This window comes from Schistocerca piceifrons, chromosome 2, assembly GCF_021461385.2.
Source record: "Schistocerca piceifrons isolate TAMUIC-IGC-003096 chromosome 2, iqSchPice1.1, whole genome shotgun sequence".
In the NCBI taxonomy this organism is placed as follows: Eukaryota; Metazoa; Arthropoda; class Insecta; order Orthoptera; family Acrididae; genus Schistocerca; species Schistocerca piceifrons.
In genome coordinates, this window is record NC_060139.1 from 703,713,142 (window position 1) to 704,289,857 (window position 576,716).

The window sequence follows — 576,716 nt, forward strand, 5'->3', positions numbered from 1 at the left end:
GTCCGCGCGATCCGTCGATATGACGCTATTACACTGAGATGACAAAAGTCATGGATGGCGAAATGCACGTACACAGATGGAGATAGTATCACGTACACAAGACGTAAAAGGGCACTGCATTGGCGGAGCAGTCATTTGTACTCGGGTGATTCATGTGAACAGGTTTCCAACGTGTTTATGGCTCTACGACGGCAATTAACAGACTTTGAATGCGGAATGGTAGTTGGAGCTAAATGGGTGAAATGGCTCTGAACACTATGGGACTTAACATCTGAGGTCATCAGTCCCCTAGAAATTAGAACTACTTAAACCTAACAAACATAAGGAGATCACCAACATCCATGCCCGAGGCAGGACTCGAACCTGTGACCGTAGCGGTCGCGCGGATCCAGACTGAAGCGCCTAGAACCGCTCGGTCACACCGACCGGCGGTTGGAGCTAGACACATGGGACATTCCATTTTGGAAATAATTGGGAAATTCAGTATTCCGAGATCTACAGTTTCAAGAGTGTGCCAAGAATACAAAATTTCAGGCATTACCTCTCACCACAAACAACGCAGTGGCCAATGGCCTTCACTTAACGATCGCGAGCAGCGGCGTTTGTGTAGATTTGTCAGTGCTAACAGACATGCAACATTGCGTGAAAAAACCGCAGAAATAATGCGGGACGTACGGCGAACATATCCGTTAGGACAGTGCGTTAATGGGCCATGGCAGCAGACGACCAACGCTAGTGCCTTTGCTAACAGCACGACATCGCCTGCAGCGCCCGTGCTGAACTCGTGAACATATCGGTTGGACCCTAAACGACTGGAAAACCGTGGCCTGGCTGATGGTAGGGTTCGAGTATGGCGCAGACTTCGTGAAACCCAAGATATCAACGAAAGCACTGTGCAAGCTGGTGGTGGCTCCATAATGGTGTGGGCTGTGTTTACGTGGAATGGGTTGGGTCCTCTGGTTATGTTCGGCTATCTGGAGACCATTTGCAGAGCTATTCAAGGACTTCATCTTCCCAAACAACTATGGAATTTATATGGATGACAATGCGCCATGTCACCGGGCCCAATTGTTCACGATTGGTTTGAAGCACGTTCCGGACAATCCGATCGAATGATTTGGCTAGCCAGATCGCCCGACTTCAATCCCATCGAACACTTATGGGACACAATCTAAAGGTCAGATCGTGCACAAAATTCTCTACGGGCAACACTTTCGCAATTATGGACGGCTATAGAGGCAGCATGGCTCAGTATATCTAAAGGGGACTTCCAACGACTTGATGAGTCCATGCCACGACAAGTTGCTGCTCTACGCCGGGTAAAAGGAGATCCGACACGATATTAGGAGGTATCTCTTAACTTTTGTCACCCCAGTGTACAGGGTGAGGCGCTTAAAACCGGACGAGTTTCAGTTTAATTTGAATTCCCCGCCTTATCGTAGTACCTCCAGAGGTCGCGATTGGTGTTCTTGAAAACTGTAGGCATCTAGTAAACAGTCAAAACCTCAAAATGGCTGAAATATTACGTACAAGTGCAGAGTACAAACGAAGAGCCGCCATTATCGAAAGTCTTTAAGCTGGGCGTTCGCCCACTGAAATAGTTCGATTCTTCAGGTACCTGAGATCAAGTGTTTGCTATATTGTGGCCACGTATAATGCTTCGGAGAAGTCTGGGGAAGGTTCCGCTAATTCGGCGAGGAAACCTCATTCGACGAAACGCGTGTCACGAACTGCGGCAGCCATCGAAAAGGCTCAGGCGGTGATTTCCGAGGACCCGGGGCAATCACTGAGGAAATTGGCGTTAGTGCTGAATGTCAGCGAATGAACAATGAGTCAGATGGCAGAGGAGGACCTCATACGAACCATTTAGTCCAAAACAGAGTCGCGGATAACTTTGACACGTTCTGGTAAAAGGTGTTCTGGCTCCCTAATAGCCGGGATTTGAACCCCGTCGACTACTATGTTCGGAGCATAGTCGAAATACACTGAAGAGTCAAAGAAACTGGTACACCTGTCCAATATCGTGTAGGACCCCCGCGAGTACACGAAACTGCTGCAACACGACGTGACATGGAGTCGACTAATGTCTGAAGTAGTGCTGGAGGGAATTGACACCATGTATCCTGCAGGGCTCTCCATAAATCAGTAAGAGTACGAGAGGGTGAAGATCTCTTCTGAACAGCACGTTGCAAGGCATCCCAGATACGATCAATAATGTTCATGTCTGGGGAGTCTGGTGGCCAGCGGAAGTGTTTAAACTCAGAAGAGTGTTCCTGGAGCAACTCTGTAGCAATTCTGGAGGTGTGAGGTGTCGCATTGTCCTGCTGGAATTGTCCAATTCCGTCGGAATGCACAATGGACATAAATGAATGCAGGTGACCAGACATGATGCTTACGTAAGTGTCAACTGTCAGAGTCTTATCTAGACGTATCAGGCGTCTCATATCACTCCAACTCCACTGGCCCCATACCGTTACAGAGCATCCACAGCTTGAACAGTCCCCTGCTGACATGCAGGGTCCATGGATTCACGAGGTTGTCTCCACAACCGTACACGTCCATCCGCTCGATATATTTTGAAACTAGACTCGTCCGATCAGGCAACATGGTCCCAGTCGCCAACAATCCAATGTCGGTGTTGACAGGCTCAGGGAGGCGTAAAGCTTTGTGTCGTGCAGTCATGAAGGGTGCACGAGTCGGCTTTCGGCTCCGCAAGCCCTTATAGATGTTTCGTTGAATGGTTCGCACGCTGACGCACTGAAATCTGCAGCCGTTTGCGGAAGGGTTGCACTAACGTCAAGTTGAACGATTCTCTTCAGTCGTCGTTGGTCCTGTTCTTGCAGGATCTTTTTCCGGCCGCAACGATGTCGGAGATTTGGTGTTTGACCGGATTCCTGATATTCACGGTACAGTCGTGAAATGGTCGTACGGGAAAGTACCCACATCATCGCTACCTCGGAGATTCAAAATGGTTCAAATGGCTCTGAGCACTATGGGACTTAACATCTGTGGTCATCAGTCCCCTAGAACTTAGAACTACTTAAACCTAACTAACCTAAGGACATCACACACATCCATGCCTGAAGCAGGATTCGAACCTACGACCGTAGCGGTCACGCGGTTCCAGACTGAAGCGCCTAGAACCGCACGGCCACACCGGCCGGCCTACCTCGGAGATGCTGTGTCCCATCGCCCGTGCGCCGACTATAACACCACGTTCAAACCCGCTTAAATCTTGATAACCTGCCATTGTAGCAGCAGTAACCGATCTAACAACTGCGCCAGACAATTGTTTTCTTATATAGGCGCTGTCGACCGCAGCGCCGCATTTTGCCTGTTTAGATATCTCGGTATTTGAATACGCACGCCTGTACCAGTTTCTTTGGCGTTTCAGTGTAGTTAATTTTTCGGATTGTTGGACTTATTGATTGGTCAGGCTGGAGGTTCACCCGACAATTGGGGGGTGGGGGTAAGGGCGGAAAGACAGTGACATCTCAGCATCTCTCTGCAACGCCTGGAAGAATCTCTACCAAAACTGGAACATAAATTACTTGCCGTGTGGAAAATATGATGTGACTGTAAGACACCCCTAGCACTCCTATAGCTCAGGGTTTGGGTTGAAAAGTCGTTATATAAAAACATAACTCAGGAACGCCGCGAGCAATTTTAATGGAATCTAGTGTATACACGAGTCATTATTTGAATAAAATGATGTGGACATAAGATGCCCCTACTACCGCTAGGAGTGGGTAAGGATGAGAAGGCGTAACATGTAGAAACGTCAGGAAAGGATCTATTGACATTTATTTCCTGCAATTGGTTGACTTGCAATACTTCGAAGGTATGAAGCACTTACGATGTTCAGTGCATCAACCACAATGTGAGAATGGGCTTTTCAGCGAGACAATAACTTTATCAGCGTGTTTCGAGGCCAAAGATCATGCCACATGCCACAAGACAATCAGTTACTGGCAAAATTAAAAATTTCTTCGGAGTTGAGATGAAACTGCAGGGAGAAATTCGTCGGAGATACAGAGAAGTATGGAAGCAAATACGTGTGAAATATGATAAATATATGTGAAGTATATACAGAGCGAACCACAATTCCATAGACAAACTTTCATAGGTTGTTGTGGGATACTTTCTGTATTTAGGAATGAGGGACCGACGGTCCCTGACAGCTTGTTACAGAGTAAAAATGTAATTATGATTTATTCGGGTTGTTACTGTTACGGTCGCAGATTCGAATCCTGCCTCGGGCATGGATGTGTGTGATGTCCTTAGGTTAGTTAGGTTTAAGTAGTTCTAAGTTCTAGGGGACTGATGACGTCAGATGTTAAGTTCCATAACGCTCAGAGCAATTTGAACCATATTCGATTTGTTACCGCAATCATCCTTGTTTCTGTGAGAATACCTTCACAACAGTGAAGAAGCGTGTAATACGCAATAACGGAAACGTACAACGCACAACACAGCGCAAAGAAAAAACCCTGAGATGCAAAAGTATTTTGATGCGGTTGCCTCCGGTGCGGGTTCTCGGCTGGCAAAGTGTCGCTGAACGGCTTTTCCATTGCATTCATAGAATAAGTACATGAGCTGCATGTCGGCCAATTATTCACTAGTAAAACTACCCATAGTGCTGCTGCGTATCACTGTTAACACACGACTGTCACTACCGGACGACAACAACCTAAAAAGAGCCGAGCGTCGCTGAATACAAACCTGAGGACAACGAGTTAAAGTTGGCACTGCCGTTGTCAAGGGCAAGTACCACAAACGAATAGAAACGAGACACACAGCACATACTGTCCACATTTACATTGTTGTACACTGTTTTCACTGTGGTACAGATAGAAAGCTGACTGAAGGAAGAAACCAAACGAAAAGCAACAATTCTGTAACGAGGTGCCAGAGAGCGTGAGTCCCTTATACCAAAATACTCAAAATACTGAAGCACCTCTGTAAGTTAGTCGGTAGAGTTCTGGTTCACCATGTACATGTCTATGAAAACGAGGGGCGTTCGATGAGTAACGCAACACTTCTTTTTCTGAAAGCAGGTTGGTTTTATTCAGGATTCCAACACACCATATTATTCCGCACTCTTTTGGCTACAAAACCCTATTTTCCAACATAATCTCCGTTCAAAGTGACGGCCTTACGCCATCTTACTTGGAGGACCCGTACTCCCGCATAATACCACTCTACTGGTCGACGTTGGAGCCAATGTCTCGCTGCTTCAATAACCTCACCATCATGTACGTACTCCCTCCCGCGGAAGGCATCCTTTATTGGGTCAAACTACTGGAGGTCGGAAGGTGCGAGATCCGGGCTATAGAGCGGATGAGGAAGAGCACTACAGTGAAGTTTTGAGAGCTCTTCTCGCGTGCACGGACTTGTGTGAGACCTTGCGTTGTCGTGGAGAAGGGGAAACTCGTTTGCATTATGGTGGCGAGGAAGGCGCTGAAGTCGTTTCTTCAGTTTCCGGATGGTAGTACACCACATTACAGAATTGATCGTTGGAGCATGAGAGAGCCGCGCGGGATTAGCCGAGCGGTCTCAGGCGCTGCAGTCATGGACTGTGCGGCTGGTCCGGCGGAGGTTCGAGTCCTCCCTCGGGCATGGGTGTGTATGTTTGTCCGTAGGGTAATTTAGGTTAAGTAGTGTGTAAGCTTAGGGACTGATGACCTTAGCAGCTAAGTCCCATAAGATTTCACACACATTTTTTGAACCATGAGAGAGGACATGAAACAGAATACCTTCTTCAAAGCCCCAGAAGACCGTCACTGTGACTTTACCGGCTGAGGGTGCGGTTTTGAACTTTGTTCTTCGGACGACAGTTGGTATGGCACCACTCCATGGATAGGTATTTGTTTCGAGTTCGAAATGGTGAACCACGTTTCGTCGACTGTGACGATGTTCGACAAAAAATTCTCACGATCAGCCGAGTAAAGCGCAAGCAGCTCCGCACAAATGGTCTATCGTTTCTGTTTATGGCTGTTTCCTGCGGGCACACACTGAGTACCCCAACTGGTGGACGAGTGTGTCAGCACTACCAGGAGAGACGTCCAGTTGAGCAGCGAGGTGTCTTAGTGTGATCCGTCGATCACCTCGGATGGGAGTGTCCGCACGTTCCAAATTTGCAAGAGTCACAGCTGTGTCCGACCGGCTGGCGCACCCAAGACCGGACAGGTTTGCGCGACCTCAATGATTCAAAGTGATTTCGTTCTCTGCCAGGTCTCCATAGACATTTTGCAAGTGCCCATGAATATCTGCGATGCTCTGGTTTTCCGTCAAAAGGAACTCAATTACAGCTCTCTGCTTGGAACACTCTTCCGTTAATAGCTTTATTCATCCGTAGATCTCTTATTACAAGGAAATAGGACATGTCAAAGTATTTACAAATTTAGATCAATTTAAAATAAGGTAATTCGTATACACATATATTTACAGACTTCTAGTTAGAGACAATCGTTAGATTTACTCCTGCTATACAATACTTTTTTTACAAATAACTTATTAAATAAAGTAATGCCACGTTGTTCACTCATATCTCACTATCAGTCACTGCACACACTATACACACATTGTTTCATAACACTACACTCACTACACACACACACACACACACACACACCCACACACCCACCCACCTACACACACACACACACACACACACACACACACACACACACACACACACTGGTGACATCTGGGCCATTTTCTGTACCGCAACTTCCCATTTGCTATCCTGAAAAACTGAGTCAGCATCCCTCCATAATGAGTGAGATGTTGAGCTCAGAAAGAGGAAGAGGTGTTAGTATTGTGCTATGCATAGCTTGGCGGTACATATTTGTAAAAAAAAGAAGGAAAAAACATAAAGTGAAGGTGTGATGTTCAATGTTGGATATTTTATAATCATAATTATTATTATTTATTTGTATAACATTTTTTATCAAACCCCTACTCTGTTTTAGCTAAGTAATCCTTCAATGTATAAAATGTAGTGCATAACAAGTAATTTTTAGCTGCCTTTTTAAATAAGTGTATTTTTGCAATTTCTTTAATCTATTTTGGTAATTTATTGTACAGTTTTATTCTCTGGTAGAAAATGCTGTTTTGAGTTTTATGTTTATTTTTTCTCGGTAAATGTAAGTTGAGTCTGTCTCTTGTTGCATGGTCATGGACAGAGCTGTTTGTGCAGTAATTACCAATGTTATTTTTGATGTGTACAACTGACTGGTAAATGTATTCACACGGAGCAGTTAAAATCGCCAGTATTCTCAACAGATCTTTACAATGAGCTCGACTAGTATTTTTGGTTATTATTCTTATGGCTCTTTTTTGGAGCCTGAAAATTGTGTTCATATTTTGTGTATTTGTTCCCCCCCCCCCCCCCCCCCCCAAAAAAAAATGCCATAGCTAAGAACTAAGTGTACATATGTATAATATGTAACTAAAAGACACTGCATGTTACACACTGACGATAGGATTGATGATAGGATGATTGGAACTTCATGAAACTATATGGGCTGAAGCAGGAATATTCCACTATGTCACACAACAAATTTCGCACTTTTTCAACCGAAATTGGCAGAGAAAAGAATGTGTTGCATTGCTTATGGCAGGCTCATCCAAGAATTGCGCCCGCGGGCGCAAGGCAGTGTAGTTCAGCGCCCTGTCCGCGACCGTGTGTCGCTAGTGTCGGCATAGGAACTGCGGAGCGAGTGAGACCACACAATACTGCGTTGCGATGGACTGTCCTGCAGTCAGATCCAACGTAAACAAAGTAACAGAGGAAGCGCACCTCTGTAAAAGAGGTCGATGAGCGGTAAGACAAGCAAACCATTTACTGTTTACGTAACAACTAGTGTTCGTGTGGCAGAATTACTACGCAAAGCTTTAGAAAACAATATCCAAAACAAGAATCGAAGAACATCTTAGTTGTTTTCTGACCCACAGATTCATTCTATTCGTACTGCACATGCACACTCGTCATTATGTACAATAGGCGTCTTCTGAAAAATATATCAGTTTCTTAAATGAACTAGAGTCATAAATATTCTATTTAAGAAATAATTTTATGTAAGGGATATAGAGTCTCATTCTTACTGTTAGCAGTTACAAGTAAATATTTTTTGTTATACTTCGGGCTACATCTTTTTGTATACCTTTTCAGAGTTTAGAAATCGGATCCTTAGTTTGCTGCTTTGCACGTAATAATTTTAACCGACAAAGTTTGAGTACTTATTAAAAAAATAGAATTAAGGTTATGAATCTCTTTAATTCTTACAGTCAACATTGTGAAAGAAGACAATTACGTACGAAGCGCGCGTACAGCGGCATGGCGAGGCTCGGCGGTCCGCACGGCCAGCTAAGCGACACGGCTCGGCCACTACAACAACAAACGAATTCACCCGGGGCGCTGGCCGCGGGCGATCGCGGGCGCTAGCGCCCCAGGGGCACAGTCTGGATGAGCCTGGCTTATGGAATGCCTCTCGTATATGTGACATGCGTACGCGGACGGAACCCTGGGCGAAAAGCTAGTGCATAATAAAAGGCTTACAATTATGCGCATTTGGCCTACACTTAAGCGTGTTTCTTTCTTTCTTTCTAAATTTATGTGAGGGAGTTAGTCGTGAGCCACGATGGAACCTGCTGTGGTGGTGGCAGACTGCGTGCCTCGCCAGCTGTGGCGGGCGGCGTGGCCACCGAGCAGCCAGCAACGCTCGCCGCTGCCCCCGCGCGACCCCCGTGACGTCACGAGCGGGTGCCGCGCTCCGGCATAAAGCGTGGCGGCGCGCAGTGCGGCCGCAGACATGGACGCGGGCGCTGCAGCCGCCGACACCGCCACGGGCCGCCCGGCGCCGCCGCCGCCGCCGCGGCCGCTGCTGCTGCGACTGCTGCTGGTCGCGCTGCTCCTCTCTGGTGAGTCGAGGTTTGCGGGCAGGCGGTCAAAGTCGTCGTCTGCATAAAAAATTCCGGATAAGTGCGAGTAGGAGTCGGGCTCCGCGGTTTCGGTACAAACGTGCCTATGTATACACATCTTTCATGCATCCCGGGAATCGCGAATTTCGACGATTTTTGCCAGTTGTCGATATCGATAGTGGCAAGATGTACGCCTGTTACTGAGAAAAAAGCGTCTTAACAAACGGAGAGACAGATAGTCGAAAAACAAATGACAAAAAAATATTTTTTTCGCGTGATGTAATTACAATTTTCGGTTTCTTTCTTTTGTTTACACTGTGAATCCATACCTTTTGGCAAATGTCGTGTTCCTACGTCAATAGGCAGTATCCTGTAAATTGTAATGAGTGACACGTCTGTTTGTGTGGCCATCCACCGCAGCAAGAATATAAATACTTGTTTTGCAAATCAAACTGCCTTTTCTTGCTGCTATTAATTTTATTTAATCCATATGCGTTTCGCCTTCTGCTGTTTTAAGGCATCATCAGTGGGATCTGTAATGATACAGTTTTGATAGTTATAGATTATCAAACAGTTCACTTCGCGATTTTTTGTAAAAAATGTAATTACTTACGAATTACAGCAGAAGGCGAAACGCGTATGGATTAAATAAAATAAATAGCTGCAGGAAAAGGCAGTTTGATTTGCAAAACAAGTATTTGATGAGTGAGTTTGCTAGTATAAGATACGTGGCGTACGCTGACAAGCCAAAACATTATGACCATTTCCCACCGCGAGGTTGGATGTCGCCTGGTGGCTTTGCGGGAACGTGGCACGGCAAAGAAAGTATGTAAGTGGATCGAAGACGGACGGGAAATCATTTTTACGACGACAGGGTCCCAGATGGGGAAATTGACTGACGTAAGCGACTTTGACAAAGGTGATATTATTATTATCACCCAGAGCCTGTGAAGGAGTATCTCTAAAACGGCGTCGCTGGTCGAATGTTCACGTGCTACAGTAGTGAGCATCTATGGAAAGTGGTAGGACGACAGTGAAACTACCACTGGAAAATAAGTGGTCGGACGCCCACGACTCTTCACAGAAGGTGGCATTAGGAGGCTTGCATGCTCTGTAAAGCAGGTTGGGTGGGGTTGTGTGGCATCTCTGCCAGTGCTGGTGCACGCACTAGTGCTTCGAAGCACACGGTTCATTGTTGAACATGGTGCTCCGCAGCAGACAACCGCAGCGTGTTCGCATGTTGGCCCAACGACGTCGTCAGTTGCGATTGAAGCGGACAAGGGATCGTCGAGATTGGGCCGTGAGCTTATGGGAACGTATCGCCTCGTCGGATGAATCACGTTTTTCCTACACCAGGTTCACGGTCGTTTCCACAAAAGGTGTCATCCACGCGAACGGCGGTTCGAAATGCGCATCGCGCTAAGGACGCAGGCTGGTGGGAGCAGTGTTGTGCTGTGGGAGGCATTCTGCTGCGCTCGCATGGGACCCGTGGTAGTAATCGAAGAGACGCTGACAGCGGTGGACTATCTGCACCCCTCCACGCTTGATGTCTTCTCTGCCGAAGATGTCATCTTCCAGCAGCATGATTATCCGTGTCTCAGCGCCTGAAGCGTGCTACAGTGATTAAAGAATCACGACATTTTACTCGCGTTGATGTCTTGGCCACCAAATTCGCTTGATGTGGATCCAATGGAACGCATTAGGTTCGCTATTAGGCGCCATCACCACGTACACAAATCAGCGGCCCGCTGTTTAAGGAAATTACATGAGATGTGCGTGGACATCTGGTGCGTCATACCTCCACAAACATACCATTAAACTATCGAATCCATGATACGCAGAATCGGTGACGTATTGCGTTCCAAAGATGGACCAACAAGTTACTAAGCAGTGGTCATAAAGTTTTGGCTCGCCAGTGTAAATGGCCGTATGTTTTAGTTTCATAAGCTTAAATTTTGTACACCGACAAGAAATCGTAGACCTCAGTACGCGGCATAAATTTCAAGTGAGAAAAATAGTTCTTAAGGGTCGGATAGACCGACAGACAAAGGGAAGGACAACAAAGAGATCTCGAACTTCAAAAAATGCGGGTAACAAGTAGTTCTAACCGTGTGACTGGCTGGACTTCCACAATGTCGAAGCGCGCAGTACGAAACACAGCTCGCTTCATTTATACACGACATTTTGCAAACAATAGATGTGAGTAAACTCGTAGACTTCGTCTTCGTAGATTTCCGTAAGGCATTCAGTCCTGTGCCATATCGCGACCAGTAATCAAGATACAACCGCACGGAGTATCATAGCAGATCTTTCATTGACTCGAGAAATATTTGATTAACAGAAATCGGTACGGTATACTAGACGGCAAATGTTCCACACGAAAGAAATCAATATCGGGTGTATCCAAAGAAGGCGTAATAGGGCTCCCGCTATTCTAAACATACGTAAACGACTTATTAGACAGGATCAGCAGCACTGTAAGACTGTTCGGTGACGATACTGTTGTGTACAGGGAAGTATCGTCACTGGGCGATCGTCAGGAGTTGCAGAAAGGCGTACACAAAATTTCCACTTGGTTCAATGAATGGCTGCTCTCCTTAAATGTGGATAAAGGTAAGATAATGCCTATAAGGAATGGAAAGGACCAGATAGTATTCGATTACAAGATTAATGGTGAGCGTATTGAGCAGGTTACATCTTGCGAGTATTTAGTGGTAATACTAAAAACCAGTATGAAATAGGACGATCACGTAAAGAATCAACGTAAGGAAAGGCGAATGGAAGACTTAGATTTGCTGGAAGAGTTCTGCAAAATGCTATGCATCTTGAAAGCACCCCCTGCACAATAACACACTACCGTCTTAGTATTTAAAAATAAGTATGCAAGATAATTCGCTTTTGAATTTAAATGTTGAAGTAAACATTAATAGTTCATAACACCTTCTAGCCTCAAAGCTGTTATGACGTATTTTATTTTCACGGGTAAAATGGTCGTTTAAAAATTAATCTCGAATTAAATTTCATATTCATCTTTCAGCGATGTTCTCCGCAAATAAACGCCGCGTTGTTTACCGATGGATGGCTTGAAATTAATACGAATGGAAACATTTAGTTGGTTCTTAATTGACCTTTATTTTTGTACGCGCCTTGGTCGACTTCGGTAGCATATCCGCACAAAAGTAAGTTAAAATCAAGCAAAGTCACATTTTCAACATAATAGGAGGCCACATTCATAAAAAGTTTTACATTTATACACCAAACGCGAGCGCAAAGAACTAACGGCTATGCAAAGAACTAGGGAACTCCCTCTATCTAATGCGAACTAAAAGCTGTAATATGGCACACTTTTTACAAGAATTTATAAATTATGGGTAAGTACCAGAACCTTAGAGATACCGTGTCATTTAGAATATTTTTGTTACATCCAGTTTCTTCACAAATATCAATTTAATTGCTATATATGTTTTGTTGTGTAGAAAAATCAAATGGCTAAAACAGTGACAAGAGTTGTTTTAAGCACTTTTTACAATTTTATGTTCGGAAATTCCGGAAAGGGTACGAATTTTCGTTAGCATATTTCATTTATTTGACTTTACTTCAAATAAACATATTTTTAAAGAAGTCAACTACATTTTCATAACGAAAAGTTACGTATTTAACTAATGCCTAATAAATTGTGGTGTTGAACGATTTAAATACAATCTCATGACAGCGCAGGATTTGATGACATTACCTAAACAAATTAAATGATGGAAAGTTTCAGTGTTTTTGTCGTGTATTTATCTACAAAATTATCTCCTCTCTTATACATCTCCATTTTGACGTGACATTAATAGGATGACCAAATTTGTGGAATATTATTTTTACGTGTTATGACTGGCAGGGATGTTATCATTAACCATAAACAGTAAATAAAATTATTGTTGTTGTATATGCTCCAATGTATCATGCACTTCAACGAAAGACATATATTGTACCTAACAAAACTGAAACGTTATCAAACACTTCAGAACCAGAGGTGGTATCGATGCTCTCCATTTAGTAAGCTGTCCTAAACATTGTTACATTTCTTGTAAAGGAAAACACATGTAACAAGCTAGTACGACCGGTTGTAGAAGATTGTTCCAGTCGTTGGAGCCCTTAGCAAGTAGGAACAACAAAAAACTTGGAACGAATTCAAAGACGTGCTGATGTGATCGTTACAGGATGATACAGCTCATATAAGTTTAGCAGAAATTCCCGGGAAACTGAGATGAGAATACTTGGAAGAAATACAACGTAGTCTTCTCTAAACCCTGTTGGGCAAACATTTTAGACCCTGTATTTACAGACGACTGTGCTACCATCACGCTGTCAACCATCGTATATCTTGCTCAGGGATCGTGAGAACAAAGGCATTCATTCCTCCCTCGTTCAGTGCACATATGGAACAAGAAATAAAATCGATAACAATAAAACGATGTGCGCTCCAATATGCACTGTACCGTGGCGACTTTCGGAACATACAAGGTGATTCAGCTGTACCTACCTATGGCTTTAAGCAACCTGCAACGCCTTAAAAAAGCACCTGTAAGATTTTCATATTCTCTCGTTCACTAGCCGCAAGCTATTAGCCCTACAGAAAAATAAGCAAGACCGGTTTTTTTAAGAAATTTAACTTAGTTATATTTTGTACAGGGATATGTTAGTGCTGGAGGCCATGGTTTTCGAGTTATTCATGAAGAAAAGCTTGTTTGAAGGTCACTTTGTTCTTGAATAGCTCGAATAGTTTGCACGTAGTTAGTGAGAGAATAAGAGAATCTCGCACGTGGTTTTTGAAGGCATTGCGTGTTAAATATAACCCATAGACAGGGACAGTTGAATCGTACTTTGTATATAGATGCTTTGGATAAAACTGGCTGTTACAGCAGTTCAGCACCAACCGACCTGTGCTGCGGTTGACAGCTATAGCGGTTTTGAGATGTGCGCTTCTCATCGTTTTGCTATGATCACTTATGACGTCACTTTGACTGCAGCGTAATTATCGGATTTTTGTCACATTCGTCGTTATATACCAAATACATGGATTTTTACTGTGTAGTAAATAACTGTGGCTAGTTCGATGTCAGTGATTTTGGTAAGCTACCACCAAATTTTGTTGTTTACTGTAAATCGAACAGATGGTGATTCAATGCACAGCACATGATTTTGCTGACAGTTTAATGTTGCACTCCTGCAAAAGTGGACTATACTTTGTAGTTTGCTGTAAATCCAACACTTGACATTTCCGTGTATACCCTTTGATTTCTGTCCATTCTGAGTCATTACGCTTTGCTGTAGGTATGTGGTATTGTGATATATTGCAGTAAGTCGTGGAAATATCGTAAATAAATACTTATTAAAGTCTTTCAGAACCAATAGAAAGACTGGAACAGAAACAAATCTGAGAACAGTGGAACAGACGGAAGTATTGAATACCTAGCGCGCTGTAGGTAACTTTACACAAATTTAATCAAAGATTAAAAAAGTAACGAGTTAAAATTATGGCAGAGAGGCATCATTCCAGAGATATCAAAAGTGTACGCTCAAGCGTTCTTACAAGCAGAGCCCCAAACGTCCATCAACAATTCAACTTTTGCTCGGCAGTACTACTTGCTAGCGTATATTTCACCTTATACGTGGCATTACGCAAGCGAACGCATATTTGTCTGTAATAATTTATCTGAGGCTTTACACACTAAACTAGATCTTCAGTCCTGTTTCTCAAACCTGCGAAATTTCCGCAGAGTTAGTATTTCTTCAGTTTATTCACTGTAGCGCAAGAATTCAATCCGTTAGCATAGTCACCCACGTAAGTATCACGTCCGTCCCTCTGTATTTTTTTCGCCGCCGCCTTGCTCAACTGTAACGTTTTGCAAAACATTTCTGTCTTTTTTTTGTGTACCTGTCACCAGTCTTCCGCTTCGTCCTCAATAACTTTACTGGCATTAACAGTTAGCCGTAGCGCTCATCAACGAAGACATTTCCGCGATTAATTTTTATGCTTACACAGCTCATGACAAGTTGCATTTTTTTCATCCGAACCTTTGGTGTTAACTGATAATGAATTCAAGTTCGTTGCTGTTACAGCCAGTACTACAGTCTGCTTCATCTATTAATAATTTCATAGAAATGTAGTCTCTTTCTAAGAGTTGTTGCACAATTGAGGCTATTTTCCCAATAAATGACACGTTGACAGTCATCTCAACTACATAAAAGATACGAGCTATAGAATTCAAATACCAGCCACTGAAAATATGCAATGTTTAAATAACTTTATTGTCCATGATAATGACGGGTTTCGAATTGACACATTATTTTTAGGTAGCTATACATCTATGAAATCAGTTTGAATTTACAGACATGTCTTGTAACATTTTGTTATCATAGTGCCGTACAGTGAATAATTTTGTTTCGTAATTAAAGTTGGAAATGAAAATGAAGCTCAATGCTCCTCACAAGAAAATATATTACAGTAAATCTATGATTGATGCGCTTCATTATAGCCGTCTTAGGCTTTGCGACTCTCTCTGTTAATGTGTAACACTGACAGGCACTAGGTTTATGCGAATCATTTATTATAACACTTCCCTGCTTCGTGAACACGATCACAAAATGCTTCGGTTTAAATATTAAGCAGATACCATATCGTATAATAAATTAATATCACGACTCAAAAAGAGTCTGCATGTGAGTAATACAATGATGAAACAGTGCAAAGTGCTCACAGTGTTAACTCGAGGTGTGTCAGGTACAGGCAGACGAAGAAGACAATATAACCCATGAAATATGGGTTTTTAAACTCCGCCTTCTGCAAAGCACGATGCGTTTCTTTTTCTATTTACACAAACACGTTTTGATACGTATTTGTGATCTTGCATGTATCTCGATTTATTACTGTAAAAATATAAATGTTTATCGCTGTTTCTTATTTTAGGTCTACACGTGTATTTTTTATTTTGTTATGACTGCTCACCTGGAAGTACACTAACTGCGAAAGTGGAATTGTACAAGTCGACTTGTTTTTATGTCTTTTTATGGTTCGATAGCATGCGATTTGCAGAGTAGTCGAAATAAAGTGCTTAGAGAAACATTAATTTTGAAATACTTTTTCGAAAGGGCTACTGTTGCATATCCTGTACTTAAGTTTTCCATTCGTCTGCGTAGCTTTGATGTGTTTTTTTCCTTTTTCTGTCCTAATTACATGCACTAGTTTCACGTTTTCACGCGTCACTTTCGTCTGTCGTCACATCTTTTCTTAGATAAAAACGTGATTTCTACAACTCTGGCTTGTGTTTTCTCTTCTCTTGTAATTATATACCTTATTTTTCGCACTTTCTTTGACATCAGTTTGACATGTTGTCACACATTTTTTTTACATAGGAACTAGATTTGGGACGACACTTACGTTGTCATACACTTCGAGAGACGCTATGTTTTGTGGCCGCTCATTTCTTCATGGTTTTTCTCCTGTCCAGTGTGACGCTAGTTGTACATGTTTGGTGCGACTTTCTTCAGAGGTTCTGCTGAGGGAAAAATTTATTTGATTTGTATGTGTGTGTGTGTGTGTGTGTGTGTGTGTGTGTGTGTGTGTGTGTGTGTATGAGTGAGAGAGAAAGAGAGAGAGAGAGAGAGAGAGAGAGAGAGAGAGAGAGAGAGAGAAGGGGAGAGGTGGTTGAGAGGCGGGTGTTTTTGGATAATCCACGGTGTTTGATACACCGTATCTCAGTACCACAAGTCAAAGTGGTAATACCACCACCACCTAGACAGAAATACACATCCCGTTTCAGCGACATTGGTAGCTTAGTTCCGAGAACTGTGCTCACTTTGCGCAGAGCATGCCGCATAAGTTTCGTTCTTCTGTTTATTTCTTTTCTTGTCCATACAGTCGTAGTCTTCAACAGCTCTAGTCACAAAAACTCATTAACTATGAGTTATATGGCTTAATTTGTTCGATATTAGTTTCGATATGTAGATTATACTTCACTCTAGTCTTATTGTGTTTTCAAGTCTACTTTCAAACTTGCTTTATAAGTAAAAAGTTCTCGGGCTTACAGATGCGTCAAGTAGCTTAAATGCCACGAACTTTCCACCAAGTACCCCTTCACCATTGTCAGGTGCAGTGACAATGGCCAAAGGGGACTCGGTTGAAAGCGCGCGGCATTTTAGCCACTTGACGCGACTGAAAGCTCGAGAACTTTTTATTGAACGTAACCGCCGCGAGACAGCAGTTCTGCTCTGTTCTATTCATCTGTTGTTGACGTTTATCTGCGCTAGTGGCAATCAGTTCACAGTCATTAGCAGAACGAGATTAGGACACATATTTTCCACTTAGGTGTATGCCTTTTTTCTCCCAGATAAATGGTCTGAAAACTACCTACATGGCCGTTGAGAACTGTTTCGGTAATGTGGAATTCCGATGCCTGATTATTCTCTCAATATTGAATTTCCCTCTACCGTGATCAGTTCTCAGAGAAGCTGTAACATCATCGTGTATTCTCTGTATTACACCACTATAAGTTGAATCTATGCAGGGGATGTACCCGTCACAAATTCTGTTTAATTATCAATACTGATCTCCATATTTGCGATTCCCCCGAAGAAGAACCAGCGACTTTACACCGAATCAACAGATGATGCCATTTTTTTAGCGTGACTGCCTTCAGAGAACAGGTGACATTAATAACAGTAGTGTATGGATACAGAACACAATACCAGACAAAAAGAGTAAAACATTCAGAAGATAAGGTCGGACGCCGATGTAACTTCGTACATGTACGCATCATTGGTGGGTATGTAAATGATTACAGTATCAGTTCTCTGTGACACGTAGAACAGCCACTCAACTAGTGTCGTCACCAGACCTGGTAGAGTAGGTGTGTAAGGTGCCCGAACAGGGTCAGATGTTGAGTGATCACTGTTAAGTACACGGAGATGCCGCATACTCGTTTGAGGCAGCGTTATCATCAACTGACAGAGTTTGAAAGGGGACTCATAGTGGGTCATTGCTTTGTAGGCTGATCGAGTCGTACAGTACCTAGGTTTGTGGGGTATTGTGATGCGACAGTGGTCCGATGTTGGATTGCATCGGAACCTGAGGGAAAGCTTACTCGTCGGGAAGTTTCCGGTCGACCAAGTCTGTCCACCGCAAGCGAGGATCAACGTATCGTGCACTAAGTATGAGAAAGAAGACGAAGATTTCTCGTCAAATGAGTATGGGAAAATATCGACACCAGCTGGAAATTGTATAACAGGAGAAGGATTCGTTATGAATAGTGATAGGGTTATTCTCATCAGAATCGACAGCAAACCAACATCGACAGTGATAGTTCAGCTATACATGTCGATGTCGCAGGCAGAAGATGAAGAGACAGGGAAAGTGTATGAGGATATTGAAGGGGTAATTCAGTACGTAAATGGAGATGAAAATCTAATAGTTATGGGGGATTGGAATGTGGCTGTAGGGAAAGGAGCAGAAGAATCGGAGAATATGGGCTTGGTAATAGAAATGGGAGAAGAGAGAGACTAATTGAACTCTTCAATAAATTTCAGATGGTAATAGCAAGTATTCTGTTAAAGAATCGCTAAAGGAGGAGTGATACTTGGAAAAGGCGGGAGATTCAGGAAGATTTCAGTTAGATTACGTCATGGTCAGACAGAGATTCCGAAATCAGAGATTGGATTGTAAGGCGTAGCCAGGGGCAGATATGGACACAGATCACAATTTAGTAGCGATGAAGCGTATTCTGAAGTTCAAAAGACTAGTCACGAAGAATGAATGGGCAAAGAAGTGGGATACAGAAGTACTAAGGAATGAAGTGGTAAGCTTGAAGTTCTCTGAGGCTTTAGATATTGCAATAATGAACAGCTTAGTAGGCAGTTCAGTTGAAGAGGACTGGACGTCTCTAAAAAGGGCAATCACATAAGTTGGAGAGGAAAACGTGGGTACAAGGAAGGTAACTGCGAAGAAACCTCGGGTTACCAGAAGAAATACTTCAGTTGATCGACGAAATAAAGAAGTAAAAAATGTTTAGGGAAATTCAGGAATACAGAAATAAAAGTCGCTTAGGGATGAAATAAATCGGAAGTGTAGAGAAGCTGCATGAAAAATGTGAAGAAATTGAGAAAGAAGTGATTGGCGGAAGGACCTACGCGCATATAAAAAAGTCAAAACAACCTTGGGTGATATTAAATGCAAGGGTGGTAATGTTAAGAGTGCAATGGGAATTTCACTGTTAAATGCAGAGGAGAAAGCGGATAGGTGGAAAGAATACAGTGAAGGCCTCTACGAGGGGGAAGATTTGCCTGATGACGTGACAGAAGAGGGAACAGGAGTCGATAGGGAAGAGTTAGGGGATCTAGTATTAGAATCAGAATTTGGAAGAGGTTTATAAGACTTAAAATCAAATAAGGCAGAAGGGATAGATAACATTCCATCGGAATTTCTAAAATCGTTAAATGAAGTGGCAACAATCAGTTATCCACACTGGTGTCTAGAGCGTATGAGACTGACGCTATACCATCAGACTATCGGAAAAACATCATCCACACAATTCCCAAGATTGCAAGAGCCAACGAGTGCGAGAATTATCGCAAAATCACCTTAACAGCTCATGCACACAAGTCTCAGAATATATACAGAAGAATGGGAAAGAAATTGAGGATCTGTTATATAACGATCCGTTTGGCTTTGGAAAAGATAAAGGCACCAGTGAGGCAGTTCTGACGTTGCGGTTGATAATGGAAGCAAGATTGAAGAAAAATCGAGATACGTTCATAGGATTTGTCGACCTGCAAAAAGCATTCGACAAGATTAAATGGTGCAAGATGTTCGAAATTCTGAGAAAAATAGGGGTAAGCTATAGGAAATGATGGGTAATATACAATATGTACAAGAACCAAGAGCGAGTAATAAGATTGGACGACCAAGAATGAAGTGCACGGATTGAGAAGGGTTTAAGACACGGATATAGTCTTTCGCCTCTACTGTTCAATCCGTACATCGAAGAAGCAGTGGTGTAAATTAAAGAAAGGTTCATGAGTGGGACTGAAATTCAAGGAGAAGGAATATCAGTGATACGATTCGCTGATGACGTTGCTATCCTGAGTAAAAGTGAAGAAGAATTACAAGAACTACTGAACGGAATGAACAGTCTGAGTACAGAAAGATGGAAGTAATGAGAAGTAGCAGAGATCAGAACAGTGAGAAACTTAACATCATAATTGGTGGTCACGAAGTACATGAATTTAAGGAGTTCTGCTACCTAGGCACAAAATAAACCTTGATGGACGGAGCAATTAGGTCTTAAAAATAGATTACCACTGGCAAAAAGGGCAATCCTTGCCAAGAGATGTCTACTAGTATCAAATATAGGTCTTAATTTGACGAAGAAATTTCTGAGAATATATGTGTGGAGCACAGTGTTATATGGCAGTGAGACATGGACTGTGGGGAAACTGGAACAGGAGGGAATAGAAGCAATTTGAGGTGTGGTGGTACAGAAGAATGTTGAAAATTAGGTGGGATGATAAAGTAAAGAATAAGGAAATACTTCGCAGAATCGGTAATGGGTAATACTGACAAGAAGAAGGGACGGGATGCTAGGATATCCGTTAACACATCACGGAATAATTTCCATTGTACTAGAGAGAGCTTTAGAGGGTTGATACTGTAGAGGAAGACAGAGATTGGGACACATTCAGTAAATAACTGAGGACGTAGGTTGTAAGTGCTGCTTTGAGATGAAAAGAATCGCATAATAGTGGGATTCGTGGCGGGCCGCACCAAACCAGTAAAAAGCCTGTTGACTCAAAAAAAGCTCTTCACATCTGGGCCTGCTACCTGAGAACTATTAATGGACTCCTTGCAACATACGGTGTCATCCCGCGCCTTTGGTTGGACACTAGTAGCAGTCGGACTAAGGAATTACCTCACATGCGTAAATTGCCACTAACACTACAGCACAAACAGCTACATCTGGAGTGGTACCGGGAAGCATGGGCTGCTATTGAATGGTGGCGCATTGTGTTAGCGATGAATAACCTTTCTGCACCATCTCGGATGACCATCGTCGGTGAGTACATCGGCGACCTGGGGAGGGCTCCCATTCTTCCTATGTTATGGAGAGGCACAGCGATGCTGGTCATGGTGTGGACAGTCAACAGGTCACGGCTGGCAGTGGTTGAGAGAAGTCTGATGGCATAGCGGTACATCACTGGCAGCCTGCGTACTCATGCGGCGGTATCACTGTGCTACTCGTGATTATCAACGGGACAGTGCTCATCCACGCATGACACATGTCTCCAAGAACAGTTTGCGTGCTGATGAGGTACTCCCGGGCCAGCAAGGTCCCCAGATCTGCTCCCCCGATAGAACGCGTGTGGGACAAGCTAGGAAATCAATTACATCCAGGATATCAAGGGCTACTTACGACAGCTGTGGGTCAGCTTGCCTCAGAAGATGACACAATGGTCTTAGGGAACAATTCCCAAACGAATCAGTGCATGCATTCAGCCCAGCGGTGGCGTAACGTCATAGTGATGAGTGCGTCCACACTGCTGAGTTCTAGGTAATTTGACTCGAATTTTGTAACCACTGCAATAACATTACATACTTGCTCAACCCGTGAAGTTTCATTCCGTTTCGTCCTCCTCCTCCTCCTCCTCCTCCTCCTCGTCCTCTTCCTCTTCTGGTTGCTTCACTGTTACGGTCGGGCAGTGCAGTCCTCCAGAGACGTGTGTTCGTCTGTGCTCGCGCTCTCGTACATCCGCGGCTGGCTGCTTCTAATTACTTCCGGCTAGTTCGTGCAGATAATCCACAACGCCTGCTGTAAATGGACAGCACCTTCAAGTCATAACTGAGAATCTCTGATCGCCTGATACCCTGACACGGCAGGCGACAACCGTGTCATTCTGTACGCCTGTCGTCGAAATAATTTTCAAATACGCAACAATAAATACAGGAAAGATATTGTTAGTTCATACATTGAAGTGCCAAAGAAACTGGTAAAGGCATACGGCGCTGCGGTCGACAACGCCTATATAAGACAAAAAGTGTCTGGTGGAGTTGTTAAATCGGTTACTGCTGCTACAATGGCAAGTTATCAAGATTTAAGTGAGCTGGAACGTGGTGTTACACTCGGAGCACGAGCGATGGGACACAGCAGCTACAAGGTAGCGATGAAGTGGGGATTTTCCCGTACGACAATTTCACGAGCGTGTACAGCTCGCCGCTCGTGGTCTCGCTTCCCAAACACAGGATCCCTCTAACCACCAATCTAATGTCGAAGTAGCTCAATATTAATCCAATCAGCTCATATGTAAATACCGCACTGGGTGCTGAGAAATCAGGTCTATTACACATCAGCTAGTGTGGCTATTTTACATATCAGCTAGTATGGCAGGCCTCAACCAGTTAACTAAATGTAGAGCAACATCATACTTTTCCACTGCCATGCGCTTTCATTTCTTTTTCTTCTTGAGTAGCACATAACACACCTTTTTGTGACACTTTTCTTCTCAGCTGGGATTATGTGTATCGGGAAATGAGCTCATGTTTTTGGGTGAAGTCTAGTGGGGGAGGTACTCGCCAATGGTCGCCTGCAAACAGAGTACCCAGGTAACTGTGCACTCCATAGCAGTTGATGTGCAGCGTTGGTCTTGAAGATCTTGTGATACACAGTGATGGGGGTCAAAATGAATCACTGAAAGATGAATCACTTACTTCGGTATCACAGTTGAAAACGCTAGCAACAAGCGTCTGTAAACCAACCCCTTCATCAGCACGAATTACTCTCTTCGCCATGCTGGCTGTCGACTAAGATTAACAACCGCGTGACACGCTTGGCCTGTTAGCCAGAAAATGAACTCCGTCCACTCATGGACTGCCATTTGCTATCTGACCTCGTCTTACGATTTAAATGTCATACCAACTTCATGCGACTGCAGCTCTTCATTAGATGAGACAGGGTTAATAAATTGCTCTTACATGGCGAGCGACGAAGCAGTTGTTCTACGTCCTGTTGAAAAATTAAAGTTTCGAATTGTTCTTGCGTTTGTAAAAGTCAGAGCTCCAACATATCCAGGTATGTGATTCCTGTAATTCTCTCTTCCACAAGAAGCAATGGAACTTTTTTTTAAACAGGTTTGGGAAGTGAAGGTGCAAAACGCGTGAAGGTGGGAGTGTGTCTCTGCTCGACTATTGTACGTGGTTTCTGTGTTCCCCATATTATTTACGCTGTAGCGGTTTGCTTCTCTACTTAAATTAGCCTCATCATTGAATACTACACGTGGAAGTTGTCACATTTCATCTCCACACTCAGAACGAAACAATAAAATTCTACACATCGTTCTTTAAGTAAAGAGCAGATGAATCCATAGGGTATTCGTGTCAGGAAATGTTCTCCCAACGCCCCGAGTCATCGCTAGCCTACACAAATAAAAGCTGCGTTAAGGACCCTAAAGCGCTGCGAGGCGAATGATTACAACACCAACGAGCAATTTTACGAAGCATGGACGATACCGAGTAGGCGTTGCAGCAGGAACTACCCATGCATGGGCTTTCCATTTTCATCGGACGAAATATGAAAAAACTGACCTCGCCTTTTCTTAAATTATTAATAATTTATACATGTGCAAATTAAGGTGGCAGAAAATAACTTCCATAAAGTTATCCCTTCAATGTTTTTCGAGTTAAAATTCGGTGAAGTTTGTTATTTTCCTAACGCGATAATTTGACTGCAGTGTAATTCAAGAATCTCATATCAGATTTCAGTGAACTACGATTAATTCTGAAGCTGAATCTCTGTTGTTGTTAGAGGTATGTAACAATAACATAACAATAATCAATACAATTTTTAAAAACCTTTTATACATGTGTTAAACTAAACACAATTTTCTCGAAGATTAGACTGACATAGGATAGAACCATTTTTTTACACGCATTGATTTCAGTTATATGGAGTCCTTTGTCTGAATCATGGAAAAAATAATTAAATAATAAATAATTAAGCTCACGCTGTCGTGAAGCATAGACAGCAGCCGTTCGACAACGGCTCTATCATGATTCATGGGCGCTGCTGGTCTTGGTATTTAGTTTTTTATTTTTTAATATTTCTCCGTTGAAGATACTATAAAAAGTTGACTAACATTGTTTTCAAACCAAATAATGAACACAGTGGCACCCATTTTTATTCCATTTAAAGTTTTTTCAGAAAAAATATGAACCATAATGAAAACTACATTAAATTTAAGGTGTAAAAACACCCTACGAATGCTACCTAAAACTATACAATATTGTCTTCATTCTGAATTTTATTTGAGAATTCTTCTTTGATTAGTTTCTGCGTTACGGGTCTCAGACTAGTGTAATTTTATTAAATTATTGCAGTCTTGACCCTTAACAAATCGGGAAGCACTTGTGTATCACAGGTTAACAGCTTGAATAACTAACCTACTTTTGGTGACAAAAAATTGAACCCCACAAAAAAAAACATGGTTTTCTGCTGTCGCCGCGCGGTTAGAGGTGCCATGTTACGCACTGCGCTGTCCCTGCCGCCGGAGGTTCGATTCCTCCCTCGGGCATGGGTCTGTGTGTGTTATCCTTAGCATACGTTAGTTTAAGCAGAGTGTAAGTGTAGGGACCGATGACCTCAGCATTTGGTCCCTTAGGAATTCACACACATTTGAACATTTTGAACAGGAGTCACAAAATCTTTACTGAATCACATCTAACAGGTGATGATTTTGATACCACAAGAAAATTGACTTCATTACGATTAAACAATACGAACATCAAACTGTTAAGACGAGGACTGGCATCTGATGATAAATCAAAGAACTTGTGCATATATGAGAAAGCTAAATATATATACAATGCAATACTTATTTTATTCTTTAGATGCGTTGTTAGTTTATTTTTGTCGATAGTCTTCCTGTGAAGATGGTCGCTACGGCCGAAGCCGGTATAAAATACAGAATAAATTTATGCAGCTGTGGCAAACATTCAGTTCTTCAAATTTATGACAGCTGTATCGAGCCACCCCACTCAACTGTTAGTAAAGATAAAAGCTTTGTAAAGATAAAGATCATTCATTATAAAGTAGTCTACTGGTTACGGTATTTTACTAGCGTTCGAGAGGAGCAGGGTTTAATCCCTTTGCGTCATTGTCTGTATTTCGGTGTTAAAGTTTTTATTTCTGATATCTATTTCGGAGCGGAGGCTTCCTCGTCAGAATTTCCTTTATCGGGTCGTGACGAAAAACCTCTAGTGAATCTTGGAAATCGTGATGACCTTTGCATCAAAATACGCATCGGAAATAAACTAAGAAACCGAAGTACAATCAACGGATTTTTATTCACAAAATATGTCTTTTACCCTTTGGATGCCACGTGAAACCATTGTGAGTTCATAATTTTTTCTTTGTTGTTTTCCTAATTTCTTAGTGAATGGATCCATTGAAAGATGTCTCCAGTTTTCCGGCGCCCTTTTGCACATTCTAAGCTTGTTTTCCGTATCTAGTCACCTCGTCATCGACTGGAAGTTAAACCGATATCGTCTTTCTCCTTTTATTCCACCGAAATGCGGATGAGATATTCGACGCAATAAAACAGCACGAATTCGTCAGCACAATCGTCATGGATATTTCCGTCATGCTCGACACTGTCTTACACCGCCTCCAAAAAATGTTCAAATGTGTGTGAAATCTTATGGGACTTAACTGCTAAAGTAATCAGTTCCTAAGCTTACACACTAATTAACCTAAATTATCCTAAGGACAAACACACACACCCATGCCCGAGGGAGGACTCGAACCTCCGCCGGGACCAGCTGCACAGTCCATGACTGCAGCGCCTGAGACCGCTCGGCTAATCACGCGCGGCGCACCGCCTCCGTTACAAACTTTTTACATAGGTGTGTGTATCACTCAGCATGTCCTATGTTCTACGTTAGGGTACAGGGCGATGGGCTAAGAGAGTGACGCGTGTATGTCAGTGTACCGGAGGGTCAGTATAGTGTCTTGATGCTTTACATTCCGAATGCCGTCGATGTCGCAGTGACAGGGCGTAGCTTACACTGTACATGGATGACACAGCTGTGATTAATTCCCGACATTTTGGCCGAGGAGGCATCGTTCCTCGGCATCACGCAGAACTCTCGGCTGGCGTGATGCGACCCGACGGAGCAATGAGAGGCGAAGCGCTTGGCCGGTTCAAAGCGCTCTGCCTCATTTCCTATCCGAGTTCATTTCTGCAGCCGCACCTAGGCGTTACCCAGCACACAGAGCTTTTCCGTCCGGCACTAGAGAACGGTGCCGCCGCATTGGGTATTTGCGTCCATGACACATCTCAATGCACACCAGCAAGCGCAGAACTGCACACTACATGTGTCTCTCCAATTTCACAAGTAAATTTCCCTCACATCTAATTCCAGACGTAACAAAGGCTAAACCACTTCGCGATCAGTAAAATGAGCCGGGAGTTCCCTCCTAGAGAAGTTGCGTCAGTCTTCGTACTAGAAGATGCAATCGCTTTGCCAGAAGACACACTGCAGCTTCCATACGAGATACTCGGTTTGCTGAGAAGATAAGTAAGTAGTTAGACTAAGTATAAACAGTTGAGGAAGTGACAAAGAAAAACAAAAAACAAGTCGACAGTTAAAACTGAAGAAAACTCTGAAGACAGTTCCTGAAGGTTGGTGAATTCTGATACGCGACAGAGACAATGGTGAAACGTTACATGTGCTGGCTCCAAGGGTATCTCAGAGCACAGTTGGATCCAGACAGCCATCACATTATTCTCAACACCTGACGAAAATGATTAGGTGAGTTGTTGACTCACTTCTACACGTACGTCAACACTCTGTAAAGTGTACGGCAAAGAGTATTTCCTATTTTATCACTTGACAGGGTTCCTTCCCGCTCCATTCGCGTATGAGGTGCGGGAAGAACGCTGAAATGCTTTTGTGCGTGCTGTAATTAGTGTAATTCTGCCTTCACAGCCCATACAGGAGCAACAAGCAGAGGTAGGAAGAACATCTTTAGATTCTTCACTAAATATTGGTTCTTAAAATTTTGTAAATAGCCTTTCGCAAGATAATTAGCATCTGTCTTCGAGGTCTGACAATTCAGACCTTACAACATTCCCGCAACTATTTCCTGTGAGTCGAACAAACCTGTGACCATTTGCGGCGCCATTCCTCTCATAATTGCAGTACACCTGTTTCTCGTATCGAGCACCTGAGCACTGTTCTAGAACGGGCCGCACCGAGACGGTTTCATAAACGATCTCCTTGGTAGACTGATAGCATCTTCCCAGAATCCTAACAATGGATCGAAGTATACATCACCGGCCGCTGTGGCCGAGCGGTTCTACGCGCTTCAGTCTGGAACCGCGCGACCGCTACGGTCACAGGTTCGAATCCTGCCTCGGGCATGGATGTGTGTGATGTCCTTAGGTTAGTTAGGTTTAAGTAGTTTTAAGTTCTAGGGGTCTGATGACCTCAGATGTTAAGTCCCATAGTGCTCAGAGCCATTTGAACCATTTTTTGAAGTCTACATCCTGCTTTACCTACAGCTGAAAGTCAGTAATCCATCCATTTGATATCCCAACAAATTGTTACACCCAGGTATCTATATTCCAGATACAACTCATTCATATTGTAATCCTAGGATACTATGTTTTTTTTTTTTTCATTTTGTTAAGTCGACAATTCTTCCAGGTCATTAATATACAGCATAAACAGCAAGGATCACAACACACTTCCTTGGGGAAGGTCCTAAGATAATAATGCTGCGTCCTTCCCTCCAAGAGATCCTCAATCCTCTACCAGATTTTGTTTGATAGCCCATACGATGGCACTTTCTTTGATAAGCGTTGGTGTGGTACTGTGCCGAATACTTTTCGTAAGTCAAGAAACATTGCATCTATCTGTCTTGGTCAACGGCTCTCAGAATCTCATATGAGAATCCAGTGATTTGGGTTTCGTACGACAATATTTCCGAACACCATGCTGATTAGCATGGAGGAAGTGATTCTGTTCGCGATACCTAATTAGCTCAGGATATGCTCTACGACTGACAAAAGTACGGAATCGTCAGCCAATATAGACACCAGAAAACGTCAACTACATTGATCGGCCAGAACAATATGACAGTCTGCCTAATAGCCTGTAACTTCTCCTTTGACGCGGATAACAGCGCCGATGCGCCGTCGTATGGAAGCAATTAGGCCTTAATAGGTTGCTGGAGGGAGCTGGCAGCACATCTGAACGCAAAAGTCACCTAATTCCCATTAATTCCGAGAAGGGGGATGATGGGCTCTGACGCTACATTTAATCACATCCCAGATGTGTTCGATGAGTTTCAGATCGGGTGAGTTGGGATGCCCGCATATCACTTTTAACTCGTCGCTTTGTTCCTCGAACCATTCTATCAGACTCCTGGCCTTGTGATATGGCGAGTTATTTAGTTGAAAAATGACACTGCCGTCGGGGAAAATGGCCGTCATGAAAGGATGTACGTGGTCTGCAACCAGTTTACATACTCCTTGTCCGTCACGGTGCCTTGCACGATCTTCATAAGACTCATGGATACCCACGCGAATGTTCCCCATAACGTAATGGAGCCGCCACCAGCTTGTCTCCGTATCGCCATAAAGTTGTCAAAGAGTTGTTCCCCCGACAACGAATTCGCGTCCTCCCCTCGGCATGACGAAGGTATCAGACCATGCAACCCTGCCACTGCGGCAACGTCCCGTACCGATATTCACGCGCCCATTTCAGCCGTAGATGCAGATGTCGTGGTGTTAACATTGGCACGTGCATGGGTCATCGGCTGCGAAGGCCCATCGTTAGGAGTGTTCGGTGCACTGTGTGTTCAGACACACTTGTGCTCTTCCCAGCATTCAAGTATGATGTTAGTTTCGCCACAGTCGCCGCCTGTCTTGCTTTACCAACCTGCCGATCCTACGACGTCCGACATATGTAAGGAGAGGTGGCCGCTCAGCTCCACGACGTCTGGACGTGGTTTCTCCTTGGTTTCGTCACGTGTTGAAGATACTCGATAAATCGTGCAGTTTCCGAAATGCTGGTGCCGAGCCTCGGGGCCATCACAATCTGCGCTCAGTCAGATTCAGACAGATCCCGCGCCTTCGTCATTCTACACACGGATAGCATGCTCACTGATGCTACATGCACCGTGCTTATGTCTGACTAGCAGTTATTCCTCGCCAGGTGACGCTGCTAAAGCCTGGACGAGTTTATATCGAGAGTAGGTCGGTGGTCATAATGTTCTAGCTGACCAGTGTATACCCAGGCAATGTGCATCTCACTGACTACCATTTCTTTGTTAGTTTACGTTCTGCAAAGTAAGAAATGAATAAAGAAACGATTACTGAACTGGACAACTGTCTACCTGGCAGAAAAAAATTCTCAAGAGGGACAGAAAGAAGATTAACGGTTAGAGGTTTTTAATTACCACCTCAAAAATGTTACGTAATTATTTTGTTCGTTTGTTTGCCCAAACATTTCTGCAGTACTGGTGCACACTGAAATCACTGCCCCACAGTGCCGTGACACACTGGAAGGGGAGCTAAAACAAAATGCCAGAACCCCCTGACACAATGTAGAAGTGCTGCACCGTTCTTGATGACTTTAATTATGTAGGCATTAGTTGTGGTCTAAGACATGTTCCGTGTTTCGTCTCCTAATACTGTAGGATGTCTCCAGCACTAGGAAAAGCAGCGTTAAGCACGGCAACATGCCTTAGGCCACAGCCTAACGGCCACATAAAGAAATTCAGCTAGAAAAATCAAATGTGTGTGAAATCTTATGGGACTTAACTGCTAAGGTCATCAGTCCCTAAGCTTACACACTACTTAACCTAAATTATCCTAAGGACAAACACACACACCCATGCCCGAGGGAGGACTCGAACCTCCGCCGGGACCAGCCACACAGTCCATGACTGCAGCGCCTGAGACCGCTCGGCTAATCCCGCGCGGCAAAATCAGCAAGAACTGGTCCTGAAGGCCAGCACTGTATAAACTGCACATTTTGTTTTGGCATCTCTGGCGGCTTGTTCTGGCACTGTACTGCGGTAATTTAGTGCGTGGGGTAATTTTAATTAAACTTTCCCTATTTGAGCGAGTGTAAATGGAAAAGTATTTACCATATGGGTACCCAAGTTTGTAGGAATGATTGCCACACTGTGATTGCAGGGTTTGCTTTGCTAGTGGCGATATCATCATGGTTTGTCGATACATGCCGTCACTGGTACGACGACGAAGGGTTGGAACAAAAGCATGTGTGCATTACAGTTGCAGACAGTCAACACGGATCTGGACCAGGTGAGCGGGACTTTACTAGTAAAGCTATTTTATCAAAACAACAGCAATAGTGTCTCTGACCTTCGTGAGTATCGAGGCATTACCGGAATTCGGAGAGGCCATACCGGAGTTGAAGATCATAATTGGGAACTTCGAATTACGTAACTGGCGAATTCGGAATTGCTCCTGGGTGCGATCACCCGATTTGAAGCTGAGTAATTTGTGGCTTTGGGGTTACCTGAAGAACAGGCTTTATCGACAGGACGCCAACATATGGTGGAGTTAAACATGAGCATAGCGAGGAAGGTAGCCAACGTGTCACCTGAGATGTTTCAGGCGGTAGCAGAGCGAGCCCTAGTGCAGCTCCAGGCTGTCGTGGATACAGATGGTGGCCACACTCAGAAACTTTTGTAACCTAGAACGTAAACAATGGTTAACAAATACACTACGGAAAAACGTCGCAACACCACGATGGGGTTGTGCGACGTAAACAAAGTTGGTCGGAGTGTTTCTGCATCTAAAAGATGATGTATACTCCAGTTTCACGCCAGTCGCATAAGAGAGGCGCTAGTAGTGCCATAATGAGGAAGCAAATCAGGTTTTGGTTTAAATACATCTACATCCATACTCCACAAGTCATCGTATGGTGTGTGACGGAGGGTATCCTCTGCAACTATTACTGATTTCCTTTCCTGTTCCACTCGCAAATTGAGCGAGCGAAAAACGACTATGTGTATGCCTCCGTATGAGCCCCTCATTTCTCAGACTCTATCTTCGTGGTCCTTTGGCGCAATGTATATTGGCGGCAGTAGAATAGTTCGGCAGTCAGCTTCAAATGCCGGTTTTTCTAAATTTTCTCAACAGTGTTTCTCGAAAAGAAGGTCGCCTTCCCTCCAAGGATTCCCATTTGAATTCCCGAAGCATCTCCGTAGCACTTTCGTGTTGTTCGAACCTACCAGTAACAAATCTAGCAGCTCGCCTCTGAATTGCTTTGACATCTTCCTTTACTCCGATCTGTTATGTATCCCAAAAACTCTAGCAGTACTCAAGAATAGGTCGCACCAGCGTCCTATACGCGGTCTTCTTTGCAGGTGCACCACTCTTAACTACAATTCTCCCAATAAACCGAAGTTGATCTTTCGCCTTCTCTACCACAGTTCTCAGATGCTCGTTCCATTTCATATGGCTTGTAGTGAAATTGCGTGCTTACGGAATATCGTCTCAGTTATGTGACTGGATTTGTGATTTCCTGTCAGAGAGGTCACAGTTCGTAGTAATTGACGGAAAGTCATCGAGTAAAACAGAAGTGATTCCTGGCGTTCCCCAAGGTAGTGTTATAGGCCCTTTGCTGTTCCTTATCTGTACAAACGATTTGGGAGACAATCTGAGCAGCTGTCTTAGGTTGTTTGCACATGACGCTATCGTTTATCGACTAATAAAGTCATCAGAAGATCAAAACAAATTGCAAAACGATTTAGAAAAGATGTCTGAATGGTGCTAAAATTGGCAGTTGACCCTAAATAACGAAAAGTGTGAGGACATCCACATGAGTGCAAAAAGGAACTCGTTAAATTTCGGTTACACGATAAATCAGTCTAATCTAAAAGGCGTAAATTCAACTAAATACCTAGGTATTACAATCACGAACAACTTAAGTTCGAAGCAACACATAGAAAATGTTGTGGGGATGGCTATCAAATACTGCATTATGTTGGCAGGACACTTAGAAAATGTACAGATCTACTAAGGAGACTACCTACACTACGCTTGTCCGTCCTCTTTTAGAATACTGCTGCGCGGTGTGGGGTCCTTACCAGATAGGACTGACGAAGTACATCGAAAAAGTTCAAAGAAGGGCAACACGTTTTGTATTATCGCGAAATACGGGAGAGAGTGTCACAGAAATAATATAGGATTTTGGCTGGAGAACATTAAAAGAAAGGCGTTTTTCGTTGCGACGGAATCTTATCACTAAATTTCAATCACCAGCTTTCTCCTCCAAATTCGAAAATATTTTGTTGACACCGACCTACACAGGGAGGAACGACCACCACGATAAAATAAGGGAAATCAGCGCTCGTACAGAAAGATATTGTTCATTCTTTCCGCGCGCTATATGAGATTGGAATAATAAAGAGTTGTGAAGATGGTTCGATGACCCTTCGCCAGGAACTTAAATGTGATTTGCAGAGTGTCCATGTGGAAGTAGATGTAGATCGTTTTGTAACGTTACGCTGAGATATTTAAACGAGTGTCAAGAAGAACACTAGTAATACTGTGACAGAACATTACAGGTTTGTTCTTCCTACGCATCGTCATTAACTTATATTTTTCCGCAGAGCTAGTTGCCATTCATCACACCAATTAAAAATGTTGTCTAAGTCGTATCTTCCTACAGTCACTCAACTTGACACTTTACCACACACAATGGCATCATCAGCAAACAACCACAGACTGCTGCCTACCCCGTCCGTCAAATCATTTATGTATACAGAGAACAACGGCGGTCCTATCAGACTTCCCTGGGGCATTACTGACGATGCCCTTGTCTCTGATGAACATTCGCCCCTCAGAAAATGTTCAAATGTATGAGAATTCCTAAGGGACCAAACTGCTGAGGTCATCGGTCCCTAGACTTACACACTACTTAAAGTAACTTATGTTAAGAACAACACACACAGCCATGCCCGAGGGAGGACACGAACCTCCGGCGGGAGGGTCGCCGTGGAGGACAGCATACTGAGTTCTATTATTTAAAAAAAAGTCTTCGAGCCACTGAAATATCTCTGGAGTTATTCCATACGCTCATATCTTCGTTAACAGCCTGAAATGGACCACTATATCAAATGCTTCCTGGAAATCTAGAAATATGAAATCTATTAGTTGCCCTTCATCCCTAGTTCGCAGTATATTAGGAGAGTAAGGGGCAAGCCGAGTTTCGCAAGAGTGATGCTTTCCAAAACCAAGCTGATCCATGGAAATAAGCTTCACGGTCTCGAAGACTAAGAATATGCTGAAGGATTCTGCAGCAAACCGAAGTTTGCGGATCCATTCTTTTACCCCCCTTATATACTGGAGTCACCTGCGCTTTTTTCCACTCACTGGGGACTTTGTGCTGGGGGAGAGAATGCCGATAAATGCATCTTAGGTAAGGGACCAATGCCGTAGAGTACTCTTTCTAAAATCGAATTGGGGTTCCATCCGGATCTAGTGATTTATTTGCCTTCAAATCTTTCAGTTGTTTCTCTGCGACAGAGATACTTATTACTATGTCGTCCATACGCGCTGTAACGGACGTGGTGAGTTAATGTTAGTGAAGAATGCCTGTAAGGGGACAAAGACGCCATTATCAGCACCTGACTGAACGAGGGCTACGACAAGCTGGCTGTTCCTTCTGCGATGCTGTAAAAAGACTTGACAGGAATGTAGCTGGCAGCAGTGGTCACGAAAATATGTGGTCGCAAGAAGGTCAGACTTCGGACGAAATGTGGCACTACCGAGAGGAAAGACCGTCGTGTTCAGTATGTGGCTCTGGCTCATCGTACTGCATTTGCAGCAGCTTTCTGGGCAACAGTTGGGACCACAGTGACACAACGAACTGTCACAAATCGGTTTCCTGAAGGACATCTCCGAGCCAGACGCATTGTAGCGTTTGTTCCACCAACCCCACACCACCGCCATTTGCGAGCTCTGTGGTTTCAAGCCAGTGTCCTTTGGAGCGCAGGGTGGAGGTCTATGTTTTTTTCTGATGAAAGCTGTTTCTGCCCCGGTGCCAGTGATGGCCGTGTGTTAGTCAGCAGGAGACCAACTGAGGGCCCGCAAGAAACCTGCGTGCTACACACACTGGACCCTACATTTTGAGTTATGGCCTGTGGTGCGATTTCGTATGACAGCAGAAGCACACTCTTGGTTATCCCACGTACCCTGACTGCAAATTTGTACGTCAGTCTGGTGATTCGACCTGTTGTGCTGCCAGTCATGAACAGCATTCCAGGGGGTGTTTTCCAATAGGATAACGATCGCCCACATACCGCTGTTGTAACCGAACATGACGTACAGAGTGTCGATATGTTGCCTTGCCTCCAATCGAGCACATGTTGGACCGCCGGGCGACAACTGCGATGTCATCCACAAACAGTATTAACCGTCCCTATACTGACAGACCAAGTGCAACATCTACATCTACATGGATACTCTGCAAATCACATTTAAGTGCCTGGCAGAGGGTTCATCGAACCACCTTCACAATTATCTATTATTCCAACACCTATATCTTTCCGTACGAGCGTTGATTTCCCTTATTTTATCGTGGTGGTCGTTCCTCCCTGTGTAGGTCGGTGTCAACAAAATATTTTCGAATTTGGAGGAGAAAGTTGGTGATTGGAATTTCGTGAGAAGATTCCGTCACAACGAAAAACACCTTCTTTTAATGATGTGTAGCCCGAATCCTGTATCATTTCTGTGACACTCTCTTTCATATTTCGCGATAATACGAAACGTGCTGCCCTTCTTTGAACTTTTTCGATGTACTCTGTCAGTCCTACCTGGTAAGGATCCCACACTGCGCAGCAGTATTCTAAAAGAGGACGGACAAGCGTGATGTAGGCAATCTCCTTAGTAGATCCGTTACATTTCCCAAGTGCCTGCCAATAAAAGGCAAAAGAACAGGTAGCGAACTCCATCCCACAAACTGACATCCAGCACCTGTACAACACAATGCATGCACGTTTGCATTCAACGCCGTGGTGGTTACACTGAAATACGTTTCTTTCAATAATCATTCGATATTTGTCTTCCGCACGTCCTTACAAATGGTTCCACAAAGTATCGTTGTCCTACGATCACTCGTTTTTCATGGGGGCCCTTTCAAGATGCCAAAATTTCATAAAAAGCACCCTGTATACTAAGAGTGCAGATGTTTACCTGCAAGCAAACAAAGAATTAATTATGTAACTTTTCTTCGAAGTTGTAATCAAAACCTTGTCTTTCCCTCGTATATACTCCACCTTGTCAGTGGCAACGCTAGTTTGCTTGGGCTCCAGTAGCGGCATGTTCTAGAACTGTGAGACAGCGATTAGAATGTGTACCAGCGTTGCAAACATGTACTTAGGAATAAACAAAAAATTAATTACGTAATTTTATTTTTTGGTGGTGATAATTAAAATTTTATCAGTACCCCTAGCATTAATTTGCCAGTTGGAAACGTATAACAGACGGTCCCATAAAACATCACTCATCACTTTATTTTAGTTGCTCCACAAATGCGGCACAAAGTGCCTAACTGTCTCACTGTCCGACCCGCATATAAGACACAGAACTCGGGCTCTGTGGCAAGAACATCTTATGAAGAGCGATCGCCAGCCCCCGGGTGGTGACAAAAAGCCCCGCCTCTATCCACTTCCGGCGGTCATTTCGGTGCTCGGTCTGGCCGTAGCGTGGGAGTAGCCGTGCGAACAGCGGGCCGGAGGGGTCAGAGGTCGCGGCTGATGAGTGGAGATGGCGCGGCTAATTGTAAGGCAGCCACGGTCCCACATGGCCCCCGGTAATTGGGCTCTGGCGGCCCCCACTCTGCAGAAAGCAGGAGCCACGCGACGCGCTGCTAGGTGCGAAGAAGAAGGCGCGCTACGGCTTAACCACCCCCGGAAACACGACTCGTTAGAAACAACGGGCACTGGATCAATTGGAGGGCAGTCATAAGAAAATGGCTCGCCCTCGTCTCACTGGGCTGGAAATGAAGACAAAACATAAATTAGGCTGGCTGGACAGGTGTTCGAATCCGCTACTCCAGATTACTAGATTAAGCCGTCGGCACACCGGACGATGCAGCTAACGTTGACGTGTACACAGACGGGCTGTCCAACGTCACGAGAAACAGAGCCTTCGGCACAGGGGACGAGCTGGTTAATGTGATGCTACGCTCTCAGCGCTCTCCAGCTGCAGTTGTCGGCTTTATTTGCCTCACAAACCACACACTTTGTTCACGAAAATGGTCGCGCGTAGAATTCTTACGTTAGCTTTATAAGAACGCACATTTCCTCCCTTGTCCATATAATAGTCCTGTTGTTCCGCCAGTGGTATACGTAAATAAAAGCTTCAATATCTGTGAACATGTAACAAGACAGAAAGTAAAGGTACATGGCCATTTTCTAAGCACGCCAGCTTAAAAAGTTCACCAAATCGAACATTCTCACTTCTGACAGAGAACACACTTAAGTTTACTTAGCACCAATTATTACAGAAATTATTTCTATTAATTTCTTTCTGTTAATTTCGTAAGAAAGTCCCACAACGTTTTCGAAAACGTGAAGCTGAAAAAAAAGAGAATTAGTTACGCCAGGACTCGAACTCTATCCCGATCTAATCTCTGCTCTGCGACTTAGTACTTCTGCTCACACTAAACCTTTTTTTTTAATCTACTCGAACTCGAGATTTTATAGCTACATCGCGCGAGACTTATCACTTTTTTCCGCCTAAGTATCTACTTGTCTAACTGAGTTTAACCTTTTTTTAAAAACTGAAACAAATATCAAGAAAGCTCTACTTGCCATCGCCACTTCCACCCTTAAAAAATACTAGTCTCTTCAGGCGTTGCCTTCAGTTGTTCCCAAACATTCACTCAAGGCGATAGCATCCACGTTTTCAGTATACATATATACACTGAAGCTCCAAAGAAGCAGGTGTAGGTATGCGTATTGAATTGTAGAGATATTCAAAATGGTTCAAACGGCTCTGAGCACTATGGGACTTAACATCTATGGTCATCAGTCCCCTAGAACTTAGAACTACTTAAACCTAACTAACCTAAGGACATCACACAACACCCAGTCATCACGAGGCAGAGAAAATCCCTGACCCCGCCGGGAATCGAACCCGGGAACCCAGGAGAGATATTCAAACAGGCAGAATACGGCGCTGCAGTCGGCAACGCCTATACACAACAACAAGTTTCTAGCGTAGTTGTTAGATCGGTTAGTGCTGCTAAAATGGCAGGTTATCAAAACTTAAGTGAATCTGAACGTGGCGTTATAGTCGCACGAGCGATGGGACGCAGCATCTCCGAGGTAGCGACGAAGTGGCGATTTTCCCGTACGATCATTTCACGAGTGTACCATGAATGTCAGGAATCTGGTAAAAAATCAAATCTCCGACATCGCTGCGGCCTGAGAAAGATTCTGGAAGAACGGGACCAACGATGACTGAAGAGAATCGTTCAACGTGACGGAAGTGCAATCCTTCCGCGAATTACTGCAGATTTCAATGGTGGGCCATCAACAAGTGTCAGCGTGCGAACCATTCAACGAAACATTTCTTGTACCGTTGATGACTGAACGACAGAAATCTTTATGCCTCGCCTGGGCCCGTCAGCATCGACATTGGACTATTGATGACAAGGAGCATGTAGCATGGTCGGACGAGTCTCGTTTCAAATTGTATCGAGCGGATGGACGTGTACGGCTATGGAGAAACTTCGTGAATAGATGGACGCTGCATATCAGCAGGGGACTGTTAAAACTGGTGGAGGCTCTGTAATGGTATGGGGCGTGTGCAGTTGGGGTGATATGGGACCTCTGATACGTGTAGATAGACTCTGACAGGTGACATTGTACGTAAGCATCCTGGCTGATCACCTACGTCCATTCATGTCCATTGAACATTCCGACGGACTTGGACAATTCCAGCAGGACAATGCGACACCCACACGTCCAGAATTGCTAGAGAGTGGCTCCAGGAACACTCTTCTGAGTTTAAACTCTTCCACTTACCACCAAACTCCCCACAAATGAACATTATTGAGCATATCTGGGATGCCTTGCGACGTGCTGTTCAGAAGAGATCTCCGCCTCCTCGTACTCTTTCGGCTCTATGGACAGCCCTACAGTATTCATGGTGTCAGTTCCGTCCAGCACTACTTCAGACATTAATCGAGTCCATGTTGCGGCACTTCTGCGTGCTCACGGGGGCCCTGGCCCTACACGATATTAGGCCGGTGTACCAGTTTGTTTGGCTCTTCAGTGTATATATATGCCCCCCCCCCTCCCCCCATGAACCATGGACCTTGGCGTTGGTGAGGCTTGCGTGCCTCAGCGATACAGATAGCCGCACCGTAGGTGCGATCACAACGGAGCGGTATCTGCTGAGAGGTCACACAAACGTGTGGTTCTTGAAGAGGGGCAGCAGCCTTTACAGTAGTTGCAGGGCCAACAGTCTGGATGATTGACTGATCTGGCCTTGTAACACTAACCATAACGGCCTTGCTGTATATATATTACATTATTATAATTAGTAAAAGTGTACAATTGAAAATCCTGTAAAATATTACAAAAAAATTATTCAAGGATAAACAAAAATAACATTTGTATCTTACTTATGCAATTCAGCTAAAAGAATATTTCTTCAGGAAATGGTGCAACTGGATTTTTCTTGTACACTGCCATTGGCGTTTTCTACCACCAACAATATCGTGTGAAGATGTCTACAACAAACTAATTCTGCTTTGCTAATGCCTGAAACGAACACAGCATTCCATGAATCAGCCAATATCCTCACGCTTGTTCCTACTGGTTCTACTTTACGAGACACTTCGCCGAAATATCACAGAGCTCATATTGTGCTTCACATGACGGAACGGCTCCTCAACCTGAAATAGCAGGAAGTGACGTCAGAGATGCCGTAGAGCACCACGTCAACGTTAGTTAACTCGTCACTTGTGCCGACGGCTTTAGTCTCCTCATTCCTTCTTCTGTGTCGGGGCGTGGGACGAAAAAAGAAAGAATAGCGGGCAGCATTCCGTCGGTGACGAGCTCGTTAGAGACGGAGCACGAGCTGCGTTTGCGTATAGCCAGGTTAAGAAATCGGCCGTGCCGCCCGAGCCGAGTCACGCGCGCTCATAGCGCATCTTGGCGTGTGTTGTTGCCGACTAGGACTTGTCTGATGGGTTCACAGTGCTGTCCAGAAAACAGCGTTCTTCGCAGCCAACAACTCACAGGAGTTGCTACGGAAATCGCATTGTTACCTTCCATATTTCTGTAATGAAGTATCAACAGTGATGAGGAAAACATTATGACCAGTGGTCGCCACGATACTGAATGCAGTTGCGATCACGTGACGTGCTAAGAAAAATCATCAGCGGAGCAGAAATGAATGGCGAATCATTCTATCGGCGATACGGGCGTCACGTGGGGAAATCCACTGGGTAAGCGACTTTGACAAAGGGCAATGATCTGATCGACTATTTTGCTCGCTAATGTCATGACGATCTATGAGAAGTGAAGGACGGTGAAGCCACAAGGAGACCACAAGGCGTTGGACGTCCACGCATCACGGAACGTGCGCCTGGGCACCTAGTACCACATAACTCTTGAACCTTACTAAGTATTTATCGAATCCGTGTCACGCAAAATCTCTGTTGATTGCGTCCCACAGGTGGAATGTCACGCTATTAAGCAAGTGACTATAAAATTTTTGGCTTATCAGTTTATCAGGATAAATGTATCTTACGCAGGAGAACGGCGAATATGCTACGAAATGGACACACTGAACAAATTAATGCACTCATTAGTATGAGACTTCTGGACTCCGTAACACTCCCAATCTCACACACACACACACACACACACACACACACACACACAGAGTCTGGAACCGCGCGACCGCTACGGTCGCAGGTTCGAATCCTGCCTCGGGCATGGATGTGTGTGATGTCCTTAGGTTAGTTAGGCTTAAGCTCTAAGTTCTAAGGGACTGATAACCTCAGATGTTAAGTCCCATATAGCTCAGAGCCATTTGAACCAATTGAACACACACGCACGAAAGAAGGCAGCCACGTTCCCAAGTCGCCCCTCTAATTGGACTCTGGCGATCCCCACTCTGCAGAAAGCAGGCGCCAAGCTGCGAAGTGGTATGTGTTGCCATTAGCAACAATAAAAAAAATGTGTTAAGGTACGTCACTGTCTAAATACAAAGTTAAAGAATAGATTTGCTGAAAAAAATGGAAATTTACCCTCATATTAAGAAAGAAAAGGAAGGTACAGTTTATACGAGGAGCTTTAAAAGGAAGCGGCAAATACTTTCCTTGCATCTTTTAGTGTCTAAAGGCAAGCAGTTATCGAACGATGTTTTGGTTTCACCATTACAGTGCTTAAATACGTTTCTGCCTGTTGGAGAAGGTACGCCGTTAGCTTTCTCCGACCAGCGACCAATGCACTTGTCATTTGTACCGCTGCTGTATGTCACACCTCAAATGAAAACGCCTGGACGTCGATCCACATTTGGTCCGCAGACTCGTTCTTGTTGTTATATGTGACCTCCCTTCCGACAACTTTTTGTTCAAATGGTTCAAATGGCTCTGAGCACTATGAGACTTAACTTCTGAGGTCATCAGTCCCCTAGAACTTAGAACTACTTAAACCTAACTAACCTAAGGACATCACACAGATCCATGCCCGAGGCGGGATTCGAACCTACGACCGTAGCGGTCGCGCGGTTCCAGACCGGAGCGCCTAGAACCGCTCGGCCACTCAGGCCGGCTCAACGTTTTGTGTATGGTAAAATTAGCTACATTACTATATGCATTCGACGTTAAACAACAAGTCTCCCCCTTTCCCCACCCCACTACTCCCCCCCCACCATACACACATACATACACACACACACACACACCAAAGTAAAGAAAGCTGGCTACGTCAACCGCTCTGAGTTCTGAGAACCGCAAATAAAGCAGTACTGTATATAGCACCCTTTTGGTTACAGAATGTTTTCATCATAAAAGTGTAAAACTCTTATGTGGAAATTACATTGCCTAATTTTTGAGTGTGTGCGTAAAAGGACACTTTTTTAGTAACTGTGTACTTAAGACTTTTGAAGGTTCTTTCTTGCGCAAAATACAATTTCTTATTTTTTATCTTCATCCACGTATGTTTCGACGACGCTACACTGCCATTAGTGAGTTTTACTCAATTTTACCTAACATTGGCATGAACAACAATATGTGCTATTAGAGAAAGTAAAGTGAACCAAGCTGATTATAGTGTCACCAAAAGTTGAAGGCTATGAGTGAAGAAAAAATATAAAGTGTTCAAAATGCGTTTACGGTTAAAGCAAACACAGAAATAAGTAGTGTGATTCCCCAAATAAAAATCACCTTCAGCGAGCGATGTTATACGTAAATTTTTGAACTGTGAAGAGCTAAATATCATATAGCAAAAATACCACAGTCGAAATTATGTGAAAATTTACTAACGGTGTTTTAGATCCCAGTTGGTCTGAGAGCGCAAAAAGTAAAACACCTTTCGCCAAAAGTGAAAGCCTCATCATCCAGCTGTAACATAACAAAAATTTTATCATCAGAACATAAAGATTTTTTTTATTAATGTGGTTCATGAACAAGCCACATTTATTATCTTATTTGAAAATGTCCTCCTGTTCTTGACATTTCACACCATCTGTTGGCAAAGCCGCAGTGTCGAGGATCTGCAAGCGCTCGTCGTGACATCCGACTGTTGCAAAAGGACACACAGCTCCTCTAATGAGTGCAGTGCCATTTATTCTGTCTCTCGTAATAGAATTTCGCCCGTCGAGTGAGAGAATGAAGAAAAATGGGTGCTTTCACAGGAAATCGATAAGGGGCTCAGGTATACAAAGTGCTCTGAACACCAGTGAGTTCTGTTGATGCAGACCGCATCCTATTTGTACAGGCCAGTTCGTGTATAAAAGCTACGGTCTGTCTGTCTTGAATACACACTCATTATAACTACATTTACAAGGTCATGAAGAAATTATAGGAACAGATCTGAAATTTGTGCTATCCACCATAAATAAATAACTTGTTTCTGAAATTGAAGTAACACAAAATCAATGCACTAAAGAGCTTCCTCGACTGTTAAAAGAGCTATTCACCACGGCCTCCAATGTAAGAGATCTTGGTTACCGATGTTGTTTCCGAGGGCTGGAATACATTGATACCTGAGAAAGCCTTATTACCACAGTAGGAAGGTTAGGAAAGAAGGTATGGTGTTTTACAGTGGAATACACATACAGGGCAGAATGCTGTAGTCTTCCATGTAGGGCTGTGGGCGTCCTTCGATAAGTCCAGTAAAATTTCTACGACGTGAAAGCCTTATTTTTGGAAAGCTTGATTTTTAGAGCGGTTGCAAGCAAAGTTTGAAGCAGATGCGTCAGTCTTAAGTAGTCGTTGTAGGAAAGGTAGTCGTTCTGTTATTACATACTCTTAAAAAAGTTCATATAGAGTCTTCGCTGCTACGTGAACACAAGCAGTCAGCACTGGAACGTAATGGCGCGGATTTTTCAATGTAAGTAACCAAAACATCTTCGCTTTAACAATTTGTTTTAATCATTTAAAATCGTTGTGGGGTACAATTACAGTTAAAAAGACATTGTCTCACATTTTGTTTTGGTTGTAGGGCACCACCACACCACGGAAATTTCATCATTTGGGAAAATAGAGAGTGAAAGCTAATGTGTAGCCGTCTGAAGATGAACCTGACGGTTCGAAACTGGTACGGTGCTATTTAAATAAATAAATAGCATTGTAAAAAGTGGCTGGTCGCTGTTATATTCTTTGTACGAGTCTTATTCGAGTGGCTGACAGCCCTGCTGGAGAGATCGAAACCATTTACTTTGAATGAGTTTCAACGTAGCACAGAAGCGCTAAATGTGAAAAGCACCGTGGCTGCTTAGATGAGACGCCAAACTAGAGACCGTTGAAAAAAAAATCCCGATATTTTAATGAAAGATTGCTGAGAAAGTTCACTGGATATCTGACAGTGGAAGCATCTCAACGAATGAGGCGCAATATCTCACAAAAGCCCTGCGACTGTAACCCTGAGTGTGAGATGAGAACGGCGATTCCTGACTATTCCTGACTATTGGCAGAAACGTTACCGGAATAAAGTTTCATTGTAATTTTCACTCGCAGTAACTCTAATGTTTAACAGCGATGCATTTCTAGGTATGCAATCTGGATCCACCATTAAAAGCCATAGTTAAAATAGAAGTCAAAACAATGCACAAAGGCCTGTCATAGTGCACCGAAAAAGATAAACGCCGCTTTTTATCATCGAATAAGGTGAGTTTTTGGTATTCCCAGAGCATAAACCGTATAATTACTTGGAAAGGCCATTCGTCTCCTTCACTGGATCAAACGAAACATGAGTTGAACAACGAAGATGATGCAGTGACGCAAACTGCTACAGTCACAGCGGCAGCAGTGCATGAACAGGGCTTAAAATTGGTTCCTCATCCACGTTATTCTTCAGATTTAGCTCCTAGTGACTTTTTCCTGCTCCAAAACTTGAAAATTTAGCTTGTTTGGAAGAAATTTGCGTCACATGAGAAAGCTATCGTTCCGTCAGTGAGTATCCACCAGAGAATTGCAAAAGCTGTTTTTCTAAAGAAACGAAAAAAACTGCTAATTTGTTGGTCCAAAAGTGTAGCTATAAAGAGAAATTACATGTGAAACAAAGTAATTTTTTGAGCTATAAATGTTTACCCGATTTTTTATCACACAACCTGCATGGGGAACGATGTAAATTTTCATTGATTAATTCTAATATCCCACCTCTCCACCTAAATGGAGATAGAGAGTTGGCAGCGATATTTTCTGTATAGCAGACAGTTCAGCATTTGGCGGCAACGACTTCAGGTGTCGCGGCGAACACGTCACATGCATCGCTCTCCATACAGGGTGTTACAAAAAGGTACTGCCAAACTTTCAGGAAACATTCCTCACAGACAAAGAAAGAAAATATGTTATGTGGACATGTCAGGAAACGCTTACTTTCCATGTTCGAGCTCATTTTATTACTTCTCTTCAAATCACATTAATCATGGAATGGAAACACACAGCAACAGAACGTACCAGCATGACTTCAAACACTTTGTGACAGGAAATGTTCAAAATGTCCTCCGTTAGCGAGGATACATGCATCCACCCTCCGTCGCATGGAATCCCTGATGCGCTGATGCAGCCCTGGAGAATGGCGTATTGTATCACAGCCGTCCACAATACGAGCACGAAGAATCTCTACATTTGGTACCGGGGTTTCGTAGACAAGAGCTTTCAAAAGCCCCCATAAATGAAAGTCAGGAGGGTTGAGATCAGGAGGGCGTGGAGGCCATGGAATTGGTCTGCCTCTACCAATCCATCGGTCACCGAATCTGTTGTTGAGAAGCGTACGAACACTTCGACTGAAATGTGCAGGAGCTCCATTGTGCATGAACCACATGTTGTGTCGTACTTGTAAAGGCACATGTTGTAGCAGCACAGGAGAGTATCCCGTATGAAGTCATAATAACGTGCTCCATTGAGCGTAGGTGGAAGAAACTAAAATGAGCTCAAACATGGAAATTAAGCGTTTCTGCACACATGTCTACATAACATATTTTCTTTATTTGTGTGTGAGGAATGTTTCCTGAAAGTTTGGCCGTACCTTTTTGTAACACCCTGTATAGAGCTTTAGCCAAATGGTGTTGGCCTTGCCTCGCTACAGCAAATAAATGCCCGGTCCGGCGGCTGGATGAGCAGAATACTAAGCAACATTCAGCGCAACTATCAGTCACCAAATCAGCCAGAGGAAATCCATCTGATTTGTTAAGAACCACCAATTCGCTCCATAAAAGACCAAAGATGATACAGAATTATCTCTTACAATCTTTTTGTTAGTATGATTCTTAAAGAGCTTACGTGTTAAAGTTAAATTTTCAGAATTAGGGTATGATTTAGTTCGCCAAACTGAAGAGAACAAAGGTTAGTCGATGATCGAAGGTACTCTGGTATGTGCAATACGAGCCCGAATAGTGAAGCTGGAAGCTCTCGTAGCGAAGACGTGAACCGGTGTTGACCGTGTGGGAGGCTCGTCCGCAACATCCAACATTCGTGTTAAGCCTGTAACGTCGTAACTGAAACCTGGATGACAGATTAATAAAGTACGTAGTTGATATATTTTCATTTGAGTCTTATCAGCGAACTTTTATTTGAGTCCTTTCTCTTGCCAACTTATTTTCCATTCAATTAACATGTGTTTCAACTGACTTTTTATATCTCGTTAACAACGTTCTCCACAACGTTTTCGTACTGGTTGGATATGAAGCCAAAAACTCACAGTTACATACGTAGGTATCTCAAAATACTCTCCATCAAGTAATAATCAGTACACAGAGTGCATATCACATTCACGACATAATACATGTATAATCGTTTGCCAATCAAAGGCGCACTACCATTATAAAAAATGGTTCAAATGGCTCTGAGCACTATGGGACTTAACATCTATGGTCATCAGTCCCCTAGAACTTAGAACTACTTAAACGTAACTAACCTAAGGACATCACACAACACCCAGTCATCACGAGGCAGAGAAAATCTCTGACCCCGCCGGGAATCGAACCCGGGAACCCGGGCGCGGGAAGCGAGAACGCTACCACACGACCACGAGCTGCGGACGCACTACCATTATACTTAACTACCACTGTTAATGGTCTGACACAGACACACTAAACTGTCAGATTAGGCAAGAAAAGGTGATACTATAACCCTCACATGACACTCTAGGCACTGACATACATTTACAAATTACGAAAACTGTAGCTCTATGCACGAATCATATCGCCTCATTTTTATTATGATCTACAGGATGTTTAGAAACAGTATGAAAAGCTTTAGAGGGTGTTAAAGGATAGGTTGTGCTGATAAATAATTATTCAGAAAAAAATTCGAGATGTTGCGCCGTTTCCGAGTTAATCATCATTAAAGAGCCAATAAAGCCGTTGCGCGCTCAAATTCAAGCCGCCCGCCAGATGCAATTATCGTCAGTTGCTCTCCTACCATAGATGACAGCGCACGAGACTGCTCAGGCTGTGGCTCGTGTCCGATCCTTACTACCGGCCCATGTCCAGTTTTTATAACGCTCTTTCGTCGGTTTTAGAAAAACAAACGAAGAGCATGTTTGACGACACCGTCTCTGGCAGGTCGCTTGAATTTGCATGCGCAATGACCTGACTGGGTAATTGCAATGCCCAGTAACTCGGAAATGGCGAGACGTATCGAATCAACGAACTTCTCAGACAGTTTCGGACCACAATCAGAAGTCACATGGGCACAATTCCATGTGGAGCCTCTGTTGTTAATATGACCATTACGCTTGTGGATCGGCAGTTCGTATCTCGTTGCTGAAATCTCCTTACTCCGATCGTCAAGTACAGTAGTTACTTCGTTTCCTGGACCAGTACATTCAATTGAAATTCTGAATTTTAAGAGTTACGTTTAAGATAGTTTTGACATTGTTCATTGCTACTGATTTGAGGATATGCAACTTGTAGCATTCTTGGATGTCCGCACAGGTCAGCATAAGTTCTCCACAATATTTCAACAGACAGACTTGTTAACATCTTCAGGTGCTTCCTGATAACTCCTGTTCTGCCTGTATCGTCGTCCTACATACGTTGGCCGTTATCCCCTCCACTCCTGTCGCTCTCCGTGCATACAGTTTGTCGGCGATACCTCCAGAAAAGTCAGCAGTGTCTAGGAACAACACAATTTCTGATGCGTATTTTACCCAACTCACTACTAGATGCAATCCGCCCCGATAGCTGAGTGGTCAGCGTGACGGATTGCCGTCCTACGGGCCCGGATTCGATCCCGGCTGGGTCGGGGATTTTCCCCGCTCAGGGTCTGGGTGTTGTGCTGTCTTCATCATCATTTCATCTCCATCCGACGCGCAGGTCGCCCAATGTGGCGTCGACTGTAATAAGACCTGCACCAAGGCGGCTGGGCCTGACCCGCAAGGGGCCTCCCGGCCAATGACGCCAAACGCACATTTCCATTACCACTACTAGATGCAATAAAAGACAATCTAGAATTGTTGAACATTTGATTTAGAGATGTAGTTGCATTGCGATTTGCGACACAACAACGTCACATCCTGCTCACAACTGACTGGTCGAATGCAAATCTATTGTTTACAGTTGTTAGTTCAAGCTGCCACCGCAGCTACTGAGCTGACATCGCTAGCGCGCCAGGAATAAAACCAGTCTCCGAACGTTTATAGACGGACGGTGTATAGTGATACGAGACAATTTTCTTCCGTCGAGCTAAGGCTGCTAAAGAAACTTCTTTCAGCGTTTGAGATCCCTGGTAAGGTCATTTATCTCCCTTATACTTAACACATTCAAGAATTGATAATTTTACCGGCCGCTGTGACCGACCGGTTCTAGGCGCTTCAGTCCGGAATCGCGCGACTGTTACGGTGGCAGGTTCGAATCCTGCCTCCGTATGGATGTGTGTGATGTCCTTAGGTTAGTTAGGTTTAGGTAGTTCTAAGTTCTAGGGGACTGATGACCTCAGATATTAAGTCCCGTAGTGCTCAGAGCCATTTGAACCATTTGAATTGATAATTTTCGGTCCGAAATCACAGTTATCTTGGTCTATATCATAAGAAATAAGAGAAACTTATAAAAAAATGGTTCAAATGGCTCTGAGCACTATGGGACTTAACATCTATGGTCATCAGTCCCCTAGAACCTAGAACTACTTAAACCTAACTAACCTAAGGACAGCACACAACACCCAGTCATCACGAGGCAGAGAAAATCCGAAACTTATCCACAGAGGCGGATATAGGGTCCGATTCGGAGAGGGGTACAGTTTGTCACTGTGACCGTCTCTTAAATAAAAGTCTTTTCACGAAACAAAAATTCCCATAACTTTTTGAATACAACTCGTATGTACAAACATATATATACTTCTATAAAAAATAAATTTGAATAGGGAGGCTATGACCTCCATGATACCGCCTCTCCCTCACCCCTTGGATCCACATCTTTTCTCTGACAGCTCCTGTAGCTGGCGAAACGTTGGAATTCGAAAATAGACTAAGTGGCGAACAGACCATCTAGTGGACGCACCTTCAGAAAATGTCCAATTGAGCAGCCGCTTCTACTGACTGACCCCTTGATATTTACACTATAGCAATAGCAGTTTGTGATGTTGACTGTTTTCCCTAAACCATAGCACACTGAATTTCAGTTTCCATGGTTTCTTTTTTTCCTTTTGTTATCTGGCACACATGTTCTGTATAAGTTTTACAAACTTTGTGTGGGACTTACAATTTATTTTGCTCGCCAAGGCATACGGCAAAAGTATCCATGATTTCGCTTTTTCACACAATCAAAATTTTTCTTTTTCACCAAACACCTGTATGTTACAAAATACATCAAGATGATTAATACAGCTTCTTCGAATGCAACAATATCTTTCTTTGCAACAGCCCCCAAAAAACAGACATGGTAGTTTGCTTTAGAACCTGGTGTTACGTGCTTATTGCTCACAAAATATCAAGGGGAATTTACGAGGAACTGACATATATTAGCCTTTACTGAACTTAATAACAAGTCTATAGGGTTTTAAATGAAGCGTTGCTTAAATATCTCAATAAGTGTACCTCTACAGAAAAACTGTTTCTCATATTTATACCGAGCGAGGTGGCGCAGTGGTTAGCACACTGGACTCGCATTCGGAAGGACGACGGTTCAATCTCGCGTCCAGCCATCCTGATATAGGTTTTCCGTGATTTCCCTAAATTACTCCAGGCAAATTCCGGGATGGTTCCTTTGAAAGGGCACGGGCGACTTCCTTCCCCGTCTTTCCTAATGAGACCGATGACCTCGGTGTTTGATCTCTTCCCCCAAACAACCTACCATCTCATATTTATAATGAGCACCACATAAATACACGCACCGAAAAAAATCGCAACACAAAAAATAATTGATGTATAGTACTGAAATTTCGGGAACACCTCTGCCTAGGTAACATATTTAAGTGATTAACTTTACAAGATCATAGCTTAATATAAGAGCGAAAATACATTGCAAATGTGAAATGCTGGTAGATTAATAACGTGTATAACCATCAAAATGTTGAATGCAAGCACGCAAGCGTTCATCTGTTGTGTTGCACAGATGCTGGATGTCAGTTTGTGAGGCGGAGTTCCACGCCCGTTGCACGTAGTCGGACAATACAGGGACGGTTGATGCTGGTTGTGGATGACACTGGAGTCATCGTCCGATGATGTTGGACACGTGCTCGATTGGATACAGGTCTGGTGATGGAGCAGGCCAAGGAAATACGTCGACACACTGTAGGCCATGTTCGGTTACAACAGCGGTATGTGGGCGACCGTTATCCTGTTTGAAAACACCCTCTGGACTGCTGTTCATGAATGGCAGCACAACACGTCGAATCACCAGACTGACGTACAAATTTGCAGTCAGGGTACGTGGGATGACCAAGAGTGTGCTTCTGCTGTCATACGAAATCGCACCAAAGGCCATAACTCAAAATGTAGGGTCCAGTGTGTGTAGCACGCAGGTTTCTTGCGGGCCCTCAGTTGGTCTCCTCCTGACTAACACACGGCCATCACTGGCACCGGGGCAGAACCAACTTTCATCAGAAAACACAACAGACCTCAACCCTGCCCTCCAATGAGCTCTCGCTTGACACCACAGAAGTCGCAAATGGCGTTGGTGTAATGCACGCTACATGGCGTCCCTCTCGGAGCTGTCCTTGAAAGTAACCGATTTGTAACAGTTCCTTATGTCACTGTGGTGCCAACTGCTGCTCAGATTGTGCTGCAGATGCAGTACGATGCGCCAGAGCCATACGCTGAAACCATAGTCGTACCTCTAGGTAGTGACATGTTGTTGTTTCGGGCCCGATTTTCTCGCCACCGTACATTCTCTTCACCACCACTGCTAGCAATCATGCACAGTGGATATAGTCCTCCGAAGATTTTCTACAGTATCGCAAAAGCAACATCCAGCTTCTCGTAGCCCTGTTTCACGGCCTCGTTCGAACTCGGTGAGATGTTGTTAATGGTGTCTTTGTCGCCTTCAAGGCATTCTGGACTAACATCAACTCACCATGCCCAATCTCAAAGATACATCTACATCTACATTTATACTCCGCAAGCCACCCAACGGTGTGTGGCGGAGGGCACTTTACGTGCCACTGTCGTTACCTCCCTTTTCTGTTCCAGTCGCGTACGGTTCGCGGGAAGAACGACTGTCTGAAGGCCTCCGTGCGCGCTCGAATCTCTCTAATTTTACATTCGTGATCTCCTCGGGAGGTATAAGTAGGGGGAAGCAATATATTCGATACCTCACCCAGAAACGCACCCTCTCGAAACCTTGCGAGCAAGCTGCACCGTGATGCATAGCGCCTCTCTTGCAGAGTCTGCCGCTTGAGTTTGCTAAACATCTCCGTAACGCTATCACGGTTACCAAATAACCCTGTGACGAAACGCGCCGCTCTTCTTTGGATCTCCTCCGTCAACCCGATCTGGTACGGATCCCACACTGATGAGCAATACTCAAGTATAGGTCGAACGAGTGTTTTGTAAGCCACCTCCTTTGTTGATGGACTACATTTTCTAAGGACTCTCCCAATGAATCTCAACCTTACCAACAATTAATTTTATATGATCATTCCACTTCAAATCGTTCCGCACGCATACTCCCAGATATTTTACAGAAGTAACTGCTACCAGTGTTTGTTCCGCTATCATGTAATCATACAATAAAGGATCCTTCTGTCTATGTATTCGCAATACACTACATTTGTCTATCTTAAGGGTCATTTGCCACTCCCTGCACCAAGTGCCTATCCGCTGCAGATCTTCCTGCATTTCGCTACAATTTTCTAATGCTGCAACTTCTCTGTATACTACAGCATCATCCGCGAAAAGCCGCATGGAACTTCCGACACTATCTACTAGGTCATTTATATATATTGTGAAAAGCAATGGTCCCATAACACTCCCCTGTGGCACGCCAGAGGTTACTTTAACGTCTGTAGACACCTTTACATTGATAACAACATGCTGGGTTCTGTTTACTAAAAATTCTTCAATCCAGCCACACAGCTGGTCTGATATTCCGTAGGCTCTTACTTTGTTTATCAGGCGACAGTGCGGAACTGTATCGAAAGCCTTCCGGAAGTCAAGGAAAATAGCATCTACCTGGGAGCCTGTATCTAATATTTTCTGCGTCTCATGAACAAATAAAGCGAGTTGGGTCTCACACGATCGCTGTTTCCGGAATCCATGTTGATTCCTACAGAGTAGATTCTGGGTTTCCAAAAACGACATGATACTCGAGCAAAAAACATGTTCTAAAATTCTACAACAGATCGACGTCAGAGATATAGGTCTATAGTTTTGCTTATCTGCTCGACGACCCTTCTTGAAGACTGGGACTACCTGTGCTCTTTTCCAATCATTTGGAACCTTCCGTTCCTCTAGAGACTTGCGGTACACGGCTGTTAGAAGTGGGGCAAGTTCTTTCGTGTACTCTGTGTGGAATCGAATTGGTATTCCGTCAGGTCCAGTGGACTTTCCTCTGTTGAGTGATTCCAGTTGCTTTTCTATTCCTTGGACACTTATTTCGATGTCAGCCATTTTTTCGTTTGTGCGAGGATTTAGAGAAGGAACTGCAGTGCGGTCTTCCTCTGTGAAAGAGATTTGGAAAAAGGTGTTTAGTATTTCAGCTTTACGCGTTTCATCCTCTGTTTCAATGCCATCATCATCCCGGAGTGTCTGGATATGCTGTTTCGAGCCACTTACTGATTTAACGTAAGACCAGAACTTCCTAGGATTTTCTGTCAAGTCGGTGCATAGAATTTTACTTTCGAATTCACTGAACGCTTCACGCATAGCCCTCCTTACGCTAACTTTGACATCGCTTAGCTTCTGTTTGTCTGAGAGGTTTTGGCTGCGTTTAAACTTGCAGTGAAGCTCTCTTTGCTTTCGCAGTAGTTTCCTAACTTTGTTGTTGAACCACGGTGGGTTTTTCCCGTTCCTCACATTTTTACTCGGCACGTACCTGTCTAAAACGCATTTTACGATTGCCTTGAACTTCTTCCATAAACACTCAACATTGTCAGTGTCGGAACAGAAATATCCAAAGCTCACGACCGTTACAGCGCATATTTATAGGAAACATGATTTGCATCTTCCTACTGTCGCTACTAGCATATTTGAGATGTGGAAACATGCCTGCCAACTTTCGTTTATGTCACACAACTTCTTCTTTGTTTTACGATATTTTTTTCTGTCAGAGTAGTTCAAATCGGCTGATAATTACGGGTTAAGATAAGTGCCTATGAGACCAACAATTGACTGTTGTTAATAATCAGTATAAACACCGATACTGTCGTGAGAAACTACACTCCTGGAAATTGAAATAAGAACACCGTGAATTCATTGTCCCAGGAAGGGGAAACTTTATTGACACATTCCTGGGGTCAGATACATCACATGATCACACTGACAGAACCACAGGCACATAGACAGAGGCAACAGAGCATGCACAGTGTCGGCACTAGTACAGTGTATATCCACCTTTCGCAGCAATGCAGGCTGCTATTCTCCCATGGAGACGATCGTAGAGATGCTGGATGTAGTCCTGTGGAACGGCTTGCCATGCCATTTCCACCTGGCGCCTCAGTTGGACCAGCGTTCGTGCTGGACGTGCAGACCGCGTGAGACGACGCTTCATCCAGTCCCAAACATGCTCAATGGGGGACAGATCCGGAGATCTTGCTGGCCAGGGTAGTTGACTTACACCTTCTAGAGCACGTTGGGTGGCACGGGATACATGCGGACGTGCATTGTCCTGTTGGAACAGCAAGTTCCCTTGCCGGTCTAGGAATGGTAGAACGATGGGTTCGATGACGGTTTGGATGTACCGTGCACTATTCAGTGTCCCCTCGACGATCACCAGTGGTGTACGGTCAGTGTAGGAGATCGCTCCCCACACCATGATGCCGGGTGTTGGCCCTGTGTGCCTCGGTCGTATGCAGTCCTGATTGTGGCGCTCACCTGCACGGCGCCAAACACGCATACGACCATAATTGGCAACAAGGCAGAAGCGACTCTCATCGCTGAAGACGACACGTCTCCATTCGTCCCTCCATTCACGCCTGTCGCGACACCACTGGAGGCGGGCTGCACGATGTTGGGGCGTGAGCGGAAGACGGCCTAACGGTGTGCCGGACCGTAGCCCGGCTTCATGGAGACGGTTGCGAACGGTCCTCGCCGATAACCCAGGAGCAACAGTGTCCCTAATTTGCTGGGAAGTGGCGGTGCGGTCCCCTACGGCACTGCGTAGGATCCTACGGTCTTGGCGTGCATCCGTGCGTCGCTGCGGTCCGGTCCCAGGTCGACGGGCACGTGCACCTTCCGCCGACCACTGGCGACAACATCGATGTACTGTGGAGACCTCACGCCCCACGTGTTGAGCAATTCGGCGGTACGTCCACCCGGCCTCCCGCATGCCCACTATACGCCCTCGCTCAAAGTCCGTCAACTGCACATACGGTTCACGTCCACGCTGTCGCGGCATGCTACCAGTGTTAAAGACTGCGATGGAGCTCCGTATGCCACGGCAAACTGGCTGTCACTGACGGCGGCGGTGCACAAATGCTGCGCAGCTAGCGCCATTCGACGGCCAACACCGCGGTTCCTGGTGTGTCCGCTGTGCCGTGCGTGTGATCATTGCTTGTACAGCCCTCTCGCAGTGTCCGGAGCAAGTATGGTGGGTCTGACACACCGGTGTCAATGTGTTCTTTTTTCCATTTCCAGGAGTGTATATATTCATAGTCGAACGACGTGTTTTGGGTGTGAAGCTCAGGTGAACGAATGAGGTGGCGCAGTAGTTACGGTATTGCACTGGCAGTTGGGGTGGGGACTGTAGTTCAGATTCCCGCCTAGTCATCCAAATTTAGGTTTTCTGTGGTTTTCACTCTGCTACGGTTCCTTGAAAAGGGTACGACCGACTTCCTAGCTAAATCCCAGGTTGCTCTTCGTTACTAATGACGCCTTCGTCAGTAGGATGTTAGAGTCAAATATTGCAACCTTATCTTTCTTCTAGTGCATGATGATTTTTTTCTGCTCACTGTTGTAGACAGTGTTTGTAGTCTTACTGCCAGGAACATACACCGGTATGTGCATTTCCTCGAAATTATTTTGGGCTGTAGACCGCGTAGTGTTGTAACAAGTATTAAGAACGTTTCCAGCAGTGCTGTAAGTAGCCTTCATCAGGTGTGTACTACACTGCACGAATGCAACCTTAACTACTTTCTTCACTCCTGCCCTTTGTAGAGTAGCGTTTACAGCATTACTACCTTAAGCTCACCAGTCTTGTGATTAGATTTTATGGATGAAAATTTTATATTGGTGGTTAATACATTGTAATACTAAAATTAAAGGCGCGGAGTGATCCACCTAACTTTTGGGCCATCTTTTAAGTGAATACTATTTACGTTAAAAATAACTGAAAAATGTACAGTACACATAAAATGTACAATACATCTAAATAGTATGAAAACAAAGACACTGTAATGTGAAAGTATAGGTCGTTGCCGAATGAAGACGCAACGCTACACCGAAGAAAAGTGTCTATATTGTCTTGAGCAAATAAAGAATCGCCTATTTGATAGCGTAGGATATATTAGCATTTTAAATTATATTCTAAAAACATTCTAGTCAAAATTACTAAAAAACAAACAGAAATTAACCTTCATTTCTTGAAGATATGCTGACACTGCCATAAACACTTCTTACTTGAAGCTGATGCTGCTACACGCTGAGAACATGCAGAAACGAAAACTAGTCATGCACGGAAAGCATATGTTGTCAAGTATACGCCACAATCAGGCACGGTGAGCTTAGTTTATTTCCTGAATTAGAAAAAAAAAATTTTGGACGTAGCATATATGCTACCTAAGCACTGAGAAGGTTAAAGTAAGCGTAAATTAAAATCGTCATATGACTTGCTGTCGGAAGTGGAGGGGACAGGATTTGATGTTCTTCATTGTTTCTAATTTAAAATGGAACTTTATTGGCCCTCGTTAACGAATCGGGGGGAAGCTGCTTCAGTGACGTGTCGCTGCCCCCGCTGTGTCTGGTGGCGGTTAGGACGGGCCCCTACGTCGTGAGCCTACCCTTCCGTGGAAGGCTTCGCGACCGTCCGTGGAGGAACAGCCTCACGAGAACTGTCTGTCCGTACCGCTGGCAGCCAAGGCGGCGGAAGCCATTCTCACGGTTCACATTGGTGCACCGCTATACTGTCTGGACCGCCTCCCTTATCGTCCTTTTGGAGGTAAGTATCTGACTATCTTATACGTGATCCTCCTCGAATTGACATGTCTACCACGCTCATCATGCTGTTCTGCCATCGAGGATTTATCAGTTTGTCCGAGCCGCACGTGACGCTCGTGCTCTTTGTGGTTTTCTGATAGATCGTCGTATCTCTCTGATGTTAGCTACTTAGCTACTCTGCACCCCTACCTAACCTCATAAACTCACGACTTGAAAGAAATCTTTGGTGCTCACGTTGGATCTCTATTTTTTGTTGTTCTTCCGATACATCGGTTTAACGTCCACTCAGTGAAGAATTTTCCACATGTTCGATGACTCGTACAATATCGCGGCGTATTGTTCCATCATGCTCGTCTCTGGCGCTTTTGTTCCTTGTGGGCACGCTGTTGTTGGTGTTCTCTTCGTTGCACTGATAAGCTCTGACAGCGCAATGCAGCTTATGCAGCTGCAGCTTTACGGTCGGTCCCATAACTCCTTTTGATCAGCGTGACTTATGCCTTTTTTTTTATTTACACATCAAGTTCCGTAGGACCAAATTGAGGAGCAAATCTCCATGGTCATGGAACGTGTCAGCACATGAAATTACAACATAAAAGCAATAACAGATAAAAATAAGATGTTTAAGAACCCCCCCAAAAAAATCAAGCCATAAGTTTAAGTAAATACAATCAACAATATAACACAAGAATCAGCTTAAGTTTTCAAGGAACTTCTCAACATAATGGAAGGAGTGATCCATGAGGAAACTCTTCAGTTTCGATTTGAAAGAACGTGGATTACTGCTGAGATTTTTGAATTCTTGTGGTAGCTTATTGAAAATGGATGCAGCAGTATAGTGCACATCTTTCTGCACAATAGTTAAGGAAGTCCGATCCAAATGCAGGTTGGATTTCTGCCGAGTATTAACTGAGTGAAAGTTGCTTATTCTTGGGAATAAACCGATATTGTTAACAAGGAACGACAGTAAAGTATATATATATGTATATATATTTTGAGGGTCCAATATCAAAATACCCAGACTATTGAACAGGCCTCGACAAGAGCTTCGTAAACTTACGCCACTAAGCCCGAACCGCCCGTTTCTGAGCCAAAAATACCCTTTTAGAATGGGAAGAGTTACCCCAAAATATGATACCATTCGACATAAGCGAATGAAAATAAGCAAAGTAGACTAATTTTCGTGTCGAACGATCACTCACTTCAGATACCGTTTGAATAATAAAAATGACAGCATTAAGTCTCTGAACAAGATCCTGAATCTGGGCTTTCCACTACAGTTTACTATCTACCTGAACACCTAGAAATTTGAACTGTTCAGCTTCACTAACCATATGTCCATTCTGTGAAATTAAAACGTCGGGTTTTGTTGAATTGTGTGTTGGGAACTGTAAAAACTGAGTCTTACTCCGATTTAGCGTTAGTTTATTTTCTACAAGCCATGAACTTAGGTCATGAACTGCACTATTTGCAACTGGGCCAAAGGTGCACACAACATCCTTTACTATGAAGCTAGTGTCATCAGCAGACAGAAATATTTTAGATTTACCCATAATACTAAAGGGCATATCATTTATACAAATAAGGAACAGGAGTGGCCGCAACACTGATCCCTGGGGCGCCTCCGATTTGGCCGTACCGCACTCAGACCGCACATCACAGCCTTTCTCAATACTGTGACTAATGACCTTTTGCTGCTGTTGTTAAAGTAAGAGGTGAACCACCTGTGAGCTGCTCCCCATATTCCTTAGTGGTCCAACTTCTAGAGCAATATTATGTGATCAACACAATCAAATGCCTTAGTTAAATCAGAAAATATACCTAGCGTTCGAAACCTTTGGTTTAACCTACCCAGTATCTCACAGAGAAAACAGAGTATAGCATTTTCAGTTGTTAAACGACTTCTAAAGCCAAACTGTACATTTAATAGCAATTTATGTGATATAAAATGAGCAATTATCCTTACATACACAGCCTTCTCAATAATTTAGCAAACACCGATGGCGTAGAAATGGATCTAAAATTTTCCCTGTCTCCCTTTTTATAAAGCGGCTTTACTACTGAGTACTTTAATCGTTCAGGAAACTGACCATTCCTAAAGGAAAAATTACGAACATGGCTAAGTACAGGGCTAACATGTGCAGCACAGTACTTTAATATTCTGCTAGGCACTCCATCATATCCATGAGAGTCCTCAGTCTTCAGTGATTTAACTATTGACTCAATCTCCGCCTTGTCTGTATCACAGATGAGAATTTCAGACATCAATCTCGGAAAGGCATTTGCCAACAGAGTTATATGATTCCCTGTAGAAACTAAAGTTTTATTTAATTCACCAGCAATGTGTAGAAAATGTTTGTTAAGTACTTTACATATATCTGACTTAGCAGTAACAGAAATATTGTTGCTACGAACTGACTTTATATCGTCAAATATGTGCTGGTGACCAGACACTTTCTTCAAAACTGACCAAATGGTTTCAATTTTATCCTGTGAATTAGCTATTCTATTTGCGTACCACATACTCTTTGCCTTCCTAATAACATTTTAAGCACCTTACATTACTGTTAGTAATGGGCTACTGTAGTCTGATTGTGACTACTTCTAGCATCTCTACATGAAATCCTTACCCCACTAGTCAGCCGCCCAGGCTACCTTTTACTGCTGGTACCCCGTTTAGAACGTTCTAATGGAAAGCAACTCTCAAAGAGCATGAGAAATATGTTAAGGAAAGCATTACATTTGTCATCAATGTTATCGGCACTATAAACATCCCGCCACTCTTGTTCCTTGACAAGGTTTGAAAAACTGTCTATTGCCGTTGGATTAGATTTCCTGCGTAGTTTTTAGTTACATGTGACATTTGTTTGAGTACAAAAGCCTTTTAGTGTTAAAATTTGTTCATCATGGTCTGAAAGGCCATTCATCCTTTTACTAACAGAATGCCCATCTAATAATGAAGAATGAATAAAAATGTTGTCTATGGCTGTGATACTGTTCCCCTGCACCCTAGCTGGAAAAAACACAGTCTGCATCAGATCATATGAATTTTGGAGATCTACCAACATCCTTTTGCTTGCACAATCATATACAAATTTAATATTGAAGTCACCACATGTAACTAATTTCTGTTACTTCCTATAACATGAATCAAGAGCCCTCTCTAGCTTGAGCAGAAATGCTATAAACAACAAAAATTAGAAGTTTAGTTTCATTCAATTCAACTGCCGCTGCACAATGTTCAAATATCTGTTCACTCAAACGGAATACTGTTTCTTACTTACATGGCCACTCCCCCACTCCGCAAGGAACTCCTTGAAAAACAGCGAGTTAATCTGTATCCTGGTAAAGGAAGCCTCTGAATCTTCAAATCATTTAAGTGGTGCTCCGATAGAGAGTCAAGGTCTATAAGCAGTTCACAACTTTATCTCTAATACCTCTTATATTTTGATGAAATATGCTAATTCCTTCTCTACTTGGAAACATGACATCCTCTGAGGGTGAGCCCTTAGATAGAGAGAATTCCTTTAAGCAGGTATACCTATCAGCTGATTTCAATCTATAAAAAGGTGCAGCTCTAACATCAACTATTAAGGAATTTTTCCATGAGTGATTTCCCATACCTATTGAGGTGCAGGCTATGCCTAGTGAACCTGATTTACTGATAGACTCAACTGTCACCACTGCAAGTGACGCGTGCCCTCTGCCATCAGTGCGTCCTCCAGCCCCATGTTAACACGCCTAACAGCCGCATGAAGATGAGGCCGATTATGACACTGAAACAGTTGCATGAAATGCACATTAATACCACCAGTTTCAGTTGCTATCTTTACCAGGTCACCACATACATCATATTCCCCGTGCCTATCAAGACTATTCCCTGCTCCACCCACTATTACTATCTGATCCTCCTTCGTAAAATCCCTACATAGCTCCCTTATGCTGTCAGTCACTTGAGCCAGTCCTGCACCAGTCCTGCACTAGGCTTCACAATACTGCTGACCTGGTACTCACCGCCAACACTTCCTGCAACTGCTGGCCCACACCTCTACCGTGTGAACTACCTAGCAACAGAACTTTTCTGTTAGACTTTGCAACTGACTTAGGCATCCTAAGTACAGAGAACTACACTCCTGGAAATTGAAATAAAAACACCGTGAATTCATTGTCCCAGGAAGGGGAAACTTTATTGACACATTCCTGGGGTCAGATACATCACATGATCACACTGACAGAACCACAGGCACATAGACAGAGGCAACAGAGCATGCACAGTGTCGGCACTAGTACAGTGTATATCCACCTTTCGCAGCAATGCAGGCTGCTATTCTCCCATGGAGACGATCGTAGAGATGCTGGATGTAGTCCTGTGGAACGGCTTGCCATGCCATTTCCACCTGGCGCCTCAGTTGGACCAGCGTTCGTGCTGGACGTGCAGACCGCGTGAGACGACGCTTCATCCAGTCCCAAACATGCTCAATGGGGGACAGATCCGGAGATCTTGCTGGCCAGGGTAGTTGACTTACACCTTCTAGAGCACGTTGGGTGGCACGGGATACATGCGGACGTGCATTGTCCTGTTGGAACAGCAAGTTCCCTTGCCGCTCTAGGAATGGTAGAACGATGGGTTCGATGACGGTTTGGATGTACCGTGCACTATTCAGTGTCCCCTCGACGATCACCAGTGGTGTACGGCCAGTGTAGGAGATCGCTCCCCACACCATGATGCCGGGTGTTGGCCCTGTGTGCCTCGGTCGTATGCAGTCCTGATTGTGGCGCTCACCTGCACGGCGCCAAACACGCATACGACCATAATTGGCAACAAGGCAGAAGCGACTCTCATCGCTGAAGACGACACGTCTCCATTCGTCCCTCCATTCACGCCTGTCACGACACCACTGGAGGCGGGCTGCACGATGTTGGGGCGTGAGCGGAAGACGGCCTAACGGTGTGCGGGACCGTAGCCCAGCTTCATGGAGACGGTTGCGAATGGTCCTCGCCGATACCCCAGGAGCAACAGTGTCCCTAATTTGCTGGGAAGTGGCGGTGCGGTCCCCTACGGCACTGCGTAGGATCCTACGGTCTTGGCGTGCATCCGTGCGTCGCTGCGGTCCGGTCCCAGGTCGACGGGCACGTGCACCTTCCGCCGACCACTGGCGACAACATCGATGTACTGTGGAGACCTCACGCCCCACGTGTTGAGCAATTCGGCGGTACGTCCACCCGGCCTCCCGCATGCCCACTATACGCCCTCGCTCAAAGTCCGTCAACTGCACATACGGTTCACGTCCACGCTGTCGCGGCATGCTACCAGTGTTAAAGACTGCGATGGAGCTCCGTATGCCACGGCAAACTGGCTGACACTGACGGCGGCGGTGCACAAATGCTGCGCAGCTAGCGCCATTCGACGGCCAACACCGCGGTTCCTGGTGTGTCCGCTGTGCCGTGCGTGTGATCATTGCTTGTACAGCCCTCTCGCAGTGTCCGGAGCAAGTATGGTGGGTCTGACACACCGGTGTCAATGTGTTCTTTTTTCCATTTCCAGGAGTGTATTATATGTTTCCTACACCTACAACTACAAGAGGCTCCTCCCCACTCATCTCTGACAGTTGGTCAAATCAATTGCATACACGCAAAGTACAACTGTTTGAATACCTCCTCCTTCTAGCTGTCTTCTTGCCAACTACCATTTCCCATTCTCCAGCACCGTTCCCACTCCTCAACCTATCTAATTCCTTCTTTGCATATTGTTACTGCACCTGAAGGGCACAGGTCTTACGCTCCTGCTCCTCTACCAAACTCTAATACATAGCGTTATTCTGCTGATGGTACATCATTTTATAGCAAGGTGGTAGCGAAAGCGCAGAATAAATTTATGAAATTTACTCCGCTCGCGAAAGCCTACGAACTTACAATATAAGTGTGGGTAGCCGCCATTCTTGAGGAAACACTACAATTCACACAGAAGCAATCAAAAAGGCTTGCCCTAGATTATAGCTCACAGCGCCAACCACGTCACCTATCCTACTGGGAGGTATTGGCGCTCCAGTGTATGACATCATCTTTGGAAATCCTTCGCGGAGACGCACATTCCATTCATTCACAAGGCAACTGCCACTGTGCAGCTGTACGCCCCGTCCGCCGCAAGGCTAAGATACGAGAGGCGCTCAATAAATAATCCAAAATATTTTTTTCTGATAGCAGGTTCCTTTTGTTGAGGATTTCAATGAAGCATTTTAATTCCCATTCTTTTGGCTACAAAACTCTATTTCTCAATATAACCTCCGTTCAATGTGATGGCCTTACGCCACCTTACTGGCAGGGCCTGTATGCCCTGATAGTACCACACAACTGGGTGACGTCGAGCCAATGTCTTGCTGCATCAAGAACCTCCCCACCATCCACGTACTGCTTCCTGCGGAGTGTATCCATCAATGGGCTAGACAGTTGGCGCTCCGAAGGTGCGAGATCCGGGCTGCAGGGTGGATGAGGAAGAACAGTCCAATGAAGTTTTGTGAGATCCTCTCGGGTGCGTAGGCTTGTTTGAGGCCTTACATTGCTACAGAGAAGAAGTTCGTTTGAATTTTTGTGGCGAAGAACACGCTGAAGTTGTTTCTTCAGTTTCCTGAAGGTAACGCAATACCCTTCCCAGTTGATCGTTGCACCATGAGGGAGGATATCAAACAGAATAACATCTACATCTATTTAGCAGTCCACCTTACGGCCCGTACCACTACTAGTTATTTCCTTTTTTGTTCCCCGCGCCAATAGAACGACGGAAGAACTACTCTCTAAGAGCCTCCGTATGAACCTAATTTTTCGTATCTTATCTTCGTGGTCGTTACGCGCAATGTATGTTGGAGGCAACAGAAGCGTTCTGCAGCCGGCTTCAAATGCCTGTTCTCTAAATTTTCTCAGTAATGTTCCACGAATGGAATATCGCCTTTCCTCCAGGGATTCCCATTTGAGTTCCCGAAGTTATCTCTGTAACACCTGCGTATTGTTCAAATCTACCAGTAACAACATTAGCAGCCCGCCTCTTAAATTTCTTCGATGGCTTCCTTTAATACGACCTGGTACGGATCCTAAACACTTGAGAAGTACTCAAGAATAGGTCGCACTAGTGTCCTATTTGCAGTCTTCTTTACAGATGAACCACACTTTCCTAGAGTTGTCCCAATAAACCGAAGTCGACCGTTCGCATTTCCTACTACAATCCTCATATGCTCGTTCCATTTCATATCGTTTTGCAACCCCCAGATATTTAAACATAGTGACTGTGTTAAGCAGGACATTACTAACACTGTATCCGAACATTACAGATTGGATTTTCCTACTAACGTTTTTCTACATTCAGAGATTGTGACGGTACAAACCCCCGTTACTAGATGAATATTTCTAGTATGCCAGGATTGCTTTGTGGAAAGCGAGTGAGCTACATGGTGCGCGATTCGCCGAAGCGCGTGGCGCGCCCGCGCGAGATTTGCAACGGTCGGTGGGATGGTCTCCACTGTCGGGCGGCCACGTGGCCCGCAGCCTGGGACATTCATTGGTTTTTCGCGCATTACGCGAGAACAGTGTAACTTACGGTGAAGAGCGATGCGGCAGTGGATTGTGGTCAGCAATATTCACCTTCTGAAAGATTGATCTTTATTTCAAGTCACGAGACGCAAAAATTATAGTAACCTCAAAATCGGTTAATATCACCGATCCGTCTCAAGAGGATTTATTGTATTTCCACTGAGAATTTGTTCAAGGATTCTGCTGCAAATCTATGTTAGAGATATCGATCTGTAATTTTGTGGGTCCGTCTTTTGCCCTTCTTATACACAGCAGTCACCTGCGCTTTTTTCCAGTCGCTTGGGGCTTTGCGCTCCAGGGTCCCAGAAGACTGGCGCCATGTTTTTATCGACTGAGGCTCCAGCTTTGAACTTTTTGAAATGACACAATGTCAGTGTCTTTACTGGTCTCATACAGATATGGTTTTATGTATATAGACTGAAGCAGCGATTAAAAATTTGTACCAAGGTCGGGAACCGAACCCAGGTCTCTTGCTTACTAGGCAGGTGCGTTGGCCACTAAGCCACTTTAGCACAGTGGTTTGCACAACCTCACGGATTACCGTAACACACATACCTCCCCGATCCAAATTCTCGCTGCCGCCCCATTCTACTTTAAATTCTCCCATTACCCATGAACAGAATTGCCAAGGCTCTCCATGTTCTGGAACAGCACCTCACCACCGAACGTATGCAGGAGAACCGGGTTCGATTCCCGGCCTCGGTACATATTTTTCTCGCTGCCTCAGTCTATATACATAACACTTAACTTTTTCTTTAGAGGAGAGGTGATGTGGACCCCAACTGTTGGACGAATATGTGAGCGCTACCAACAGAGACGTACAATTGAGCAGCAAAGTGTTTGATAGCGATCCGTCGATTACCTTGAATGAGAGTGTCTGCACGTTCCGACATTGCAGAAGTCGCAGCTGTGTGTGATGAACAGGTTTACGTGACCTTGTTGCGACAATGACAGGCGCCTCGCCCGACGATTCACTCACTGACAGGTCCCCGCAGACATTTTGCAAGTGCCTCTGAATATATGCGAAGGTCTGGTTTAGCGCCAAAATTGTGTCAATGACAGCTCTCTGCTTGGAATGCACCTCCGTCACAGATGCCAGTTTGCAGGCAACGTGTAGCCCCGCCACCGGTATAAACTTCATGAAACTGTAGTGGCTGAAGCGGGAATATTCCACAATGTCCCATAACAAATTACTCATGTTCTCAGCCGAGATTGTCTGCGAAAAAATATGTTTCATTATTCACTCAACGTCCCTCGTACATGTCTGCAGGACCATGTGTGTGTGAGCATAAACTTGCTATGGTACTTGCATGAACTGTATATCTAAAGGTGAGCGTTATTTTCGTGTGCTCGTCTGCAAACCATCTGTTCATGTATGGTGAAGGGTACTTCGTGTACCATTGTCATTCCCCCCCTTTTCTATCCCAGTCGCGAATGGTCTGCGAGGAGAACGATTATTAATAAGCTTTCTTGTGAGTTCAACTCTCTGTAATTTTATCTGCATCGCCTTTTCGTGAGATGCATATAGGAGAGAGCGATATACTAGTTGACTCATCTGGGAACGCATTCTCTCGGAAATCTGACGGTAAAATACACCGCGATGCAGAACGCCTCTGACAATGGAATTGGCTAAGCACCTCTGTGGCGTTTTGCGCTTACTAAATGAAACCATATTTCTTCCATGAGTCCTATCTGGCACGGATCCCAGACTGATGGGTAATATTCAAATACTCATCAAAGAAGGGTTTTGTAAGCTACCTGCGTGGTATTCATTTTTCTGCAGTCGTTCCAATGAATCTCACTCTGACATCTGCCTTATCTGCGATTAATTTTATACGTTCCTCTCACTATAAATCGCTCCGTACGCATTCACCTCGATATTTAATGTGTGCCTGCATCCACTAATTGTTCTTCAATACATTCTTTTAGCAATCGAAGCGGTCACGTCTCGATTTAGTCCCACTAATAACCATTCGCGTGCAAAATTCAAATTTTGGAAACTTTCTTTATCGCACCTGGTGTTAGATTACGAGCAGAGACTGCCTGCCGCTCGTCAGATAGTAACTGTGACTCTTAGTACTCGCTAATGCCGATGCTGAGTGTAAGCGACGTAGGAAATTGCCGTAGCAGCACTGTTTCTCAGCTGGCACACGAGTGGAATGGCACAGAGCCAGATGGCGATGTTCCCCCTCCAGTGAATCCGCCATCACTTAACCCTCCAGATACCCGTGTTCGCGCTAATCGCTTGTGGCAAGCATCCGAGGAGCTCCTTAGCACATTCTTCAGTCCGTACACATCACGTGAACTGGCAGATTTTGCAGTGGTCTTGGATTCTGGGAACAAAGATGAATGGTAATACAAGTCTTTAGAGATACTGTAATGTACATTACTGCAGGGAGGAAAGAGAGAGGAAGTGTCAATGATAATTCCCAGTGAAATGTCTGTAGTGCTGCAGGGTAAACACCTTTACTCTCATTCAGTAAACTGTATTCACAAGGTTTTAACGTCGGTGATAGTAACTGGACTGCATAGAATAATTTCTTGAACACATTTACTAGAGCTGATAGATTTCTGTATCTTAACATGTTTCAGACAGAGGTGTAAGGGAGACTGGAAGCGAACCCGTACACCACCGATGAACTACCGTTTTTCATCGTTCAGATTGGCTGGTTCGCAGATGATTTCTTTCCCCATATCCATATACACGAGCGCCAGACTGATGCCTCTCCCCGCCACAGATGCGTGGTTCAAATGGCTCTCAGTACTATGGGACTTAACATCTGAGGTCATCAGTCCCCTAGACGTAGAACTACTTAAACCTAACTAACCTAAGGACATTACACATATCCATGCCCGAGGCGGGATTCGAACCTGCGACCGTAGTAGTCGCGCGGTTGCGGACTGAAGCGCCTAGAACCGCTCGGCCACCGCGGTCGGCTTTAAGCTATTAAAATATCACTTAAAATTCAGGGATGCCTACGGGAGACACAATTTATAACTGGTGATATCCATTTGCCAAGCTTCAACTTCCACGACAGGAATGGGGTCGAAGGTCGGAATTCTGTGGCAGTTGTTACAGCCTTCAAGAACTGACCCACAAACGACTTCCACAACAGTACTTTACAAGTAATTGCTGTCGTTACTTGCGCACCACAGTTTTTCATTGCGTTTTTTCACATTTGTCGTTCTTCAAATTGGTCTCTTGCTGCTATAATCCGATAGCTCCTCCGAATATCACTGTTGTTAAATTTTAACGTAGGTATCATGCTGTGAGTCTCTACGTGCACCTGCTTAATTGATCGAGTTACAGACGACTTCTCATTGTCAGCAGATACGTGTTCAAAACGATCGAGGAAGCGACGCAATCACTGCAGCCATTCGGCACTTGTCCACCATCGATATTCGTATTTCTTGTATACTTGTCGCTGTGACTGACACAGTTAAGTTGGAGACTACTTTCTATCTTCATTCAGGTACTGGCTGCCATTCTGTCTGCAACCTATCGCCTCCAAGGATAGAAAATGGGAAGTAGCTGAAAAGAAAAGACAGAGTGGTAGGAGTCCAAATCAAGATAAAAAGTTCTTGCCTTGCACAAAAATGGAGCTGAGGTGGATGATATTTTGTTTTTGTTACGTTGGAATCTATTGCGTAGTAAGTAAACTGGACTAAGGTATCTTGTTTGAAGAGTTTATTATCAATAGAATTTCATCAGAATTTGTAAACTCACTAGAAGAAAGTTCCTTCATTTTCAACAGTAAAGAATAGGTACGTTGCCGTACTTTTGTTGAAGATGATACGTGGGACAGTTATCCCATAACTGCAAACACAAATGGAAACGTAGAGAGGATAAACGATATGGTATTGCACTATCGACGGATAAAGATGTATAGTTTAGCAACGGCCAAGATTTGTCAGTAAGAATACAATTTTTTTTTTTTAAAAAGCGAACATTTTAGGTTAGGCTTTACTGTGACTGTCACTGATATCGAATGAAACAACAAGTTTACTGTTGCCAGTCACTGTTTTACTTATATCTACAACGCGTTTCGAAGATTTAGACCTCCATCATCAGGTAGATTTACATGTGTTAGTGTGGCATATGTGTGTGTTGTGTTACAGTGCCACAAGTTACCCCAGAACCGTAACACAAGACAAATATATCATACTAACACATGTAAATCCACCTGATGATGGAGGTCTAAACCTTCCAAGTGCGTTGTAGAAATAAATAAATCAGTGACTGTTATAAGTAAATTTGTTTTCATTCGAAGAATACAGTATGTTTTATATGAAGAGTTAACTATGACAAACATTTCGAAAGTTAGTTGCACACTTGTTGAATGCTACCCAAACGCAAACGTAAACATCCAAGACTCTACAAAATTTACAGCTTTTTAAGAAGAATAAAAAAATGAAAAGCCTTGACAGATTAAAACGGTGTGCCAGACCGAGATTGGAACTCGGAAACTATGCATTTCGCTGGCAAGTGTCCTGCCAACTGTTTTCCATTTTGCTCATCGTCGTTATCGGTATGGGGTCTGCGCTGACGTCACATGATACCGCTTCAAGTTCATCGTTTATTATTTATTTATTACAGAGGGCAGTCACCCCTCCGTTCGAACATGTTGAACTACCGTGTCGGCAACTGAGCTACCAAAGCGCGACTCACAACCCTTCCTCACAGATTTACACTACTGGCCATTAAAATTACTACACCACGAAGATGACGTTCTACAGACACGAAATTTAACCGACCTGAAGAAGATGCTGTGATATGCAAATGATTAGCTTTTCAGAGTATTCATACAAGGTAACGCGCCAGTGGCGACACCTACAACGTGCTGACATGGGGAAAGTTTCCAACCGATTTCTCATACACAAACAGCAGTTGACCGGCGTTGCCTGGTGAAACGTTGTTGTGATGCCGCGTGTAAGAAGGAGAAATGCGTACCATCACGTTTCCGACTTTGACAAAGGTCGGATTGAAGCCTATCGCGATTCCGGTTTATCGTATCGCGACATTGCTGCTCCCTAGTCACTACTCTTGATGAACTGTGGTATCGTGTTGAAGCTGCATGGGCAGCTGTACCTGTACATGCCATCCAAGCTCTGTTTGACTCAATGCCCTGGCGTATCAAGGCCGTTATTACGGCCAGGGGTGGTTGTTCTGGGTACTGATTTCTCAGGAGAGCCAATGACAGTTAGCAGAATATGGAATCGGTGGGTTCAGGAGGGTAATACGGAAGACCGTGCTGGATCCCAACGGCGTCGTATCACTAGCAGTCGAGATGACAGGCATCTTATCCGCATGGCTGTAACGGATCGTGCAGCCACGTCTCGATCCCTGAGTCAACAGATGGGGACGTTTGCAAGACAACAACCATGTGCACGAACAGTTCGACGACGTTTGCAGCAGCATGGACTGTCAGCTCGGAGACCATGGCTGCGGTTACCCTTGACCCTGCATCACAGACAGGAGCGCCTCAACGACGAACTTGGGTGCACGAATGGCAAAACGTCATTTTTTCGGATGAATCCAGGTTCTGTTTACAGCATCATGCTGGTTGCATCCGTGTTGGACGACATCGTGGTGAACGCACATTGGAAGCGTGTTTTCGTCATCGCCATACTGGCAGATCACCCGGCGTGATGGTATGGGGTGCCATTGGTTACACGTCTCGGTCGCCTCTTGTTCTCATTGACGGCACTTTGAACAGTGGTCGTTACATTTCAGATGAGTTACGACCCGTGGTTCTACCTTTCATTCGATCCCTGCGAAACCCTACATTCCAGAAGGATAATGCACGACCGCATGTTGCAGGTCCTGTACGGGCCTTTCTGGATACAGAAAATGTTCGACTGCTGCCCTGGGCAGCACATTCTCCAGATCTCTCACCAACTGGAAACGTCTGGTCAATGGTGGCCCAGCAACTGGCTCGTCACAATACGCCAGTCACTACTCTTGATGAACTGTGGTATCGTGTTGAAGCTGCATGGGCAGCTGTATCTGTACACGCCATCCAAGCTCTGCCCAGGCGTATCAAGGCCGTTATTACGGCCAGTGGTGGTTGTTCTGGGTACTGATTTCTCAAGATCTATGCACCCAAATTGCGCGAAAATGTAATTACATGTCAGTTCTAGTATAATATACTCGTATTTGTCCAATGAATACCCGTTTATCATCTGCATTTCGTCTTGGTGTAGCAATTTTAATGGCCAGTAGTCAACTTCCGCCAGTACCTCATCTTCCAAACTTTACAGAAGCCCTCCCGTGAAACTTGCAAGACTAGCAATTCTGGATAAAAGGCGACTACGGAGACACGGCTTAGCGACAGCCTGGTGGATTTTTTCGGAATGAGAGTCTCACTGTGCAGCGAATTACGCCCTAAAATGAAACTTCCTGGGAGATTAAAACTGTGTGCAGTATCGAGACTCAATTCGCGACCTTTGCCTTTCGCGGGCAAGTTCTCGTATCACCACGCATTCCGCTGCAGAGTTAAAATCTCATTCTCAGAATAAAAAAATGTTTTTATAGCTGTTTGTACTGTGGGTCACACGTGGTCCATGTACCGGGTGATCAAAAAGTCAGTATAAATTTGAAAACTGAATAAATCACGGAATAATGTAGATAGAGAGGTACAAATTGACACACATGTTTGGAATGACATGGGGTTTTATTAGAACCAAAAAAATACAAAAGTTCAAAAAATGTCCGACAGATGGCGCTTCATCTGATCAGAATAGCAATAATTAGCATAACAAAGTAAGACAAAGCAGAGATGATGTTCTTTACAGGAAATGCTCAATATGTCCACCATCATTCCTCAACAGTAGCTGTATTCGAGGAATAATGTTGTGAACAGCACTGTAAAGCATGTCTGGAGTTATGCTGAGGCACTGGCGTCGGATGTTGTCTTTCAGCATCCCTAGAGATGTCGGTCGATCACGATACACTTGCGACTTCACGTAACCCCAAAGCCAATACTCGCACTGACTGAGGTCTGGGGACCTGGGAGGCCAAGCATGACAGCAGTGACGGCTGAGCACACGATCATCACCAAACGACGCGCGCAAGAGATCTTTCACGCGTCTAATAATACTTCGTTTTTTTTGTTCTAATAAATAAATAATATTTAATCTGCAGTGAAATTGGTATTGTGAGGCCGAAAGTGCACGAAGTCAGGTCCATATGTAGGAGGATAAGAGTGGAGAAACCTCAGGATAAGGAAATCAGGCACAAGTACATAACAGTGATCTCAGAAAGGTACCAGTCAGTTGAATGTAGTCAATTACAGTCATTGGAAAAGGAATGGACAAGGTACAGGGACACAGTACTAGAGGTGGCTAAAGAATGTCTTGGAACAGTAGTGTGTAAAGGTAGGATGAAACAAACAGCTTGGTGGAATGGCACAGTCAAGGCAGCCTGTAAAAGGAAAAAGATGGCGTATCATAAATGGCTACATACTAGAACTCAGGTAGACAGAGAAAGTTATGCTGAAGAAAGAAACTAAGCCAAACAGATAATTGCAGCATCCAAGAAGAAATCTTGGGAAGTCTGTGGAAACAGGTTGGAGACTTTGGGTCAAGCTGCTGGAAAACCATTCTGGAGTGTAATTAGCAGTCTTCGAAAGGGAGGTAAGAAGGAAATGAAAAGTATTATGGACAGGTCAGGAAAACTGCTGGTGAATCCTGTTGATGCCTTGGGCAGATGGAGGGAATATTTTGAAGAGGTGCTCAATGTAGGTGAAAATACGATCAGTAATGTTTCAGATTTCGATGTACAATGGGATAGGAATGATGATGGAAATATGATCACATTTGAGGAAGTGGAGAAAATGGTCAATATATTGCAGTGCAATAAAGCGGCTGGGGTGGATGAAATAAGTCGGAACTCATCAAATACAGTGGAATGTCAGTTCTTAAATGGCTACACAGGATAACTGAAATGGCGTGGGAGTTGGGACAGGTTCCATCAGACTGGACAAAAGCAGTAATCACACCAATCCTTAAACATGGAAACAGAAAAGATGGTGACAACTACAGAGGTATCTCTTTAATCAGCGTTGTGGGTAAGATCTTCTCAGGTATTGTTGAAAGGAAAGTACGAGTATTAATTGAGGACAAATTGGATGAAAATCAGTGTGGGTTTAGGCCTCTTAGAGGTTGTCAGGACCAGATCTTTAGCTTACGGCAAATAATGGAAAAGTGTTACGAGTGGAACAGGGAATTGTATCTATGCTTTATAGATCTAGAAAAGGCATATGACCGGGTTCCTAGAAGGAAGTTATTGTCTGTTCTACAAGATTATGGAATAGGAGGCAAACTTTTGCAAGCAATTAAAGGTCTTTACATGGATAGTCAGGCAGCAGTTAGAGTTGACGGTAAACTGAGTTCATGGTTCAGAGTAGTTTCAGGGGTAAGACAAGGCTGCAACCTGTCTCCACTGTTGTTCATATTATTTATGGATCATATGTTGAAAACAATAGACTGGCTGGGTGAGATTAAGATATGTGAACACAAAATAAGCAATCTCGCATATGCGGATGACTTAGTTGTGATGGCAGATTCGATTGAAAGTTTGCAAAGTAATATTTCAGAGCTAGATCAGAAATGTAAGGACTGTGGTATGAAGATGAATATCTCCAAAACGAAAGTAATGGCAGTGGGAAAGAGATATAAACGGATTGACTGCCAAATAGGAGGAACAAAGTTAGAACAGGTGGACAGTTTCAAGTACTTAGGATGCATATTCTCACAGGATGGGAACATAGTGAAAGAACTGGAAGCAAGGTGTAGAAAGCTAATGCAGTGAGCGCTCAGCTACGATCTACTCTCTTCTGCAAGAAGGAAGTCAGTACCAAGACTAAGTTATCTGTGCACCATTCAATCTTCCGACCGACTTTGTTGTATGGGAGCGAAAGCTGGGTGGATACAGGTTACCTTATCAATAAGGTTGAGGTTACGGATATGAAAGTAGCTAGGATGATTGCAGGTACTAGCAGATGGGAACAATGGCAGGAGGGTGTCCACAATGAGGAAATGAAAGAAAAACTGGGAATGAACTCTATAGATGTAGCAGTCAGGGCGAACAGGCTTAGATGGTGGGGGCATGTTATACGCATGGGAGAAGCAAGGTTACCCAAAGACTCATGGGTTCAGCAGTAGAGGGTAAGAGGAGTCGGGGTAGACCAAGGAGAAGGTACCTGGTTTCGGTTAAGAATGATTTTGAAGTAATTAGCTTAACATCAGAAGAGGCGTCAGTGTTAGCACAGAATAGGGGATCATGGAGGAATTTTATAAGGGGGACTATGCTCCAGACTGAACGCTGAAAGGCATAATCAGTCTTAAATGATGATGATGATGATAAAACCCCATGTCATTCCATGCATGTGTGTCAATTTTTACCTCTCTATCTACATTATTCCGTGGTTTATTAAGTTTTCAAATTTATACTGACTTTTTGATCACCCTGTATATTGCATCTCCCGACTTTCGTCCCATTCGGATAATTTCTTCGTGGTAAGTCTTTTTTTGTCTTAGAGTGTGTAATCGACTACACTATTACCGGCCTATGAGCTGCACTCGATGGTTAGATACGCAGTTCAGGTTTAAAAATGAAAATTGTGCGTCGTATGGGCTGCGCAGTGAAGCGTGAAAACGAAGTAAAAGTTGCAGTCGTGCCGGTTGTGTGATACGAGCCAGCGTGCTACCATCAGATAGGAATGCTAAGAGACATAAAAAAAGGCAGGAAAAGAGAGGAGACGGCCAGTTTGGCTTCCGGGGAAACGGGAAGCGCGCGGCTGGTACTTCCGCGTCACGGGGATGGACGTGGCCGTGGGGCGCTTCCTGCCCACAGCGGGGTGCGGAGTGCGTGCGCGCGGCACCGGCTGCGGAAGGCCGCGACGGGCGTGCGTTTTGCCCCGGTTTCACGCGAGGCCACCGAGGAGCGCTTCTCTGCAACTCGCCGACCCTCCTCCACACGACGCAACGCGGCCCAGAGCTGCTGGAGAGAGAAGTGGCTCCACTGTTGTCGCGGTGCGTTCTGCCGCTGTCGCGCGCCTTTCGGTTCCGTCGTGGAGTCTGATGAGGTGGATGCCTCTCTTTTACTTCTCTGAAGGCTTCTGTAAACGATCGAACAATCTGTCAAACTTCCAATAGTTTTGTCAAATATTTGGCAGTCTGCAGCTTTGTTTGCCGTGTTTGTTAAACGCGAGCCCCGTTTGACGTGTTTGAGAGAAATTTTAATGACGGCGAATTTGACAAGATGGCGGACGTTCTTTGTGTTGGTGTTTCGCCGAAGATGGCTGCCAAAAAAGAGTTTTATTACTATCTCACTGTATCGTGAAATTCCACATGTGTGGAAACTACGATGAAGATTAAAAACAATACACAAACTGGCCAATTGGGAATAGGACTCGCACTCTGTGGGTTCCGTACAGAGTTAATTGTTTATACAGATAGTTCATTCATCCCAGGACTCGAGAATCTCGACGATTTTGCCTCGTTTCGATGTATGTACTGGCAATAATTCGGTCCTGGCGATTATAATACTTTCGGGAATGTTTTAGTTTTAAGTGTCAGGTCTAAATTTTTGTGTTATTTTGCATTTGTTATTGTATTTTTTCGTTTATTTTATTAATTCTGGGGGAGTCGCTGCTACAACCGTGAGACTGGCTAAAATGGGGTTGGGATGCGAAAATAAGAACTGAACAAGAAAGTTCCCTTAGCCTCTCTCACCTCAATTCTCCACAGTCATGCCTACACGTGGTACCCCTGCTAAGCTGAGGAACTCAGTGGAAGGTTGGGTAACCAACCCCAGCGGAAAACTGGGTCAGCGAGCCGACAGGATGCGGAGGACATTGGAAGGCAACGGGAAACCGCCACTGTAATTATTTCTCTCGACGTTCATGAGATGGACCTCTTTGTACAATATTTCGGAGGTAAAGCTTCCCCTCAATCGGATCTCCAGGAGGGGAATACAACGAGGACTCCAGAGATTAGGGCAAATGGTAAAGGAAGGGAGGAGAAGAAGAAGGAAGACTTATTGAGGATTGGGACTTGGAATGTTTTAACCCTTCTCCATGAAGAGAAATTAGAAAACGCCCAACATGAAATGACAAGAAACAAATTGGATGTGCTCGGAATGTGTGAGGTGAGATGGGGTGGTTGTGGAGAACTAGAAAGTGCCGACTTCCGATTATACTATTCAGGTGAAGATGAAAATGGACTGTATGGGGTTGGAATTTTGGCAGCTAAAAGACTGAATGAAGGACAAGGTTATCAAGGTTGAATATGTTAGTGGAAGAATAATGATGATGAGACTGAAAGGGAAAAAGAAAAACTTAGTTATCATCCAGGTCTATATGCCAACAAGTAATCACTCAGACGAAGAGGTAGAAGAATGTTATGAGAAGATAGAAAACTTAGCAGAACGAGAGAAAAAAATGCATGTATTGTCATCATGGGTTATTGGAAGGCGATAATTGGTGAAGGACCAGAAGGAAAAGTTCTGGGAAAATTTGGACTGGCAGAAAGAAATGAAAGAGGGCAAAGATTGTTGGAAAACTGCAATGAAAATTTCATGGTAGTTGAAAATACTCTATTTGATAACCACAAAAAACGACAGTGTACTTTGATACCTCGATTTGATAACAAAAATTATCAAACTGATTACATAATGATACAACAAAGATACCGAAATTGCCTAAAGAGTGTCAAAAGTTATCCAGGGGCAGATATTTATTCAGATTACATATTAGTAGTAGCTGAGGTTCTAGTTAAATAGAAAGGAACCTGGAAAGGACAGAAGAGAGATCACATTAACTTTGAGCAACTGAAAGACAAAGGTAATTGTGAGAAATTGTGAAATCGTGATGCAAGGACAAGAAACGGATTGCACAGAAGGAAGATTGAATCGTTTTCAAAATGGGATCAAAAAGGCAGCTAAGGAAACGCTCGGAGTCAAGGAGAGGAAAACAGTAAAGAAAGAATGCGTAACACCAGATATGATAACCAAGATGGATGACCGCAGGAAATGTAAAACTGTAAACACAGAAGAAGGGAAGGCAACTACAGGAGGTTAAATAATGAATTAAGAAGGGAGACAGAAAAAGCAAAGGAGAAAAGGCTGACAGATAAGTGTGACGAGATAGGGAAATTAGAGAAAGAAGGAAAATATGCTTTGATGTACAAAGAAGCAATGGATTTGACATTCAGGGAGAAATGAAACAACAATAAACTAAAGGAAGTAGACGCAGCTGACGGTAAAATGGTGATTGAACCCCAAGAAATAATGAGAAGATGGGGAGACTATATAGAATGACTATACACTGCAGACAGCCGACCAAGTGAAGAAGAGCTTGGGATAGAAGAAGAAGATAAAGCTGTAGATGATGACAAAGGAAAGGCAATACTAACTAATGAGATTGAATCATCTATGAAGGAGATGAAAAATGAAAAGGCAATGGGAATTTATGAGATTCCTGCGGAACTGTTAAAGTCACTGGAGAAAGAAGGGAAAAGGGTATGGTTGAAATGGCTCTCAGCACTATGGGACTTAACTTCTGAGGTCATCAGTCGCCTAGAACTTAGAACTACTTAAACCTAACTAACCTAAGGACATCACACACATCCATTCCCGAGGCAGAATTCGAACCTGCGACCGTAGCGGTCGCGCGGTTCCAGACTGTAGGAAAAGGATTGAATTGTGTAATCAAATATAAATGACAAGAAAATGGCCAAAGGACTTTACAGAAAGTATCTTAATACCCATAGAAAAGAAAAACAACAGCAAACAGTGTGAGGGACGTAGGACAGTGAGCCTTATATCGCATGCAGCCAACGTCTTGCCGAGGACGCTCAACAGAAGGCTATCTGGAAAGCAGAACTGCGTAATAGGAGATGAACAATTTGGTTTCAGGCGAGGAGTGGGAACTAGAGATGACATTGGGCTACTGAGAGTGATAGGGGAGAAGTACATGGAGAAGAAAAGGAAGGTGTATGTTGTGTTCATTGATCTTGAGAAGGCTTTTGACTGTGTCAGATGGGACAAACTGGTGGAAATCCTAAGGAAACGTGGAGTTGACTGGAGGGACAGACGGCTACTTAGAAATTTATATTTGAACCAGAGAGCAAGAGTAAGAATAGGAGGTGTGATGAGTGAAGAAACTGAACTGGGAAGAGGTGTAAGACAAGGCTGTTGTTTATCACCAAGACTGTTCAATATCTATATGGAGGAAATTATTAATGAAAGTTTTAATGGAAGGAGATGAATTAGCATACGGGGTCGAAGAGTGGAGTGTATAAGATTTGCAAACGACATGGTTTTGATGGCAGAGAGTGCAAGAGAGATGTAACAAATGTTAGATGATCTAAACACAAAATTAGAAGAATGTGGAATGAAAATTAACAAGAAGAAAACGGAAAGCATGGTAATTGGGGGAGAGGGGAGAAAATGCCGTATGAAAATAGGGGCAGAGGAAATAGAGCAAGTGAATAACTTCAGTTACTTGGGAAGTGTAATAACGGATGATATGTATAGTTCAGCAGAAATTAGAAAAAGAATTGCAATGGCAAAAGAAGAATTCAAGAGGAAACAGAAATTACTTTGCGGACCACTAAACAAAGATCTGATGAAAAGACTTGCCAAATGTTAGATCTGGAGTGTTACACTGGTGCGGAGACCTGGATATTGAGGAAGGAAGATGAAAGAAGATTGGAGGCACTAGAGGTATGGACAAGAATGGAAAAAGTGAAATGGGAAGTGTGGTGTCACCGCAAGGCACCACACTTCCTAGGCTGTAGGCTTCAAATCGGCCGCGGTCCGTCAGTACACATCGGACCCGCGAGTCGCCACAGTCGACGCTAGCAGACAGAGAGCCGCCACTCGGCTGGTCTTACGAGACAAGCTAGCGCACTGGACAGTTCTACAGCCGACTTGAATAGGAATGGTTCACTTGTTATAGCTTCAGATATCTCATTTGCAGAGACGCTAGCTAGCATAGCCTTCAGCTATGTCAGTAGCTACGACCTAGCCAGGAACCACATACAGTTTATACATTGACAATTGATCTATATGTGTGAACAATCAGAAATGTAAAGAAGTATTCGCAGTTCAGTCTATAACTGCACTTGTAAATATTATTGTACAAAGTCGAGATCGACGTTCACCACTGATGCTGAATTAAAGCTGAGTATTTAATTGTATTCCTGTCTACTAACTTTGTAACCACCTAATATGTTCCAGATACATCCCGTCAAGTATAGTTCACTGATCCTCACGTCAGCCTACGTGATCAACGCGTGCATTTAATGGCCACACCACGTATCAGACCAAGAGTAAAATTGCGTGACACAGCCGGGTCACCCTTTTTCCATGAGGCCCATAGTTCCGCCTCATACATAACGGGGAGACCGAGTAATGAATGAAGAAGTATTAAGAAGAAAAATGGTTCAAATGGCTCTGAGCACTATGGGACTCAACTGCTGAGGTCATTAGTCCCCTAGAACTTAGAACTAATTAAACCTAACTAACCTAAGGACATCACAAACATCCATGCCCGAGGCAGGATTCGAACCTGCGACCGTATCGGTCTTGAGGTTCCAGACTGCAGCGCCTTTAACCGCACGGCCACTTCGGCCGGCTTTTAAGAAGAGTTGGAGAAGAAAGAAACATGCTGAAAGTCATCAGAAAGAGAAAACGGTTCTGGACTGGAAATTGTTTGAGGAGGCACTGTGTATTGAAAGAAGGAATACTGCTACTACTACTATTAATTCTGAAGTTATGTTAACATGCTACGGTAGTTAGCAACACCAATTATTTAAACTTTTTTAAAACTTTGTTATACAATGATGTTTTAGTTAGCTGAATAAAAGTTTAAAGATAAGTGAGCGCAGTTTTTAGCGATCGTGTGTGCTTAAGCGTCATCCAAGTTTTTAAATTATAATTATAGAAGTAATCTAATTAAATAGAGATTGATTAATAGATACTGACATCTGATACTTCACTTCAAATGACAGGGAATTTCGAAATTTAGTTCATGGACTTAACTTCCCATCGAATTTAGAAATATATATTTTACTAAGAAATAACCCCCCCCCCCCCCCCCGTTCCTCACACAAAAAAGAGGTTCCGAAACGCATAGCTAGAACTTTGGTATCTTTAAGGTGAGAGTGATAAGGCATTTACAAGACCGGAGCGCCTTCGGTGTTCTGTTCACTCATAATCAGGTGAGATTGTGGTCAAACGTGCTGACTCAGAAGCTTAAATGTTTTACACCACCAAGGGAGCATAGACCATAGTATGTGACATGAACTTCAACTTGACACGCTAACCCCTTTCTGAGAAAAAGACTTCTTAGACGGACAGACAGTCGGCTACCATATGACAATTTTTTTCTAAGTGACATAATTACGGATTAACAATATTCGGATTTTTTCCCTTATGTGTACTGAAAAACGTTGCTTCCTGCCAAATTCCGCAATTGTAGGTCATCGGAGAGTACGCCATAGATTTTGATGGGTGAATTTTTCAGTATCAAAATATGTGAGATAAATGGTCGTATCTTTTAATTTCATTGACTTAGGAGCTGAAACGTTTTGCACCACCAAGGAACCGTAGACATTAGTATGTGACATAAATTTCAATTAGATACGTCAACCTGTTCAAGAGAAAAAGGGTTTTAACAGTCGGACACACAGACAGACATATGGACGGACACCAAGTGATCCTACAAAGGTTCCGTTGTTACCGAGGTACGGTACCCTAAAAAGCACTCGCAATTATCAAAATGGTAGAGGTGTTGCGTCTTTCCCAACCATATATTACGCAGGAAGACGTACAATCAATATTCTGCGTACAATATACAAGCGGGGATGCAGTAAAATAAAAGAACTGAAGCTCTCTGATTCTTACATGGTTCTTATATATCTTCTCACGTTGTGGTGTTTCATTAAAATTTCATTAGAGGATAGAATAGAAGATAATAAATTTTTGTATCTTATTTTTTAAAGTGTGTGCGAAGAAATGGCAACAAGTTATTTAAAGTTTGACTGCCCATTCGGAGAAAGTTGATATAATTATCAATGTCATATTTTCTTAAAGCAGTTTTCCATGGTATAATTGTCTGGGAGTTTCAACCATTCCCTGGACCAGCGTCTTTTTTTCTTTTTCTTTTTTATACACAGTGCTAAATTCAATGCAAAAAAATGCTTTATCTGCATTGGTAACCATTCCCATTATGTCAAAATATTTCGCGATATGATGCACACGGCGTCACAGCTGCTTCAAATGGTTCGAATGGCTCTAAGCACTATGACAGTTGAGGTCATCAGTCCCCTAGACTTGGAACTACTTAAACCTAACTAACCCAAGGACATCACACACATCCATGCTCGAGGTAGGATTCGAACCTGCGACCGTAGCAGTCGCGCGGTTCCGGACTGAAGCGCCTAGAACCGCTCGGCCACAGCGGCTGGGACTGCTTCAAAAGTGAGGTTAAATTTCACAAATTTTGTAGGTACATCTGCGCAATGAGAAAACCGAGTAAGGGGTCAGTGAATTTGAGAATACGTTTGATCGTTACCAGGCGGCCTTTACAGAATAAGGAAACCAAAAAGACGACATTTAAAAGTAAACGTTGGGTACTACCATTTGTAGAAGGAAGGATAGTTCAAGATTTATTAAACAGGCAGCTAATTTTCGCAATTGCGAGGCTGCTATAAATGGTAAAAAAAATTCAGGGAGCCAGTTGACTGTGGGTTGCTTTATTATAACAACAAAAACTTTTTCTTTGTGTTATTGCTGTCGATGTGTAATTTCCGGTACAGATCCATGTTCATTGACGTTCGTGCAAATGAAAGATCGTCAGATGCATATGTGTACAAGAATTAATTGTTTCATAAGAAATTATTTGAGAACTAAATTTCATCAAAGCAGGGAGTTGTATGAAGACTCTGGTTACTTTCCTTTCGTAATCGTTGATGTTTCAGGTTTCGGTGTGTCCTCTTTCTTACTGCGTTCATACAGAGGCAATTTCATATTGGTTGTCTTTTCCTGTTTTCCTAAAGTCCATCATTCACTTCCACAGCATACAGTAATCCAGGCGCCCATTCTCAGACATTCATTCTTCGAACTGAAGCCGATATTTGGTACTAGTAGACTTCCTTTAGCAAGGAATGCTCTCTTTGCTTGTAAACGACACGAAAACAGTCGGCTCATCACTGCAATTGGAGGCCGACTGACAACGCCTGCCGTACTCTGCAACAGACCGTGCTATGCAGTGGGCAGCCACGTTTGCCAGATTATGCAGACTACTTCGTCTCTACTTCACTTTCGGACGGCAGTGACTGTATGAGTTTTCGAGAGGAGACGACTGTAATGCTGCTGCGGAGAAGCCACAGATTTTGAAAAATAATACGAAATGTCAGAGTGTTGCAAGCAGTTCCGTCATCGCTCTATGAAGAACCAGAAGGAGGTTTTAAAAAGTGAAATGTCTCTGTCGTGTGGTTTGCTCTAACGTGTCATGTCATCAGTTTTAAAAAATGACTCACAAAACCGTGCCGAGGAGCAGTAATAACGCATGTTACAGGATTTGTGTACTTCAGACAACAGTAAAACTATATTTTTTAACTTAGAGGCTCCGAGCCATACAGTGACTAGGCGCACACGCACGCCACGTACTGATCCAAACCTAGTTGTTAGTCCCAAGCCTCCGCTGTGACCAATTTGCACGAGTATGGTACTAAGATCATACCGGCATAGTGAGGTAGGGTCCGTCTCCTTTCCTCTGCGTAACATGTCGAGTTCATAACCGTATTGCGCGGACAGTGTGTATTGCTTGGTTTGTTGTTACGGATGATTATGTAAACGAAAGAAATTTGAAATAACTGTTGATTACGTATCATCAGTTAGAACAACAAGCACAATAATGTATGCACCTGGAAACGTGAAGACAAATAACTTCTCTTAGGCGTTGTCATGAGGTGACGACTAGCAAACGCGTTCCACAGGTCTGTGACGAGGCAGCTGCTACACCGCTGCATCAGTTTATGGTGTTACGCGCACCGGACACTGAAAAGAGGGCTTCCGTAGCGCGTTGGGAGCAGCGTAATTGCAAGTGGGCCGGCAAAGGCAAGCCGACGGTGCAAGGTGACTCAGAGTGCGGTGTAGGCTGCCACGATGGCCCTCAAGTGCAGTTTGACCACTGTTGCATTCGCCTTAGACTTTTAGAGATAGAGATGTCGAGTCCGACCAAGCTCTACCTCAACTAAAGAAGAGTGGAAGAAACGGATCGGATATGAACTGAAGGAAGCATATTTAATGAACTGTTTATGGAAACGATTGGCAACTTAAGGAGTTATGGTTGGACGGAGATTTAAGGTTCACTCTAGCTGAGTAGCAATTGTGCTGGTACACGACTGGTGTAAAGCAGCTGTCACTTATTGTTTTAATTTGTATTTGTCGCAGCTTTTACGTAATATCTGAAATGACGATGTAGGGTGTAAACACTGTGGAAGCAGGTGTAGATGCACTGAGTGTTAGAAAGAGTTTGTTCGCTGGCCAGCAGGTCTGAGTTGAGCAAGCGTGACTGCTGTGGTACTGAGGCGGTAGAAGCACACAGTCGAACGACTGTTAATGCGTTACCTGCCCGCGGAGTGTGCAAGGCTTGAGCGACCGGCAACACGATACCTTACGGGACAGAAAAGTGAGGCACGCCTGGATAGAATTTGCGCGGCCAATTAACAACCGTTGCTTTGATACATAGGTCATGAGTCTGATTTTTAGGCGATGTCATGCGCTCATATAGGCAAATGCTGGACTGATTTTTGTGAATAAACCGTTTAGATCGCATAATAAATATCTTTATTACGCAGTTATGGCTACTGCCATCTTCAGATATCCGCAATTAAGGTTAACGGAACATAAAGAGCGATAGGCGTTTGTTAAATAATATCAAGCTACAAAAGATTAAAAATTAAATTTATTTTTTAAAATTCTTAACTTTTAATTTTTAACCCTTTCTCGCTTATTATGTTGCTTTAATCCTAACTGCAGATATCTGAGGATGCCAGTAGCCGAAACGGCGCAATAAAGAAATTTATCAACGGATCTAGATACTTAATACACAAAATTACTCAAAATAATTCCGGACCCATACTGGAAATTCATTCAAGCCAAGTGTGTGATCATAAGTACTAATTTTTCTCCACAACCAAGTCCTGCCACACACTCGCGGCTTTCCTGGTAGATAACCGTGGTTTCTCATCGAAAATAAGGACGTTTAGTATAGGTGGATGTGCGTAGCTGCCGAAAACGTGTGTGGAGATGGAATCTGTCCTCGTCTAAGACACGGTCTTCTTATGAGCAAACAAGAACGCTTCAAAACGTTTTGATTTGTGGAGCGTGCGGTGAGTAACAGGGACTGCGAGTACGACAGAATGTTCTAGATATTTTAGGAATGTTCTGAAATCGTAAACTGTAGAAACTACGACAAAAAAAGAAGTACAACTCTCGAGGGTGTATAAGGCAAAGTTAGTGTGCAAGTAATGCAGAATGTTCCATAAAGCGTTAACAATTTTTACATCGTTGTTGAAACGCCAGATCAACTAGTATAACCGGACATCGCCGAAAATTAAATAGACTCAGAAAGGCTGTATGAACGATCGATGCTAGCGACGAAAAATGAAATATTGACATTACCACTGTCAGAGACAAGGTTTCTGCCGAACAGAGATTTTAGCCGGCCGAAGTGGCCGTGCGGTTAAAGGCGCTGCAGTCTGGAACCGCAAGACCGCTACGGTCGCAGGTTCGAATCCTGCCTCGGGCATGGATGTTTGTGATGTCCTTAGGTTAGTTAGGTTTAACTAGTTCTAAGTTCTAGGGGACTAATGACCTCAGCAGTTGAGTCCCATAGTGCTCAGAGCCATTTTGAACAGAGATTTTACGTTTCATTGACACCATGATCAATGAAATCAAAGTGTAAACTTTCCTTAAGTTAATTTTTTTCATTCGTTGAATGTGTCAGGAATATCATTACACAAGTCATTTTTCTGAGGAATTTATATTCTCCGAAATTCAGCGTTGGCACAACATTCTGTATCAGATATTGGCGGAAGGAGGTCATCAAGCACATTACAATCAAGGGCAAAGAAAGACGAAAATAGTATTTATACCGCGAATACTTTTAATTTCGATCGAATCGCCCCAATTCCGAGTGAATTTTGTGACCATTAACAAATCGCAAAGCCAAACGCTTCATATTTTGGCGTGAACTTGCGGATATCGAGCTTTTCATGCGGCTAGCTACTCGTCGGTTACTCAGTAGGTGATGGCCCGAAAATACATTGCCAAACGAAAACATTTTGACCATTTTATATACGGTGTTGTCTCGGACACCACTGATTCGATCAGAAGCTGTATGCAGTGCACGACAAAAGAAACATTCGACATTTAGATGCACTGGGACGTTGAGCGAACCCAACGGTGACAAATAAAAATTTGTGCCCGACTGGAAGTCGAACCTAGATTTCCCACTTTAGCGAGCGGTCGCCTTAACCGCTTTTTTTTTTAATCTAATTTTGTTCGTCATTGTTCGTTGCATTTGTTGGGGGCGGATGTCCCATAACAGCCGTTGAAGTTCATCGTTGATCCAGTCACACAGTTTTTGTATTACAGCTCTGACCTAACACGCTTGAGTTACCGTGCCGGCACCGCCTCGGCTATCCGAGGTCTCCCCTCGGCCGACCCAAATCGCCATATCCTGCGCGCTACAGATTAGCGCCTCCTATCCATTAATTTACTTGCACGCAGCCTAACTGTATTCCTGCAAGGCTTCGGATACTGTTATGCATCCGCGCTGAAAGATCGTAACGCCGTCTGGCGTATATACATTAATGTTCAGAAAAAAAAAACAGAACAACTTGAATGAGTAGAGATAGGACGTTCACATTCACAGGACTTCTACAACAGTATGTTCTGCAGGAATGATTAGCATCTCAGTCACCTCGGTTCAGCAAGTGTCGTGCTACTTAGCAGGCACAGGATCCGCTATGGGCCCTGATAACTGGTTCCACGCGTGGCGGTAACGAGGCGTATGAGGCGCGAATGGCATCCTGCGATGTAGCCTGTGATGTAGCCATCTATGATGGATTTACCTAGTTCCAAAGTCCATCTTTGGTGATTGGCGTTGGGTCACAGCACTGCACCCATCGTTTCACCATATTCCACACATTTTCGTTTGGCGACAAGTCTGGTGATCTGGCAGCCAGGGCAAAAGAGTAACATCCTGTGACACCAAGAAGGCACGTGCTCGTGCAGCAACATGTGGTAGTACATTTTCTTGCTGAAAAATGACGTCTGGGGTGTTGTGTGGAAAGGTTATGGCTACCGGTCGCAGCATGTCATTCACGTAGATCACACTGCCTTGGACGCGCACCAACTATGATTGGTGGTATTAGCCAACAGCACACGACAATGTAAGGCTTTGAGGCGGCGCTGTATGTCTTGTGCGAAGCCGGCCGTTGTCGCCGAGCGGTTCTAGGCGCTTTAGTCCGCAACCGCGCTGCTGCTACGGTCGCAGGTTCGAATCCCTCCTCGGGCATGGATGTATGTGTTATCCTTAGGTTAGTTAGGTTTAAGTAGTTCTAAGTCTAGGGGACTGATGACCTAGGATGTTTAGAGAGCCATTTGAACCATCTTGTGCGAATGCAGTCAGTGTGATGCCGCTCCACCCGTTTGCGGTGAACGAAAATGCGGCCATCATTTTCAAACAAACAGAACCTGTATTCGCCTGAAAACACTATGTGATGCAACTCCTGTCCCCGGTGACGCCGTTCCATACACCACAACCATCTAGCATGTTTCTGCATATTTGTCAAAGGTAGGTGGAGAAGTGGACGATGTGCACGTAACTCCGGCGACGAACTGTCAGCCCTGATAGTATACGATGTGTTCCACTGTTCCACAGTTGCGCCAGAGCCGAGGAGGACGCACATCTGTGCTGCAATTTCATTCGAGTGAAGGGGGTGGGTGGTGGTTTGTGTGGTGCGACCTGACCCATCTCGTCGTCTTCTACGGCCTTCCGTGAACCACGCTGCACACACCAGTTGCAGTGACGAAACACTTGGTCCCATACGAGCAACAATTTTCCGGATGGACGTATCACATTTCTCAAGACAATAATGCACCCTCTTTCAGACTCATTCATTGGACCGAACGGTTTGTTCATACGTCTGCGAGGCATCCTAGATGTCTGCTCAAATCACACTCATCCATTATCTTCGGTTTCTAGTGACAACGAGTGCCGCAAGCATATTTTACTGCCGCGCGGGAGTAGCCGAGCGGTCTCAGGCGCTGCAGTCATGGACTGTGCGGCTGATCCCGGCGGAGGTTCGAGTCCTCCCTCGGGCATGGGTGTGTATGTTTGCTCTTAGGATAATTTAGGTTAAGTAGTGTGTAAGCTTAGGGAGTGATGACCTTAGCAGTTAACTCCCATAAGATTTCACACACATTTGAACATTTTTGAACATATTTTACCGGTAGATGGTGTTGCGCCGCGATATCGATGTTCACCTTGTACCCGGAAGCCGACATGGTTCAAATGCTAATCATTCATACAGAACATACTAATACACATACCCTGTGAACATGAACGTCCTATCTCTGGTCATTCAAGGTGTTCTGTTTTTTCTGAACATGTGTGTATACCGCATACGGATGGTGTCTGTTCTTTCGGATATGTATGCTCGGATATCCGAGGCGGCTAAGGTGATCGCTCGAATAAAGCTGGAAATCAGGGTTCGACTTCCGGTTCCGGCCCAAATTTCCATCTGTCGCCGCTGGGTTCACTCATTTTCGCATTACAGCTACAGGGTGGATATTTCCTTCATCACTAAGACTACTGAATGCCTGCTGGTAGCGTTGCTGGCACGTCACTTGGTGATGGTAGTATACAGCGTCATTCAGGTAAGCAGTTCATCTCAGATATTTCCTCAACCGTTTAAGAAATCGAATTCTGTTTACACCCAAATGAACTGTGGAAGAGTCCTCATTGGATGACGTTTAAGCTCTTTTCATAACTACATAACTACAAATCTAACTATAGTAATTTCTGCTTTGGAACACGACTGATTACTGACTTATGCGGAAGTTCATGCTGTTCTACGGAATCGTCGCGTCAGACTGATGGAGCGCTCCAGCTTCCAGCCTGACACAGCTAAGAGAGTCTGCTTACAAAAGCGAAACAGAGGAGGAAAGTTTAATTAAACTGATACTAATCACACTTGCAGCCTTGGTGGCCTACCGTGTAGAGCACTGGGCTACGAGCACGGAGGTCTCAGGTTCAAAGCCAGAGAGGAGCGGGGCTCTTTCTTTGTTCCCGTCTCTCCAGGACGGCTCCAGGTCCTCTCAGCCTACTGTGACATGAGTACCGGGGATCTTCCCCGAGAGGCAAATGCGGCCGGGGTGGCCCTCATACTGTCGCGGCGAAGAAAAGCTTCACTCCTCCTTCAGTCGGACCAATAGCTGGGTCAAGTGCTTGCACCACAGACTTTAGTTTTGCTTTTTACTTATCACACTTGGCTACCCGTCATTGGGCCGACACATCAGCTGGAAGGCAAAGAACGTGGAACCTACGATGGTTCATCCGTTAAATACGGCAACAGTTCTGCTCTTGTTCGTGTCAGAGCCTAGAAAGAAAGGTACACGTCGAAAATTAAATGTATTGTAAAAGAAGCAGTTTAGGTATAACGATTGTAAATTATAGCTTCACGATCTCAATTTATTGTCAAGATACATACTTAAATTGCAAAATAACGTCAACAGCAGTAACAAAAAGGAAATCACAGAATAATTTAATCATAAACACTCCCCTGAAACTCCATTTATGTCGTCAAGTGCTGGAAATGCCCGCTGTCTGCGGCAATACGCATTTCCGGTCGCTGGTACAAGTACGGTACTTTTGGACGCACTGAAGAAATTCCTTCGATATCCAGCGACAAGGAGAGAACTGGATGAGTGCTTATTTAACCAGAAGCGAGAATGAGCCCCGCACCAATGTGCTGGTACCGCATACAGCCATGTATTTAAGATGGTAATTCCCCTAGTTGAGCCGGTCGTACTTCGTTAAGAAACTGTGCGTATACTTTACACGTTGAGATTTGTTCAGTGAAGTAAGGGCCAATCACACAATCACAAATAATCCCTCAGTAAACGTCCACACTCCACTGTCTCTGATGTTCAGTCAGTGCGGCTCCCCCCGTCGGAGGTTCGAGTCCTCCCTCGGGCAGAGGTGTGTGTGTGTGTTGTCCATAGCGTAAGGTAGTTTAAGTTAGATTAAGTAGTGTGTAGGGCAGGGACCGATGACATCTGCAGTTTGGTCCCACAAGACCTTACCACAAATTTTCAATTTTCTGATGTTCAGCCTCCCTCAGCCAGTACGGATTCTAAGCGGCCCAATAAAGTCTGTTTCTTACTGTGAACTTTTCACGATTGTGAAGGTAACACCGTCGGCAAAGAAAATTCTTTGAAGAAAGAATATATTGTCCGGATGTCGCAGCAGAACCGAGCAACAGAATTCCACGCGTCTCCTGCAATCCCGATGGTTAATCTGCTGGCCAAGTAACAGATGATACGGACAGCTGGTGTTTACATTCTACTCGCAGTAGAATGTAAAAAACGTTTGGCACATTTATTCCTGAGGCTGTCGCAATTCTTCTACAACTGGATTACGAGCAACCTGAACTACAACATCCATTTCGTTCGCTCCGCTCGATCCTGATTGCTCTTTTTCCCCTGTGCGGTATACCAGTGCCCTTCCAATAACAATTTTTTTTGCACGAAATGGCATTCTTGTTTCATCCTCGGGATACCTTTGTGTGTACAACTCATATACTCCCTTCGCACTTCCTTTTGCATTCTCTGTAACGTTTCTCTTGATTTGTGAAAGGCGTGCGTTTTTTCAAACCAGCCAGCAGTCGACACTCGTTAAACAGATGAACAGAATGAAAGCTACGTTTTTCTGTCTCTCGTTTATACGGTTACTTCGACGGTGCAGCACTCTGTTTCGTTTTTATCCGACGTGATTTATTCCCTCGTGTGGGTATGAAATCGCGACCTTCCGCATCAGAGACTAGGTACTTTCATGTTCGAAACGGATAAATTCTTAGTTCTAGATAATTGTAATTTGTCCAAAACTACTAACTGGAGTTTGCAGGGTGAATGCCATTGAATTGGTGCTTCTATAACTACGATACTAGCAGCAGAGATTACTATAGCTCCACTTAAAAAAGCGAAGTTGTTACCGATATATCTGTAATTAATATTGGGTGTATTTAACGTCTAGCAAATACGAAAACGACGGGACGCGACAACATCTACACATACATGCTAAAAATGAGCTGTTAGAAAATGCCCTCCCGTACACACATCACACTCATCGTCAACGACAACCCGCATCAGAAGATCTACCCTCTAATGTGGAAGTACGCCATCATCATTCCAGTACCAAAGACAGGGAAGAAACGGACGCACCAGAGTATTATAGACCTATTAGCTCTCTTTCGACTCCGGGCAGTCTCCTGCTAAAAAACAATAGTAAAATATCTCCCACAGGGGTGCATAATACCAATGGAAAAATTTGTATTTACAGGCCGCTCAAATCCCCAACAATTTCTCAAGAATACTGTGGGATCACCCTGCTCGATGGGTCACGAGCATTCGGCAGCGCATGGCATAGAAGGTTGATCTACAGACCCAACATGCTTGTGGCTAGCTAACTAGAAGGACGAAACTTCGCTATGCGCTTAGGAGACAATATGTCCACCAAGAGACAAATCCGTGTAGAGACACCGAAAAGGTCGAATATTGGTCCGGTGCTCTACAACGTCTAGGTAGCAGATCTCACGACATCGCCGCGAGATAGCAAACATGTGTACACAGACGACACAGCGCTTATAACTAGAAGAAGATGTCCCGCGGCACTACTATGACTGTTTCGAGATACATGCAACCATCTGGAGAAATGGACATCCAAATGGCGCATCAGTTTAAGTGCCAGTAAAGGCAAGCACTGATACGGAGAGACATCCTCCTGTCGTAGGCGATATCAAGCTACCTGACACTCCGTAGACAACTTCGACGCCCTACTTAGGAGTTAAGGTAGGCGGGAAGCTCACACGGAGGCAACTCGTGGAGGAAGTCAGATGGAACACCTCGCAAGATGTAAAGGTCCTCAGGTAACACGATTCTGACATGACTCAGCTGAGTGAGAAACGGCGAGAAACGGCCAGCAAATGCCGAAATCCACTGACAAAGGCAACGTTGACAAAGGGCAGAAAACCAGGCGAAGTGGCCCATTAGTTAGCTCAGTTAACTCGCATTCGGGAGGAGGACGGTTCTAATCTCCATCTGGCCATTCAGATTCAGTTTTTCTTGATTACCATACATCATTTAAGGCAAGTAAATGAATGGTTCGTTACAAAAGAGCACGGTCGATTTTCTAATCTCCCCTCCCTAATCCGAGTTCGTGCTTTGTCTCTAATGACCTCCTTGTCGTCGGAACGTTTAACTGTAATCTTCCTCCCTTCCTTTATTACAATGGGTAACCGCGCGGAGTGGCCGCGCGGTTTGAGGCGCCATGTCACGGATTGCGCGGCCCCTCCCGCCGGAGGTTCGAGTCCTCCGTCGGGCATGGGTGTGTGTGTGTTGTTCTTCGCATAAGTTAGTTTAAGTAGAGTTTAAGTCTAGGGACCGATGACCTCAGTAGTTTGATCCCTTAGGAATACACACACACACACACAAACACACACACACACACACACACACACACACACAACGGGGAGCTATCTCAGAAACGACGAACTGCATCAGCTGTTCGCATGCTGCTGTCGTGCGAATCGATGGAAAGTGGTTGAAGGAGGGTGAAATCATGAGTTGGAGACGAGGTGTCGGACGTTGGTGCCTTATTACAGAACGTGGAGGTCGACGGCTTGCCCGTTTTGTAAAGCAAGATAGGCAGCGATCTGTGGAATATCTGACTTCAGAGTTCATTGTGAGTGCAGATGAAAATGTTTTAGACCGCACCATTCTGTATAGACTGTTGGACATGGAACTCCACAGCACACGACCCCTACGTGTTTCCACGTAGACCAAACGACAATGGCAATTACGATTGCAGTTGGAACAGCATACTCGGAAATGGACCGTGGATCAGTAGAAACGTGTCACCTGATCGGATAAATCACGTTTCTTGTTACACCAGGTCGATGGTCCGATGGTCGAGTCCGAATACACCGCCGTCCAGGCGAACGACTGCGCGAAACGTGCACCGCGCCGTGGACTCACGCGTTTGGTGGCAGCGTTATGAGCTTACACACTAATTGTGGTGGTGATTGAAGGGACTTAGATAGCTATGGACTATGCGAACATTACTGCGGACCACCTGCATCCCTTCAATATTTGATGTCTGCCCCAGCGATGACGACTTCTTCCTGCGGGATAGCTGTCCGTGTCACAAGGTCAGTATAGTGCTACGGTGGTTTAACGAGCACGATAGCGAAATCATGCTGACGACGATTCTCTACAGGTCTTCCTGCACTTCGCTGCAATACTCTTGGATTGCAACACCTCTGTAAACAGCAGCATCATCCCCGAAGAGCCTCATGGAACCTCCGAAGTTATCAACTACGTTATTTATATATACAGGGTGTCCCATTTTGATCTACGCCGGCCGATATCCCTGGAGCGTCACAATTCTGCAAAGAAAGTCTCCAGTAAAAGTTGTAAGGTTTGAAGTGGGTCATGGAGTGGTTACCTCGAAATTTCACGTCTGAAGATTTCTCCCCTGCAAGAACGACAGCCAGTCACTCAGCCTGTCTGACACTCATTACGCTCGTATTTTGTTCAGTAGCCGTCGGTGATTGTTGTTTGTGGATTTCATGCTGATTCCTACAGAGGAGGTTTTCGGTTTCCATAAATTTCATTATAAAAAGTAAAACGCGTCGTAGAATTCTATATCATACTGACGTCAGTGATGGACGCCTATAGATTTGCGCATCTGATCAACGACATATCTTGGAACCGGAAATAACCTGCGCTTTTTTGCGGTCGTGTAGCTTCTGTTGAACGCTTTCAGGCGCTTTAATAAGTTCGTACAATAAGTCGACTCGAAGCAAGATGCGTGATAGATCAGTAATATTCTACGAATCCAAAATACAGTTACGCCACCGTAACTAACTGCACATATTCGAAAAAGAGTTATGATTGCGAATATTGGCGAGTAGCTTTTTGTGACAGTTATCTCGAACACTGACAGAGAACTGCCACCTCCGCGTGTGTCCAAGAGATGACGTAGGCTTTGTTGTGGCCAGAGGAAGGTGAAAAGAAGGGCAGACCCTCGCCGTGCTGTGGGCGGCCGCATTAGCTGCGTAAACACGCCGCCCGCCTCACCAGCTCAGCCCGTCTGGCGAGAAGCCGCGATGCCTGCGTGCACGCGTGTATGCCTTCCCACGACAATTACTTCCCTAGCGCGGCGTAGTGCACTCAAAGCGTCGCCAGCACCCACGGAGCTTAAGAAGAGGAATTATCTGGTTGTGCTACAAGTGCTCGTGGCAGAGACGAAGAACTGAATATCTTTGTTATTGTAAGATTACACTTGAAGCAGTCACATGCATCTGGAAGCGCGCATACGGAGAGATTTAGAGTGAAACTGCCGCATACAACTAATCGCTAGAAAAGCACATGACAGACTCAGCTTTATTAGAAGCGTCGTCAGGAAGTGTGTCTTAATGTTGCTAGTCAGTCTGGGACCCATAACAGTTAAGGTTAAGACAGGACTGAGCGCAACTGCCCTGCAGCAGAGCGTCGCGGAACGACGCAACCACTGTTGATACAGGATCACAGTTATTGAACTATATCAAAAAAACTTGAATTGGTTAAAAACTACGTCGTGCACACACTCTATTCAACATGTAAACGTTACGGAGATGTTTAGCAAACTCAAGTGGCAGACTCTGCAAGAGAGGCGCTCTGCATCGCGGTGTAGCTTGCTGTCCATGTTTCAAGAGGGTTCGTTTCTGGATGAGGTATCGAATATATTGCTTCCCCCTACTTATACCTCCCGAGGATATCACGAATGTAAAATTAGAGAGATTCGAGGGCGCACGGAGGCTTTCCGGCAGTCGTTCTTCCCGCGAACCATACGCGTCTGGAACAGGAAAGGGAGGTAATGACAGTGGCACGTTTGATATGTCTGCTATCATCGGCGATGATGTACTGCAGACGAATGGCGAAATTCTGAATGACCGGCTGAAGTGTCGGAACATCGATGCTGTTGATGACCTCCTGAATGGCTCTTTTCAGCTCAGTAATGGTTTTAGGATTATTCTGTACATCTTGTCTTTAATATAGCCCCACAAAAAGGAGCAGCATGTGTTTAGATCCAGAGAATATGACGGCCAATCGAGGCCCTTGCAAGTGGTCTCTGGGTACCCAGAGCCAGAATGCGCCCCCAAAGTGCTCCTCCAGGACATCAAACACTCTCCTGCTTCGATGGGGTCGACCTCCGTCTTGAATGAACTACATCTTGTCGAAATCAGGGTCACTTTAGGTAATGGGGAGAAATCAGCTTACAAAGCCCTCACGTGCCGATCGGTAGTCACCGTAACATCAATGAATGTCGGGCTGATTACTCCGTGACTGGACATTGCACACCACAGAGTCACCCGTTGAGGACGAAGAGACTTCTCTATCGCGAAATGCGGATTCTCAGTCCCCCAAATGTGCCAATTTTGCTTATTGACGAACCCATCCAAATGAAAGCGGGCTTCGTCGCTAATCAAACCATACTAATTCCCATCATACCCCGAGGCCAACCGTGCAGTTTGAACGTCCTAACGCAAACCGTTCACAAGTTATGGCGATTTTATTTCATATAGTTCAATAACCGTCACCCCGTATGAAATTGTATGAGGCAGAAAGCTCTGCGCGGCGCAACACAGCCATGCACAGTTGACCAACTGGCCAACTACGCTGATCCGTTGTCGTTTGTGCGGTATAGCAAGTGACGCAACACTGCACGTCATTCAAATCGCAGCTCTTTTGACGTTCGAAATGAAAGTTTGTTTACCAAACTGGTGTTAGACGAGGAAAAGTTAATTGCATGTTAAGTGGATATCCAGAGTCATATCACCTTGAAAATTAACTTTATGTGAATAGTAAGAGAAAAAGCAACATTTGGAAAGAAATTCCCATGGAAATTGGAATAACATAACGTACAAATACCTAGAAACTAGATCTTTTTTATTTTGTGAAACGGACGATTAGATCCATTTTTTATCACTACATGCTTCTTATTAGGTTTTCTGTACTACTTATTTCCTTTTAGACGACATCCCCTGTTTACCACGTCGTTTTGCCAGACCAAACTACTTTGCGAGGAAGTGAAATAATCTTTGAATCCATCGCATATTCGGAGAGCATTATTTACGAAATTGCCTCCTATGTGAACAACGCCTCGTAATTGGATCTCGTCAGTCTCTTCATTGTCAACAACCCTGTATAGTGTCTGAGAAAATTGTGCAAGACACACTTTTCAAAATCGCGTTCTGTACATGTTCCGGACGGAGAACAATCTTGCAACAGCAAATCCTAAATTTTTGGCACAATATTCCAAAAGCGTTTTCTGAAATTCTTCGAGCTCTGTTACGTCTGTAAAAGTATACTTTTTTCAGTTGGCTATCTCATTGAGTAACAGAATAAAGTCTCATCAAATGGGGTTTGGTTGCAAAGCTTCGTCTCCAACACACACGTAAGGCAGTTGATTCCTTTGGGCCTCATTCATTCAAGGCATTTATTGCTAAACCTGACGGTGAAAAGATCAACGCATCGCTATTCTTTCCATGGTCACCAACGTTCACATGTATAAATTTATAGTCTTATTTCTCACATAAGCCGGCTGAAGTGGCCGTGCGGTTCTAGGCGCTGCAGTCTGGAACCGAGCGACAGCTACGGTCTCAGGTTCGAATCCTGCCTCGGGCATGGAACTGTGTGATGTCCTTAGGTTAGTTAGGTTTAATTAGTTCTAAGTTCTAGGTGACTGATGACCTCAGAAGTTAAGTCGCATAGTGCTCAGAGCCATTTGAACCATTTTTTTCCCTCACATAATAATGATATTATCACATTCTTATCACTTTCGTACGTTCTGCTGGGAGGTTGTCGAGTGACTTACACTCGAAATTTGCTACGTATCGTCGCGCCGCTGCAGATCAGTTGCGGTGCACTAAATAGAGGCGCGTCCTGCCTCTCCGGCTTGTCCAGTGAAGTGCCGCTCAGCGCGGTCTTTTCTTTAGAACTGAAAGTGGAAATAGAGGAGATGCAGAGAAGGGCAGCGGGTTTATTCAAGGTTCAGTTACTAAGCACTAAAGTATCACGGAGAGGATTATCTTACTCTTATGTATGTCTTACGAAAAGAATGTGATGTTACACAGATTCGAGCTCACACGGAGGCCTACCAACAAACTATCTACGCGCTTCCCACTCGAGACTGCAACAGGAAAAGGAGGATGTGAAAACGATAGACGTGGTACCCTCCGCAACATTCCATGAGGTGGCTTGCAAATTATAGTCGTAGATGTCAGATGTACCAACAATACCACTCCTGCATCTGCATGCACAAAATTATCACGCGAATATTACTTGTCATCTCATAGCTAGTTAATTGTTTATTTATCCATATACCATTTTTACACTTACAGTGTATATGTCGGCTTAATAGAACAGCAAACCTTAATTAATAGTTAACAAATGCACAGCCGTATAACTACTTAGAAGTCTAGTTAATTGCAAAACTAATGTAACAGTTTTATTCTCATCTCATGTCACTGCACACATTGCACCAATCGTATATATCACACACTCACTCTTTTGCCTGACATCAGTAACGTGATGAAACCGCTACCTTCGTGAATTCTTATTTGTCTACCTTAAAAATTGAGTCAGCATCCCTCAGTAATGAAGGAGATATTGACCTGAGCTAAATGAAAGGTGGCTAGCATTTCTGATCATACATACTGCATTTACAATTTTCCAGTAACATGCGTTGTGCTCTGCGAGCATGTTTTGGAATGATATACACTGAGCTGACAAGTCATGGGATAGCGATATGTAGATATACAGACGGCGGTAGTGTCGCGTGCAAAAGGTACAAAGGGACAATGCATTGACGAAGCTGCCATTTGTACTGAAGTGACCAATATGAAAAGGTTTCCAACGTAACTAAGCCCCACGACGGGAATCAACAGTCTTTGACGCTGAATGGTATTTGAAGCTAGACGCCTGGAACATTCCATTTCAGAAATCGTTAAGGAATTTAATATTCCGAGAGCCACAGTTTCAACAGTGTGTTGAGATAACCAAATTATACGTATTACCTGTCGCCACGGACATTGGCTGAGGGCGTTCACTTAATGATGGAGGGCAGAGGTGTTTGCGTAGAGTTGTCAGTGCTAATAGGAAAGCAATACTGAGAGAAAAAATCGCAGAAAGCAATGTGAGACGTACGACGAACGTATCCGTTAGGACAGTGCGGCGAATCTTGGCGTGAATGGGCTTATGGCAGCAGACGACCGACGCGAGTGCCTTTGCTAAGCAGCACGACATCGCTTACAGCTCCTTTCCTGGGCTCGTGACTATACTGGTTGGACCCTAGACGACTGTAAAACCATGGCCTGGTAGATGAGTCCTGGTTTCAGTTGGTAAGAACTGTTGGTAGGGTTCGAGTGTGGCGCAAACCCCACGAAGCCATAGACCCTAGTTGTCAACAAGGCACTGTGCAAGCTGATGATGGCTCCATAGAGGTGTGGGCTGTTTTTACAAGAAATAGACTGGGTCCTCTGATCCAACTGACTGGTTTGAAGAACATTCTGGAGAATTCGAGCGAATGATTTAACCACCCATCGAACGTTTATGGGACATAATCGTGAGGTCAATTTGTGCACAGAATTCTGCACCGCCAATACTTTCGCAGTTATGGACGGCTATAGAAGCAGGATGGCTCAGTGTTTCTGCAGGGGACTTCCAACGACTTGTTGAGTCCGCCACGTCGAGTTACTGTGCTACGCCGGCCAAAAGAAGTTCCGACACGAAATTGGGGGGTATCCCATGACTTATGTCACCTCAGTGTATACAGGGCGAATCACCTAAAACTTACATCACAAATATTGCGAAAATGGATAGCCCTAGTGATGTGGCTTTTCACAGAATGAATTGGTAGTCAGGGGCTCGTATCGTTAGCCAATCAATAGATTGTAATAATACTTAAAACGTGTGTTTTTTTGTAAAAACATATACTTTTTTAAATGGAACACTGTCTATTGACATTAACAAAGTAGGGTAAATTAGAATGTCAGGGCGTTGGTTGCTGTATTCTAGTGCGAGTCATACGAAAAGTCACTCTCGGTAAGTTCCCACATCGACACTTGCACAATACCTGTGACAGCACACACTAAAGAACAAAGCAAGTTCATACACCAGTTATGTGGATTCTGACCTCTAAGGAGACGACTGACCATCAAAGGTTGTGTTCAAAATGACCATCGGCAGCGGCAATACACGCTTTCAGTCTGGTATGGAATGACTGCTGCACATGTGCTAGCATTTCAGCGGTGAAGTCCAAGAAGGTTCCAGTAATTCGTCGTTGTACATCATCGGGCGTAGTTGGCCTGTCCTTGTAGACACCGTCTTTCATCTTTCCCCACAGAAAAAAAGCGTACATTCGTCAAATCCGGGGAACGAACTGGCCAAGGTACGGGTTCTCTGCGTCCAATAACAATTCGTGAAGACACGGTGTAGTACTTCGTGCACTACAGGCTGGACAGCTATCATGTGTTCTGTCTACGCAAAACGGGCCTATGAGCTGACGGTTCACAATCCCACACAACACATTTAAAGTCTATGGACACTGACATTCCACCGAAGAAGCCAACAGTGCATGTTTCGAATGTTGACATGGCCATGACTGGTAAATATGGCTTCATCATTAAACAATAATACATGATACATCTAGACTATCCTGTCTTAATGTCCATGTACAAAACACGATTCCCATAATCGTTTCCATGCAGCTCTTGATAGAGAGATATATATATCATAGGGATGAAACCTATGTCGATGGAGGATGCGTAGGACACTTGCCTGACTCACTCCACTTCCTCGTGCGACTGCGAGGGAGCTAACATTCGCATCAACTGCAACAGCAGCGAGAACATTATTTTCCCCTCTTCTGCCGTCACTTGTTTCCTTCTGTTACGTTGTCCAAGTGTTACACTGTCACTTTCACGTAGTGGTACACTGTCACTTTCACGTAACTGGTTGAAGAGGTTGATAAATAATTGCCGAGATGGTTGGCGGCTGTTGGGTATCTTGCCGCACACACTGTACGAGAACGAACAGCGTTCTTCCTACATTCTCCATACACCAGGTGCATCCTCCATCGACTCACGAACTACTGCTTGGACTGTCATACACTAACCGATTAGCAAGCCGCAGTGCACATAGGGAACACACAATCACACTGTAAGCAAACATAACAACATCGTGCCTAGCGACTACGCGGGTGGAATGGCACAAACAAGTGTCGGTATGGAAACTTCTCAAAATACGATATGTTGTAAATGGCGCTCACTAGAATCCTGAAACAAACACCACTGACATTCCAATTTGCCCTACTTTTAGTCTGAGAATGTCAGTAGGCATTGTTCCATTTAAAAAGTGTATGTCTGCACAAAAATACACTTTCTAAGTGTTATTACAATCTGTTGTTTGGCTGACAGTACGAGCCCCTGACAAAGACTCCATTTTGTGAAAACCGTACATGAATAGCAGTTTTCATTTCGTAATATTTGGCTGCAAGTTTTAGGTGATTCATCCTTTATGTTTTATTTCTCAATTTTTACCTATTCTTACTTTTCCTTATTTAATTATTCTTGCACTGTATCATTTCTTTAAAAGAGATGGGCTTTAACTATACTTTTTTAAGCATGTACATTTCAGTTATCTGTTTCATTAGATCATGAGTTAGATTTCCGGGTAGCAAATACTATTTGGGGTTTTTTTTCCTCCTCGGTACGTTTAACTTTAGTCTCACTCTTATTTCAGAATCATCAGAATCATGTATATAGCTGCGAGTGTAAAAATTTCTTCCCTTTTCTTAATACGGTGCATAATATAGATGAACATCGATTGTGCATTTTATCTAAATTTTAAAAAAATGTTAAAATGTGTGTGAATAACTATGGGACCAAACTGCTGAGGTCATCGGTCCCTAGACTTACACACTACTTAAACTAACTTATGCTAAGAACAGCACACACATCCATACCCGAGGGAGGACTCGAACCCCCGCGGGAGGGGCCGTGCAGTCTGTGACACGGCGCCTCAAATCGTGTAGCCACTCCGCGCGGCTATCTCAAATGATTTAAACACATTTCTACAAATAGTAGGATTGTTGTTATTTATTATTATACTTATGACCTTTTTCTGTAGTCTGAATTTAGTTGCCATATTTTCTTCACTTACTGACGACGCAGCTACGTAAGTACTTGTACATTGATGGCAGGACTCTTAGAACATACAATGCTGGTGACATTTTTGTTAGTATCTTTGTGTGCTCATTCCACTTCCAGTGGTAGCCAATATTTATGCCTAAAAATTTCGTGTTTTTTTACACGATATATGGAACATCTAATATGGCGGTATTGTTTTCCATCTTTGGATTGAAACGATTTACATATTCGCATTTTTCTTCCACCCAGATGATTTTTTTTGCAGGAAAATAACCCAGAACTGAGGTCAGTCATGTTACAAACCAAACAAAAATGGTAGGTAAATGCAATTTTTTTAGAATCTTATTTCTTACGTATATCTTTAACGTAACACAAATCTGAAAAAGGCTGTACATAGACGAAATCAGCCAGGAAGAAGTTTAAAGTTGCGATCAAGGCAGACAGTTACTTAGTCGTAAAAGTGCAGCAAGTGGTGACTGCAGTCCCCGACAGACAGTGTGTCAGTACGTATGAAGCACTCGCAGCTGGTTGCGCGCCTGAGGTGTACAGTAGGTCCCCGCGCACCTTCCCTCGGGCGGGCAGATTGCCGGCTCTCCAGTGGCCCTCGCGGTCGCCGCTGAGCCAATTCACTCCATGAAAGGAGGGCCGCTGGGAGGGGAGTGGACACACTGCCTCCGGCCTCAGGAGCCGCTAAGCCGCCGCTATACAAGAGCTGCCTGGTGCGCCTCAAGCACCGGCACCGAGGGAACGCTGAGGTACACACCGCACTCACTACGGCCCAGCCGGCCGTGGCTTTGATTGATGAGGGAAGACAACACACGGTTTAACATTCCTTCCTGTGGAGCATTACTGAGCGCTACTTTGGTTTGCTGCAGTTCCTTTTCGTTTATGCAGTAATCTACAGCCAGCCCACCATCTTCTCCCACATAAGACGGTGTGGTGCGCAGCTATATCCCCCGCCATTTCTAAATCCATGTTGCTGGAACTCCCACGACGCTGCTGATGTCCAAGAAGTTTTACTGGAGTATCGCTCCTCTCATTCGCTGTCTCTAATCTGTTTCCCTTCAAATCACTTAGTCTCAGTGCCTACCGACAGACAAATTTCCTTTTCTTCATCTTCCCAAGAAGAGAGCTCTCTTCTTTCTTTTCAGCATTACTACCTTACTTTCCATGTGCGCCCGACATCGTGCTGTGTTTTCAGCTCAGCCACCTTTCAGTTACCCCGTTTTGTTCTTTTCATAGTTTTCAACTATCGAACTCTCACTGCCACACATTAACGTATTCCATGTAACTGCTTTAGCAAAGCACTATTTTACTTCTACATTCACATGGCTGTTTCAACATATCGCAAGAACAGTGACAATACTCAAAAATGCACTACTTGAGATAAATCAGCTTAAAGAGTTCTATAAAACTTTTAGTGAAACAGAGTAAGCTTCCTTTAAACTTCTAGTAATTTTGTCAGTAAATTCCATTATATTCAGTGCAACAGTAATACGGACATGCGAATGTGAGGTGTTATCGGGCAGTCATTAATTAATTCTTTAAGTTGTGTCACATTTCTTCATTTCCTATAAACTATTTTGTTTTTGTTAATACCTTCATGAACACCCATCAGGCAAAATTAGTAGTTAACTTAATATAAAAAATGAAAAAAGTTGAAATTGTTGTATTAGAAAAATATAAAATACAATAGATAAGGAATATCAATTAGGTACAACCTAAGGAATACAGTTTACGAAAACATAGAATCACAGATGGGCATATATAATGTAGGAATACTTTTCGCCGAGAAAAGGGATTCAATATGAACTTCGTTTATAGCAGAAATGTCCATTTTTTTCTTGTGCGCTGCAACGCACGAAATTTCGTAATATTTACAACAGTTGTAATCTTCAAAACAGCGTCTGTTCCTTCAGATCATGCATGAATCTTAGAAGGGCATTGTAATGTAAGATTCAGACCCTGTAGATACACTGGGATTGTAATAATCTATGATATTAACAATTTCATTCAGCTTACCTTACACATGAAAAGTTTCACAACTCAGAATGTGACTGTTCTTGCCGTGGCGCATCATGTAGTAGCCTACAACAAAGGTGATACACCTGAATTGAGGTGGACAAATTGCTGCATAGAGATGAGACGTGTTTCGTAGACGCTGGGAAATTTTGCACATATAAAAACTAAAAATTGCCGTTTTGACTTTTATCACTTTTCTAAATTAACGAAATACCAGAACTGTTGTATTTGATCACTGGTGGAGTCAATTTGAAGCTATATATGCTTCTGGTTCATTCTTGTTTCTGAGACTCTCATTTAGGTTAAATCTACCATACTCGGACGGGTTAGGAGACAGTTTTATCTTTGGAACAGTCTGCTCATATTGAAGTAACAACTACGAGTATTGTGCACTACATTTTCTTGCCATTAACCTTCGCGATCTTTTCCTTCCGTTTTAATTTTACTACGTCTGCTTCCACAAATCAATTAGATGGGAGTAGCAGCACTCATCAGTTTCATTTTAGGACGCTTGGTATCATTGCTGCCTCATTTTCAAACTGTAGTGGAATGCGAATTTTCTGCTCACATTGTTTGCCTGCACGTAGCTGGAGGAAGGCGTCAAATGGTTCAGATGGCTCTAAAAAAATGGTTCAAATGGCTCTGAGCACTATGGGACTCAACATCTTAGGTCATAAGTCCCCTAGAACTTAGAACTACTTAAACCTAACTAAACTAAGGACGTCACACACATCCATGTCCGACGCGGGGTTCGAACCTGCGACCGTAGCAGCAGCGCGGTTCCAGACTGAAGCGCCTAGAACGGCACGGCCACAGCGGCCGGCATACGGCGTCATGAAGGAGGAAGGACGATCAGGGTTAGCAGCCCTTGAACTCGATTATTAGAGATTCGGCAAGTAAACAGGACGTGCCCTTTTAAAGGAAACATCCTGGTATTCGCCTCAGGCCACTTAGAGAAGTCACGGAAAACGAGGATGTGGACCGCCGTCTGCCAGAACGCTCGTCTAGCGCCTCAGCGCTGCGCCAGCCTGCTTGCTTGGCGTCAGGGGGCATTTGTTCTCCCTCCAGCTGTTTACTTGTCGCAGCGCTGCGTAAATTTCGTCTGAGAAGACGATTCGATTAATTTCGAGGACAACAGCTCTATGACATTACATCTTGTGTCGCGTGACATCATATGTGGCTGAAAATTTCGATTACGCAACATCAGCCTCCAGCGAGATCTGAGACCTCAGTTGGATGTCTACGAGTTGAAAAATTGCAGGAAAACTGAATGTTGCGCTGCCCTTCAAATGAAATTGTGCGAGTACAGGTTTTTTGGTACCGGAATGGGAGAGACGAGCTAATTTCTACAAAACCACGCAGAAGCAATCATAGTAATTCTTTTGTATCAACTAGACTCGAGAGAAATAGCAAGCTTCTGTGAAATTTTGTAAATGTTAAAAGGCAAACAGTCTTGCAAGCGATTGAGTCTTTCAGGCGCATTATTTCCTCAAATGCATTTTCTGTCCCGTATTTAACTCAGTCTTTATAGTTGATGAAGAAGAAGAGAGGCAATTCATTCTAAGGAAAAATTTAGTTTATTAAAAGAAAATATTTAAAATAAAGTTAAATGAATTCATTTTCTTATTCTTTGTGTGACGAACGTACCTATACGCAAATGACGGAAGACGGGTTACTCAAAGTTTTGCAAGATAACGATCATAAATATTGCGTAGCTAATTCTTTTCCTTTTTGCATATAAAGTCGTTTATACTACTTAATTGAGAATGTGTTAACGTTTTAGTCGTATTGTTTAATCCTTTGTAATTGTTTTACAAGTTTACACAAGTTAGCACATCGTTTGCCCAAATTTCAACGCTAGGGACACAGTGCTTCTGTATCGGACACATAACAGCAACTACAATTTTTATAATCACAGTGCGTGTGAAGGCAAAGTGTGTGTGACACTATACTTTTACAGGGCTTTTGTACTCTCTGCCGATATGCCGTAGCCATCCTCAACAGTCATCCTCCTTCAGTAGGCTAATGACACTGCTTTCCTAGCACTCTACTCTACACTCTAAAAATTGCAACGATTCATCCAACTCCACCTGTCAGTCAGTTTACCTTCTAGTGCAATCAATGGCTCCTCAAGATCAGCCTCTCTAAAACCCAGGTAGTAATTATGGGAAGAACCACCAGCAGCTTTCATCTCCAGGAGTTCTACCTAATCATATACAGCCGTCCTATTCCAGTTAACTAATACACTACAATATGTTGGACTAACACGCGACCGGCAACAAACATGGAAACCTCACTTACTGACAGTTCAAGAGAAAGCCCACAGTAGACTTAATCTACCAGCTGGCTGAAGTTGGGGTTTGTACATCTCCACTATCCCCCACATTTACAAAACTTTGGTCCGACCCGTCCTCTCCTTCGCAAATGTTGCATGGATATCCGCTCCACGTAAGTCCTATCAGTCCCCCCAAATCCTTGAATGTCACGCCCTCTGCCTTGCTTTCTGCATCCGTGTACCTTCTCCTACGGGGATCCTCTGTCATCTCATCAAAATCCCACCCCTTCTTGCCCACAATGAATACATCTATAGGCCTATATCCTACAGCATCCGCTAACTACATTTCAATAATTCCCGTATTTCCCCTCTGATCACCAATCCTGGTACACTGACGCACCTATCTCACCATGGTTACAGTTACATACACTTCATAACCTATACCTATGCCACTTCAACCGTCTTCCTGTCCCAGAAATGAAATCCGCTCTGATATTTATCCATCCTACCAACTATAACCTTTCCCCACCTATCCCGCTCCGCAATAGGGCTCCCTTCTCCCCCTTCCTCTCCACCTGCCCCCAAGACTTCTTCTTTTGATACCACGTTCCTATCCACGCACCAGACTTCTCCTCAGCTTCTATCTTCCCGCAACACACTTTAACGCCTACTCTTATCTCCAGGGTTATGACCCAGCGGACCCCTATATTTTTTACCTTCAGCCTAATAAAACACTTTTTGGTCCCTCCAAATCCTTTTATCCCAGTTGCGACGGTACCTAACGGTTACTGCTGAGTAGTTCCTCTTCTAGACAGCAGCTCATACAAGCAATCCAGCTGCAACTTTGTCTGACTTTGCTCATACCTTAGTTAGTTGGGTTAAGCACGATTCTATTTTTAAAAAAAGGCTTGATGCAATCATAGGGCCGAGCCACACACCTGCTTTCATGTTCGGCAGCTAACGAGCTGCAAACTATCACCTGTGGCTGTGATATTGCAGTGAAATGATCTACGCATTGCCTAGAATTGCGAGTTGATAAAATACACTCCTGGAAATTGAAATAAGAACACCGTGAATTCATTGTCCCAGGAAGGGGAAACTTTATTGACACATTCCTGGGGTCAGATACATCACATGATCACACTGACAGAACCACAGGCACATAGACACAGGCAACAGAGCTTGCACAATGTCGGCACTAGTACAGTGTATATCCACCTTTCGCAGCAATGCAGGCTGCTATTCTCCCATGGAGACGATCGTAGAGATGCTGGATGTAGTCCTGTGGAACGGCTTGCCATGCCATTTCCACCTGGCGCCTCAGTTGGACCAGCGTTCGTGCTGGACGTGCAGACCGCGTGAGACGACGCTTCATCCAGTCCCAAACATGCTCAATGGGGGACAGATCCGGAGATCTTGCTGGCCAGGGTAGTTGACTTACACCTTCTAGAGCACGTTGGGTGGCACGGGATACATGCGGACGTGCATTGTCCTGTTGGAACAGCAAGTTCCCTTGCCGGTCTAGGAATGGTAGAACGATGGGTTCGATGACGGTTTGGATGTACCGTGCACTATTCAGTGTCCCCTCGACGATCACCAGTGGTGTACGGCCAGTGTAGGAGATCGCTCCCCACACCATGATGCCGGGTGTTGGCCCTGTGTGCCTCGGTCGTATGCAGTCCTGATTGTGGCGCTCACCTGCACGGCGCCAAACACGCATACGACCATCATTGGCACCAAGGCAGAAGCGACTCTCATCGCTGAAGACGACACGTCTCCATTCGTCCCTCCATTCACGCCTGTCGCGACACCACTGGAGGCGGGCTGCACGATGTTGGGGCGTGAGCGGAAGACGGCCTAACGGTGTGCGGGACCGTAGCCCAGCTTCATGGAGACGGTTGCGAATGGTCCTCGCCGATACCCCAGGAGCAACAGTGTCCCTAATTTGCTGGGAAGTGGCGGTGCGGTCCCCTACGGCACTGCGTAGGATCCTACGGTCTTGGCGTGCATCCGTGCGTCGCTGCGGTCCGGTCCCAGGTAGACGGGCACGTGCACCTTCCGCCGACCACTGGCGACAACATCGATGTACTGTGGAGACCTCACGCCCCACGTGTTGAGCAATTGGGCGGTACGTCCACCCGGCCTCCCGCATGCCCACTATACGCCCTCGCTCAAAGTCCGTCAACTGCACATACGGTTCACGTCCACGCTGTCGCGGCATGCTACCAGTGTTAAAGACTGCGATGGAGCTCCGTATGCCACGGCAAACTAGCTGACACTGACGGCGGCGGTGCACAAATGCTGCGCAGCTAGCGCCATTCGACGGCCAACACCGCGGTTCCTGGTGTATCCGCTGTGCCGTGCGTGTGATCATTGCTTGTACAGCCCTCTCGCAGTGTCCGGAGCAAGTATGGTGGGTCTGACACACCGGTGTCAATGTGTTCTTTTTTCCATTTCCAGGAGTGTATGCGGAAATACGAAATAGAAGTTAAATGACTAATTTAATAAGAAGGGATCTATTCTAACATCTGTAATTGATGTAGACGACAGAGAATTACTGGTGTGTCGAATAAATATTCAAGAAAGGACATCTAAAATAAACAGGAAGTGGTCCTACGATATTCAATTAAACTAAAGACTTGAAAATACCCTTATCAAATGCGGTAAAGTTTCGTTGAGACCATTTTGAGACTGATAGCAAATTCCCCGTACTAAATAATCATGAAAGATACGTGAAAACTAAGTCAATTTTGTGCTCACAAGCCGGCTGGAGTGGCCGTGCGGTTCTAGGTGCAACAGTCTGGAACCGAGCGACCGCCACGGTCGCAGGTTCGAATCCTGCCTCGGGCATGGATGTGTGTGATGTCCTTAGGCTAGTTAGGTTTAATTAGTTCTAAGTTCTAGGCGACTGATGACCTCAGATGTTAAGTCGCATAGTGTTCAGAGCCATTTGAACCATTTTTTGTGCTCACAATACATGAAATATTCGTCAGCTCAAAACACTTCAGAGTTCAACATGATGATTCCATATCTATACATGTGATACAAGTAATAGTAACTCTTGATCTGTCTATCCACAGTTCCGAAATACAAACGGAAAAAGTTAGAGTCCTGCTCTGGAGCATATTCAGATCTCTCATGAGTCCCTTCAAAAGTTAGAGTACTACAGGGGCTGTTCACCGCCCAGAATCGGCCACCTATACGACTCAGTAATGCAAGTTACCATAGGCAGGACTTGACACAAGGTGTCCAGAATTGCTCCCTTGAGCTTTTTACTCGGAAAGTCCCAATCTCTACTTCACTCCTGTAGTTTTCCAGTACTGTCTGCTTTTCCATTGGCTGAAGGCCATTCTCACCAAAAATACATCGTCCTTAAGCTCTACAGACATTATTTGACTCAACATGACCACTTTCGCACACTAAAGAAATAAACTACAACATTATTTAAATAAGGAAATGTCATAAACATTCAGTCACACTCAAACCATTCACAATAACTATAAAGGATTGTCCATAAATAAATAAGCCAGTATCCTTGCGCAAGTGCACTCACGACAAATAACAACAGATTGTTGTTAATTATCATTTATACAATTATTTATGCTTTCTTGAAAGAAGGACCTTTTGTTCTCTTTTCAACTGTGGTGTCCGCTAACACATGTGATTGACCAGTTTTAAATTAGCACAGGTTTTTAATTGCACTTGCAATCAACATTTCAATAAAGTTACTGGCAAAATAGTAAACTGTTCATTAAATAAACACACAAGCGTGATAAAGTATGAGGTATTGATGCTGTGTTCATTTGCTGTGTAAATGTGTAGGTACGATGTTCTGACAAATATTTGCGTAATGGAAAACATATAAAAGACATCGTTAATCAATAAATGAAATAGAAATGTAGCTTTCAGAGATGATAGTTATAGTGTGATACTACCATCTTTCACGTACAACTCTCTCGCGGATTGTAAAATTGTTGCTCTTTGGTTTATTTATTCTCTTTGTAACAACACATTTACGAAAAGAGTTACGTGAAATACTTTTAGCAATGCTGTGCTTTGCTTTTCTTTATCATCATTACCTTTTAGCGGAATAAAATGTATATATGGAAGTCTTATTGTTCTGTATCTGGCCTACAATTTAAGGAACGATTTTTCGTAACTGCAACTCATGCAAAGAATCAATATATCTTCCCTACTTCATAGTGATTAAAAGTTGAAATTACTTTGTTATGAACACTGATGTTACAGTTCGTGTGATCGTTCAAAAACACAAGTTCGCAGTGGATTTTATTTCTCGTTAAAATGCTATTTCATACCACGACTAGCCCAAGAACATGCGACTCTCATTAAAAAATACGTTGTCACTATAAAGTTTGCCAGATCAGAACGGAGCACAGCAAAATTCCTATCAGATTCTGAAGGTACATTAAATTATTTGCACTGTAAATTATATCCTATCAGCAGCCCGCGTCAATCTGCAACACATCATAAAATCTAATGATCTTCACTGCCAGTCTGGGAGCTAGAAGAAATAATATTATTTTACTATTATTTTACCGCTTCCTTGCGGTATGCTCGACTATATTGTAAGTCGTTTAAATACGCCGCGGCAGGGGCTCTTCGTTCTCCACGCAGCTCAGCACCACAGATAATATTTATATAACTGAAAAATGTTTCAACAGGATGGGATAATATGCAAGCAAGCTTAACAATAAATAATACAAGTTTTCATTTAAACAACTCTATTAAAACCTTTAAATATCTCAGTGATTACAGACCTTTGTGAATTCACACGTAATGGCGTACATTGCTTAGTCTCGACAAAAGAATGCTACATTGGCGTTCTCTACGACAACAACAGGAGATCTTACTCGCACAACTTCCAAATTAATACGACAAAGACATTTATATTCAACACGTATTATATACTAGTTCCTTTTTTAATCTCTGTTTAACATTTATCTTCTGTGTCGGTTTTATTACTCGCCGACGCAGACGTTTTCAGAAATAAATAATAAAAAAAATACATAATTTTATACAATGACACAATATGATACATCTAATTCTCTAATTACTACATAATATATTGTTTTTGTTTCTCTAGACGTTACACATCTGAGATATCATTTCTCGAACTTGCATTTAGCGTTTAAAGGTTGTCAGATCAGAGGTCTTCGTGAAAACGTTTATTCGCTGTGAAATATTAACGTCTGTAGTTTTAAAGATATTGAAATGTTGGATGAGCCTCATTTATCTGAGCTCACCAGTGTATTCAGATTTGCTTTAGTACTTGATGAGAATTATTACAGACTCTCGAAGAGCTGTAAGAAGCTATCTTTCAGTTCGTCTGACACTCTACCATGGCTTGGAGCATTGTCTCCTGCACAAAGGCTATGCGAGCGACAACTGCAAAATTCGCCTCCGGCGGCGCTCTTAGTCTCTGTACCTGGACTCGCTCGTACCAGCCATAGAGGCAAAAGCCGGAACTACCGTGACAAGTCTTACAAGAAATTCGTCTTACCTTGTATCAGTACTGGGCGTCCGATTAGCTCGCCTAAATACGTGTAACGTTACACACTGCACGTTCTTCCGATTTTTAGTGAAAGTGCAATTGTGTTTTTTAGAAGGATGTCATCATTCCTTGAGTGTGTTTTAAAAATATATTTTTGTTTTTATCTTTTAGCCCTTCGATTTCAATTTAAACAAAAATATCAGTTTTAATATTTAACGTCATAAATTAATCTTTTTTTTTAGATTCCAAAAACATCTATAAACTTTTCACCACCGAGCGAGGTGGCGCAGTGGTTAGCACACTGGACTCGCATTCGGGAGGACGACGGTTCAATCCCGTCTCCAGCCATCCTGATTTAGGTTTTCCGTGATTTCCCTAAATCATTTCAGGCAAATGCCGGGATGGTTCCCTTGAAAGGGCGCGGCCGATTTCCTTCCCAATCCTTCCCTAACCCGAGCTTGCGCTCCGTCTCTAATGACCTCGTTGTCGACGGGACGTTAAACACTAACCCCCCCCCCCCACTTTTCACCTTTCAATCGTATTTCTTTCGACTTTTTTAAAAGCCACTGGTGGAAAGGCATAATGTTGTATCGCTGACAGCCCTCCCCCCTCTCCTCACCCATATGGGACGAGGAGGATGAAATAACAATAAATAAAAAGAATAGAGCTGATGGAGTCGTAACTGGGATACATTCGCATGCCAAATACAGACACATTAGAAGCCTACTAAACGCTAAGAAGCGCTGGGACTGGTACTGAACATGCACAAGAGGTAATATTACACACCCTATAAACACGTCTGAGTACTGAAAAGGTTTCCAGCGGCTCACTAGCAACGTGACCTAACCCTGACACCCTCTCCTCCACAGTAAACATCCACTACATGACAAGCTGAGCAAATCTAATCAGTTTGCATCCTGTCTCTCCGACATCTTCACAATTTCTGTAGACCCTTATTTCGACTACTCCTTATTTTATACAGTCCATGAAAGTACAGATATCACTGTCCCTCTTCTTGTCCCCAGTTTCCAGTACTTGGACAACATAACACAGAGAGAACTTAACACACCAATCACCAAACACGGTACTAAACAAGTCCTCCACAAGAAACATAACACTTCGCCTGGTCATGACTGCATTACTTATAGACACCAAAAAGAATGCCCTCTTTCCTTCCTAGCAACCCCTGCAACTATTTACAACAGAACAACAACTGAACCATGGAAAACCTCCAGATTCGTACTTTTCACAAAAACCCAATAAACCCCCGAATGAAATTACGTCCTACTATTCCAACCAACCTGACCTCAGAGTCCCGCAGGCTTCGAATCAACCCTCTATAAACGCATGGATAACCACCTAACCAGCACTAACATTTCTGTCCCAGTTTCTCTTCCGATGATCAATTCCTGTACCGAACTCATCTCCTACCCCACTAGCTTAGTAATCATAATTCTCCATTTTTGTATCTCTTGACGTAAAAAAACCCGTGGCATTCCGATCTTCTCTTCAAACTCCAAACATGCACACTTTCAATTAACTATTTCAACCTAAGTGGATCATTTTGTCACTATTAACAATATCAAACCCGTACCTTCTACCATACTTCAGTTGTGCCTCAAGGTTCTGTCCTGTCTCCACACCTATATATCCTGCACACTGCTGATGTGCGTAATTCACCACCGCATGTCCCTCTCATCGAGTATCCCAATGATACTGCCTTCCTAATCCTCTGCCATACACTGTAGAAATCTCAGCGCCCCCTCCACATCCTTCCCAACCAACTCACATCCTCGTGCATTAGTGGATCCTTAAGATTAATCCCTCCAAAACTCAGGAAAGAACTATATGATGATCTATCCACAGTTTCTGCCTCCATGACTTTTACTCTACCATTTACAGGCGTCCTTTCCAATTAACAACCACACTAAAATTTCGCAGACTAACCCCTGATCATAAACTAAAATGGAAACCACAACTACTAACGATCCAACTGAGAGCCCACAATAAACTAAAACTAATAACTGGTCAAATTTGGGAATTGCATCCCTCCACCATCCTCCACACTTACAACATCTTGATCTAACCTGTTCTCTCCTACACAAATTTCGCCTGGATATCTGTGTCGCGAATGTTCTACCAATTTCTTCAAATATATGAACGCCATGCACCTCACCTTATGCTCCATATCCACTTACCATTCCCTACAACAATCTTTTACCAGCTCATCTATTTTCCCCACCTCCACTGGAGACCTGCACATACAGGGTGAGTAACCTAAGAGAGGTGCTAGTGTAATTGTTTAATACAAACCATACAAAAATGCACGGACGTTTGTTTTTTAACACAAACCTACGTTTTTTTAAATGGAACCACGTTAGTTTTGTTAGCACATCTGAACATATAAACAAATACGTAATCAGTGCCGTTTGTTGCATTGTAAAATGTTAATTACATCCGGAGATATTGTAACCTAAAGTTGACGCTTGAGTACCACTCCTCCGCTGTTCGATCGTGTGTATCGGAGACCACTGCAACATACATCGCGTTTCTACAGAATGATCTGCCAACGTTGCACGAAAATGTCCCACTGAAAAAGCGTCGACGTACGTGGTAGCAGCATGATGGTGCACCTGCACATTCCGCAATTAACTCTAGGCTGACCCTTGACAGGACGTTCGACGGGCGTTTCATAGGACGTGGAGGACGCATAAATTGGCCAGCCCGTTCTCCTGATCTTACACCTCTGGACTTCTTTCTGTGGGGTACGTTAAAGGAGAATGTGTACCGTGATGTGCCTACAACCCCAGAGGATATGAAACAACGTATTGTGGCAGCCTGCGGCGACATTACACCAGATGTACTGCGGCGTGTTCGACATTCATTACGTCAGAGATTGCAATTGTGTGCAGCAAATGATGGCCACCACATTGAACATCTATTGGCCTGACATATCGGGACACACTCTATTGCACTCCTAATTGAAAACGGAAACCACGTGTGTACGTGTACCTCACCCCTCATGGTAATGTACATGTGCGTCAGTGAAAAAGACCAATAAAAAGGTGTTAGCATGTGGACGTAATGTGCTGTTCCAGTCTCTTCTGTACCTAAGGTCCATCACCGTTCCCTTTGGATCCCTACGTAATTCGGTGCTCTCCGATACACACGATCGAACAGCGGAGGAGTGGTACTCAAGCGTCAACTTTAGGTTACAATATCTCCGGATGTAATTAACATTTTACAATGCAACAAACGGCACTGATTACGTATTTGTTTATATGTTCAGATGTGCTAACAAAACTAACGGGGTTCCATTTAAAAAAACGTAGGTTTGTGTTAAAAAACATACTTCCGTGCAGTTTTGTATGGTTTGTATTAAACAATTACACTAGCCCCTCTCCTCACGTTCGGTCTGTGGAATCGGTTCGTCAGTATTTGATGTGGTTTACGAAATATATCCAGCAGTAACGTTAGGTGACTCACCCTGTATCCTACAGTTCCCATAAAGTCGACTCCAGCAATCCCATTGTCTCTCCCTTAACCACAAATCCTGATGTGCTGTCACACATATGTCAACACATCCCACCTACTTCACACTTGCACATTTTCCATATCTTCTTCCAGAGTAATTTTAACAGACTTCCACTAGCTGACGACGAAGTCCGCCCTGACATCTACCCCTCGTATCAGATTCGGTCGTTCCTGCCTCTTGTATTCTGCCTATTTGCAACTGAATGGTTTTAAATGTCAGACAACGTTCCTCTATGTGTTATTAAATATTATCAATGAAAAGGGACTTTTATGTACCTGAAACCATCTGCATTGCCCCTCTTGGACGTGGGAATGAATATCAATTATTATATTTATAGATAAACGTCATATGCATTTATTGCTTCCGTCGGAAAGGCTGATTTTGCGACTGTGCAACCATACCCACTGAAACGGTATATTGTAATTTAACTTAAAGTATTTGTAGATTTGAAGACACTCTGCCATTCTGTGTGGATATGACCTGAAAACGAAGGCGAGGCGTTGCCCAGTAGCGCCACCTGTCTGTCTGGCAGTGTTCGTATTTCTGTACGCTTCTGGGACGAGCTGCCAGTTGTCACCACGCGTAGACATGCTTTTACTGCTATTGACACTGAACTTTGTATCGGGAGTTCTGAGTTTCTATGGGTGAATTTTCTTTCTTTTATTTTACTTTTATAAGCTGCTATACGTAATAGCTCTCAGTCTAACGTTGCTTTAATCTTAATTCGGATTTGTTACTGGCAGTAGCCCAAAAGTTGTTATAAATGAAAATACCGGGTGATCAAAAAGTCAGTATAAATTTGAAAAGTCAATAAACCACGGAATAATGTTGATAGATAGATAGAGAGGTAAAAATTGACACACATGCTTGGAATGACATGGGGTTTTATTAGAACAAAAAAACAAAAAAAGTATTGCTAGACGCGTGAAAGATCTCTTGCGCGCGTCGTTTGATGATGATCGTGTGCTCAGCCGCCACTTTCGTCATGCTTGGCCTCCCAGGCCCCAGACCTCAGTCCGTGCGATTATTGACTTTGGGATTACCTGAAGTCGCAAGCGTATCGTGATCGACCGACATCTCTAGGGACATGGCTGACATCGAAATAAGTGTCCAAGGAATAGAAAAGCAACTGGAATCACTCAATAGAGGAAAGTCCACTGGAACTGACGGGATACCAATTCGATTCCACACAGAGTACGCGAAAGAACTTGCCCCCCTTCTAACAGCCGTGTACCGCAAGTCTCTAGAGGAACGGAGGGTTCCAAATGATTGGAAAAGAGCACAGATAGTCCCAGTCTTCAAGAAGGGTCGTCGAGCAGATGCGCAAAACTATAGACCTATATCTCTGACGTCGATCTGTTGTAGAATTTTAGAACATGTTTTTTGCTCGAGTATCATGTCGTTTTTGGAAACCCAGAATCTACTATGTAGGAATCAACATGGATTCCGGAAACAGCGATCGTGTGAGACCCAACTCGCTTTATTTGTTCATGAGACCCAGAAAATATTAGATACAGGCTCCCAGGTAGATGCTATTTTTCTTGACTTCCGGAAGGCGTTCGATACAGTTCCGCACTGTCGCCTGATAAACAAAGTAAGAGCCTACGGAATATCAGACCAGCTGTGTGGCTGGATTGAAGAGTTTTTAGCAAACCGAACACAGCATGTTGTTATCAATGGAGAGACGTCTACAGACGTTAAAGTAACCTCTGGCGTGCCACAGGGGAGTGTTATGGGACCATTGCTTTTCACAATATATATAAATGACCTAGTAGATAGTGTCGGAAGTTCCATGCGGCTTTTCGCGGATGATGCTGTAGTATACAGAGAAGTTGCAGCATTAGAAAATTGTAGCGAAATGCAGGAAGATCTGCAGCGGATAGGCACTTGGTGCAGGGAGTGGCAACTGACCCTTAACATAGACAAATGTAATGTATTGCGAATACATAGAAAGAAGGATCCTTTATTGTATGACTATATGATAGCGGAACAAACACTGGTAGCAGTTACTTGTGTAAAATATCTGGGAGTATGCGTGCGGAACGATTTGAAATGGAATGATCATATAAAATTAATTGTTGGTAAGGCGGGTACCAGGTTGAGATTCATTGGGAGAGTGCTTAGAAAATGTAGTCCATCAACAAAGGAGGTGGCTTACAAAACACTCGTTCGACCTATACTTGAGTATTGCTCATCAGTGTGGGATCCGTACCAGATCGGTCTGACGGAGGAGATAGAGAAGATCCAAAGAAGAGCGGCGCGTTTCGTCGCAGGGTTATTTGGTAACCGTGATAGCGTTACGGAGATGTTTAATAAACTCAAGTGGCAGACTCTGCAAGAGGGGCGCTCTGCATCGCGGTGTAGCTTGCTCGCCAGGTTTCGAGAGGGTGCGTTTCTGGATGAAGTATCGAATATATTGCTTCCCCCTACTTATACCTCCCGAGGAGATCACGAATGTAAAATTAGAGAGATTAGAGCGCGCACGGAGGCTTTCAGACAGTCGTTCTTCCCGCGAACCATACGCGACTGGAACAGGAAAGGGAGGTAATGACAGTGGCACGTAAAGTGCCCTCCGCCACACACCGTTGGGTGGCTTGCGGAGTATAAATGTAGATGTAGATGTAGATGCTGAAAGACAACTTCCCACGCCAATGCCTCACCATAACACCGGACATGCTTCACAGTACTGTTCACAACATTATTCCTCGACTACAGCTATTGTTGAGGAATGATGGTGGACATATTGAGTATTTCCTGTAAAGAACATCATCTTTGCTTTGTCTTACATTGTTATGCTAATTATTGCTATTATGATCAGATGAAGCGTCCTCTGTCGGACATTTTTTGAATGTTTGTATTTTTTTGGTTCTAATAAAACCCCATGTCATTCCAAGCATGTATGTCAATTTGTACCTCTCTATCTACATTATTCCGTTATTTATTCAGTTTTCACATTTATACTGACTTTTTGATCAGCCGGTATATTATTCGGCCTAGATGGCTTTATTCGCGAAAACTAATAATGATCGCAGACCAAATTATGAAATTTATTCGCTTTATTAATATATTTCATACTTAGTCCGTGTACCACGAATAACATTCACAATTACTGATTTTACGTGGAACGCAGCTGCACGCTGGACATTTATATAAATCTAATTGACTACTTATATCTTCTCAATAAACATTCTGTTATATAAGGAATTATCAAGGCGAAACATTTTAATTGGCGTTTAAAGAAACACCACTTTTTATTTTCGTGGGAAAAGTATCGAAAAATGTTATAGCTATATACGTAACTACTTTTTGCCCCGATGCCAGATTCACTATAGGGCAGGGCAGATCATTTTTGCGTCGAATAGTGTATTCGTGAATATGCATTTTATTTTGAACCTCAGAAGGGTTGTTGAAAACATATTTTCTTTTGTGGAGCTATATTTAACATTTCCAACTGTTTAAACAGAATCTTCCAGATATTTAAATAGGAACCGCAGATACATGGTTCTAACTTTTTTTCGTTTGGTCAGTGGCTTCCTTTTGCCTAAAGATTTAAGCTCTATATTTTCCCATAAAATGTCAGTTAGTGAAAAATGCAGCATACAACAATGACTTCAGATTTATTCCTACGGTAAAAGTAAATTTTCCCGCAGTTGCGCAGGGTTGAACGAAAGTATAAAAGCACAACAAAACGTGCTTGAACGTAAATGCAGACGTTGGCCAATCCTGAGGGTGGCATTGAAAACGAACGCCACCTGTCCAATGTTCTCAATTAATTGCAACTGACAATCGTGGTCAGAACAGCGCTCTGTGTAGTTGTGAGTGCAATATGTCGGAGCTCAGTGCATTCGAAAGTGGACAAATTATTGTAGCTCGCATGGTGGGTGCTTCCCTGACCAGGGCAGTCGAAGCATGTGGTGTTTCGAGAGGCACCGTATCGAAGATTTATGCTGCATTCAGGAGAAGTGGAAAAACATCCGCTAAGTCACAACGCGGACGAAAGTTCGTGATAAATGATAGTGGCAGATCACGAAGGGAGCTCCACAAGCTGGAGACTACAGGGCGAACTGGAATTCCGATACAATCATCAGTCTTGCAAATGCCCGTAACAGCAAAACGTGGTGCCAAAGCCGTAAAACTTGGACTCTGGAGGAATGGAACAAAGTCATTTGGTCGGATGAGTCCTGTTCCACACTGTTTCCAACTTCTAGCCGAGTGAAACAAGGGCGGGTTCAGTGACGATTTGAGAAGCCATTCGTGGTATTTCGTGGGCATCATGCTTACTCTGCAAGGTCGAATCACTGGCGCAAATAATGTGATCATTTCGGCTGATCGGTCCCATCCAGTGGTACAATGTTTGTTGCCCCAGTGGTGATGCTATGTTCCAAGACGAGACGACTCCTGTTCACGCGGCTCGCATCGCTCAGGATCGTTTTTGTCAGCACAAAGATGAATTGTCGCACTTCCCCTGGCCATCACAGTCACTGTTGAGCTTTTGTGATCTACTTTCAAGGGAAGAATGCGTGACTGCTGTCCACCTCTACCATCGTTACTTGAACAAGACTCCTGTGGAAACAATTTATGTTTATCCATTCCGAGAGACTGGAAGCTATTTTGAATGCCAACCATTTTCCTACGTCATATTAAACATGGTAATGTGCTTGATTTTTGGTGCTTTCATACTTTTGTCCACCCTCTGTATATGCTGTTATCCAGGTCTTTGTCAGAATGTACATCCAGTCTTGTACATCCAATCTTAGAACTTCCCTTTCTGTTTATTACGGCTCTACATTAATCGAAGGAAGATTACACAGCAGGTTTCTCACTCAGAAATCCCATATTAATATTGCTTTGTTAAAATATTGTGTTGCGCCCTGCATAACAAGGGAGAAACGACTACCAGCACATGTCGACAGCAGCAGGATGGTGGCCTTTCGAGACTGGTTAATCGCTCCACGGTATTGCTGCTTTCGTTGACCACTATCCCACAAGTGTCAAGGGAATTTGGAATCGATGTGTCCAGGAGGCCAATACTCAGTGCCACGCCTGATCCCAGCGTCGTCACGCGACTAGCGCCTGAGAGGACATACATGCGACTAGCTCCTGAGAAGACATACATACTGTGAGCTGTGCAGCATAGGATCAAACAGCCACATCACATACATTGAGTCGTGAAATGGATTTGTTGCTTCGATAAAGAGGGTGTCGACTGTTGACTTGACCAGCATACTCTTCAAAGCCCACATCTCGTGGTCGTGCGGTAGCGTTCTCGCTTCCCACGCCCGGGTTCCCGGGTTCGATTCCCGGCGGGGTCAGGGATTTTCTCTGCCTCGTGATGGCTGGGTGTTGTGTGCTGTCCTTAGGTTAGTTAGGTTTAAGTAGTTCTAAGTTCTAGGGGACTGATGACCATAGATGTTAAGTCCCGTAGTGCTCAGAGCCATACTCTTCAAGCCCCGCACACACTGAAAGAATCTGATGACATGTTACAGTGCGACGTTTTCTGCAGCACCGCATCCACATCTACATCTAGATCCATACTCCGCAAGCCACCTGACAGTGTGTGGCGGAGGGTACCTTGAGTACCTCTATCGGTTCTCCCTTCTATTCCAGTCTCGTATTGTTCATGGAAAGAAGGATTATCGGTATGCCTCTGTGTGGGCTCTAATCTCTGTGATTTTATCCTCATGGTCTCTTCGCGAGATATACGTAGGAGGGAGCAATACACTGCTTGACTCCTCGGTGAAGGTATGTTCTCGAAACTTCAACAAAAGCCCGTACCGAGCTACTGAGCGTCTCTCCTGCAGAGTCTTCCATTGGAGTTTATGTATCATCTCCGTAACGCTTTCGCGATTACTAAATGACCCTGTAACGAAGCGCGCTGCTCTCCGTTGGATCTTCTCTATCTCTTCTATCAACCCTATCTGGTACGGATCCCACACTGCTGAGCAGTATTCAAGCAGTGGGCGAACAAGCGTACTGTAACCTACTTCCTTTGTTTTCGGATTGCATTTCCTTAGGATTCTTCCAATGGCTGTCAGCACTTGGTCTCTTGTTGCGCCTTCTCTTGACACGGAATGAGATAGAGCCTCGCCAATATCGATGTGCCTGACTACAAAGCTGAACGCAGGAGTGCCACTGCATCGTATTTACAGACGACTGCGGGTTCTGCGTACAGCATCACAATGGACGTATCTGTGTGGAGGTTCCGAGGAGAAAAGATATTTCCGTGTTGCATTCTTCATCGTCATACAGGCCCAGCAGCTAATGCGGGTTGCCACTGGGTTACCTCTCTTTTGCACAGTCAGTAATTTGTGCAGTAGCCATTAAATATTTGATGTATTCACGGCGGTGGCTATACGCTATACTCCATGTCCCTGTGATGTTATTTTTGAACAAGATAACGCAAAACCGCATATTGTTTATCTTGGCCTGACCTGCTTCGATAAAGAGGGTGTCGACTGTTGACTTGACCAGCATGCTCTGCAAGCCCCTCACACACTGAAAGAATCTGGTGACATGTTACAGGCATACTTGCACGCCACCATTCGGCAGCCATTGCAGTTGATAAACTCTGGTATAAGGTTGAAGAAGTATGGAATGACGTACACGCATCAGTTACCCAGCCTCAGGTATGCTCGACGCCCAGTCAGATTAGATTGCTGCCAGAGGTGGGGACTCTGTTTACTAAATTCCGTATCCCGTATACCGCCACATCACTTACGAATTTAATCATACATTCCAGCTACAAGCAATACAAACATTAAGTAAAATTTCCTTATTCGCTATTTTTTCCTGGCGTTGCAGTTTTAATGCCGATCATAGTACTTGCAAGGTCACCAACTGAAACGATGTTGCCATTAAGTGTGATAGTGGAGACTACGGTAGATAGGCACCAGGAGACACAGAACTGTCTGCTCGCCTGACCCTGTTACTCCGCCAGCACTGCATGTGCTTCGACTCGCAGCTGACCTGCACGCCTTCTGTTACATTGTTCCACGGCCAGACTGCCATCTGTCGGTGCCAACTGCCCTCGGTCCCCTCATGCGGGCATTTCGTTACGCTCCGGCTCTTCCACCGTTCCCGGGCAGTCGCCACGAGCCTCAGTCTGATCATCCGGGAACCTTTCTTTTTATTTCATTAGTTTTTTTCTTGAGTGGTGGAGGGGTATGTGGGCACACTTTTCTCACTAGTCTGATGCAACCATTCACGATTTCCTCTCCTTCACCTCAGAGTCGCTTCTGTATTCAGTGTGCTCGGTTATTCCATGTAAAAATTCTAATCTCTGTATCCATTTAAAGAAAATTCCACGCTACGGCTCCCTGTAGTGCAGAAGAAATTCTCCCTCCTGTTGTAACACACGTTCTATCAATTTATCCCTTCTTCTAGTTAGTGTATGGCTCAAATGGCTCTGAGCACTATGGGACTTAACATCTGAGGTCATCAGTCCACTAGAACTTAGAACTACTTAAACCTAGCTAACCTAAGGACACCACACACATCCATGTCCGAGGCAGGATTCGAACCTGCGACCGTAGCTAGTTAGTGTATTTCGCAGATATCTTTCCTCGTCGTTTCTAGGAGACTCTCCTCTTCCATATTCTGAGTCCACTTAATTTCCAGCATGAATCTGTAACGGCGCATCATAATCACTGATACTCTCTTTCTTTTCGAGTTTTCCGGTTTCTGGTTAGATCGATATTGAAAGAGTGCGTACTAGTGAATGGCGCGATTAATAGGCACCGGAAGGCAGAGACCTTTGTTGCAGCTTCAGATCTAGGCCCATCCCATATTACACTCGAACTGTTCTTTGCTCCTTTACATTTGTTGTATTTTTGCCCATTTCCTCACTGTGCCAGTACGCTTCACAAAACGCTTTCTGTGGCTACAGTATTAATGAATCATAATTCGCATTTATGATTCATACACTTACCGAGGTGTAACAGTGTTTAGGGGTATGAAATGGAATGCTCACATGGGCACAGTCGCAGGTAAAGCAGATGGCATACTTAGATTCCTTGTTTATTGTTATTGTGGTCTTCACTCAGATGTGCCTGTCCCTACCTCCGCCGCAACCATTAAGGCAGCTCAGACTGCCGCCACGGAGACACAAGAGTGCACGTGTACTGAAGCACAGTGGTTAAAGCAGGCCAACGTGGGTTTCCACAAGCCTGGCAAGCTTCGCGGGACCCGCTCAGCCTGCTGCAACTGACAACAGGTTGCGCTGTCAATCCAGCGAGATAGCCAGGTGTATATTGGCTTAAGCAGTTTCGCTGCAGGTCATTTAGCATAACAGTGGCAGCAGCAAAATGAACAAACCAACCTTGAAGGAGATTGAGAAGAAGTTAAGAATTGAGGAACATGAACCACTTGCAACAAAACGCAAGTTCAGAAGGGAAAAGATTTCGTATGTTCATGTGGCAGCTTCAGATAAATCGGTAAGTGTCTCACAGTGCAAAAATTCAAATGGCTCCAAGCACTATGGGACTTAACATCTGAGGTCATCAGTCCCCTAGACTTAGAACTACTGAAACCTAACTAAGCTAAGGACATCACACACAGCCACGGCCGAGGCAGGATTCGAACCTGCGACCGTAGTAGCAGCGCGGTTCCAGACTGAAGCACCTAGAACCGCTCGGCCACTTAGGCCGGCTCTCGCAATGCCAATTGTGTAAAAAAAAAAGACCTTATAAACATTCATTCAGAGATCTCGAGTATATTATGACATATTTGTCAATCTAACCAGCAGCTTCATAACTCCATAAATATTTTGAAAGATGACAAAGACTTATTGCCTGATAAGTGTGAGAAAATGTGTGTTAAGGACTTGAGGTCATTTAGCAGTACATAGGGTTTCTAAATTTAGGGCGAACATTGATTGAAATAGGAAAAACATATGGCTCAGCGGATATTAAAAACCACATTCCGGTAGTATGCAACGAAGTGTGAAGAGAGCTTCGTATGAAAGAAAAGATTTTCTTTCAGACATGTAATTTTTAGATTAGCATAATACAAAAAACCAACTTCGTGTTTACTGTAACGCATTTGGGGAATTCAGAATAAGCTATTTTTGCCACTTAGAATGAATTAAGCGAACCTGCAGTACCCATCGCGAAAAAGTAATTAAATTAGTAGAACTGTGGTCATATTTGACTCGAACTCACTAAGGTTAAGGGATCTGGGCTTCCAAAACCTTACTTTACTTGGCGTTGCAGTATAACAGACATCTTCAGGTTCTCAGTGCAAAGGATGGGGTCAGGGATTTTCTCTGCCTCGTGATGACTGGGTGTTGTGTGATGTCCTTAGGTTAGTTAGGTTTAAGTAGTTCTAAGTTCTAGGGGACTGATGACCATAGATGTTAAGTCCCATAGTGCTCAGAGCCATTTGAACCATTTTGAACCAAAGGATGGTTCTGCTTGCTACGGGAAACATGTGTTAAAGGTGACCTGATGATCAACCGAATTGAGCATAGCTAGTACTAGACGAAAATGCGTGAAGTTGTAAAGAAAACCGTTCATATTGACATAAATAAATAAGCGCGAAAGACGCCCACAAGGAAAAAAATTACAAATAAAATCCACCATTTGTGGCCTGCAGTGAGCCAATACTAATTTATGTATCTCCGTGCCTCGCCTTTTGACACTAGTTCGAAATGAAAGACTTTTCAACAGTTTCCAAATCCTACTCATAACGCCACGACGATACGGTACAGAATAAGCTGCTACGCAGCGTAGCGCAGCGGGAAGACGGGCAGGCAAGCAAGATTCCTTCATCTTGCTTGAGTTGCGCGTAGCTTGGCTTGGACGGGAGTAGGCAGCCTGCCCGTTCTGCTGGTAACGTGAGGCAGCTTGCCTGTCTGGCTAACAGGCAACCATGAGCAAATTAAAAGCGAAATGTGTTCATTTCAATCTTCAGTCCGAAGACTGGTTTGATGCAGCACTTCATGCCACCCTATCCTGCGCAAGCCTCCTTGTCTACGAATAACTCCTTTTGAACCTGCTTACTGTGTTCCTCTTCAACACTCGCTACAATTTGTATGCCCCACACTTCCCTCCAACACTAAACAGATGATTCCTTGATGTCTCAGGACGTGTCCTATCAACAGAGCTTTTAGTCAAGTCCTCCCACAAACTTTTTTTCTTCCTAGTTTTATTCAGTACTCCATCATTAGTCGCGCAATTTCCTTTCCATTCTACGTTTCACTTCCGTACAAGGCTACACTAAAGACGAATACCTCCAAAGAAAAAATTGGCTCTGAGCACTATGGGACTTAACTTCTGAGGTCATCAATCCCCTAGAACTTAGAACTACTTAAACCTAACTAACCTAAGGACATCACACACATCCATGCCCGAGGCAGGATTCGAACCTGCGACCGTAGTACCTCCAGAAAATAAATCCTAACAATTTAATATATCTTCGATGTTAACAAATTTCTCTTCTTCAGCCATTTCTCTTTTTAGCCGTTGGTAGTCTACATTCTATATGCTCTTTATTTCGGCCGTCATAAGTTATTTTACAGCCCAAATAGCAAAATTTATCCATTACTTTTGGTGTCTCGTTTCCTAACCTAATTCCCTCAGCATCATTTGATTAAAATTGCCTACATTCCGTTATCTTTGTTGTGTTTTTTTTATTATTGTTCATCTTATATCCTCCCTTCAAGACGCTGTCCATTCCGTTCGACTGCTCTTACAAGTTTGAAAGAATTATAATGTCATTAGCGAATCTCAAAGTTTTTATTTCTTCCTCCTGCATGTTAATTCCCTCACCGAATTTTTCTTTGGCTTTCTTTACTGCTTTTTCAATACACAGATTGAATAACATCGGGGATAGGCTACAGACCTGCCTCACTCCCTTCTCAAACCCTGCTTCCCTTTCATGCCCTTAGACTATTATAACCGCTGTGTGATATGTATACAAGTCATATATAACCTTCCGCTCCCCATATCAGCCGACCGGAGTGGCCGAGCGGTTAAAGGCGCTACAGTCTGGAACCGCACGACCGCTACGGTCGCAGGTTCGAATCCTGCCTCGGGCATGGATGTGTGTGATGTCCTTAGGTTAGTTAGGTTTAAGTAGTTCTAAGTTCTAGGGGACTTATGACCACAGTAGTTGAGTCCCACAGTGCTCAGAGCCATTTGAACCATTTTTCCCCATATCAGTGCATCTGCGGGAATGTCGTCTGCTCCAGGGGCCTTTTTCCGACTTGGTCTTTCAGTGCTCCGTCAAATTCTTCTCTCAATATCTTATCTTCCATCTACCCGCCCGGATAGCCTGGCATGTTAAAGCGCCGCTTCCGGAAGAGGAGGTGCGAGGGCCCCCCAGGCGGCTTAACGACGAGAGTCGGTGTGCCGACCTGTCTTGGTGTGAGCTTCAGGTGGTTTCCCACATCCCACTTGGCGAATACCGGGCTGGTACCCACGTCCCGCCTTACTTACAGTTTCAAATGTGTAAAGCTACACGCAGTCACTTGGGATACACATCTTCCATGCGTCGATGCAGGACAAAGACACAAAGAAAAGAGGAACAGTCTTATCTCCGATCTCATCTTTTTCTGCTGCCTCTCTCATTTCTGTAATATTCCTGCAACTTAATTTCCCTTTACAGACCCTCTATGTGTTTCTTCCACCTTCCAACTTTCCCTTCTTTGATTAGTAGGGGTTTTCCATCTGAGCTCTCAGTATTCAAATCGTGGCTTCTCTTTTATCCAGAACCCTCTTTAATTTCCCTATAGGAGGTATCTATCTTTTCCCTAGCTATACATGCTTCTGAACTCTTGAATTTGTCCCCTAACCATTGCTATGTAGCCATTTTGCATTTTCTGCCATTTTCATTTTTTAGATCTCTACACTCCCTCTCACCTACTTCATTTGCTGCATTTTTATACTTTCTCTTTTCCACAATTAAATTCAATATCTTCTGAGATGTCAAAGGGTTTCTACTGGGATCTGTCCTTTTACCTATTTAATCCTCTGCTGCTTTAGCTGTTTTATCTCACAAAGCTACCAATTTGTCCCCTGTTTCAATCGATCGTTGTCTATTGCTTCTTCTGAAACTCTCAGTAACCTTTGGTTCCTTCATCCCATCTACGTCCCATCTCCTTAATTTACAACCTTTCAGTCTACAGTTCAAAATCAAAAAATGCGGTCAAATTCTACATCTACCCCTGGAAATGTCATACAGTTTGAAGTCCGGTTTCGTAATCTCTGTCGTATCACTAAATAGTCAATCGGAAGCCTCTGAGTTCTTCATGTCCTTTCCACGTATACAACTTTCTTTTATGATACTCCCTCTATCATTCCTTTCCCCCAGTCCATATTCTCGTACTATTTTTGTTTGCCTTCCTTTTCGTACCTTCGAAATTTCACTCTGTCATTGCAATTAAAATTTTCCTCTCCTTTAACTGTCTGAATAATTTCTTTTATCTGATCATACATTCTCTCAATCTCCTCAACATCCGCTATGCTAGATGGCATATAAAATTGTACTAACGTGGTGAGCATTGGCTTAGAGTCTGTCTTGACTACAATGCTGTTCATAGTAGCTTACCCGCACTCCTATTTTATTATTCATTATTAGACTTCTTCCTGTATTACCCCTGTTTGATTTTGTATTTATAGCCTTGTACTCATCTGACCAGAAGTCTTGTTCCTCCTCCCACTGAACTTCGCTAATTACCACTATATGCAACTTCAACCTATCCATTTCTCCTTTTTAATTTCTAACCTACTTACTCGATTAAGGGATCCAAAATTCCACGCTCCGATCCACAGAATGCCAGTTTTGTTTTTTCCTCGTGACGACATCGCCCTGATAGTCCCAGCCCAGAAAGAGGATGCCATAATTATTTAACCACACAGCACAACTGCATGCTGGGAAATTTGTGAAATGCGATCAGTGCTTACAAAACGCTCGTTTGACCCATCCCTAGAATACTGCTCCGAGTGTGAGACCAGTTCCAGATAGGAATATCAGAAGATACTGAACTTATACAAACAAGGGCGGCAGGAATGGTCTCAAGTTTGTTTGACCCATGGAGAAAGTCAAGGAGATGCTGAACTTCTTGGATTGGTTGAAGCTTGGAGACTGAACCAACAACACCGCGAAAATTTTCTTACAAAGTTTCACGAAGCAGCACTAAGTGGTGACTCTAGGTATACTCTACAACCTCTACGTACCGCCATCGTAGGGATCGCGAAGACTCAAGACAACTGCAGCGCGCACAGATGCGTTTAAACACTCATTCTGCCCGCTCTGCAAACGCGAATGGAACGGGAGGAATTTTTAGTAAGTTGTACAATGCGAAGTATCCTCTGTCATGCACTTTACAATGTTTTGCTATGTATAAACGTGGATGTGGTTGACTAAGGTTGCCTTGACGGGACATGACTTCTGACACAAATACGATGAAGTGTAGTCACTAATCTATAAACTGCTCAGATACTTTGAAATGAAGAGCCTGTCTCATCCATTTGTTTACTTCCAGCAAAAAACTGTTGCGTCTTGCGCAACTGTTTACTGCACGTGACGATGATGAATGCGTGTAAAGTTACGTGCCGTGGAAGTGTTGTCGATGTCGGCAAGAGATGGAGGAGAGATGAAGACTCTCGCTACAGGCACACATAGCTTACTCCTCTCGATTAGCGGCAAGAGAGCTGCCGAGTTTAACGGTTTGTTTTTGTTCATGTATGTTGTGAACTGTGCCATCGGAACCACCGAATTAGTGTTTTCTGTAGTGTAAGCCTGGGGGCCTAGTTTAATTATAAGTTCCAGGACTGATGTGGGCCTTCAAGAGTCCCTGTCTCCCTTTTATTTTTGTTGCATAGCTGACACACTTGAATGACAATTTGAACTTCTTAGAGAATATTGAGCGGTGGTTTCATCTTGTAACTCTCCTGATAAAGCAGAGAGAAGGATAGAAGGTAAAATGTTTTTAAATTTTTCAGGAATTGAGAAAAATTGTTGATGTAGCATTCTTCCGCGTTCGGAAGTCGGGATGAGTCACAGTGACTACCGCAGGAATTAAAGATGAAAATAGTAACTGAATCAGTTAAATCGATGTATTACTACTTCTACTGCGAATGGTCTGTTATAAATCAATATTGTTATCTGCTTTGCTGGTTGTCAGGTCCCGCATTGGTTTTGGCTAGCAGATACGTTTGGTGACGGCGGACTGTTTTTGTATTAAATACAATGCAACATTTTATTTTGCATTACTTTGAATAACATGGATCAGACTTCGTGTAGTAAATTTAGATTGCAAAGGTTCGACGTTTCTGTGGCAAGGCTGACGCGCAGATCGACACGTGACCAAACTGACCTTCCAATTCCAATTACAATGAAATACATAAACTTTTTACATCAGTAGTGACAAATGGCGACAACAGTGCTCTTTAAATGCAACATGGACAAAAATAGAGACTACTATTATTGTTACCCTACTCCTTAGTTGTTATTACAATGACACTTACATGCTAAATTACTGCAAGAGAAAAAATTCAAACGAGTAGTGACAAGAGATAGAAGGTAAATTGCGCCTGTCTTATTTACAAAAGAATGTCGTAATTCACTCCAGCGATTGCTTCATGGATGTAATGCCAACATCTTAGGTTTATTTTGCTATTAAAATGCTTATTTACAATCTTATTGCGAGGATTATAAGTAGATATGCAAATTTCCTTCATAATCGGTATACTATCTCTCAGGAAGTCGACTTTCTTTACTTGCATCGCAACCTGTTCTCTGATGACACTTTCATTTGGATTCATTTGTAGAATGCCGTGCATTTCTGTTATCCTTCGTCACGGTGAGGCTATTGTGTATTTGACGCTATAACCCAGACTGAGCAGCCATACATAAGAGTAGTGGATACCGTTGTTGTGTATAGCCTATGTTGTGTGGAGGCATTTAGACTTTTTCTCAGTTGTGTCGTTCGTGAATCCTCTGTCAAGAATGATTCCAAGATATCTGACTTTTGTAGACAAAGAAATATTGTGCTTATTCATCCTGATGGTATTTCTCAATTTGGGTTACTTTTTGGAAAAGGAAAGGGCGTGTTTTCTTGTCATTATTTATAATTACTTCATTTAATAGACACCCTTTCACAGAAGCGTTGGTTTGTCTTTGACGTCCTTGAATGAGAGGTAAGTAAGTCGTTTACGAAAATGTTGAAAAGGATTGGTGAAAATACCAACCATTGCGGAATGCCGGCGTCGATTGCATTGATTTCTGATCATTTTCCTTCTGTGGACACAATGATAAGTCTATTACTCATGACACATTCTATGATTTTGGTGTAGCAGTCAGGTATACCGCGTCCGTTCATAAAGTTGCGAGACTGACTTTATTCATGGCTTATGATCGACTTCCACAGAGAAAGTCAAGTGGTAGACCGAAATAACAAATGTAAACAACAGATGTTGCATCCGACCAGTCCGTTATTATGGTCCAAATGGCTCTGAGCACTATGGCACTTAACAGCTTAGGTCATCAGCCCCCTAGAACTTAGAACTACTTAAACCTAACTAACCTAAGGACATCACACACATCCATGCCCGAGGCAGGATTCGAACCTGCGACCGTAGCGGTCACGCGGTCCCAGACTGTAGCACCTAGAACCGCTCGGCCACCCCGGCCGGCAGTCCGTTATTAGCAGGCAGTATTAAGCAGTGGACTTGTGGTCGTGGTGCTTCACAAATCGCAATGGAGCATCATCTCTAAATCAAGTGTTTGAGAAATTCTCCGAATGTTTTCACGAAGAAGAAAGTGTGTGCATTTTCCGTACCGCATATCTTGACTCCCGTAAAAAAAAAAAAAAAAACGACGCCTGGTCACCTTGTTTGAATAGCAAAATACGGACAATGGAAAAAAAATCATCACGGGTGATGAGTCTCAGTGTTATCAGTAAGAATCTACCATAAAACGACAAAGTGCAGAAATTCTCATGAATGGTCAACGCTTTGACGACATAATCGTTATTCAAGACAATGCTACGCGCGAGTTGAACAACATTTCAAAGGAGGACACTTCTGACAATTTCACACGATTGTTCGAACGTTCTGTGCATTGTACTCAAGTGGGGGGGGGGGGGGGGGGGGAGAGAGATTATGTTGAACACTTGAAAAATTAAAACCACTTTTTGGACAGGTGGGATAGACGTCTTAGTCAACATTTTCATGATCGGTTAATCTTTCCATACTTTGTCGTAAGCCTTTGTCCAGTCCTTAAAGATTGCTGTCATCGGTTTTGAGTTGGTGTTGTAGGTCATATTTTCGATTAAGCGAACTCGCATTTCCGCAGAGAGTTTTTTCTTAAAACCGAACAGCACTATACGAATTGTATTATCTTCAATAAGTGGCTGCTGAATTTTATTTCAAGTTATTTTTCTAGAACGTTAATCATGGTAGATAATAACCTGATGGGTCTCTGTCAGGTTCTTTGTGTTCTTTTTAGGTTTATGGTTGGCTATCATAAGAGCACTTTTGCATAGTTGTGGCTGATGATTTAACAAGCATTTTTTTAAAATTCGTGTTAGCGGAACTAGTGGTTTCGCTGGAAACTGTTTAAGTTCTTCATTTGTAATTCTGTAAAGCCCTGGAGCGAATTTCCTTTTTTGTTTTTTATGGTATCCGTTATTTCGGTAAAATTTGTCAATAGTGGATAAATTTTCAGGTTGTCTAGTGCGGAAATTTGTCACAGTTTGGGTAACGTACAATTCATTTTATGTAAGATCTATTTTTGGTAGCGTCGTTTAGTTTCGTATGTATTGCCAATTATTTCTACTAGATTGCACTGCAGAAAATCAGAAAATACTGCAACCAGCCCTAAGTTGTTGTTCGATTCTCTTCTTGAATCCATGCTGATACATGAGCTAAACTAAATACAAGATGGTGGATACAGGTGTTTAAATCGGCTGCTTATTTGATGTGCCAGAGAACATCATATATGTACAGATATGGCATACTTCTGGTGCTACTGCAAATATGCTTCTTCATAATAGAGATCATTCTAAAGCTATTGATTGGATTATTCAGGTTTGAAAGCTGCTGAAAATGGCCAATGAAAAATATTCTCCCTATCAATTAATTATTATTTCTATCATGTACGATTATAAGAGCTGTGTGAAATTTTGGTTTCTTAATTGTAGTTGATCAAGGTGCAGCCAGGTAAACTGTAAATATGTGCTTGTATATTTCTAATTCTTCTCACAAATTCATTTGTACTCCTTTTTCCGTAAAATGTAATATTTCTACGTTTTCTTCGATGCTTATCTCTGCGTTTCCGTGTTGGGACAAGTGAGCATCGAAAGTTGATTTATTTAGGTCCTTGAGCCTGAGAGCATTCATGCGTTCGTGGCATCGTACGGGAATTCCTCACATTTGGCCAACGTAAAATTTGGGGCACGCGGAACAATTTCTTTTATAAATGCCAGACTCGTGGTGTACTTCATTTTTTAAAATTTAAGTTATGAACTAAGTTTCTCTTTCATTTTAGTGTTGGTGGTAAAAGTAGTTTTAATATTTTTGGCACTGAATAAGTTTGCAATCTGATATATCTAACCAATAAATGGTATGTGACATATTTCACAGAGTTTTGAGGAGGTAATTGTGCTAAAGTGCTTTTTGCTGTTGACATAGTTATCTTTGCTACTGTATTTTTTTAATTCTATTGTGAGGCTTATTGATGGTGTCAGAGCTTTAATCATTATCATGTGCTATTAATTTGATTGTTTTTAGTCCTTGTAGTTTTTCTTCAGTGTCCAATGGGATTTTTTCCATTCTCTTGAGCATTGCCCTATAACATGCTCGGAGTGACACGATGAACTGTTGATGGCGACATAAGTTGCAGTGGGTTTTCTGCAAATATTAAAATTAGTGCCATTATCAGTTTCATGCTCAACAGCAAATTTTATGTTCTGGTGTAGTTAGTTAATCTCTATTAGTCAGTGGGTCAAAAGAGAGACCAGTGGGTGTAATTACGGCTCTTTCCAAGTTTTTCGGAGATCTTTTTGTTTTAATTAACCTTCATTTACCTTTATCTTGAAATAAAAGGTTCTTCATTTTGTCCTTTCAACATCCTGATATCCATTCCGCTAAAAGCATATGTAAATGTAGGCTGTTCATTCGTCTTTTGTAATAACGATTTCTATGATTTTACCAGAGTTTGCAGTATCTGTTGTGGTGTTTTATTTCTTAAAGTAGGGAGGAGGGGAAGAGGGAAGGGGAGGTCGCTCCATATTGTGGACTGTTCCCATGATAATCGTTGTAGGTGACTTCTTAATGCTGGACGAACTGAATTGCGGACGATACGTTTGTATTGTTCCCAGATCATCTAACGATGTGATCTATCTGCTGTAGGTGAGGTTGCTCTAACAACGGTAGTTAAAATTGGATGGAGACTGGAAGACACGTGATTAATTGTTGGATTAAAATTGGCTCTGACGTTGTTAGACAATACTATGTCAATAACATCGGAAAGGCGCCAACTACAGAAATGCGTGTATGTAGACTCCGTGAACATGGAACGAAAATTCCGTCTCTAGTGCTGTTAAGGCGATTCCTCTATGGTTGCTTGGACGACAGATCCAAGAGGTGTGCACGTCGTTACGTCTTCACTGATGAGGGCTGTGTCGTCTCACTTTAAGAGTTTCTCTAGGTCTTCGCGAGATAATTGATTTCTTGGACTAAGATGTAGTGCCATGACAGCTATTTTCCCATCATTACTATGAGCCGACGCCACTGTGGCTTCGATTACCTTCAAGTCTAGAATCTTTTATTCCCATTGAATAAGCGATCTCTTATTACGATACCCGTACCACCACATCTTCCCCTTGGTATGTCTAAACAAGTGAGTCGCATGTTCTTAATTCATAAATAATCATAATTGCTGAAGTGGGCTTCTGAGGTTTATGTCATTACAATGTTGTGTAAAGTGATCTAGCTCTGGTTTCCTTTGTTTAAGACCAGTAGTATTTTATACGGCAATTGCCTGGTTCTGGGTAGGTTGACGACTGTTTATTAATCAAAGAACTGAGCGATGCTCTCAACTAGGGTAATGATATTTTTTCTTTTTCGTCATTTGTGGATTTAATCGTTTAAATTACTTTTTAAGATGTCTTTTCGTCCTTCTACTTAAGAAAGGAGACATGACGATAGCAACTTCTTTAGTGTTGTCACTTGAAGAGGGTTCATTTGTTGGTGGTTGTGTTTTTGTCTATTCAGAACCGTTTGGGCATTTTTTTGGCAAACTTTTGTTTGAATCTCTTTGGGTGCCGCATCATAGCCATTCATTTTTTGGGATGCAGTTAGGTTCTGGATTCATTAGGAGTTCTTGAGGATAAAAATGTCGTTTGCATACTGTCTGGTAATTTCTTCTTTTTGGTGTGCTTCACAGCTTTTGTATGAGGCACAATGACCTTTCCCACATAAGATTCTTGGCTTTATAGTGTAGATGTAGCTTTCAGTTTGACGTATGGTGAAACGCACCACTTGACGCATCCGGGGAGGAAGGGGTGTCAGGTAACATTATTTCGCTGTGTTGTCAAGTTCTTGTCAGTTTTCAGTTTTTGCACTGTGCCGGAAGGCTCTCGAAGATTACACTTATGTGAAGCGTATACTTTTTATTGTACATTCGGTTAGAATTTCTGTCTAGAGTAATTGCATGTGTTGGTGAGGGAATCAAACGTTATGTGCTTCGCGTGTCCCGTTCACATTTCTTATATTAGCGTACAGCTTTGACACCTTAACCTTTGTCTTTAAGGAACATCATTACGGCTTCTGCTGGTACAACTTTAGGAAGCTCAATGATAACGGCTTTGAAAGCTCTGTTGTCTGTTGCTTGGTATGTGTAATCTTGAAACTTGTTAAGATCCAAAAATTTATTCACTTAATCGTAATCCTCTAGGTCTGATCGTGAACGTGTTACTAATGGCTATTCAGCTAATCGGAATCAAAGTTAATTATTGTTCTCCAAACATACCACTATCAGTGTAAAACACAACGCGGATTACCAACCGTTTCTGTTGAATCACAAAATCGTAATTACGAGTTGTTAGCAGTTAAAATTATGGTCGACACTCAGATTCGGACATAGTTTTCAGTGGGTAGAGAAATTTTAAAACTGAACCTAAAATTTCAATGACTAATTAAGCATTAACTATTTCATAAGAAACCATGGAGAGCTGCATCAAACCAGTCTCTGGAGTGAAGGCCACAACAACGACAAGAAACCTATTGAACCAACTTTTAAGTATGATATTGGTTACATACTTTGTTATGGAACACGAATTAATCATCAAATGACTTCATCACATTAACGGAACTTCACGAAAATATTATGTATTGTTCTGTATGGTTGCGAGCAAAGCAACACCTAAAGCAAACAAGGAAATTGCTCTGCGACCCTGAATTCCTTACATAATTTCACTTGAATGAAGTTTCGCCTGCCACGTTTGGCAAACAATAGAATACCAAACCAAAAACTTGGAATGTAAATGTCAAAATCAAGATGTTTTCAGAGTTAACTTTTCTTGGAAGCCAAAATGTATTACAACATTATGCAATTAGATTGTTGCACCACCTAAATAGACGCAATCGGATAAATAGCTTTTTAAGGTAACACAAGTTCGTGAGAGTTGTTGTTATGAAAAGAAGATAGTTTCCTCTTTATAATTATGACGCTGGAGTAAATTTTAGGTATTGGGTCAGGAGCCTTTCACAGGTAACGACTTCAGTCAATAATAGTCTGTATCAACATATAATTTACGCTATATTCATAAAAAACACAAATAGATGCTGGCCCATGTGATTTACAGTACTAAAAAACAAAACGGAGTGTTACCTGGAGGCGACCATTCGAAGCGCTTTGTCGGTTTCGTCGACTGTTTCGTGGGTTTTAGCCTAAGTGTTTACATAGATCAGAGATGGCTCTTCTAGTTAAGAAATGCCGCGTAGTAGTATTTAAACATTCCACACCTTTACCAGCGGAGCCAACGGTCATCAGAGGCAATAATTGCAAGTAACAATATACGTAGATGTTAGCCTCGAATACGATCCGAGAAGTGCCCACTACGTTAGCTGACTACTATACGGCGTTCTCCACGAGCATTCTACCTTTTCCATTGGCGTGATTTAGCCTCCTTAACACAAGAGGAACTTCTTCCCAGCTTATTCTATCCTATCATTACAATTCTGTTACCCTATACACGGACCAGTAACCATACGGTCTTTTTCACAGATTATCTGATATGTTTGGAAATGGTTTAAATTTGGTACAAAATCAGAAAGAAACATAAATATAACAAAATATCAATAAAATACATGCAAAACATTATCTATAAACGTTTGAATAGTATGAATGACATGACGTGTTATAACTCCAACCATTGGAAGTATACTCTACTTCACCGACAAAGCTTGTGAGCGAGATCTGGCAGAAAATACTGAGGCTTGTATATACTGTAGATTTATATGCTTTCCAAAATGGTAATCGCCATCGTAATAGCTTGAATTTGAGAACATAAAAGTTTGCATATCGTCTTGTAATTTTTGTATGTCGTTTTCTGCGAGTTTTCTCAGTCTTTGTCTTGTCTTTTGGTGGAAATTAAGAACACGTCTGTTGTTAACAGGCCATCCTTTGCCCCTGAGTGTGCCAATTTTCTTGAAACTTGCCATAGCGTAAGGATGCAGTTCAAGGACAAAAATCCACTCCAAATATCTCCTTAGTAGGGGAACAGACTCGATTATTTTGTTTCAGAGTAGTATTTTAGGTCGCACCTGAAGCCGCACTCTAAAGGGGAGGGGGGGTGGAATTTAATAAATCATTAGGGTAATTAAAGAACAAGAAGTGTTTGAGGACGTAAGTATCATAAAAATTTGGATTTATTAACGAGTGCTTGATTTTTATTATGAGTTTATGCGAGACGCGAGGGCAGTCGCCAGAATAGTTGCTCATGGTATAAAAGTACAGAGATATTTTTCCACAGTTTTTGTGAATCATTAAGAAGTTAGTCATTTTCGCCAAGATTGAGTGTTCCGTTAAATGTAAGCCCTCTTTGGGAATTTGAACGGTGCTACGAGCGTGCTTACACCAAAGAAGCGACGTAACCGGTCAGGAGCCGCCAACGCCTGGTAACCTTCCCAAAGCTGTGAAAATGAAATGAGGTTGGGTGGAAAAATTAGTACTTCTCTGGACAGCCGACTGTTTTGCGTACAGAGCTAGTGGTCGCTCTCAGTTTGCTGGCTGATCCCATACAAACAACATGGGTTTTCTGCGTTTAGCCTCCAGGGCGCACGCCACAACAGCTGAGGCGCCATGTTCCAGCAGTTTACCTGAGTGCCTAAGGCCTCAGAAGTTTGGGAAGGCTTTCGGCTTTTTTCGAGAAAAGCAACCTTTTTGCTCGCAAATAACGATACTTAGAAACTATTAAATTACGATGATAACACGGAACTGCGACTGCATGCGAACCACAGACGCCGCTAAGGAAATGTTCAACGTTGCCGAGTACGATCGCCAAACAGAAATTTTCCCGCTCGCCCTCATTTTCTTGTTTGATTTCCATAGTCACCCAAGTTTCTTAATTTCTTTTAAGTGATTTTTTCTTATTGACTGAGCGCTGTCTGCCGCTCCCTTAAGCAGTGTTTCTCTACGGTAACAACACCTGTGCCGCTCATTTCAGTGTTTTCCAATTTGTTAAATGTGTGAGAGTCCTCCTATAAATGTGGTCACGGGGCTCCATGAAATGATATTACTCCCTAATTCAATCTGTAATGGACGATTATTTAAGGAAGGGGATTGAAGAGATGTCAATAGCTATGACCTATTTCACTGCTGATATCACTTTCCAAAATTTTTGATATGATGTACTCTAGAATAGTATCTCACCTAAGTAACAATTAACATCCTCAGCAAATCACAATTTGGATTTCAGAAGAGTTACTCTACTGAAAAAACCGTTTACATGTTGACGCACCAAATTTTACAAGCATCAAATAACGAAGTAGCGTCGATTGGTATTTTCTGCGACCTATCCAAGGCATATGACTGTGTGAATCGCAATATTCTCCTAGATAAACTGAAGTCTTATGGGATTGATGGTATAACCAACCAATTGATAATGTCATATCTGACCAAAAGAAAGCAAAAGATGTACTTATTAATCGAACCATTGTTGTCCGGGGATGTTGTTCTGACTGGGGAGAAATCACGTATCGGGTTCTCTAAGGGTCAGTCTTAGTCCTCTATTGTTCTTCGTATTTGTAAATTATCTTCTAATATACAACAAGCAGAATTAGTTCTATTTGTTGACGATATTAGTATTGTGGTTAATCCAAGCATACTTAGGCCCTACAGCAACAGAAGACATGATAAACAATGTTCTTAAAAATTTCTGAGTGGTTTTCTGAGAATTTCTAATTTTTAAATTTTTTTTAAATTTTTTAAAAGCGAGACAATATGTTCAGTTCTGCATATCTAAGAGTTCTGCGCCAATGATAAGTGTAAGACATGAGGAGGAAATAATAAACAGAGTGAAAAATACAAAATTCTTAGCTATTCATATTGATGAGAATTTAAAACTGGACAAAGCACATTTTGCAACTTTTAAAACAACTTAGGTCAGCCACATTTGTACTAAGAATCATTGCATATGTTGTGGAGAGACAGATCAGTAAGTTGGCATATTCTGCATATTTTCATTCAATAATATCATATGGAATAATATTAGAAAGTAACTCGTCTTTAAGAAAAAGTCTTCATTCCTCAAAAACATATTGTAAGAATAATATTTGATGCTCACCCACAATCACTTAGTAGACATTTGTTTAAGGCCTTGGGCATTATGACTACTGCTTCAAAGGGTATGTATTCCCTCATGTAGGTTGTTGCAAATAATCCAAGACAGTTTAAAAAAGGAACAATGATGCGCATGATTACAATACCACGAGGAAAAACGACATCCATTTCTCCACATTAAGATTGTCTTTGGCAGAAAAAGTGGTGCACAATGCCGCAGTTATAATTTTTGATAACTCATCCAGTGATACATAATGTCAAAAAACAGAAAAGTTGATGTTTCTCCTCCACAGTTCCTTCTATTACATAGAAGAACGTATACTACTGTAATCTGCAAAATGGGATGGGTAAAAATTATTAAGTCGTATATGTATATTTAATAATGACAATAAAAAGCTAAATAAACTTATAAATGTTCAGCGTGTAGCAATATTAACAAAATAATTTGCGATGAGAATGTTAAACAACTCATTCTACATCATTATGATTCATCGTGCAAACGATCCATGGAATACGAAACTAACTAACTAACTAGTTGTCTCCTTCTGTACTTAATTTTAATAATGCTAAACTACCACCAATGTGACTAAGTGTGACGCCAAGACGAATTAAGCCTGCAATAGGAGAAGAACCTTGCGTTTTAGGCAACCGTGAGTACAGCGGGCTGAAAAAGTAGGGGTGCTCGTTTTAAGCCATCCTATTTGAAAGCTAACTGTTGTCTACGATTTCAGCTTAAGGTACAATATTTTTATTAGTATGAAGCCGTTTTCCCCGTATTCGAATTTAATTACGCATCTCACGATATAATGTGACGACAACAGTTCACCTTCAAATACACACATCAAAAAAAGTTTTTCATTAGCCCGCTTCCCAGAGTTCCTGAGACAGACTTTGACTGTGGATGCTGTATCACAGACACAGTCCCTTTCACTGTTCAGAGATGTCACTAAACCCGCCCAAAGATGTAAACAACCATGCATGAGCAGGGGGGGGGGGGGGGGGGTCGGACAGCCGATCAGTTCCAGTAATTCCACCAGGAAGGAGGTACACAGCTCGTGTTGTCTGTAGTTCAACAGTGCCTAGACGGTCAATACCGCGGTTCGATCGTGTCCGCACTGTTACTTTGTGCCAGGAAGGGCTCTCAACAAGGGAACCAAAGCGATGTTGTTCGGATATGGAGGAGATACAGAGAGACAGGAACTGGCGATGACATGCCTCGCTCAGGCCGCCCAAAGACTACTACTGAAGTGGATGACCGCTACCTTCGGATTATGGCTCGGAGGAACCCTGACAGCAATGCCACCATGTTGAATAATGCTTTTCGTGCAGCCACAGGACGTCATGTCGCGAGTCAAACTGTGCGCAATAGGCTGCATGATGCGCAACTTCACTCCCGACCTACATGGTGAGGTCCATCTTTGCAACCACGACACGGTACAGTGCGGCACGGATGGACCCAAAAACATGCCGAATGGATCACTCAGGATTGGCATCACGTTCTCTTCACCGACGAGTGTCGCATATGCCTTCAACTAGACAATCGTCGGAGACGTGTTTGGAGGCAACCCGGTTAGGCTGAACGCCTTAGCCACACTGTCCAACGAGTGCAGCAAGGTGGAAGTTTCCTGCTGTTTTGTTGTGGCGTTATGTGGGGCCGACGTACGCCGCTGGTGGCCATGGAAGGCACCGTAGCGGCTGTACGATACGTGAATGCCATCCTCCGACCGATAGTGCAACAATATCGGCAGCATATTGCAGAGGCATTCGTCTTCATGGACGACAATTCACGCTCCCATCGCGCACATCTTGTGAATGATTTCCTTCAGGACAACGACATCGCTCGACTAGAGTGGCCAGCATGTTCTCCAGACATGAACCCTATCGAACATGCCTGGGTTAGATTGAAAAGGGCTGTTTGTGGACGACGTGGCACACTAAACACTCTGAGGGATCTACACCGAATCCCCGTTGAGGAGTAGGACAATCTGGACGTACAGTGCGTTGATGAACTTGTGGATAGTAAGCCACGACGAATACAGGCATGGATCAATGCTAGAGGACGTGCTACTGGGTATTAGAGGTACCGGTGTGTACAGCAATCTGGACCACCACCTCTGAAGGTTTCGCTGTATGGTTTCCTGCTGTTTTGTTGTGGCGTTATGAGGGGCCGACGTACGCCGCTGGTGGCCATGGAAGGCGCCGTAGCGGCTGTACGATACGTGAATGCCATGCTCCGGCCGATAGTGCAACAAGCCACGACGAATACAGGCATGAATCAATGCTAGAGGACGTGCTACTGGGTATTAGAGGTACCGGTGTGTACAGCAATCTGGACCACCACCTCTGAAGGTTTCGCTGTATGGTGGTACAAAATGTAGTGTGTGGTTTTCATGAAAATAAAAAGGGCGGAAATGATGTTTAAGTTGATCTATATTCCAATTTTCTGCACAGGTTCAGGAACTCTCGGAACCGAGGTGATGCAAAACTTTTTTTGACGTGTGTATAAAGTGCAACGGACATATTCTGTCTAGAATGATTGCTGTTTTGTGCTACTGGGTATTAGAGGTACCGGTGTGTACAGCAATCTGGACCACCACCTCTGAAGGTTTCGCTGTATGGTGGTACAAAATGTAGTGTGTGGTTTTCATGAAAATAAAAAGGGCGGAAATGATGTTTAAGTTGATCTATATTCCAATTTTCTGCACAGGTTCAGGAACTCTCGGAACCGAGGTGATGCAAAACTTTTTTTGACGTGTGTATAAAGTGCAACGGACATATTCTGTCTAGAATGATTGCTTGCCCCAGAAAACGAATTAGAAACAAACAATTAAGAATTATTAGTGTAAATGGAGGTTTACTTAGAAGAATCGCCCATGCCATACACATGTGGGTTTTGTTAGGATAAACTGAGCCATCTATGAGTACTGCTTAGCACACAGATAGAGTAATTTATGTGCGTGCAAACAGGGACTGTTATTAGAATCTTTAGTAAGAGAGGAGCTGTGGTGAGTGCTGACTGGACTGCTGCTTGTCGCCGCCGGCTTTCCTGTTCGATCACTCAGCTTTTACTGCTGAAAGTAGGTTTGACTAAAAAAAGAGTAATGAACAACGGTGCAGAATTTGCAAAGCATTTGTAGAAACTAGGGCAGTTAAATGGAGGATACGAGCATAGAATTGCCTGTTGCAGGCTGCGGCCATCTTAAATATGTGGCGACAGAAAAAAAAAGGAAATCTCGGAAGAAAGCAGTTACATGGACACAATATTCGTTAGGAACTCACGGTATTCATGAAAATATCTTTTACAAGACAAATAATTGCACGTTGAGTGCTATTAACTAATATTATGCGAACTCGTTAAGAGAAATAAAAGAAAGTACAAATTAGGATATACTGAGGAAAATATTTTAAAGAACGATTGCCACGAGTCAAACTGTCTGCAAGTCAGGCATGTGCATACAGGATGTCCCAGGAGGAATGGTCAATATTAAGGGGTATAACAGGAACGTTCATTCGAATTAAAAAACTCTGATAAACTGGGGCTCTGAAATGCATTCCTTGAAGGCTACGAGGACTTCTTCATCTTTGATACTGCGAAAAAAATCTCTTCTACTGCAAGCTCTTTGCTTTCCACATTTTGGGAGGAGGTAGCATGGATAAAAACAAGTAAAGATTATCCAGTAAACAAGTCCTGTAAAATGTATACCTTATGCCAAGCTATGAGCACTCGCTCAATAGAAGAGACGTGTTTCACGTAAGTGTAGATGATAAAGTAACTGAACTTTCCCTGACTTCTCCAGGCAAATCCAAATCTTTCACTAATCTTCTCTTGTTCTGGTGTCACGTTTTCGATTCATTTCATGTTGTTAGTCTGTTTAGTTTTAAAACATTGATCACGCCAGGTACGTTTTTATTTCAAGACATGTGCTGACATTTTATAACCTGTTATGTGTGTTGGTACGACTACATACTGATTTCACTTTTTTCGTTGTAGAGATAGAACGTCAGAATCGTAATTCTACGGTATTAAACCATTAGGAGAATATGGAACCTCACTGAATGTATATGGAACCTCACTGAATGTTGCACGTCTACTTCCTGGTTGTGTTATAATATTCCGGGAGATTTTAACACACCAGCTATAGACTGGGAGACACAAGTGAGTAGAGCGGTTAGTAGGGATAGGGAATCGTGTGAAATTGTTCTAGATACCTTTTCGAAAAGCTACTGTGAATAGGTAATCAGAGAACCGACTCTTGAAGGTAACGTCTCAAATCTCCTGGTTACCAACAGATCAGTTAACGTACAACAGAGAATCAGTGATCACAATGCCGTTACAGTGTCATTGAATACGTCTATAAATTGGAGAATAAGGAAAAGTAGGACGATATTACTGTTTAGCAAGTGCTACAAAGAACAGATTTCAGTTTACAAGAGCGGTCAACATAGAACATTCATTTCTAGGACTGTAAATGTTGAGCGTAAATGAGGATAGTTCAAGAGTATTGCACGGTACGCCTTGGGTTTGTGCAGAGCAAAGTTCTTAAGGATGAGTAAGAGCCGCCACGGGTCGACAGCCGAGTTAAAAAGCTGCTTCGAAAGGACAAAGAGCTTCACCACAAATTTAAACGTAGCCAAAACCCTGTAGACAAACAAAGCCAAAATGAGCATAGGGGGGATATTGTGAAACGTTCAAAGAATCCAAAAGTAAAATTCTATCTATTAGTCTGACAGAAAATACTACCAAATAAATGGAGCAAAGCCATCTGCCCATACACTCTTTGACCATAATGATATTGAAATGGAAAATGACATAGAAAAATCAGAAATACTAAATACCTTTGCCCAAAATTGTTTTGTTGAGGAAGATAATCCGGCAGATACTCCTTTAAATCGTCACACGGAAGTCAAAATGACACATGTCAAAATAAGTGACCACGGGATAGATACCCAACCGAAGTCGCTCCACACAGAAAAGGCGACTACAAGTCGATTCTACGATTCTACACATAGTTTGCAAAAGAACATTCTCCTGCTCTAGCAACTGTGTACCGTAGTTCGCTGAAGGAGCGAAGTGTTCCTAGTGACTGGAAAAAAAGGGCAGCTCATTGCAGTTTTCAAGAAGAGTCGTAGAAAAGACACACAAAACTGTAGGACTATGTCGCTGAGGTCAGTATGTTGTAGAATTTCGGAACACGTTTTCTGTTTGCATATTATGACATTTGCGGAAGCTGAAAATCTACTCTGCAGGAACTGGTACGGGTTCCGAAAACCACGATTGTGTGAGACTCAACTCATTCTGTTCGTCCTTGAACCTAGGAAACAGTAGATACCGGAGCCAGATTGATGCTGGGAACCTTCGCTTCTAGAATGCATTCGATACAGTTCCGTACTGCCGCCTAATGAACAAATTACAGGCATTCGGAATATCAAAAAAGATGTGTGGTTGGCCTGAAGAGTTCCTAATAAACAGAACACAACATGTCATGTGATGGAAGAAATCTTCAAACTTAAAAATGACTCCACACGTACCCCAAGAGTACCCTTTCTCAGTAGAGAGGTTGTTAGGGGTATCAGTGCAGATACAGTGATCATTGGTACCTTAATATGTACCCACTTCAGTGTGTTAGTTTTTTTCTCTGCATCTAACAGTCTTCCCGCATACACGTCACATAATTTATTACCTGACGTTTTCTACGCGGTAATAACTGCATCGCTAAGTGCACTGAGCGTGTCAGTATAGACTAACCGTTTTTCATCCACGCGTCCACAGTTCAACATCTGACCTGCTATCCAGGAGGAAATAAGAATTAATGGCTTGTTCTGTCACGTGTACTCGGAGGTACTAACTAACCTAAAAACATACTGCTCCTAATAGCTATAATTATGAGTCTCCAAATGAAGTAAAGTTGTTCAGTACAACGGACTCAGTCACACGAATAAAAATGTCTGCACTTATACCCCTAACACTCTCTATAACATCGGAAGTTGCTTGCGGCTTTTCGTGGAGGATGCTGTTGTATACAGAGAAGTCACGACGCTACAAAATTGTAGCGAAATCCAGAAGACCTGCAGAGGGTCGACGCTTGGTGCAGGGAGTGGCAACTGACCGTCAACATAAACAACGCACAGCGCATAAGTAGGAAGAATTACCCATTATTCTACGATTAGACGATTGCAGAACAATCAAAGGAAGAAGTCACGTGCAATGAATATCTAGGAGTATGTGCGCAGAGAGTTTGAAAGTGGAACAAGCACTTAAAACTCATTGCAGGTAATGCAACTGCTAGACTGAGATTTATCAGAAGAAGCCTCCTGAAGTGTAGTCCTTTCACGATAGAGTTTGCTGACAAATCCACGGGGTTAGCTTACAAAACTCTCGTTCGGTCAACACTTGAATATTGCTCCCCAGCCTGTGATCTGTACTACATGGTATTGACAGTAGAAATACAGCAGTACCAATGAAAAGCAGCACATTTCTTCACAGATTCATTCAATAAGCCCAGAAGGATTACGGATATGCTCAGACAACTGCAGTGACAAACGCGCAAGAGACCTCTGGTCTACTCTTAAAATTCCGAGACCGTACGTTGCATGGGGGCTTAATTAAATATATATGATTGAAAATGATTTTTAGTATTAGTAGCTGTATGTCCGATTACGTAAGTCTCGTAATCGGTTGGCCCTGACTAGTATATTTACGCTATCTGACTGCAAAGAACAATATAAGAAAATTTCCGTAAACACAGTTAATTAATTAAGTCCCCAGCAACTATAAAAATCTACGAAGCCAACAAGCACAAGAGTAACTGTTCTGTATGTGGGAGTGTGACTCAACGTCCACATCTGGCACGGTTCTTTTCCAACAAGACAAAATTTTTTAAATACCAACTATACTGACGTGACAAAAGAAATTTAGAAAAACTATAATTACGCAAGAAAACCAAAATTCACTATAATACAAGAACACAAGCCAGATGCTTTGTTGACTGAACCTGTAGTGACGCATTATTTCAGACACACCATTAATAAAAGAACATTGTAATTTTTTACCTTTATATATTGACGAAACGCACACAATAACATCTGCTATCTTTCCCATCAAATAACTGCATAAAACATGGAACAACACTCTTTACTACAACATCTTACTCCAACTTCACGACAACCACGAGCTCTTAACACACACTGTGCTCTCTACTAGCACTGACTGCCACGAACTCTCAACAACCACTGACTGCCATGAGATCTTAACACGCACTGTGGAGGCGGCTTAATAGTACTCTTTGGCGCTATCTCTGGCGCAGTGGCACAGTGTAGCCACCTTTCATATGCCCCTCCTCCACAGGCCAGAATTTGATGGTATTTTTGCCAGCATTGGTGGTGAAAATACCACCAAATTCGTCCACAAAAATACAGACAAAAATAAAAGATAATATTAATACCTAAATATCACATAATTAGTTAAAATTTTGGCTTTGCACTGACCTTTTACTAACCTAATATATAAAGTACAGTAGGCAATACAACTTCTTTTCATGCATTTGGCTTTACATAATAGTTTACACAATATACAAAAAATCAGTTTATACAAATGTTCACATAAAATGCTTTCAATGATTAGTTTATACAAACAAAAAGATACTAACAGGTGACATCTTTTCAGTAGAAGCAGTCCATCAGTTGCACCCAGTAATGTTGAGAGCAGGTGCAGACACCAACAAGTGACACCATTTCAGTAGAAGCAGTCCATCAGTTGCACCCAGCAATGTTGAGAGCAGGTGCAGACACCAACAAGTGATATCATTTCAGTAGAAGCAGTCCATCAGTTGCACCCAGTAGAGTTTAGCAGGTACACCCAGCAACAAGTCACATTAGTTCAGTAGAACCAGTCCATCAGAGGTACCCAGCAATGTTGAGTAGGTGCAGACACCAACAAGTGACTTCATTTTAGTAAAAACAGTTCATCAGTTGCACCCAGCAATGTTGAGCAGGTGCAAACAGCAACAAGTGACTTCATTTCAGTAGAAACAGTTCATCAGTTGCACCCAGCAATGTTGAGAGCAGGTGCAGACACCAACAAGTGACTTCATTTCAGTAAAAACAGTTCATCAGTTGCACCCAGCAATGTTGAGTAGGTGCAGACAGCAACAAGTGACTTCATTTCAGTAGAAACAGTTCATCAGTTGCACCCAGCAATGTTGAGTGCAGGTGCAGACACCAACAAAAAGTCACATCTCTCAGCAGAAGCAGTTCCAAAAAATTCACTAGCACTGATCACACTGTTTATCAGAGTTTATGAGCAGAAATTAAACATGTCCTAGTGGCACCAATCATGAAGGAAAGGTACAAGTAACAGTCCATAATTTTTTTTTACAATCACTGATCACACAGTTCATCAGCAGAAATTGAACATGACTAAATGTCACACATCATGTTGAAAAGTGCAGGTAACAGTTCAGAATATTTATCTTCACTAATCAGACAGTTCAGGCATGAACAATAGTTTGAATGCACATACAAATGCTTTTACAGTAACATACAAATCATAACAAACACACAAATGATGTCAGATAATTGTCCTATTAACTATTACAATACACAAATACCAGTAAACCTATAATATCCATGGGTGTCAGTGCAAGCCACTACCAACAAATAAAATAATATTTAGGAGATAGGTGGGTAGGATTAGGAAAGGAAAACACACTCACGCATCTCTCATCCACATTAAATACTACTGTGTAATTGAATAGTGTTAATTGTGTAAATAAAATTCTGTCTAAATCTGATGTTCATCATGTGTATCAAGTAGTACTGGCAGCAATGTATAACAGTCAATAATAGTTAAGTCAACGTCATAGTCATCATGTCAAGACCAATGTTTGCCAAGCCAGATCAAAATGTACTGTTGTTGAACAACTGTCAGTGAGCCAAGATATGCAATTACTTCCTCTCTCCAAAAAAAAGTATATACTGCTTATTGATTTAACAAAGTGTGTATAGACAATCTTCCTTCTATTTTAGTGTTCTAGTCTGCTATCTTCATCCTCCTTGTTCCATAAGACCAACAAAAAAAAATATGCTCCTCACTTACTTTACCTCTTATACACCAAAACTCCAATAATCATCAACTTAATCTCAATACGTCACTAATACTTCTTCAATACGTCGATACATATAACTCTTATCATCAATATCATTTACCTTACCTCTTGTCCACAAAAACTCCAAAAATCAACAACTTAATATACTCTCAATACCTCAATAATACGTCGCTACATATAAACCTCAGCACCAATATCATTTCACTTCCATAACAACTCTTTCCTCTAGTCAGTCTCCTCGAACAAGTACAGATAAAATCCTAATGCAACTTCAAGTCAGCATCCCATACAATCCGAAGACACATTGTCAACACACAACCTCTGTGTAATCCATCTGACCCAAATTTTCTACTCATTATCACATAATCTCAATACGTCACTAATACTTCTTCAATACGTCGATACATAATGCAACTTCAATTCAGTATCCCATACAATCCGAAGACACAGTGTCCACACACAACCTCTGTGTAATCCATCTGACCCAAATTTTTTACTCATTATAAATTATAAGATACATTTTGGTTCCTTGTCCATCATTAAATAAAAGAAATGCATACCTGACCTCTAACAGACTTAGTTCGAATAACTCTCAGTAATTAAGTACGATTACGGAGTGTGAATGATCATAATATTTCACAGTGTGTACCCACTTCAAGAATCATAGCAGAAGCAAACATGTGGAGTATTTTTTGTGTCAAGTGTCACTTCCTATTTCAATTGCTTACGAAAAATGCAGTCTAATAATTGTTAATGGTCTAAACCTAGTTTCAGGTCTGTCATGTCGTTAGCCTCCTTCCTATTTGCATAAATTTATACAGCTTCCATAAAACTTTAGCTCATGTGACTTGAATGACTTTCTTGTACTAATGTCGTTCGTCGAATTATAGCAGTTAATTTTCTTATCTTAAAAATATAAGGCACTGAGCGTAAGCAAAACAAGCAATAGCGAGTAAATATACCAGTAGAGAACAAAATGTCAACAAGTGGATGCAGCACAATTCCTACAACGAGGCTCTGCCAAGCGAACAATCTATAATTAATACAATAATGTGACCTAAACTCTATGTTTATACACTGTACATCAGCATTGCTATATTCTAAATTGAAGAGTAGTTATGACAACAAAACAGAAATGTGTAAATATGTAATCCATACAAAAAGCAGCAAACATGTCATTAGCATCATATCAGCATAAGCAAATAAATATTCATATGTCATCTTAATAAGTAAACATGAAGGCACAAGCAGATAAATCACAAAGTATAACTTACATAACTAAACTCATCAGCACAATAAATCAGGTTACCATTACTATTTAAATAAATAAGCACAGCAGGCACATAATTAAAAAAATATGACATCAGTGAAATAGCAGTGCAGCCAAGCGATGCATAATATACACAAGTTACAACCCAGTTCATTAATCAATAATTGTCAAAATCAGTAAATGTACGCAAGCACGTCGCTTCACACGTAAATTCATAGAACATGAAATTAGCACAAAGTATGAATCACGTAATCGCGAGCAGCAAATTACGTCTAAAGTACGTACCTAAGTGGAAATTTGTTATCTGAAAATGAACTCAATTAACAGTTACCTTTTTTTAGTTTATTACTTTCTTCTTCGAAATTACATTCTTCCTGAAAATTTCTCGATAGCAGGTCGTCTTAACGTCGGACACGCACAGAATTTACCTGAAGTTCTCAAATATTTTACACAACCGTATCCTGGAAAATACTGAATGTTAATAACAGAATTCATCAAGTCACTATAGCTTTATACTGAATTTAGTCGGAGAAATTAAACTGTGTATTTGTTTACGGCTGTCAGTGCATTCGCACTGAGTGCTCGATCAGCTGTAGGCGCGTGACGTAGGAAGCAATTGTTTGCGGTCAACGACTGCCTTGTGCGGCGCGCAGACTTGACTGTTGCTTTGAGTATGTGCCGCCGCCAAAACACAGCGCGGTATCCTTGTACTCTCCGCATGTTTACATGTAGCTGTTAGTTTCTCACAAGTATGTCATTCCACAAAAATTTTAACGTTTGATATATGATGTATTCCTTTAGAGCGTCGAGATTTAAGAGTTTCTACTTCAACAGTGTTATCATGTATAATTTTGCGAATTCTATATGGACCGTTATAAAGCAGAAAAAATTTGCGACACAAGCCTTTTCCTTTATGAGACAAACGGTGGGACTTAATTAATACCTTTTGACCAACTGAAAGAGTTTTTAAACGACCAGGACGCTTCGCCGATTTCTTTCTTCTAGCAGCCGCAGATGCAATATTTTGCAGAGCCATGTTCACAACTTCAGAATGCCGCAGTTTCCGTGAAGGCGGAAAAGGAACGATTTCAGAAATGCGATTTGTCGGTGCTTTATTTTTTAATATCAATAGAGGCGGTAAAGAAGTTGAGTCATTAGGAAGTTCATTCAGAATATTTTGAAAAATATGAAGATACTGATCCCAAGTTCTGTGATTCTGATGACAATAAAGACGGCACAATTTATTGATTTCCTTCATCCATCTCTCTGAAGCATTAGATTGAGGGTGAAAAAGTGAAATGAAGATTGGTTTAATTTTACGACGCTGTAGAGTACGAAGCCAAATTTTAGAACGAAACTGTGATCCATTATCTGATATAACCTTGTCAACATGACCAACTTCTTTAAGAAAATGTTTGATGAAAGCGTTAGATACTGAACGAGCTGTTGCTTTGCGTAAAGGTGTAAAACATACATATTTTGACGTCAACTCCACTGCTACGAAAATGTACGCAAAACCATTAGTAGAACGAACCACTGGACCAAACAAATCGACTGCAGCCATCTCCTTTAATTTCACTGGAATGACAGGAAACAACGGTGCTCTGTGAGAAATCGTTGGAGGCTTAGCCATTTGACATAATTTACATTTGGCAAGAACAGATCGAATACGTTTTTCCATATTACTGAAGTAACAATTTTCTCGTAATTTATGAAAGCATTTTCGGGGACCAAAGTGCGCATAACTGAGATGCGTATACCAAATCAATTTATTGACCCACTCATCAGGAATACAAACTAACCAAACAAAGTTGTCGACCGATTTTCGTTTAAAAAGAACTTTCCACATAGATCGCAAAAACGAGGTGTGGCCAAATCATCCAAACTAACAAAGCGTCTAGGAAAATTACAGACACCAAGAAAACTACGAACATCACGTTTTGCGGTAGGAACAGCATAATTACGAATAGCGTCTAATTTCTCTGGATCAGGAAGAATACCTTCTGTAGAAATAATGTGACCGAGAAATTTCACCTGAGAACGACCAAATTCAGATTTTTCTAAATTCACTATAATGCCAACTCTTGCAAAGATACGTAATAATGAATCCAAAATTTTGTTATGCTCACTCCAAGAACGTTTAGCAACAAGAATATCGCCAACATAAGAAGTAATGTTGTCACGAAGATAAACAGGTAAAATTTCGTTTAAGCTACAGTGAATGCTGCAATAGGTACAGTAAGTCCAATCGGTAATTTCCAAAGTCACTTTTGGGTAAATTAGTCATATCAGGTTATTGTTTATCTACTGTCTAGATAGATTGATAGTAGAAGAGTTGTTTTGACAGATGCAAAGAATAGTAAAAGAGTAGGTAGCGGTGCAGAAAACTAAAAGAGAAATAGCACCACTACAGCTCGGGGCCCTATGCTCGCTACGGCACATATCCACTTAGAGTAGTGAATCCCCTGAGGACTTTAATAAGTCCAAACAGTAATTTTCGAAATCTCATTTGGGTAAAATCGTCATATCAGGTTATTATTTACTTACTCTCTAGATAGATTGACAGTCGAAGAGTTCGTTTGACAGATGCAAAGAATAGTAAAAGAGTAGGCAGCGGTACAGAAAACTAAAAGAGAAATAGCACCACTACAGCTCGGGGCCCTATGCTCGCTACGGCACATATTCACTTTAGAGTAGTGAATCCCCTGAGGACTTTAATAGCTGCACATAATTTCCAGTTTGTGACTTTGTGGCACATCTGGCGGAAGTGTGTACGCAAATTGACCTGACCATGCACATGGATGTATCTCATTCTTAGAATTGCGGAATGTCTTAATCTTCCGAACAGTTAAGAAGTGTTTATAATCAAAGTTTTCGCCTCGTGGCGACAAAGACCTACCGCGTCTGTCCCGGTCCGAATGTCGATTATTGTAAAGTTCGCGCGCCTGGCGCTCTCTTGTTGCATCCCGTAAATGAAACAAATTATTTTCTTCAAAGCCTTCTGCTACCTGTGGTTCCAAATTTCTTCTGCTATCTTTTCCTACAATTTCCCCTTCGATCTGCTTGACTTGCTTTCGTAATGCCTCAAATTCCCTTTTCACGCGTTCATTAAATTTTCCCTGATTTTCAACATGCTTATTTATGTTCTGGTATTCTTCGGTTTCTGCAAATGGTAATGGAGCTGTATCATCCGAATCTCTGTCCCCATGTAAACTAAGATTTGTCAGTTTATCTGAAATTTCCTCAACTCTTTCCGATAAGTCACCTATTTTTTCTTTCTGTTTGTTTACGTCTTCTGTAAGTGTCGCGACTCGGGTTTCAGTATTGTCACATTTGGTAGCTAGCTGTACATATTGTTGTGTTAGGTTATTTAATCTGTCATTAGGTACGGATCCTTCGATTCTCTCAAATATTTCTTTCTTATCCTTTGCACGTTGTAAATTTAACTCTGAAAAATTCTGTACTATCACGCGATCTCTTTCTTCCTGTTCTCTATCCTGTTCCCTTTGTCTGATTTCTACTGCAATTAATCTATTATTGTGAGAATTCAGAATCGGTTGTACTTCTTCTCTGATTTCTTTCTTTAATTCATCTTTCATATTTTTGAAACATGTCCCTATTCTTGAATCTAACCGTGTTTCCAAAGTTCCCATCTCTGTTTTAATTGTTCCAATCTCTGTTTTTAATTCAGATCCCATCCGTGTTTCCATTGTTCCCATACCAGTTTTAATTGTTCCTATCTCAGTTTTAATTGTTCCCATCTCAGTTTTAATTGTTTCCATTTGTGATCCCAGATTTAATATTGCACCCATCAACTGCTCCATATTAAATTGTTCAGAATTCTTTTCGCCCCTAACATTTCCCGCAAAACCAGTTTCCTTCGTCATAGCCGTAAGGCTATCTGTGTTCGATGCTATTCCAGATTCTTCTGTCGTTAGTCTCAGATTCTGTAAATTTTCTGATTGAGAAAAATTTTGAAATGGTTCCGGACTATTTTCCCGACTTATTACATTGTTTTCAACTCCATTATCCACCATACAGTTTTCCTCTGTTGGCGAGTTCGCCATATCAACAATTTCGTTATTCTCACTATTCATCATTTTTGCCTTTTTCATTGATCGCGTAATCATTTACAAAATATACGAAAGATTCGTCACTGTACGAAAATTAAACACAATGACTCCTTATCTCCAACAATACTATTCACACTAGATGTTTCATTCAGACACGATCAATCGAACAATTGAAATAATTGCACTAATTTGTCAAACGCGTATACAAGGCAATAAAAATTAAATTTTGAAAAATACCATTAGAAGAATGCCAATTACCAAATCTACACATGCAAAATAGACTACAATTACTATACTACAAATTACTACAACAATACTACCGTCTACTATTTTCACAATCAGAAGAATCCAAGGGACGATCCTGGCAGGGTCGCCACGTGCATGGGGGCTTAATTAAATATATATGATTGAAAATGATTTTTAGTATTAGTAGCTGTATGTCCGATTACGTAAGTCTCGTAATCGGTTGGCCCTGACTAGTATATTTACGCTATCTGACTGCAAAGAACAATATAAGAAAATTTCCGTAAACACAGTTAATTAATTAAGTCCCCAGCAACTATAAAAATCTACGAAGCCAACAAGCACAAGAGTAACTGTTCTGTATGTGGGAGTGTGACTCAACGTCCACATCTGGCACGGTTCTTTTCCAACAAGACAAAATTTTTTAAATACCAACTATACTGACGTGACAAAAGAAATTTAGAAAAACTATAATTACGCAAGAAAACCAAAATTCACTATAATACAAGAACACAAGCCAGATGCTTTGTTGACTGAACCTGTAGTGACGCATTATTTCAGACACACCATTAATAAAAGAACATTGTAATTTTTTACCTTTATATATTGACGAAACGCACACAATAACATCTGCTATCTTTCCCATCAAATAACTGCATAAAACATGGAACAACACTCTTTACTACAACATCTTACTCCAACTTCACGACAACCACGAGCTCTTAACACACACTGTGCTCTCTACTAGCACTGACTGCCACGAACTCTCAACAACCACTGACTGCCATGAGATCTTAACACGCACTGTGGAGGCGGCTTAATAGTACTCTTTGGCGCTATCTCTGGCGCAGTGGCACAGTGTAGCCACCTTTCAACGTTCCTGAAAGAGTCAACCAAATATTGCTTCCTCCTACGCATGTTTCGCTAAAAGATCATGGAGGTAAAATTAGAGAGATTAAGGCTCACACGAATGCTTACCAACAATCATTCGTACCACAGACCGTTCACGAATGGAACAGGAATGAGGGTAAGTGACATTGGTACACAAAGTCCAGTCTGGCAACCGCCATAAGACGGCTTGCGGAGTGCCAGAGAAACTGGTGTAGGCATGCGTATTCAAATACAGAGATATGTAAACAGGCAGAATACGGTGCTGCCGTCAGCAACGCTTATATAAGACCAAGTGTCTGGCGCAATTGTTAGACCGGTTACTACTGCTACAATGTCAGGTTATCAAGACTTAAGCGAGTTTGAACATGGTATTATAGTCGGCGCTCGAGCGATGGGACACGGCATCTCCGAGGTAACGATGAAGTGGGGATTTTCCCGTACGACCATTTCACGACTGTACTGTGAATATCAGGAATCCGGTAAAACATCAAATCCCCGATATCGCTGCGGCCCGAAAAAGATCCTGCAAGAACGGGACCATCGACGACTGAAGAGAATCGTTCAACGTGACAGAAGTGCAATCCTTCCGCATATTGCTGCAGATTTCAATACTGCGCAATCAACAAGTGTCAGCGTGCGAACCATTCGATAAAACACCATCGATATGGGCTTTCGGAAACGAAAGCCCACTCGTGTACCCTTGATGACTGCACGATACAAAGCTTTACGCCTCGCCTGGGCTCGTCAACACTGACGCTGGACTGTTGATGAATGGAAACATGTTGCCTGATCGGACGAGTCTCGTTTCAAATTGTATCGAGCGGATAGACGTGTACGAAGACAACCTCATGAATGCACGGACCCTGCATGTCAGCAAAGGACTGTTCAAGCTGGTGGAGGCTCTTTAATGGTGTTGGGCACGTGTAGTTGGAGTGATTCGGGACCCCTGATACGTCTAGATACGACTCTGACAGGGGACACGTACGTAAGCATCCTGTCTGATCACCTGCATCTATTCATGTCCATTGCGCATTCCGACGGACGTGGTAAATTGCAGCAGGACAATGCGGCACCCCACACGTACAGAATTGCTACAAAGTGGCTCCAGGAACACTCTGCTGAGTTTAAACACTCTCTTTGGCCCCGAAGCTCCCCAGACATGAACATTACTGAACATATGTGGGATGCCTTGCAAAGTGCTGTTCAGAAGAGATCTCCACCCCATCATACTCTTACGGATTTATGGACAGCCCTGCAGGATTCATGGTGTCGATTCCCTCCAGCACTACTTCAGACATTAGTTGAGTCCATGCCACGTCGTGTTGCGGCATTTCTGCCTGCTCACGGGGGCCCTAGACGATATTAGGCACGTGTAACAGTTTCTTTGGCTCTTCAGGGTATATGTACTTATCGATATTTACACAGTGGTTTTTTGTGTGTGTGTGTGTGTGTGTGTGTGTGTGTGTGTGTGTGTGTGTGTGTGTGTGTGTGCGCGCGTGTGACGCATGACATGGTGGAAGCAAGTAATGTTATTTTTGTATCATGTTGCTTGAGAACACCCAAGGGTATGAAATTAGCTAATAACCAGTGCCATAAAATGCTTCTTTAAAAAAATGTTCCATGCAGCTAAACAGCGTTTTTGTAAGACATTCCATCTCGATTAGTAATAGTACACCTAAATATCTAAACGATGTGGCGGGCACTAGAACCTTTCCACTATCCTTCAAATCGAAAACCGTATGTTCCTTTACTTCGATTTTTTCCCGTTACCTTGCATTACTAGGAGAATAATGGCTGTCAAAATGACAGACCGGAAAAGAAACCGAACACAAGAATGACTTTTCAAATCTCCTTCCGACCATTCTGAGTTGGGTTTTTGGAAATTTCCCTAAATTTCTGAAGGCCAATGTCTGGATGGTGCCTTGGATACAGCGCGGGGGATTCCCTTCGACTCGAGAATCCGAACTCGTACTCAATGTCTAAGTACCCAGTCCTCGATGGGAAGTTATACTCCAAACTTCCGGTTTTTTAAATTTTTGTTTTCGTTCAAGCCAAACAACGCACGTAAAAAATCTGATTAATGAGGGGCGAGACTGCTTGTCGGTTAGCGGCTGCTGCTGCAGAGAGGAATTGAGGATGTGAGTAATCTGCGGATGCTCTGCTAGTGCGCGCACACAGTCGGCTGCTGCAGCTGCTTCTTTGAGAGCCTCTGCTACCTGTGAACCGATACCTCACACTCACGGTCTGCAGCAGCGAGGCCTTCGTATGTCACCAGTCTATAGACTGGTTTGCTGCTGTCCTCAGTCTACTCATACTCCAGTAACTACTAGAACTACTGCACACTACTAGGCCTATAAACTGTTTTCTGTGCCCTAGTTTTTGTCTGCTCTGTCACTTCCATCTCCAAGTCGAGGTTTTCTTAATGCTGTCACTGGTATCCCACTAATGTAGACTATCTGGTCAAAAGTAGCCGGATGCCGCTAAGTAATACGGAACTGACCACTAGATGTAATGAGAGGTGGATCCGCCAGTATTAAAGGAGGCGGGAAGAAATGTGTTGTCAGAAGAAAGTTATAAACAGCAAATGGTCGGTCAGAACAGCTCAGTGACTGAATGTGGACTAGCCATTGGATATCACCTGAATACCCTAAATAAAAAAATCCATCAGGGACAGCCGGCCGCGGTGGTCTCGCGGTTCTAGGTGCTCAGTCCGGAACCGCGCGTCTGCTACGGTCGCAGGTTCGAATCCTGCCTCGGGCATGGATGTGTGTGATGTCCTTAGGTTAGTTAGGTTTAAGTCGTTCTAAGTTCTAGGGGACTGATGACCACAGGTGTTAAGTCCCATAGTGATAAGAGCCATTTGAACCATTTTGAACCATCAGGGACATTTCAACCTTCCTAAAGCTGCCTACATTGACTTTTGATGATGTGATTGTGAAGTGAAAACACGAAGGAACAACCACAGTTAAAGGAAGACGTGGTAGATATCCTATACTGACGGACAGATACCGTCGAACTTTGAGCAGGGTGGCTGTAAAAAGTCTCATGAAATCAGCGGAAGGAATAACTCGTGAGTTGCAAACTACTGCCAGCAGTCCAGCTAGAGAGTTTAAAAGAAAAGGTGCGATGTTCGAACACCTCATAAGCTATACATTTCTGTAGTCAATGCTAAGCAACGTTTGAGGTGGTGTAAAGAAGGACGGCTCTGGACAGTAGATGAGTGGCAACGAGTGATCTGGAGTGATAAATTACGGTATCACCTGCAGCAATCCGATAGAGGGGTCTGGGTTTGGCGGGTGCTTGGAGAACGTTAACTGCCATCGTGTGTAGTACCAACACTGTAATACGTAGAAAATGGTGCTTTGTGTGGAGGTGTTCTTGATGGTTAGATTGCGGCCTCATTTCGTTTAAGAAAACACTGAATGCGGAAGATTGTGAACACATTTTATAGCATTGTGTAAGGCATACAGACCATTATCGTTTGTTTCAGTATGGCAGTGCACCCTGTCATTAAGTAACATATGTGATGCTGTAGTCTGTGGACAGTAACATCCTTGAAATGGACTTTCCCGTCGCCCAGAACCCCGATCTGAACCCAGTGTAACATCTATGGCATGAGATTCGGAAGTCGAACTCGCTCCAGACTCCAGCGTCCATCACTACGTTCTCTGGTTTCGGCTCTAGAGGAAGGATGGCCTGCCATTCCTTCAGACACCTCATTCAAAGTGTTTCCAGCCGAGTCCAAGCCGTCATAAAGGCGAAGGATGCACACACCCCATATTAATGTCCACTTGTAAATGAGCGGGTACTTTTAATCAAAGAGCGTAAATGTAAATTGGTTTCTCACTTATTCTTTTTGGCGCTTGTTCGTTTTTTTACTTTAAAGCAGACATAATTTTTTAGATTTTTCGGCAGCACCACGGTTTAAATGTTCCTGTCTCTTCATTTCAGACTATTCCGCAGTCCTTTTTTTTTCACTTCCATCCATCCTCCAGATTTACATTTACAGGAACTTCTTCCTCTTTGGCGTATCAATAGCTGGCCTAATACCAGTATGTCTTTTATTGAAGATAACTTTCTTCCCCTGTGTCAATCTACTTCCAGTATATTACTTTTTCGTCCACCCTATGTCAGCTTACTGCCGAGACATAATTCATCCACTTCTTTCACTGCTGTGTCTTTCCCAGTTCTGACGTTCAGTCATTCTCCTTTCTAGCACTCTTCACCACCATCGTTCTTACTTTGTGTATCCTTAAACCATATTCTATTCCATGGATCCGTCCAGTCCTTTCAACGATTCACTTAAGTTTTCCTTTAGGCAGACAGAAGGGCTCCTTCGTCTTAGAACATTAACATTTGCATCTGTTCCCTTTACACTTCTATTCCTATACCGAGATTTTCCTTCACTCTCTCCGCTGCTTCTTCGACAAACAAGTTGAATAACAACGGTGGTAAGCTTCAGTCTTGCCTTATACCCTTCTTAACACCAACTTGTATTTATTGCTCTTAGACGTTTGTTGCTCTCATTCGAATTTTGTGGAATAAATTCATCTGCTTATGCACTTTAGTTCCAGTCTTGTAAGATTGTGAACATCTTACTCTGTCGTCAGAAAGGAATCTTGAGTTTTCTTCAACCTGCCTTCCACTATCAAGGGCAGCGCACGAATTACCTTTGCGGGCAGACCGTGTGAGGTCGTACAGTGGTTAGCACCGTGGGCTCTCATTCGGCCATTCAGATTTACGTTTTCCGTGGTTCCCTAAATGACTGAAGGCAAATGCAGGGGTGGTTTCTTTGAAAACGGCCGCACCGATTTCCTTTTCCATTCTTCTGTAATTCGAGCTTGTGCTCCGTCTCTAATGACCGCGTTGTCTACTTGATATTAACCTGTGATCTTCCTTCATTGCGCTGGTGCAGGTGTATGGTAATTCTGCGTGGCAACAGGGCACTATTTAGGCTGATACTGGAGGGATTGTCAGGTGGGGAATAATTACAAGGGACGAAATCTGCTCCCTGATACGTTACCCATAGACTCCCACAATTGTACAATACAGGAAGCTACCGCCCATTATGTGCTTATTCGCCTATAGCACCCTGCGGTGACCTGTATCCTCACTAATGCTGCATCATATCCCTCCATACGTTTCACGATGAGTGTGCTCATGTACCCTTCCTCCTCCTCCTCCCACTAACCCCTCTCCCCTTTAACTCCCCTCTCGCGCGCCTCTCGCCTTCTGATCTATTGAGATGACCTGCGACGTCATCGAATACGCTGTCCTCTCCTCTGACCCAGTGATGACTAATCTCCATGAATTGTGGGCGACAGCTGGGCGGTCAGGGATCAGTGTGACTCCACAACCCGTCTTGTCTCTCGTGGAGTTATTCATGCAATACCGAGGCCCACGAGCAAGACAGGCTGTGGTGCGTACGTCATAGCACGTGACACTGCAGGTATTACGAGCGCCAGCAGATGTCTCCGTCGGGGAGTGAGTAACTATTTCAGATCAGTTAAATAATTCTTGACTGCACGTTTTAAATGCATGCCAGCTATCGATACCACACGACATTGTTAAGAACTTTAGTGGGGACCTTTTCAATTACATATTGATTTCCCGTTTGCCCTGCACGGGACCGAGCGCTCCTGAAGTTGGCGGGCAAGCTGACTAGTCCAACGTCACAAGTTCGTTGCAGAGCCCGTATTTGTCTTGGGCCTCTAGCAGTACCTGGCTGGCGTCATAACAGAGTTGCCAGGCATGTATCTAATTCAACAGCTGATGGCTGCTCAAAGGAACAGTAATGTGGCATATTAACAGTCATCCACTGTTACATTCGCTTCCACTTTGCCATAACTAAACACTACGAATTAAAAGAAAAGGGCGCCATTACCTCTCGTGCTGCCTAAACAGATTTCATTCGTTTCGGTGCAAAAATGGTTCAAATGGCTCTGAGCACTATGGGACACAACTGCTGTGGTCATCAGTCCCCTAGAACTTAGACCTAACTAACCTAAGGACATCACATACACCCATGCCCGAGGCAGGATTCGAACCTGCGACCGTAGCAACAGCGCGGCTCCGGACTGGAGCGCCTAGAACCGCACGGCCACCGCGGCCGGCCGTTTCGGTGCACTTTCACCTTTGCTAAGCAACTGCCTCCACAGCACTTTTGCCCCCAGGGTGTAATGGTGGCTCCACGATTAGTCTACAGTCAGACGACGACACCAGAAGTTCTTTAGATTAAGTCCAACTTCTCCATATACGATGCAAAACTGTCATCCCTCAACCGATTTTGTTTCAGAAATAACAAACATCGAATCCAAGATACGTTCAGCTTCATTCACGATTTTAGATACATGTTCATTCGAAATACTTAACATCTCAACAACCTCACGAATCTTAATTTGACCATATTATATCTCGGATGATGTTTAATTTTTCAAGAACTTCATCGAATGAAGTTTTAGTCGCGTGTCTGTATTGTGCCAAACCGCAGGTCTCATACGACGACGATAATATCCATTTACCTATTAATAATTTTTTATGTTAAATGTTTTTTATTCCAGTCTTTGATCACAATATCAATTCTTTTGACGATGACCGGTTTCAGTCCGTAATGACCATCCTCAGATCTTTTTTACACCACGTCCTAAAGTGGTAAGGCCATAATAGCATCGTTTTGATGTTGTTGTAGCGTTCGACGAATTTTCCTCAACTCAGATTGCTTCTGGACTACACTCAACATCAGTCTAAGCAAAAATGTTTTACCGCTGCACGACACTAGCCGTTAACATCGATACGGCACTTGAGGTGCTAAGTAAACAAGTCACACAGAATATATTAAATTAGAGAATGTACACGTGATCCATAGTGAGAAGATCATTCAGGATGCGAAACACGCCAGAAAAACAGAAAATGCATAATACATACTGACGCTCATAAAAGAACTAATTTCGTGATGTTCTTTCCACAGATCGTGTAGTATGTGGAATAAGTAAATAAATTGAAACTTAATTCCATTTAGAAATTAACTCACAGATTATCAGAAATATGTAAATGTATACATACTTCAGTGCGTAAAGTAATTTCTAGGTAGTTAGCTCCAAGAAGACAGTTTACAGTCGTTACTTTCACAGTTTACATCATTGCGCTGAAGAGGGGTAGAAGTCAGAAATTTACAAAAAAAACTCACGTTAAGAGATATTGTCAACAATAAATACACTAGTGAAGTAGGAGGAGTTCGTAACTACGGTACCATTTTTTTATGTTCCTATTAAACGGTACTTTATTTAGTAGCTTGCCTTCCTATGGTTGTCGATAAGCTACTGAATAATGGAGACGTTTCTGGTGAGATAATAAAAGTTTTTACAATCTTGCGGGGCTGTGTGTAGTTTCTTGGAACAATCTGTAAGAGATAACTCATGTTTAGACATACTATTCAGACGTACTGGTAAGTGCAAGAGCGATTGTGTGAATTTGTCAGCAGTATGATAATACCTTCGCAAGTTATGTGTCCTGAATTGCTCCAAATGAGAGGCTATCAGAAAATCACCAACAGCTTTATTAAACATCACATATTTACGTCCACCCTACGGCTAACTGCGCATTCTTATGAATTATTTATCATCAGCACTTTCATTTTACAGTTCTAGTTTGCGGAATACTTTCATCATAACTTTAAGTTGATGTAGCCTATCGCTCCTGATGTAGTTGAGTGTTCTCCTCCGAGCTTGAACCAGAGAGTTCTTGATCTTCTGTAAGCCGTTTCCCAGCGACGAACTCTCCACGATTAGCACAGGCCAACATTGTTGTCTCCTCTGTTCCCACAACACAGCCTGGCTACAGTAGCGGATTCGAACTAATTAGCTCCATGTATGCTTCTTGTAGTTTCCATCCATTAATTTGTACGATTTTGTTTAATGAATCACAGATTCTCAAATGACTGCTATCGTACTAATGACAATATTTAATGTCATCGTTTTGTATTGAAATAGCGATTTACTTAAGTATCAGCAGCATGACTTCTTGCGGCATCATTAAATCATAAGGAAGTGTCGGAAAGTACCTGTAAAACGTAAGTTGTAGTACCTTCCGAAGAGAAAATGTTGTCACTACATGCAGTGTTTTCACGCGCTTTCCTGATGGTGGCTGGTCAGCATGATATTTGGAGGCAACCATTTGTCTTTCAGAGATGGTTCTGCTGAGGAGATTTTGCTTGTTCTACGACTTTATTAATGGAAATCATCATCTCGTGTTTAGTTTCTCTCCGCAAAACATGGCTTAGACAGAAAAGCATATAATACTGACTTCAGCAAAAGATTTCTTCTTCGTAGCGTTATTTATAATGATGTTAACTTGAAGATGGTATGTGTACTAGTTGAATAGTTTTCACTTTTTACCTAGAAATCAGGCAACAATGTCTCCACTCTTGTGGTTAACGTAAAGATTAGGCGACAGTGAGACGCTTCGTGCTCTTCCAGTAGTACTACGAACTTCTGTTGAGCATCTGCGAGCAAAACGCAGGTGGAGAAAGACATTCGAGGATGTCAGAGATGCCATTAGCTTTTAATGAAACGCATATCTGATTAAAAAGAGTTTAATCAAATTATAAGACAACACTGCAAAAGTGGTGCTGCTCACATAGGCTACTACCATGGTTGAAGTATTTGATGATGCTTGTTCCATTAGTGACCTCCAATTGCCGAGTCCCGTTGCGTATCAGATGAATACTGCGTCACTTCAGTGCCTGCTTCCGATGGCCACCCAGTTTTTAATAACGTTGAGGATGACTTACATTTCATGACGCTGTTATCGTTGTACCAGCCTAGCTCAGACAATGTCTGAAGTGCTGAGTCGAATTTAATAATTGTTCTACTCCTTCCTGATGCGGATGCAGTGTAGGTATATGGAGAGGACACAGTTTGTTAATTTCAACCCCCACTTTTAACGTGCCACAACTCCAAATTTTAATAATAATAACAATGAAATGCATGTTTTAATGTATAATAATTTGTTTATATACAAGCTTAGTTCATCGGTTTGGTAAAAATTGCAAGAAACTGCAGTTCAGGAAAATACATCGTATTAAACGCATTCGTCCATCAACAAGGAAACTGAAATAGCAAGACCTACTCGTATAAAAGTGACAGAACGGAGTATACGAGCATCTGCTCTGCTCTGGAACTAAGAGCTCAATAATGACCGCTAATTATTTAATCGGGAATGGTCCTAGACTTACCCTCCACGTACGAATTAGCAAAATAATATTATAGTTTTTTTTTACTTTAAAAACTACTGACATGCCTGAAAAAAGCTAGGGGTGAATAGTGGTTGTTTCGAGCACCAGACTGAAGAATCTTTGGATATTTTCAGATTTTTAGGGGCCATCAAAAAACAAATAATATTTGACTTCTTGTTCCTCTTCCTTTATGTATGGATACTATCATAAGACTGGCATATCTATCACAGCTTTTGAAATAAACTAAGATTAAATAACTCTACATAAACATGTATTGAGTGAAATTACCAGACAAAAGCGCAACGTTTTTCTATATCACGATATCATGCCAGTTTAACTATGCACTTGCAACTGAAATACCATTCTGATACCAGGAAGGGAAAGGAGTTTTTATTAAAAGATAGTGGGGTTCCTTCAGGCCAGCACTAGCATGGAGACCATCACAAAATGTTCTAATGTCACCTCTACAATATGGTTAGTATTCATATCGAGGAGTCACAGGATGCTGTCCGTACGCCATCGCCCACTAAAACGGTCCATAGAGGAGATAACTGGCAGAAAGCGATTGAAGGGTAGTGGTTTTGAGGGCAGAGGGGATAAAACTTCCATGTGCCAGTAGCGAAAGTTTATGCTTGGGTGACGAAAATATTAGTGTAGCTTATCTTCTACTAAATCTTGTGGGCCAGCTGCGTGTAACATATCAAGTCCTCATCTGAGTTGTCAGTTTCATTGTAAAATTGACCGGTCGTTGAGTGAAGACGTGTGGAGTTCGTTTGTGTCTTATGTGTTTGGCTTCCCTGCTTAAGGCGACGAGTTGGCTTTATGAGTACTGCTAGCGGTGGCAGTCAAGTTTGCTGTAATACCGAGGTTCACCGATGTAGCGTTGTTTGTGTGCTCATTTTAAGCCATCCGTAGGTAGTTAATTTTCCCTGGTGCAGAAGAGCACACAGAATACAAAAACGTGTTTTTGCAGATTATACGAAACTGTCAATATAATGGATCATTCTGAGGCGGAAAATTGTTCCTTTCTGCTCGGTAGAAGTAATAAAAACCATTTGGAAAATGTCATAAAGAGCTGTTGTTAGAAAAAATCATTTTAAAGAAATTATTCGAATGTCATTTTGTAATATTTGTATAAATAAGGTTTTATGGTAATGGCTACAGAATATTAACAACTTTATGTAAATTTTGCTTAATAGTGAATGCACAAAATACACAAGAAGTGTTTAATTTTTGGTGACCAGGATTTTGATAATTACCGACTGTGATGAATCCTTGAAAAGCTAAGCTGATAAACTCAACTGTGTAGCTATGAAGAACAATCTTAGTATTTATGCCAACAGAATCAAAACGATTACATTTATGCCACGAGGACCTTTTCAATACAAGCAGTATGTAACAGTGAAAAGAAAACAGAATATGTTAATTTTTCAACTGCCTAAGGTACACCTTATAATTCCAAAATAAAATTGCGGTATTCAGTTACATTGATTGTTAATTTTACAGCGATTTAAAAAATAAAGAACTGAGACTATGATGACATTTTAGAAACTCCTAATTTGTTGTACGCATGTAAGAAGAAAGGAAGGAAAGCAGCGTCAGCGAGCTAATTAGAGACGGAGCACAAGGCTGAGAATGTTATAAGGATGCGGAAGCAGACCACGCGTGCCCTTTTCAAACGAACCATCTCGTCGTTTAGCGATTTAGGGAAATCATGCAATACCTAAATCTGGATGATCAGAAGTGGATTTGAACCGTCGTCCTCCCGAATGTGAGCCCAGTGTGCTAACCACTGCGCCACCTCACTCGGCATGAATGTAAGATATGAACTGTAACTACACAGAAATTAAAGAGATTATACACAACAGAAATGAGAATTTTGAGAAGAGTAGATCATGTAGAGCGGAAAAAAATAAATGAAGGAAAAAAAAACATAATTACAAGAACAAATGTAAAAAATATTGCATTTATAACACAAAACAAAAAGTCAAAAGCTTCGGTAGCATTTCCAGAAGGAGATACAGGGTAAGTCAGGACGAAAGGTACGTGCTTTAGGCGTGATAGTATTAGAGATTCTGAACAAGAAACGTCTTATGAACATTTGCCCGATTCCGAAGGTTTCTGAGATAGAACACATTGAATGCACATTTTTATTTATTTTCTGTATTAATCAAACATTGTCATTGTTTACAACGTACAAAAATAGTGTAGAGGAAGCTGAGACGAACAATATGATACAGGAAGTCTGTGATTTATCAAGTCGGGAAAGTACCTCAAACTGACGTACGAAAAGCTACAGCGCATGCGCGTCTCGCAAATTATTAGTACTAGATAAAAATGAATAGGACCTTTTTTTGTAGCAAATTTAATGTAGTTTAATTTTGTACTGCGAAACGTCTTTGCTGGAGGGTGCTGTTTTCGAGTCATTAAAAAAAAATGCATTAGAGTTACATTAAATGCGTTCCATCTCGGAAACCATTCGGAACAGGGCATCTTCAATGCGGTGTTTTTAGTTCAGAAGCAGTAATATTATCACTCCTCAAAGCATGTACTGCATCTTTCCTCCTGTCTAACCCTGCATACATACCAAAGGAATGACCACAAAAAGCCGGCCAGAGTGGCCGAGCGGTTAAAGGCGCTACAGTCTGGAACCGCACGACCGCTACGGTCGCAGGTTCGAATCCTGCCTCGAGCATGGATGTGTGTGATGTCCTTAGGTTAGTTAGGTTTAAGTAGTTCTAAGTTCTAGGGGACTTATGACCACAGCAGTTGAGTCCCATAGTGCTCAGAGCCATTTTTTTTGACCACAAAAAGGACTAACAAGGAAAACATTGGCTACCCATCCTGTCATTGAGATGTAGACGACGTTCAGGGTACGCAGCCTAATGTGTGGTGGAGGCAGAAGGGAGGAACTTGGGAGGCTGAGTGTGTGCCTGAAGCCTATGACTACCTGACTCGCGACAGCGGTTCCCCGAGCCTCAGTCGCAGAATGTGACACAAGGCAGCTGGCCGCCTTACGTCACTCCTCGGCCACTGCTCTAATTCGACGCCTCAATTGCGATCCGCCGGACGTTGCGAGACAGCGCGCTGCCTGCTCCTCTAGTGCATACCTTCAGAAAAGAAGCAGTTCTTTCTAGATTCATGTCCAGTGTTCCTCAGGCGAGAATTAAACTAAACCGTGATATTCACTTTCTCAACTAATGGAGTATAAAAGCGATAAAGCGACCAACTCCGTTACAACATTGCACTGAACACACTGCCAGGTTACCACATATAATTCGTGAAGGCAATCTTCACACTGGGTTGTGGTCGATATCTGCTTTTTCCTATCTCGTACTAATCTCGTCGTCTCTATATACCTCCTCCAGCTAGCACCTGCAATAACCTGGTACAAAATTTTCTCTCTTTTTGAGTTGCGTCGCACTTGAGCTTTATGTTTTTCGTCAGAGGACTGATGTTTGCTGGGATCGATATATGCTTGTTATATAGTGGCGTTCACATCTGTCATACTCCTGACGACGGGGAAGATATTAACCAACGAAAGATCGAGCTTCTACTCTACATCTACATACATACTCCGCAATCCACCATACGGTGCGTGGCGGAGGGTACCTAATACCACAACTAGCATCTTCTCTCCCTGTTCCACTCCCAAACAGAACGAGGGAAAAATGACTGCCTATATACCTCTGTACGAGCCCTAATCTCTCTTATCTTATCTTTGTGGTCTTTCCGCGAAATATAAGTTGGCGGCAGTAAAATTGTACTTGCAGTCAGCCTCGAATGCAGGTTCTCTAAATTTCCTCAGTAGCGATTCACGAAAAGAACGCCTCCTTTCCTCCAGAGACTCCCACCCGGGTTCCTGAAGCATTTGCGTAACATTCTCGCGTGATGATCAAACCTACCAGTAACAAATCTAGCAGCCCGCCTCTGAATTGCTTCTATGTCCTCCCTGAATCCAACCTGATAGGGATCCCAAACGCACGAGAAGTACTCAAGAATAGGTCGTATTAGTGTTTTATAAGCGGTCTCCTTTACAGATGAACCACATCTTCCCAAAATTCTACGAATGAACCGAAGACGACTATCCGCCTTCCCCACAACTGCCATTACATGCTTTTCCCTCTTTATATCACTCTGCAATGTTACGCCCAAATATTTAATCGACGTGACTGTGTCAAGCACTACACTACTAATGGAGTATTCAAACATTACGGGATTCTTTTCCCTATCCATCTGCATTAATTTAAATTTATCTATATTTAGAATTAGCTGCCATTCTTTACACCAATCACAAATCCTGTCCAAGTCATCTTGCATCCTCCTACAGTCACTCAACGACGACACCTTCCCGTACACCACAGCATCATCAGCAAACAGCCGCACATTGCTATCCACCCTATCCAAAAGATCACTTATGTAGATAGAAAACAACAGCGGACCTACCACACTTCCCTGAGCCACTACAGATGATACCCTCACCTCCGTTGAACACTCACCATCGAGGACAACGTACTAGGTTCTATTACTTAAGCCGGCCGGAGTGGCCGAGCGGTTAAAGGCGCTACAGTCTGGAACCGCACGACCGCTACGGTCGCAGGTTCGAATCCTGCCTCGGGCATGGATGTGTGTGATGTCCTTAGGTTAGGTTTAAGAAGTTCTAAGTTCTAGGGGACTTATGACCACAGCAGTTGAGTCCCATAGTGCTCAGAGCCATTTGAAACATTTTTTCTATTACTTAAGAAGTCACCCTCTGTAAAACCGAATTGGAATCCCGTCAGGACCTGGCGATTTTTTTTATTTTCAACCCATTCAGCTGCTTCACAACCCCAGGGATGTTTATCACTTTATCCTCCATACGGGAATCTGTACGAGACTCAAACGGCGGTATGTTTGTACGATCCTCCAACGTGAAAGATTTCTCAAAAGCTAAATTTAAAATTTCAGCTTGACCCGCTTACAGATTTTACGTAAGACCAGAATTTCCTTGGGTTTTCAGCAAGTCTTTTGCTGAGGTATGACGGTGGTAGTGGTTGAATGCTTCGCGCATCGCTCTTTTTACAGCAGCACGAATCTCTACTAACTTTTGCCTGTCCTCATTCTCCCGATCTTTCTTGTACCGCGAGTGCAACTGCATTTGCTTCCTGAGCATTCTCCGAATTGCGCTGTTAAACCACGGTGGGTCTTCTCCGTCCGTAACCCACTTTTTCGGCACATACTTGTCCAATGCGTGATTTACAATGTGTTTAAAATTTGCCCATAATTCTTCCACGTCCATCGTACCGGAAGTAAATGAAGTCGATTCATTTACTAAGGGGGATGCTAACAACTGCTTATCTGCTCTTTCTAGTAAGAATACTCTCCTAGTCTTCTTGACCGACTTTTTAACTTTCGTAACCATAGTCGTAATGACAACATCATGATCACTAATCCCTGTCTCAACACTGACACCGTCGATGAGGTCTGGTCTGTTCGTGGCTACGTCTAGCTGTTCTAGGCGCTCAGTACGGAACCGCGCGACTGCTACGGTCGCAGGTTCGAATCCTGCCTCGGGCATGGATGTTTGTGATGTTCTTAGGTTAGTTAGGTTTAAGTAGTTCTAAGTTCTAGGGGACTGATGACCACAGATGTTAAGTCCCGTAGTGCTCAGAGCCATTTGAACCATTTTTGTTCGTGGCTACCAGATCTAAAATATTTCCATTACGCGTTGGCTGTCGATTTAGCTGCTCAAGACTGTTTTCGGATAATGTGTTCAAAAGTAATTCACTCGACGGCTTGTCTGTACCACCTGTAATGAATCCATACTCATCCCAGTCTATACTAGGTAGGTAGAAGTCGCCTCCGACTAATATAGCATGATCCGGGTACTTCTGCGATACAGAGTGTAGACTTCCTTTGAATGATTCTAGAACTGTCGCGGTGGAACCAGGTGGCCGTTAATAACACCCCACAATTAACTTTATTTCCCCTAGCCCTGTTAAACGTGTCCAGATATCTTCACAATCACACTCTACTTCGACTTCAGTAGACACAATATTTTTTGTCTAATCTGTCTTTCCGATACACGTTCCAACCGTCACTAAATATTTCAGAACTTCCTATCTCAGGGTTCAACCAGGTCTCAGTCCCGAGAATAATTTGCGCGCCACACGCTTCCTGGAGGGAAGTAAATTCAGGAACTTTATTCCGAAGACTCTGAAAATTTACTGCTAATATCTTGATAGCTGAAGTGTCTTTACACTGAGCGCGTCCTGATTTCCCTGCCTGCACGTCGAGTGGTGAGTGTTCATCAGGACACCTCGCACTACTGCCTAGCCTAAAAAAACCCATGTGCACGCCACAAGTACTCTGCTACCCGAGTAGCCGCTTCCTTTGTGTAGTGTAATAAAGTTTGAATTCCGAGAGATTTTCATAGAAGGGTGTGAATGGGAATAAATGCATGTATTTCCAATCTACACTGCTGGACTAAAAAGTTAAACACTCACAAGGGGATGAGCACACAAAATGAAACTTCACAGGTTTGGAGGGTATGTGATGTTATTTCAGTGATTACAATATGAAGTCAAATTTGTAAGTAACATGACGTTGCTTCCTCTCTGGTCTGCACGCACGCATTGATTCGGTTGGGAAGGCTGTCATAAAGCCACTGTATCCTCTCCTGAGGCAAACTGGCCCACAACTGTTGTAACTGCTCCTTGATATCCCGAGTACTCGCACTAGGGCAAAGAAGACGTCCAAGTTAGTCAGACCCATGTTCTACTGGGGGCAGATGAGGGAGTCCTGTTGGTGACTGAAGTACCTCAACTGCACGCAGATAGTTCATAGATACATGTGCCACGTGTGGACGAGTATTCTCCTGCTGGAAAATGGCATCACGATACTGTCGTATGAAAGGTAGGACAGGAGGACGCAGGATAACATGGCTACCGTTCTGCCGTCTAAGTTCCCTCAATCACAACCAATCATGACCTGAAGTTGTATTCAGTGTCCCTCCACACAATGACGCCAGGAGCATCACAGCTGTGCCTGTCCAGAACGCTGGACCTCTTCCCATTTCGCCGCCATACTGGCCGATAATAGTAATCCGCGGTAGTGCCGAAGCGCGAGTCATCTCTGAGCACAAGCTGACGCCATTCATCACCAGTCCGTGCTTCTCGTTTGCTGCGGCGCTCCATACGCAGTCGTTGGTAGGTAATGTGAGATTACGATCTCCTTGATGCAAAATACGCTCACACTCCATGCAGTGGTCAGAAGTCTTCGACCAGAACCTTAGCGACGATTATATCTGCCGTCACGTTCCCATGCAGTCCAACATCGGACCACTGTAACAGCCAAAGGCACCACAAAACTAGATGTTGCACGACTCAACGATCCGGCCAAATGGAGACCCACGATGCAGCCCCTTTCAAACTCTGGTAAGCGCTGATAGCGGTATCTCATGCTATTACTCGGCGTCCCCTGTTCTTCACAGTTATCACTCAGCATCTGACACGGTTCACGTCCCTTATACACCCTATCAGGGTTGATAACAACACTACTGGAGTCTGGTGGCCATTCTATGTGTCACAGAGAGTGGCATATCTGATCATTTGTAAATCCTGCGATGATGTATACAAGTACGAAGTTACATTGACATCCGACCATGTCTTGCACCGCTTCATTTTCTTTTTTCTTCTGGCGGCGTATAACAGAGCTCGTAAGTTGGACCCTCAAAACCCATGACCTATATTAGTGACGTAGATTTCTTGTAGAGTTTTGGAAAATTTGTCGTAGTCTCGTAACTACGTACGATGATGTTTCTGAAATTTGAACAACTGATATGTAGGAATCAACTTGGTATCGCCATGTACCACTTATGTGAAACCCAGATTGCCCTCTTCATTCGAGAGATCCAGTCCGTAGCTCGTGGTCTAATGGGTAGCGTTGCAACCTCTAGATCACGGGGTCCCGGGTTCGATTCCCAGCCGGGTTGGGGATTTTCTCTGCTCGGGGACTGGTTGTTTGTGTTGTCCTCATCATTTCAACATCATTTTCATCATCATCATCATCATACCTGACAGTGGACTGTGAAAAAATTGGACTGTGTAAAAATTGGGATTTTGTACAGGCGCTGATGACCGCGCAGTATAGCGCCCCACAAACCAAACACCATCTTCATCGAGAGATCGACGATGCAGTAGATCGCGGAGCTAAGATTGATGCTGTGTTTTCTGACTTGTAGAAAACCTTCGATACAGTTTCTCGCCGTCACCTTCACCTAGTAAACAACAGACATACCATACCAGACCAGGAATAGAAATCAGTATGTCATTCCCAATGGGCAGGCGAAGGTGGCGCCCCGCGTACCTCAAGGCAGTGCGACAGAGTCGCAGATACGTGTAAATGACCTCATGGATAAAGCAGCTGACCCTACGAAGCGGTTCGCAGACGACACATTTATATACCGGGAGATGACGTCATTAACGGCTTGTTACGAAATTCAGATATATAAGCGGAAGAACAGCGTCTGGTGTAAGAATTGCCAGCGTAAGTAAATGCAACGTAATGCTCTTAAATAGACAAAAAGATCCGATAGCGAGAGAGTGTTGTGAAGAAACTGCAGTGGGAAAAATTACAAGGAGGACGACGTACACCACGGAGAGCCGTCTAGTTCACAACAGTCCAAAATGAGTCAGGAAAACTGTTACCTTCGCCCAACACACTTCTCATGCAGCTATAAGATGTTCCCGTCGTGCATACTACCCCAATTCATACCCACTGCGCATTTAGAAAGTAAATATAAATCATAGCTTTTTAGCACGGGCCTGAACCTGGATCTTCCACAGTATTGTAGCAGTACCTCATCCACTGCATCACGTGTTTCATTTTCGGACGCACAACACGAGGTCGCAGCGACAACGGAGTATAAATGACTCATGCTACCACATGTGGAGCTGTGGTTACATGGCCCTTTTTTCCTTTCTTCTTTCATTGCAAAGCGAAAGTTCCTCGTGAAGGTGAAAAATTGTAAGTTGATTTCAGTTTTCAAGAAGGAAGAATATTTCATTTGTCCAAGTTTGACAAAATATTACTTCTTGAGGAGCATTACACTAGTGTTTGAAGAAAGAAGAAATTTATTTTCAGAGTAGTAGAAGTCTAGTTTCGAAACTAATTAATTTCCAAGTAAATAAGGAGATGGTAAACGAAACCCGGTCGAGGAGGCAAAATTGTTGACGGCGAGGAAAGGCAGTACAGAAGACGATAAGCTGTTTAAACTAAAAAAGAAACAACATTTAGAAAAGTGCTTAAGAAGAAGAATAAAAATATCAACGAATGTAAGTAACAAACGACAATTCCTAGTTTTTTTGTGGCCGTATTGTCAGCAATTGCCCTACAGTTATGAAGATATTTTTAATCGGTCGGTGAAACTGAAAGAAAGTGCATGTTTGTGTCACCAGATGCGTTTCGTTTTATTGATAGAAAATACCACCATGTACTGAAACGTATCTGCATTTTGGCTTCCTTTCTAAATCTAAAAACAGCTCGTTGAAATGGAATGAAGAGTCAAATGAGCATAGAACATGGACTTACAGTAAACCATAGAAATATGAAGGTAATGAGTAGCAGTAATGAGATCAGCAAGTAACTTAACATCAGAATTGGGGTCCACTTAGTAGAGAAATTGAAGGACGCGTGACGTACTAATCGAGGAGGACATAAGGTGACTAGCACAGGCAAAGAGGGGATCCCTCGCAAAAAGAAGTCTGTCAGCATTAAACATAGTCCTTAATCTGAGGAAGAAATTTCTGAGAATGTGCGTTTGGAGCACAGCACTGTACGGTAATGAATCCTGTTCTGTGGGGCACTCGGAAAACAAGTTACTAGAAGCGTTTGAGATGTGAAGTTTGAAGCGTAACAGATCGCCTTGGCTTAAAGCGATGTGTTACACCTTGATCTTTCAATCCGACGAATGATATCCCCGATTTTTAAAAGGAATTTTCTTTTCAGCGTTCCGTACCTCAGTTGGTAACAACAGAACCCTTGTAGGAGCAAAATGTTCAAATATATGTGAACGTATCAAGCTGAAATTTATGTCAGATTATTAAGGTCTACGGACTCATGGCTACGTAAAAAGCGGAGCTTCTAAGTCAGAGCCGGCCGGAGTGGCCGAGCGGTTCTAGGCGCTCCATTCCGGAACCGCATGACCGCTACGGTCGCAGGTTCGAATCCTGCCTCGGGCATGGATGTGTGTGATGTCCTTAGGTTAGTTAGGTTTAAGTAGTTCTACGTTCTAGGGGACTGATGGCCTCAGATGTGAAGTCCCATAGTGCGCAGAGCCATTTGAGCCATTTTTTTCTAAGTCAGCGTAGTCAAAAGATACAGCCATTTATGTCACATATTTTGATACTAGCAAACTCGGTCATCAAAATACACATTGTATTTTCCGTCGACCTAGAACCGTGGAATTTAACTTTGGAGAAAAGCGTGCGTGATCGCTATCCACCTCCTGATCGCTATCCACCTCCATCATTGTTATCTGAACTTGCCACTGCTGTGCAGGAAGAACAGCACAGGATTCCCTTGAAAACTAAACAGGACCTCTAATTATCCACTCAGAGACGAATGGAAGCTGTTTTGAATGTCAACGGTTCTCCTACACCGTAGTAGGCATGGTACTATGTTGTGTGTGTGTGTGTGTGTGTGTGTGTGTGTGTGTTTGTGTGTGTGTGTGTGGGTGGTCTTTCCATATTTTTGTCCACCCCCTGTAGGTTACAAATTAGTAGTGAGATGGGTATATATGCAGTCCGATGTGCCGCCCCACACTGTCAGTATGGGCTCTTAAGACAAAAAGTTTGACGATCTCTGTTCTAGTGCAAAAGTTAATTGTTAAACTCTGTAACTAAATATCTCATAGAACAGGGTTTCCATTGTGGTCTTATCCTTACCGATTTCCAGCTTCTGAATATTACATCAAAATCATCACTAAGAAAATAGACATTATTTTCGATTTTCACACGTAAACAGTGACTCTTAGATTTTTTACATCCAATAACGACGTTTCTGAGATGCAAAAAAAAAGAACACCTAAAATTTTACTCAATACATATACATCAAAAAAAGTTTTGCATCACCCTGGATCTCAGAACTCCTGAAGATAGACGTTGACTGTGGATATTGTATCTCAGACACAGTCCTTTCGTCTGTTCAGAGATGTCACTAAACCCGCCCAAAGATGTAAACAACCATGCATAAGCAGTGCCGATAAGACGGAGGGGGTCCGACAGCCGATCAGTTCCAGTCATTCCACCAGGAAGGAGGTACATGGCTCCTGTTGTCTGTAGTTCAACCATGCCTAGACGGTCAATACCACGGTTCCATCGCTTCCGCATTGTTACTTTGTATCAGGAAGGGCTCCCAACAAGGGAAAAGTCTGGGAGTTTCGGAGTGAAGCAAAGCGATGTTGTTCGGACATGGAGGAGATACAGAGAGACAGGAACTGTCGATGACATGCCTCGCTCAGGCCGCCCAAGGATGACCGCAGTGGATGACCGCTACCTACGAATTATAGCTCGGAGGAACACTGACAGCAACGCCACCATAATGAATAATTCTTATCGTGTAGCCACAGGACGTCGTTTTACGACTCAAACTGTGCGCAATCGGCTGCAAGAAGCGCAACTTCATTCCCGACGTCCATGGCGTGGTCCATGTTTGCAACCACGACACCGTGCAGCGCGGTACAGATGGGCCCAACAACATGGAGAATGGACCGTTCAGGATTGGCATCGCCTTCTCTTCACCAATGAGTGTCGCATGTGCCTTCGAACAGACAATCATCGGAGACGTGTATGGAGGCAATCCGGTCACGCTGAACGTCTTAAGACACACTATCCAGCAAGTGCAGCAATGTGGAGGTCCCCTGCTGTTTTGGGGTGGCATTATGTGGGGCCGGTGTACGCCGCTGGTGGTCTTGGAAGGCGCCGTAACGGCTGTACGATACGTGAATGCCATCCTCAGACCGATAGTGCAACCATATCGGCAGCATATTGGCGAGGCATTCGTCTTCATGGACGACAATTTGCGCCCCCTATCGTGCACATCTTGTGTATGACTTCCTTCAGGATAACAACATCGCTCGACTAGCGTGGTCAGCATGTTCTCCAGACATGAACCTATCGTACATGCCTGGGTTAGATTGAAAAGGGCTGTTTATGGACGACGTGACCCACCAACCACTCTGAGGGATGTACGCTGAACCGCCGTTGAGGAGTGGTACAATCTGGACTAACAGTGCCTCGATGAACTTGTGGATAGTATGCCACGACGAATACGGGCTTGCATCAATGCAAGAGGACGTTTTACTGGGTATTAGAGGTACCGGTATGTACAGAAATCTGGACCACCACCTCTGAATGTCTCGCGGTATGATGGTACAACATGCAGTGTGGGGTTTTCAGGAGCAATAAAAATGGCGGAAACGATGTTTATGTTGATATCTATTCCAATTTCTGTACAGGTTCAGGAACACACGGAACCGAGGTGATGCGAAACTTTTTTTCATGCGTGTAGTATTTATGTGAACAAAAAGTAGCCTATCAAGATCTTGAAGGGGTTACACCAAATTTCTCTCTCCCTCTTCTATGGAAATGATATTGTACAAAAATTTGTCCCAGAATGGAACTTGAGTAACACATCGTCTCAGTATTTCATTTACGTACATTGGCATTCGGACCGTCACTAAAGACTTATCATTTCGCCATTTATCAAAGCCGCGCGGGATTAGCCGAGCCGTCTCAGGCGTTACAGTCATGGACTGTGCGGCTGGTCCCGGCGGAGGTTCGAGTCCTCCCTCGGGTATGTGTGTGTGTGTTTGTCCTTAGGATAATTTAGGTTAAGTAGTGTGTAAGCTTAGGGACTGATGACCTTAGCAGTTAAGTCTCATAAGATTTCACACACATTTGAACATTTATCAACGAATTGATCTTCCTAGCTTAAGACATAGTGAAATTGTAGCTAATGTGCAACACATCCATAGTAGATTAAACGGATAGATCTTTTAAATAAAATAAAACGCATTATTCACTCGTCAAATTCGAGCCTTGTCCTACCTATAACAGAAGAGTGACCTGATTTAAACATATTTTAAAACGTTGTACTTCTACAGGATTTTAACTTCCACAAGCCTACTCAACTTATATCGAATATTTCAATACACTTCTATTATAGAGCAATAAATAGTCAGAGCGCTTTGTAGTTCGTTACATGTTAACACCAAATACGTGGGCTTATTTTAGTGTCACGTAAGTTGGTCCCTACTACTTCCACAGCTACAAAGAGTCAGAAGGCGCCCCTCACTGTCTTACAGAACAATAGTTTCACGAATAACAGACCACGAGCCGAGTGTAAACGTGCAGCTGGGAAATCACTCCAACTGCAAGAATCTAAGTAGCAGAATTACTGCGCAACACGAACCGCTACCCCCCTTACGGCTTATAACATCGCAATCTAAGTTTCGATGTGTAGCTATCTGTTTCCTCCCTGAAATTCCTCTCTCTCGTTCGAGTATTATCGTGTACCATGTCTAATAAACGCTCTATGCTGAACAAAGAATAATGAAATAATACTTCGCAAAATATACTGTCCGTCCCAGGGGCTATTTCTCTAAATTAAAAACTAATGTACGACAATGTTAACGTTCGTGTCCATGTAGTGTCTGAATTTGTCACATATCTTTTGTTAGTTCTTGGATCGATAAGTGCTACCGATTTTTCTTAGCTTAAAGATATTTCTCAGTGTATTAGTTCCTTTTCTGCATGTTCAGTGTCTATTGTTTTTCCCAACGCTAAGGGTTCTAAAGCGCAGAGGCTCTCAGTTTGGGTCACTGACGTAACGTCTTTTTTTAAGCTTTCTTATTGCAGGATTTTTCGTTAGCTGTAATGCCATCTCCACATTTCTGACACTAACTCTTTGTACTTACGTCTACATCATTCCAATGTACCGCTAAGGAAGGTGCGAGCATACGGAATAGGTTCTGAAGTATGTGAGTGGCTCGAACACTACTTCAGTAATAGAACCCAGTATGTTCTCCTCGATGGCGAGTGTTCGTCACAGAGAAGGGTATCGTCAGGAGTGTGCAGAGGAGTGTGCTAGGATCGCTAATGCTGTCTGTATACATAAATGATCTGGTGGACCAGGTAGCCAGTAATCTGGGGTTGTTTGCTGATGATGCTGTGGTGTATGGGAAGATGCCGAAGATGAGTGATTGTAGGAGGATGCAAGACGACTTAGACAGCATTTATAGTTGGTGTGATGGTAGCTAACTCCAAATACAGAAAAACGTACGTTAATGCGGATGTGTTGGAAAAACAAACCCGTAATGTTCTGAGACAGCATTAGTAGTATCCTGTCTGACACAGTCAAGTTGTTTAAATATCTGGGTGTAACGAAGCAAAGCGAAATGAAATGGAACGAGCGTGTGAGAATTTTGGTAGGGAAAGCAAATGGTCGACTTCGGTTGACTGGGAGAATTTTAGGGAAAGTGTGGTTCATCTGTAAAGCAGCCCACATGCAGAACGCTACTGAGTACTGTTCCAGTGTTTGGAATCTGTACCAGGTCGGATTAAAGGAAGACATCGAAGCAGTTTGTAGGCTGGCTGTGACTCTTCAAGCTTTCCCGACAGATCATGTGCAAATTTCTCAACTGTATCGACGAAATACGAGGTGCATTCAAGTTCTAAGGCCTCCGATTATTTTTCTAATTAACTACTCACCCGAAATCGATGAAACTGGCGTTACTTCTCGACGTAATCGCCCTGCAGACGTACACATTTTTCAAAACGCTGACGCCATGATTCCATGGCAGCGGCGAAGGCTTCTTTAGGAGTCTGTTTTGACCACTGGAAAATCGCTGAGGCAATAGCAGCACGGCTGGTCAATGTGCGGCCACGGAGAGTGTCTTTCATTGTTGGGAAAAGCCAAAAGTCACTAGGAGCCAGGTCAGGTGAGTAGGGAGCATGAGGAATCACTTCAGAGTTGTTATCACGAAGAAACTGTTGCGTAACGTTAGCTCGATGTGCGGGTGCGTTGTCTTGGTGAAACAGCACACGCGCAGCCCTTCCCAGACGTTTTTGTTGCAGTGCAGGAAGGAATTTGTTCTTCAAAACATTTTCGTAGGATGCACCTGTTACCGTAGTGCCCTTTGGAACGCAATGGGTAAGGATTACGCCCTCACTGTCCCAGAACATGGACACCATCATTTTTTCAGCACTGGCGGTTACCCGAAATTTTTTTGGTGGTGGTGAATTTGTGTGCTTCCATTGAGCTGACTGGCGCTTTGTTTCTGGATTGAAAAATGGCATCCACGTCTCATCCATTGTCACAACCGACGAAAAGAAAGTCCCATTCATGCTGTCGTTGAGCGTCGACATTGCTTGGCAACATGCCACACGGGCAGCCATGTGGTCGTCCGTCAGCATTCGTGGCACCCACCTGGATGACACTTTTCGCATTTTCAGGTCGTCATGCAGGATTGTGTGCACAGAACCCACAGAAATGCCAACTCTGGAGGCGATCTGTTCAACAATCATTCGGCGATCCCCAAAACAATTCTCTCCACTTTCTCGATCATGTCGTCAGACCGGCTTGTGCGAGCCCGAGGTTGTTTCGGTTTGTTGTCACACGATGTTCTGCCTTCATTAAACTGTTGCACCCACGAACACACTTTCGACACATCCATAACTCCATCACCACATGTCTCCTTCAACTGAAGATGAATTTCAATTGGTTTCACACCACACAAATTCAGAAAACGAATGATTGCACGCTGTTCAAGTAAGGAAAACGTCGCCATTTTAAGTATTTAAAACAGTTCTCATTCTCGCCGCTTGCGGCAAAATTCCACCTGCCGTACGGTGCTGCCATCTCTGGGACGTATTGACAATGAACGTGGCCTCATTTTAAAACAATGCGCATGTTTCTATCTCTTTCTAGTCCGGAGAAAAAAAAATCGGAGGCCTTAGAACTTGAATGCACCTCGTGTTATGGGATTTGCAAATAGTATCCGACGGCAAACTCGAGAAGATTATTTGCATTGGCGGGCTATTAAAGTTTTGCTGATAGATTCGAACAACACGCAAGTGTTAACGGAGATGCTTCGGGAACTAAAATGGGAACCCCTGGAGGCAAGACGACGTTCTTTCCGAGGAACACTCTGAAAACTTAGAGAACCGGCATTTGAAGAAGAATGCACAACAATTCTACTACCACCAACATACATTTCGCGTAAGGAGCACGTGGAGAAGATACGAAAAATTGGGCGCATACAGAGGCGTATGGGCAGTCGTTTATCCCTCGCTCTATTTGCGATTGGAACAGGAATGGGAATGACTAGTAAAGTTACAGGGTACTCTCCGCCGCGCATCGTACGATTTGTATGTTTGTATTTATGTTTGTAGATGGAGATGTAGAGTGTTTCATGCGAGTTAATCAGTTGAACTGTCAAGATTGTTTCTTCCACTATTCTATGTGTTGATGGATTTCATGCTTTTCTTGAAACTAGTGATAAACTTTGTCTTCTCAAACGATATCTGTTGGCCAGTTTCTGACGCTATCTCTTCCAAAAAAATTTGTGTCACAGTCCATTCAGTATGTTCTGATCACAGCATGAGGTCACCAAAACAAATGCTAAAAATGTATTTAATGCCATATTAAGGTGCTTTTTCCTATTCTTTGATATTTCTGTCAAGGATGCAGCTGAGAAATAGAGGATTTATAAACATATCTTGTCTCTTCCAACAAAAAATCTCAATTTTCGTTTTCGCTGATGTAGGGAAACCATGCTCCTCCCTGTAATGACTCCAGTATGCTAACCACTGTGCCATCTCGCTAGGTAATGTGTTCTATTTGTTCCTCCAACCGATCATGCAGAGTGTCCTCTGGCAGAAGATACGTCTGCAGTTACTGACATCAGTTTGGTTCCCTTTTTCTAAGCAACGGATGTGTTAGTGCATATTTTTAGTCGCTGGAGATCTTGCGCGTGTAGCACATTTCTTGCACCAGCCGTTTATAGGTTGTTGACTGTTTTCTTGACTACTTGATTTGCGTGTTTCCACAGTTCAGTTGTTATCGAATCTTCCCCAGGCAGTTTATCGTTCTCCCGCGCCGTCTGCTAATTTCGGCTTCGTCTGGAGATATTGAATCGAAGTAGTACAGAGTGTTTTTTTGGCAAACATGCTTGTGGGCTGGAAGCAGGGCAATGTTTGTCATCCGCCTGCCTCTCTCCCCTCTTCCCATTTCCCACTCCTCCGTTTCTCTCTAAATCTAGGTCTGACCATTAGTGTAGCTGGAGATCTAGGTTATGTCGGAAGTGATAAACAGTTTGTGAGTTGGCGAGACCAACGATAGTCAGTACGAAGTAATGTTTGTGGTAACAGATTGATCTGGGGCGTATACATCGCCACGGTTCGAAGGTGGCAACATCCACTCCATATTAAATACAAGTCATTATGGCAGTCCGAGATCTCTACTATCCTCTATTCCCTTTTCATTTCAATGAATAAAATTTATTGCTTTCCATATTTCGTTGCAATCTATTACAGAGGCTTCAAGTTCATGTATGGAATGTGGCAATCGACGTATAACACATCCATAACTATAACATTTGCACAAAAAAACAATAGGTAACTGGATATTGCAACTGAGGTGGAAGAAAGAGGTAGAAGAAAGAATACGTCACAGATGTGTCCCATTGTTTCACATAGCGGTCTATGTCAGTTGGAACCATGTTACGCGAAGAAACGATTGTTAAGAGATTATTATTATAAATACAAAGCAAATAATCTCTGTCGATATCATTGTAACACAAGTTCGTAATAAGGCACAGCAGGCCATAAAAGACCACAATATGTGAATATAATACTTGTGCCAATTCGAAAACGTAGGCTTTCCTGGCGTATGCTACTCATGAATAGCTCTCGGGTTTCCAGCTGACTGGCAGTGATATCTCAACACTCTCATTCGGCTGGAAACACGAGAGCTTTTCATCACGTACAGGGTGTTTCAAAAATGACCGGTATATTTGAAACGGCAATAAAAACTAAACGAGCAGCGATAGAAATACACCGTTTGTTGCAATATGCTTGGGACAACAGTACATTTTCAGGCAGACAAACTTTCGAAATTACAGTAGTTACAATTTTCAACAACAGATGGCGCTGCGGTCTGGGAAACTCTATAGTACGATATTTTCCACATATCCACCATGCGTAGCAATAATATGGCGTAGTCTCTGAATGAAATTACCCGAAACCTTTGACAACGTGTCTGGCGGAATGGCTTCACATGCAGATGAGATGTACTGCTTCAGCTGTTCAATTGTTTCTGGATTCTGGCGGTACACCTGGTCTTTCAAGTGTCCCCACAGAAAGAAGTCACAGGGGTTCATGTCTGGCGAATAGGGAGGCCAATCCACGCCGCCTCCTGTATGTTTCGGATAGCCCAAAGCAATCACACGATCATCGAAATATTCATTCAGGAAATTAAAGACGTCGGCCGTGCGATGTGGCCGGGCACCATCTTGCATAAACCACGAGGTGTTCGCAGTGTCGTCTAAGGCAGTTTGTACCGCCACAAATTCACGAAGAATGTCCAGATAGCGTGATGCAGTAATCGTTTCGGATCTGAAAAATGGGCCAATGATTCCTTTGGAAGAAATGGCGGCCCAGACCAGTACTTTTCGAGGATGCAGGGACGATGGGACTGCAACATGGGGCTTTTCGGTTCCCCATATGCGCCAGTTCTGTTTATTGACGAAGCCGTCCAGGTAAAAATAAGCTTCGTCAGTAAACCAAATGCTGCCCACATGCATATCGCCATCATCAATCCTGTGCACTATATCGTTAGCGAATGTCTCTCGTGCAGCAATGGTAGCTGCGCTGAGGGGTTGCCGCGTTTGAATTTTGTATGGATAGAGGTGTAAACTCTGGCGCATGAGACGATACGTGGACGTTGGCGTCATTTGGACCGCAGCTGCAACACGGCGAACGGAAACCCGAGGCCGCTGTTGGATCACCTGCTGCACTAGCTGTGCATTGCCCTCTGTGGTTGCCGTACGCGGTCGCCCTACCTTTCCAGGACGTTCATCCGTCACGTTCCCAGTCCGTTGAAATTTTTCAAACAGATCCTTTATTGTATCGCTTTTCGGTCCTTTGGTTACATTAAACCTCCGTTGAAAACTTCGTCTTGTTGCAACAACACTGTGTTCTAGGCGGTGGAATTCCAACACCAGAAAAATCCTCTGTTCGAAGGAATAAACCATGTTGTCTACAGCACACTTGCACGTTGTGAACAGCACACGCTTACAGCAGAAAGACGACGTACAGAATGGCGTTGTCTTCTATATCTTTCACATCACTTGCAGCGCCATCTGTTGTTGAAAATTGTAACTACTGTAATTTCGAAAGTTTGTCCGCCTGAAAATGTACTGTTGTCCCAAGCATATTGCAACAAACGGTGTATTTCTATCGCTGCTCGTTTAGTTTTTATTGCCGTTTCAAATATACCGGTCATTTTTGAAACACCCTGTAAAATGTAATTTAATAAAGCAGATATAACGAAAGAACTAGAAAGAAAAAATATCAAAGGATCGGAAACAACGAAAAAAATGTTTTCAGGAAGAAACTACTAAGTTTAGAAGGTTTTCGCGGCAGAAAAGTAAGAATTGAAGAAGAACATTGACAGAAATGATATCTGGCTTTCCACAGGGAAGTGTTATAGGTCCTCTGCTGTTTCTAATCAATATAAACGATTTGTAAGACAATGTGAACAGCCCTCTTAGACTACTTGCAGATAATGCTGCAGTTTACCACCTAGTACGGTCATCAGAAGATCAATACGAATTACGAAATGATTTAGACAATGTATCAGTAAGATGTGAAAAGTGGCAATTGACAATGATCAATTGAAAGTGTGAGGTCCTTCTCATGAGTGTTAAAAAGAATCCCTTAAATCTCGATTACACGATAAATAATACAAATTAAAAAAAGATTGTCGATTCAACTAAAAACCTAGGGTTCAAAGTTACGAGCACCTTAAATTGGAACCATCATACAGAAAATGTTATGCGAAAGGCGAACCAAATACTTCCTTTTATTTGTAGAGCACTTAGAAGATGCCACAGATCAATTAAAGACACTGCCTACACTGGCTTGTGCGTCGTCTGCTACAGTATTGCAACGCTGTATGGTATCCTTACCGGATAGTATTGAACGGAGGACATTGAAGAAGTTCAAAGAAGCGGCAACTCCTTTTGTGTTATCGTGAAATAGGGGAGAGAATGTCACGGACATGTTAGGCAAGTTAGGATGGCAATCTTTAAAACAAACGCATTTTTCGTTAGAGCGAGATCTTTTCACGAAATTTCAGTAACCAATTTTCTTCTCCGAATGCGAAAATATTTTGTTGATCCTCGCATACATGTGGAAAAATAATCATCATAAGAAATTAGAGAAATCAGAGCTCGTACGGAAATATTTAAGTGTTCGTTTTTCTACGTATTGATCGAGAGTGGAATGGTAGAGGAATAGGCTGAAGGTGGTTCGACGAATCCTGTGCTAGGCAGTTAATTGTCAATCGCAGGGTAATCATGCAGATGTAGATCAATGGATATGTTCCTTTAGTTAGGTCGTGCCATAAATTTCTGATGTGGATGTAATAGATGTAGACAGAAGAAAGCAAAACATGGGTAGAAAATGGAGGAGCACTGGAAAAATAGAGAAAAAAGCAAATAAAAAAGAGGCACTGAAGTAGCTACGTGATTCCAGTTGGTCAGCACGAAGGGAAAGAAAAGTAGTAGTATTAGGACGATTAGGTCACGAAGATTCATAGTGGAATCCGACTGGGAACAAAAAACAAAGACCTCAAAGTCAATTGCCTAGCTTTTGCAAATGATATGGTCCTCCTAGCCAAGACCTGGGAAGAAGCCAAAGCACAGACCCTCGAACTACAAAAACAAGTTGAAAAAATAGGTCTCAAAATCTCCTTTGAAAGACCAGGATAGTGACAAACATGGAAAAACATCAAAACATGTTAAAGTTGGAGAACAAAAAATATAGATCGTCAAAGAATTCAGTTATCTTAGAGAATGGATCAGCTGGAACGCTCTCTAGAAAAAAGCAATAGAATCTAGAAGTAAAGTTGAACTCGCCTTCCAACTCACCCAAAACATATATAACAAAAAATCTCTTTCGTGGAATGCAAAAATAATACATTATAATACGCTAATCAAACCAGAGCCCTGTATACAGCTGAAATCTTGTCCATCACCAACCATAGCCCATCTGAAAAGCGAAATACCAAAGAAAGGACGATGTTAAGAAAAATCCTTGGTCCCAGATTCGACAACAACAAACTAATTCACATTAAAAATGAAATCCTTTATAAAACTACTGAAAACTCTCAGGCACAATGAGGAAAAGAAGAACGGATTTTTGTGTACACATCTTCAGAATGAACCCATATAGATTCATAAAAAATTTTGCCTGCTTCTGCAAAAAAAAAAAAAAAAAAAAAAAAAAAATACCAAATTGGTTTACGGAAACGGAGAAGGACTTGAGAGAACTCCAAATCACAGAAAATACGCTTATAGATAAAACTGAAAAAAATGCAAGAAAACAGGATCCAAGTCAAAATGAAAACCAAAAGAACAATCCAAATATCTGAAGATGAAATGAAAGAAAGGTCAGGAAGAATGGAGGGCAACAGTGGCCTATTAGAAAGGCACAGAACATCACAAGTTGATTTCTTGACGTACCCCATCGTACGGTGAAACGATAGAAGAAGAATGATGATTGTATTCTTCAAAGTTAAAAAATAAACGCATTTATTGCCAGTGATCTATCGTCATGTCCGCCTCTGGTAGCTGAGTGGTCAGCGCACCGGAATGTCATACCTAACGGCTAGGGTTGGATTCCCGGCTGGGTCGGAGATTTTCTTCGCTCAGGGACTGGGTGTTGTGTTGTCCTAATCATGATCATTTCATCCCCAGAGACACGCAGGTCGCCGAAGTGGCGTAAAATCGAAAGACTTGCACCAGGCGAAAGGTCTACCCGATGAGAGGCCCCAGCCACACGGCATTTGCATTTCCATCTATCGTCATGCGCGCATGATCCTCAGCGGTATTGTTATTTCCAATTCATAAGTGCTAGCAGTTTTCCCCCTATAGACTGGGCAGTGCGGTGTGGGCTCGTGACAGCGTGCGCCTACGTGCATAACCCAAGCCTCTGCTGAGCTCTACGAGATGGTGTGGTCGTGTTGCAGGGGCGGCGGCGAGGGCGGCGCCGCAGGAGGAGCAGCAGCTGGTGTTCCGCAGCGTGCCCACCACCGTCAAGACCTCCGAGAACGACACCGTGCTGCTGCCCTGCTACGTCCACAACCTCGGTGAGTTCACTCGCCCACAAATCCACTCACTCTTTCTTTTCATCCGTTGCGTTCTGTCATAACGGAGGACCTTCAGGGATGTGAATGGTGCACGCTGTAAGTAAAGTGAAGCTCTGCTTTCTGGCCGTCGTGGGTCAATCGACAACCACTGACCACCCTGTCATCCTCTGCTTATGGCGTCATTTGGATGCGGTGTGCAGGGACGTGGGTCATCACACCGCTCTCCTGGCTTTTTTCAGCGTTCCAGATTTAGGAACTGGTACTCCACACTCGAGTAGCTCCTCAATTGGCATCACGAGACTGAGTTCTTCCCATTCTCGACCGCCTACCAAGCAAAAATCCTTGACAGTACCGGGAATCCCCATATAGCCGTCAGACACACTGACCACTGAGCTGTACATTAGAAGGGCACTAAATCTGTAGACTGTAAGACTTACCTAAAAGACACATATCCGCACCATCCTCACGTAGACAAATGTTGTAGGCATCTTTGCCGTGGCCAAGTTTTATCACTTCTTCCCAATGTTTGAATCTAATCCATTCCGCCTCCATTTGTCCTGACCCCCGTATTCTTTACCAGCTGACAAGGATCGTACACCATCATAAACACATGAGATAGCTTTGCCAGTCTTGTCACAATTAAAATAGAATTCAGACATCATTGTATCCCTAATTCTTGAGAACCCTGACTGCTTGTGTCACCACGTCCCATCTTTCTTACTTCTCCACATAGACCATAGCTTTCCGTAACGTTATTTCTATCCCCTTTTCCATCCAGAACATGAAACCATTCCTATTAACTTTAACCTACCCTAGTCCTTTCACTCCAAATAAATGCTCAAACCAATACCTTCCTTACGTAACTACAATTATACACGCCTCCTACCGCTCTACTATTGATTCTTATCAGTACTCTTCCAACATCCTTTCTCGTATATCTTGCCCACTCCCATCTGCTTCCAATCTCACTCCTGGGAAATGTTACTGGGAGTCGTCACGACCATTATTGTTACAAGTCTGAAGACCACATTCACCATGCCATCAAGATTGATATTATCTTTTTTCCTCCTTATGAATGTTTCTATGTACTTAATTACTTTAATGAAAGGCTGAAGAGCCCCAGTATAGTAACAGTAGCCCGCCCGCCAGGAATATAACTAACAAATAAATAAAACAGTCTTCGCACGGACTAAAAAGATAATTATTAAAGTACCTCGAAATTAAAAACACGCACACACACACATACACAAAATACACTGCTGTCCCAGACGCATTAAGCAACTTCTATTTGCTACTGCCAGCGCCTGCCAAAGTCTGCGCACATACAACAGCTCACAGGACCAACGATGTTTACATTCCGATGAGGAGAGCTCTAAGCAGTTTCAGTCAGCTATGAGTTTTTAGTCATCCCGTTCGCACGATACGAACTGGAACTCATTAGGCAGGTGCAGTTGATTGAGAATACATCATTGTTGTTTGTACAGGATAGCGGAACGCCATACAGTCATGAGTCTTTTCAATGTTTATGGGTAGAAGCTGGGAGGGTAGGCGCTTGTTGTATATTGATACAAAGGTGAAGCAGACGTAGTGTTGCATCGATTTAGCTTTTTCCCCTTATTGTTATTTTAATTCTAGTAGGTGGGTGACCGGTAGAGGATATTGTTGTACTCTCTTTAGGAGCTTTTATGTCGTCTCGTTGTCTCTGTAGAGCTGGACCATGGGTGGCCGGAATCCTCGTTCTATAACACCAACTGCACGCAGTTAATAACTGAGTTCTTTATTCATAAGTAAAGAACTGCTTAAAGTTCCATGTACTGAGCTACAAGCTCTCTTCTGTATAGTACACGTAGCCTCAATGCTGCTGAAGAAGTCCGCTATGTGCTGCCTGTCTCTGTGCTAGAGCCTAAGTCTGCGGCTCCGTCTCGGTGATAACCTGGAACTCCACGGCGTACAGGCTCCAACTAACTGGCTAACTAACTAGAACGAACTAACTCACCAACTGGGCGTAACAGGCTCGAACTAACCAACTAACCGGCCCAACGGTCCGTGGTGGCGATCCTAAATACTGGCGGCTGGCTGCATGTTTCCAGCGAATCTTGTCGTTGGCCTCTATAGATTCTCTCGTAACCTCTATGCTGCATGATGTGTTGGCGCCAGTGTACGCCAGCACACCTACACCACTCTTCACCTGTAGTGTTACATTGTTTACAGATGAGGCACCATATAAAACATTTAAGAAGATAATTTGATTCCGAAACCAAACGCATGTGACAGCTGAAGGCATATCAATATTTGAAGGGAACTTATTTGAGAGTTAACGATGCATAGATGTTATAATGATGCTGCTGCAATGGTATAACGATGATGCTAGTGGTGTATAAAGCTGTAGCTTTTTCCATTAATAACTTTCATTCTGTACCCCTAAATTTAGAGCAGACTGTTCGGGACTGATCCAGATACCAAGCCAGCTGGTAGTAGGCCAGAGGAAATCCTAGTTGGGAATATTTTGTAGGGGATTTCCAGTTCTGTCATTTGTCTTTCTACCAAAGAAAACCTCCCAAAAATCTTGGTCAGAACTGGGAATTGAGCCCAATTTTATTTTTCGGAAAATATGTTCCATCGAAAAATAACGAGGCTTAGTATCAGTCTGTAAGCTATTCGTGAATGTGTAACAGAGTGAAGTCGATTATTTAGTCCACGTCTTCAGTGTTCCTATGTCGATGCGTGCTACAAGACTGATGGATCAGTATCCCTCCAGTGGTCATTCGCCTAATTATTGTGTCAGTGTGTTCCAGAGATGCTGTGCTCAAGCTAGCTTGACGGACAGTCCATCCTTGTTGCCGACCCTGAACACGATGTTGCGGTTTGCAGGGGAGTCGACGGTGCGCTGGTGGTGGTCGGGGCGGCTGGTGGCGGACTCCGGGAACCCGTCGCTGGAGTCCCCGCCGCGCATGCGCATGTGGCCCAACCACACGCTGCAGGTGGAGCGGCTGACGGCGGACGACACGGGCGAGTACACGTGCGAGGTGGTGCGGCCGCACCCCTGGGGGCCCGTGCGCCAGCAGCACGCCATAGAGGTCCTCTGTGAGTAGACCACCAGCGCCCTGCTGTGCGCGAACCCACTTACACAGCGTTGATGTGACTCGCAACTCTCTAGTTTAACTTCAGCGTTTCACAGTAACAACACAAACCTGAATGAGCAGGTGTACTTGGAGTCATACAGCCACTGGCAGGTTGCATTTCATATCAAAATACCCTCTTTACACCTTCACACACATCCAGTTCACTACACACACCAATCAAAACCTTCTGTTCAAAATGGCTCTGAGCACTATGGGACTTAACTTCTGTGGTCATCAGTCCCCTAGAACTTGGAACTACTTAAACCTAACTAACCTAAGGACATCACACACACATCCATGCCCGTGGCAGGATTCGAACCTGCGACCGTGGCGGTCACGCGGTTCCAGACTGAAGCGCCTTTAACCGCACGGCCACACCGGCCGGCTAAAACCTTCTGTGTGAAGCCAGAGGATACGTAGGAGGATATGTAGGAACAGCCATAATGTGTGAATATTATGGACTTAGTTTGTCAATGAGACACTCGAAATACCTGAGTGAGTTGGAATGGGGCATGTTTGCAAAAAAATGGTTCAAATGGCTCTGAGCACTATGGGACTTAACTTCTAAGGTCATCAGTTCCCTAGAACTGAGAACTACTTAAACCTAACTAACCTAAGGACATCACACACATCCATGCCCGAGGCAGGATTCGAACCTGCGACCGTAGCGGTCGCGCGGTTCCAGACTGTAGCGCCTTTAACCGCTTGGCCACCACGGCCGGCGCATGTTTGCAGGGATCCACATGTTCCTTAGGGGGATTTCACGAGAGCTGCGTGTCCACAGACTCGCTGTTAGTGGTCACATTGTAAAATGGTAACGTCAGTGGTGCACTGAACCAAATCACCACCGTAAAGAAGTTAACTCTAACGCGTACTGTACGGATCTGTGAACAGACGTCGTTGTCAGATACTGCAGTAAAGGAGGGATCCCTCAAGAGGCGACAGGACTCGGTTTTCACGGTCATGCTGTTGACGAAGTGGTGGCAGTCTGTACAGCGTAAAAGAATAACTGAACTGAAAATTGTTTGTACCGGGTCACACATCCAGTACACTACACACACCAATCAAAATCTTCTGTGTGAAGCCAGACTATGCACCAGAGGAAATTAATTACCTGGTGTAAAATATTGTGGTCCATTAATGGAATTAATGTAAAAAAATCTTTCCCGGAACACTGTGAATTTCGCTGCGATTGTGTCGCAACTCGTGTAACTGAATAAGTTCTATCTCGGTCAGGTGACGTGGTATGTGGCTTCTTTTGGCACCTGGTTTATAAAATCCACTTTTTCATCCATGTACTACCGGAAGGTATTTTGATTCGTCAAATTGTTACTAAGATGGCTCTAACGGTCTTTCACGTCTACATTCGGCAATTAGACTCAATAAAGTTATATTTTAATGTCTTTATGCACTGCTAGGAAGCACTGACGGTTTGTGTACGTTTCATCGTGTTAGGTACCCGATTTTAGTGACAGTGAAATGGGTACGGTTGCCGGATAGAAGAGAAATGAGAAGAAAAAGACTGTAAGGTGCATGTTTTGAAACTTTCTTATTCCTTCCTCATTGGCGGACATAATGTGGTTGTTTAAATTTTGAAACAGCTATGTTTCTGTCATTTGGTTTATGTTGAACTGGAAATATGCGGAGGAATGCTTCTGGGATTTGACCAAACTTCCAAACTTACAGGTGTAACACACGCGGAACTACTCTTCTACAAGGTGGTGGTACGCCGAAAACTGTACTTGCCTGTTGCAGCACCGTCGCGACGGGGGGCGGGAGGGGAAGGGGGGGTGCAAAAACCCCTGGGGCCCAAGCTTCAGGTGGGAACGGGTGGGGGGGGGGGGGGGGGGGGAGGCGGAAGACTGTGTCATGGGTTCACATCCTCCAGGGAGCTCAGCTCATATCAGACTGCTACTGTAGAATAAATTTAATATAATACAATAAATAAAAGAACATTACTCCATCACCAGCATAGTCAATCTAGCTCATACTTTCCAGTTTAATTCTTCGTTTTTATGATTCTTACAGGCTAGTTGCATCCAATTCTATTTCGTGTTTAATCTTGAATGCACAACATTTTCTTCAGAATCGTGCGCTAAAACCATCTTGTGATGGAGTCGAAAATACGATTTCTTTAAATTTTGTTGGAAATCCTACCAAAAAAGTTTCCCAACAAATATAGATGACAACAGCTACGAAAAGTTATAATGTGGTAGGGTTGCCAACAACGTTCAAAGATAAGGTAATTTTGGGTCCATCACAAGGTAATTTTACAGGGAATATGCAGAAAATATTTTACTTTCAAATGTAAACATGTAATAGAATATATCTATTTGTATATAGTTGTCCTCGAAGAATCGTAGAAGTGAAGAAATGAAATGACATGAAAGAGGTGCATTGGCCATGTTGGTGCTCGGAAGTGAAGAAGTAAAATGCTCTTCCTTTGTTCACCTGTAGAATAGCTGACTGACATGGGAACTCTCATGTTTCTTGATGTGATATTCATTCTTGGTCAAAGAGGCTTGGCCTTCAGAGTTTCATCTCAGAAAATTGGAGATCCCAGTAATGGGAATTTCCTCGGAATATTAAAGCTCTTGACTCACTACAACCCAGTTCTTGCAAAATACATTAACAAGGTCAGAGACGGACAAGAAACTAGAAAGCGTTTATAAGCGCGTCATCTGGAATACTCAAAATGCATTTATTTCTAATTGTGCCCATCATGTCGGAACAAAGAGAAAACGAGAAATATTATTGAATAATTGTTGAGGAAACTCTTGAATCGAATCATGTTGAAGAGACAACATCCATCGTGCGTCATATTTACTTCAATGCGAAAATTGCCAAATGTGCAATAAATGAACGGTCTTTGGAATTAATAGGTTGCAAACAGAGAAGAGGAGTTGCTATTCCACACTTAATTCGATCAATACTTGCGAAACACTAAATTCTTGTCAGTGAATGGCGCGGACTAGGTTATGATAACGGAAGTAATATGGCAGGGTCTTAAAGGAGCTCAGACAAATTTTCTTCAATGATGTTCTGCAAAATCTTCGTTGTTACTTGTCAGATACTTACATGCGGCTGACAGTTGTCATGAAGCACATACTTTTGTGAGTAATTCTTTACAACCTGTTAAGTTGCAGTCCACAACGACGGGAAATTCTGATACTGTGTTGTAAGCTCTTTTTATTCCATATCTGATGCCCGTCTGTGTGCTCTAGTTGACACTGTAAGACTAATAGTAGCTCACTTGAATGAGACTGCCGTTGCCCTTGAAACTCTCAGTAAGGTATATTTGTCAGCTGAAACACGTTCTGTGGTGCAGGTTGTTTTGGGTTATGTGAGATCTTTCAAGTGTTTAACTATGGTATCAATCTGGCTGAAGTTGTTGGTACCAATTTGCTGCAGAAGCAAATTACTAGATGCTCGAAATACTGCCATTCATGTCGAGACGAGACACTTTGAGAACTTACTAAATATCTTAAAATATATTCGCGTAAATTGGGACACCGTTTTCCCGGAATCTAAAATTGTCAGAGCACTTGATATCGATACTGAATTTCTGGAGCTAAGCACCATGAGCAGGAAATCATTCCATTACGATACCATGTACGGAGTGACAGATATAATTCAGAAGGTTTATTCTAGATAAATGTTTTTATGTCATAACCGACATTCTAGCGTCTAACTTGAAAACACGATATGAAACAGTGAAAATTTTGGATGAAATTTTTGATTTTACGGAAATACTCAAAAATGACTGACGATCAGGTCGTTGGGCATGCAAGTTATTTATCAATGAATGCCATAATGATGCCACAACTGATTTAGAAGGAGAAATTAAATATTTGAAAATTATTCACACTTCAAACATCTAATACATTACTTTGGAACCATTGCACCTCTTGAAAAATATGCACGCGCTTTTACACTCTCACAGTGATTGTAGCTGAGGCAGGAAGGTCATTCAGCACTCTGGCTTGTGTTAAAAACTGTCTCAGATCAGGTAAGCATTAACGACATCACACAGATTTGGGGACCGTGGCAGCAGAATATAATTTGGCAAGACGACTAGATTTTCATGTTGTGATTCTAACCTTTGTTAAACGAAAGCGCCATTGACAGTGCTACAGACAAATACATTATAATGTGCTACCCATTGCACGATTCATGACGGTTTACATGTGAGGGCGCTGCTGTCTAGTTATTGAAATGCGTGGGCACGCCAGGGAACGAGTAAAGACAAAACACTCCATATCGTGGCGTTAGTGGTACCAGACATTTCGTCAATGTACAAATCAGTAGCGTATAATAAGTAGCCTTTTGTATTAAAATGAAGTGAAAGTAAGCAGAATCAAATTAAAAAATAACATTAAATGTAGCGTAATAATTCATTGCTGAGCAGCATCTGAAGTGGAACATCCCTTAGCTATGGTAGTCTTCGGTTGCTAGTAACTGTCTTGAACACTACTTTTTAAGCGAACATTTAGTACTATCCTTTCAGTCTCCTACTTCATGAAAGCGTCATGGCGCTGATAATTTTTCTTCATCTATTTCACCTCTGCACACTCATGCATGATTCATCCAACTGGTGTGTAAATTATTTCAAAGCTGCAGTGGGAAATTGGAGCTAGAGTTACAACTATTTTTTGTTTTATTACATTTCAAATGATTTTGACTGTCGTAGAACATTACATAAGGCATATTAGCAATGCGTCGATTTGAACTTGTACTGGGATGAAGAAAACTGTATATTTTAAAAAAAGGTTGGGAGGGCTTCATTGAAAAACGGGTGTGAAATTCAGAACACCGTCTTACCTATGGCACATCACAGAAGTATGCTACAAACTTTTTCCTTTCTATGAAATGGTTATAATTAAGTATAATGAAAATTGCCAATATATTTATAAATGTTACTTAAATTAATTAATTTGATTAAATACCGCAATATATTCCAATTCTGATAGAAAATTTGTGTGAAAATTAAAAATGTAAATTCAGAACATGTGTTCGGGGAAAAAATTACCTTCTGGTGGCAGGAACTTGAGCTTTTAAAGTCAGCTGTGTAAGTAGGAAACCTGTCTTTCTGCAATTTCGTAGAAATAGTGTGTTATGTATTTTAATATCCGAAACTTATAATAGCAAACTAATCTCAGTAGTTCAAAATTTCCGAGGTAAAAAAAACAGCTGAAACAAAAGCATGTAAAATCTAAAAGATAAAAACAGGCTTTGTATCGAAAACGAAGAACTTGCAGACGATGTGTTGTTCAAAAGTAATATTTATGTTCTTTTGTCCTCTGTGACAGAAAAGTAGGAAGAATTATTCTGATACACCTGTAACTATACAAACTTCGCGCTGTGTGTTGGAACACTTTGAGTGATTTCCTTGGGGGAATCTACTTTCTAAATACAATACAGTAACATGCCACGGCCTGTATAATTTCCTCGAACGTTTACAGGCTTTTTGATACAGGATGACACTGCATACAACATGCAACCGTTCTGTCAACAGTGGCTCGAGGATTCACATTTTACACTAACAAACACGCTGATTCAACCTATTGCACCTTGAACAACAGTTAGTTCACTCGAATTCCTCCGGCAATATCTCCTGCAATGTATGATACCATAGTATCTGCATTTGTGAACATATGTTTAGCGTATAATAACAAATTACGTTTATTCTATATTTCATTCCAACTAGTATATTTTGTGTATCTCCAATATTCCCCTAATTGTGTTGTATTTGAATCTGTCCAGGCCTTCTTTAAAACAACAACAAAATTGGTGGCTCAATCACACAATCTGCGCCGAGGCCGGTCCTGGCTCTCAGCAGCGTTGGTTAAAACAACAAAACTATAAACTGTGCCACGAATTTACCTATTTTATTTGCGATAAAAATCTCCATTACATACTGAGTAATGAAACATGTTTATAAAAGCCAAATACTTATGCATAATAAATAAAGCTTAACACATACATCTGAAAGTACGTAACTGTCAACGTTCTTTCTACTTGACTGAACATATTGCCTCTGATTTTCAGTAAGCGTAATTAACCAGAGTGAATGGCGTTTGCTGATTTGGATACACTATGTGCTATCTGGTCCAAAGGCTCACTGAAGTGTCGTTATTAGTAAATCGTTATTAGTAAGTGCTTAACCTTTTACCACTAGGCCCACTCGCCTCGAGACAGCCAATCATACCGACCGCGGGCGCTCCGACCGCGCTCCTGATCAACGTTCCGAGCGCAGCGGCGAGCGGGGCTGAGGGGTGAGGCTGCAGCCGGACGGCGCTACAACAAGGCACTTTTCCAAAAATAGAAAAAGCGGGAAATCCACATCATTCAACGCTGAATAGGAATTGCTTTACTTTTCATGTCGTCTGAAGGACAAGCAACGTTCTTAATACACCATCGCAATATTGTGAGCTGGAAAACAATCACTGGAAGATTATTGCGACACCAGTCGCAAAGACGATATGATACACTTGTCTTCTGATGAATGAGAGTAAATGCTGGGTGAACTTAGAGCGGCTATTAGGGGAGTGCAAACAGGACAGTGACAGAAAGGGACGAGATTTTTTATGGTCGATATCACAAATTATTTGACATTTTTAAGTCTCTTAAAGCAATTGGATTATCTTTTGTTAACAGATATAGCGGACGAGATTAATGCTATCAACCGAAAATTAATCCTAGGAAAAAGTCAATTTCAATTTGATGACAGGAAGCATTTCCCAGAACTGAAGGCAGTCCTTTGTGAACCAGAAACTACCGACTACGTTTCAATAATTCAAACACTTCATCATTAGAGCTCAAAGAGATTCGAAGACTTTGCACTTTGAAGACTGATTTCAGGTTATTTCTTAGGATCATTCTCACTTCTGGCTGCTGATGTCCCTCATTACCTCCAACTTCAGCTGACAGACGTATAGTGTACCTGGATGCATGATTTGTTTGTCCATTCAAGGAATTGAAACACTCTTAAAAAATGTTATTTCATGGGGAATATTCTTGACTGTAAAGACAAGCTACTAAAGTTATTTCAATATCTGGTTCAACATTTGTGTGCGAACGGTTCTTCCTTTACGAAATTGACGAAGTCCTGCCAACATTTGGGCTTAAAAGATTTTTACATGTGTAACTCAATGTGTTTCACTGTACCAAGAGCCGTAGTTCCAGATATATTATATTGTCGCAAATGAAGCCAAGTAGCGCAGTTGCGGTGGGTAGTGCTCATGATACTAGATTGTTGCATGGAGGGTCGTGAGTCCAAAACTCACATGAACTGAAAAATTTTAATTTCTATCTTCGGTTCGATTACATTCTAGAAGTATCCACAATTGGCAAGAATCATTGTACTGGAATGTTCTGTAGCTGTATATATACCGTACGTGTTCTCGCCGGAGGCAGTTCGCTCCGCGCTCTTGTATGTGCAAGTGCTGAATAAACCTTCGCTAAGTGAAATTAGTGTTAGTCATTCAAAGACTTACTCCTTCCTCTACGTGACATTATTCTGGTGGAGGCGCTGGGTATTGGAACTTGTGATACCATACATTATCGACGACACATTGTTCTCATCAGGCCACGACAGAGCAGCCATTTACGTGGCAAGAAACCTGATTTCGAACCATATTCAACAGATCGCAATCTATCGGAGACAGAAAAAGAAGAGGACCACCGATGACAGAAACTGTGTGCCACCACATGAGACAGTCTTCCGGGTTCTCTGGTGACGATAGCCAAGATCCAAACAAGTGGCTGAAGGTACATGAGCGTACAGACAAATTTAACAAATGGGATGACACCGCGTGTTTGGCTAACGTATTTTTCTACTTCAAGAGCACTGCCAGGCAATGGTATGAGAACAACGAGAAGAAGTTCACAAGCTGGGAAGTACTCCAGGCTGAACAGCCCAAGTATTTCGGCGACACACAACGACAGAAGTGCAAGGCTGAAGATAAATTAAAGTGCAGGGCACAGCGTCCAGAAGAAACGACAGCATCCTACATTCAAGACGTCTTGGAGTTGTGTAGAATAGTGGACCCTAGAAGGAAGTAGGAAGATAAGGTTGCACATCTCATGAAGGGTGTTGCTGAGGACATGTATCAAGACCTACTCCTGAAGGAGGTTTCGACAGCAGACGACTTCATAAAATGGTGCCAGTATATCGAGACAATGCATCGAAAAATAATTACACGCAAGAGGTTTTAACGGCTTCCAAACGTCCTATCGATGTCTGTAATGGAGGAAGTAACTCATTTCACAAGTGTTCTTCGTCATATATCGAGAGAGGAAGTTCAGAAGGCACTTGGATTGCACGGCGAGCAGAAAACCGGTACACTTCAAGAGGTCATAAGGCAGGAAGTGGAACAGACATTGAACCGAATCTCTCGTCCTTCGTTTCCCTTTCAAACGGCAAAAAAGTCGAGACCCAGGCGAAGTTATGTTCCTACAATGCCGCATGAGGAACCTGTTTGGGCACCAAGGAAGACTGACGTCTGGAGGACCAAGGATAACTAACTTGTATGTTTCCACTGCGGACAACCGGTACGTGTGGTGCGGTATTGTCGAGAAAGGCGGCGGATATTTGATGACCCCCGCGCCAGAAGACAACAGACCCATCTTAGCCGACACCAACTCCGGGACGACGAAGATTAACAAGAAGATGTGGGTGCAGGACGACATATGTCACCATCGCCGCAAGCTAGCCGCTGGAGAGGACGCTCCCCAACACGCCGATCAAGATCTTCATCGCCGTTTAGAAGCTCCAGCCGATCACCTAACCGCCGCAGCCTGGAAAACTAAAGGGTGCGTGCGACCTTCCTTGGAGGTGAGGCCGCCGAAGAGAAAAATCCTCCGCCGTCGATCACTACAAAAATGATAGGAAACTACGTCGATATCCTCATGGATGGACGACCAGCCCAAGCTCTTGTGGACTCTGGAGAATCATATTCAGTCATTTCGGAGAAGTACCATCGCCAATTGCAGAAAACCGTATTCCTCAACAACAAAACATCACTGCTGAAGGTGGCTAATGGTTAATACGTAAAACATACAGAAAGATGTGCCATTCGGGTGGGTATAAGTGGCCATAAACAGCCCATAGAATTCATCGTCTTACAAGAGTGTAGGCATGAAGTCGTTCTCGGATGAGACTTTTTGAAAGCTTCTCAAGCAATTATAGACTGTGATCGCTCAAAGATTATGCTAGACGAGATGAGATATTATGGACAGGAAGATGCGCATCCGCGTGTGTGGAGACCGTGTGTGCTGGATGAAGTGATCATTCCTGCAGTCAGCGCTAGAAAGGTAGCTGTCATGTGTCATGCCATGCATCAAACCATGGATCATGTAGTGGAATGTAAGAGCAGCATACTACTGAAGAATAACTAGGTCATCCCAGCCTCTGTCGTCTCATTTAAGAACGGATTCGGTGAAATGTGGATAATTAACTGTCGCCGGGAACCGCAGATCCTTCCAAGACGCATGTGCGTAGCAAATGCTGAGCCGTTAATTGCAGAACAGCTGAACGTCATAGAAACGTCCCATGCCGAGTCTGTAGGCAAAATTAGCGCTACCACTACGAGACAAGATATTCGAGCTCGACAATCACCAGATCTTACTAAGGAACAACAGAATATGCTACCTACCATTCTTCAAGAGTTCTCTGAATGCTTCAATCCACAAGTGAAGAGCAAATTAGACAAATCGACGGTGAAGCACCGGATTAAACTGGTGACCATCAAACAATAAGCCAGAGAGCATACCGAGTGTCAGCAATGGAACGTCGAATAATTTGCGACGAGGTAGAGAAAATAATGAAGAATGACCTCATTCAGCCTTCGCAGAGCCTATGGTCGTCACCAGTGGTCCTCGTCAGGGAGAAGGATACCGTTTGTTTTGTGTAATGCACCAGCAACTTTTTGAACGAATGATGAATAATCTTCTAAGGCACCTGAAGTAGAAGCTGTATCTTTGTTATTTAGATGATACTATAGTGTTCTCAGAGACATTTGATCAACACATGAAAAGACTGAGGGCCGTTCTTAAGTGTCTCCAACAAGCCGGACTGAAACTTAATCCAAGAAAGTGTCTCTTTGGAGCAAAAGAAATCAAAATACTTGGGCACCTTGTGTCAAACGAAGGTGTGCGGCCAGACCCAGAAAAGGTGAGAGCTATAACGGAATTTCCTATTCCTAAAAGTATTAGAGATATGAGAAGCTTCCTCGGATTGTGTTCTTATTACTTATCAAAGACTTTTGTATCAAAGCCAGGCCACTCCAAGAGTTGTTAAAAGCCGATGCTAAATTTATCTGGCGCGGTACTCAACAAGATTCTTTCAATGTGCTGAGAAAAGCTCTGACGACTGACCCTGTACTTGGTCTGTATGGTGAGAGAGCACCTACAGAACTACACACAGGTGCCAGTGGGTATGGGATCGGTGCTGTTCTGGTGCAAATTTCGGATGGAATAGAAAAGGCTATAGCCTATGCTTCTAGGACACCTGCAAAGGCCGAGAGAAATTACTCAACTACAGAAAGAGAATGTCTTGCTGTGATCTGGGCCATGTGCAAATTTTGACATTATCTCTATGGAAGGCCATTCACAGTTGTTACAGACCATCATTCATTTTGTTGGTTGATGTTGGTTGACAGGTCTTAAGGATCCAACAGAACGACTCGCCAGGTGGGCGCTACGTCTTCAAGAGTATGACATTACCATAGTGTACAAAAGTGGAAGAAAACACCAAGATGCCGACTGTCTCTCAAGAAATCCTGTGCAAGACCATCAAGACTTTGATGAAGATAGTGACTGTCTCGCTGCACTCCAGGATCTCTCTGCTGAGCAGAAGAAGGACGCCAAGATATCTCAAATTATGCTTGCTTTAAATCGGTCAGAGGATGTGAAAGGACAATTTAAGGTAGTTAATGGATAACTTTGCAAGAAAAACAATGATCCGTTTGGAAAGATGTGGCTACCAGTGATTCCTAAACACATGCGCTCAGATGTTCTACAGAAATTCCATGACACACCTGAGGCCGGACATTTAGGATTTATTAAGACGTACGATAGGATCCGCAAGAGATTTTTCTGGCCAGGTTTATTTAGCAGTGTACGTCACTATGTGTCGCACTGTCGAGAGCGCCAGAGGAGAAAGGCAGTCCACAGAAACCACCTGGCCGACTCATACCAATTCCACCAGCCGAAACGCCTTTCCAGCGTGTTGGGATTGACCTCCTCGGACGATTTCCAACGTCTTCTAGTGGCAACAGATGGATTATTGTTTGCACTGATTATCTGACACGCTATGCCATTACAAAGGCCGCGAAAACAGCCGAAGTATTCGAGCTAGCCAAATTCATCGTAGAAGACATTGTATTAAAACACGGTGCCCCAAGGTCGTTAATTACGGATCGAGGGAAAGTTTTTAAATGGAATCTTGTGACCGAGATAAACCGTCGGTGCAACATTACTCATCACATGACGACTGTCTACCATCCGCAAACTAACAGGCTTACTGAACGCCATAATAAGACCTTAGTTGACATGCTATCAATGTTCGTCAATGTTTAACAGAGGAACTGGGTTGAGGTGCTACCTTTCGTGACGTTTGCCTACAACACCGCCAAACAAGACAGCACAGTATTTACGCCATTTTTTCTGGTGCATGGGCGTGAGGCGACGACGACGATGGGAACTGTGTTTCCATTACATCCTGATGACATGGACGACGACTTCATCGGCCAACTGTTAACCAGAACTGAGAAAGCTCGGCAATTAGCTCGACTCCGCACCCTGCAGGCTCAAGAAAACGATCGCCGAAGGTATGAAGCGAGCCACCGCCCTGTTGTCTATCAGCCTGGTGACCTCGTCTGGATCTTCACTCCTGTTCGGAAGGTTGGCCTCTCTGAGAAGCTCCTCTGGCGCTACTTTGGACCTTATAAGGTTGTAAGACAGTTGTCTGATGTTGCTTATCAAGTTGAAGATTTCGACCCCGACACAAGACGACGAAAGATCAAAGATACGGTCCACGTCCTTCGAATGAAGCCCCATAAGGATCCTGCAACGCAGGGTAAATTCGAAACCACAGCGACAGGCAACAAGCAGAAGGGCAACGAAGAACGTAGCGGCAAGGGAAGTTCTAAGAAGATCACCGCCAGGGCGAACGTCAGTCATCGGGAGTCGGAGTATGCAGGACCGATGACTCGTTCCCGGACTAGGAGGACGTAACACCGAGACGCTCTTCTCTTAAGGGGGGAGCAATGTCGCAGATAAAGCCGAGTAGCGCAGTCGCTGTAGTGTAGTGGTCGTGGTACTAGATTGTCGCATGGAGGGTCTCTGTCTTTTTCTACTGTACTGAATCCACCTTTTTCCACTGTTGTCTTCCCTTTTTTGGATAGAGACCATAATGGTACATCCAATAATCGTCCATGGTGATGAGGTGGCCAAAGTAGTAGCCTGGATTGGCCTGACATAGCTGCAACAGATCTGCTGATCCCTCAGCCCTACGTGATTTCTGAGTGGGCGTGAGCAGGCGCGGGTCCCAGCGGGCTGCAACGTGTGTCACATTCAAAATGTCGTGTAACGCGTTCACAATTGGTCCATAACATTTCAATTTTTTCACCGTAGCCTCGATTGCGACACCCGATTTCGAGCACCAGGGTTTCCAACTTCTTTTTCAATTTCCGGTGCCTCACAGAGACATATTGAGGAGACAAAAGTCGTGGTATACTTCTTAATATCGTGTCGGTGTCGGACCTCCTATTGCTTGGAGCAGTGCAGCATCTCGACGTGGCACGGACTCAACAAGTCGTTGTAAGTCCCTTGCAGAAATACTGAGCCATGTTCCTCTACAGCCGTCCGTAACTGCGAAAGTGATTTCGTGTGAGAAGTGACCTCTCGATTATCTTCCATAAATGTTCACTCGGTGGCCAGATCATTCTCTCGAACTGTCCAGAATGTTCTTCAAACCAATGGCGGGTAGCTGTGGCCTGGTGACATAGCGCATTGTCATCCACAAGAATTCCATCGTTATCTGGGAACATGAAGTCCATGAATGGCTGCAAACAGTCTCCAAGTAGCCGGACATAACAATTTCCAGTCAATGATTGATTCAGTTGAACTAGAGGTTCCAGACCATTCCATGCAAACACAGCCCATGCCATTGTGGAGCCAACGGCCAGCTTGCACAGTGCCTTCTTGACAGCTTGGGTCCATAGCTTCGAGGGATCTATGTTACACTCGAACCCTACCATCAGCTCATACCAATTGAAATAGGGATTCATCTGACTAGGCCACGACTTTGCAGTCGTCTACGTTCCAACCGATATGGTCACGAGCCCAGGAGCTGCGCTGTAGCAAAGGCACTCGCGTCGCTAGTCTCTTGCCACAGCTCATTAACGCCAGACTTTTCCGCACTGTCCTAACTTATAGATCGGCGTACGTAACATATTGATTTCTGCGGTTATTTCATTCAGTGTTGCTTGTCTGTTAGCACACACAAATCTAAGCAAACGCCGGTTCTCTCAGTCGTTAAGTGATGGCCGTCGGCCACTGCGTTGTCCGTGATGAGAGGTAATGAATTTCCGAAACTGAATGTCCCATGCGAATAATTCTAACTACCATTCCGCGTTCAAAGTCCGTTAATTCCCGTCGTGCTGCCACAATCGCGTCGGAAACCTTTTGACATGGATCACTTGAGTACAAATGACAGCTCCGCCAATGCACTGCCCTTCAGTACCTCGTGTACGCAATACTTCCACCAACTGTATATGTGCATATCGCTATCCCATGACTTTTGTCACCCCAGTGTAGTGTAGTATGCCGCTTCTTTGTTAGTCATTCAAACTTATTAACGTTACTGGAAGCGTATGCGCCACACAACCATTACATCATATGATGGGACATTGTTGTAGTGCACTTACTCCAGTTTAGCGTGGATTGTTCATTGTTGTAGTGTTGTTCCACTTTAGATGCAGGAACCGAAATACCGCTCTAGAAGATGACGGTTCAAACCAGCGTCTGGCCATCCAGATTTAAATTTTCCGTGATTTCACTAAATCTCTCCAGGCAAATGTGTCGGTGGTTCCTTTGAAAGGGCACGGTCGATTTTCTTCCCCATCCTTGACACAAACCGAGCTTCTGCTCCATCTCTAATGACCTCGATGTCGACAGGACGTTAAACACCATGTTCCTTCCTGCATTTCGAATTACCACGCAGTAATTTTTTCACGTCCTGTATGGCCACGTTTCTGACAACGTGCAACCCAAGTGCATGAAGAGTTTTCTTAGTCAAAGCCACCTGTAACCACCATGGTGTGGGAATATAAAGGAGCAAAGTTATTTAGCGAATATTCGTTCTACCAGCAAAGCCTCTGCAGCATTTTGTCACTCTGTTTGGCTTCTGTAGCGACGTGTGCAACGATAATGTGGCGCGCGGTTTTGAACGGGTACCAGGCCTGCAGACTTGTAGCGCAAACAACCAAAACCAATTTCCGAGGTGATAAAACTTTATGTGTATTCCTCGAAAGCGCAAGAAGCTCAAAGACGTGCTGACTGTTCGATAACTGTTGTTAATTTAAGAAGTACTTGGATCCATCTCATTCGGCTCCTGGCTTACATCCACAGATCCGCCGTCAGTGACACCGATCCCTGAAGACGGTGCCCTGGAAGTTCGCCTGGGGGACAACGTGAGGATGGAGTGCCAGGCAGAAGGCGTGCCGCAACCCATCGTCACATGGACCTACAACGTACGTCCAACTGTCACGTTTCACCTATTATCTTGCATTCTGTCTTATGACGATTTGTCCTTCTTTTCCTATTCACGAAACGTACAATTGGCTCTCCATAAATGATGGACACATGGGTGCTCGCAGAAATTTATCCATAAGGTGGGGGGGGGGGGGGGGGACCAGAGGAGGACAGGAGGGCAACACACTGAAATAGCCATTGTGGTCAGTTTCGAGATTTGTATGGCCACAAGAACTAAATTTTATAAGTTAAACAAAAATGTTATTACGTCCTAGACAACTGAAGCACATCGACACACTTCTAAAAGTATATGAGAATTCTGTAATGAATAAAAGCTCTGTGCTGCGAATTCCAGGGCTAGGGTCGCCTCCTCTTGCCCCTTTGTAGACACGTATGGATCACATCTTTTTCAAACGCTGATGACCATGAGTAACCAGGTCAGGATTGAAGCTTCAAAGAGGCACTGCCCAATACTCTTAGTTGAACTCTCTTAAGCTATACACATCGATAAGTAGTTTTCACAGTCCATTTACGCAACCAAAAAGCTGACAATAGAATGATGTAATAGCGAAGTGACTGACTATTTTTGATCGTAGCCTGACTTTCAGGAAACATTGCGATTATCTAGAACAGACAATGGCCACTCTTAACAGCTTTATTCAGTGCTTTATGACAAACGGATGGGGTATAGATGCAAACGTGTTCCGTACATCCGGCCTTTTCCTGTGCTGTTTCGTTGGAGAACACGCATTTCAGGAGCTGCAAAATTCTTCTAATTGCTCAAGAGCTGACGTTGCATTAATTCATTTCCGTAGTACGATTAAAATTGACCCGTTTAGACGAACTCATCCTTGCCGACTTATCGAACTCTGAAATTCACTGGGGCTTTTACCGACCTGCAGGAACGAGAACATTTCCAGAGATACCAATGGCACGTCCAAAACTGGCTCTGAGCACTATGGGACTTAACTTCTGAGGTCATCAGTCCCCTAGAACTCAGAACTACTCAAACCTAACTAACCTAAGGACATCACACACATCCATGCCCGAGGCAGGATTCCAACCTGTGACCGAAGCGGTCGCGCGGTTCCAGACTGTAGCGCCTAGAACAGCTCGGCCACTCCAGCCGGCCAAAGGCACGTTCCTTGAGACCATGTTCCTGATGACGTCCAACCAAAGTCCGTGAAGAGTTTTCTTAGGTCAAGGGCGCCTCAGTGCCCGTTTTAGGACACTTGTCCATGTAGGCGTCTTGTCATTTGCCCCCTCTCTATTTTGCACATTTTCATCTGTCAATTATCGCTATTAGCTGTTATAAGCACTATATTCAAATACATTTAGGTGCCCCTAGGCGCACCCCTCAGCTTGGCTCCCCAAGCGGCAGCTAGAAATTGTGAAGTGTCTTGTATAGAAATCTTCCAATTATGGTGCATCTGGCGCTCCTCTCAGCTATGCGCACCAAGCGGCAGCAGCTTGTGTTGCTTGGGCCATGAATCGGCCCAGGGGCGCCTGTGACCACAAATCGTGTGGGAATGTAAGGAGACAGAGCTGCTCAATGAAAATTCGTTGCTCTAGAAAAGACTCTACCAGATAGCTACCACAAGTTTTTGATCAAATGGAATGTATTAAACAGACTGAGTGTTGCAGTTGATCGTACCGAGGATAATTTGTTTATTTGGAGCTATTTCACACAGTGTCCTTGTTGTGTTGAGCAAACGATGGCCCATTTGCAACATTGCTCAGTCTCTCCTTCGCCACACAGTAACATGTTTTCTAGTCATTCGAATCACAGTTGGCCAGAAGCCGATGACATAAGTAAGGGAAAGTATTTTCGTGATAAGATAATTTCGTGATATTTTTTTGTTAACTCACTGCTTGTAGTATCTTGGGACGTCATTGTTGGCAGACCCTGTTGACCTAGATGAACTCTAGTTTTCGTCTTACAACTACACTGACAGAAAAAATCGTTAACTCCAACAAATAATTAATGCAAAGAATGAAATGTCGATGATAAATTTGTCTAGGTGACATATTTAAGTGATTAACATAGTAAGATCACATGTTAACGTAAGCTCAAGATATGCTATTGCAAATGCAAAATGCTGGTACATTAATAATCGGTGGAACCGCCGGAATATTGAATAGAAAGGAAGCGAACGTGCGTGATGTGCCGGCAGTCAATTTGTGGCATGGGGTACCATGCTTGTTGTGCTGGATCGGCCAAAACGAGGACGGTTAATGCTGTTTCAGGATGACGCTCGAGCTGTCGTCTGATGATGTTCCATATGTGTTCGATTGGAGACAGATCTGGTGATAGATCAGGCCAAGGAAACTTGTCGACACTCTGTACAGCACGTTGGATTACAACAGTAGTAGATGGGTGAGCGTTATCCTGTTGAAAAACATCCCCTGGAATGCTGTTCATGAATGGCATCACAAGTCGAACTGCCCTCTGTCGGCAGTGCGCCGCCCTATAAAGCCCGTCTGGCGGATGTATCTGCTGGAACTACTTGCGATCAAGTGCCTGGCAAATCAAAGTAGTTCCTTGGCTAGCTGCGACATCTGGTGAAGCTACTCTGCAGGCTCCGTGTACGGGTAGCAGTCCCTGGCGGCCGTTGGTGGAGACCTGATGTTATGTTGTGTAATGGGCGTCTGTAAATATTTGTGTTGACAACACAAGCGACCTAGGTTTTCCTGGTAAATATACGTCCTGTGATGCAGGCATCCCATGTTGGTTGGACGTGAAGTGGGATGCCGAAGCAGTAGGCGCTACGATGTACAAAGTGGGCGGCCACAGCAGATGTCTGCCCATTACACAATACTACCCTCTCCGACTGTCGGCGGTCTTTGTCGGTCAACAGACGAGGTCGGACTGTACGGTTTTGTGGTGTAGGTGTCCTTTCACGTTTCCACTTCACCGTCACATCGAAAACAGTATGACGCAAGTGACAATCACCTGACCATGTTTGAAGTCCTTGAGTACCAAGCAGCGACCCATTCTGCTCTCTCACATTGTCTAATGACTACTGAGATCGCTGATATGGAGTACCTGGCAGTAGGTAGCAGCACAATGCACGTAATATGAAAAACGTATGTGTCTGAGGGTATCCAGATACTTTTGATCCTATAGTGTATCTGATGCGACTAGGGAGCCCTGGAGAAATAGCTACAAACGAAGACTGCCTGCCATCTATACTAGAATAAATAACATCAGAAACAGGTTCCCTCATGATTTCTGGCTCAAGTAGCCAGCAGGGTACACCTAAGGCCAGAGTGCTACAGAGGGACTGGGCAATCTCTGATCCTGAAACTGATTTTAAACATCCGAATTTGGTTAGTTTATAGCTGCAGGGAACATTTCTATAATAATAATTGTAACAGTATTAATGAGGAGGATTGATAGTAGCAGATGTAGTAGTGATAGAAGTTATAATCTATCTACACTAACAATAAATCTATAAAACCGTCGTGACTGTCTGTCCTTGAACACGCTAATCTCCAAAACTTCTAAAAGAATTTTCAGGTTTTTTTTTGCAGGTAACTTGAGCATAGTTTGAGACACCGTATATGCTGTAGTTCATCAAACACGGATCAGGAGAAAAAAAGTAGCGTGATTTAAAGTTTCACTACAACTTTCTTGTCTGTCTGTCAGAACATGCTAATCTTAAAAACTACTCGAAGGTTTTTTAATGGGGTTTTCACTGGTAACGTCAGCGTAGCCACGGGCACCGTTTAGACTATATTTAGTCACAATGTGAACACAAAAAAGGTATTCATACACCCTATAAAAATGTAGGCATGTATGTTACACATCTCCTCCGAAACCACTGGACGGATTTCAACCAAACTTTGTTCACATAAAGAATCGATGGGGGGTTATTCATCCAGTATATGAGAACGAGCACTTAGTGACTTGCAACAAACTTAACACACAGTTTCTAATCTTTGCAGCCTCCATAAAATGATGACAGGAAAAATGTTTATTGCTTACTGCATTTTTGCTGCTCATTTTCGCTTCAGACATTTAAGTTTTTTTGCTAACTACTTTACAATTATGTATATCTCTGCACGACACATTATTCAGAATACGTGGTCTGTTCAGAAAATTCTGGAACCTTCGTAATTTCGCGCCAATGGTGGTTTGGAGCGAACTGTGGTTGGCATCCCTGCACATGCCTTTTTTATTGTTGATGTAGGTTTTTTGTTGTTTCCCTAAATTACTTTTGGCAAGTACCAGGAAGGTTTCATGAGTGTGTCATAGCTGATTCCTTTCACATCTCTCCCTAACTAAGACATGTTATGACTAGATCTATTATATATTAGTTTAGTCACTCAGTGACTGACTCTTCTGGCAATACAGGGATGCAAACTACTGTTTCTTAATGGAGGATCTCGCCCATCTCGATCCTGCAATCTGTAGGAGATGTGTAGTGTGTGCTATTTACCTTATTAACAAGAACTAATTAGGCAAAGTACCATAACTTCAATAAAAATGTGTTCTCTGTTGATATGCTGCTGATTATCACAGCACAGATTATTGGACTTCTTTATATGAGCTATACATAACCTTCCATTCCACCAGAAGAAAAATGACAAAAGTCTTACACCACTCACAGGCAGTACAATTATTCATATAGGTTGCAAAAATACTCTACTGAAACATTTGATAGTAGTTATATGTTTGGAATATTCTACTCTGCTATCTTTATTTATTATGTTCATATTTACGTTATGTTATCAATTTAGGAGTTGTGTAACTTCACTCTCAGACATCCATGTGGTCAACCAACAGTAGAGTACATTGAGCAGCTCAAATAGTGTAATGCAATTTTGTCAAATTAAGACACGGTCGAAGACCGCGGGCGTTATACGAAATTAACAGTTAATGACATACAGCAACTGGTTTTAGGTTACTTTACCATTCCCGATTTCAAATTTATACAATCCATCATCGGACAGCTTTCATGCTTTTGTAAACATATATGATACAGTGATGTACTGGTGAGTTGCCTTAGGATAAACAATAATTCACAGTTACAAACATGCAATAAAAATCTTTATTACACATTTGAAACTGTGAAATTCACCAGTAAATCAGTGCATCTTATATTTTGATGAAAATGTGAAAGCCATCTGATGATAACTATATAATTCGAAATCAGTAATGGTACTTTCTGAATAAAGTAACCTAAAACCAATTTGTGTCTGACTGCTGTACACCGTCAGCAACTTATTTCTATCAAATAGCATACAAATAGAAGGTCCACTGTGTAAGCCAACTTTAGAAGTTGATGCTCCAGGAAGCTCTATTAACAACACGATTACTCTGGTGCTGTTAGCTCACCAATTTTATCATGTAGATGGACAAGTATTTACAGATGTTCAGTGCCATATCAACATGTGAACCTTCATACAATCGCAAGTGTCCAGAAATCTAATCAGTCTCACCAAGTGCTAACCTCCAAAAATTTGACATAAGTACTAAGTTAATATCGCTGAACAGATATAAATAGTGAAAAGAAAACAAAGAACTGACCACTGAACATCAGATAGGTATTTGAGAAACATGCAGCAGGAATATAATGGCCAATGACCAATACAGAATTCTGGGAAACTAAAAATGATTGACCAGTAGAGAGGCAGATGAAAAGAGAATGTGCTGATAGACTGCATGTACCCCAAGTCAAATTGTGGAATCATTAGTGTAGCACACCTTTGACTGGAGCTCACACAATATGAAGAAAAAAGAAAGGCCTCACATCACTCACTGTCTGTGGATGGAGAATGAGATATACCAAGTGGAAACATAATGCCGGGAACCAATGGCCATGGTGACTCTACTCTGGGAACTGAAGATTCCAATGATCATGTAATTCTCTGAATACCAAATATTATTATTATATGACATTTTCTCAGATGTAGAAATAATTTACACATAATGCTGTATAATGATGATAATTTTAAAATAACTATGTGATGGATGTTCACAGGGGTTGCCACTGGAGCTGATTGACCATCGCTCTCGGCTGCAATTCAAGGCGGTCTCACAGGAGCTGTCCGGTGTCTATCAGTGCACAGCCAGCAATGGTGTGGGTGACCCAGCCAGTGCTGACATCCACCTCACGATTCTCTGTAAGCCCTGACACTTAAGCTATATCAGTGCATGAACCTCACTTTGTTCCCTGAAACTGTCAGCCACAGTAAATTGAAAGAAACGTAATATATACTGCTCCAAGTTGCTATCTCTACACCAAAATGTGTAATGGAGACTCTTGTATCTCTAACAGAAGTTCTCTCCACTGGCCCTCCCTCCCCCCCCCCCTCCTCCCGCCCCCCCCCCCCCTTCTCTCTCTCTCTGTCCTAAAGATGTTGGCAGTGTGATTCAAGAATAGAAGGCCGCTTACTGCCATGATATCCAATCCTGTATGAGATCCCTAGTGACACTGATCACGGAATTTCCCAATCAGCTTGTCCATTTTGTCAACTCATGGAGCCTCTCCTTGGTGTCACCTTCCTTCCACTTTCCATGGTATAACCATCTTCTACAGTGTCCCCATTCTGTATGTAATGAGTGGAAACTACCTCAGATTCATAAGCAATTGATAAACTTGTTCTTTGCCTGCAGCTACCCCAAAAGCTGTTACTGCTGCATTTCATCCACAATATTCACAGAACTCTTGGATTTGCACAGTTTTACAGAGCTTTTATTTTATCCTTGTTGGGCTTTTGCACAGTCCATTATCCATTATAGTACATACAAATGAAAGATTAATGCTTGAGTTTAGTGTTCAATTTTAAATATGCCCTACGGTCTTCCTCCGAGAATCCTCTAATGTTGGAAAAGAGAGATGCTAGGAACAGTTATAGATCAAATTGAATTCTGGTAATTATCTCAAATATAATTTGGTGTTCATAATTTCATTGTTGCTTTCCAGACCACACTTTCTGCTTACATGTGATCTGCCACATGATGTAAACCTCTCTGTGCTATTGTATGTGATGAACATGTCTGTGAACTTTGTGTTCTTGGTTGGATTGAATACTAGTACAGAAAATAATTTTCACCATCAGAATTCAGCTCAACACCCATCTTGTATGTTAAATTTGAGAATTCATCCACAGCTGACATTCTTGACAATAATTAGTGTGTGGGTGTTGGCCTGGGCTGATAACTTCTGAGTTGCTTTTAAAAATGAGAAGATTATGGTGAGGAGATTATGGTGAGGTGCTGCATTTAACCAGATCTCCTACTTTCCTTACATTACCCTAATTCACCTCTTTAATTCAAACCTGACGTACCCTTCATGCATTACTTACTTACACACAGCACAAGAACTCAAGTGACCTATCATACAACAAGATCAGTTTAAGTCATCGACAGGCTAGTTCAGAGACTTGCCAATAAAGCAATAACACAAACTTTGTCAACTATTCCAGTATTCAGGTACATGACGCTGATCATTGTACACTAGTGATCAAAAGTATGCAGACACCTAGAAGCGTACAATAACGTGAAATGCATCTATCCTTTGCCTTTATGGCAGTTTCAACTCTGTTGGGGACACTTTCAGTGAGATGTCTGAATGCCTATGGAGAGATGGTAGCCCATTCTTCCACAAGAGCAGAAACCAAAGACGGTAGTGATGTTGGACGCTGGGGTCTGGAGTAAAGTCTATGTCCTAACGCATCACAGAGATGTTCCATTGGGTTCTCGTCAGGACTCTGGGCAAGCCAGAGCAGTTCAGGACTGTTATTGTGCACAAACCATTGCCTCACAAATGCTGTTTCATAACAGGGTGTGTTGTCATGCTGTTACAAACAATCATTGTCTCTGAACTGTTCCTCTACTGTACACTGGACCAATGCTATAAAATGGGTTAATATCCTTCTGCATTTAGCTTTTCCTAAGAGCAAGAAGGGGATCGCACCCTAACCACAAGAAACGCTCCTAACTCTAGCACCACCTCCTCCTTACTACACATAATGGTGGGCAATCTTCTCCAACAATTTGTCAAACCCAAACCTTCCATCTCATTGCCACAGCACACAGTGCAGTTCATCACTCCAAATCACTCATTCCCAGTCATCCACTGTCCAGTGGCATCAGTTCTACACCACCTCAGGTGTTGTTTAGCACTGATTGCAGAAATGTTTGGCTTATGAGGCGTTGCTCAACCATTGTACTTCACTCCTTTCAACCCCCTGCAATAGTCATTGTGCTAGCTGAACTGCTGGTAGGACTTTAGAACTCAGTAGTGATTCCTCCCACTAATTTAATGTTACTTTTTTCACTACCATCCTCCGTGATGCCCGACAGTCCCTCACTTCAACTACAAAATCATATCACCAACAGTTGACTTGTTCATGTTTAGAATGTTTGAAATGTCCCCAATGGATTTATTGCTCAAGTGACATTCAAGGAGCAGTTGACATTTGAAGTTACTGTGCTCTCCTGACCAATCCATTCTGCTGTTACTGCTTCTCTACTGACAACACAATACTCCTCACATCCTCTTATACTGATGGGTCTGCTGTCACAATATCTAGTAGTCAGTTCCACATTACAAAGATGTGTCTGGATACTTTTGATCAGATAATGTATTTATGTGACAGGTTCATTACTGTTCCATTTATAGTGTGCACAAGTGAACTGTGTAAGAGGTAATTAACATATGTGAATTTCTACACAGCAGGACACTCAGATTCCAGAAGTTACTAGAATGATGTACCTACTGGTACACATCACCCACACTTGACAATGAGAATTATTTACAGTATTCATTATGAGAAAGATAAAGTACAGGATTTAAAAATGTGATTTAAAGAAGAAAATGATTTATTACTAAAATCTAAAACATATCTTTTACAATCAATGGCATTTAAAAATCATCAGTGATTTTAAAAAAGCAAATTGACTTCCAAGTCAAAACATTATTTTCTAAAGAACCTCCGTGTGTGTCGCATGTCACATCACATGGCACCAAACCTTTACAGATTATCTACACATTATGTCATATCCTTCTCACTTTTCACAATTCAGAATTTATCTGTGTAAATGTACTACTTTTTTTAAACTGAATTGTTTCACTTTTCCATCTGATTCAAATTGCAGGCCATGTTTCCTTTTCCTCCATCATGTTGCAGGATTCTTCCCTCATTTACTAATTGAGCTTCAAAGTCTCCTCTTTGTTATTCTGCTTTTGATTATTGCGTGTTATATTTGGTGGTATTGGGTGTTATATAATGAACTTTGTTGATGTTGTAATGTGTCATTCTCATCAGGCCACTCCTCAGTAGGAGCCAGTGGGTGTGACATATCAGCCTAGGCCCTTGTTCATTGACCATGCAATGTGATGGCTATAGTGATGGAGGCGGCTGGCTTCTGAAGGTTGAATAGAGGATCTCAGTCTGCACTTTGCCTTCAGCCTGTTTCGCATTCTGCCTCCACTGTGTTTGCAGCAGCAGCAGCTTCAGTGTTGGGTTCCACACTTGGTTGAGCTTAAATCCATTGTTCTCTTGTTGGCTAGTCTCTTTTGAAGCCTGAGTATATTCTTGTACACACAGTCCCAAAAGAGGATGAACTTTCTGAAATTTTTGAATATCTCATTTTATGGCTCGTCTCTGGACAATGTTCAGCAGTCGCAACTTTGTTGGCTACTGGAGGTCAGTGTGCCATTTATGTCCAGTGCACCTTTCTCCAGTTGTGTGATGGTTTATTCTCCAAACATTTTGTGGATATTGCTGGTCAGCAATTTATTTGCTGTGGTCCTTCAGTATGTATACTGTTTATGCTTTGTCAATTCCCACACAAACTGCGTAGAGGGAGGTCTCTGGACTATATCTCCACAGTCTTTGATTCCATACAATGGCATTTAAAAGTTGCACTATGAGTGGGTTTCACATCATTCAGAAATCTCAAGCTAACAGATCTCATATGGACCAGCAATAATGATCATTTCTGTATTATTGTGTGCCTAGTCTGTAGTGTATAAAATCCATTCATTTACATGTAACCTTGGCATTGCAATTTTTACAGAAGTTATTAGTTGCCTCTGATCTCCAGCCTGTTCCAACTCCTCTGTCACTGTGCATATCACCTAATTTCCAGTATCCTCAGAACACTACAGAACACTTTCCATATGTAGGATATAGTATTTCTTGTTTCTCCTTCTGTATTTCAGACTGTACTGTAGGCCCACAACACAGTTACTTGATAATGACCATGTTAATGAAATGTACATTTCATATTCCATAACAAGAAAGTAAACTGTAAAGACACTATTGTAACTGAAATTAACCACTGCCTGACATGTAAGTGGAATTCTGCTTGGAGAAAGATGAAAAACTGCAAGAATGGAAACAGTTTCGAACTTTTATCAAACAAAACTGTAAACAGCCACTAATTATGTTCACTGTATAGCATTTGAAAAGGGCAATGATGATAATCAAAGCAAAACTGTTTTTGTAATCACATTGACACCTGAAGAAAACACTTTGCACAGACCCACCGAATGTCTCTGCTGAGCAGCCTTGGGTCCATGCCGCTCCTGGAGTCCGTGCTGAGTTGGCTTGCCTGGTGTCTGCAGACCCAGAAGCTAGGGTAAGAAACTCTGTCTCAGTTTTGAAGAATCATATATATATTTGAGATACTATTATAATGCTATAAAATTGTTGAGTTATTAAATATAAATTTTGTTTGAAGGTGATATGGCTGAAGGATGGAAAGCAGATTACCTCATATGGTCGATATCACAGCTCAGTACAAGGCCCTCGATACAGCTTAATCATTCGAAAGGTGGAAGCTGATGACTTGGGCTTTTATAAGTGCAGAGCAAGTAATCAGCTTGGATCCAAGGAAGATACTGTACAATTATCAGGTAGTATTTCAGCCCACATCTAAATTTATATTACACAAGCTATCTTATGGATGATGATGATGAAGAGTAGGTGGGTAACTCCTATCAATGATATCCCATCCCCATCTCACCACACCTCAGTAAAATTCCTTTTGCAAATGGTGCAAGGCAAGAAAGACTGTCAGTAAGCTTTGATAGATGCTCCAATACGGAAAGAACTAATATGCTATTTGAGTCTTCTTGGGATGAGTGCTCAAAGTTTCTCTGGTAGTGTCTGTCAACAGAATTGGTTGAGTTTCCCCATGATGATCTCATGCTTACTAAACAAACCATGAAAAAATGCACAGCTTTTCTTTGGAACTTCTCAATTAATCCTATCTCGTAAGAGTTCCACATTGATAGGCAACACTCTAGACTTGCTTGAAATAGGATTTTGTAAGCTATCTCCTTCACGGATGAATTACATTTTGTTAGGGTTCTTACAATAAACCATTTTGACAACTGTCATTTGTAAAACTTGATTTACAACATCGTCCCATCATTAACTGCTAAGGACACGTATGTGACTGCTTGGTTTCCAGTTGTGTGATCAAAGTGTAATGGATCCCCAGTTATGAGTAATTACACATAACATCTATATTTTTTATTTGTTTATGTTTAGGGTCAGCTATCAGTTCCAGCACCAGTCATCTTGACATTTCTTTTGTTCCACAAAAGTTTTCTGTTCACCATTAAAATTGCATCCGCAAGGACAACAAATAACCAGAATTTACTTATTCTACATATACAGTAAAATAAGAAGATACATGATTAAGTTTGTAGGTGATTCGGGGTTTTACAGTGTAGAAAATTTAGTACATACAGCTGCCACCTCTGGCAACAACAATGACTCTAACCTGGCTGGACACCCAATCAAACTGAACATGTGTAATGGATATGGGTACTTCATTCCACAGTGCTTCACCTCTGTGTCAGAGTTCATCAATTGTAGAGGCAGCTGGTGAGTAGCATGTCAGTGCCTGTCTCTCAGAAAAGCATGACCATATGTTTTTTATCAGTTAGAGATCTGGAGAACATGCTAACCAGGCAATAGTTGGATGCCCTCTGTATTGAGGTAGGTGAGTACAGCATTGTACTCTTGGAAGACAACATCACAGAGAGCTCAAAGATAGGAATCAGATGCTAACCTTAACATGTCATCAAAATTACCAACTACGTGAAGTAGAGGTGACGGTGTTGTCTACCCATTCATTTCCCATACCTTTACACCAGCTGCTGGACCCATATGCAATCCAGAAACATTATTTCTCCTTGGAACCTTCACACTTGATATATCCATAGCGATTCTGTACGCAGAACTGGGATTTGTCTGAAAAGACAATTTGTTGTCACACCTGTTTCCAATGTTTGACACACCCTTGTTTGCTGACCTCTCTCTACTTCTGCATCAAGAAAAGCCATGGCAATGGTGGTTGTGCTGACAGTTTTTGGTGCTCCAGACATTGCTAAAATGTCCTTGTGGATGTGTCTTACTGCAAACTGACCCCTTTCCTTCGCAAAGATACATGATATAGCTGTAGTATATGGCTGAGTAGACAATGTGTCTGCCCTCTCCAGCCCTAGACATGTGGGACCATTAGAGCCTGTGTGAAGGGTGTATGGCTTCCTGAACCCATCGATTCCATATTTTTATGACAGTCATGGAATCCTGACTAACACAAGCAGCAACATCATGGAACGGTAAACCACAGTCTTGATAGGTTGTGATCTGCCACTGTCAAATTCTGACACATGCTGATAGCTATTGCTTCTTCTTACAAGAGCCATGACATGATGTTCCCACGAATAAACAACATAAAAATGTGATTTCTTAATGAGAAGCCCACTGCATGATCTTTCCACATATAGAGAATGTAGATGGTGTTACTGCTACCTGCTTTATGTGGTTGCACTGAAATATTAATCATTTACATATCCAATCATTCAGATCAATTCTTGCCAATTTTACATTTATTGCTTGCTTGATCTTTATGATGTATAATAACAACATTATCAAACTCATGGAGTTTCCGACATCCATCTGTCCATGTATGTACCACGAACTATAACAGTTCAATAACGTTCCCTTGAGGTACCTTCAAAGCTAGTTTCATGTATGGTGATTTGCCTCAGTAAAGAATAATGTACTGAGCTCAGGGGGAGGTTTTCACAGTAATCATAAAAATAGTCCAATATGCCATAAGCTTCCATTTTCCTCTGTGTGACTAGGCACAATTGCATCAAATGCTTTTCAGACGTCAATGAACCCAACATCAGCCTGTATGTCATCATTTACTGCCTTGTAGATCTCATGGACAGGGTAAGATGAGTTTCAAATGATGAGAATCCATGTTTACTCCTACAGAGGAGATTTTTAAGTTCCAAAAAGAATACAATAGACTAACCTAAAGTTTTCACTACTCTGCAACAAATTGGCCTTAGTAATATAGATATAAGCTGCACACATCTGACCACCAATACTTCTAGGTGACAAAAATGACATGCTGTTTTTCAATCCATTCAAAGACTTGTACTGTGAAGCACATACAGGGTGACAATTATTGAACTGCATGAAATAAAATCAACATAACTGCTGAACAGTTTGCGTTAGGATATCCAAACTGCATGGTTGGCCACAGGGTATGATGGGAATTAGTACGCACATGCATGGTTCAGTTTAGCAATGAAGTCCACTTTCATTTGGATGGTTCATCAATAAGCAAAATGGGCGCATTTGGGAGACAGAAAATCTGCATTTCATGATGGAGAAGTCTTTTCACCCTCAACAGGTGACTATGTGGTGTGAAATGTCCAGCCATGGAATAATCAGTGTGATATTCCACGGTGACTACTGTATGGTAAATGAAGGTTTTGGAAGGTAATTTCATCCCCATTATCCAAAGTGACCCTGATTTAGACAAAATGTGGTTCATGCAAGATGTAGCTCGATCTCATTGAAGCAGAAGAATGGCCTGGAGGAGCACTTTGTAAACTGCATTCTTGCTCTACAGAACCCTGAGGCCTCTGGTATGGGCCTCGATTCACCATCATATTCTCTGGATCTGAACACATGCGACTCCTTTTTTTGGAGCTATATTAAAGACAAAATGTATAGTAATAACCCTAAAACCATTGTTGAGCTGAAAACAGCTATTCAGGAAGTCATTGAGAGCACTGATGTTGTGACAATTCAGCAGATCATGTAGAATTTCACTATTCATCTGCACCACATCATTGCCAATGATGGCTGGCATATAGAACATGTCATAACCTAAATCCGGATATCTGTAGTGACATTGACATGTTGAATAAAGTGTGCACATCCCATAATTTGTAACTAATTTACGTTTTATTTTTTTTCCATATAGTTCAATAATTATTACCCTGTAGCAGCTTCTATACAGGCAGTCTCTAGTTTACTCAGAGACAAAATGAATTCCCTAAGCTGTTTAATAATCATAAATATGCAGTACAGCACATATGAAGAAATGAAACAGTGTGTATTGTGGTAAATAGCCCCATAAAACACTTTTAATGGAAATCAGTTCTGCCTGATTTGTGAAAAAGTATAGGTCAATGATATGTATACAGGGTGCAGCGAAATTGCCACACTTGGGCTTCGCAGCACAACTCCTCACATGCCAGCAATAAAAAAAATGTCTCACAAAATTTCATCCAGCGAGTACATTGGGCAGAAAAGGACATTATAGAGTAGCAGTCTGGCAACACTGTAACCAAACCACATCAATGGTAACTACCTGTGTCCACACATATTAGTTTTGCTGTACTATTGGTGCAGGGGATAGAGATTTGGGTTAGCATGCAGGAGGTCAAGAGTCGATCCTGGGTTGGGGAGCATTGTTCTTATTCACTAATTTCATTCTGACATTTCATACAGTAATATAACCATTTCTTAGGTCACATGTATAATATGAGTGCTCAGATGTCACACGTTAGCAACCAGTGTCAATAATAATGTCCTTATTAAGAGCTACATGACCTTCACAACAGAAAACATTGTCCTCAGAACAACAGATGCTTAAAGCAACCTCCCTGTGCTTTCAAACATTGCGCAACCTGCTGGACCATACAGCTCTGGACTATTCACAGCAAAGCTCATCCATAGTAACCAGAGCAGCGTGAACATGCACTACCAATTCTTCAACATTCTTTGGTGGAGCAGAGTATGCGTGCCCCTTCAGGTGTCCCCACAGGAAGAAATCCAGGGGATTTAGGTCAGGTGAATGAGGTGGCCATACAACTGGACCTCCACATCTGAGCGATTTCCCTGGAAATATTCTGTCCAGATACTGTCACACATTAATTCCAGAGTGTGGAGGTACACCATCTTGTTGGAACCATATCCTCTGCTGAACATGTAGTGGAACATCTTCCAGTGCTTCAGGCAGATAAGACTGAGAGGAATGCACGATACCTTCATGCAGTCAACTGGTCGACAATGTGTAGGGGCTTGGACACCTGTTGCCCAGTATTCTGGCCTAGATGTTGATACCAAAGTGAACTTGATATCCACAGTTGTGAGTGATGTGCGGGTTAACCTCACACCAATGCTGGGCATTGTGCATATTGAAGACACCCTCACGAGTGAATGCTGCTTCATTCAACCATATTACAGTGTTCATGAAGTCATCGTCGACTTCCTGTTGTTGTTGAAACCATTCATAGAGTTGCATCCATTGATGATGATCTGCTGGATGTAGGCACTGCATGAAAGCATAATGCAGCCCATGCTCGTGCACCACGTTAACGACTGTGCATTGCGGGACATGCAGCTGCCTTGCTATGCTAAGTGTACTTTGCTGAGGTTCTTGGTGTATGACCTCAGTAGCTGGAGTATGCCAAGTCTGTGGACAATCTCTATCACACCATGGTGGAAGGAGACAACCTGACTCCTGAAGGCGCAGCTCCAGATGATAAAACACATTTTTACCTGGATGGCATCGACGAGGATATCTAACAGCATATTCACAAGTGGCAACACCAGCCCAGTTATCATATGCACCAAGGACCAGAAGCATATCCAAATATTCATCGTTTATGTATGCCGTATGTCTGCCACAGTGGTTTAGAGATTTACAATGAAAAAATTTGATACGTCTATCCATGAACATTGGAGTCTGTCACAGGTGCATTACTCCACTCACAACTAGTCCCCAACTAGTGGACAGCGTGTACAGTAAAACGCGTCATCACTCCTGTGAGCTGTTGCATCTAAAGCTCATTACCCCTCTAACAGATACTGTTCTGCGTGATTCATCCTGACACCGCTAACTGTGAAATGTTTGGTTTTGAATTACACTATTTCCCTAATGGTAATAGATGTGCTGTTTCCACAATCCCATTGATAGTATAATAATAATAATAATAATAATAATAAACTGAGATATGTACTAAACAGCATGCAGCTACCAGACTCAATTTTGAAAGGCGTAATTAATGGGACCATGGGGATAACACATACAAATACTAACTGAATTTGGACATTATTTGCCAGGCATGTTGCTAGTCCTACTGGTTACGTAAGGCGCAAACAAAATGTAATGGACCTGAATGAGGCAAGAATAAAAGCCAGTCCTAATCGAAAGGATCATTGAAGGAGGTACAAAGAAAACAGGTGTCACATGTAGTAGATGAAGTGGTGTGAGTAATTTCATGCCCATGACATGGAAAGGGGCTCTTTCAAAGCTGACCAATCTTCCATTTCTATGATTGTGGTATGTAAGTGCAAATGTTTTCTAGAGGACCAGCTGCAATTGCTGTTGATGATTAAGATACCACATACCATACTACCTGGATTACATTTACCAAATAAAAAACCATATGCCTCAACCCAGGATCGAACCATCGACCTCCTGCACGCTAACCCAAAACTCTATTCACAGCACCAACTGTACAGCATGACTAATATATGCTGACAGACGTAGTTACCACACATATGGTTACAGTGTTGCCAGAGGTCAGAAGAGCTGATTGACTTCATAGAAAGGGAGAACATAAAATGATGGGGCTTAGTGAAGTCTAGTGGAGGAATACAGGAAGGAGGAGAATGAGGAAATGACACAGACTTTATTTCAAATGATGGACAAGAGGCCAAGAATGAAGTGGGTATAATAGTAAAACCAAACCTCGAAGAATGTTTGGAAGCAGTGGAATACACAAGTGACAGGATGATGAAGATTTAGCTGAGGACAAGTAATGGAGTGAAAAAGCTCATCCAAGTATATGCACCACAGACAGGAAATAAAGAGGAGAATGAAAGGACGGTGATGTGTAATGTAAATCCCAGGAAATTAGGGAACAAAGAGATAATTGGTCCAAATAGGCGTGGAAAAAAGATTTATGAAGAAGAGAAATTTGATGATTTTTGCGAAAGAAATGGTTTGCTTGTGGGCAATATGTGGTTCTGGAAGGAAAATGGCCAAAAGATAACAAGATATTGTTAGGCAGAGAGAAGGAAAAACAGTCATTAACTACTTTCTGTTCAAAAAGCAAAATCATAGACAGTTAATGAATTTAACTGCACTCATGGGAGAAGTTTTTCATGGAGACTATGGAATAGTGGTGCCACAGATGAGGATGGATAAAAATAAAAGAAAAAAGAAAGGAAGTGAGAAGAAACTAAAAGTGTGGAAACTAAAAGATGGGAAAGTACAGGAAAAGATCAGGGAGTTTTTTGAGCTTAAAATTCTAAAATAACACTCAAGGGATCAAATTTGTATCATGAGTAGCAAAAATAATGGAGAAGATACTGGTAGGGTGATTGAGAGAAAAATTGAAAGGTCAGTTATGGGCTGGGTTGATTTGGCAGAAGAGACCAAACAGCAAGTTCATCGGTCTCGTTGGATCAGGGAAGGATGAGGAAGTAAGTCAGCCGTGCCCTTTCAAAGAAACCATCCTGGTATTTGCCTGAAGCAATTTAGGGAAATCACAGAAAACCTAAATCAGGATGGCTGGACACGGGATTGAACCGTCGTCCTCCCGAATGTGAGTCCAGCATGCTATCCACCTTGCCACCTTGGTCAATCAAAGGTCAGTTAGAGGTATGGATTTTGACATGGTAGATCAAAAGTGGACCCATCTTTAGTACGAAATAGTTGTTGAAAGGCATTGGGAGTGTGGGAAAGATTTGGTGATGGCATTGCTTGACTTAGTACAGACATACAATAGTGTCCACAGAGAAAAGGTGTTGGAAACCTTGAAGAGAAAGAGAGTCAGAAAATAAATTCTTCAAGTAATGTGCAATAAAAGTTTCAGCTTGTACAGATCCACATTAGAAACACTGATTGGTTTGCAATGTTACAGAACTGGGACAAGGCAGTGTAGTGTCACAAAACTCTGAAGGAGACAAAAGGAGCTTCTAAGGGAAGAGAGATGAAGTTACTGTTATTTGCCAATGATATTGTCTTGCAGGAATCAACAGAAGGATGTGCAAGAATAACTGGACATATTAAACAAAAAAATTGAGGAATATGATGTGAAATACAGTTTGGAGAAAAGCAAGATTATGATAGTATAGAGAGGAGATAGAGAAGGGAAAGGACGAATTAATATTAAAGGGCACAGAACTGAAATTGTGGACAACTTCAAATATTTTATTTATTTAATAATATGGCTAGGGCCCCCCAGCGAGCAGACCGTTTGCCAGGTACTGGTCTTTCAATTTGACGCCACTTCAGCAATCTGCAGTCGATGAGGATGATAGGATAAGGATGAGGACAGCACAACACCCAGTTCCTGGGGGGAGAAAATTCCCTGACCCAGCCAGGAATCGAACCCAGGCCCAGAGGATTAACAATCCGTCACACTGACCATTCAGCTATCAGGGGCAGACACTTCACATGTTAAGGAACTGGGATAATTCAGAATGCAAAGTGGAGGTGGGAGTCAGCAGAAGGACACAATGGACCAATGCATTTTACCAGTGAGTGGGGGATTTAGTCTGGGGAAGGAACGTGTCAACAAAATGTAGGGAAGTGGTGTACAAGATGTACTTTATACCCATATTGGATATAAGTTGAATGATAGAACTGTGAAAAGTAGGTAAAAAAGGCTTGGACTTGTAAAGAGAATGGGAAATGAAATAATACCAGAGAAAATGATAGAGGCCATGTTTGATAGCAAGAGGTACACCCAGAACAATACATTATTGTATCTGCTGTAGGAAATTAAATGTACGTGATCATTATTGAAGGATATATTTCATATTGCATAGAATGGACTTGCATAAGACCATTGCAGACACTCAGTTCTCAAGTCAAAAGAATGTGTTCATTATGGCAATAAATAAATAAAATAAATGTAATATAACTTAGAATAAAAACTGCTATCCTGTGGACAAACCTTGAACATTTTCCTATGGAAATCACTAAAGGAAGTTCACAGCACTCTCCTCACCCCCTCCCCTCCCCCAAATCCAACCTCCTGAACATACTAGATTATCAGTAACAGTGTGGCATATCTGTAGGTAATGACTGCTTTGTTCTTTTTGCAGTTATTTTTTGTGTCAGTTTGGCTTAGGTATAAAACACAGACAAGATCACCTTTGTATAATGTTCAAGTAATATGACTTCTTTCAGAAGTCTCAATTTAAACTAAAAATCTGAAAAGTCACATTCCATTCAGGCGAGTACTATATGAGGCTTCTTACTGCCAGTTTTTCTACTTTCAAATATCTGTTACAGTGCACCACTCACTCCAGAGTTTGTTGTTTGACCGATTTCATTTCTATGTGTGCAGATATTGTACTAAATGTACAAAGCCCACAGTTATTATCCATCTTGGGGGTGCATTTTCAGGACAACTATGACATAATTATTTCCATTTCATTATTTATGCTTTTCTCTTTACAGGTGTAGCGAAACCTGCAGTATTTAAGAAAGACAGAAACATAGGTATCGCAAACAACTATACACTCATCTGGGAAGTAGACAGTTATTCACCCATAATTGAATATCATCTGCTCTTCCGAAGGTATGAGGTAAGTTTATGCTGCCATCTAATTTGCATGTAATTTGATTGCAGCTGATTGATACATTTGACTGTGATGATGATCTTAAAACATTTCTGTTGGGCTAATCTTTCCATTCCTGCATCTCTACTACACCCAAAATGCTTGATAATCTAACTTGCTGCACATACTGCCCAGCCTTTGATAATTATTCTATTTATTTAAAAAATGTAGTTATTTGTTTCAAATAAAAAGGTTCATCTCCAGATGAACTTCACATTCATTTTAACTCATGTTCATAGTTAGGATCACAAGATGATGTTGGTTTCTGCTGTAGTAAAAAATTCTTTGAATAAAGGTGCCCTACAGCAAGCACAGACATTAGAAAAAATGTATTGTAACAGACTAATGATGAGCTAGAACAACATAATCAGCATTGCAGGAGGACAAATGTATTATTTTGTGCTGATATTTATGCCAAAATTGTGTTTGAGTTTGCATTACAGATGTCTACTATCGAAAGACTTAAAATAATATGGAAAAATATGGTAGAATTGTCCACCCCTGGGAGCTGAGTGGTCAGCTCAATGAAACGTCATACCTAATGGCCCAGGTTCAATTCCCAGCTGGGTCAGAGATTTTCTCTGCTCAGGAACTGGGTATTGTGTTGTCCTTATCATCATCATTTCATCCCCATCAACATGCAAGTCACCCTAGTGGCGTCAACTCGAAAGACCTGCACCAGGCGAACAGTCTACCCAACAGGAGGCCCTAGCCACATGGCATTTCCAATATATACAGTAGAATTGACACTTTTGGGTTATTAGGGACACACCTAGTGTACAACACCTTATGAATACCACAGCATGATGCTGCACAGTTACTTGTGCACAAAGATGACAGTTGACCAAGCAAGACAACACTGTGCCAAAAATGTTGCTGCTGGAAATGCTACAACTTACACATAAACATTATTACAAAAACTGGATGTGGTATTAATGTCTGATGTTGTGGCACAAAGTTGTGTAGGAGGCCTGTTATCATAATGTAAGGCAAGGACACTTCTTATATCATTGCAGAATGAGTCACCTAAAATGAATAGATCACATGTTGTTTAACAAATAATATTTGATGCATTTTGGGCATAGTCCATCTACAGAATTCTGAAGATGGGCTATACCCAATATGCATCAAATATAAATTGTTAAACAGTGCATTCTGAAGAGGCATGAAATATAATTTATTGAACAATGCATACTGATGATGGACTACACCCACAATACATCAGATATAATTTGTTGAATAACAAATGATCTATCCATTAGCAGTGATATGAGATGTGCTGTCAGCTGATATTAATGTACCAAAATCTGTTTCACCTAAAAAAAAAAACTGTATTACTCTCATTGTCTTACAAACACTATTTTAGTTGTTGTGAACTATCTTCAAGTAATACACCTGATATAAGTTTTATAGTAACTGTGATTAGTGATTTGTATGAAATATGTACTGGATGAATGTTAGTTGAAACTAAAATAAATAATATTGAAAAATAAGGCTGAATATAGAAATATTATGGCAGTAGATACAATTTAATTATTGTGTATTTTATAATAAGTGAATGATGCAAGACTGTTCTTACTTACTTATTCCTCAGCTCTACAGCCTTTGAAGGGCCTTGGCCTGCATCACAATATCCTGCCATTCTATCTGGTCCATGGCTTTCCATCTCCATCCTCTGACACCCAGCCTTTTCATATCTTCTTCAACTCCATCCACCCATCTCTTTCTAGGGCATTGCCTCTGCCGTCTGCCTCCAGCCTTGCCATCAAAAATCCTCTTACATGCTCTGTCTTCTTCCATTCTGACCACGTGCCCTGCCCACCACAGTCTTCTTATTTCAATGGTAGTGACAATGTCAGGTTCTTCAAAAATGTGTTGTTGTTCTGCATTCGTACGAATGCACCAACCTTCTTGATCATATATTGGCCCGTATATTTTACGTAGCATCTTTCTCTCCTATATGCTAAGGATTCATTCCTCACTTACAGTCATGGTCCATGTTTTGGCACCATACATAACGACTGGTCTTATAACTGTTTTGTAAATCAGGATTTTGGATTTTCATGATAGAAGCGAATCCTAAGCACGGGTAATGCGGCAAAGTAGCATCTGTTACCTGCTGCTATTCTGGCTTTCACCTCACTGCCAATGGCATTTGTCTCAGTGATAGTCGACCCAAGGTACTTGAAGTCTCTCACCCTTTCAAACTCCCTGTTGGCTATCCTGAGATTTGGTAGGTTTTGTTGGTTGGTCATTGCCATATACTTGGTCTTTTCGTCATTGACTGTCAGGCCAAGTTCCCTTCCACCTTTCTCCAGTTGTTGATAGACTTCGCCTAGCAAAGCAGTGTTTCATGTGAGTAATGCCACATCGTCAGCGTAGGCTAGGTACTGTAGTGAACGATTTAAGAAGGTTCCTCCTTTATTCAACTCTATCAGCAAGGCTGTTCTGCATACATAAATATTGTCACAATGAACACAATGTTAAACATTGTGACAGCTTGTAGAGATTTTGCATTAATTGATTTTTTTTAAACCAAGTGGACCAACAATTTCAATCTGAAAAATCTGCACAATCTTTTTCTATAGGATAAAACAAAGCTGTGCGAACTGTGAGCACACAGTACAAACATCTGGATTTTATGAGGCTTTCAGAAGGGGACTACAAAATACAGGGGGATTCAAAAAGAATACCACAACTTTAGGAATTTAAAGCTCTGCAACGACAAAAGGCAGAGCTAAGCACTATCTGTCGGCGAATTAAGGGAGCTATAAAGTTTCATTTAGTTGTACATTTGTTCGCTTGAGGCATTGTTGACTAGGCGTCAGCGTCAGTTGATGCTAAGATGGCGACCGCTCAACAGAAAGCTTTTTGTGTTATTGAGTACGGCAGAAGTGAATCGACGACAGTTGTTCAGCGTGCATTTCAAACGAAGTATGGTGTTAAACCTCCTGATAGGTGGTGTATTAAACGTTGGTATAAACAGTTTAAAGAGAATGGGTGTTTGTGCAAAGGGAAAAGTTCTGGACGGCCGAGAACGAGTGATGAAAATGTAGCACGCATCCAGCAAGCATTTGTTCGCAGCCCAGGAAAATCGACTCGCAGAGCTAGCAGAGAGCTGCAAATTCCACAATCAACTGTATGGAGAGTCCTACGAGAAAGGTTAGTTATGAAACCTTATCGTCTGAAATTGGTTCAAGCACTGTCTGCAGCTGATAAGATTAAAAGAATCGATTTCTGTGATTTTATCCTTGCTGGGAAAGTCAACCGTCACAATGTCTGTATATGGGGCACTGAGAATCCACGGGAAACAACTCAGTATGAACGTGACTCGCCTAAGGTGAACGTTTTCTGTGCCATTTCAGCCAATAAAGTTTTTGATCCCCTTTTCTTCGAAGGTGCTACTGTAACTGGACTACAGTATCTGGAGATGTTAGAGAATTGGCTGTTCCCTCAGCTCGAACAAGAAGCACAACAATTCATATTTCAGCAGGATGGAGCGCCACCACATTGGCACTTATCTGTCCGTAACTATCTGAACGTCAACTACCCGAGGCGATGGATCGGCCGCCAGGCAGCCCGTGACAGAGCACTTCATCACTGGCCTCCAAGAAGCCCTGATCTTACCCCCTGCAATTTTTTCTTATGGGGGTATGTTAAGGATATGGTGTTTCAGCCACCTCTCCCAGCCACCATTGATGATTTGAAACGAGAAATAACAGCAGCTATCCAAACTGTTACGCCTGATATGCTACAGAGAGTGTGGAACGAGTTGGAGTATCGGGTTGATATTGCTCGAGTGTCTGGAGGGGGCCATATTGAACATCTCTGAACTTGTTTTTGAGTGAAAAAAAACCTTTTTAAATACTCTTTGTAATGATGTATAACAGAAGGTTATATTATGTTTCTTTCATCAAATACACATTTGTAAAGTTGTGGTATTCTTTTTGAATCACCCTGTATTGTGTGAATTCTGCAATAGTTTGGCCACATTTAAGGTGATGTAAAAGTGAAATTAATATTAAACCGAGGGAATAATTTGAATCACATATATAAAAAATTTGTGTTCTTCACATTCTTAAAATTTCAAGGTTGCATCAGTCACCTTTTTTGTGCCGTGTTATGTCACTCTTGGGGAATACCATATGCAACAGTTCTTCAAGCATTTTGTGGCTGAAATAATTTTTGGGCGAATGAAGTTCCCATTAGCAGTTCTTGTTAATATTCTAGAAGCTATTCATATGTAAGCATGACATAAATTTTTTGCATCAAATTTGTGCATACTTTAATGTCATATTGCTAGATGTTAACATCTCCTATCTCCTTAATTTTTGTTTTATTAGAAAGAGCAGATGATTTTGCACCACAAAAGGTGTTGTTTCTCATGGAGTATCTTTGGATAAGGCTTAAAAAAATTAACCTGAAAATATTACAGGTGTAGAGCTATTACTACTCTCTGTTGAATGTATGCAAAATTACAAGTTGGCCAAATTAATTATGCTTTGGTGTAACGAACCAACAACAAAGAACTGTCTTGTGCTCACAATCCTAAGACATTAATTTATTTCCTGCACATCTGGAACTATTTCTGATATTATTTAGAGGCAAATCAAAGATTTTTGTCTTTATATAAGGGATAGAAGAAGAATTAACAAATTAAAGGGACAATATTTTGTGAGAATTTACAGCTTTAAGTTGACGTTATATCTGTTTTACAGCACTCAGGATAATTCTCCATTTCTTGTACATTCAGAAGAGTGAACACATCAGTTCATTTGAACATTACTATGTTACATAGATTTGGTATGGCCTCACCTTTATCCAAGGTGTGAACCTAATCCCACATATATTAAAAAGGCAACAGGAGGTCCTGCTATGTCATATTACACTTAAAGAACTATTTCTGATATTAGTTTGAGACAAATCAGAAATTTTTTGTCTTTATGTATGGGAATAGAAATAGAACTAACAAATTAAAGGGACGATATTTTGTGAAAATTTACAGCTTTAAGTTGATGATACAGGGTATAGGCAAAACAATGTGAACAGTGGCAGTAATGGGATGGTTGTGTTTGATGGTCAACAACACAGGTAAGGCATATGTTGTACTGGACTGTGCATGTTCAGCATGGACTAGGCAGCAGTGCAGGTTGTTTATGAGTAGTGCACACTTTGTCTTTGCGTTCAGAGGCTGAGGTTGACGTGTACCGTAATGAAAGATCTAACAGAGTTCTACAGAGGGCAGATTGCAGGGGTCCAATTAGCTGGAGCATCAGTAACCAAGACAGCCAACTTATTCAATGTTTCAAGAGCAACTGTCTGAACTGTCATGACAGCATACACGAAACATGGAAAGACAGCATCGTGTAAACATAGTAGTGGGTGGATATCAAAACTAAATGACAGAGATTATCATACACTAACATGAATTGTGTCAAAACAACACAAAACTTCAGTCGCTAAAGTGACTGAAGAGCTCAATAGCCATCTTCAAGACCCATATCTATCAACACTGTCCACCGAGAACTCCACAAAGCAAATATTTATGGGCAAAATGCTGTACCACAACCATTACTGACAACAACAAATGCAACTAAGCATAAAACCTGGTGTCAGGAGCTCAAATCCTGGACAGATGATCAGTGGAACGCATCATATGGCCCGACGAGTCAACGTTTTCATTATTTACAACATTGTGCTGGATTTGAATTTGGAGAATGCCAAAAGAAGTCTACAATCCTGATTGCTTGATTCCAATGGTTAAGCATGAAGGTGGAAGTCTGATGGTGTGGGCAGCCATATCATGGTATTCTGCTGGTCCCATCATTACTCTCAAAGGACATGTTACAGCCAAAGATTTTGTGAATAATTCAGGTGATCAGATGTGCTCTGTGATTCAAATGTTATCCACAACAATGATGCCATATTTCAGGACTTCACACACCCAGTACAGCACAATCATGGTATGACGAGCATGCAACTGAACTGCAGCATCCTCCTGGGCCAGCACAGTCCCTGGAGTTGAACATTATCAAATCCATGTGGGCGATATTGGAGCACAGACTCCGGAGCAGATTTCCACCTCCCTTGTCACTACAGGGGTTAGAAGAGATTCTGACTGAAGAGTGGCATAACATTCCATTGTTTGCCAGTATTCCAAGAAGAATCGCAACTGTATTAAGGGCAAGTGGGAGTCCTACCCCTTATTAATAAATCATTCCCAAATAAAGTACAGGTGTTCACATTATTTTGCCTATTCCCTGTATAGCTGTTTTACATCACACAGGATACTGCTCTATTTCTTGTACGTTTGGAAGAGTGAACTCATCACTTCATTTAAACAGTACTATGGGGTTGGCATGGCTTCATTTTTATCCAATGTGTGAACCTAATCAGACATATATTAAAAAGACAAAAGGAGGTCCTGCAATGTTGTCTTCATCCTTTCTTAGTTCCAAATTCTATTCAGATGTGCCCATTCAGCTCTTTTACTACTTGTGTGTTATTAGAAAGACTTTGAAATACTGTTATTATGTATATGACATTTTCAGCTTTTTTCCATTACTGTCTGTAGTTAGTGGAACATTATTAAAGATGTTCTGAAGGTCAACAAAAACCACATTACTCTCGACATCAAACTTGTAATGTATCATCTACAGTTCTTTATTTACAACAACATATCCAGTGGTGGTGACCTGAGAACTGGAAGTATACAATCACAAGAGAACATTAACAGAAGAATAGTAGTCCAGGTCGAGTCTGATCACATGCAGTGTTCATCATACAACAATATATCTCTGTCCTAACCTGTAACCAGAATTTGCAAAAACCATGCCTGAAGCATAACTGAGCAGGTTGTGGTGATGGCATGCCACTGGCACCACATGTCCGATGGTGGCCATTGCCAGTGAGTAAAGCAGGCACCCTTGTTTTGAAATCATGGTGGCAGTGTATATGGGCACACAAGGCCATCCCTTCCCTCTTCTGTGGAGCCAGAACCACAGTCACTGGTGAACGAAGGCAGAAGCCCAACAATTCAGAGCTGCTGGCAACTGGTTGCCATGGCTGAGGAAACTGTGGGCTGCACCCATATGACCTGGCAGCAGTGGCAGTGGCTTCATTCGCAGCAGCTGTTGTATGGCAACTGGTGGTTGATGGTGTTTGTCTCCATCAACTCATTGGTGTCCAAAGAGATATCGCTGTCATGGGGCTGGTGTGTCAGCTGTCTCCAGTTTGGCAGGGAATATGGCTGGAAGTGGCATGGCCATTGGTGAGATGGGCACAGTGTAGAGCAGGGATGTGGTGGTGATGTAAAATCTGTGGCATCAGCAGTGATGGTTAAAGGTAGTGATGACTCGGAAGAGGCCACCCGGTGCTGCTGCAGGGCAGAATTCAGGCAGCTGCTGTTGTATATCAGCAGAGAGTCTGGTGCTGCTGACAGCTGCATCTCAACATCACTGTCACCCACCAACACATCTTATGGAGGCACATCCAGGTTTGTCAGGTCCTGGGCATGGTATGGTGCTTGCAGGAGGGCTCCCCATCAGTGGTTACTGAGGCTGCGGATGTGGCTGTTTAGGGCCCCACTGAGGACACAGCTGGTTCAATGGCAGGAGAGGGTCATCCTGCTGCAATCCACAGAGAACATCAACTGACCACTTGCCACTTACACTGTCACCGGCACCCATCCAGGCTGCCGACCGAAGGTGCGCGATTAGATGGGGTTGCCTGGGGTGTAATGTGAAAGATGCAAATGCACCTCAAGCTGCTGTGCAGGACACAGCAGGTGAAGCAGTGTCCAGGGCTGATGGCCAGGGAGGATCTCAGGTGATCTGTGATCATTGAGAGGGTTGGTCCTTTAGGTGCTGAGAAACAGAGGCAACATTGAGTCTGCATAAAAATCTGCCCAGCCCTTTTTAACTGTCTTAAATGTGTGCACCATTCGCTCCATCTCCCCATTTGACTCAAGGGAAATTGGAGTGGAAGAGAGGTGGATAATGCCGTTGTGAGTGCAGAATCTATAAAACAAAGATGATCATCCAGGATAGCCTGTTAATTGCAAAAACCTGGGTGAGAACCAACACTGTGGTTTCTATTATGGTGGAGTGTGTACATATAGGTAATTGTACTGCACATCAATTACTATCAGCCACATGGAATTACAAAAGGGCCCACTAAGTGACGCATGTGGTACTGTTCCCTGCTGCTCAGCACACTGTCACACCCACAAATGACTTTCTCAATTTTTGAATTAATACCAGGCCAGTAGACAAAGTGCCATGCATGGACCTCCATGCAGAACATGTTCCAGTGGCCATGGTGTAGCAGACCAAGTACACTACTGGCCAATAAAATTGCTACACCACGAAGATGACGTGCTACAGATGTGAAATTTAACTGACAGGAAGAAGATGCTGTGATATGCAAATGATTAACTTTTCAGAGCATTCACACAAGGTTGGCACTGGTGGCGACACCTACAACGTGCTGACATGAGGAAAGTCTCTAACCAATTTGTGATACACCAACAGCAGTAGACCAGCGTTGCCTGGTGAAACGTTGTGATGCCTTGTGTAAGGAGTAGAAACGCGTACCGTCATGTTCCCGACTTTGATAAATGTCGGATTGTAGCCTATCGTGATTGCAGCTTATCGTATCACGACACTGCTGCTCGCGTTGGATGAGATTCAATGACTGTTAGCAGAATATGGAAAAGGTGGGTTCAAGAGGGTAATAGGGAATGCTGTGCTGGATCCCAAAGGCCTCGTATCACTAGCAGTCGAGATGACAGGCATCTTATCTGCATGGCTGTAACGAATCGTGCAGCCACGTCTTGATCCCTGTGTCAACAGATGGAGACGTTTGCAAGACAACAACCATTTGCATGAACAGTTTGATGACGTTTGCAGCAGCATGGACTATCAGCTCGGAGACCATGGCTGCGGTTACCCTTGATGCTGCATCACAGACAGGAGCACCTGCGATGGTGTACTCAATGATAAACCTGGGTGCACGAATGGCAGAACGTCATTTTTTCAGATGAATCCAAGTTCTGTTTACAGCATCATGATGGTTGCATCTGTGCTTGGCAACATCGCAGTAAACGCACATTGGAAACGTGTATTCATCATCGTCATACTGGCATATCACCCAACGTGATGGTATGGGGTGCCATTGGTTACACATCTCGGTCACCTCTTGTTCGCATTGACGGCACTTTGAACAGTGGACATTACTTTTCAGATGTGTTACAAGCCGTGGCTCTACCCTTCATTTGATCCCTGCAAAACCCTACATTTCAGCAGGATAATGCACAACCACATGTTGCAGGTCCTGTACGGGCCTTTCTGGATACAGAAAATGTTCGACTGCTGCCCTGGCCTGCACATTCTCCAGATCTCTCATCAATTGAAAACGTCTGGTCAATGGTGGTTGAGCAACTGGCTCATCACAATACGCCAGTCACTACTCTTGATGAACTGTGGTATCGTGTTGAAGCTGCATGGGCAGCTGTACCTGTACACGCCATCCAAGCTCTGTTTGACTCAATGCCCAGGCGTATCAAGGCCGTTATTGCGGCCAGAGGTGGTTGTTCTGGGTACTGATTTCTCAGGATCTATGCACCCAAATTGTGTGAAAATGTAATCACATGTCGGTTCTAGTATAATATACTCATATTTGTCCAATGAATACCCGTTTATCTTCTGCATTTCTTCTTGGTGTAGCAATTTTAATGGCCAGTAGTGTATGTGAACTCACAGTATTGTAGGGACAACAATGCAGGGGAAATCCAAATCTCTGCTGAGGCGGACTGTGTCACTGATGACTGCCAGCCAATGATGGATGAGGAAACAATTGCAGAGTGAATGAGACTCCTCTGGAGGCAAACCACGCAAACTGAACCACCTGACAGAACTGTGAATGCATCAAGAATGAAATTATTTTCTGACATCACGATATTGATGAGCAAAAACATTATCACCCTCATGACATGCTGATACTCAAAGTTGACCTCGAACTGGCCATGAACAGGAGTGGGCTGCTTGCCATTACTGACCAAATGGCAGTCTGTTGAGAAAAAAGCAAGATGACCCAAGCAATGATAGGTTTCACGGTTCATGAGAGACAAAGTGGTCCCACTGTCAGTCTGGAAACAGAATGGCTGTTGTTTAATGTGCAGCATAATACAGATCTTGTTGCGAATTCCCGGCTCCTGGCCGTGCACTGGTGTAACACTTTGGACTTTGGTAAACTCTATGTCCACGACAAAAGACTCGCTGTGCAAACAGCTATGGCAAGCAGCTGTCACATGACAATGTGTATGACAAGCCAAACACTGTGCCTGCTGGTACGGGTAGCAATGACAAGTGTGTGCATGGAAACATCAGAACATGATGGGAATCTGCATCGAAAGGGAGCACCATCTGACAGCAAACAGTGCAAACTAGATGAGCATGATGAGGGCATCAGTGAACTGCACATTTGCTGTGGAAATGCACATCATGCCCATGATATCCTCAAACTGTTCTGTCACAGCCTATGACATCTCAAATACCTAGGTGATAGCTAGAACCTCCTATACTGTAGGACCTTCTAAATGCAAGACCTTACGACATACCTTCATGTCTGGAGCAGAATAGACAGTTATGTCACATATCAGAGTCAGCATTGGGCTGTTTACAATGATCACAAATAAATTTGCACTTCCTACTTAAACTGAAGAGTTCAGGCACCAATGCCTGATAGAACTGGCTTTTTTTCTTTTGTCACTGGTGGAACTCCATATGGGAAGCAACAATGTCAGTTTTCTCAAGATAATAAGCACTGAACAACTCACATACTTCAGAAAATGAAAATGCTGCTAAGTCCTTCAATGGAGCCAGTTTCTGAAGCAAATGAAGTGTTTTGGGCTAAACCCAAGACAAGAAGGAAGACTTATGCAAAGAGGGGTTCTCTACCTGAAATACTGTGATATGTTGTTGCAGACAGTGCTTGTTTAAGTCCCATCCTTACTTCGCTTCCTAGAATGGTGGAAAAGCTGAGTGAGTACTCCGGCCTGTAGAGGAGAGATGTGGAGGGCCCATGCCTATTTCAAATCCATACCAACTGATGAAGCAAACCTAGCTGCTGTTGGAATTACTCAAACTGCTGTTGCTGCTGTGTAAGCAGTAACTGCTGCTGTTGTTGTAACAACTGAAGCAATGCTGAATCCGTTGTACTCATGGAATGTATGTGGAAATGAACAACCTTGTTGCCAAAAACTGTATCTACAGTTCTTTATTTACAACAACAACAACAACAACAAACAAAATATACAATGGAAGTGAGCTTAGCACCAGAAGTACACACACACAGCATAACATTAACTGAAGAATATTAATTTAGGTCAAGTCTGATCACATGAAATGCTCATCGTACAATAACGCATAACTGTCACAGTTAGTGAGCGGAACCTTCACCAAATACAGCGGAAGCATGAGAGAGGGATGCCACGGCGGCAGCATGCCACTGGTGCCACTCATACAGAGGTGGTGATGCCAATGAGTGAAGCAGCTGCCCTCATTCAGTTTGTCACCGTCGACACTGATATACAAACTGCGCATTCACAGTTGCAACGTACATGGCCACAATGCAATACTTATCTCATTAAAAACACTATGTCTATACATGATCTTCCTAATTTAAATTACATTTGTTCTTAGACAGTTAAAGCTGTGGCAGTGAGATTATTTTGATTGTAAAGCATGGTCATTAACAGAGACAGTACATATCTTTGAGTTTCTTAACTTATGTTCAGAGCCCTTTGAACATGCATGTTGCTCAGACATGCTCACAACTTGTGCTTTGTATTTATATATTGACCATTAAATAAATCTCATTTATTCATTTGGACCATTATATGCATGTCCTTTATTGTGGATTAACATTCCCACCAGTGGTGACTTTGTCAAGAAGATGAACACCAAGCAGATGATTAAGTATGAGGTACAATATCAGCAACAACAGACAATGTTCTACTGGGACAATCCAATAGCGATTTGGACAGTGCAATTAGTGAATAGCGATTTGGACAGTGCAATTAGTGATCTCAACTTACAAGTGGTTTCTAACCATGGAGTATTTAATGGACTACTTTCTACAAACATTTTAACCATTGCTAATATTGATTCAACTGTGCCACACTGGAAAGCAGAGTTGCCACCAAATCTGCCACAGCAGATAGATCTATGGTTTACAATGTTGCAACTTTATTTCACTGCTTACTGTATGTTTTATGATCATACATAGTTTGTACTTTCTGGCAGTACTTTGGATGACCTACATTAATGTTGGTACTGGACATTATTCATTACACATCACAACAGTGTAAATACCAATGTCTTAAAGATAGTGTAAGTATCAAGACCAATGTATTAAGCATTCTGTACAGTGGAGTGATCACTCTCTGCAATGTTCCTTCAGACATGCATGCCTGGTATTGTACTATCTGCTGACATAGGCAAGTGACTTTCATGTAAAATGTCATGCATTTACAGGATAATACGTAATGGATGTATGAGCACAGGTTGCAGACAAATGGCTGATGACATATGAAAGTTTGGGTTTGGCCATTAGTCGTGCTCGGATAGCCTAATGATAAGGCAATCACTCACAATAAGAGAGAAATCCAGGTTCAAGTCCCAGTCTGGCAACAATTTTCATTGTTGTCTTTACATTATGCTGCTGATCGCTGTTCATATTGACAATTAAAAGCATGCATGCATGTCTGAAGGAGCATTTCATCGGAATTCAGAATAACACAGGCATTGCAATAGTAAAAACAAGATAAAGCTTTCAAATTTTTTGGACCTTTCTAACCATACAACATCAACTGAATTCAGCAAAATCGGGTCATTCTATTGAATAGCTTCTCAGTTAGAAGTATATTACAGTGTAAGCTTTCAAATTTTTTGGGCATATGTAACTATATAATATCAACTGAATTGAGCGAAATCAGGTCATTCTATTCAATAGCTTCTCAGTTAGAAGTATATTACAGTGATTAAAAAACTAAATTCATAATTTGTAAACAAGTATTTTGTCAATAAAGTAAACTAAACAGATAATTATAAAGTTTTAAACTACTCCAGATATGAGAGAAATGCTAGCCACATTCTAGAACCAGTGTAAAAGGGCATAAAAATAATTGCTTTAGAGTGTCAACTTCTATTCTTGTAAGTTTACTACGGTAGGAGAAAAAAAATATTGAATGTTGTAAAATTTTTGCTGCTTGAAGGTGTACTAAATGGTACAAAAACTCGCTATACTAAAATGAGTCCATACAACAGCAACTGACCTGGGAGCATGTAGCCAGTAATTAACATATACAACTAGTGATGCAAGCTCTGTATGGTTTTTGTGTCACCAGCTAGCTGTCATCTGGATAACATATGATCATCCTCTTGAATAATCATAAGAAGGTGGTTTGGATAGAATCATGTAGTGGTGATACTGGTGGGCTTGATGTAGTTTTGCCTGACTGACTAGGATTCAACAATACAACACAGTTTACAGAAACCCTACACCTCTCAGATAATATGAATATTATGACTATTATTTTCTTCACTGAGAACTTTTAAATATGAGTTAGTACTTTCTGGATAACCTGAAGGAACAGAGTTTTGTGTTATAAAATTACTTTTGCTCAATTTTTAAGTATATGGTATTTACATAAAACCTGTGAGAGAAATTGAAGAGATGTGTCATTTTTTTAATATACAGATTTTGATGCCAGGTAACATGTATCTCCTATCATAAATAAAAATGTATACATGTAAACAGTAACAAACATTCTGTTGTTATGCTGTACCAAAACATGTTTAATACTGTCAAATTCAATGATACTTTTTTACATTAAAAACAGACATTTTTTTAAATGTCTGACACAGAAATATGCACACTTTTACATAAACAGTTATCTGTTCAGTTTCATGTTCCTTTGGCAGGGATGTTGGAATCAACAAACACTTTACAATTGCACATTGTTTTAAGAATGACCAATATCAGTGACATTTATATCTTTGTCAATGTTATCTTGTAGCCAAAGTCCAAGGGACAACAGTGGACAAAGCTTGTGATTCCTGCTGACAGAGGAGGACCTTTACACAGCAAATCCTACACACTGACTGGACTGCAGCTGGGTACAGTTTATGAGGCAATGCTGCTCTCTCGTAACCAGTTTGGGTGGAGCAGTCCATCTGAACTGCTCAGGTTTGGAACAGAAGGTGCATCAGGTACTGTATCTTTTCCATAACCTTGTACTCCCTTTGCAGTGGGAGACCTTAATACAGGGATGTATACACTCCAGGACAACTGGGAAATCCGGAAAAACCGGGGAATATTTTTTATCCTGGATAAAACTGGGAAAAACCTGGGAATTTTTCATTGTTTTAGTCTTACGTTAAATTTTTGTTATTTTGACTGGTGAGAACTGATAGTCCAACAAAGAATTTCACTGAATCCTACTCCTACAGAATAATACTGCAGCAATAAAATGTAAACGACAGATTAAAATCAAAATAAAACTTAAGTTGTGAAGGAAATGCACCATTTACAACAAAATAACTTGGTGCACACACAAGTGCCTGCCTAAAGCAAAATATATCAAAGGCTTTAGGACAACGACAGTAGAATACTTCATAAAAGCAAACTACTTCTGATGAGTGTGACAGCATAACTGTTTACATTAAGTCATTTTGAACAGTTGCCAGAAGGCTCATGCACATGTGCAGTTGAGCTACATATGAGGAGTACCTTCCACTTCTGGGTACTTGAAGTGTGGCTGCAGCAGTAGCAAGAAGCAGTCATGCTACCCAGAAAAATTTTTCTGGTGCAGCTAAGCTGCCAGATTTGTGCATGTGCAGAGCAGTCTGGTTTGTAGTGGTGAGGGTGATAGTCACCCACGTTTACATTTATTGATTTTGTTGCTTTCTCTTCATTTACAGTTCACACATCAAATGAATACAAAGGAAATTTCTGTGGCCAGGAGCTATCAAGTGAATTAAAATACATTCATGTAATTACATAAGGCTAAAATATGTTATTAGTTTCAGTTTTCTGATTTTATTTTATTTCCACATTTTTGGCAGACAAGCATTAAACACCTTGTACAACAATGAACTTCAACGTTATAACTTCAAGTTGAACAAACATATTTCAAGGAAGACGCAATACATGAAAGTCACAGATCAAGTAAACAGAGTAAGAAGTGTGTACACTTTAACAGTCAAATCATAACTGAGTCCGAATCTAGCGGCCGCTGACTGGCTGGCCGCTTAGGTGGCACTGCTGCTGCATGACTGGCAGACAACGCTGCACGTAGAGAATGTGCGTAACTGTGCGGCGGCACTTTGAAAGATCAGCAAGTCACAACACTTTTCCCCCCTTTGAAGTTTTTGCACAGGTCTTGATGGAGGTGGCCTGTAGATTGCTAACGTCCATAGGTGTTGTTTAACTGGCCGTAAAGTCTCGAGGAGGAGGCTTCCTGTACGGACGGAAGTGTCCCCGATGATAACTGGTTGAGATGACAGGAGACATGGGGGTCGAATTTGCTGGGGCCCCATGCACCAATCTGCCCGTTGTGGCAAGGAGACATGGGCGATGTGTCCGCGTCCTTAGGAGAAGAAGGCGAGTAGAGTTGCTCCGACAGATGATGGTCACCTGGTTCCTGCATGGGCACGTCTCCTGGTGGCGTCAGTTCTTGTGCTGGCACTGATATGATGGTGAGAGGACTGTGTAGTGAGTAATGAGAGATTCCAGTATCCCGAGCATCAGGTAGAGCCGAAGATGGTGTAGCGACATCCAGAACAGGTTTTGCTGGCACACAAGGCCGAAGCTGGTCCGAATGATGCACTGCAACACCTGTGTCTATCTGGATTTCATACAGGCGTTGGCCACGGTGTCGTAAGATGCGGCCAGGACTCCATTTTGGCCGCCTGTCATATCCCCGTACCCATACAAGGTCGGCGGCGGTGAACCGGCCAAGTGAAGGCACCAGCGGCCATGAGGTGGAAGGCCGCAGAAGATGAAATAGCATGCAGGGCTGTCGGCCATGTAAGAGCTCAGCCGGGCTGTGGTTGCCCATGGGGTGAAACGGCAAGAAGCCAAAAATTGGAGAAGTGCATCATCATCAGCAGAAGAAGTCAGGAGTTTCCTCATCTGAGCCTTAAATGTGCAGACCAGTCGTTCAGCCGCACCATTTGACTGTGGATGGAACGGAGGGGCTGTAACATGCATGACGCCGTGACGGGCACAAAAGTCTGCAAAATCGGAAGAGGCAAATTGCGGACCATTATCAGTAACAAGAGTAGAGGGAAGGCCTTCCGAAGAGGAAATGCGAGCTAGAGCATTGGTGGTTGCCATGGTGGTAGGCGACGTGCAACAGACAATTAAAGGAAAGTTAGAGTAGGCATCAATAACGAGAAGCAAATAAGTACCTAAAAAGGTCCCGCGAAGTCAGCATAAATACGCTCCCAGGGCTTCTCAGGCAAAGGCCACGGTGACAAAGATGACTTTGGGGTGGCGGCCTGTGACACACAAGGACCGCAGGCAGCGACCATGTGTACGATTTCAGAGTCGATGCTGGGCCAGTACACATCACGGTGCGCCAGAGATTTTGTGCGAGACACACCCCAGTGTCTTAGGTGAAGGAGATGCAAGACCGAAGCATGCAAAGACGCAGGTTCCACAACATGCGGCGAAGCATTTTCGGTGGAAAGGAGGATAACACCATCCCTAGCCGTAAGGCGGTAACGCAAAGCGTAGTAGCTCCGCAACGGATCAGAAGTCTTAGTGGACAGACGATCTGGCCAACCCTTCTGAATATGGCCTAAAACCCGGGAGATGGTAGGGTCAGAACCCGTAGCAGCTGCCAGCCAGTCCCCGGTGATGGGGAACCTGTCCACAACCCGCTGCTCGGCAACATCCAGGTGGAAACACAAAAGTTCGCCCCTATTGAATGCCGGATCAGGACCCATGGGAAGGCGAGACAGTGCATCAGCATTCGCATGTTGAGCCGTCAGCCAGAAATGAATCACATAATTGAAACGAGACACGTAAAGAGCCCAACGCTGGAGGCAGTGTGCAGCCTTGTCGGGAAGTGACGTTGATGGATGAAACAAGGAAACAAGTGGTTTTCGATCCGTAACAAGATAAAATTTGGATCCATAGAGAAAAACACCAAACTTATGATGAGCATAAATAATGGCCAAAGCTTCTTTTTCAATTTGAGAATACTTTTGTTGGGCATCCGTGAGCATTTTGGAGGCATAAGCAATGGGTTGTTCAGAACCGTCAGAAAAATGGTGCGCAAGGACTGCACCGACCCCGTATTGAGAGGTGTCCGTAGCAAGAACAAGATATTGGCCAGGTCAATAAGTAGCCAGGCACGGGGCCTGTTTCAGCATAGTCTTCAATTTCTGGAAAGCCGCATCGCATGACGCGGACCAGTGAAAAGGCACGTTTTTATGCAACAGGCAATGCAACAGCTGAGCCACCGAAGCAGCAGACGGTAAAAACTTGTGATAGTACGCTATTTTCCCCAAGAAGGCCTGCAGTTCCTTAACAGATGCAGGGCGAGGAAGGGCATTGATCACAGTGACAGTTTGCTAAAGTGGACGAATACCATCCCGAGAGAGTTAAAACCCAAAGTACGTGATAGATGCCTGAAAAAATTTTGATTTCTGAAGATTACACTTAAGACCGGCAGTCTGTAAGACATGAAAAAGTGTGCGGATATTTTGAAGATGTTCGTCAGTGGTGGAGCCAGTGACAACAATGTCGTCCATGTGATTTATACACCCAGGGACAGTGAGAAATAATTGTTCCAAAAAGCGCTGAAAGAGAGCAGGGGCACTGGCAACCCCGAATGGCAATTGTTGATATTGATAGAGGCCGAAAGGCATGTTAAGGACCAGAAACTGCCGGGAAGCAGCATTGAGAGGAAGTTGATGATAAGCTTCTGACAGGTCAAGTTTAGAAAAATACTGGCCTCCAGCAAGTTTAGTGAACAATTCTTCAGGTCGAGGCATAGGGTAAGTGTCAATAAGGCATTGAGTATTTACAGTGGCTTTGAAATCGCCGCAGAGACGAATATCACCATTAGGCTTAGCAACGACAATGACAGGAGAGGACTACTCACTGGAAGTGACAGGAAGCAAGACCCCTGAAGCAGTGAGACGATCCAGCTTCCATTTGACCTGATCACGAAGGGCCACAGGAATGGGCAGAGCCCAAAAAAACTTAGGCCGAGCAGTGGGTTTGAGCGTGATATGAGCTTCAAAGCCATTTGCATGGCCTAACCCAGGAGAAAAAAGGGACGAAAATGTCGTCGACAAGGAATCCAATTGAGCATAAGGAATAGCATCAGAGACGATATTGACAGAGTCATCTATGGAGAACCCAAAAACGTGAAAGACATCGAAACCAAAAAGATTCTCCACGTTATTATGGTCGACCACAAATATGGGAACAGTGTGAACGACAGATTTGTAAGATACCTCATCATCAAATTGTCCCAAGAGAGAAATCATCTATTTATTGTAAGTCTGTAATTGCCTAGTGACAGGTGACAGGATTGGAGAACCCAACTGAAGATACGTCAGAGAATTGATGATAGTGGCAGCAGAACCAGTATCCACCTGCATACGAACATCTCGACCAAGTATTTGGACAGTGAGGAATAACTTCCCTGAAAGGGAAGAAGTACAATTGACAGACAACACAGAATCAGAATCAGCGTTATGTGCATGAACATCATGTATGTGGTCGGATTTGCAAACGGATGACACATGACCCTTTTTTTTTGCATTTGTGACACGCGGCCCAACATTGTGGACATTCTTCTTGTGAATGTTTTGTAAAACACCACAGACATGAAGGAAGTTGCCGTAGGTTTTGCTGCAGTTTCTTAGAGGTTTGTTTTCGGTTAGGCCGAGGCTGTGCTTGGGAGCATACTGCGGCCACGTCGACCGGCGGGGACACGCCACATGCTTCGTCAAAATCGCACAGAGGTTGTATTTCCCCAACGTCATCCCATGCCTCTATTTGCGCTCCAGCAGCGCAAGAAATTTCAAAAGACTGAGCGATGGATAGGACTTCATCTAGAGTCAGATTTGCCAACTGAAGGGCATGTTGCCTAACTTCTTTGTCGGGTGCCGATTGGATAATAGCCTCCTGTACCATGGAATCGGTGTAGGATTCTTTGTGAACTTCAGTAACAAATTGACACTTTCTACTGAGGCCGTGAAGTTCAGCAGCCCAAGCGCGATAGGATTGATTTGGTTGTTTTTGACAACGATAAAAGGCAACGTGAGAGGCTACCACATGCTTTTGCTTTTGAAAATAGATGGACAAAAGTGAGCACATTTCAGCAAAGGACAAAGACGCAGGATCTTTCAAAGGAGCCAATTGCGACAACAACCGATACATTTGAGGTGAAATCCACGAAAGGAACAGAGACTTACATATTTGTTCATCCGCGACATGAAATGCCAAGAAGTGCTATCGAAGACGTTTTTCGTAATCAGACCAGTCTTCCACCGTCTCGTCGTAAGGAGGAAAAGGAGGTAGAGACAATGACAAGAGACACCCCGCATTTGATGCCGCGATGAAATCACGAATCGCATTTGTGAGAAGCGTTTGCTGTTCTATGAGACCTTGCAATAGTTGCTCAAAAGTAGCCATGGAAACATGTGGGTCAATGATGGAAAAGAAAAATCACTACCTCATTGCCAATTGTTATAACTTCAAGTTGAACAAATACATTTCAAGGAAGATGCAATACATGAAAGTCACAGATCAAGTAAACAGAGTAAGACGTGTGTACACTTTAACAGTCAAATCATAACTGAGTCCGAGTCTAGTGGCCACTGGCTGGCTGGCCGCTTAGGTGGCGCTGCTGCTGCATGACTGGCAGACAGTGCTGCATCCAGAGCACACGTGTAACTGCGCGGCGGCACTTTGAAAGATTGGCGAGTCACAACATATTTCTTAGTTTGCTAAATGACCGTGGCTTTTGTTAATATTTTCCACAGATGCAGTCAATTTATAAGAAACAAAATGTTTCATTCCACACTATTGGCTAATTTCAACTGTTCACTGAATATCAAGTGCACATTTTCATCTTCTGGCATGTATGGCTTTATGCCATAATAAAGAACCAAACGTGAGACAATATGGTACTGACACTCCAAGACAATTTTCATACCGAAAAGCGCACTGAAAAGCTAGTGTCAGGTTGGGGCTTACTCAATTATAAATTTGGACATAAGAATGTGTCCTTCAAGCTAAATTATGCATTTTAGTATGGTTTACAAAATTCCTATGATCTTGGAGTATCCTCTGATGTCCTATTTCTTTTATGGCATCGTGTAAGAACTCTTAATGCTATGTTTGTATGAACATACTGGCATCCTACATTATCGTAGCTGCCCACGTGCTGTAACGCTCGTTTTCTGTTGCTCTCTGGCAGCTGCTAAATGAACACATGTCGAAGAGGTCATGGGAAAATATTGCGAACTGTTCTTTGGAAAGAGTTATTTTCAAAGGAAATTTCCTTTTACGCAAGATGAATTATGTTACGTGTGAGAATGTGCAATGAATTTCTTAAATCACAGAGCGTTTGACTCTCGTTTAAAACTTAACACTTTGAGTGCCAACCACTTCGAATAATTTTGTGCCCAAATGACCAGACATTAATGTCATTGTTTAAAATTTTACTAGCACATTTGTGTGATGTATCTTAAAGGGTAACACATGCTAAAAAGATCAATATTATATGTGAAAGCTTAGCTTTTCTTGTGCCTTATTCATCTTCAAGAGCAAAATTGTTCATGAAAGCTTAGCTTTTCTTGTAGCTACACTACATACATTAATTTAAACAATTAACTTTTCCTATTTGTGCGTTCACACTACTTAACAGTGATATTATTATTGGCTGACCCCGTCACATGCCCTATGCTCTGAATATCTGCTGTCATTGGCTGGTGAGATCACGTGGCATGAGCTGTGATTGGCTAACAAAAGTGCATTGCAATCTCTATTTCAATGCTTCAGTAATTGACATGCTGTTTTTGGTGGAATTTTAATTTATACTTTAATAATATGAAAATATGCAGTGTATTGTAATATGAAAATATGTAGCATACATGTTGCTGCATATCAAAAATCTTTCCAAATTTAAAAATCCCCCCCTTGTTGAGTTTCGTTTTCTAAAGTGCTGTGTATAAAGCCTTTACAATTCAAAGGACTGATGTTTTTACTGATCTGAGGGAAACTACACTGCCACTTATCATGGAACAAGTGTATTTTAATCTTGGAATAAGTGTGTTTTCACATGGGAAAAAGGGTGTTTTTAACTGGGAGATCCAGGAAAAATACAGGAATATTTTTTTCTTGTTCACGTATCCACCCTTTAGTACTCACCCACAGTGTGCGTATAGGGTATGGCAGTAATTTTACATCAATAGCTGTACTCCACAAGCACTGTACAGAGTGCCGTGGAGGGTAGTTGGTGTATCAGAAATATTTTTCCCCTTTTCCTGTTCCACTCACAGTAGTGAGTATGAAAAAAGATTGTTCGTACCCCTAACACATATCAATATACATCTTATTTCACCTTTGCAATAATTATTTGAGATTTATAATTTTGAGGAAGTAATATGTTTCTTGATTCATAATAGAATATGGGCTCTCAGAATTTTTAGAGTAAAACTGGCAGTGAAACACAGTGCCTTTTGCATGCTGTCTCCCATCACAGCATCACAAAAAGCAATAATACATACCAGATATGTTCTGAGACACCAAAGAATTTAAAATGTCATACCTGTTGCTGCCCACAGATAGCCTTTGCTTTTATCATTCATCTATTGGAACATATGCATGTATCATATGAGAATCCTACTGAAGCTAATGCAAAAGTGGTCATAGATCCTTTATCAATTGATGTAGAATGTCTAGATTGCACATGTATCTACAGTAACTCTTCTTCAACACAAAATCAACCCCTCTTATTGTCTCAAATAAAAGCAGTGTTTGTAAAATCATTGACCCATCTTCTGAATCCTCTTAAAGTAAATTTAAATGTGGAATGTTTCATCCATTTTCTCACAAATACTCTCACCTAATTAGTTCAACAAATAATCGTCCCCAAGCTTATCCCCCACTGGGCCAAGCAATTGGAAGTAGTAGTATTATGGATACGTGCCAATGGACCAACTCAATTAACTATCAGCTAGTTTGTTACCAAAGATGAGTGCAACCATGCATTATGATGGTGAACTGGGATTGCCTTTAGATTTTGTGTGGCCTGGTCCTCCAGATAGTTCAGAAGCTATCTTAATGTACCACTTCATGTTCATTGGATGGATGTACCAATAAAAAAATAAATAAATAATAAATCACACTTGTCAGCCAAAGAAAGACAATCAAAATGACTTTATGCAATTGATGGCTCTCAAATTTCTTAAAAACCAGGAAATGAGATTTGAAGATATTCTGTGATCTTATATTTTATTTCAAGAATATGAAGAGGCATCAGTTTTTCATGCCATGTCACCAATAAGTTTTACTTATTTATTTTTTTGAACATTTCAAGCATATCAGAGCACACTTCAATGCTTCTTGCTCTTGAATTGGGTAGCAACTCCTGAAGTACACCCTTTGCACACATTTTATATCACAAGCTCTCCTTCTTCTGTGTAAGATTGCAAACAAGTTTGCGGACCATGATTTGTCAATCTGTACAAATAAATTTGTCATTCAAATGATTCTTGTCAATGATCACAGTTTCTGACCTTCAGTTGTGTTGTATGTCTTTAATGGTGATTTTCATTTCAATAATCTTTGTTTGCCTTCATAGCTGAGCAGTAAGTGCTGCAGAATGCCATATGAGGGTCCCGGGTTTGATTTCTGGCAGGGTCGGAGATTTTCTCTGGTGGAGGACTGGTTAGTTGTGCTGTCTTCATCATCATTTTATCTCCATCAACATACAAGTCGCTGAAGTGGTGTCAACTAAAAAGAATTGCATAAGGCAATTGATCTACCTGATGGGAGGCCCCAGCCACATGCACATTTATATTTTCAGTAATCTTGATCAGCATCTTGTACACACTGCCCCTATGAATGGTGTCATCCCAAAACATGATCTGTAGCATATCGTATTGCTTCTACATGGAATCTCTTATTCATATGAAAGATAAAAATTGTATGCATCTATATAGAAGATGGTCCTTTCAAATACATGTGCAGTTTGAATCTTCTGAATTAGTTATAAAAGAACAATTGTAACAAGATTTTCTTATATATTGTTTTTCTCATTTTTATATATGAATTTATTATTTTTTTTTTTGTACAGCTCTCAAATATAACAGATGTTACTCACAGTAAGTTTTCATTTTCTTTTATCATTTGACTTCTAGGGCATGGATTTTTATATTAATACATATGAATGGCTACTTAGAGAACCTCATCACTTAACCTTACATCAATTTAAGCTATTGTGACTTGGCTTTTCTTTGGCACCATATATAAAATGTAAGGTAATTATGCCCGCCTGGTTAGCTGTGCAGTCTAACGCATGGCTTTCCGGACTGGGGAGGAGTGCCTGGTCCCCGGCACGAATCCACCTGGCGGACTTGTGCCAAGGTCCGGTCAGCTGGTCAGTCTGTGGATGGTTTTAGGTGGTTTTCCATCTGCCTTGGTGAAATCAGACTAGTTCCCCTTATTCTGCCTCAGCTACACTATGTCAACGATTGCTGTGCAGACAAGTTCTCCTCGTATGCGTACAATACCATTACTCCACCATGCAAACATAGAAGTTACACTCATCTGGTGTGAGACATTCACCACTGGGAGGAGGGGGGAGGGGTCCACTGGGGGCCAACCTGCACAAAAACCCTGAAAGAGTGGTTTGGTGGGGGGCGGAGGGGTGAAGTGGACTGCGGTAGTCGTTGTGGTGTTTGGACCACTGTGGCTGCGGCGGGGATGGAGCCTCTCCGTCATTTCTACGCCCCCGGTTGACATACAATACAAGGTAATTATTGTGGTTTTAACTTTCCATTGGCACTTTATCAGGCAGCAGTGTTACTGCATGTAGGCAGACCATCATATTGTCAGGTGTGAGAGGTGTGGAGTTACTGGAACCTGGTTAAATGCAAAAGGGATCAGAATTTTACATATAGTGCACCTCACCAACATAAATCCATTATCATATACACTTTCCAAACTATTTTATGTTATTTGGTGAGGGTGTTTTGCATCAGTGTTAGCTAGTTCCTATTTGCATATCTAGTGAGAAGTAAATAAAGGTTTGTACGCCTCGGTTTGCACTCTAATCTCTCTTGCCTTATTTTCATGGTTCTCCAAGCCAGATTAAAATGGAAGCAGTAGATTTGTTAAATATTTTGTCTCAACTAGCATGTCTGCTTTCCAGAGAAGACTCAAGCTTCTTTTTGCTTCACCTCATTTACATAATATTTCTAGTTTATGTGATAGAATTTTGACAATGTTGACCACTGAATTATATTACATAAACTGGAAATATTAGGAACAGGAAGCTTAGAAATTAACTGGTTTAATTCTTATCTAAAAAAACAGAGCATGAGTTGAAATTTCACATGCTTTAACAAGATTTCTAGTACAGGACTTACCATATTCAAAACATATTAATATAGGGAGTGTATTGGGCCTGATCCTCTTAAAGGAACCATGGACCTTGCCGTTGGTGGGGAGGCTTGCGTGCCTCAGCGATAGAGATGGCCATACCGTAGGTGCAACCACAATGGAGGGGTATCTGTTGAGAGGCCAGACAAACGTGTGGTTCCTGAAGAGGGGCAGCAGCCTTTTCAGTAGTTGCAGGGGCAACAGTCTGGATGATTGACTGATCTGGCCTTGTAACACTAACCAAAATGGCCTTGCTGTGCCGGTACTGCGAACGGCTGAAAGCAAGGGGGACCACAGCCGTAATTTTTCCTGAGGGGATGCAGCTTTACTGTATGGTTAAATGATGATGGCATCCTCTTGGGTAAAATATTCTGGAGGTAAAATAGTCCCTCATTCGGATCTCCGGGCGGGGACTACTCAAGAGGACAACGTTATCAGGAGAAAGAAAATTGGCATTCTGCGGATCGGGGCGTGGAATGTCAGATCACTTAATCAGGCAGGTAGGTTAGAAAACTTAAAAGGGAAATTGATAGGTTAAAGTTAGATATAGTGGGAATTAGTTAAGTTTGCTGGCAGGAGGAACAAAACTTTTGGTCAGGTGAATACAGGGTTATAAATACAAAATCAAATAGGGGTAATGCAGGAGTAGGTTTAATAATGAATAAAACAATAGGAATGCGGGTAAGCTACTACAAACAGCATAGTGAATGCATTATTGTGGCCAAGAAAGACACGAAGCCCACACCTACTACAGTAGTACAAGTTTATATGCCGACTAGCTCTGCAATTGATGAAGAAATTGATGAAATGTATGATGAGATAAAAGAAATTATTTAGATAGTGAAGGGAGATGAAAATTTAATAGTCGTGGGTGACTGGAATTCTAGAGTAGGAAAAGGGAGAGAAGGAAACATAGTAGGTGAATATGGATTGGGGGAAAGAAATGAAAGAGGAAGCCTTCTGGTAGAATTTTGCACAGAGCATAACTTAATCATAGCTAACACTTGGTTCAAGAATCATAAAAGAAGGTTGTACACATGGTACAATCCTGGAAATACTAGAAGATATCAGATAGATTATATAATGGTAAGACAGAGATTTAGGAACCAGGTATTAAATTGTAAGACATTTCCGGGGGCAGATGTGGACTCTGACCACAATCTATTGGTTATGAACTGTAGATTAAAACTGAAGAAACTGCAAAAAGGTGGGAATTTAAGGAGATGGGACCTGGACAAATTGATTAAACCAGGTTATACAAAGTTTCAAAGACAGCATAAGGGAACAATTGTCACAAATGGGGCAAAGAAATACAGTAGAAGAAGAATGGGTAGCTCTGAGGGATGAAGTAGTGAAAGCAGCAGAGGATCAAGTAGGTAAAAAGATGAAGGCTAGTAGAAATCCTTGGGTAACAGAAGAAATATTGAATTTAATTGATGAAAGGAGAAAATATAAAAATGCAGTAAATGAAGCAGGCAGAAAGGAATACAAACGTCTCAAAAATGAGATCGACAGGAAGCGCAAAATGGCTAAGCAGGGATGGCTAGGGGACAAATGTAAGGATGTAGAGGCTTATCTCACTAGGGGTGAGATAGATACCGCCTACAGGAAAATTAAAGAGACCTTTGGAGAAAAGAGAACCACTTGTATGAATATCAAGAGCTCAGATGGAAACCCAGTTCTAAGCAAAGAAGGGAAAGCAGAAAGGTGGAATGAGTATATATAAGGTCTATACAAGGGTGACGTACTTGAGGTCAGTATTCTGGAAATGGAACAGAATGTAGATGAAGATGAAATGGGAGATACAATACTACGTGAAGAGTTTGAAAGAGCGCTGAACAACCTGAGTCGAAACAAGGCCCTGGGAGTAGACAACATTCCATTAGAACTACTGACGGCATTGGGAGAGCCAGTCCTGACAAAACTCTACCATCTGGTGAGCAAGATGTATGAGACAGGTGAAATACCCTCAGACTTCAACAAGAATATAATATTTCCAATTCCAAAGAAAGCAGGTGTTGACAGATGTGAAAATTACTGAACAATCAGTTTAATGAGCCACAGCTGCAAAATACTAACGCGAATTCTTTACAGACGAATGGAAAAACTAGTAGAGGCCGACCTTGGGGAAGATCAGTTTGGGTTCCGTAGAAATATTGGAACACATGAGGCAATACTGACCTTACGACTTATCTTTGAAGAAAGATTAAGGAAAGGCAAACCTACGTTTCTAGCATTTGTAGACTTAGAGAAAGTTGACTGGAATACTCTCTTTCAAATTCTAAAGGTGGCAGGGGAAAAATACAGGGAGCGAAAGGCTATTTACAATTTGTACAGAAACCAGATGGCAGTTATATGAGCCGAGGGACATGAAAGGGAAGCAGCGGTTGGGAAGGGAGTGAGACAGGGTTGTAGCCTCTCCCCGATGTTATTCAATCTGTATATATTGAGCAAGCAGTGAAGGAAACAAAAGAAACATTTGGAGTAGGTATTAAAATCCATGGAGAAGAAATAAAAACTTTGAGGTTCGCTGATGACATTGTAATTCTGTCAGGGCCAGCAAGGGCTTGGAAGAGCAGTTGAACGGAAAAGACAGAGTCTTGAAAGGCGGATATAAGATGAACATCAAGAAAAGCAAAACGAGGATAATGGAATGTAATCGGGTGACGCTGAGTGAATTAGATTAGGAAATGAGACACTTAAAGCAGTAAAGGAGTTTTGCTATTTGGGGAGCAAAATAACTGATGATGGTCAAAGTAGAGAGGATATCAAATGTAGACTGGCAATGACAAGGAAAGCGTTTCTGAAGAAGAGAAATTTGTTAACATCGAGTATAGATTTAAGTGTCAGGAAGTCGTTTCTGAAAGTATTTGTATGGAGCGTAGCCATGTATGGAAGTGAAACATGGACGATAAATAGTTTGGGCAAGAAGAGAATAGAAGCTTTCAAAATGTAGTACTACAGAAGAATGCTGAAGATTAGATGGGTAGATTACATAAATAATAAGGAGGTTCTGAATAGAATTGGGGAGAAGAGGAGTTTGTGGCACAACTTGACAAAAAGAAGGGACCGGTTGATAGGACATATTCTGAAGCATCAAGGGATCACAAATTTAGCTTTGGAGGGCAGTGTGGAGTGAGACCAAGAGATGAATACACTAAGCAGATTCAGACGGATGTAGGTTGCAGTAAGTACTGGGAGATGAAGAAGCTTACACAGGATAGAGTAGCATGGAGAGCTGCATCAAACCAGTCTCAGGACTGAAGACCACAACAACAACAACAATGGTTGCAGTCAGTTCTCAGTCCCAAGAATAATCTGAGTGCAAGAACTTTCCTGGGGGGCAGTAAATGCAGGAACTTTATAATGAATACTTCGACAGTTTACTAGTAAAATTTTTACAAACAAAGTGTATTTATTCTGAACGCTGTTTGACTTCCCTTGCTGCGTACTGACTGGCAAACTCTGCTACCTGAGTAAGTGATTCCATTGTGTAGTGCATCCCTGACTTGCCAAAGGGTGTCCTACAAATACCCATATCCTCATGAAGGTCTAGAAATCTGCAGCCAAGACTGTCACAGAATTGATGAAGCCTTTGATTGAGGTCCTCCACTTGGTTCCAAACCGAAGGTCCCCAGTCAACTCTGAGAACAATGCTGCAATTTATGAACTCTGCTTGCGCCCCACATGCGAGGACAGCAGTCTTAACCGCCTCTGCCAGCTGCTTGTATGAACTGAGGATCACCTCAGAACCCACACGACAGACATAGTTGGTGCCAACATGAGCCACAACTTTCAGATGACTACACCCTGCGTGCTCAATAGCCACAGGCAAGGCCACCTCCACATCCCGGATGCGACACCCCAGTGGACATACTGAGTGTACATTGGCTTTCTTTCCAGACCTGTATGCTATCTGCATGCCTAACATTGGAGCTCCCAATAATAAGCAATATACCCCTCCTCATGTGTGCCTGCTCAGACCATGCTGAAGGAGCAGCCACTTGTCCACTCACAAGACAAATGAGCCAGTCTCCACATTGGCCCTCTACCTCGAGCAATGCAAACATGTTACCACCTGCCACTCACACTGCTGTGAGGCCAGATCCACTGCATCAGGTGCACTAGGAGGTGCCTCGGAAGCAGGGTCCATGGGCAAAACAAGCGATACCTGAGGTATCCCATATGACATGCCACATTCTCCACCACTGCTACACCCTTAGGCAGCAGCTTGAAGGTGAATGACTGTAGTCAAAAACACGTTCAATTGTTTGCAAACTGTAGCCAGCTCCTCCTGCATCTGCACACATCCTAACCATCCTAAAGTGTCACCAAGAGATGCTGATGCATTAATGACTCATGTAGCTGGCTGTTCAGTGAGCAACTACTTCACTACATAGTTTACAAAAATGCAAGATTAAACATCTTCAACAGAAAAACACACATGAAATTTAATAAATATACTATGATGAAAACACAAAAAAAGGTAAACAACTTGCCGCTCTGTACTTGTATATTTGCTGAGAGCTGGAACCTGACTCTTTTGTTGTGGTAGGTACCTTTTACTGACATTAACAACCGGAAGTAATATGCTTTATTCACAATATGTCAACTATGAAGAAAGTCAACGTGTAAGACAGTTGCATGAACTTTTCTGGCTTAGAGGCAGGTTTTGGCCCTCAGTGGAGAGACTTCATTCTTTCTTCATCAGTTTGGATTGTGGAGTGTAATAATGAAACCATGTATCATTACATGTGATGATGAGCTTCAAAAGAAATCCTACCCTTCTTGCTGGAATCAGTTTGGAAGTCTCTCATAGATCTCCAACCTGACCTGTTTTCACTGTTTCATTAACACCTTCAGAAGCCATCAAGTACCAATTTTTCTAATGCCAAGCTGTTCACTAATAACAGTATGAGCACTCTCAGTGCTGATGCCCATTGATGCTGCAATTTCTTCAACAGTGCAACGGTGCACCAGTGATCACCCTCAGTAAGCTTTTGAACAGCACAGGTGTTATCTGTGAGACTTGACTTTGGACTTCAAGCATGAGATTTGTTTTATATATTTTCTTGGCTGCCCTTAAATTGTCTGGCCCAAGTAAACACTCAGTTCCATGACAGTGTAGCAAACCCAAACTGTGCCTTCACACGAGTTAAAATCTCTGGGGGTTTAATACCTCCATAGATTAAAAACTTTATTATAATATGTTGTGCAACACACAAAGATACCTCTTCTTCACTCATGGCTTTACTGAAGTCAGAACAGAGTTCAACAGCAAACCAAGCTGGTTCCCTCTTCCTAACACACCAACCAACTCCCCTCACTCCACCATCCGACTTGTATAGTATACTGCTGCAATTACCATTTACATTTGAATTGCCCTCGTATTTGAAAGTGGGACTATCAAATGTCCCTTCAAAAGGCTATCATATCATTGTGTTAATGTTACAGTTATTCAAGTAAGGCAAAATAAAATAATTCTAGTGGAGCCTCTAAAGATTAATTCTGACTTATACTTTTATCTTTCAGATTCTTATGAAGAAGAGGATTCTCTTGCTGAACCAGATGATTCTGAAGAGCCTATTTTGCATGGTAATGTTCTGTCAATAATGTAGTATAATAGCCATTTCTGCAGTGCAACAAGTGTACTGCTGCTACTACTACTACTACTACTACTAATAATAATAATAATAATAGCAAAACTCCTGTAGGTAAAAATGATTAACTCCTTTGTTTCAGTTGCTGTTCCATCACTAATGCCAGAATATAGTGAAAATAACTCTGGACAGTTGACAGAAGCAGCAGTTTTAATGGTTCTTTATGGATACAGCTTTATTTGGCTCTTGTGACAAAGCATATTTTTCAATCAAATGCAGCACAACATTAAAAGACTGAATGTCTAGGAGTCTACACTGGTCAAAAGTACAAAAGACATCTAAGATATTTGTAATTTTATCACCTAAAAATTTATTTTTATTCTCTTTCTGTAAATAAAGACTGTTTTAGAATAAAATATCTTATTTCACAAATGACCTCCTTCCAGACATTATAGATTAGATTATGATGAACTGATTATATCTCATTCCTGGATAGTTATTAATTCTTCACTGAAAATTTGTTATTCCTTTATGCTGGAATCAGATTTTTGCCTTCATGTTAAAATATTGATATTTATTTGTTATTAATGAGGTGGTATGAGCAGGGTTCATGTTCCTCTGCAGCTACCATGACTTAGATTTTCCATTATTTTTCAAAATTGTTTAATATGAATGCCAGAATGGTTACTTTGAACAGGGCACCACTGATTTTTTTTTTTTCTCCATCCATCTGCTCATTCTGTAATGGCCTCGTTACCAAGAGGATGTCAAACCCTAATCTCCTTTCATATCTTATTTCTTGAATCATATTGTGTTTTGTAAATTTTGCCTCAAAGTAGAGCCCTTGAAGATGGGACATGTTTCAGTGTACACAACAGTTAACATAAGCAGCTATCAAAAATTACTTATGTCGATTCTCCAGTAGTATTATGTAGCTGTAGCGTATAATGCATTACGAGATCTCTGATGGTTATGAAAGGATACACTGTACAAATTAATGCCTATTTAAAGCCTAAATTCAGCAGTGTTGCATATTTTACTACAGGAATTCCCAGTTTCAAAATCTAGTTAATCAAATATCTAATACAGGTAACTAGTTAATAAGAAACTCCTATAATATTCTTTTTAATGTACAAGATTTGAAAATTTGTTTGCATGTGTCAACAAAGAGCTCATTACAGAATTTTCATAAGAGTATAAACATCCAATTTGAACAGGTACGAGTAATTATGTTCATAATATGCACAGTATCTTTTTTATGATCTACTTAATCCACAACTGAAATTCATTATCAGCCAAAACAGAATTAGATTAATATAACCCAACAGTTCAAAGATATTTGAAGAAAAAAAGGCAAGATATTTGGTTATCTTCCTTAGACAGCATTGTTTCATGTTTTTGAAGACTGCATGTCATTAGCAGTTCAGCTATATTACTCAATAAAATAATACTGCAAGATCAAAGGGATAATAGGTATTAAAATTTTTGTTTGCCAATGAAATGTTGTATTGACTATGTCTGATATGGGAGGAGGCCTGGGTTTTTCATTAAATTGCACATAACATTAATGAATATTACAGTTTCTGCTCAAGTATATACATTAATTTGATATCTCTAGTTATTTATGAACATCATCAACAGGAGCAGAGTAAGTACTAAGCTTTGTAGAAAGCCTTCAATTTGATTTTCATCCCCCCTTTTCAATACCAAACTTATTTTTATTTATTTATTTACATTCGTTCATCAAGAGATCATCTCACAATGATATATAATTTGTTGTCATAATACAATGAAAATAATTGGCTTAGTTATAAATACACACAGAATGTAAATGTGTGTGTATGAGGCTAGGATTGTTAGTCAGCCATTGCCTTGCTGAAGGAACCTTCTCAGCATTTGGCTGAAATTATTCAGGAAAATGTAAATCTGGATGAACAGATAGAGCAAACTCCATCCTAATGAATGTGAAGTCAGTTCTTACTAACTGCACTGCCTCATTTAATTGCACTCTGCTGTACTGTGTGATCTCAATAATTCAAAATTTACACCAACTACACTGAAGCACCAAAGAAACTGGTATAGGCATGTATATTCAAGTACAGAGATATGCAAATGAACTTCTCCTCCACCAAGACAACACATGGCCTCGCCCAAGTCTTTGCAACTGAAAGGAGTTCACAAAAATTCATTGGACTGTTCTTCCTCATCGACCCTGCAGCCTGGATCTCTAACCTTCCAACTTCTATTAAGGATCCTTCCATTGAAGGATACATGCCATGGGAAGCAGTATGCAGATGCCAGGTAGGTTGTTGATGCAGCAAGATGACTCTGACATGAACCAGTAGAGTGGAATCATGTGGGCATACAGCGTCTTCCCATAAGGCTGTCTATTTGAACAGATATTATTTGAAAAATAGGATTTTGTAGCCTGTGGGGAACAATGTGGTTTATTGGAATCCTGGATAAAACCAAACTTTTTTTCAGAAAAGAATGTGTTGCATTACTTATTGAAAGCCCCCTGTATTTCTATGTTCATTATCTCAAAAGTATCTGTCCTATACTGGGAATCACTTCATTACCATCATCATCATCATCATCATCATCATGTTCTGAACAAGTTTGCCCTACTTCCATATGTTTATTATAACTGTTTTCAGTTTCCTTTCTCCATGCTCTATATCATTATCAATAATGACTATTTTGTTTCAGAACATTCTCTTACATTTTGAATCTTCTTCTCTCAAAAGATCTGCATTGTATTTAGGCTATTGCTTACACCCTTTATAGTACAGCACAAATCCAATTGTAGATTACAAATGTCACTTTGATTTTTTTTCCATCCCTGATGTACAACTATTAATTTCACTTTTGCTACTGCTATTTTTGTCCATGATTGAATTTGAACTTCTAATGTTATGGCTGATTCTAAGTTTATAAGTCAGTTCTTGTCTAAATCAACACATCCAATATGGTACAAATCTCTCCTCATTCATCGTACAATTCTGCACTTTCTTGTGCAAGAGGGATACCCAATAAGTAAGTTTCCCTATTTTATATAAAAAAAACATTATACACAATTTATCATGCTGAAATAATTTTATTGGCATTCTATAATCCTTCTGCAACTTTTCTACATAGTCATCATGCTTTCCAACACATTTCTAGTAACATGACAAGTTTTTCCCAACCAGTGTTTTACCACATCAGGTCCAGTGCTTGTAACCAGCTGTGCACTGTTGATGTGACTTCATCATTGGTGCTGAAGTGCTTACTTCCAAGGTAACCTTTGAGTTGAGCGAACCTGTGAAAATCACTTGGGGGAAGATCTGATGAATATGGAGGATGTGGGAACACTTCCAAGTTGAATCTCCTGAGCTTCACCCAGTTCATTCAAGCTGTATGAGGCTGAGTGTGGTCATGAAGGAAGAGAACTTGTGAGACAAAAGTCCAAGAACTTTTCACTTCATGGCAGCTTGCACATTCCTCAATACATTACAATACCTCTCTGCATTCACACTTTTACCATGCATTTCTTCTGAGTCGGTTGCTGTCGCAGTGCATGAGGGGCATCCAATAAGAGAGTTTCCCTATTTCATAAAAAACAATACCCACAATTTAGTATGTTGAAATAATTTTACTGACATTCTACAGTGCTTCTGTAACTTTTGTACACTTTCCAGTCGAATTTTCCAGGCTCCACCTGGGTAGTTCAATGTGTATGAGGCTGAGCATGGTCATGAAGCAAGAGAACTTGTAAGACAAAAGTCGAGGAAGTTTTCATTTGATGGCTGCTTTGAGATTCCACAAGACATTAGAACACATTTCAGCATTCATAGTGTTGTTGTGTGGTGTAATAACATGTTGATTCTAGGGAATAACATGTCCCACTTCTAACCACTATGGCCAATGAAAGATGTTTGTGGAAACTGGAAACATTGTTTAGATAGTTGCTAAATGTTGAAGGTTTCACTGTGTGCACTCTGGTTCACCATATATGCAGAGGGAGCGTATAAGGCATAGGCTTTGAAAATCAACAAACTGCGATGAGTGTGCATCTTCATCTGCTCTGGAGGCCTTCTTATGATTTGGTGTCATGGCTTGGTGGTGCCTTGGAAGTCAGAGAGAAAAGGGTGCAGGTGATAATGTCAATGCCAGAATAATGAAGAATATACAAAAACTGTCATTCTGTAACATCAAATTAGTACATGAATATACGTTGGGATCTGTTGTGAGTTATGTGTTAAGAACAATCTTTTCACCCACAACTGTAAATGAAGTTGCATAGATGGGAGCTGTCTTTTGTCACCCAACCACTGCAAAAGGTGAAGAAGTCACATGTCATGGTCTAGTGGCACTGCATAGCAGGTCCACTAAAATGAATAACTCAAGAAAGGCAGTTGCAAAATATTTGTAAGGTCAAAGTTGGCACACATATCAATTGGGTGACAGAACATGCTTGGAGTGAAACACATCATACCAAAACTCATCGTCATTATGCTTCAGTTGTGAGGCAGGTAGTGAATGAGCAAAACCCGCTGACACTCCCAAAAGGAGATTGCAGTAACTTTCCCTGCCTTGTGTGTAACCTTTGCCTTTTCTGGGGCTCTTTTGTCAGGTTTTTTCCACACCATGCTGTGATGTTTTATCTCAGGAGTTCAATGATGGACCCAGGTCTCATCCCAGCCATGTAAAGAGCAGATTTCCCTCTCTCTGGCACATTTCCACAACCTTTCTGACCAAATTCACCCACTGCTGCTTGTGGCCATCCCTCAGCTTATGTGGCACACATCATGTACCAACTCTGTGATAGTGCAGATGGTCTGTCAGGAGCTTTGCAATGGATGAGCATCGAATTGCAGCCCCAGGAGGTAGCCGTATTAGGATGTTATCAGTGGTATCATGACAATTGTCCTCCACAATTTTGTGAATTGCAGTAACAGCATCATCACACACCATTGTAGTAGGCCTCCCTGTATGCTGTTCATCATGCACATCTTCGCACTCTTCCACAAACTGTACACACCAATATCAATCCATTTGAATGCTCATATAGCCCTCCCCGTAGACAGATGTTAACTCCTGATGGGTATTCATAGTGGATAGTTCTTTTTCCATGAAAATATGAATGGCTGAGCACAGCTCACAAGTGGACAACTCCATGCTAACTCTAGCATAATGGTAAGATACTGTGGTAAGCATCATACTCTGGTGTGAGTGTTGTCAACATACCCCGGTGAACTCATCTGCAATCACATCATGGGCACAGTTTATTTTGCAAAAAGTAAAATAAAAAACTTACTTACTGGACAGCCCTCGTATTTCACATTGGCCCACCAAGTCTGAGTGTTGACATAGTCTGGTCCCTTATTAGTTCATATCCAATTCAATATGGTGGTGACACCTCAGATTTTCAATAGCTTAAGTCCATTAATATGTGACAGTGGTCTTCCTGGCTTCCTGTTTGCTAATAAATACTTTTTGCTTGTTGATCTCAATTCTTATACATTTTGTGCTCTTTATAAATACACACTTCACAAATCAAAATATCCCTGTCTCTTTTGTCATGGCTCCCTCATAGGCTATCTATTGCCACTGTTTATAAATTATTGTTTGTTATTTTTGGCAGTTCTTTCCACTGTGCCCTTGTTGCAAAAAAGTTATGAAACTACAGGGCACAGCAATACACTGTTGATATACATTTTGTAAGTTCTTTCCATAATGCCAAAAATGAGGACATTTCTTTATATGATAGGTGTCATATATAAGTACATCTTCTTTTGCTGGATATTGGCAGCTGTTCTTGATGTCACTCCTCCTGTAATTATTTGGTTAGTAACATGATCATTAAATAACGGGCACAACACCATGGAGATTTCTTGCTCTCAAAGACAATGCATTGATAAGCTTTTTCAAATTGATTCATATAGTTTGCGTATTACACGTCATGCTCACATTTCTTGTTTTAACAGTGGCAAAACACTGAAAAATTTCATAATCAAACTTAGTATCAGAGTCACTGAACGTCTTAGATGCTCACAGACAACTGATGTGATGCTTGACAATTAGTGATTAATCTCACAATGAGTCACAAAATAATAATATATTTGTCTGGAACTATTCAGCTGACCATCAATACGTTTTTGGTAGAACACAACTGTAAGATATTAACCTTTTGGATATAGGAAGCAGACTGACTTTGACACTAAGATGTTTGTATGTTCATAACTAAACAGGGACTGACTGAACCATTGTTAAGTACAAATATTTATATAGAGACTGAAATTCTAAAGTGCAAGGGAGTAACCAGATTTTTCCTCTTCCCTTCGCTTGTATTGTATACAGCACACAAAACAGGTATAACTTTTGTCTTCATGCAGAACTGACATGCCAATAGTTTGCTTACTTTCTGCAAGGTCTCACTACCTACCAGAGCAAGTTTTGGCACTCTGCTTCATTGATTATTGAAGTTGGTCATTTTCCTAAAGGCTAAAGTGGAAGGACACTAAAACAATGTCGAGGTTCAGCAAGTGTGTCTTGTATTCATTTATTCACGTTTTATGTATCTTTAAACAATTCTTGCAGCACTGAGGCAGCACTTTCCACTGTTCTGTAGTATGGATTTCACATGTGTGTTGTACATGGCACAGTGAATTTGTGTCTCATAAAAACATATGTTCAGTTGTAAACATTCAGCAGTAACTTGCTATCTGTTTTGGCACATTTTACTATTGTTGAGTATTTGTAGGTGAAGTAGCTGCAATAATGATAATAAATAATAGCAATATCAATAATTATTATTATAAAAATTAAATAAATGTAATGTAAAATAAGTAAAACTTTTTTCTTACATGGGAAGACAAGACAGTTTATGAGCTGGAGAGGCCATTTGATGTTGAAGGGAATCTATCAGAACCCGATTACATGTCAAGTGTTGAGTAAGTAAAACTTTTTGCTTACACCAGAAGACGAGAGAGTTCACGAGCTGAAGAAGTCATTTGATGTTGAAAAGAATCTATCAGAACACATTTACATGTCAAGTGATGATGAAGGACTACATTCAGATTTTTTTTATGCATGAGGGACAAGGTGACAAAATACTGGAAGGTGGTTGTTGTTGTTGTGGTCTTCAGTCCAGAGACTGGTTTGATGCAGTTCTCCATGCTACTCTATCCTGTGCAAGCTTCTTCACCTCCCAGTACCTACTGCAACTTACATTGTTCTGAATCTATTTAGTGTATTCATCTCTTGGTCTCCCTCTATGATTTTTACCCTCCATGCTATCCTCCAATACTAAACTGGTGATCCCTTGATGCCTCAGAATATGTCCTACCAAGCGATCCCTTCTTCTAGTCAAGTTGTGCCACAAATTTCTCTTCTCCCCAATTCTATTCAATACCTCCTCATTAGTTATGTGATCTGCCCATCTAACCACTGGAAGGTTATGATGTTTTAAATATTGAAGACAAACTTATGATAAAATTGGTAAATGCATTACCTGCAGGTTGTATTGTGGTTAAGTTTTACAGGATCTAGTATTTACATTGACAGATAGATTATACCCACTGTGCTCTTGGCCTGTCTTCATTCTGAGGAAGGTTGTCAGGCAACTGAAATCATACTACTAAGCAGAATTTCTACTGAGAGTAAGCTCCAACCTGAAAATGAAATGAAAAAGACAGGCCATAGTGCAACTGACCAGTATGTATGAGTAGATGAACAGATTTCTATTGTCAAATGGTATGATGACAAACCAGTAGTCCTTGCTTCACTTGCAGAAGGCAGACTGCCTGTAGGACAATGTGAGTGGTGATCAAAGAAAGACAGGAAGTATATCAGCATCAAAGGACCACAAACTGTTGAAATGAACACATGGGAGATGTTGATTTATTTGACCACATCAATGCAGCATTTAAAATATCATAACTTTCAATATTTTGTCACCTTATCCCTCATACATAAAGAACAGCCCACTCAAACTATTTTTTTAATTTGGCCTAAGCTTCTCTATGGATTGAAAACAGACAGGACCACAATGCTCTGAAAATGAAGAGAAAAGAAATAATAGATTCCCTGAAGTTCAGTGCCACATCAAAGCCAACCAAAAAGGATGACAGGAGCATTACACATGCCAGTGTTAGTGATAAAACTCATCACTGCCAAATGCCTGGTTGCAAAACTGTAAGAACAAGAGTCTAGTGTACAGAATGTCATGTTCATTTGTTTTTAGTGAAAGAAAGGAAACATTTTGAAGTATACCACATGATGTAAGGCCACAAGTATTATGTATCATACGAGAGTCTCTACATGAAAGAGTAAACTAGTTTTCAACATAACATGATGTAATAAAATAATTTCTTTTACTGAGTTCCTTTTCATAGTAAGTTTACAAAATATAAAATAAGTATATCACCCAAATTCGTTTTTATAATTTACTTACCTTGAATGCCAGTGTGTCATATACAACACACAACTTTTTGGAAAATCTAGCCAGTAAGTTTTGGAAACAAGTACAGTTGCAGAGGGGGACAATTAAAAGACACACAAAGATTTTGGCCACAGCCTTCATCAGTAAAAGAGAGACGCACACACCATCCATACACACAAGCAAGCACACCTCATACGCATATGACCGCCAACTCCAGCATCTTGAACTGGAATGCAACTATCACATGGGATGCAAACAGCAACCTGGAGGGGGCAGGGTAGGGGAAAGGATGGTAGAGTACAGGTGGGAGAGAGATGAACACTGTCTGGTGATATGTACAGGGACTAGAATGCCAACAGCATCAGGAGGTTGTGCGGCATGGAGGTGGGGAAGATAAAAAGCAAAACAGAAGAGGAGTGGGGAAAGACTGGAAGATGCATTGGCAGAGGGCAGAACGTAAACAGGGTGGGAGATGAGAATGAGGAGGAGATGGTAGGACAGAGGGGGTGAAAACTGTTGGGTGGAGGGAGTGGGAACAGTATGTTGCTGAAGGTTGAAGCCATGATAGTTACATGAGTGGGAAATGTGTTGTAAGGATAACTTCCACCTGTACAGTTCATAAAAGCTGGTGGTGGAGGGAAGCAACCAAATGGCTCAGGTAGTGGAGCAGCCAATAAATCAAGTGTGTTATGTTCAGCTGCATGTTGTGCCACAGGTTGGTCTACTTTCCTCTTAGCCACAGTTTGGTGCTGGCCATTCATCCCAGTGGACAGCTGGTTGGTAGTCATACCAATATAAAAAGCTGTGCAATGATTGACTCTCTGATGGCTCCATCTGCAGCTCTATCCACTTATACCCACCAATCACCAACAGTACCTATATTTTGACAGCTATCATCCCTTTCACACTAAAAAGTACCCTCTGTACAGCTGAGCCACCCACAAACAGCATATCTGCAGTGGTAAAAACTCCCTTGCTCAGTATACTGAGGGTCTTACCAAGAGCTTTACAGACAGGCACTACCCCCAGAACTAGTCTGCAAACAGATCTCTAACACCATTTCCCATCACACTCCAAATCCTCCCACCAATCCCAAGAACCACCCAAGAAGGAGTGTCCCCTTTATCACCCAGTTCATCCCAGACTGGAACAACTGAACCATATCCTTCACAAAGGCTTTTGTTACCTATCATCATGCCCTGAAATGAGGGACATCCTACCACAGATACTTCCCACCTCTCCTAAAGTGGTGTTTCGTCGCAAACCCAACATCCACAGCATCCTAGTCCATCCTTGTATCACTCCCAATCCCAACCCCTTGCCACAAGAACAATATTCCTGTGGAAGAATCAGATGTAAGACCTGCACAATCCATCCACCTAGCGCTTCCTATTCTAGCCCTGTCACAGGTTTATCCTACTCCATCATGGGATGAGCCACTTGTGAAAGCAGCCATACATTTATCAGCTCTGCTGAAATCATTGCACAGCTTTTTATATTGGTATGATTACCAACCACCTGTCCACCGGGATGAATGGCCAGCACCAAACTGTGGCCAAGAGGAAAAGTAGACCATCCTGTGGCACAACATGCAGCTGAACATAACACACTTGATTTATTGGCTGCTCCACTACCTGAGCCATCTGGTTCCTTCCCTCCACCACCAGCTTTTCTGAACTGAGCAGATGGAAGTTATCCTTCAACACATTCTCCACTCCCATAATTATGCCATCCTCAACCTTCAGTCACATACTGTCCCCACACCCTCTACCTGACATTTTCCACCCCCTCTGTCCTATCATCTCCTCCCCATTCTCATCTCCCACCTTATTTACTTTACATCCTCTGCCAACACATTCACCCATCTTTCCCCACTCCTCTACTTTCTTGCTCTTTTTTTCCCCCACCTCCACGATCCTGCTGATGTCTCTGTTGGCATTCTAGTCTCTGTACACTCCATCAGTGTTTGTCTCATTACCCATCTACACACTACTGTCCCTTCCCATTCCCTGCCCCTCCTGGTTGCTGCTTGCATTCCACGTGATAGTTTCATTCCTGCCTGAGATGCTGGAGTTGGGTCACATTTGTATGAGCTATGCTTGCTTTTGTGTATAAACAGTGTTTGTATATCTCTTTTACTGATGTAGGCTGTGGCTGAAAGCTTTATATAAGTGTCTTTTAATTGTGCCTGCCTGCAATTTAACATGCCTTCTTTACGGTAAATAGTTATCTGTCTTTTCTTACATTGTTGATAATCCTACCTACAGTTGCCACTTTTTGAAAACAAGTACAGTTTCTTAACTTCATTGGTCAAGTGACACACACAATAGAAATATTTGATGGACAAACTTTTGTGCTAGAGGTACTGAAGAAGTTAACAATGTGTTGGATAGCAGAAAAACTGACAAAATTATGTGGACTATATTGTGAACACTATGCATTCTTCACAATTCCTGCCAAAATGGTTAAAATACAGAATTTTCTAGAATGAATACCTCATCTGTTGCCTTAATAAACTCTGGCATTTTCATAGTCATAAAAATCAGGACAACAAAATAATAGTACTGATTTTTGGCAGTTCTGGAACATAAAAACTTTGAGCAAACATTGTTTCTGAAATAAGAGGTTTTTGGACAAAGTAAGATGTTTACTTGGAAGAATAGCCTAATGGCTCAAACCTGAGGTATAACACTTCAGTTTAACTACTTATTAGTTCACTACAAATTCTATCTCCACATGTTCATGGAGCAGCTTATATTCTGGATATGTACTCATAAAAATTATTTCTAAGTAAATCAATTAGGTTACAAACATCAGTAACCTAGAATTACATTGTGTACTAGAAGACTTTAAAATTATCTGCTTGAATAATAAAGTAGATAAATTATGGAACAGTCATACATGTGCCATTCATAAAGCAAGATCAAACAAAAAAAATTAAAAAAACCATTGTATTAGTGCGAGGAACGATATATGAATAAGTGGATGGTTCCAAATTGCTCTGTTACACGAGGAGGTGCTAATCATTTAATGTACAAGTGTGTTGTATACTTCAAGCTAATCTGACATTTGTTGCATGGCATCTGTAATACTTAATGGGCAGCAATGTACACAATCAAGCCTTTGAAATCAAAGAGGCTCTCATTTTATATTCATTTCTTAGTAAATAATATATCCCATAGAAAAAAATAAAACATCACAAAGAAACTGAATTGTTCCAGAGCTCCATCAGAAGCAGCTATGAGCCTAACAATATAGCTAACCAATCTACACAACCACAAATATGTGACAGAAGTGCACATATCATACACAAATAGAATTTGTTAGTATATAAATTATTGAAAACAAGTCATCAGGCATGACATAATATGATAAAATTCTTGACAAAATTAAACTGTGTGACAGATCAAGATTTTTTGTGGACAATGTTTCGCCAACTTCTTAATTTATTTATGAGCTGTGTCCAGAAAGTAAGTACCACTTCATTCTACCACCACTTCAGCACTAGTGTTGCAGTTCCACACATTCGAACTTGTCTCTCTGGTTCACTGTCTTTCCACTAACACTACTACAGCAAGATTGTGTTGTGTTTAAATTTGTTAGTGAACATTCAAAATGTTTAAGACAATCTCTGAAGCTGCCAACTGTGAACTGTGTTCTGTAAAATGGATTTGAACACAAAAAGTGTTATGCCAGCTGAAATTCATCATCAACTAATAGAGATTTTTGGTAAAAATGTAATGACTGATGGAATGGAGAGAAAATGGGTGAGACAATTCAATGACATATGAGCCAATGTTCATGATGAAGCACAGACTGGGTGGCCTACTGTTGTCAGTGGTTGATTTGGTTGAGAAAGTGAATGAGAAAATTCATAAAGCAGATGGTTCACAATTTCTGATGAGTTCCCACAAGTTTCAAAACCTGTTTTGCATGACACTGTCACAAATTTTTTCAAATTTTGTTCCCGTTGGGTTCCATGATTGCTTATGGATGGCCACAAAATGAAGTGACTTTGCAGGGTTTTGACATTTCTTACATGATAGAGTGAAGAAGGAGATCAATTTTTAAACAGAATTGTGACCAGTGATGAAGCCGGTTTTTCATGTCACTCCAGAATCAATAGTCGCTGGAGTGGAGGCACTAATGATCAACAAGAAGAACAAAAATTCTAAACAACATGTCAGCACAAAAATTCGTGCACTGTGTTATGGGGCATTTAGGGCATTCTGATTGCTGAGTTCCTTCCCTGAGGTGAAACAACCAATGTGGTACATGTAGAGTCTTGTACCATGGAAGCCAGGGAGAGGATGTGGTTATGGGTGACCAGTTTCCTCTTTCTACAACACAAATACACACATGATTAACACAGTTCTTTATTTATATGGTCTCAATACTTAACTTTAATAGAGTCCACGTGTTGTGGTACAAACTCTTCAGAAATAGTCCTCTTGTAGACAATATATGTAATAGTCAAAATTGTGGTCACTATACACTGATGTAGCTTGTGCTGAACTGTGCAACTCTGCGAATGAAGGACAGACGCCAACCTGAAGTAGTGAGTCAAGTCAGTGACTCAGCTAGTGACTGAGACCCTTTGGTCTGATGACAGCCTAAATACGTGTGGTTGAGAGAGCATTGTAGGCGTATTGCTTGCAAGTCTGTCTCTGGCCTTTCTCGTGATAGGCACACTTGATCGAGTGCTTACTATCGATCTTCACACTACATCTATGCTGACCAATGTGTTGGTGACACCTTACACCAGCACAGTATGATACTGTGAAATACTGAGGAAACTTGGATGAGAAGTTCAAAACAAAAGGTGTGGAAAGCTTAGTCAACACATCATGTTGCTTTATGACAACACATGACCCCATTCTGCTGGTGATACTCAAAACTTATTCCACAATTGGGTTGGGGAGCAGTTTGATCAGCCATCATACACCCCTGATCTCACACTTTCTACCTGCCACCTGTTCTTGAACTTGAAGAAGAAAGTTTTCAGCAGTGGCTGTGCTCACTGGTAAATCTTTCTATGAAGAAAACATAGAAAAGTTGGTTTCTCACTGTGACAAATGTCTGATCAATGGTGGCAACTATTTAGAAAAATAGTTTAAGAAATAACCTTTCATATAAAAACAAATTTTGGTTTGAAAAAATTATTTTGTGACTTTTTTTTCCAACACAGTACTTACTTTTCAGGCATGCTTCATATTTCCTATAACTTGGTTGAAACCTGATAGCATCTCTCTCCCAGTTTTAAAATCCCTAAGGTCACTCTTGCATATCTTGTTGATCTAACATTACTGGGAGGAAGGATATTGTAGAAAATGGCTTAACCACAGCCAAGTCTTGTTCTCACAGTGAATCTGCCACTCTGCATGGGAGCATATGTTGAAAGGAAACATCCTTAGAAGTTAAAACAGCATGTTAGACTAAAACTCATCCACAAACCATTTACTATCTAAACATAATGAAGTTCTCAGGTAGGCTTAATGTTATTTGCAAGTAATTTCAAATATAATACATAGGGTGATTCAACGATAGTGATACAAACTTTCAATTGTATGGAGATACCCAACTATATCTATTTGAGGTAGGGAACCTTCATGTAAAAGTGTATGAGTCAACATTTATAATCAAAAAGTCTGACAATTTCAAATTTACCACTGTGCTGATGATGATAATGAAAATCCGTGTATATAACTTTTTATAACTGTCTTTATTATGTGCTCAAATTGTACTAGGTTGTACAGTATTTGACCAAATAGTGTCCCCAAATTTCTGTACAGGCATAACATCATCACACAGTTCTTTATTATTCTGCAGCCACTTAATTAACCCCGTTAGTTTTGAAACAATGTCATAGTCAGCAAGAATTCTCATCAGAAGATTCTCATTAGTCTAGTTAAACAAGTATTGTCACCTGATACCACACAAAAACATTAGATACATGAGTTGCACATGAAACAGAAACCATCTTCCTGCCCACCTTTCAGGGAATGTTGGTACAGAGTTCATAAGTAAGAAGAGCAAAGTGACATGAGATTCCATCAGGCTAGAATCATCATGTTTGGACCACATGAAGATCAGTTAGGATATCTTACTATGTATATTTAAGATTATATTGGTCCATTTCAGTAAGGTTGAAGCCACTACCAGTGTATTAATCAGTTACTGACTATGTCTACTTACAAGTTCTCTTTAAACCTTTGTAAATGGCTTTCTGCAACAATAACATGCACATCTCAGTGGTCAATATATAATAATTGCAACTATCGAGAAATCTGCCCCTGGTGGAAGAGGTTTCATTTGAATAATTAAATAAACAAATAATTGAGGATCAGCCATAAAGTGCTGCATCAGCCACTGGTTCAACACAACTTGAGGTGAGAAGTCAACAGGAGGAAGCTCTTACAGACCTGGTGGATGACAGGTGTGTAGCTGCTGTTCCCATATTATTTTCCATATTGACGGAAATCACCTCATCCATGTAAGCAAGCACCTGCTTCTTCAAAGTCAAAGATCTGTACACTTTGTTATTTTCCATGGTTGTTGTAATGTATTACCACTTGTCATGCTTTCCTTGACCAATGAAACAATCTTTGGAACATGATGAATGTGACCAACATGGGTACTTAGCCCAATGTACTGTCACTCCCCTACAGTTTCCATTTACTTATCTGTACATGAAATCATATCTACTAATTCAATAATTGGGTTCAATATCATTTCACTAAGGCTAATTGACTGTACACCTCAACTTACAAACACAGGCTGCAGTCCTACAGACCTTAACATTTGGATTGACCCGGTGAGTGTATAAATCATGCTATCTGCAGTTCAGAGTGCAGTTCCAGTCCCCACATATTATGTTGTATACCTACATTTTATTTCTAGGATTATGATGTTTAATGTAATTGCAGCTGCATTTTCTGTAAAAAAATTATAAAACACAAGTAAAAAAATTTTTAGTAGCATTGTTATTAGTTATCAATGTATAAAAAGATGTGACAGTAAAGTCAATCAGCTATTTGCTGAGGAATCAAAAACTGGTGGTTCTCATTTCCAACACTGAAAAATAACTTTCACAGTAACTTTGAAAATATTCTACATTCAACAGAGCCATAGGTACAAGTAGCCTCAACAAAATGTAGCCATAATTTATCAAGATGCTGAAAGTAACAATCTTTTATTACACTGACTTTTTGCATACTGTAACAGAACTCATTAATTGGATTAGTTCTTCATCTATACCTTTCTTCATTTTCCACATTCAGTATTTGTTATGTTATTTACAATTTCTGTGAAAAATTCCAGAATTGTGACAAAACTGGAATTGGTGATTTTCATGAAACTGCTTCACGCACCAGGCTTCTGTGTCACAGATTTACTTTTATTTTTTGAGTTATGTAGATATGATTTTCTGAAAATATCTTTGTATATCATAGTGGAAATGTGCTGGTCTTTGCATGAACGACCTGGTCTCCCAAACAGCCATGAGCCATAAATTACATCCTCATTTTCACAGGTAAAGCACTCACCTGAAAAGTGATTCACAATATTGAAAGGTAACTGAATAGTTTCAGTAAAATCCATTCAAAAAATACTGGAAACAAGTGCAGATAGTGCGCTGGTTATGTGACAAATATGAAACACTAACTCTGCTAGAACAATAATATCTCCTTCAATAAGCTACTACAAGGTCGAAAGTGTACTGCAAAATAAAACATTTCTTCTTATGAGACACTACCTGTGTGACGAAGCAAGCTGGGATATTTTTACTTCCCCTCTTGTTTTGCCAGCTGCCTCCTTAAAATTCATTTTTTCACTTTTTAACTAATTACCATAAACATACGTGAGTATAATCTGCATTTTCATAAAAGTGGAAGATTGGCCCTCAGTTTTAAAGAATATAACACCAGATCTAATTTTGTGCTTAGTTTTAGGTATGTAATTTTGATTTTCTAATTTATTTTGACTATTCCTAGATAGTATCTTTTATTATAGGGTGAAATAAGTACTTACTTCATAGCTTAAATTCTATTGTTGACGTATTAACAAATATAAATTCTATACTAATTATAAACATTTGGATGATAAACTAGTTTGTTTTCTTAAAGTATTTATTTGGCTCCATTTGAAAATATATTAGCAAAGCCAGCACTTAATTAAATCCAAAGTAATTAAAAGTTTTATCAAAAGTATTGTTTGTGTAGCTATACATGTTAATTTCGTGAATTAAACAAATAATTCAGCTTAACCTTTGTAGTACAAGAAACTGTTAAAAAGAATGAATTTTTCAATGTATATAGTTAATCGAATGAGTTAAGTTTTAATTGTAATTTCTGTAAATTAAACTTCAAATGATGTTTAGTTTCAGCAACTGTTATTGTGAGGATATATAAGGCCCTGAATTTTCATCCTGAGACAGTCAGTCCATGGCCAAGTTTCATACGAGAAACCTGTGTTGGTTAGAAAAACAACACTGCTTCAACTTAACTGTGAAATAAGTGTTACACAATTAGGCTGTGTGTTAAAACAATGACAGTGTCTGCTCCATATGTACCTTTCTATTCTTCAAGAACTGTGAACTTTGTGGTTAGATTTTTACTGCTTGTGGGTGTTCAATAGTTAACTATTGTAGCAGTATGTGGATGTTCGCCTGAAAACTATTAATGAGCCTTATCGAAAGTTAAACAATAGTGCACTGGCCATATTAAATGTGTACATGGAGGGTTGTGAATAGTGAAAGTAAACAACTTTAAAATGCAAATGTGTACCTGTCAGCAACATAATTTACAGCAAACAGTACTGCACTTCCACCCCCTATTTATTCAGCCAGGACGTCGACACCAAGGACAACAAATGAAGAAATAAAGAGGGCAAACCTCATCACATTTGGTGCCTCGAGTGAGGATTTTTGTACGTGAGCACAATAAACTAGGATTCATGGACTCTGAACATTGAAATCAAGAATAGTTTACAGTGCAGTGATGCAACAGAAAATCCACACTTGGGTTTCATGGCCACAGTATGACAGCAGCCATTCAGTGAGCAGGTTCTATGGAAGCAGCCATTGAGTACAGGAGCATCTAATCAGGACACAGATGGACACAGTTGACCGGGATAAACAAGACGCTTCACCAAGTGAATTACAACTTGCACCAGTCATGCAGATGATGGACCAAGATGACAACTACAGCAGCAGCAACAGCAGCAGCAGGAGACAAGTGATTGAAAAATAAGGTATTTCATAGCAAAAGCTGTTTTATAATAAGTGATACATAATGCGTTGCCTTAACAAACAAGACAGTGTGAATGGACAAAAGGAGACTGGTTCTGTAGACAGTAGTGGGTATAAATCATACATGAATGTAACTTTGAATGATGGGGACGAAAGTCCTATTGTAGATGGAATGATAAAAGCATCATATACATCATGTGGTGACGTGAGCGAAATGGACAAAAACAGTACTGAAGTGGGTGAGATCATTACGGTTAAGGAGGAGGAATCTAGTAACAAAAATCGCAAGGGCAAAAGTTTATGGCAAATGGAAAAGTGGAAGCAATGTTAATGCAAATTATGAGTAGTTTGAGTAATATGAGTACATAAGAAGACATTAGTAGGGTGCAAAAAAGTATGAAAAAAGACATTAGTATGGTGGAAAACAGTATGAAAGAAGACATCAGTAATATGAAAGCAGACATCAGTAGTATAAAAACTGACATGACTAGCCTAAAAGATGAACTGAAGAAAGAAATTAAAAAGAAAATTAAGGCAGTTAGCTCTAGCCTTTCAGAATTAAATAAGAAGGTAGAGGCAGTGGGAAAGATTGTGATGAAAAAATAAAGAAAGTAGAGCAGAATACTAATGAGAAATTAACATTAATGTGTAGTAAATGTGCAGAAGAGAGAAAAAAGCTTTGTGATGACTATAGTAGGAGGGTGGAGGCTTCTGAAAAACAGTGTAAAGTCAAAGCTGTCAGGAAATTTTGTGCTGCTAATAGGGCTAAACTTGAGAACCAAGTCAATCACATTAAAAATGATTCAGAAACTGAGGTAGAAACCAAGTGTGCAGTAGTGATAAGAGGAAAAAGCTGGAAAAAGTAAATGAAACTGTAGATTCAAAATTGGCAAAACTAGAGAGAAAGGTAGAAGCAGTACAAAATCCAAAGCATAGAGAAAGTGGGTCTGATTCTGACTGCATTTGTAAGGATGATAGCATTGACGAATCCAGTAATGATGAGGATGAGGTGTTTGAATTTATAATTGATAATGATGGCAATGTGTTAAGTAAGGAAAGAATAAAGAAGGATAATACTAGGCCTAATGAAGAGTTAGAGTTTGAGAGTGCTACTGAGAAAGAGAACCCTGCTATCTGTTATTTGGCTGTGTCTGATAATCATTTTGGTAAGCAGGATGATAGTTTTTCCAGGGAGAGGATTAATGAGAATTTGTTGTATGAAAGAGATCGCATATTAAGTAAAAAGGAAGTGTGGCACCCTGTAATAACAGCACGTGTGCAAGGTATACATGTTAAGTGTTTACTGGACAATGGTAGAGATTTGAATGGTATTTCACAGGCATTTTTTGAATCTATTAAGAACACAGAGAGTATAGTAGTGATGCATGTTTCTGGAATAAAAAATTATTGGTGCTACTGGTAAGCTATCAAAGAGTGTCTGCTTGTGTCTGTATATGTGTGGATGGATATGTGTGTGTGTGCGAGTGTATACCCGTCCTTTTTTCCCCCTAAGGTAAGTCTTTCCGCTCCCGGGATTGGAATGACTCCTTACCCTCTCCCTTAAAACCCACTTCCTTTCGTCTTTCCCTCTCCTTCCCTCTTTCCTGACGAAGCAACCGTTTGTTGCGAAAGCTAGAATTTTGTGTGTATGTTTGTGTTTGTTTGTGTGTCTATCGACCTGCCAGCGCTTTCGTTCGGTAAGTCACATCATCTTTGTTTTTATATATATTTTTCCCACGTGGAATGTTTCCCTCTATTATATTTTCTGTCGACTTAGTTAGACATAAAAGAGAGTGTGCAAAAATAGGGTATTTTGTCTGATTTTTTTCAAGTACTGTGGTGGGAGAGAACCACATCCAAGGGAACTGATAGCATTGCATTTCCTAACTGCCACTTGGACCTGTTGAAGGCATGGACAGATTGGTGAGAAAACGTGTTAAAGGTCATTAAAAGTTTAAAAGTGCTTGTGAAAAATACTAAACATTGGAAGTGAAATTCTCAGTCTATTTCAACCCATGAGGATTTATTTTTTTACAGCAAGACAGGACTTGTATCAAATGATATGTATCTTTAAATGTAATCTTTGCTTACCCAAAAAGGACTTCACGTATGATGAAGACACCTAAATTTTACTAAAAGTATAACTTGTAGATATTTTGTGCAAATGTACAACACATTGTATGTAAATGTGCAAATGTACAACACACTGTTTGTAAATATTTTATGTGGGGATTTTCATATGGCCAGATCACATAAGTATAAATTTGAAAAAAAAATATGTACTGTGGTTTTGATAAGATTTCTTATGTAATATTTTTTTGTACGGAATTTTAACCCACTGTCTGGGGTCACCTGAGGTCACTTAATTGCCCAGTTAGCTATTTGCAATATCTATCTGTTCAATCCAATGAGGGGGTGATGTGCCGTTGCAAGCTGGGATATTTTTACTTCCCTTCTTGTTTTGCCATCTGCCTCCTTAAAATCCATTTTTTCACTTTTTAACTAATTACCATTAACATACATGAGTATAATCTGAATCTTCACAAAAGTGAAAGGTTGGCCCTCAGTTTTAAAGAATATAACACAAGATCTAATTTTGTGCTTAGTTTTAGGTATGTAATTTTGATTTTCTAATTTATTTTGACTACTCCCAGTTAGTATCTTTTATTATAGGGTGAAATCAGTACTTGTTTCATAACTTAAATTCTATTGTTGGTGTATAAACAAATATAAATTCTATACTAATTATAAACATTTGGAAGATGAACTAATAGTATTCTTAAAGTATTTATTTGGCTCTATTTGAAAACATGTTAGCAAAGTCAGCCCTTAATTAATTCCAAAGTAATTAAAAGTTTTGCCAAAAGTATTATTGGCATAACTATATATGTTAATTTCATGATTTAAACAGATAATTCAGATTAACCCTTGTAGTAGAAGAAACTGTTAAAAAGAACAAATTTTTCGATGTATACAGTTAATCAAATGAGTTAAGTTTTAATTGTAATTTCTGTAAATTAAACTTCAAATGATGTTTAGTTTCAACACCTCTTATTGTGAGGATATATAAGACCCTGAATTTTGGTCCTGAGACAGTCAGTCCATGGCCGAGTTTCAGACGAGAAACCTGTGTTGGTTAGAACAACAACAATGCTTCAACTTAACTGTGAAATAAGTGATACACAATTAGGCTGTGTGTTAAAACAATGACAGTGTTTCCTCCATACATACCTTTCTGTTCTTCAAGAACTGTGAACTTTGTGGTTGGGGTTTTACTGCTTATGTGGATGTTCGCCTGAAAACTATTAATGAGTTTTATCGAAAGTTAAACAATAGTGCACTGGCCATATTAAATGTGTATATGGGGGGTTGTGAAAAGTGAAAGTAAACAACTGTACAATGCAGATGTGCACCTTTTGGCTACATCATTTACAGTAGACAGTACTGCACTTCCACCCCTTATTTATTCAGCCAGAACATTGACACCGAGGACAGCAAACGAAGAAATAAAGAAGGCAAACATCGTGAGACCTGCCATCTCTTCAGTAATAGTTCAGAGACTGTAGATATGAAACTGTAATTCTAAAGAAGGGCCCTTTGTATTATTACGAGAAATACAATTGTAAAAAACCATTCAATGGAAAAAAATGCTACCATATTTCCCCCCTTTTTTGTTTTATGATGTAATCTTGTTCTACAAATATGACCAGTATCAGCAATGAGTAAAACAGGTAAATGGTGTGCTGTGGTAACCCTTTTGGTGGTGATAAAACTCACTTTCAAATGAACTATGATATAAAGCGTCAGAATATGAGATTTAATACAGTTTTACACAAACTGAGTAAGATAGTAATTGCTGTTATTTTGCAGTTTACTTTGTAATTCAATTCATATTTCACAAAGCACTTATCTATAATTTAGAAAAGAGTTCTGGAACAATATGTATTAACAGCCATATATTTTCGAAGAAAAATAAAAAATATACATTATCACTTATTCCTCTTGCAAGAGTCCCCTTACATAAATTCCGGGAATAGCAATGGAGGTTTTCTGTATTATAATGTTCAGAAGTTTATGCTATTTTTTTTAATGTGGTGGGTTACCTGTGTGTTGAGTAAGATAGTAATTGCTGTTATTTTGCAGTTTACTTTGTAATTCAATTTATATTTCACAAAGCACTTTTGGTCGTAAATATGGCTGCAAACTGAGCAGAGTGACTAGTAAAGTAAAGTAAATGAAATAATTAAATAATGCTTTCCTATACTTCTGTTTATGTGAATCCAACAATGGAAAGTCCAGGTTGGAATATCAACAATTATGAAAAGGATAGATTGCTGTTCACCATAAAGATGACACACTGAAATGCAGACAGGGACAACAAAAAGACTGTTACACACTGAGCTTTCAACCAAAGGCTTCTTCAGAAAAGAAGGAAAACACAACCACATTCACATAAGCAGGCACTCCTCAAGCACCCATGTGTTTTCCTTTCTTTTCTGAAGAAGGCTTTGGCTTAAAGCTCAGTGTGAAACAGTACTTTCGCGGTGCCTGTCTGCATCTTGAAGGGTCATCTTTATGGTGAGTTGCAATCTATCTGTTTTGACTGATTATTTCATGTGTTTCCCTAACCCTCAATCTTACAAAAATGTATTTTATGCGATTCCAAACATCCACATGATGCTACATGACAGAGGATGGCATGGTGGCTAGTCAACATTGAGCAGACTTCAGGGCTTGATCACATAAGGAGAGGAGGGGGGGGGGGGGGGGGGGGAGATGACTTACAGGCACCAAACATGGGCATCAATCATTATAAGCTGTATGAGACTCCAAGTGTGAATGTTCTAGGCATCCAGATAGATAACAAACTGAGGTGGTACTAATATGAGGATAAGTTAACAGTTCAATCTTACCTTTTTGCACTTACGAATCTCTCTTATTGCATTGATCTGAAGACATGATTTCTAGCATACTTTCACTTAATACTGTCCTGTGGTGTAATCTTCTGGGCAATGCACCAAAGGTCAAAAAAGTATTTTTTCTATGGAAGTATGCAACAAGTACATCTTGAAGAAGCCTCTCCAGGGGCCTAGGTGTTCTTACCCTGACATGCTAATACATACACTACTTAATGGTTGTGTTTAATAACAAGAATGACTTTAGGATGTACTGTCTAAACTTCTTTTTCAGTCATCAGTTTTCCAACTGGTTTGATGTGGCCTGCCATGAATTCCTCGCCTGTGCCACAACCCCTCTTCATCTCAGGGTAATACTTGCAGCTTATGTCGTCAAATATTTGCTGGATGCATTCCACTACAGTTTTTGCCCTCTACAGTTCCCTTTAGTGCCATGGCAGTCATCTCTGATGTCATAACAGGTGTTCTATCATCCTATCCCTTCTTTTTGTTAGTGCTTTCCACATATTCTTTTCCTCTCCGATTCTACGCAGAACTTCCTCATTACTTACCTTATCAGTCAACATAATTTTCAACTGTAGCACCACATCTCAAATGCTTTGATTCTCTTCTGTTCTGGTTTTCCCACAGTCCATATAATCCTGTGCTCCAAATGTACATTCTCAGAAATTTCTTCCTTAAATTAAGGTGTATGTTTGATACAAGTAGACTTCTTTTGGCCAGGAATGCCCCTTTTGCCAGTGCTGTCCTCCTTGTTCCGTCTGTCATTTTGCTGTCTAGGTATTAGAATTCCTTAACTTCATCTACTATGTGACTATCAATCATGATGAGTTTATCACTGCTATTTCTCGTTAGTTTTGTCTTTCTTCAATTTACTCTCAGTCCATATTCTGTACTCAATAGAATGTTCATTCCATTCAACAGATCATGTAATTTTTCTTCACTTTTACTTAGGATAGCAATGTCATCAGCAAATCTTATTGTTGATATCCTTTCACCTTGAATTTTAATCCCATTCCTAAACCTTTCTTTTATTTCCATCACTGCTTCTTCAATGTACAAATTGAAAAGTAGGGGCAAAAGACTACATCCCTGTTTTACACCCTTTTTAATCTGATCACTTCATTCTTGGTTATCCACTCTTATTATTCCCTCTTGGCTGTTGTACGTACTGTATATTACACGTCTCTCCCCTACAGCTTACCCCTATTTTTCTCACAAGTTTGAACATCTTACACCATTTTACACTGTCAAACGCTTTTTTCAGATCACCAAATCCAATGAATGTGTCTTGATTTTTCTCTAGTCTTGCTTCCATTATCAACTGCAACATCAGAATTGCCTCTTTGGTGCATTTACCTTTCCTAAAACCAAACTGATTGTCATCTAACACATCCTCAATTTTCTTTTCCATTCTTCTGTATATTATTTTTGTCAGCAACTTGGATGCTTGAGCTGTCAAGCTGATTGTGCAATAATTCTAGCATCTGTCAGCTTTTGCAGTATTTGGAATTGTGTGGATGATATTTTTCCAAGAGCCAGATGGTATGTCACCAGACTCATACATTCTACACACCAACATGAATAGCCATTTTGTTGCCACTTTGCCCTATGATTTTAGAAATTCTGATGGAATCTTGCTTATCCATTCTGTCTTATTTGATCTTAAATCCTCCAAAGCTCTTTTAAATTCTGATTCTAATACTGGATCCCCTATCTCTTCTAAATTGACTCCTGTTTCTTCTTCTATCACATCAGAGGAAACTTCCCCCTCAGAGAGGCCTTCAATGTACTCTTTCCACCTATCCACTCTCCCCTCTGCATTTAACAGTGGAATTCCCATTGCACTCTTAATGTTACCACCCTTGCTTTTAATTTCACCAAAGGTTGTTTTGACTTTTCTATATGCTGAGTCAGTCCTGACCCTCATTTCTTTTTCGATTTCTTCACATTTTTCAAGCAGCCATTTAGTCTTAGCTTCCCTGCACTTCCTATTTATTCCATTCCTCAGAGTCTTGTATTTCTGTATTCCTGAATGTCTCTTAATATTTTTGTACTTTCTTCTTTCATCAATCAACTGAAGTATTTCTTATGTTACCTATGGTTTCTTTGCAGTTATCTTCATTGTACCTACATTTTTATTTCCAACTTCTGTGGTTGCCCTTTTTAGAGACATCGGTTCCTCTTCAACTGTACTGTCTACTGAGCTATTTCTTATTGCTTAGAGAACTTCAAGCATATTTCATTGTTCCTTAGTACTTCCATATCCCACTTCTTTATGTATTGATTCTTCCTGACTAATCTCTTAAACTTCAGCCTACTCTTCATCAATACTACATTGTGATCTAAGTCTAAGTATATGATTTCAGAATCTCTGTCTGACCTTGATATAATCTAACAGAAATCTTCCCCATCACCTGACATTTTCCAGCTATAGCTCCTCCCCTTATGATTCTTGAACATAGTATTCGCTATTACTAGCTGAAATTTATTAGAAAACTAAATTAGTCTATCTCCTCTCTCATTCCTGGTCTCAATCCCATACTCTCCTGTAACCATTTCTTCTACTTCTTCACCTATAATTACATTCCAGTCCCCCATGACTTTAGGTTTTCATCTTCCTTTATATACTGCATTACCCTTTCAATATCTTCATATACTTTCTCTAACTCTTCATCTTCAGCTTGTGATGTCAGCATGTATACGAGAACTATCATCGTTGGTGTTGGTTTTCTGTCAATTCTAATGAGAACATCCCTATTACTGAACTGTTCACAGTGACACACTCTTTGCCCTATCTTCCTATTCATAATGAATCCTGCTCCCATTATACCATTTTCTGCTGCTGTTGATATTATCCTACACTGATCTGACCAGAAATCCTTGTCTTCTTTCCATTTCATGTACTGACTCCTACTATATCTAGATTGAGCCTTTGCATTTACCTTTTCAGATTTTCTAGCTTCCTACCTTATTCAAGATTCTGACAATTCATGCCTCGACTCATAGAACATTATCCTTTCATTGGTTATTTCGAGGTCAACTCCCCCTTGACAGTCTCCTCCCAGAGATCTGAATGGGGGACTATTCCAGAATCTTTAGCCAATGGGGAGATCATCATGACACTTTCTCAATTACAGGCCACATGTCTTATGGATATACATTATGTGTCTTTAATGCAGTGATTTCCATTGCCTTCTGCACCCTCATGCCATAGATTATTGCTGATTCTTCACATTTAGGGGCAGTTTTCCACCCCAAGGACAAGCGAGTACCCTGAACCTCTGTCCACTACTACTCTATCCTCTTTGACTAGGCCATTGGCAAAATGAGGGTGACTTCTTATGCCAAAAGTCTTCAGCCACCAATGCTGATTATTAATCAAAATTTAAGTGATGGCAGGTTTCCAGCCCTCGAACTCAGGACTCAGGACATTTTGATTACTAGTCAAAGATGATACTACCCCTTTTTTTAAATCTTATTTTGTTCATTATTGTTCACTGCATTTGTTCAGGGAGGATGTTCAGTGACATCTGTTCAAATTCATCATTAATCGATTCACTCCGTTTCTTTATTACATAGGGCAGCTAACCTACCCCTCTGACTGAACACACTGAGCTACTGTGCCGGCCCCCTAGACCATTGGTGCATTTATTTTCTCACCACAATATTAGAAGTAAAAGTAATTCCCATGTAGTCTATGCACCCCTATCTAGGGCTTAGAATGGAGTTTTGTACTCTGGCAAACATCAGACAGGAAACAGAAAATCTCCAGTTATTAAAAACAAAATAAAAGAGCACCTCATTAGCAACTCCTTCTTCAATTCATCAGCATATTTTGAATCAGGGATGTGAATTAACATGACTCTTTTTTTTCCAATGAAGGAAGGGACCAATGACTTTACTATTTGGCCCCCTCCTGCAACTCAACCAACCAATGGAGGAGGAGGAGGAGGAGGAGGAGGAAGAGGAGGAGGAGGAGGAGGAAGAAGAAATTAGTGTTTAATGTTCCATCAACAAAAAGGTCATTAGAGATGGAGCACAAGCTCAGATTAGGGAAGGATTAGAAAGGAAAGCAGCTGTGCCCTTTTGAAGGAACTGTCCTGGCATTTACCTTAAGTGATTTAGGGAAATCACAGAAAACCTAAAGTGGGATGCCCGGACATGGGTTTCAACTGTCATCCTCCTGAATGTGAGTCCATTGTGCTATCCACTGCAATACCCCACTCAGTTTTGCCAGTAGCTTTACCACAGTGGATACATCAGTTTCCATCAGATCACCAAAGTTAAGTACCACCAGATGTGGCTAGCATTCAGATGGATGACAATCTGGGTCTGCCATGTGCTGTTGGCAAGCTGGATGAACTCGGCCCTTGTCAACCAATTGAGGAGCTACTCACTGGGAAGCTTCAGGTCATGAAAATTGACAATGGCTTGCAGAGTAGTGTGCTGACTCCATGATCCTCCATATCCATGTCTGATGAGCCGTTTGTGCTGAGGGTGACATGGCAGTCAGTCAACACCATTCGGCCTTCTGATGTCTGTTCGGATGGAGGTTAATGTTTGCTTTAGGCAGATACCAATATATAGACACCCAGTAGTGGTTTGTGTAAAGTTATGTAAATACTTTTAAGTATTAGTTAAAAATAGCAGCTGAGTAGTTAAACAGGAGGGGCAGTGGCTCTTTCTTTTCCCACAAAGTAGCTCTTTTTCTCCTTGTATACAAAACATTATAGATTGTATTTCCATTATTATCAATGTGAGTAGATTGGCATTAGTCATAATTTGTTGTTAATATACTTTACAGAAGTACCCAACAATACCTACTTCTGCTTCTGACCTGTTCCCTTCTTCATGATGTGATTTATGGAATGAGGTGCGTAAATGAATGAATAGTGCCACAAATGGGTTTTCTGAAATAATTGGCTAAGGCTTGAAAGCAACTGGTATCAAAAATCTTGTAGCTGTTAAGGAAGATGGAACACAATTGCACTTTAATAGTTTTGTGTTTTCTCTTCTGTTTTTCTTTTTTTTTTTTGAGTATGTATTAGTTTTCTTAATTAATGTAGAGACAGAGGCAGTCCACAAATAATGATAGTAAAGGAACTAGGACCTAAGTGCAATGGCATGTGTAATAATGTTGTGATGATTGTCAGATTAGAAATGTCTTTGGTATGTTGAATTATGTCCGAAGTAGATGACAATGTGATACAGGTGATGAAGGAAACAGATTATAGGTGTAAAAGACAAAAACAAGCTACTAAATGTAAGTTGGAACTGAAATATATTCTATATTTTTCTCTCTCAGAAAGATTCATGCTATTCAATAATTTCATCACACGTTATTACAGGAATATTGTTACTGATGCTGAAGATATAAGTCAGTGTTTTAGTAATAAAGGAGACCACTCACCGAAAAGCAGAAGCACTGAGTTGTTGATACACACACATAAGAAGGAAAACTTGATAGCTTTTGGAGTTATACACATACACATTCACTCACACATGCACCACACGCCTACACATACCTACGGCACTACATGGTGCCAGTTAGTCTGACAGTGCCATCACTATTTTGCAGCAGGTGGACTGGTTTGGTGTGGGTAGTGTTTGGTGGGATGGGTAGAGGTAGAGGGAGGCAGGAGGCAGATAGAGGAGAGGGCTTTGTGGGGGGGTGACTATCAGCTTGGAGGGAGGCCAGTTTGCCAGCTATGAATGCAGGAGGGAGGAGTGGTAGGTTTATGGGTTGGCATGATCATAGCAGCCAGTGAGAAGTGTCACATGCTGAAGGTGATGAGGGGATGTGAATTGGGAGGAGGTGACAGGATGGAGGAAGGGGAAACTATTGACTGGCGGGTATGGGGGCAGTGGGTTACCCGAGATTGAGGCCAGGATGATTACAGGAACTGAGGCCATGTTGTACAGATAATTCCCATCTGCATGGTTCAGAGAAGCTGGTGGTTGATGATAAGATCCAGATGGCTTGGGCTGTAAAGCAGCCACTGAAACTGAACTTGTTGTGCTCAGTTGCATGTTGTGACACTGGTAAGCAACCTTGTTCTTGATAACAGATTGGTGGTGGCCATTGATTCTAGTGGACAGTTGGTTGATTCTTATAAAACTGCAAAAATCTGTGCAGTGTCTACAGCAGAGTTGATAAATGACATGGTTGATTTCATATCTGGTTCGGCCTCTGATGGGATGGGATAAGCCTGTGACAGGATTGGATTAGGGCAGGCTGAGAGTGTGGTTTTGGTAGATCTTGTACCCTGGTCTGGCACAGGGATATGATTCCTGTTGCAAGTGAGTGGGACTGGGAGTAACATAGAGATATACTAGGATGTTGTGTAGGTCATGTCAGTGACAGAAACCACTTTAAGGAGGGTGGAACGGATTTTGGGTTGCTTACCAGTGTCACAACAGGCAACTGAGCACAACAAGCTCAGTTTCAGTGGCTGCTTTACAGCCCAAGCCATCTGGATCTTATCATCAACCACCAGCTTCTCTGAACCAAGCAGATGGGAATTATCTGTACAACATGGCCTCTGTTCCTGTAATCATCCTGGCCTCAATCTCGGGTAACCCACTGCCCCCATACCTGCCAGTCAATAGTTTCCCCTTCCTCCATCCTGTCACCTCCTCCCAATTCACATCCCCTCATCACCTCCAGCATGTGACACTTCTCACTGGCTGCTATGATCATGCCAATCCATAAACCTACCACTCCTCCCTCCTGCATTCATAGCTGGCAAACTGGCCTCCCTCCAAGCTGATAGTCAGCCCCCCACAAAGCTCTCTCCTCTACCTGCCTCCTGCCTCCCTCTACCTCTACCCATCCCACCACCCACACCAAACCAGTCCACCTGCTGCAAAATAGTGATGGCACTGTCAGACTAACTGGCACCATGTAGTGCCGTAGGTATGTGTAGGCGCATGGTGCATGTGTGAGTGTATGTGTATGTCCCTCATGTTAGGGCAGGATGAGAGATACTCAAAGCCCTGCTGAAGATACGATTCAGTTGTTCCAGTCCATGGATACTGGGTGACAAAAGGTGTCACTCCTTTGTAGCTGATTCTTGGGGGTGGTGAGAGGGGTGTGCGATGATGTGGCAGGGGAAGTCTGTTTGTGGACTATGTTCTTTTTGGGGGGGGAGGTGTTTGTGTCTCTGTGAGGCTTTTGGCATACTGGCAAGGGAGTTCTCGTCACTGCAGATACATTGTCCATGGGTAGCTAGGCTGTGAGGGAGGGATTTTATGGTGTGTATGAGATAGCAACTGTCAAAATGCAGGTACTGTTGTTGGTGAGGTGATTACTAAGGACAGGGGTGTGGCTGGAGCCATCAGCGAGGTGGAGGTCAATGTCCGGGAAGGTGGCGTATTGGGTGGAGGAGGAGCAGGTGAAGTGGATGGGAGAAAAAATGTTGAGGTTGTGAAGGAAGCTGTCCACCAGGATGAATGGCCACCACCAAACTACTGTCAAGCATAAAATTGACCATCTAGTGGCACAACATGCAGCTGAGAACAACATGCTCAATTTCAATGTCTGCTTCACAACCCATGTCATCTGGATATTTCCGTACACCACTACCTTCTCTTAATTACGCAGATGGGAGTTATCCTTACAATATATCCTCCACTCCAATAATCATCCTGGCCTCAGTCTCAGGTAACCCATTGTCCCTGCACACACCACCCAACAATTTCCCCTTCCTCTAACCTGTGACCTTCTCCCAATTCACGTCCTCATATCGCCTTCAGCATGTTCTGCTTCCCACTGACTGCTACAATCATGCCAGCCCAGATACATGCCACTTCTCCCACCCACATTCTTAGCTGGCAGACTGCCCTCCCTCTAAGCCACTAGTCATCCATCCTCAGTCCTTCCTCTACCCACCCCCCAAGACCACCTGCAACACATCGCATTGACAACTTTTGGTCTAGTGGCATGTAGGGGTATAGGTGTGTGTGTGTGTATGTGTATGTGTGTGTGTGAGTGTATTTAATGTTTGTGTATTTTACTCTAGGTCATCAAAGGATAACTCGAGAAGCTGGCAAGTTTTCCCTCTGTTGTGTTTGTAACGAAAACTCAATGCTTCTGCTTCTCAGTGAGTGGTCGCCTTTAACCTCAAAGTTCATTCACATTCAGAAAAAAACAGAGCACCTTGAACAACTAGGGACTGGATGTTCATATTCACAGGACATGTACATTAGTATGTTCTGCAGAAATGATTAGCATTTCAGTCACCTCACTTCAGCACGTGTTCTGTTGCCTAGTAGGCACAGGGTACACCATCGGCCCTGATAACTTGTTCCATGCATGACAGTATAGACACATATGAGGTGAAAATGGAATCCTGTGATATATTCATCCATGCTGCATTCATCTGGTTCCAAAGTTCATCTGTGGTGGCTGGTATCGGGTCACAGCACTGCACCCATCGTTTCTCCTTTCCCACATATTTTTGATTGGCGACAAGTCTGGTGATCTGGCAGGCCAGGGCAGAAGGCTGACATACTGTGAAACCCAGAAGGCACATCTTTTTGCAGCAACATAGGATATTGTCTTGCTGAAAAATGGTGTCTGGGATGTTGTGCAGAAAGTGTATAGCTGCAGGTCACAGGATGTCATTCATGTAGATAACACTGATCACAGTGCCCTGGAAATGCACCAATTGTGATTTGTGGTTGTACCCAATAGCACCCCCGCACTACAAGGCCTTGAGTTGGTGCTGCATGTCTGTGTGAACGCACTCACTGTGATGCCACTTCCCGTCTCTGAATCAAACCATAATGCGGCCAACATTTTCAAACAAACTGCCCATTCCTGAGCCAAAGATATCCTTTTAGAATGAGAAGAGTTACCCCAAAATTTAATACCATATGACATAAGTGAATGAAAATAAGCACAGTAGACTAATTTTCATGTCGAACGATCACTCACTTCAGATACCATTCGAATAGTAAAAATGGTAGCATTAAGTCTTTGAAAAAGATCCTGAATGTGGGCTTTCCATGACAGTTTACTATTTATCTGAATACCTAGAAATTTGAACCGTTCAATTTGACTAACCATATGCCCAATCTGTGAAATTAAAATGTCGGGTTTTGTTGAATTGTGTGTTAGAAACTGTAAAAACTGAGTCTTACTGTGATTTAGCATTAGTTTATTTTCTACAAACCATGAACTTAGGTCATGAACTGCACTATTTGCAACTGGGCCAAAGTTGCACACAACATTCTTTACTACAGAGCTAGTGTCATCAGTAAACAGAAATATTTTAGAGTTACCCATAATACTACAGGGCATATCATTTATATAAATAAGGAACAGGAGTGGACCTAACACTGACCCCTGGGGCACCCCCCCCCTCCCCCCCCCCCCCCCCCCCACTTGACTGCACCCCACTCAGACACCACATCACAGCCATTCTCAACATAGTGAATAATGATCTTTTGCTGTCTGTTGCTACAGACAGAGGTGAACCAATTGTGAGCTGCTCCCTGTATTCCATAATGGTCCAACTTCTGGAGAAATATTTTGTGATGAACACAATTAAACGCCTTAGTTAAATAAAAAAAAATGTGCCCAGCATTGAAAAACTTTTGTTTAACCTGTCCCATTCTCACAGAGAAATGAGAATATTGCATTTTCAGTTGTTAAACGAATTCTAAAGCTGAACTGTACATTTGATAGCAAATTGTGTGATATTAAATTTTCAATTATCCTTACATACACAGCCTTTATCAATTATCTTTACATTCACAGCCTCTTCAATAACTTTATCAAACACTGACGGCATTGAAATAGGTCTAAAATTGGCTACATTATCCTTTTCACCCTTTTTATAAAGTGGCTTTACTACTGAGTACTTTAATTGTTTAGGAAACTGAGCATTCCTATAGGAAAAATTACAAATATGGCTAAATACGGGGCTAACATGTGCAGCACAGTACTTTAATACTCTGCTAGGCATTCCATCATATCCATGAGAGTCCTTAGTCTTGAGTGATTTGATTATTGACTCAATCTCCCCCTTGTCTGTATCACAGATGAGTATTTCAAACATCAATCTCAAAAAGGCGTTTGCCAAGAAAGTTGTATGATTCACTGTAGAAACTAAATTTTTATTTAATTCACCAGCAATGCTTAGAAAATGATTGTTAAATACTGTACATATATCTGGTTTATCAGTAACAGAAATATTTTTACTATGAACTGACTTTATATTGTCGACCTTGTGCTGCTGACCAGACACTTCCTTCACAACTGACCATTTGGTTTTAATTTTATCCTGTGAATTAGCTATTCTATTTGCATACCACATGCTCTTTGTCTTCCTAATAACATTTTTGAGCATCTTACAATATTGTTTGTAATGGGCTACTGCAGCTTTATTGTGACTACTTTTAACATTTTGATATAATTCCCACTTTGTTCTACATTATATCCTTATCCCAATAATCAGTTACCCGGGCTGCCTATTACTGCTAGTACCCCATTTAGAATGATCTAATGGAAAATGACTATCAAAGAGCATGAGAAATGCGCTACAAAAAGCATTATATTTATCACCTATGTTATTAGCACTATAAACATCCTGCCACTCTCGTTTCTTGACAAGGTTTAAAAAACCCTCTATTGCCATTTGATTAACTTTGCTACGTAGTTTGTAATTGTATGTGACATTTGTTTGCATACAAAAGCCTTTTAGTGTTAAAATTTGTGCATCATTGTCTGAAAGGCCATTCACCCTTCTACTAATAGAATGCCCATCTAGTAATGAAGAATGAATAAAATTATTGTCTATGGCTGTGCTACTGTTCCACTGCACCCTAGTTGGAAAAAACAAAGTCTGCATCAGATCATAAGAATTTAGGAGATCTACCAACATCCTTTTTCTTGCTCCACCACATACAAAATTTATATCAAAGTCACCAAATATAACTAATTCCTGGTACTCTGAAGTCAGAGTTAGGGGACCTATAAACAACAAAAAATAGAAGTTTAGTTTCACTAAATTCAACTGCCCCTGCACAACATTCAAATACCTGTTCAGTGCTGTGCCATGACACGTCTATGGACTCAAACGAAATAGTATTTTTTATGTACGTAGCCACTCCCCAACCCTGCAATGAACTCCTTGAAAAACAGCCAGCTAATCTGTATCCAGGTAAAGGAAGCCTCTGAATTGTCAAATTATTTAAGTGGTGCTCTGATATACCAATAATTTCAGAGTCAACATCTATAAGCAGTTCACTAACTTTATCTCTAATACCTCTTATATTTTGATGAAACATGAGATCTTCTGAAGGTGAGCCCTTAGATAGAGGGACTTCCTTTAAGCAGGTATACCTATCAGCTGACTTCAATCTAAAAAAGGTGCAGCTCTAACACCCACTACTACAGGAATTTTTCCATGAGTTATCCCACCACCACACCCTACACTGTCACCTATAAGCTTTGCCGGCCTCCCCTTCCCATACTTATTGAGGTGCAGGCCAATGCCTAGTGATACCTGATCTACTGATAGACCCAGCTGGCACCATTGAAATGTCACCCATGCCCTCTGCATCAGTGCCCTCTCCAGCCCTATGTTAACACGCCTAACAGCCGCATTAAGACTAGGCCAATCATGACGCTGAAACAATTGCACAAAATGCACATTAGTGTCACCAGTTTGAGTAGCTATCTTTACCAGGTCACCACCTACATCATATTCCCTGTCCCTATCAAGACTGTTTCCTGCTCCACCCACTATCACTACCTGATCCTCCTTCATATAATTCCTACATAACTCCCCTAAGCTGTCAATCACCTGAACCAACCCTGTTCACAATGCTGGTGATCTGGTACTCACTCCCCAACACTTTCTGCAACTGCTGGTCCCACACCTCTACTGTGTGATCTACCTAGCAGCAGAATCTCCTTCTTTCTGTTAGACTTTGCAACTGACCTAGGGCTCCTAACTGCTGAGGACTGCTGCATGTTCCCTACATCTACAGCTACAAGAGGCTCCTCTGCACTCAACTTTGACAGTTGGCAAATCTATTGCATATAAGCAAGGTATAACTGTCTGCATACCTCCTCCTCCTCCTGGCTGCCTTCTTGCCAACTGCCAGTTCCCATTCCCCACCAACCTTCACCCTCCTCAACCTATCTAGTTCCTCCTTTGCACATTATAACTGCACCTGAAAGGCACAGATCTTATGCTCCTGTTCCCATATAAACTTATTTCTACTACAGATTCTGCATTCCCAGGAGAGGATCTTGCTAGAATGCCCACTGGCTTCCCGACTGCATTCCACCCCCCACCTCTCCACCGCCCCCCTCCCCACTCCTCCCCCCCTCCCCCCCCCCAGCCCGCATTGAAAATACTTAAATACTTTGAACAAATCTAACACCATAACATACTAATAACATACTACTCACAAACCTATGACAGAGCCCACACTTCCCACTCATCGTAAAATTTTACACTTACTGAAAAAAACTATATGTCTACATTACCTAAGTTCAGTTACAACAGTAGAACTATTTATAGAACTAACAATAGCAGTCTCAAAATCCTCTGTCTACTAACAAAGCAACTACTTGTATTAATACTACTATACCCCCGCTAATGCCAATATCAACAAAACTTCACAAAATTATAAGCTAAAACCAACAATTCAAGTGGCCACTGGGACACTCATCTAAGTTAAAACACTGAATGAAAATGCAATCTGCAGTGGGTTGCAGCCTATTCCCTCAATGGCATCTGGACAGCTTCTTCAACACATTGAATGAGACCTTCAGAGATTCACCTCAGTGACTCAGTTTCAGTGGAAAATTGTACCTCAAACTTTCTGGTTAGATGGTTAGAGGATGAGTGTAACATTTCTGAGTTCTCTCTGGTCCCTGCCTTTTCTTTGCAGGGACCTTGGACTTACCACTGACATGCCACTCAGAGTTAAGTGGATATGAGGTAGTGGACTCCATATTTCCTCTAAAGAAGGTAATATCCACAAGAGGGGATAGTACTTGAAGTACCCCTGGTATGTCTGATACTTATCTCCATCTACATCTTCATCTATGTTCTGGAAACCAATGTGAGGTGCACGGCAGATGGTATGTCCCATTTTCCTGGTTATTAGGGTTTCTTCCTGTTCCATATGGAGCATGGGAAGACTCAAGTGTTTGAATGCCTCTGTGCGCACAGTAATTATTCTAATCTTATCCTCACAATCCTTGTGTGAATGATACAAAGACCTTCAGCATCTTTTGTGGTACCACATTTCAAAAGCTTCTACTCTTTTCTTGGGTGGAATGTTTATCATCCATGTTTCACAACTGTACAAAGCTACACACCAGTCAAATACCTTCAGAGAATACTTTTTAATGTTTAAATTTATATTGCATGTTAAAAATTTCTCTTTTTTCAGAAATGTTTCTCTTGCCATAGCCAGTCTGCATTTTACACCCTCTCTATTTTGGCCATCATCAATTATTTTGACGCTGAAGAAAAAACATTTATCTCATTTCCTGATCTAATCATCTCAGCATCAGCTTATTTAATCTGACTACATTCCATTACCATTGTTTTACTTTTGTTGATGTTTGTCGTATAACCTCTTTCATTCATCCACTCTTCCTGGTCCCTTTCCAGCTCAGACAGAATTTCAGTTTCATCAGCAAATCTTAAAGCTCTTCTTTCTGAATTTTAACACCATTTTCCAATTTCTCTTTTATTTCCTTCAGAGCTTGCTCAGCATATAGCTTGAGTAACATTGGAAACTGGCTACAATCCCATCTTGCACGCACCTGAACTATGACCTCCCTTTCATCTCTTTCAGTTCTCGTAAGTGCAGTCTGGTTTCTCTATTCAAGTTGTAGATAACTTCTCTTTCCCTGCACTATATCCTTGATATATTCAGTATTTCAAAGACTGTAATCCAGTCAACACCGTAAAAAACTTTATCTACGTGAACAAATGACATAAATGACTCTCTATCAAGATTGTTTTTAGATGCCTGTATTTCCTTTTGCTTGCTTCATTTGCTGCATTTTTATATCTTCTCCATTCATCCATTGTATGCAATATTTCATGTATTATCCAAGTATTTCTGCTGGGAATTGTCTTTTTGCCTATTTAATCCTCAGCCACCTTCTCTAATTCATCCCTCAAACCTACCTGTTAATCTTCTATTGTATACCTTTCATTTCAGTCAGTTGTTGCTTAATGCTCTGTTTCAAACTCTCAACAATTTCTGATTCCTTCAATTTATTCAGATCCCATCTCCTTAATTTCCTACCTCTATGCAATTTCTTCTGTTTTAAGTTGTGTTTCATAATCAATATATTATGGTCAGATTTCCCATCTGGCCCTGGAAACAATTTTTGCTTTGAAACAAGGTTTCAGAACTTCTATCCTGCCATGAAGTATTCTACCTGAAACCTACCTCTTTCATTCCTTTCTTCCACCCCTTGTACACCTACTCTTTGTCCTTCTGTTCATTTTCCTGCCATCAAATTTCAGGTAACAATTACAAATAAATTTTCCACACTCTTAACTATATTAATAATTCCTTATATCTCATCATACATTCTTTCAACCTCTTCATTATGTGTTAATAATATAAATATGGCACCCAAACTTGTCTTGAAAATTTCGTTCAGACTGGGTCCACAGCTTCCAAAAATTTTGCAAAAGAAAACTTTGTCTGTACTAAGCTGTACAATGTTATATTTTTTGTACATTCTGGAATTGGCAAATTTCAACACTAAGTCATTTTCAAGCACATATATATAAGCATTATGCAATATGTCATATGTGATGTGGCATATAATTGAAAAGTCATTCTCAGCTATAAGTCAAATAATACATCTACATTAAATCCAAGAACAAAATCATCATCCTAAAACCATATTACCACATCATATCATGCATGAATCACAGTACTTACTCATATGATCTATATAAGACATTGTTATACAGTTGATGACATCCTCTGAGAAGTCCCTACCCAGAGATCCAAATAGGGGACTATTTTACCTCCAGAATATTTTATGCAAGAGAACACCATCATTATGACATACAGACAGCTGCATGCCCTCAGGAAAACTAGGGGCTGTAGTTTCCCCCTCTTTTCAGTCATTCACTGTATAGTCATAGTAAGGTCCAGGTTGGTTAAATGTAACAAGGCTACATCAGTCAATCATCCAGACTGTTGCTCCTGCAACTACTGAAAAGGCTGCTGCCCCTCTTCAGCAACAACAGGATTGTTTGGCCTCTTCACAGCACCTCTCTGTTGTGGTTGCAGCTATGATCCATCTATCTGAATCTGTATCTCTGAGACATGTAAGTCATCCCATCTCAGCAAGGTCCGTGATACAAGAGGGGGGAGGATTTCTGTTAGCACAATAGGAAAACTTGGGATAAAAGTTACTGATTTCCTGAAAATACATGGAAATTCTTTGAAGTTATGGTTAGTAACAAACTTGAAAATAACATGACAAAAGATGAAAAAGCATCAGTGAGCCTTAAAATATTCACAGTGAAGTAACAGCTTTGGCAATCATGTTAAAATGGTACATTATAGCAGACATCAATCAATTATGTAAAGTGAATGAGATGTGGCAGCTAAATAACAAGGCTGTGGATTAAACAGGGTGTTTCAAAAAGAATATATGTATTACAAAATATTATATTGTCAAAACTATAGATTGCTGTGCCATGGCTCAGTTGTTGGAAAAACAAATACATTTTCTATTTTATATTCATTGCCAATACATATTGGTTGTCTTCTGTCTGCTTTGTTACCATCATGCGTCACAAAATGACTATCCCACAGCTAATATCATATTGTGTTCTTGAGTTTGCGAAGTGTAGTTCCATGAGTATAGTGCAAAAATGTTTCAGTTTAAGGTACCAAACTGATCATCCAAATGGATGGAACATTCACAGATGATATCCACAGTTTGTAAACACAGACAGGTTCACATAAAGGAAAGAGTCCTGGTCACTCTCGTGTTTCTGATGAAAATGTCACATGAACGCAAACCTGTTTCCAACAAAGTCCTTTAAAATCAACTTGTTGTGCCAGTTGAAAGTTACAACTGTCTGCAATGGCAATTTGACGTATTTTGAACTGTTGGTTGGTTGTGGAGCTGTACAAGTTACAGCTGTTACAGGCTCTACATCATGATGACAAATGCAAATGTGTGGCATTTTCTGCCAAACTTCAGAATGCTATTAACAATGATAACACTTTGGCACATGCATCACATTCAGTGATGAAGCAACTTTCCACCTTAATGGAGAACAAAACATAATTTTCGAATTTGGGTCAACAGAACCACATACACACACTGAACATGCATAAGATTCATCCAAAGTCAATATGTTTTGTGCAATATCCCACTCAATTGCTTACAGCCCATTCTTCTTTGATGGAAACATGGTAAACAGTCACCAGCATCTTCCTGTTTTATGAAACTAGTTGTTTCAGATGTTGAACGAGGATAACTCCATTTTTCAACAAGAAGGGGCACCCTCTCTCTGGAGGTGCCAAGATCATGAATACTTGAATGAAACTCTACTGAGCCTTTGGATTGGTCACCAGATAGCTGGCAACTTAGCACTCCTCAGCTGGTCTGCAGAGCCACCAGATTCGATGCTCCATGACTTCTTGCCATGGAGTTCCATTAAGGGCAATGTTTATGCATCAATACTACAACAGAGCATAGAAGAGCTGAAGAATTGGATCCATACTACCATAACATCAATGACAATGGATATGTTTACTTGAGTATGAGGTTAAATCAAACCCAATCAAAGACAAACTATTGATACCACATAAGAACGTAGGCTTCCGTGGCCGGTGTCATAGTGATTAAAATTCTTCTGGGTATTATGCCGCGTCATTGCTAAAAAACTAACAACTGACATCAAAATAAATGTACAAGGAATAGAAAAGCAACTGGAATCACTCAACAGAGGAAAGTCCACTGGACCCTTACGGGATACCAGTTCGATTCTACACAGAGTATGCGAAAGAACTTGCCCCCCTTCTAACAGCTGTGTACCGCAAGTCTCTAGAGGAGCGGAAGGTTCCAAATGATTGGAAAAGAGCACAGATAGTCCCAGTCTTCAAGAAGGGTCATCGAGCAGATGCGCAAAACTATAGATCTATATCTCTGACATCGATCTGGTCTAGAATTTTGGAACATGTTTTTTGCTCGAGTATCATGTCGTTTTTGGAAACCCAGAATCTACTCTGTAGGGATCAACATGGATTCCGGAAACAGCAATCGTGTGAGACCCAACTTGCTTTATTTGTTCATGAGACCCAGAAAATATTAGATACAGGCTCCCAGATAGATGCTATTTTCCTTGACTTCTGGAAGGTGTTCGATACAGTTCCGCACTGTCACCTGATAAACAAAGTAAGAGCCTATTGAATATCAGACCAGCTGTGTGGCTGGATTGAAGAATTTTTAGCAAACAGAACACAGCATGTTGTTATCAATGGAGAGACATCTACAGACGTTAAAGTAACCTCTGGTGTTCCACAGGTACTAGTCCATGGGGAGCAGGTATGTGCTCATGCCTAAGAAGCCCATGGATGATTCTAATAACAGGTTCTGTTGCAACAACCACCATCTTGATAGTAAGACCATGACAGATGTATACCTCATACCTTATATTATGGGGGCCATTGATAACTTGGTGCAGTGCCAGTATTTCTCTAGTATAGAGTTAAGGAGTGGGTACCGCGAATTGGGAGTCATTTCAGAGTACTGACAGGGTTCTCAGTACCCTGGTTCCATTATCAGTATTGGAGGATGACATTTAGGTTGAGGAAAGCTCTTGGAATATTTCAGTGATTTTTGGACAGATTACTAAGGGGATTGAAACCTTACAAATATCTAGTCTACCTGGAATGTCTACCTGGAATGTATAGTTCTCAAAAAACATGGAGCGACATAAGTAACAACAGAGGGAAGTATTTAAGAGGTTGCGGACTGCATATCTGACATTAAGGATAGAAAAGTGACATTTTGTTTTAGAGGAAGTAGGTTGCTTTGGGCACTTAATTATAAAAGACGTGAAGAAAATAGATCCAAGACTAGTACAAGTGGTATGAGGTTTCCCAATTCCTAAACCAAGAAAGGAGCTACAGTCATTTTTTAGTCTCTCTATCATAGGAAATTTGTGAGGGTGTTTGGTGATATAGCATGACCACTCATGCAGCTGTTGAAGAAAGGTTCAAAATTTGTTTGGGAGGAGGACTGTCAGACCATGTTTGAAAGGTTGAAGAAATTTTTAATGTCAAGTTAAGTTTTAATTTCTCCAGATTTTCAGAAGAAATTTATATTATCCTGTGACACATCTAACCATGCTTTGGGGTGTGTCCTGAGTCAAGAGGTCAATGGTGAGGATTATCCAGTGGCGTAAGCATTGAGACAACTTAACAGAGCAGGGGCAAAAACCACAGGAAGTGAGATTCTTAGCTTCATATAAGAAGTCACATATTTTTGGTGTTACTTGTATGTGAAGAAATTTAAAGTAATAACTGACCATGGTGCTCTGAAACGACCCATCCAGCAGATAGGCAAGAAGGGGCAAGTTGGTCAACAATTGCGCTAAAATTGTGGGAGAAATATAAATGAGTGCAGAAAGCAAACGCAGAGGCATTGGAGAGGCAGGAGACAGAGGTGAAATGCACAGGGAGCTTACCACATTATGGGATAGATTAGGGTGTAATGTAATCCAGCCCTTTAATGTGGAATGATAACACTAAGAAATTCATCACACAGTACCAGAGACATTACCAATCAATTGGGACTGTGTCACCAGTCAACGTTAACTACAGTTGTCGATGTGACCTACAATGGTGCTTGCAGCCATTCCAAGGCATTCTGGACTCAGTCACTGGAGTACCAGGATCAAAGCTGGAGAAGGATGCAAAGAAGAGGAAGCAGAGGATTGTATGTGAGAATGTGGATGGACCATGCAGGATATGCCCTATGCATTGAGGTCTAGGAAGTGACAGATGTACTTTGTTGAATTTGTCGGTAATCATTTAGGTATTATGTGCAGGGTATCAGGCTGTAATACAGGGTGTTACAAAAAGGTATGGCCAAACTTTCAGGAAACATTCCTCACACACAAAGAAAGAAAATGTGTTATGTGGACATGTGTCCGGAAATGCTTACTTTCCATGTTAGAGCTCATTTTATTACTTCTCTTCAAATCTCATTAATCATGGAATGGAAACACACAGCAACAGAACGTACCAGCATGACTTCAAACACTTTGTTACAGGAAATGTTCAAAATGTCCTCCATTAGCGAGGATACATGCATCCACCCTCCGTCGCATGGAATCCCTGATGCACTGTTGCAGCCCTGAAGAATGGCGTATTGCATCACAGCCGTCCACAATACGAGCATGAAGAGTCTCTACATTTGGTACCAGGGTTGCGTAGACAAGAGCTTTCAAATGCACCCATAAATGAAAGTCAAGAGGGTTGAGGTCAGGAGAGCATGGAGGCCATGGAATTGGTCCACCTCTACCAATCCATCGGTCACCAAATCTGTTGTTGAGAAGCATACGAACATTTTGACTGAAATGTGCAGGAGCTCCATCGTGCGTGAACCACGTGTTGTGTCATAATTGTAAAGGCACATGTTCTAGCAGCACAGGTAGAGTATCCCGTATGAAATCATGATAATGTGCTCCACGGAGCATAGGTGGAAGAACATGGGGCCCAATCAAGACATCACCAACAATGCCTGCCCAAATGTTCACAGAAAATCTGTGTTGATGACGTGACTGCACAATTGCGTGCGGATTCTCGTCAGCTCACACATGTTGATTCTGAAAATTTACAATTTGATCACGTTGGAATGAAGCCTCATCCATAAAGAGAACATTTGCACTGAAATGAGGATTGACGCATTGTTGGATGAACCATTCATAGAAGTGTACCCGTGGAGGCCAATCAGCTGCTGATAGTGCCTGCACACGCTGTACATGGTACGGAAACAACTGGTTCTCCCGTAGCATTCTCCACACGGTGACGTGGTCAACGTTACCTTGTACAGCAGCAACTTCTCTGACGCTGACATTAGGGTTATCGTCAACTGCACAAAGAATTGCCTCATTCATTGCAGGTGTCCTCGTCATTCTAGGTCTTCCCCAGTTGCGAGTCATAGGCTGGAATGTTCCGTGCTCCATAAGACAACGATCAATTGCTTCGAATGTCTTCCTGTTGGGACACCTTCGTTCTGGAAATCAGTCTCGATACAAACATACCGTGCCACGGCTATTGCCCCATGCTAATCCATACATCAAATGGGCATCTGCCAACTCCGCATTTGTAAACATTGCACTGACTGCAAAACCACGTTCGTGATGAACACTAACCTGTTAATGCTACGCACTGATGTGCTTGATGCTAGTACTGTAGAGCAATGAGTCGCATGTCAACACAAGCACCAAAGTCAACATTACCTTCCTTCAATTGGGCCAACTGGCAGTGAATTGAGGAAGTACAACAGTACATACTGATGAAACTAAAATGAGCTCTAACATGAAAATTAAGCGTTTACGGACACATGTCCACATAACATCTTTTCTTTATTTGTGCGTGAGGAATGTTTCCTGAAAGTTTGGCTGTACCTTTATGTAACACCTTGTATATTGGGGGGAAGGAATAAGTTGTGTTAAAGTAATGGTTCTTTTAACTGTATGAAAATACTGGCCTGCGGCAGCCATCTTCTTGAGAGGTGCAGAGGGTGAACAGATGATGATGATGGTGAGTTTACAGGAAGCTATTCATTTTGCGTTGCACAGCCACCTGAGACCTATCCCATTATCATCAGAGCAATACTTGTTAGGGTTACAAAAAGTGTAGGAGGAAGTGCTGCCAGATTTGAGACTCATTAAAGAGCACAGTAGGCAGAGTTGACCTTTCTATTACTGTGTAGCATCAATAGAGGTGAGGAATGATGAGACATGGTTATATGTACTGGTTCAGTTCCCAATATTTGGTAAACAGGTATAGTTTAAATGTTATACCCTTCCTGCTCCTCCCCATCTGGTGAAATGGGGAACTCTATGAAAATCTGTGCAATCAAGGACAGGCTAATCCTACAATCATGAGGTAGACCTTTAGTAATGATGGTGGAGGATCTGCAGAACTGTTGGAGGGAGAAGATTACAGTGTGCTGGGGCTGGGCAATTCAAACTGGTGGAAACACATGCACAGTGCAGCTATTCTTGGGTAGAACAAATGGACAAGATTGTCTGGGGGACACTGTGGAACCTAAACCTACACTGTATTTATTCTGTGTACGACAATGTGTTGGTAGTCGTGAGCTGCCATGAGTAGGGAAGGCTCGTGGAGGCAAGGTGACTGGAGCTGAGAGGTAGTGACTTGTTGACGAATGGGACAGTATGTGACATAATGGCGCCAACCTTCAATCTATTACCCATGGTTGTGGGACCTACTAAGCTGAACATAATACGGCTACAGTTTTACTGGCCAGATGAAACACTAGAGGTAATCCCAATGCAGAATCTAAACTTCCTAAATAATACATTGAAACTGGACCTAATCCATTCCCTGATCCAACTAAAAGCCACTCAAGAGGGATGGATTTCAGTGGAGCAATTGTGCAGTGATACATGGAAGGGCAACAATAAGTGACCATGACATTGAGCAGCATGATACCTAGTACCATAGTGGTTCTGATTCTGCTGTGTGTAGCCTTCATTTATCTTAGGTGGAGAGCAATCCATCAGCTTGATCCATTGGTAGTCCAAATTCTGGTAGACTGGATCCCTAGAACATGAAAGTGAGTATACATGGAATATTGTAATGTGGGTGTTGGTGAGAAATGTACTCCTGAGAGTAAAAGAGGATATGAGGCCATGGACCAAGATATGACATGGGAAGATGTCAAGAAGCTCCTGATAAATTAATGATGAGTGGGAGAGCACATACCACAATCATGACTTTTCTTTCTTGTCAGATGGGCTATATACCAACCATTAGCTTGAGTTTAACTGCAGTTTTTAAACAGTGATAATTCATATGGAATAATATTCATATAATTAGCACACATTGAGATATTAAGTATTTTAAAATTGTGATTTATAAAACTCAATAAAATTCAGTTTCAGTTCTAGGTTAAAAATGCAGCATTCCCTGAGATTGTAAGGAATTCCTGAAATTCCCTGAGATATCCCTTATTTTTCCAGGTAAAATGTGATTCCCTGACAATTCAAGGTTTTCCAGAAGAATTGCCACTCCTTTAATGAGAGCACTGAGAGGAAATTGCCAATAGTAAAAGACTGATAGGATGAAAAAGTATAAAGGCATGATGTGATGTGTGCTGCAAAGGAACTAATGGACCATTAAGTGGAGTAGTAATCAGCAACTTAGCAGCATAAGGGGAAGGCTAATGAATAACCTTTGTAGGTTAGCTGCAGTCTGTGAACCTTGTGGGCTAAGCCATGATGACCTTTGTGGTGGTAACTTGTTCTGAAAATGTAGATCATTCTCAAGTGGGGATCCAAGAGCCTGGTCTTATCAGGAAGGGGAGCAGTGTAGTACCACTACTACTTTATGGACAAATTGTGGGAATATGATGGTGACAGTTTTACAGCAGCCACATCCTGTCAGTAAATGCAAGGTGTTGGCATTCCAATTGCAGTAACAGAGCTGTTGATTTATTGTGAGATGAACCGAGTTCAGCTCTGTGAAACCTGGCAGCACAGCGGTAAGGCATGGTTCTTGCAGTACCAGCAAGTGAATTTCTCCACCAACAAGTTCCACCAGTGTTATTAGAAATATGACTAGAAGCAGTGCAGTGGCATTCTATATAAACAGTTATCATTTTGGTAACAGATTCATTTGGAACTTATCAGTTCTATTAGGAAGTGGGGGCTACATCAAGTGACATGGAGAGACCAGTAGCAGTCAATAGATTGGGTCTCTGTTGCAGTATCTACCTCCTGCACTAAGTCCATTTTCTGAACTATGTGCCATGGCATATGGGGGCTGTTCCCAGCCTACTACACCAGTGATTGGAACTTCTACCCAGGGAGCAGCAGACTGTATCCCAGACACAGCAGCTGGCTTCCACCACTGTGACATGGGCACCTCAAACCACACATCACTGGTCACATACATGCGGTCATTTACTGCACAGCTAGCTACTGTTGCAAGAAACCCTGATCATCTTCAAGCATCAATGATGCAGGATGCTTGTGGCACATCTCACATAACTGGGTTGCATGGCATATGCTGAACACTGTCATCAGCAAACTGGTGTGCACACTTGTTGCAGCCAGCCAGCTCTCCCCTCACTTACCACACAGCCCTGCTACTTTGTTCAAATGGCTCTGAGCACTATGGGACTTAACATCTGTGGTCATCAGTCCCCTACAACTTAGAACTACTTAAACCTAACTAACCTAAGGACATCACACACATCCATACCCGAGGCAGGATTTGAACCTGCGACCGTAGCAGGGAGGGAGGGGGCTATTACTATTCCCCACTGGTATAGCAGAGATGTTTGAATATGTGTTATTTTTTTATAGCTGAGCTTCACTGGACCACCAACAGCCTGCCTCAGCTTTAGGTCGCCAGCCATTCTTCATACTAGCCACCCCACCACCCCCAAGGCCAGCTACAATACTAACAACAATAGTGATCAAATGAAATTGATAACCGTTGTGACAGAAATGATGATGAACTGATTTCATTATCCACAAGCTTCAATTATTACAATCTCACAGTGGTAACTGGCATGACTGCCATTAATAGACAACCAAATATAGACATACTAGATTTATTCAGGCAGACACCATCTACTACATCCACAGCTGTTCATTTAAAAACACAGCTCGTAAGGGTACTACAAACTTCATTTTCCTAAAACGTAGTAATCACCTTATGATGGCTTTCAAGCCTAGATCTTTTGCTGACATGACAGGACTAACTTTAAATTATATTTGTGATCTGTCACTGCCTAGTGTCATATTTTGACATGCAGGTATATGGCTGGAGATAAGCAGACCACATCTAATTATAGAACCATTTCACTCTTTCCAGTGTTTTGAAAGATTTATGGGGAAATGGCCTTTGATCAAATATTGGCAGATTTTTCTGAGCAGAGCTTGTTAACTGCCTTTCAGTTTGACTTTCATAAAGGACTCTCCACATAGAAGGTCATCCAAAAACCTCAGAAAGAGTAGTGACAAAGATAAAGAAGAAAAAAAAAATTGTTGGGATATTTTGTGACCATGCCATAGCCCTTAATTGTGTGGACTACAAAATTCTACCTGACAAACTGAAATATTGTAGTATTAATGACATCCCTCTTCATAACAGTCTCGTACTGACAGGTAAGATCACAGAAATGAAACTTAACTTAAAATGGGAGATAAGTACTGGGTTGCTCTTGTTGTTGATCTGCAAAAATGACCTGCCAATTACTTTAAAGGAATGTTCAAAAACTGTAACTTTTGCCACTTCTATAAATTATCTTCTTACTTTCATATGTGGACACATAGGCTACAGTCAATGAGGGTACCCATTGACCTGTGTGTACTTTTCTGAACATATGCTGTTCATGCCCTTTGACACCATATTGTATGAATAATTATGGTTTATAGCAAGGTGTGGTTCGAAAAAAAAAAAAAAAAAAAAAAAAAAAAAAAAAAAAAAAAAAAAAAATTATTCAGATATAAGGGTTGAAAATTTTTGTGGATACTTTGCAAGTACATAGGAGTGGTCACTTAAAGCTACTTGACAAGCAGTAGTGTGTTGTGAACAGACCTGTCTTGTTATAAATTTTGCTAACTGTTTCTCTGAAAAATACTCATGTAATCGAGTAAATGTCAAGTTACCAGTGTAATGTAAACAACAGATATTTACAATAATACTGAGGAAACAACAGATTTGTTTTCACCATAATCACTTTCCTACTAATTGATGATGTTACACTTAGCTGGTATAATAGCATTAAGAATTACTGTGATGGGTTCGTGTTCATACATTCATATATACATATGTCCTTAGTTACGTACATACATAGACTTCATACAAAATTAGAGATGTGCAACATTTGAAGGTAAACATTAACAAGAGACAAGGAAATCCTAGAAACTTAAGATGCGTACTGTGTTGACAATAAACCATCATCTAAAAGTAAGTAGTAAATTAAAGAGAAAGATCCTCCTTTGAGAAAAGCTATTGCTTCCTCAGTTATACTAGGTAGCTGCTGGTTATCTGTTGGAAACTTTTCAAATGGAATAACGTTCCTACAGGTCTAAACACTCAGACTATTACAGTGTACAGATTAAGTTACTAAGAGGTGATTCTCTTTTGTCAATGTGTATCTTGATTTGTTCTACACCCCTGAAGTTTCTCTATCTTCATGAGACATGTGGCACATGATCAATGAATAACCAAATGAGTGAAGTACACATCATTCCTTTCACACAATTTATAGCATCAGCTGTTGGATAAATGGTGTTATTATGTTTCTTAATTGTTAATAAATAGTTTATGGAAGATTTTTAAAAGGTCATATGTACATGCCATGGTGATGTTATATTATTAGGGAAAGATTTCAGTTTACCAGCTATAATTTGAGAGACTCAATTGATTATGGAAGATGGTAGGGCAAGGGTTCATATGGTGTTGTTCTAAATCTTTATCGGAAAATTATCTTGAGTATTTCCTCAGAGAACTGACTCGTGAGAGTAACTCCTCAGTTGTCCAGCATGTAAATAGGGGTGAAGTTCCAACTCAGTTAATTTGGAGCAGGGAATGAATGACCATTAGATCATTGTAGCATCACTGACAATAAGTGTCAACACAACTGAGGTTACATGGAAGAATTACTAGGAAATGTAGGTCACCCATGAAGGACCTATTTCAAAAAATAGTCATCTAACCAATACTTAAATTTGCTCCACAATCAGGGACCCTTACCAGATTTGATTGAGAAAATAGAGAAACTCCAAAGAAAATAAGTGTGTTTCATTACATACAATAAGTGTGAAACTGCCACAAAAAGCTCATCCAAAGCCACAGATAAATGATATAACAGAGGTGTTGTAAACTATGGTGTGGTTTACTGTTGAAATTCCAAGAGTGAACATTCATGGACAAGTCAACCAATATGTTGCCTCCTTCTACATGTATCTTATGAGAAGACCACGAAGATAAAATTAAAGACATTGAAGCTGGCACAGTCACTCTTAAAGCACACCAACTGTGGCTGGTGCAGGAAAGATGGAACTGGAAGTGGTGCACAAAGTTCTACAGATCGGAGTGTGGAATGTCAGATCCCTTAATCAGGTAAGCAGGTTAAAAAATTTAAAAAGGGAAATGGATAGGTTAAAGTTAGATGTAGTGGGAATTAGTGAAGGTCAGTGACAGGAAGAAAACTTCTCAACAGTTGAATACAGGGTTATAAATACAAAATCAAATAGGAGTAATGCAGGAGTAGATTTAATAATGAATAAAAAAAATAAGAGTGCAGGTAAGCTATTACGAACAGCATAACGAACACATTATTGTTGCCAAGACAGACATGAAGCCCACACCTACCACAGTAGTACAAGTTTATATGCCAACTAGCTCCGCAGATGATGAAGAGATTGAAGAAATGTATGATGAGATAAAAGAAATTATTCAGATTGTCAAGGGAGACAAAAATTTAAGTCATAGGAGACTGGAATTTGATAGCAGGAAAAGGAAGAGAAGGAAAAGTAGTAGGTGAATATGGAATGGGGGTAAGGAATGAAAGAGGAAGCCACTTGGTGGAATTTTGCACAGGGAATAACTTAATCATAGGTAACGCTTGGTTTAAGAATCATGAAAGAAGGTTGTATGCATGGAAGAGGCCTGGAGACACTGGAAGGTTTCAGGTGATTATATAATGGTAAGACAGAGATTTAGGAAACAGATTTTAAATTGTAAGAAATTTCCAGGGGCAGATGGGGACTCTGGTCACAATCTGTAGATTAAAACAGAAACTGCAAAAAAGTAGGAATTTAAGGAGATGGGACCTGGATAGACTGAAAGAACCAGAGGTTGTAGGGAGTTTCAAAGAGAGCATTATGGAACAATTGACAAGAATGGGGGACAGAAATAGAGTAGAAGAAGAATAGGTAGCTTTGAGAGATGAAATAGTGAAGGCAGCAGAGGATCAAGTAGGTAGAAAGACAAGGGCTAGTAGAAATCCTCGGGTAACAGAAGAGATATTGAATTTAATTGATGAAAGGAGAGAATATGAAGTGCAGTAAATGAAGCAGGCAAAAAGGAATACAAACGTCTCAAAAATGAGATTGACAGGAAGTGAAAAATGACTAAGCAGGGATGGATAGAGGACAAATGTAAGGATGTAGAGGTATATATCACTAGGGGTAAGATACATACTGCCTACAGGAAAATTAAAGAAACCTTTAGAGAAAAGAGAACCACTTGCAGGAATATAAAGAGCTCAGATGGAAAACAAGTTCTAAGCAAATAAGGGAAAGCAGAAAGGTGGAAGGAGTATATAGAGGGTCTATACAAGAGCAATGTACTTGAGGATAATATTATGGAAATGGAAGAGAACATAGATGAAGATGAAATCTGAAATATGATACTGCGTGAAGAATTTGACAGAGCATTGAAAGACCTAAGTCAAAACAAGGCCCAGGAGTAGACAACATTCCATTAGAACTATTGATAGCCTTGGGAGAGCCAGCCCTGACAAAACTCTACCATCTGGTGATCAAGATGTATGAGACAGGTGAAATACTCTCAGACTTCAAGAAGAATATAATTATTACAATCTCAAAGAAAACATGTGAGACAGGTGTCAAAATTACCAAACTATCAGTTTAAGAAATCATGGCTGCAAAATACTAAGATGAATTCTTCACAGGCAAATGGAAAAACTGGTAGAAGCCGACCTCAGGGTAGATCAGTTTGGATTCCATAGAAAATTTGGACCATGTGAGGCAATACTGACCCTACAAATTATCTTAGAAGCTAGATTAAGGAAAGGCAAACCTACATTTCTAGCATTTGCAGATTTAGAGAAAGCTTTTGGCAATGTTGATTGGAATACTCTCTTTCAAATTCTGAAGGTGGCAGGGGTAAAATACAGGGAGTGAAAGGCTATTTACAATTTGTACAGAAATCAGATGGCAGTTATAAGAGTCGAGGGGTATGAAAGGGAAGCAGTGGTTGGGAAGGGAGTGAGACAGGGTTGTAGCCTATCCCGGATGTTATTTAATCTGTATATTGAGTAAGCAATGAAGGAAACAAAAGAAAAGTTCGGAGTAGGTATTAAAATCCATGGAGAAGAAATAAAAACTTTGAAGTTCGCTGATGACATTGTAATTCTGTCAGAGACAGCAAAGGACTTGGAAGAGCAGTTGAACAGAATGGACAGTGTCTTGAAAGGAGGGTATAAGATGAACATCAACAAAAGCACAATGAGGATAATAGAATGTAGTCGAATTAAGTCGAGTGATGCTGAGGGAATTAGATTAGGAAATGAGACACTTAAAGTAGTAAATGAGTTTTGCTATTTGTGGAGCAAAATGACTAATGATGGTCGAAGTGGAGAGGATATCAAATGTAGACTGGCAATGGCAAGGAAAGCGTTTCTGAAGAAAAAAAAATTGTTAACATCGAGTATAGATTTAAATGTCAGGAAGTCGTTTCTGAAAGCATTTGTATGGAGTGTAGCCATGTATGGAACTGAAACATGGACGATAAATAGTTTGGACAAGAAGAGAATAGAAGCTTTTGAAATGTGGTGCTACAGAAGAATGCTGAAGATTAGATGGGTAGATCACGTAACTAATGAGGAGGTATTGAATAGAATTGGGGAGAAGAGGAGCTTGTGGCACAACTTGACTAGAAGAAGGGATTGGTTGGTAGGACATGTTCTGAGACATCGAGGAATCACCAATTTAGTATTGGAGGGCAGCATGGAGGATAAAAATCGTAGAGGGAGACCAAGAGATGAATACACTAAGCAGATTCAGAAGGATGTAGGCTGCAGTAGGTACTGGGAGATGAAGAAACTTGCACAGGATAGAGTAGCATGCAGAGCTGCATCAAACCAGTCTCAGGACTGAAGATCACAACAACAACAACAACATTGAGCAAGCAGTGAAGGGAACAAAAGAATAATTTGGAGTAGGAATTAAAATCCATGGAGAAGAAATAAAAAACTTTAAAGTTTGTCAATGACACTGTAATTCTTTCACAGACAGCAAGGGACCTTGAAGAGCAGTTGAATGGAATGGACAGTGTCTTGAAATAGGATATAAGATAAACATCAACAGAAGCAAAATGAGGATAATGGAATGTAGTCAAATTAAATCAGGTGATGCTGAGGGAATTAGATTAGGAAATGAGACACTTAAAGTAGTAAATGAGTTTTGCTATTTAGGAAGCAAAATAACTGATGATGGTCAAAGCAAAGAGGATATAAAAAAATGGTTCAAATGGCTCTGAGCACTATGGGAGCTGAGCTGTGGTCATCAGTCCCCTAGAACTTAGAACTACTTAAATGTAACTAACCTAAGGACATCACACACATCCATGCCCAAGGCAGGATATAAAATGTAGACTGGCAATGGTAAGGAAAGTGAATCTGAAGAAGAGAAATTTGTTAACATTGAGTATAGATTTAAGTGTCAGGAAGTCTTTTCTGAAAGTATTTGTATGGAGTGTAGCCACGTATGGAAATGAAACATGGACGATACACAGTTTAGACAAGAAGAGAATAGGAGCTTTTCAAATGTGGTGCTACAGAAGGATGCTGAAGTTTAGATGGGTAGATCATGTAACTAATGAGAAGGTGCTGAATAGAATTGGGGAGAAGAGGAATTTGTGGCACAATTTGACTAGAAGAAGGGATTTGTTGGTTGGACATGTTCTGGGGCATCAAGGGATCACAAATTTAGTATTGGAACGCAGCGTGGAGGGTAAAAATCATAGAAGGTGACCAGAAGATGAATACACTAAGCAGATTCAGAAGTATGTAGGGTGCAGTAGTTACTTGGAGATGAAGAAGCTTGCACATGGTAGAGTAGCATGGAGAGCTGCATCAAACCAGTCTCTGGACTGGTGACCACAACAACAACAACAAAAAGTACCCTCCATCACACACCATAAAATGGTTTGTGCAGTTTATATGTAAATATTAAATTCCTTCAAAATTTTTGTAGATATATTTTTCAGCAAAACTGAGAATAATATAAGAACATTTAAAAACTAACTAATAACTGGGCAGAAACCTACCAGTAAATGTTGCAAATTTATGCTCATTGCATTCAGTAGCTTTCAGACTGATGAAACTCTTCATTTTTGGATGAAAGGGTATTTCACCAGTGATTTTCCAACATTTTGATAGTATTCCATGACCGGGGTAATAAGATGGTGTATCCAGAATATTAACATTCAGTTTACCATCTTTGTTTGTTTTTAAACACAACAGCACACCACCAGTGTGACTATACCAGACACCATTAACGCTGCATGGGAAATCTGTAAAGAAGAAAGGTTCTTAAAACAACAATTTGGTTCAATAAATATCATTATTTTGTTAACAAACTGAGTGAAGAAATATGATGAAATATTTACACATTTTATACGATTTTATCCCACATTTTTGAGCTTACTCTAATCAGCTCTTGGCTCTAAACATAGATGACAGCACCAATGAGCTATGGTTTTTCTTTGTAAGTTTTTCACTAGCAAAAATCTGGAACTGCAATGGTTAATGTTTTACAACTGTATAGTTATTTTTTATTTTCTTTTTGTCCCTCTGGATACATCAACATAGACAGTTCAAACTTTCTTGGCTGCCTTCAGTTTTTCTCTTCCACATATTGCTAAGTAATTTAAAATGCAAATTTTCCTGATGATAATGATAACACTTAAAAAAGTTTCTCAGTTTAAGTTCATAATGTGCTCTGTGCACAGCATGAGTATCTGGTAGCACATTTTTCTTAACCTGCCTCAGTTTTTTGCTTTTTCTGTGGTACTGTTACCAGAATTTGCAATAAAGTATCTCCTCTATCATAAAAAGACTTTACCCTACTAATATGTATGATAGGAGTTTTGGTAGTAACTGTATCTTAACATTGTCCAGGGAATTCACATCTGTAACCTGATATGTAACATCATATTTCACCGAGCGAGGTGGCGCAGTGGTTAGACACTGGACTCACATTTGGGAGGACGACGGTTCAATCCCGCGTCTGGCCATTCTGATTTAGGTTTTCCGTGATTTCCCTAAATCGCTCCAGGCAAATGCTGGGATGGTTCCTTTGAAAGGGCATGGCCAACTTCCTTCCCCATCCTTCCCAAATCCAATGAGACCCATGACCTCGCTGTCTGGTCTCCTTCCCCAAAACAACCAACCATCCATTATATTTCAGTAAAAATTTCTTGGTTTTCCCTTTTGGCATATTGGATTGGAAACAATACCCACTGACCAACTCTGAAATGTCAAAGCAGATTTGCTCACTGTCCCACACATTCTTTCTAGCACTTTTCTATTGGCTTGTCATACTCTTTGCCGTACATCAAGTATTCTTTTTGCAAATTTCTTCGGTGACTCGACGTCACATCTTAACTTCAGTTTTAGTACATCAAATAGAGTTGGTATTTTTCTTCCATAGTTGCTGTTTTAGGATGATCTTAACCAGTCCTAGTATGGACTTAAGAATAGTACATGCTGATGACATGACTAAAAAATGTGTCCCAGTCTGCACATTGGCAGTTGATTTAGTGACTAACCATCTTTGATCCTGTTCAGTGAACAGGGGGTATGTCTGTTTGCTTGTAGATGAAATGGGTTCTTGTGAAACTTGCAAACATGAAGTATGTGGCATATGTGTTTCATCAAATCAGGTAAGAAGTTAGGGCCCTGGATCAGTTAGTAAGATTCCTTGAACATCAGATTTAAAAACCTAATAATTCACTAGCACCTAGCAACCACAGCAGCTTGCTGGTCAGGAATTGTTGTCACAGATGTAAACATCTAGAAATGGTCAATAATTGTTAAAATGTGCTTATAACCCAATGGAGTTCTGTTGAATGGAGCCAAAAATATCACAACCTAACATTTCAAAGGGTTTCAAGGCCTCAGGCAACCTTCCAAGAGAACTCTTTTTATGTCTAAGAACTTTTCACTGTGCACATGGCATGCAGTTCCATATATACTGATTCACAACATGTTCTCTTGTATGCCACCAAAACATGTCAGCTACTCTTCTATTAGTTACGCTTTGGCCACCATGGCCTGACAAAACATGATAATGTGCCTGTTGTAACACTTTGTTCCTTAACAACAATATAACTACCACATGCAGCCCGCAGTTTGTAGATTTGCAAAGTAAGCCTGCATGTGTTGTGAACTGTGGCTGCAACATAAATTCCTTGCACATGAAATGTATTCACAGTTGTGAATACAGACAACCATCAGCTGTGTAAGGGAATGATGACAATGAAAACTTGTGCTGCATCAGCTGCCTGTTCCCTCTGCCAGTGGCTCACATCCCAAGCATTTGCAATACTGCAATCTTGTGGCTCAAAATATCTGTGTTTGTATCTTTTCTTCCAGGTTTATGAGCAACTGTGTGATCTAACTTGCCCAATTTAAGGGCCCACCTTTTGTTAATAAGCTAGAGGGATCTTCAAGCCACTTTGAGGAAGCATGATCAGTTACTACTATGAATTTATGCCCATATAGGTAACATCTAAACTAGGTATCCTAACTCTGAATTTATGACAATACTTGCAGGTCTTCCTCCTACTCCTGACATCATGTACCCCTTTTGATGCAAATAGTTATGACAGAGAAATATGTTCTGCCGGAATACAGGCTACGTACGGCCACTAAATTTGAGTGCTGTCATCAATACAAGGTGGCTGTGCACCATTGCACTATGGCCCAAGAACTCAACGTATATCAAAACCTTATATACTGGTAGTGAGGCAAACTAGTAAATAATTTAATAGAAGATGAACTGAGGATGGATATGTGAATGGTTTCCACATCCAAGTAACTTACTGAATAACTGGTCAGTATCTGTCAGCAGTGGAAAATTTGTAAATACTTCATGCTGATATAGCATTTACACCCAGCAGCATATGGTAAATAATGAAGTACATTAGTGCATGAATACCTGAACTATCTCCCAGTGTTGGTTAGCTTGAGTTTATCATTCCCAGCAAATCTGAATTTCATAGCTATCAATGCTATTCTGACCAATCAGTTCAAGTTCATCTCAATATAAATCCATTAAAATCATAAGTCTTAACAAGTTCACAACTGCAGTGAGAAATAATAGAAACTAAAGTAACTTGTGCAAGATCTTGTCACTAACTAAACTGCCCAAAATCATTGAAATCAGAGTCCTGAGATTTATAAGTTATCACATGTGCCCAAGATTACCCTAAGTCCTGCTACATGAAAGTAACATTCATGGGATACACACCATCCATAACTTTGTCACAAACAACCTGAGCTGAACGACTCCAGACAAATCAAGACAAAAAATACCTCACCAAAATTCCAGATGCAAGATGACAGACTAAAAGACCACAATCTTGACTCTGTATGCTTATTAAAAGTTCAGCCACATGACCACTCTTTGATAGTGCAGATACTTTCATCCTGACCACCATTCATCATTTTCACAATTTCATATAAATGCTTATGATAAAACATATAGAAAATCTTTGCGGTCAGTTTGTGACCTCTTAATGAAATCATTTATGTATTTTTTCAACAATTTTAAACAAATTTCAAACATATAAATTGCCACATCTATCATTCTTTTTGCACACTTTACCTTCAAGATCACTGGCAACGTAAGATTTCATAATCTGACTTACAAATAAATACATGTATATAATATACAAAGCAGAAATGTTGTTACCAAAAATCTCTAAAAGTTCTTATCCCTTTTCTACACTATCCCCTCATGAACATCTGGAAGGACATAGGATATATATATTTTTAATATACAAAACATATAAAGGTGACAAAAGTCATGGGATACCTCCTAACATTATGATGGACTTCCTTTAGCTTGGCGTAATGCAGCAACTTGATGTGGCATGGGTGCAACAAATCGCCTACAGTCCCCTGCAGAAACATTGAGCCATGCTGCCTCTATAGCTGCCCATAATAGCAAAGGTATTGCTGGTGCAGAATTTTGTGCATGAACTGACTTGGTTCAATGGTCTCCAACTAGCTAACATAACCAGGACCCAGTCCATTCCATGTAAACACAGCCAACACCATTATGGAGCCACCACCAGCATGCACAGTGCCGTGTTGATAACTTGGGTCCATTGCTTCATGGGGTCTGAACCACACACTAACCCTACCATCACCTCTGATCAACTGAAATCGGAACTCATCTGACCAGCTCACAGTTTTCCAGTCATCTAGGGTCCAACTGATAAAGTCACGAGCCCAGGAGAGGTGCTGTAGGCAACGTCATGCTACTAGCAAAGGCACTTGTGGTCGCTGCACTGTCCTAATGGAAACATTGTTTGTATGTCTCACATTGATTTTGTGCAGTGTTGGTTGTCTGTTAGCACTGACAACTCTATGCAGACAACTCTGTTGTTAAATGAAGGCAGTTGCTCACTGTGTTTTCTGTGATGAAAGGTAAGCCTGAAATTTGGTATTCTCGGCACACTCTTGACTCTGTGGATCTTGGAATATTGAATTCCTAAAGAATTTCCAAAAAGCAATGTCCCATGCTCCTATCTCCAACTGCCATTTTGGGTTCAAAGACTGTCCAGTTGTGCAGCCATAAGCACATCGAAAATCTTTTCATATGAATCACCTGAGTACAAATGACAGCTTCGCCAATGCCCAGCCCTTTCATACCTGATGTGTGTGATACTAAAGCCATCTGTTTTTGTGGGTATCACTATTGAGACTTGTCACCTCAGTGTATAAAAAATATATAAAGAAGAAAAATACAGGATGGAATGTAACAATACCAGAGAAGGAAAGTTGCTACTCACCATATAGCAGAGATGCTGAGTCATGATAGGCACAACAAAAAGATTCACACAATTAAAACTTTTGGCCATTAAGGCCTTTGTCAGCAGTAGACACACATACACACACGCATACACACACACACTCACATAAACGCAACTTGCACACATGTCTGCAGTCTCAGAGAACTGAGACCACACTGCGAACAGCAGCACCAGTGCATGATGGGAGTGGCAACTGGGTGGGGGTAAGGAGGCCCCTGGGGCAGGGAGGGGGTGGGATAGTATGGTGGGAGTGGCAGAGAGTCAAGTGTTGCAGTTTAGATGGAGGGCAGGAGAGAAGGTGCGGAGGGGGGAAGACGTAAGTAGCAGAAAGGAGAGAAATAAAAGAAATTAAAAGACTACATGTGATGGTGAAATGACGGCTGTGTAGTGCTGGAATGGGAACAGGGAGGGGGCTGGATGGGGTGAGTACAGTGACTAATGAAGGTTGAGGCCTGGAGGGTTACAGGAACGTAGGATGTATTGCAGGGAAAGTTCCCACCAGCGCAATTCAGAAAAGCTGGTGTTGGTGGGAAGGATCCGTATGGCACAGGCTGTGAAGCAGTCATTAAGATGAGGGATATCAAGTTTGGCAGCGTGTTCAGCAACAGGGTGGTCCAGTTGTTTCTTGGCCACAGTTTGTCGGTGGCTGTTCTAGTGGACAGACAGCTTGTTGGTTGTCATGCCTACCTAGAATGCAGCACAGAGGTTGCAGCTTAGCTCGTAAATCACATGACTGGTTTCACAGGTAGCTCTGCCTTTGATGGGATAGTTGATGTTAGTGGCCAGACTGGAGTAGGTGGTGGTAGGAGGTGTATGGGACAGGTCTTGCATCTAGGTCTATTACAGGGGTATGAGCCATGAGGTAAGGGATTGGGAGCAGGGGTTGTGTAAGGATGGACGAGTATATTGTGTAGGTTCGGTGGATGGTGGAATACCATGGTAGGAGGGGTGGGAAGGATAGTGAGTAGGACATTTCTCATTTCAGGGCATGATGAGAGGTAATTGAAACCCTGGCAGAGAATGTAATTCACCTACTTACCCCCTCTCCCCTCAGTACCTTCTCTCCTGCCCTCCATCTAAACAGCAACACTTGACTCTCTACCACTCCCACCGTACTATCCCTCCCCCTTCCTGTCCCAGCCTCCTCCTTACCCCCACCCAGTCACCACTCCCATCATGCACTGTTGCTGCTGTTCGCAGTGTGGTCTCAGCTCTCTGAGACTGCAGACGTGTGTGCAAGTTGCGTTTATGTGAGTGTGGTGTGTGCGTGTGTGTATGTGTGTCTATTGCTGACAAAGGTCTTAATGGCCGAAAGCTTTATTATGTGAATCTTTTTGTTGTGCCTATCGTGACTCAACATCTCTGTTATATGGTGAGTAGCAACTTTCCTTCTCTGGTATTGTAATATAAAGGAGAAACAGTTACCAAAGATCTCAAAAAGCACTTGACTGATATATTTCAAAGTTCTTGACCAATTTCCTTCAAATCTCTACATTCAGATGAAACAATGAAGAAAATTAATGAAAATTTAAATGCCTAACAAATGAAATATATCATGGTAAATGACTGAAATTCCTATTGCGAGAATAAATTACAGTGGCTGTACCCATCTTGGATACAGTACCATCAGACATCAATAGTTTACAGGACAAGTGAAAGTTAAAACATTTGACAGAAACATGACAATAAACTCTCATTTACTGATCAGTTTCCATTGTTACATATGGCATATACCCTAGAAGATATTTTAGTCTGTGTTTCATGGTTATTTTTATTATTAAAATCCACAGTGCCTTACAAGCACTAAGGCAGGCTGTATATGTAGTTCTAGAAAATTCACTAGAGATTGCAGGCCAATCAAAAGATTGAACAGAACCGAAGATTTCCCAAACTGTGATGTAAACTGTTCACGAGTTTGAGTTGTGCTCAAATGCAGCCCTTCATGAAACAGTGAAAATGGGCTGAAACAATAGAAAACATCTTCTCCAAAAACACAGTGAGAGACTTCTTGCAAAATGTAACAGATGGTGCAACTAATCATCTGTTCATACAGGTGAAGACATATTCATTTGTTACATTCCACTGACATTCTATGATTCAAATATGCCATGCGATCTAAGGCAACTGCAGTTTCCCATGTGGCTTGCATTCACTATGAGTATCAACAAGGCACAGGGTCAATCACTTTGTGTGGCAGATATTAAACATTCCGGGCAATGCCAGGCATGGCATCAAATTATTAAATGTACATTAACAATGAAAACAATCAATTATTGATAGAATTATTTGACTGGAGAGATAAAAAAATCCACTCACCAAGTGGTGGCAGAACACACACATAAAAGATGGTTGTAATTGGTAAGCTTTCAGAGCTAGTGGCTTTTTCTTCAGGCAGGCAGGCCCTTCAAGCCTTCTGCCTGAAGAAGGAGCCACTGGCTCCAAAAACTTGCCAATTACAATTGTCCTTTCTGTCTGTGTTCTGCCACCACTTCGTGAGTAGATTTTTTATCTATCCAATTAAACAAACATACATTAAGAGTTACTGGAATATTAAAAAAGGAAACTCATTCTAATAATACCATTTGTGTATCTGTGGAGAATTTGATACTTATGGCACTGTTTGCGTAAGTAAACTAAATTGTTTGTAACATGTTTTGTGTATTAGAAAAGTCATCCGTTTATTATCTTGCTGGCATTATCCTCTTTCATGTGGTGTACCATAAGTGTGACTTTGTAATGTGTTCAGTTGTTATAATTTATTATAAATGATAACAGTAATAATATTAATATTTTTTAAGTGTTGGGGTTTCAAATATAGATTTATTTTCAATAAGCTTGTCCCACTGCCACAGTTCCATGGCTGCCATTAGTTCTTCCCTAGCCCATTTATATGGAATTTTGTGCATTTTCTGTTATAACATTTGATCACAATAATTCAAGTCACAGGGCTCATCCGTACTAGATCATTCTGCAATCATGCTATCGGAACTCCCACATAAGTCTTTTCACCTAGGAAAAACCATGATGACCACTACTCTTCGTGGCTTGCTAGCCACACCTGCACTCATTGTTCTGACCATCTCATCTGGATAGCTGGCTACCCCAAAAAACTTTTACATTGGCTTACAGCTATCCTGTTTGATTTAAACTGCCCTGTGTCAAGCATGCCTGCCAATCGTAATGCCTGAAAGGCTCACTCACATTCCATCAACCACTCAAATTTAATCCCTTTCCTTAACAAATGATTTAACAGTGGAGTAATTTGTGTGAAGTCCTTAATAAATTTGGAGTAATAATTACAAAGGCCCAGAAAAGATTGTAACTGTTTTGTTGTTTGTGGAACTGCAAATTCAGAAACTGCTGATACTAAATGGGGATCAGTTTGCATACACTCTTCACCAATGACATGGCCCAAGTACTGACTTGAGTCTGTGCAAAATTACACTTGTCAATACTTAGCATAAAACGCATTACTGTTAATCTCTTGATATTCCCCCCAACCGTTTCACATGTTTGTCCACATCATCCAAAAAAACTGTAATATCATTGAGATACACCACGTACTTCCTCGGTTGCAGGCCGCACAAAATTTCACCTAGCACCCTTTTACATGTGGCTGGCACATTTGTAAGCCCAAATGGCATCCACTGATGTTGAAAAGGCCTCCATGGGACCACAAAAGCCATTTCAGATCTATATTCTGGCACTACCTCCATCTGGTGGTATCCACTGCTCAAATCCATTGTAGAGAAGTATTTGTATCTGCCAAATTTGTCAAATGTCTCTGTGATATTCAGTACAGGATAGGCATTGGTGGTAATTTTTGCATTCAAATATCTGTAATCACAACAAAATCGATATTTCTTGGTGCTTTCCATCAACAATTTTCGGATCAGGACCATCACTGATTTTGTAATACCTTCTGCCTGTTGTTGGACAATAAATACTTCCATGAGTGGCTGTAAATGCTTCAGTATGTGATTTGTTCTCTTATAAATTGTAGCATTACTCCCAGTTGGTATGCAGTGTTGGGTAATAGGAGATGCAGGTAATGGACCCTGGGCATTAAACAAATCCTTAAACTGTATCAATAGGGCTTCCATAACTTGCCAGGCACTGCCTTGCAGACATCTCATTTTACTTTGTAACACAGAATCATTGAGGGTACAGTTGTGGTAGTGGTCATATATGACTATCTACATCCTCTTCCTCCAAAATACCCAATGTAATTATTATTAAGGCCTTCGGTAGACGTATGTTGTCCATACTGAAGTCATCCAGGCTAACAGGACTCATACAATCCTCATTTACTTTACTTATACACTATGCTTCTGTGTGCAACACAGTACATTGCATCCAAATGCTCTTCATTATCTACCCAGATAGCACTCTAGCTTATTTCAAGGTGGATATTGAGTTTAGATTCAGTTGAAAATTCAAGATTGAAAAATCAACCTGTTACACAGCTTATTTCAAGTTGGATATTGAGTTTAGCTTCAGTTGAAAATTCAAGATTGAAAAATCAACCTGTTACACAGGTTACATCAAGCTATAAAAATTTAGCTTGAATTAAAATAATTTTCCCAAGCTTGAAATAAACTGTAATTTCCCTGGAAGGCTGTATAGCAGATGTGCGCGCAGCATAGCTTGCATAGACGTCTGCAGGAAGTCCCACAAGCGTTTATAAGCCTTGCACTGACTCTGCTAGGTTTATGGCCATTTTACCTTTGTGACGCACATTAATGATTGTTGACTGTTGTGAAGTTTGTTTTATACTGGAAAATAGTTCGGTAAGTGTGTGGTGTCTCCTGCCTTACTGCTACACCGGGTCTGAAGAGGATATATAGTGTATTACAGGTATGTTGGTGCATTTTTCTCTAGTGGTATGTTAATATTACAGATGTTAAATATTATTACGTAACGTAAAGAAATATCATATTCTTTTACGTAGAAAAATTGAGCCTGGATGAAAGTGAAATGGATTACCAGCTAAGAATACATATTACAAGTTGTTCAGCAAAAAGAGGTCATTTTAAACTAGCTCTCTAGTTCATGGTACCAATAAATTAAAACTTAATGTTATTTTACCTTTTTTAAACTCTCATCTTTTTATATACATCGCCCTATTACATTTGTTTGCTTGTAAGTACTCGTGTGTGTCACACCATGAATGAATAATTGTGAAGTGTGAAAAGTTTCTTTGCGAATACAAATAGTAATGACATGGTGAATGGGAAAAATTACATCAAGAACCAGTCACTACATAGGTGTCAGTCTTTTTTATTTACGTAGCTTTGACTGCTCTTTAATTGCGGTAATATGAAATTTCTTCCCAATAGTATGACACTCTTGCACAAAGTAAACATACTCAAGAAATTCAAGTCAAAGAAGCCTTAAAGTTGGGGCAAGAGTAAAATAGTGTGTGTTTAGTTGCACTACATATTGCAATTTAATATTCTATGCAAATCATACAACAGACAATTTGTCCCACCCGTAACTATACAGTTATATATAGTGTCATGCATTGGTGCAACTTAATTCTTTTTCTAATAGCAACATGTTTCTTTAATAGAAGAATGTAAGCTTCATTTGTATGTGGCTTGGCTGAATTGTGGACACTATCAAAGCAGAAATAGTGTTCGGATGTCAAAATTGTTCAGTTCTGTGTCAGTTTTGTCCCACCCACAACACTGGTATTATGTATTGCATTACAGACAGTTCAGTATGCATATTTGAACACTGTATTTTTTTGGAATGAAGAGTATCAATTTGTTGCTTAAAACAGAAACTTCACTTCAAATAACTTAAGATTCCTAAATGTAAACATGAAAATACTAGCATAAATTAGTACAAATGTCCCACCCATAATGCTGGCATTGCTCTAAAATTTTCAACGAAAGCATGGAAGTTAATAAACAAATTTATATATGCTTAAGAGACTTTCTTAATTTTATTTTTTCAAGTGTGGATTCCAAATTAATATTCCATCATTTAACCTAAAAAAATCAATATTAAATTTTCACCAACAAATTCAGTTTATGAATGCTGAATAATAATAGATCTATTTTTTCTTCCCTGAGACATCCATTACTACCATATGTAATTTTCCTTATTTTTTCAATCCCAACTAAATTATTCTGTTTTATTTTAGGAATGTCAAACAGGAAACTGTTCAATTCTCTTTCTCGGGAGGGGAAATGGAAACGGCTGTTGAAGCATTCTGAGAAAAGTGTAGGGCACTCTGCTGTAGCTGGTGAGAGAGATGTTTCCAATGATCCAAATTCTGGGATTCAACTTCAACCATCATCGTGTAATAGTGCCAGTGGATCATCATTTAATAGTGAACCTTCTGAAAGTAGTGATAGGGCCTCAACATCGAACCAGGTTTTTGAGTTGTTGGATCAATATCCTTTATCAGACGATTCAGACAGTGATGACTGCTTTGACTCCAAGTTTCAAATGGAAGAGCTCAAATCTGAATTAGCTAACTGGTCTGTTCAGTTTAGCATTACAAATGTGGCATTGACAGCTTTGTTGTGTATTCTTCGATCACATGACTGCTTTAAATCTCTTCCCTCCGATGCAAGAACTATTCTAAAGACTCCAAGACGCATTCAAGTAAAAAATGTAAGCTCTGGCCAGTACTGCCACATTTGTATTTCAAACCAGTTAAAGAAAATGTTTGCTAGTGCACAACATATTTTCAGTTCTTTACAGCATATTGATTTAATGATTGGAATTGATGGATTACCTTTATTTCACAGTAATAGTGGTGAGCTATGGCCAATTTTAGGATCTGTATTAAATATTCCATCCTACAAGGCCTACTGGTACCTCTTACCTTTATTGTTATTTGTAATGTGGCTGAAATCTAATAAAAGGCAGTATTAAAATATGACAAGGAGAACATTTTTTGTTCTTTTACATTTCAGTTCCACTGAACTGGTGATTCCTTAAATTCATTTCGATTTCATCTTTTATTTCATTTTGATTCAGTTTTACTCACCAAAAAATAATTGTGGATAGAATAAAACATCTACATTTTTCTAAACAGTAGTTTCCTTATAAGCTTACAGTATGAGGTGTATATGATTTCAAGTAATTGTTTCTCTATAATTCAGATTAAATGGCCCTGAAACTGTTAGAAATAGTGATGTGTGGCTTCTTCATGAAGTCATCACAAAATTACCCAAATGTCATCTTTACTTTAAAAATTTCAAACAATAATTTATTTCAAATTACTTTAAAAACTCTTTGGAATGAAGTCACCAGAAGCAGCTGCTTACTCAGTGACGTTTATACTAGTTAATGATTCTTACAATGTCAGTGAGTTTGAAGTTATTTTGGTAATCTGGGGCATAAATTATATTTAGGTTGATCAGTTTCACCTTTTTACATTTACCCCCCCCCCCCCCCATGAACCATGGACCTTGCCGTTGGTGGGGAGGCTTGCGTGCCTCAGCGATACAGATAGCCGTACCGTAGGTGCAACCACAACGGAGGAGTATCTGCTGAGAGGCCAGACAAACGTGTGGTTCCTGAAGAGGGGCAGCAGCCTTTTCAGTAGTTGCAACGGCAACAGTCTGGATGATTGACTGATCTGGCCTTGTAACACTAACCAAAACGGCCTTGCTGTGCTGGTACTGCGAACGGCTGAAAGCAAGGGGAAACTACAGCCATAATTTTTCCCGAGGGCATGCAGCTTTACTGTATGATTACATGATGATGGCGTCCTCTTGGGTAAAATATTCCGGAGGTAAAATAGTCCCCCATTCGGATCTCCGGGCGGGGACTACTCAAGAGGATGTCGTTATCAGGAGAAAGAAAACTGGCGTTCTACGGATTGGAGCGTGGAATGTCAGATCCCTTAATCGGGCAGGTAGGTTAGAAAATTTAAAAAGGGAAATGGATAGGTTGAAGTTAGATATAGTGGGAATTAGTGAAGTTCGGTGGCAGGAGGAACAAGACTTCTGGTCAGGTGACTACAGGGTTATAAACACAAAATCAAATAGGGGTAATGCAGGAGTAGGTTTATTAATGAATAGGAAAATAGGAATGCGGGTAAGCTACTACAAACAGCATAGTGAACGCATTATTGTGGCCAAGATAGATACGAAGCCTACGCCTACTACAGTAGTACAAGTTTATATGCCAACTAGCTCTGCAGATGACGAAGAAATTGAAGAAATGTATGATGAAATAAAAGAAATTATTCAGATTGTGAAGGGAGACGAAAATTTAATAGTCATGGGTGACTGGAATTCGAGTGTAGGAAAAGGGAGAGAAGGAAACATAGTAGGTGAATATGGATTGGAGGACAGAAATGAAAGAGGAAGCCGCCTGGTCGAATTTTGCACAGAGCACAACATAATCATAACTAACACTTGGTTTAAGAATCATGAAAGAAGGTTGTATACATGGAAGAACCCTGGAGATACTAAAAGGTATCAGATAGATTATATAATGGTAAGACAGAGATTTAGGAACCAGGTTTTAAATTGTAAGACATATCCAGGGGCAGATGTGGACTCTGACCACAATGTATTGGTTATGGCCTGTAGATTAAAACTGAAGAAACTGCAAAAAGGTGGGAATTTAAGGAGATGGGACCTGGATAAACTAAAAGAACCCGAGGTGGTACAGAGATTCAGGGAGAGCATAAGGGAGCAATTGACAGGAATGGGGGAAACAAATACAGTAGAAGAAGAATGGGTAGCTTTGAGGGATGAAGTAGTGAAGGCAGCAGAGGATCAAGTAGGTAAAAAGACGAGGGCTAGTAGAAATCCTTGGGTAACAGAAGAAATATTGAATTTAATTGATGAAAGGAGAAAATATAAAAATGCAGTAAGTGAAACAGGCAAAAAGGAATACAAACGTCTCAAAAATGAGATCGACAGGAAGTGCAAAATGGCTAAGCAGGGATGGCTAGAGGACAAATGTAAGGATGTAGAGGCCTATCTCACTAGGGGTAAGATAGATACCGCCTACAGGAAAATTAAAGAGACCTTTGGAGATAAGAGAACGACTTGTATGAATATCAAGAGCTCAGATGGAATCCCAGTTCTAAGCAAAGAAGGGAAAGCAGAAAGGTGGAAGGAGTATATAGAGGGTCTATACAAGGGCGACGTACTTGAGGACAATATTATGGAAATGGAAGAGGATGTAGATGAAGATGAAATGGGAGATATGATACTGCGTGAAGAGTTTGACAGAGCACTGAAAGACCTGAGTTGAAACAAGGCCCCCGGAGTAGACAATATTCCATTGGAACTACTGACGGCCGTGGGAGAGCCAGTCCTGACAAAACTCTACCATCTGGTGAGCAAGATGTATGAAACAGGCGAAATACCCTGAGACTTCAAGAAGAATATAATAATTCCAATCCCAAAGAAAGCAGGTGTTGACAGATGTGAAAATTACCGAACTATCAGCTTAATAAGTCACAGCTGCAAAATACTAACACGAATTCTTTACAGACGAATGGAAAAACTAGTAGAAGCCAACCTCAGGGAAGATCAGTTTGGATTCCGTAGAAACACTGGAACACGTGAGGCAATACTGACCTTACGACTTATCTTAGAAGAAAGATTAAGGAAAGGCAAACCTACGTTTCTAGCATTTGTAGACTTAGAGAAAGCTTTTGACAATGTTGACTGGAATACTCTCTTTCAAATTCTAAAGGTGGCGGGGGTAAAATACAGGGAGCGAAAGGCTATTTACAATTTGTACAGAAACCAGATGGCAGTTATAAGAGTCGAGGGACATGAAAGGGAAGCAGTGGTTGGGAAGGGAGTAAGACAGGGTTGTAGCCTCTCCCCGATGTTGTTCAATCTGTATATTGAGCAAGCAGTAAAGGAAACAAAAGAAAAATTCGGAGTAAGTATTAAAATTCATGGAGAAGAAATAAAATTTTGAGGTTCGCCGATGACATTGTAATTCTGTCAGAGACAGCAAAGGACTTGGAAGAGCAGTTGAATGGAATGGACAGTGTCTTGAAAGGAGGATATAAGATGAACATCAACAAAAGCAAAACAAGGATAATGGAATGTAGTCTAATTAAGTCGGGTGATGCTGAGGGAATTAGATTAGGAAATGAGGCACTTAAAGTAGTAAAGGAGTTTTGCTATTTGGGGAGCAAAATAACTGATGATGGTCGAAGTAGACAGGATATAAAATGTAGGCTGGCAATGGCAAGGAAAACGTTTCTGAAGAAGAGAAATTTGTTAATATCCTGTATTGATTTAAGTGTCAGGAAGTCATTTCTGAAAGTATTCGTATGGAGTGTAGCCATGTATGGAAGTGAAACATGGACGATAAATAGTTTGGACAAGAAGAGAATAGAAGCTTTCGAAATGTGGTGCTACAGAAGAATGCTGAAGATTAGATGGGTAGATCACATAACTAATGAGGAAGTATTGAATAGGATTGGGGAGAAGAGAAGTTTGTGGCACAACTTGACCAGAAGAAGGGATCGGTTGGTAGGACATGTTCTGAGGCATCAAGGGATCACCAATTTAGTATTGGAGGGCAGCGTGGAGGGTAAAAATCTAGAGGGAGACCAAGAGATGAATACACTAAGCAGATTCAGAAGGATGTGGGTTGCAGTAGGTACTGGGAGATGAAAAGGCTTGCACAGGATAGAGTAGCATGGAGGGCTGCATCAAACCAGTCTCAGGACTGAAGACCACAACAACAACAACAACAACAACATTTTTTATGTTTAGGTATGGCTAACATTTTCTTTTACCTGTTACAGGATCATTATACTGGCAGAAGTCTGCGATATTTGATCCTGCTTTGGTCTGTGTGCTGGGGCCGGAGGGGCTTCAGAAATGGAACCATCCATCATCCTCCCGAATGCAAGTCCAGTGTGCTAGCCACTGCGCCACCTCGCTCATACAATAAGAATGTGGCAGTGTAGGCAGTTGATGGGTCTGCAAGATTATTCATCACTGACAGATCATCTGGAGCTTGCTTCCTTGTTGATACTCACTTAGAGATTAATGTGGTCCCATGCAAAAAGGATGACTGTCCCAATCTCAGGCATTCCTGTGATGACAGCTGCAAAGAACTCACACATTCCCATTGGAACCAGACTATCTGAAACACTTTTCCTTGGTACCTGATTTAGTGCATCAATGCCCGATAAAACTTCCTTCTGTCTCCCAAGCTCTTGACCATGCAGGGTCACATACTGCACAATGCCACCGGTATCCACCATGTGGAGATTTTCATGCCTACTATGTCTACCGTGGTGTGTCATTTGTTGCCGCTTCCATTTCTGTCTGAATGCGGAGCACATGCAAGACATTGATGCTACCATCGCATGACTATTCTGAGCTTGGTACATTACAGGTAAAGTGTGAGATGCCTAATGCATGTATCTGCAGGATCAGTGTCTTGCACACAAAGCAAGTAAGGAACGTTGCTGTACTACGTGAAGACAATTTGGATTTCAGACTGGGTGTGGCAGCTCTTGAACAGCAGTTAGAGGAAACGCACATGGGGTTACAGCACCTGCATGATGCAGGTACTTCCCATTCCCCTGCAATCTCCCCCCTCCCCCTCTTCTCCAGCCCCCCCCCCCCCCAACTTGGAATTGCTGCTGGTGGCAGACAATGATTCCTGTCAGCTGCTTCAGTAAGATTTCTCAGCTCAACTGACCCTGTTGTAGCTCAGGGTGAAGTGAGGCTCTCAACTACACACCATATATGCATGACTACAGTCCACCTGTGGTTAATTGACCTACATGCTAATCTCTAGAGAAGTTACATGTTGCTAAGGCAGCGTTTGATGGGATGCTTACCAATGGGATGATACCTAAGTCACACAGTGCTTGGGCATCACCACTACAAATCATAAAAAAGAAAGCTGTTCATGTGCATTTTTCGGGATTACAGGGATCTCAAATATCACACTGTCCGTAACAGATCCCCTGCCAATGTGTCCAACTTCAACAACAATTTTAGTGGTGCCCGTTTCTTTAGTGTCATCGATTGCTCTAAGGCCTTTGTGTAAATTCTGATAGCAGTTCAGGACAAGTATAAGACAGCTGTGATGACATCATTTGGCCTTTTTGTCTGTAAAGAATTTGTGTTAGTATTTTGCAGTTGTGGGTTATTAAACTGATAGTTCGGTAATTTTCATATCTGTCAACACCTGCTTTCTTTGGGATTGGAATTATTATATTCTTCTTGAAGTCTGATGGTATTTCGCCTGTCTCATACATCTTGCTCACTAGATGGTAGAGTTTTGTTAGGCCTGGCTCTCCCAAGGCTGTCAGTAGTTCTAATGGAATGTTGTCTACTCCCGGGGCCTTGTTTCGACTTAGGTCCTTCAGTGCTCTGTCAAACTCTTCACACAGTATCATATCTCCTATTTCATTTTCATCTACATTCTCTTCCATTTCTATAATATTGACAGCCAGAACATCGCCCTTGTATAGACCCTCTATATACTCCTTCCACCTTTCTGCTTTTCCTTCTTTGCTTAGAACTGGGTTTCCATCTGAGCTTTTGATATTCATACAAGTGGTTCTCTTTTCTCCAGAGGTTTCTTTAATTTTCCTGTAGGCGGTATCTATCTTACCCCTAGTGAGATAGGCCTCTACATCCTTACATTTGTCCTCTAGCCATCCCTGCTTAGCCATTTTGCACTTCCTGTCGATCTCTTTTTTGAGACGTTTGTATTCCTTTTTGCCTGCTTCATTTACGGCAATTATTATATTTTCTCCTTTCATCAATTAAATTCAATATCTCTTTACCTTAAGAGCACACTATTTTGCTCATAATGTTGTGATAAGGTGCAGAAGAGGGTGGGGCACACAGGGGCATATCTGCACCATTGACAGTACTACAATTGATCCAGTTACTGCAAGCCTCATCAGAAACAAACAACTATTACACTTTGAGTGAGTCCTTTATAAAAACATCAACCTGCATCAACACACATGAAACAATAACAATTGTGTCATAATTTAAATATATTATATTCAACATAACTGAATTAAGCTATTTGTTTAACATTTTAGTGAATATAAACATCTTGATAGCTGCGATAATAAGACTGCTGTACGGTTAAACAGTAGACCCATTTTTAAATTTCTATATTTTAATACACTTTATTCCTATTTTTGTATTTTACCCTTTGTAACAAAAGTTCCACTAACAAAAATCTGTGTGAGTAAGTACATGATTTTACACTACAATTTTATTGAGATGATAACACCAAATTTTGACATACTGTCATATATAAGCATGTAGTTTTTTGACTCTTTCTTGGTTGAGAAGTAACATGGTCCAGTTGACACCATTGATAGCAATTGTGCTCCTGTGTTTTAGGTAACCTGGTGCATTTACTGGTACATATCTCTCTCGTATATTGTATAAATAACTTAAATGATAGGGAATAATTAATGGTTTTGTTTTTCTTTAGTCTATATCTAGAGATAAAGAAGGCCTTATTCAGCTAAAACTAGTTATCACAGATAAATAAAAAAGATCATCTCAACTCGTATGTTCACATGACTACTCTTTAATGGGCTCTACTTCATTTGCTGGATATCATGTAATCTGATTCCCAGTTGTTTTTTATGATCATTTTCTCCCCATTTCAACTGGAATTGTGAACAATGCATCTGGCTTATTTTCCTTTTGTGGCATACATACTATATCAAAATTGAACTCCCGATGAGAATGCATACAACACACTAACCTGTGATGGTATTGTTCACATTGCAGTAACAATGACAAGACACAATGGTCTATTATGTTTTAGTAGATGGTAAATCAATGTCTCTTTTACATGCACTTCCTTATATAAACAACTTTATTCTAATAAATTTCATATGCATATACAAAACACAACTTGAATGCATGTAGGTAACAAAGAGAATGATAACAAGGAGCAAAGAGACTAAACAATGGTACAGCAGGCAGAGATCGCCCATAATAATGGGCACATAAAAATATCAGAGTATTAAAATGTAATTGACAGTCTCTGAGTGTCCTCACTATCTTTCCCAACAAAGCACTAAATAATGTCCTGCAGCACTAAACACCATGGATACAAAGGTTTGAGTACAAGAAAGACGTACATATTAAGTAAACAAAGTGAGAATTGCCTTGTAGTTCAGGAACACGTTAAACTAAAAATGGGGAATAAAATATTGTGACAAAACTATTTCTAATCAGTAAATTACAGTCATGGGCAGTCTGTAACAAAATGCCTTGAGCAAATGGAATATGTGATACAAAAAATCTTTTTAAGGAAATATTGATCTGTATTTGTTGATATGTATATGTTGGAGGCACGTACATTTCTAGATACCATCAAACGGGGTGATTTCGGATGGTTTTGTCATTATTTTGATTGTAACTTTCGTATATATTGTTAGCTTAAATTGATTGTTATGGAAGTGGTAGGGTGTATGTGTAACGAATAAAATATCCCAGAACCAGAAAGCGTATGTGTAGTTATATTTATCTGAGGCAATTAAATAAAGTGTCTGAAGTCACCCCATGGATTGGGGTGATTTTGGACACATGTTTTTTAAATCTCTGTCCAAAGTTACAGTATATAGAAGGCAAATGTGGACAGTTACTGACTTTTTTTAAAATTCTACATGCTTTTTATTTGATTTTGGTTACATTTTACACATTTTAAGGTAGCCCTTTGTTACAAATAAGTGATATGGAATGATATAATGAATTTTATATATTACAGATAATTTCTGCATGAGCTCATGTAATATTTTCGCTTAAGCGAACGGAAAGATCTACTAACTGTCGTTTGAGGAATAAATGCACTCATTCTTCTCCTGGCAGATTATTACGAAATTTCTTCTCTTTTCGGCCAGCTTTATCAAGGTAGCCTTTAACTAAATATCCAATTTAGTGAAGGGAAATCCCCAATGTGCAGCCCTCAAGATACCTTGCTTCAACATTTCTTCTTCTTCTTTATTTATGGTAGCACTGGCTGTCCTCCCATTTTTTTTTGGATTTAATTTCTGCACTTTATTTTGTAGGGTTGATTTAGGTATACCATACAAATCACATGCATTTCTGTATGATAATTTACCACTCTAAATATCACGAACAGCTTTATCTTAAAGTTCCAAGTCATAATTACACCTTAATGTAGGATCTCTCCTGCTCTTATACGTTCTTGGTATTGTGCGAAATCATCCCACACAGTACACAGTTTTACAAAAACCGTTGTTATTTTATAACTTTGCACGAGAAACTCGACAACCTTGTACAGAAATTGTCTCAATGCTGTTAGCTACCGAATGTGTTGACAATTACAGTTACAATAACTTCCCGCTCGGCACAACAATAGAAAGTTTCCACTTCATGATGATGCATGGATTTTTAACACTGAGACTGTTCATCAAGTATTCACTTAGGGAAGCAATTGGCGCAAAATAGAAGTTGTGGAAAGCAATAAATGCAATCTTGCACTTAAAATAACTGGTGCACAAATGTTAAAACAAGTAACTCTTTGTTTTTATGCAGTGGCAAAGAGCAAATAAGCCATACTGTCCGAATTCACCCCAGTGTTCGAAATCACCCCATTTGATGGTACAATATATATACCACAAGATAGTTCATATAAACAATACCAGTGCTAGAACTTATGTTCATGTACCAACTTATTAAAGTTTATGTAATTATTTGTAGAGAAAGTAATAAGTCTACTGAACAACTCGGGAAAACAAAGTGTAGTAGAGCTTGCCTGCATCATTGATAAGCTTGTTATGTCTAGCAATTGACAGAAGCTAAATTAGAATGTGTTAATAAATACAAGTACACATACAACAATAAAGTCACACAGTAACAGTGTTGACAATTGCTGAATTGTCAAGGTCCTCTTAAAACACAAGAAAAAACACTTAGAAATGACCAGCATAGACCTTAAGAAATTATCAGCCTGTGGTGTCCTGGAAAACATTCATTTAGTTGTACATATGTATATTTCTCCAACAACTTTTGTGAAAAAGCCAGGTGCACTGCGGCCCAAAGAAACATATGCTTCACTGCACTGAGGCATAACGTCCGCATGACTTGTGCTTCAGCTTGTACAGGGGAAGAAATTCAGAAATTCAGTGAATTTATCCAGACTGCTAGGGGCAGGTAATTGCTGGGGGGGGGGGGGGGGGCAGGTTGCTTATCATCAGTGAAAGCCAGTTTAAGCCAGTCTAATGAAATTATATCCAGTTTTCCATTCCTAATGATGATGAAACTCTTATCTTTCCTGTAAATCACCCAAAAGGGACCCAGGTACTGGGGAGCATGAGGGGGCTTGAGCTACCATCTCTTACCCAAATGAAATTGCAAGTAAAGAAGTCCTTGTGGAAGAATACTGGCTTATTACACTGCCACAAAGTGTGTGGGATACAAGACACGAGAGTCTGGAAATGTTGCAGAAAATCAGAATATTCCCAACCAATAAGTGCAAGAGTGGAGGATAAAAAACTCATTAGGTACCTTAAATGCCTTTTCAAGATTCCACATGACACAACAGTGTGGCCTTGAGGATGCAGTGCATATGCTCTAGCATCCCATTACTGGTGGGACAGAGCTTGTAGTTCTGATATGTTTACACCTGCAAGACCCCATCAGAAGTTGACAGTGAAACTATCTTTCTCCAGCTGGCATTATCACACAGGGAGCACTGAAGTGTGCGAACTAAGAGGACATGATAGTGCAGCTGATTGAAATAGCTCAGGTCACCCAAAGAATTTGACCATCATTGTAACCAGGAAACAGAAACCCTCTGAAGGGAGTAGGGGACTGACAGTATTGATAAGGAGATGAGTGAATCTCCCCAATGATTAAGGGAAAGCCCCCACAAGGGCTGACGTGCACTGAGAGATTTTACACTTTTGACACTGCTTGCAACCCCAGGCCCAACAGCAACAATACTTCTGCACCCCAGCCATGCAACTTTATCTTACAGCGACTTTGTGGAAACCCTGATTCCCGGATGTGATAAAGTGCATTGAAAACAGTATGGTGCCAACCTGCAAGAATGAAAGGATAGATCTTGCTGCGCAATACATCACGCCACACATGGAGTCCGGATTCCTGCAGAGGCTCTTGTCTGAGTTGGAATCCAATAAAAACAGGATTTGCATGGCAAGACAGTAGGAAAGGGCCAGCCTCTTGGTCAGTAGCCTCTACTCCCAAAACAATAATAAAGATGGCTGTGCTCTTGTGAGACACAATCAACTGCCACATTCTGCTGTCCCAGAATGTGATGGATATCCACAGAGAATTGTGCAACAAAATCAGCCTTACACACCTGTTGGGGAGAACTGAACAGAACTTTCTCTACGACAAGGTTTTTGAAAAATATGCCAATGGCTGCCATGTGGATGAAATCATTAGCTGTAACACAGCACCCACACCCAATTAACTTGCATCCACTATTAAAGCAGTGGGACCCCAAGGAACAAGGTCAGCAAGTGGGGTGATGTGAACTAAAGCTTTCTTCAAAGCTTTGTATTTCATAGTTGGCTCTGGATTCCAAGGAACCTTCTTGTTACCCAAAGTATTCTTGCCCTTAAGGAAGTCATTAATCAGACCTTGCGTTTCAGCTGTGGCAAATTCTGGTGGGAGTAATTGATCATCCCTAGATATCAGCTGAGGCATTTAAAAGTTGCAGGAAGAGGCATACGCACAATATCTGCTACCTTAACAGGATTTAGACAATGTAACCAAGGAAATCAACATACTGTTTAATAAACATGCACTTGTCTCTATTAATCTTAATTCCAAATTTTCCAGTCTTCTAAGTACTACATGCAAATGCTCCACACACTCCTCCTTCATGTGAAAAAATACAATATGTCATCAACATAACAAAAGATGAATGATAGCCCATACAGATCTTCATCTATGAAATGCTGCAAAGTTTCAGGAGCATTTCTAAAACAAAAACCATTGGCTGGAATACTCTCTTTCAAATTTTGAAGGTGGTAGGGGTAAAATACAGGGATTGAAAAGCTATTTCCATTTTGTACACAAACCAGATGTCAGTTATAAGAATCGAGGGGTATGAAAGGGAAGTATGGTTGGGAAGGGAGTGAGACAGGGTTGTAGCCTATCTCTGATGTTATTCTATCTGTATATTGAGCAAGCAGTAAAGGAAACAAAAGAAAAATTTGGAGTAGGAATTAAAATCCATGGAGAAGAAATAAAAACTTTGAGGTTCACCGATGACATTGTAATTCTGTCAGAGACAGCAAAGGACCTGGAAGAGCAGCTGAACGGAATGGACAGTGTCTTGAAAGGAGAATATAAGATGAACATCAACAAAAGCAAAACGAGGATAATGGAATGTAGTCGAATTAAATTGGGTGATGCTGCAGGAATTAGATTAGGAAATGAGACGCTTAAAGTAGTAAATGAGTTTTGCTATTTGGGGTGCAAAATAACTGATGATGGTCGAAGTAGAGAGAATATAAAATGTAGACTAGCAATGGCAAGGAAAGTGTTTCTGAGGAAGAGAAATTCGTTAACATTGAGTATAGATTTAAGTGTCAGGAAGTCGTTTCTGAAAGTATTTGTACGCAGTGTAGCCATGCATGGAAGTGAAACGTGGACAATAGATAGTTTAGACAGGAAGAGAATAGAACCTTTCGAAATGTGGAGCTACAGAAGAATGCTGAAGATTAGATGGGTAGATCACATAACTAATGAGGAGGTATTGAATAGAATTGGAGAGAAGAGAAATTTGTGGCACAACTTGACTAGAAGAAGGGATTGGTTGGTAGGGCATATTCTGAGGCAATCAAGGTATCACCAATTTAGTATTGGAGGGCAGCGTGGAGGGTAAAAATCATGGAGGGAGACCAAGAGATGAATACACTAAACAGATTCAGAAGGATGTAGGTTGCAGTAGGTACTGGGAGATGAAGAAGCTTGCACAGGATAGAGTAGCATGGAGAGCTGCATCAAACCAGCCTCTGGACTGCAGACCATGCACACAAGGGAAAGTTCACTTAGTTATCAGTACCTACACCACCAAACATAAATATTGTGTAATAATGTATATGTAAACATTAAAATATGTATTACAGTTGAATTAACTGTTCACTGAATGGACATTCTAGTTTGTTTCTCATATCGCTGTAAATTTGAATTTCTTTCGACATGTTCAAAAAGCTTCCATTAAAATTCACAATGTTCAATAATTAGGCTTCTTTCTATATTTTAATAGAATGGTTGTTATTCAGAAGGTGCCATCCAAAAGTTGGTTTGTTGTTTTGTGCATATAAATGCTGATTGTTGCATGTTTGCAATTTTTTTCCAGTTTGTCTGATGTATTGTTTATTGCTGTCTCTACTTATAACTTAGAAAACCCCTGGGTACATGTTATTTCATTTTACTACTATCAGTTATGTAGTGCTGTAGTTAAGATTTCAGCTTGTTGTTTGTCGTAATGGCAATTTTTACACCAGATTTTCAAAATAAGTTATTGATTTTGTCCAGTAATTTACTATTGTGTGTAACTGTGATGAAATTTATGAAATTTGTGATTTTAAACTCCACCTTCTACAATATAATGTTATCTTTTTGTAAACTACTTCTTTATCAAAATATGTTTTAACCAATATGTTATCTTCAATATGTCTCTTTTTTCCTATAAAATATTATACAAAACTATTGGTTGATTTCCTTATTTTATGCCAAGAAATAATAGTTTTGTGTAACTGTGCTGTTGTATTTTTTAAATCACTGTAGAACTTCATGCCCATGCTGTTTATTTAGCAGGAGATGCTAAATTAAACACGAATATCTTATAGATTTTCAATATATCATGCTACAAACTGAAGCATGCAAATTGTTCATTAAGAAATAAAATAAAATGAACAGATATTTAATTCTCGTCTGCTGTTAGTATTCAAAACGGGAAAAAGCATCACAAAACTATCAAGAAAATGGAAAACTATTGCTGCTGTGAAGACATAAACAAAATACTCACTCATTGTTATACACCCATCCTGAAAGGTAATATGAAAAGACAGATAATGGGTTTTAGACATCACAGATAGCTTAACATGAAATGCTGGAGGTCAACACCAACCAAAGCTGCCTGAAGCATAGTTTCCATTTTGAAATCTATACACAAAACAAACAACAGTACTATGCATTGCTACACAGCAATCAGAAAATTATTATGTAATTAGTTGACAGTCAAGCTCTCTTGATTATAAATGTGAATTTACACTAAATTATTAAATATTTTGTATAGTATAAACTAGTTAAATCTGCAATATAAACTGGCTATGCAAAGTTTAGGCCTAATTCTTTTGTGGGAATCACCTGTTTTGCAGATAGTCTCTGAGGTATGATTCTTGTGTAACTTGTCTTCTGCAGTGGTTGATTCCATATTGGAAGACAATGTTGTAGTTTCTGTCGCTCCAGTTGCAGTAGTTATTTCTTCTTCAAAGCAGTCCTGATCCCTCTTATTTAGCTATTTTAAAACAGATCACAGTATAAGCTTTTATAGTTTTGGTTGTCTGGTATGACAGGTGTGTGGCAAAATTCAAACTACCGCTGGGAAAAAATTTACAACCACATTAAAAAAGTAAGATTTATTTTACTTAATTTATGAAGTGTGAAGAAGAATATTAGAAATTCTGTTTTTGCTCTCAAACAAAAAATTAGACAACCAAATGCAATGGCAACTGTCCATCTACATCAGTGGTATAGACTGACAAATAGACAGATATAGAATGCGAATAAAAATAGGTGCTGTAGGTGACAGTTCTGTGATGAAAATTTTGCACCGAGCATATCCCCAAATCACCTGAATTAGTCATGTATTCTTCCTACTATACTGTACACATTAATTTGTAAAATTTTGTTATTAGCTCTCCTTCCTGGTCTTACAATTTTAAAGGCCAGAAGGGTACTTTGGTAGCAAAATATCCACACCTGGTGATACTGCTGTTTTCGTGAAATAATAGATATACAGGGCGCCCCACTCAAAACTTCCTGATTTCAAAGACCCAGGGGGAAAAAAAGAGAGAGAAAGAAAGAAAGAAAGAAAAAACCAACAACACAGTACACCTCTATATGTGAACCATTGTAGCATGAAGAATATCGAGTCTATATTCAATTTCTTGCCAAGTTCTTTGTAACATTTCCTCTGTTATGTTTGCAATAGCATTAGTGATACGATGTCGCAATGTAGGAATATCATCCACTTTGGTCACATACATGTGGTCCTTCATGAAACCCCACATGAAGAAATCAAGCGGCGTGATGTCGGGTGAACTTGGTGACCAGGCAATGGGTCCTCCGCATCCAACCCAACAATTGGGAAATTTCCTAACCAGAAACTTGTGAACAGCCACTGACCAATGCAGCAGAGCTCCATCTTGTTGAAAAATGATGTTGGGTTGCAAGTCTTGTATCTGAGGGTGCACAAACTGCTCCAACATGTCCAGATGCACTGACCCATTTACTGTTTGTTCTGCAAAGAAGAACGATCTAACAATCCTATTGTACGTTAGCCCACACCAGACGTTTAGTTTAGGGCTATCATGAACATGTTCAATGACAACATGCAGATTTTGCAAATCCCAAATCCGAACATTATGCTTATTAACCCATTATGATAGATGAAAGGTTGCCTCATCTGAGAATAAACATATTTCCAGGAAGCTGGCATCCACATCAATATGCTGCGGCATATCTGCAGCAAATTGTTGTCAGTGTGGTTTGTCGTTCGGTGTCAGATGTTGGAGAATTTGCACTTTGTAAGCACACATACAAAGATGCTGGTGAACTACACGATGCAATGTTGATTGAGGTACGTCAAGTTGCCTAGATGCTCAACAAATTGACTTACGTGGGCTTTTGAGAAACGTTTGTCTGATGTTCTTCACTGTCTCTTCTGAAACTCCGTAACGTGCACCACCAGAATGTGTCAGAACACTTCCAGTTGCCAGAAACTTCCTATACCATTCCTTAATTGTTTTCACATCAGGTGGATCATATTCATACACACAATGATAATTTCTTTGCACAGTACTCTGCTATTTTGTTTCTGCAAGCCACACTACTGCTTGCGCACTGCTGTGGAGTTGCCATTTTCCCTTCATGCGACCATGCTGCACTCTGGCGATGAATCTTGGCACTTACGATGGGGGAATGTAAATTCTTTGAGATGCTCTACAATGTGGTGCATCTTTCATTGTTGTGTCTACTGTGGTTTTTCTCTCCTGGGTGCTTGAAATCAGGGAGGTTTGAGTGGGACACCCTGCATTTCCATGACACAAATAAACATTATTTTACCCTGGTCAAAAAGGATTTTGAACTATCTGTAGCCAATCTGCCAGAATTTAAATTAATAATCATTAACAAATATAGAGCACCAAGTGACAACTTGTCCATTTTAATGAATGAATTGGAAGTTCTGCCATACAGGCTCAGCCCACTATTGTAGATATAAAGATAGTGCTTTGTGGTGACTTCAAGATAATTTTTTACAAAAGAACTGTAATGCTTGCAATACTTGTATAAACAGGACAAAAGCATTCAATCAATCCCCACAATATACTGTCCAATAAGGTCAACAACAGATGAAAATTCTATCATTTATCAAATATTTACCTGAAATACAAACTATGCCTCACTATCATTGTAATGAGTGTGGGATACGCTGATCATGAGGTACAGATAATATGTGTAGGAGAGAGAAAAAAAATCAGTGAAAGTTGCAAAAAAATAACTAAACAGGATACTAGAACAGTTAATTTCTCAATAGTTAGGAAAAACTGGTAAAACATCACTGAGAAAAATGTCAATAGTATGTACATGTCTCTCCAAAATATCCTCTTTTACTACTTTAACATAGCTTTCCCTCTTGAATCCAAAATGTTACAGTAGATATTAACCTATTAGCACCGTGTGTTGCCATATGGCAACGTTTTTAACCCTTTTTTAAAATAGTTGATTCCATGACATCAACGAAGCGAGAGTGTTGGCAGCACTGGATTCCATTCCGCAAGACTGTAAACATCACTACAATGCAACAGTTTTAACGATACATTTAAATTCTGCGGCATAAGCAGTGTTGGAAGTCATTGTTTGCTGAATGATGAAGAAAAATGGAGTATAAGTTCGAGTAAGTATGTTTTACACAGTAATTTACGATATATAATTTGTTTTTTTAGTATGGTTGTGCTTTAAATACTCAACTATATATTCTTTTGAGGTTACTGCTTGCTGTGAAATAAATTACATTCATTTAGGCCATTTGAACATCGGTGTTGCCATATGGCAACACTAGGTGCTTGTGCTCAGTAAAAGGATGAATTTTCTCTTTTTTGTTTTAGAAGAGGTTTCTCGCTTGCTGAGGCGCTGGAGATACTTTATAATGATGATATTGAAGGTGATGTGTTTGTTGAGCCCCCAGATCTGAATAGAGAAGAATGATGGAGTATTGTATGTGCCGTGGCTGGACAACTCTGTTGTCACAATGATCTCTTCTTCATGTGGAGCACAAGAAGTTAGCCACGCCAAGAGAAAAGTGAAATATAATGATTCCCAGAACAAAACTGGTAGCCAAAGATAATACATATATGAGAGGTACTGATCAGATGGATCAGAATCTAGCATGCTATTGCATTGCAATAAGAAACAAGTGTCTCTTTACATGGATGTTAGATGTCGCCATACAAAACAGTTGGATTTTGTATAATACAGCAAGAAACCAAAATATTTCTCGGACTGATTTCAAGAGAGAAGTAGCGACAGTGTACTTGTAAAGACACCAAGCTTTACCAAAAGGAGCCGGGAGACCATCTGCATCAAGGGCACGTTCCAACAGCCGCATATCAGATTCAATTAGGTTTTATAGGACTGACCACCTCATCCAGCACACAGAAGGAAAGAAAAAGAAAAGGTGTGCACACATGGACTGTAAATCTATTGCGAGAACAATGTGTTCAAAGTGTAATGTGGGATTGTGTATTGACTGTTTTATTCCATTTCATGTAAAATACTGCTGAGTTCAAGGTTTGATTTTTGATTATTAATTGTACTGTATTATAAAGTATCAACTGTACGATTAAGACTGAATAATAAATTTGCACAAAACTTGATATGTAATAAGAAATTTCAATAACCTACTTATTTTAGTTGAAGTTGTAATTCATACGAATTTAGGTAGTGCAAGCGCCTAGCGTTGCCATATGGCAACATCAAATATCTCGCTATTGGCGGTAATGACTTACATCGAAACAACTCTGTTGTGTAATTTATGCCTTTTACAGACATAATAATGCAATTTTTTTAAAAAAATCATGAAAAAATTAATTCCGGCACTAATGGGTTAAGAACAAAGAAGAATGGCTGAGAATAGGCATTAAAATTACCAGTGAGATGAACAGATTTATGCAATTCTGTTGTACAAAATATACAGTTTCCATAGAATTTAATGAATATTTCAAAATCTAAACAAAGGTCTATAGCAGAGTGATATTGCACCAAAAATTAAGTACAATGATAATCAGCTAGGAATTTATCACACAAAATTGAAGGTTATCAAAAGAAATGTTTGTAATGTACTGTCTAAAGAAAAACATATCTTTACCATTTGAAGAAGATGATGTGACAAAATTAGTTGTGAAAAAATTCCGTTAATACTTCACATCACTAGCTGAAGACCTTATTCATGGCTATAAACAACCAACAACAAATTTCTCCAAGAAGTAAGTGATTACAGATGCTCCTAAGTATGTGTACAAAGCAAATACTCGTGAATGTATAAATCAAATAAAAGCATTATGTATGGCAATAAAACTGCAAGTGACATTGATGAAGTACCAGACTTCATACAAAAATTATGCATTCAGCGCATAGTAATACCGTACCTAAAACTATTGATCTTCTCAACACAAACAGGCATTTTTCTGAATGTTGTCAAGATAGCGGAAGTATCACCACTACTGAATAGAGGTTCTACTGATATAGGCACCAACTACTACCTTATATCTCAGTTATTTACTATACAAATGTGTTAGAAAAACAGTTTTTCCATGACAGAATAATCAATTTTATAAATAAACATTAACCTCTTACTACTAAACTGCAAGTATTCAGAAATTCTACGTATATCTCCTCCCGCCCTCCCCCCCCCCCCCCCCCCCCCAAAAAAAAAAAGTCTTTAGCTTATGCTTTACAATCCCTCAATGAACATGAACTCACTGCAGAAATTTTTCCAGACCTTTTGAAAGTCTTTGCTGCCTTGGTTCATAAACTCCTGTCTGAAAAATTACATGGATGAGGCATAACAGGAGAAGCAAACAATTTGTTATGTTCATGTCTACCAAATTGCAGGCAGAAGGTATCACTTGAGTGTAATGTACACAATAAGATCAAAAACAGCATTTTCTTTTCTAATAAATTACCATTAAAAATATGGACATCCTCAAGGCTGGTTCCTGAGTCCATTACTCCATCTGATTTATAAGGATGACCTACTCGAACATATGAGGCCCCAAAAGTCTGTTCTACATGGTAGGCAAAATAAAACTGACCCAAAAAATGTGAGTGGGACTGATACAGAACTGAGCCTTGTTAATGAACAGAACTGCCCTACATGGAAAATGCAGAAACCATGATTTCAGTAATCCAACTGGTTGCTGTCACATGCCTGCACCCGCTCATTTTCTGTGTGCTCTGTGCTGAGTACTTTGCTACGTCATTACACTAAAGTGAGTAAGAGGAGCAGACATGTTTAGTGACCAGTTGAATGCAACACAAAATAATACTAATGATAAAAAAAACTGTGTGTTCATTGCTGAGCATTATGTAAAGGATAATTTTTGGAAAACATACAAAGTTGTTTGACAAGGGTTAAGGGTAGGTTTATTATCTTTTGGTTAAAAAAAAAAAATCGATATTTTTTAAATAGCATTTTTGGATCCATAAAAGTGTTTAGAATCCACACCAGGAACGGTTTATCTGAATACAGAATGGAAATGTTTGTTATTTGCAGTTGAACAAAAATATGCACCTCCCTGAAATCGGCCTTTTTCACGCACTGGTTTTTTTGGGGCATTTCGACTTTGTAGCCACGAAAAATTATTCTATGTGCTTGCCCATGACTAAAACTGACTCGAGCGATCGCTAGATGGTGCTGCGTGTCTTCTTCATTTACTGACCATCGGTAAATATTGCAATATAGATTCCTACGTAAGATTCGCTTCTTGGATCAGTTTATTCTGTAAACAAGCACACATGTGACAAGTGTGACAAAAATGTTGTGAAAACCTGGGAGAGATAGTCATTCGATTGACAGGCCAAGGAAATTCAAAGGGAACCAGCACACGGCTGAGCACGAGACTACGTTTGCGAGTACATCCACAAAAAAGCTGAAATTCACTGACTATGATGACATCAAGATTGATCCTGGATTTTCCTACGTGATGCTGGACTTTTTGGCAGTCTTCAACTTTTTATCAACAATATTAAAGTGCAAGACCTGCAATGATGCTGTCAAATTCACCTGGACCAGTGAACGGGGCCTTGGTTTCAAGCTGACTTCATGATGCAAGTGTCCCGTACGCCATGTCAAATTATCTCTGACAGTGAACCAGTTTATGAAATTAATCGTCACCTTATGTTTTTTATGTGTCTGGTAGCACAAGGTATGTGCGGCATGAACATATTTTGTGGGCTCATGGATGTGTCAGTTGGCTTCTCTACCACTCTGTACTACAATTACCTGGAAAATGTGTATGTTGCTGCAAAGGCTGTATTTAAGGTCATTCGGATGAGAGCAGTATCTGAGGAAGTTGAAATAAACAGACAAATGGGTCAGAAATGAGTGCATGGATCGTGGAAGAAGCGCGGCTTTTCCTCATTGTTTGGAATAACTTCGCTATTTGGCAAATATTCCAAGAAAGTATTAGATTGTCAAGTAAAGTCATCATTCTGTCAGAGTTGTTGTGATAAGACAGTGTCACTAGATCCCGCAGAGTATGAAAAATGGTATGAGTCTCATGAAGAACAATGCAGCGTGACTCATTCTGGAAGTGTGGGCAAAATGGAGGTCGACGGCATGAAGGAGAGGTTTTGTCATTCAGAAGAGTTATTCGGCATGAAGTACAAGTACTATATTGGGGGCGGCGATACAAAAACTTTCAAAGGCCTTGTGTGGAGGTCTACATTGAAATTTTGTTTCATTCCAATGGCACTTATGCCTTTGCTCTTCGACATTTCCGGTCGAAAAAATTCCAGTTTGTAGAGGAAATATCAATAAACATTTTGATCAAATTTGATATTGATATCTATAACACATCCCAAGAAAAAAATTCTCAAAGAACATGCTTTTTTGGGCCAAAGATAGTAAACCTCCCCTTAATATTGGAAGTGTTTTGGCAAAACCTCCAGCAAAATCTACAACACAAAATTTAGTGCTAAAACTACATGGAACAGGCTCTGTTCTGAGTACAAAACCATAACCATCGAAAAGGAATTTGACCACCAGAAAACGTTATTCTGGGCCAGTTTTATTCTGCCCACCCTGCATTTGCTAATGATAATAGCCTTCCTAACATTTAGCGTAGAATGTTTGCAGCTAAGCAGTAACATTTATGTTAATATTTTCAGAATGGCTCATCACAAAGAAACTAATTGTATCAACTTTAACTTATTAATGTGACCAAAAATATATCCAAATAAGATTTTAAAAAACTGAAGTTGTTAATGTTACAATTTTTTTTAGGTTTATGGGCTAGCAGGACATGAAATGGGATACAAATGCAAGTAACCTGCAAAAGAAATTTTCAGTACTGTAGTATGATCTGAGGGTGTTAAAAGTGGCAACAAGTAAAGAAACAGTTGTACATGTGTACTACACACAATTCATTTCACTTGTTTGCTATGGAAGCATGGGAATTTTTTCTGAGATCATAAACATATTTACAATGAAACAAGAACCTTGAGGACAATTTATGGCATTAAAAATGGAGTCTTATAAACATCATTTACTGAGTCTGGTGCTTTAAGTTTTCTACGTTTATCTGTGTTTGAAAGAATGACATTTACTCAGGACAACTTCATGAACGGGCAGATCAGTGCAGAAAAAATACATTTATTTTCATTCTTTGTTATACTGTATATTATGTTATATTGACATGCCCGGTAGTACTTTATAACCTGTACAGTACGATAAATCTGGGTGAGTAAATATACAACTCAAGAAATCAGTATGACTAGAAAGGAATATTGAACTTGCTCTCTCTGAAAATGTGTCCAGATTCTAAGACACTGCATTTCCTTGTTTAGTATTATTGTTCAGTTGTGACACTAATGTCAATCATCTAGAACTCTACTGAGGTAGTCCAGCACCCCTGGTAACACTGACAAAGCTGCCACATGATACACATGCTGCTAGCAAAAGAAGCTTAAGAACATCAACAATTGCAGATATGTTTATCTGCTACTTTGGACATGCATTGCCAGGGGAAACAATTTCAGCTTATATTTACAGTTTGGTTTATTACCTGTCAAAGTGATAGAACTGTGGAACTCACTACTACTAATTATGATGGGTGTGTATGATCTGATTCATTACTGAATGTGAGAAGTAGTCTAAGTTTCAACTATCATTTTGAAAAAAATGAAATCACATAATTCATTTTCTGTTTATTTGCAAATACATGTCTGCAGTCCTGGAACATATTGCAACACTCATGCCACAGTATTGTAGAATGCTGATATAGGTGCCAAAACGAAATTGTTTAGCACAATGAAAAAAAGAAGATGGCCTGCAGCATTTTGTTTTTGCTTATGTAGTGGCATGCTATGGTGTGTGGGTTTCAACTATTTTCAGAACCACAGACATGAAACTGCAAACATTCTATCCCATTCCCTGACTAGTGCTCATGTGCTACATTAGTTGTTTGTGTTTTCCTATTTGTTGTAGAGAAATAAATAGAGTACTAATACATTTTAGACAATATGAAGCACATAATGTGAGAAAGACAGATTATTTCTCTAGAATAATAAAGAACAAAGGAAGATATTTGATGTATTTGTAACTAAATTGGAAGCTACTGTAATTTTACAATATAGTGTTACCTCTACACAAAGTAAAACTGACAAGAATTACAAATGAAAAGGAAGACAATAATTTCACCACTGGTATACTTACTCATTACTTTCATGAACTGTAGGTAATGGAACTAACCACTGATGCTGAGCCGTGTGCAGCTTGTGTTTGTGCCATTTATTACTTGACATCTTGTCTTTGCGGTACTGCTGTCCCATTTCTTATTTAATTTACTGGTGTCACTAAGTTGCTGATTTGTCTGCCCATGAGTGGCAGCAGTAGTAGCGCTTATTGATAAGAGCACTTTCGTACTAACTTTGGAGTAACCACTAGTATTTCTGGGTCGTCATGTGTCGGGCGCTAAGTGGGGATGGAGCAGCAGTGAGGTCCGGACAGCCCTGACTTGCCCGACCGTAGACAACACAAATGACTTGAGTGGGGACGACCTCGGTTGGTTGTTCGGTTGGTCATCTCATTAGACAATGTGTATTTGGTCACTGATCACTTCAGGGTTCTCTTTCTGTGTTGACTTGCAATTCGTCCTTGTTGTTCCACAGCAACTGTTTTAGTATTGTCCGAGTTGTTTGTGGAAGTGTTTTCACACAACCATGAGTAGCTTGTGTAGTTTTGCCTGAGCAGTTATTTTAATACTGTCTGTGTGATGGATTGAGTTGGCTGGTTGGGACAGAGCAGCAAGGAAGTCTCCGTGGTGCGAGGTCAGGCCAGGACCACTCGAGTCGAGCACACGCGTTTGGATTGTGAGGCGCTAACTGTGAGAGCGACAAAGTTCGTTGCCCACCAAACCTGGAGACTGAAGTTGATTGATCAGTTAACCTGTTATGAAACCTCAACTGCTGTGACATCGCTTCGTTCACTGTCGGTTGTTGCTTCCTGGGCCGTTCCGGCTAGCAGCAATGTATGGTGTGTTGGAGTCGGCAAAATTTTGCAGCTGCCTTCCTGTGTGGTCTTTAACTTTTAAATTGGTTATTACTTATCAGTGAAGTGAACCAGCAGTATTTTCTGCCTTGTGGCCGTTAACACCCCAGTTACCTGCCCTGGTTGTTAGCGTAGTTTTCCGGCAGTGTGTTTTTCCTCACTGTGTTAATGCTGTCCGGCACGGCATGTAGTTCGACAGCCTTTTAGTTGTTTGTTCATTTTTTTTTTCTTAAGAGTGGTTATTGTGCCTCGGCTATTTTTAGATGCCAATTTTGAACATGTAGTGTGGCTGGTATCTTTGTCCTTGGCAGATATTTTCCATTGTCATACCGTTGGTCGGATGGAAGGGAATTGATTAGGTTGCTGGTTGGGCCTTCAGCTGTCCCTAGGTCGGGTTGCCATCCAATTAATGAACCTTACTCTTGGCTGCCTGTCTCACCTCACCTTAGGTTACAGCTACCTCCTCAGACGGACCCTTGGAACACTTCTGAGCACCACTGTTCTGTTGGTTTTAGATTGTGATTTTCATTTTAGTCTAAAGTACTGTGTGAAGCCTTCAGCCGTCTATTAATTTAGTTTGTTTTAATTTTAAAATAAGGCCTTTAGCTGACTTAAAATTGAAGATTGATTTGTTTAAAAACTAAATTTTGAAAGTTTGTTCTATCTGAAATTCTTGTTATCCAGGCCTTAAGCCTTCAGTTAATCAATGTCCAGTGTATGGTCTTCAGCCAAGCTTTTATGTGAAATATTTTTAAGATAAGGCCTTCAGCTGACTTAAATCAAAGCTGAACAGTGATTTGTTTAAAAACTAAATTTTGAAAGTTTGTTCTATCTGAAATTCTTGTTATCCAGGCCTTAAGCACTGAGTTGTTCAATGTCCAGTGTGTGGTCTTCAGCCAAGCTTTTACATGAAATATTTTTAAAACAAGGCCTTCAGCTGTCTTAAATTAAAATTCTGAAAATTGATTTGTTTAAAACTAATTTTTTTTTAAACTTACTCTATCTGAAATTCTTGTTATCCAGGCCCTAAGCCCTGAGTTGTTCGATGTCTTTTGTGTGACTTTCAGCCGAGTATTTACGTGAAATAATTTTTTTTTTAACTTGTGTTCAGGCCTCCAGCCGTTCTTGTTTTTGGTGTGGTTTCAGGCCTTCAGCCATATTGTTTTAATTTGATCCTTTTAAGGAAATGTGTAATTAAGTGGTTCTTAGGAAAATATGGCCCTGTCCACAACAATAACCTGATCCGTTCTATCCTGTGAAACCAGATTTCAGATGCATTCATCTTTAATGCAATTTGACTTATGGGATAAACAGTGACATCTGTTTTTTGCGAGTGTAGGCCATTGTCAAAGGCAGCCACGTCTTCAATGGAATGTTTTTTTAGTGCCTGTTTTAAAAGAAACATTATGATCCACATTTACTGGTCAACGAACAATTGTACACCAAGAATTGTCCTACTTTGCATTAAAGCTTTAGTTAGGAAAGAAACCAAACAATTAATTAATTACAATACTGGCCATTAAAATTGCTATACCATGAAGATGACGTCCTTCAGATGAGAAATTTAACCGACAGGAACAAGAAGCTTTGATATGAGAATGATTAGCTTTTCAGAGCATTCACACAAGGTTGGCACCGGTGGCAACAACTACAACATGCTGACATGAGGATAGTTTCCAACCGATTTCTCATACACAAACAGTAGTTGACCGGCATTGCCCGGTGAAACGTTGTTGTGACACCTTGTGTAAGGAGGAGAAATGCGTACCATCACGTTTCCGACTTTGATAAAGGCTGGATTGTAGCCTATCACAATTGCGGTTTATTGTATCGCGACATTGCTGCTCGTGTTGGTCGAGATCCAATGACTGATAGCAGAATATGGAATCGGTGGGTTGAGGAGGGTAATACGGAACACCGTGCTGGATCCCAATGGCCTCATATCACTAGCAGTTGAGATGACAGGCATCTTATACACATGGCTGTAATGGATTGTGCAGCCACGTCTCGATCCCTGAGTCAACAGAAGGGGACGTTTGCAAGACAACAACCATCTGCATGAACAGTTCGATGATGTTTGCAACAGCATGGACTATCAGCTCATAGACCATGGCTGCGGTTACCCTTGACACTGCATCACAGACAGGAGCACCTGCGATGGTGTACTCAACGATGAACCTGGGTGCACAAATGGAAAAAGATCATTTTTTTGGATGAATCCAGGTTCTGTTTACAGCATCATGATGGTCACATCCGTGTTTGGCGACATTGCGGTGAACGCACATTGGAAGCATGTATTCGTCATCACCATATTGGCATATCACCCGGCGTGATGGTATGGGGTGCCATTGGTTACACGTCTCGGTCACCTCATGGTCGCATTGACGGCACTTTGAACAGTGGATGTTACATTTAAGATGTGTTACGATCCATGGCTCTACCCTTCATTAGATCCCTACGAAACCCTACATTTCAGCAGGATAATGCACAACCGCATGTTGCAGGTCCTGTATGGGCCTTTCTGGATACTGAGAATGTTCGACTGCTGCCCTGGCCAGCACATTCTCCAGTTCTCTCACACCCAAATTGCGTGAAAATGTAATCACATGTCAGTTCTAGTATAATGTATTTGTCCAATGAATACCCGTTTATCATCTGCATTTCTTCTTGGTGTAGCAATTTTAATGGCCAGTAGTGTAATTTACAGGAAACTGTAAGAAATTCTGAAATAATGATTTTCCCTACTTTTTTACCTTACTATTCTGTTACCTAAGGTTAATGAGAATGGTTTTACAGATTGGACTCATTGTAACACTGCTGTTGACGAACTTGGAAAGGGAGTATGGACACGAGTGGAAACCTACTGACATCTCACAAGAGCAAAAGAAATTACTTGCACATGTAAAGGCTGCCACTGGCACTAAAGTTAGTGTTCAGACAAAGACTGGATCCTTGTTTTGATTCTTCAGAAGTTGCAGTTCATTACCATATTACTGTCTCTGAGCATCACCCTCCAACCCTCCCTTCCCCCTCCCCCCACCCAGCCACAAAAAGAGAAAGAGAAAGACAGAGGCACACACACACACACACACACACACACACACACACACACAGAGAGAGAGAGAGAGAGAGAGAGAGAGAGAGAGAGAGAGAGAGAGAGAGAGGGCGGGGGCGGGGGGAGGAGGAGGAGGAGACAAACAAGAAGAAACTTGCCACAGATCCCTAGGATTTTAATGAAAACAACAATAGAATATATAAAATGTTTTACTATAATAATATAACAATGAAAATAATCAATTATTGGAAATATAATGTAAATGGATAGATAAAAAAATCTACTTATCAAGCAGTGGCAGGGGAACACACACACAAATAGGGGAAGGAAGTGGGGTGAGGGAAAAGGACAGGAGACATCTAGGAAAAGGGGTACAGTTCAGAAAAGTCACCCAGAAACCTGAGTCAGGAGAGACTTACTGGATGGGATGGTCTCAACCTACAGTAACCTATTGTCCCCACATTCTCTACCCAACATTTTCTGCCCCTTTGTCCTATAACCTCCTCCCAATTCATGTCCCCTCACCCTCACTGTGTGCTGCTCTCTGCATATGCACTCACCAGTCTTTTCCTCTGTCTGCCCCTCTCCGTTTCCGGTCCCTCTCCCTACTTTCTCCCACAGCCTCCAGATGCTCTGCTTGACAGTCTTGTCTTTAGTCCCTACCTGCTCCACATGTATTTTGCTATCTCTCCCCATTCCCTGCTCCACTCTAGTTGCTGCTTTTGTTCAATGCAACAGTTGCACTCTGGCCATGTCATATGTACGTGAGGTGTGTCTGCTTGTGTGTATGTGCGCATTTTCCTTACTTTCCTGGAGAAGGCTTTGGCTGAAATCTTAGTGTGTAACAGACTTTTAGTTATGTCTGTCTGAAGCACTGTGTGTCATCTTTACAGTGAGTATCAATATGTCCTTTTCATAATTCTTTATATTCCAATCTGGACTTTCCATTGTTTGAAAGGTGTAGTAAAATGTCCTTTGGGAGGGGGTTTTGACCCTCATAATTCCCCCTTGGATCCATGCCTGGTTGAGAAACTGGGTCGAGATACAGAAACCAAAATTGTGGCTAGCAAAGAAAAACTATAAACACTGAACTCAGTTCTCAAATGTTCCTTTGGAAAAGAAAAGCCAGGAATACCATATAATGAGTGAATCTGATCAAAAGTGGCAGTTTTTTTTTTTTTTTTTTTTTTTTTTTTTTTTTTTTTTTTTTTTTTTTTAAATTTCGTCCATTTACTGTTGTGTTATCAGAATAAATAGTCAGTGCATAATATCACAACCTTGATAATGACATATTCATGTATTACATTATTTTTAGTTTATAATTGCAGTTATTATTTTAGGTTAATTGTTGACTGGTTTCACCTCCACAGTTGGTGCAAATCTGATCACCATTGTATTTTGTATGCAGGAACAGAATTAGACTTTGAGTGAAGTGAATCAAATCACTATTTTGACTTAAAAAATTTATTGCTGTACTTGAAACAAAGTTTTACAGTTTCTAGACTGAACAAATTTTTACAAGCTCATTAAACTTGAGATTTTTGCTATAAAACACTTGCATTCACGAAATTTGACAAACAAATATTAATTTTTAGTTACTGTATGTCATAATCAATGTGAAAAGTATTTACTCGATGTCGTAATTATCTAGCCCTTCAAAAATAAATTTACCTTACCTTCTATGTTCTGGAACAACTTTTTAATAATTTGTGCTCTACCTCAGTTGCATAATCAATTTCTGGAAAGCCAAAATAAACATTGCCATCAAGAACTTTCTTTCTCTGACATGTCATTTCATAGGCATCATTACAGATGCTTTTAATTTTGCCAATAAAAAACCTGAAACTTTTTTTCATAGGAAATTTTACTATGGGGAAATCATTTTCTTTAAATTCCTGCCAATCTTTATCCTTCTCCTTGTCCATTTCTTCATTTTCATTTGACTTGTGCTGTTCTAGATCACTGTTAGATGTTCCAGATAGGGACTCCCTGCTTGCAGCCCCATCACTATCATTTTCATTGGAGTTGCTGATAACAATTCCTTTTCCTGTAGTTAATGCTAAATGCTTTGCTTGGCACAACTTCCCTTTTGTTTCATTAGAGTGAACCTGTTTCAATTGCATTCCTAAGGCTGCTGTCCAACAAACTTCTGATGAGCTGGTGATATGTGCATTGTTATCGGTTGCTTCTGGAATCTGTGAAATGACTTTATTGGGACAGAAAGGAAACATTCCCACCTTTCTGAACCCAGTTATTACATTTGATTTTGATGTGGTAGCTATATTTTCACAGGATTTTTTCAACAACCAAGGAAATTCTGATTTTGGCTCCACTCCTCTATTCTTCCTTTTCCAATCGTCTAGCACATTTCTCCAAGCAAGTTTTAAAGGTCTAAAAAAAAGACCATATCAAGTGACTGACACAAACGAGAAGATTTAGGTGGTAGAAGCACAAATTTAATGTCCTGTTCCTGGCACAGTTTAATCACATTATATGACAAATGACTCGAGAGATTGTAGCCTATAATCACTTTAGGTTCCTCTAATTGCCAGGCATAAGGCAAGACAATTTCAACGAACCCCTGATTCAAACGCTGTTAGGTCAAACCAACCACTTTGATTCCTACTATAACCTGACCAGTTATGCCCCCTTCAGTCCAAGTATCATAGCAGTGTTTTGCCCTATAAACTGTGTATGGTGGGAGGACTGAGCCATCGGCAGCTACTGCTGTCATCACGCTTATACTTGACTTAGAACTATCCGCTATCCTTTCCAGATGTCTTGTGCCTCATTTCACCATTACTTTCATTTGTCCAGGATCATCACAAAAGTTAGTCTCATCAAAGTTTATATTGTTGGAGGGAGGGACACCACTTAAGGTCATTTCAAAGTTTTTTTAAAAAATTGGTCACTGTTTCTCAAGTAACTGCTGTCTTTGCCCTCTTCACATTTTCACTTACTTTAACTGTTAATTCTATATTTCGTTTCAGAAAAGATTTTAACCACTCATGCCCAGGTCAATTGTCACGAAATCTTTTTTCAGTCCTCCTTGCTTGATTGAGATATGCCTGTGCAATGTCCCTAACATCATCATTCCTCAGAGGAAACCCCCATTTCGCGAAGCACAATAATTGTTCAACAAGGCTTTTTCCCTCACTATTGGTTAATGCTGCTTGGCCACCTATTTTGTACTTGTGTTTTTCCTCGAGTTTGTTGTTTAATGTGGTACATGGAACTTTGTATTGCTCTGAAGCTTTCCAGATGCTTAATTTTCCTGGTTTGACAGCTTTCACCACATGTAGAAGAAATTATTATTTGTAGTTATATTTCCATGTTGGTCTCAGAACCTTTTGGTATACTTGCATAATCAGATTCACCCTACAAAAACACATTTTTTTCATTAGGCCTGCATAGTGACTAAGCTGTATTAGCAATGAACAAAAAAATGAAACTGTATCACTTAAGACATGCATATGCAAGCACTAAAACTGCAACTTACCAGTTGCACTTGTAACAGGTGTCAGCAGAAATTTTCCCATTGTTGTGTTGACTACAAGAGTGTAGCACAAGAATCACACATCTACTGACAATGCAATTTGCTTGCTGTGCACACTCCAACATGCCATTGTTGTTGATAGATCAGTCAAGAATTCATGACAATTGTCAGCTGCAATAGTAATTGTTAAAATGCTATGCTCAGTCATCCAAACATGGAAAAACCAGTAAATGATTGGACTGACACCACCTGATTGGATTAGCCTTATTTTATGGAACTGCCTGTGTTTAATTCTTGCAGCTCTGCACAGATGAGTGATACAGATATTAGTGTCAGTGACTTTGAGAAGTAATGACAATTTCTAAAACTGAACAAAGCTCCAGGTTGTAATGGAATCCCCATAATTTGCAGTTGGGTGAGACTCTCTTATAACCACAATGTACTATAACTCCACGAAACAAGAAACTCTGCCCAATAATTGGAAAAAAGGTGTGGTTCACATGATTCTTCAAGAAGGGTAGCGAAAGTGATCCATGGAACTACAGTTCAACAACTTTAATGATGAATGATCTATTGTCAAACCATAGAACAAATGGCCTCCTCCATGCCACATACCAAACAGCATGGCTTCAAAAACCATTGATCATGCAAAAAGCAACTCATGCTTTTCTCACAACCTGAAAACCATGGATCAAGGCAGTTAAATAAATGCACTATTTTTTTAACTTCCAAAATGTATTTGACTCGGTTCCACACTGAAACCTATTAATGATGCTGCACTCATATAGGATATTGTTATAACTTCAAGTTGAACAAATATATTTCAAGGAAGATGCAATACATGAAAGTCACAGATCAAGTAAACAGAATAAGATGTGTGTTCACTTTAACAGTCAAATCATAACTGAGTCCAAGTCTAGCAGCCGCTGGCTGGCTGGCCGCTTAGGTGGCGCTGCTGCTGCATGGCTGGCACACAGCGTAACTGTGCAGCGGCACTTTGAAAGATTGGCAAGTCACAACACTTTTCCCCCCCTTTGAAGTTTTTGCACAGATCTTGATGGAGGTGGCCTGCAGATTGCTAACATCCATAGGTGTTGTTTGACTGGCCATAAAGTCTCGAGGAGGAGGTTTCCCGTATGGATGGAAGTGTCCCCGATGATAATGGGTCGAGATGACAGGAGACGTGGGAATCGAATCTGCTGGGGCCCCATGCACCAATCTGCCTATTGAGGCAAGTCCGGTTGTTATAACAGGAGACATGGGCGATGTGTCTGCCTCGTAGGAGAAGGAGGCGAGTAGAGTTGCTCTGACAGATGATGGTCTTCTGGTTCCTGCATGGGCACGTCTCCTGGTGGCGGCAGTTCTTGTGCTGGCACTGATATGATGGTGAGAGGACTGAGTTGTGGGTAATGAGAGATTCCAGTATCCTGAGCATCAGGTAGAGCCGAAGGTGGTGTAGCGGCATCTGGAACAGGCATTGCCGGCACACGAGGCCGAAGCTGGTCCGAATGACGCACTGCAACACATGTGTCCATCTGGATTTCATACAGGCGTTGGCCACCGTGCCGTAAGATGTGGCCAGGACTCCATTTTGGCTGCCTGCCATATCCCTGTACCCATACAAGGTCGTCGGCGGTGAACCGGCCAAGCGAAGGCACCCGTGGCCGTGAGGTGGAAGGCCGCAGAAGATGAAGTAGCATGCAGGGCTGTCGGCCCTGTAAGAGCTCAGCCAGGCTGTGGTCGCCCATGGGGGTGAAACGGTAAGAAGTCAGAAATTGGAGAAGTGCATCATCAGCAGAAGAAGTCAGGAGTTTCCTCATCTGAGCCTTAAATGTGCGGACCAGTCATTCAGCCTCACCGTTTGACTGTGGATGGAACGGAAGGGCCGTGACATGCATGATGCTGTTACAGGCACAAAAATCCGCAAAATCAGAAGAGGCAAATTGTGGACCATTATCAGTAACAAGAGTAGAGGGAAGGCCTTTCAAAGAGAAAATGCGAGGTAGAGCATTGGTGGTTGCCGCGGTAGTAGGCGACGTCCAGCGGACAATGAAAGGAAAGTTAGAGTAGGCGTCAATAACGAGAAGCCAATAAGTACCTATAAAAGGTCCCTTGAAGTCAGTGTGAATACGCTCCCAGGGCTTCTCTGGCAAAGGCCACAGTGACAAACATGACTTCGGGGCGGCGGCCTGTGACGCACAAGGGCTGCAGGCAGCGACCATGTGTGTGATTTCGAGTCGATGCTGGGCCAGTACACATGACGGCGTGCCAGAGATTTTGTGCGAGAGACACCCCAGTGCTCTTGGTGAAGGAGGCGCAAGACTGAAACACGCAAAGACGCAGGTGCCACAACACGTGGCGAAGCATTTTCAGTGGAAAGGGGGATAACACCATCCCTAGCTGTGAAGCGGTAATGCAAAGCGTAGTAGTTCCACAATGGATCAGAAGTCTTAGTGGACAGACGATCTGGCCAACCCTTCTGAATACAGCGTAAAACCTGGGAGAGGGTAGGGTCAGAACCTGTAGCAGCCGCCAACCGGTCCCCGGTGATGAGGAAACACAAAAGTTCGTCCCTATTGAATGCCAGATCAGGACCCATGGGAAGGCGAGACATTGCATCAGCATTTGCATGTTGAGCCATCGGCCGGAAATGTAGCTCATAACTGAAACGAGACAAGTAAAGAGCCCAAAGCTGGGGGCAGTGTGCAGCCTTGTCGGGAAGTGACGTTGATGGATGAAACAAGGAAACAAGTCGTTTGTGATCCGTAACAAGATGAAATTTGGATCCATAGAGAAAAACACCAAACTTATGAAGAGCATAAATAATGGCCAAAGCTTCTTTTTCAATTTGAGAATACTTTTGTTGGGCATCCGTGAGCGTTTTGGAGGCATAAGCAATGGGTAGTTCAGAACCGCCAGAAAAACCGTGTGCAAGGACTGCACTGACTCAGTATTGAGAGGTGTCCGTGGCAAGAACAAGATGTTGGCCAGGTCGATAAGTAGCCAAGCATGGGGCCTGTTTCAGCATAGTTTTCAATTTCTGGAAAGCCACATCGCATGCCGTGGACCAGTGAAAAGGCACATTTTTATGCAACAGGCGATGCAACGGCTGAGCCACCAAAGCAGCAGATGATAAAAACCTGTGATAGTATGGTACTTTCCCCGAGAAGGCCTGCAGTTCCTTAACATATGTAAGGCAAGGAAAGACACTGATCGCAGCAACAGTTTGCTGAAGCGGATGAATACCATCCCGAGAGAGTTGAAACCCCAAGTGTGTGATAGATGCCTGAAAAAATTTTGATTTCTGAAGACCGGCAGTCTGTAAGACATGAAAAAGTGTGCGGAGATTTTGAAGATGTTTGTCAGTGGTGGACCCAGTGACAACAATGTTGTCCTGGTAATTTATACACCCAGGGACAGTGAGCAATAATTGTTCCAAGAATCACTGAAAGAGAGCAGGGGTGCTGGCAACCCCGAATGGCAATTGTTGGTATTGATAGAGGCCAAAAGGCGTGTTAAGGACCAGAAACTGCCAAGAAGCAGCATCGAGAGGAAGTTGATGATAAGCTTCTGACAGGTCAAGTTTAGAAAAATACTGGCCTCCAGCAAGTTTAGTAAACAATTCTTCAGGTTGGGGCATAGGGTAAGTGTCGATAAGGCATTGAGCATTTACAGTGGCTTTGAAATCGCCACAGAGACGAATATCGCCATTTGGCTTAGCAACGACAATGACAGGAGAGTACCACTCACTGGAAGTGACTGGAAGCAAGACCCCTGAAGCAGTGAGACAATCCAGCTCCCATTTGACCTGATCATGAAGGGCCACAGGAATGGACCGAGCCCGAAAAAACTTAGGCCGAGCAGTGGGTTTGAGCATGATATGAGCTTCAAAGTTGTTTGCACAGCCTAACCCAGGAGAAAAAAGGAACGAAAATGTCATCGACAAGCAATCCAATTGAGCATAAGGAATAGCATCATAGACGATATTGACACAGTCATATATGGAGAAGCCAAAAACGCGAAAGGCATTGAAACCAAAAAGATTCTCCACGTTACTATGGTCAACCACAAATATGGGAACAGTGCGAACAACAGATTTGTAAGATACCTCAGCATCAAACTGTCCCAAGAGAGAAATCTTCTGTTTATTTTAAGTCCGTAATTGCCTAGTGACAGGTGACAGGATTGGAGAACCCAGCTTAAGATACGTCTGAGAATTGATGATAGTGGCATCAGAACCAGTATCCACCTACATGTGAACATCTCAACCAAGTATTTGGACAGTGAGGAATAACTTCCCTGCAAGGGAAGAAGTATAATTGACAGACAACACAGAATCAGAATCAGCATCATGTTCATGAACATCATGTATGCGGTCGGATTTGCAAACGGATGACACATGACCCTTTTTTTTGCATTTGTGACACACCGCCCAATGTTTTGGAAAATCTTCTCGTGAATGTTTCGTAAAACACCACAGACATGAAGGAAGTTGCCATGGGTTTTGCTGCAGTTTCTTAGAGGTTTGTTTACGGTTAGGCCGAGGCTGTGCTTGGGAGCATACTGCGGCCACGTCAGCTGGCGGGGACACGCCCCACGCTTTGTCAACATCACACAGAGGTTCTATTTCCCCGACATCGCCCCATGCCTCTATTTGCGCTTCAGAAATTTCAAAAGACTGAGCAATGGATAGGACTTCATCTAGAGTCGTATTTGCCAACTGAAGGGCACATTGCCTAACTTCTTTGTCGGGCGCCGATTGGATAATAGCATCCTGTACCATGGAATCGGCGTAGGATTCTTTGTGAACTTCAGTAACAAATTGACACTTTCTACTGAGGCCGTGAAGTTCTGCAGCCCAAGCGCAATAGGATTGATTTGGTTGTTTTTGACAACGATAAAAGCAACATGAGAGGCTGCCACATGTGTTTGCTTTTGGAAATAGACGGACAGAAGTGAGCACACTTCAGCAAAGGAAAAAAGACGCACGATCTTTCAAAGGAGCCAATTGCGACAACAACCAATACATTTGAGGTGAAATCCATGAAAGGAACAGGGACTTACATGTTTGTTCGTCCGCGACATGAAATGCCAAGAAGTGCTGTCGAAGACATTTTTCATAATCAGACCAGTCTTCTGCCATCTCATCGTAAGGAGGAAAAGGAGGTAGAGACAACGATGAGAGATCCCCTGGATTTTATGCCGCGATGAAATCACGAATCACAATTGTGAGAAACGTTTGCTGTTCTATGAGACCATGCAATAGTTGCTCAAAAGTAGCCACGGAAACATGTGGGTCAACGATGGAAAAGAAAAATCACTACCTCATTGCCAAAAGTTGAACAAATATATTTCAAGGAAGACGCAATACATGAAAGTCACAGATCAAGTAAACAGAGTAAGACATGTGTACACTTTAACAGTCAAATCACAACTGAGTCCAAGTCTAACGGCCGCTGGCTGGCTGGCCGCTTAGGTGGCACTGCTGCTGCATGGCTGGCAGACAGCGCCGCATGTAGAGGACACGTGTAACTGCACGGCAGCACTTTAAAAGATCGGCGAGTCACAACAGATATCAAGCTGAATTTGTGACTGGCTTGAGGACTTCTTGGCAGACATGACACAGTGCATTATCTTGGATGAGGGCCATTGAAAAATGTAGAAGCAACTTCAAGTGCTTTCCAGGGAAGTGGACAGGAACCTTTTCCGTTCATATTGTATTAATGACATGACAGACAATATTAACATCAACCTTAGACTTTTTGCAGATGGTGCAGTTATTTGTGATGAAATACTACTAGAAAAAAGCTTCACAAATATTTAGTCAGATCTTGATAAGATTTCATACTGGTGTAAATATTACAAGAATTAGAAAGCTCAATGTGCTGGTAATTGGCCAGCCTGGAAATCTGAAGTGCTTAAGTGGCATGAAGTTTGAGGTATTGTCACAGGCCAAAGAATAAAATCATTGCATAATGGTGATATAGGTTGCACATGATGTGAACACTGCAGCAGTACAGGTATATGAAAAGTGTCTTATAGTGTAGGAAAAGATGGTTACAGCAGCTCAGAAAATTATTGGGTGTCAGTTAAGGGGAAGCTACTGCTACACATTATTCATAGTGAATCTTCAGCTGCCATGTGGACCAAATTATATTCAGATTAAGAACAGAAAAAAAACAATGTAAGCATACTTTCACTCCAGCGGCAATTGTACAACTTAAAAAAATTTCAAGTGACATGTCTATATATATTTCATAATTAGAAGGCCTAGTTCAACACAACAGGAATCAAGGTGAAAATATTTCAAACTTTATGGTGATCACAAAACTGTTAATGACATTGCCAATAACCTATAACCATTTTCAGAGTGTGTGTGAGTCAACACATCCTGATCAACAAATAACTAGCAAATTTGACCTCAATATTGTTGATGGAAGAAAAATAGCTTAATCTCCAGCAACATATGAAGCAGGAGGCATTTCTGGCAGCTAAACAACAGAGAAACAACAATTTTAAGAATAACCCTCATATAACAGGTAAAAATTTGAGAAAACCAGTTAAATGCTTCCCAACGTATAAAACTTTGTCATTGGGCAAAAACCTGCAGAAAAATTTACTTCAAATGTAATAAACCAGGCCATCATGCAAAACCATGCAGAAACCCTATGTCAAAGGATCAAGGTCAAAATCAGTACAAACTGAGATGGTATGTCCAATAAGCAAAATCTTTTCATCAGTAACAGACAAGCATGTACATGAAAATGAATCGGTTTTTAGATTCTGGTGATACTGATCACTTTTGTCCCAATCAGTATTGGTGATGGTAGCTTCATTTTATCTCAAGGCAAAGGTGGTAAACATTTTAACCGTTGACAGAGATAGATGGAGTGAGAAACATCTATCAAATGTTTCATATGTGGCAGAGATTCAGTTCAGTTTATTCTTATGTAGCACAGCTCTCAACAAGGGAATAAAATTTAAATTTGATAAGACAATATGCAGACTCTCCAAGGGAGAAATTGTTGGTGCAGTATGAGTTTGTGAGAAAAGATGCATACAATGAAGATTAAGATTTCACTGAGTGAAAATGACATTACTCAGGCAAATATGGCCACGAATATAGATCTTAAAATCTGGCACCAAAAAATTGTGCACCAAACTTTTGGCATGAGAAAAAGATTTTGAACAACAGACAAATCTAATTTAAGGAAGAAGATAAAAGTTTATGTGGGCAGTGCACTGTGGACAAAATTCATAAGCTGCCCTTCCTCAAATACAGCTCAAAGTAAAAGGTAAACTGATTCAAAGTGATTCTTGTGACCCTATGCAAGTTATTTCTGTTGGTGTTTTGCAGTATTTTCTTTCGTTAAAAGATGAGTATTCCCATTGGCAAACAGTGTATTTCTTAAAACATAAGTCTAAGTGTTCAAACACAGAGTATTTCATAAATACCACTGATAAAGAAACTGAGCAGGGAATTAAAGTGATCAGAACTGATAAAGACCTAGAATTTATCAATTAAGAGGTACATAAAACACTGCAATATATGAGATAATATGTCAGATATCAGTAGCCTGCAGACCCCAACAGAATGGTGCACCTGAATGTGATTTGATCTTTTTCTTGGTCCTGTTCATCATATATCGCACAAGTAGCGTACTAATAATATAGGCCACATCAAGTGAAACAACACAATATTACATGATCACATATATACTATTTTTACTGATTTCCTAAGAACAATTGGCTGCTTATTGCAGTATCGCAGTGTGGTACCCCTGGATAATCTGGCACCATGTTCAGCCTTCTGGTGACTGCCTCAAAAACATGAGACTTCATGTCTGCAGTCAGTAAACATAAGCACATTTACAGGCCAGCTCGCGGAAAGCACCACACAACACAGCAGTACAGATATCACTCCAGGTGGTGTCACAATCATGGACTTATTTCCTACATTGGTCATGTGCCACTTGGAAACTGTTTGTGTATGCTTCCACCAGGTGTGTACTTAACAAGTTACTCCCCACTCCCCAGCCAACAGCCAGCCAGTTGTTCTGTGAATTCCAACACCTGTGGTCTTCATGAGCAACCAAACCAGCAGCACCACCACTGTCAGCCTGGAAGGACTTCACCTGCAATACACTCCACAAGCCACTTCACCATCACTATGCAGCCACCTCACACCCACCAACCATGGCCTCACTGGACACTGCCTGCTCTATGTCCTTCAATGCACTAGGCCATCATCACGTGCATCCCTGCTCACTACCAACCACTGCCTCATGGACTTGGCACGTATAAACAGTTTGAAACAATCCTACTACAGTGATCAAACCTAGACTAAATGACCATTCCTACTGGTGGACACAAACTAACCTTATTTCTCCTTGTCTATATTTCATTCTTGTCATCAAGCAGTTTTCTGTTACTAATGTCCCATTTTTACTGACTTAATAAAGTGTTGTTCATCACTGCTGGTGGCACCTCACTAAACTGACATAAAACTGGTGATAAAAAAATGCTTACATTGTGGCACTGGTTTCCTAGAGTTTTATTTTGTCACCATGACCACCATGGTCTCAATTGTCTTCAAATACTGAGAACAACAGTGGGTCTCACTACAGGAGCCGCTGCAGATGTTGTGTAGGTAGACTGCAGACTTCCAAGCCACTCTGGTGTTGAGTCAGACACCTATGGAGATGACTCTTCCTTCACTGCCCCTGCTGCCAGGCTCTGATTCCTTCTGCCTCCCCCTGTGGCACTTCCAGCTTTGGATCCTCCCGTGCCATTAGTGCTCTCATTGCTGGCCAAGCCAGCACTTGCTGCACTCTCATTGCAGGCCAGCCCAGCACCAGCCAGCATGCTGCTGACCCACTGCTCTGCACATTACCGGCCCACTCACTGCAACACCACATGCTGCCAGTCCAGATGCCCGTTCTCATCATTGCACCTCAGATGATGATGATAATGATGATGATGTTTGGTTTGTGGGGCACCCAACTGCACTGTCATCAGCGTCCGCACAAATTCCAATTTTTACCCAGTCCAATTTTTTTACTCAATCCAATCTAGAAACTGTCACGAATGATGATGACGATGATGAAATGATGAGGACAACACAAACATCCAGTCCATGGGCAGAGAAAATGACAACCTGGTTGGGAATCAAACCCAGACCCCCTGATCCAGAGGCAGCAACACTAGCCACTAGACCATGAGCTGTGGACTTGCACCTGAGGCCACAGTGGCTACTACTTCCTACTCTGTTTCTGTTCCCCCTCCCCCGGATTCCTGTCCCTTGGACCCTGCCTCTTCCTGATTTGGTGCCACCCGTTTTGGCAACGCCAGCTCCTCCACTGTCCTCTACTCTTGATGCTGCCCCTTTTGACACAGGCTTCATTGTTCAGCTGTCCTCTGCCTGTTGATGTCACAAATTCTGTTGGCATCTCCAATGGCCTCCATCATTTTCCTTTTGGGCCTTCCAACCCGCACCAATGCCACTCCACATACCAACACCCTTCTGTGTGCTACATCATGCACAAACACCCTTCTGCATGCACCAGCACCCTACTATGCACTACAAAAAATGCCAATGCTCTTTTGTACTCTCCACTTTGTGCTGTCACGCAATTCTGCACACCAGTGCTCACACTAATGCGCACATTCCCACATGTGCCCTCTCTTCTTCTATCATGTGCTCCCGTCTGATCAGTCACTGGTACATCTCCCTGTTTTTTGTGTCCCCTTCTATTTCTCAGCATTTCTTCAGTTTCTCCTTGATCACTGCCATTTACAAAATTTTTCCCAGTTCTTCAGCCTTCTGCACACGTTCACAGCACACTCATCTTTCTGTTCCATTCCATGTGTGCAATGGTCACTTGTGCTGCCCTCCTCCTCAAGGCTCTCATTGGCAGCTGCCTCCTGGCTGCCTGCCTCACTGGACTGCCTTACATTGCCACACTGGTGACAGGCAAGGATCAGGCCATGCTCTTGTCAGCAGCCTATATCTGATGCACCAGAACCACCATTGTCTCTGAGGCCATACTTACAGCAGCTTCACGTCCCATCTACCATCTGATGCCCACATTCCTGTTGCTGTACATGACACTTCCCACACCAGCCACCCCCAGCCTCCCTCATTAGGATGTCACTATGCACCCAGCTGGGTACTGCAGGCCGACAGCACTTGGAACTCCACAAGCACCATCTCCTTCTTGCTCTGTGCCTTCCATGCATCCACACCAGGCCACTTCCTGAGGCCCTATTTCTCCTGCCATGCAAATCTGATTACATGTCTGCAGGATGCACAGCAGTGTACCAGCCCTTATGTTTCATGCACCTGTAATATTGCAGGGAGAGGACTGCTCATCTCCAACTGGCAGTGCTCCTCACTGGTCGTCCTCTCCACCCATCACCAATTGGTCCTCCTTTGCCAGCTGTGTCCAATTCTGCTCTTTCTGCTTCATGGGACAGCCATGACCAGCCCTTCTTTTGGGTGGTTCACACTACACCCTTGCTTGTTTATTATGGTTGCCATCCTTTTTAGCTATAACTTTTTGATTATACTTGTCTGTATGATTACCAGAAGACTGTGGTATCCCTGTTTCTTCAGATTTTTTACATTACTATTTGCCTTACTTTTCATGATGTTCCATACGGTTGATACTTTATTCTTTGTATTATAATGTTGCATCAACATAATATTCGAATTCCCACCAACCTACTTCTAATCCACTTCCCCCATAAAGGCAGTTACAGACACAATGAAGGACGTTGTAATTAGAAGAAGCACGTGCAATGATGGGTTATGTAAATGCACAGTTTAACAGTGAAGTGTTCCTTACTCACGAAAACTTTAGAGCTGGCAGGGACCAACACTCACTGTGAAGGGTTACAACGCTCCTTTCCTCTTGGGGGTGGAGGGGGGGGGGGGGGGAAACTGCTCACCATGAAATTGTCCATGTCTTTATCAGAAGGGGATAACTGCTGGAGCAGGTTTCATGCTGTCACAGTAGAAGACGGTCTGAAATGGAATGGGTGTGGACAGGCAAGGTGCCCTTTCCCCCATGAGAGACTGTAAGGGAGCAACAGTGATGGTGGTGCCATATCCATGTCCACATCTCAGCAGGCACTCGGCAGTGAAGACAGCAGAGAAGACAAAGACAATGGTGGCAGTGGCAGGGACTGTGGAGAAGAAGGCAGCCCTATGCTAACTACTCTGCCCAGTAGTGGTGGCACCCAGAGTGACAACAGTGCAGAAGCCAAAGGGGGCATGGACAAAGTCGTAGGGGTTGATGCAGACAGCAGAGGCAGCTACATCGGTGGTGGGGTCCCTGGTATGTGGTCAGTCACTTGTGGGGAGGGCTGGGATAGTGTTGAGATACCAAGCCATCGGAGGTGCACACAATGCAGAGGCAGCACCCTCTGCAATAAAGGATGACTGCCAGTATCCATTTAGCATGCTGGCCAAATCTGCGGGCCCAGACGATGGAGTCCGGATGGAACCGCTGCGAGGCAGGTGCCCACAGGTAGCCACGAGTCAGCCAGAGCAAATGAAGCACTGTATGGGGCTGACAGCTCTGAAGCAGCTCAGCTGGGCCACAGTCACCAACGGAAGGGAACTTTTAGGAGCTCAAGAATCTATCGAGGGTTTCCTTGGGAGAAGAATGTGTGACATATTCTTCCATATGAGTTTTGAAAATACAGAGCAGCTGCTTTACCTCACCATTTGACTGAGAGTGAAATGGAGGGGCCACAACGTGCCAAATGCCACTCTTTGTACAAAAACCTTCAAAATCTTGAGACACAAACTGTGGGCCATTGTTTGTCACATGCATTAGGATACTACTTCCAAGGAAAAAAACATTTGCGAGGTCCATGACCACAGCTGCTGGGTATGTGGATGGGCAACAAACCACATAAGGAAATTTTGAGAAGGCTTCAACTACTACATGCCAAAAGGAGTTAAGACGGGGCCTACAAAATCAGGATGAATACTCTCCCACAGGTGCTGGCGGTGGGCCATGAGAAAATAGATGCCCTTTGTGCCACCTGATGGGTGGCGCACTGCAGGCAGGCTGGCACAACACATATGATTTCATTGTCAATCCCCAGCCAAAACACTTGTCGGCAGGCTAGCAATTTTGTACGAAAAACATCCCACTGGTCCAGGGGGAGATGGTGCATGACATCCCGCCACAACGCAAACAGGATCACAATCCTCACAGCCAACTCTTCAACAGCCAACAACAACACATCCTCAAGAATAGAGAGGTGGTGGAGGAGAGCATAATAATCACATAAAGGATTTGGTGCTCAGCCCAGTGGTTTATCAGGCCATCCATAGTAGACAAAGTGAACAACCTAACACAACACAGGATTGGCTGTGACAGCCACCAAAATTTGAGAACTCATAATGGGAAAACAAGCCACTGTGTTTTGGGCTTTAACATCTAAATGGAAACACAACATTCCTCCTGATCGAATAGAGAATCAGGGCCAATCAGCAACCGAAGAAGAGCATCCGCATTATCGTCTCATGTTGTAGAGAGGAAGTGAATATCGTAGTTGTAGTGTGACGAAAACAGAGCTCAGCATTGTAGGTGATGGGCCACTTTGTCCAGAAAAGATGACGAAGGATGGAAAAGAGAAACCAGAGACTTATGATCAGTAATCAAACAAAATTTATAATCATACAGGAAAATATTAAATTTTTTGAGTGCTTAGACAATAGAAAGGGCTTCTTTTTCTATCTGGGAGTAGCACTGTCATATCTGATTCAGGGTTTCGGAAGCATGCTCAATAGGGTGTTTGGAATTGTCTGCATTTTTGCATGCAAGAACGGCCCCAAGACCAAACCAGGAGGCAGTTGTGGCCAAAACCAGATGTTGGCCCGGTTGGAAGGTAAGTAAGCAAAGTCCCAAGCATAATTTTGATTTCAATAGAGTAAAAGCATGCTCACAGGTGGGTGACCAGTGAAAAATAACATCTTTACACAAGAGAGCATGAAGGGGCTGAGTCACCATGTCTGCATCAGTAAGAAATTTATGGTACATCTACATCTACTTCTACATTAACATAGATATTCTGCAAGCCATTGTAAGCTGCATGGTGGAGGGTATCCTATACCACTAATTGTCATTTCCCCTCCTGTTCCACTTGCAAATAGATTGAGGGGAAAAACAATTGTGTGTGCACCTCTGTATGAGCACTAATTTCTCGTATCTTATATTCATGATCCTTCTGCGTATTGTATGCTGGTGGCAGCAGAATCGTTTGGAAGTCAGCTTCAAATGCTGGTTCTCTAAATTTTCTCAATAGCGTTTCCCAAAAGGAATGCTGCCTTCCCTCCACACATTCCCATTTGGGTTACTGAAGCATCTCTGTAACACTTACGTTTTGTTCAAACCTGCTGGTAACAAATCTAGCAGCCCTCCTCTGAATTGCTTTGAAGTCTTCCATCAATCCGACCTGGTATGGATCCCAAACACTTGAGCAGAACTCAACAAAAGCAAAACAAGGGTAATGGAATGTAGTCAAAATAAATCAGGTGATACGGAGGGAATAAGATTCGGAACTGGGACACTAAAAGTAGTAGAGGACTTTTAGTATTTGGGCAGTTAAATAATTGATGGTGACCACAGTAAAGAGGATATAAGGTATAGACTGGCAATGGCAAGAAAACCATTTCTGTACAAGACAAATTTGTTAACACTGAATATAAATTTAAGGGTTGGGAAGTCCTTTTTGAAGACATCTGTCAGGAGTGTAGTCATGTACAAAAGTGAAATTTGGATGATAAAAAATTAAGGCAAGGAGAGAATAGAAGCTTTTCAAATGTGATGCTACAGAATAATGCTGAAGACAAGATGGGTAGATCATGTAACTAATGATGTGGTACTGAATAGATCTGAGGAGATTAGATTAGATTAGATTAGATTAATACTAGTTCCATGGATCATGAATACAATATTTCGTAATGATGTGGAACGAGTCAAATTTTCCAATACATGACATAATTAAGTTAATTTAACAACATAATTAAGTTAATATAACAACTTTTTTATTTTTTGTATTTTTTTAATTTTTTAAATAATTTTTTTTCTTAATTTATATCTAAAAATTCCTCTATGGAGTAGAAGGAGTTGTCAATCAGAAATTCTTTTAATTTCTTCTTAAATACTTGTCAGTTATCTGTCAGACTCTTGATACTATTTGGTAAGTGACCAAAGACTTTAGTGGCAGTATAATTCACCCCTTTCTGTGCCAAAGTTAGATTTAATCTTGAAGAGTGAAGATCATCCTTTCTCCTAGTATTGTAGTTATGCACACTGCTATTACTTTTGAACTGGGTTTGGTTGTTAATAACAAATTTCATTAGAGAGTATATATACTGAGAATCTACTGTGAATATCCCTAGATCCTTAAATGAATGTCTGCAGGATGATCTTGGGTGGACTCCAGCTATTATTCTGATTACACACTTTTGTGCGATAAATACTTTATTCGTCAGGGATGAATCACCCCAAAATATGATGCCATATGCAAGCAATGAGTGAAAATAGGCGTAGTAAGCTAATTTACTAAGATGTTTAGCACCAAAATTTGCAACGACCCTTATTGCATAAGTAGCTGAACTCAAACGTTTCAGCAGATCATCAATGTGTTTCTTCCAATTTAATCTCTCATCAATGGACACACCTAAAAATTTTGAATATTCTACCTTAGCTATATGCTTCTGATTAAGGTCTATATTTATTAATGGCTTCATACCATTTACTGTACGGAACTGTATGTACTGTGTCTTATCAAAATTCAGTGAGAGTCCGTTTACAAGGAACCACTTAGTAATTTTCTGAAAGACATTATTGACAATTTCATCAGTTAATTCTTGTTTGTCAGGTGTGATTACTATACTTACATCATCAGCAAAGAGAACTAACTTTGCCTCTTCATGAATATAGAATGGCAAGTCATTAATATATATTAAGAACAACAAAGGACCCAAGACCGACCCTTGTGGAACCCCATATGTGGGGCATAACTTGACTAAAAGAAGGAATTGTTTGATTGAACATATTCTGAAACATCAAGGAACCGTCAGTTTAGTATTTAATGAAAGTATTGGGGTAAAGATTGTAGAGAGACCAAGATTTGAGTACAGTAAGCAGGTTCAGTTGATACGGGTTACAGTAGTCATTCATAGATGGAGAAGGGACTTGCACAGGATAAACTAGCATGGAAAGCTGCATCAAACTAGTCACTCGACTGAGGACCACATCACCAACAACAACAACAAACTAGGATTCATTATGAGAATAAAATGCGAGAAACATGTAATCGATGTCTAAGCCCTGGAAAGAGTTTACATCAGCTGTATTGAAGCCAGCATTGCTGGACGTGTACCAAGATGGGTGGGATGTGTTCTCCATATGAGTAATATTTTGCTTCCTGATCAGCTTTCTTATAGCCAATTATCCTCCATTTAAAGCAGGGATTCACAACATACGTGCTCGCGGAGCAAGCTGTGAGCAGCAAGGCGCGAGCACGGAGCAGCGCGAGCACGCTACCCCCACTATCGGACCAGAGCGGAGAGTGGGGAGAGTCACGTGGGGCACACAACAGCTGCCGCCAGTCAATGTAAATCTGCGGCCACCTGCAGGGATATCACTCACGAATTATTACTGCGACAAATGAAACAAATAAAGGAGAATGTACACATGCCACATAATTTTATTAGCTTAGTGTATGCCTCTACATTCGCATTAATTTGTGAACTGTTACACAATAAAAGGTGTTACTGAAGTGTGGGATTCTCGGTTATCTTGTACTTTTTGCCCTTTACAATTGCGGCTATGTTCGGAGTAATTGTTCTTGTGCATTTTAGGTGCAGCGTGCAGTTTAAATTTCGATCAGACAATGCGTTTCTCAAGCGCATCTTGTTACATTTCATTGCAGAGAACAGTTGTTCACAAACATACGTGGAACCGAACATTGATATTATTGTAGCCGCCAGTTTGTGCAAACGAGGAAATCTATCCTGAGGGAAGTGTCTGTAGATTTCCAAAATGTTTTTCTTGTTCTGAAATTTGTCTCTGTATAATCTGTCACACTGCAGGTCAATAATTTCTTGCTGCAGCTCAGGACGAATCTCTTAAATATTCGCTGAATATGGAGAGAACAGATCAAAATCACTGTCTAGTGCTGTCAGATCTTGAAAGCGCTGATCAACTATACTATGTGAATAACGTTCACAGTCTTTGTGAAAATCTTGCATGGATGGATAATTTAGGAAAATGAGCTAGGTTTCCTGTTTCCAGCTGACTCATCCAAAGTGTCAATTTCATTTTAAAAGCTCGTATTCGATCTATGAAATGAGTAATTAGCAGATCTCTACCTTGTAGTAAAATGTTCAAAGCATTCAGATGGCTAGTTAAATCTGCTAAGAACGCGGGATCACATTCAAACGTGCGCGCGCATTTCCCCTCCCTCCCTACTCCGCGACCTTGCACCTGCTCGCGAGCACGTGCCTGAGCAGACGCGAGTTCTCGCGCTCAAAACCGGACAGTTGTTAAGCCCTGATTTAAAGCCTTCCCTACTTCATTAGAAATGATGAAAGGCTCAGCTCAAACATATAATGAAGTTGACCATCATCAACCCAAACACCTGGTAAGTATTTTCTAAAGGGTTAACAATGCTGGTGCTAAATTGTCAAATGTTTCATAGTTCTTTGAAAATAACATCATATTTTTATTGCAATTTCTTATCAGTCATAACTTGTATCCAATCTGAGTATGATCACATATATCATCAACATAAAATTAGAGATTTGATTAAGAGAGATAGGTGGTGGGGTCAGGGATGAATTATCAGTCACTGGGAGTATTGCTGGAGATTAAAACACTAATTGTGACTTTGGTACTCACCTTCTGGTTATCTGAAACATTAGTATGTGGTATTTCCGATGGAGACTGCAATTTACTCTGATGTTTTTCATTTACTTGATTTTTGTTATCACTATCGAAATCAGTATAGTGATAATCTATCATGGAGTCCTGTGTCCTGTATTGCCTAGGGAGAATTTCTGCATGGTCATTATCTTGTGTGTAAGGTGACATTTGTGAATTTCTTCTTGTTGAAATATAATTTTGAGATTTTTTATGTTTTTTAAAGAAATCCTTCTTCATAATTTTTTGTAACTCATTTTGTGGTTTTCTTCGAAAATCCGAATCAATAGTGACGGGTCTGACATCTGAACTAAAATGTCTAAAACTAGGAGATGATACATCACTTTTACTGTGTGTTATGAAACTGGTTCGAGGAAGAACATCAGAGGCCCTCATCTCTACTTTGTTTATGTCTGTATTATGTAGTAATGGTGATGAATCTCCCCAATAGTTCGCATTTGACACTTCTCCTAAAGTTCCTGGATAATTATATGAATATCTTTGTCCTACGGAATTCGGTATTTCAGTATCAGAGTAGTAGCCTCTGTCCTTATCAATGTGATCATCACCTACATATTCTTCTTTAGTTTCTTTGTTACTGGAATAATCTTCGTGACCGCTGTTGTCGAGGAAGTTTTTTGTCTTCTTGTAATTATTGTAGGTAATATGTTTCTCCCTTCCCATATTTTCACTTGAAAATGACTCTGATAAAGCAGGAACAGCAATATCTCCAACATAGGAGTTATGCCTAAAGAGCCCCGGATAAATGCTTCTCTCATTTTGATTCAGTTTACTAGACATGCCATCATTGTAAGAATATTTGTTTTTGTAATCTTGGTCATGGTTCTCAGCCAGATAATTTATTTCTTCTGCATGTGGCAGCACTTCCCGATTCTTAAATCCTATGTTGTCATTTTCTGCCAAATATTTATTGAAAGACATCGTGTCCTCATCTGGTGACGATTCGAGGTAATCAGTTGGTTCAGCAGGGAGTCTTGGCACTATTTCATTTCGATAACTGTTTGCAGTCAGATACGTGTTTGATGGACTGTCATCTGCACTGTTCGTAAGTGAAGAAAGAGGCTGATACGTGTTGTCATATGGCCTTGAGAGTTGAAAGGGCTGACCATTTTGCTGATAATTTTGAACTGCTACGTTGTTCTCGATTGAGTTTAATGGTAGATTTGGTACATACACATCATCTCCATTTACTTCAGGTGAATTAATACTTCCCATGTCAGGATATGTGCCTCTACCAGTTCCATAAGAAATTACTGGATTGGGTACAAAGAAATACTGTGTGCTGCTCTCCAAACCATACATGTCGTTCTGCAGAGGGCTATTATCTTCTGGCTCTGCAAACATGTCAGAAGTATCATATCCAAGAACAGGCACGTCTCTTTTTCGTTTAAAACCACCGGTGTTTCTCTGAAAACAAAGAAAAAAATTAAGTGATCCATCAACGTGTTAAGCGAGGCAATTAATTCTATTTCATTTAGCCCTTTTTATTACTGAGCAGCAGGGAGATCAGTGAGATTATCTGGCACAAATAGCTATTATAACTAGGTACTGTTGTTTTAAATGTAACCAGAGAATATGAAATACTGTATTCACTAACTTGTTTTCTGAGTAGAGGACCTCTATCCTGCTCCCTTTCATCCAGAAAATGTTGTTCAGCTTTCTTCTGGTAACTTTGTTGAGAAGTTCCTTGTACAGTGAAGCCAGAAGCAACTTCATCCATAGATGTACCGTCTTGTCTTTCGTCCAATTGTCTCTCCTTCAGGGTATTCTGTCCTTCCTTGTAGGGCTTCCTCAGCTTGCCGTCAACTGGTTGTACACCTTCTGGAGACATAGGTGGAATATTCTTCAGGTCAGTAGTTCCACCTGCAATATGTCCTACTTCTGATAAAGGAATTGTCTCACTGGAGCTTTCCATTGTAGCGTCTGGCTCCCGTAATTTGTTCACACGTGTAATCAACTTATTTGCGGACCTGTCTGGCACAAAAGCATTGATATGATCACTAGAAAAGTTCTCCTTTCTAATGCTTCGTTCTTCAGTTCGTTTAACGAGGGAATATAATTTAGATTTGGAGCTTTCCAGGTACAAATTTGAAAAAGAAAAATTGCCATCCCTCACTGCTTGATTAGAACTACTATCATAGTCAGAAGCAGGAGAATTTCCAGCATTACTTGTAATCTTTAAAGTGTTATACAATGAGTCGTAATCACCTTCATTCTGCAAGCTGTCGTGTGCTTTCCTATCTGGTGAAATGATTCTTGGAGCGGCATAAAAATCTTCGCTGTTTTTATCCTTGATCTGCTGCGTTTCCAACATATTTCTAAAGGATGGTAGTGGCATGGTCATCACAAAGCTTTTGGACGCGAGAAGTACACATAAGAAACAGACAACGAAATGCATGCCTCCACATGACTAAAGGTTGCTTGCGGGTTTCTGCCCGCTCCATTAGTTTCTTGCAAAAAGTTTTGTACTGTGAGCACCTGTCGTCCGTGAGCCGTTGATGTTGATGTCATCCAGTGTATTTCCACTTATGCTGAGCAACTGCTTAGGCAATGTAAACAGAGGCTCATCAGTCACTGTGAACTGATTTCCAGAGATAAAATTTTTCTAGGTAATAAGAAACAAAACATAAAGCGTGTGACGTCCCACACAGAGTAATGCTACTAGAATTTGGCTTTAATGTGGAACAGCAACATTTATCTCTTCATACGATCAAAGGCCTGTTAAACAATGGTTCTCTGAATTAACATACAGCAATATGGAAGCCAGTCATGGTGATATCGTTTACTTGTGTGTCCACATTTTTTAAATTATTTTGAACGATCTCATCTGCCGTCCCTTGTGCTGCAGCTCTTATGCTATTACTGCGGGCTTTAACAAGGCAACTAATAAGTAATGATAGTACATAATGAGGAGCGGAAGCAAATCCTGCGTTAGGGACGAAAGCTTACGTTAGACACCCAAAATTTAATTCGTGCCGGTAGCAAGAGTGTAGGTGTAAGGCGTAAAGGAGACGGTCAGTAAGCTATCTGTTTTATGCCCTAATTTCCTAAGATCAATGAGTGTTTTCGTCATACACATTTCACTGTTTATGATCTAACGGCTTTTTACCAAATGAAAGAAATAAATTGAAGGTAGGTATTCTGTCGAAAAGTGCTGTCGCGATTTCATATGTTGGTTAATTGAATGCCATGAAAACCGTGATGAAAGCTTAAAACATGTATACCGTGCAATAAACGCAACGCAACAATGAGAATTTATTACCATTTCTTAGCGTTTACTTCACAAGCACTATGTCGTATTAGTTTAGATGAGGAATAATTTACGGTACCTGTCTATCATAAGGTATTCAGAATTTTCCAGAGACAAACATGAATAGCTAAACAATCGTGGCAACTCCAAAAACGCTAACGACCCACTATGTCGAATTGATCTCAGTCATACGCCAGTAATCTTATTTATGTAATATCTTTGGTCTATTGAATGAAACTTATGACCGAAAGAATTTCACTACGAAGTTTGTGACAAAGGTCTCAATGTTACTTCACTAGATGAGTCTGATTAATGAATTTCGTATACGATAACGTAAGTTTAATAGAGTTGCTTCCATTGTAATTGAAAGCCGAGTATGTGACCGGTATGTCAAGTTGTACTCATAGAACTGACAGAAAGGTACTGAACTAACTTCCCTTGAAACTGTACGACTGATAACATCATTAATTGTGATAGGGTATCTGTTGGAACTAGCGCAGCGAAATAAGTAATTCTGAACACGGAAAATGCGGGAATAAGGCAAGCTACACTCCTGGAAATGGAAAAAAGAACACATTGACGCCGGTGTGTCAGACCCACCATACTTGCTCCGGACACTGCGAGAGGGCTGTACAAGCAATGATCACACGCACGGCACAGCGGACACACCAGGAACCGCGGTGTTGGCCGTCGAATGGCGCTAGCTGCGCAGCATTTGTGCACCGCCGCCGTCAGTGTCAGCCAGTTTGCCGTGGCATACGGAGCTCCATCGCAGTCTTTAACACTGGTAGCATGCCGCGACAGCGTGGACGTGAACCGTATGTGCAGTTGACGGACTTTGAGCGAGGGCGTATAGTGGGCATGCGGGAGGCCGGGTGGACGTACCGCCGAATTGCTCAACATGTGGGGCGTGAGGTCTCCACAGTACATCGATGTTGTCGCCAGTGGTCGGCGGAAGGTGCACGTGCCCGTCGACCTGGGACCGGACCGCAGCGACGCACGGATGCACGCCAAGACCGTAGGATCCTACGCAGTGCCGTAGGGGACCGCACCGCCACTTCCCAGCAAATTAGGGACACTGTTGCTCCTGGGGTATCGGCGAGGACCATTCGCAACCGTCTCCATGAAGCTGGGCTACGGTCCCGCACACCGTTAGGCCGTCTTCCGCTCACGCCCCAACATCGTGCAGCCCGCCTCCAGTGGTGTCGCGACAGGCGTGAATGGAGGGACGAATGGAGACGTGTCGTCTTCAGCGATGAGAGTCGCTTCTGCCTTGGTGCCAATGATGGTCGTATGCGTGTTTGGCGCCGTGCAGGTGAGCGCCACAATCAGGACTGCATACGACCGAGGCACACAGGGCCAACACCCGGCATCATGGTGTGGGGAGCGATCTCCTACACTGGCCGTACACCACTGGTGATCGTCGAGGGGACACTGAATAGTGCACGGTACATCCAAACCGTCATCGAACCCATCGTTCTACCATTCCTAGACCGGCAAGGGAACTTGCTTTTCCAACAGGACAATGCACGTCCGCATGTATCCCGTGCCACCCAACGTGCTCTAGAAGGTGTAAGTCAACTACCCTGGCCAGCAAGATCTCCGGATCTGTCCCCCATTGAGCATGTTTGAGACTGGATGAAGCGTCGTCTCACGCGGTCTGCACGTCCAGCACGAACGCTGGTCCAACTGAGGCGCCAGGTGGAAATGGCATGGCAAGCCGTTCCACAGGACTACATCCAGCATCTCTACGATCGTCTCCATGGGAGAATAGCAGCCTGCATTGCTGCGAAAGGTGGATATACACTGTACTAGTGCCGACATTGTTCATGCTCTGTTGCCTGTGTCTATGTGCCTGTGGTTCTGTCAGTGTGATCATGTGATGTATCTGACCCCAGGAATGTGTCAATAAAGCTTCCCCTTCCTGGGACAATGAATTCACGGTGTCCTTATTTCAATTTCCAGGAGTGTATATTTTAACATTGATTACATAGAACAGCGCATTTACAATCGGTAGTTACGGCAACGCCACAGAGAATACAAAGTAGTCATAGAGATGTATTACACTCCGTGCACTACACTTTGCTGCGTACACATTCTACATCTACATGGATACTCTGCAAATCACATTTAAGTGCCTGGCAGATGGTTCATCGAACCACCTTCACAATTCTCTATTATTCAAATCTCGTATAGCGAGCGGAAAGAATGAACACCTATATCTTTCCGTACGAGCTCTAATTTCCCTTATTTTATCGTGGTGATCGTTCCGCCCTATGTAGGTCGGTGTTAACAAAATATTTTCGCATTCGTAGGAGAAAGTCGGTGATTGGAATTTCGTGAGAAGATCCTGTCGCAACGAAAAACGCCTTTCTTTTAACGATTTCCAGCCCAAATCCTGTATCATTTCTGTGACACTCTCTCCCCCCTGGGGTTATGAATTAGACCATGAAATCAGTTTTATAATGTGATGATGTTTGAATAATTTTAATAAGATATAATCCTCTTGCTAAGAGAATTTTCCGCACAGATTCTATTAATTGCCCATGTCTACAGTCTAAGCCCATTTAATTTACTTTACAGTGTGTAAAATGTACTTTCATCAAATACTTTAATACACAGAAACAGAACAAACGATTAAACCATGTACTAAAAATTTAAAGTACAAAAGGAAGACGATGGTCTCTTTGTTTTGCCATATCACTTATCACAGTTTGGACATTAGTCCTTTCTTCTTATGAATTGTCATCAGGGTGAGCCAATTCAGACGTGCCTCGTTGGTTGTATTCCTGAGGTATGTTCTGATTTTCTTAAGGGAGGAGAAACTGCGCTCATTCGTAGCCGTTGTAACTGGTAGAGTTGCCAAGAGCCGCAGAAACCGAAACACGTTAGGATAGGTCTGACGGTCGCAGAAAATCGGTCCCAAGCCCATTTACTGTGTTTTACAGAGCACCACCTAAGGACAGCCATGCTGATGCGTCAGTTAGAGAGTTATGTCTTCGCTGACAGCTACTGTAGATCAAACAGAGAAAGTTGGAGCCGCAATAAATGTCTAAGCAGGCGTAGCTCATAAATCACTTGATTTAGGTATGTATTGAGAAGATTTTCATTTTGAAGCCCATGGATCTGAAATTTTTGCTGATAATACACCTATTATAGTAGTGACAAAATATAGCGCTACTGCGGGAAAATTTTGTTTTTTCTTAGAACTGCTTGAATCAGTTTTGGTGAAAATACGAGGGCGGTTCAGAAAGTAGCCTCCGATTGGTCACAGTGCGGGTTGTGGGGGGAGTAGCGACGCCATCTGTGCGTTCACGCACTCAACAGGTCAGTCGGCATCAAGCCGTGGTCGAGCGAACGTCGTACCTGCGCTAGTTTAGTTTTTGTGGCAGTTTGAAATGTGTGCTGCAATAGAAAACCCCGCCAAATGTGAAGTGCGTGCTGTCATAAGGTTTTTTACAGCCAAAGGATATTCTGCAGCAGCTATTCATCGTGAGCTTTGTGCCGTGTACGGACCAAGAGTTATGAGTGAAGGAGTTGTCCATGAATGGGTACGTTTATTTAAAAGTGGACGAGAAAACGTTCATGATGAAGAGAGGAGTGGTAGACCATCATTGGTGACTGACGAACTCGTTCAGACAGTTGATGCAAAAGTTCGTGAAAATCGACGTTTCTCAATGTCGGAGTTGTCTACTGGTTTTCCACAGATTTCTAAGACTCTCTTGTACGAGATAGTGACAGCAAGATTGGGTTACCGTAAGTTCTGTGCACGGTGGGTGCCCAAAATTCTTACCGACCACCACAAAACTCAAAGAATGACCTCTGCATTAGACTTTCTGTCACGTTATGAGGACGAAGGAGAACCATTGTTAAACAGAATCGTGACCGGTGACGAAACCTGGATTAAGTACGTGAACCCTGAGACAAAAGAACAATCAAAGATGTGGGCACATTCAAATTCGCCTACCAAACCAAGAAAAGCCTCGCAAGATATTTCTGCCAGAAAACTGATGGCAACGGTGTTTTGGGATGCCAAAGGGGTGTTGTTGGTTGAATTCATGGAACGTGGTACGACCATTAATCAAGACGTGTACTGTGAAACAATAAAAAAGTTACGACGGGCTATACAGAACAAACGCCGTGGTATGCTGACTTCCGGTATCGTTTTTTTGCACGATAACGCCCGTCCTCACTCTGCTCGCAGAACAACGGCCCTTCTTGAGTCCTTCAAGTGGGACGTTATCAACCATCCACCTTACAGCCCAGACCTGGCGCCAAGTGATTATCACCTCTTCATGCATTTGAAGAAATGGCTCGGGTCACAGCGGTTTGATGACGACGAAGAGCTCAAAGATGCGGTCACAGGCTGGCTCCAGGCACAAGCGGGTGATTTTTATGCAGAAGGAATTTCAAAGCTTGTGAAGAGATACGATAAGTGCCTCAATCGCTATGGAGACTATGTAGAAAAATAGTGCAAAGATGTAGTTGTAAGATGTATATATTAAAATATTTTTATTAAACCTTTCATTTAACTTCAGTACTTGAACTCTACCAGAGTGACTTATACCAGTGTGAGCCTTATTGACAACATCTTTATTGATAAGTTCAACATTAGTCGTAGTACTTTAAGTCAAATTCTCAGTGGTCTGACAGACCACGATGGGCACTTGCTTACTCTTAATGACATATGATTTAGCATTAAACCTAAATCAGTTTTTAGGCCTTTCAGAACAATAGGTGTGGACATATTAGAAAATTTCAATCAGTTCTCGCAGTAGACTAACTGGAGCGCAGTATATAAAAAAGAAGTGTTAATATTAAATTTAATCCCTTCACAGATGAATTTATGTCCTTGGTAGAAGAAAAGTGTAAAAATTAATCCCGAGGCTTCCAAAATGAAACCTTGTATTACAAAAGGGATAAGAATTCTACGTAAGACAAAAAAGAGTTATATATGTTGTGCATCTCACAGAGAAATTCTAATGAGCCTGCAGTTTTATTATTTATCGTATGGCAGTACAGACACATAACAAAAAAACAGACAAATCACTAATATAACAAACGTTAATAATTGCAAACCAACATTACTAATATAACAAAGTTTACGGATTACAAACAAACATCAAGTCTATTAATATAATATATTGACTCTGGAGTTGCGAGCAGGAAGTCATCGGGGCTCCCATTATAGTCTCTTCTGGAACACTCCTCAACAATGTGGCTGATGGTCTGACTTTCTCCGCTGTCACACTGAGGGGATGGTATTTTACCCCATTTATACAGGGAGTAAGCACATCTGCCATGACGAGTTCTAATCCTGTTTAGAGTGGACCACGTTTTGCGTGGTAGGTTAAAACCAGGTGGCTTTTGTGTGATGCAAGGCATGTTATGATTTTGCCATGCGCTCCATTTTTCAGACCATGCGTTTGTGATACTGAAACCTTCTTGTACACAGTTCCTTGCTGTTCTTGTTGGCGGGTTCCTAGATAGAAGCCTATTAGCGTTTGCAGCCTCAATGTCTTGGTGGATTGGCAGGCTTCGATTTCCCATGATGTTTTTGTATTCACGTACAAGGGCGTCAGTATGTCGCAGGTGTGGCGGCGGGATGTCGCTTAATATTGGGAGCCATTGCGTTGGAGTGGGTTTAATTACTCCAGAAATCATCCTCAGAGTGTTATGCAACTGGACATCCACCTTTTTTACATGTGGGCTGTTTAGCCAAATCGGAGCACAGTATTCGGCAGCCGAGAATACAACTGCTAAAGCAGAGGTACGGAGAGTGGAGGCCGCTGCTCCCCAGGTAGTACCACAGAGCTTTTGAATAATGTTGTTTCTTGTCTTTAATTTTTCGGCTGTCTTTGTTAGGTGGTCTTTAAAAGATAGTGTTCTGTCCAGCGTCATGCCCAAGTACTTCGGAGTTTTATTATGCCTGAGAACGGTGTTTGCAAATCGAATGTTGAGTTCCTTTCCAGCGAGTTTGTTGTTGAGATGGAAGCGACTAACCTCTGTTTTGGAAGCATTTGGTTGAAGTCTCCACTTACAGAAATATTCACCCATTATCTTCAGGTCTTTCGTTAGGATATCCTCAGCTGCTTCAATTGTGCTGCATCTTGTAGCGAGGGCCCAATCGTCAGCATACCCGAACTTTCTTGATTGTGTTTCTGGCAGGTCTGCAATATAGAGGCTAAACAGCAGTGGTGCAAGCACTGATCCTTGTGGTAAGCCATTCTTTAGTTTTTTGATGGAGCTGTAGTCAGTGTCCATACTTATTTGGAACATCCTATCATTGAGCATGCTGTCTATTAAGCGTGCTATAGATTTGCAAGGAATTACTCGAAGAATTTTGTACATGATGCCTTCTCTCCACACAGTGTCGTAAACTGCTGAGAGGTCAATAAAGGCGACTGATGTTTTCAATTTTCTCTGGAATCCCGCCTCAATGTAAGTAGTGAGTGACAATACCTGGTCAGTACAACTTCTCCCTGGCCGAAAGCCTGCCTGTTCAACTGGGATCGCCCTGAACAATTCTGGGCTAATTCTGTTATATATAAGCCTCTCTAGTAATTTGTAAATTACAGAGAGCAGGGCAATTGGTCTTTAGCTTTTTGAGTTGTCAGCTGGCTTCCCAGGCTTTAGAATAGCTATTACCTTAGATCGTTTGAGTTCTTGTGGGATATTGCCAGTTTGCATTATGTTTGCGAAAAATTGAGGCAGCCATACTTTTGTATACTTGCCACAGTTTATTATGAATTCAGGGTGAACGTTGTCGAAACCTGGTGCCTTTGTTGGTTTGCATCTTTCAGAGCTTTTTCTATGTCTTTGCTAGAGAAAGGGCAAGAGTGTTCAGTTTCTATGGCTTCATGTTTTAAGATTTTGAGTTCTCGCTTCACTTGGATTCTATGAGTTTTATCCTTTGGTGTCCTAGTCTTACAGCTGCTTTTTGTCGTTGTGCTAGTGGGCTGCTACCTAGTTTTCTCAACAGTGACCATGCTTGCCTGCTAGATGTTTGTAAATTGAGGCTTTCTACAGTTTCCGTCCACTTTTGTCTTCTGGCAGCATCCAAGCTGTGAAGCAGTTCATCCGCTATTTCCTGATCTCCGGATTCAAGGAAGCTCTGGTATAGTTCTTCGCTGGTTTCGGACCATCCAGGGATGTATTCTTTGTGGTACCCTCTTGGTATGTGCTTCTTGGCCGTGCTTATCGTGGCACCAATAAATCTTTGGTAATTTTTGCTAGTAGGTGGCATCCATCCCAAACATTTGTCCAGATCTGTGGAGAACCCATTCCAATTGGCTTTTTTAAAATTTCATCGTGGGCGAGGAATAGAGGTAATTAGGGGAATTTGAGTTCCTACGTCTATTATGATTGGACAGTGTAGACTGTGTGGAAAGTCGGACAGAACTCTAAGCAAGGCCATGAGAGGTTGGTCTCTGTTGTTGGACGAGACGAAACACGGGTCAGGGTTGTATTCCTGTCTCCAGGCAGCTGATCTAAACGTAAATCGATCCTTAGCATCGAATACATGGTATAAGCATTCGTCTTCTGCCCATTTTGCTGGGCTTCACGTGATAAAGACACACAGTAGGTCTGTGAAGCAATGCTCTGAAGGCTCCCTTCTTGTATTGCAGTGGATGGTTAGAGGAGCTCTGAATTAGTAGGTTCGAAGTGCACTCCTGGAAATTGAAATAAGAACACCGTGAATTCATTGTCCCAGGAAGGGGAAACTTTATTGACACATTCCTGGGGTCAGATACATCACATGATCACACTGACAGAACCACAGGCACATAGACACAGGCAACAGAGCATGAACAATGTCGGCACTAGTACAGTGTATATCCACCTTTCGCAGCAATGCAGGCTGCTATTCTCCCATGGAGACGATCGTAGAGATGCTGGATGTAGTCCTGTGGAACGGCTTGCCATGCCATTTCCACCTGGCGCCTCAGTTGGACCAGCGTTCGTGCTGGACGTGCAGACCACGTGAGACGACGCTTCATCCAGTCCCAAACATGCTCAATGGGGGACAGATCCGGAGATCTTGCTGGCCAGGGTAGTTGACTTACACCTTCTAGAGCACGTTGGGTGGCACAGGATACATGCGGACGTGCATTGTCCTGTTGGAACAGCAAGTTCCCTTGCCGGTCTAGGAATGGTAGAACGATGGGTTCGATGACGGTTTGGATGTACCGTGCACTATTCAGTGTCCCCTCGACGATCACCAGTGGTGTACGGCCAGTGTAGGAGATCGCTCCCCACACCATGATGCCGGGTGTTGGCCCTGTGTGCCTCGGTCGTATGGAGTCCTGATTGTGGCGCTCACCTGCACGGCGCCAAACACGCATACGACCATCATTGGCACCAAGGCAGAAGCGACTCTCATCGCTGAAGACGACACGTCTCCATTCGTCCCTCCATTCACGCCTGTCGCAACACCACTGGAGGCGGGCTGCACGATGTTGGGGCGTGAGTGGAAGACGGGCTAACGGTGTGCGGGACCGTAGCCCAGCTTCATGGAGACGGTTGCGAATGGTCCTCGCCGATACCCCAGGAGCAACAGTGTCCCTAATTTGCTGGGAAGTGGCGGTGCGGTCCCCTACGGCACTGCGTAGGATCCTACGGTCTTGGCGTGCATCCGTGCGTCGCTGCGGTCCGGTACCAGGTCGACGGGCACGTGCACCTTCCGCCGACCACTGGCGACAACATCGATGTACTGTGGAGACCTCACGCCCCACGTGTTGAGCAATTCGGCGGTACGTCCACCCGGCCTCCCGCATGCCCACTATACGCCCTCGCTCAAAGTCCGTCAACTGCACATACGGTTCACGTCCACGCTGTCGCGGCATGCTACCAGTGTTAAAGACTGCGATGGAGCTCCGTATGCCACGGCAAACTGGCTGACACTGACGGCGGCGGTGCACAAATGCTGCGCAGCTAGCGCCATTCGACGGCCAACACCGCGGTTCCTGGTGTGTCCGCTGTGCCGTGCGTGTGATCATTGCTTGTACAACCCTCTCGCAGTGTCCGGAGCAAGTATGGTGGATCTGACACACCGGTGTCAATGTGTTCTTTTTTCCATTTCCAGGAGTGTATTTGGCTTCCTGTAAATATCATAGCTGATCGTATTACTATCAATCCTGATGGATAAATTCAAAAATGGAATAACCCCGTTGACACTCTCCTCCATGGTGAGTTGGATATTATCATGCTTTTTATTCAACTGCCCCAGAAAATCACTGCAATCCACCCGTATAATAAAATATCATCCATGTACCTAGTCCAAAAAATATCTTATTGCAACAATTATTTAAGCTAGGCATCATATTCTGTTCAAAGAACGTCATAAAAATGTTGGCTAGGTAATATGAAAGTGACGAGCCCATTGCCAAGCCATGTCTTTGTACATATATGTTATTCCCAGTGCTGTTTTTCTTGGGGAACGCTGGGGGATGCGTACCCTTAAACTTTTTCGTCGACAAAGTAATTTTTTTACGATGTTGAGAACTTGGAAGAGTGCCAAAGATTTGTTTCACGGACGTAAATTTTTTATTTCAATTTTTCGTGTTGGTAATTGCAATTGCAGTTTTTGGTGGAAAAAGCGATGTCATTGACTGTTTCAAACATTTCGAAGCTGCGGTAACCGTTCTCGACAACTGAATCGCTGGCAGCCAGTTCGACAAGCTTGTAGTGCCCTGGCCGGTTAAACGGTTATGCGTACGCTCAAACGCCAAGCTACCGATAGATGTCTCTACGGTCTTGCAACCATAATGATGTTGATGACGTCATGGTAAAAGCAGACGGGTGGTATCCAATACTTCCGTTATAAGTAATTTTCGCTGCATTGTATCGAATGTCGGAGTTCCCTCAAACTTTTTTTTTTTTTTTAGAAAAAAAAAGCAATGGTTATCCCCAAATTTAAAATAGTTAAAACTTAAAACTACCTTCAGCAGCAGAAGAACATCATCAATCTCGATGGACGGTCTTCCGCTATGATCCTTAAGATTCTCACTAAATATGCGTGTACCTGGTCTCTCGGGATATTTGTATACATATTTTTCATGTCGGAGGAAAAAGGGAAGTTTCTGCAGGGATTGCCGAGCCGGATATCTTACTGGTAAGTTCATTCCTATTCGCTTCGCTGTACTGCACTGGATGTTTAAAATTTTTATCTAAATGCCTGGCTAAGAGTTTCTGATCTGATAATTAGGACCACTTCTTGCATTAATAATTCGGCGAAAAGGCGTACCTTCTTTATAAATCTTAATAACTCCTCGAAGTCTAGTGGCAGTTGGGTTCATCGGTATTATGAACTTCTTTTTACAGAACAGGGAAAAACTTTTGTGTTTTTAGTGTTTTTTTTTAATATTGACCAAATATTTAGATGTTAAGTCGAACCTACTCTTACGTATTAGGTTCTTCGGTATATACTGTTCAACCTTACTGTGCTTCTGTTGTTAAGTACTGCTGACTTTGATTTATCCGCATTTACTACAAGAGCACGATTATTATTGAGCTTTTTATTAATCCTTTTTATGATATTATTTTCTGAAGACCTTGTAGATGAAGACTGATTTTTGACGGCATAACTATTAGAATGCGATTCCACTTCATTGCCACCTTATTACGCTGGGCCACCGTCAATAGCATATCATGTAAGGCGGAAACAGTGTGGAAAATTAACAATTCCAGGTGTTTTGTGATGTTACCTGATGCGTATTGTATGGTAGGCTATTATCCAACAGTTGCAATTCCTCCTAACCAAACACAATATCTGTTAGATTGCATATTTTCGGGTAGAAATCAGAATCAACTTCCGCTACTAGTGTATTACAGCCACGCCTGTTCCCAGTCCGAAACTTTCTAAATTTATTTTCCTGGTTTCCAATCACATGTTGTCTGAAAGTATTAAGATACTCTTCGATGTGCTCCGTTACCTATTCAAACTGCTGCTCACTTATTGTTTTTGACAACTGCAGTTGAGCAAGATATAGGACCCTATTTATACTGCCATTTTTGGTACATAGAAAACGAATTTCACTACACAGGCAATACAGCATAATATTGCGCAAACCAGTCCTTGTAATGGAACTACTGCGCCCGATATCTAAAAAATGTCAAGCATTAATTGTCTTCTGCCACGAAAAACAGAAGACACAGATGTCACTGATGGAGTTACGAAACTCCATTCATTTTATTCTTCAGGTCTATTAGTCGCCGATTCAACAACGACAACGGCAGAGTTGAAACTCTCATCCACGTTTGAGTCGACTGGACGAGTTGCCTCAAAATGCAGTGGAAGCTTTGCCGTTCATTTATTTATTCGTGTTCCATTGATCCAGTATACAAGAGAATTGTATGGATATGGAACGAGTCATAATTACACATGAAGACTGTACTTGTAGATGCTAATATACACAAATTGTAATATGTGCGTAGGAACAAAATATCCTAATAATCACAAGCTTAGGCATTTCCTTTAGTGAACATAGGTAAAAAACACGCAAATAATAAATTACAATTATTCCACATTACAAGTTACAAAGTTGATAGAGAACTGAGAAACATTATTTCCCTGAGCGAAAATTTCCGTGCTAACATAGGTTATCGTGTCCCGTTACAAAGTGATTACCAAATATTACACGTACAGATTGTCATATCTAATTTACAATGCAGAAATGTTTACTTTAAAAAATTCGTTAAGAGAGTAAAAAGAGTTTTCTAGAAGATAATACTTTTAAACTGTGAAATTACACTCGTAAGATTTTTTATCTCCGATGTGGAGTGCATTAAACACCTTTATGCTTGAGTGATGTACCCCCTTCCATACTAGACAAAAGGTTTTTCAATTAACATACATGTAGCATTTTGACCTTGGGTCGTAGTCATGAAAGGCACTATTGGTTTTGTACATAGGTGGTTCTTAATTAAAAAGCACATAGTGGATAGGATGTATTGTGAAGTCATTATTAATATTTTAGGTGTTTTAAAAAGATTTCTGCATGAATGATTTCTGTTATCTTCGCCTAAAATTCAGATTGCTCCTTTCTGAGTGACAAATGCTTTATTTGCCATTGGCTGGTTACCCCAAAATATTATACCATAGGACAACAATGGATGAAAATAACCAAAATAAGTAGCCTTAGCAGCGTCAGTATTATCAGTTGCTGCTATAATACGTAGAGCAGAAGTTGCTGAAATAAGTCTTTTTCTCAAGTCCAGAATATGGCAACACGAATTTAATTTATTGTCGATGTGGAGGACTAAAACCTCGGCAGAACGAACTTGATGTATATCTTGATCGTTAAAACTTAGACTTACGTCCTCCTGAACTTTATGAGTCCCATGGAAATGAATGTACTTTTTTTAGTCAGGTCATTGCAGCTGAACCACTTATGGATATCGTGGATCACAAAGTTCAAGATGTTGTTGTAATGTCATTGTCAGTCGTTTTTTCAACTAAAAGTGATATATCGTCTGCAAAGAGAGTAAATTTGCTAGTAGCTTTTGCACAAAGTGGAAAGTCATTAATAAAATATATAAACAGAGCAATGGCCTCCAAATTTGAATGGAGGCTAGTAATCGAATTGCATCTTTCATGTAAATGGGCGCTTAAAGCTGATCTTGAGGCCGAGTCGTTTGTATGTTCTCTAAACCGGATCTCAAAGCTTCTTCCTGTCCGCACTATACACCTGGAGGCAGAATCGTCACACGTGAAGCAATACACACCTGGTGACGAAAAGTTATCCTGCTTTGTCTCCTCCCTGTGCCTAATTTTTAGATCTTTATTCTTTGGGACAAAATAAGCCGGAACTATATTCTAAGAGACCAGAAGCTACTAGAAATATTACCAAAATAAGGTGTTCTGTAATATTTACTATCACTACATGCCCCGTTACGTTGGGACGAGCGTAACTGATGTACTAGACGATGCAGAGGTGCCCACATTGTTACGCCCTATATTCATTTTCCGCAACACATTTCTGTTAATATTGTGGATAAAGTCTGGATCGTGCTCGTACTATATAAGTACGTGGAGAAGTACGTGACACGATTCGGAGGATAAAGACTTGCCGTTTATGACCATGTGACACGAATGAGCCTAGGAAGGATATGCCAAAGAATGTTAACCTACTTTCAAGATAAGGGAACCATAGGCACGTGATCCGCTCAAGGAAAAATTACGATCACGCGTAGGTTTAAGCAAAAGCGGAAGCTGAAGACATGGAAGAGAGAAAAGAATTACACCGAGAAAAAATGGAGGAAGACTGTGTGGCAGTTAAAGCTCCGAAAAAAGACATTGAAGTGACTTGTTACTAGTTGGCCGAAACGAAGAAAGAAAGAACTAGACACAATACATACGAGAAGTCATCAAAAAGTAACGGGAACTTTTTAATTTCGTGCCCTTTTTACATGCGCTTTTCAAATTTTTTTATCTCATTGGTACATATGTTCCTGATGTTTCTATTTGCATTTTAAGCTGTTTTGAATATTTAGTTTATTGTTGAGAATCGAAAAGGTATACATGCTTTCAGTGCTCTACGAATTTTTACTTTCGAGGAAGATGGTTCAACGAATTTGCCTTAAATTTTGCTCGAAAAATGAAATAATATGCAGCACCGCATTCTAAATATTAATTGTGGCTTTTGGAGAATCTAGTAGTAAGACAAGAGTTTACGAGTGGTATACACATTTCAAAGAAGATCGAGAAGAGGTTGACGACGATGGCCGCCGTGGACGCCATAGTACATCAATTACTGACAACAATGTGAAAGAAGTATAGAAAATGATTCTGCCGAATCAGCATCAGAGAGGTTGGTGGTAATGTCAATATATCCTTTGGCTAGAGCCAAGCACTTGTTCGGATATTTTGGGCATGAAACGCTTAGCAGGAAAGTATGTACCGAAATCGTTGAACTTCGTCCAAAAACGACGTCGCCTACACATCGCTCAGGAATTGCTGATCTGAACTTCTAAACGAGATTATAACAGGTGACGATATATGGATATACGGACATGACGTCGAAACCATGGCGCAGTCGTCCCAATGGAAACTGCTTGAAGAAGCAACACCTAAAAGAAATTCTAGAAATTTGATAACGTATGAAGGGTCTTCTCACTGTTTTCTTCGATTACAATCTTGAGTTTATGCCCCATGGATGTGCCGCCAATAAGGAATCATACCTGAAAATTATCCGCCGTTTGAGTGAAGTAATTCGAACAAAACAACCAGGATTGTGGCAGAATCACTCATGGAAATTGCTTCGTGATAATGCTCCTGCTCATACCTCAGTGCTTGTTCGTGACTTTTTGGCAAAACACAAAACTGTTTTGTTGCCTTGAACAACGAATTCGTCAGTCATGGCCCACTGCAACTTCTTTCTATTCCCGAGGCTGAAGAGAACGATGAAAGGATGTCTTTTGCCACCATCGATGAGACAGAAATAGAATCGTTGATAATAAAAATTCCCATTACTCTTTAATCACACCTCATATGTTGGTCGAGGAGACCCTCTATGTGTAACTTATCTGACTGTGGCGTGTTTGCAAACTGTTTGTGTTACAGTTGAACTATTATTAATTACAAAATTAAGCTCATAAATATTCACGACAGCAAGTGCGACAAACACAAATCCTTATTCTAACCAAACAAAAAGCATATTAAACACAAAAAAGCCTACAGTAAATACACAAAAAAAGTCGATGCTATTAAATGAATAATAAAATAAATATTAGCCGTATTACTCCCCTTCTGCTCTCCCATCTCTCTCACTCCCCCCCCCCCCCCCACCCTCCCCAAGCACACACGTAATACACAGGTTTCTGGCGATGAACTGCTCTCATCATTCAGCGCGTTACTAATGTTTACATTGTTGATGTAGATGTGGCGGATGAGATGCAAAAAGGCGGTGGCATCGCGTACACAAGGTGTAAAAGAGCAGTGCATTGGCAGAGCTGTCATTTGTACTCAGGTAAATCATGTGAATAGGTTTCCGACTTTATTATATCCACACGACGAGTATTAACAGATGGTAGTTGGAGATGGTCGCATGGGGCATTCGATTTCGGAAATCGTTAGGGAATTCAATATTCCGAGATCCATAGCGTCAAAGAGTGTCCCGAGAATACCAATTTCAGGTGTTTCCTCTCACCATGGACAACGCAGTGGCCGACAGCCTTCACCAACGACCGAGAGCAGCAGCGCCTGCTTAGAGTCGTTAGTGCTGACAGACAAGTAACACTGCGTGAAACAGCTCCAGAACGCATCCGTTAGGACAGAGCGGCGAAATTTGTGTTAATGGGCTATGGCAGCGGACGACTGACACGAATGTCTTTTGTAAAAAATGATTCAAATGGCTCTGAGCACTATGGGACTTAACATCTGTGGTCATCAGTCCCGTAGAACTTAGAACCACTTAAACCTAACTAACCTAAGGACATCACACACATCTATGCCCGAGGCAGGATTCGAACCTGCTACCGTAACGGTCGCGTAGTTCCAGACTGAAGCGCCTAGAACCGCTCTGCCACACTGGCCGGCATAGGGCAACGTTTTATTGTTTGTCTTCCAGTGCTGGCAGCTCATGAGCGTGTGTGCCTCGTACCGATCGGCTGCTGTGGTGTAAGTTTCTAACAGAGGTAACATCGACTTGCAAATGAACATTACAGAGACGGCCATCCTCAAATGCGGTACGTATTTGTAGCAAGGAATATGAAATTAAAGTAAGGCTGTTGTAATACAACATAATGAGTAGAAGAAAAATTAATTTCAAAATTGTTAGAATACATTTGTGATGGTGACTCAAATAGCGTAATCCATTTAAATACAAATACACTTACTGTTATTAATAAAGTAGTCACCTGCTCACGAAGGCAACACAAGACCACTTCGTTAGGAAATTACAGTGTCATAACACTTTGGTTTCTGAGGTTGGTATCAATCTGAAATAGCGAACGCAAAGTGTTCCAAATGGTGTCGACGATCAATACTTTGGGATCAGCGGCCAACTTACCGCGCCCTTAGTCTATCGGAGGCTCATAACATTCTAATTTATATAGGTTACCAATTAATAATACGTTCGGTACATATACGGCCCGAGGTGAAACCACATTATGTCAGTATTGGATCTTGAGCAAAAAAAGATTTGACGATCACTTCGCTAAGTGCTCTTATTATGAAACAATGGATGAATATAGTGTGGGTAACTTGCACTCCATTTTAAGAAAAATCTAGTTGTTTGTGTGAAAAACTAGATTTATGTTTATGACATCATATTTCCTGGACTATCTGTCATATAATGATGTAATTTTGAGGTACGTTCGGTAATATGTGTAGATACTGCCTGCAAAGTGTGATGGGAGTAGCTTTAACAGTACAGAAGTAATGAATTAAAACGCCATGAATTATGCTGAAATCTGTCTGCACGAACAGCGAAAATGTAATAATCGATAAATTTTTTTCCTTTCAACATTTTGTGAGGTATGCCAACGAGAAAATTTTTTGTAAAGGTTTGAAATTGTGTGTTAAGTTTCTTGGAAGTCGTTAAGGTCGTGTGAGAGGAACGTATCTTAAAAAAGGTTTTTTTTACGTATGTCCTCATGGTAATCAGATCCTTGTTGTGTCAAAACGGCGTATCTCTATCTCTTCTCCTTGCGAGAATAAGGTTCTGAATATCTCCAAGCTGCGGGATTATTTTATAGACAGGACTTACGTCCTTATGTCTCGAATAAGTGCATCTCAATTTTCGGATCAGCAAAACGTATGGGCACTTACGTTTTTCTAACCGCGTACTTCATGAAGTAAATTTGGAAATACGTTTTAACTCAGCAGAGACTACTGTCTGCTTGTTTTGCATCCACATTTGTGAGCTATTTTTCTGTGTATATGTTGTCTAGGAGCTAATAACAAAGCTTGTGACGCGAAGTGGAAACGTCGCGTCACGTCTCACTGCTGAATCATTCGTCTGTCCATCAGTTCTCGACACTTTACTTACTAGGTTTCAAGCTACTGCATTTCCTTTGCAATAATCAGCAGGTGGAAAAACGCTAGGCTAAACAATGAGTGTCCATTGTAAGCATTGCCAATGCAGTCACATTGCTTTCATTGTCACGTCATAATTTGTTTAGTTTCGTGAAGTATTCACTGTGAAGAGGCTAATAGCCATCCACGGAGGTATAGGTCATTAGTTTGACTGTCTTGGTGCCTATTCATTGTTTATATATATTAACAAATTACAGAAGCAGTGAAAAGAATGGTGAAACCACGTCTGTAATACTAAACAGTTTCGGTATGGAAGGACAGCGAGAGTTAAGTGAAGAAGAATGTAATGAATTCAGAGTGCTTAGATCGAGTTCATCAGAAAATTAATACCAGAAAGCAGCACGGATTCTTCATCATCAACATCACTATCTCCGAGGCCAAAGAAAAGGACGGCTGCAGTTCAACTGAAAACGCAATAATCTTTACAAAATCTAAGCAAGTAAATGGCAATCCGTTTCCACTGTGAGTCTTATTTAACATTTCAAATACTAATTTCTCAGTCACGAATTATTTGAATGTGTACTTAAAGGAATGTAACAAAAAAAGCAAAACACGTATACTGAGGCTTTCGTTTTAATATGGTTGTGTATATACGTTTCCTTAGTGGTCTGTATTAGATTCCGATTTATTTCTTATCCTAAATGAGATGTTACTAAAACAACTACACATGTGCGTTTCAGTAGACCTAGGGTCACACTATTTTGTCTTTGGGTGAACTGGTAGATTCTGTTGTAATTATCGCACGTTATAAGTTTCATAATACAATGGGATTGCGTAAGATTCATAGTTGGTTAATGTGGTGTACTCGTATAATACTAGATACGGCATTAAGTTCAGTAACAGAATTTCCTCCTTTCCAAGCAATGTCACAAAGGGGATAAATTACGTAAATCCCCATTCACCGACAAATCAGCTATTCAGTCCTGATTCTTCAATTTATCTGGGCAAAGGTTATGTGATGTTAATGAACATGCAACAGAAAGAAGTAGATCCAGCGACTGTTGATTCTAATGATAAATAACCTGGATCTGACAGAGGAAATGAAGTCGGAAAGGAAAATGAGAAAAAGAAGTAAGAACACAGACAAGTGGAGAAGGAACAAAAGAAAAATGAATAGGCAGCCAGGAAAGGCATTCACATCAACTGCTGCTAAAAAAAGTACCAGCCAGAACATTGAAGTACAAGAATTATTCCAAATGCCCGAGAAAGTGTAACGAGATCATCGGCGAGATTGAAGTGATAGGGATGTTCCAAGGATTCAGGATGATGAAAGATATAGAAAAGCAGCGACGGTATTTAGCACCACTTATTAAGGAGGTACCTAAATCAGGTCACGTTCTGCAGGTGCGCAGTCTCGAAGAAATTTGACAAAGAAGTACTTTCTCCTGGAAGATGGTTGTGAAGTTCAGTTGTGTCTAGAGTTTTTCCTTAGCACTTTTAATGCATCAGAAACATTTGTGTGATACATACGGAAGAAAAGGACAACAAAAACATGATTTTGACTGCTGACAAGAGGGGTCGTCATCGACCAGGTGTAAGGAGATCCGAAGAAGTAAGAGAGAGAATAAGGAACCATATAAAATCGTTTCCTACTGTTCCATCGCAATACTGCCGACAGAGCACTGTGCGACTGTTCTTATCAGGAAATCTGAATATGCAAATAATGCACGAACTATATAAGAAACGTGGCGAAGAGGAACAGATTACTGCTGAAAAAATGGCTCTGAGCACTATGGGACTTAACATCTGTGGTCATCAGTCCCCTAGAACTTAGAACTACTTAAACCTAACTAACCTAAGGACATCACATACATCCATGCCCGAGGCAGGATTTGAACCTGCGACCGTAGCAGTTGCGCGGTTCCGGACTGCGCGCCTAGAACCGCTAGACCACCGCGGCCGGCGACTGCTGAAAAATATTGGTTCTACAGAGAAATATTTAATAAATAGCTTAACTTAGGAATTTTTCATGTTCCAAGAAAAGATGTAAGCGACCACTGCTATCACTTTCAAAATCTCTCCAAAGCAAAGGCAGCTAGAAAACTAAAAAATGAAATGAAGGAGCTGGCCGATGCAGGAGAATGTAATTTACTGGAATTTGACCTATGAGCTGTAAGGTACTGTCCTCACACAGCAGCTAATGCCATTTTTTTACAAAAGGAGTCTCGCTGTACACAATCTCACAGCATACAATGCTGTTACCAGGAAAGCTAGAAGTTGCATGAGGCATGAAGGTGTGACTAAACGCTGATCAATTGAAATAGTATAACGTATATTTCAAGAACTCCAGAAGATGGCCGTCCAGTTGTTTTGTTCTCAAACACATGCGTAACCGCGCTGCTGCTACGGTCGCAGGTTCGAATCCTGCCTCGGGCATGGATGTGTGTGATGTCCTTAGGTTAGTTAAATTTAAGTAGTTCTAAGTCTAGGGGACTGATGACCTCAGATGTTAAGTCCCATAGTGCTTAGAGCCATTTGAACTATTTTAGACACATGAGGAAGACAGAATCGAAACGTCAATATGGGCACCATGCTTCTTCGTGCTGTACAAACACTGAACGTTCCTATGATACAGCAATGCTTCTCTAAGGAAGTGTGATTCAGTCCATAGAAAGTGCTGCAAACAATGTTAATATCTGTGACCCTTTAGGGCGGTATACTGTTATTCAGACTGCTACAAAACAATGATTGTGTGAAGTCACTGAAATAGACCAGAAAGATTTCCTGGATTTTGGTGCTATGGAGAAGGATAAATTGAAAAATACTAAAGCTGACAGCGAAGGAATTCAAGTACAATAGCTTAAAAAGATGCTACTCCCGTATTGCAAAAGTGATTTTAATCACATGTTTTTCAAACATTCCCATCATCAACAATTCAAAAGTTTGCCAGTTTCCAAAAAATTCTGAAATGCCGATACAATATTCCAGTTGGGACCTAAACACCATGGAGCACTAAAAATTCAGGAAGAGACGGTAAAATACCTCCTGGATCTGTGCTGCGCCACCGTTATCAAGGAACAGTATTACACATTCCACAAGAGTCTTCAAGAATAGAAAGCTGGAGGTAAAGACTGTGGTGCAACGGTTGTGATGAAGTTAGCTAGAAAGTGTACATTCGTTGGTGACATTACAAAAATCTACTAATATGCTTTTAGTTAAACCGTAACTGGTCTGTTTTTAATTAGTAAATTAACTTTTTTATATTATATTTTGGCAAACAAAGTGTGTATCTCCAAAGCGCAAAACCTCTATGTTGACTGATTCACTCAGAATATTAATGACGTATCACCTTAGTACGATATTAAACAATTAATAACGGTAAACTATTTAGGACTATTTGTAAAGGTATATTACCTTCTGACAGGTTTTTAAGTGTATTCTTGTGCAGTGTAGAAAAAATTTCGTATTACGTCACTGAAATCCGAAATCCACATCTTAAAATACCGTTTTTCATCTCTCCTATAAAATAGCTAAAATGGAGCTACGTGCTTCTGATCCTCACACAGCGTAGTGAGCTAAGTATTTGCGCGCCATCACTTACGCTGTCAAGACGAACACACTGTTTCTAACTGTAATATTTGTATTAGTGTGCCAAATTTGAACATAATAGTATACCTCCTAAGCCGGCCGAAGTGGCCGAACGGTTCTAGGCGCTACAGTCTGGAACCGCACGACCGCTACGGTCGCAGGTTCGAATCCTGCCTCGGACATGAATGTGTGTGATGTCCATAGGTTAGTTAGGTTTAATTAGTTGTAAGTTCTAGGGGACTGATGACCTCAGCAGTTAAGTCCCATAGTCCTCAGAGCCATTTGAACCATATACCCCCTAATGTGCAGTTTGTGATAGCATTTATTTTGTAAATTGGATCAAAAATTACATGAAATACTGAAAATCAATTTTTTTTCTGCCCTGGACGCCGTTACAAAGGCAATCTGCAACTGGTACTGGGTTCTGGGATATCAGTTTAGTAATGCAGATCCTCTTGTGATGGTTTGGCCTCCGAGAACTCAATCTATTGGCACCACACCACAGCAGTCCCAATCAACACTCGGCATCATCTTGTCTGGTGATGCTTTCGTCTTCGTCTTTTTCGGTGGTGGTGACTCCACTTGTTTTCATTGCTTGCTTTGCTCCTCTGTCCATCGATACACCCAGTTCTGGTTCAAAAATTGTTCAAATGGCTCTGAGTACTATGGGACTTAACATCTGAGGTCATCAGTTCCCTAGAACTTAGAATTATTTAAACCTAACTAACCTAAGGACATCACACACATCCCTGCCCGAGGCAGGATTCGAACCTGCGACCGTAGCGGTCGGGCGGTTCCAGAATGAAACGCCTAGAACCGCTCGGCCACACCCAGTTCTCTCCACATTGATTAGCCCTTAAGTACTGTGGACGTTGGCAGCAACATAATTGCTATCGTAAACTGGGACAACTTTGAAACATATTTTTTTCTTCTGTCTGTAGTGTTTACGAATAATGCAAGAAACCGTTGTTGAAACTATACCAAAACATTGAGACTTGATTTCTAGTTTCATAATACGTAGACTGACGACAGCTAGTTTTGTATGTATACATAACAAAAATGAAAACCATGTCTGGCAAAGTTACCTGGCAAACCAGGCAACATTTCCAACTGTGCTAAAATCAGTAGAAATCACCAAAAAGTTACAGTAAGAGAAGTTTAAAGCATTGAAAACAATTTACACTTTAATGCAAAAATAATTACAAAGAAACGTATTCAGACTTATACTCAGATAAATTCAAATCTTCAAAGTTAAAAGCTAAAAGAAAAGTTCGATATTTTCATTAGAAAAGAAAAATCTGCTTTGGTTTTGCTTATAAGGAGAATTAATTGTGCGCGCAGTATTTTTTACATTCCAAGAAACTTCATCTGGCACGTCTGAAACGTGAAAGACTTTTCCGCTATCTGTTGTACGAAGATACGACGCCTCGAACTCCCTGTCCCCGTAGCATTGAGTAAGTTCACCAAGAAAATGCTTGACACTTTTTTTCAAAAATTTGACCACAAAAAACATTCCAAGTTTTAGTTGTGTAAGGTCCTGGGCCATTCTGGCATTTATTTCATTACACTCACGAATGTTTGATAATTTCGATACCTGCGTTCTCCCTGTTTGGTTCTAATGAGCCTTGGCATTTTAACGACCTGTACAAAGACTCAAAAATTATCAATTAAAAAATTTTTGAAATAGATAAGAAAAAGAAAAATTATAGATTGGCAAATTTGTTCCAGTTTTACAAAGCTTCCTTGTGCAACGTCGCCAAGTTACGTTATTATACTAAGTACAAGAAACAATTTTATTTTTAAAAGTGATTATGAAGTTTAATGATTTACTGCATTGAACAAAAGAAGTAGTTTTCACTTACGTTAGAATCAGTGGACAGAGCGAGACACTCTTGTAGACTACCAGAAAACGCGTGTTCCACAAGCTAAAAGAAATAGCACTGACAGAGACCAGGAAACGCGAAATATATCTAGCCCTCTAACGGTAAGGTTGGGGTTGGATCCGACCCCAGCGAGTCTTTTTTGTTTATAACTTCCCACTCCCTTTTCTGAGAGCGCTGTGGTTCCAGCTACCCTACCAGCCAGTCGTCCCGAGAACGCCGAGGAGGCCACGTCAGTCTGGTGAGTGACCTGCAGCTACCCTCTCTATCCGAAACCTACATTACCGGCGCTCTGGTTGGATCCGACCCCACCTTACTGTTTACGTCACACTTGTTAGCTTCTTTTGTGGAGAGGATTAAACCCCATATTGATGTTTATATTAATCTAAGTTTTGTTTTCTCTTCTAGTATCTTACTAAAATGGCGCATCAACTCCTTAGAACTCCTGAGGAGATATACAACGAGTTTTCCGACAGGAGGCTGAATGAGAGGATGGCGACACTATCGATGCAGAAAACTGTTCAGAGACCGAGGATGGTGTATTATCTAATACTGATGACGAGGATGATGTATTTCATTGTGCGGCAGGAGCAGTCAAATGGTTCAAGTGGCTCTGAGCCCTATGCGACTTAACGTCTGAGGTCATCAGTCGCCTAGAACTTAGAACTAATTAAACCTAACTAACCTAAGGACGTCACACACATCCATGCCCGAGGTAGGATTCGAACCTGCGACCGTAGCGGTCGCTCGGCTCCAGACTGTAGCTCCTAGAACCGCTCGGCCACTCCGGCCGGCCAGGAGCAGTTGAGTTTGATAATTTTCAGTCAGCTGTAGATGATGAGAGAAATTTTGAGCTAGGTAAAGACTTAGAGACAATATGGACCAATAAACCCATCCATTCAAAATTTTCTAGGACACCAGCGTCAAATATTATTACTCATCTCCCTGGTCCACGTGGGGAAGCAAGGGGGGTCACTAGTGAATTCGAAATATTTTTATTATTTATAGATTCGAAAATTATAGAAAAAATTGTTTTGTACACAAATCTTGAAATCGAGAAATCTAGGCAAAAGTACAATACGGTCCAACGGTTTCATTCACCAACAGAGAGCGCTGAAATAAAAGGGTTGATGGGCCCTCTCTTCATGAATGGTGTCCTAAAAAATTCTATGCTCAGTGTAGATGAGATGTTCTCAGCAACCTATGGACCTTCGGTATTCCGTTGCACTATGTGCAAGAAAAGGTTTGCATTTCTTCTAGAAAACCTCCGCTTCGATGACAAAGCTACTAGAGAGGCCAGAAAAATCAACGACAAATTTGCGGCTTTCAGAGAAGTGTAGGACATGTTTGAATCTAACAGTGAAAAAAATTATAGTCCAGCTGAATAAGTCACAATAAATGAGACTCTACTGAGATTTCGGGGTGCCTGTCCATTCAAAACGTATATCCCATCGAAACCCGACAAATATGTGTTGAAAATAATGTCACTATGCGACGCAACGACATTCTATTTTTTGCGTGGCATTCCATACACTGGCAAGGACAACAGAATAAAGAGGAGACCTGGAGATTTGCCTTTACCTGCCCAGTATGTCTTGCGCCTGACGGAATCTATCAGGGGTTCTAATAGAAACATCACAGCGGACAATTATGGTTCTCCTCAGTGGAGGTGACTGACGCCTTCCCCCAAAAGAAACTCACATTTGTAGGTACACTGAGGAGGAACAAGCCGCAAATACCACCATCAATGCTGCTTTCCGCTCCAGTAGGCTCTTCAGCATTTACGTATCAGGACGACAAAACTTTGGTGTCATTTACCCCAAAGAAAAATAAAAAAGTTTTACTGATGTCGTCTATGCACTTCTCTGGAGAGATAAATGAAAAATCAAATAAGCCTGAAATTGTGGAGTTCGACAATCTAACTAAAGGAGGGGTCGATATATTACATATGCTTTGCCACAGCAGGACCACAAAAAGAAAATCGAGAAGATGGCCCATGCGGTACTTTTCTGCTATTTTAGACATCGCTACCACAAATAGTTTTATCATTTTCAAAAGCAATAGCAAAATGGAGAGCTTTTCAAATGACGCGAGAATATCATTTCTCAAAAATCTTGAGCTCTCTTTGACAAAACCTCTCATGGAAAAGAGGTTGAATAGCACACATCTTCCCCGTGAGCTCCGTTCGTCTATTGGAAAACTTTTAGAAAAAGAACCAATCGAATTAGACAAGCCTACCCAAGCACAGCTACTAAAGAAAAGAAGATGTGATTTTTGTGACAGATCAAAAGATAGGAAGGGGAATGCTTTTTGTAGTAAGTGTAAGCGTTCTATATGTGGGGAGCATAAAGTTATTATATGCCCTGGCTGTAAAGAAACTGAGATGTGATAAATTGTGCCAAATATATATTTTCAGGGCTGTATGTGATCGTTTCCAGGATAACATTATACATTTATTATTTGTTCCTATTACATTATGTGTACAAAGACATTTATTATTGAGAACTTTATATTTCGAAACTGCTGACACTATAATTATTTTCTACAATTAGTAAGAGATGTTTCTCATTTAGTTCCTATCTTTAGAATTTCTAAAGCACTCAAGTTCCTAGTTGATGACTGAATCTATTGATTTTTGCTATGTTTTCAATAATTTTATAGAGAATATTTCTATTAAGGAATTTTTTTGTAATAAAGTTCATATTTTTTTCTAAAGTACTTTATATTCTTACTTATTGACTATAAAAATAAAAAAGAACTTGTTGTTATAACAAATATTATATGTGTTTAATTGATAATAAAACTTTTTCCAATGACTCATTTTTTAATTCACCCCGAAAAATCGATATTTGGAGGGTGGGGTCTGATCCAACCCCACCCTACCGTTTATGTCAGGAAACTTCACCTTACCGTTAGAGGGCTAGATGGCACGCGAAAGCTGTCGTTCATTGTTTGTCCTATGCAAGGAAACCGTTGGCTCTTTTATTGGATAACTAAGAAACTTGCTAGGGTGCCAAATATAATCATATTCAAAAAGTGAAAAAGTTGTCTTGTTTGGCGAAGTTGTCCCAGTTAACAGTGTGGACTACAGTAATAAGAAATGGTATGGGAAATAGGCTTTTAGTTTACTACTCATCGTTGCCCCATGAGTGGCTACTGCACTCCATAATACTACGAAGGCCTGAAATTTGCTACATTTTAACTTTAAAATATGAAGTAGAAAGAAATTACTTATATTTATGAGGTCTTGAGACACATTTTAATCACTTTCAGGGTGCAAGCATTTCCTACAGACCTTCCTAGAACACTCCAAACAAATCGGAAAAGCATACTGTTGCCACGAATATCCTATTTTCAACTACAAACTAGGAGGGAAAAAGGCACATGTTTTTCTTTTTACAAACAATTCTTTATGTGTGTAAGGCTCATGCATTCAAAACAGCAGAGTTTTCTCTGAGACTTACCGCCGTTAAGTCACAATCCAGGAAAATGGAAGACGATGTTGTGTTGTCATGTTCTTAAGTTAGTTGGCGGTTGCTATGTTCTCCATCGGGAACATCTGTTCTTGCCAAATTAGTAGGGTTCTCCACCGTCATCAGAAGTCATATCATCATCAGTATCAGTTCGCTTCTCGGAATTAGTGTTGTTATTTATAAAATATAGCTCGAAATCATGATCATTATCGCTGTTGTCAGCGTCTTCATCAGATAATTTATTAAGTCGTTCTTGGAAACCTACATTCGTATCACGCAAAGCATGTTGCATAGAATATCCACCTTTCCCCACCATGGAGAAACAGTAACATTCAACAAAAATGCGACGCAAACGCTATGGCAGGTCTGTGAGCCGTCTCTAGGCCCCCAAAAGAGAAACAAAACACGAAAACAAAGCAAGAGTGCTGTCACGTGTAGCTTGCCATCCCACAAGAAGGTACCCACCGAAGAATCAACTTTGCAGGGGTGTGTGAAATATCACGAGACAAAAAGTCGTAACTGTCTGAGAGGCGGTCCATAGTGCTTAACAGTTATGCAGCTAAAGAAGTAATCTGGATTGGCCTAACAGCTGCAAATTTGAGATACTGCCTCGATTCGGCGGACTTTTTTGACGGGGTTTGAGCAGTCGCGGAATCCTTTTACTTTTGTGATGTTCAAAATGTTGTGCAACATTTTGATCACTGATCTATGAGTGACTTACATATTTTTCATTATCGTCTCGCCCTGTGATATGCCGGTCTTAGAGCACCACGGTATCAGTTTCTTCGCGGGAAGGTGGCACTTCGTTCTTGGCCATTCAAACTTGTACTCCACATTGGAGACATGACAGTTATGTCGTATGATGGCGTGTTGTAGTGCACTTCCAACGATTTAACGCAGACTTTTGCAGCGTTTTTCCCATTAAAATGCAGAAACATTACCGCACGATATTCCACTTCATCAATGGCCTGCACCATTTTGTTTTGACTCGTCTAGCGGCCTGCTAAAGTAGTGTGGAATGGGAATTTCTGTTTGTGTCAGAGCGACACATACCTGCACTCAAACAGAACATAATGAGGTAACTTTATTTTTTCGAAGTGCTAATTAAATGTTTATGGGTACCACCCTATGTAACCAAAAAATTCTCCAGTATGCAGTAGTGTTTGGCCGCATAGCATCTCAACAGTCCTTGTCCTAAACCTACTATAAAAGATGTGCCCAAACCCAGCAGAATCAATGACAACTCCTCGACTAAGTGTTTCGTAGACTGGCACCTGAGCGTGTTTATCAATTACTATGTAACCGCTCCACACTGTCATTTGCGTCTGGTTTGTAGGCGATCGTTCTAACGCCTTTCATTACTCAGTGGCATTGTCAATGTCTTGAACAAACAGGATTCGAGAAGTCTTCTTTATATAGTGGTCATTTTCATTTACGATCATCGCAACCTGGAAATGACATCTTTTAACGATAGAAAACAAATATTTCCTTTTTAGAATAAAATAACATACGCCTCCTGAAGACAGGAGGGGTATTACTATACAGAAGGGCTAGTACTATACAATAATTGCGGGGATATGGTCTGTATCATGAGACTTTGATAGTGTGACACGCCTCAAGGCAAGGGAAAACTACAGCCGTGATATTTCCAGAGGACATGTAGCTCTACTCAATGGGTTTATGACTACGACATCGTCTTGAGTACGATTTTCCTGGGGTAAAATAGTACCCGCCTCCCTCATTCGGATCTACGGATGTCATCAGAGAAAAAGAAATTTGGCGTTCTATGAATCGGAGCAAGGGATATTAAATTTCTTCTCGGATAGATAGGTTAGAGAATTTGAAAAGTTTGAAGCTGTGTATAGTGGCAGTTAGTGAAGTGCGGTGGCAGAGGAAACAGGGCGTTTGGTTTCGTGAGTACAGAGCGGTTGTTGTTATTGTGCCCTTCAGTCCGAAGACTGGTTTGATGCCGCTCTCCATGATACTCTATCCTGTACAGACCTCTTCATCTCTGAATAACTACTACAACCACCATCCTTTTGGACCTGCTTACTATTTGCATCTCTTGATCTCCCTCTACAATTTTTACCTGCTCTCCGTCACACACACACACACACACACACACACACACACACACACACACACACACACACGTCTCTCCAATACTAAACTGATGATTTCATCACGCCTTATTTTATCAGCACAAAACTGAATATGGGCAATGCAGGACGAGGCCTGATATTGAATAAGAAACAGTTGTGAACAACATACTGAACGAATTATCATTGCCAAGACAAATAAGAAGTCACGATACACTACAGCAATGCAAGTGTATACGCGTTTGCGTAGTTGTACCACAGATGAAGGGAGCTGAAAAAAAAATTATGTTGAGATAAATTATGGCATACGTTACGGGAGACGTAAGTTTAATTGTGATGTGGCACTGGAATTCGATAGTAGGAAAAAAGAGAATAAAAAATAACAGTACTACTTGGGCAGGGGACACGGAATGAAAGGGGAAGCCGCCTGGTAAAATTTTGGATAGAGCACAAACTAATCATTGGTAACTGCTGGTTTAGGAATCACTACAGAATCGTGCAAGAGACATGTGGACACTGAATGGATTGATAATGGAAAGAAAGAAATTTAGAAACCAGGTTTTAAACAGAAAAACGTGAAAACGACGGAGTAAATATTCCATAATTCAAATCAAAAACAGCTACCAACATAGCTCCGAAGTAGTTACCCTCCGTGTTGCGAAGCAGCTTAAATCACTTAATAAACGCAAGTCTTCCGGCCCGAAATATATACAAGTTAGATTCGTTTGAGAGTATTCTGATATAATAGCCCCAGCCTTTGCAACAATATATGAGTAGAATCGCTCGCAGAGCGAAAGATATGTACCTAAAAACTGGAAAGTTGCACTGGTCACACCAGTAATAAGAGTATTCTGATAAATTACAGACCCATATTACTGACGTCAATCTGCAATAGGATTTTGGAACATACTCTGTGTTCGAACATTGTGACTTAACTCTAAGGTAGCGGTCTACTAACACATAGCACGGATTCTTGTAAAACACAACCAGCTGTTTGACACCGTTCCTCACAAGGACTTCTTATTGAACTGCGTGCCTATGGACTATCGTGTCAGTTGTGCGAATGGATTCGTTATTTTCTGTTGGAATAGTCACAGTTCGTAGTAATCGACAAAAGCAGAAGTGATTTCTGCTGTCCCTCAAGGAAGTGTTATAGGTCCTCTGCTGTTCCTGATCTACATAAAAAATTTAGGAGACAATATGAACAGCCCTCTCAGATTGTTTGCAGATGATGCTGTCATTTATCATCCCGTAATGTCAGAAGATGACCAAAAGCGATTGCAAAATGGTTTATATACGATATCTGTATGGTGCGAAACGTGGCAATTGAGTCTAAGTAATGAATTCTGTTAAGTCATCCACACGAATACTAAAAGGAATCCGTTAAATTTCGGTTACATGATATATTACACAAATCTAATGACTATCAATTCAAATAAATACCTAGGAATTACGAATAACTTAAATTCGAAAGATCATATAGAAAATGTTCTGGGGAAGGCAAACCAAAGATTGTGTTTTACTGGCAAACACTTCGAAAATGCAACATGACTATTAAAGAGACTGTTGTAATATTAGTAATTTTCGCCTCACAAACATTAATATACGCTCAATAGTAAACGCCTGATGGCCTAAAGTTATCGAACAATTGTAAAGTAAAAGAAATGAACCATCGCATAGCATCGACAGAAACTATTATTCTTTATCTTTACCGTTCTTGCGCGGTGCCAGTAAATCTCTATGTACATGTATCGATTAATGGTGTAAAAAAGAATTCTGTTGTTTCAAGACAAATGAGGCTTTTGGCGCCTCACCTTTTACTGTTTGTATTCCATGAGAGGCGGACGCGGACTTGCTGCGTTCCACAAATGTATTTTATATTTGATGTGAAAATATTAAGTGAATATGCTAATTGCTATTTTTTTTCAATCACAAAAGATGTAGTTTCTTGTAACTAATATCGAACAGACAGAATCAAGAGGACATTTTGACTGTTATGTATAAAGTATTTAACCACAATGGTCATCTATTGTAATTTAATATGAAAAGGTACGTAGCATTAAAAAAAAACGTGTGTTAAAGATAAGTGTGCTTATTTTCGTAAATTAACCTTGATGAGTCCATCTCCTTATTTACTTAACTTAATTATTTTGTGTTACTTCATCATCAGAAATTACGATCACGCTGATGGGCCGAACGCAGCATGAGGCAGAAGGAACATTATCGTTTTCCTATTATTTCTGAACCAACTCTTTTTAATTGTGTAGTGTTGCATTTCTTTTAAAGTCTATAAATCTTCTGGTCCCTTGGTGTTGATCCGGGTATGACTACATCGCGACTATAAAAATGCACAGAAATGATAATGTTTCTTCCGAGCGATCTCAAATATATATATATATATCAATATGCTGCTCTTATTCAGGTATTTAATGGTCAACGTATGTTATTATAATAGCGTAATAAATCCCTGATTCTGTTGCCAAGTGGCCCACCAAAATATTCACTTTTTCGACATTAAAAAAAAGTAACAATTCTTTTTATTTTTGTCCCCCCAAGAGCAACGCTACACTTGGCGCCCGAACAGGGACTTGATCAAAAAATCATTTCATGTATGTGTTTAAAAAAATTTTCAGTTCTTGTTCTAATAACTTTCATTTTTTCATGTGGATGCAATTCAACCGAGAAAGAGAAGTGGGAAAACCTTTTAATTAATTCAGAAGAACGATTGATGAAATTACCAAAAAACGCGAGTATCCAGCTGTATCATTATCAAGACAGCCATAGTAAGTCAAATTTTTATACGCAGTAGCCAAGCTTTCGTAGTGACGTAGCATCTTTCGAGTTGATCAGAACGTAAACCTGTCTTTCCTTGCCTTGAAACAGCTTTATTTCAATTTGTCCATAGTCCATTCCTATGTAGTTAAATTCAGTGAAAGTGTACCATTGTTGTCAGTGCATAAAAAAAATTACGATATGGCGGATAACTACGCTCAAAACTGGTAAAACGTGTGATATTTCATTTGTTTGTAATTAGTAGGAACCATCTTGTCTTCTTGGCGTAAATGAACGTCAGTTGTTACCCAGAGTTAAAATTTTATCTTAGGTCCCAGTAAGCCATAGCACTACGTCACAGACAAACGACTGACGGCAGTGACAAACAATATCTGTAGCATTTTGACGTTTGACAAATAATTCATGAACATGGCTGACGGTAAACAGCGGACACAAACAAAACCAGACGACAGCGGTGATGCGAATGGACCTCACTATCCATTACGATCACGCGCGATAGGTACACGAGCGGAGGCAGAAGCAGCCTCGACCGAAGTTTTAGAAGCTGGTCCTAGTGTGCAAACTATTCCCGCTTTTGAAAAAAATGACTTGGCTGCAATGATCGAAGCAATAATGGAACGCAAGTTCGAAAGTCAAAGACAGAGAGAGGCGCAAAGACAGGAACGTGAAAAGCAGGAAAAATTAGATGAAAAGGCCCGCGAAGAAAAAGAGAAGGCCGAAAGACGGCATAATAAAAATCAGGTCCTTACAAATCTGTGCAACTCAGTAAAAGAAGACATAAATTCAGTAAAAACAGAAATAAATTCGGTAAAAACAGACATAAATTCAGTAAAAACAGATCTGCAAACGGAGATAAATGACCTAAATACACGGTTAAATTCGGTAAAGGCCGAACTAAAGGCAGACATAACAGCTGATTTAAATACCCTGTTGGGTAATGTCCAAAGCCAAATCAGCAGTCAGATCACGATCATGAGGCTAGAAATTGACACACAAGTAGAGTCAAAAATAGAGGATATTTCAAAACGGTTAGATGAAAAAATCGAAGCAGCCAAGGGGGAGATAAATTCAAAAGTGATAGAATATCAAAAACAAGCTGCGACCTTAAAAGAAGATTATACTGCAATCTCTGATGAGGTCAAAGGAGTTAAAACCGCAGTAGACACGATCGAGAATGTTGTTGATGATCTTTCGAAACAGATTGAGACTCTTAATGTAGAGGACCAAATAAAGAATACTGTTAAGGCACATGCTGAAGCATTGTCTGATCACTACCAAGAGTGGATTAAAAACAAAGACGGATTCATAGAAAACAAGGTCAAGAACGAACTCAGGGAAACTGTCAAAAACATGACCTTTGAAATATTGGCAGCCCCTGGAAAAACAGGAGACACGGTGATGTCAGAATTAGGCCAGATAAGACGAGCGTTAGCTCAAGATTTACCTGAATGGCGTCAACAGATAGTTGATGAAGTTCGTACACTAAAATGTCAAGTTGAAAATTCCCCACCTCCCGTGTCAGGAAACTGGAATAATTCACCACGAAGTAATGAACAACAGCAGGTACATTACCGTTCACCATTTGATAACGCTCAAACTCATAGTTCTATAGAAGCACAAGTGAACCAGACTACCAGCCCATCCACTTTTGTCAGTTTGATGCAGGAGGAAAGCGTGATCAAACATCGTATTTTTCCGACCTTTCACCCACAGAAAAGAGAAATTCATCCTATAGTGTTCCTCCGAAATTTTTCAGGAATTTTCCCGAGTAGCTGGAGTGACCGCCAGCGAATTCAATTTGTTAGTGGATTTATCGTAGGCGATGCTGCCTTATGGGGAACCGAAATGGTCGACTCTTGTAAAAGTTACAAAGAGTTTGAACAGATGTTTTTAGCTAAATTCTGGAGTTCTGGTGTACAGCAGCGCCTGAGAAAAGAGGTTTACAACGCCGAAGTGTTTAACAGTAAGCGCGGTAGTTTGAGAAGATATTTTGAAAAGTATTTAGTGAAAATCAAGTTCTGGGATTCGCCGATCACCGCCAAAGACGTTATTATGATTCTAAAAACTAAGCTACCGATTGCGATCAGAGAAAAGTTAGTAAACGTGTCTGAGGACGATACGGACACTTTCCTATCTGTGTTAGACTCGTTAGATCTGATTTACGAGGACGCTAGAGTTGATGTTGGCAACGCCCACTTCAGTGCAGGCGGCCAGCACAATACAGAATACGCAGGCAACAATGGTGGCCGAGCGAAAGCGCGTCACAGCGACAGCCAGTACCAACCCCACAACGGTTTCAAAAATAAACACACTACGTACTCCAACAGCAAATACAAAAATAAGTACAATAACGGCCAGAGATACAATCCAATATATAATTCGTCACCACCTCAGTACGAAAATACACATTATAGCACACATCCCCAGCAATATGGAAACACGCAACCGATCAACGGTAATTATCAAAACGATCAGTCTTACGATTCAAATCGTCAGTGGAAAAGAAATAAATGGCATAATCAAGGTGGAGACCAATGTACACCTTTCAGTAACGGTTACAATCAACACAAGCCACAGCAAAATACCTTTCAGCCACAAAATATACACTTCACGCAACAAGCGAACGGACCTTCGGGAACTCTGAAGCCTAAACGCCCGCATAATACGCAAATTTATTATGCGCAAGCGAATACGCCAGGACAACAAGATCCGTTTCCAACCGAGTTCGTACCACAAAACCAACACCAGTTCCAGACGGAAGAAACATTAAGAAATATAAATCAGCAGGAAAGTAAGCGTCGAGCGGAAAATTAAAAGCAGCACCTTTGAGCCTCCTAGAGGATGCTGCAGGTTTGAATGGGGGCACCCTGTCCTTTAGTCCACACGAAATTAAAGCAATTAGGTATGACAAAGAGACAAACTTACGGGATGATCTAGTAGCAGACACTGAGACGAAAGACAATGATGACGTATGGGACGAACAAGTTCAAGCTTCCATAAGGGTATCAATTGCCAACATACCTGTAACAGCTATTGTAGATACAGGAGCTAATATAAATGTCTTATCTTTATGTTTATTTAAGCAAATATCCTCTGTATGCAAAGTTTTATCACTTCCAATTCAAGGTTGCACCATATCGGGAGCAATTGGTTCACTAACACAACGTGTAAATCTTCAGACTCAGCTTCAAATCCAGATAGAGTCTATTTCAGTAACGTGCATTTTTCTTATTGTTAAAAACCTATCAGTGCCATGTATCCTGAGTATGGAATTCTTGAGGCAGACGAAAGCTAAAATTGACATCGAGTGTGGAATCTGTACTCTAGTAGCGAGCCAGCAACAAGTAACTGTAAATTTGTTAAGAAGTAAGGTGAAGACAAACTTTGGGGTGCTTCAAACAGCAGTACGGCCATGGACTAAAAGACAACAGTACAGTCAGACAGAAGACATGACAGATCTTGAAAGTGTTAATGACGATGAGTATAAAGACCTAATTCCCGGTCAGAATGAATTATACGGTAAAGCTAGTGAGTCCATTGAATTATCCAAACAACAGAAGAATGAGCTTTACAATTTGTTAACAGATTACGTTCAAGTATTTTCTAAGAAACCTGGACTAATAAAAGGCTTTGAATATCGAATGGATGTCCTGCCCCATTCAACCTACTGTAGAACAAGCTATTCCATTCCATATGCGAGACGCGAAGCTGTCAAGTGCGAGATCAAGAAAATGTTACGCTGGAATGTGATAGAAGTATCTCATTCACCTTATTCGAGTCCTTTATTGTCTGTGCTAAAATCAGATGGTAGCGTAAGGCTAGTCCTAGATGCAAGATTAATCAATAAAATTATAGTACCCATAAGAACGAGACCAGAGGCTCTTGAAGAGCATCTGCAGAAGTTTCATGGAGTTAAGTATTTGAGTACCCTTGATTTGAAAAGCAGTTACTGGCAAGTAAAACTTGCGCAGGAGTCTAGGAAGTACACTGCGTTTATATTGGCAGGTAGATCTTACCATTTCAAAGTTGTACCGTTTGGACTAAATGTGAGTTCCGGAATTTTTATTTCTGCCCTTGACTATGTACTAGGTCCTGAACTTTTAGATGAGGTAACAGTCTATGTGGATGACGTTCTTGTAGCATCGAAAAATTGGGAAGATCATGTGGCCCTTCTGCAAAAGATATTTCAACGATTCAGAGAGTATGGTGTTACAGCAAATCTTAAGAAATCCAAGTTTGGAAAAAGTGAAATTAAATTTTTAGGGCACATCATCACCCCTGAAGGAATTAAACCCGACCCGGAAAAATTATCTGCTATAAAAAACTTTCCAACCCCTGTTACAAAAAGGCAACTGAGAGGATTTATCGGTCTTACGTCATTTTTCAGACGTTTTGTTCCCAATCAGGTATTGAACAATCCCGCTCTTCACAACCTTTTAAAAAAGAATTCACATTGGAATTGGACGCCGGAATGCCAAGACGGATTTAAGAAAATTAAAGACAGTCTGGTTAACAGTAACATTCTCCATCATCCTCAGATGGATAAGGAATTTTGTATTACTGCAGACGCTTCCTTTGTGGGTATCGGCGCTTGTCTTTTCCAGATTCAATTAGTAAATGGACACGAGCAAATCCAAGTGATTAGCTTTGCGAGTCGAGTGTTATCAGAGTGTGAGAAGTCTTATTCGGTTACGGAGTTGGAGGCACTTGCCGTAATATGGGCTTTTAGGCGATTTAAGTATTATATCTATGGAAGAAAAATTAAAGTCTATTCAGACCATCAAGCCTTATCATTCCTCCTTACATGCAAGTTGCAACACCCTCGTCTTACTCGATGGTGCTTATTCCTGCAGGAATATGACTTTGACATTGTATACATAAAAGGTAAAGATAATGTTATAGCAGACGCACTTTCTCGCTCACCTGAGGGCTTACTAGAAACCAGCGAACTGGTGGAACAAATGTCTAATTATAAAGTCTTGTTAATGAAAGATCCAATTCACAGAAAGTATTTTCTTCAGTTATGTAGGCAGATTCAGATTCTTCAAAATACAGATCCAAAATGGAAAAAGGTTATACAAATTCTTCACGAAAATCCAGCCCACAAGTTGTCCAAGTTTTATAAAGTTCATAACCAAGTGCTATTTCATAAGACGTCTGAGTCATCTGAGAGGTGGTGTGTTTGCATCCCTCGAAATTTCATTGAACATCTTCTGTGGTACACTCACATTTCATGGGGTCACTACGGACCAGAAAAATGTAAAAGGAAAATCTCGACTTACTGTTATGTTCCGAATCTACACCAGAGAATTCATAAATTATTGAGAAACTGTGTCATCTGTCAAAAGGCAAAATCCTTAAACATTTCCACTTCAATTCCACTAAATCCAATAGTTGCTGAAAGGCCAAACCAGCTTCTTAGTATTGATTTAGCAGGTCCACTACCCACCGGTAGGGGAGGCGCTAAATACTTAGTAGCAATCCTGGACAATTTTTCTAAGCACATAAGACTGTACGCAGTAAAATCTTCTTGTGCAAATCCAATAATTCGTCGCATTGAAAATGATTATTTCCCACGATTCGGGGTTCCAGAATCAATTTTGTCTGATAATGCTTCAAACTTCACATCACGCCCGTGGCGTGCATTTCTTGCTCGCCATAGAATCAAACAAATTTTGTTATCCCTGTTTCGACCGCAATCGAATCCGACAGAAAGAATCTTCAAAGAATTTAACAGATTTATAAGGACGTACATTCCGAATAAGCAATCTAAGTGAGTAGACTTCGTAACACCATTCGAACAGATTGTAAACCACCTTCCTCATCTGTCGACCGGATTCACGCCACATGAGTTAATGTCAAGATCAAAAGAGAGGAATGAATGGATAGACCCCCTTCCAAAGTTACAAGACAACGAATTGGACCTAGACGCAAAAATCAGGCAAGCTCTCATATCATTGACAAAGTATGCTAACCTCCGAAAAAAGGCATTTGATAAGAAGGTAAACAGAGTTATAGATTTCAAAGAAGGAGAAAAGGTATTAGTCAGGACTCACTTTAAACCATCCCTGTTGTTAAAGAAGAATCGTAAGTGGCAACACATTTATGAAGGTCCCTTTGTGATAATGAGGAAACCACACATTGGTAGCTATTTGTTATCTGACCCTGCCACGAATAAAATCAAAGGATTGTTCCACCATCAAGATTTAAGAAAATTTTATAACGCCAGGAATTAAGTTAATTTAAGCTGTAAGAAAATTCTAAGGTATTGGAGATCAGGATTAACCAATGAGTAACAAGAACGGAACTGAACTGACTACGGACGTTAACCGGTGCTGAAAGGAAACCTTGTGTATTAAAACAACGCGTCTGGAAAATAAAATACAGAATAAGTTGCAGACAAGTATTTACATGAATAATCTTTATGTAAACAGGAGGACATGTCCTAGAGGCGATTTTCAATTTTAGTTATAAGTTAGTATGTAAGGAAAATGATGTACTCGAGAGGTATTAATTAGCCCCGAGGTACTAAAATGAGGAAAGAGGAAGGAGCGAATAATGCACTTCTCTCGCTAAATAGTAATTTGAGAATGAGCAGGAAGGAGCGAATAATGCACTTCTCTCACTAAATAGTAATATGAAAATGATGATTATATGTGCTTAGTATTAGTAAGTGAAATTTAATCGAGGACAAATTAATGACCTGTTTTAAAAGGAAATACTTAAACGTCCAGACAAAAGAGGAAAGTTGTGAGAAAGATTCGATTCCATGAGGTTATTCCCTATTTTCAAATGTGACGTAAATAAGGCACCACCTGTTAGCGTAAAACAGTCGGTAGATTTAACTTGTAAACTCCAGCACAGTGCTGTGCTAGCGATAAAATAACATCTCTTTGAAGTGAACAGATACCTAGGATTAAGCATGAACAGATTGATAACGCAGTGCAATTGTTCTAAAAAGGCCTGACGTTAACCTTAAGTAAAAGCGTGATGGAATAAAAAGGAAGTTTATTGTATAACGCAAAGTAAGATGAGTCTAGACTACAAACAAGCTGAGTCAAAGAAGATATGAGTAACATGGTTTATTATGCCAACTTCACGGTACTATTGAGCATTAGCGATACTGCAAATTCACAAGCTAGCAGCACATAGAATAAGGATCTCGCCCAAGCTTCACAGGTAGCGACAGCAGCAAACAACACTCTAGTGAGAGGCTTATATATACAAATGATAATTAATACCCAAATGCGTAATGCATAAACTTAGTCTAAGAAATGAGCAAAGAGTAGTAAGCAAGCTGCAGCAAGATACATATTAGATATACATGCTTGAAGTGATAGATTTTATTTTAAGTGTGCACTGCAATATTTATTGTTTTCTCTGTGATTATGTGATTATTGAATCCCTTTCCTAAGTGCAAATCCTTTAAGATCCTTGATCCTATCCACTCCTCAGGATCAACTTGTAAAGATGCACGTGTGCTTAGGAAGTGAGGCACTACATATAAAAATGAGTAGGTTCGCGACGCGCAAATTGCTTTTGTAATGCGCAATGTAAATTAAATTTTCGACCTGGTAGAGGAGTAATTTAAATTCTGTCGACGATCAGCGAGTAGACCCGCTTTTCCCACCTTTCTTTTTTCGACTGTTTGTATTCCTACACGAAACTCAGAGGCGGAATTGCTATTTTCAAATCTGTGCTCGAACTTTCTTTAAAAACAAGCACATACGAGAAAAACTTTTGACATAAATGAAGCTCCCCTCACAAGTCACTAAATAAGACGAGCACTAAAAAAAAATGTATTGGTCCTACAAAATGAATAAGCAAGCGTGATAAAGATTACTATGAATGAAATTAATTTGTAAAGGAGATTGGAATGGATTTGGTCAAAGAAAAAGTACTTATAATAGCCTACCTGTGATCGTAGGCATAAATAAAAAAAAAGACTAATTAAGAAACAATTGTTTTGATTCAAAGTGGTCAATTAGATTATTTATTGATTTAAATGAACTCTTGTAAATATTAGTATGTAAATCAACTTGTAAACACCGTGTGATGTTATGACGCGAGAATTTCTTTTAATACACCGTTCACGCAGACGCTCACCACAGTGCAAGTGAAGTTTTAAAGTTCGACGATTGTCAGTGGCAGTATTCTACTGCACCATATGTGTGAAAATTTCGTTGATGTGTGCAGTGTGTAATAATCAGTGTCATTCCACACATGCAGTTGCAGCGGTAGCTACCACTTACCTGTGAATCCGTAACTGGATAGTGGACAGGAAGTGATGTGAGGCAGTTTCGGTGGCAGAAGCTCCCTCCAGCAATCTAAAAAGCACAAAACCACGATCCGCCGAACAAAAGCGACGCACGGCACCTCAAGCGCGAAATCAACGCTCTGCAAGAAAGCTCCGGTCACGTGCGCGCGCACAGACTGAATTTCAAGATTGCTCGCAACAGTGGGGGCGGACAGCCACCACGTGACGAAATAATGTAAACGTTCAACCGACAACACAGTTGCTGTGCGCTACATTCTGTAGCAAAAACATTCACACCCAGTACTGAAAACATTTTGTATGTATCATAAACCTTCCGAGAGACTCTAAAATAGAGAAGTTAACGTAATTATTATAATGACTGATTGTACACAGAGACAAGTCACAAGGTCACCTCTGAACACTGTTGAAATGTAAACCTTGACGAGAGGTCACGATACGAATGAAAATAAGCACACGAAAATACGTCAAAGGATCCGATCCTTCCTATATCCCATCCCACATGTATATAAAATTAGTTTTGTAAGCTATTCTAATATAAGATATTTTATCTGTTTCATATGGGAAATAATTCGGAGAGCCACACTCGAGCCCTGAAAGTGAAAGATATGGACTTCCTTGTCGAAGCCATCACCAGTGGCCGCTCTACAATCAAAGTCTATCATAAATAGTGTATGTGCGACGAAAATAAATGTATAATTAAGTGCGACAACAGACAAGGTAATCAATCGACAAGACGATGACAATGTAATGAATACTGTCAAAACAGAAAGTTGTGTACCAGTTGTGATAGTCAAATTACTTTTGCAACGATGAAAAATGAAGTGTGACTCTATTTCCTTATAAATTTTGTAAATATGTGTACTTATAGCCTTAATTTTAAGAATCATCAAGATAGAATGAATCCATACAAACACTGATAGAAACACAGAACAAATTCACAATGATCCACCGTCAGTAATTACAAATTGAAACGTTAATTATTTTATTATGGAATGAATATGAAATGAGACTTTTAATAACCTGTATGTTACATCCGAAAATTACAAATATTCCAATGGGCATGAGGATGAAAGTAATACCTTCGGTATTGCTTCCCTCCTCATGGGAGGCAGTGTAATATTAGTAATTTTCGCCTCACAAACATTAATATACGCTCAATAGTAAACGCCTGATGGCCTAAAGTTATCGAACAATTGTAAAGTAAAAGAAATGAACCATCGCATAGCATCGACAGAAACTATTATTCTTTATCTTTACCGTTCTTGCGCGGTGCCAGTAAATCTCTATGTACATGTATCGATTAATGGTGTAAAAAAGAATTCTGTTGTTTCAAGACAAATGAGGCTTTTGGCGCCTCACCTTTTACTGTTTGTATTCCATGAGAGGCGGACGCGGACTTGCTGCGTTCCACAAATGTATTTTATATTTGATGTGAAAATATTAAGTGAATATGCTAATTGCTATTTTTTTTCAATCACAAAAGATGTAGTTTCTTGTAACTGATATCGAACAGACAGAATCAAGAGGACATTTTGACTGTTATGTATAAAGTATTTAACCACAATGGTCATCTATTGTAATTTAATATGAAAAGGTACGTAGCATTAAAAAAAACGTGTGTTAAAGATAAGTGTGCTTATTTTCGTAAATTAACCTTGATGAGTCCATCTCCTTATTTACTTAACTTAATTATTTTGTGTTACTTCATCATCAGAAATTACGATCACGCTGATGGGCCGAACGCAGCATGAGGCAGAAGGAACATTATCGTTTTCCTATTATTTCTGAACCAACTCTTTTTAATTGTGTAGTGTTGCATTTCTTTTAAAGTCTATAAATCTTCTGGTCCCTTGGTGTTGATCCGGGTATGACTACATCGCGACTATAAAAATGCACAGAAATGATAATGTTTCTTCCGAGCGATCTCAAATATATATATATATATCAATATGCTGCTCTTATTCAGGTATTTAATGGTCAACGTATGTTATTATAATAGCGTAATAAATCCCTGATTCTGTTGCCAAGTGGCCCACCAAAATATTCACTTTTTCGACATTAAAAAAAAGTAACAATTCTTTTTATTTTTGTCCCCCCAAGAGCAACGCTACACTGTCCACACTACGATTGTCCGTCGTCTTGGTATGGGACCGTACCAGACATTATTGATAAAGGACACCGAAAAAGTTCGAAAAAGGGCAGCCTGTTTTCTTCTGTCGCGAATTAGGGAGCGAGTGTCACAGATATGATACACGTGTTGGGGTGGCTGTCATTAAAACAAAGGGGTTTCCATATCGGCTAGATCTTTTCACGAAATTTCGACCACCAACTTTCTCTTCTGAATGCGAAAATATTTTGCTGATACCGACCAACATAGGGAGAAATGATCATAGTAACAAAATAAGAGGAATCAGAGTTCGCGCAGAAGTATTTAACTGTTCTCTTTTCCTGTGCTCCATTCGAGAGTGTATCGATAGGGAAATAGTCCGAAAGTGTTTCGATGTACTCATTGCCAGGCATTTAAGTGTGAACTGCAGAGTAGACATGTAGATTTGGATGCAGATATGCGGTGCCGTTGGGTACACAGCGCGATTGCCTTTGGTTTACATAGCCGGTAATCTGGACAGTAGCTGACGTGTTGTTGAGACCTGTAGCTGTCTCTCAACAAGTAACGTAACATTACTTGTTGTCCATACTGCCTTGACCTACCTCGATGGAAAGGGTGTTCGACTGTTGGGCTGTCCAGCATACTCTGCAGATCTCTTATCGACTTAAAACATCTGGCCATTGTTTGCTGAGAGACGGACACGCAACCGCCGGGCAGCCACCTCAATCGTTACTCTGGCACAGATTTGGTGAGGCGCGAAATGATGTACGAATGTCGGTCATTTAGGCTCAGTTATACTCGTACCCAGTTGAGTTAAAGCCACTATTACTACTCATAGGTGGCAACTCTGTGCACTGGGTTTCAGTCACTGTGTACCACCAAATCATGTAATAATTTTATCATGTATTCTTCTTACTATACTGAATAGGCACAGTGAGTAAACTTTTCGTTACTTGTTGTACTTCCTCGCATTGCAGTTTTAATGGATAGTGGTGTTTTTGAAGTGCTCCCTTTGGAGGAGACTTGCGACCTTGATATTTAAATTTAAATAAGCTGTAGAATTAGATACTTTCCGCACATTTTAATTTCTTTGAGCAAAAAAGGTCAAAGTGACCTCATTTAATATCAGGAAGGCGCCAATGTTATTCATGGCTGAACCTGTAGGAGGAGATTTCACAATCAAAGATTGAAATGGCAGTGAAAAATAAATGCAAAGATAATACCAGCGAAACGCGACAGCGTTTTACTTGTAACAAACGGGACCGTGCCTGTTTATGACTCCGTCTCTCTCTTCCGAAGACATAAATACGCCCGCGCTTCCATATTTCTCAGGAGTTCAGTCGGCTTAGCTGGAATAATTATGCTAGAAACTTGTACAGGTTATTCAAAATAATGTAGACAATTTGAAGAGAGCGTAGATACTGTATGATTATATGTAAGGAAACAGCAACTCGAGAAGTTTTTATCTCATGTTCACAAATGTTCAGTGTGTGAACTGTTAGATGCATGGCACATGTCGAATTTGGCTCACGTTCGTCGTATAAACCGTCCACATCAATGTCAGTCACAGCTGGCCCGATAAGTTGGTTGGTTAGTTGTTTGGGGGAAGAGACCAAACAGCGAGGTTATCGGTCTTATAGGATTAGGGAAGAATGGAGAAGGAAGTCGGCCGTGTCCTTTCAAAGGATCCATCCCGGCATTTGCCTGGAGTGTTTTAGGGAAATCACGGAAAACCTAAATCAGGATGGCCGGACACGGGATTGAACCGTCGTCCTTCCGAATGCGAGTCCAGTGTGCTAACCACTGCGCCACCTCGCTCGGCGCCCCGATAAGTCAGCGACGGTATGCGGAAGTGGAGGTGTGGAAATGGTGTCTTTGATGTAACCCTATAGGTAAAAATCACACGGTGTCAGGGCCGGAGAATGTGGGAGCCATGCCCGCAACCAGAGACTGACAGCTGATTCACAACCGAGCCACCGTTATAGTAGTCAGAGTCCAGGAACTTACGAATATGTTTGCGCAAATGCAGAGTCGGCCGAAGTGGCTGTGCGGTTCTGGCGCTGCAATCTGGAACCGCGAGACCGCTACGGTCGCAGGTTCGAATCCTGCCTTGGGCATGGATGTGTGTGATGTCCTTAGGTTAGTTAGGTTTAACTAGTTCTAAGTTCTAGGGGACTAATGACCTCAGCAGTTGAGTCCTATAGTGCTCAGAGCCATTTGAACCATTTTTTGCAAATGCAGTGGAGCGCCATCCTGTTGACAAAAATAAATTATCACAACCTCTTGCAATTGCGGTGCGAACTACGCAAAAAGCCTTGTCCGTTGGTCTGGCAGCAACATTTCTGGGGATCACTGTAACAAAACAAATGGTCTTACTTGTTGTTTCTATACAGGTAATGAAATAATCACATACCTCAAAACATGTATTACACTCACTCGAAAATGCCTAGATCGTTTTGAATAATCCTATGTAATCGGGGACGAGGAAATGAAAATAGGAAGTTATGAAACAGCTGTAAAGGATCGTCAAGATTTCTCCACAAATTTTAACTCCTCCCGCGAAGGAAATAAATACTACCTCTTTCGTTTTGGAACGTATTTAAATAATACCGAAAAAATAGTGCACTACCGATAGCGTCTCAGTCTTGTTTGCAGTTCCGTTTTGGGTAGAGTGTAGTCCATTGGCGAAGTTTACAGCTTGATATTACAGAAATAGCATCTGGACTCTGATGTAAATTTGTAGGATTTCGCGGCTGGAGTAATTTTCACCAAATGTTTTTGGGCTGCAGACAGTGACCGAAACGTGATACATCATTTTACCATATGACGCGGTCTACAACCAAGAAGAACATTGTGGATACGTCTGGGCCCTGTTTTGCACGGTGGAGTTGTCGAAAGCTCTTACGCAGTTCAGACAGAGGCAGCGGTCTCAATAACATTGAGTGCGCCACAGAGAGCCATTTCACGGCTTTGCTGACAGTTCCGAGACACCGGAGAAGGTCGTCGTCAGCTAGTGAAAGATTGACTTGGAGTGATGTTTGAAACAGGAGCAACCCCTGAGACGTTTCCAATACAGTTGTCGGCAGTCCTTACAGCTCAAAAATGGCTCCAAGCACTATGGGACTTAACATCTGAGGTCACCAGTCCCCTAGACCTAGAACTACTTAAACCTAACTAACCTAAGGACATCACACACACCCATGCCCGAGGCAGGATTCGAACCTGCGACCGCAGCAGCAATGCGGTTCCGGAATGAAGCGCCTAGAACCGCTCGACCATAGCGGCCGGCAGTCCTCACAGCAGTGAAATGAAAACCAGACAGATGCAAAACAAATAATTAAACTGAATTTTATCCATAGTGGATACTGTTGAACTCCGTGACTGTTCCTTTATAGGGTGTAGAAAAATTTCCGCTACCAGTCACAATAAAAGGTTATTTATGTGTCACGCGACTGGTTTCGGGCTTGCGCGCATCTTCAGGTGTTTATACATTCCAGAATGAGATTTTCACTCTGCAGCGGAGTGTGCGCTGATATGAAACTTCATGGCAGATTAAAACTGTGTGCCGGACTGAGACTCGAACTCGGGACCTTTGCCTTTCGCGGGCAAGTGCTCGGTCCGGCACACAGTGTTAATCTGCCAGGAAGTTTCGTGTTTGTACATTCATGTACAAATACAAATAAATTATTTGCTGGGAGTAAACAGATGCAAGTGGGACAACTGCAAGTGGCAAGGCAGCATTTGTCGAAAATATATTTGTACTTACATTAAGATGAAGCACCATTATAATAATGATTTTGTTTTATTTATACAGTGATTTCCATCATGTAAACATGTACATGGATGTATAAACACCTGAAGATGGGCCCAAGCCCGAAACCGACCGTGTGACAAATAAATAACCTTTTGTTGTGACTGCTAGCGGAAATTTTTCTACACCCAATAAGTAAACTGTTTACTGTTTTAAAAGTGATCGTCCTAGTTGTTAATACATTTATCCCAGGATGAGACTAGACGGTCAGTGCCTTTATGGAAAAATGTTTGCGGTTGTCCACGGAACCCTGACAACACAAAGACGTGCAACTCTTCGTCTGAAGCAAATCAATGGCCAAGAATGCCTTTCTTCAGGGCTCCGAAAGTACGGAAATCGCATGGCGAGAGATCGGGACTGTAAGGAGGATGTGTAACGGTTTCCAAGCGAAACTTCTGCAGAGTAATGGGTAGCAACAGGCTCGCCAGTTCCGAGAGTGTGATGACGACCGCTTTCTTTGTGTGGAAAAGACAACTGCTCATTGATTTTCTGGAACAGGGCGCCACAATTAACGCGCAGAGGTATGTAGACGCACTGCAAAAATTGAAGGGCGTAGTCAAGTACAAACGCCGAGGATTGTTGAATGACGGCATCATTCTGTTTCGGGATGATGCCCGCCCACATGTTGCCAAGGTTGTTTCGACCACGGTGCAGAAGTTTCGCTGGTAAGCCCTTACACTTCCTCCATACAGCCCCGATCCCTCCCCATGCGATTTCCACATTTTTGGAGCTCTGAAGAAAGACTTTCATAGCCGTCGGTTTACGTCGTACGAAGAGGTGCACGCCTGGGTTCAACCACGGTTCCGTAGGCAACAGAAAACATGCTGCCATGAGGGCATTGACCGTATTGTCTCACAGTGGAGTAAATGTATTAGCAGTTATGAAGATAACTTCTGGAGTAATAAACAATTTATTCACTTTTTCTGATCTGTCTCCTTTTCATTTGACTGTCGCTTGGAGTTTGCAATTTTAGTTTGCTGGCAAAACTGTGTCTCGAAGACTATACACGGTGGATCATTTAAAATTTGCACCACAAATACTGCAGAAATGAGTAGTGGTATTGATGTGCAGTTTTCACAGAATGGATTGGTAGTTAGGGATTCGTACTTTTAGCCAATCAACAGACTGTAATAATCCTCAGAAAACGTATTTTTTGTGCAGACATATGCTTTTTTCAAATGAAACAATGCCTATTGACACTAAGAAACTAAAAGTAGTGTAGATTAGAATGTCAGTGGTGTTTGTTGCAGGATTCTAGTGCGAGTCTTTTACGAGGTGTATTTTGAAAAGATTCCACACCGACATTTGCTTGCGCCATTCAACCTGATTAGTTGCTAGATACCTGTTGTTATATTTGCTTACAGCAAGGTTGAGTGTTCCCTGAGTCCACTGCGACTTGCTGGTCAGTTGTGTTCGACAGCCAAGAAGCAGGTCGTGAGTGGATGACAGGATTCGCCGATACAGAAAAAGCCGACATGCTCACGGTGTATGAAAAGTGTATCAAGAATGCAGTTCGTTCTTGTACGGTGTATGCAGCAAGACATCCCAAGAGACGTCAACCATCTCTTCAACCAGTTACATGAAAGAGGTAGCTTAACATCTAGACAACGTAACGGAAGGAAACAAGTGACGACAGAAGAGGGAGAAATTAATGTTCTTGCTGCTGTTGCATTTGATCTGCACATTAGCTCCAGCTCAATCGCACAAGAAAATTGCACGAGTCAGGCAAGTGTCCTACGCAGTCTCCATCGACATAGGTTCTCTCCCTGTCACATCTCTCTCCATCAAGAGGATATTCCAGGTGTATCATATATCTTAATGCGATTTTGTCATATGATGACAATGATGACATGGTTGGAGACCGTGGCTGTTGTTTGAAGACAAATGTTGATGGTGTTGAGACAGCAACCAGCCACAAATTTATTTTAAGTTCCTTTATTCAAAAGGTACCGTTATCGTTTTAGAATCATTACGATTCATCGTCAGACGGTTTTCATGCTTTCATTACAACATGTGCTGCGTTTTTTACTCATTAGTTATCCTAAAATGTAATTAATACATAATTATAAGCACGTCACAAACATGGTTGAGTTACAGATTTGCATTCGGACTAATTATAAGTGAAAGCAGTGAATAACGATTGGAAATTTCAAGCAACAACGTCTGCGTGTAGTTCGAGAAGACTGTGATATGAGAACAAGAAACACATCGTCGACATACAATGCTGGTATAAATACTAAAGTTTCATGTCTACATCAGTTACAGCCAGTGTCCCGTCGACGATGAGGTCATTAGAACCAGAGAACGAGTTCGGTTTGGGGGATGAAGGGGAAGGAATGTAGCCGTTCAAAGTAATCATTACGGCAATCTGACTTAAGCGATTTAGGGACACCACGTTTCACATTTCTTTCCTCCCTCTCACTAACTCAAATGCAGTTTATAAGTCCAGGGAGCCGTGAATACATATTTTTCACTCATTTTTATCATCCGTAATGTTTTCACAGTTCCTTGCTAATATAGCTTTAGCCTTCACAAACATTGCATTCGCAATGTGAAATCGCGCTGTATACAATACCAGTCGAATAAGAAGCGTAACAATACGATTCAACTGTCTTCATTTTCCCACGACATTTGAAAGCGCATTTGGCGGCAGAAACGAGCTTAGTGGTCTATTGGGTAAAAGAAAAAAAAATACCACCAAAGATAAAGATAATGAATATCATATTGCTAAATGTAATAATTTACGATTTAGTTCGCAGTCGTGAGGGGTGAGGTGGGGGTGGGGGCAGGAGGGGGAGAAGTGGGGGGTAGGTTGTGTGTTGCGTCTCTACACAAGGAAAACCTGAACATGGATGTTTTAAAGGGAAAATGAACACCCGTCCTCGCGAGTCCAGCGCTTGGGCACGTGTGGCGCATGTGTCATTTTTAAATCAAATGTTGCATAATGTGCCTATATATGTAAAATTTTGATCAGTTTTCTAAATTACATATTGTTCTGCAACTTCAAGACTACATTTGCTATTTGTTTTCTAGTCTCAAAGATAGGTCTAGTTTGGTGCGCGTCATTGTGCACCGGAGAGAGAAAGAGAGAGAGAGTCGCTGTTTGGACGCGTGCTTGAGAGGTTGTTTGCATTTGGTAGCAGATTGCACTGGTTTGGCACGTTTATTGCATAGAAGTTACTAGTATGATTTGTATTACGTGTAGGCCTATTAGGACAAGGTCTTTAAAGAAATGACTGACTGTTAAGAATGATATTTTGTGCAAATATTAGATGCAGCCGTTAAAATAAACTTTGTTCACTATTGACGATTTATTTGTTAATAAGCGACCATCACAGATCTTTCCTAAACATGGTAGAACAGAATCTTAGCTGCTCGTGAACCTTCCGGGTTGTATGGTCGTGGTCCACTAAACTTTTTCTTTCCTAACGTTTCGTCCAATACTCCCTGTTCCGGTGAGTCTTGCCGGTCGGAGGGCGACGTCAGCGCTAAGACTTAATAATCGATTGTCGTTTGTCAATGATGAAACTTATCTATCAATTATATATGTCGCTAAGCTTCACGGCTTCTTCACAGAGCGAGATGGCGCAGTGGTTAGCACACTGGACTCGCATTAGGGAGGACGACGGGTTCAAACCCGCGTCCGGTAATCCTGTTTTAGGTTTCCGTGATTTCCCTAAATCACTCCAGGCAAATCCGCACGTAGAACTTTACATGTACACGGAATTTTGTACATGTGGTGAGTTCTACATTGGAACTACCACGAGACGTGTAGATACAAGGCGTAAAGAACATAAAAGTCTTTGCCGAATACAAACATTGAAAAATCAGCTGTAACAGAACATGCCCACAGCTCTATAGACAAGCCGTCGAAATATACACACATTTGCATAATTTTAACAGGAAATAAGAAGCCACGAAGCTTAGCGATGTATGGACAGTAGCTTTACATAATCTATAGGTAAGTTTTATCTTTGACGTAAGAAATCGATTGTTGTCTAATCTCCAGTGATCTCTATAGCGCTGGCCGCTGTGGCCGAACTGTTCTAGGCGCTTCAGTCCGGAACCGCGCTCCTGCTACGGTCGCAGGTTCGAATCCTGCCTCGGGCATGGATGCGTGTGATGTCCTTAGGTTAGTTAGGTTTAAGTAGTTCTAAGTCTAGGGGACTAATGACCTCATATGTTAAGTGCCATTTTGATCTCTATAGAATCGCAATATAGAACTCCAGCTGCCTGCTGTCAGCCAAAGATGCTCGTATTTCGTTTCCTGCCTAATAACAGTATCACTACCACGAAATTTCACGAGAATGCAAAGCGAAAATCCTTTTCGATTCTGCTCCCACATCAGCCTATTACGCTGCATACTGACAAAGTTCAAAACCAGAAAGAAGTAAAAAATCGTTTATCACGTACTAACCTGTAGAATTTTTTTCACTAACTACAACACAGTGGACTATAAAGAGTTCAGAAATTTGCAGGTACGCCGAAGTTCCACGCTCCAGTATCAGAGATATACATCCAGGTAGTATGGAGATCACTGCTTATCTCTGTCAAGGATTATCTCTGCTGATCATATGTAAACTTCTGCCACGCCGCTTTTCCACATCACTTACGTCGCTTGCGACGTCGGACCCGCTAAGGCAGCATTCCGGACGCAGCGATAGCGACGGTCAACAGTCGACAGAGAGAGGCGACGGAGAGAGGTGTCGACCATGAGAGCCACACGCTGTTGCTGTAACCAGCGACAGTCTCTACAGTGTGTCGCTCGAAATCGAGGGCGACGGCTGTCTGCGAAAATATGTCGACTATTGAAACTGTATGTTTACTTTTGGAAGAGGAACATTATGATTTGTTTCCGTACTAATATTTAAAGAGAAGACGCCTAGTTAGCTAAATGTTCAACGAACGACACGAGGAAGGTTTCTACACGTTGCAAAAACATTTAACAAACGCTGAAGAATCTTTAAATCTCAAAGCAGGTTAAAAAAATAACGATTTAATTTTGTTTTGAAATTAATTTTTGAAGAATATGAACAAAGAACTACAAGAGATGTATTCACAGTCGAAGAAAAATTATTCTTAATATTAAAGTATTGTATTTCTGTTGTCTTGTACCATATTTTCAATTTCTTGCAAAATGAAATTATGCTGTTCTTGAAGTGGCTGTAGCGTTAAATCGGTAGCCTCTTGAGGCGAGTGTGCATATTTGGTAATGGAACTGGTGGAAATAGAAATCTTCGAACTGTTGTAATCAGGAGTGCTCGCAGTTTGACTTGGGGAATTTGAGTGACACGAACCAGAGTTAAATAACACCTCGGTACTGAACTGCGGAATAGAAGAATCAGGATTATCAACTGCCATTATTTAATAATTAATAAGAATGTTAAAAATTTCTTGCTTCACTTTAAGTTGGAAATTTGTAACAGCGTGCCCAAAATGTCTTCGACGTGATTGCAAAATCAAAATATTTCATTATCATGCTTTTGCGCTACATTTTTCAACAATGTCTGCCGACTGTCATCTCTCTTTTTTAAGTAATCGACAATAGTGTCGTCTTTTTTGTTTCGGTATCGTCGTTTAGTAACCTCGGTACTTGTCGTAGGTTGACGGCCTGTAGGACTTTCATTCGAATCTTCTTCCTCATTCACCTCTCTATCAGTGATAATACTATCATCCGGCAATTTATCAGCAGCATCATCTCCGCCTATCTTATTTCTCGCCACGTTAGTGTCGCCAGTTCTACGCTGAGATACGATTTCAAGAAAACGTAACTGTTTATACAGTATATTGTCCATTTAGAGTTCTTAGGTGCAGCAGATCCTATTCCTGATTTGTTACTGCGCTTCAAGCTGTTGTAGGAGTCTTTAATGTGTTTCCACCTTCTTTTACAATCCTACGATCCTCACCTCACATTTAACGAAAATTACGACATGCATTTTACATGTTAACATTCAAATATTAATCACACTTTCTTACGTATATCATGTACATTTACAAAACACATATTGTCTGTATAAATAATGATAACAAATTCGCCGCCCGGAGTGGCCGTGCGGTTCTAGGCGCTACAGTCTGGAGCCGAGCGACCGCTACGGTCACAGGTTCGAATCCTACCTCGGGCATGGATGTGTGTGTTGTCCTTAGGTTAGTTAGGTTTAATTAGTTCTAAGTTCTAGGCGACTGATGACCTCAGAAGTTAAGTCGCATAGTGCTCAGAGCCATTTGAACCATTTTTGATAACAAATTCATTTTTTCCTTCTTGCAGATGCACGGGCACAGGAGGAACTTTTAAATCTTTATCATACGCGTATCACATATCAGACGGCAATATCTCCCGGATCGTTAGGAAAGTTTTGATCGTATTGACGAAAAAGCTGATGCCAATAGCCTTGCCCTCGTCAAACGAAAATACTTTTAAGCACGTTGAACCAATTGTGTGGGTAGTATTGATGGCAAATATGTGCGTATAATTGTACCAAAAAACAGCGGATCTTTTTTTTTCAATTACAGAAATTACTTTTCCACTGTTCTGCTTGCAATAGTGGACGCCAATTACAAATTCGTTGTTGTTGGCTCTTATAGCAAAGAAGGTGACAGCTATATTTTAAAAAAAATCCGAGTTGGAAAAAGGGTGCCACGAACAGTTTTAATTTTCCTGCCTTCCAGATACTGATATTTTAATGCCGTACTTAGTAATCGGTGACGAACCATTTGCGCTTGGTAATTATTTGATGAAGCTGTAGTCTCTAAAAGTTGCACGATTGGATAAGGAAAAGCAAATTTTTAACTACTATTTGCGTAGTGCTCGTCGAGTAGTAGAAAACACCTTTTGGTTATTGTCTCAAGTGTTTAGGGTAACTTGTACACTAATTACAATTTTACCGGAATAAGATGACGACCTGATTATAAAAGCTTCTTGCCTAAATTATATTCTGCGAGATGCTGTTCTTGAAGGTCAACCAATTGGCTTCTATCGATGTGAAACACCGACTCAGTCAACAAGTATGATCGAACTGACATATAACGGAGGTTTTTCAAACACCGTAAAATCTGAGGTGAGAGACAAGCTTAAACATTTTTTTTATAGTACACAGGACGGAGTATCATGCCAAGTTAATGCTATAAATAATCGTCACTGATCTTCGGTGGACTTATGTAGTTAATTTGAATACTTTTTACTAGCAAACATAAATAAAGATCTGTATAATATAAATAAATCTGTACATATAAATAAAAATCTGTATATATATTTGTACTTACGAAAATAATTGATTATATATCATGCTTCTACATATTTATATAAATGCGAGTAAACGACAAGCTCCTTCCCTATACCTTTCCACATACTTTCCTTCGCAAGGGTATTTTTGTATACACGTAATTTAAAGACTTATGTCTGGGGGTTGATACAGATCGAATTGATCAATTTTTGGTCTTCTTCACTGGTAAAAGTCATACTTACGCACGACGACACTACTGGTTTGGGAGCAGCAGCGTCGATCGTCGGTGCGCAACACGTACAGAAGTGATCTGCAGGGCGACACTTGTCGCGCCCTGTGTACGAGCTCACATACACAATAATTCAAAAATCAAACAAAATTTTGCATCACCTCGATTCCGAGAGTTCCGGAACCTGTACAGTAAATTGGAATAGAGATAAACATAAACATCATTTCCGTCCTTTTTATTGCTCATGAAAACCACATATTGCATGTTGTACCACCATACAGCGAGACCTTCAGAGGTGGTGGTCCAGATTGCTGTACACACCGGAACCTCTAATAGCCAGTAGCACGTCCTCTTGCATTGATGTATGCGTGTATTCTTCGTAGCATACTATCCACAAGTTCGTCAGGGCACTGTTGGTCCAGATCATCCCACTCCTCAACGGGGATTCGGCGTAGATCCGTCAGAGTGTTTGGTGAGTCACGTCGACCATAAACAGCCCTTTTCAACCTATCCCAGGCATGTTCGATAGGGTTCATGTCTGGAGAGCATGCTGCCACTCTAGTCGAGCGATGTCGTTATTCTGATGGAAGTCATTCACAAGACGTGCACGATGGGGGCGCGGATTGTCGTCCATGAAGATGAATGCCTTGCCAATATGCTGCCGATATGGTTGCACTATCGGTCGGAGGATGGCATTCACATATCGTACAGCCGTTACGGTGCCTTCCATGACCACCAGCGGCGTACGTCGGCCCCACATAATGCCACCCCAAAACAGCAGGGAACCTCCACCTTGCTCCACTCGCTGGACAGTGTATCTAAAGCGTTCAGCCTGACCGGGTTGCCTCCAGAAACGTCTCCGACGGTTGTGTGGTTGAAGGCATATGCGACACTCGTTGGTGAAGGGAACATGTTGCCAATCCTGAGCAGTCCGTTCGGCATGTTGTTGGACCCATCTGTACGGCTCTGCATGGTGTCGTGGTTGCAAAGATGGGCCTCGAAATGGACGTCGGAAGTGGAGTTGCGCATCATGCAGCCTATTGCGCACAGTTTGAGTAGTAAGACGACGTCCTGTGGCTGCACGAAAAGCATTATTAAACATCGTGGTGCTGCTGTCGGAGTTCCTCCGAGCCATAATCCGTAGTTAGAGGTCATACACTAAAGTAGTAGTGAGGTATGTCATTGACAGTTCCTGTTTCTCTGTATCTCCTCCATGTCCGAACAACATTGCTTTGGTTCACTCCGAGACGCCCGGACACTTCTCTTGTTGAGAACCCTTCCTGGCACAAAGTAACAATGCGGACGCGATCGAACCGCGGTATTGATTGTCTAGGCATGGTTGAGCTACAGACAACACGAGCCGTATACCTCCTTCCTGTTAATTTTTAATGTCGTGTGACTAGGGCCTCCCGTCGGGTAGACCGTTCGCCGTGTGCAAGTCTTTCGATTTGACGCCACTTCGGCGACTTGCGCGTCGATGGGAATAAAATGCTGATGATTAAGACAACACCACACGCAGTCCCTGAGCGGAGAAAATCTCCGACCCAGCCGGGAATCGAACCCGGGCCCTGAGGATTGACATTCTGTCGCGGTGACCACTCAGCTACCGGGGGTGGACTCCTTGCTGGTGGGTTGACTGAAACTGATCGGCTGTCGGATCCCCTCCGTCTAATAGGCGCTGCTCATGCGTGGTTGTTTACGTCGTTGGGCGTGTTTAGTGACGTCTCTGAACAGTCAAAGGGACTGTGTCTATGACGCAATATCCACAGTCAACGTCTATCTTCAGGAGTTCTGGGAACCGGTGTGATGCAAAACTTTTTTTGAAGTGTGTATTAACCAGTATTGTCGCTGTTGTCGCATGACACTTATCTCTGTCGACTGTCGCTGTCGCTGCGTGCGGAGTGCTATCTTTAGTCGGCAAGACTCACCGGAACAAGAAGCACCTCTGAAAGAGAATCAGCAGTGACATTCGGTCGTTAAAGCCTGCATTGTACTGACAGAGCAAGATAGTACCATCGTTTAACGTATACGAGCTCGCTCCTCGTGCTGCATGCACGTTAGAGGGGGATCAGGATCTTGTGCAGGGAGAGGGCAAAGGGGAAGAGCTTAGAACGAGCGCGGTACCTCTCGAGGTATTGGCCGGCCACGGCGTGGGCAGCGGCACCCTGCGGCCGCATTTTGGCGGGATGGGCGCAGCGCCGCCCTTGTAACATATCGCGTATTTATAACGGCGCGGCGGGCGGCGCGGCTGGCGGGGCGGCGCGCGGTGCGCGGGGCTATTCGCGGTGCGGAGCGGCGCTGGAGCCGCTCAGTGCCTGGCCGGCCGCGCCGCAGCAGACGACGGCGCAGCGACTCCTCTCGAGCGTCCGATCGCTCCGCTCCGCTCCGGGTGAGTGCCGCCAGACAGCAGCCAGCAGCCGCCGGCTGACCTTTCGGGCCGCGACAGAATAAGACAGCCCGCTGGCGCGCCAGCGCAGCCGCCCCTCACCTCAGATCGACCGCCCGCCACGCTCCGTTTGGCGTCTCTCTCTGGTATTCTTACTCTGACACTGTCATTCGGCAAGTGTCCTATTGCCCGTTTTACGCCCACTGACGTATACATCACTTCGACCACGTCGTCTTTAGTCCCGGCGCGGACTTTTAACTCCTGTGACAGCAGAAAGGAGCTTTCACATACGGCAGCGATCGCCGATATAGACAGCCCGCAAAACAGTGCCAGATGAGCACGTGACGGCCATGTCACTGGCATTCCACAGGACGTGGAGTGCGGAACGTGAGGCCTTCGGGTCCTGGTATAGCTAACAGACATAATGCCTTATGTTATTTTATCCATGTTGGATCTTGAGAGCTCCGCGGCCTTTAAGGATTGATGGCGAATAATGCAACCAGCCATTTTTTTTTTAAATAACTTTCCTTCAATGCCGTAACCGATTTTGGATGTCATACCCATGTTCAGATGGCTAACGTTTACGACTACATTGATGTTTTTGTCCGTTCCTGCACTGCACAAGAAGATTCGAATAAGTTGTTTCCATAGAGTAAATGCGCTATTGTACTTGTATGTCGTTAGTGATAAGGCGAAACAGTTGTATACAGTAACATATGAACCAGCGGAGGGTGCTTCGTCTTGCTGTGGTCGTTATGCTCTTCCAGGACGGTGTACACACTGTTACAGTCGAAACAGGACACATATTCTAAATTAATCACTGCGGCACACAAAAACTTCATAATGTTCTACATGTCAGTTTCAGCCTCACACATGTGCTTTACATTCGATGTGTTTGTTTACAAAGCAAACAAAACTCCATTAAGCGAATCAATCACCCACATCCCATTATGCAAATATTTGAGCTAAGCAAAGGAAATGTTTTAAGAGTCCCACATGTTAATAACAAAAAAAGCTTTTAATCTAAAAGTGAACTTATTATTTGAGGAATGTAAGACAAGTTTTTCTAAGTATTTCGTTTTCAACTGACAGCGGAAGTTTTAACAAAACATTATATTGTTCAAATGGCTCTAAGCACTATGGGACTTAACGTCTGAGGTCATCAGTCCCATAGACTTAGAACTACTTAAACCTAACTAACCTAAGGAAATCACACACATCCATGCCCGAGGCAGGATTCGAACCTGCGACCGTAGCAGCAGCGCGGTTCCGGACTCAAGCGACTAGAACCGCTCGGCCAAAACGTTATAGAGACATCAGATTGCATATTATAAATTACACATGTATGTACACACTTACATTGAGAGGATAAGGAGCGTTGAAGATCAGATGGCCATATGGCCAGAAATGCGTTTCATGTGAAGTACATCCACTTGAAAGTGGAGATGAAACGTCTTTGAAAGTGTAGGTTCCAGCGACTAAAAGCGCACATTAGAACACACCAGGCAAGTGGGAAAGTTCTGTCTGTTTTAGTTGTATAGTGGCAACGAACCATCAGCACCTGTTCAGCTCCAATGTTTGGCCGCTGGACATGTCATCCTTCCACAACGCCTCATAGGCGAAGCAAAACCGCACTTCCCCTTTTGGAAGACGAAGGGTACTGTGGCTACTACACCGTGGTGATCCAGCGGAAGCGTCTCGACAACATCTAGCCCTACCACATATTGAGGCTGAACCGGTGCTGATGGATTTTTGCCATCATAACATTAAAACACCACAGCAGACAGAATATTCCCATTTTACAGGTGGGTTCTAATTTTCACTTTCTTTTATTGAAACCTACACTGTCAAAGACTTTTTATCTCCACCATCCTTGGAATGCATTTACGGCCATATGTCCATAAGACCTAAATGCTCCGTATCCTCTCAGGGATCGTTTCTTGAAGCTTGTTCCCATTTAACAAAAACATTCTGCATGTACATAACACTTGATGATCATTACATTTCATAAGTATTAAAATGTGGAGGGTGGGAGAAGGACTGCACATTTTCTTAATTTTAAAGTTTAGATTTAATTAACTCTATACTGACATCATAAACATTTTCTTTCCTTTATAAATATACACTATGTGATCAAAAGTATCCCGACACCTCGAAAAACATATGTTTTTCGTATTAGGTTCATTGTGCTGCCACCTATTGTCAGGTACTCCATATCAGCGACCTCAGTAGTCATTAGACATCGTGAGAGCCCAGAATGGGGTGCTCCACGGAACTCACGGACTTGGAACGTGGTCAGGTGATTGGGTGTCACTTGTCATACCTCTGTACACGAGATTTCTACACTCCTAAACATCCCTAGGTCCACTGTTTCCGATGTGGCAGTGAAGCGGAAACGCGAAAGGACAAATACAGCGCAAAAGCGTTAAGGCAGACCTCATCTGTTGACTGACAGAGACCGTTGACAGTTGAAGAGGGTCGTAATGTGTAATAAGCAGGCATCTATCCAGACCATCACACAGGAATTCCAAACTGTATCAGGATCCACTGCAAGTACTATGACAGTTAGGCGGGAGGTGAGAAAACTTGTATTTCACGGTCGAGCGGCTGCTTTTAAGCCACACATCACGCCGGTAAACGCCAACCGACGCCTCGCTTGGTCTAAGGAGCGTAAACATTGGACGATTGAACAGTGGAAAAACGTTGTTTGGAGTGACGGATCACGGTACACAACGTGGCGATCCGCTGGCAGGGTGTGGGTATGGTGAATGCGCGGTGAACGTTATCTGCCAGCGTGTGTAGTGCCAACAGTAAAATTCGGAGGCGGTGGTGTTATGGTGTGGTCGTGTTTTTCATGGAGGGGCTTGAAACCCTTGTTGTTTTGCGTGACACTATCACAGCACAGGCCTACATTAATATTTTAAGGATCTTCTTGCTTCCCACGGTTGAAGAGCAAGTCGAGGAGGGCGACTGCATCTTTCAACACGATCGAGCACCTGTTCATGACGTACGGCCTGCGGCGGAGTGTTTACACGACAATAACATCCCTGTAATGGACTGTCCTGCACAGAGTCCTGACCTGAATTCAATAGGAGACCTTTGGGATGTTTTGGAACGCCGACTCTTGCCAGGCCTCACCAACCGACATCGATACTTCTCCGGGCTACCATTCTCCTAGAAACCTTCCAGCACCTGACTGAACGTATGCCTGCGAGAGTAGAAGCTGTCATCAAGGCTAAGGATGGGTCAACACCATATTGAATTGCAGCATTACCGATGGAGGGCGCCACGAACTTGTAAGTCATTTTCAGCCAGGTGTCCGAATACTTTTGATCACATAGTATATGTAGGTAACAGCTATAGCATGTTTCGGGAAACGTTGTAAATTACAAATATTTTTTATGAGATTACTCTGTCAAGTGTTTTCATTTGGGGCGATGCTCCTTTTCTTCTACAGAAGTACCTAGGGTGTTAAGTAGTGCACAGATTTGCAAATGCAGTAAGGATTTTGATGTCCAGAGTTATGACTGTTAGGGGTCCATGTCGTTTCTAATTTGTGCGAACAGCCCAAGGAAAAAATGTAGATATTATCTGCTAGTTATAGTTGCTCATTTAGAATGTAATGGGATGAACTGAGGATGAGTGTATATTTCTATTTCTTCTGGGAGGTCCATTTTTTGCCTTTGTTAGAGGTATTTATTATCTGCACTACTGGCCATTAAAAATGCTACACCAAAAGGAAATGCAGATGATAATCGGGTATTCATTGGACAAATATATTATACTAGAACTGACATGTGGTTACATTTTCACGCAATTTGGGTGCATAGATCCTAAGAAATCAGTACCCAGAACAACCAACTCTGGCCGTAATAATGGCCTTGATACGCCTGGGCAATGAGTCAAACAGAGCTTGGATGGCGCGTAGAGGTACAGCTGCCCATGCAGCTTCAACACGATACCACAGTTCATCAAGGGTAGTGACTGGCGTATTGTGACGAGCCAGCTGCTCGGCCACTATTGACCAGACGTTTTCAGTTGGTGAGAGATCCGGAGAATGTACTGGTCAGGGCAGCAGTCGAACATTTTCTGTATCCAGAAAGGCCCGTACAGGACCTGCATCATGCGGTCGTGCATTATCCTGCTGAAATGTAGAGTTTCGCAGGGATCGAATGAAGGGTAGAGCCACGGGTCGTAACACATCTGAAATGTAACGTCCACTGTTCAAAGTGCCGTCAATGTGAACAAGAGGTTACCGAGACGTGTAACCAATGGCACCCCATGCCATCACGCCGGGTGATACGCCAATATGGCGATGACGAATACATACTTCCAATGTGCGTTCACCGCGATGTCGCCAAACACGGATGTGACCATCATGATGCTGTAAACAGAACCTGGATTCATCCGAAAAAATGACGTTTTGCCATTCGTGCACCCAGGTTCGTCGTTGAGTACACCATCGCAGGCGTTCCTGTCTGTGATGCAGCGTCAAGGGTAACCGCAGCCATGGTCTCCGAGCTGATAGTCCATGCTGCTGCTAACGTCGTCGAACTGTTCGTGCAGATGGTTGTTGTCTTGAAAACGTCCCCTTCTGTTGACTCAGGGATCGAGACGTGGCTGCACGATCCGTTACAGCCATGCGGATAAGATGCCTCTCATCTCGACTGCCAGTGGTACGAGGCCGTTGGGATCCAGCACGGTGTTCCGTATTACCCTCCTGAACCCACAGATTCCATATTATGCTAACAATCATTGGATATCGAGCAACGCGAGTAGCAATGTCGCGATACGATAAACCGCAATCGCGATAGGCTACAATCCGACCTTTATCAAAGTCGGAAACGTGATGGTACGCATTTCTCCTCCTTACACGAAGCATCACAACAACGTTTCACCAGGCAACGCCGGTCAACTGCTGTTTGTTTATGAGAAATCGGTTGGAAACTTTTCTCATGTCAGCACGTTGTAGGTGTCGCCACCGGCGCCAACCTTGTGTGAATGCTCTGAAAAGCTAATCATTTGCATATCACAGTATCTTCTTCCTGTTGGTTAAATTTCTCGTCTGTAGCACGTCATCTTCGTGGTGTAGAAATTTTAATGGCCAGTAGTGTATAAGTTATGTTTAAAGTTAGAAATAGTGTCCATGTTGATCCACGTGAGTGACGACTGCAGATTTACTTAAATTTTTTATTCAAAAGGCATCCATGTGTTGACGATATCTTACGAAGGCGTGCTACAAGTAATTTCTCCGAATTTTTTATGTAAAAACTCTTAAAGCTTTTTAAATGAAACGAACGTTTTTAACATTCTAAATTTTTCTTCTTCATGTTTACATATTTATTTTTCAACATAATCACCAAGGTGGTGAACACATTCCTCCCAACCAGAAACCAGTTTGTTGATACGGTCACTGTATCTTGTTTGACTTTGTTGACGGAGTCACAACCTCATCTCTGCTTGCACCGCTTCATCACTGTCAGTGGGAGGTCCTCGAAGGCGCTCTTTAAGTTCTGGAAACATAGGAGTCCGGATTGCATGGAGGATGACTGACCACAATGAACCCGTCGGATCGTTGCAAATGACGCAGTGCCTCGTGTGTGCTCTGGCCTTTTCACGCCGAAGGAGAGAGTGCTCCACGTGTGGACAAACTCTGCGAATTCGTGCTTTCAGTTTTCTGAGTTGTTTCTCTCGCACTGACATAATTACCTTATACACCGTCATGTTACACGCTACAATTGGGAGTCCTCCAGCGGCAGACGGTTGCAACTTGCGTTAGCGGCGCGGGACATTCGACCGAGTAATATGCACGATGTGTAATACCTCGACAGAATAAAAAATTCGGAGGCATTGCTTTTTTAAGCACGTCCTCGTATATTAAAGTTTCTTCCGGTCTGGCCAAAATAAAAGCTGGGCCAACTATCACAAAACATATGCCGGCCGTTATGACCGAGTGGTTCTAGGCGCTTCAGTCCGGAACCGCACTGCTGCTGCGGTCACAGGTACGAATCCTCCCTCGGGCATGGATGTGTGTGATGTCCTTAGGTTAGCTAGGTTTAAGTAATTCTAAGTCTAGGGGACCGGTGACCTCAGATGTTACGTCCCATAGTGCTTAGAGCAATTTGAACCATTTGAGCAAAACATATTGTAAATTACTGATTTTTCAAGCCGTAGGTTAGTGGTATTAGCAGTGTGTAATTCTTTATATCGCTCCTCATATATGTGTGTGATATAATTGGATGGCTTTCTGTCAACTGATGCTGGCGTTCGTCTGTTCCACTTTGACTGCTGTACGAATAGTTCGCCTAGGGTCGGTGGGAGCATCTAGTTCTTCCGAGTGTTCTGCGGGAACGCTAATGTCCTGACAGTCCCTTTGTCTTCGACACTGATACGTCTACAACTAAATCTACGTCCAAACTTTGTAAATCACTGTCAAGTGATGACAGGCGGTACTGAGTACTATACCACTTGTCAGGGCAATGCAGGACGAATCGCTGTTACATGCCTATGTTCTCACGGTATAGTTGGCGACTATCTGCAAGCGTCTGCTTGTTCAAGTTTTCAGCATTTCTGTGACGCTCTGCCAAGGGTCAAACAAACCTGTGACCGTATGTTGAACGTCACAGTTCCTCTTATTCGTTGTGCTTGCTAAGAAAAAATGGAGAGACATTTCACCTTATAAGATACCATTTGTTCAATTTCTGCTTTACTTTTTACGTTTCGACGGTTTCTATGTTACCTTCCCTAGTTTCTGTTTACTGTTATGCTTCATTTGACACTATTCGTTATTTCGTACTGGTTGTTTTATACGTATCTTACATTCCACAACTTGTTATAGTTTCTGACGCTGTTTTTTTAGACCTGTTAAAACACTCATCTTCTTCGCTATTGTTGTTTTAATTGTTACACACACATTTTATCAATTTTTTACAGTAACACAAGGTTTCAGCCTTCAACTCAAGTGCTAGTGTGGCTGCGAACATTACATATCTATGACAACACGTAGTACTAGTGTGATAAAATAAATGAAATACTTATGTAGCGATTAAAAACAACGATAGCGAAGAAAATAAGTGCATTAACACGTTTGGAACAACGTGAAACAAAACTACAACGCCAGAAACCATGGCAGGTGTATAACGTATAGTAGATATAAAACTTCCAGCACAAAATGACGAAGAGCATCATGTGAGACGTAATTATAAACAAAATCCCACTGAAGATAGGACAGAAAACATTGAAATACACTCCTGGAAATGGAAAAAAGAACACATTGACACCGGTGTGTCAGACCCACCATACTTGCACCGGACACTGCGAGAGGGCTGTACAAGCAATGATCACACGCACGGCACAGTGGACACACCAGGAACCGCGGTGTTGGCCGTCGAATGGCGCTAGCTGCGCAGCATTTGTGCACCGCCGCCGTCAGTGTCAGCCAGTTTGCCGTGGCATACGGAGCTCCATCGCAGTCTTTAACACTGGTAGCATGCCGCGACAGCGTGGACGTGAACCGTATGTGCAGTTGACGGACTTTGAGCGAGGGCGTATAGTGGGCATGCGGGAGGCCGGGTGGACGTACTGCCGAATTGCTCAACACGTGGGGCGTGAGGTCTCCACAGTACATCGATGTTGTCGCCAGTGGTCGGCGGAAGGTGCACGTGCCCGTCGACCTGGGACCGGACCGCAGCGACGCACGGATGCACGCCAAGACCGTACGATTCTACGCAGTGCCGTAGGGGACCGCACCGCCACTTCCCAGCAAATTAGGGACACTGTTGCTCCTGGGGTATCGGCGAGGACCATTCGCAACCGTCTCCATGAAGCTGGGCTACGGTCCCGCACACCGTTAGGCCGTCTTCCGCTCACGCCCCAACATCGTGCAGCCCGCCTCCAGTGGTGTCGCGACAGGCGTGAATGGAGGGACGAATGGAGACGTGTCGTCTTCAGCGATGAGAGTCGCTTCTGCCTTGGTGCCAATGATGGTCGTATGCGCGTTTGGCGCCGTGCAGGTGAGCGCCCCAATCAGGACTGCATACGACCGAGGCACACAGGGCCGACACCCGGCATCATGGTGTGGGGAGCGATCTCCTACACTGGCCGTACACCACTGGTGATCGTCGAGGGGACACTGAATAGTGCACGGTACATCCAAACCGTCATCGAACCCATCGTTCTACCATTCCTAGACCGGCAAGGGAACTTGCTGTTCCAACAGGACAATGCACGTCCGCATGTATCCCGTGCCACCCAACGTGCTCTAGAAGGTGTAAGTCAACTACCCTGGCCAGCAAGATCTCCGGATCTGTCCCCCATTGAGCATGTTTGGGACTGGATGAAGCGTCGTCTCACGCGGTCTGCACGTCCAGCACGAACGCTGGTCCAACTGAGGCGCCAGGTGGAAATGGCATGGCAAGCCGTTCCACAGGACTACATCCAGCATCTCTACGATCGTCTCCATGGGAGAATAGCAGCCTGCATTGCTGCGAAAGGTGGATATACACTGTACTAGTGCCGACATTGTGCATGCTCTGTTGCCTGTGTCTATGTGCCTGTGGTTCTGTCAGTGTGATCATGTGATGTATCTGACCCCAGGAATGTGTCAATAAAGTTTCCCCTTCCTGGGACAATGAATTCACGATGTTCTTATTTCAATTTCCAGGAGTGTATGTTTGGGTGAAACAAAACGTAAACAAACGGTGTCTTTTTATAAGGCAGAATACCTCTTTAAATCTGTGACCATTCTTACTAACTTCGTTTGAACACATTTTATACCCTACTTGTGACTCTCACAAGTCATTTGTAAGCATTTCCTTCGAAGACTGACTGCCTTTTTCCCGTATTCTACAACCTGTTTGCTCAGTTCACATGCAATTCGCAAAGTAAATTTAATGCAAATTACAGTAAATGCCGTTTGATGGTTGCAGTGTTGTACAATGAAGACTTGTTGATAAAACACCGAGTGTCAACTGAACTCTAATTTTATTTCAAGAAAAAGCCATTGGTACCTATTTCACTTTAAGCAGAAAATCTGCGTTGAATTCGGTGCCTGTTCTCTTGGACAACGTAAAGTGCAACCAACAAAATCAAGAGATAAGTACTCACATTTTTGCCAGTGATTTAGGCTTAAATCAAGTGCACAGCAGCTGGTACTACGAGCTTGTATATATTTTTTTAATGTGGTGAAAAAGTAACACAGTCTATTGTGACTAATACATGATTCGTATTATCAGATTTTTCGCTTTACACCAAGTTTTATGTTGTCATTTTACAAAATATTTCGATAACTTCTCAAACTGTCTTCTTCATGTTCGCCGTGCGCCAAATCTTGCTTGCATACTCACTGAACATCAGTCACCAGTCACACTCAGAATTGTTCGACATCCTTAACAACAGAGATTGTTTCATGGTAGCGACAACGTTATTCTCTGTTTCGATACTTCCGATACCGATCTGACAGCCAGTTTTCGGTTCAATATCACCAAAAGAATGGGGCGTTTTAGCGATCAGTCAGCAACACATTACAGTATCGAATGTAAGAGTTCCTGTCCAATGTTGTCTGTTTGTGTACAATTGTTCTGACTAGTCTTTCGATTAATGCTCTTCTAACATCAATTGAATGTGAGAAGGCCAGACCAAAACTACAGGTTTCGTTTCCTCTCTTAATAATCACATTTCCGTTAATTTTAGTATCGTGTTTTCATTAAGAAAGTCCAACTGAGTGACACAGCCATCAGTTCTGAAGCACCAATAAGATTTCAAGACCACGCATTTAAGAAGAAACTTGCTAGCTCCTACACATAAGTTGAACAAAGAGTATAACAGGCCTTAAAAAATACGAACAGCGTCAGTTTCAGAGCACTTACGAATCTGAGGTGTCACCCTGTGCCAAGTATCGCGATTAGAGTTGATGTTTCACAATTCGTTCTGAATATCCTTTAGTTTCCTCGTTGGCAATTAATCTCTCAAAGTCTCGATGAAAGACCCATTTTCGTCCACTTGGTCCAGAAAACGTGTGTGACATTTCGTAATAAGGTAATAAATAGAAGTAATATACTCAAAATCTAAGAAAGTTACTTGTCATGACCGCTCCAACAGATGAAATGTGTGGAGTTTCTGAGGAGTGAGGTTCCACAGTAAATTTCGTACCTCAAGACTAGCCACAAGCTAAGGACAGTCGCTGCCAGACAGAGTCATGAATGAGAGACGTCGGCGAAGACACGTCCTCAAGAGGTTCCGTATGCCGCTGCTGCCGCAAGTCCTCATACATCAGGGCGTAACGTCACTCACCCCTCTCCGTGACAGACGACTATAATAACATCATCATAGCTCAGATCCGGCTGGGAATTCGCGTTTTTGGGGAAGGCACGCCAGCTCCCACCCATCGCTTCGATTACTGTTTCAGTTTGGCGTGTAACGGTAAACTCATGTCTCACCTACGGTACCGAAATTTGTTGAATTGTTTTAAAAGAATCGAAACATGGCCGAGAAATTCACGCTGACGTAGGACTATAGTTTTAGTTAGAATTCAACAAATGCGGCATCCATCTTCCACAAAGCTTTCAGCAAACACAGGACACATGGCGAAGAAGTTGTTGACTTTATCTCTTACACACATAAACATGTAATCAAACACGCACTAGGTCCCCACATTTTATAAACTAGCTCCCGTCCATTCTTTCCCTTCCTGACTGATCAAGGTTTCCCCGATGCCGGAGCTGGAAAATCCCTCCCGAATATTCCCAAGTGGGACTTCCTCTGCCCCACTACAAGCTCATCTCATATTTTGCTGAAAAGAACTGCGCCCTACTGTGGGTCGCATCTCGAACAGCTCGTTCTACTCTTCACGGAGAGAAGTAAATCTGCTTAAAAAAGCACAAATCTTTCTCACATGCAGTACTTTACGTAAAAGTACGATGCTCTTTCTTTTGATATGGTTATGCTGTAAGATGTTTCATCTACACTTAATCGTCGCTCGTCCACGCTGAATGTTTTCATCTGTCGCTGTTACAGCTAAGAGCAGTTCTTCATGGGGATCAACGAAGGAATGGCTACAACCGAAATCGGTTGCGCATTTCCTAACTCTCAAAACCAAGGAGCAAAATTCTTACAAACCTCCACCAACTATGGTTTAATTTTCACTGCCGAAAAACTGGCCTGAACGAAGATTTTTATGACACCACGATATTCGAGTTTATCCATTTCAATGAAACTCAAACAAAATTACTACTTTCAAAAGGCTGTACAAAACTATTTCTCAGATCATTTAGATATTTGATTTACGGTACTGCACAAAATCTCCAACGTAACTAACATATTACAGAGGCCAACGGCGAATATGTACCAAGTGAAGAAAATTTCTAATTATTCTCTAAGTTCTGGTTCATATTGTAACATACACAGATAGCAATAGATATAGTGTTTTCAATAAACCCACTAAAATATTTCGTACCATCTGTTGCACCTAAGAATCCTAAATATTTCCTTGGATGTAAATGTATAAAATCAGAATGCTGTTCAATGATAATGGACCTTTCCTCCCAGAGAAAACGTTCCAATTCCTTAAGAGATGGGAGAGGACGGTGACGCGTTCTTCCCCTAATTTTTCAGGTACGGCGAACTAGAAGCCGAGGCAAACGTGTTATATCAAATTCATGCACATCGGACCAGCATCTGACGTAATCACCATTGAGAATGGGGACATAATCATCTATGAAAGTGACTGCGCCGTTGAAAGAACATTATCACACAAACTGGCTTTCAGTAGAACCACACGATCCACCTAAAACCATGATACGGCCGAGAACACTATTTCATAAAGTCAGTCAAGCTTCATTGCTTTTTTGGAAGAAAAAAGCTTGTCGTAGCCTTCGTTATACGTAAACATGCCCTGCAATTGGAGACAGTGGGCTCTTCGGGTGACATTAGATACTACTGTCTTTGGTCTGTAAGTCAGGGATATTCTTCACTCCACCGAAACCTCTTCTCCGACTTCATCTTCTTAACTACAGTTTGATAACGAAAACTCTATCTTCAATATATTATTTATGCAGTCCCCGTCGCACTGTTACACCTAGACGGCAGTCCCTACAGCGGTCGTGATCTCCATTTAAGTCCCTATAAATTAGTTTTTCTTCCGCTATTGTATTTTTCGATGAACTCAGTGTGCTGTCTTGACAGTATATAGAATAGCTCTAAATATCCCTAGTCGATTTGCGGCTGTTGTCACAGATGCATCAACTAAGGCGACACGAAAAATTTTACCTCGCTAGAAGGCTGTAAGTTATGGCTTGGCGATGGAGCACCGAAACACCACGGCAGTCGCAGTCATACTAGTGGACCAGAGCACAAACGGACAACGAAATGCAACGGCAGTCCAATCGCAAAAAAAGCTCTGAATGTGAGGTGTTTTAGATCGGCCCGTTTTCATTATTTTCTACATCCGCCCGCATATAATACGTACGAAACATTATTTTTCTACATGATGGCTTCAATGTTGTGATAAACATTGCAGCGTTGAACCAGCTTCTGTACAGCGTAAATCTTGCTCCTTTGACAACCAGCTGTTGGTAGTTTCATTCGTTTTCTAGTTGACACAGATGTTCTCTCCGATTAGCACATAAACCCTATTCACCGTTTCCTCAGTCGGATTTGATGACTGTGCCTTTTACGCTGCATCGTAAACATTCTCTCGTAGTGAAGTGAATATACGCACACTACCAACAAAACCAGTGCCTAGTGGATGTAGCCTCTGCGTAAATCTTCAAGTTTTAACGGCGAGTGCTTTCACGTTTCGCGCCTTAAAAAAGGTGAAATACCAAACGAAGAATATCGTGGGATGGTCGTTTTGTATTCTATTCATATTTATAGCCCCATATCATTACTCATTACGCCGTTCGCAACTAAATACAACTGTCGACAGCAGCTTAGCGTGTTACACGTGCAGTAGGGCAACTGCTATGATTCCTTAGCTGGATTTATTTTGCAAATGACAAGTTATATACAATGTGGCAACAAAGTTACAAAAACAGGTAGTAAAGATGTTGTTTCGTGTTTATTTAAAAACAATTTTCTGTCTACATATCACGAAGAGAATAGTACAGGTATTTAATATCGACAACCAGGGGATGATATCGTGCAGTAATTGGTATCAAAACATCAGAATTAGCCAATCATAAGTTAGTTATAAACTTTACAAGGATATACGTATTACCTTCTTTATTTTTCGACCTCTTTTCCTGCGGTCGCAGATAAAGAAGTCGTGTAGGTGAAACACCGTCGTTTGTAGCTGTGTTTGAAAATCTCATTAAGACTAAACGAGTTCCGCTCTATTCTGAGGCATGTTCAGTGAGCACTGTAACAATATGTTTTTTTTTCTCTCGTAAAATTTCATTTGCTAGGATCATAGACAATCACACATATAGAGAAATAGCAGACACACCCACTACTACCAAAACAAACAAAAGAAGAAAGCATCCCGCAACAGCAAAACAAAGCACACGAAACGGCGAGTTGTCAGTGTTTCTTAACAATACAAAAACGTGAATATATTTATTGTTAGTGATAATGTTGTGTGTTAAAATCTAGCAGGTATATGTGGAAGAACAGGAAGAATGACGTAAACAACAAAAATTCGCGAGTATCGATAAGAACACCGTTTATAACAGTTAAGTAAAGCATGCGAATTGTTGCCGCGCGAGGTAGCCGCGCGTTCTGGGGCACCTTGCCATGGTTCACAGTGTGTTGTCCATAACGTCAGTTAGTTTAAGTTAGATTAAGTTGTGTGTAGGCTTAGGGACCGATGACCTCAGCAGTTTGGTCCCATAAGACCTTACCACAAATTACCAAATTTTTTCCATGGTTCGCACGGCTCCCCCCGTCGGAGGTTCGAGTCTTCCCTCGGGCATGGGTGTGTGTGTTGTCCTTAGCGTAAGTAAGTTAAAGTTAGATTGAGTAGTCTTTAAGCCTAGGAACCGATGACCTCAGCAGTTTGGTCCCATAGGAATTACCACTATCATGCGAATTGTTCATGAACCTAGCGAACAAAATTGTACGAGAAAAAACCCGTATTGTTACACTGACTACTGAAGATACTTTAAAACGAAGCGAAACGTGTTTGGTCTTAATAAGTCTAGTTTGCAGTTGCAAAAGGCGGTATTTAACCCATACAACTTTTACATAGATATGTTGCTCAGGGTGTGAATCATCACCAAAACTCTACTTCTTGGAAATATTACGAAATTTTAGGGACACATTCGACGCAACGTCAGAGAGGCTCAACAACATTTATTACGGCGGAGAGCTTGAAACAGCACAATACTGTGACATTTAGATGATGTTACAAACCTAAAACCGTGTTTTGCTTAAAATAACAGAAATATCTCAGCACGGAATCAAGCCAACGAGGTGGATGTATCAAGGCCACAACAGGAGGTCCATAATTATATCAGGCTATACCACGCAATATGACAAGCACGTCGTGCAAAAAATTAGTCAACATTTGTAACAGCCCTCTATCCTTGATAATGGCCTCAGTTCTCCGATAAACGGTATCCACGAGTTTTCTGTGGCATATCACATCGAAGAGATGCCACTCATCGGTAGTTAAATCCCGTAAATCTATCGATTTCCATGGTTGTTGATAGCTACGTTTCGCCCGCTGTTCCAAGCAGTCCCAGACATTTTCTATGGGATTTAGATCGCATGGCTGAGCAGAGGCGTGCAGGAGCGGTAGGGTGCCTGAGTGTTCCTCAAACCAGGAATGTATGCGTGCAACTCTGTGAGCACAGATCTTGCCATGTTGGAAGATGGCAGTGTCCAGATGTCCAGAGCATACTCATATGAAGATGTAGAAGAAAAGGTACACTTTCTCACCGACAGAATTGAGATAAGCATTCTGATTGATGGCAAGGCCCAAGTCATGGTACAAAAACACCGCCAAAACATCACAGAGCCACCTCTAGCCCTCCACCCTTTGCGGGCTAAACGCCTCAGTGGACCGTCCGCGCACTCAGCGCCTTGCCTCGTTGCGAAAGAGGCAGCTGCGACTCAACGGATCACACGACACGCCACAGTCAGCTTCTGTCCCGTCTCATTGTTGCTCGGCCCACTGAAGACGGCGGCTTTATGTGCCGGTGTTAGCAATGGCCTTTTGCGGGGAACCTGACACCCTATATCCATTGCACACATTTCCCTTCGCAATGGTCGCTTGGAAATTAGTTCAGATAGACCTACAGTCACTACCAGCAATAATTCCTGTCGGCCTTGAAACCGGTTGTCATTTACAAAGTGTAATATTCATCTCAGTTCTCTGTCCATGAGGAGCTTTTTCCGGCCACTGTTCGTACACCACGTTACATCGCTGTCAGTGGTACACCATTCCTTGTAGACACGTTGGACAGTCCGCTCTGATACACCAAGAAATTGGGTATCTTCATTGACGGTGTGGTTAAGGGCACGCCCAAACAAGACAGCTTCGTCCTGTCATTCTGCAGTGATTCCAGACAACCGCAGGGCACATACACACCATTTCACTGCCATGCCTAATGTCATCGGTGGAGGGTCGTAAGACCACATTGCACCAGTTATACACCATCTACATCGCTTCAAAACGACAAATATGGTATTTTACGGGCATGAGTAGTGTTTTGTCCAGTGAGCTTTTTACAGAATAGCTTATCTGTAATAGGCAAAGTAAAACACTTTTTTTTCAGAAAACGGGAAATGGGTAGATATTTCTCCTACTCCCTTATGTGAATATAATTACGGGACTCAAAAATTTGAACTGTACATCGCTCGTCTTTCTTGCCGCCAGAACGATTGGTTTGTCAGAGATTGATTGGGTTTGCCAAATTTGACGTAAGTCATGAAAAGTTGGGAACAGTGTAAGTAAATCACCGCGAAGACCTGATCTGGTTTCTTTAGTCGATAAACATCTGTTCTGGTTTTATATCATAAGGAAGCCATCAAGACATGTGATAACGTGAATTAATCGGTTACTGCAGTCTGAATATTCATATGTGTAATATTGCAAACGAATTTAATGTTATTCACGTATTACTGCAGTAAACAGCACATCGCACTGTCTTTTGGCTAGTTGGTTCTGCGCTTCTCCTTCCCCAAAGTTGAGAAGATCGGAAAATTTAAGATTTCTGTAAATACTTTGTCTCCACTTCAATCTTTTTTGTTGACACGCTCTCATGAATATTGAAAAAAATTGGATAGGAGGTTCTGACTGTTTTCGCTGGTAATTTACATGAATCACCGTGTACTCCACATTACGTTAGCTGGTCGGTAGATACTAAGCAGAATAAATATTCGTTTATTTCAGTGGGTCTCCTGCGAAATTATCCACCTCTTCCCCGCCTAACTTTTAATAACTGCACGTCAGGTAACCACCGTACACCTTTCTGCTGTCAAAACCTTTCTCTCACATTTGCATATAGTGTTTCACAAGTGCAGGATCTGCGCGGTGTCTGTTCTTTCGAAGGAACAGACACCACACATTCACATAGTTGATAAGCCTGGCTGGGCAATGGATCCACTTTCTTCAGTGCGAATGCACGAAAGACGTCCGACCTACTGTTGGAATCTCAGAGTAGTGAACGGGACGGTAATGGACAGGGGCTGCGGATAGGTGGCTCTCAGTGGGAAAGAGATGGGGCCCCTCCGCGCTCGCACCAACGTGGTGACCAAACCAAAAGTTCTACTGTCACCTCCGTAAACATGTTAGTTATCTAGTAAGTGGATCACAGGATGCTGGGCTGTGATGTTGTCCGTGCGTCTGGGTAAGACTACGCATTAACACGGTCCATCAGGTGATAGATAGTGGACGAAACGCGAGTGAGGGTAACGATTTGAAGAGCAGAGGGAAAAAAGTGCCATGGCTCGTGCCGTGGGAAAAAAACCTCTGCGACAGTGGGATGGGTAGTAAGAGCAGCAGTGGCTTACTAGCTGCGATAGTTCATGCAAGGTTGGATTTGTTAGTATAGGTATCATGCATCATTACCGTGACAAGCGATGGCGATGTGTCCCAGTTGCTGCAGCTGCTACATTCCTGGAACAATCAAGATCGTTATGCTGTAGTGGGAGATCGGCCATAGATCATCTCACTGTGTGGGGGATGTGTGGAGCTTGTTTGCATGCAGTGTACGGTACGGCTTCCCTGTGTGGTGCCAGTTATTCGGCATTGTATTTCAGCTGGATATCCAGTAATGGCGTCTGATTAACAGGGGCTCGCCTGTGCCGTTATGTTTGCGTATGCTTGGCCATAGATGTTATGTCCTTACAAGTATGTCCTTTGGTCTTTTATGTTTCCATCTATGGTTGTGGTCGTAGTTCCCCAGATTCAGAATAAACGGGTTCTGCGAATGTCTGGAGTTTCTGTATAGTCTTGTGGTGAGTTTGTGGGTTACCTCCGTAAGAGTCTCAAGTCGGTATTCCCGGTGAAGGTCCGCGATGCGTGTGTATCGTGGAGCATTGCTTATGGTTTTGAGTACTTTATTTTGTATGAGCTGCAGACGGCGCAGGCGTGTAGGCGCAGCGTATCCCCAGACAGGAGCTGCGTACGTCATCAGGGGTCGGATAAGTGTCATGTACATGGACCTCGACACCCTTCTGTTCAATGTGCTACGCATGTTGAGCATAGGATAGAGCTGTTTGAGCCTCGCGCTAGCTCGGTTGGTCATGTGTTGTATGTGGTCTCCCCAGAGTAATTTCCGGTCCAGCCAGACACCGAGGTATTTGACTTTCTCGCGGAAACGTATTGGACGTGCATGTAGAGTTATTGGTCTGCAGTAGCGGTGTTTGTGGAAGTGTGGCTCGGCCTCGCGGCGTACTGAGGTAGTCCGTGCAGATGCGAAAACGCTGTGTCTCGGACAGCGCACTGGTTACCGCACCTGCATAGCAAGCAGGAGATCCGGGTTCGACTCCCAATCCGGTACACATTTTCGCTCGTAGCCGCTGTTCCCGCTTAATGTCCCACCGCAGCTGACAGCAGTGGTCCGCCTTCCATTTACATACAGTAAGGAATTACTCCTGAAAGGATAATCAGCGGAATTGAGTTGAAGAATTAAAAGGTCAATACGTAACAATGATAGTGGAATAGCATGCATTATGGAATCTTCCTTATCGGAAACTCTGAAAGTCTGTATGAAATGCAAAGCGCAGTAATGACAGACTAATTGAACACGAAAGAACACGTCATGTACAAAAAAAGTGGATGAATGGCATGAATGGAGTTAGCAAAAAAATCTACTTTTCTTCCATGCCCTTTCCCGTTTCTCTAAGGGCCAGCATTGTTATACGCGTTTTGGCAAATGTTAGTGACAGTTAATGGCCTCACGGCGTTCCGCGAGCAAACGTTGCCTCCGGGACTTCTGTCAGCGTCTGGAGTAAATCTCATGTTTAAGTGTGACAACGTTTCATCATTTGGAACTTCCAGATGACAAGCTACCAGTACATAATAACCGTATAAACGTATAATGTAAAATTAAGGCACTGACAAATACAAGCGAAACTGTCTTTAGACATAATTTTCTTAGGTTAGTCCACATAAAATATGTTCACATTTCACACACTTGACTAAAGAAAACCCATTGATGATGGCGCAGAGGGGCTGTACTGTGTTTGGGTCTTAATAAAAGAAACAGTGTTTGGATACCAGGTGGCTCCAATAAACTGATAAAGTTTTCCAAATATTTTGCGTAGCGTGTATCTGCGGCAAGTCACGGATACCAGCCCAGTCTTTTACCTAGTTTCGTGTGGGAAAGCGCCTAAAAACCACATCCATCCAGGCAGCTCACTAGTCGTCGTCATCTTTCTTTTTTGTTGTTGTTGTTGACCTTATTTTGTTCGTTGCATTTGTCCGGGGCGGACGTCCCATGACACCTACTCAGGTTCATCATTGACCCGTTGACTCAGTTTTCTTATTACAGAGGACAGCTGTCCCTCTGACCGAACACGCTGAGCTACCGTACCGGAGGGTATACGTGCGTTTCAGATTAAAAAGTCTATTGCACAGAAACATATACGACAACTCTGACACATGCTTTTATATTGCGCTTGTTTGTTCCATCGCGAAACCTTGCGCAGATCACACAGAGAAGTTGAATTTCCCAAGAACTACAGAGATTTAGAAGCTACAATGGAGAGGCTGAAGGATGGTAATAATAGAGGTCAGGATAACCATACATAAAAGCCATAAACCTTTAACAATTTTTGTGTGTGCTACATAAATCAAGAACATTAAATTACGATCGTATTATGACCGATGCAGACATATAGTGAACGGTTCATGGAGCTCGTAAAAGAACAGAAGTAAACTATAGCTAATCACGAGGTCAAGGGTCCTGTTTTTAATCGCGTTCTATGTTTTATTATTCTTAAATTAAAGAACAGTTTCATTGTTTATCTTTCACGTAGGTATTACACTGGACTCGTATTCAAATGGAACTCGACTCTAATTTCCAACCAGCAATTCCAGATTTATGTTTTACGTTGTTGTTGTTGTTGTGGTCTTCAGTCACAAGACAGGTTTGATGGAGCTCTCCAAGCTACTCTATTCTGTGCAAGCATCTTCATCTCCGAATAACCAGTGCAACTTACAACCTTCTGAATCTGCTTGCTGTGCTCATCTCTCCGTCTCCCCATACATTTTTTACCCACCGCCCCCCCCCCCCCCCCCGCACGACCCTCCCGTATTAAATTGGTGACCCCTTGATGTCTCAGAATGTCTTCTGACATGGTGTCAGAATTTCTTTAGTTTTAACCTTCAGTTCATAAGCAATAAATTGTGATCAGAGTCCACATCTGCCCCTGGAAATGTCTCACAATTTAAAATCTTGTTCCGGAATCTCTGCCTTATTATTTTATAATCAATCTGTAATCTTATGATGTCTGAATGTCTCTTCCACGTATACAACCTTCTTTCACGATTCTTAAACCAAGTATTGGCTACGATTAAATTATGGTCTGTGCAAAATCCTACCTGGAGACTTTCTCATTCATTCCTTTCCCCCAGTCCATATTCACCTACAATTTTTCCTTCTCTTTCTTTTCCTACTATTGAATTCCAGTCCCCATGTCACAATTAAATTTTCGTCCTCCTTAACTATGTGAATAATTTCTTTGTGCCCTTTCAAATTGCTGGAGCCGAATGCAAGACAATTTGTTCAGTAACATAACTACCTGTTTCCTCCTCATATTTGTTCATCTGGGCTACATTTCTGCCTATAATGTCCTCGATACCGACGGGATATTAAATTAGAACCTCAAGAGTTCTAAGGGCCTGTGACGTCATCTTACTGTTCCATAGTAAAAGCTAGGACCTTAGCGATTTAAATACACAGAGGAAGATTCAGGCAGTTTAGATGGCAAAGTGTCTCGCTTGCGTATACTGTAAACAACACTGATATTGATACTTGTGTGTGTGTTTCTAAATCGCAAGCGAACCTACAGAGATCTTGCCTATGTTTAGTTGTTGGCAAAAAGTCTAGCCCTCATTCATTCACAATGTCATCTGAAGCTGTTAAACCAAACCACCAGCTGTTGTGACTTCCCTAACTTACCTAAAAATTCTCCAGAATCTCCCAAGGTTAGTGAGTCAGCTTCCTTTATTACGGTGGCTTCTGACGTGGGTCTTACGATGTCAACAAAGTCCTACGTCAGAGTTAAAAATGTCTTGTGAATCAAGTTATCATTTGTGCACTTTCAAATGACGCTGAAGACCAATTTTTAGTATGATTACTCAGTAGATCAAAATAAAATTCTGGAACTCTCACATACAGCCGCTTCTGTCATCACATAAATCATGTTCATAACATACTGATCTAACCAATTTGACGTGGGGATAGAAGGACTAAAAATATATAGAAGCGAAACTTATTACAAAAATGTAAAAATAAAAACCAAACAGAATATTTTCGATATTTATGTCAAAAGACTGCATTTGATCCGCAGATTAAAATTTTGGCTCCTGTCAAGGCCAAGTGTTTCGAAGGTTATCGATATTCAAATTAATTAATATTATTTGAAGCATCGTAATTTAGCTGAATCAAACTACTTGTATCCAGATAATTTCACCATGTACTTCGACCGAGATGCTTCAGAGTGTTTTTTTTTCATTTTTTTCAGAAAGCGTCGAAATCTACGTTGATCGGTGCTCCCATATCAGATCTTGTGAGATTAGTTCACGGAAACTGTCCGACACAAAACCCGTTATGTCAATGGAAATAAGAGCTGGTTCTGACTTTCAATGCCGGCCGGAGTACCCGAGCGGTTCTAGGCGCTACAGTTTGGAACCGCGCTCGGGCATGGATGTGTGTGATGACCTTAGGCTAGTTAGGTTTAAGTAGTTCTAAGTTCTAGGGGACTAATGACCTCAGTCCCATAGTGCTCAGAGCCATTTGAACCATTTTTTTGACTTCCAATAATCGATAATGCGGGGGAGGGGGTAATTTTTAATAGAAAAATAAAACGCGAAAAATTGTACTACACAACGATTATAAGTAGAAAGATCGGTGCGATAGCAGAGATATAATTTCAAGCAATCTTAAATTGTAGCTGAAAGTGTCTTTTATGTTGCATTAGAACCAACCTTTATTACGTGATAATTTTGGTTACGATGAACGAAGGGCCCACCGTCCGAAACAATCGGTTAGGTACAGACAGAGAGCTTGCTGTGAACTTTGATTTACAAAAAGAGGGCAGAATTCAGTAGAATCGTATCACACTGCATCCCGAAAGGTTGTTGCATGAGCTCACATAAATAACACTGCGTAATTTGACTTTTTTATCTTTGCGAAATTTTCGCTGTTTCTAAATTACCTGATTTCAGGTCTGTTATTAGCTTTATCTATCACTTATAGTTTTTCAGTAATCAAGTAAACTCATTTTTCATTCAGACATAAGATCCACTGAGAGAAACTTTATTAGAAGTAAGGGAAATGTTATTTTAGTAAGATGGAGAAGTTGGCCACACTTGCCACATCCATCCAGCTGTTACGTGCGTAACTTTAGTTCATTGTTGACGTGCTATATTGTTGTGAGCTTATATTTGTGGTATTAAATGTAGTTTTGCAGTTTCTTAGAAGTGAGCTCCCGAAGTGTTTGAAGAATCCAAACACATTCTGCAATGTTTGTGGTAGCTACGTGTGAAGCAGTGGCAGGGCACTAATAATTTCGTAGAAAAGGGCTATGGCTCGTAATTTGGTAATAATGCTTGGTGATCAAGACGTAAGTTGGGTACCAGAAAACGTATGTCGTACATGTGTAGAGGCCGGCCGTTGTGGCCGAGCGGTTCTAGGCGCTTCAGTCCGGAACCGCGGTGCTGCTACGGTCGCAGGTTCGAATCCTGCCTCGGGCATAGATGTATGTGATGTCCTTAGGTTAGTTAGATTTAAGTAGTTCTAAGTCTAGGGGACTGATGACCTCAAATGTTAAGTCCCATACTGCTTAGAGCCATTTGAACCACATGTAGAGGGACTGAACTGTGGAAAAAATAAGAAGATGAATGCAATGCCTTTTGCAACTCCCATGGTTTCGAGGAAGCTGCAAAATCATGTATACGATTGGTATTTTCGTATGGTTAATGTTGAAGGTCATAAAGGAAAAAGTAAAAAGGATATAAAATATTTCTTCTGCGTCACGAAAAATAAGGCATGGTTAATCTCTCCTTATTCGAATTCTACCTATCATTCTTGAACATTTGCAGCAGAAGTGCAGATCAGCAAATGAATGTTGTAATGGTGTTGATTACAAGCCTGAAGAAGATTCAGCGCCACAATTATTTAGTTAGAAATAATTAAATGATTTAACTCGTCCCTTGAATGTGAAAGAGGATGCCGCCGAATTGCTTGGGTCATCTCTTATTACCCTGAGTACAGCCTCTTGGCAAAGGAACAGAGAACAAGAGTTAATAAAATTCTTTAAAGAACAAGACCATATGATTTTTCGTTTTGTTATTGTGGGTTTATTGAATTTTTTAACGTCACTTATGATCCAATATGGTGGAGGTTGTTTGTAGACCCTTCAAATCGTAGCTCGGAAGGTGTTTTACGTAATGGAAATTTGTTTGGCTCGATACCTGTTTTGTCCCATGTCACAAAGAACATGATGCAATGAAATCGGCGAAAGGAAATTAAACTATCATGCATATTTGTTTTTGTGATAATTATTAGCATTTTTAAGTGAACATTTACCATTGTCTATTGTACTGTAATGCTGTATGTAGTGAGTGGTTCTATACAAGGTTAAAAAATAAATAATTCAATTTTAACGCAATTTAAAAATTCAGTATTAGAAAAAATGTGATTTTAGCTAAAACTTCACCCTTGATATGTGCAAAAATCTGACGTGGTACAGAAAACTCGAAGTCAGATTTCAAATCACACTGAAAAATACTTTAAATATAACATTACAGTCATAAAACTTCGTCGTAAAAATTTTAAACGTAACAGTCTAATTTATACTACTAATGTCCAAAATATATCGTATATTTACAAGAAAATATTTCTTCTGTTAAGACAGGTGGCTGGTTGTTTCACGGGAAGAAACAGTGCTTTCCTTGTGTCGCACAGCTCATTTGAAACGGAGGGAATTACGGTGACCGCTGGAAACATAGAGTGACGATTGCGCTCACATGGGAGTCTGCAGACTATGAGGCGAGATAGAGGATCAGCGGTCCTAATTGGCGTGACGGGACACGTGAGCAGCTACGGAACAGAGGCGTCGCCCGATGGGCGAGTGATAGCGCGGGACGGGCCGCTATCAGAAGCGCACCGCCGCCCCATCTCGCCGCATCGACAATGCGAGTGGCCGCCAGGCGCCCTTGTCCGCCTGCCAGGCTATTTCCGATCTTGAGCACGGACCAAATTTCCTCGTCTTATTCTTCCTCTCTACGAGCTCTCGTTATGCGCCATTGTTGCGACGTTTCACCATTAAAATTCTCCATATTACGTGCGAAACATTCTCCACTCTCTTTGATTATAAAATAATGGTCTCCTTATTAGCGGGTTCAGCGGATATTTCGGTACGGGCAGGTTTTCTAGAACAAAGAGGTAAAGGGCGGTTTCAGGTCATCAACCCATCTCCAGGCATTGTTGACACGTCCAGAACCTTACGTGAAAATGTTCTACTGGCGTCTAATAATGACTAACGGATTTCTTCAACCTTTTTTATTTTTTCTTACTTTCCGTTTTGTGCGGATTTACTCTGTAGAGACATGGAGAGAGGTGGTCCACTGGTTGAAACAGTGCAGTCGTATTCCGAAGGTGCGGTATGAGGTCTCTGCACCACTTAACAGTGTTTCGTGTTTGGAAGATTGAAAGATTGCTCTCCTTTTACTTTCTTTAACCTGGAAGTTCATAGGTATGACCCTGATTTCATGCCCTTGAATGTTATCCCTTTAATATGAAATCTGACATATCTGTAAGTAAACGCAATTTAACTGAAATTATTTAAGTCTCGGAGTGGCAAGGACTTCCACAACGCGCTGCAGAATAAAAGAGGTGGGATAACCGGAGTTAAATGTAGATCTCACGCACTTACTATGTGTGTAAAGAAACTGCATCTTATACATACAATGTGGGCAATGCAAATATTTTTGCCATCTCGGTTTACACCACCTGTTAATCGGAAAATCCTGACCTAATGGGACAGCAGAAATTTTCTCTCTCTCCGTCTCCACTGGTAAATGTCTCGAAGTTCAACAGCGACTAGCATTTACCTCCACAGTAGAAATTTATATTTCATGTACCTGCAATCTCTGGTTAAGTCAGGTTACTTCGAACCAGATTTGTATACAGTTAAAATGGTTGTGGTACATTTCGAGTAAGTGGTTCTAGAGTGAAAACAAACAAAGGTATGAAGCACAAGTAAAAAATTATTAAACGGAGATCAGAGGGAGTGGATAATAAATCCGTAAAAACCCCAGTAATACTTAAAAGTAATATAATGACCAGTACCTGAACACAGAATAACGTAGTTCATGCGCACATGCATTTCAATGGACCGTATACATTTGCATTCCCGACGAATACAATAGACAAAAAATCACAGAATATTACTCTTAATTCCAGAAACATTGCTTTATGAGTGAAAGAGGATTGAGATAATTCACTAGAAATCTCGTATGACTGAATAAAAATGGCTGTTGATCCGCACATGATCTATAGAAATGGAAAACCCAAGGAAGACCTAACATTCCACACATGAAATAGGACTGTAGACTGTATCCAGGACAGAACCTCGGTTCTCATTGGTTGGTTTGGGGGATAAAGAGACCAGACTGCTACGGTCATCGGCCCTTTGTTCCAAAATTTAAAAACACCCACACAGAATAAAAACGACAAGGAAAAGACAACAGACGACACAGGACAAGAAAGACATAGACAGAGACCAGACAAAAGGAATTAAAAGCACACAGAGTGCGACAGTGGTTGGCCGACAATAGAGACAAATAAGGAAAAGCCAACCACCGAGAAACACACTAAAAACTCAGACTAAAATCGTAGGCCAAAGGTCAGAATCAATAGAATAAGGACAAACACTTAGATTGAGTGATAAAAGCACCTGCCCGAATAAAACGCAAAACTAAGCCTGTCATAGCAGTGTCATCTTTTAAAAGGGCAGGGAGCGTATCAGGCAGCGCAAACGTCTGCCTGAGCACAGTTAAAAGGGGACAGGCCAACAAAATGTGGACCACCGTCAAAGCCGACCCGCAGCGACATAGAGGCGGGTCCTCATGGCGCAGTAAATGGCTGCGGGTCAATCGGGAGTGGCCAATGCGGAGCCGACAAAGGACTACTGACTCCCTTCGAGTGGCTCGTATGGATGACCGCCACACATCCGTCGACTCCTTGATAGGACGGAGTTTGTTTGGCGTGGTCAGGTTGCGCCATTCAGTGTCCCAAAGGTCGAATACTTTGCGGGGTAAGATCGCTCGCAAATCAGTCTCCGGGAGACCAGTTTCCAGAGATGGTTTACTGGTGGCCTCTTTCGCCAGGCGGTCAACATTTTCATTACCGGGTATCGCAACATGGCCTGGGGTCCACACAAAGACCACAGAGCGGCCGCAAGAGGCAAGAGCATGGAGGGACTCCTGGACAGCCATCACCAGACGAGAGCGAGGGAAACACTGGTCGATGTAAACTGCTCAAGGAGTCGCTTCTGATAACGAAGGACTCACCTGGGCAGGAGCGGGTATACTCTAGGACACGAAAGATGGCGACCAGCTCATCAATGAAAACGCTGCATCCAGCCGGCAATGAATGTTGTTTGTAGTGGTCCCCTAGAGTGAGAGCATAACCGACACGACCAGCAACCATCGAACCGTCGGTGTGTACAACGCCAGAGACCTGATACGTGGCAAGGATAGAAAAAAAGCGGCGGCGGAAGGCCTCCGGAGGGACTAAGTCCTTCGGGCCCTGTGCCAATACGAGCCGAAGGCAAGGTCGAGGCACACACCATGGGGGTGTACACAGAGGGGCCCGGAAAGGAGGTGGAAGAGGGAAAACCTCAGCCCCTGAGAGAAGCTCTCTGACGGGGGCTGCGATAGTACAACCCGACTGGGGCCGACGTTCTGGGAGATGGACGACCGACTGTGGGAACAGAAGACGATAGTTAGGATGCCCGGGCAAGCTACAAACATGCGTAGCATAACCGGCCAGTAAACGTTGGCGCTGTAACTGCAGTGGAGGGACAGCTGCCTCCACAAGTATGCTGTCCACAGGGCTGGTCCGGAAAGCACCAGTCGCAAGGCGGATCCCGCTGTGAAGGATTGGGTCCAGCAGTGAAGGATTGGGTCCAGCACCCACAACGCAGATGGGGAAGCTGAACCATAAGCAAGGCTCTCATAATCCAGATGGGACTGGATTAATGCCTGGTAGAGCCGTAAGAGGGTAGATCAGTCGGCGTCCCACCTGGTGTGGCTCAAGCATCGCAGAGCATTAAGATGCTGCCAACACATCTGTTTAAGCTGCCGAATATGTGGGAGTCAAGTCAACCGGGCATCGAAAACCACACCAAAAAAACGATGTGTCTCCACCACAGCAAGAAGTCCACCAGCAAGATAAAGCCACGGCTCAGGGTGAACTGTTCGTCGCTGGCAGAAATGCATAACACAGGTCTTGGCAGCCGAAAACTGGAAGCCATGCGCAACAGCCCAAGACTGCACATTACGGATAGCGCCCTGCAGCTGACGTTCAGCAGCTGCAATGCCAATGGAGCTATAGTAGAGGCAGAAGTCGTGAGCATACAAGGACGCTGAGACAGACGTTCCCACCGCCGCAGCGAGCCCGTTAATTGCAATTAAAAACAGGCAGACACTTAAAACAGAACCCTGTGGCACCCTGTTCTCCTGAACTCAGGTGGAACTATGGGAGGCCACGACTTGCACGTGGAAGGTTCGATGGGATAGAAAATTGCGGATGAAAATCGGCAGTGGACCCCGAAGACCCCAACCATGAAGCATAGAGAGTATGTGATGACGCCATGTCGTATCGTACGCCTTGCGCATGTCGAAGAAGACAGCGACAAGGTTCTGACAGCGGGCAAAGGCTGTACGGATGGCTGACTCCAGGCTCACCAGATTGTCGGCGGCAGAGCGGCCTTTACGGAACCCACCCTGAGACGGAGCCAGAAGGCCCCAAGACTTGAGTACCCAACTCAACCCCCGGCTCACCATGCGTTCGAACAACTTGCAAAGAACGTTGGTGAGGCTAATGGGGCGGTAGCTGTCCACCTCCAATGGGTTCTTGCCAGGTTTCAAAACGGGGATAACAAAACTTTCCCGCCATTGCGATGGAAACTCACCATCGACCCAGATGCGGTTGTAAAGGTCGAGGAGGCGTCGCTGGCAGTCCACTGAGAGGTGCTTCAGCATCTGACAGTGGATGCGATCTGACCCGTGAGCTGTATCAGGGAAAGCGGCTAGGGCACTGTGGAGTTTCCACTCAGTGAATGGGACATTGTAGGATTCAGGATGGCGCATGTGAAATGAAAGGCTCCGATGTTCCAACTGCTCTTTAATGGAGCAGAAAGCCAGTGGGTAATTCACAGATGCGGAACTGAGAGCAAAATGGTCTGCTAAGCAGTTGGCAATTATGTCGGAGTCAGTACAAATTGCCCCATTCAGTGACAGCACAGGGACGCTGACAGGGGTCCGATAGCCATAGAGGCGTCTAATCTTTGCTCAGACCTGCGATGGAAAGACATGGAGGCCAGTGGTGGAAACATACTATTCCCAGCACTCCTGCGTGCGTTGGCGAATAAGGCAGTGGGCCCGCGCACGCAGCCGTTTGAAGGTGATGAGGTGTTCTAAGGATGGATGCCGCTTGTGACGCTGGAGCGCCCGCCGACGATCTTTAATCGCCTCAGCAATCTCAGGCGACCACCAAGGCACGGTCTTCCTCCGAGGGGACCCAGAAGAATGGGGAATGGCAGATTCTGTGGCAGTAACGATGCCGATGGTGACCGAGTGAACCACCGCATCAACGGTGTCATTAGAAAGAGGCTCAATAGCGCAAGGGAGGAGAACAAGTCCCAGTCAGCCTTATTCATAGCCCATCTGCTAGGGTGTCCAAAAGAGTGATGCTGTGGCAGTGACAGAAAGATCGGAAAGTGGTCACTACCACACATGTCGTCATGCACACTCCATTGGACAGATGGTAAGAGGCTAGGGCTGCAGATCAAAAGGTCGATGACAGAGTACGTGCCATGCGCGACACTGAAATGTGTGAAGGCATCATCATTTAAAATGGAAAGGTAGAGCTGTGCCAATACATGCTCAACGGTGGCTCCTCGATCTGTTGCCACTGACCCACCCCACACAGCGTTATGGGCGTTGAAGTCGCCCAGTAGCAGGGAAGGTGGCGGCAGTTGGGCTATCAGCGCAGCCAGTACATGCTGTGGGACATCACCATCTGGTGGAAGATAAAGACTGCAGATAGTAACAGCCTGTGGCGTCCACACCCAAACAGTGACAGCCTCTAAAGGTGTTTGTAGCGAGACAGACTCGCTGTGAAGAGAGTGAAGGACATAGATCCATATGCCACCAGATACCCTTTCATAAGCTGCCCGGTTCTTATAATAACCTCGATAGCCATGGAGGGCAGGGGTTCGCATTGCTGGAAACCAAGTTTCCTGAAGAGCAATGGAGAAGAAAGGGTGAAGGCTGATAAGTTGCCAGAACTCAGCTAGATGGTGGAAGAAACCGCTGCAGTTACACTGGAGGATGATATTGTCCATGGCTGAGAAAGGCGTGAAGGGACTGCGGAGGCATATTAAGCCGCTGGGTCACTTGCTGCCGCCGATTCAGCACCCGTGCGAATGACAGCCATTGCGTCTGAGGGTCCTGTCAGATCCAGGTCTTCAGCAGACGCCAGAATCTCGACCTCATCCTCAGATGCGGAGCTTGTAGGAAGCGGTGGGATGGATGCCACTGCACTGTCATGATTCTTGGGAATCTTCTTCTTTTTCTGCTTCTCACGCTGTGCCTTCAGCGGTTCCGGCTGGGAGGGCTCCACTGGATCAGTCTCAGGGACAGACGACAACCGTGAGGCCCTACGACCAGCGACCGGTGATTGTTTCAGCCACTTGCGGATGTCCGCTTTTCTGCTGGTCGGAACTTGCGAGAGGAGGTCCCCAAGGGACCCCTTCCTGGCGAGAGTAGCCGAAGAAGTCTTACGCTTCTCCAGCTGGGAAGTAGGAACAGATGTCCCCGATGGTTGGGGGGGGGGGGTTGTTGCTCCTAAAGTAGATGGAATAGGAGCAACAGGGAGTGGGGAGTGAAGAGCCCCCCACAGTCAAGGGAGCCGGTGCTGTCTGACCGATCTTAGAGCCAACCGTACGTGATGATGGGAGAACCGTTATTGCAGCCGTGGCGTAGGTCGACGTCATGGGCACAGGATGGAGCCTCTCATATTTCCACTTAGCCTCGGTGTAGGTCAGGCGGCCCAGGGTCTTATATTTCATTATCTTTTGTTCTTTCTGGAAAATCCTACAGTCCGGCGAGCAGGGGGAATGGGGTTCTCTGCAGTTAACACAGATAGGAGGTGGGGCACATGGAGTATTGGGATGCGAAGGATGTCCACAATCTCGACACGGGATGCTGGAAGTACATCAGGATGACATATGCCCAAACTTCCAGCATTTAAAACACCGCATCGGAGGAGGGATATATGGCTTTACATCACAGCGGTAAACCATCACCTTGACCTTCTCAGGTAAGATATCACCCTCGAAGGCCAAGATGAAGGCACCGGTGGCTACCTGATTATCCCTTGGACCCCGATGGACGCGCCGGACGAAGTGAACACCTCGTCGTTCGAGGTTGGCATGTAGTTCATCATTGGACTGCAGAAGAACATCCCTGTGGAAGATAATACCCTGGACCATGTTGAGACTCTTATGGGGCGTGATGCTAACTGAAACATCCCCCAACTTGTCACAAGCGAGCAACCTCCGTGACTGGGCAGAGAGAAATTAACCAGAGCGCATTTTAGACAAGCCCTCCACCTCCCCGAACTTGTCCTCTATATGCTTCATAAAAAACTGAGGTTTCATCGACATAAATAATTCACCATCAGCTCGCATACAGACGAAGTACCGGGGTGAATAATCTCCACTGCCTTTGAAACGTCCCCTTTGAAAAATTATACAAGACTGTGCTTAAACTGACATACAATATTTTTTAGCGCAACGCAATCTGACTTTCAAAAATCCCTACAAAAGAATGGCCCTGACTAACATTAACCTGTACATTTCACAAATCACTTACCTCACTAAAATCTTGGTTACTCGAGCTACTGCAATACAGCGAGCACCACTACTGCCAGCTAAATAAAAGATTCAAACTACGGAAGGCACTAACTACTGATGTGCATAGTTAGCAAATGAAAGATTTTGATAGAGAACAAATAATGTATTTACCATAATAATCATAATATATATAGCAGTTCATGACAAATTTCAAATTTCAAAACTCCGCCATCTCTCTCCCCACATCCATTACTGCTGGCGGCTCACCTCCAACTGCGCAACGCTACGCGCTGTTCACATCCAGCTGCCGCTGCCCAACACTACAATGGCAGACAACAATGCAAACTAGCCACAGACTGCACACAGCACAGCCAGTGATTTTCATACAGAGCGCTAAGGAAACCTAAACAGCCTACTTACACCTTTGTTAGCCATACGTTCCTCCCATGGAGTGGCCAGGGAGGGAAATGATCTTGGATCGTATTTCTTGCCATTGAGGTTAGACCTCGATCGCTTAGAGACTGCTGGTGGACGCCCACCAACGAGAGATGATGTACCATGCTTCATTGCGGGTCATCCGCCCTGATGCCACCCACTCCGATCAGGGGCTCTCCCCACAGGCGCCACCCAGCCACAGCAAAGACCACCTGGCAGGATGGCCTTTGCCGGGACTCCTGATGCCCCAGAGGGATAGGCACTTACTCCTCGGCATGTGTGGGGAGGTAGCAGCTCGGGCATCAACAGTGCGATCCCTGTGTAATCAGGGGGCTACCACCAAGAGGGTACATGACGACCTCACCACAACAGACTGGTTACCGTGCTGGATGTCGGGTGTCGAATATCCATGTATATCACGACGGCAAAGATGGAAGTGCACAATGGAGGGAATGTTTTCTACCCGGAACACACTGCAGCTGATGTGGCCGGAAGTCCAACTCCATGACAACATCAGGTGTGGCAGATCTTACGGCAAGATGGATATAGAATGCACCACGTAAGGCGTCCTTCCCCAAATGGTACGCGCTGACGGAAAAATTTTGAAATGGAGTGGTCAAACCCCTTAGGGGACCATCACATTAATGGCCGAAACAGTTGAGACTCCTTTTAGTGGCCTCTTACGACAGGCAGCAACACCGCGGCCTATTCTTAGCCCCGAAGCCGCAGGGGGGTTGGGGGGGGGGGGGGGGGTGTCGGTTCTCATTGATCTGAAACGCATCGTAATTTGCAGTCCCATAAGTGATGCGGTAATGTGCAAATCTAGAAACAGTCACGTCTAGTCATCACGACAGCAGGAAGAAGATCAAAGTGCCTTTTTGAGCGGTCAAGAGACCTCTTGAAACGAATGATGTTGTCTGCATTTTTACTGTCCGACTCCAGTACATTCAGACTCTAACGTTTCCACCCTGAGATGTTCTGCTCAGGCATATAGATGTTTGAGGCAAACAAGTTAATATCATCATGTGCATGAATACGCAGCGTGATAGATGCATTTCAAGACGTTGGCATTCAGTTGCGGATTATGACGTGTTTTATGTAACACGCAGTCCTGTCGCTTGATTGTATTTGCAAGAATGGTGATGGTTATCGTGGCCATATAACTTATAGTGCAGTATTACAGAGGGCGTGTTACGAAAGAAAAATACTCCCTTCCATTATCCGTCATTTCTCATCTGTCACTGGTAGTTCAACTGCTAATTCGTATGACATTCACGCGAAGTATTCCGTAGGTTCTAGTACTTTTCGGAGACAGTCACAGCTCAGATTACTTATCGTTCTGACTTAACGCATCGATGTCTCCTCCTGACGCTGCTTTCACTGGTTTGTGGTAAATTACGTGTTGTGCCCTTACCCCGCGTTTTGCTGTATCGACAGCCACCTCATCCTGGTTGTTATTGAGTGGTTCCCTATTGACTTTAGGATGATTTTGGGGTCCTTTCTTGAAAAAATTCACCGCCAATTCTCCGCCAGTCCGAGGTGTGTCCCATATTTGACGACATCGTTGTCGACGGAATGTTAAACTCTAACCCTCCGTTCTATGAGGAGGGCCAGCGTAACACTTCATAGGTATACACTAATATGAAAATTTTAGAGCAACTGGTATTGTTACCTTGCAGATCGAATATATTTTTTGTTCCATAGGACCTGCAGAGTAGTATGTCAGGAAGTGACGTATTTATAAGGAATTTCCAGACTGCTCCTGTGTTACATTAAGTTTTTATTTCTTTCCCTTTCATTGCAGATCTGTCGGCTAGACTGCCATTACAGAGAGACCGGCGGTACAATGTGGATGACATTATTTTCATTATACATTTTTATAGTTGGTGAATGACGTAGGAGAACATTGAGCATGGACTGATACTTACGTGTATGTTGTCTAGATGGACTTACGAACATATAATATCGTTTTCTACTGTATTTTGGTTGTCGTTCTACGTTTGCTGAATTAAGATAATAATTAATTTGTTATGGAAGTAATCTGATAGTTTTACAGCTAAGTTCTCGTATTTTTACAAAGTATAAGCACTGTTATGCAGATGATATACACATTATTTGGTTGTGCGTATATCTGTGGTTGCTGTTAATTTCGTAGTAGCGTATGTTTGTAGTGATCGTAGGCGCTATTAACTATACGTGTTAATTGGATAGGCGTTTCTCATTTGATATGCATGCTTTGTTAACTTCTTTTTTCGATAATTTTTCGTAGATTATGATATTCTCATACGTATTGTATTGACTCTCTGATTTATGTTTCCAGACTATGTTTATGAGCAACGGTGTTAAGATTTTATACTGATGTAAGTCATCTTTGGCTGTGCACAGCGCTCTGAATTTATTCTTTTCTTGTTCAAGTATGTCCACACAATTTTTTAAAAAATATTCATGATTAAGATCTGACTCATCTATCAATATGTCTTGTGATTGGTTTCTTATGTGTATATAAATTTCAAGCTCCTCGAGAATGTCCTCCGGAATTTTACGAAGTACTTGCAACGCGTGAAAAATATTCATGATTAAGATCTGACTCATCTTTCAATATGTCTTGTGATTGGTTTCTTATGTGTATATAAATTTCAAGCTCCTCGAGAATGTCCTCCGGAATTTTACGAAGTACTTTCAACGCGTGTTCGATTGTATCTAACGTGTGTTGACGGTCTTTCAGGTGGGGAAAAAATGTTGATTGATTGTTATCGCTATTTCTAATGTGTCATTTGAACGGCTTGGAAAAGTTTATTGCGGTATGGGCTATGTAAAAATTATTACACTGTTACATGTGATTCTATATATACCAGGGCTAGCAAAGGTTGGTGGTTTTGTGTTACCTGATCGTACTTTCAGTTTTAAGTTGTTAGTGTCCAGAAAGCTAGCCGTGTATTTTTAAGTCTGAATAATGACGTAATTTTGTCCGAGATTGGACAAATATAAGTAGTTAGTATGTATTTTATTTTCTTTCTAAATATTGTTTCTTTGATTAGTCGTATTTAGCTTTTTACTGTGTTGGGCTTAGGTGTCACGTATTTATTGTATCATTTAGTGATGATGTTAGAGTAGAAATTGTTTTTATGGGCTATGCATTGGAATGTGTCTATGTCTTTTTCAATTGTGTGTGCTTCTAATGGCAGATTTTGCAGTCTTTCAAGCATGGAGCGAAAATATGCAAGTTTTTGTGACATTGAGTGACATGAGTTTGGGTTTACGATGCAGTCTGTGGAAGTAGGCTTACTATAAATGTCAAATTTGTGGTAGCCATCCTTTCCGCTCATCGTAAGGTCCAAATAATTTACAGCATTGTTTATCTCTATTTCCACCATGCATTTGATTTTTGGATGTAGATTGTTTAAAAAACCAAACTCCACCCGAACAGGCCACGAAGACCCAACAGTACCGACCGACCGCTATGTTATCCTCAGCCCACTAGAGTTACTGGATGTGGATTTGGAGGGATAGGTGGTCAGCACACCGCTGTCCCGGTCGTTTTGTCAGTTTACGAGACCGGAGCCGCTACTTCTCGATCAAGTAGCTCCGCAGGTTACCTCACAAGGGCTGAGTGCACCTCGCTTGCCAGCAGCGCTCGGCAGACCGGATGGTCACCCATTCAAGTGGAAACTGTTTAAGGCCTGGTGTATTTCTTGAATATCTGTGTGAGTTCAGTTAATATTTGTAGTAATATACAATGTGTTTTAATTTAGGCCAATTAGAAGCGAAGCATTTTTGTTCTATGTTTTTGAGGAAAATTTTGTTATTAAATTCGAAGGAATTTTGAGATAATACTATTTCCAGAAGAGATATAAATTCAAGTGCAGTCATGACTGATGTTTTTCTGAACTGCAGTAAGCTGTCTTTAATTATTTGTATTGTTTCTTGTACTGAAACATAGGCATATACATTGGCGATGTCAAAAGAGATGAGCTTAGCATTGGGTGGGATGTGGATGCTTTTTACCTCTTTCAGTTGATAGATACACACATACGCTTCACAAGTATGCCTGTTAGATATGCTCATAATAGCGAAATTCAAAAAGCTCACGGTTTCCCAGTATCATGCAAAACGTCCAGTTAAAGAATATCAATCTAACTTTGACTTTTACCCAAGAATATAGATCCTTGCGCAAATTGTATTTCCAGAACAAAGAGCTGAATTGCTTAGCAAAGGACTTGAATGCAATCTAGCGCCAAATTTACATGATTCGGCTATCAAACACTTGATATCTACTACAAAAGATGCGCTAGACATATCCGGTCCCACATTTAGAAAACAAAATGAGCTCACGGTGAACTTAACACACATAACAGAGAAAGAAATACATAACAAAACACACAAATATCAGCTTCAGAACATAGAACTCTCAAAAGCGGAAACCACAAATTAACCACAAATGACGCTTTAGGTATAAAAATTGACAGAGGGCACAGTTTCGTCCTTATGTATCACACTGTCTATATAGATAAAGTTATGTCTTTCTTTAATACGAACTATGTCACAGAACTTACCTATAACCCGAGTAATAGATTTGCCATTTTAACTGGTTTTGAGAAAAATATTTTTGTGTTTAGACACCACTAGACGAGATGTGCAAACTAAGGCACAGAAGCCTTTGATTGCTGTACGATTTTTTGTTAACCACATTAATAGGTCGACGAATATACTTTATTATTCCCTTTAAGAGTTAAGACGAGAGCACTCTTATAACTTGCAGGACCTTACTGAATTTTTTAATGTATCCAGGCGACCCTCAGTTGTCCCAGTCACGCTCAATATTCTATAATTTCAGTTTTTATTGGTATTTGATGTATATTTCATGCAGTCTGCATCATAATACATCTAAGGATTAAAAATGGTAATGTCTAAGGACATGCAAAACCATCGCTGGCGTGACAGGAATGACAAGGAGAAGAACAGGTGGCATCATTATATGAGGGCGTGTTGAAAGCTAATGCCTACGAATTTTTTATGTGAAAACTCTTTAAGCCTTTGAAATAAAACAAAAGTTATTAACAATCTGCGTCATTATTCTTCATGCCTGCATACACTACTGGCCATTAAAATTGCTACACCAAGAAGAAATGCAGATGATAAACGGGTATTCATTGGACAAATATATTATACTAGAACTGACATGTGATTACATTTTCACGCAATTGGGGTGCATAGATCTTGAGAAATCAGTACCCAGAACAACCACCTCTGGCCATAATAACGACCTTGATACGTCTGGGCATTGAGTCAAACACAGCTTGGACGGCGTGTACAGGTACAGCTGTCCATGAAGCTTCAACACGATACCACAGTTCATCAAGAGTAGTGACTAGCGTACTGTGACAAGCCAGTTGGTCGGCCACCATTGACCAGACGTTTCCAATTGGTCAGAGATCTGGAGAATGTGCTGGCCAGGGCAGCAGTCGAAAATTTTCGGTATCCAGAAAGGCCCGTACAGGACCTGCAACATGCGGTCGTGCATTATCCTGCTGAAATGTAGGGTTTCGCAGGGATCGAATGAAGGGTAGAGCCACGGGTCGTAACACATCTGAAATGTAACGTCCACTGTTCAAAGTGTCGTCAACGCGAACAAGAGGTGACCGAGACGTGTAACCAATGGCATCCCATACCATCACGCCGGGTGACAGGCCAGTATGGCGATGACGAATACACGCTTCCAATGTGCGTTCACCGCGATGTCGCCAAACACGCATGCGACCAACATTATGCTGTAAACAGAACCTGGATACATCCGAAAAATGACGTTTTGCCATTCGTGCAACCAGGTTCGTCGTTGAGTACACCATCGCAGGCGCTCCTGTCTGTGATGCAGCGTCAAGGGTAACCGCAGCCATGGTCTCCGAGCTGATACTCCACGCTGCTGTAAACGTCGTCGAACTGTTCGTGCAGATCGTTTTGTCTTGCAAACGTCCCCATCTGTTGACTCAGGGATCGAGACGTGGCTGCACGATCCGTTACAGCCATGCGGATAAGATGCCTGTCATCTCGACTGCTAGTGATACGAGGCCGTTGGGATCCAGCACCGCGTTCCGTATTACCCTCCCGAACCCACCGATTCCATATTCTGCTAACAGTCATTGGATCTCGACCAACGCGAGCAGCAATGTTGCGATACGATAAACCGAATCGCGGCAGGCTACAATCCGACCTTTATCAAAGTCGGAAACGTGATGGTACGCATTTCTCCTCCTTACACGAGGCATGACCACAACGTTTCACCAGGCAACGCCGGTCAACTGCTGTTTGTATATGAGAAATCGGTTGGAAATTTTCCTCATGCCAGCATGTTGTAGGAGTCGCCACCGGCGCCAACCTTGTGTAAGTGCTCTGAAAAGCTAACCATTTGCACATGACAGCATCTTCTTCCTGTTGGTTAAATTTTGCATGTGTAGCACGTCATCTTCGAGGTGTAGCAATTTTAATGGACAGTAGTGTATTTGCAGAGCTCTGCTGTTAGACGGCTCCGAATTGTAGCATGTAATATGGCGGTGTGTAATGTAACTATGTCGATGTGTGGAAAACAGCGTGCTGTAATCGAGTTTCGAATTCGAAGAGATCGTCCACAGACGGAGCACCCTCCCCTTCAGCAAGACGATGCCAGACCACACACAAGCGCTGCAACGTCTCCAACAATCCGATGCCTTGGGTTGACTGTCATCCAGCATCCTGAACACAGTCCAGACTTGGACACGTCCGATTTTCTTCTGTTTCTAATACTTAAAGAACGCCTTCGAGGACTTCACTTTGATGCTGACGAATCAGTGCAAGTAGAGGTGCGGTTGTGGCTCCATCAACAAATTCGAACCTTCTGCAGTGACAGTTTCAGCAAAACGGTCTCTCGTTGAGAAAAATGTGTTCATTATCAGGGTGGCTGTTGTTGTTGTTGTTGTGGTCTTCAGTCCTGAGACTGGTTTGATGCAGCTCTCCATGCTAATCTATCCTGTGCAAGCTCCTTCATCTCCCAGTACTTACTGCAACCTACATCCTTCTGAATCTGCTTAGTGTATTGATCTCTTGGTCTCCCTCTACGAGTTTTACCCTCCACGCTGCCCTCCAATGCTAAATTTGTGATCCCTTGATGCCTCAGGACATGTCCTACCAACCGATCCGTTCTTCTAGTCAAGTTGGGCCACAAACTTCTCTTCTCCCCAATCCTATTCAATACCTCCTCATTAGTTACGTGATCTACCCATCTAATCTTCAACATTCTTCTGTAGCACCACGCTATGTTGAGAAATAAATATAGACATAAAGAATAAAGGAATAGAATGTCAATGAAGTTTGTTTTATTTAAAAACTTTAAAGAGTTTTCACATAAAGAATTCGGGGCATTACTTTTCAGCATGCCCTCGTATACACATACAACGTGGGTATGACAATCACATGCAGGATATGGGCTTACCATCAGGTAGACAATTTGGTCAAATCAAGTACTGTAAATGTCTAGCAAACTTAGCTACTGTAATAAAAGGCAGGAAGACATCATTTGCCATGTCCAGCGAAAAGAGATCGTTACTGTGACAAAACGATAAAGGGAACAGATGTAATACCATCGACGTCGGCGTTTATTATAGCAGCGGACGTAGAATCTGATGGCAGTGTGGTGTTAGTAATTTATTTTTAACCAAGTGCACTAGCTGTTGGCCGTCATCGTAAGTCTGAAGATCGCCTAATACGGGCCAAACCGGTAATTGCAATAAAAAATTAAAGTTTATCTAATCGTTTACAGTGAAAAGTGAAGCGGTATGTAATCATTGACTTCTGGCTTGGATTAGGGTTGCCTAACACACAGTATATACAGAGTATCAACTGCAAGCGATTGGCTGGCACCTTTCTTACCCTTGTAGCGGGAGGCACTGCGGTGGAGGCCTGCGAGCCTTGTTGAAAGCGGGATGTGGCGTGTAAAGGGGACTCACCTACGAATGTCGACAGAGGACACAGCAGGCGGGGTCACCTTAGAGACTTCACTGACATGAGCAACAGGAAAAAGTCTGTCTGTTAGAATTTGCGAGGTGTTGATTTCACCGCTAGCACCGAGTTAAGGAATTACAATTACAAGTGGCGCGCGGGATTAGCCGACCGGTCGAGGCGCTACAGTCATAGACTCTGCAGCTGGTCCCGGCGGAGGTTCGAGTCCTCCCTCAGGCAAGGGTGTGTGTGTTTGTCCTTAGGATAATTTATGTTAAGTAGTGTGTAAGCTTAGGGACTGATGACCTTAGCCGTCGAGTCCCATAAGATTTGACACAGATTTTGAATGTCGCTGAGCTCCCTGACACCGGCATCATCATCGTCTGCGTCGGCACACAGCATGTTCGGGCATTTGACATAAGTCGACAGCGCATTCCTGGGTGGAGAACCTTTCAGAATCGTGCCTGCTCGCCTGTGCCCACGATGCGTGTGCGTGACATTTGGTACGCGAGACGATTAGCGGCGCGGGCGCCTGGCCTGTGGACCGCTCCGCAGCGGAGGCACTCCGCCGGGAATACGCGACACGGCCCGCGCAGAATCCCGCCACGGCCGCTGCCAGCGCCGCGGTATGCTCCGCCCCACGCTGACCCACGCGTCTCGGAACAGCTAACGCGATTTATGGCTCACTTCAATATGCTATGCTCCCAACACCAGACCACAACCCAAATGGCACCAGAGTCTTTCGCGATAACATTCTCTGCGCTCTTTCCGCAACAGTCCCGCAATGCATCCGTCTATATGTTAAACGGCTAAAACAGTTACCCAGTCACTGACTCCAGTTGCAGATTTCCCACATAATGGCTGGCCGAATTTAACAGTTTAAAACGCTGTCATAATTTCATTATTAAGAAGTATAATCTTGCATTAAAGGTTTAATACAAGCCTGGCTTCCCCCACCACTGTGCTATTCCGAGCAGGTGCATGAGTCAGACGGCTATATGCTCAAGGCTCCAAACGCGGGAAACTTTGGAAGACGTGTCTGCAGCACAATCTGACTACTTCTAACAAGGAAACATCACCAACTTGGCCTCATATTTTGAGAAAAAAGAAAACACACTAGCGAGGTTCATCCCCAGCAATAGAACCTGCGAGAAAATTCTGGTAGTACGCAGTTACGAACTTCTTAAAAAACAGCTTTTAAACTTCGTACGCGCCGGTTGTTTGTCACTCGGCAGAAAAAATTAGAAAATAAACACATGTGATAAAATTCTGGTTACGAAAGTGCACTGCCCGCATCTCGTGGTCGTGCGGTAGCGTTCTCGCTTCCCACGCCCGGGTTCCCGGGTTCGATTCCCGGCGGGTCAGGGATTTTCTCTGCCTCGTGATGGCTGGGTGTTGTGTGCTGTCCTTAGGTTAGTTAGGTTTAAGTAGTTCTAAGTTCTAGGGGACTGATGACCATAGATGTTAAGTCCCATAGTGCTCAGAGCCATTTGAACCATTTTTGAACGAAAGTGCACTGCAATCCTCGCCTCTTACAAAGAAATAACACTGACTTCACCTCGTATTTTAAAGAGAAGAAAAAGCCCACTTGCAAGATATCAAACCTAAGATTCGAGCCCTCTCGCGAGACAATTTGGACCATGATTCTGGTAGTACGCAATGATGACCTTCTGAAAGTACTGCTTTTATGTTTCGCGCGCACCGATTGTTTGTCACTCTCCTCGTTCCGCTGCAACAGCCCATTTCTTTTGACGTTCTCTGGAAATCTCAATTCTGCCACTTTCATTTTGTTCTTATGGGATTTCTGAGATGGTCCATGTTTCAGAACTGTAAAGCCATACTTGTTTAAAATTTAACTTTTATTTCTTTCGTTTTTGCGTTTTAAGGTTTTTATTATTATTCTATAGATGGTTAATTTATTTTTTCTGTGTCTTCTTTTTACGCTTGGTAAAGAAAATGAAATTTTTGTGATTCTGATAATTTTTTGAGTGGTATCAACATTGTAAAACATTTATATTTGTTCGACAGTAAAAGATTATTGACAAGAAGAGCAGCCGTTTTGCGGTGATTTGTTTAAAAAAGACGTAATCCCTAAGGGAAACTCAAGATGGTTGTAAGGCTTAAGGGTGACGGCCTTAGCACTAAAGTTAGCTGTCTAGAGGCGGCGCCTGTCCTTGGAGAATGATCAAGTACTCGCAACTCAACCTCTTCAGCTTCACTCTACAAAAGAAATAAAAGCGATTACAGTTTACGCTTCAGCTGCAACGGTATCCGCAGCGGCCACTAATTCAACGACGACATTCTGCCAGACTGGCTGCCACTGAATTGGTTAACACATGCCTTTGTTTTGCTTTGATTAGTGCGCAGTTTCGCCTGTGAAACTGTTTTCAAATGATTGTCTGAAATACTTACCAGATGTAACGCAATTAAAATTCAAAATATAAAACAGTAATTGATAGTTCAGTCCAAAGAATGAAAAGAGAACTTGTACAGTATAACCTATTGAAATGAAGATATTTCGATTGCAGTACAAGTCTCCCTTAAATCACATAATTGTAAGGTGGGGACAACATCGGCATACTTTGTTCGCAGAGTCTTCGCTGCTGGGTGTCGCTCGCTGCATACACAGTTCACAGTTGCGTGTGACAAAGAAGGAACGAGAGTAGTCAAGACTCCCAGTATAGATGTTAACTTGAGTCAGTAGTATAAGAAAATAATGTCGACGGGTCACATAAAATTGTTTGTGTTGCGTGCTTATCATATTTTACATAATTTTTTTCACTGCTATTATTAGCTGAAAAATTTGTTTTATACCATTTTATTAACACAGGTGTGTTTCCCTAGGATAGTATTTAAATGCATCTCAGTTCAGGTTTTTACATTCTACATAGACAGTAGTATTTTCTTATGATGTTACACAGTCCCTAATAATATTTATGAAAATTACTTCTGTCTTTTGTACACCGACTGCAGCCTCTTAACTCGAAATTACTTTCGAAAATGTAACGATATGGATTGGTTGTTACATACCAACAGTTTATGTAGGTGTCACAACTGGACGTGTACACTTGGGCACACGTCACAGAAGTTCTGTCCACTCACGCTGCATCTTGTCATACTTGTGTCCCTGCCGGGGAACATCTCAGAGCCATAGATCCACTGATTACACCTTTAGTGACTGTAACGAGGATCGAGGATTCTCTAAATCTGCGGAATGATTTCGTAATTTTTAGGGATGTCTAAAGAATTTATTACCATGGTGCAAACTGAACCACTACACTTCGTTAAAATCGGGATAAAAGACTTACATATGAATTAAAAATGCACTGTTGCACTATGGACATTCTGAGCATCCTCAACGACCCAAATCTCCTTCCTAAATTGAACTTCGAAAACTGAATTCCAGATATGAACTTCCAAACTTAATTGCCAAGACTGAAGCGACAAACTCAACTCCCAAAATTGAAGTGACGGCACGAACCTGGTGTTCAGCTATTATGCAGTCTCCGCTCTTAACTTTCAGCCAATCAGAAGCCAGGAAAGGCTATGTTTCCTTTTAAGGATTAGCCAGTGAGAAACGAGAAAACGTATTTCTCTATTCTTTCACTTTGTCACCTATGTCAACGCAATTTCTCTGTCATGGCACGTATAAACCATGCACCCAGCTCGTGATCACGCCCCATCACGACTCAATGTGTGTTGTCCAACTGGTTTAGCCATATTGCACAACATTACTTTTTCCGCAAGGGCAAATTATCCCTAAATATTAGACGATCTGTAGACGATCATTATTGGTCGAAATTGGTAATAAAATAAAAATCATCGTATTCAACGACCGATACAAATTGCATACAACTTCCCTATTATTTGGCCTCTGTACTCCAGAGAACGCTGCTGGCTACTGGGTGACCTGGAGTATTCTCACAGGCTCCACATCCGTGCTGCAGTTCTGAGCAATGGTCCTCGAGCAAGTGGCTTGACATCCTCCTCCATCCTTCCTTACTTGTCGCTTTCCTCTCGACTATTCTCGTTAAAGAAGCCCGTGGCTAAGACCTCAAAGAGTTTTCAATTATTATTAGTTTCTTCTTCCTTAATCATACTTCTCTAAATTGCAGAACGCTTAAGACAGAAATAACAATAATCGATAAGACGCCTACTGCGCAACATGAGCACCCAAACAAAAATAGCGAAGACTTTTGTTTCTCGTTCATGTGCTGCCCGTTTCTTTGCCCTCTCTTTTGACTTACATCTGGAGTTTGCCTTTGTTTGTCTTCTATCTTGTCAAAGATTTAGGAAGGCTGGAAGAGGTAGCTCTACAGTCAACACGACATAGTACGCAAACCAAAGAGTTATCATAAAGTCAGATATTTATTTAAAGGCAGGTCACTTTTATTCGCTCATCCTAAAGTACGTTTTAGAGAACTAATGGCGGTCTGAAACTACGCATGCGTTTAAAATAGTAGTGTTTCAACCAGCTACGTCAAAACGACCTGCAGTATTTTTTCATGTATTAATCGTTCAGTAGTTACAAAATAAAACTCTTTAACTCAATAATATTCTAATGCATTCAGAGTCAAAACACCTGCCGCTCGAGCGTTTTGCCGCCTTACACTCAAGTTAAGAGCCCCATCTGCCAAAGAGCTTCCTTTCAGGATCAGTGCTTATTACTGAAACACATTAACTGTGTCTCCAGAACACTAATGACATGATCAGCAGCCTTCAGTTGCTACTCCGGGGCTCAATGCGTCGCTTTGTTCAGCACGTGGTTGCCGTCCAATTGTGAGGAAGTAGGGTGGGGTGCTGGAGAGGCATTTCTATTGTCAACTAGCCCTCAGCTGCCAGACTTTGTTATGATATTCACGACTCTTACAGGCCGAGAATACAGCTCAGTATACAACCATGATTTCTTCCCTGTTGTCCTGAACTACTGATGTTTACTTTGAGAACTATTGACCCAATTACTTTACGTCTAATTCAGCATTTACTGTCTGTTACGTGCATTATGTAACAATGCATGGAGACTGCGTCATCATTTACTAATAATTGGTGTATATATTTTCTATAGACGCATTATATTACTAGCAGTTTTTCGATTTATTTTAGTTTTGCGTTTGACACTGGCCAGCACTACTGATTCATTATATTTGGCAATATGTTCCGTTTTCTCTATACAAATAAATGCTTTTATGGCTTTCAAAATTAATTTGTGTTTATTTATATATAGTATCTACGCAATTCTTTTCAAAATATTCTTTTCTACTTTAGATAACAATGTCGTCAATTTGTAAGTACCTTTATCGAAGCTTTGGAATATCTGAGTTCATTCTGAACCGGTGAATATTGTACATTCGTTGTGGTTTGAACTCTACTGATTTATTCGTTGTTGGATTCTTGTCAAATCATCCGGAAGCCTATAAAGTCTTTGCCGCGCGGGATTATCCGAGCGGTCTAGGGCGCTGCAGTCATGGACTGTGCGGCTGGTCCCGGCGGAGGTTCGAGTCCTCCCTCGGGCATGGGTGTGTGTGTTTGTCCTTAGGATAATTTAGCTTAAGTAATGTGTAAGCTTAGGTACTGATGACCTTAGCAGTTAAGTCTCATAAGATTTCACACGCACTTGAACATTTTTTGCCTATAAAGTCTTTCTGTAACAACTGTAGTATTCCACATTGTTTTATTTGTATTTTCAGCATTCTTATTTTATTTTGCAATCTGTCCTGCGCTGTTTCGGTTCAGTGGCTTCATTTTCTCCTCGGATATCGATACGCGACCGTGTTTGGCAAAAACGTCACGTGCCATAATTAAATTCCAGTAAACTAATAAGTCTAGCCAGTCTAAATTAACCCCAAGCTAGAAATGTATCATTAAAATTAGTGCCAGTTGTTGCATCCAAATACTAGATTTCCATAGTAAATTCTTCTTCTGGAGATCTGTTTAAATGCTCTGTTTAAATGCAGCTGAAAGCTCTATTGAGCACAGGCTGGGCAGAGGCCACCTGTGCACGGGACATAGCCAGCGTCCAGCCATTAGGTGAGCTGCAGGCCATGTCAAAGGGAAAGAGCTGCAAGGGGCATGAGAAGCACAGGTAGCAAGTCGGGATACTGTATTGCGTGAGGTCTAAACTTCGCCAAAGTGGCATCGCCTATGTTGTCTCCTAAATGACTGGAAGCCACTGAATTGTGTTTTTAGTGTGAACAGTCCGCTGGCGCCGGAGGGGCGCGCTGTGAGCACACAATGAAGGAACGCGGATTTGTGGCGCCCTGTCCTCAGCAGGAAGTCAGCATTCTGGGAAACGTTCGCCCCGAAGCAATACGGAGATAGAAATCTGTGAAGCAGAATGAGACGGGAGGCCATCCGGGGCTTTTCTGATTAAGAGCACGGACGCACAGCCGTTAGGCTAGTGTCAAGTTAATTGCCTTGTTCTTGATTCTGTTAAAAAATAGTAAGAGCAGTTGCCATTGAGTAATATGGATAAAATCTACAGTGGGAGAAGGGGAACTTCTGTGTCTACGTGTAGGAGCCCTGGTTGGCCAAAAACGCAAGACAGGGTAGTTGTTTGGAGTCAGGGACTGCTTGTTCTGAAAGCCAGCACTAAAAACTGGTTAATTATCTTTAAACTGTATATGGAAGTTTTAGAATGGACCAGACTGGTCAGGATTCAGAAGAATCAGTGTCATTGGTGCTCAAAATCATGCACAAGTAAAAACCAGAGGTTGAAAATACCGCTTCAGTTGTAAATTTCTTTTATTATCGCGACCGGAATCGGGCTCCCATTAAGCCCATCCTCAGGCGTCGCAACTGTGCTGTGGCCCCCGAGCGCCGCGGTGGACGTGTGCCAGGCGCGATGTGCTGCCTACGAGCGCTCATAGGTGGACGTGTACTAGGTGCGGCTTATGAGTGCCCGAAACCAGTCGTGATAATAAAAGAAATTTACATCTGGAGCGGTATTTTCAACCTCTGGTATAATGCTCAGTTGCGGATGTTCTTCCAACAGGATTGTTTGCACAAGTAGAAAAGTCTGCTTCTTTCCAGGAGTGCTCTGTGGAACTTACTTCCATCCGAGACACGGCAGTGGACGATTTGTCCGAGAGAAGGACTTAGATTCCGGGCTCTGAGGCAGCCCAGGTACAGAATTCCAGCCACCTCACCCGACACTGGAAGGCACCGGTAACGTCAAGTGTGGTGAGCGACTGCAGCGTTCGCAAATCGAGTGGTAGGACGCACACGGAGTTTTCAGACTGACGTTAGAGCTTTTACGTTTCTAATCCCAGTAAAGCCATTAGCAATCTCGAATTCAACTTGTTCTCAATCAGTTTTGGGGTGCACGCATGTTTCTTTCTGTAGTTCTTTCTTTCCTCTCTGATTAACATTCGGGAATCATTCTGCGAATTCCGCAAACACTATTCCCCGTCCCTTCAAAGTTGTGTTGACTTTAGAACATTCACCTCCATAACATATGTTTTTGGGTGGGGTCCGCCTTTAGCAAAACACAGTTTTGTTTGTTGTCCCAGACATGTTTCACTGCAGTTGCAGCATCATCGGTGGATTTTTTGTTATTATGGCTTCTTATCACATGGTGTGGTTTTCCTGCTGTATTACGTTTTTACACTGTCTGTTTCTCTTTACAGTTTGTCGTCTGCATGTTTTCTTTTTTCGTCATCTTCTTCATTGCCAAGTTTCGTGTGTTGAGTTGTCACTGTCTCTATTATTGTTATTGTTAAAGCAAACACAAACAAAAGAGATTCAACCTCAAGATGATTGCATTCACCTCCACTCACTTAATTATCCGACCTTTGGCAAGGTGATGGGACTTTAATTTTGTTCTGAATTGGTATTAATATTCAGTGACGTTATGATTTCATGTCCTTGAGTATTTGTGTTTAACTTGAATTCCACCGGAAATTGTAATAAATATGGTTTTATAGTGACCACTGTTTCATTTAGTGGTTTGATGAAACTCGCTATTTTATGATCTTGTGAGTTACCATACCCATGCTTCACTTATGATAGGGCCACCCCTGTTTAATACATTAAATTCGTTAAGTTATCCATTGCACAATACCTACAATTACGTTCACGTGATTGTTTGGTTAGCCTGAAAATTATCCGTAAGGTCACGCGGCAAAGCTTTCTGTCACACCCACAAGGGTATGTCTATGACGCAACAGTAACCTCACACCACTTGCACTTTCATACACGCGTGAATTCTTTGGGAGCTTTGTCGTTCTGTCATTTCTTGCAAGGTGTAGTATTTTCAGGGTTTTCTGTGACGTCTGTTCTACTTCGTGTAATTTTCTGAGGTAACCATTAAGGCCAGAAAAAAATGAGAAAGAAATTTTCATATGCATTTAACTTTTTTTTGCAGCTTCCTTTAAGGACTCAGGTACATGCCACTTTTGAACTGATATGTATTTTGCTTTACTTAACGTGCAATTGACTGCTGATGTAAGTCCCCCCGAAATCGAAAATGAAATTTGGTTTTAGCTGTCGTTTCCGATCAAAACAAATGCGTAAATCGACTAAACTGTAGCTGCTGCTCTGCGGGTCACTAACATTTAACAGTGTACATAACAACAGTAAATGGTTTGCAAGCGAAAGATGACATGATCAACTCGTATACTGTACAAAGAGAATGTAAATTATTTATTGACGTTAGAATAGAACTCGAATAATAGGAAAGCTGAAAATGTTAATGTGTTACACAGAAAAGTTGCAACTTTCACAGTGCAGTCTACAGTAGATATGAGAATAATATTACAAATGCATTAAGCCGTCTGAAAATGGACGAAAATCATCACAAACTGCTGTAGCTTTTTTAAAAAGTTAAAGAGTAACTTTCATGCGTAATGTACTACAGAAGTGAGTGTACCATATTAAACCTAAACTAAGTTTATTCTCATAGAATGCATGCTTTGGTGAGGATATGTTTTGCCATTGTTCTTCTGTTATCTCCATTATAGTGTTGACTCGCAAGAAATACTTTGAAATTGCGAATCGTCATTAAGTGAGACTTATTTCTGCAATTTTATGAAGTAAAACTGGTAGTCTTGTAATACAACGAACTGAACGAAATGTGGCACAGCGGGAGAATCGTTGCGCAATTAAGTTGCTTTAGATTGGTCGCGAAGAGGAGATTGTTCTATTTCGAATGTAGGCTGCAGCCTTGGCATAGTGGGCGCCGCTCGCCTGCTACCGTCGCGGGACACGACTCTCGTATTGGAGGAGCGCCTGCCGCGTAAATCTGCCTCAAGAGCTGTCGCGCGCCTCTGTTCCAGCGGAAAGCGATGTGCGCGCTCGCTCGAGTAGCGTTTAACAAACTCTAACGCGTGATTTATCTTGGCTGCGCTGACGCTGCAAACTCAAGCAGTTTCTTGAGACGAGACCAGTAAATCCTAATTCTTTCCTGTGCGCAAATTCACACTTGCTCACATCAAGCAAACTGTGGATGCTAAGTGAGGTGATGCAACCTTGCATCTCTGTGAGGTCCTTGCCACGGAATAACGCTGTACAATTAAGAGGCTTAACACCAGTGTAACGAATTGGTATCTACAGCACGTAGTTTGGAAATTACTGTTTCGTGCCCAATTTCAAGTGCTTCCTTACCAGCCTGCATGCTTACTAGAGTCCTTCTGCCTGTCTTAACTTCCTGGCTATGATCCAGAACGACGAGACATCGCTAGGCCGTAATTTTTTAAACGAAATCAAATCTTGTGCTATTGAATGATTTGCGTCGTTGTTTCCAAGACTGATTAATACTTGCGCGTTTACCTTAATGTGAGTCGTATCTCGCCATTTACTACATCTTTCTGTAGACGTGCCACACAATACTCATTTTTTTATTATGTAAGGTAAAGCAGTAATCAAAATGCAAATTGGGTTATCCAAAACAGCGAATATTTTGATGTGACCCTGTCGGTATTACTGTGCCCTTGCTGTCCTCCGAACTACCCACACAGTTCGCTCAGTCAGTTACAAGGCTAAGAGTTTGATGCCTTTTCTCTTGACTTCTTCCACTTACACAAAGCAATGTTCACATTTAAAACCATACTAACAAGGGAACCTCCCCATCGCACCCCCCTCAGATTTAGTTATAATTTGGCACAGTGGATAGGCCTTGAAAAACTGAACACAGATCGATCGAGAAAACAGGAAGAAGTTGTGTGGAACTATGAAAAAATAAGCAAAATATACAAACTGCGCAACATAGGCAATATCAAGGCAAATGTGAAGAGAGGAGGGCCGTGGTCCCGTGGTTTGCGTGAGCAGCTGCGGAGGGAGAGGTCCGTGATTCAATCCTTAACTCGAGTGAAAATTTTAATTTTTTATTTCTGGTTTACATGACAAACTCTTATGTTTTCATCACTTTTTTGGGAGTGACTATCACATCCACAAGAAAACCTAAATCGGGCAAGGTAGAAGTATCTTTTTACCCATTCGCCAAGTGTATAAGTTAGGTGGGTCGACAACATATTCCTGTCATGTGACGCACATGCCGTCGCCAGTGGCGTATAGAATATATCAGACGTGTTTTCCTGTGGAGGAATCGGTTAACCTATGACCTTGCGATCAAATGTTTTCGGTTCCCATTGGAGAGGCACGTCCTTTCGTCTACTAATCGCACAGTACTGCGGTGCGGTCGCAAAACACAGACACTAAACTTATTACAGTGAACAGAGACGTCTATGAACGAACGGACAGATCATAACTTTGCGAAAATAAAGAAAGTAAAATTTTCACTCGAGGGAAGACATGAACCCAGGACCTTCCGTTCCGCAGCTGCCGACGCTACCCACGGGACCATGGCGCTCCTGAGTTCACATTTTCCTTGATGTTGCCTATCTTGAGCATGGGCTATTCAGTTTGTATATTTTGCTTATTTTTTCATAGTTCCACACAACTTCTTCCTGTTTTCTCGATTGATCTGTGTTCAGTTTTTCAAGGCCTATCCACTGTGCCATCTTATAACTAAATGTGAGGGGGATGCGATGGGAAGGTTCCCTTGTAAGCGTGAGGAAGAGGTCCTGCGGCTATCAGAGAATTGAAACCAAACTTTCAAACTCGGATTTAACACCGGATACAGCCCTGCTGAGCACTAAACAACATGTTTATCTGTTACCCAAACGAAAATAAAAAAACAGAACTTTTCTATTAGCACACTACCCTTAGACTACTGGTGTACAATTAAAACCTCCATTTTGTACGCAATCCCATGCAAAAGACAACTTTTTGTAGCCGTCGCTGCCGTACTGTCTGCCAATGAAAATGAATGTTTTGCAGCTTCCCCAAAACCGAATTTACACGCAGCCTGAACTTCGTAAACTGTGTCGAATATGACACCGCGTAGAACCTACAGAATGGACGGGAAGTAACTAGGTACTGGAACTGACGTATAATTTTTATCTGTGCAGAGTTATTTATTGAAAATAATTCAGTATGTACACTGTTATATGGGAATATGATTGCATACGTTAAAAGTCCATTAAATTTCGATGTAGGCATCTGTGGCGTCGACCAATCTCCTCCAACGACCAGGAATGGAATCCACAGCTTTCTGGAGGAAGCTGTGTGAGTTGTTGGTAAGAACTTCCCGAATCCGCGCTTCCAATTCGTCCAATGTGCATGGTTTCTTCCGTTAAACCTCCTGTTTTGCCCAGCCCATACAAAAAGTCACAGGGTGTCAGGTCCGGACTTCTCGCAGGTCATTCATGAGGTCAACGTCCTATTCCACACCCCAAGTTCACTTTTGGACGAGAATGTTTCTTCTCCACCGAAACTCCAGGATGCTGCGCCGCCCAGTAATGGCAGTTGTGCCAATTGATGAAACCTCCATCATGGAATACGGTCACAACACCCCAGAGGATGGTGCGAAACAACAGAGGCCAATCTTCGTGCTAACCCAACATCAACTCCTCATAACCCATACTGCGATGACAGCCTTCTTGTGTCAGCTGCTGCACATTAAGGGGTTTCCATGCTCGAAAGTTTAATAGTTCATGCAACGCCTGACGTACAACGTGCCTTGTGACTCCGCTCTCGCGAGCTGTATGGCTTGTTGATCTCCCCGGGGCTACGATTGAACATATTCTGCACAATTGCCACATTCTCAGAACACTGAGACGTGGGTGGCCTACCTATTTTTGCTGCATCCTTTACCGAACCTGTGATGATTAGCTTCGTGTGACAACTATTTGTCTCCAGACAAACTGTGGTACCCCTGTTCAAATAAATTTCGGGCTTGCAGCCGGTCGTCGTTCAATACTTCGCACGATATTTCAACTGGGCACCTGCCAGTCATCCTCACGTGAGCCGTCGCAGACTGGCGAAAACATCCTCCGTTCGTTCCGCAATATATAGCGTCCTGTAACTATTCTGCGCATGCGTCGAAAACTTGATAGATGAACCACACTGCCCACTGGCAGCGTCCTCGCTGGTGGAATAGCGGAACTCAGTCGCCCTCTGCGTTGCTGTTTACCACGGCCGTCGACGCACTCTGTCGTCTTCGATTTGAGCAAACCATGGAGATGAAGGGATTCCATGCACTGTCCAGCTGGTAGCCGCTGTCACGGTTTAACGGATTTTCCGCCAGTCGTATTTCTACGGATTCTTTAATAATGGAGTCCCAGAAAGACGTTGCTGTGGACAAAATCATTGTTTTCTCATACTCCATTGAATGTCCAGTAGAAATACAATATTCAGCAATAGCGGACTTGCTTGGCTGCAAAAGGCGGGCGTAACGTTGATGTTCAGTGCAGCGTTCTTTCACGGTGCGGGTGGTTTGATTTATGTAAACCATACCATATTGGCACGGTATCTTGTAAATTCCGGCCCTTCCCATCACCTTACACCACCATGTTTGCATAAGAGCGATCGAATTCCACACCTCATAGAGTGAAGAAATCTGTGCTCGTTCTCCAACTATAAGGCGATCGGCCATCGTCGCTGTTGTTGACTGTACCGTCTCTCGCGGCCAACGTCGGTACTAAGCGACATGAAAAATCACTGTCGTTTTTAATAGTCTCTATAACTGCACTATTTCCAGTATTATTCCATCAACATTGAAAACTTAACTGCCACTTGACAATACCTAGTTACTTCCCGTCCACCATGTATATATAGTGCATCAATTAAGATACTATGTCATCCGACGTCTGTTGCGGTTGTAAGGAGAACGTGGAAGAAATTAAACACACGATTCCTTGCTTCGTGCTCAGCTTCGGTCCTGTAGAATTAGCATGCTGGATAAGAATCTACCTTCGTACCGCCTCGGAAATCGCGGTAGGACACATTATTCTTCAGCACCGCTATCTCGCAACGGAGCAAGGAAAGGAGTTCACCGTCTCGTCGATACCAAGGTGACCAAAGAAGGAGCGCTAGCGCAACTAGGCAATAACAGAACATTGCATGGGCCCAGGCGTTGTTGTTGAAGGAGTCGTCCTATTAAAGTAATTATTGTAAAGCAATACTAGTAGTCAACGGTTCAAACTGATAAACTATAATACTGTAGCATCGCAAAATACTTTGTTTTGAGCTGTTTACTGTGAATCATCATCTGAAGTTGATGAAAGATGATGAAGAAGACTGAGCCTTAATTTTCAACAAATAAGAACAGTTAAGAACTGGGCGCTGGAATTATTAGGCGTAATTACCTTTCATGTACGACCACATAAGAATAACGTGGGGGACGTTCCCCAGACTGCAAGAAATCAGATGAAAACATCGAGAAGGCGCACAAATGCTGTTGGACGATTAAAGTGTAACACATATCTGACACTACATTTAAATGGATAGAAGACAGGCGCAGTACACCAAAACAGGTGAGGCTGAATATATTTGTCGGAAAGGTAATGACAGTTGTTTTAGGGTTGCAAAATCGGTTAATTATTAACAAAGACTGAACCAATAGCTAGAGAGTACAACACAAATCTTCTGAATCGAACGACTGAAACAATATGCGAGATGCAAGGTGCCTGGTTTGCAAAATAATTAAACCCTCTTTTGTTCATGTCAGAGTGCCTTCTCATAAAGGTGCAAATGCAGTGGGAAAACTGATGGGTTTGAAACACGATCTGTGGGAACGTCCATCAAATTCGCTTGACTGGAGAACTTTAAGTTCCACCTGTGACCACGTGTGGGTAGAAAATGTTTTGAGTGCAATGAGTAGGTTGTGGCTACCGTAAATGAGCGTCCTGGATCGCACATAGTGAATGGACTATGCTGGCTGCAAATCGTTGAGGTAAATGCACTGGACAGAGAGAAGACAGCTTCGGTAAGAAGTGTGTCAATAACCGGTAAATAGGTAGGTTATTTCTACCTGGTTGCAAATTTTTGACTTTGTCCCTCTTTTGAATTTTCTTCATAGTCTAGGCCACGTATGGTGCCTGAAGGCCTAAGATATAGGCTTGTAAGTATACCGTCTGAAGGAGTCTTCACACGCACTCGGCTTTAGAGATGGTCAGCAACAGAGAGTGATACCTTCTGACATCTTCAGCTCTTGGTCACTCTTGTTAATTTGTTCCTCTTCTAGTCCATGTTCGTCGTTCCCAGCAGGCCTCTAGTCCATTTCCTGTTGGAAAATCCATGTTTTGTTAGGTTTACGCATTTATGAACTAAACTCACTGTCATAAGATTGACATTGCTTTTATAATTTCCGTTTCATGCAAGCTGGAAATCACTGTTTTAGTAGAGCGTTCAAGTCGAAGTCATGTTTATTTACCATTTATTTTGATGAGTTTCCATCGGCTCTTCATTTTGAATTAAGCTAAGGGCATGAACTCGTCAACTACTTGAACGACGGCGTTGTTCTAATTGTTCTACTTACAAGGGGCCGACGCCTACACGTCATCACCGGTTTTGTCCAAATTTATGGTATATGCGGGGCTTGGGCAGAAACGAACTGACGGAAGTGGAAGCACCAGATGGACAAGCGAATAGAGAAGAAAGCATTTTTGGCGCGGGTCGTGCGAGAAATGAGCCCTTTATGTTAACGTAGTTTCCAGGAAGAGTTTGATGCAGCGGAAAGAGCACAGACCAGTAATCAGAGGGTCGTCGGATCGAGTCTCAAGGAGAAAATTTTTTTTCTTTATTCTCAATTTTTACGTTACTTACATTACAAATAAACCGAAATAGTGCTCAATATATTGTGCTTATTAATATCTTAATAAAAAGCATAAAATGAGAGACAAAAGAAAATCTGGGATTGAAAATAATTTACAAGTAAAGATTGTACTTGCATCATACATAAGGACTCTGCAAATAACTTTCCAAGAAGGGACTGCGATTAAAGCGTACAGGACTTCCATGAGTTTCATTTTTACTTTCGGGCAGCCCCCGGCAGCTGCACGAAACAATAGGTTCCCTTGCTTTTAGGATGAATATCACCCTAGCACGTGTAAACCAACCATTGTAAAATAATAAAAAAGAATAATTTAACGTACGAAATTCTCGTATATGCCTTAAAATCACTTCCTGGAAACTTATTTGTGATCTCAAATGTTTCTTTGCATTTCCTTCCAATGATATTTATGAAAATATTAATAAATACAATATATTGAGCATTATTTCGTTTTATTTGCAATATAAATACTGCAATAATTGAAAATAAAAAAGTTTCCGCGTAAGGACTCGACTCCATGACCCTCGGATCACCGTTTTGTGTTCTTTCCGCTGTGCCAACCGCTTCCTAGAAATAACGCAGAGATAAATGGCTTATGCCTCTCCCGACTGCGCCACACAAATGCACGATTGGCCGTCTGGAGATTCCATTTCTGTCACTTTCATTTCTGCCTGTAAATTTGGACGGAATCGGTGATGGCGAGTAGGCGCCGTCCATTTGTTAGTGTTCTGTATTTTGGAAACTGTACGCAAGAGATTATCAGCTTCTGGTGATTTCACTGTATTCTTTATTGTTCCATTCAATTCATGACGCTATCGGTTTCGGGGTCATATGACCCTTCTCAGTGACCTTCTAGAGACACATTTTTGTAAAGAAGTTCTGAAAACTGTAGGCGTAACTGTCGCCTCTTTTCTGTAATCTTGTGAAAAATGTTCGTTGGCGCCTAACCTGCTACGCTGTATTTATTACAAAAGGCGAATTGTAGCTGATTTTCACATCTAGGCACGACGAGAATTTTACGGAATGGATAACAATAGATTCACAATCAAGATTTCAAACCTAGCACTACCGATGAAAAATGTCTATAACTGCGTAATATAAAAGGTTATAACGTAAAATTAACTGGAATTCATAAATAAATCGTTCATGATCGATGAAAAATCAGAACTCTATTTAAAAACTCACATCTGATTGGATTCCAGCACTCAAAATACTAGATGGATAATAAGAAAAATGGAGAACGCATGAAGAGATAAATACAGTGCCCCCCCCCTCTCCCAAAAGAGAGAAAGAAACTTCACGGCTGGGTATGGTATGTGATGTTGGTTTAGTCATTACAAAATCGAATCAAAGTTACAAATAATGACGTTGCACTCCATTTGGCCTGGATGCATGCACTGATCCGGTTGGGAAGGGTGTCGAAAAGCCGTTCTATCCTCTCCTGAGTGAACTGGCCGACATCTGTTGTAACTGGTCCTAGATATCTAGGATAGTAGCACTGAAGAAGTAGACATCCGAGCATGTACGGCACATGTTCCTTCGCGGACAGATCTGAAGATCTTGCTGGCTTGGGAATATCTCATCATCATGCAGACAATTTGTAGAGGGACATGCCGTGTGTGGACGAACGTTGCCCTTTTGAAACATGGCACGACTATATCGGTCCACGAGAGGTAACGCATGATGATACAGGATGTCCATTACTTAACCGTTGTGGCGTCAGGTTTGCCTCAATCACTACCAGCCGGGAGCATTAGTAGTACACGACTGCTAGGAATAACACATCTGTGCCTCTCTGAAACATTGGAATAATGCGACCTCTCTGCAGGTCGCAGCCAGCCTCGATGATGCTGGTCGCCTGCGGTAGTGCGGAGCCACGATTCATTATTGAAGACAATGCGACGCCAATCAGCAGTCCACGTTTCCCGGTTACTGCCCCACTCCAAGCGCAGCCATTTATGTTGTGTTAACTGCAGCCCACGCTCGGGATGGTAATTCCATAGTCTGGATACTGCTAGTGTCTCAACAGTGGTGCGGGCTGACACAGATTGTTGCCGAGAGTCCGTTGCTGGTTGCTGGATGGCAGACGCAGATGTGAAGGGTGCACCACCTGGTTGGTGCACAATACGGAGATCCTCCCTTGTGATGATGAGACGTGACCGACTGGAATCTGGATGATGGGTCTGCGTGTCCTCGCGTTCCCACTGTCAAGTCCGAACGCCCTACAAATCTGGATACTGAAGTGTTCGACCTGCCGGCCAAAAGGAGATACGAGATGAGGCCGGTTTCAAACGCTCAGCTGCCCGTAACGCTGCGTGTCCTTCACAGCGATCACTCACGATTCTGACGCTGTTCACGCCCCTTACACTCCTTACTAAAAACGAACAACACTACTGAACTCTGGTGGCTGTTCTACGTGTCACAGAAAATTATAACTCTACTTACAGACCTGGTGTGCACATATTACAGTGACATTCAACCACGTCTTCTCAGCACTTCACTTTTACGTAAGATATTGTATTTTATATGGAATTGCAGCATCCCATTTCACTTATACAAAGACTATAATCCTAAATTTTGTAGAAATATTACCGCATTAAAATATAACACAGTAATTGATGCTTTTTTGGTTTTCAAATGCATTGTGGAAACCAGTGAAACATCTAGAGGTAAGCTATAGTTTCACGTGTCACGCAACAGAAGAGATAAAATACGGAAAAAAGGGGAGAGGTAATTTAAAGATGAAGCACGGAGCGGTGACACAGTGGCACATATGAGGGGCGTTCAAAAAGAAACGAGCCGGGGGCATAGTTACAGAAACCAGTACCTGTATGTAAGAAGTATTGACCCTGGCTGTTGACACACTGTGACACAAGGCGGTGAATGGCTGTCTCATAAAATTCCCGGGGTTGCGATGTTAACCAGTTCCGCACGTGCAGCTGGACGTCGTCGTCCGAGATGAATCGTTTGCCCCTCAGAGGCTTTTTAAGGGGACCAAAAATGACGTAATCACAGGGAGAGAGGTTCGGACTGTATGGAGGGTGGCCGAGAACCTCCCATTTGACTTTCTGCAGAAGTGTGGTTACTGCGTTGGCCCTATTAGGGTTTGCATTGTCATGGAGAAGAATGACCCCACGGGTGAGATTGCCTGGTCGTTTTGATTTGATCGCTTGGCGAATCGTGGTCAAAGTTTGCGAGTAACGCTGGACATTCACTGTCGTCCTGTGCTGCAGGAAGTGAATCAGAAGTGAATCATTTTTGGTCCACTTAAAAATGCTCTGAGGGGCAAACGATTCACCTCGGACGACGACGTCCAGCTGTACGTGCGGAACTGGTTAACATCGCAGCCCAGGGAATTTTATGAGACAGCCATTCACCGCCTTGTGTCATAGTCGGAAAAATGTCTCAACAGCCAGGGTCAATACTTTCTAACATACAGGTACTGGTTTCTGTAATTATGTGAGCCGTAGTAAAATTTGCTGTTCTGAAGAGCGCGCCGCAGCGCGTAGTGTAAAGGAGGCCCCCTACGTTTCTGGCGGTGGCGCCGCTGTGGCAATCGCTGCTTTTGTGTCTCCCTCTGGTGGGAAAGGAGAAAAGTTGCCTGTTCACGTGCATTGAAGGGGCGCTGTGAGTTAGGCAGTGGGTCAGTGTCAGTCAGTCGGAGGTAGTTGGTCAGCCAGGTCAGTCTGTGAGTCTGAGTCTAGTCAGTTGGTCAGCCGGCTCAGTGTCTGGCAGTCAGTGTCTGTCTGTTTGTCGGTCTGCCGTACGTTAAGGTGGGCAGTCGGAGTGAGGCTAGGTCAGTCTCGCGTCACCAGTTGCTGGTCTGTCTATCGTTTGTATTTGTGCGGCAGTTAGTGTCTGTCTGTCGTCCGGAGTGCTAGTATGTGTTAGGCCGCCAGTCTGCTCGACTTTGCTCAGGCAGTGGGCATTGGGGGTTGGATAATCGGTTGGTCGGTCGTGCACTGGGACACAAGATGACTTGTGCGCCTGGAGCGTCGGCGCATGTGAGGTCGCCACCTGAGTCCAGTGCCCGCGCCGTATAGCGAGGCGTAGTGGCTTCGCGGTCAACACGAGAGCGACAGGAGTCAACCCACGACATTGAGCTGGGCGCGGCGAGGTGCGACGCCGTGAGACGGAGATCGGCGCGCCTTCCTGCGTCCCTTGAAGCGGCTGGCAGCGGTCGGTTCGGGAGAGCGTTTTGGGGGGTACTGTGCCAGGTCTTTGCCAGAAATCGCAGTTATTAGAAGTTAAGTGATTAGTGATATGTTGTTTCAGTTACTTGTTAAATTCTACTTGTGTTCTTGGTCAGTCTCTCGTCCCCAGCTTGCTCGTCTGTCTCTCGTCCGCATTTGTTAGGCAGTTAGTGTCTATCTGTCTGTGGATCTGCCGTACGTTAATAGCTGCCTCTGTCATGTTTGTCGGATTCGTTGTTAACGAATTTATTAATTAAAGGCCGAATTCTTAAAATATGTTTCTATCTTGCCTGTCATCTTACGATGTGGTATATTTGTAATGTAGAGCATGTTGTACATTTTGTGTAAGTCTGCATTTTATGGGTTTTATTTAGTCATTTTAGGTTATAAGCTTGCCACCCATCCACCGTAAGAGTCCTTAAAAAAATTGCACTTTCGGTGGCAAATACTTTGAGGGTTGTACCATTTCCATTCCTCTTACGGGGTGCATTGTTTACATGTTTCTGTGAGTTGTTAAAATTTTTTTGTTTAAAGTAATCTGGTGTGTTGCAGATTTGCACCAGTGTACTCTTTCAGAGGTTGTTGTGAGCGGTCATGACTACGGCCGTGTTGAAAGGGAGCAGGCAAGCTTCTCAGCCTGAAGGCTCGTACTGTTAATATTGTTCCTTGCCTCTAAATAAAACTGTAACTTTCGAGGCTGCTTTTCTGCTTATAATTTTAAATCTGTTTTGATAAAGGTTTTAGGAATAAAATTCACGTTTGTTAAAAGTAATTTTCCATCAGTTACTTCCTGGCAACTACTTCCACGCTCACCTAGTGTAATTAAATGTGTCAATGTTCTTGATGAATCGCCAGTAAATAAAGTAAATTCTTTAAGAAAAGATTTTGAAAGTAAAAATTCAACGGTTCAATGTCTCCGGCCCGTTTCTTTATGAACGCCCCTTATAAAACGGTAATGTCAGTCCTGCCTTGCTGACTGACTGGTGAGCTACAAGCAGTTGCTTGTACAGTTTGTAGAGTCTGACCGTTGACTGGTAGAGTATGGGGAAGGCTTGTGCTCGGACTGGCCTCTGGTGGTGACTGGACTGCTCTTCTAGCGATTACGCCACGCTGAGGCGCCGCTGTTGCAATCGACAGATGTGGGCCACCGCGTCGCGCGGCGCTCCTACTCGCCGGAGACTCGCTTAGACCTGACAAGGGAACCTCCCCATCGCACCCCCCTCAGATTTAGTTATAAGTTGGCACAGTGGATAGGCCTTGAAAAACTGAACACAGATCAATCGAGAAAACAGGAAGAAGTTGTGTCGAACTATGAAAAAAATAAGCAAAATATACAAACTGAGTAGTCCATGCGCAAGATAGGCAACATCAAGGATAATGTGAGCCCAGGAGCGCCGTGGTCCCGTGGATAGCGTGAGCACCTGCGGAACGAGAAGTCCTTGGTTCAAGTCTACCCTCGTGTGAAAAGTTGAATTTTTTGTTTTCAGACAATTATCAAAGTTCAGGCACTCACACATAATCAACTTCGCTCTCCAAAATTCCAGGACATGTTCAGATTTGCTTGGACATATGCAGGATTTGACGGTCTACACAAGCAAAAATTTGAAAACGTTAAAAACGTATGTTTTGACATAGCACAGGGAAAACTGTCCGACTGTGAAACTGTTGCATTCATTTGTTGCAGTTTGTGAGACAAACTTTTATGTTTTCATCACTTTTTTGGGAGTGATTATCACATCCACAAGAAAATCTAAATCGGGAAAGGTAGAAGAATCTTTTTACCCATTCGCCAAGTGTACAAGTTAGGTGGGTCGACAACATATTCCTGTCATGTGAAGCACATGCCGTCACCAGTGTCGTATAGAATATCAGACGTGTTTTCATGTGGAGGAATCGGTTGACCTATGACCTTGCGATCAAATGTTTTTGGTTCCCATTGGAGAGGCACGTCCTTTCGTCTACTAATCGCACGGTTTTGCGGTGCGGTCGCAAAACACAGACACTAAACTTCTTACAGTGAACAGAGACGTCAATGAACGAACGGACAGATCATAACTTTGCGAAAATAAATAAAGTTTTCACTCGAAGGAAGACCAAGGACCTCTCGTTCCACAGCTGCTCACGCTAAGCACGGGATCACGGCGCTCCTGAGCTCACACTATCCTTGATGTTGCCTATCTTGCGCATGGACTACTCAGTTTGTATATTTTACTTTTTTTTTTTCATAGTTCCACACAACTTCTTCCTGTTTTCTCGACTGATCTGTGGTCAGTTTTTCAAGGCCTATCCACTGTGCCAACTTATAACTAAATCTGAGGGGGGTGCGATGGGGAGGTTCCCTTGTGAGAAGCCGAGCTGAGCCACGCCGTGGTAAGCGGCCGCCCACGCCGAGCGCGCGGCCAGGTGGCCCGCGTCCTTATTTATTCGCTCTATTTCTGCGGTTTCGCGGCTCCTCCGAGTTCCAGCGGCCTGCCTGCCGCCATCACTGACCACATTAATTTCTACAGCGGTCACGTAAGGCCTGCGCTGCGGCACAAAATAACCGCCACGTTTTGATCCAGCGCAGAAGCCGAACGACCGAGCGAGTAACCGTACTGTTTAGCACACTACACCCGCATCGAGGAGGGTGACGGTTCGAATCCCCCGTCTTGTCATCCAGATGTAGGTGTAAGGCAGTATTCCGATGTACACCGTCTTATCAAAAGTAACCAGAGGCATCTGTGTAACTAAGAACTGACCAATAGATGTCAAGAGAGGTGGACCCGCCGGAATAAAAGGAAGTCAGGGTTATTATCAGTGAAGTCCGCTGCAAAGGACAGGACGGTTGAAATAGCTGTACCCTGTCCTCATCACATCACCCTCGCTGCCACCATATCTCGGCCCATCATCTACAAATGCCTCATACGACCACTACATGAATACGCGGCACAGAGAAGGACGTAAGGGATTGCATTACAATGAATCGAAAACACTATTATTGTGTGCTCAATCTAAGGTATATATACCAGGAATATCCAGATGATCATATCTACAATATGATGCTGTTAGTAAAAAAATTTAATATATGCAGTAAGAAAAATTACACATACGAGGGAAAAAGTTTTTAGTAGGAAGACATTTTAATCTTATTCGATATAGTTCATAAACTGACCACAATGGGCGTAATTATTCACAGCTAAACATACCATTTTCACGCTATTATTTGTAGACCGGAAGAATTGAACAGGAAGTGAACAATCTCTCGAATGTGGCTATAAATAATGGCCTTATTAAAGACATGACTGACACATCATTTAAAAAGAAAACCAATAAAATAGGTCCCAGTTCCGAAGAAGAAATAATCTTTTTTTGGGAGATGAGGGATAGAGAGGAACAGAAGAAAAATAAAGTTCTTTTATTCACGTATTTATTCACCGCTATTCAGAAAGTAGCTGACAGGCTTAAGAATACGGCAGCGAGAACAAGTTACAGGAACAATAATAGTTTACAACGCCCATTGCGAAATATGTCACGTAAACCAGAACCTTTCTTACAATCAGGCATATATATTATAGACTTTTTAAATATTGATTACATGAAAATTCAAGATATGTAAAGTGTCTATACTAATAAAACAGGAAATAGATTTATATATTTTTGTAGTACAAGCTCAACACTGACCACAGATAAATGAAGAAACACAGCCTGCATCACAGATTCCTTAATTAATGACTAACGGTTTCTGTGTGCCCTGCAAATCATCTTCAAGTCTAAGTTAAGTAACGAAAAAGAGGCGATAAAATTAAAATTACGAAAGTATCACGTTATAAAGAAGGCCATCAAAGGTAGCACAAATAACGTCATAACTTTGTGAAGGCGCTGCAAGGGGCAGTTTATCAACGGCGGTACGAACGACGTAAAACTAACGTAAAAATATAAAGGATGCAGTGGGGGAAAACTGTATAGTAAGTCACGCGACATGTGTAGAAGCCGTGATATAGTACACTGATGCAGTGTGAAGGAGATTCTTCCATCATAAAGTAAAAGTAATTAATAAGACCTTTTTTTTTAAAAAAAAATCACAGTTCCTCAGACATGGTATCGATGACTGATCTTATATCTCGTTCAGATGGTCCAAATGGCTCTGAGCACTATGGGACTTAACAGCTATGGTCTTCAGTCCCCTAGAACTTAGAACTACTTAAACCTAACTGACCTAAGGACATCACACAACACCCAGTCATCACGAGGCAGAGAAAATCCCTGACCCCGCCGGGAATCGAACCCGGGAACCCGGGCGTGGGAAGCGAGAACGCTACCGCACGACCACGAGCTGCGGACTTATATCTCGTGTCAAAAAATTATTCGAACATCACGTACATATCTAAATATTGAAAACAATTTAAATTTTATTTTAGTTCAAGTGGTACACCTTTTAATCCTTTCTCTGATAATTTATCTTCAACAGGCTTGGTACACTTTAATTCCGAGTCCTGCAAATATCACATCCAGAATATGCCCTTTACTGAAATAAAATGAGTAAAATAAAGCAAAGTTAAACTGTTGTAAGACCTGTCAGATAAAGTCTGATACAGCAGAGTGTGGCAGCTTGGTGAAAGATATGTGACTGCAGGCTTTCTCGACGTATATCAGCAATGAAATCTTCTCGGATTATACGCCAAGCGGAGTCGTCGTCTTCTCGCAGCATTTCAATGGATTCCACATCCACAATCTTCAGGCGAAGTGAAGATGATGGCTACGGAATCCGTTGAAACGTTGCGACAAGACGCCGACACCACTCGGCTGATAACCCGAGAACATTTCATAGTTTCGTGAAACACTAATTTTGATATGTAATGTGCAATTATTTCTTTTACAAATTAAATCTTACCAAAATGTAAAAAAAGCAACCAGCCACTATTTATAATGCTATTTACGAAGTAGAGGCATTACTGGTTTGGAACTGACAGAATCATCCTCAGACGATTGTTCACGTGGAAAAATGCGTTTAGCTCGTGCTGTACAGGTGATGTTGGCTGTTTTACTTTCTGGCTAAAGTTCCTTGGGGGTATTGGTTCTCCACACCAAAAAAATTCATGCAGTAAAAAATGATTACTTTCCTGTAATTGGACCTAACAATGAACTAAAATAACCTAACCAATCAAGACAAGGACTGAGTTAGTTTTGTGTTACTTGCATTTAACATCCTGCTTCATTTTGAAGCACCGTCCACTGGTTTCGAAGAAGTTGGTATTTAGCAGATTCAACCTAAGAAGATTCAAGTAAGCAAGATTCATTTTTTTTCTAAAATTCGAAGATGCAGACGGTGTTGAGCAGTACCTAGAAGGCGATTTACGAGGAGAAACATTGTCAAAGAATTTCTTTGTGATGGAAATTACGATTTGTACATGAATTTTACAACAGAAATTCCGCAGTTAGTTTCAATATCGACTGATATTTTTCTGTCTATATATGGACTAAATTCCATAAATTTATGGTGATTTATTCTTACTATGACAAGATTCAATACAGTAATTTGTTTGCAACAGTCATGTGAATTTCAATACCCTTGTCGAGCCACATTTATTTCAGTTGTAACAATGTTGTTTTTATTGTAAACGTGTTGAAATGGGGAGACATATCTCTGGTAACACAAATCATAACGCTATCACTTTCTTTTCTGCCGGTGAGGAGTACTTTACGAACAAACATCATTTCTCGACGAAAATTCAAGGACCTGGTTACTGTTGGCGTCTGATTACGTGTCATCGCAACTCACGATGTCTCGCCCTGGTGGGATGGGGACCACTTACAGAGTTGTACACAAGCAACTGAGCCGTGTTTATAGTGGCCAGTGTTCACAAGAACTAAGATTCGTCACGAATAAACAGAAAGATTCCAATTTAGTTGTCCCTGAACGGCGAGGTCGCGGCACCTAAACAGTTATACGAAAAAAAGGAGCAGTATAGTTCGCTCTCTCTGAAAGCTGAATCTACAGCCATTGCAGTTGGATACTATTGTTTTTGCGTCACCATTACATTTGTAACTTTACGAATTCGACGCCTTATCCACATTGTTTTCGCTCTCAGGCTTACCATAGCCGCCACCAGCAAAGAGTTATCTCGAACGCAGCGCCAGATTACTCTTTAGTACTTACTTTCGACGACGACAAGTCTATGAAATTACAGTTTAAAAAATAATGAAAGGTGATCAGAAGGAGTGATAAGAGTATGAATGTGAAGCCGAAGAAACACATATAAATAGCTGTAATAGCAAATGGAAGATTTAGATTTGTTGAGAGAATTCTAGAAATGTAGAGGACAACAGAGTGTATACTGTCTTGCAAAGAGATTATCAGTCGAACATCAATAAATGTAAAGCGAAGGTGATGAAGTGTTGTTGAATGAAACCAGGCGGTGCTGAGGGAATTAGATTGGAAAATGAGACATTAAAAGTAGTTGCTGTTTGTACAGCAAATAACTGGTGATGGCCGAAGTATGGAGGACATAAAATGCAGACTGGTAATAACAAGAAAAGCATTTCTGAAAAACAGAAATTTGTTAACATCGAATATAAATATAAATGCAAGGAAATCTTTTCTGAAGGTATTTGTTTGGAGTTTAACCTTGCACGAAAGTGAAACGTGGTCTATAAACAGTTCATACAAGAAGAGTATAGAAGGTTTTGAAATGTGGTGCCACGCAAGAATGCTCAAGGCCAGGTAGGTAGATAAAATAACTAATGAGGAGGTATTGAACCAATCTGGGTAAAAACGAAATTAACCTGACTAAAATGAGGAATTGATTGCTAGAACATATTACATGGCATCAAGTAACTGTCAATTTGATAACGGAGACAATTGGGGGAGGGGGGTTAAAAACAGTATAGTCCAGCGCTTGAATACGGTAAAGAGATTGTAATCTTCCTCCTCCTTCCTAAATCTAGTTATTTTCCACAATAAGCAAAGTCTTTTATGAAAAAGTTGAGAGGAGCGAAGGTTACAATAAACTTTCTAATTTAATTAGCTTCTCATGTAGAGTTTGCTCCAGTTCTTCTTGTCTAGGGGTCTGGTTCTTGAAACTGAAATTCTCACATTTCAGGTCCTCATGGTTGAATTGATCTAAGTAAATTTGAAGATTGTTACTACAGAATTTTTGTTGTTACTTTAATATATTTTGTCACGTTTCAGTCTATCAGACAGTCTTCTGAATTTTCACTTTAACAAAGTCGAAATTACATTATTCGCCCAAATTACAAAAATACGTCCGATCACATATTCCAAAGGGCTTACAAGTTTTCTTGACAAAAGAATTTCTATTAGTTTCGATTGTTATTTCATAAATGAATCGAGAAATAAACATAGTAAACAGTACTAGAATGCGTAATTAATAATAGAAATTTTAAGTGTGTCAAATATTTCGTAATTTCATGTGCTTCTAAAAAAAAAAAAATTCAACTGTACATTCAGAGCTAGTTCTTATCGATTGTAACATTGAAAATAAAGTAATTCCTTTTCATAAATTTTAGCTTTAAATATAACACATTGTGTATAAAATTATATGAAAGTTTTCAGAAAATTAACTGACATAATACTAACATGTTCAAAACTCGAAAAATAATTCTGGTATCGATAACTACTGTTGAGGAAAAGTAATGCTAGAGGGACTTCCCGTTACAAGGTCCAGGTGGATGAAGGTTGCAGTAGTTATGTAGAGTTAAGGAGACTTCCAAAGTGGAGGCTAGCGCAGTGAGATGTATCAAATCAGCATTGGTACTGAATGCCACAACATCAGAGGATACCTGACAGTAAATTTCAGCTAGGAAAAAGGGAAGGGCATCACATTACACACATTATTCTTGGGAAGAGGGGTTAATTACCCATCGGATCGTACTGGTACAGGTTTTCCGTAGTTTTTCAAAATCTTTATATGCGAATGCTGAAATTATTCCTTCAAAAAGTGCACGTCTCATTTCCTATCCCATATTTGTTCAACTCAGTCATAGATCTGTCCCTAATCATGACTCCGCCAACGAAACATTCAACCCAACTTCGATCCCTCTCGCTTACGATCAGAAGACTACAAGTACAATGCGACCCCCTCTTTTTTTTTTTTTTTTTTTTTTTTTTTTTTTTTTTTTTTTTTTTTTAGGATCTGTTACACTTTAGAAGATCTTGATCAAGTCGGTATGAAGGATGAAAATAGAAAGAAAGATTAGATACATCGCCGACAATAAGGTCATTGGAGTCAGAGCACGACCTCCGATCGGACAAGGACGGATGAAGATATCGTCCGTGGTCTGTTCAAAGGGTTCATTCCACCTGATGAGATAAAGATGAACTAAGCAATACCTAGTTATAGATGGCCGTCGATTTTAAGCGCTCTTCTTGAGTATAAACCTAATTTCTTAATCATGGAAATAAGCAAATTTCGCCCACCGGCGAGTGTTTCGAAGATGATCATGGGCATAAAGGTTTTTTTTTTTTTGTGAAATGTTGTTGACTAATGTTAAAAGCGAAGCAGTTCTATGCTCACTGCTGACCTGAGGTCGCGCAGTGTGGACTTCACTGATTTCTTAGCAATCCTAGTGGAGATCATTGACAGGGTCATCCTCTCAGTGTGTCTGTATCGTATGGATAACTGTGGACAGTCCTTGTGTAGTGTAGTGCCTGCCTTATGTAGGACTCCGGAATGAACGGAGGAGAGAGGTGATACCCCGAATCTGCAAAATGCGTATTCGATTCAAATATTACTAAGAAGTCCATCGCGCTTATCTTCTGCATTCGACGAACTGACCTCCTTCACTTCATTATATGAGCTTAATCCAAGGTATTGACACTAAGTAAGTAATCAGGCATTAAGTATTACCTTTTGTAGTACCCTCGCCGAAGGCAGTGCAATAAATAATTTTTTCCCATTTACCGGATTCGAGTGGGCTACGTTCGGGTCGATCAGCATCGCATTAGCGTGCATTAGCAAACTTACCTATGATGAGGACTTGGATAGTTAAAAATTACTAACATTTGTGGCAGATTATTGTTCGGTTCTGTTGACTTTGTCGTATACATCGCGAAACGACTACATAAAATAAATTGGCGTGTGTAAGGAGTTTTGGGACAATCGGTATTCCTCCTGCGAGAATCCGAAAATTTTTGGGTGATAAGATCGTAGTTGTATACCGGAGGCCAATGAATATATCAATCCCTGATATTCTCCTTTCTCTTGTGGAGCGTGACGGAGATGACAGTATGTTGCGCACGCGGCGTAATACCTCCCGATCCTTACGCGTGACTTACGATGGAAGCAGCAGTGTTGTCTACAGTCTATGTCGAACACATGTTTACTAAAGTCATTGAACATGATTTCGACTGATTGCCAAAGATGTCCATTCCAGTTCCCTAAATACGCGAAGTTCCCTTTAGAGACTGTTACAACGATCCAGAGAGCTCCTAATAGCACGTGTCTTCGGAGTCTTTCGCGGGGGCATGTCTCAATAAAATCTCGGTTTTCAGGCCGCATTAATTCGAATTAAATACTCGAGCTTTTGATGGCTATCTCTGTCATTGTCGTCAAGAGTAAAAACCACTGACTGCCGGGACTGGCGCTGTTTTCTGCTTCTACAGGCACGCTTGCAACATGTGGCACCAATCAGAGAGGGCTGAGGCGAAGCGTGCGCGAAAGGTTACTTGGGCAGCCCATAGCACATCCGATCCTTAAGCCGTGGGCACACGTACCGTGCATTCGAACGTTGAGAGTGGGCAGTTTCTGACGTTACAGTGTGGAAAAAGCATGTTGGGGAGTTTTTCCGGGCCTGCAGAGCAATATCTGTGTAACGTGCGGTTGAACACAGCCCAATGAGAGGGAAGAACGCCACCTACGTCACATCCAGATCATACTCCGCAAGTCACCTAACGGTGTATGGCGGAGGGTACTTTTTGTACCACTGAGCCCTCCAATCCTGTTCCACTCGCAGGTAGCGCGTAGGAAGAATGATTGTCGGTACGCTTCTATATTGGCACCAATTTCTCGATTTTTCTCCTCGTGGTCATTACGCGAGGACATATGTGGGGGAAATAATATGTTGTCTGACTCTTCGGGAAAGTGCTCTCTCGAAATTTCAATAGCAGATCTCTTCGTGATGCACAACGTCTCTCTTGTAACGTCTGCCAATGGAGTTTGTTGAGCATCTCAATAACTCTGTCACGCCGGCTAAACGATGCCATGACGAAACGCGCCGCTATTTGTGCCCAGATAGACGAACAATACTCAAGAAAAGGTAGAACAAGCACCTTATAAGCCACTTGCTTCGTGGATTAGTTACATTTTCTTAATATTCTTCCTATGAATCTACGTCTGACATCTTTTATCACTACTTGTTTTATGTGGTCATTCCACTTAAGGTCGCTCTGGATAGTTACTCCCAGATATTTTACGGTAGATACAATTTCCAGGGGTTTGTCATCAATCGTAGTTGTACAGTAGTGGATTTCTTTTCCTATGCGCAATATGTTACATTTATTTACGTTCAGGATCAACTACCATAACCTGCATCATTCAACAATTCTCTCGAGGTCATTCTGCAAATCGTTACTATCTTCTGGCGTTGCTATTTTGCTATAGACAACCGCATCATCTGCGAACAGCGTTAAAAAGCATCCGATGCTTTCTACTAGGTCATTTATGTATGTTGCAAATAGGAACGGTCCTATGACACTTCATTGGAGTACTCCGGAAAATACCTTTACATCCTTCGATTTTGTTCCGTTAAGAACGACGTGTTGATTTCTGTCTGAAAGGAAGTCTTGAATCAAGTCGCAAATTGGTCCGACATTCGATAAACTCGTTTTTTTTTTTTTTCGCTCAACGATGGTGCGGGACGGTGTCAAACGCCTACATGAAGTCAAGGAACACGGCGTCAAACTGACCGCCGTTGTCTACGGCGCTGTGGAGCTCATGGAGGAACAGAGCGAGCTGAGTTTCACAGGATTTATGTTTGAGAAATCCGTGTTGATTTTTATAGAGAAGATTTTCATTCTCCAAAAACGTCACAATCTTAAGCATTAATCGTATTGCAAAATTCTACAACAAACTGACGTCAACTACTGTATATAGGTCCATAATTATGTGTATGCGTCCCACGGCCCTTCTTAAAAACCGGAAATGATCTTTGCTTTCTTCCTGTCGCTAGGTATCTACGTTGCTCAAGCGATCAACGATATACAGTATTACTGCTAGAATGGAAGAACGTTTTTTTGCATAGTCTTTGTAAAATCTTTTAGGTATCTCATCATCCTGACGCCTTTCCACTACTAAGCGATGGTTGTTTTTCTATTTCGTGATCGGTTATCTCAATATCTGCCGCTTCGACGTTCTTACGACGTTTGAAAGGAGAGGCTGTGCTACGATCTTCCGCGGTGAAACAATTTCGGAAGACCAAATTCGGAATTTCGGCTTCCTCTCTATTATCTTCCGTTTCAGTGCCAGTACGGTCACAAAATGAAATAATACATGATTTTGATCCACTTAGTGATTTTATATCCGACCAAAACCTCTTAGGGTTTTTACTCAGATCCGTTTACAAAGTTTTACTTTCACAGTCACAAAACGCTTCGCTCATTGCTCTCCTTACGCTCATTTTCGCTTCGTTCAGCTTTTGTTTGTCAGCTAGGTTTTTATTTCTCTTGCACCTGAGATGAAGTTCTCTTTGTTTACGTAGCAGTTTTCTGACACGACTATTAAACCATGGTGGGTCTTCCCCAACCCTTAACACCTCACTCAGACCATATTTGTCTAGGGCATATTGCACGATGCGTTTGAATTTTTTTCATTTGTTCTCCACATCTTTTCGTCTCATCACCGAATATTTTTTGCTGACTGCTCAGATACTCTGAAATTTGTATCCTGTCACTCTTGCTAAGAAAAAATATTTTCCTACCTTTCTTAACATCCATTGTAAGACAAATTGTCATAGATGTTATCGCAGCCTCATGATTACTGATACCTTCCTGTACGTTAACTGATTCGATAAGTTCAGGTCTGTTTGTTGCCAGGAGGTCTGAGGAGTTACCCCACGAGTTGGTTCTCTATCTGCTCAAAGTAATTTTCAGACAAGACATCCAGAATAATGTCACACGAATCGCTGTCTCTGGCACCAGTCTTGATAGCATGACGCTCCAAATCTATACCTGGCAAATTGGAGTCACCTCCGATTACAACGGCATGATCAGGAAAATTATCAACGATGTTCTGCAAGTTCTGACTGAAGCGCTCTAACAATAAAGCTCTCGACCCAGGCGGTGTATGGAAGCATCCGATTACCATTTTTGACCGATCTCTGATACTTAACTTCATCCAGATTAATTCACATTCGGAATCCGCGATAACCAAGCTAGATTTTATCGAATTCTTTCCTGCAATAAACACGCCGCCATCTCTCTTCAGTTCAAAATAGCGACACGCAGTATTGACCTTCAGCTCGTATGTAGTATATAAATATATCCCGTTTCTAAGCACAAGAAAATTAAGGATCTCTCGAAAATCCCTTTGATCTCTTGTTATGACGGCAAACGTTACATTGGTGGTTAAAGAATTGTTGTAACTTGCATATTAGGATAGTATGTTGTTTCAAGGCAACGGAACGTTGAGGAGCTATCAAAACGCATTGTTCTTAGCACAGCTTGTTATAATTAAAAGTCGGTTAATAACATATCTACTATTAAAATTTCAGGAAACGGTAAGATGAAAAGTGTGGTCATACACTATTCATTGTCGGTTTAGCGTAATGAGTAGACATCCAGAGTTGTCAGCTAACAGTTTGTGTGTTGTAGGTTCGAATGTCACTGGATTCAGTCATTTTTTACGAACTTTCGCGTTTTCTAGTAGATTATGATTCTTTCTCATTATTTTATATAGTCTTTGTATATATTCTATATATTATTTAGTACTGGGTGATATGTAAATATAAATGCCTGCTTTCTCAGGAGTGAGTTTGTTCGATTGCCTTCATTTGCAAGACAGCTTACACTACTTGCAGTAAGATATTTTGTATTTTCTTGTTTCAAGTTTTCCATTTCACATGGTGTAAATATTCTGCTACTGAATAGAAACAATGATCAAGTAAAGATGGCCTTAGGGTTTTACGTAACATTGAGAATGGGAAATTATTGTAAATATGTATTGCAGTATTTGTAATGAAACTTTAATAAGCTGACGTCGTCACTGACTAGAATTGGTACTTTTCCTTTTGGCTTATGGAACGTTAATGGATATTAAAGCTTTTAATTGTGTATACTACAGATAGAACAACGTGACTAGCATAAGGACAGGGGAGGAAATATGCGTCTTAATGGAGCTAACCCAGGAGTTTTACGCCCAACCATTTCGTACCGTATGCACCAGTCGCATCGCTTTGGGTGTTCAGCAGCACGTTGAACTCGGCATGTTCAACGTTCACGTTAGAAAGCACTGTCCGTGTGCTGACGGTTTTACTCCTGACGACGATAGCGGAGATAGCCATCGAAAGCTTAAGTATTTTATGAGAATTCACATAGCTTGAAAATCGAGAAGATTCAATTCCTAATAGCATGTTGCCTAATTTCTTTTACGTCTTTCTGAGGCCTGCTTTACAAAGATCCCAAGTATCAGTGCTCTAAAGTAAGTATCGTGTTATTATTATCTGACGTTTCGTTTCCGGCATAGATATTGTCGGCGAGTCTACAGACAGTGTGTAAAGCTTTTTAACGTGTAGCTAACTATTAAGATTGAAATAAGAACAAAACACCTTTTGCTGTCAGACATGAGTTCAACAGATTAATCACGTACGCACGGTTTGTATGAAACTGAACCATCGCAGTTTTCACCCGCAATGGTTTAGAGAGACTATATTAATCTGAGCGGATCACGGTATGGGATAGGAACTTTGCTGTTTCAGTGTCTTAAATGCTGTGCCACTTCGAAGCACCAGAAAAAGGAGCGTTGGAGATCTTTATAATTCTGCTTTTGTTGCTATAACAGCGCACATTGAAATATTTGCGTAAAAAGGTACCCATTAACTTGATGTATCGAGCGAAATCGATCACAACAGTACCCGCAATGATGAGCTGCAACTTGTCAATAAAGAGGATGGAGGTAAGCGCGGCAAGGCCGGCGCTATTTCTGCGCGGCCAGTCCGCAAATAGCGCAGGTGCGTGCTGGACAGGTACCAGCGGCCGTTACTGGAGCAGAAATTCGCGGAACGTCGTTTTTTATACCCTGGCTCGCGAATTACTGTCAAGGGCAGCGGTGCCAGGGCCTCTAAATCCGTGGCGTCGCTTGCAACACGCGCCGATGTATTTATTGGCTGGCGCCATTAATGCCTGCTTGTCAGGTAGCTCGCGGGCGCTGTGCAATGCCGGAGCTGGCCAGTGCACGGTTACGCAGCCTCGTACGTGGGTCGTCGGCTGCAGCAGGAACTACAACGTACATCACTCACTTCGCTTTGGCCTCTGCAGCGTAGCAGGCAGTTCCTGTATACGAAACACACGAGTACCCGGAATCTCTAAAGGGTTGATAGCCACTACACTCGATCTGGACATAATATCAAGTTATATCAATTAGGTGATTAGGATCGCGAAAGGAGTAGACGGCAAAGGCTTATTTATCTGGGTTTATTCCATCGGTCTAAGGGATCGACAAGTATCATTCATGCCTACAAGATACCTGCTAAAAACGAAGCTTAAGCAGCCCAAGTGTACGGTAAATTACTGAAAACATAATTGTTCCCCTCGCTGTACGCAGTAAGCTAGCAAAATATTAAATCGCGCAGCGATCCTGACCCTTATCTACCACATACACTATCCGACCAATAGTTTTTGGACACTCCTCTGTAATGCAGAGTGATATCACGAGAAGTAGATCCCGAGCATAAAAGGAGACGGGGAGTTTTGTGTTGTCAGAACAGAAGCAGTAACATCAGAATGGGATGGTCATGAGATCTCACTGACTTCGAAAGTGAACTAGTGATTAGATTCCACCTCAGAAACTAATCCATCAAGGACATTTTGACGTTTCTACAGCTACGCAGATCGTCTGTTGGTTATGTGATGTTGAAGTGGAAACAATAGCAGGTAGTATAACGCACTCACAAATGAAAACCATCATTTTTCATAAAAAAACATAAAAATTCTGAAGAATACAGCAAAAATAACTACAAAATACAACCTAAACCTAATGTAAACCCACTACTATTCTAAACCTAACGTACTGCTAGAATGGGTCAGCCCAGGCCGCAGGCGCCTGCCCAGCTTCGCCGGCCGCGGTGGTCTAGCGGTTCTAGACGCTCAGTCCGGAACCGCGCGACTGCTACGGTCGCAGGTTCGAATCCTGCCTCGGGCATGGATGTGTGTGATGTCCTTAGGTTAGTTAGGTTTAAGTAGTTCTAAGTTCTAGGGGACTGATGACCACAGATGTTAAGTCCCATAGTGCTCAGAGCCATTTTGCCCAGCTTCAAGTGAGCTGACTACCAGTATGTCAAATCAGGAGACAGGGTACTCACTAAGAAAATATCTCTAAACGACGTACCATTAAATTCCAGTTATACTCCGTTCGTCCAAGAAGTTCCGAGACCGATTTTGTTCCTGGCGAATAACTGATGTCAGCGCAGTGACTACTGTGGCAGCCTGAACTAACAACTGTAAACAAAAGATGTGCATTCGACCAGTGAGCTGTGAGCAAGCAGTATTAAGTAGTAGACCTGCGCCGCGCGGGATTAACCGAGCGGTCTCAGGCGCTGCAGTCATGGACTGTGCGGCTGGTCCCGGCGGAGGTTCGCGTCCTCCCTCGGGCATGGGTGTGTGTCTTTGTCCTTGTGATAATTTAGGTTAAGTAGTGTGTAAGCTTAGGGACTGATGACCTTAGTAGTTAAGTCCCATAAGATTTCACACACATTTGAACATTTTTTTAGTAGACCTACGACTGGAGTGTGTCGACGTTGTTGTGTTACAAATCGCAGTGAAACAACATCTCTGTATCAAGTGTTCAGGACATTCTGCAGAATGTTTTGAAGAAGTGAAAAGTGTGTGCAAGCTCTGTCCCGCACACCTTGACTCCGGAACAAGAACAACGACGCGCGGACGCCTACCTCGACTTGACTGAAATGCAAAACGTGGATAATTATTTTCTGGAAAAAATCATCACGGGTGACGAGATTTGATGTTATTAATACGAACCCACCACAAAACGACAAAGTCTAGAAATTCACATGAAAGATCAACGCTTTGAGGGCGTAAACGACATACAAGCTGCATGTTGTTCAAACATCCCAACGAAGGACTTTTCTACAATTTCACATGGTTGTATGAATGTTTTGTCCGTTGTACTCAAGTGGGGGGGGGGGGGGGGGAGGGGCGGCAGAGGAGACTATGTAGAACACCTCAAGCATTAAAACCTCGATCTTCACGAGTCTCGCCGGCCCCTCGTGGCCGTGCGGTTCTAGGCGCTTCAGTCCGGAACCGCAGGACTGCTACGGTCGCAGGTTCGAATCCTGCCTCGGGCATGGCTGTGTGTGATGTCCTTAGGTTAGTTAGGTTTAAGTAGTTCTAAGTTCTAGGGGACTGATGACCTAAGATGTTAAGTCCCATAGTGCTCAGAGCCATTTTTTACGAGTCTCGATTTCTTAATTACGCAGCCATTATTAATTACCCAGCCACGAAACTTTTTGGAATGACAGGTATTTATTTTTATGCATTCCATCAAAAACCTGCGGAAAGCTTTATTATGCTGCAACTAGTTTCGAGAATTTATTTTATCATATGGTAGACTTTAAATTTGTAAAATAGTATTTAGCATATGTCCACTATTGAAAATCAAATTACATACCTAGTTACTGTTGAGGAAGAAGTGTTTGTGATAAATGGCACGTCACCCTACAGCCCACAACGCAGCCAGTTCTAGTTGCTGGTCCGTCTACTGCTCGAGTTGCCTGCAGAAATGTTGCTCGTAGCTTACCAACATGTCTGTTTTTGTTTTGTCGTGGGCTGTACGTACACCGAACCTACTACTCTCATAGTAGTAACTAGGTATATAATGTAATTTACAGTAATGCACATGTGCTATACAGCATCTTACAAATCTAAATCAAACATAAATTACCGAAGCCTGTGTTGTGTGATCAACTGCACACTGTCTTCGCTTCAAATTACGGGACCCCTCCCTGCATACCAGTAAATCCATAGGTATAACCCAACATCACCATCAACGTCCCCATACTGTTACATTTCCGGTAATCCCTAAACGCAGCCTCCTCTACATTTCGCGTACTGCCTAGGAGTTTTTTCTTGCCGACAATTGGTACGGATCTGATCAGCTTTGTAAGGAGCTATTTAAAGGAGGGTCAGCAGCTTTCACAAACCGTCATTAACGGCCGAGAGAACATGCACATGCTGCTCCAGTTCCATTGTGCATTAACGCCTTAGCCTCGGTCGACATGAGTGTCGAAGAAATTCAGCAGCACTGCGACCCTTAACGGTACATCCTAGCACTACAAAGCGGTTCAGTTATGCGTCATAGGCTGCCGCGTTCCTGTCGAGATTCGGCGTCACTGCAAACCTTACCACGCGGCACTGAAAACACGCGGTTTCACCGCTGCTTCTTGCATTTGTATCGTTTTTGCCTGTTTCCAGTTCATGCATGCATTTATTGGCTGTAGCACGAACTGACTGACTGAGCAGAGTAAGCTTACAAAAGAAATGCGTGACCTCGAATGCTCAGAAACGCACGAAAACTTGCTTAAAAATAAATCGCTCATCCCATCATCCCAAAAACATTCGTATGCAAAACTGCTCCTGTTATGACGAGAGACATGTGAATGATCACTAATTCAAGATCTAACAGAGAAACTTCGATAACGCGAGGAAACAAAAATCGATATAACAGGACCAAAAACACACCGAAAACAGCAACATATTGCCAACATCATGATTTCCACTTCTTTAGGCAATAAAAGCTCCATATGGTAAAGATCATTGTTTTGGTAAGACATGTGAAAAAGCACAAGTAACGTTACACGACCGTCATTTCATCATCAGACTCCACTCCACACTATACAACAACCTTCTCTGAGGAAGTACAAGTCCATGCTACAATACACTTGGAAAAACCCGGGTTATGACACTGACATACCAATATCATCGTTTGAGAAAGTAATTAGAATGACTTTTAATTCTAGACTGCGTCAATGCAGAAATGATGACAAATGTGAAAAAAAGGCTTTGTTAGATGAGCATACTGTTCTGTTCCACAACGCTTTGACTACGCCATTGAAATACCACACTAGCACTTTGAAGACTGAATTTGCCGTGCAGATTACTAGAAAAAAACTGTTGTTCAGATAGCGTAATTATTTCAAGTAGAGCAAAAGTTACGAAGTTCAGCTTTGTGTGTTCTTGATCCTATTATATCGATATTTTTTCGCGTTGATAAAGTTCCTCTCTTAGACCTCCAATACTGCTCATTCAAATATCACTCGTGGCTCATACCACTCTTTCCGGTATAAACAGCTTGTACTCTCAGCAAATTTTCATGCGGGTCTGAGTCTTCGAGACCACTCAGTTTCCTTGTTAAAGCTACAAAAAATGAATTTACAGTCCTGCTCATTTGGAGTACAGACTATTTGGTAGTAACACTTACAGAAGAATATAATTTCGCTTGTTCTCTTTTCTTTCGGCGCTAGGGAAGCCCGACGCTCTCGCCAAAATTTCTGTCAGTTCCCACGACGAGATCGACAACCAGACCTGAAGATCTCTGTTGGCTGTAGTCATTCGTCCAAATGTTACAACAGGCGAAATAATCGTGTAACATTATCTCTCAGCATGAAATCCAGCTCCTTTGGGATGATCTCTATTTAGGATCTATTCTAAGGCCGTATCGCAGCGAGTGGACGACTCACTTGATACAGAGATTATATTCCGTCTTAGTGGCCCTGTAATTATGGCCTCTTACAGAGTACAACATTTACTCTGCAAGCCAACATTTCATTGCTGTTTAACCATAGCTTCAGACGGCGCACTTTACATTTTGACTAGAGAAGAAGCAAAAGGTGAAACCATAAAAAAGCATAGAACTGAAGAATAACTATATTAAGAATGCTTTTCTAGGCTCGTATTTGATGCAGAGGAGACACGTCATTTGGAAAAGCAAAAGAATGATGTTTCATCCAATATAAACGGCGTGATTCGCAATAAGAGTAAGAAAGTGAAGCAAGGAGAACGCTGCTGCGCCTGCTGTGTATGTATCGCTGTGCAGCAGCAGTTTGCGTTTCTCCTAGCGTTTATGTAATCATATAGGGTCGACTGCTTTCAAGGTCTGGCAGATTTATTCTATTTCAACTTCGTGGCCGGATGCTCTTCGTGTTGCCAGTGTCGTAGGTTTTAACTTAACGGATGGATATCGTGTGCGTCATCAACCTCTTATTCTGCGAATCGTGCAAACTTTGAGTTCTGTGTGTTGTCGTATTTCAACTGTTTGTGTATCTTATGTTTGTAAGGCGGACATTGGTAACGAGACTATACTTTGTAGCCATAAAACTCAGCTGAAATGGCCGTTGTGCCAGACCAACCATCGTTAATGTCTTCCAGAAGAGCAAGCCGACGATAAAAAAAGTGATTCGTCTGAGCTGTGGCTGAGAGAAAACTTCGTCTACTGGCCCTCTCGGGCCCTTCAGCACCGATCGACCGCCCTGTCTTCCTCTACTAATGGCGTCAGTCGGATGCGGTGTGAAGGGGCGTGGCGTCGGCACACCGGTCTTCTGGCCGTTGTCAGCTTCCTGGACCTTGGTGCCGCTGCTAATCGCTCGAGCAACTCTTTAATTGAAATGAAAAGGCTCAGTGGGCTCTGTTCCAGTCTTCGTGCAAAGAAAAATTCTTCACGGTACGGGGAATCAAACACGGGTGCTCTGCATACCACTCAGGTACGCTGACCTTTACATGTACAGGGTGATTCACGAAGATAAACAAATATTTTAATATGTTATTCTACAAGTAAAACTAAAGAAAAAAGTTCATATAAACATAGGTCCGCAAATGTTTAGTTACGGAGATACGGCTAATAAAGGATTTTGCCTGAAATCTAGCAACTTCGCTAATATGAAGCCATAGCAAAACTGTACGAGGTTAAAGTAAAGCACGTTTTCCGTTTATTTTGTTGTTATTGGTCTGGTGAATCTAATAAAGCATGTTCCAGGCGTGTATCTGCAGTAGTTTTCCAGAACATCCAGAGAAGGAAAGACATAACTTCGTAAAAGTTTTAATGTATTAACTACTTGGCCCAATTTGTTTTTTAAATTCCATACAATTGCACAAAGTTTTCAACAGAAGTTGTAGAGAATTTAATTTTGGAAAAAGATAGTAGTAACGTTAACTGAAACTGTATGAATGTGTTAGATAATCTGATTTTGTTAATAACATAGTACACGTGAATTCATGTTAAACTGGTTAAGGAAGTTGTACAGTTTACATACAATTTCACAATACATTCACAATAAATGTTCAAAAATATCTTCACCGAATCCAGTGCATTTAGCTGCACGTATATGAACAGACTATGTTGCTCGTTTCAGTTTCACAGGGTTGTTCTTACTTTCGTCTATTACATTCATAATGCGAGCAATTAATGTCGCAAGTGTATTGACTTTGTCCTCATAATCTATGTCTTTCATCCATCCCCATACACAAAAACCCATTAGTGTTAAATCGGGCCTGGTTGGACACAGACGTGTAGCACCACGACCAATGCATTTCTGGAGAAAATGTTCATTTAAATGCGTAGTAACGCTTTCATTTAAATACACTGTTGTTACTACGTTCTTTCACTGAACAACACAGAAAAATAACTCGTTTCAAGGTTAGGAAAAATACTGAAACAACTCACTAACAACGACATAAACGTTTCTACATTCTTAATGGAAAGTTGTGTCATAATCTTTGCTTCTCTGGATGTTCTGGAAAACTACTGCAGATACACGCCTGAGGCATGTTTTATTAGATTCGCCAGACCAATAACAAAATAAATGGTAATCGTGCTTTACTTCAACCTCCTACAGTTTTGTGATGGCTTCATATTAGCGAAGTTGCTAGATTTCAGGCAAAATCTTTTATTAGCTGTAACTTTGGACCTAGCTAAACATTTGCGGGCCTATGTTTATATTAACTTTTTTCTGTAGTTTTACGTGTAGGGTAACATACTAAAATATTTGTATATCGTCGTATATATATATTAATGATGAAAGCATTTGACATAACAGTCAATCAAGATCTACAGTTCTTGTATCGCATTCGTGCGCATTACATATATCGTATATAGCACATCGATAAATATTGTAACATTGGTAGGTTACCTTCATCACATGACAAAGAGTGGGGCAAAATTTTATCTCATTAAAGACACCATAATATACATTCAAGTTGCTTTTTTTAAAGGAAATATATATTATTGTTATCCAACATAAAGTATATTTTTCTTTAACATTTCTGTTATCTGAAACTTTCCCTTAAGGCGATGAGTAAAAGATATGAATTTTTTTCTTTATAGCTCCTCGTCCCTTGAAGTCGCGAGGTCTCTCCAAAAGTCCTGTTTATTCTTTCCTTCGTTCCTCAGATCGTATATACACTGATCTTTTGGCCACTTGAGTGAATTTCTGTTCATTTTGGGGAAAAAAAGACTTCGTTGTTTGCGCTGTCCCTCTTCTGTTGACGTCAACTACAGGCTGTCTGCGACGAATTAATTAATGGATAACGACGTTTATTCCTCGCAGAGCTACTGCTGTGACCGTGTGTCGCCAAGCGGCATGTGCAAATCTTAGTATAACCAGGACTCGGATGAACGCGCAGTAATACTCATATAAGGCAAATCTTGTGTTTAAATACTTTTCTTCTTCAGCTGACCGTTCCGCTAATAAGGCAGACGCACGAATGATTTGAAAGTAGAATGCTGAGTTACGTCCGTGGGAAAAGTTTGCAATATTGCGAAACAAACAAGGACTCCATACATCGATGTTCAAACAACACAATCTCTGATATCATAGTCCTCTTTCATGTACTTCTTTAAAGACAGAATTTAACGGTACGCTTTTTCTTGGTACGTAAGTGTTTAAATAATTCCCTCCATATGAAATAATTGTCCGCAGCTCGTGGTCTCGCGGTAGCGTTCTCGCTTCCCGAGCACGGGGTCCCGGGTTCGATTCCCGGCGGGGTCAGGGATTTTTCCTGCCTCGAGATGAGTGGGTGTTGTGTCCTCTTCATCATCATCATTCCTCCCCATTACGGTCGGAGGAAGGCAATGGCAAGCCACCTCCACTAGGACCTTGCCTACTAAGGCGGCGCGGGTCTCCCGCGTCGCTCCCCTACGCTCTGTAAGGAAGTATGGGACTCATCATCATCATCATCATCATCATCATCATGAAACTGCACCTCGTCATTACAGTTTAAATGTCAGTGTTCACGTCAGCTATAATAGCAGTCACAGATAACGCTCTTGTTGATGATCGGAATAATACGTTTTCAAATATCACTCCGACATTACTTCTAACTGACTTACAAGCCAAAAGCGAACTATCAAAAATCACAGTTGTGTAGTATACGTTCTTCAGCAACGCCTAAGTGCCTTTAATAATTCTGTTCGATTCACGCGGCGTAACTCACATGTTTTGAATCCACAATCGCTGTAATATCGTTCATTGATTTTTCTCTAAGCATCAGATCACTATTACGCTGGCTATACAGCCATTAACAGTTCGCAAAGCTTAATTATGAATTCAGTACGCGTTGAATATAGAAGTGCAAAATAATGAGTCTAAATCTTTGCAATATAACTGCTACACTTCCGATCCTATTCTGTGCTTAAGAATACTTTTTGTCGTTTAACTGTCTATTTAAGCTATTATTAACGTCCACTGAGTTATAGGAATAGTCATTTGAAGTTGCCTGACTAATCTTAATGGAAACGGAAAATCTCAAAATTAAAAATTACCGTATTATCCAATTCTCGCAACTAAACTATCTTAATTTGCCTTCTCCGAACTTTTTACGTACAAATCAATCACCAATACGCACAGACCTGTCGCAACGTTTTAATGGTACCAGTCGGACTTCAGATACAGAAGTGAATACAATATTATGTTCATTTATTAGCAAGACATTTTCAATAACTAATTTCAGTCTCGACAGTGTCTTCCAGGTCGTCTGCCGCTAGCTGGCCGCCGGTTGGACTCCAATAACGCCCAGTACATCCACTGTTACGTCAGAACAGCAATGGGACGGGACACCTTGCTGAACTCGAACGTGGGCCATGAAAGAAATACAAAACAAACATTTTCAGTGCACTAACTCATATAAAAATCTATAATACAAAATTATAACATTTATTCCTATTGGCCTGGTGTCGCAATATAATGTAAACACTACATGTTATGCCACAAAGTGCAGCCCTCATAGTAGCCAGCATCGGTGTGATTGTGGTCTACGTTTCTCTCGTGTTTATACATGTTCTTCACTGTTGATAAGAGTGCACGTGGAGCATAATGGTGAGCCGGTGAGGTGCATTGTGCATAGTTTGGAATCCGTTGGAATTTTCCCACTAACCTCGGTTTACCACTGGGCTCTCACACTCGTTGGTAAATGTTGCTTATGAATGGTGTCGCATATCACTTGCCATTTTGTGCCTTTGTATTTCTCTTCTGCAGTGTTCACAGCCTTGTTAATCTGTAGTATAAATCGCTTACGTTTCTCTGTTAAGTGATGTTCTCACTTGCTTGTAACTGCATTCCACGAGAAAGGGCCTTAAATGATAGAAGTCTGTTCGATATGTGGTTAACATTTATAGGTGGGATAAGGCTAAACAGTACTACTTCAGTTACTACACTACTGGCCATTACAATTGCTACACCACGAAGATGACGTGCTAAAGACGCGAAATTTAACCGACAGGAAGAAGATGCTGTAATAAGCAAATGATTAGCTTTTCACAGCATTCACACAAGGTTGGCGCCGATTACGACACCTCCAACGTGCTGACATGAGGAAAGTTTCCAACCGATTTCTCATACAAAAACAGCAGTTGACCGGCGTTGCCTCGTGAAACGTTGTTGTGGTGCCTCGTGTAAGGAGGAGAAATGCGTGCCATCACGTTTCCGACTTTGATAAAGGTCGGATTGTATCCTATCGCGATTGCAGTTTATCGTATCGTGACATTGCTGCTCGTGTTGGTCGAGATCCAATGACTGTTAGCAGAATATGGAATCTGTGGGTTCAGGAGGGTAATATGGAACGCCGTGCTGGATCCCAAAGGCCTCATATCACTAGCAGTCGAGATGACAGGCATCTTATGCGCATGGCTGTAACGGATCGTGCAGCCACGTCTCGATTCCTGAGTCAACAGATGGCGACGTTTGCAAGACAACAACCATCTGCACGAACAGTTCGACAACGTTTGCAGCAGCATGGGCTATCAGCTCGGAGACCATGGCTGCGGTTACCCTTGACTCTGCATCAGAGACAGGAGCGCCTACGATGGTGTACTCAACGACGAACCTGGGTGCACGAATGGCAAAATGTCATTTTTTAGATGAATCCATGTTCCGTTTGCAGTATTATGATGGTCGCATCCGTGTTTGGCGACATTGCGGTGAACGCACATCGTCATCGCCATGCTGGCCTATCACCCGGCGTGGTGGTATGGGTTGCCATTGGTTACACGTCTCGGTCACCTCTTGTTCGCATTGACGGCAATTTGAACAGTGGACGTTACATTTCAGATGTGTTACGACCCGTGGCTCTACCCTTCATTCGACCCCTGCGAAACCCTACATTTCAGCAGGATAATGCACAACCGCATGTTGCAGGTCCTGTACGGGCCTTTCTGGATACAGAAAATGTTCGACTGCTGCCCTGGCCAGCACATTTTCCATATCTCTCACCAATTGAAAACGTCTGGTCGATGGTGGCGTATCAAGGCGTTATTACGGCCAGAAGTGGTTGTTCTGGGTACTGATTTCTCAGGATCTATGCACCCAAATTGCGTGAAAATGTAATCACATGTCAGTTCTAGTACAATATAATTGTCCAATGAATACCCGTTTATCATCTGCATTTCTTCTTGGTGTAGCAGTTTTAATTGCCAGTAGTGTAAATGTTCGCTGAGGTTAGTAGTCATGTTTGTCCACTGCCTAAGTGTGTCGCTGAAGTGCTAAGCTAGTGCATTGTTATAGACGGTGGTAAGGTTGAGGCTGCCTTTTTTGGTTGCTCGTGTCAGCATGTTATACGTACTAGACTTTAAAACCATGACTTTTCTCCTGTGCCTTTGTCCCGTAGCGGTGCAGGGTCAGCATGGTTATTAACGAATTTGGCATGGTTAATTTAAGGGACTGGCGGATGTCCTTCCTTTTGTCACCTCGTTACCCGCCCCCCCCCCCCCATCTCCCTTACCACAGAACGTCATTTTTGTAGTGTTATTGACATGAAAGTGAGCGAAAGCTTTATTAATGTTTCTGAATGGTGTTACTGAGTCACGACTTGAGAACCAACTCAGAATTCATCTAGTTGTATGTGGGAAACTACCTGAAACCCACATCCAGCCTGTCCGTCGTTAATCCGCCTGGCGGATTCGATACTGAGCCGGCGCACATTCATGTCCCAGATGCGGCGACTTAACGTGCACGGCTATCCGGAAGGCAGTCTTCAAAAACGTGACCGCGACTTATAAAATGACCTAGAGGCCATGTAATTCCTTTGGTGGTGTCAGGAGTTGGTGGAGGGATCTGGGCAACGTAGTTAATTTTGGATACCAGTTACACTTTGCTCAGGTGCTTTTTTTCCAATTCGTTGAGTTTTGTGATGCTATGATTTTGGGTGGAAGAACGTATGCTGTTGAATAAACTATACTACTATTTAAAGGCAAGACGTTGTTTACCTTTGTATGCAAAAATCTCGAAAAGTTATTGACTGATTTTATTGAGATCTTCATACAATTGTCTAATAAATATTCGGAGTTATGCATGGATAAATATAGGCTGCGTATTTTATTAAAAACATTGTACAGGATGTCTATTAAAACCGAATGCGAGAAAGGAAATGCTGTGCTGTGCTGTGCGGCGTTTACATCTTCGCGGTCAGTTTTGATTACAGCACCAGGGCATTTAATCCATTACACAAAGTGTTTCTGCATTATGTATTCTTTCTCATTATACAGGGTGTAAAGGGTATAAGTTCTGTTATTCCTATTGGTGACTGAGGCCGGTGTACTGAACAACCTTACATCAGTATTTACGTCATTTGCAAACTAATAATTATAGTTATTACAAGTCGTACGTTTTTAGGTTGGGTAGTGCCTCCAAGTATGTATGGCGAGAGCAAGCCGTTAGGGTTCATCCTCGCCTGGGCAGCAAGTGTGGTCGCATCGCGGTTACTCTATACTGACAGGTGTAGTCCACTTAGTGGTGCAGCTACGACCGTGCAGAAAACATCAGGTAGTAAATTATGTGACGTGCTAAACAGAGAAGTTGTAGTTATGGCTTATTTGCTTGCGATTAGAATACTACTACGGAATCTGATTCGTCTGCTCTTTGAAATCTTACCCCATTTGAACATTCAAAATACACGAAATATCGTCATTGAGACTGCTGTCTTCACGGGTACAGCAGCCATACCCCATACACCAATGATCTCAACAGCTTTAACCATTCATTTTAAAGAGACTTCAGTTCCCAATCAAGCTTTGGTTTGCAGTACCAGTAAACAAGGTTCAGTGCTAAAGAGTGTGAGAGGTATGAGGAAATGAACATAGAGTGGGAAGGGGGGGGGGGCATAGCGAGGGAAGGAGGACAATGAAGGGAGAAAGTGATATACAGAGAAAGAGGGAAAGTGGATATAGAGGGTGAGGAGAAGGAAATGGACAATGAGAGGGAGAGAGAAGGAGATTAGGATGTATGTCCAATTTCCGAACATATTTAGCAACACCGAAGCATTTCCTACGATTTGCAGAAAACCTTTGTCCTATATTCCACCTGAAGTCGATGCCCAGGCAATGCGTGCTGTTTTTTTCTATAAATAATACTCGTACTTGTGCGGCTATTCCTCTACCGATGTTCACGTTCCCTGACATGCTGATATTCAGGTTTGTGCAGGACGCTATCTCGTGTTTCTTTATAATGTCTGTGGCCATCGCTGTATCATTATTGATCAAGGCTAGGAAGCCTACAACATCAGCATAAATCTTGCAGTCGATCCGTTGTCCTTATGATTATGCCTCGAAGTAACTGTGACAGGGTTGGCAATAAGTGTTCAATAGCCATTGCGAAAAGTGCCATCGACACTCAACAGTCTTGTCTTACCACTGATCTGCGGAGGCGGACTAAACAGTAGTATCGAAGAAATCGTAGGCGTATTTGGGGCAAGGCATACGTGTAGACGCTCGCAGCAGGGCGTGCACTAAATTTAGGCGGGTACACGTGGGCGCGCGTATTTCCGCTCGCGATCCGAAACTGCGGGGGCGGCTGCAGAAGCGGTACGTGATTCGCCGTCGTCGTCCCGTGGCCGGGATACGTCAGCAGGCAGCAGGCAGCAGGCAGCAGGCGGCGGCGAGGCGAAGCGCGGCGTGGCGTGAGGAGAGCACGCTAGCGGTTAGGCGCAGCTGCCCCTGCGGGGCGGCCACACGCGCTGCACCGCCTTGCTACGCTCCACACGCAGCACCAGCGGCATGCAGCACCACGGAGCACGGGGGCCCTATCCACCAGCGTGCACTCATAGTGCAGGCGATGCTTCTTAAGACGCTGCCTGTTATTTTCTCCATGTCAAGGAGCAGCCTTATTGTGCTAAGTGCTGACTTTTCTACAGCTTGGCCAATCTTTTGAACTTCCACTATAGTTGCTCTACTTGTCAACTGCCCTCGTAAAATCTCCCCATCTCCTGTATTAGAAATGAGATACCACCCCCCCCTTGTCCATTTTGATGGACATGTAGACTATTCTGTTTACTTTTCTATCCATTTTTACGTCCATGCTCATTGTTCCTACAACTGTATACATCATAGATCCCTATCTCTATGTGAACATTCACAAAGAAGTCAGGTCAGGTCTGTTTCAAGTGCGTGAATTAGTCGTCGGTATTAACGCATGTCTACACTATTTACTAACCCACTGCGAGTATGGTAACAACAGAACGCCCTTTCAGCAATTCAAAGACAGTTGTTGTGGGCTTTGTCATATTATGTACACTGTACGTGTCTTCCTAGGTCCACGGAACGTCGCCATCAATAATTACCCTTGCTGCTTGCAACAGTGCTCCAAGAAAATATGGTGCTTCTAAGTAATGTCTTTAGAGTCGTTCATTTTTCATCTTGGAATGGTGTGTATTCTATGGTTAACGACGGGAAAAATGTCATAAATTACAAGTTTTAGAGGCTGCGTATCCTTACACGTTACGCACAATCTGATTGAAAGTATCCAGATACCCGTATGTATTGCGGAATTGACCAACAGATGCCACGCGAGATGATACGCCAGTACAGAAGGAGGCGCGGAATATTATGTTTCCGGTGTATGAACAGTAACAGCAGAATGGTTCGGTCAGGAGAGCTGAGTGACTTCGAACGTGGAGTGGTCATTAGCTGTCACTTGACTAACAAATCTCTCACGGACATTTCAGTCCATCTGCAATTGCCGAGTTGGCGAGATAATTATGAAGTGGAAACGTGGACGAACAACCGTAGCTAAATCAAGAGCAGGCAGACCTCATACTCTGACAAACAGAATGCATCGAGCATTGCGGAGGGTAGTTGTAAAAATCGTATGAAATTAGCTTAAAAAATCACTCGTGAGCTCCAAAATAGTAGTAGCAGTTAAAACACTTCCACTGCTATTGTTATACCATAACTTTAAAGACTGGAGGCAGTACGTATTACCAAACACAGTACTATTAACTTTTACGTTTACCTGTCTTTGCAACACAACTTTCAAGCAGTACTGTTACAGAAAGAAAAACTACGTGTGGCACCCGTGCTGCCTCTTATTTACGTAATGAAATTATTTTGTTAACGAAATATGGTATAAAAAAGCAGTGCAATGTTACCCTCTGAAAGAATTTTGTTGTTTAGACTGTGATGTGCCTAAAGGGTTAGGATTACGTAATTGGTCAACAGGTAGCAGATAATACTTTACTTATTCAAACTGTTCAAATAATGAAGAAACAACGGTCACCAGCATAAGTAGGCATAGAAATATTTAACATTCCTGTTCAAGAAATAGGTATAAATAACTTCGGTGGAAAGGCACAGCCTATACTTTCTCGTTTGAGAGTACAATAATCCCAGTCACACGCATATGTTAACGTTAAAGAAAGTACTGACAATCATAGCAGGACAAACCTATCTGCATGGACAGAACAGATACTGACACACTTTAGTATTCAAGGCTTAGTCAAACTAAATAGCTTTAATAACGTTACTGTTGACATTCACTGCTGAACTGTAAATTTGCGCATAGATTTGGTCTATTTTTAACAGGTGCTTTTCTGCTTGACATGAAAATTAAGGAGAGTTCACTAGTAAACACATTCTCACTGTCCTTTCTTTTTACGGAATTTAAGTGGCATTATTCAATTAAAACTTGGGATTTAATAACTTCACTTTCCCAACAAGAACATTCGGAAGTTATAGTTGACAAGGATAGGACCCTGAGTGGTTATGTGATTACGGATAAATTAAGGTAAGATTTCAAAGTATTGTTTTTGGTTTGCCTTATTATTGAATCAAACAAAACATCCAAGTAAGCTGATCCTTCACTATACTTTTCTACAATTCCTTCGTTCCGTTGCAGTGATTGCTCAATGTGGTGGCGAGTACATCATGGCAGCTGGATTTGCAGTTGGTACTGTTGAGCTCTGTCATATGTTTGTGGCGATGATCCCCAAATTATTAAATACCATTTCCAAAATGGAGCTGGTTACATAATCCATCCATCTGAGGCTTTGGCACAGTGGAAACCAGCACAAAGGCCTCTCTCAGCACCAGCACAACTCACTGTTAGGACATAAGCTGTTGGCAGTTCGGTAGCTCGTCTCCGACTAACTCGTTGTCCCACCTCTTCCTTCATGCCAACCACATTTTGCGTGCGCTGCATGATTCCGTTCCCGAGGGTAACCACAACACCTTTTATGCATATAAAGAACTAATAACCCTAAGTGAGGATCAGTGTATACAAAGTAGCAACAAGACATTTTGGACAAAACATCGTTTGCACATATTGACAATTCTACAAAAAATTATTTAAACAAAATTATTTAGTCTTAAAGATAGCCAAAGAGATTATGTGAGAAAGACAAAACAAATCATTTTCTCATATTGTACATATTACGTAGATCACACTTCCTACAATCTAAAAGACATCAAAGAGACATCAAGCAGAGAAAATAGTATACACTTTCATACAGTACTGAATTAATCATACAATAATTACAGAAGCTCAACGATGGGATGTTGAACAAAACAGAAAGCAAAATAAATCAGCAGAGCATTAGAGCTATGGTGTTACACAGTCTAGCTAGCAATATGAGTGTGTGTAGGGAGTTAAAAAATGTAGGGTTTAATGGTCGAGGAGCTCCTCATAAGTCACACATTTCTCTAGTCACTTCCATGTGACGCTTGAGGTGGTGTAAGGAGTCATCCCACTGGACAGTGGATGTCTGGAAACGCTACATCCTGGCTCAATCCAGTGGAAAGGTTCAGGTTTGGCAAACGCCTGGAGAACATTACTTGCCATCAGGTTTTGCGCCAAAAGTGAAGAATGGAGCAGGTAGTGTTACGGTATAGGATTTGGTTTCGTGATTCCTGGTTACAAAACGCCAAATCCGGAAGGATATAAACACATTTTACTGCATTGCGTACCGCGTTCAGTTGATGAACAGTTCGGAGACGATGATTGATTGTATCAGCACGACAATGGACCATGTCATAAAGCAACATCTGTCAGGCAATGGTTTGTGGACAATAACATCCCTGAAGTGGACTGGCCTGTCCAGAGTCTCGACCTGAATCCAATGGAACATCTTTTGGTGATTCAGAGCGTCGACTTAGCTCCAGTGCCGAGTGTCCAACATCACTACCTTCTCCGTTTTGGGCGCTTGAGGAAGAACGGGCTGCCATTCCTCCACAGATATTCAGACACCTCACTGAAATTGGCCCCCTAGAGTTAAAGTCGTCATAAAGGCGAAGGTTGGACGTACGCCATATTGATGTCAACTAATAGGTATGCGGATACTTTTCATCACGTAGTGTGGTGGCGGATGACAGTTGCCTTGCCAGTATTTGGCTGGCAAAAGGAGGAGAGGTGGTGAGGTAAGGTTCCCGATCAATAGACTTTGCACGAAACTCTGGAGGGGTTAAACTGCGAACCTCTCCGCAAGTATCTCATGAAGTGAAAGCATGTGACACTGTTGATAGTGATCGTCCTTCGGATGGGGACGTTATCCTCTGTGGCCCACGCGGCTTCATTCGAGATAAATAGGCTATGTCCTGGCGCCCGGTTTCACCCTCTCTGTTGTCATATCATCATACAGCACAAACGTAATACCATACTACACGGCATCTATTAGTCACCTATATTCCAAAAATGCACAAAAAACATGACTCTCATACATCCGGAGGGAAAAGGGCAGTAGTGCGGAGCAGAAGAAAACATTTCAGATTAAGTGGCTCAACCTACTCCTTCGGGTCTCCCAGCCACCAAAGCCATACGACTTTATCCCAGTAATAAGTACACATTGGATCAACCGTCACTTTCGGGGTACAGGTGGCATAGGTAGGTAATGAGTCAAAAATTTTATTTGAAGTTTATGATGGATAAACGTATTGTACACGATAGACAAGCCAGTGGTTAACCCAGTAAAACAAAATTTTATCAAACATTACCTTTACATATTATATGGAAGTGAAGTAATATGTTATCATCGATAGCCAACCGGCCTCCACATGACAGGATAAAAAAACTGGAAAATCGAAACTATTACTTGGAAACACGATATCTGATGACTGTCCAAATATCTATGAAAACTAAGCTCCACCCGAACAGGCCACGAAAGTCCAACGGTACCGACCGGACGCCGTGTCATCCTCAGCCCACAGGCGTCACTGGAAGCGGGTATGGAAGGGTACGTGGTCAGCACACCGCTCTCCGTAACGTATGTTACTTTACGAGACCGGAGCCGCTACTTCTCAATCAAGTGGCTCCTCAGTTTGCCTCACAAGGGCTGATTGCATCTCGGTTGCCAATAGCTCTAGGTAGACCAGATGGTCACCCATCCTAGTGCTAGTCCAGCCCGACAGCTGACGGGAACCGGTGTTACCACTGCGGCAAGGCCATTGGCCCAAACACCTAGTTGGCATTAATATGGGCTGTGTGCAACGTTGGCCTGTATGACGGCTTCTCTGGGGGGACAATTCAAGTAGATGTCTGAATATCCGTGGAGGAATGGCAGCCCATTCTTCCTCAAGAGCCCATAACGGAGAAGGTAGTGATTTTGGATGCTGGGTCTGCAGATAAGTCTACGTTCCAACTCATCTGGGAGGTGTTCCTTTAGGTTCAGGCCAGGACTACGGAAAGTCCAGTCCATTTCAGGAAGGTTACTGTCCACAAGCGACTGCCTCAAAAATGCTACATTGTCGTGCTGATAGAAACAGTTATCGTCCCCGAACTGTTCATCTACAGAACGCAGTTCATAATGCAGTAAAATGTGCTCATAGCCTTCCACATTTAGCGTTTTCTAAACAGCAGTGAGGGGAGCACTCTCTAACTAAGAAAACAAACTCCATACTGTAACACTACCTACTCTGTACTTCACAGCTGGCACTGTACATGATGGCAGGTAACCTTCTCCAGGCATTCGATAAACCTAAACCCTTCCAACGCATTGCCACATAATATAGTGTGATTTATTCTCCAAATCATGCGTTACCAGTCATCTATTGTCCAATGGCATCGCTCTTTACACCCTCAATGTCGGGCGGAATTGACTAGAGAAATGTGTGGCTTATGAGTAGCTGCTCTAACATTATATCCCATTCTTTTTATCTCACTACAGACAGTCACTTTCGATTCATAACCATGTCATCTTCAGAAGGTGGCAGGGGTAAAATACAGGGAGCGAAAGGCTATTTACAATTTGTACAAAAACCAGATGGCAGTTATAAGAGTCGAGGGACATGAAAGGGAAGCAGTGGTTGGGGAGAGAGTGAGACAAGGTTGTAGCCTCTCCCCGACGCTATTCAATCTGTATATTGAGCAAGCAGTAAAGGAAACAAAAGAAAAGTTCGGACTAGGTATTAAAATCCATGGAGAAGAAATAAAAACTTTGAGGTTCGCCGATGGCATTGTAATTCTGTCAGAGACAGCAAAGGACTTGGAAGAGCAGTTGAACGGAATGGACAGTGTCTTGAAAGGAGGGTATAAGGTGAACATCAACAAAAGCAAAACGAGGATAATGGAATGCAGTCGAATTAAGTCGGGTGATGCTGAGGGAATTAGATTAGGAAATGAGACACTTAAAGTAGTAAATGAGTTTTGCTATTTGGGGAGCAAAATAACTGATGATGGTCGAAGTAGAGAGGATATAAAATGTAGACTGGCAGTGGCAAGGAAAGCGTTTCTGAAGAAGAGAAATTTGTTAACGTCGAGTATAGATTTAAGTGTCAGGAAGTCATTTCTGAAAGTATTTGTATGGACTGTAGTCATGTATGGAAGTGAAACATGGACGATGGATAGTTAGGACAAGAAGAGAATAGAAGCTTTCGAAATGTGGTGCTACAGAAGAATGCTGAAGATTAGATGAGTAGATTACATAACTAATGAGGAGGTATTGAATAGAATTGGGGAGAAGAGGAGTTTGTGGCACAACTTGACTAGAAGAAGGGACCGATTGGTAGGACATGTTCTGAGGCATCAAGGGATCACCAATTTAGTAATGGAGGGCAGCGTGGAGGGTAAAAGTCGTAGAGGGAGACCATGAGATGAATACACTAAGCAGATTCAGAAGGATGTAGGTTGCAGTAGGTACTGGGAGATGAAGAAGCTTGCACAGGATAGAGTAGCATGGAGAGCTGCATAAAACCAGTCTCAGGACTGAAGGCCACAACAATAACAACAACCATGTCACCACAGTCGACGTTGACAACTATAGGATTGAAATGTCCCTGATGTACTTGTTACTCAGGTGATATCGAATGACTATTCCACGTTCGAAGTCACTAAACTCTTCTGGCCAGCCCATTTTGCTGTCACTGGCCGTCTATTGGAAACACATCACTCCACGCTTACTTTTATACTGACAGATCCACCTCTCGACATCTAGCGGTCAATTCCGTATTACATCTGGGTGCCCGGATGCTTCTGATCAGATTGTGCGTAACGTGTAAGGGTATAGTCCCTGATACTTGTAATTTCTGATATTTTCCCAACAGTTAATGAAAGAATGGACACTGTTGCAAGATGTAAAACGAACGCCTCTAAAGACGTCACTTAGAAACACTTTATATTTTGGAGCATTGTTACAGGGCAACGAAGGAAATTGTTGATAATGACGTTCTGTGGACCTAGGAAGACCCGTACATTGTGCTTAACATGGGAGAGCCCATAACAATTGTATCTGATTTGTTGAAAGAACGTTGTGTTGTTACCAGAGTCGCAGTGGGTTAGAAAATAATGTAGACATTCGTAAATACCGACGACGAATTCACGCAGTTGAAACAGACCTGGCTTCTTTGTGAATGTTCGCATAGAGATAGGGGTCAATGACTGAATATAGTTGTAGCAACAATGAGCATTGATGCAAAAAGTGATAGAAAGTGAGCAGAATAGTCTACGTGTTTAGTAAAATCGACAAGTAGGTTGTTATCTCATTTCTAATAAAGGATGTGGGGTCATTTGATGCAGGCAGTAGACACATAGAACAGCTGTGGTGGAAGCTCTAGAAAAGTATGCACTTAGCAGAATAAATACGGGTTCGAAAGCTGCTCCTTGGTATGGAGAAAAAAAAACAGTAACCGACTTATGAAACATCACCTGCTGAACAAGACATCGTGAGAATTAAAATAGCAATATAGTAAGATGGATAGCAAATAACAAAATCTTAATTACTTTGCATATGCAGTAGGATTAAAGGTTGGTATCGGATTTCTAATAAAGGATGTGAGGTCACTTGATGCAGGTAGTAGACACGTAGAACTGATGTGGTGAAAGCTCTTGAAAAGTATGCACTTAGCAGAATACATAAGAGTTAGAAAGCTGGTCCTTGGCATGGAGAAAAAAAACAGTAACCGACATAAGAAACATCACCTGCTGAACAATACATCGTGGGAATTAAAACTGCAATATTGTAAGATGGATAGCAAATAATAAAATATTAATTACTTTGCATATGCAGTAGGATTAAATTTATAGGCGATTTGGGGCCGAACAGTGTCCAGTTTTGTCTTTGGGTGATGCGCCACTGTCTGATGTCGCACAAGGAAAGCTGAAACAGCGGTCGTCGTGCTGACAGCCCGCATTGCTCCAGATGTCGTCGTACTATCCGTGTGGAGACTTACACTGCTGAAAACAAGCCATTTGTCAACTAAAGTTACGTGAGGTAGCTGTACAATCCTGCAAGGGCAAGCGAACAATATGTCTGTCCTTGTGGGCGCAAGTCGCACGGGATCGTTTAAATCGTGCTTGGGGTTTTAGCATGAATCTCCTGAACCCATAGATTCCATATTCACACTACAGTGGTAGTACCACAATTAACGTGCTCAGGAATATCACTGAACGATAAGCTGCAGTCTCGAAAGGCCATGATCTGGATACGTTGCGGTATGCGTTTCTCCTTGTTTACACGAGGCATAACATGATCCTCAGCTAACAATGATGGAGGTGTGGACAGCAATCACTCACCCTTTTTTCCAAAATACACAACAAAGGCTCATAAATATTTAGAACTGGTGGCTGTGGTAATCAGGAAAGATAGGACAATTTATCCTGGTGCTCACGAAATCAGTACTGGACGATGCGAGCTGAGAGAACAGGGCATCTGTCGTCCTGGAAGACAGCATCACCATTGGGGAACAAACGTTGTGCCGTGGGGTGGACCTGATCAGCCAAAATGATTGGCAGTAATGCGACCGTGCAGGGTAACTGTGGGGCCCACGGACTACCACGATACGACTGCCTAAATCATCACCAACCTCCACCATGTTTCACTCTTCGGGGTATTTGCATCACTGATGAGTGGTTCTGGAATTCCAGCTCGCCCTGCAGTTCCATGCTTACGCAGCTCCCTTCGCGGTGCTTTGGAGCTGACAGGGTTCGCGAGTGCGATATTCAGTTCTGCAGTGACTTTTACAGGTGTCGTCCTCTTATTTTTCTTCACAATCATCGTCAAAGACCGTCTGTAACGATCACTCAACACACACAACCAACAAACATGCAAATGTGATGTCTGAATGGGTGACGCGCTGAGAAATTTCTCCTTATATACACCACGTATATGGCGCTACACCAACCTACTTTCTGCAAAAGCGGTGAAATGCTAATCATTTGTAAACCGAAGCATGCAGTACACGTCATGCGAATTTGACTTTTAATGCAAGCCGCTTTCATCATGTAGCGATTTTAATGGTCAGAAGTGTACGTACGAAACAAAACGTAAAGCCGTGGATGAAACTTGCGCTAAGCTGGATGGTACTTCCGAAGAACTGCACTACCCGTTGAACGTCAGATTTCATCAGTATACTAATTTATGTTCTCATGGTCCAAAAAAGTTGCACATGCTAGTCTAACCGGATATGGATGGCTCTCGCTTACAGAATAACGTCTCGACCGCTCGTTCATATGAAGAAGCACTGCTGATCATACCTAAAATTAGCCCAAATGTTTCATCCAGAACTATTACCTGGATAGCCAAGAACCGTTTGCTGCCAACAGGAATGAGAGCAAGCGTACGCATCTAGGCTGCCTTTCACAACTGAACATCGTGTACTTAGCTTCCGCGGTGCGATGACAGGCATAAAAACCGCGCAGTTCTGTTTAGTAATGAGAGATAGTGACTTATCAGTATTGTCGCCTGAAAGCGCACCGACGACCAGGAATGCGGCAGTTAACTGACAGCATCAGGCATCGGCATACGGGAACAACTCCAAGAATCACGCTGTGCCGAACCATACCCTAAAATGTTCTGGAATTCCTTAAACAACCACTACACAGCAAATGACGCTTTCAGAACATCATCCATCCCAGTCTGTTGGCGTACCTACAACAAGACGTGTTCTTTCGCCGGCCGAAGTGGCCGAGCGTTTCTAGGCGCTACAGTCTGGAACCGCGAGCATGGATGCGTGTGATGTCCTTAGGTTAGTTAAGTTTAAGTAGTTCTAAGCTCTAGGGGACTGATGACCTCAGAAGTTAAGTCCCATAGTGCTCAGAGCCATTTGAACCATTTTTGTGTTCTTTCAGCAGGCCACTGGAACTATAAACACACATTTTCTCTTTACCGAGCCAACTGCCACAATTTCAATTAACTCTCGTGGCCAGTTCGACCACCAGATCTGACCACCACTTGGCCAACATTTTTTGACCAACTATGGCAATAGGTGGAAGTATCATGTAACAGTTTCTAAGTGGGACTGGCTCTAAGTGTGATCGATTGGAATCCTGAATTGTCGCGAGGGGACGGCAAACGTGATACTGAGATTGTTCTCGGTCCTAAAGTGAATGGCCCTCTAATTATTGTCATTTATGGAATATTTAGTAATAGCTTTGCACGGCTCAGTTTTTATTTGCGACTAGAATAGAAGCTTTAAGGAAAAGAATGAAACCACAAAACTGTAGAATATTTATTTTGGCTCTTATTGAAACTACAGGTGACAAGAGATTTGGAAAACCAAAAAACTGATATTTCATCTAAGTTATACCTGTGAGATTTCTAGAGTCCAGACTTCATGTAATTACATATTTTGTTCCTTTATATGTACGTATAAGAAAAACTAAAATGTCGATGAACTGCACTGAAAGGACCCTTATTTCAAAGTTTTAAATCGATTATTCTTTTACCTATTTTGAGCTATAATACATATTTCAGAATATACTACATGATTTAACATATTTTAATATTATTGCGGAATTAGTATACATTTTCGTAAATCCCAGACATTTTCATTACATAGCAAAAAGAGAAAAAAATTAAGTTTTATTATTGTGCTTCTCATACGGTCGTCACAACTTGGATGCAGATAATTATGACTCGCTTTACACGCTTTACTTTCCTGTTCTCAAGTGCTTCAAGATGTGTAACACGTCAGTTGCACTTAAGTTAACCATGGCACCTGCTGCGTCTTCGTTGTCAGCAAAGCTGAAAACATGGATTTCTATTGACAGTGCTTTACCAACTGATGCTAAAATAGTCCTCTGACAAACTTGTGATAAACGTGTAGCATGTACGATGAAATTTCAAACTGAATACATTTACGAAGGAATATACACACTAGGAATAAACAACGTATTTTTTCCAAGAATCAGGTTCTACTTACATATTTGCAAGGATAGCCTACACCAGCTAATAGTGAATTTTACAAAGGACTGTGTTTTGCATTGGTTGCAGAGAACATACCCTAGATCAATCTTCAGATACCTGAACCTAAACATTTCTTACAGAAATACTGCGGTCGCAACATTCCCGACGAGCCCACTCTCACGTAGATTCTTGCTATATTGACATACTAGAAAAAAAGTCAAGGCTGATGCTGACAGATCATCTATACAGGTTGTTGCTGGTCAGACGACGGATGTGTAGGCCGTTTCATCGCTACTGTAATTGTATGCGTTGTATCGTACTTTAAATACAATCACAGAAGGAGGTTTTACTCGTCGTAACCCGAAATTACTTATATTTATATGGCAGAGGGAAACACTTTGAGAGGAGAACGAGGAGATCACTGAAACACTGATAATGATTAGAGACAAGAACATACACATTTATGGATAAATATTGAAATTTGTACAAATCGGCTCAGGGAGCAGATCTTGTAGTGCAACTACTGTTCCAGAAGCTAAGGCTGGATAGTAAACAGTTCTTGTCCCACTGGAATGTTCACTGAAAGGGCAGGTGTGGACTCACTAGAAGCAGGCAATGCGGCACGAAGTACACAAGTAGGAGGTCTTCTAGGTGGTCGGGATGACTTGGAACTGCCGTTCTACGGAGGCGCCGGCGCGTATCACTTGTCTGGCAGCGCCATCGCTGAGGCTTCTTGGTGAGGCAATCGCTGGGCTGTACGCCGCCGCTGGAGTGGGTTGCCGATTTATCGAGGCCTATTGTGCTGTCTGCTCATGCGTGCTGTGCTTTCGACACCACAGCAAGCAAGTTGGACTCTCAGACTGTACTTAACCCTCATTTAATTTATTGTACACAAGAAGTGAAACAATTGTTAGATTCATTAACAATGGACTTCAGATACTACGGCCAGGTGGTGTGAAAGAAAAGAGGGCCCTATTGATGTACACAAATGCAGTTCCATACATGTTGAAAGCTGTCAAATCGCTTAATATACACTACTGGCCATTAAAATTGCTACACCAAGAAGAAATACAGATCATAAACAGGTATTCATTGGACAAATATATTATACTAGAACTGACATATGATTACATTTTCACGCAATTTGGGTGCAGAGATCCTGGGAAATCAGTACCCAGAACAACCACCTCTGGCTCGTAATACCGGCCTTGATACGCCTGGGCATTGAGTCAAACAGAGCGTGGATGGCGTGTACAGGTACAGCTGCCCATGCAGCTTCAACACGATACCACAGTTCATCAAGAGTAGTGACTGGCGGATTGTGACGAGCCAGTTGCTCGGCCACCATAGACCAGACGTTTTCAATTGGTGAGAGATCTGGAGAATGTGCTGGCCAGGGCAGCAGTCGAACATTTTCTGTATCCAGAAAGGCCCGTACAGGACCTGCAACATGCGGTCTTGCATTATCCTGCTGAAATGTAGGGTTTCACAGGGATCGAATGAAGGATAGAGCCACGGGTCGTAACACATTTGAAATGCAACGCCCACTGTTCAAAGCGCCGTCAATGCGAACAAGAGGTGACCGAGACGTGTAACCAATGTCACCCCGTACCACCGGAGTGGCCGTGCGGTTCTGGGCGCTACAGTCTGGAACCGAGCGACCGCTACGGTCGCAGGTTCGAATCCTGCCTCGGGCATGGAAGTGTGTGATGTCCATAGGTTAGTTAGGTTTAATTAGTTCTAAGTTCTAGGCGACTGATGACCTCAGAAGTTAAGTCGCATAGTGCTCAGAACCATTTGAACCCCGTACAATCACGCCGGGTGTAACGCCAGTATGGCCATGACGAATACACGCTTCCAATGTGCGTTCACCGCGATGTCGCCAAACACGGATGCGACCATCATGATGCTGTCAACAGAACCTGGATACATCCGAAAAAATGACGTTTTGCCATTCGTGCACCCAGGTTCGTCGTTGAGTACACCATCGTAGGCGCTCCTGTCTGTGATGCAGCGTCAACGGTAACCGCAGCCATGGACTCCGAGCTGATAGTCCATGGTGCTGCAAACGTCGTCGAACTGTTCGTGCACATGGTTGTTGTCCTGCAAACGTCCCCATCTGTTGGCCCGGGGATCGAGACGTGGCCGCGCTATCTGCTACAGCCATGCGGATAAGATGCCTGTAGTCTCGACTGTTAGTGATACGAGACCGTTGGGATCCAGCACGGCGTTCCGTATTACCCTTCTGAACCCACCGATTCCATATTCTGCTAACAGTCATTGATCTCGACCAGCCGGCCGAAGTGGCCGTGCGGTTCTAGGCGCTGCAGTCTGGAACCGCGAGACCGCTACGGTCGCAGGTTCGAAACCTGCCTCGGGCATGGATGTGTGTGATGTCCTTAGGTTAGTTAGGTTTAACTAGTTCTAAGTTCTAGGGGACTAATGACCTCAGTAGTTGAGTCCCATAGTGCTCAGAGTCATTTTTCATCTCGACCAAAGCGAGGAGCAATGTCGCGATACGATAAACGGCAATCGCGATGGGCTACAATCCGACCTTTATCAAAGTCGGAAACGTGATGGTACGTATTTCTCCTCCTGTCACGAGGCATCACAACAACGTTTCACCAGGCAACGCCGGTCGTCACTGTCGCCAACCTTGTGTGAATACTCTGAAAAGCTAATCATTTGCATATCACAGCATCTTCTTCCTGTCGGTTAAATTTCGCGTCTGTAGCATGTCATCTTCATGGTGTAGCAATTTTAATGACCAGTAGTGTATTTTATCCAAACTTAGTGTATCTAACACGCACAACTCATGCATTGCAACGATTGGCAGTGACAGTTAGACAGCAATTGCCAGAAGTAAATATGATCAGCAACAAAGAAGGTTTTCCTGAAATGTTCTTATCGTGTACACTGCTACAAGCAGCAGCTGCCTGACGTACCTCTGCCCCTGGAGCCAGTGATAACAAAGTGTGCAACATGGACTGCAGCTGTGATTTTCTACAGTAAGCGCTTTGAAGCTGTGAAGTCAGTGATGGAGAACTTTCATTCTGATCCAGCAGCGTCTGTGAGTGAATCCTCGCCAGCATTCAGGAGTTCTAAAGTTTCATACATCACAAGTCACTTCAGCTGGCTACCAGACTATCATAAAGAAACTGGAGCCTCAAAGTAAGCCTCTCCAAAGGGCTGTGTGAATAATCGAAGATGCTGATCGGAAGGCCAGCGTTGTACCAGTGGGAGTGGGTGGTGTAGTTTCCAGTAAACAGTAGTCTGCGCTGGGTAAGAGCCCTGGATACCTTCATCTTGTTATTTTGTCTCGCTAATTTAATAGTGAAATTGTAGAACTCCATAAGAACGTATTCCTAGCACAGTCCCTCTATATAAATGTGCGACGTTGACTTCTTGCGAAGTTCAGCGATTTTTCTCTATTTATAGTAATTTGTCAGACAGAAGACTGTGCATGGCACCTAAACATTTGGAAAAGTATGTTGTAATTAATTGTGCACCCCTTTCCAGTGTGACATAAATGTTCGAATAGGAGACACTTGGACTTCAGTGCTTTGTAGCAGAAGTGAGCTGATTAAGAATTAACATAGATATTTGACTAGCCTACCCGTGAATTTACATTTTATAGCAAAAAATAGAATTTTGGATTTTACATATAATTAGTTCATTAAATATTAATTTACGTATTTCAACAATTTTGTTTACATATTCATTTACGAATTTCTTAATTTTACATTACGAAAAAGTAGCGCTCTAAATTGCTTTCAAATACGAGTACGAAAATGGAGAGGAGAACGCTGCTGCGCCTGGTTTGTATGCGTCCCTGCACAACGTGAGTGCGAAATTGCAGTATCAGTCCCTATCGTTCTTGTAGTTCATTCCGTCGTACGAGAACCGCTGCTTTCAAGATTTGGCACTTTTTTCTTTGCGGTATCTTGTTTTTACTGGTTGTGAATCGATTTTTTCCGAGGAAAGTGTTGAGGACCATGGCAGCCTAAACGAGCTTGGATAAAAGCGTTAAAAGCACATTCTAATGGCCACTTATATCATAGCCTGTCGTTAATTTGCAGCGCAGATTCGATCTACGTATGGTTCACCTGCCCCTCTTGTATGTTAGGTCGTTGCGCAGTTGCTTTCTTTATAGGACGTCCATCCTACATTTTCACTCCGCCCCTGTGCTTGCGATCTTCGTTGGCGTAGGGCTTTTGGCCCTACCATTTCGCCTTCACTGGCGTTAGATGTGTTGCCATAAAACTGAGTAAATAAAATTTCTCTCTAAGATTTATCTTGTAGCTTTAATTGTATTTAAACAGGAAATAAAACATTACTTCACCTAAACATTAAAGCTGCTTGGTAACCGACTTCTTCAGAAAACACAAACTGAAATTCTTGCGGAAATGTTAACATGGTCGATGGACGTGACAAAAAATTTTGCTGAAATGTTCTTCTAGATACACAATTCTTGTTAAGATACAAAATACTATGGAGGATTAACACATTTAGCTAAACGAGTAGGTCATCGTTATCTGCTTAGTATTAATATGTGTTCAGTTATGCATGATTTACTATTGCAGTTCGTCTTCACAAAAAGATTTTAATTCTGAAATATAGACGCAAAAATTCATTATGAAGCCCATGATGTGGAAGATATCGTTACATTGTGTACAAAGTGTATAACAAAAGTAAATGCCGACTAACTGATTAAAGCGATCCTCGGCAAATGTCAGATTGCGCAACACCATGCTGAGTTGTGCAGTGCACAGCTGGCCAAACTGCCACACTCTGTCGATGCTCTGTAACTGTGAGACAGTAAGTTACTTGTTTGCTACCACTGCCGAATGGACGAAGAGCAATTATTTTCTTACATACTTACTGTGGATGAAAAATTATTTGGTGCGTCGATTTGGTTGTCTAAAACAGCTATCCGTCACTAGCGACATGTTCAGGAGTTTGGTAAAAACATGGAAACAGAGCGAGAAATGCTTCCTGGTATATAAATGCAGATCCCAGCAAAGCCTAAAGGTGACAATGTTGTGTTTTATCCTGAACGGGACCAGCGCAATGCCGTCAATACGTTGCAAGTGTGTTTCAAGACGAGGGCGCCCCTGTTCACACAGGTCGCATTGTCAGGACTGGTTTTGTGAGCACCCGGATGGACTGTCGCGTCTCCCCTGTCCACCACAGTCACCAGGTCTCAAAATTGGTGAGCCTTTGTGGTCTACTTTGGAGTAAAAGGGTGAGTGATGGTTGTCCACACCTCCGCCATCGTTAATTAAACTTGCCACTATTTTGCGGAAAGAATGGTAAAAGATTTCCATGAAAACCACACAGTACCTGTATTTATCCATTCCGAGACGACTGGAAGCTGATTTGAGTGCTAAAGACTTTCGTTCATCGCAATGGGCGTGCTAATGTGTTTTTGGTTTTTCTATATTTTTGTCCACCCCTTGTACATTCACGAAAACTAATCTTCAGTCTGAAGTACGTCTTACAAAAAATCTTGGGAACTGTATCTGGGACACAGTGGAACAGTGTCAATAAAACAGTAACCCTACTATCAAATACCGTTCAAAAACATGCGCCTTTCATCCACAGGTATAAATGAGATCTAGAGTTATCTTGATTCGCAACAACGTACGCTCATAAGCGCATCGGACACCACGCACAGGAGACATCAGCTAATACCGTGTAACACCGGCTTCATCTATCATAATCGCCCCAATTAGGCGAGAAAAAGTGTTCGCAGATTTCTTCAGGTGTGTCATACCCATCTGAATCATTCATTGACTGTTAGGTCCCACAGACCTACCAAGTTTTGAAGATTCAATCCTCTGTTCCAAATAGTCTCACACATTTTCTATGGGAGTTATCAGACCAGTCAATATGCAATACGGTGCCTTAGTGTTCGCCAAGCCAGGAACGTATGCCTGGAGATCTGCGTACATTTCTGCTGTCGTCTTGAAAGATGCGAGTGCCCACAGCAAACTTATCACGAAGGCATACAAGAAAGGGCAGCTCTTGGTCGCCAAGCATGTTTAAATGAACCACCTGGTTGACGTCCACGGTAACCTGGACGAGTGGGCCATGTGGATTTTCTCTCGTCAGCAGCTGCTTGTGACTGCTAAAGCGTGACTTTCACTTCCGGCCGCTGGTGGTTAGCATCTTTTTACGACTAGTGTCCTTATGCTGCGTTACGTGGATGCGAGTACAACCCCATTCTTGTGGGCAAATTAAATAGTTCTCGCTGTTACACCAAAAAGCCGGGCAACTTCATTCACGGTGTCGTCAACAGCACGACGAAAAATAGCAGGTGCGTTGCACCTTTGTGCCACATCCCCATGTCTACCGATCTTACTGCGCTGGCGCTATACAGCAGACTGGCGTACGGACACTCCCTGAGCGCCGTAGTTTCTGTCACCGGTGGAGGGTCAGGTAACCTTCTGGTACCAGTACTACGACATATGCAGCGCTCCATAACATTAGTGCGCTCTTTTAAGGAAAGAATAATATTTTGTGGAATGAGGTTATGTCTAAAATCTGGCCTCGTTTACATTTCTCTCGATTCCTCAACACCACGATCGTTTGGAAGTAATGAAATTATTTACTAGGATTGTGATTGGGGGCAAAAATGATTTGTTACGACGATTTGCGATCTGAAACAGCTATCTACTCTCAGAAAATTATATTTTCCGAAATTCCAAAAACCACAAAGTGAAATAACACAAATAAATGACAACAATGTTGGGGATGTAGCGTATTTTTGAAGCTACGAGTATCCCTAATATTTTAAATCTATTATCAAGTAGTGTACAAAAGAATTGTGCCTTTCATAACTGGCGGCTCATATACCTGAGATCTAAAAGAGGCGACAAGAAGTTTCCGTTTGAGGGCGTTGCTGTGGCGTATATGCAATGTAGCGCGACTCTGATGTGGGAATGTAACCACCAAGATGTAGGCAAGGAATTAGTGTGGCTTTCCTGTCTTTCCGGCGTGCTTGCGGTAAATGTAGAAACATGGGCTATGGCGACGTTATTGCCAAATGCTCTCAAACGGAACCAACGTCATCTTTTTCTTTTCCTGGCTGCCGAGGGACAGATATCGACAGACATCCATCGGGGAGTGAAGAATGTGCATGGGGCGCCATGTCTGTCGAAACCACCGTTGGGAGATGGTGCAGCAAGTTCCCTGCTGGCCGCGATTTGACACAAGACGCCGTTCGATATGGTAGGCCAGCCTCACGCATTGCGGAGACACTGGGACACACGCCCAATGGTTCTGATCTCTCCCCGTGCGACTATGACGCCTTCGGTCCCTTAAAAGAAAGCTCTGAAGGGTCGACGATTTCTGTCGGATGAGACTGTGCAGCAGGCAGTTATTGAAATCTTCATACAGCAGCACAAAGTGTTTTACCAAACGGGTATCTTCAGCCTGGTGCGTCGGTGGGATGAGTGCCACGATGCTCATAGCGATTTTCTCTGATTGGCACACCGATCCTGGACTGGACGTCCTGTGAACGGAATCTTTTTGATTCGTCATTATACAGGGTGTTACAAAAACGTACGGCCAAACTTTCAGGGAACATTCCTTACACACAAATAAAGAAAAGATGTTATGTGGACATGTGTCCGGAAACGCTTAATTTCCATGTTAGAGCTCATTTTAGTTTCGTCCACCTACGCTCAATGGAGCACGTTATCATGATTTCATACGGGATACTCTACCTGTGCTGCTAGAACATGTGCCTTTACATCGCCCGCATCTCGTGGTCGTGCGGTAGCGTTCTCGCTTCCCACGCCCGAGTTCCCGGGTTCGATTCCCGGCGGGGTCAGGGATTTTCTCTGCCTCGTGATGGCTGGGTGTTGTGTGCTGTCCTTAGGTTACTTAGGTTTAAGTAGTTCTAAGTTCTAGGGGACTCATGACCATAGATGTTAAGTCCCATAGTGCTCAGAGCCATTTGTGCCTTTATAAGTACGACACAACATGTGGTTCATGCACGATGGAGCTCCTGCACATTTCAGTCGAAGTGTTCGTACGCTTCTCAACAACAGCTTCGGTGACAGATGGATTGGTAGAGGTGGACCAATTCCATGGCCTCGACGCTCTCCTGGCCTCAACCCTCTTGACTTTCATTTATGGGGGCATTTGAAAGCTCTTGTCTACGCAACCCCTGTACCAAATGTAGAGACTTTTCGTGCTCGTATTGTGGACGGCTGTGATACAATACGCCATTTTCCAGGCCTGCATCAGCCCATCAGGGATTCCATGCGACGGAGGGTGGATGCATGTATCCTCGCTGACGGAGGACATTTTGAACATTTCCTGTAACAAAGTGAAGTCACGCTGGTACGATCTGTTGCTGTATGTTTCCATTCCATGATTAGTTGATTTGAAGAGAAGTAATAAAATGAGCTTTAACATGGGAAGTAAGCGTTTCCGGACACATGTCCACATAACATATATTCTTTCTTTGTGTGTGAGAAATGTTTCCTGAAAGTTTGGCCGTACCTTTTTGTAACACCCTGTATAATTATCAGGATTGACTACAACTCACCTCATGTACTGCCGTCCGCTCTGTATACGCGGAACACAGCCAAAGCTATCGAGTCGAACATCTCCCCCTCTCTGCCCCCTCACCCTACAATTCAAATGTCGCATTCACACTCTTCCTCTATCTTATAGAACAGTTTGTTTCTCAGCTTATTGGATGTCGTGTAGCATTTCTAAATTGCCTGATGTCCCGTGCTGCCTACTTGTGTTCAGAATCTTGTTTCACTTTAACGTATATGCTTAGAGAAGGCGTATATGCGTTAAACTGTCGATAGGTGGTTGATGCGCTTCTTTTGTGGTCGATCCTTAGTTGTACACAGTCTGTCATATATTTCCTAAGTTCCACGTGGTGAAAGAGACATCCGCATTCAGAACAGAAACGCTACAGGCCCCTTCAATGAACACGAGTCGTACGCTACACTGTACTGAATTTGGCGCCCACGCACACCTTGTCATTCCTTAGAAACAGCCCCCCCCCCCCCCTTATGACGCAGTGTTCCACAGCAGTGGCGCCGTTGTGCGCATGCGCTGTGTCCCGCGGCCGTCGGCAGGACACTGGTCGCATTGTGCCTTGTTCCATTTGAAGTCCGCCTCGCGTCACATTTTGGACTAATTAAGAGCCACGTGATGGCGAGGCAGGCGGAGCAGATCAATCTGGCGGCATAAATAACGGGGCCACGGCGGGCCTGCCAGGGCGCATCCTAAATAGCTCCGAACGGCCTGACGGCCACGTCTCTGTCCGCCGCATCTCCGTTGCCACACACACAACTGCGCAGCAGCGACACCCGATGTTGCAGTGCCGTGGCTGGATAAATCTAAAGAACTAAATCTCGTAACCTCTTCACAAAAGCAAACGACAGGGAGATGGTTTATCACCGTTACTTTTCAACTGTGAAGTCGAGTCTGTTATGAGAGAATAAAACCAGGAAATTCCGAAAAACCTAAGAATTCGAACCAAGGAAGGTCAGATAAATTTGTATTCGTTGCGATTCGCAGATGACGTAGGGTTACTAACTAACAAGAAGGCCAAACCATCGCAGGCGCTCCTGTCTGTGATGCAGCGTCAAGGGTAACCGCAGCCATGGTCTCCGAGCTGATAGTCCGTGCTGCTGCAAACGTCGTCGAACTGTTCGTGCAGATGGTTGCTCTCTTGCAAATGTCCCCATCTGTTGACTCAGGGATCGAGACGTGGCTGCACAATCCGTTACAGCCATGCTGATAAGATGCCCGTCATCCCGACTGCTAGTGACACGAGGCCGTTGGGATCCAGCACGGCGTTCCGTATTACCCTCCTCAACCCACCGATTCCGTCTTCTGCTATTCGATCTCGACCAACACGAGCAGCAATGTCGCGATGCGATAAACCGCAATCGCGATAGACTACAATCCGACCTTTATCAAAGTCGGAAACGTGATGGTACGCATTTCTGCTCCTTACACGAGGCATCACAACAACGTTTCGGCGGCAACACCGGTCAACTGTTGTTTCTGTATCAGAAATCGGTTGCAAACTTCCCTCATGTCAGCACGTTGTAGGTGTCGCCACCGGCGCCAACCTTGTGTGAATGCCCTGAAAAGCTAATCATTTGCATATCACAGTATCTTCTTCCTGTCGGTTAAATTTCGCGTCTGTAGCACGTCATCTTCGTGGTGTAACAATTTTAATAGCCAGTAGTGTGCCTAGTAGAAAGTCTAACGACAACGTGGACGAGAAACCTGCATGACAAGTAAGAACTAACAAAATGATAAAAGATCAAGTATTAATATGGTCTAAATACAATAAAAAAAGTCTATCAATCAAAACTAAATTAAAATATTAAAAGACGGTGGTTTAACCAGAGGTGACATGCGGAAGTGAAACTCTTCTCAAAGTCACACAGAAAAAAAGAATCGAGAAAATCCTAAAAGTAGAGAGAAGAATAGCTAGAACACGCATAAATAAGAAATATAAAAGAGCTGTACAATGGCGGATAATGAGAAATGAAGTGATGTACAGCGAACAGGAGCCCATTACACGTACTTTAAGAACAAAATGTATCTGTGTTTTTGGTGTCTTTATGAGTACACAAGAAACCAGATTAACAAGAAAAGTTACACATAAACTTCGGAACATGAAGCAACAAGTAGGAAGGATAAAGGAAATCAGGGAGCATATAAAGGGGTACAATTAACCCTGAGCGATTTACAAAACAAATCTGAAAACTTAAAGAAGCTGAAATATATGAAAATAATGTTTAAACCAAAAATATACACACGACAAACAATGAAAAGCCTATTTACAGATGAGGACCAACAAAAGAGATTAGACCGCATGAAAAGATGCTGGGCAATTCGGAAAGAAAACCTATTAAAGAAGATAACCAGAAAATGATTGACTGAAGTGGGTCTTTGAGGCCGTAAAAGTAGAAGACGGGAGTCCACCTCTGGAAATTTCGGCGGCCCGGTGAAACTCTTTTTATTTGACGCCACTTATACGACTAGCGCGTTGGTGAACTGATGATCACGACAACCCACACATTCAATACCGAGCAGAGAAAAAGCCCCATTCAGCCGGTAATCGAACCCGGAGCCCCGTGGCTGAGAGTCAGCAGCGCAAATCATTAGACTACGAGCTGATGATGACAAGAAAAGTTCCTGAACAGAATCGGTGGTACCTCGAAAAGAGGTTATAACATGAACATCAGCAAAAGTAAAAGAAGGGTAATGAAATGCAGTGGGATTAAACCAGGCGTTGTTGAAGGAATTAGACTAGGTGACGAGTCACTAAAAGTAGTAGACGAGTTTTTCTACTTGGGTAGCGCAATAACTCACGATGGCCGAACTACATAGGACATAACATGCAAACTGGCTATAGCAAAAACAGCGTTTCCGAAAAAGAAAAGGAATTTGTTAACATCTAAAATAAATCTGTTAGGTAGTCTTCTCTGAAGGTTCTTGTCTAGAATGTAGTCTTATACCAAGGTGAAACGTGAACGGTAAGCAGTTTAGACAAGAAGACAATAGAAGCTTTTAAAAAGCTGCGCTACAGAAGAATGGTGAACATTAGATGGGTACATCGAGTAACTAATAAGGTACTGAATCGAATGGGGGAAAAAAGAAATTTATGGAGCAGATTCATACGACACATCCTGAGGCACGAAGTGATCGTCAAAATGGTAAATGAAGAAAATGTGTGTGTGTGTGTGTGTGTGAGGGGAGGGAGGGGGGCGGTAAAAATTGTAGAAGGATACCACAGCATGGATACTATAAGCAGGTTAAAATGGATGGTTGCAGTAGTTATATAGAGATGAAGAGACTTGAATAGGATAGACTAGTGTGAAGAGCTGCACTAAACCAATAACAGGATGAAGACAACTACAAGAATAACATTTAGTAAGTCGAAAGCAGTTGAGTATTCACGTTTGTGCCTTTGCAGAATACGCCGCTGCGATGAGACGACTTGCTTGGTCTCATTTCAGAGCAACAAATTACAGCGGCGGTGTATGAAACATGTTCAAAAATGTCGAGTACTGCTTCATGAAATGGAATTAGTTTCAAATTTAAACCATAAAGCATACTTCTACAGGCAAATCTGCATCTTCGTCTTCACCTGTACTCTGCAGGGTATATTCAGATTAAGCCAGTGCACTCATCCGTGACAAGCAGTGTTCAAATTCTCCTGCGCACGTTCAGTTTCCCGTTGTTTTCTTAAATCTGGATGTCGAGATGATTCTTTTTAAAAGGACGTAGCTGAATTCCTTTACAATTCTGTTTCACTCCAAGATTGTGCTCCGTCCGTAATTAGCTTGCTGCAGACGGGACGCAACATCATATACTGCTTTTCTTTCCGTCCACAACAAGCCGCATAATATGTGGCAGACGGTATATATCGTAACAGTATTGCTTGTTCCTCTCCAAGTACATAACTACTTTAGAGCATTTGAATGCTAACCATTGTCTTGAAACTTTAACTTGAATGTAACAAACTGTTCTTAAACATCCTTTAACTGATTTTTGGCCAGTTCTAAGGCAAACACAAGTGATACGATAATCCGTCTTAAAATGATCAGTGACGACGATTAAACTTTCGCAAGGACAACGTAAACTTTGTTATTGTGTTTCAGAAGGAAAGAAATTAGTTATTATTAGCAAAGGAGATCTGCAAAGCTAATACATTATTTGTGTTAAAATGTTCGTTCTACAGACTCGTGAAACACACACACACACACACACACACACATATATATATATATATATATATATATATATATATATATATATATATATATATATATATATATATATATACAGGGTGGTCCAATGATCGTGACCGGGCCAAATATCCCACGAAATAAGCGTCAAACGAAAAAACTACAAAGTACGAAACTTGCCTAGCTTGAAGCAGGAAACCAGATGGCGCTATGGTTGGCCCGATAGATGGCACTGCCATAGGTCAAACAGATATCAACTGCGTTGTTTTTTTTTTTTTTAAATAGGAACCCCCATTTTGTACGTAAAGAAATATGAATGCTTTAGTTAGACCACTTTTTTCGCTTTGTGATAGATGGTGCTGTAATAGTCACAAACATATGGCTCACAATTTTAGACGAACAGTTGGTAACAGGTATGTTTTTCAAATTAAAATGCAGAACTTATGTACGTTTGAACATTTTATTTCGGTTGTTCCAATGTGATATATGTACCTTTGTGAACTTACCATTTCTGAGAACGCATGCTGTTACAACGTGATTACCTGTAAATACCACATTAATGCAATAAATGCTCAAAATGATGTCCGTCAACCTCAACGCATTTGACAATACGCGTAACGGCATCCTCTCAACAGCGACTAGTTCGCCTTCCGTTATGTTCGCTCATGCATTGACAATGCGCTGACGCATGTTGTCAGGCGTTGTCGGTGGATCACAATAGCAAATATCCTTCAACTTTCCCCACAGAAAGAAATCCGCGGACGTCAGATCCGGTGAACGTGCGGGCCATGGTATGGTGCTTCGACGACCAATCCACCTGTCATGAAATATGCTATTCAATACCGCTTCAACTGCACGCGAGCTATGTGCCGGACATCCACCATGTTGGAAGTACATCGCCATTCTGTCATGCAGTGAAACATCTTGTAGTAACATCGGTAGAACATCACGTAGGAAATCAGCATACATTGCACCATTTAGATTGCCATCGATACAATGGGGGCCAATTATCCTTCCTCCAATAATGCCGCACCATACATTAATCCGCCAAGGTCGCTGATGTTCTACTTGTCGCAGCTATCGTGGATTTTCCGTTGCCCAATAGAGCATATTATGCCGGTTTACGTTACCGCTGTTGGTGAATGACGCTTCGTCGCTAAATAGAACGCGTGCAAAAAATCTGTCATCGTCCCGTTATTTCTCTTGTGCCCAGTGGCAGAACTGTACACGACGTTCAAAGTCGTCACCATGCCATTCCTGGCGTATAGAAATATGGTACGGGTGCAATCGATGTTGATGTAGTATTCTCAACAGCGACGTTTTTGAGATTCGCGATTCTCGCACAATTTGTCTCCTACTGACGTGCGGATTAGCCGCGACAGCAGCTAAAACCCCTATTTGGGCATCATCATTTGTTGCAGGTCGTGGTTGACGTTTCACATCTTTCTGAACACTTCCTGTTTCCTTAAATAACGTAACTATCCGGCGAACGGTCCGGACACTTGGATGATGTCGTCCAGGATACCGAGCAGCATACATAGCACACGCCCGTTGGGCATTTTGACCACAATAGCCATACATCAACACGATATCGACCATTTCTGCAATTGGTAAACGGTCCATTTTAACACGGGTAATGTACCACGAAGCAAATACCGTCTGCACTGGCGGAATGTTACGTGATACCACGTACTTATACGTTTGTAACTATTAGAGCGCCATCTATCACAAAGCGAAAAAAGTGGTCCAACTAAAACATTCATATTTCTTTACATTCTACACGAATATGTAATAAAAAATGGGGGTTCCTATTTTTAAAAAAGCGCAGTTGATATTCATGTGACCTATGGCAGTGCCATCTAGCGGGCCAACCATAGCGCCATTCGGTTCCCCCCTTCAAGCTAGACGAGTTTCGTTCTTTGTAGTTTTTTCGTTTGATGCTTATTTCGTGAGATATTTGATCCGGTCACTATAAATGGATCGGAAAGTGAGGAACGATAGGTCGCGAAATGGAAACCACTGTGAAAATCCGACGAGGCTCTTCACTGACATTTTGCACAGTGTCTCTAGTATGCCTGTGGATGGCATCAGGACGCTGTTTTGAGTTGTGAGCGCACTGTGAGCGAGTAAAGGTGCCTAGAACAACAATGTCTCCTGCCAAATAGGAGGGCCCGCTGGGAGGCTTCGCCTTAATTAATGCAGCCCACCTAACACAACTGCCACGCACTTCCTTCTTCATGGCAATTCTTAGCCGCACTCTGCAGGGGCAGTGAGGATGCTCCTGCTGCCTTTTCGATGGGAAGTGTTTGATCACCCACAACACAGCCCTAATTGGCTCGTTCTGGGTATCATCTCTGTTCACATGAAACACTGGATACGAAGACAGCGACTGGGCGCAGGCTACGTGCAACAAACCAGCATAGAGAATTATCGGAAAGCACAGGCGGCTGCTTTCTATGACGATGGTGTTGGAAATTTGCCATAACGCTCGAAAAATGTCTGAGCGGCGACTATGTAGAGAAGTACCTGGAAGGTGTAGCTAAATGTGCAAAGAAAACAGTTTTGATTTACAAAAAAATGGTTCAAATGGGACTTAACTGCTGTGATCATGAGTCCCCCAGAACTTAGAACTACTTAAACCTAACTAACCTAAGGACATCACAAACATCCATCCCCGAGGCAGGATTCGAATCTGCGACCGTAGCGGTCGCACGGTTCCAGACTGTAGTGCCTAGAACTGCTCGGCCACTCCGGCCAGCTTTGATTTTCACTGTGGTTTCTATTTCGCGACCGATCGTTTCCAAGTTCTAGTGATTATTGAGAGAGCAGATCTGAAAAACAGACCCGCCAGCTGAACTGCGTTATCAGTAAACAGCGACACAAATATTTAGTGAAAGGCTGAAATACACTAGTGCGCAAAACTTGATGCATCTGCCAAGTAACATTGTTGGATGAAACTTGGACGACACATAGAAAGAACTGCTACAGGGTAGTACAGAAGGTAACTGAAAGAAAAACGCAATGAGACGAACGGAAATCACTTATTCAAAGACAATAATTACACTGAGGTTACAGCAATTCGTGATGGTCTCCGGTGCGTGGTCACCACGGTGGCAATGCAAGCGCTGTAACGCGCTCCCATGCTGGTCGCAAGGTTGGTAAGAAGTACTTGCTTTAGGCCGTTCCATTCCTCCACCAGCGCGGGTGACAACTGCTGGAATATTGTTGGTGCATGTGGACGTGCTACGTTATGTCTTCTCAATGCATCTGACATGTGCTCGATGGAGTTAACTGGGAGCAACGGACGGGCCAATCCATTTACAGAAGACCCTCTCGTTCCACGAGCTCCTTCATCTGGGCTGTCGTGCATTGTCATGCATAAAACGTAAGTCAGGGACGAATGCATCCCTGAAAAGGCGCATGCAGGGAAGAAGTACAGCGTCACAGTTACGTTGTACGGTGAATATGCCGAGATCAAAGATTTGGTGGTCGGTACGTCCGTGCAACACTATGCCTCCCTGTACCACAACATCTCGACTACCAAAACGACAACATTCCTGGGTGTATTATGTATTCTCACCTTCCACCACATGAGGGTGCGTCCAGCAGTGTCGAACGTAACTGTTTTAGTGGTCCATTCGTGGTGTGGGGAGACACAATTTTGCGTGGGCGTACTGAGCCTCAGTTCTTTGAACTCGGCACACTGACCGGTGAACGTTACTGTGACACTGTTCGTCCTCCCCAACTGCGTCTTCTCAGAGTAATTTATTACCGACTTTGCAGCCAGCATGGGATCACGTAATGACACACTCTGTTAAGAACCATCCCCCAGCCCTCCTTGTAATGTTCGGGACACCACCATGAATCGTCCTGATTTCAGTGTAGTCTCATAGCCGTTTTCTTTCAGTTACCTTCTGTACTATACTGTGGCAGTTCTTTCTATGCAAGGTCCAAGTGACATCGAGCTACGGCACTTGACAGGACACATCAAGCGAAAGATATTTTCGTCCTCTAGTTTGGCACCAGTGTATTACGTGCAACAAACGAATAATGTGTGACTGCGAAACGAAGTGAGTGCATTGATAGCTTAAACTAAAAATGGTTCAAATGGCTCTGAGCACTATGGGACTCAACTGCTGAGGTCATTAGTCCCCTAGAACTTAGAACTAGTTAAACCTAACTAACCTAAGGACATCACAAACATCCATGCCCGAGGCAGGATTCGAACCCGCGACCGTAGCGGTCTCGCGGTTCCAGACTGCAGCGCCTTTAACCGCACGGCCACTTCGGCCGGCGATAGCTTAAACTGAGCGGTTAAATAGGACAAGAAGTCAGAACAGTGTTAGTCGTAAACAGGCAAACGATGTGGTTCCATTGCTAGCAAACGAATGCAGATACTATTCCAAATTCAGTCTAATGTTTACTATTTGAGATACATAATACACAACTTTACACTGGCTGCAAGCGGTCTCAGGTATCGCACAAAGGGACACAATATACACTGTCCAGTCACATTAACATCACCACCTGTCAAAAACCTGACTAACCACCTTTTTCAGCGCAGACCGCTGCGAGGCGTCCCAAAAGAAGGTTTTGAAAGATACCGACATGGATGTGGTACCATGCTGACTCTAGTGCCTCGATCAGCTGCGCTAGGTTTCTCGATTAAGGAGCAATATCTCAAACAGCCCGATCGAGGTGGTCCCACACATTCTCGATTGAGTTTAAATCCGGGAGTATGTTGGCCAGGAGAATACGGTGCTCTTCGACAACGCACGTACTCTGCGAGCTGTGTGATACGTTGCATTGTCCTGCTGGTAGATGCCATCGTACCAAGGAAAAACAAACTGTCTACAGGAGTGGACATGGTGCACAAGATAGATGATTACTTGTGTTAATCCATTTTGCCTGACAAAATGAAGATATCACCCAGGGAATGCCACGAAAACATTCCCCAGACCGTAACGCATGCAAAGTGTTTGCTTTCAGACGTTTCACACCTACGCGCCAACGGACCGATAACTTCAGCAGTTTGGTACCTTAGGAATTCACACACACGCCAGCGAGCTTCGGTTCGACGGAGCATAAAAGGGGTATTACGCGACGATTCGCCGCGAACGATACTGGTCTAGCGCGACACTCATCTAGCGGTAGGGCGGGTGAAATAACGAAAATAAGCAGACACATTACCCACGCGCTGGAATAGAGAGCAGTTCTAAACTGCCGTCAATCCGCGCATGCGCACTAGGCAGCAGAAGGGGGTACCGTTCTGCTTTTTATTTTGTTATTGTTAAATGGCTGTTTGCTAATTTCAGATTTTCGTGTTGGGGATTTCCGCATTTTTTATAAATGCAAATTTTTTGTGGCCGGTAGGCTTTTCTTTATACTAACTGTTTGTGGAAGCATTTTTTCTATTGATTACTTCGTAAAAGAAATGGAGCAAAGAGACGTTGAGCGTCCTGATTCTGGCATACAGCGGGGACAGGAGTATGTATGAGCCACACGACCCGCTGTATCATAATAAGGTACGTCGGCAGTCATTTATTTCTGAGCAATATGCACGTAACGTCACACGGTGATTTTCGATTTGTATCATAATGCCTTAGCTTACGAATGTTTGATGTGAAGGCATCTCTTGCTTTATTTCAGCACGACAGGAAAGAGGAACTGGCATTGAAGGCGAGAGAGTCCGTGCAGTTTCACCCGGTGCGACAGACGAGGGCTGCAAAACTCTGACTGGCACATATACATTCCAAACACGGAAAAATAACCCAGGTGCACCTTTAAGTACTGGTCCTTTAAAGTGTTGCAAATTGAAGTGCGTACATCCACACCAACTTTTGAAATGGTGGGTTGTGCGTTTCTGTGGCTAAAAGCCAGACTCCCAAAAGATTCCCAGTCGCCAGGAAACGTAACGTTACAACCGTCTGCAACTTAACAGGGCCTCTACCGATATTTCATCAGTGATCTAGGTTGGTATGATCACAAAATATATGATTTAATTCTTACTTTCGAGAACGTGAGATAGCCTCCCTCATGAATGTGTCGCACTTGCTAATTCCATCTTTTATCATAGACAGCAGCTTCTCTAGACGGGCCATGTTCATTCTCACGAAGGTCCGAAATTCTTGCGGAACTTCGTGCCTCAATGCTTTTATAAGAAGTGAATGTACTCCGCTGGCTTCGTCCCTTCTTTTAAGCCGGGGTTGAACCCAACAACTTCTCGCTTTTCGTTTTCGTCGTCGTTATGTTCCAATACGAAGATTTACTGTCGCTGCCAGAGCAATAGCTCGAGAAACAAGTGGGTCCTCCATGTGCAAAATGTTGTATGAATGTAAATTTAGATATACATATACCTGTGTAACCAAGTATCGTAATATAAAACTAACTGTTTAGTCTGTAATTCAGAACAGAAGTAACCTACATATGAGAATAACAATTACTTAATAAATAATGATAAAAACAATTTCTTATGAAATAGGAACATTTAGCTCACAGAAATAATTTGAGCGAATGACGTTACAATGTATCACACGTTCGTACTTGTGTTTCGCGCGGTAGAACGAACGACTTTTCAAGAGATCAGACGTTTCGCGCGTTATTACCGTCGACTGCGCATGATCGCCAGGTGTATCCCTTGTGGATGGTGTAATAGGTTGTTTTTTTTGTGTGTAGTGTGGACTGAAGAGATCTTTCTTGATGACTTATTCTTCTAGGATGGGATGTAAGGATAAAAGGAAAACACTTTATTTATTACACATTCAGTTAGGCTTGGGCACGCAATGAGTCCTTTAGCCTGCTGTCTTTGGTGATGTCTATCTCCTGTGGAGGGTGAAATGTGTCGAGGCTGTTATGTGTGACTGTTTCCTCGTGTTATGACAGATTGCCTATGGGGGGTGAAACGTTATTGACTTGGGTACTCGATGTACTAGATACTTGTGCCATCTTGAAGGGTTTAACGTTCCTACCGATTCTAATTGTCGAACTTCGTCCCTAAGGGCATCGATTTTATCAAAAACTCGTAGAGCCTTGTTATGGACCTTCTCTTGTATAATGGTCTCGTGGAGTGCGGTGCGGATGTCGACGTTTCTTGTCCACCATGGAGCTCCTGTGATCCATCGATAGCAAATGTTTTGCAGCGCTTGGAGTTTGTTGTAGTTGGAGACGCACGTAGTTCCACGAGGTGGAGCCATATAACATTGTGGGTTCCACCGTTGCCTTATACACTTGGAGTTTAGTCTTAGGGTTGAGATCCTTACTCTTCAGGAACGGAATCAATGACCTTGCCATCTTCTGGACTGCCGTCTTCTTGTCGTCAATATGCTGCGTAAAGAGTAATTTTTTGTCAAGGTAGACACCGAGATGCTTCACTCCCAGCGACCATGGGATAAATTGATCAGCTATTTGGAGTCTGTCATTCAGAACTGGTTTCCTCCGTGTGAACAGAACGGCTGCCGTCTTCGTTGGATTGATCATTATCTTATTTTGCAGCGCCCAGCGTTCCATTACAGCAAGTTGCCATTGCATCCTAGCGATTAGCTGGTGCAAGTGTCGTCTAGTTGTCAGAAAGGCCGTATCGTCCGCATAAAAACTCGCCGTAACAAGGGAGACTGTTGGGATGTCATTTATATATGAGTTGAAAAGCAGAGGCGAAATGACAGAGCCCTGCGGAATTCCTGCGGAGATCAGTTTCATTTCGGAGTTTTTATCATCGATTCGGACATGCAGTTTCCTGTCCTGCAGAAAGCTGTCTATGAGTCCAATGTAACAATCCGCAATAGGGGTAGTGCGAGGTGTAATAGGTCGACTTGAACCAGGCTGTAGTTACAGATATGCACGCTTGAAGCGCTGATGCATATGTGTACGGTTTGGGCGCTTCGTGTAATAGGGGCTTCAAGACGTCATTCGTCTGAAAAGGCCAGATGTCGCCACTCAGTGGACACCCAGTTGCGGCACTGGCGTACAAATTCCAGCCTTAGCTGCCGATGAACAGCAGTCAGTATGGGTGCATGAACCAGGCGTCTGCTGCAGAGTCCAACGTTCGCTGAACGGCCGTTGAACCCCTGTTGGTAGCCCCTTGGTTCATCTGGACGGTCGGCTGCTCAACAGTTGCTCGTTTATTCGTCTGTACACATCTCAACAGCCGCCTTTCACGCCTGTCATCTATGGCCTGTGGTGCACCACAGTTGTCTCAACGCCGGTTTGAATAGTTTAGGAAATGCTTCCACCCTTGGTTCGAAAGCCAATGATCATGCCCTTTGGACGTCATATAAATCGCTGCGATTCCGCTTTGCAACAAGGCTGCATTCTTTTCCGTGTCCCCCCTGACACACTTTATATACCATCCACTGCTAGGGTTGCCACGTGAGTCGTTATTGCATGCTGACGTCCAACATAGGTGGTGGTAATATACTACTGGCCATTAAAATTGCTACACCAAGAAGAAATGCAGATGATAAACGGGTATTCATTGGACAAATATATTATACTAGAACTGACATGTGATTACATTTTCACGCAATTTGGGTAAATAGATCCTGAGAAATCAGTACCCAGAACAACCATCTCTGGCCGTAATAACGGCCTTGATACGCCCGGGCATTGAGTCGAACAGAGCTTGGATGGCGTGTACAGGTACAGCTGCCCATGCAGCTTCAACACGATACCACAGTTCATCAAGAGTAGTGACTGGCGTGTTGTGACGAGCCAGTTGCTCGGCCACCATTGACCAAACGTTTTCAATTGGTGAGAGATTTGGAGAATGTGCTGGCCAGGGCAGCAGTCGAACATTTTCTCTATCCAGAAAGACCCATACAAGACCTGCAACATGCGGTCGTGCATTATCCTGCTGAAATGTAGGATTTCGCAGGGATTGAATTAAGGGTAGAGCCACGGGTCATAACACATCTGAAATGTAACGTCCACTGTTCACAGTGCCGTCAATGCGAACAAGAAGTGACTGAGACGTGTAACCAATGGCACCCCATACCATCGCGCCGGGTGATACGTCAGTATGGCGATGACGAATACACGCTTCCAATGTGCGTTCACCGCGATGTCGCCAAACACGGATGCGACCATCATGATGCTGTAAACAGAACCTGGATTCATCCGAAGAAAATACGTTTTGCCATTCGTGCACCCAGGTTCGTCGTTGAGTACACCATCGCAGGCGCTCCTGTCTCTAATGCATCGTCAAAGGTAACCGCAGCCATGGTCTCCGAGCTAATAGTCCATGCTGCTGCAAACGTCGTCGAACTGTTCGTGCAGAGAGTTGTTGTCTTGCAAACGTCCCCATATGTTGACTAAGAGATCGAGACGTGGCTGCACGATCCGTTAGAGCCATGCGCATAAGATGCCTGTCATCTCGACTGCTAGTGATACGAGGCCTTTGGGATCCAGAACGGCGTTCCATATTACCCTCCTGAACCCACCGATTCCATATTCTGCTAACAGTCATTCGATCTCGACCAACGCGAGCAGCAATGTCGCGATACGATAAACCGCAATCGCGATAGGCTACAATCCGACCTTTATCAAAGTCGGAAACGTGATGGTACGCATTTCTCCTCCTTACACGAGGCATTACAATAACGTTTCACGGGGCAACGCCGATCAACTGCTGTTTGTGTATGAGAAATCGGTTGGAAACTTTCCTCATGTCAGCACGTTGTAGGCGTCTCCACCGGCGCCAACCTTGTGTGAATGCTCTGAAAAGCTAATCATTTGCATATCACAGCATCTTCTTCCTGTCGGTTAAATTTTGCATGTTTAGCACGTCATCTTCGTGGTGGAGCAATTTTAATGACCAGTAGTGTATTAATGTGACTGGACCGCCGTTACAATTTTCATAAAATAGTCTTACCAAGACAATTTCCTCACACATAATTGTATGAGCGAAAGATAATGCCCCGAATATTCGAGGATGAATGAAGTATAATTGAATATCGTCTTCCATGTGGATACACGATTCTGAACTGATCTCAAAGGAAAGCTAGGTTCCATTGTAATTTCTAATGGCACACGGCGCGACAATGTACTCTGACTAATGATGTAGTCTGACTAATGGTGACTCGAAAAACAAACTTGATCTACATGACTGCAGCCTTATAAACGTGAAACGTTGCGTAATTTATGAGGAGGCTGCGATCTCATTGAGAAAATATAATTCCGCATGGTGAAAACTGTAGCTAAGGTCCATCACTTCACAGAACGGAAATCGGCTCTGGGTAGGGGCAAGCGAAATAGAAGGGAGAGCCAGAACTTAGCTTCTGGACGATCAAGCTTTTATAAAACCGAAATTTCGCAATTACACGCCCGACTGGCTCGGATCAGCCGAAGTCCCTGACCCACTCAGCATGCCACGCGCATCGCATCACAGATGCCACAAGCACCCAATGCATGGTAGCGCATCGACAAAATTTCTTCCTCTTTGGCAAATAGTTAAATGACAAGTAGTGTGCTTATGAAATGGGTCGATGTGAAACGCAAAATTGTCTGAAACTCTATGTAGGAAAAACTATTGGTACGTATCTGTTCAAGTCCGAGTATCAGGTGAGCACTAGGCCAGATGTAATTTGGAGTAATATGTTTCTTGATTCATCTAGCACCAAGGCTCTCGGGATTGCGTGTACGAGGCTTTTCATGAGCACAACGCCTGCCATATAACCTTTTCCATTAGGATCTGTTGTGCAAGTAAGGACGCTCTCGTGATGACTAAACAAATATGTAGCCAATTGCACTTATCTTTTTTGAATCTTCTCCAACTGTTCAGTTTAACCAACTTGATAAGGTCGGTAGTGCCAAGATGATTACACAAAAATTTGTGAAACGATGGTTCTATAAGCGGCGTTCTTCGTGAGTGCATAGACTTCCTTAGGCAGATTCTGGTAACTCGGACTCTGATATTTGCCTTCCTCGCAGCGATGTGTATGGTATAAATGAGTTCATGTCTCCTTAAATAGCTTCGAACAGAGGTTTCTAGATATTTGATGGATACAACTGATTTAGTGAGTGATCAGCGGTCACTTAGTCAATTGGTATATGGTTCGTCTGTTTACACCTACAGGAATAATTCTGCCTACGTTATTGTTACGATAAACGTCAGGGGGAAATAAAAATGAATAACATGGTGCAACAAACCTTGAAACGTCACAGTACCAAACGTGATGGACGAGAAAAAAATACTTACTCATTACTTCTAACTATATTTATTACAGTGAAACCAGTCTCTGTTGAAAATTATTGCGATTTCTAGATATACAGGGTGGGCAGAGACAGTTTAAAAGGTACTTGAGGGCGCTAAAATGCGACAATGCTCGGGCATCTGTGGGTCCATGAGTTATCACTTGTTCAAATACTCCGTTAAAATATGCCTCTTTCGGAACTGATAAGTTAGGAAACCACGCGAAGACCACATTTGGCGACAGTGTCTCTGGGAGGCTGCTTATATTTGTGCTCGCAACGACATGGTTGCTAACTTCAGTGCCAAACAACTTGGAAATAGCGCAACGTGTCGATATTTTTTCTTAACAATTATTTAGAAATTCTTCTAATCCATATGTGACAAACAGCTAACCAGTGTTTAACAGTATTGGTTAAAAAACGGTTTTGGTTGCAATTTGTTTTTTATTTTTCAACGACGCGTTTCGCCTTATTTAGGCATCTTCAGGTTATCTTTTCTAGATGGACGGGAGAGGCACCAAGTTCTGCATAACGCGTTCCCGTTCACAGGAGCGAGTAACAAGATGGGGGCTCAGGTAGTAAGCATAATGCATTATGTGAACGGGAACGCGTTATGCAGATCTTGGTGCCTCTCCCGGTGCCTCTCGCGTCCATCTAGAAAAGATAACCTGAGGATGCCTATCTCGCGTCCATCTAGAATAGATAACCTGAAGATGCCTAAATAAGGCGAAACGCGTCGTTGAAAAATAAAAAACAAAAATTGCAACCAAGACTGTTTTTAACCAATACTTAACAATTATTTCTTAGCAGAACCTTCCCTGCAACAGCTTTACAAGGTTTTCAGAATGTTTCTGACGACCCTTTACATTGCTGCCTTCTCAAAAATAGATTCTCCGATCGTTAACTACTTGAGATGTTGCACAGCTCAGAGTAACTAAAAGATCAGCAGTTATAAAAATTAACGTAATTGTAGTATTCATTACAAGTTTAGTTGAACAGCATGATTGTCGATTTCATGGTTGGGTTTAATGGAGCCCTAAATGGCAGAGTTCATCATTCTAGCCATGAGCAAAGTGGAAACTTGGACTCCTCTCTCCCTGTTCGTCAGTCGGTGGAAACAAGATGATCACGAACCGATAGTGTTTTTACCCTTTAATTACTGCATGCCACTGCTATCAAACAATATCCAGTATGTCGCAGACAAAAATATAAAATCTAGAGTATGTGTAAGTTATTAGGATACTTCGGTATGTGTATGCATAGCAAAGTTGATGATTTGTTCGACATGTGCAGTGTACGTATATCGCTCCGGATCACAGATGGCGACGTACCAACTGTTTGTCTTTGAACCTGTACTTCAATTTGTCGTTATTGAGAAATGCGTATTCCTTAAAGACTTACTTTTAAGAGTGGAGAGAGGTAATTTGTGTGCGACACTGCAAACTGTAACAGATGACGGCTGCACCTGCCACTAGAGCGGGACCCAGTGTACGAGGCGTGAGGAAAAGCACGGGCGACCCTGGCCCCCACACCCCGCGAAGCAGCCGTGGCATCTTCCCTACTCGGTCTCTGGGCCAACGCTTACGCCGGCAGCCGCGCGTGGCGCTGCCGTCGCCGGCGCCCTTGGCAGCGATTATTCGCGGCGCGCGCCTACTGAATAGCAGTTGCTTGTTTTGCTTGCGAGCGATTGCATCGGAAAGCTGTCAAACGCTTCGCTCCGTGGCAACAGTGTGTTCGTGCTCACTGATCGGGCTGCTGGGTGGTGATTCTTACAGGTATGGGATCCAGTTTTGGTACGCGTCGTCACTGAGAGGGTAGTTCTGTCTTCAATGCCATCGAGTTGTGTTGCTCAGGTAGTTTTGTGTACGTTGGCACTCTTACTTCAGAAGTGCCGTGCGCCAAACGTTGGAACATCCCGAAAGTGTTAAAAAACTTGCAACAAAGAAGCCAGTGTGTTTTAAATTGCTGTCATTATTGTTACTTCACACACTGAGTTGTTTCGTAAGTTACTCGTCTTTAATGGCGCCAGTCACCAGTTTAACAGCAAGTACTGATTGTCTTTTTAGCGTAATAACCAATTCGTGTGGAGCTCAGCTACCGGCATATAATCTGCCGTCCTGATGCACTAAAATAATTTGAGTTTTATGTTAATTTTGATAAAGTGCATTTCAAGATTAGCCCATTAATCTGATTCTTCCACACTTACACTGGAATATCCGCTCAACTATACTACCGTGGGAGTATCACCAAATGATAAAATTTTCTGGCAGATGACAAATGTGTGCTTAACTGGGAGAAGAACCGAATACGTTGGTCATTAGTGACTGAGCTGTCCTTGAAGCTTCAAAGCAGCGCACACTCCACTGCAAGGCGAATGACTCATTCTGGTAACAAATGAGTTTTGCCGACACACCGACGTGCTTTGAATTCTTTTAATCTATATTTTTATATATGAAAAAATTTGTGCTACTAACGTTGATACTGCTGTACATTTATTTGTTTTTAAAGAATAGAAACAGATACATTATTAGTTACATTCTTGCTTCTTGCGGGTTGATACACGATTTAAAAGAGTTTACTTTGTACGAAAATTTTTCCTGTTGACAGAGTCCCATACACTTCATGCGTTCTGACAGAATGTTGCCTTTACACCCTGTTACGCAATCATGACCCCTCGAATATTGCAAATCAGAAAGACCTATTCAGGTAGCGTGCGGTGTACCTAACAAGAAGACTTGGCACGAGATTCACTAGCCAGAAATCGTCAAATGCTGATGAGATATTGCTTTCAACAGATTACGCAAGTACATTACTACTACAATTTACTGTGAGATACTGACGTCTTAATACCAGCTGTACGCCTTAGTTAAACATTGTTTACAAAGATGCCAAAAGTTAGTTTTTGGAAAGAAAACCGTCGACCAGCTACAAATCGTTCTAACCAGATGTCAGCCATACTTAAGAGCTGTGCGAAATCACTTTGCTTGTATGTCCTTAGCAGGCCACGATCGACTCATGGCAGCTATTGTTGCACATTCGAAACTAGTGCTCATTGTCTAACGACATCTAATTTCGTGCACTTTATGAAGAAAATTTCTCGATCATCATACTATGGTTTAGCGTTTGAGGGAGCAACATGACAGCCTGTTAAGCTATTTATGACGTCGTCGTAGTAGAGATCGTACCGCTGTCTCTCTCCGTAACACAATACTATGCTCATGAAAACACTGTATGGACCGAACAAGGAAATAGCTAATTGCCTTTTTGTGTTTGTATGGAATAACGTATAAATGTTACGTTCAGAAAGTGTTCAGTCGACATAATATCATATAGGTGGACAACGATATAACAGCAGTGAGAACGCTGTCTGAAAAGAAAGGTGCAAACTTACTTGTGCTATCGATTAAAAATATCGTGCTTATAGTAATATAAGCCATCTATCAAAAAAGTTCCGAAACTGCTTTTATTCCTGGCGACGTCTGCGCAATGACTATGGTGGCGGTTTGAACTAATAACTGTGAACGACAGATGTGTTTTGGATCCGTCAGTGGTGAGCAGCGGCCGTAGTGTCAACGTTATTTTGTTACAAATGGCAATAGAGCTAAATCTCTAAATCAAGTGTTCAGGACATTCTCCAGAATCTTTTGAAGAAGAGAAAAGTGTGCAGAAAGCTTTTCCCGGACACAACTCCCAAACCAAAACAACGATGCGCTGACGCCTTCCGCAACTTGATTGAAATGCAAAATGCGGAAATTCTTTTCTGAAAAAAAAAATCATCATCGGTGACAGAATTCGACGTTATCAATACGAACCTACTACAAAGAGGAGAAATTCACATGAAAGGTTGACGCTTTCACGACATAACCGACACTCAAGCCAACATGACGCTCGAGTTGAACAACATCACAAAGAAGAACATTTCTGAGTGTTTCACGTTGTTATATTAACGCCCTCTGCGTTGAATTCGAGTGGAGGGAGACTCTGTAGAATACATGAAGCATGAAGCCACCATCGTAACTTTTATCTACTATCATTAATCCAGTCTCGAAGCTTTTGGGACCGATGGGATGCGAGAGAAGGCCTGATGCTCCTAATCTTGCCAGGTTAAATACACAAATGTTGTTGTTGTTGTTGCGGTCTTCAGTCCTGAGACTGGCTTGATGCAACTCTCCATGCTACTCTATCCTGTGCAAGCTTCTTCATCTCCCAGTAGCTACTGCAACCTACATCCTTCTGAATCTGTTTAGTGTACTCATCTCTTGATCTCTCTCTACGATTTTTACCCTCCACGCTTCCTTCCAATACTAAATTTGTGATCCCTTGATGCCTCAGAACATGTCCTACCAACTGATCCCTTCTTCTAGTTAAGTTGTGCCACAAACGTCTCTTCTCCCCAATCCTATTCAATACCTCCTCATTAGTTATATGATCTACCCATCTAACCTTCAGCATTCTTCTGTAGCACCACATTTCTTGGCTACACCCCACACAAATACTTTCAGAAACGACTTCCTGACACTTAAATCTATACTCGATGTTAACAAATTTCTCTTCTTCAGAAACGCTTTCCTTGCCACTGCCAGTCTACATTTTATATCCTCTCTACTTCGACCATCATCAGTTATTTTGCTCACCAAATAGCAAAACTCTTTTACTACTTTAAGTGTCTCATTTCCTAATCTAATTCCCTCAGCATCACCCGACTTAATTCGACTGCATTCCATTATCCTCGTTTTGCTTTTGTTGATGTTCATCTTATACCCTCCTTTCAAGACACTGTCCATTCCGTTCAACTGCTCTTCCAAGTCCTTTGCTGTCTGACAGAATTACAATGTCATCGGCGAACCTCAAAGTTTTTATTTCTTCTCCATGGATTTTAATACCTACTCCGAATTTTTCTTTTGTTTCCTTCACTGCTTGCTCAATATACAGATTGAATAACCTGTCTCACTCCCTTCCCAACCACTGCTTCCCTTTGGTGTCCCTCGACTCTTATAATTGCCATCTGGTTTTTGTACAAATTGTAAATAGCCTTTCGCTCCCTGTATTTTACCCCTGCCACCTTTAGAATTTGAAAGAGAGTATTCCAGTCAACATTGTCAAAAGCTTTCTCTAAGTCTACAAATGCTAGAAACGTAGGTTTGCCTTTCCTTAATCTAGCTTCTAAGATAAGTCGTAGGGTCAGTATTGCCTCACGTGTTCCAACATTTCTACGGAATCCAAACTGATCTTCCCTGAGGTCGGCTTCTACCAGTTTTTCCATTCCTCTGTAAAGAATTCGCGTTAGTATTTTGCAGCTGTGACTTATTAGACTGATAGTTCGGTAATTCTCACATCTGTCAACATCTGCTTTCTTTGGGATTGGAATTATTATATTTTTCTTGAAGTCCGAGGGTATTTCACCTGTTTCATACATCTTGCTGACCAGATGGTAGAGTTTTGTCAGGACTGGTTCTCCCAAGGCCGCCAGTAGTTCTAATGGAATGTTGTCTACTCCCGGGGCCTTGTTTCGACTCAGGTCTTTCAGTGCTCTGTCAAACTTTTCACGCAGTATCGTATCTCCAATTTCATCTTCATCTGCATCCTCTTCCATTTCCATAATATTGTCCTCAAGTACGTCGCCCTTGTATAGACCCTCTATATACTCCTTCCACCTTTCTGCTTTCCCTTCTTTGCTTAGTTATCTTAAGTATTTGAAACAAAACTATTTGAAACATGTCAGCTCTTGTCGTGGTTTATGAGGAATGGTCACTACACCACGTAGGTATCCCTGTCGTCTGCAATGAGGGCTTGACGACTGGACTTCTGTGATTGTATTCCTATGAATGACGCTGAAAATGAAAGGGAGGGTTTATAGATGAAACAACACATCAACGTCCTGTCCAAAAGAATGATCACTATCAAAAGTGCAACTTTAATGTTTCTGCTCTGGGTCAGAGTTAATCATTAAAAATGTTAACTAATGGAATTGAGCCGGCCGGAGTGGCCGAGCGGTTCTAGGCGCTACAGTCCGAAACCGCGCGACCTCTACGGTCGCAGGTTCGAACCCTGCCTCGGGCATGGATATGTGTGATGTTCTTAGGTTCGTCAGGTTTAAGTAGTTCTAAGTTCTAGGGGACTGATGACCTTAGAATTTAAGCCCCATAGTGCTCAGAGCCATTTGAACCATTTGATCATCGTGCTACTTAATTTGTGCCTGAAATTTTTAATAAATGTTAGGGAACGTGTATATCAAGTACACGAAGTAAAGAATGACGAGTATGCTCTATCGTCCCGTCAACAATGAAGTCGTAAGAGAAACCGGCAGTGTCCTTTTTAAGGACGCGACTCAAGGAAACCGTCGAAAACCGGTATCTCGAAGGCCGGACAGGGATTTTAATGGCGAAGGGAGTGAAGTGTCTTACCAGCGCACCACTTCGTCTGGCCGCTTAGAAGAGGAAACCTCGCTCGTCTTGTGCCAGGAGTAGATTTGGAAGATGGCAGTTCACTTGCAGGGCGTGTGCCCGTAATACGGCACAAACACTGGCACGGGCTGAATAGCCGCGTATCTGCGGACAGGCGGCTCCGGCGCTCCCTTTTAGACGCCCGACGGTGGGCGAGGCAGCCGCCAGCTCCGGACGCGCCTCGCGACATTCGCAAGGCGCGCCAACCGCCGGCTACGCCATTGTCACCGCTGCGTGTTTGCCCTCTGGTATGCTCTCTCCGTTCCCCCGTCCCCAGCCGTTCTATCTTCCCCGCGCGTCGAACAAAACAAAGAGTTACAGGGACACGTGGATAGCGGAAACAAAGGCAATTAATTTGTCAGCTGTCAGAGTGGAGCCAGCCCACAAAAGAATTTAATGAGGGCTTAATTTACCTACACATTACCAACTTTGTGTCGTTTATTCTGACACCTGCTGACAGTTCCGATTGATATTTGATGTATCTCAATCTAATTCACAACTATATTTAGTTACTTTCGTAAGAAAAACGGTGGAGTTCTCTGGTTGATAGTAGAGAAATCTCGATCAAGCTAAACAACGATATGCTTCCTGTCGGGAGCCACGCCCTCCCGTAATCCCCAGTTTAAACCCATTGACTTACTTATATTTTTTCCCATAGTCGATCTCACATTTACTGTTTAAATTTACGAAAATCAGCGTATTTTGTCTTCAACACTTTTCTCAAAATTATATAACTTTTTCCACGGAAATTCTTTTTAAATCTATCCATACTATTTATTCAAGTGCTGAGGAGTCAAGATAATACTACCTTGGAAGTTTTCCGGGCGGGAAGGAGCGCCGGTCCCCGACACGAATCCGCCCGGCGTATTTGTGTCGAGGTCCGGTGAGCCGGCCAGTCTGTGGATGGTTTTTAGGCGGTTTTCCATCTGCCTCGGCGAATGCGGCTGGTTCCCCTTATACCGCCTCAGCTACACTATGTCGGCGATTGCTGCGCAAACAAGTTCTCCACGTACGCGTACACCGCCATTACTCTACCACGTAAACATGGAGGTTACACTCGTCTGCTGTGAGACGTTCCCTGGGGGGTCCACTGGGGGCCGAACCGCACAATAATCCTGGGTTCGGTGTGGGGCGGCGGGAGGGTGAAGTGGACTGCGGTAGTCGTCGTAAGGTTGCGGACCACTGCGGCTGCGGCGGGGACGGAGCCTCTCCGTCGTTTCTAGGTCCCCGGTTAACATAACATAACATAACTTTAGAAGTTTTTGTTGCTGAGGTATACCCGAAAAAATACAGGCTTCTGCAACGCCACTAGACATTTCTCACACTCATGATGTGTATCACTTTTCTTCTTCCTTGCTTTGCACACTACTTTATTTCTGGAGGGTGTTTCTTGATAGGACTGTGCGGGATAAACCTAACAAAATCTGAAAACAGTTGCTTGTAACTCGAAAAACCGAAAGAAATCGGATGCATTATACACCACTAAATAGACAGATTTCTCAGCTTTTCAATGGTATGTATGTCATTGTCCGGCCCGTCTTACAGCCGGCAATGTAACAACGGGCTGGAAACCTGCGACCGGCTGTGAGCCGCCTGTATAAGCCAATGGGTTAATGTACAGTGCTCCCTCTCCCTCCTTTTGTTGAGCTTTACTGTCACGTCTACAATAAGGCAGCTGACTAACAGCTATTTGTGCCATCCGTGGTCAGTAAACAGTAGCGTCTAACATATCGAGTTGTCTCAGAACGTATGAGCTTCAAATCACCAGTACAACCGCCAACACACGACTCCTGTTATTCTCGCGTCAGAGGCTTTTATGCGTTGAAATCATGGTTAGATTACCATTGATTGTAAGTAACACGAAAACAAATTCACAGTTTCCTAATCTTCTTATGCAGTGTCCCACCAGTAAACAGAAAAAAAGGAGTAAAGAAACACGCCCTCAATGGACTACAGTGAAAGGCACGTTCGACCAACGCATATACTCTTTCCTGTGTTTACTTTCCGGACACTTAAGGTCTCCGTTTTGGATGTGATGAATTCGGAGTTTCAGTGCGGTAGCGAATTTGCACAGTATCTCGGTACGTCCCCCCCCCATGAACCATGGACCTTGCCGTTGGTGGGGAGGCTTGCGTGCCTCAGCGATACAGATAGCCGTACCGTAGGTGCAACCACAACGGAGGGGTATCTGTTGAGAGGCCAGACAAACGTGTGGTTCCTGAAGAGGGGCAGCAGCCTTTTCAGTAGTTGCAAGGGCAACAGTCTGGATGATTGACTGATCTGGCCTTGTAACAATAACCAAAACGGCCTTGCTGTGCTGGTACTGCGAACGGCTGAAAGCAAGGGGAAACTACAGCCGTAATTTTTCCCGAGGGCATGCAGCTTTACTGTATGATTACATGATGATGGCGTCCTCTTGGGTAAAATATTCCGGAGGTAAAATAGTCCCCCATTCGGATCTCCGGGCGGGGACTACTCAAGAGGATGTCGTTATCAGGAGAAAGAAAACCGGCGTTCTACGGATCGGAGCGTGGAATGTCAGATCCCTTAATCGGGCAGGTAGGTTAGAAAATTTAAAAAGGGAAATGGATAGGTTGAAGTTAGATATAGTGGGAATTAGTGAAGTTCGGTGGCAGGAGGAACAAGACTTCTGGTCAGGTGACTACAGGGTTATAAACACAAAATCAAATAGGGGTAATGCAGGAGTAGGTTTAATAATGAATAGGAAAATAGGAATGCGGGTAAGCTACTACAAACAGCATAGTGAACGCATTATTGTGGCCAAGATAGATACGAAGCCCACACCTACTACAGTAGTACAAGTTTATATGCCAACTAGCTCTGCAGATGACGAAGAAATTGAAGAAATGTATGATGAAATAAAAGAAATTATTCAGATTGTGAAGGGAGACGAAAATTTAATAGTCATGGGTGACTGGAATTCGAGTGTAGGAAAAGGGAGAGAAGGAAACATAGTAGGTGAATATGGATTGGGGGACAGAAATGAAAGAGGAAGCCGCCTGGTAGAATTTTGCACAGAGCACAACATAATCATAACTAACACTTGGTTTAAGAATCATGAAAGAAGGTTGTATACATGGAAGAACCCTGGAGATACTAAAAGGTATCAGATAGATTATATAATGGTAAGACAGAGATTTAGGAACAAGGTTTTAAATTGTAAGACATTTCCAGGGGCAGATGTGGACTCTGACCACAATCTATTGGTTATGACCTGTAGATTAAAACTGAAGAAATTGCAAAAAGGTGGGAATTTAAGGAGATGGGACCTGGATAAACTAAAAGAACCAGAGGTTGTACAGAGATTCAGGGAGAGCATAAGGGAGCAATTGACAGGAATGGGGGAAATAAATACAGTAGAAGAAGAATGGGTAGCTTTGAGGGATGAAGTAGTGAAGGCAGCAGAGGATCAAGTAGGTAAAAAGACGAGGGCTAGTAGAAATCCTTGGGTAACAGAAGAAATATTGAATTTAATTGATGAAAGGAGAAAATATAAAAATGCAGTAAGTGAAACAGGCAAAAAGGAATACAAACGTCTCAAAAATGAGATCGACAGGAAGTGCAAAATGGCTAAGCAGGGATGGCTAGAGGACAAATGTAAGGATGTAGAGGCGTATCTCACTAGGGGTAAGATAGATACTGCCTACAGGAAAATTAAAGAGACCTTTGGAGATAAGAGAACGACTTGTATGAATATCAAGAGCTCGGATGGAAACCCAGTTCTAAGCAAAGAAGGGAAAGCAGAAAGGTGGAAGGAGTATATAGAGGGTCTATACAAGGGCGATGTACTTGAGGACAATATTATGGAAATGGAAGAGGATGTAGATGAAGATGAAATGGGAGATACGATACTGCGTGAAGAGTTTGACAGAGCACTGAAAGACCTGAGTCGAAACAAGGCCCCCGGAGTAGACAATATTCCATTGGAACTACTGACGGCCGTGGGAGAGCCAGTCCTGACAAAACTCTACCAGCTGGTGAGCAAGATGTATGAAACAGGCGAAATACCCTCAGACTTCAAGAAGAATATAATAATTCCAATCCCAAAGAAAGCAGGTGTTGACAGATGTGAAAATTACCGAACTATCAGCTTAATAAGTCACAGCTGCAAAATACTAACACGAATTCTTTACAGACGAATGGAAAAACTAGTAGAAGCCAACCTCGGGGAAGATCAGTTTGGATTCCGTAGAAACACTGGAACACGTGAGGCAATACTGACCTTACGACTTATCTTAGAAGAAAGATTAAGGAAAGGCAAACCTACGTTTCTAGCATTTGTAGACTTAGAGAAAGCTTTTGACAATGTTGACTGGAATACTCTCTTTCAAATTCTAAAGGTGGCAGGGGTAAAATACAGGGAGCGAAAGGCTATTTACAATTTGTACAGAAACCAGATGGCAGTTATAAGAGTCGAGGGACATGAAAGGGAAGCAGTGGTTGGGAAGGGAGTAAGACAGGGTTGTAGCCTCTCCCCGATGTTGTTCAATCTGTATATTGAGCAAGCAGTAAAGGAAACAAAAGAAAAATTCGGAGTAGGTATTAAAATTCATGGAGAAGAAATAAAAACTTTGAGGTTCGCTGATGACATTGTAATTCTGTCAGAGACAGCAAAGGACTTGGAAGAGCAGTTGAATGGAATGGACAGTGTCTTGAAAGGAGGATATAAGATGAACGTCAACAAAAGCAAAACAAGGATAATGGAATGTAGTCTAATTAAGTCGGGTGATGCTGAGGGAATTAGATTAGGAAATGAGGCACTTAAAGTAGTTAAGGAGTTTTGCTATTTGGGGAGCAAAATAACTGATGATGGTCGAAGTAGAGAGGATATAAAATGTAGGCTGGCAATGGCAAGGAAAGCGTTCCTGAAGAAGAGAAATTTGTTAACATCCAGTATAGATTTAATTGTCAGGAAGTCATTTCTGAAAGTATTCGTATGGAGTGTAGCCATGTATGGAAGTGAAACATGGACGATAAATAGTTTGGACAAGAAGAGAATAGAAGCTTTCGAAATGTGGTGCTATAGAAGAATGCTGAAGATTAGATGGGTAGATCACACAACTAATGAGGAAGTATTGAATAGGATTGGGGAGAAGAGAAGTTTGTGGCACAACTTGACCAGAAGAAGGGATCGGTTGGTAGGGCATGTTCTGAGGCATCAAGGGATCACCAATTTAGTATTGGAGGGCAGCGTGGAGGGTAAAAATCGTAGAGGGAGACCAAGAGATGAATACACTAAGCAGATTCAGAAGGATGTAGGTTGCAGTAGGTACTGGGAGATGAAAAAGCTTGCACAGGATAGAGTAGCATGGAGAGCTGCATCAAACCAGTCCCAGGACTGAAGACCACAACAACAACAACAATCTCGGTACGTTACCAAAAACACCAATTACTCTGCTATAAACTTTCACCGAGAACACAGACGTTTTACTTCACAAATATGTTCGCTTTGGTTGATTCAACGCAGGAGGCCGTTAGATATCCTCATGGCGGAGGAGAGGGGAGATTGGAGTTTAACGTCCCGTCGACAGCTAGGTCATTAGGCACGGCTCACAAACTCGGGGTACGAAAGGACGGGGAAGTAAGCCGTGCTCTTTTTAAAGGAACAACTCCGGCATTTGCCTGGAGCGATGTAGGAAAATTACGGAAAACGTAAATTTGGATGCCCGAACGGGGATTTGAATCGTCGTCCTCCCGAATGCGATTCCAGACCACAATGCCGCTAGGTTCCTCACAGCGGAGCTGAGCACCGAGCGAGTGGTTACCACGCTGGAATCTTTGCGGATTCAAATGCCTGTTCGGCCATCCAGATGTAGGTGTTTTGGTTTTCCCTTAAATGCAATCTCTAATCCAGCCGTAGTGAAATGGTGCCAGCAATGTGACCAAGGGGGCACAATCGTAGTAGCTGATGCTGATCGGGAAGTCCACATCTTGCACATGCGATTTCCGTGTTTTCGGCAAACTGAAATAACATCTGGGGGGGGGGGGGGACCTATTTTCCACGATTGGGTAGTTCACACAGCCGTTCTCGAATGGCTCCATCACCAAGGAGTTGGTAGAACATTCCACTCTTAGTTACAAAGACTGTTAAAAAAATAGTGTCCTGCATGTATATCATTTTGACGTGTAGTGCAGCAGTCAATAAAAATTACTTGTGCTGCTGTAATAACGTGTAACTTGCTTTCTGAAGCAACTTCGTAAACTGGTTGAATTGTCGATGGTGTTTGCAATACTAGTGTCTGCTTTTTCTGACTGAGCGATTGGACCAGAGAAAAAATTTCTACTCATGGACACTTTTCGGTTTGCAGCGTACATCGTACTTTTCAGACGTATCGTCTTTCAAGTACTTTTACGTGTTTACTTACGTATTTACACTATGTTAAGCCTTTTTTTACTAATCCGAACTAATGATGCAAGTGATTTTCATTCGCTTAAGTTTTGAAGTCTGGCTGAGATATAAACGGTCATAAATTATTCTCAACAGGTTTGACACGTGGCACAATTCATTTTATTTCCTTTTCAGATGCGGTGACAAGTTTTTGGGTCTTGAAAAACCTCTGCGATCGCTTGATGTAACACCTATTCCGATAAGGAGACTTTGGACTACACGTCATGGCAACTTGTCTTTAGCCAGGTGAACCGTAAATGATGGTAGCATACCAATTTTCTTCTCGTAAGACACATTCATGGGCTTTGACCACCAACGTGGAAACAGGTGCGTACTCGTTGCGGGGTCGATCGCAGCTCACAACGCGCGGAGAATTTGTATCCACCATCTATTAGTACAAAAACTCGAAAGGTTTTCTTATGGAGAAGTGAATGAACAGAGAATCAAGTGTCCAAAAACCAGAATTTGTACAAGATCCATAGATTTAAAGGAAATCTTACCTGACCTCCGAGGAAGCCGAACACATCCTACTTCAGATTACCCTCATAATGAAATAACTTCTGCAGCTGAAGTTTTCTTCTTTCCCACAAAAACATTCACCGGAGCAGACAATTTAGTAAGCACCTGCACTGCTGATAACTTCCAGCGGTGTTTCGAGATATGTACTGACTGCACCAAAACCATTAGTAATGACGCAATGGTTCCACGTTCTTTTGGCGAAGCATACGATACTTCGAGTTCATATTGCTTCACGGTGAAGCTTCTTGTCTTTCAGCAGAAGCTACACCTATACTTGCAGGTTTACATTACCTTCATAATCTCACAATGAAAAAGAAAAAAAGAAAAAAATGGACATTATGGAAGGCACCAAGGAAACAGAACATCTCTGGTAGAAGGTAAAATTTATATGTTTCAAGAGCCACGGTAACACTTGATATAACGAAATAGTCGACGACCAAGCCATACGACTTTACTATCTTTTAATACTTTTCATCCCAAAAAAATCATTTGTTAAATGTTCTTACGTCAGTACTGACGCACAGTAAAAATTCATATGATAGAGATAGAAAACCTGGTTCACATGGTGAGTGATCGGAAATCTCATTTGAGTGCCTCATTTGTTCACTAAATATGCCATATACATCATGTGCAGCCTTGAGTCTCATTTTTACACTAGCAATGTCCGCTACGTGGATTCAGTAGCGACAGGTTTGAGTATCACGGAACGTAAAAATAATGACAGTTATTAAACGACAGGGTGTATGTAAATCGTTTATACACAGAACGGAGACTGTACAAGATCAGAGTGGTGGCGGCAATGAAATTTGTGCTAATAGCCCGGCAACAGAATTTGGATATCGTGTGTTATTGCACGATACGGTTCAGTGTGGAGCAGATTTTTACTATATTCTCAGAAGTTAATAACTGATTCGCAACTCTTGTCAGGACGGAAAGGTTATCTGACCGTAGCACATGACCGTGTATTGCTAGGCGTCACACTGCTGCAGGTGAAGACTCGCTCGGAATTTTATTTGAGCAAAGCTGATGTCCAGGTACAGTTTGAATTAATTTCTGTAACCGCGCCATCACAAAACGGGTTCTCAAGCAAAAATCGTGACAAAAAGTGAAAAGAAAATTTTATGCTTGGAAAGGTTGAAAAATCGGCCTACCAGCTGCAAATAAATGTTTATTGGAACCCTTGAGCTAGGTCCGACAATTTTAAAATTGTTTTCTTCACAAGGTGTAATGGACCTGATGATGACCCAGTACGCATATGCAAATAGCAAAAGACAGATGAAATTATTGTGTTTTATTGTACATAAGTCACAAAAGCATTGTGAATGGGCCACTACACTTGGCGTACGGCCTTCACACCTGCAATACCACGCTGCTGCAGTCTTAAGATATGGCTTGTGATTTTGTATTTGTTTTAAGATGAATGTCTCATATGACAAGAGCCGTTCGCTTTCTTCAGTGTGCTTGATCAGTAAGTGATGTAACAAGGTCCACTACATCTTCTGAAAAACACAATTTTAAAAAGGTCTAAAATTATGTCAGGGGTCCAAAAAAACATTTATTTGCAACTGGTTGGCTGATTTTTTTTTTCAATCTCCTCAAGTTTGCTGTCGCACAGTTACTAAATTTGTAGCCATGTTTAAGATTTTAAGAAAATTTTAGAAAGTGTTCATTATACTAGAATTGAATTTTAGATTTATTCGCCTGCAATTACAAATGAACACCACATAACGCATGAAACAAATTAGGCGTGAGAAAATTTATGTGTACCTTACGTAATATAATTACTCTATTTGAATGAGAACGTGTTTCACGCACTTCCAGCTCTTTTATTAATGGAAAGTAATCTGAACCATTAAAATGAAGTGTAACGACTTTACACGGAAGCAGTCACATCAATCACACCCTCTCTTCTGAGAGAAAACGATATAATTGCCTCCGAATATTTATCTGAGTACACATAATTTGCAACGTTACTTTATCACAGTGCCAGGTGCCTTGCATTATAAGTTCTCCACGATCACTTAGCACAGTTTTATGGGAATTTATGGATTTCGTTTGTGCTAGAATTTGCCATGAATCTTGTACAGAGAAATAAGATACTTAGCTGCGCGGTCTAGGGCGTCTTGTCACGCTTCGCGCGGCTCCCCACCGTGGGAGGTTCGAGTCCTCCCTCAGGCATGGGTGTGTGCGTGTGTGTGTTGTTCTTAGCGTAAGTACAATGAAATTGTTTATGTGTAAAAAGTGCAAGAGCGGTCCAGTCGCACTTCCTTTGGGTACTCCTGACAGTAGCTTTGTCTCTGATCAACACTCGCCGTCCAGAAAAATGGTTCAAATGGCTCTGAGCACTATGGGACTCAAGTGCTGATGTCATTAGTCCCCTAGAACTTAGAACTAGTTAAACCTAACTAACCTAAGGACATCACAAACATCCATGCCCGAGGCAGGATTCGAACCTGCGACCGTAGCGGTCTTGCGGTTCCAGACTGCAGCGCCTTTAACCGCACGGCCACTTCGGCCGGCCATTCAGAAAAACGTAGTGGGTTTTATTACTTATGAAGTCTTCGATCGATTCACATACCTGAAAACTTGTTCTGTACATTATTATTCCCAAATATTTGTGTGCAATGACTGGCCCTAATTGTGGCTCATTAATCTTATCATCAAAGTACAACACACATTTCCTTTTCCTGAAGTGAACAACTTTTCATTTCTCTACTTATTTTGTACTCATTTAATTGTATATTACTACAACGTTTAATGGATAAAATTCCATCATAGGTAACGGCATCATCTGCGTAAAGCCTGAGATTACAACTAATGCTATTCGTTTATTCATTAATGTATAATACGGAAGGTAACGGTGTAGGATGTTATTTGAGTGTCTGTAAGATGAATCTCCTTCTACAAATACGTATTGCGTTTTGTGGTATTAGCAACGCGAATCGATACCCCAGACGTTAGCGAGAGTTCGCAGCAATCTGATGGAGTCAACATCATAGTAACCGACCAACGCGATAGTTAAAATTTCTGATGGACTTGTTCATTTAAATGTGGAACATTGTACTGCGAGAGAACAATGTGTTAATCTACGGAGCAAGTAATGCTTTAATGGTCAATAACACTTGTAACTTATCAAGCAATCCTGTAGCAAAGAAGTGTGTCAGAGTTAAGTACATCTTTTGTAAATCTTTTATTCATTTATATAGTAGAGCGAACTAATATTTTATGTGTTCTAGTGTGATGAACCTTCTCACAGAGTAATCAAAGAACTCACAGTTGTGGCCGCACGAAAGTAGTTTGACCTGGTCGCAATACATTGTACCTGTCAAGAAGGTTTTGAACCATCATTTGTAAACCTGTTAAGATATCACGCAAGAGCCTATTTTATTTAGAAGGCCTTGATGCGATACTGAATGATAAGTCACAAACTTTTCGAAAGTCTTGACACATCATATCACCCTAGTTTGCTATATCCGCAGCCCTAAAGACAACGTGTGTGTGTATAAGTGTGAATCGACATTCGTGCAATAGATTTTTTCGGAACCCCTTTGATTTCCACGCTGAAGATAATTACGTTGAATGTAGATCATTATGTTTGAACTCAGATAATGTTCTATGATTTTGTAACGCTTAGTACACCTACTCTCAGACATTCAATGGATCTGACTACATCCACAGATTGTTTTGCAATCGCCTATTTATACAATACTTATTTATGCGCACTGCGTTAAATTACATTTTGTTCGGGGTCAACTGTCAGACCCTGCGCCATACGTCGATCCTCTGCTGATCTTCCTGCATTTAGCTACAATTTTCTGGCGTTTCGAATCCTCATTATACAACAGCACCATTCACGAACATCCTCGTGGAATTTCTGACATTATCCACAATCTTATCTCTGTACAGTATACTGTGAGCAGTAATGGTCCTGTAACACTCCCTCGGCGTAGGGCCGAAGTTACTTTTAAAGTCTGAAGATTTCTCCCCTGCTATTAATTATTTGCTGTGCTCGGAACTCTTCAATGCAAACACGAAACTGGTCAGTTATCCCGTAGACTAGTGTTTTGTTCAACAGGTGATAGTTCAGAACGCTGTTAAACGCCTTCCATTTGTCAGGGAAAACTATGACCGCCTGGGCGTTGGTACCCACTCCCTTCTACACTCATGCTCATAAATTAAGGATAATGCTGATACATGGTGAAACAACGCTCTGGTGGGCGGTTTGCGGGTTTAAATCACCTCGGGGTATGACCATGTGGTGCATTTGAACTGCGGTCGTCGCACGGTGGCGCTGGCAGCAGTCCACATACGCAGAGGTGTGTTGGTGCGTGTCAGAGTACGGTGCAGCGAATAAGTTTGCAGACGTTTTCAGACGTGCTAATGGTGACTGTGTGTTGAAAATGGCTCAAAGAACACATATTGGTGACGTTATGAGGGGTACAATACTAGGGCGACTGGAGGCTGGTCAAACACAGCAGGTCGTGGCACGGGTCCTCCATGTGCCACAAAGTGTGATCTCAAGATTATGGCAACGATTCCAGCAGACAGGAAACGTGTCCAGGCGCTACAGTACCGGACGTCCACAGTGTACATCACCACAAGAACACCGGTATCTCACCATCAGTGCCCGCAGACGGCCACGGAGTACTGCAGGTAGCCTTGCTCGGGATCTTACCGCAGCCACTGGAACAATTGTCTCCAGACACACAGTCTACAGACGACTGAACAGACATGGTTTATTCGCCCAGAGACCTGCAAGCTGCATTCCACTGACCCCTGGTCACAGGAGAGCCCGTAAAGCCGGGTGTCAAGAACACAGTAGCCCTACATGCTCATTGGAACAGTGGTTCCAGGTTATGTTCACAGACAAGTCCAGGTATAGTCTGAACAGTGATTGTCGCCGGGTTTTCATCTGGCGTGAACCAGGAACCAGATATCAACGCCATAGTGTCCTTGAAAGGTCCCTACCTGTATGGAGGTCGTGGTTTGATGGTGTGGGGTGGGATTATGATTGGTGCACGTACGCCCCTGCATGTCTTTGACAGAGGAACTGTAACGAGTCAGGTGTATCGGGACGTCATTTTGCACCAGTATGTCCGTCTTTTAGACGTGCAGTCACCTTCCTCCTGATGGATGACCATACGATCGTTATTTCCAGAATCCATTTTGGTCCCTACAGAATAAATTTTAGGACACCAAAAAGCTCATAATACGCAAGTATAAAATGTGTTCGAGAAATGTGCAACAGAATGACGTCAACGATCAGTGACTGTAGTTGTGTGCGTCCGTTTGACGGCCCTTTTTTCCAATCATTCGGATCGTCAGCATGACTAAAGTGCGCGTCATTTATGACGGCGGCCGAGTTTAGGTTCGTTCTGCTCATCTGACGTCACAAATCACAGTCAGCTAGTGAAGAGAGAACGACGTTGCCAGAGCTCGACTGCAGTGCTGAGCACGGACGAGTGTCTTCAGTTTTAGAAACGTTCAGTCATAAATAAACTGAACGAAAACAATGTCTTGATAGCAGAATTTCTTTAACAGAAAGTTTGGAAAAAGCATTCTTTATACCAATTGCTTCATATTCTATTAATTAATTAAACCAAACGAGCAATAAGCTTCCTAATTCAGGCGATAGCAAGGAAAGGTGTTTCTATCATTCTCACTAACCGCTTTTTCGCAATGAAGAACGATTATGGTTTATTTCCTATTGTACTTCGACGAAACGTGAGTAATTCATAGTCATACCAACAGTGTTTGTCGGTATTTTGCGTCCTAGTTTAAAGTCCTCCAGGAAGTATATTAAATGTCCAGCTGCGTTAGCGTAATGGTTAAAGTGTTTGGCTACTAAAGGTTCCGAGTTCTAAACTTGTTCAGTGCTTAATATTTTCTTTATTTAAAAATAATATCGAAGTGTCTTACTTCATGAATTTTATTCGTTTAAATGTAATTTTTTGAAATTTCTAGTGGCAACTGAAATCAACCATACGGAAAGTATACGCAATGGACTTTTACCTCTGCAAATTCCTCAAAATTTCGTGCAGTGGTTTACCACATTTAATGCTGCACAATAACTGCGTTGAATATCGAAACAAAATTAAGTCATTTATGGGGGGAAGGTATCAGTCAAGAAGATGTGTAAAAATCAAATTTTTGGGCCAAATAGTTTTTGTGAAATTGAATGATAAGTGTGTCAAAGCAGTCGGAACACCATGTGTCTGCACAGGCGAGCAGTGCAGTGATGGCAAAATCGCACACAGCGCCGATTGCGGGGAGCACGTCTCTGTAGCAGCGAAAGGGTTAATGCGGCCGTGGTGGCTTTACTTAATAAACTGCGCGCTCCCTCCTAAACGTAAGTTTGCTTGGCGCGTGCAACTGGCAACGCAGCAATCTCCCGCGTTTGGGCGGGCATGCGCGAACCAGCAAGATAAAAGAATTGAACTATAGTATCTATTACTATGTCAACATGGAACTGCACATTTCCGACAATGGTACCACAAGTCCAAACACGGTACCCTTACGTTACAAAAGCAACGTGATACTGTCCACATACCTCTTTCGCCAGTGCACATCAGGCTGCGTACTTCACCCATGAGTTAGGAACTGCGAAAGTCATACCTAGAAGGCGTTGACACACAGTCGGAAATGGAAATAGTTACATTATGAAGCTCCAGTCCGTCGTTTTTCAAACTTATTGGAGTATAACGAGTATTAAATCATTAGACATTCCTTCTGTACGGAAATTTCAATCATCATCATCATCAGTAGTACGAGGTCTGACGCATAAGTTCGTAGCGTTTTGGTTTCGCATGTTGGTATTTCGCTTGCTGTGGGTTTAATTATCGATTGTAATTTTTTATTTGTAGTTCACTGTTGCTATCTGAGTTTACATATTGTCATTTTGTCATCTGCAGATAATGAGCGGAAATGTGAATGCTAGAAAATGAAGTGCCCAGGGGAGAAATCGGAACATTTCCGACATATTCTTCTGTTTGAGTTCAGTAGACAGGTGACAGCAGCGGAGACATCCAGAAACATTTGCGCCGTGACGAGAATAATGCCACTGGAGAGGGCACGGCAAGAAAATGGTTTTCTCGTCTGAGGATCATTTTGACATTAGGTTTTGATGAAGGTCTTTTAAACGCATTAATCCACAACGGTCCACATCATGTACTCGAGAGCTGCCAAATGTGATTAACCGTAATCATTCCACCATCGTGCGACATTTGCATGCAGTGGGGATGGTTAAAAAATCAGGTGTATGAGTAGCGCATGCTCTAAGCCAAAATCACAAAAATTAGTGGGTGGCCATATGTGTATCCCTGCCTGCTCGTCATCAACTGACTCGTGAACGACACCGACCATTCCTATTCTGCATCGTCACTGGTGACGAGAAATGGTGTCTCTCTGCTAACATAATGAAAACAAAGGAATGGTTGAGCCCGAAGAAGGCAGCAGTTCCCCGTGCAAAGACCCGCGCGCATCCACAAAAGACAATGGTGGAACAGCGCCGGTGTGGTGTACTACAAATTGCTACGCCGAGGCGTATCCATCACTGCTGGCACTTATTGTCAACAACTGAGACGTCTTGTAGATGCAGTCCAGAAACAGCGACTAGGAAGACTGCGTGAAGTGATGCTTCTTCACGATGACGCCAGCCCGCATTCTGCTAGCTTGACAAAACACACTATCAGGAGTTGGGTTGGGAAGTCATTCCGGACCCAACTTTTTCAGCTGATCTGGCGCCTTCAGATTTTCACCTTTTCGGCTCTATCGAATAACCTCGCCGGCCGCTGTGGCCGAGCGGTTCTAGACGCTTCAGTCCGGAACCGTGCTACTGCTCTGGTCGCAGGTTCGAATCCTGCCTCGCGCATGGATGTGTGGTTAGTGTGGTTAGTTAGGTTGGTTAGGTTTAAGTAGTTCTAAGTCTAGGGGACTGATGACCTCAGTGTTAAGTCCCATAGTGCTTAGAGCCATTTTTGAATAACCTCGAACTTACTTTCCGGATGAAAACGCGCTCAGAACATGACTCGACGAGTTCCTTGCCTCAAAACTACATGATTTCTACAGTCGCAGAATCGAAAAGTTACCCCAGCGTGTGCAGATCGTTTGACATAATGAAAGAGAATATATTATTGCTGATTACAGTTTCTATTATGTGTGCTCATGGAAAAACGCTACGAACTTGTTAACTTACCTAATAGTTCGAACTGCACTGTACAATCTTGTATTATCCCACTGGACTATATCGTTTCGTATCCTCGTCAAGAACCGTATGGCAACAGAATTTACCATTTTTGCCCCATAGTGGCGAGAAGTTAGCTTCCATCTAGCAGTTACCAAATGGGTCCTGTTGTTACATCGAATAGCTCGCCAAATCATGGTTCCTGGAGTTTGTGGAGGTATTCGTCTCAAGAATCCCTGCGTCCATAACATTTCACTTGATCCTCTACAGACGCGATGACGTCTACCTGAACGCCACAAATAGAAGCGAGACTAATCGCTGAACACCACACAATGCCACACAGTGTCTCAGCTGACTGTGGCTCTACACCATGCAAGTCTCTGTTGTGTCTGGTATGATTGAGAGGTGGGTGACGCTTGCCAACTCGAGATTTCAACAAAGCTTCCAGTATGCTGTTCCCGGCAGTTCGCAACGACACTCAGCCTGTTAACTATGGCCGGATTTCAGCTGGTGTGATCCGTCTGTCAGCCACTGGAGCAATTCTACGATATTCAAGTGGTTTAGTCCTTCTGTGGGGAACCATGCGTATCTTTCCTGCCACACCGTTGCCACACTGCCTGTGCGATCTATCAGTATGACTTCTTCTTGTCCCTCATGTCGGTAATCCCACCGCCGGCCGGAGTGGCCGAGCGGTTCTAGGCGCTACAGTCTGGAACCGAGCGACCGTTACGGTCGCAGGTTCGAATCCTGCCTCGGGCATGGATGTGTGTGATGTCCTTAGGTTAGTTAGGTTTAAGTAGTTCTAAGTTCTAGGGGACAGATGGCCTCAATAGTTAAGTCCCATAGTGCTCAGAGCCATTTGAACCTTTTTTTGATAATCCCACCGTTTTCGAAGTCCGAAAGATGACGATGAGCTGCACGTGCACGCCTGCTAGGTATGCCGTATTGAGGTCCAGTAACGTTAGATACATCCAATAGCCATCATGTACTCACGTAAGTCTTCGCCTGTACGAATGACTTTTTGCTGTTCTGAAAATACCCATGGGCCGGCCGGTGTGGCCGAGCGGTTCTAGGCGCTTCAGTCTGGAACCACGCGACCGCTACAGTCGCAGGTTCGAATCCTGCCTCGGGCATGGTGTGTGTGGTGTCCTTAGGTTAGTTAGGTTTAAGTAGTTCTACGTTCTAGGGGACTGATGACCTCAGATGTTAAGTCCCATAGTGCTCAGAGCCATTTGAACCAAAATAACCCTGCCAAAGGACGAAATTTTAATCACAATTTCCCGCAGGGTTGGATATACTGGAGTACCCGTTTGGTAGGTTCGAGCAAGGTGTTCAAGATGTAACAAGTTCCAATTTCGACAGGACATAACGTGACTCGGGAGTACATATGGCGAGGCGAGGCGCTGAGCTGGCTCCACCTGCTGTTGGCAGCGGCGACCTGCCGCTTTGGTAGCTTGGCGGCGCAGCAGAGCCGCGTTTTGCGCGGAACTCGTTTACCTGGCGCGGTGCCTATTGGGCCGCGGAGAGGGCAGTAAAGATGTTAGCCGGAAAATACTGCGTAGCTAGGAGTTACGGCCGCACTCGCTGAGTGCTCGGCCTCGTCTTGTCGGCTCGAATATCCACTTTGTACCACAGCGCCATGGCCACCGGGAACTGCCGAATTCTCTGAATACTCACAGCCTGTGCTAACGTGTTTGTTTTCCTTTTAGGCATGCAGCTCATGGTAGCTCCCATCCATCCCTATGCATTAAATCTTGCGGAAACTTATTGAAGACAGTTTGTACAGGTACATTTTAATAAATCTATTAAAACACAAGTATTTGGGTCTGAGGTAACTGACACACATAGTAACAAGTCAAGGATAATGGTTGTGCACCACCAGCAGATTGATATATTTTAATTTCATACTTGAGACTTTGTTCAGTGACATACACTCATGTAGCAAAGCATTGTGACCACCTGCATTAAAGTGTGTCGGTTCATCTTTGGAATGCAATACAGGAGCGATTGTGCATGGCGTGGGTTAGACAAGTCCTTGGTAGGCTTTGAGAGGTAAGAAGGAACATACGTCTACGCATAGATCATGCAGCTCCCGTAAACCACGGGCCATGGTTTGTGCGTCAGAGTTGGCATCCGATAGTATCCCGCACGAGGTCCATCTGATTCACATCAGGCGAGTTTCGTGGTCATGACATCAAAGTGAGTTCACTGTCGTGCTCCTCAAATCACTGCGCACGATTCTTGCCTTCTGATATGAACAGTTACTCGCCAGGAGGATTCCATTCCCACCAGGAAAGACATCAAGGATGAAACAGGTGTTCCACAAAAATGTCAATACAGTTCACTGCTCTCATGGTGCATTCGGTTCCTAACACATGTCTCACTGAAGCCCAGGTGATTGTCCACCTAGTATAATACACTACTGGCCATTAAAATTGCTACACCAAGAAGAAATGCAGATGATAAACGGGTATTCATTGGACAAATATATTATACTAGAACTGACATGTGATTACATTTTCACACTATTTGGGTACACAGATCCTGAGAAATCAATACCCAGAACAACCACCTCTGGCCGTAATAACGGCCGTGATACGCCTGCGCATTGAGTCAAATGGCGTGTAAAGGTACAGCTGCTCATGCAGCTTCAACACGATACCACAGTTCATCAAGAGTAGTGACTGGCGTATTGTGACGAGACAGTTGCTCCGCCAACATTAACCAGACGTTTTCAGTTGGTGAGAGATCTGGAGAATGTGCTAGCCAGGGCAGCAATCGAACATTTTCTGTATCCAGAAAGGCCCGAACATGGAACATCCGGTCGTGCATTATCCTGCTGAAATGTAGGCTTTCGCAGGAATCGAATGAAGGGTAGAGCCACGGGTCATAACACATCTGAAATGTAACGTCCACTTTTCAAAGTGCCATCAATGCGAACAGGAGGTGACCGAGACGTGTAACCAATGGCACCCCATACCATCACGCCGGGTGATACGTCAGTATGGCGATGACGAATACACGCTTCCAATGTGCGTTCACCGCGATGTCGCCAAACAAGGATGCGACCATCGTGATGCTCTAAACATAACCTGAATTCATCCGAAAAAATGACGTTTTGCCATTCGTGCACCCAGGTTCGTCGTTGAGTACACCATCGCAGGCGCTCCTGTCTGTGATGCAGCGTCAAGGGTAACCGCAGTCATGGTCTCCGAGCTCATAGTCCATGCTGCTGCGAACGTCGTCGAACTGTTCGTGCAGATGGTTGTTGTCTTGCAAACGTCCCTATCTGTTGACTCAGGGGTCGAGACGTGGCTGCACGATCCGTTATAGCCATGCGGATAAGATGCCTGTCATCTCGACTGCTAGTGGTACGAGGCCGTTGGGATCCAGCACGGCGTTCCGTATTACACTCCTGAACCCATCGATTCCATATTCTGCTAACAGTCATTGGATCTCGACCAACGCGAGCAGCAATGTCGCGATATGATAAACCGCAATCGCGATAGGCTACAATCCGACCTTTATCAAAGTCGGAAACGTGATGGTACGCATTTCTGCTCCTTACACGAGGCATCACAACAACGTTTCACCAGGCAACGCCGGTCAACTGCTGTTTGTGTATGAGAAATCGGTTGGAAATTTTCCTCGTGTCAGCACGTTGTTGGTGTCGCCACCATTGCCAACCTTGTGTGAATACTCTGAAAAGCTAATCATTTGCATATCACAGCATCTTGTTGGTTAAATTTCGCGTCTGTAGCACTTCATCTTCGTGGTGTAGCAATTTTAATGGCCAGTAGTGTATATGTCCCACTGTCCGTGGCACGGTGTGTGTTTCGAATGCCTTTCGGGTGGATAACAGTGTATCCAGATACGGGTATCGATCTGGTGTAACAAGAAACTTTTTAATTTGACCAGGAGACACGTTTCCATTGATCCACAGTACAATTTTGATGATCCCGTGCCCATTCAAATTGTAGTGGCGTAGCAAGACAGCCACGCCACTCGGAGGTAGCCGAAAGGCACGCGTTAAGCTCATGCAGATTGGCGTGAGGTCTGGAACAGTTAAAAGGAAATGAGAACTTAGAAAATGGACGCAGTTGCTGTAATACTTAACTTTAATCCACATTTGTAGAACATCGCTGTTGATGATACATGCTTCACAATATTAATTATCAACTGCTATGGCGCCTTGCTAGGTCGTAGCAAATGACGTAGCTGAAGGCTATGCTAACTATCGTCTCGGCAAATGAGAGCGTATCGGTCAGTGTAGCTTCGCTAGCAAAGTCGGCTGTACAACTGGGGCGAGTGCCAGGACGTCTCTCTAGACCTGCCGTGTGGTGGCGCTCGGTCTGCTATCACTGACAGTGGCGACACGCGGGTCCGACGTATACTAGCGGACCGCGGCCGATTTAAAGGCTACCACCTTGCAAGTGTGGTGTCTGGCGGTGACACCACATTCCTCCCCCGCAAATCGGCGAACGGTTGTGTTATAAGGCTTCCGCCCGCCGTGGGGAGGACCCCATGTTGACGTATGCGACGAGGTGGGGAGCCTAAAAACAGGCGAGGCTGTGCCACCCGCACCCGGCCATTCGGTCCGAGGGGAGCTAGGAAACGCCTGAAAACCTAGTCCAGGGTGCACGCCAACATGCGGTGTATGCGCCCGTAAAGAGACAGGAGGGGCCGAAGGGTCGACCTCCATCGCGTCGGGGTACCCGACGGGCGAAGACGACATCTGGTCCGAAGCGGGCAAGAGTTCCATGTCGGAGGACAGCTGGTCACGGGAAGCGATCGGCGGCGCGTGACCCAGGGAGGCGCTTGACGGCTGCAGCGAAGCGTCCACTGCGGGCGTCGCCGGTGGGAGAACAGGCGGCGGCGGCGGCGGCGGCGGCGCGTCGCCATGGGGTAAAATGGAAGGCAGCGTCGGTAACACCTGGGGATGAGGCGAGCCAGTAGATGGGTCCCCAGGGCGCTGACCGGACGGCACCGTCGCTGAAAGCAGACGGGGAGCGGCAGAACCCGTGCGACGACAGAGGCGCAGCTGATTGAGATGCCGACGCACCTCACCAGAGGCCCCCAAAACCAGATACATAGCGCGGCCGAGGCAGCGAAGAATGCGCCCTGCGAGCCAACGCCGTGAACCGCGATAGTTGCGATAATGTACAACGTCGCCTGGAGCAAAAGCAGGTGACTGCCGCTGCACAGGAACCTGATGCGGCGGATGTAGCAAAGACATCAAGGTTCGATGAGGACGACCGTGGAGCAAATCAGCCGGCGAGCGACCATCTCGGGGCCGAGAGCGATACGAAGACAAGAAGAGCAATAACGCGTCCTCCCGAGAATGCGACTCTTTCAACTTCAACATCTGCGACTTGAAAGTCCGGACCAATCGTTCAGCGGCACCGTTTGACTGAGACGAAAACGGCACGGATGTCAGATGTTGAATACCATGGGCCTTGCAGAATGACTGAAATTCTGCGGACATGAATTGTGGGCCATTGTCGGAAACAATAGTCTGTTGAAGACCTTCAATACAAAAGATAGCGGATAACGCTTGGATGGTGGCAGACGACGTCGTGGAAGACATCCGGACAACAAAAGGAAAATTACTGAAAGAATCGACCACAACCAACCATTCAAATTGTAGTGGCGTAGCAAGATAGCCACGCCACTCGGAGGTAGCCGAAAGGCATGCATTAAGCTCAAGCAGATTGGCGTGAGGTCTGGAACAGTTAAAAGAAAATGAGAACTTAGAAAATGGACGCAGTTGCTGTAATACTTAACTTTAATCCACATTTGTAGAACATCGCTGTTGGTGATACATGCTTCACAATATTAATTATCAACTGCTATGGCGCCTTGCTAGGTCGTAGCAAATGACGTAGCTGAAGGCTATGCTAACTATCGTCTCGGCAAATGAGAGCGTATCGGTCAGTGTAGCTTCGCTAGCAAAGTCGGCTGTACAACTGGGGCGAGTGCCAGGACGTCTCTCTAGACCTGCCGTGTGGTGGCGCTCGGTCTGCTATCACTGACAGTGGCGACACGCGGGTCCGACGTATACTAGCGGACCGCGGCCGATTTGAAGGCTACCACCTAGCAAGTGTGGTGTCTGGCGGTGATACCATACAAATTATAACTGATGACATGATTGGACCTTAACGCGAAAACATAGGGGTCGTCCCCGTATTCAACAAAACTGTGTGCAAAACGGTGTGCTCCGAAACACTTGTTCCTCTACAAGCACTACACTCCGTCGTCAGATCTGCCACGGATTGCCACCTACCACGCTTCGCAGAGTGCGTAAACCTCGGACCTCCACACTGTGAGATGTGTGGACTTTCAACAACTTATCACATATCGTGGTGTCACTGTCCTCCAGCCACTTTCCGTAGAGTTTTATCTGTTATAGATGTTCAACACCGAGACTGTAACGAATAAACGTTATCAGAAATGATTCCAACCAGTACTCACCAACTAACTCTCTCTCTCTCTCTCTCTCTCTCTCTCTCTCTCTCTCTTTCTCTCTCTCTCTTTCTCTCACACGCACACGCACACACACACACACACACACACACACACACACACACACACACACACACAAGAACCTTCAAAACAGCGTTTTTGAATGCTGGCTTTAGAGACTTCGTAAACAGCACGCGTAATTTTTGTAATAATAAATGTAATTCAAATCCATATATATTTTTATTATCATTCAAGATCATATAATTTACACATGTTGTTGGGGCGATCTCTCTCTCCCTCTCTCTCTCTCTCTCTCTCTCTCTCTCTCTCTTTAACACATTTATTCCAATTACTAGTTTCAAACGAATCGTGCTTTCATCTTCAGATGGGCATTACACTGTATGAAGAGAAAATAGGTAATTGGTATTCTGCACAAGATACAACCATTTTTTTGGATGACCCAAATTTTACAAAAACTTGTACACGCCTTTGCATACAGCCTGTGTTCACATACATATGTCGTCGACATTTTGAGAACAAAGTGTAAATACATTTAAAAACTCCAAATGGTTTGCTTTTTATAAAACAGAATAAAAAATAAAAGTACAAAATCCATAGCACCAGTAGAGTTAAAACTACACGCCATGTCGACCACCTCACGTGGACTACACTGAGGCGCGGCGGAGACCTTGTGACTTGTAGTGTAGACGTCAGGTGGCTCCATCGTGTTAATCGGCGATATATTGAAATATTTTGAAATTAGTCTCACACAATTTAACAAGCCTATTATATAATACAGGAATCACAAAGATTAATCTTTACATCTCATCCATACACACAGATACGGCGCATTTCACCAAAATAAATTACATATTTGGAAAACGTAATAGTAACAAACATTTGTAATCCTCCTAGACTGTCATTATTTGCTACGAGGTGCTCGATACACCACAACAACCGATGTGGTCTTTTTATTTATATCCTATACATACCATTCACCAATCCATCCAAGCCTAGTCATACAAAAAATTATTGTATGCACCTAATCACTCTTTTTGATCTGTTTCCACTCTGTACACTGAGGAGGTGATAGCATGATAGGCCTCCTTTTGTCCGACGTAATGCAGCAACTCGGCGTGACATGGACTTAACAAGTCGCTGGAAGTCCCCTGTAGAAATATTGAGCCATGCTGCATCTATAGACGTCCATAATTGCGAAAATGTTGTCGGTGGAGGATTTTAGGTACGAATCGACCTCTCGATTATATCCCATAAATGATCGATGGGATTCACGCTGGGGGAATTGCGTGGCCAGTCATTCGCTGAAACTGTCCAGTCGTGAACAATTGTGGCCCGGTGACACGGCGCATTGTCATACGTAAAACTTCCATCGTTGTTTCGGAACATGGTCTCAATGAATGGGTACAAATGGTCTCCAAGCAGCCGAACATAACTATTTTCAGTCAACAATCGGTTCAGTTAGACCAGAGGACTCAGCCCATGCCATGTAAACTCAGCCCACACCATTATGGAGTCACAAACATCTTGCACAGTGCTATGTCCACAACTTCGGTCCATGGCTTCGTGGGGTCTACATCACACTCGAACCTTACCATCAGCTCTTACCAACTGAAATTGGAAATCATCTGACCAGGCCACGGTTTTCCAGTCGTCTAGGGCCCAGCCGATATGGTCACGAGCCCAGGAGATACGCTGCAGGCGATGTCGCGCTGTTAGCAAAGGCACTCGCGTCTGTCCTCTGCTGTCATAGCCCATTAACGGCAGATTTCGTCACACTGCCCGAAGAAATACGTTCAGCTGTTTCACGCAGTGTTGCTTTTCTGTTACCACTGACAACTCTACGCAAACGGCGCTGCTCTCGGTCGTTAAGCGGAGACCGTCGGCCACTGCGATGTCCGCTGTGAGAGGGAATGCTTGAAATGTGGTATTCGCGGTACACTTCTGACACTGTGGATCTTTGAATACTGAATTCTCTAACGATTTCCGAAATGGAACGTCCCACGCATGTAGCTCCAACTATCACTCCGCCTTCAAAGTCTATTAATTCCCGGCGTGGGGCCATAATCACGTAGGAAATCTTTTCACATGAATCCCCTGAGTATAAATGACATCTCCACCAAAAGCTGTCCTTTTATACCCTATGTACGCGACACCACTGCCATCTGTATCTATGTATTGACTTTTGTCACCTCAGTGTGAAGCATGTGGAAGCCGTTAAGTGTAGCGTAGTCCGTATAGTGCCCAAAGTGTTTTGTGCACCAAGATAAGCCCAATAGATGCAAATAACTGCAAGTAATACCATCGAGACGACATTATAGTGTAAATAATTGTAAACACTTTGCCACATTCAGTGCTTACTTGGAAAATTTTGAGACTTTGTGGTAAGGACTATGGGACCAAACTGCAGAGGTCATCGGTCCCTTGGCTTACGCACTACTTATTCTAAATTAAACTAACTTACACTAAGGACGACACGCACACCCATGCCCGAGGGAGGACTCGAACCTCCGAAAGGGGGGAGTTGCACGAACCGTGACAAGACGCCCCTGACCGCTCGGGTACTCCGCGCGGCTGCTTACTGGTTTCGATTTTTTCTGCCTTGCCACGGCTACACATCGCCCCTCACAGTGATACGGACAAATATTAAGAACTGTATACCGTCTAATAATGAGTTCCTAGGTGATTAAGCCAGTAACAGGTGAACTAAAACCTGTATCGTCGCTGGAATGATTCCCCATGCATATCTTCTCCGCTCGTATACCTTCCTTATTGCGGCACGTGCCCGCAACAGTACCAGGCGGTATTTCAGGCTCGCGTGGGTAGAGATCATATGTTTTGGCTCATCAGCGTATGATCATATAAACTGTTGTGCAATGCAGTGTAAAACAATGACTACAATGTCGAAAGCTGTACAGTTACCCAGTATACTGCAGTGTGACTCGGAGCAACAATTCCAGCACAAGACAGCTTTGTACGAGTTTGATGTAATTTAGCGAAAAACGCCTCTAGTTTGTCCGAGTTTCCCATATAGAACCTCTGAGAAGCAGACGTTCTTGTTTTACGTTTTTATGTATAACCTCACCGTAGGATTTTAGAAGTTTTACGGTGATTACACATCGAAACGTCTTTTGTAAAAGCTGTGGGAAACAAATTAGACTTAGTGTTCTTCTGGCCAGATATCGTAATGTGGCTTTTCCTTTACATAGGCAGTTTCTGATCAGGGTGACCAAAAACTATGTACTTTTCTACTGATAAAGAATTACCAGATGTTTACTGAACTGAGATTTTATTAATGTTTGTATTGTAGTGAAAACAAGGGCCAGTTAGTGCAAATGCCAGGAACTGAACTTATTTTTTTCTTTTTTTTAAGAGTAGAGTGTATTAATTCAGAGTAGTGGCAAAATAGTGGACGAAACATTTACTTTTGTTTTGGAATTCCGACACAGCCAGCACTAGGGCGCTGGCGCTTAGCAGTTTTCAACGAGAAACACTAATGAAGTAAAGCAGAATGTTTTTAAGCATCGTGTGTTCCAAACAATTAATACAAAGTTAATTAATTTTCAAAGAGTAAAATAACTGTTTTACTTGGGCAAGTGTTACAATGGTTTAAGCTTCTCGCAGTCATTAAACATTGTGCCTAAATAAGTAAAGTCGCTCAATCTTGTGTCTCATGGTAACAGACCGCAAATTGAGTATTACATAGGGATGTTAGAATAAAACGCAAAGAATAGGTGCACAATCGTAAGTTGATTTAGTTATTAGCGTCATATCTAAGGCGAACCAATAATTTGTGGAGTAATTACTGTGTCACAGGCCTCTCGCCTTGAATACCTCATCGTAGTGAGAATACAGTTTCCAATGTCAATTCTCTCTGCAGTGAGCAAGACAAAATATATAATTATCTTAGCTATAGTATTGAATCTAATTGATTTCAACTGTTAAATAATTACGTCTCCACAATCAATCATGTCAACAATAATTAGCAATTTCTATTGTTCTGTATATTGCAGCTAGTTACTTTAACCGTAACATGTAAAGATTCATAAATTCACATCTCACTTTATTCAGTTCAAGAACTAAAAAGAAAAAAAAAATTTTACGGTTGTAAGTTTCACACCTAGCACCGATAACGAGGCGTATTACAACAATCTTCAGCGTAAGTTTCGGTACGATAGAGTACCGTTCGTCAGAAAATATTTGGTTCCCATTGCTTTCACAACGCAATCATATTATCTCCCTGGAATGTTTATGTGTGAGATGTTCAGCCCAGAGTGTATAGGCGAACAAGAAAATTATTTCCCGGATTTCCCAGTTAAAAATACACTCTCCTGGATGAAAAAGACACTAAACCCAGGGCGAAGTGAATATTTTCCGTATTAAGTCACAATACATTTTCCATCGGAACTGTAAAATTTATCAGTTCTTTGAATTATTCTCGGCACTCTAGGAAACGAAAACAAAAAACAAGAAACGCGTTTTGGAAAGTTCTTTGATATGCGGCAACATTTACACTGCAAATTTCGTATTACGAAAGTATAAGTACGTATTCCACCAAATTCAGCACGGTTCCTCCCAAATTACTCAAATCGAGACGGCGAAGCGCTTTTGTCAGCCAATTATAGCTCATGTCAAGTGATCTCGCCAGATAGTGACAGCAGATATTTAGAGCATAGTACACGTGATGTGATCAGCCAATCACTGTTAAGTAAGACGAGTAAATAAATGCGAAAAGTTAATGGTTTAAATTAATATACGTACAGTATAGCTATAAGAGAAGCAACTTTCACATTTAACATTGGCCGTCAAAACTTTGTTGCTGTTGTTTTTTTCGAGGGTGTGGTTTGACATGATCTTAAGAGCACAGCTTGAATTGCAGCAACTGATATTTCTGGCACACAGTGCGATACCGAACATTTCGTGGGATACATGGCTGAATACATGTTCCGTCAAGCACTTCAACTTTTCCATACTAAAGTTAATTACGTGTGAAATTGTTCAACAACTCACCTCGCAATTTAGGAATAATTATACTTTTTGCCACCGTTGTTGCATAATTTGTAACCTATGAAAGAACTAAAATAGGTATGAAAAACTAACCTTGAAGTTTGGTCCTTTTTAAGGTGTGTTACCAATAAAGATATATCAAACACCAGAAAATTTTTAAATAATGGCATAAATGGTTGGTGTTATGGGCCCGAAGTTTTTCTAAGTGGCTGATCCTGAAAGTGTTAAGTTTTGAATGAGAGTGAAATGCTCCTTGATTCAAGAAATACATCGCACATTCTCAAACGTAACGTAATTCAACTTACGTAAAAGGAAATTTATTTTGAAAGTAACGCTTCTCAAACTACCATCGCAATATTTTTCCGCGATCTGTTAGATATGTAAACTGTTGTGACGTCACACTCATCGAAACCAGTTTTTTGTTACAAAGTATTGCATCGTCTTCGTCCTGAAGCCTCTGACACATTTTGCTATTGGCAGACGCGTGTGTGTGCACTGTGTTTCGTTGCAAATGGCGCATTTTCTTTGTAACTAAAGCTTTATTTCGGTGTTGTGCTCTCGTTTACGTTTTATTGCTGCAATATTATTCTGCAGTAGCGGGCTAAAGTATAATTGTTTGTTAAAAGTATCAGTTGTTACCAATCAAAATTACCTAAATTTGACTGAAAACTAAAACAATAAAAAAATTCTAGAATTCTAAAAAGTTTCCGGATGTTTCCCGAATGAAAAAATTACCGGGATTTTCCCGGGCTTACCGGTTGTCCCGGGTGTCACACGGGTTACAGTGACTGATTTTCGTTTTTAATGATGGGTTGTGCCTGTGTTATGTAATATCTACATTAAATGGCCGGTTGCTATGTCTTTTATTGTAGATAAAAATAACGTAACTCTCATTACTATTGCGATAATGGTTTCGAAAGAGCTGCTTGAAATTGCTTCATTTGAAGAAACATCCACTTCCGTCTGGGGTGCACTTCCTATTAATGAGATCTCAGCATTGGTTATTTCTCCTATTAATCGTAAATGAAAAAAGTTCCTCTTTCATTTGCTACGGTATAGAGAAGTCAGAGGTGAAAACATTGTAGATTGATAGTGTCGGGGTAGTTGTTCGGATAGGACTGTACCGATACCACGGCGAGGTACGCCCCCGCCAACGGCGCAGGCACAGAAAGTGCACAAAAACTGACCTGAGGGAAAAAAACAAGAAAGACGGTTTTAGAGTTAACAAGGATAGGTACCGCACGTGAGTTCTCCCGCCCCCCACAGATTTCTATCTTGTGCCTGCGAGAAGCCAAGAAGACTCTTACCCTCGGCAGGAGACTGTAAATGCACGCTTGCACACTGTTGTCACAGTGTCGTTTCGTCCAAGTAGCATCAAGGAATATCTACTACCGAATACTGAAGGCTTCCAATTTTTGTCGATTTGTGCCAACTGAGGATTGGAGTGAAACTGTGTAAGCCACGCAGCTTTGATAGAACAATAAGTGAAGTGGAAAACATATCTCAAACATAACACACTATTTCATTTCACTTTAATTTCCTGTAAGTAACGTCTTAAATGAGATCTACGCTCCTTTGTTTTGAAAAATATGCACCAGGTTTTGGTGTCAAACACAGCAGCAATATCGATGTAGCTGAGCTAGTTAGCGAAATCGCGATTTTCAAATTTCAGTAGAAAGAACTGAATTCATTTGGACGATTTTAAAGGCTTTTTTAAGTATGGGTAACGAGATGCTTTATTCAAACATTGAAATGTCTTTGAGGATATTTATGAGAATTTTAGCGACTGCGCGAAAAATGACCCGGGAATAACAAGAAAGAGAATTTAAGAATTAACCGGGAGAGATACATGGGTTCTCCTGCTCTGTAGGTTCCTGTCTTGTGCCTGCGAGAAGAAACCTTGATCTCGGCACGAGGGTTTGTTTGGCTCAAAGCAAGGAAATGAAAAGTAAATTTATAATAAAAACCCAATTCTTGGAAAGGAATGTGTTATACTGTAGCGATGCTACGGGCGGAGGAACCTAGGCTTGGACCTCGACGGCCACCAGTCCATGGTTCTCACTGCAAACAGCGATATTTTTTTAAATTCAGTGACGATCCTGAGTAACAGCTGAGCGACAGAAGGCAGCCTTTGACTTTACTCCTAGGTACAGCGCCAGACACATTCTAAATACGATATTGTTTGTGAAAATTGCGACAACCAGAAGTAATGGTCTGAATCACTCCAAATTCTGAGGATATGTACAACAGCAGAACTGTGATAACTGATTAAAGTTATATAGAGGTGGCGTGCACATAGGCCCAACAGGTCGGTGTTACGGTACGCTCAATTGGTGCAGAATTGTCACACGAAGTGTAAACCAGAAAGCAAGTGTCGGCATGCCTCGTCGACATCAAAGAGCGTAATGTCAGCATGT

The 576,716-nt window shown here is 42.2% G+C and overlaps 1 protein-coding gene across 1 annotated transcript; it reads left to right on the plus strand.

The window, feature by feature from the left end:
• The first annotated feature begins 8,645 nt into the window (after positions 1-8,645).
• Positions 8,646-251,415, plus strand: LOC124775765 (limbic system-associated membrane protein-like). Its single transcript, XM_047250597.1, has 12 exons — positions 8,646-8,763; positions 8,887-8,925; positions 182,808-182,927; positions 185,799-186,011; positions 200,684-200,805; positions 206,794-206,935; positions 211,306-211,403; positions 211,506-211,680; positions 220,569-220,696; positions 234,810-235,002; positions 250,961-251,023; positions 251,171-251,415. The coding sequence occupies exons 1-12, from the start codon at positions 8,646-8,648 to the stop codon at positions 251,278-251,280; spliced, it is 1,521 nt and encodes a 506-aa protein (XP_047106553.1). The 3' UTR covers positions 251,281-251,415.
• Positions 251,416-576,716: the final 325,301 nt, after the last annotated feature.

What these genes read in the sequence shown, in the direction of transcription:
- LOC124775765 (XM_047250597.1), top strand. Translation starts at nt 8,646, where the DNA reads ATGGAACCTGCTGTGGTGGTGGCAGACTGCGTGCCTCGCCAGCTGTGG. An exon ending in CTGCTACGTCCACAACCTCG is followed by an intron (nt 182,928 to 185,798) that starts GTGAGTTCACTC and finishes TGCGGTTTGCAG; the next exon opens with GGGAGTCGACGGTGCGCTGG. An exon ending in CTGCAGACCCAGAAGCTAGG is followed by an intron (nt 211,404 to 211,505) that starts GTAAGAAACTCT and finishes TTTTGTTTGAAG; the next exon opens with GTGATATGGCTGAAGGATGG.